General features: G+C 42.0%; 21 protein-coding genes and 3 long non-coding RNA genes across 45 annotated transcripts; 13 read left to right on the plus strand and 11 right to left on the minus strand.

Annotated features, from left to right (window-relative positions):
* Positions 1-7,389: 7,389 nt before the first annotated feature.
* LOC143210370 (uncharacterized) lies at positions 7,390-15,751 on the plus strand. Its single transcript, XM_076427163.1, has 4 exons — positions 7,390-7,593; positions 12,504-12,694; positions 12,988-13,531; positions 15,023-15,751. Exons 1-4 carry the CDS (start codon positions 7,405-7,407, stop codon positions 15,344-15,346), a joined length of 1,248 nt encoding a protein of 415 aa, XP_076283278.1. The 5' UTR covers positions 7,390-7,404; the 3' UTR covers positions 15,347-15,751.
* Positions 15,752-15,955: 204 nt separating this feature from the next.
* Positions 15,956-22,237, minus strand: LOC143210379 (CKLF-like MARVEL transmembrane domain-containing protein 4). 5 transcript variants are annotated; one of them, XM_076427186.1, is made up of 7 exons: positions 21,958-22,236; positions 21,416-21,515; positions 21,306-21,345; positions 19,706-19,914; positions 17,003-17,176; positions 16,808-16,906; positions 15,956-16,727 (listed from the first exon to the last, which is right to left on the minus strand). In XM_076427186.1, exons 4-7 carry the CDS (start codon positions 19,841-19,843, stop codon positions 16,593-16,595), a joined length of 546 nt encoding a protein of 181 aa, XP_076283301.1. In that variant the 5' UTR covers positions 19,844-19,914; positions 21,306-21,345; positions 21,416-21,515; positions 21,958-22,236; the 3' UTR covers positions 15,956-16,592. The 5 variants fall into 5 exon arrangements, with proteins under 5 accessions (XP_076283301.1, XP_076283302.1, XP_076283300.1 ...); XM_076427187.1 differs by lacking the exon at positions 21,306-21,345 and having other exon boundaries at positions 19,706-19,891; positions 21,958-22,237; XM_076427185.1 differs by lacking the exon at positions 21,306-21,345.
* An 855-nt stretch (positions 22,238-23,092) lies between these two features.
* Positions 23,093-26,499, plus strand: Msl-3 (male-specific lethal 3). Of its 2 annotated transcripts, XM_076427160.1 has the most exons (11): positions 23,096-23,814; positions 23,881-24,186; positions 24,289-24,357; positions 24,493-24,602; positions 24,681-24,864; positions 24,960-25,145; positions 25,207-25,511; positions 25,584-25,796; positions 25,903-26,096; positions 26,167-26,251; positions 26,328-26,499. In XM_076427160.1, the coding sequence occupies exons 2-11, from the start codon at positions 24,085-24,087 to the stop codon at positions 26,413-26,415; spliced, it is 1,536 nt and encodes a 511-aa protein (XP_076283275.1). In that variant the 5' UTR covers positions 23,096-23,814; positions 23,881-24,084; the 3' UTR covers positions 26,416-26,499. The 2 variants fall into 2 exon arrangements, with proteins under 2 accessions (XP_076283276.1, XP_076283275.1); XM_076427161.1 differs by having other exon boundaries at positions 23,093-24,186; positions 25,933-26,096.
* A 147-nt stretch (positions 26,500-26,646) lies between these two features.
* Fbw5 (F-box and WD repeat domain containing 5) lies at positions 26,647-30,735 on the plus strand. The gene is made up of 9 exons (XM_076427159.1): positions 26,647-27,607; positions 27,823-27,980; positions 28,182-28,359; positions 28,446-28,638; positions 28,714-28,848; positions 28,917-29,038; positions 29,103-29,430; positions 29,624-29,857; positions 30,029-30,735. The coding sequence occupies exons 1-9, from the start codon at positions 27,319-27,321 to the stop codon at positions 30,315-30,317; spliced, it is 1,926 nt and encodes a 641-aa protein (XP_076283274.1). The 5' UTR covers positions 26,647-27,318; the 3' UTR covers positions 30,318-30,735.
* On the minus strand, positions 30,554-34,723 carry LOC143210371 (succinyl-CoA:glutarate CoA-transferase). Of its 2 annotated transcripts, none has more exons than XM_076427165.1 (5): positions 34,555-34,695; positions 32,583-32,691; positions 32,363-32,518; positions 32,162-32,288; positions 30,554-32,082 (listed from the first exon to the last, which is right to left on the minus strand). In XM_076427165.1, exons 1-4 carry the CDS (start codon positions 34,642-34,644, stop codon positions 32,263-32,265), a joined length of 381 nt encoding a protein of 126 aa, XP_076283280.1. In that variant the 5' UTR covers positions 34,645-34,695; the 3' UTR covers positions 30,554-32,082; positions 32,162-32,262. The 2 variants fall into 2 exon arrangements, with proteins under 2 accessions (XP_076283280.1, XP_076283279.1); XM_076427164.1 differs by lacking the exons at positions 30,554-32,082; positions 32,162-32,288 and adding exons at positions 32,771-33,167; positions 33,235-34,237 and having other exon boundaries at positions 32,486-32,518; positions 34,555-34,723.
* A 452-nt stretch (positions 34,724-35,175) lies between these two features.
* On the plus strand, positions 35,176-37,453 carry LOC143210378 (putative RNA-binding protein 18). The gene is made up of 5 exons (XM_076427183.1): positions 35,176-35,317; positions 35,440-35,537; positions 36,395-36,608; positions 36,765-36,841; positions 36,916-37,453. Exons 1-5 carry the CDS (start codon positions 35,312-35,314, stop codon positions 37,127-37,129), a joined length of 609 nt encoding a protein of 202 aa, XP_076283298.1. The 5' UTR covers positions 35,176-35,311; the 3' UTR covers positions 37,130-37,453.
* Mrps25 (mitochondrial ribosomal protein S25) lies at positions 37,441-39,874 on the minus strand. The gene is made up of 3 exons (XM_076427193.1): positions 39,323-39,874; positions 39,055-39,161; positions 37,441-38,978 (listed from the first exon to the last, which is right to left on the minus strand). Exons 1-3 carry the CDS (start codon positions 39,457-39,459, stop codon positions 38,710-38,712), a joined length of 513 nt encoding a protein of 170 aa, XP_076283308.1. The 5' UTR covers positions 39,460-39,874; the 3' UTR covers positions 37,441-38,709.
* Alars (alanine--tRNA ligase, cytoplasmic) lies at positions 39,840-44,838 on the plus strand. Of its 2 annotated transcripts, none has more exons than XM_076427152.1 (14): positions 39,840-40,017; positions 40,188-40,354; positions 40,422-40,610; positions 40,686-40,831; positions 40,908-41,099; positions 41,232-41,522; positions 41,599-41,983; positions 42,048-42,371; positions 42,446-42,704; positions 42,775-43,027; positions 43,101-43,365; positions 43,440-43,724; positions 43,811-43,988; positions 44,073-44,838. In XM_076427152.1, the coding sequence occupies exons 2-14, from the start codon at positions 40,211-40,213 to the stop codon at positions 44,753-44,755; spliced, it is 3,594 nt and encodes a 1,197-aa protein (XP_076283267.1). In that variant the 5' UTR covers positions 39,840-40,017; positions 40,188-40,210; the 3' UTR covers positions 44,756-44,838. The 2 variants fall into 2 exon arrangements, with proteins under 2 accessions (XP_076283267.1, XP_076283268.1); XM_076427153.1 differs by having other exon boundaries at positions 39,842-40,017; positions 44,067-44,838.
* Positions 44,775-52,477, minus strand: LOC143210372 (mitochondrial ribosome-associated GTPase 2). 7 transcript variants are annotated; one of them, XM_076427170.1, is made up of 10 exons: positions 47,887-47,962; positions 47,645-47,780; positions 47,359-47,561; positions 46,451-47,290; positions 46,153-46,374; positions 45,967-46,086; positions 45,570-45,908; positions 45,354-45,492; positions 45,050-45,282; positions 44,775-44,993 (listed from the first exon to the last, which is right to left on the minus strand). In XM_076427170.1, the coding sequence occupies exons 5-10, from the start codon at positions 46,372-46,374 to the stop codon at positions 44,829-44,831; spliced, it is 1,218 nt and encodes a 405-aa protein (XP_076283285.1). In that variant the 5' UTR covers positions 46,451-47,290; positions 47,359-47,561; positions 47,645-47,780; positions 47,887-47,962; the 3' UTR covers positions 44,775-44,828. The 7 variants fall into 7 exon arrangements, with proteins under 7 accessions (XP_076283285.1, XP_076283283.1, XP_076283284.1 ...); XM_076427168.1 differs by having other exon boundaries at positions 47,645-47,970; XM_076427169.1 differs by lacking the exon at positions 47,359-47,561 and having other exon boundaries at positions 46,451-46,480; positions 47,645-47,970.
* Positions 52,478-53,738: 1,261 nt separating this feature from the next.
* On the plus strand, positions 53,739-62,135 carry Kua (Plasmanylethanolamine desaturase Kua). 4 transcript variants are annotated; one of them, XM_076427182.1, is made up of 7 exons: positions 53,739-54,293; positions 54,361-54,482; positions 55,420-55,583; positions 56,047-56,677; positions 57,163-57,374; positions 57,608-57,826; positions 58,045-62,135. In XM_076427182.1, exons 4-7 carry the CDS (start codon positions 56,446-56,448, stop codon positions 58,303-58,305), a joined length of 924 nt encoding a protein of 307 aa, XP_076283297.1. In that variant the 5' UTR covers positions 53,739-54,293; positions 54,361-54,482; positions 55,420-55,583; positions 56,047-56,445; the 3' UTR covers positions 58,306-62,135. The 4 variants fall into 4 exon arrangements, with proteins under 4 accessions (XP_076283297.1, XP_076283295.1, XP_076283294.1 ...); XM_076427180.1 differs by lacking the exon at positions 55,420-55,583; XM_076427179.1 differs by lacking the exon at positions 55,420-55,583 and having other exon boundaries at positions 53,739-54,509.
* Positions 62,136-62,327: 192 nt separating this feature from the next.
* On the plus strand, positions 62,328-68,706 carry Wdr82 (WD repeat domain 82). The gene is made up of 2 exons (XM_076427177.1): positions 62,328-64,773; positions 64,840-68,706. The coding sequence occupies exon 1, from the start codon at positions 62,621-62,623 to the stop codon at positions 63,653-63,655; it is 1,035 nt and encodes a 344-aa protein (XP_076283292.1). The 5' UTR covers positions 62,328-62,620; the 3' UTR covers positions 63,656-64,773; positions 64,840-68,706.
* A 24-nt stretch (positions 68,707-68,730) lies between these two features.
* Asprs-m (aspartyl-tRNA synthetase, mitochondrial) lies at positions 68,731-72,105 on the minus strand. 2 transcript variants are annotated; one of them, XM_076427156.1, is made up of 11 exons: positions 72,006-72,078; positions 71,525-71,776; positions 71,211-71,456; positions 70,770-71,138; positions 70,513-70,689; positions 70,266-70,445; positions 70,088-70,195; positions 69,799-70,005; positions 69,521-69,733; positions 69,270-69,453; positions 68,731-69,197 (listed from the first exon to the last, which is right to left on the minus strand). In XM_076427156.1, the coding sequence occupies exons 2-11, from the start codon at positions 71,606-71,608 to the stop codon at positions 69,037-69,039; spliced, it is 1,929 nt and encodes a 642-aa protein (XP_076283271.1). In that variant the 5' UTR covers positions 71,609-71,776; positions 72,006-72,078; the 3' UTR covers positions 68,731-69,036. The 2 variants fall into 2 exon arrangements, with proteins under 2 accessions (XP_076283271.1, XP_076283272.1); XM_076427157.1 differs by having other exon boundaries at positions 68,735-69,197; positions 71,211-71,352; positions 71,525-72,105.
* Vps25 (vacuolar protein sorting 25) lies at positions 71,851-73,356 on the plus strand. 4 transcript variants are annotated; one of them, XM_076427192.1, is made up of 5 exons: positions 71,851-71,889; positions 72,273-72,379; positions 72,700-72,845; positions 72,924-73,142; positions 73,216-73,356. In XM_076427192.1, the coding sequence occupies exons 2-5, from the start codon at positions 72,330-72,332 to the stop codon at positions 73,326-73,328; spliced, it is 528 nt and encodes a 175-aa protein (XP_076283307.1). In that variant the 5' UTR covers positions 71,851-71,889; positions 72,273-72,329; the 3' UTR covers positions 73,329-73,356. The 4 variants fall into 4 exon arrangements, with proteins under 4 accessions (XP_076283307.1, XP_076283305.1, XP_076283304.1 ...); XM_076427190.1 differs by lacking the exon at positions 71,851-71,889 and adding an exon at positions 72,059-72,202; XM_076427191.1 differs by lacking the exon at positions 71,851-71,889 and adding an exon at positions 72,102-72,208.
* Positions 73,357-73,419: 63 nt separating this feature from the next.
* On the minus strand, positions 73,420-81,555 carry Eaat1 (Excitatory amino acid transporter 1). Its single transcript, XM_076427162.1, has 10 exons — positions 81,217-81,555; positions 76,868-77,142; positions 75,506-75,689; positions 75,382-75,424; positions 75,257-75,296; positions 74,997-75,180; positions 74,684-74,917; positions 74,408-74,599; positions 74,199-74,333; positions 73,420-74,119 (listed from the first exon to the last, which is right to left on the minus strand). The coding sequence occupies exons 2-10, from the start codon at positions 77,121-77,123 to the stop codon at positions 73,972-73,974; spliced, it is 1,416 nt and encodes a 471-aa protein (XP_076283277.1). The 5' UTR covers positions 77,124-77,142; positions 81,217-81,555; the 3' UTR covers positions 73,420-73,971.
* A 1,565-nt stretch (positions 81,556-83,120) lies between these two features.
* On the minus strand, positions 83,121-85,144 carry Cks30a (Cyclin-dependent kinase subunit 30A). Its single transcript, XM_076427195.1, has 3 exons — positions 84,942-85,144; positions 84,122-84,249; positions 83,121-84,044 (listed from the first exon to the last, which is right to left on the minus strand). The coding sequence occupies exons 1-3, from the start codon at positions 84,995-84,997 to the stop codon at positions 83,989-83,991; spliced, it is 240 nt and encodes a 79-aa protein (XP_076283310.1). The 5' UTR covers positions 84,998-85,144; the 3' UTR covers positions 83,121-83,988.
* A 254-nt stretch (positions 85,145-85,398) lies between these two features.
* On the plus strand, positions 85,399-96,934 carry Cactin (cactin, spliceosome C complex subunit). The gene is made up of 12 exons (XM_076427197.1): positions 85,399-85,724; positions 85,969-86,813; positions 86,878-87,054; positions 87,141-87,318; positions 87,390-87,903; positions 90,503-90,933; positions 91,356-91,827; positions 92,911-93,027; positions 94,464-94,553; positions 94,614-94,871; positions 95,101-95,269; positions 95,979-96,934. The coding sequence occupies exons 1-12, from the start codon at positions 85,543-85,545 to the stop codon at positions 96,137-96,139; spliced, it is 3,594 nt and encodes a 1,197-aa protein (XP_076283312.1). The 5' UTR covers positions 85,399-85,542; the 3' UTR covers positions 96,140-96,934.
* LOC143210385 (uncharacterized) lies at positions 88,235-90,547 on the plus strand. Its single transcript, XR_013009243.1, has 2 exons — positions 88,235-89,043; positions 89,712-90,547. It is a non-coding gene; the product is annotated as an uncharacterized LOC143210385 (long non-coding RNA).
* A 280-nt stretch (positions 96,935-97,214) lies between the features above and the next one.
* Eef2 (eukaryotic translation elongation factor 2) lies at positions 97,215-103,530 on the plus strand. The gene is made up of 14 exons (XM_076427155.1): positions 97,215-97,373; positions 98,247-98,461; positions 98,531-98,724; positions 99,013-99,221; positions 99,420-99,653; positions 99,740-99,853; positions 100,234-100,380; positions 100,558-100,798; positions 100,991-101,158; positions 101,333-101,622; positions 101,695-101,904; positions 102,167-102,349; positions 102,428-102,685; positions 102,929-103,530. The coding sequence occupies exons 1-14, from the start codon at positions 97,371-97,373 to the stop codon at positions 102,995-102,997; spliced, it is 2,535 nt and encodes an 844-aa protein (XP_076283270.1). The 5' UTR covers positions 97,215-97,370; the 3' UTR covers positions 102,998-103,530.
* A 122-nt stretch (positions 103,531-103,652) lies between these two features.
* On the minus strand, positions 103,653-106,229 carry LOC143210373 (protein PRRC1-like). Of its 2 annotated transcripts, none has more exons than XM_076427175.1 (5): positions 106,035-106,229; positions 105,322-105,756; positions 104,553-104,655; positions 104,127-104,481; positions 103,653-104,050 (listed from the first exon to the last, which is right to left on the minus strand). In XM_076427175.1, the coding sequence occupies exons 1-5, from the start codon at positions 106,123-106,125 to the stop codon at positions 103,937-103,939; spliced, it is 1,098 nt and encodes a 365-aa protein (XP_076283290.1). In that variant the 5' UTR covers positions 106,126-106,229; the 3' UTR covers positions 103,653-103,936. The 2 variants fall into 2 exon arrangements, with proteins under 2 accessions (XP_076283290.1, XP_076283289.1); XM_076427174.1 differs by having other exon boundaries at positions 105,310-105,756; positions 106,035-106,228.
* A 305-nt stretch (positions 106,230-106,534) lies between these two features.
* On the minus strand, positions 106,535-106,799 carry LOC143210386 (dolichyl-diphosphooligosaccharide--protein glycosyltransferase subunit 4-like). The gene has a single exon (XM_076427196.1). It carries the CDS (start codon positions 106,797-106,799, stop codon positions 106,695-106,697), a length of 105 nt encoding a protein of 34 aa, XP_076283311.1. The 3' UTR covers positions 106,535-106,694.
* A 722-nt stretch (positions 106,800-107,521) lies between these two features.
* Nup44a (nuclear pore complex protein Nup44A) lies at positions 107,522-109,792 on the plus strand. The gene is made up of 5 exons (XM_076427176.1): positions 107,522-107,907; positions 108,029-108,185; positions 108,521-108,782; positions 108,859-109,089; positions 109,169-109,792. Exons 1-5 carry the CDS (start codon positions 107,797-107,799, stop codon positions 109,506-109,508), a joined length of 1,101 nt encoding a protein of 366 aa, XP_076283291.1. The 5' UTR covers positions 107,522-107,796; the 3' UTR covers positions 109,509-109,792.
* Positions 109,793-109,903: 111 nt separating this feature from the next.
* LOC143210364 (neural cell adhesion molecule 2) lies at positions 109,904-455,875 on the minus strand. Its single transcript, XM_076427154.1, has 14 exons — positions 454,805-455,875; positions 201,917-202,049; positions 200,890-201,098; positions 159,290-159,400; positions 157,648-157,851; positions 131,257-131,408; positions 127,044-127,188; positions 126,804-126,934; positions 125,034-125,193; positions 124,255-124,548; positions 121,083-121,391; positions 120,482-120,808; positions 119,781-119,971; positions 109,904-119,201 (listed from the first exon to the last, which is right to left on the minus strand). The coding sequence occupies exons 1-14, from the start codon at positions 454,926-454,928 to the stop codon at positions 118,929-118,931; spliced, it is 2,763 nt and encodes a 920-aa protein (XP_076283269.1). The 5' UTR covers positions 454,929-455,875; the 3' UTR covers positions 109,904-118,928.
* LOC143210384 (uncharacterized) lies at positions 110,271-136,098 on the plus strand. The gene is made up of 2 exons (XR_013009242.1): positions 110,271-111,014; positions 118,618-136,098. It is a non-coding gene; the product is annotated as an uncharacterized LOC143210384 (long non-coding RNA).
* A 37,613-nt stretch (positions 455,876-493,488) lies between the features above and the next one.
* On the minus strand, positions 493,489-531,088 carry LOC143210459 (uncharacterized). Its single transcript, XR_013009257.1, has 2 exons — positions 529,360-531,088; positions 493,489-499,148 (listed from the first exon to the last, which is right to left on the minus strand). It is a non-coding gene; the product is annotated as an uncharacterized LOC143210459 (long non-coding RNA).
* Positions 531,089-576,716: the final 45,628 nt, after the last annotated feature.

Raw genomic sequence — 576,716 nt, forward strand, 5'->3', positions numbered from 1 at the left:
TTGGTATGCATTAAAACAAATAGATAATATTGTTACGAGATTCCATTCGCACCATTCGTTCGTGTTTCTCAATTCTCGAGTGGGGGCCGAACCACATTCATTTACTTCAATTTTCTCAGTTAACCATTGTCCATGAGGAAACGACGCTATACTAAGTGGCTATACACATACTTAAATTTTCAGGTCAGTACCATGTCAGTACTGCACACATCTTATGAACTCTCATGATCCGCAGAATGTATATTCTCAATATTCTCATATCTTATCTGTGATAAAATCGTATCTCCCCGTAAACTAACTTCCCGTGCTGCAGTCTTACGTAGTTCGCTAGCTGACTATTCTAGTTATGTAGATGGCGCGAGAAAACCACTAAATTTTTAGCAACGTCGGTATTTCAGATCACGTGACGGAAAATCGAATTAAACTATCCGAAAATCTAGAAGTTTTTGAAAGCATTGATTCAACGATAAATGGAAGATCATAACTGAATATCAATAATGGAAAATCACAATTTAAATCGCTCGCGATATACGCGCCTCTGTTCGGTCGGTAATGTCGCTAAAATTAGGAAACATACTTATCGATATTTTTTTTCTGTAATAAATAATTGAATTTATTGATTACATCCGAAGTTATTGTCCTTTCGTTAATTAAGTAAGCTATCAAATTTACATACTTACGCTTATACTCACCAGATGGTAACAGGTGTCCTCGAGTCTCGTCGCTAGTCCGGTTTCGACGAAATGTTAAATTATTAATCTTAATGATGTATTTCGCGCCGAGGGAAGGAAACTCGTACCCCATTGGCCATCAAATTTCGCCAACGGTGGTGGAGTTACCAATCCTCGACACAGTATTGTTGACTTTACTCCTGACGATTCACCAATTTAGTAATGGAAAATCACCGCTGGTAGACAGGTGAAAAATGGTATACATAGAATACAAAATAAAACGTACAGTATTAAACAAAATATCGCAAAACATTGTCAACTTGACCCCTACTTATCGAACATTATCTAACTTTAATCGCATGTTATTCACAATTTTTTTTATTCGAAATTAATTGCAGATTCTTACAACTTGCAGGAAAATATAATAAAACACAGGCTCAATGAAATAAATATTCTCTGCAGTTCAATATTAAAATATTAAACCCATTAACATGATTTACAAATTCTACCTTGCATAAAATTCTGCAGTTTATATAATTACAGTGATTATTAAAAAATCAATGTAAAATTGTTGTCTTTGATTGTCCAAACGGATTCGGACTCCAATAAAAAAATTTAACGCAATTATCTTGTGCACTAAAATAATAAATATAGTAAAAAATTACTATTGGTACAAATTAAGTCTCCAAAGGTTTCTTCAAGCTATTTTCGATTGAAATTTTCCAAAAACGACGATTTCTACTTTGCATCATTACATTACATTTCGATACTAACAATATGAAATATCGCTGGCATCTGTCGTCGAAGTTACTTTTCCCAGCCAGACAACAATGCCTCTTTTTCGAGACACCGTGTACAGTCGGGGGAACGAGAACGCGTAAAAAGAGCATTAACTTGCAGACTACGACCTTGACCGAAGCAGTGTCCGCGCCTGAAGCACATACATACGTATACACGTTCGTACGTACGTCTAGCGTCTCAAGGAACTTCGTTCCATCGGGTTTTCGCATGATTTCCTCCTACGTGCAAAATGTTCGCGCATTAAAAACCCACAGGAGCTCGTTCGCGAAGGAAAAAAGAGAAATCATCGACGCCCACCGAGATCTCGCATTTTCACAAAGGAGAATCTAATAAAATATATATCTTCTGAAAAATATCGGCATACTCGAACCGAAGCAGTCGCGGCCAATGCTCTTCGACGATTTAACAATACCGTGGTGAAGGTCGTCGGAGGAAGTCGGAATCCGCGGGAGAGTACAACCTCCTACGTACCGGGTAACCCAGTGTGAAACTAGTTTCGCAAAAAATGCCGATTCTATCGCAGCGTTTAATCGAAATCGAAATCGAGCCGAGTTGCTTTTCCTCGCAATATTTCACTTTGAAAACTGAAAAGCGAAGATTCTGAATCGAATAAATCCTGAGCGAGGATATTCGAGAGATGTTTCAAATTGAAGTTCCCGTGATCGTTTTTAAAAATATTGCTTTTAGATCGCGATCTGTCGGGCGGGGTTATGCGAGATAAAAAGTTCTTGGATGATAGTGGAAAAAACCGGGCAGCTTACCTTCCATCGATGGTCGTCGACGTTTCTCGGATATCCTCGGACTGGAAAACTGTCGGGAAAACACACCACCGATCGGTTGCGCCAGCACAGTTTCCGTGGGTCCTCCCTCGCAGCGGGTTTTACGATAATGATAAGGCGGGTCGTGGAGGAATCGCGACCGGGTACTGCGGGCCGCGCCGGGCCGGGCCAGACCGGGTCGGGTCGAGATCGAATCCGAAAGCGAGCGTGTAATAATTGCAGCCGGCGCGACGGCTGAAGGACCTCCGACTGCACGTATAACTTGCGCTCGGCCGGTTGCCGGCTGCTCGGCCGGACGAAAAACAGACAAAGAGTCTTCTTGCGCCGTGAGTAACGCCGGGTCTCTCGGCCAATCAGAAGAATCGGCACGATCGCGGCCCGCGTTCAATCGGCCGGTCGTCGAGGAGCTTGATGACGCTGCCGTCGTCGCGTTTTATCGAGCCGGCTACCTCGAAAACCGACAACGCTTCTTTTCCCCGGCGTGGATCAACTTATTTCAAAAAATACAGGGTGTCCTCGGAAACAAGAGCACCCGTCAATCCGACCGACCACCTTCCACAACCTGATGGGAACTCATCCTTCCCAGAATAATTCCCACCTTCTTGCCATTTCCTTTCCGGACAAACATTCTGCTAGAGTCTACTTGAAATTGATTAATCTGAAATTTTCATTGTACTATTTTAAAGTATTTCTATGAATTTTTTAATATTACTCCTCTCTCGATAATATTCAACTTTTCTATGATAGTACTATCTTCAAATATTTCCCAATAGACTATTTAAACCGGATTCGATATATTATAGTATTATCAATAATAAATAAAGCATTGTAGTCGTAAAAATCCACGTCTCTACGCGAGCTGCACCTTGCAGTCTGTATCTTGTGCGCGCATACTACTCCAGTGATTCTTGTCGTTCGTAGCTGGACAGCAAGAATCGAACAACCAAAAACGTTTTTTTCCGTATCGAAATTTTTCCACGGTTTATCTATAAGGGATTCGATCGATCCAGACAGAAATCGTGACGCGATTTCATGGCTACTGGTTCGAAGAACACCGGGACACTGGTGTTCGCATGTAGCAGCTGAATTATTTATAGCGTTTGTGAAAGATGACAAGAAACGACAAGGACAGGGAAGCATAACGATGGAAAATTGAAAAGAAATCCCTGGTAGACGACGTTCCGATGCTACAAAGAACGAAGGGCTACGCTACTGTACTCGAAAGTTTGAAACGTGCGAACACCATTCGCGATCCATGAACGTCCAGACTGTTCTAAACCATCGAACTGCCATCTATGGTTACTAGTCGTATCCAGTTTGTCCGGATTTGTGTGCCTCGCAGCAGGAATCACGGGCAATTAATCGCAAAAAGTACGATGTTCCTTATGTTCTACATGGGACTTTTCGTTATAACAGCGCGTAAACGTAGAATACAGAAGTTATGAAGTACCCTTTGATACGGACATTAGCTAGAAAATCTTAAAGGTAGATGATGTCACGATTTCAGATTTGTTCTTTTACAATTCGCGAAGTTATAGGAATATTTTCCTGAGAAATTTGCGTAATGTGCTTCTCTAATCAAGGAAATTCAATCCTGTTATTATTGCAAAGCAGTATACACCAGTCTCGTTCGGGGCTCGGTAATTCCAGTGTTAAACGATTCGTTTAAACATTGTCCGGACCGTTTACTGGCCGCCTAGCTCGTGGTCCATAATTCCGCAACACCCAGTGCATGATACTCCTTTCATCCCCGATGGCCAGATCGTTCTCCAGAACTGTCCAGAAACATGATCGTCGATCGACTGGTTCGGTCGCGAGGATAGTTAAAACAATGGGTGCTCGGTGGATTGCGCGAAATAGAGAATGATAAATTTTTCGGCTGAACGTTTGCGGGTAACGCGAAGCTTGTCCTTCGCGTATGCCGTATATTTCGGCTCGGTGTGCGTTCACACGTATGAACCGTGTATCGCGGTAGTACCAGCCGATGGTTACACGGCCTCTACGTCCCAGGAGAAACAAAAAACGGGCAAGAAAAGAGGAGAGAGAGAGAGAGAAGCGCGCGCAAGGAAGAAACCGGTTTCATGGGGGTTTCAGCCTCCACAAAATGATCCGTCTGGCTTGCCGGTTCGACTCGACTTGCCTCCACTGTTCGCCTCCCGCGAGAGCGTTTGCTCTGGTGCACCATCTACCTACCTACCTACCTACCTACCAACCAACCCACCTACCAACCTACCTATCTACCTGTTTCTTTTCTGAGTCCCTGTGTCCAGACCTACAGACCAACGTACTTACCTGATCCAACCTCCAAGGGTTCGAACTCGCGGCATTCCTCGCCAAAACCCGGCCAGAACTATTCCTCCTACTCCCCGGGGTAAATCGGCGCTAACACGACCGATCCTCCTCCACCATTATATCTGCTTCGGATATCTTGCCGTATCGCTTTTGCACCGATCGATACGCGCTGTCCTGTTTCGATAATCTTTACGAAATTACGATTTCGTCCATTCCCTTCCGACTCGGATTATTTCTCGCTTACACCTCCCGTCCATAAATCACTTATCCCGATTACGACTTTACTAATTCTTTAACAAGTTCTTACAGAGTTATAAAACTAGAATTAGAAAAAGTTAAAAGATATTCTGGTCAGAGTTAAATTATTCTATCATACATTTTTTTGAGAAACGAAAGAGAACTGTTTACATTGTTGATTGGTAGGGACAGTCTTACGAAAGAACGGAGATTCGATTTTCGAGGTTGCTCAATCGACGGAATGCGAATACTACGGTTTTCGGCGTGCGCCCTATCGGGGGGTGGGGAGGCGGAGGGAAGTAAATATATCTGACGACCTTGAACATTACAAAGAAAAGAGGCATGAAAACGAAATACGCCTCGTATTACGAAGTACGAGGGAGACGCGAAGAGAAAACTGGTTTCAGATGGTGGAGAATGTTCTGGTAACATTTGCATTTAGTGTGCGTGCACAGTTTACTGGTTCGTCGGTCTTTTTATACGTCGTTATTTTTGCAACGCGCCGGCGCTGCTTGATTATGTCAAAACGACATTTTAAATCAGGTCCGGCCAGAAAATCGAACGAACGACCGCCGATCATCGGCATACTTTTCAATCGACCGTAGCACTCGTCGCGTCATCGCGAGCTATTAAGTAGTTTTTTCTCCAATGAATCATAGACATCAATATCGGGACTAATTGGGAATTATATTTTTAAATTTCAGTTTGGCAACAGTTCGAGAAACGACGAAATTAAAATGAATCCAGCGAGACGAAGGAAAGGTCTCGCCGCGCCGTCGTTTTCCTCGTTATCGGCAACATCCCCAATTAACGATGATTTTATGCATTTATGACAAAAATGAGTTGGTGCAATTTAAAATGGTAGATAATAAATGAAAGAATGCAGGAACGTCGATGTATTATTTTCAATTTATCGGGCTCATTCGTGAGAAAAAGAAATGTTAACGTGCCTTCTGATTTTTGCCTTTGGTTACACGTTGAAGCAACAATGTAGAATGTGAATTTCTGTCTGATATTTTTGAAAAGTCAAAAACGAAGAGGTAAATATTAATATAAATATTAATGGTTATGATTAGACAGCCTATATCTATTCGTACAAATGTTCTTAAATATTTTTACTTTGCCTATTATACTCGTGTTTCTCTTAAACGCATAAAAGCCGCAGTCTAGCTACAATTCAATTACGTCTTGTGTTTCATTCTGGAAAAATACTTTTAAAAAATCGCATTGCATTGTGGGATGATCTGAGACATCGCGCGTCTACTTTGCGCAATCAGGATTAGTGCAGACAGCTTCAGCCCTGACACTGACCTTGGGTTCGAGGCTCCAACACTGTCTCCCCCTAGAACTCCCTGCAACCATAAGTACCCATGAGCATTCTCTTGGCGTTAGCGAAAGAAAGCGCGCGCAACATCGCCCAGCTCTTCAACCAACGAGTATAACGTAAAGGACTATCGAGACTTCCTTTTTCGAAATTGCGATCCAGTAATATTATTGCTACTGCAGAATTATTAAGAATACGATTCGCATCGGTGAAAATATGATATTTCACAAAGTTGCTAACAGCGCGGAGGCAACAATTGGTATAAATCGGTAAGTCGATTTTGAACGCTTTACTTTATGTTAATTCTTGAAAGTCTATTGCCGAGGATTTTTGAATAGCAATTTCAATCGCGAACCTTCAACTCAATTTTTCCAAGTTCACTTTCAGAGGTTCGACGCCGGTGAAATGAAGTTGCAGATTGCAGAGGAAGAATCATTTGAATTTGCGTGTGTTCGGAAGCCCCATCCGATGCTTCGAGCATTCGAAAATAATTCTCGAAGAATTCCGTGCGGTCGAGGAAATGTGAACTGCTTCGCCGATCGCGGAAATCGGGGTAGATGTAATACTTAGGTAACTCCCGATAACTGATATTGATGGCTACTTTTACTACTCGCGTCTACTACAAGTCTGACTACTACTGTGCAACGGGCACAATTAAGACTAGTCCCGTTGGACTTACGCGATCGAACAGAACTGGGACTGACGATTTAAAAGTCTCTTTTATATTAAGATTAATAAGAACTATAACACGTAATAGATTGTGTCGGAGGAAAACCAAAAATCCCAGAATATCCACCACAGTTCTTGCGCTAACAATAGCGTTCGCTTCGATTCTGAACCCTTTGCACTCGGAGCCATTTGAACTCCTAACATATCTTCCGACCTAGAATATTTCCATTCCAGTATTCAAATCTTTAGCAGTAATTTATGAAATACGTAAAAATTGTATAATTGGAAGAATTTTAAGAAAATGGAATCAAATCAGATTTTATTTTCTGTGGTGGTAGCCTTTTCAGATCAGAAATCGATTGAAATCGTATTAAATTCCGTCGAACCTTATACTCTGGCATTTTTTGGTCCGCGGTCGAAGAATATCCGTCGAGATGTCGCGAAGAACAAGCGGCCAGCTCTCGCGGACAATTAATCGGTAATGGCGTATCAGGGGAGAAAGATGATCGTAGGGTGTCAGGGTACTGATAATACACGGCGAGCAACGGAATTAGAGAACACCGGATGGCGCATGGCGTGCCGAAACGTTTCGCGGTCTCGTATTCGCGCGGAGCACAATTCCTGCTGGCCGATGCCGATGGAAAGTTGGCCTGCGTGTTGCTCGTACCATAGGAATTTAAACGGGGATATAGGTATAAGAACACGGAGACGGGGAGTCGTTCACGGTAGTGTGAGGCATAAACGCGCCGGCACCACACCCAGCGTGACCACCATTGCGAACACGGGACCACGGGACACGGCCATGCGCGTCGCAGTGATCGTGAGTACCCAAAAGTGTTCTCATTCTTTTCTTTACATTTTTTCGTCGTGTCAACCCCCATTTGAACCCTCGGACGGCGGGCGTTTTTTTATGGATGCGCCGATACACAGTGACCGGGTCCGTTTCGACCCCCACACGTCCTTGCAACCTTCTTATCGAATTCCACCCTTATTTCAACATCCAAAATGTTGTCATTATTATGCTGCTGATCTTCATGCAAAATAATCAAGTTTCCCAGTCAGTTGTGAGAAACAGAAGCTGAATGAAAATGTATCTCTTCGTTCAAGAATTTTAGTCAATTCAAAATTATATCAAATCGCTAGTCAGATAATTATAGAGAACATCCTGGAAACATCCCATTCACTCATACTTCCTCTACACTTGAAATTAACAAATTGTCTTTCACTTATAGCGTCTCATTTCAACGCTAGCAGATTTAGAGGAACCGTCGACGTGCGGGTTCTAATACTTTTATTATAAAGATGTACCATGAGCAATCGCTTATAATCATAACAAAGTCGAGTAGCTAGATTCGAAAACACACATCGATGTATTATTTTCAATAAATCTCCTATTTCTCGCATGAAAACCCACAGTTTAGCTATTATAATATTAGAAGAAAGCAGACAGGGGATGTTTATGCGACTTTCCATTTTCACCGTTGCCTCGATTAAAATTGAAAGCGAGGAAAAATTTCTTTGATCGATTGGACGGTTCTCTCGGGTAAAAATAAAACATAATTGGTTCCTGTAAGTTTATCATCTATTTCCTTAACCTTAACAATGAGCGATCCAAGTGGCGTCGTAAAACTCAAAAAAGTAAAAGATCGAACTTCTTCATTCAGGTTTCTTATTTTGTTTGACTTACCTTTTTATCATGTTCCCACAATTTGGTCCGGAACGAACTGCAAATGTCTGATATTAAATCGATTGCAAAGCGGGTTACCTTTCAAAAAGAGTGAACAAACCATACGGTGCTCAATGGACCGTACTGAGATTACTGAACCACGAGAACGAGGTGGTAAGAGCACGATCAACGTTCTGTGATGAAAGATGTAGTCTAATTATGGAAATTCGAAAATCATCGTTAAGCACACAGACTTCCGTTCCAGCCTGTTTCCGTTGCCACAAATCTCGAAGCATCGACCGCAAAATATAAACTAATATTCCTCTCGAATGTGTGCAAAATGTAAAAGAAAGTTGAAATAGTGCTGCGCGCTTGTAACGCACGAGCGAATAGATTTCCGTTTCACTTCGGTTTTTGTTAAATAGTTCGCAAACATATGTATACACACGTATATTCGATCGTGACAGAAATTTGTTCGGTTGCAAATAATGTTCTAATTTTAGCGATTTCGTTATTGCGAATTCAGATGACGGTGATTAAATAACACTTGCTTGTAGTCAACGATTTTGTAATTGATCGATTGTAATTCTCTAATTTATCAATAAATAGACTGTAGATCTTTATACAAAAGAGAAATTGTTTTCAAGAGACAGAAGAACAGACAAACAGACATTTCATTCCTCCCTTAATCATTTTATTGAGCTGATTGTCGTGCATTCTTTTTCTATGAATGGAAAACTAAACGTACCGACGATAGGATTTATTGTAAATGAAAATTCAAATATAATTCATTGACAGAACGTGTTGATTCCAGCGGAGGTTTTTTTTAATGTAACCATTCAAGATCAGACATTACATATGCAATAAATGTGTAATGTGAATGAACGTCACTGCGTGACGCAACAGTCGTATAATTATGTAATGCGCTTCCCCTGAAAAATATGTATCAGGGTGTGAAGGTAGAAGGGCGCAGCTGAGAAATGATCCACTGTGAGAGCTGAAGCGGACAGACGAGTTGTTAGACAATATGTGAAATGTGTATCAACTTACATATAGAGTTTCCATTATACTTGACATTCCTTTCGATCAGCCCTCTCCAATGTCCGCGTGGACGTGGACACGTTTCAGCCAGCGGACTTTCTGTCCGAACCTGTTACTTTGTAATCGGATTATGTAAAACCCATGGACAGACAACATACTTCCCTTATCAAGTTCGAGATCTTTTTATGCGTTACATTTTGCTGAGCGCGAGGGGAATATCACGGCGCAGCTTGGCTGACGCGTGCAATCGCATTCTACTTACAAAGCGATCGGTGAAGTTAAACTATTCGAACCACTCGATCAAGAAAAATTGTTCGTCTTCGCGATATTCTTTCGTTGCACCATACGTTACATTGTGTTGGGCGAATGTAGCTTAAAATGGATTTCGTGAATGCAACAGCGCCGATTCATTACAATTACCAATTGTGGAATTGCCTCACGTACTAAACAGAAAGCTGTAGAGTTGATCATATCGTAGTATTATTTCTTCGAATTACCTCTACTATTTATTTTGTGAAATTAATCAACACGATCAAAAAATTGTTTGGAAAAAATTAACGCATGTATTTTCTGTGGCAGTGAATGTACTAAAAATTGCTTTGTTCAAGACTGTTTGATACTAGAATTTATTATGATATAGACAACGATTATCAAAACAATTATGAAGTTTATTCGTATAAAAATGAATAGTAGAATAGGTATAGCTGTGAGCGGCTCAAATAATATCTCTATCGAGAACGGAAAAATGTATCCAGGATTGAAAAGATCGTCGGGGGTTCGTGCCCGGGAATATCGCAAAAATCTCACGTTACAGGGACGTGACGATGATCGCGAAGCTGGCCCTGAATAGAGATGAAAATCGTCCGCGAAAGAAAGTGAAAGTGCGGGAGGAGGAGGAGGAGGAGGAGGAAGAGGGGGAGTGAATGAACAGGCTGGGAGTCGGTGAAAAGAGAATGAGAAAGAAATATGAGTGGTGGGGAGAAATTGTAGCAAGATCTTGGACGCGTTTCTTAACGATCCTCGTGCACGAAGGACGAAAATTAGTAGCCGCCGTGGACAGTAGGCCGAGCCCCGAGTGAAAGTGCTCCGCAAGAAAGTCGAATAGACTTTTCGTCGCATTCCCTATAAATATATACGCGTGCTTCGACTCGGAACGAAGTGCAAGCCCCGTAGGAAAACAAATCCACGTCCACTCGGATCGCCGCGCCGCCGCTGCCTGTCTATTTCTCTCTGTCTCTCTTTGTCTTTCTATCTCCCTCTAACGCCCCCCCTCTCTCTTTCTCGCTCCCTCTTTCTGTCTCTCTTTTTCCCCCCTCGCATCAACGAGACCGGTGCATTCCTGCGGACTGCAGGAACTGTAGAGGATATGGCGAACGCCAATACCGGCTTGACTTCACTAGAGATTGCTACAATACAAGCTGTTTCAAATCCCAAGCAAAACGCAAGAATTCACGAGGCTACTTGATCCATCCCCTAAAATTCCTGTTTAACCTATTTAAAGTATAAAAACCCACGAAATTACAAAAGTTACGGAAGTAGAGGATATTAATACACGAACTCAATTAGAAACAGTATGGAATTGATACCGTAAACATAGCTACCCTTGTCCCGTCAAAATGGCGTACCGCATCGCTCGGTACTACAAAAACAAATGAAGAGAATTAAATGAATAATTTCCAGGTACACGCGCGTCAATAATCCTGAACTAGTCCTCGTAATTCACCCTCCTCTTATGACACCTGATCACTTCCGGTTTCCACATAATCCCGATTGCATCACATTCTGTCGGATGGTAACATTAACTCTGGATCTTACGGTAATAACGAAACGCGAGATGAAATTATTCAAGAAAAATTTCAACGTCGAAACGAAATGTGTTACTCAGTTTCGCAAACTCCGACTCCCGCAGGACCGAAGAAGAACAAACTAACTCGAGCGTAACGGCGCTCTAGTAACCGTATAAACGACACTCGTCCGAAGAAAAATTTTTGACCAGGAAACGAGATTAGTCTAGGTTGCGGGGCAACATTTTTCGACCAGTTTTCCACGTTCCGAGTTAAATGTCCTTCGAGGCTTTATCTTTCCTGAACGGCGCAGAAATCCGCGGACTTTCTAGCACCCTCTTTCACGCCCTGTTGCGTTTGCTGACGCTGACGCGACGCGTCGATAAACCGTGCCTCGCCATTCATTTCAATTTCCCTCGGATAATTCGTTAGAACCCCGGCGCGACAACTTGTTACGTTAATGGCAACAACACGACCGGTATTTCATATTCTTATGCAACGCGAGATTGTGCGCCGCTCTGAAAAGTATTTATTCTTGATTAGGTTCGCGTAAAAACCTTTTGCCGTTTATGTTCCAGTAACTTTTCGTGCTGGCCAGAGTTGGGCGAAAAGTAATCCGATTATTGATTAATAATTAAAGAAAAGAAAATGTTTATTTGACCAATGTACATTGTATCCCTCGAAAGGGATGAAAACTCGTCGGCCACCGAATCCAACGCAGTTGAACGCTGTCCTAAGCCCGATTGTTCTTATTTCGCGCATAGGTTTCGATATCGTTGCAACAGGTTTTCCTCGAACGAGACCGGTGTCTCCTATATGTATTAAAAGCGTTTTACCGGTTCGGGATTCTGGTTTACGCGCGTTTCTGCGCGCACGTACACGCATAATTAGAACCGCGTGCTCTCCACCGACACGTCCCGCGTTACGTGTGCACGCGTAAAATTCGTCGAATGCTGGAGAAAAGAGAAAGTGATTCGATTCCGATACCCAGACGGCGTCGTGCAACGTCTGCGTACCTGCTATTGGTTCACCGGCCACGTAACACCTCGAACAATTGACATTTAAACAGAACGCGAGATAAAGAGAAGGAACCGACGCGGAATGACGGGTGAAAATTGCGTTGAAGGACGCTCGCGTATCAATTCCGAAATTTCAGATGCATAGAAACGACAGAATCTCTATTTCCGAGGGATTCGAGTTAGGGCAAAGCTGATCGAGAAATAACATGTTTGATTGCAGTTGTTAGTGAGCTTCACTACGTTTGTATCGGCGCAATACCATCCAGATGTAGACGGTGGTTTGGCGCCGAAAGGGTTGCCACCGCCGCTAAGATCGGCACGGTTTCAAAGACCGCCATCCGCTAGACCACCGGTGCCAACGCAAGCTGCGCTTGCCAATCAACGGATACGACGACCAACGATTACGTTCAGGTACTGCTCCCGACCGATTTACGATTCTTTAATTATATCGTGTACACGTTGTTCGGAGTTTTAACCCTTAGCACTCGAGCGGCGACTCTCAGGCATCGCTTAATCAATTATTTTACATCGAATAAATTACTAAACATTTGAGTATTGAAATAAAAAAGAAATCATATAGAATGGAACTATTCTAGGTCAGACGAAATGTTTAGTTGTCATGTTGAAATAGTTCCGAGTGCGAAGGGTTAACGAAAAAAAAGAGAAACGTCCTAAAATTTCACCGACTTCGTGGTTGCAAGCAGCAGACCCAAAGGTTCCGAAGATGGTCCGATAACTGGTCCAGGATTTGTCACACCACCGAAAATACTGCGGCTCGGTCCATCGGGACTAGGGCCATCGCTGCCATCAGTGGTTAAGCCAGTGAGCGAGGAACCGGAAGACGACACGCGAAATCGCGATTCTCCACGAGACCACGACCAAGACGACGATGCTGAGCTGAGCGAGGAGCAATCGGACAGCCAGGAGACCAGCGAAGAGAATCTACCGCGCGCCATACCGAATCTAGGACCTGTGGGCTCAATATCGAGAAGTTCTAACTTGGGACCGGCACCACAGCCACTACCAATACAGTATCGTCCGCTACAACAAATACCCGTACCATCTATCAGAGGATCTCCGGCACCAACCACGCAACCACCCCCGCCTGTTCAATATCGTCCCGCGCCAAAACCCAGCAAACCCAGGAAACCCATAGAGGAACCTTTCAAACAACCTGTCAAGGCACCTCCGAAACCTGTAAAACCCTCTCAGGTGTACGACGGCCGTGGAAAGAAACCTGTCGCGCAGGTGAGTTGAACAGGAGACGAACAAAATTGCTGTTCTTTCGTTGATAATTTCAATAAGATCACGATACACATTGATCCTTTTAAATATCTCACCTACTTACTTAGTCCAGTCAACGAAAAGTTGTAGAGGGAAATGGAAGGTTCGCAATTTTTAACTTTGGGACTTTGTTTGGACTAGTTAGGAGGTAAACATACTAAGAGTCCCCACTGCTAGGAGATGAGCGGGCTGCAAGGGGGCACGTAGAAGGTCCCCTTTTTCAGTTTTCCGTTTATGTCTCGAAAACTATGCGTCCTAGCGATAAGACCATTCCATACAATATTAAAGCTGACAAAATGTGCCACAGGATTGATTCGATTCAGTTTTTCGCTATTTCGCATAGTTTCCGAGATATCCGCACTCAAAGTTCACTAATTTTGCTGAAGAGTTAGCTAGTCAAATAAGGCAAAAAACGCGCGAGGCAAAAATTTCTTTTTCACAATTAGTGAACTTTGAGCACGGATATCTTGGAAACTATGCGAGATAGCGAAAAATTGAATGGAGTCAATCTTATGGCACATTTTGCCAGCTTTAATTTTGTATAGGGTGGTCTTATCGCTAGGACACATAGTTTCCGAGATATAAGCGGAAAACCGAAACGGGGACCTTCTACATGCCCCCCTGCAACCCGCTCACCTCCTAGGAGTAGGGACTTTTAGTATGTTTACCTCCTAACTAGTCCAAACAAAATCCCAAAGTTAAAAATTATGTTCCTTCCATTTCCCTCTACACCCCCCCTATGAGCATTCATTGACTGGACTAACTGTGATTTTTGTCATAAACGCATAATTAATATGTATCCACAGTTTACTAGTCTACTTCGTTTCAATCTCCGTTCGCTCCAAGTTTATAGCGAGGCAATTCGGTTAACTGTGAGAATTATCTATAAGACTATTCTCTCTCTACTTATAATTATTAGACTGCGGATCTTTATGCATTTGCCTCTACTAATATCTCCTCTATTCAAATTATTAAGGGGAGAAATAACATTCAATTTAGTTTCTATTTCTTGCAATCGATGCAGACAACTTTTATTTTGCATAAAGATCCGCAGTCTAATAATTATTTATTATTGTTCAGACGAGGAACGTCTGAACGCTATTGACCCTTTTATCGAAAGCGATCGGATAAAGTGAAAACTGCGATACGCAACGAGCGCTACGCCAGCAATTGAGAGCCAATTACAAATATTAGATTATATCACAGTCCCACAGCAGGAAGTCATTACTAATATTGTGTACACCATTAGTTGCTTAAAAGTGGAACATGTCACGTGTAACAATTACGTAATGTAGAGGGAGAGTGAGTGAGAGAGAGAGTCAATTTGCCAAGCCATATACATAGAACCGTCGGTAAATCGGCGGAGATGTGGCAGACGGTGAACTGGTCAATTTAAATGAATCGCATCGATCATGTTCGTTTCAAGGGAAATCTAATCTTGTTCTTTCACAACAGATCATCAGGCGCTATCGCAATGACAATCCGGATGGCTCGATCACCTGGGGTTTCGAAAACGATGATGGATCGTATAAAGAGGAACAGATCGGCGTCGATTGCATTACAAGAGGCAAATATGGATACATCGATCCAGACGGTATCCGTCGCGAGTACACGTACGAAACTGGGATCAGATGCGACGAGGAGCAACGCGAAGAAGATGAGAACGGGTTTGTAGACTACCAAGAGAACAAGCTAGTGCTTCCCGATGGTAAAACCATAGATCTCTCGAATATGGGTAAAAAACAAGCGCGCAGACCTCGTTTTAGTAATAAAAATTAGTAAGAACCCTTAACTTATACCTTCGTGTTAAGTAAAAAACGGTAGTATAGATATTCGAGGTCTGTTGTTGCCAAGATCTAAAGATTTTAATGTTATTTTCGTTTTTCATATGTTGAAATATATTAATATTATAATAATTTAAAGAGAAAATTACAAGTGTTTTGTTTTTTATAAAAGATAAAGAGCTTACGAGCCCCACATTATCTTCTTTAACAACGACGTCCGAAGAGAACATCAGGTAAAACAACTTAATATCATAAGTTTCGTTGTGACGATCGTCGTTGTGTTCGCATTGTTCAAAATCCATATTTATATTATTTAGCATGTATTTCTATATCGTGTACATATGATCGTAGGTACCTGTACGAAGTTTGTCGAATAAAAATAACGAGACATAATCAGTAATACGTACATTGCATAATATCATATAGTAACCGATAAATTATAACAAATTATCCTTATCGCCTAGCTGTCAATATACCGCGGATACTCGCAACAACGATAGAATTCGAATAACTTAAAACACGTCCGAAAACTATAGTTTGCTTTGCACGCGCTGCATGTTCCACGATTATTCTTTCGACCGCGACTAATCACGCACAGTCTATAAATAAATTGAAATAATTGTCCGCCCAGTTGCCAATATGATCATTAATGGGACACGATGCGATCGAACCGTTGATCGTACAAAATGAAATACAAAAAAATGAGTAAAAACGTTGCAATCCTACCGTCTTCGAGCATGAACACAATACTGATTCGATACATCCTCATACGTTTCTTACACATGTATATAAATATATATGTATATGTATATATTTATGTATATACTATCGATCCAAAAATATTATTTCAATATTAACAAACGTTCGAAGCTGGTGAAACAATGTACAATTAATTATCGTACGACTCGATTAACATGTCTATAGATTATAGATGAGAAAAAACATGCGTATATACTAGAATATCGGGATAACATCTCCTTATAGTACAAAGATACAAGATTACCGAATATTGTGCTCGTGTACAATCACGTGTGCGCACGTACGCTAACATGTAACCTAATAAAATAGAACGACATCAATGAAACTGACAAATCCATTGTGCCATGTTCTTTGTAATGTGTGTGTAACTTGCAGCCTGTAACGCGCAAGATACATGCTGAGGATCTATCCTGATAGATCCTACACAAAGAAGCAACGATATGTTTCGGACTGGTCCACATTTTTCCCATTCGAAGCGAAATTTAATACGCAGGACTCGTTACTGTAGATGTTTGTTTAGGGGTGAATTGCCCCTGCGCTAACGCACCGCTTCTCACTCCATGGAACTTTAACCAGGCGTCGTAACCATAAGCCACCATCGCGCAAAAGCCAAAGAACTAAAAACAGAAGGTGTTTCAATTATATATACACGAAAATGGTTCATCGAAAATTCATCTAGCGATTCTTTAATACTCACAGCTGCGGCGCCGAAAGCTTCTGCGAATCTAGCATAATCAGCTGCAAGGGATGCGGCGAGCACGTAAAAGGCTGTCCAAATTCCACAAAATATGAATTCCTGCAAAACAAAAATATGAATATTTCCGTTCGTACGTAAAACATGTGCGAAAGTTCTTTTTTCAAAATAAATAAGAAAACCAATTTTTCTACTCACAATCTTCAGCCAAGGAATTTTGGAGAACTTTTCGACGATATGGAACAGATAAAACACGAGCAGTATTCCTGTGAACCAAAAGCCGCCCATGGCTACCGTATTAAACCATCCTCCCCGGCTCGAATTACTCTGGTTCGATACGGTGATACATATGAATCCCAGAAGATTCAAAACCTACAAGAATATGTTAATATTACAAAATGAAATGCATTCTTACGTTTCTATTGTAATTAAAACCTCTAAGTCGGATATTCTGGTTTAGACGGTCGATTTATCAACCGCGATGTGACGATTTTTTTTCATTAAAAAACTTTACATTAATGGGAATTTTACAATGTTTACGGTTGAACAACTTTGCCGTTTTTTCTATCGACCAGAAAAAATGTTTATTGGAACGGCATGCGACACCACAAAAATAAATCGATTTGTTTGAAACCCGAAAAATCAGAATTACCCCTCGAGTTCCACACATAGAGCTTTTAATGAAGTTGAATTCGATGTTCTGTTCCTGTCAGAACGTTCTGTGTATCATACGTGATAATTAAGTGATAACAAATATCAATGTTCGGTCTCGTTAATATCTCTAACTCCATATACGGGGTGGCGCATACATTCACTAGTCAGCACAATTATTTTAATACTAACTTCTTCGCGTAACCCTAAACGGTAATTGGATAGAAACAAAATGTACAGCACTCCATTTAAGAAATCGAAGGTCATCTTGATTTCGCAAAACAATAGCGCAAGTACAGGAAATTTACACACGCTTCTCCCCGTTCATTTTATTCTCATATTTTATAGTTTACAGCAGCGGTTTCCAACCTGGGAAGCGCGGCGCCCAGGGGAGGTAATAAAGTTATTATTATTTAAACCGTGTCTATATTATTATATAATGTGGCCGAAATAATGATAGGTTCACTAGCCGCATCGGCTGGTTTACTGCTTCTACTTTTATTTTCGTTTTCGGAAGTGCACTGTGGCATTTCTTTTTATTTCGCAAGAATGTGTTCTACACATTGTGTAAGCAGTCAGTCGACTATCAACAGTATTAGTAAAGATGTAGCTGTTTCAGAAATTCTTTGAAAATTATCGAGTACGAGATACGAAATAATCTTAGGTTCAAAGAGAAATATTTAAAAATTACTATTGATACAGCAATTTTTTGAACGTTTTTGTGTGACAAGTACACAGATTTATGAAGTTTAAGAATTATAAAAAATATTTTATGTTCGTTTAATATTATTAGAGCACAATGACACGGGGAGATTCTTAAATGATAACGAAAAGGCCCAAATTATTGCTTTCCACAATATGAGTCTCTCTAACATAGCAATTGCAAGAAGATTGAAAAGCTCAGTAAATGTCGTAAACAATTTTTTAAAATTAAAAGAAAAATACGGCAGTAAAAAATCTACAGGTCATCCAAAAAAATTAACACGCAGAGACAAAGGTAAAATTTTTCAAAAATCACGGCAAAATATGCTTAATGCCTCTAAAATAAAAATGAAATTATATTTGCCAGTTGGTATTCGACGTGTACAGCAAGTTGTGAGATCGAGTGGGACACTTAAATATTCTAAAAAAGCGAGAAAACCTCCGCTAACTAAATTCCACAAGGTGGAGAAATTAAAGTTAGCAGAATATCATATGTCATGGACCGAAAAGTGGAAGACGGTGATTTTCTCTGATGGAAAAAGATTTAATTTGGACGGCCCAGATGGGTATTAACATTACTGGCACGATCTGCATGATGAAAAAATGTAAAAATGACAAGAGTACATGGAGGAGGATGTGTGATGGTTTGGGTTGCATTCGGCTGAAACGGTAAGACTCCGATAATGTGGTTCCCTCCAAAAACCAATGCAGAAAAATATCGGGAACTATTGGAAGACGTACTGGATGAATATGGCGACAAGATTGGTGGACCTAATTTAATATTCCAACACGATAATGCAGCAATACATCGTGCAAAAACAATTAAAAACTACTTTGAGAGGGTAAAAATCGAAGTTTTACCCTGGCCATCAAGGAGTCCGGACTTAAATCCGATTGAAAATCTTTGGGGAATATTAGCACGAAAGGTATACGACAGTGTAAAACAGTACAGCACTGTTTCAGATTTAAAAAATGGTATTAAAGAGGTGTGGTCTGAAATTAAATTAGAAACATTATAAAAATTAATTTAATCAATTCCACGCAGAATATTTAAAGTTGTAAAACACAAAGGTGGTTCAACTAAGTACTGAATTATTTTTATCTTTCCCTTTTTTTAATTTTTTATGTGAAAATACATAATGAACCTATGTTTATTTCGCAACTAAAATTCAAGTATTGTAAAAGAAAATTTGTAATTGACATTAATTAACATTGTGTTATTCAATTGAGCTGTGTATTTTGTTAATTTTATTAGATTGAAGAAATAATAATAAGTAAAATCGAAAATACTGCATTAAACACAGCATTATGGCAACAAATTAAAGTGAACCTATCATTATTTCGGCCACTGTATCAATTAAAAGATAGGGAGGCGCGGAAAAAAATTTTTGAAACCGCTCGTTTACGGGAGCAGGGCTGGATAGTAAATGCGTGAACTCCTTTATATGTATACCGGGCGTTCGTTTTGGTAACGATTCACGCGCATCGATTTAGTAACGAGATGCCCATTGTGATAAAACGGTATAATATCGATTGCAACGAACTCACCACTTGAGCAACCTTTAACATGCCGGGCAATGTTCTCATATAAGATGGGTCAAATCGGATAGTAGGTTGCGTAGTGGTGACCGATGTTGTCACTGTCGTTGTCGTAGTGTGTTGCCCTGGAAATCCTTGGTCCATCATGTCTGGTCACTCTAAAGCCGTCGCGCTGTTTTTTCACGTTCGATAATCCTGGCAGACGTTATGTAAACTCGCTGTATTTCACGGAAAAAAGAAGAGACATTTTTCCCCGTACAGTACCAAACATTGTTTAAACAGACTGTATACATATATGTTTATTTTACGTGGCAGTAAATCTATGTACACTAAATGTATAAAGAACCACTTAAAAATGTACCACGAAAGATACATAAATACACAGTCTTTCTTAAAGACCTTTTTGACCGCGTTATACGGTAGTTTACTGTACAAAACATTTCACGCAAAAACAAATTAACATTTCGCTTTTCTAACGACACGGATCGTTTGCTATTCTTTTCCATTGCATGACCTATCGCGCACGTATTGACTTTCGCTTGGTAGTATCCAGAATTCGGTTAATCGTTGCATCGCATTAAATTTCAAAATACAAAAGATGGAAATTAAAATGCAGACTCATTCACGAGAAGACTTATTCAAACAGAAATTATTCGAGAACTGTGCAGGGTGACTCTGGGAACTAGGACAAGTTATTGCTGTTTTTTAAGTGAAAATAGAAAAAAAAATGATAGAGGAAAAATCGTGTGTTATAAGATGTCCTAACTTCCTATGACCTTATTTTTTACGTGGATGCACCGATGCATCCGCCAGGTGCAGTTGCACTTTACTCTTTAATGCAACCCAATTTTTTTCTTAAACCAATCGATTCCTTTTATTATCCCACGTATAAAATTGCTGACCCAAGGTCATCGTAAAGACAATAGTTTACGAGATATTTCACAATTCTGTGTCACAGTAAGTAGATTTGTGTTCTCGTAAATAGTAAAGTACGTTTCTGACACAGAATTGTGAAACATCTCGTAATGTTGACCTTTCGATGACCTTGGGTTAGTACTTTTATACGTAGGATAATAAAAGGGATCGATTGGTGTGACAAAAAAATGTTATTGCATTGAAGCTCAAAGTGCAATTGCACCTGGCCGGTGCATCCACATAAAAAATAAGGTCATAGAAAGATAGGACGTATTATGACATACGATTTTTTCCTATTTTTACTTAATAAAGAGCAGTAACTTATCCCAGTTCCCAGAATCACCCTGTACTTATACATACATATATTCGAGAATCCGAATCTGCTCGGGAATCGTAAAATTTTCAAGGAGACCATTAATCGCCATTCAAATTATCGAGTTTGATATTCTCGATTGTCGAACTTCTACTCGGTTACCGTGAAATAATTCGATCTATTAATTCGTCCTTCGGCAAACGAATGAGAAACCACGACTTATTGTAACGAGGGAAAGGACGAGAAAAATGACGGATCGAATAGAAATATGTAATCGTGTACGAGCAGGTGTGTCTCGTCATCGGATAAGATTGTAGGATGACCGGGTTTGTGTTTCGATCGGGACTACTCAACGTAATGATGTCAGTCCAAATGGCATACCGTAGAAATTACTTAATATTATGGTGTGAAGTCATCTTGCCTGAAAATAGCGAATGACAGGTTTGTACGAGCCAGAGCAACGCACTGGTAATGATTCCGAGTGTACTTACGAGTGTAACGCTGGGGTACACGCACTTATAGTTGTGGGCGGTGAATTCGATTGTGTGTCACGTTATCGCTATACTAAAGCTCCAGAATCAGAGGCCAGCACTGTAACCGCGTAAAATATGACACACGAGAAAAAGGCGGTGTAGCAGAGCATGTAAAACCGGTCTATCTAAAGAACGTAATATGTATTTACGTGGGTAAATCTTTCCAAATATGTTTTCGCGAAATGTTTCGGATGTAATGTATACATTCGATCGCTCCGCGTTACAACGCGAAAATATAAATAACGTATGCACGCTACGTAAAACAAGAATTATAACATCGAAAGTTCGTACATTAAGTACATTCATGACCTGTAGCTATTGTTGCCTCTATACGTTAGCACGGAGTAGCGGGAAAAAGTGATTTAGCATTCTTCGTGTATAATTGAAATACTGTTACTTCGTTCGTTACTGTTCGCATATCGTCGGTTCTCTATGTCTTGTTCATGGTGTACTTATTATATTATTTCTACGTAGAATATACACATGTAATATGTATTTACCTTTCGTGATAGACTGATCTATGGTCTCGTTTATTTCCAAGTATTGTCTGGTCCTTGCACGCTGACAAGAATTCCCGCGTCCTTGAAACACTTCGGAACGATAAAAACGAGTGCCTTACTTTCGCCGAAACGGAACGTATAAATATATTACAAGAAAAATAACACCGAACTCGTTTGGAAACAAACCACACTATACATGCAACAGTTACCTCTACGCTATTCACAAGTGATTACAAGTGGATCTATGAAATCTGGTAGGTATGAAGTGCTCCATCCTACCCCTCCTTGTTAATCATTCGCAGCTCTCTCTAGCGGAAATGTTCGCAAGTTGTTGCATGGACTTTACAGACATAAGATCCGTACAATCAGTGTTCCGATTGAACCCACCGTTTTTCGCGCATGCGCGGCCAGGACAGTAGCGTATCTATAATGACGCAGCAGAGCGGCCAGGGCCCTGACGCCTTGAGGCAGTTATATTGGCAGAAATGTACCGAAACAATCTGTTCCGGACAAAAAGACTCCAGGACGTGTCCTACGAGATACAAAATATACAGAAATATACATGTTATACATTCATTTTTCAGTATCAAACCATATCAATTTTTTAAAAGTCTGCGGGGTGCTCAAGCTACCCGATTTCATCGAAATGGTTACGTTACTGAGGCTTAAATTGCCGTGTTACCGAGTGTCCGTACAGCGCCACTTCATGTAGCGGCAAAACGCTCAAACTGTTAGCCAAATGTTACCGACCGAGAACCTGTCGGTAACAGCGCCATCTAGCGGTAGGTTCGGAACTAAATTTGGTTAACAGTTTGAGCGTTTTGCCGCCGCATGAAATGGCGCTGTACGGACGGTTAGCAAGAGCAAATAATTCGTGCTGAAATTTGCATTGCGTCTTATGGGACAAGCGGCACGAATCATTTGCTGCTCTAATGAATATCATCTGATATCATGAATATCCAATACTCTTTATTTTTCATCAATAAATGTAAATATCGGAAATATATTGTGTCAGGGAATAAATAATAACCAATTAATTTCTGGCAGAATTTACTGGAAATTGTTACGGTTAAAAATTATTTACGCAGATATGTATGGCCTGGTATGGCAAGCTCCATGAATGGTGTAATCACGGGGTGTAATACACGTGTACATATATGTAGACGCTGTTAGAGGATTAGGATTTGTTAGAGTCTAACAAATAGGCGTAAAAAAATAATAGGTGTATGTATTTGCAAAAAATTGAAGGTGACCTTGAAAAATCATGAAAAAAAATAGTTGACAAAAAATTTGCTAATCAAAAACATTTTCGAACGGGCTGCTAATAACAGAGTGATCTCTACTGGTCACGATTCATGGTTCACCCCATATGCTATATTGTCGAACATCAAAAATATGCAAATAAAATGTACAATTTGGACATCGTAATTCTACTTTATCTTTCAAATATTGCGCCACACTTGAATCTGAGATCAAGTTAGGTTAGTTGTATACAAACTAACCAACGTAGTTTTGTAAGCACATTGTAATACCGGGAGACGATACATTGATACATTATTGACAGCACATCATCTGTGACTTAAATGCCGTGAATAATCGAAATCGTTTAACAATTCGAACAAAGGAAAAGTTCTATGTAATAATGTTCTATGTTCCTGTGTGTCCGGCGTCGACCGACGGTCGGACCGTCAGCGTTGGAGTCGGACCAAGTCGGAGTCGCCTGATCGAGATTCAAACTGGGGAGATTTACCGGTAATGGGCGCTGACAAAGACTCCGCGGCCTCGCGCAACGGTAACGTGTGATCGCTACGCGGCTCTAAATACGGCAAATCCCACAATTCGAATTCCGAACACTGTGTAAGCGTCAATGTTTGTTGATTCGAGTATTGACCAGTGTTGACGAACTACGGATTACTTATTTAGATCAGGCATGGACACTTTTTTGGTCGATTGGAGGCATTCTCAAGGATTACACCCACTTATTCCGGCCGCGCGTTTCGCTCCCCGTGGCGGCCGTAATGCTCCGCGCACATGTCAGTTGATGTCAGTCTAATTAATTATCTGCAGTCCTACACTGTTATTTGTGAAATTAGTTTGACATCTGATTCTGACGTTTAATAAGAAGGAATGGTTTCCACTCGCGGGCCAAAATTTAAATTTTGTGACGGTGAAAAAGTTCTTTGTTATGAACCTGACCCTACGAAAGCAAAAGTACTGTATGACTCGAAGGTATGTTCTAAAAACAAGATGTATTACTCTTGTTTATGTTTATCCATCGTTTAATCAACTTTGTTGTACTTTGTACCTTTTTAATTTATGTTTTCTCTGCAGGTACTTGATGTAATAGTTAATAAGGATCAAAGGGGACGAAAAGCTGTTGAATATTTAATACATTTTCAGGTAGATATCATATAATTAACATATTATTCACTTTTATTGATAAATCATTAAATCGCAATCAAAATCTATCTTAATATTATCTAAAAATAATCTAAATATCCAATCTATCTATAATCTAAAATATTTCTACAAAAGGGGTGGAATTCCTCATGGGATCGTTGTGTAACAGAGGAATACGTACTAAAAGATACAGAAGAAAATCGTCAACTCCAACGAGACTTAGCTCAGAAAGCGCAATTACAATTGTATGTGATATACCCTAATCGGTATAATCTTCTTCCTGTCATACTTATTATTTATTGTATCAATGTAATTGCAAATAGGGGAGCATATTTGTATCGACGAGAGCATAAGAAAAGAAGTCACAAGTTGTCCGATCGATTAAATGAAACTGAAAATCCAGAACCACGAAGAAGAGCCAGGAGCGGTGGTAGTCGAGCAACATCTGCGACAACTGGATCATCTGAAGATGGTAGTTCGGGACAACATGCAGATTATGACACAGAAGTCGGTTAATTAATTAACTAATTAATTAATAGTAATACACGATAAGCTGTTAAAATGTACAAAATTAAGAAAACCATATTTTATTACTGCTACAGGAAGTTATTACCGAAGAGGATACAGAAAGTAGTTCCGACTATGTTGGAGAAACAAGCGACGATGAAGATAGCGGTGGTGGTAGCCAATCTGGGGCCAGTGTGAAACCAGGAATTGATCTTGATATAGGTACCATGTTAAGAAGAATTCTGGATCAGGACCATGATCTGATAACTAATAAGAATAAGGTAACTATTTTTCTAACGATACGTGAAATTTTGCAAATATTATCATATTTTAATATTTTAGTTGGCTGTTCTACCAGCACAACCTACTGTTGTAAATATGTTGGAATCGTGGGTACAGCACTTTACAACGACACAACTGACAAACATTCCAGAAAAGCCACAGAGGAACAAGGCGAATAATACAATAGAGAAAACAGTCAATGAAATAAACATGTGCAGAGAAGTTGCGGATGGATTGCGTATATACTTTGATTCCACATTGCACGATCTTCTGCTCTATAGGCAAGAACGAGAACAGTATTGTAATTTGAAATCGTCTTTCCTGTATAGTGAACATCCGACGCTCGTAAAAGAAGAACCAATTGAGTAAGGTCGAAACTTTTACATACTCCGATTTATTTAATACTCTAGGAAATACAAAATTATTGTAATTTCAAGGACTTCCGAAGTATTAGTTAAAGAAGAATACGAAGATACCGAATATGCTCATTTACCACCGTTTCAAGAACACGATCCAGAAGTTGACAACGCAACGAAGACTATGGCGGGTTCGAAAAGAAGACTTCGGTCGTGCCGAGTTAGCTCTATCGATGAGAATAGGCAATTAAGATCTTACGAAGAAATTAAACCAGACACGGGAACATTATCAAGGTGAACATGTGTTTTAATCGAATAAAACACGTTAAGGAATCACAAGATTTTGCATTTTATTTTTTAGTTACAGAATTGTTAATTTCTTTTTTTTCTTTTTTTGTAGTATTGCAAGTACAAGCTCTCGTTGTTCTAGCCCACGCGGTGTAACACTTAGAATACCAGTTATTACATCTGCGCAAGTCAATGCTTTGCTTCAACAAGCAAACAAGTGGAGATTAATGCCTGAATCATCAAAAACTGAAGGCCCCCCCAATCCTTCTACTTATTACGGCGCTATTCATTTAACTCGCCTGTTTGGTGAGTGACTTCAGAAAAGTAGAAACTTTCAAATAAATGTAATCGACTTAGTGAATTCCTGAATTTGCAGTTAAATTACCAGACCTACTTCAATCGGCGGACATACCCAATAAAAAATTGAAAATTCTCCTGAAATTTTTGGATATGTTTCTCAGGTACTTCACACTGAAATACGCGTAAAATGTTTCTTCTACGTTTTGATAACCAATTACTATGTCATTACCATTGCAGTTATCTGGAAATGCACAAAGAGTGGTACGGAGAACAATTTTACATGCAGACGGAAAATCAATTGGTTCCTCAAGCGAGTAATTGTTAACGTAGTAATAGTAATACTAAGTGTGATGTACAGCAAGAATGTAGGTGAAATCAGTGTAAACGATTAAACACATTTTTCTATTAATTACTAAGTAGTATATTTTATACGCCTTTCACATATCCCTGAAAGCGATATATCTATACGGAGTATAATTGCGATTTACAGAATCTCTTTTCTTAATCAAATATTTTAGTAAAACATCGACGTTTGTTTCTTTGTTAATTGTCAACTGAATAGGTGGTTCAAGTTCAAGGGACCATCTCCAAGCTTTAAAAGCTGTGAAAATTCAAACATCTTGGTGTTTCGATTCGGTGCTGAGATATTGGCCAATCTATATTATGATGGAAAGGTAGTGGGAGAGTGATGTTGACGGGAAAGTACCAAAACAATCTGTTCTGGACAAAGAGACGAGACGAGTGTCATACGAATTACAGAATATATACAAATACACATGTTACACATTCATTTCTCACAATTAAATAATAACAATTTTTAAAAATTTTACGGAGTCATCAAGGTACCTGAAGGTACCTCATTTTATTGAGAATTTTACTTTACTGAGGCTAAAATCGCCGCACATGTGCGAGAAATCTTGCACAATATCTCTGCACTACGGTGCATTATACTGAAAAATTTTTCAAAATTTTACAAGGTGGCCGTGGCTGATTACATATATCCTATACTCTGTTGGTAATATCGCGAGGGATACAAAAATGATAATAGAGAAATAGCGCGCCAGAAAATTGGGCCACAAAAACTCACTAAATGTCAAGTCAGGTCAAGTCTATTCTTACATTTACTTGCATTTACTGTAAATAAGTAGACTGTGACACATGTGAGCGCTGTCGAGCTAAGTACCAATAAGTACCAACTGTTTTAGTAAACAGAGAATCTCATTTTAATATGGATATTGTCAAAAGTGCTTCGGAAAATCAAGAAAAAGAAGAAGAAATTACGTCGCACGATGAAAGCGACTGTCCGTCGGACACTTTCGAGGAAAATAGCAATAGCAAATGGTGTTACATGCCGGATTCCATTCTTTTGAATATTTTTCAATACTTGACATTGAGGGAACTAATAATTGCTGGAGAAGTATGCAAATCCTGGCACAGGGTGTCCTATGATGGATTTCTTTGGAAAAATTTATTTTATCAAACGTATGAAATAGATCCGGTTGTTGGCATGATGCCAGGTTGGTGAATATAAAAGCTTTTTTCTCTGCCAAATATTTAGCTTCCGAACAATTTTCTATTTATATATTTTGTTTGATATTCGTAAACTTTTATTGTTACTATTTGTATAAACATATTAATTGTTATTACATATACATTTTGTGTTTTCAAAATTAGCATTTCTCTTTTAATGTTTTACTTCATAACGTTACATAAAACTAATTATATTTTATAGGAAAAACATCTTGGTTCGAAGAATTTAAACGACTAACATATCATATACCGCTGATACAAACAGAGGAACTAACTAAACACAACCATGAAGTATTACATGTAAGCTTTTCGCACAATGGGGAAATGTTTGCCACATGCTCAAAAGATGGATGCATTTTTGTAAGTTACTCATAATTTCTACAGTACAAAAAGACTGTGTATATGTATTGTATGTTGTAGTAAATGTACAAAACATTGCATAAGACGACTGTACGCTTACTGTCACAGAAGATATAGATACACAGTACATACATTGTAACTACAAACAATTTTTCATCGTGTTATATGGAAGTAACCATAAAATCATGGGATTTAATTTAGGTATGGAAAAGCCAATATCCTGTTAAAATAAAGTATGAATATAACATGAAGTCATTTAGATGGAAATCTACGCGATTCTCGCAATTTAATTCCTCTGATACATTACTGCTTGTTTCTGGTGCACATCCTGGAAGTGAATCCGTTTTTATAGGAGAAATTGCAGTATTTAGTCTAACACGTAAGAGTATTAATAGATTCGAAAATATTTACAAAATTATGGTGGGAAACATATTCTGAATAATTGGTTGATTTTGTTGATTGCAGCTGATTTTGAATTACAATGTAGGGTAATGAATACTCCGTTCGATGTAAACGGTGCATGGTACACTGAACATTATCTTTTAAGTGGAAGTCTCCATTGGTTACACCATACGGCTAGTGTTAGCGTATTTTGGCTCAATAAAGCAAATCAAGAGTTATCCAGTGAAAATATACCCATTATAACACAGCTTTTTAGGTACTCTTTAGGAACACTACAGCTTTGTTTACTGTATAAATCATTCTGTTACAATAAGTAATTTTGTTGTTTTAGGTTTCCCAATGGCAGTGGTCCACATGTTCGTGCAATTATGGTAGCTAATTGTTTAACATCTGAAGTGCCAGAGGATGTTCACGAAAAGGACGTTGAAGATGAAGAAGTTTCTTTAGATTCATCATTTGAATTACAGTAAGCAAAATTTAGACAAAGAGTAAAGGTTGAATATGTTTTACATTAACTAAAGTATGTACAAATAGATCAGCTTTATTAGAGGACTGTTTACAATATGTCAAACCCTTGCAGTACAATCAAGAATATAATTCTCAGACTAGAGAGTCCCTTTGCATAGAAAATTCTCAGCAGCATAAGGAAAATATACGTGAGTGAAATGTGATGTAATTTAAATAATTATAATATTCATAGTTCATACTTTTCGTTTACAGAATCCACAGATATTGAAGAAAACGTCGCTGAGATAGTTAATTGTTGCGAAAAATATCTTATTTTCACAACTGGGTCCGACATATTGGTCCCGCATGAAGTGGCTTTTAAAAGAATAAAAAATGTGAAGTTTCCTACGAGTATATATCCAGGACGATCGTATACCTTAAAAGAGAGGAGGCGGGACAGAATAGTGAAAAGACAACTGGCAAAGGAAAATCCTGACGCCGTTGTGGACATTGATGTTCTACTCTCCCAATATGATACGGTGGATCATGTCATTGATTTACATGGACGCATAGTAGGAATGGGACTTTCTCCAGATCATAGGTCAGTTATTTATATTATCAATATGAAATATATATTTTACTCCGGCAACCAATATGTATATTAATATTTAATATATGTATTCTTGTATCTACTATTATACCTTCACGTTTGTTCTTATACGGCCAGATACTCTGGCAGCCCATATGTATATATTTTATATTTTCACTAATTATCATATTTTGTATGCACTCAGATATTTGTACGTTAACATAAGACCATGGCCAGAAGGTATTGTTATTGAATATCTTCTGCGCGATGATTTACCACCTCCACTAATCGCTAGAGAAATGGAGATTCGAGTAATTGATCTAGTGACATTAAAAGAAGTCGGTCGCATGGCCAGAGCTCATACAGCTTATGTAAACGACAATACTATTCTATACTCTAATGGCAACTTCCCTGATGTATGTGACGAATATGTAGCAAGGTATCAAATTATCATAAATATTAAAAAGTTACTTCAAATGGTTTCAGGGATCACCCTTTTTAAAAAAAGTACATTTTTGGGTCACCCTGTACATTATATTGAAGGAGCTTTTCAAGATATTGATTTGCCCTGTATATAAATATTACATGAATGTTAAAATGTTATACTTAGCGGTGCTGAGCATAAACACGGCTACCTTTGGGATAGATACTATGGACTATCTTTGGTCAAATTCCATCATTCTGATACTGTGAATTCTGTTGCCTTCAATCCACGTGATCCTGAAATGTTAGTTACAACAAGCAATGATCGTACCATTAAAATTTGGCGTAGTCGATCTAAGGTGTATGAATTAGGGTTGAACAAAGATTCTTACCCTAGGGGTGCCGAAATACAAAATAGGAACAAACATCGTAAAGCCTCGAATTCAGATTTGCCAAACATTTATGATAGATCATAATTGGAAATGTGCCCAAAAGGATTTTCTTCAAACCCATTTTTCCTTATAACGCCATGAAACTTGTGATATATTAGTATTTCTATGAAAGTATATATCTGCAAATTTTATTTCTAAACAAACTGAAACGTTTGAAATCACTGAAGTATATATATATACGTATATATATTGTATATAAGGACTTACCTGTACAACTGTGTTACTATACCTATAAGGATCGCAAAGTGAAACTTTGAAAATTTATTCTTTTATGTAACTGTTTATTAGAATTAAAATACTTATAATTTCTTTAATAATTTAATAAGCGCATACAAAAACTTTTATCTTTTAAGACTGAATCTTTTTTACGCTATTACGATCTCTCTCTCTCTCTCTCTCCCTCCCTCTCTCTCTCTTTATATCCTTATATCATATGTACACATGGCTTGTTTAGCTCGCGTCTATTCTTCTTTCATATACTCAAACGAACATGCTGTTCATTTTGCAGCAATAACTGGTCATATCTAGGAAACACGGAAATACGGTCACGCAAATCAATGTGCCACCTTCACGTTTTAGCATTATATTTATATGGACGTACAAGAAAAATCAGACGAGCCATGTGTATTTACGAGTCATAAGTCACAATCACAACTCACATAGATAAAATGTATAAGTTCAAACATTTGTAAGGCAAAAGTGAGAAGTTTTTTTTTAAACATTTTCATGGCATATTTTAATTGACGATATTTTCTCTTTAATACGACTCTTTTGACTAATATCATAAAATTAAATTAAAAAAAGTTTTGATGGTACACACGTATTTTTGAATATTCGCGCGAACGAAGTATAAAACAAATGAAACTCTAAGCTTTGGCACAATAATTTCAGATATTTATTTCTATAGAAGTAACAACTTTTATACATTTATATGGTGTATCATCAGAACTGTACAAATATCTAGCCTAATTATGCGTATTAAAGTAAAGAAGAGTATTATTATATAGATTGAAATTAAAACAGTGTTCTAACATCCATTTACATCACATAAAGTTATTCAAAATAAAGATGCCTTATTGATAATGGGATACAAGATGTTAAACATTACTGTAGTGAAATGAAAGATGAATAAAAAGAAATATATTTTGTTACAAATATTCAACGTGTATACATATTTATAAGGTACTATTTATACAGGAGAAGGAATATAGCTATACTAGAGACAAGTAATAAATATACAAACACAACTTATGCAGAATCTTTTAGAATTTACACTATTTTTAAATGATTGTTCCAGTGTACTCGAAAGCATGAATAAGTTCCTCAAAGTTTTATAGTGATGCAATTGTGTCAGATGATTTTATTACTTTCAAAACAGCTAGGGCATAATGTGCATGCATTACCCGATCTATATCATACGAACTATGAATGTGTCTAATTAAATAAAAAGAAAAAAACATGCACATATATACATGTATCATTGCACATATGTATATATGCACCTATAATAATTTAAAGATTACTGTACTTAGTTATTATTAGGAAAATTTGTTTCAACTTAACATATTACGCAAATATTAGATAATGTAACGTGATTTGATTTTAGAATAAAGTTCTACAGTTTCCTTTTTATGCAATAACAATGATATGTCCTACTAATATTTTTTTACTCGGAATAAAAATATTTAAAATGTTGCTTGCAGCACTGACTTAAACAGGTTAATGTCAAATATTAACAATACAATTGCATTCAAAATGCATTGCGTTGCAATATTTTCGTTTGAATTTCCTGAAAAATTAAGTATTCACGAGGTAGCGTATAATTAATAAGACTCGGTATAAAATAGTACGAGTTAGAAATGACATACCTATCCGCCATCTCTTTCTTCTAATTAACATTGACACAAGAAATATACAGGTAATGCATTTGATTCCATTCGGAAAAATTATTTAAGTCACAAATGTAAGTTTACATGGACGCATTTGCTATTGTTTCTACAAGAAGAGATATGCAATTTGCTGAATATCAAGAACAGATGTATGTAATTTGTAATGTAAAATAATCTTACCAGGATTAGAAGTAATTTCTTCTTTGGGAGGCTCTTTATTGTGTGGCAAAGCTTTTTTATGAGCATCTTTGGGACCATTACAATGTTCGCATTCATCGTCACTATCCTCCGAGCTACTTTCACCGAATTTCTTTGGTTTTTCATATATGCAACAACCTAAAATATTAGATAATTTCATTATAAAAGCAAACCAAGTCAAATAAGAGTGCATGTAACTTACATTTAGATTTCTTTTTATTCATATGTTCATTATCCACAGTTCCCTGAGTCCACTGGACCTTTTTATTAGATTTTGGTTTCCTAAGTCGAAGACGGACGGTTGGAACATCCTGAAAAGAAATATTAAAATAATTATTATCTTTTATGTTTGTAGATTAATTAAGAGTAGACCCATAGTAAACTACACACATGTGTACTGTAATGTATTTATTTTTTTCTGCAGTGTATAGACAAATGCATATAGTTCTTATTCTACAATAACAGCTACATTATCATTATTCTGTAAACATTATGATCTCGTAAAATTTATATCCTTAAAACATATAATTGTCCATTTTAAAAAAGTAATCTTTTCCTATTGCACAATTTTAGCTTTTCTCAAAGTTCGTATTTTATCATCGGAATAGTTCAAAATGTTTTTCAATATTTCATCAGTATGCTGTCCCAGCGTAGGGGGTGCTAATCTAATTTTATTTGTGGCATAACTATATGTCACAGGGGGGCCAACAACTTTAACTGTTTCTCCAGAGGAATGCGCCATGTCTTGTACCATTTTTGTATGCTTTACGTGTGGATCTGCGAAAACCTATAAAATTGATTTGTATGAAGACATTATCAAGATATGGGTGGTAAAAACAATTATTACTTTATACCTGTCCTATCGTATTTATTGGACCATATGGAAAAGAAGCACCATCGAATATAGCCGACCAATCTTTATTACTTTTCTTTTCAAACTGTCTTCTAAGAATGTCTAACAATTCATCTCTATTTTGTACTCTAGCAGTGTTATCTTTAAATTTATCATTCTCAAACAATTCTGTTAATTGCATTCTTTTAAGTAATTCTAAAAATTGTGCGTTACTTCCTGTTCCAACTGTCATATACCCATCTTTCGTAAGGAAAGCTTCATAGGGTACTATACTTTCATGCTCGGAGCCCCATCGTACTGCTTCTTTATTGGCATTCAGGTAATTCGAACCAATATTTATTAAACTAGCAACTTGCGTTGCCAATAGATTACACTGTATCCATTGTCCGCAATTAGTTTTCATTCTTTGATACAAAGCTGCCATTATAGCACCATGAGCGTATAAGCCTGTTGCTAAGTCTGTTACCGCTACTCCAACTTTACATGGCGGTCCATCCTTAGGACCTGTTATATGCATTAAACCTCCAACCGAAGCTGAGATTACATCATACCCTGGCCTACTCGAATAAGGACCTTTGTATCCGTAACCAGTCATAGAGCAGTATATAAGACGCGGTGCTACCTTAGAAATGTCTTGATATCCTAGACCAAACTTACTTAATTTTCCAGGAACATAATTCTCTATCAAAACATCCGACTTCTTTGCCAATTCGTATATAATATCTTTACCTTCTTTCAAATCAATGCATATACTCTTTTTATTTCTGTTAACGCTAAGGAAATAGACAGAATCTCGTGTTCCTTTAACAAACGGGGGGCCCCAATGTCTTGCTTCATCTCCGGTAACTGGTCTCTCAATTTTCAAAATTTCTGCTCCAAGATCACCGAGAATCATGGTGCAATATGGACCTGCGACAATTCTTGTCAGATCCAAAACTCTAACATCTTCTAGAGGTGAATTATCCTCAGCAGTTGTGCACGGAGCCCTTTTGTTTTTTGTGTCACTTGATAAATGTTTGATTGTTTTTATTAAATTACTGCTGGATAAAGATTTTGCTTTCGTAATGTGTTTGAACAAAAAAGCGAACATATTGTCCACAAAGAGTAATGGTTTTCACAAACAATTTTCGCTATGCTCGCTGAACCAAAAATTTTCGCATACAGAAAACTTATTTTTGATAAAGTCTCGTTGGAAGAATCGAAATGAAATAAACAGAAATTTTTATCGTTCGAATTACGAGATCACGTAAAATGTGTGCCGACAAGATTACATATTTACTGTCATATCAGAATAATGACGTAGTGAGTAATAAAAACATACCTGGGATACGGAATCTGTGACATCCGTCTCCAAAACAGTTTCCGTTTGAGTTTGATTAACCGATTGTTCAGACATCGTTGATCTTTCCATTTGTAGTCGAGCTTCTTCGAGATACTGTCACGAAAGTACATATAATCACTGCGCCGTGATTTAATATTGCGGATACTTTCAGGTTACTTCATACTGTCATCATTCGTAATCCGATAAAAGCGACGCCATGTTTAATACATATCGGTACAAAACTGTTTACGCACAGACTACATTCAATACAATCGTGAACCGAACATGTTTTTCAATTCTTGACTCGAAGAAACGTGATTGTTTAAAAATGTGTCCATGTACATTTCACGGTTTTCTTTATAATCACTTTCGTATATAAAGAATAATATATTTGAAATTGAAATTGTTGACGATAACGAGAAATTGCCGTTGTCGTTTGTAGACTGTACGAACGAATGTATTTAACTTTTATGTTTAGTATTTCATAGAAAATATGAAAATGATTTGCGACTGAGGTAAATTATTTTGAGAACGGATCTTGTATGTTTATAAATATTGCCCGTACGGATGAACAATTTGCTAAACTGCCGCAGTGGTAACTGTGTTAGTATACTTAGTCTGCTGTATGTACTTGTAAGATTTCCTATAAATACTCGAAGACTAATGCCTAATTTTGCACGGAAACACATATTGAGATCAATATCGGCAACTAAGGCTTCACAGTATTAATTTGATACCATTTATAGATTCAACTGATATGGAGGTAAGCAGTTTCTTTGCGTTTCAATCGCGCGAAGGTTATACGATCGTATTTAAAGTCCATCGAACGTTTCAAATATGACTGTATCGACGATCTAAATAATCGTACGTTTATTTTACTTGCAGCCAGTTAATAAAGTTCCTTTGCCATTAGAACCAATAAAGTCGAATCAGGTGGAAGACAGGAGGTTGTGGGTGGGCAATTTAGATTTAAGAATTAATGAGTAAGTATTTACTTGGATTATTTCTCATAAGAGAAGGTCATTATTAGGAGAGAAGCTTTCTAAAACAAGTGGTTCAAATCGTGAGAGCCGAAACACATGAATGTAAAGCGGACCCTACACGGTCAATCAGGAATGACAGTCTGATTGAACAAATCAGACTCTCAATCCTTACTTCAATTACAAAGGAATATTTCCAAATATCTGGAAATCTGTCAGTCCATTTCATCAGTCCGTCAGTATTAATCTTTCACGATCAATCCGAATGTCAATCTTCGACGTGACTGTAATTCCGAATGACCGTGTAGGGTCTGCTTATAGGAGGTTCTCGCTTGTCGCAGTCCAGTGCGTTGCATTTTGTTTGTGTGAGGTGGCAAATGTAGCTTGTAATTAATGGAAATGGTAATTTCATAGATCCGTTGCGAGTTGGTCGCAACTGTTTTTTTTTATTGATTAGACTCCTAGTTTGTTGCAAAGACTATGGATCTTGTCTGAACGTTCCTGTTTCCGTGCAACAAGCAAGCACCTACCATATTATAAAAGAATATAAAGGGCACTTATCCTGATTATGACTTTACCTGCAAGGGAAAGTCCCAGGTGTTATGCTAATTCTTTAACAAGTTCTTGCAGAGTTAGAAAACTAAAAATACCAATGGTACAATGTACTACTTCGATGACAGATGACCAGTTGTTATGCTTTGACTTGCATTTTCTTCTATGAATCATTCCAATGTTCAGTGTAATGCCTGGGCAGTTCTACTTGTTTGTTAAAACTTTATAGCATATTATTTTACTTTCAAAAACTATATCTTTATACAATGGAAAAAATCTGAAAAAACTAACTCTTTATCTGTCAACTGGTACCAACTCCTAAAACTCGTCCAAAAACATGGAACTATTGAAAAGTTCGACCTCCTATTCCACCGGTCAGGTCCACAAGCCGGTCAACCAAGAGGGTATGCGTTTGTTACGTACAAGACAGTTCAAGATGCAGAAACAGCCAAAGATGCTCTTCACAACTTGAAAGTAGGAGCGAAAAATATTATTGTTAGATGGGCTCATAGCGTAACAGAGGTAATTAATAAACCATTATACGGTAGAATTCTCTTTATCCGGCTTTAAAAAACAGGGACTATCTTTGACAATCCGGATAAACGAGATTCTACTGTAATTATTACCTTCCTCTTAATAAAAATGATATAATAAAAAATAATATCTCCTTTCTTGAAGCCTGACATAGACAAACCAAAGCCAAAAATAGATATACCTGCTTTAGCTGGTGCAAAAAAGGAAGATAAAAGAATAAGGTAAAGTAAACAGAAAGAAAGAATTATGAATAAATATCTTTTCGATTTTTTAAATACAACTACTTCTCCTGCAGTCGTGAAACGGCAATTCAAGCTATAGAGGCCAAACTGAAACTGATGAAAGAGTCTGAAGAAGAATTCGAACTAAACAAACCTTTAAACGGATCACCTGTAATACACCTATATCAAAAACCAGAAAATTCAAAACCGTCCACATCAGCTCGTTATCATAATCGAAGTCATCATCATAACAATAAGCCATATAATCGTTATAAACCAAGAAGATAATTCAAATCCCGTTTTTATTTTATCACATTAACAATACAATTTATTTTCACCGATCATCTTTCGTTCCATGACTACAGTTAATATTTATATTTTCTATTTAAATCACCTATGTGTATTCTGTTTTTTTTTGTACTATAAAATTTTTAGTTGATATTTTGTATCTTTTTCTACTAATCAAACATGATTCCTACAGCGATGCAGCTATGCATACAATACAAAAGTATCTCGATCGATCGATAATGCGATGCTTAATACGTACACTAACGTACATGTATTTTCATAATCTATGACATCTTTTTATAATAAACGAATGTACACTTTAAATGCGCATCATTTTATTGAGAACTAAACAGTTTAAGAATCACTTGAAATTTCAGATTTTCAAGTTTAATTCTATGTTAGTTCTATTTAAGAAAAGAAACGCAGATTCTCTTTGAAGGCAATGAAACACAGTTCAACAAAATAATAAACAATAATACTGTCCAACAAATTTCAACTTTTTTTATGATTTCAATATACTGTTGGGTCCTTCTTATAGAGTTTTTTGCGCTGATTCCGAATCTGTCCTTAATTTTTCTCCTATACGCACAGTTTTTGAAAAACATGGCTTTGAAAAAAGAACATATTTTTCAACTTTAAACAAATATTGTGATGTTATTATAAAAGATATTGAATTGTTCTTTACAGCAAAAGATTCTGTAGACTTTCCCGAATACAGTGATATCCAATATTAATACATTATGATTGTTTAAACATGTTTAAACAATGATTAAAGACGGAGAGACGCCACTTTTGCACCAATTTTTGAGGATATTTTTCAATTTATCTCAAAAAATTAGGGTCCAGCGGAAAATCGAACTATACCACGCGATAGAGCAGACTTTTATCTTGAAAACCCCCGTTTGAAGTTTGCGACATCGACGTTTTCTTCGAACCAGAAAGCAAAATATCTTCGCCCGACATGAGTTTCCGCCAGTGGCGCTCGGGACGGGATACGGCGCAGCGACGGGATACGGAGCGGCGAACGACCGTTCTGGTGATGAGCGCCACTGGTGACAACTCATGTCGGGCGAAGATATTTTGCTTTCTGGTTCGAAAAAAACGTCGACGTTACAAACTTGAAAGGGTGGTTTCTCAAGATAAAAGTCTGCTCTATCGCGTGGTATAGTTCGATTTTCCGCTGGACCCTAATTTTTTGAGATAAATTGAAAAATATCCTCAAACATTGGTGCAAAAGTGGTGTCTCTCCGTCTTTAATCATTGTTTAAACATGTTTAAACAATCATAATGTATTAATATTGGATATCACTGTATTCGGGAAAGTCTACAGAATCTTTTGCTGTAAAGAACAATTCAATATCTTTTATAATAACATCACAATATTTGTTTAAAGTTGAAAAATATGTTTTTTTTTCAAAGCCATGTTTTTCAAAAACTGTGCGTATAGGAGAAAAATTAAGGACAGATTCGGAATCAGCGCAAAAAACTCTATAAGAAGGACCCAACAGTATATTGAAAACAAATTTGGTGTTGGACAGTGTAATTAGTCTTTATGATCATTATTACATTGCTCTTTATAATTACGATTCATTCTTTTGAGCAAACCTCCATTTACCTCGCATATGATATGGCAAAGGTACTACACCAGGACATGGTACTTGTCCTGGAATTACGCATATACAACTCCTTGAACAGCCGTAACCAAAATTTCCGGGATTATCTTTTAATTGTTTCTTTATACTTTCTTGTTTTAAAGCTTCGTATGTTTTACCAACTACTTTTATAAGATGTTCCATTATATCTTCCTTAGATTTATTATCTACGTCGATCAACATAGTTTTCCCATCGTCTAAGGAATTAAAGTGAAATATTATAATCAATTGATCGAACAATGAGAAATACAATAAGTACGTGTATGTACTCACTATAATAACATTTTATGAAAGGCGTTGGCGTCATATTTTTAAACGTAACTACTTGTACCTCTGGATTTTTGTATTGAACTTGTGGTAGATTCCAGAATACGAATTCTCTGTAAATAAATAACGTCCAAATGAATATGATCTAAACATGTAGAGATATTATTGACTTGTTCAACTTAAATTGTTCCGTATTAAACGTTGTAAAAAATCTATTCTTACATCTCTTTTTATCAGGACATATAAAAATATACTTTTATAAACATAACCTCACCTAGTTCCCTTATGATGATCTCCATGCGTGTTATAATTAATAGAAAATATTTGTATCTGATCTAATAAAGTTAATCTGCCAGCTTTTAAGTAACCCAATGTTCTTCGTATAGGCGATGCACCTATCATAAACGGCATTTTGATAGTGTTTTAATCAAATCTTTGCATCCGAGAAAAGTATTCTTGTCCGATAACCGCCAGCTGGCCAGCTCCGTCTTTGCGAAACTCAAGAACTCAAACCTCAAATTCTTATGATCAATTCTTTATAGACAAAGCTACTTATGTTTCATAAATACATGCTAATAGATCATTTGTCTACTAAATAAAATTCTGTTATTCGCAAGTATATATGTAATCAATGCTTGTGTCACAATAATAATAATATAAATAGATTATTTTACCAGATTCGAAATTCCGCAATTTTCAACACGCATGCGTTACACATGTATATGTATTATGTATGTGCAGTATACAGTATACAGAACTGTATATATATATAAATATGCAGCAATTTTTTTTCAGTTACCGCCAGTTACCGCTTGCCGCTTACCGCCTACCGGTTACCGGTGCGGACCGCATGCACATACTTTAAATTCTATTTGTCCCTTTCTCCTTTGAAAGATATAAGCAGATATAAGCATTGCCGTATAACGTACAACCAGCTGTTTTCATGTAAATTTTCGTGTCGAGTTCGACGTAAGTTCTAATACCAGATTATGTGATTATCTTTAATAACCTTGTAATATTTTTATATTATTAGTATCTGAGAAACTCATATATATATAATTTGACTAGCATACGCAATATTATTCGTTTCCATATGCTGTGATTATATTAGAAATTTCAATTCTTTCTATCATATTTAGGCAAAGAAAAGGAAAGCATCATTATGAATAAAATTATGAACGCCAAGGATGTTCGACAAGCTTACATCGACTTTTTTAAAAGTAAAGGTCACGAATATGTTCACTCCAGTTCTACTATACCTCACGACGATCCAACGTTACTCTTTACAAATGCTGGAATGAATCAGGTATACTAAGAAAAATATTATGTATTATACTACGACTATATTGAATTGTACCATTTTTTTATTCCAGTTCAAACCAGTATTTCTGGGAACGGTGGACCCGAACAGCGATATGGCTAAATATGTAAGAGTCGTGAACAGTCAAAAATGCATTAGAGCTGGAGGAAAGCATAATGATTTAGACGACGTTGGGAAAGATGTGTATCATCATACATTTTTCGAAATGATGGGCAATTGGTCTTTCGGAGATTACTTTAAAGTAACTAAATACAAAGTCTATAATACTAGCACTTTATCACAGAAATATTGTATCTGTTGAATACGTATTTTCTAGAAAGAAATTTGCACCTGGGCTTGGGAATTTTTAACAGTTAAATTAAAATTATCTGTTGACCAATTGTACGTAACTTACTTCGGCGGAGATGAGAAGAACCATTTGAAACCAGACGACGAATGCAAAGATATCTGGCTATCACTGGGGTGATTGAATAGTGAATACTTCATTTAATTTATGTATTATTTGATCAGCAATACAATTAATTCTTTCTTTTGTTAGAGTACCTCCTAGCCATGTTTTGCCAGGAAATATGAAGGATAATTTCTGGGAAATGGGAGAAACAGGACCCTGTGGACCATGCAGTGAATTACATTATGATCGAATTGGTAACAGAGAAGCTGCTCATTTAGTGAATCAAGATGATCCGGATGTTCTAGAAATCTGGAATCTTGTTTTTATACAATTCAATAGGTAAGTAATGTACCATCAGTTTTTTAAATATAAAAATTTGTTCGTACAACAAATAACTTGGCAGTTATTTGAAGTCGTCGTGTTATGAGACTCGCCATAAATTTCATTTATTTATTCCATATGTTATTACAGAGAGACCGACGGAAGTTTAAAATCACTACCAAAGAAACACATTGATTGCGGACTGGGTTTGGAGAGATTAGTATCGGTTATCCAGAATAAACGCGCTAACTATGACACAGATTTATTCATGCCACTTTTCGATGCCATTCAAAAGGGTACAGGAGCGCCACGTTACGAAGGAAAAGTAGGTACGGATGATGTGGATGGTATAGACATGGCATACAGAGTTTTGGCTGATCATGCAAGGACTCTTACAATTGCTCTCGCAGATGGAGGTGTACCCGATAATACTGGCAGAGGGTGATCTACATATAATCATCTACATACAGATATAAATATGCGTGTATATGTATCAACATAATAATTTTTAATTCAGATATGTACTAAGACGAATCTTAAGGCGTGCTGTACGTTTCGCAACAGAAAAATTAAACGCGAAGCCTGGATTTTTTGGAACATTAGTGAATGTCGTTGTAGAGCTGCTTGGATGTGTCTTTCCTGAGGTAGCTAAAGATCCGCAGCAGATAATTGATATTATTAATGAAGAAGAAGCTCAATTTCTTAAGACTTTAGTACGTGGTCGTAATTTATTAAATCGTACGATAGCGAAACTAGAATCGTCCACTATTGTTCCTGGCGATGTTGCTTGGCGTTTGTACGACACGTATGGTTTCCCTGTGGACTTAACGCAGCTCATGACTGAAGAAAAAGGTCTGAAGGTGGACATGATTGGCTACGAAGAAGCAAAAAAGCAAGCTCAGGTATTAATTGTAATAAGAACACGTATTGAACGCGTTTATGAGATTTATTCTTTTCCTGGACTAGTTGATCTCTCAAAGCAAAAGTGGTGGCGTGGACGATCAAATTAACTTAGATGTTCATGCAATCACCGAGTTACAAAATAAAGGAATTAAACCCACTACAGACTTGCCGAAGTACAATTATACAGTCACCAATGACAAACTGTGCGAGGAATACGATTTTGCTCCATGTACGGGTACTGTGATTGCTCTTAGACTTAATAAAACTTTTGTCGATCAAATATCATCAGGAGAAGAAGCTGGTATTTTACTCGATCAAACGAACTTTTATGCTGAACAGGGCGGACAGATATATGACGAAGGATTTTTAGTGAAGACCGACGATGAGGTAAATAATATATCGCTTTTATTTTAAAATATACGTTTGTGTATAACTGCATTCACGCATACTTATTATTTTAGGAGACGGAAGTTCGGATAAAAAATGTTCAAGTCAGAGCCGGCTATGTTTTACACATTGGTTCTGTAGGTCAAGGAGTGCTGAAAAAGGGTGACAAAGTTTACTTGAATATAGACACTGCGCGTAGGAGACTCGTAATGAGTAATCATACAGCAACTCACGCTCTTAACTATGCTCTCCGAAAAGTACTGGGCACAGAAGTTGATCAGAAGGGCTCCCTAGTAGCACCCGATCGCCTTCGATTTGATTTTACAAACAAAGGTTTGTAAACCAAAAATGTTTTAATCATAAAAAAGCAATAGGAAATATAATTTGTAAACGCTTCCCTCAGGTGCTATGACTCCAGAACAAGTGAAACAGGTTGAAGAGATTACCAATAATCTTGTAAAAGAAAAGAAGAAGGTTTACGCTAAAGAAAGTAGTTTAGCTTTAGCAAAAACTATACAAGGTTTACGTGCTATGTTCGAGGAAACATATCCGGACCCTGTTAGAATAGTTAGCATAGGCGTGCCGGTTGAAGATTTGGAAAAAGATCCTTTGGGTCCTTACGCAATGCACACCAGTGTGGAATTTTGTGGCGGAACGTAAGTAAGGGCCTAGTCGGTTAATTTCATAATTCATATTATAAGATTGACTTTTCTTATTAACACTTTTTAGCCACTTACATTGCACAGAGCATATTGGAGACTTTGTTATAGCTAGCGAAGAAGCAATCGCTAAAGGTATTAGGCGTATTGTAGCTCTCACTGGTCCTGAAGCAACGAAAGCTCAGAAGAAAGCATCGTTGTTACAAAATCAATTGGACCAACTTCAAAAGACTATATTGGCCAACAAGAATAACGTTAATTCGAAAGAGTACGTGAAAAAAGTAGTCGAATCGACAGATGATGTCTCACGTGCTACAATTTCAAGTTGGAGAAAGGTGTATATCTTATAACATTACTTAATATCTTATAATATCTACGAATGTATAATACATGTTTTATTTTCGAGTAGGACAAAATGCGCAAAATGTTAAAAGATTTGAAGAAAACACTTGACGATCAAGAACGCGCAGCAAAAACAGCAATTGCTAATTCAGTAGTAGAAAATATTCAACAATTAATTCAACAAAATGTTGGTTGTCCTGTTTTGGTTGAGGTTTGTCAAGCATACAGCAACACGAAAGCTTTAGATTCTGCCCTCAAAAAGATAAAAGCTATATCTCCTGAAACAAGTGCGTTACTGGTTAGCGTGGATCCTGATGCTAAAAAGATATTTGCACTTAGTGCATCCTCTAAGGTAAAATTGAGTATTAAACATAATCGATTGTTCTAAATTATATGTATATAATATTGATTATGTTTTTCTTTTATGAAATATAATAGTCTGCCATAAATAAGGGATTAAAAGCGAATGAATGGATCCAAGCAATTGCACCGCTTATGGGAGGAAAAGGTGGTGGGAAACCTGAGTCTGCTCAGGCTTCGGGTCCTAATATTTCATGTTTAAATAAATTAATACATACAGCTAAAAATTTTGCTAATTTGAAGCTTGGTATTACGGGTAAATATCATTTAAAATGTGTTAATGAAAGAACATTATAAAAGCATCATTTTTAAATTAATAATTCTTATTTTTAAGTTCCAGATATTGTCAAAAAGGATAATCAAGCTAAAAAGTCTGCGTCTGTTAAGAATTCTGTATGTTCAAAAACTTCAGAAGACAGCTTAACGCTTTTTGGTAATATTGGAAGTGTTAAGTGTTATCGTGCTCAAATAGTAGCGAAGTTAAGTGGACAAAAATTGGTTGTATCACAATGTGAAAATAGTAAAGATGTTTCTAGAGATATTAGGCTTCGAGGAAATAATTTTGAATTATTTGATAGCAATGCAATTGCTTTTTATTTAGCAAGTGATCAACTGAAATTTTCTAATGATTCTTACGCATTTACTCAAGTTTTGCAGTGGCTAAGTTATGCAGACAATCATATTCTACCGGCAGTTTCCGGATGGGTTGTTCCGTGTCTTTCCCAGAATATACCTAATTATATGAAGGCGAATATTAAAACATCTAAAGAAGATCTTTTTTCTTCTTTGAAAAATTTAAATACTATACTACTCACGAAAACATATTTAGTGGGAGAAAGACTTAGCCTCGCCGACGTTGCTCTGTTCACTACTCTAATACCTCTGTACGAATATGTTTTCGATCCAGCGACTAGGAAACCATATCCAAATTTGAATAGGTGGTTCCTTACTATTCTAAAGCAACCAGAAATAAATGACACAATCAAAAATTTCCAGTTATGCGAGAAAGCTGTAAAACTCTAAAGACATAATCTCAGGCTAATGTTTTTCATAACTATTTTTATTAACAAACTTTTATTAGAAATATATGGTTCAATTAATTACGATCGCCTTCTAATATATTTTCCTTTTCATCCTGTTCTTTCTGTGTATCGTATAAAATCCTTATTTCCTTTAACAAAGTAGATACGTTTGTACCCATTTTAGCAGAAATCGGCATAATTGGTAAACTAAGTTTTTGTTTAAGTATTTCTAAATTTTCCTGTAATAATAAATTTAGTATAATAAATAATAATGCATAAGGATTATGCATCTTACCTTTGCTTCTGGCAAATCCATCTTATTCGCAGCAATAAGAACTGATCTTTCATTCAACTTTATATTAAATTGTGTAATTTCATGTTTTAAAGTTTCAAAATCTGTCCACGGTTCATTCGATGATACATCCAGAATAAATAATAATGTTTTACAACGTTCAACGTGTTTAAGAAATTGTATACCGAGACCTCTATTTTTATGAGAATCAGAGATAAGTCCTGGTAAGTCGGCCACTAGGAAATTAAAAGAATATATAGAAATTACGGTAAAGTATGAATTAATGATCAAAATTTATATTATCTACCTGCAATTTGTTCGTAATCATCGTATAATATCATTCCTATGTAAGGTCTCAAAGTAGTAAACGGGTATGCAGCTACTTTTGGTCTGGCTCTAGTTATAGCTCTTAGCAAAGTACTTTTACCGGCATTGGGAAGTCCAATCTAAAATATATTTGCAAAATGTATGTATTTTTTAACAGTTAATGCAGAATATGAATATTAAAAAGCACAGTCCATACCAATCCGATATGTGCCATACTCCTAAGTTCTATCACATATTGTAAATTTTCTCCTTGTGCACCGTACTCCGATATGCATGGCGTTTGTTGCAAATTAGATTTAAAATATGAATTTCCATGACCACCAGTACCACCCCGTGCAGCAATGAACATTGCTCCATTGATATTCAAGTCGCCTACTATTTTTCCTTCTATGTTCCGTATTATAGTACCAACGGGAACCTGTACTATGGTATGCTTAGCATTCTTACCGAAACAGTCTTTATTATGTCCATTTTCTCCATGTTCAGCCAAAAGAACAGTCTCTATATGAGAAAGATCTTTGATATTTTCTTGCGCCTACAAAATTCTGTGTTCGATTAAATGCAACTATCATTTCGAAAGTTCAGTTGTATACCTGAAAAATTACATGACCTCCATGTCCACCGTCTCCTCCGTCAGGTCCAGCATAATCATTACTCCACAAGTGTGCAAACGATATCGCTCCATCTCCACCGTTACCTCCAACAGTTTTTACCTAAACATGCGTGTATACATTAACATTTATAAACACAATGTTGAATTTAAGTGATTAACTTCATACTTGCTTCATGTCAAGAAAGTGGTTCTCCGTATTTTTCTGCGACTTTGGCTTTATATTGCGCAACGCTTTAGAAACATTTTCTTGATTTCCGAACCATTCAGAGGTACAAAACGGTTTAAATATATTCTTGCTTATACTTTTACATCGTTGTACGTTCATACCATTCTGTTTCCAATTAGCAATATGTGGGATTAGTGGTTTCATTTGACGAAAACAATTCATCTGTGCAAAATAAAGAAGATACGATATGATATTTATTTCGTGTAAAATAAGTGTAACTTTGTCAAAATATAATTACATTTAGCTATGCTTCAGCACTATCTTGAAACTGAAACATTTAAATTATATTCCAATATATTTGCGACTAAATTTTGATGAATATCGATAACTCTCTGTCTATATAAAGGAATATAGTCCGATCGATAACTTATTCTATATGTTCTTTTTTGTACTTTGTTTATGGGGCACTCGTACGATCGTACAAACTTAATATCGCTAATAATGTGGCCTGCATGATTGTATAATAATATATAAAAGTCCATTGAATTAAATTTTTCACTGACGCTGAAAGTTATATCAAATGTATACGTGTGTGTATATGATACATTTGTATTTGATATATTCATTATTCGACAAATATCTGCCCATGAAAAATTGTCGTTCTGCAGAGAAATATTCATCTTCTCATTAGGAGCAATATTTTGTGCGTTAGGAGGCGCAGATTTCACAAACATATGAGTTAAAGCTCTTTCTGAGTGAAATTGTTTATCTAAACCACGATATCCAGTGACTATATAAGTTTGAAGGGATGACCATTCGAATGATTCGATTGTACTTAATATAAGATTTGCATGTGCTGCCATTTCTGTGATTTTCCAAGAGTCGTCCCAACGTCTTGGTGGATTATCAAAGGACGTGCCGCCCTGACCATTACACAAAGTGACTAATATTTGACCGTTATTTTTCAATAATTCTGTTGCACTGATAAAGAATTGTTTCAGCAACTCTCTATTTTTCTCTATCCGCATTTTACCACCTACGTGTGGAAAATTAAAGACAATTTTATCGAACAGTTTTGTTCCCAACATTGGATAATCTTTTAAGTTTGTTGCATCAATGCCTAATAGTACTCGAACTCCTGAAAAGAAAAGCATAGAATGTTTTGTATAATCGTAAACAGTGTTAGTCTGATTTTTAGATACTGACCATTGCGTATTAGGTATTCTATGTTTTTCTTTCCAACATCTTGATTAATGTCAACTTCATAACATGTAGCGGTAATCACAATATTTAAGTTAAGTTGGAATAGTGCAACAGAAAATGAAAAATTACCCTCCCCTACTAATAATACACAATCATTCTCATTAAATAGTGAAACTTTCATTGTATCTGCAGGTAAACGACTCTCGCTAAAAATTTGCATTAAATAGGTTATATTACAAATATTTGATTTATTCATTCACTTTTTAATTAAGATAATTATATATCTCACCTTGGTGAATGGTATATAATATATGTGTATCTCTCTCTCGATAGATTCGTTTCTTAATTCCTATCCTGAATTATCAAGAAATATTGTTGGGCATGATAATTCAATACAGATGATCTCTTAATCGAGATTGTTTACACTTTAAATACAAATATAAGTATCACACGAATATTTCAATTTCGACGAATTTAATAGAGATTAAACATATCGGTGTTTATAAAATGAAAAATAAATATATTATTTACATAGTTTTTGTAATCGTGCTTTCGGTTTCGGTGGGAAGACTAACCCTAAAGACGAACACGTTATACCAGTGATGCCAGAGCTGTGGTACTGTGGTACTAAAACATACCCCCACCATAGCCTACTATTGCCCCTACATTGTTTTCCAACGCGCCCGCGCGCTACACTCACCAGCGTACCTCTACGAATACAGTAGAGTGATACGCTGGTGAGTGTAGCGCGCGGGCGCGTTGGAAAACAACGTAGGGGCAATAGTAGGCTATGGTGGGGGTATGGTTTAGTACCACAGTACCACAGCTCTGGCATCACTGCGTTATACATATATGTATTTAGTAATATCAAGTAATATGTATATAAGTAGACGTTAGACGTTAGGTATACATATAACATATGTATACATAGATAATACGTATATGTTTATGTATATGCAGCTAGAATATATGTACATTCACACCACATTTACACCTCCGTTATATATTTTTCTGCGAATGGTATGTACATATATTTATATACTGTTATACTGTTACCAATATGTACACGTTCAATCTAAAATCTAAACTTCTATTTTAGAATGTCTGTTAATTTTATCATATAATAAATATATAATATATGCAGAATAAAGAGCAAAATATATATATATTTACATAACTAAAGCGTATAAAAATTACATGCCTACACAAATTAGACATATATTCCTCGTTTGTTTCCCAGTAATGTAAACAAAAATGCTAGATTCGGCCAGTGTGGCCAGATGAGGTTGGTTGCCGGCAACCTCATTTCCCCCTCCACCGTATCCCCTTCCACTATCCTATTCCATCGTTCAGTCCCTATCGCGCACGCGCAACGTGTCTTCCATTCGCCATTCGCCTCACTCTGCCTCTGCCTCACTCTAAAGCGGACCCTACACGGTCAATCGGAATGACAGTCACGTCGAAGATTGACATTCGGATTGATCGTGAAAGATTAATACTGACGGACTGATGAAATGGACTGACGGATTTCCAGATATTTGAAAATATTCCTTCGTGATTGAAGTAAGGATTGACAGTCTGACTGTTCAATCAGACTGTCATTCCTGATTGACCGTGTAGGGTCCGCTTATTCTCGTCGCGCAACGTGTCACATATTACTCTGGTCATCAGAGAGGGGGTACTTGTATTCCCCCCGATTCCTTTTCGATTACCCCTGTCTGGACACACTGGTGATTCGGCCCATGGCCCCCATGGCCCATGGCACATAAGCTCGCGTGGACTCGTATTCTTGCTGTATTCTTGCCTCGGCACCATCCCGGCACAAGCTGCCCTCGGTACAATCCTGGCCGCTCGGTCCATTTCAGACTTCAGTCCATTTTAAGAGGGCAGCTTGTGCCGGGATGGTGCCGAGGCAAGAATACGAGCCTACGCGATCTTTTGTGGCATGGCCAGAATCGAGCCATCGTGTGCTTTGAGTAGCTTCGAGCGACGTTCGGCCAGTATAATGCCCGTTAGGTGGCCTCCGCACGCTAGGCTCGATTTCTGCTACGACAGGCCTGGTTGACTGGGTTATTAAACACTATCTATTTAAATAAAAGAATTATTTTGAGAAACACACATAATATGTGCAACAACGACAATTTAATATATATACTTTTACGCCCAATATGCATTCGTATCAGATGTTGCAGTCATTCATTATGGAATAAGCAATTTAAAATAAATGTCCCCCAAGTTTTCCAAATATCTGCTTTGGCTAACATACAAAAATTTGTGATATAATAGTACGACCAATGAATGAAACTATTTTTATACAATAGTTCGATGAGTGTGTTACGAATTTAGAATCATGAATTCACTCTATGATTCCATTTTTACATTTGATAAAATATCTACGATTCCGTGGACTTGTTTAGAATATTTCACCGATAAAAGTTGAAAATTAATTAAATCATTCTTATACTATAATAGTATAGCACAAAAATTTAATATACACGGAAAATTAAATATTAATATGTAATTAATATTTCCCGAAAAAATTTCCCTCCCTTTTATTCAGGAATATTAATGTATAAATTAAAAAAATTATATTATAGCGAAATTATTTACATTTCCAAAATAATGGTATAAATTATGTAATAACTTGTAATAAATAAATAATAACTTTGGACTGTTCGCTGTTCTGTAATTTTTTATTGGAACGGAAATACGAAATTCCGCATGTCATCCAAGCAACCCTATAATGACTATATATATGTAGACTGCGGATGTTTATGCAATTTCCAATTTTTATAGACAAATTGTTGAATTCTTTTTTTAATGGGGACAGCTTTTGTAGATCCAAAACAAATAAAAATCGTACTAAATTCTATCGAATTTAATATTCTGGCATTTTTGGAAGATCCGCAGTCTACTAATGACATTTGTCACGGTCATTTTCGTAAGTACACATTTCAACAAACATCCGGGACAATCGAAACGTCAGGTGTTCGTGTATCCTCCCACATTTTGTGGCACCGTCTGATTCGTATACTTCGGGTATACATCGTAGCCTAGCACGCAAGTCCACGAATGACCGACATGTGCTCGTTCCACGACGAAAAACATTAACTTGTGGTTTGTCATTGCGGCACGCGTTGTACGCCGTGCATTGTACCTTCGCCGACGACTATATCATTTTCCTCACAGTCACGTTATCCCATGTACAACCGATTCAGTGATTTTTTGAAGCGAAAGGAAATCTAAGACTGAGCACACGGTATTAACTACATTTTCAATTGTAAGTTTCAACGTAACCATCTCAGTCGATCTTTGTGAGATAATGTGAATACATAGTGCTCACACTGTTTCCTGACAATATTGTATATTGTACATCGTAGTCGTAGAGACCCTGCAACATTGTTGCACATTCGCCAAGTGAATATATTTTCGATACGATAATAAAAGTCAGGGCGCGGACTCGCTTTGTAAATTGTCGGCAAAAGTTTTAGTGAAAATATATAGAGCCATAGAAAATTGTTGTAATCAAAATATATACGTATATATAATATACATACGTACATTTGAATTTATAATATAAAGAATGAGGAACTCGGTTTCTGAGGGTCGAGCGTTTAAATTAGATTATCTTATGTAAGAATACCATATCGTTCAATGTTAGTTACATTAACTGTACGGTCGGATTCGTTAACTATATTAATTGCAATTGCATTGTTTATTAGACGCGTTCGGGAGTAGACTTTATTATAAGCAGGAATTATATAAGGCGGAAAGTATAAAATAGCAATTGTCGTGTTCGGTGACGATAGCGCTACGTTCGTTGACGAAAATAAAAGTGGTCTAGCTTCTGCGTAAGCAATCCGAATGATGCCATCTTCATTTTGTCTTCCGGATCAGTTCGTATAGGTGTCGATTGCACTTCGATCGTAACTCACTCCTTTCATGTTTGCACGCTTGACTGTAAAGCTGTATATCTTATCTTATTAATTATGTCTCCATCGTGGGACGACTGATTTCTAGTTATTGATAAATCACACAACACCGTTTCCACGTGAACACGTTGCTTTTATATCGGCACGACGAAATTCGTCGTGCGAAATGATTGTTTGGGTAATCGTCAACCGTCCCTCGTATCTACATCTACCGACCACGCTTATCACGGTTAAGAATTTATGTCAACCGAAGTTTCGCACTTCTCAGTTTATTTTGGCATTATTGTAACTTGGCAACTAAACTGATCGCACAAGGCTAAAACAAGAACAGATAACCTCAGATAGATAAATTACGAAGAGGATCTCGTGGCATACTAGAAAATAATGTTGATCGAAAAATTCATGGGAAAAGGAAAAGAAAGAAAATTAGTCTGATTCTACCCTATTACGATCGCCGAATACATAATCGTTCTTGTATTACCGTCGTAAGTATGCGGATCAATGCTTCCCTGTAAGTTCTGTCCAAATGAGAATGATCGCTTCAACGGTCGAACGCGATCGATAAGGAATCAATAATATCTTATTGAGCTGAACTTGAATTCAGCTTTAAAAAATTCTGAGCTTGAGACAATGTTCCCCTATGGATGGTACCGTGCTATCGTAAATGCTATTATCTATTACGTGACCGTAGTTTGGCATATCACCGTGATATAACTTATGAAAAACTTAGGGCCTAGGCTGTTCGGTCGATCTACCTTTGAATAAAGTATGAACGTTCCATCGAATGGCACGTACCCTAGTCTAAAGGACTCTCAGGTCATATTAGACTTCACACGACTTAACTAATTCACTATTGAAGGATAAGTCCATCAGGTTTTTCACCTTTTTCGGGCGTAACGTGTACCGCGTCGGCGGTGTCGGTCAATTATATATTATTTGTCAAAGCTACCGTTAATCAAAAGTAATGAATTTCAGAATGTCTGGAAATTAAGTACTAACCAGACTGGCGCGTTGCAAGTAGATTGTGTCATGCAGCAGACACACATATTTAAAGAACATGAGCTGTCGTGATGCAGTCAAGAATGGTCATGCTGGGCTTCCATGTTTCATTGGTGACGTGCATGACCATGGTTTTACGATCGTAACCACGTAGTTTCCAACGTTCTCGTACAGCCATTATCAAAATTAGTTACGATACTAAAACAAATGGAAATCAATTTTTACTGGTAGGACCAAAATCTTTGTCGGGGGGAAATGATGAGAATATTTTATGTTATTCTCCTGAACTCCACCCATTATTTCGCGTGAACTTTGTAGACTACACAATTTACCTTGAAATCGGAAATCAAGCGACAATAGGAACGAAATATCGAACGACACGCGCGTTCATATAGTGAGTCTGAAGTTATTCCTAGAAGCAAACCACTTTCCCCTACTATGTATTCCTTACTATAGTCACGAGAAGCTACTTGTTAATACGTCATATGTGTGGGCCCAATATAGGCCCAACAACCGTGTCAGAAATTCCATTCGTAAACAGAACCGTCGCGAACTGCTTTATTAAATCCAGTTCGGTTTGGATGACCCTGTTCGAAACTGCCAAAGCGAGAAGCTACTTCTCCCGTATTGTCATTCTACATTATACACGAATATCAGTCGATGTCAATTATCTCTTAAAGTGATGTTAAAAGGATATTTTTAGAGTGGGCTGAAACTCGCGTGTAAGATTCCATGCGCAAGACGGTACATTAAAAGATATTAATGTTTTCGCAAAAATTTTATTTACATATTTGACAGAAACGAATGAATGAAATCTATGATATAAGAATCTATTTATTAAGAGAAATTAAAATCATGAATTGATCAAATCGTATCAAATATTTTTAACTATTCGAATATTATTCTCGTCGAGTACTGTCAAGTGATTATTTGATTACCTGGAGAGTATACACTGTATTCTTGTGAATCTTATCAAGCTTATCAAGTTACTCAATTACCAGAAATAAAATTATCAAGAACACTTCAGGATTTACCTTACACCCTTAATAGCCGCAAGTCATCCTGGATTTTTTCATTACATTCGGGGGATTGTGTTTACGATTTTTTAACGAGTGACTTTAAAAATCTGAAAACAAATCACTAAATTGGAATGAAGAATATTTTCGGGTAAAACAGAAATTGATTTGTTAGTTCCGACTTATTTTACCTAAACAATGATTATTCTAAAGTGAACTATATACTTTAAAAAATCCAAGAAAATATCTTTAGCTTGTAAATAAAAAAATTAACGCTTGATAGGTCTTGTTAAGATGTATGTACATATGTCGTTGGGAATATTCGGTATACTTTGAAAGCTTGAACATTCGAATTTTTCAAGTAATAGTCGAAACGATAATGTATCGGAAATGGTAGCCGTGTGACGGCGCCACGAGAGCGTCGCGACGCGTCTCGATGCGACGCGAGTTGCGGTCGTCAGGCGGCGCCGGCCGTTCGTCACGAAACGAGGCGGGGTTGCAGAAGAGAAGTTCGCATGAAAGAAAGAGAAGGAAGGATTCAGCGAATTCGCGCAACGTGAACTTGAGGAAAAGAGAAAGAACCGCGGAGAATCACGAACGAACGTACGGCGAGACTAGCGCCCCGGTTTTGCACTCTCTTCGTTACTTTCCTGCCCATCCTGTCCCGAGACCCAAGCACAGTTCCGCCAAATCGTGACACCTATATCATTCATCTTTTTCTACATACATACATTTTTTATCTCGTTGTCCTTCTTTGTCTGACGCCAGCAAACGCCGTTCTCTCTTTTACGAAAATACACAAAAACCCGAACCTGTTACACCCCAGCTTTCTGTAGTGATTTCACAGTGTACACCTGAAACAAATAGACGTGGAAAGAGGAGAAAGACCAAAGCTGAAGACGACGAGGAATACTTGTGCGTGAAACGATTCGAATGCATGTGAACATCATGCGTGCTTTCCTTACATGTGTGTGTGTTACATCAGTACGAGGTACGATAGTGTCTCGTCGTAGGTCTCTTTCGATCCTACCAGTGACTAATTGAGCGTGCACATTCAGCGACTTTATGGCTGGACAATGCATCGACCAGGATAACGCCGGAGCAAGGAGACAACGAGAAATCCTCTGAGTTCTGTGAGGATCGTCTGTCTTCGTACTTGTTCCTTTCATCCGTCTCATGGGTATGCGTTCGAAGTTGTTTCATCCAAGTAATATTCAATTTCTTGAATCTCTCTCGTACGTTCGTATCTCAAACCAACCGATTTCTTCCTGTTCTCGTGTACATCTGCAATTCATACGATTTCTCTCATATTCGGGTTAAAACGTGCACGTGTTGTACGCGTGTTCTATGTATGTACATAGAGTGCAGTCTATACATCCACATATTTACGTAGTCATGCATGCCGGTTTTAAAATATTAGTGTAGGCGCACGTATGTATTTATGTATCACCTAGCAGCGACAGTAATAGATATGTAGATATTTTGTAATCCGTAAAATATGTAGTTGGAAAAATTATAATACCTGGGACATTCATGTTTATTCGGCAAATCGGCGAATGTTATAGTTATGTACATACGCTGCGGTCGACCGATCCGCTGCACAATTTATAGTTTGCAGTGATAATAACTCTCGTGTTACGGATTCAGCGGAGTGCTGAAATTCTTGTTATGTACTGCTTTTCCGTCTGCACCGGTCTACGAAATTCAATTATCTGTTAATTTGCGATGCTTTGTTTACCGTAAATACATGTTACACATATCCTATTTTTAATCAATATTTGGTCAATCCCGTATTAAATATTTTTTCCAATATCGAACAGGTGCATGTCTGACAATGGGGTATAGTGTACGTATTAATAAACGAAGAGTAGCATGTAGACGACACGAAAGAACCTTTAAATTATTTCGATTGATGTGTGCACGCACGGTCAAAATAGGAGCAAGGGTAAACTAGGTGTATGTATTATCAAAATTGTTCCTTAGGCTCGTGTAAAAGCGAAATTAACCTACTTTGCCAGTGCCCACACATAAAAGACTTGAATCATAATGTTCCTCTTCAACGGTCTGGATGCTTATGAATTGTTGCCTTTGTTAAAATATTTTCTTTTATTTTGTAGATTCATTTAAATCGTATGTAAATGCCCACATTATGCGTCCATCTGAAAGAACATTCATATTTAAAGAATAGAGCGCATTAGTCATTTAGTCGAATAACCGCGATAATGAGGTAGATAAGAAGTACAGTTCACAGTTTATAAAAATCCGCGTTACGAGCACTACGGTAAGCAATATTATTACTATCAATTATTCGGTAACAGAATATGTACAAAGAATTGGGAAAATTATAAAACTGAGAAACTATTTAGGTTCAGATCACTGAAATGTTAATACGATTTTACACGTTGTTAATGAATATTTCGAAACTTTTATTGTTCTCATTCGGGCGGTGAGATATCAGCGAAAACTCGGAACAGGTATTATCAGACAGAGAAGATCTGAAATCGAAATTTTTTTTATCGGTTTCGTTGCGTGTAACTTTGGATTATATGCCACACTGCGCTACACCGCGTATACTAATTGGCAAAAAGCGTCAAACCGCGATTACAATTAGCTAAAAATAATTATTATGTTCTCCACACGATCATAAAATTGTTCTTGTCGGGCAATTATTTCGGTAACGAAGAAAATGATAAACGATATTACAAATCCTTTTATATTAATAAACGTATTCGTATTGTTTTCAGCACAAATTTCGTATGAGAAATCGGTCACAAGGAATTCAAGAGAAGGAACGAGAGAAAGCACACCGGGCAATAAAATCGTCGATACCGGCCGATAATGATGCGATAACCGGAGGGGGTGAAATCGCACAGAAGGCAGATGGATCGAACGGCAGATGATACGAAAATCTATCGAATAATGTGCAACTCTTTATGGCCGTGTCTGCATGCAAAATTTAAAAAATCTTTCACACCACGTAAACAAATTATCCGATAAAGCATGAGAACTTTTTACAAAGACGTACACAGACGACGAGATTGTACAATGGTTTAAACGGATAACAGAACAACATCAATTTGTAAAGATAAAAACGGATCGCATGTTTTTCGATCGTTTCCGCTGGATTAATAACAGAAATTATTATGGACGAAATAAAGGTGGCGAACTTGGGTCAAGCGGCTTCGGCCGCGTGCTCGATGGCAACGAATTTTTTGGCGCCAGTGAAAACCGAACGGCAGATCTACGAGAATTCGATGCTCGAGGACGATCCCAATGCCAACTCGGTGGTACCGACTTCGCAAGAGGACAGGACCGTACCGAGATGGGGTCCTAATCACAAAGGCGCCCAAGAACTAGCAAATCTTTACAGCACTGGTAATTATTTGAACCGTTATCTTCTTATATAATTCATCAACTCTTCTCAAGTATCATAAATATATATATATATATATATATATATATATATATATTTATTTATTTATTTATTAGCTTCTCGTGAAAGTATAGTCTCAATATTTTTGGTAATATGTTTCTTGTAAAATGTTCTGTTAACAATTTTTGGACAATTGATAGCTACGATTGTATTTGATTTAAAACGGCAGAGTAATATTCACGCGACACGCGACTTGCATGTATGTTTTCTGATTTTAATACTTGCCAAAACATTGGCTATACATCGACCGCACCTTGAAATCCTCGCTTGTGTGCAAAAATAAAGAGTAGTTCAACAATATGTATCTTTGCGTCTACACTGCACGGTACTTATAAAGACATTATTATGATTTTCTTTTTTTACGCGTTTGCATGGTTACGAGTAAATAAATAATATATTATTAAAATATATTTTCTGTTTGTTTCAGGAAAAAGGACGCAAGAATGTATTTGTGTCGGTATCTGCATTACACTCATGGTGGTTAATTCAATATTTATCCTTGTCAGGTTACGATTCGAAAATTTGAGCCCCATTGCGGTGGCAGCGTTTTGCGGCATCGTAACGGCAGATTTCGGGTCTGGTTTCGTCCACTGGGCTGCCGATACTTGGGGTTCTATAGAACTTCCCATTTTAGGAAAGGTAGAAATAATAGCCAGAAACGTTAAAAGAAGTAATAATTAAGTGACTTCTATTAAAATATTTGTTCGAGAACTCGTGATAAATTAACGTATATTATAAGTTGAAATCATTTGAAATAGAAAGACAACAGTTGTTTTAGAAGACATTTAGGAAAGCTTTCCTATAAACATGTTCTTGAATATATGTATACATTGTTTCGTGTAACGCTAAATATAAATATATTCATTTTGCAGAATTTTTTGAGACCTTTTCGAGAGCATCATATTGATCCCACAAGTATAACGAGGCATGACTTTATAGAAACTAATGGTGATAATTTTATGGTCACAATACCATTCCTTTGTAAATTAACATGGGATTTTTTAATACTCCCGGAGTCGGAGATTCAGCAAAAGTTCGTTTGGACCTGTTATTGGTTTCTACTTGCCATTTTTGTCGCGATGACTAATCAGGTAAATAAATCAGATTTTCGTGAAAGTCTTTATAAACTATTCGTTAGATGTAATATTGGGTTCATTTTTGTATTCTTAATTCTACTAAAAGTAACTAGAAATACACAGACGTACTTCTTGCGTGTCATTCTGCATATCTCATTCTTTGTCTTAAATTAAAGCATTCAATGTTAATCGAAAAAGAAATAGTGGTACATAACATGAAAGATCTGTTCCAGATACATAAATGGTCTCATACATATTTTGGACTACCTGCTTGGGTTGTGTGGTTACAAGAACACAGAATTATATTACCCAGGAAGCATCATCGTGTACACCATGTTGCACCACATGAAACCTATTTCTGCATTACGACTGGATGGTTGAATTGGCCATTAGAAAAGCTTCATTTTTGGTATACACTGGAAGTCATAATTGAAACTTTGACTGGTTTCAAACCAAGAGCCGATGACTTGAAGTGGGCCCAGAAACGGTCTTGAGAATTAATGTGGTTCATTGTTTTATGCATTTTTATGGACAAAAAACAAATTTAGCAAAAGGTGAAAAATTTCCATGAATTTAATAACTTCATGGAAAGGACATAGGAAGGAATTGCAAACTTCGAGGGGAAAATTAAACCGATGAATATAATTTTTTTTTCTTATACTTAGCACTACGAGGCCTTTCCTACAAAATAGATAGCGTGATTAAAGACATTTAGTATTACTTGAACATGCTTTTGAAGTTTACACATTTATAATACATATATGCAATAATATAGATATGTACATATTCTATAAGAAAAATGTGAGTAAGAAAACATGTTTGCGTAACTATGAACAATTGGCCTGACAAACTAAGCAATTATACGTTTATGCACTGCACAATCATTATACAAGTAGCACAAATTTCAGCGGAACTTAATTTCATGTTTTACATCATAATTTAAAAACAAAAGGAAGTACTACAAAGTTGAGATTAAAATGTTGCACAGATTATAGAGCATAATAAGTGGCTATGAAATGAAATCGAGTGTTGAACATAAGCATTGACACATACATGTATACCAGTATATGTGTATGTGTATGCATGTATATATGTATTTCTACACAAATATTTATAAATTAACTTAAAATTTGTTTGCACACAATTTAAAGAGAGTGTAATTTTGGAAACAATTTATATTTTAAATTAATGTGCTAATTCGCACACGTCTAGTCTGCTGTATCTGCTTGAGCACAGTCACAAATTTCCCTGAACCTCTGAAAAAAATATTAAGTAACAAGAGTAACAACGATATTTTATCCGAAACGAATATTGTCAATTTAAATAGTACCTACTTATACACGCTCGCTGTAAAATCAAGTAAATACCTTTTCCTTCTTTTCTTAATTAGAAAAGACCACAATTGACATACAATTTATATTTGATAACTTTTAATATACAACTTGCCACTGGCACTGACAATTTCGAAAGTTGACAATGTGGTCTTCGATCCTAATTTTTCGGTTGAATAGTATTGTCACAATTTGAGCTGAAACTTATAGAACAGTGTCCAATGTGAAATTTATAATAAGAGCAATGAAATTTTTATGGTTAGTTGATGACTATGAGATAAATGTTTTACAACTCTAAACTAAAAACAACTGTTTTTGTTTTTATGAACTATATATTCTTAACTTGTGACAAATGTTCTAACAAACATAAAAATAAGGTGCTAAATATATAAGTACAAGTTCTAGGTTCAGGGACCAATCGAGGGCCTATTGCTCTATGCAGCAGTTTTCGAAGTAATTGGTTTGATTTGGGTAAAGTATACTGACGTACAAATATAATGATAAGAAGGTGACTGAATATTTATATTGAATTTTATGCTGGTGACTTTAATTTTTATACCTATTGTATTTTTTATTGGCAACCACTGTGAAAACGCCTTATGACATTCAGTATACTTTATGCAGAGCTTTACCATGATATATGTTCCTTGCAAGCAAATCATTAGTAATGTCTTTTAAAGGAAATAATAATTATAAGACATTACAATTATAATAAGTACTGTAATTGTTATTGTTGTTGTTATTGTTATAAAGAAAGGAGTATAAACTTTAAAGAAAATTGTCATATTGTAATGCGTGCCAGAACTGAAGCTTTCTCTTTACATAGATCTATTTAATAGTTAACTAACAATTACACAAAGCAAAGTGAAACACAGAAGTATATTTTTTGCTAATTTAATTTTCTATGCAATATATAAAATGTCACGACTCTGATTCCTTTTTGCAAATGTAATTTTTGTAAAAACAGATGACTTTATAACGACATAGAACTAATATATATGTATATGTATATATACATATTATGTTATTATCAAAGGAGATACGAAAAACTAAAAACTATATTTATTGTAGTCCAAATGCTTCAAACCATTTAGTCATATACTTTACTAAATGTTGATTTGAAGCACGGACTTTCAACATTCATTACAACGAACACAGAAGATTATTAAAATATAAAGAACTATTATATATGTAAAGGAAGCATATAATAGATGTATGATAATTATGCAATTCTATTTGATTAATTTAATTTAATTAATATCGAATCACGAAATATCTTGATTAAAATAAAATGTCTTGTTCACATTCCATAAGTCTAATTATCTGAAAATATTTATTGCACGAATATTTTACGAATTGAAAGTCTCTATAGTTGTTTACATGTACTATATACTTATTATATATATATAACAGGCGAAAATCATTGTTCATAAATTATTCTTTCATTTGAATGATTTTTGTATATATTATACTTACATGAATCTAGTGGCAGTTAATATTAACACCAGCCTTATAAAATAAAAACGAAGAAAATATTTATTAAAAAATAATCTTATTCTATAATGCTTTGAGGCTACTCTAAGGATATTTACTTCGACAGTTAGTCTCAGTTTTAGAAAATATACATAGCGATAAGCAAAAACGGAGAAGTTATAACTCTATTATGAGGTATTAAACATTTTGACTTCTGAGTAATATGTTTAGATACATGGAAATGTTTGTTTTTTAAGCTTAAATTTATAAAAGAGAAGTATAAACTGCATAGTTCAAATAAAACAAAGGATACAATGGCTGTAAATATATATATTGAATTTGATACATCAAAAAACATTTATATATCTAATTCTAATTCCAAAACGGCAGACCTATTTTCATATGATTATAATCAAGCACTTTTGACGTGATTACATTGTGTCATTGTTCATCACAATTTTTCATTCGGTTTTATAAAAATTTTTTAACAATCTTGAATGATAGGACAAGGAAAATGTAATAGGTTCAATAAGATACTATAATATGCTGTTTTTATTTGCTTAATTTAGTATAGCATAAACTGCATTTAAAGTTTGCATATTAAAACATATATTACATGGAAAATATAATTATTTATTCTGTAATCTACAAAACCACGTAAAATGAAAGAAACAGGATGTTTAAAATAATATATCAGAGTGATCTTATTCTTTTTTTAATAAACTTATCTGTTTTTATTGGGAGAATATAATAATAAATAAGTATCGACAAAAACTTGACTGACAAAAGAAATTGCATTTGCTACATATGCATGTGTTTGATCAAAAGTTATTATCTAGTACGATAATGAATAAATATAATATATGTATAAGTAATATATATAATTAATATAAGAAGTTCATAAAGGACCCCTTGTATGTATTTAAAACTATAGTTTATGTTGCTCCACTAATAATCCACAACGATGCCTTTGACAGTGTCAAAGTGATAGTCAAACAGAAATTTGAACTCGTATTTTATACTAATATAGAACAAAAATGTTTGTGCTGTCTAATTATGATTTCGCAAAGCTAAAACTTTTCTTCTTTATGCAATTGACAAGGCATAAAGGAGAGAAAGATGTTATTTTGTGATATCGCATATATTTTATATATTTATAATTTGTATAGTGAAAGCTGCACACGAAGATTTAATATTTATTCATATGGAATTTACTTTTTAAGTATCAATATATTGTATAAAATTTTATGCTGCAAAGAAAAGGATCGGATATGGTTCTTCATATTAATAAATCTTAAAGTATTCATTTATATATACCTGTTGTATCATCGCTTTTTTACATTTTATTTTAGCTACACGCGTAGTTTTTTAGTATTTTTTTTCTTTTACGAATTTTCAGCAACAGGCTTTTTTTCTAACGAATATTTAAAATTTGATGTATACGTGATATTTCTCGCTTATTGCTTTTCATTTTTTCGAAAGAGACATACGCAGCTAAAGAAAATGAAAGAATCACCGATACCCGCCTATATTTGAATTTTGAATCTCGTTCGAGAATCGGTCGGTAAAACAGTTTCACGTGAGAAGGCGTTGTTGCATCGGCGACGTCAACGCAGATCGATAGCTCTACTCACGGTACGGATCTACAGTATCTTGAGAATGTTCACGGTAATTCGTCATCCGTTTCTCTAAACAGTTGGCAGAATTTGAGCGTTCGGTGTGACGATAGTCTGCCGTCGGCGTCCGTTCGTAGGAAAGCGAGAAGGCATTGAAGGGTACACCTTTATCAGATTAAAGTAAAGCGAATTCGTTGAAAAAAGGGAATCTGATACTGAAAAAAGTAAGATTCAGTAACTGAAGGTTAATCGGCTTGTAGTTTCAACTTCGTTTTGGATCCCTTGACCTCTTGAACTCCCCGCGGGTTTTTTCATTCTCGTGAGGTGAATAACAGTGGTACATAGTCGAACCCCTGACCCCTCCTCGGGAGGTTTGCGCCTCGGCGCCTATGCTATACCAAAGGAAAGAACAAGAAATTGCGGAAATAGGAAGGTTAAGAGGACGGCACGAAAGGGAGATCGCGCCGTCCATCACCATGAAGCTCGTTGACCACGTGGTGAGGAGCTTCAAGGTGGCCAAGGTTTTTCGTGAAAATTCCGACCGCATAAACAGCATCGACTTTTCACCGAACGGGGACACTTTGATCTCTTGTTCAGAGGATGACCAGATCGTGATATATGACTGTGAGAAAGGCACTCAGGTGCGCACAGTTAATTCAAAGAAGTATGGTGTAGATTTAATTCATTTCACACACGCGAAGAATACCGCGATACACAGCAGTACCAAAATCGACGACACAATCCGCTATCTAAGTCTACACGACAACAAATACATCAGATACTTCCCAGGTCATAGCAAGAAAGTTGTGTCGCTGTGTATCAGTCCTATAGAAGATACATTTCTTTCTGGTTCTCTAGACAAATCTTTAAGACTATGGGACTTACGTTCACCTAATTGTCACGGTGTTATGAATGTCTCTGGACGTCCGGTTGCCGCCTACGATCCAGAGGGTCTGATTTTTGCTGCAGGTGTCAATTCGGAGTTCATTAAATTATACGACTTACGCAGCTTCGACAAGGGGCCATTCGTCACGTTTAAATTGTCCCAAGAAAAGGAGTGTGATTGGACAGGATTAAAGTTCAGCAGAGACGGCAAAACTATACTGATTTCCACGAATGGTAGTACAATCCGTTTGATCGATGCATTTCACGGCACTCCTCTACAAACATTCGCAGGTTACCTGAACAATAAAGGAATCGCTATCGAAGCTAGCTTTAGTCCCGACTCGCAGTTTGTATTCAGTGGATCTACAGATGGTAGAGTGCACGTATGGAACGCTGAAACTGGATATAAAGTTTGCGTGCTAAACGGCGATCACCCAGCACCAGTTCAATGTATTCAATTTAATCCTAAGTACATGATGTTAGCATCGGCATGTACCAACATGGCATTTTGGTTACCAACCGTCGACGAAAGTGCATAAAGTTAATGCATTTGACACTGGATGGGCAATGCTTCTAAGAATTTACATAATTTTCTGCAAGAATAAGATGCCAGTGTTGGAATGAACCCAAGAAGCAGAGGACTCGTTGTAATATCCAGGATTGGCCCGCTTGGCTTGTTTCGAGTACAGTCGTCTACCGTTTACATAGAGAGCTGTCTACAGCACGATGTATGTGACCATCGTAATACCTTGTCAATATTTAAGAACCGTGATGTACTGTTGCTTCTCTTCTTTCTTAAACCATACTACAAATATCGCTAGTATTTGAATGTGTCATCTTGTGTACATAATTCCTTCTTGTGTTCCTATGTGTAGCATAACGATATAGAATTATCTATTCTACACTGGGAAAACTCTTTGAATTGTACATTTAAACTAATTTCCGAGTGGTCGATGATTCTACATACGCATCTTTATTATTACATCGCATCTTTTGACTATAATTCCACGAAGTCATATTATGATCACGCACCTGGGATCGTCGCAGAAAAAGAAATTGATCTACAATGCAGTATTCCAGCAATATTATACATATATACATATATATAGATATATATACATATATATGTATGTATAGAATATTTGACTAAACAAGTTCTTGGCACGAGTCAGCTTATTAGAAACGAGTTTGAAGCACAAACGAGAAATATTGCTGAACCGTGAATGATTCATTACGATGAGACTTAAGAAGAATTATTGCAAGACACACGCAAATACACATCCGCGTGCGCCTGAGTCCAATTCTAGGATATTGGTATCTGAAAAACAGTGAATTCGTAGCTGCTAAACTTGCGTATGAAGAAATATTAACGATGGTATTGTAACGATGGAAATCGAGCGATTGGTTACATTGTTTAAATTTCTCCCCAGTGGCCGTCCGAAGTCAGGGATAGATTTCGTTTGCTCGAACCTTGTCGTTAACGGCGTCTACACGAAAATTTAAACATGAATGCAACGATACATCGTCGAAGCGCATTAAGAACGATGGTTATCGAGCTTATTTATTGTGCACAGTAAACACACGGACGTTCAAAATAGACACTCTGTTGATGGCAGTAAGGTATCACACATATTTCTACGACTTCCATGCGATAAAGGTATAATAATTCAGAAAGTATACTGCCATAAACGGCACTTACGTTATTACATATGTATTATTCTAGATACGGTATCGTTTTTAATCTACATGCGTGGAACCGGCGGGCCGGGTGAGAAACATTCGATGACGGTAGAAAGTGCGATTAAGTCTAATCGTCTCACGGTAGTTCAGTAAATTTTAATGTTTATATCATCGCGATATGATATTTTCATCTTCGACAAGGGAAACAGGAGCGCTCGAACGGACAGGATGCAAGCACACGTGCGGGGTAACTGTTTTTAATGAAAATTATTAAGAGAAAAGAGAGAAGAAAAAAAATGGGAAATTGACAATCCATAATCTTTTGTATTCTGCAATTAAAATAGTCGAACAAGATCGTCTCGTTTCGCTGTACGCGTGTTTGATAAAACGCAGAGACTATTCGACAGTTTTATCATTAACTGCAAGAAAACCTCTTGCTGGATATAGTATTGCACAATTTTGTGTAACTTGTCGCACGTGTTTACAATTTACTTGTGTATACATTCTGTCCGTTCGATTACGTAGCCCTGCCTTCATCATACATGTATATATCATTATATTCACAATGTCCTCTAGAATTTCTAGACGTTTTCCTTAACATACTTTATGCAAGAGTAGATAATTATTATATACTGTATTGAGAAGCGCGTGCGTGTATGTACGATTGCGTTTTTGTGTATTGTTTCATCAATTCTATCTAAAGGCAGCATGTCTGCAAGTGTGTATGCGTGTATGTATGTATGTATGTATGTATGTATATGCGAGTCGGTGACCACGAGGATGTATCTTTGTACGTAGAACGTGTTTGCTTGTATATCTTCGAATTTTGCGAGCTCACCTTCGAGCGCATCACATTGTGAATTGTGAATGTGGGAGAGAGTTCGCGCCTCGTCTTGTAAAATAGTATTTTTCTAAATGGCGAAACAATGTGTGAGCAACTATATCGGTGATTCTGTGTTGGAGCAAACGATGTATACCGATTATGATTATTTAAGAAATGCGTTCCACGACTCGAGATAAAGAGATGTCAGACGCGATACAAATGAAAATCGTCTCATGAAAGTACCATGATCGATCCACGTATATAGATTAAACACTCTATCTCATATACTGCCAACTTATAAAATCGAACGGGTATGTCCTAAACACTTTGACGATACGTTGATCAACTGCAGACTTTCTGTTATGTGCGCGACCACTGTGTTCCCGGAAAGGAGGAAAAAGATGAAAATAAAACTTGTATATACTGTGACAAGTTGCGCCAGTGGCGCACCCAGGATGCAATCTTGGGGGGGGGGGGCGAGTTGAACCCAGCCCTAGGTTTTGCGTGATGACCTTTATTATATCTGTCAAGGACTATTCCGCGATTTTAATTTTGGAAGCTAAACATTTTTCTTGGGGGGGGGGGGACTTGGCCCCATGGCCCCCCCTGGATGCGCCACTGAGTTACGCGATAGAATATCACCTGATCGGCGGCCGTGCGCCGCGTTAAGGGGGTAGACTCGTTTCTAGGATTGCAAGGGTGCGGAATGCGCGTTCTCATTTCTCGATAATGCAAAGATGGGGTTTTTCAGTAGTCAAATGCGCTAGATAAAAGATCAATCTAGGCCGCGATCGCCCTCAAAAGTTCTATTTTATTACGTTTACGAGGCATGGCATTTACGAGGCATATTTTATTACGTTTGGAAGCATGTTATATATTATATAGTAGCTGTCGCAGCTTTATGAAAATAACTTCCGAATAATGCAAATTACGCCTCGTAAACGAAAAAATAAGACTTTTGAGGGCGGTCGCGGCCTAGATCGATCTTTTATCTAGCGTTTTTGAATACTGAAAAACCTCATCTTTGTATTATCGAGAAATGAGGAGAACGAGTCTACCCCCTTAAAATCGTACGTTCCAAGTTAGGGATTCTCCTTTTATCGAGGGAACTTGACGTCACCCTCATCATTTTGTACATATACATGTTATGTGTATATATACATATATAAAAAGTTCTTTTTTTACATATTTGAATTCTTTCTTATAAATTCGACCATATACGTTTTTCTCATTCTGTCGTCAAAAACAACTCCTGATTTCATATTATCCGGCACATTTGCTCTCGTGTCATTTTTCACACGACTCATACGGCTGCTTAACAAAGGGATTTAGAATTTTAAATGAAATAGAAAAAAAACAAAGACTAAGAAGAGTATTCTAGTAAAATATTTATTGGATAAAAAAAAGGAAGAACGGAAGCATACCAAATGTATTGTGATCTGCCGACACGAATTATCGTTTGAATTTGTATTTAGGCATTTCTTCTAAGTTCCTACGTTAAGTTTTCGTACGAAGATTTTCTGCGCAATGTAGAGAACCAGTGGAACGTTAAAACATATTTTTCGCAGTAGAGTGACTTAGAGAACTAGGAACATACGAAAACAGGGGGCTGAAATCGTGACGTGACATCTTCCAAACGGTAACACGAGAGTACTGCACATTTTGAATGTTTTATTTTACTCGTGATCGGATACTTCGAGTTTATTGTTCTTCTAAACATTAACCAAAAATATTTTGATTATTCAGTCGTAGTAATGAGGCTACGAAATGTAATTTGGATTTGTGGATTTTCAAATCGTGTGTACTCGATGCTGTGTTCTTCGTAAATCACATATATTTTTTTTACGCGTACAAGCTATTTACTAGTAAATAATAGTGATTATAAGAGCTACCATTCAAAAACCATTGTATTATGTACAATAACAAAGAATAAGTAGTTCGTATTGTTTTGTATAATATCACACAGGAATCCGTTCGAGAGAGTGAAACGAAAAAATGAAAAACTTTAGCGACCATATTTATATATAATTATCTATGTTCCAGTTCGCTAAGCCAAGAGAATATTCCTGCGGACAGATAAAATTCTCTTCCACTGACAATTAAACGTAACAACATATCAACGCGCCTATTAGAAAACTTTTAATTAGATGTTCTTTTAAGTCTCTGTCCAAAAAGTAGGCATACATTAATTATATATATATATGTATATATATATATTTGAATTTTTCTTATTGATAAAAGATTTACGTGCGCAGAGTAAATTTCTATGTTCTCAAAGTAAAAGAAATAAGAAACAAAAAAATAGTACTTTCACAAAACGATTAATAAGATTTTACCGAAAAAGTCGAAAGGAGACAAATTCTAATAAAACAGTTTTTTTGTACATCGAAATTTGGTCTTATCATTTTACTTCTTCTATACATTCGTTTTCAACGACGAATGAAATATTACCTCACCAGTGAAACACCCAATTAATTAAAGAAATTAATTTCTGTGGGCATAATTCTTCTTTTTTCATGATTGTTTACGTTCTGCATTCATTTTGAAGATCGTTATAGTGATACTACGATATATACTGTATAACGATGTGATTGTTCGAAGCTACATAATACGTGTGTTAATATAACTTAATTACTCCTATGAAGTACATAAATCGGTGGAGTTTCTAGTAACTAATATGGTTAACGCTGCGAATCTTTAACGATAAATGATTTCTCTGATAAACTTCCGTTTTCTCCTGTACGATAATAAATTTCTCATTTGTGATATACTATAGAGATCGCAGAAATTTCGTTCGAATCCGAATAATGTTTTTGATAGTTTATTTTTATACTTTTGTAGGTTGTATCAGCCGCATTTATCGCGATTTATTTGTGACTATTCGTATAGTTATGGAAGTGCAATACGTACGAGCAGGATATTTATGAATTCCAAAAAAAGAAAAATGGATTGCACTCGTGATCACTGTCATAAGAAATAATATTTTATTTATATAACTGTTTGTAGTTACAGGAATCTAACGTATACATACACGAATATTGTAAATCGTAAAACAGGTTCTTGAAATAAATCCGAGTAACAAAAGTATGATATTACGTCTATTGTATTTTTATGAAAGTTTTCGATGGTTCCAAAAGAATTTGATGGGAGCATATACAATTTGTTATAAGCTGATTCGACAACTGTATCACCACAAAAAATTTCATAATTTCAATAAAAGAAATATATATTTTTTAAAGTTTCTCTTCAAATTTTTAAGATTGAGTTCATTATGAGTTCGTATTCATCTGACAGTAGATTATAGTATGTATATAAAATAAGAAACATGTAGGACCAATAAAAAAAGACTAATTTTTTTTTAAAAATCATTTTCGTATAATATTACAATAGAAACAGAATATTCAGAAAATAATGATTTTACTTCTCTATTGTCTGTATATGATATAATGATTTTTCCTTGTCAGAAATTGGAACTGGTGCTCCTGACATCACGTCACGACCCTCTGTAGTTTTTGGAAATGCTATTACGCTTCTTATACTTTCCGTATTGCACAACAAAGACATGAAACGATCCAATCCTGGAAAAAAATTGAAATTTCAAATGATATTCACGTCAATATATTATTTGTTAGACGTTCTAAGTAAAATACCTAAAGCAATTCCACCGTGTGGCGGGGCACCGCACTCGAAGGCTGAAAGCATGTGTTCCAAAGATGATTCGTCTATGTCTAACATTTTTAATATTTGTTTTTGTAAATCTGATTGATGAATACGTATTGATCCCCCAGCGATTTCAGAGCCATTCATAACTAAATCGTAATGCAGTCCTCTAACCTATAATTATTTAACTCAATTTTAAGTGCATTACGATAACGATAACGTTCTTGAGCGATAACATTACCATTGTCGGATTTTCAGAAAGATAACGAACGTCATCTGGATGAGGTTGTGTGAATGGATGATGCATAGTTTCTAATTTATTCTCCATGTGATTAAATGAAAATAATGGGAAATCAGTAACCCATAAAATTTCGTTTCCAGGAGATCGAATTCTTTCTCCTTTACTCTCTATTAAATCTGTGAATGCAACACGCAATCTTCCCAATAGCGATTGCTATAATTTCATAAAGAAAGTTAGTATATCTGTGAACACTACATAATTCACAATGGTATACTCACTGTGGGGAGCTTTTCTCCGCAAGCTAAGAATAAAATATCTCCATCCTTTAAATTTAATTTTTCTTCTATATTTCCCTTTACAATGTTAGAATAAATTTTATTCGAATCTGCTGCTGCATGTAGTATTTTTAATTGAATTAATCTTACAAACGGGAAATCGCGCTGCAGCTTAGAAATATGTTCTTTGGTAGATTTTGTAAGAAAATTCTAAAACAAATATAAGAATATATAGATGCAGATAAATTAAAAAATATTAAATTTAAATTCACACATTTTTTTACAAACGTACATGTTGATTTGGATAAACTAAAGCATAAATCTCAAAATTCTCATCCCATTTAACTTTTAGTGTTTCCTCCACTACAGAAGGGTCAACCATATTCGTCAGTTTACAAAGCTGAAATATAAATACTATTAGTTTCAATAAATAATGAAAAACTGTTTACAGTAATGTATGATTGTTTTACCTGATATGGTATTCTTAGATCTGGTTTATCCGTACCGTACAGTTCCATTGCTTCGTTAAAAGTGAGTCGTTTGAAAGGACTAGTTATAGGATCCAATTCTTCGGGCCAAGAATACAGCAACACATTTTCAGTTAGTTCCATTATCCCTTCGCAATCGACAAATGACATTTCTATGTCCAGCTATGAAAAACCCATTTATAAAATATGATTCTTGGTCCGTAATATGATACACTTACAAAATACGAACCTGGGTAAATTCAGGTTGTCTATCGTGCCTAGCAGTTTCATCTCTATAACATTTAGCAATTTGAAAATATCTGTCGAAGCCACCAACCATTAATAATTGTTTAAACTGTTGAGGACTCTGTACCAGCGAATAGAATTGTCCCATGTGTTGTGTTGGAACAATAAATTCTTGAGCTCCCTGCATATGTATATACATATATATACACATAAATATTTGAAAAAATTTTAATGTAAATGCAAACATTTCAACACACATACTCCAGGAGTACATTTGAATAACGTAGGTGTTTCTATGTCCACGAAGCTGCATTCGTTAAGTAGGTATTCCCTCATTTTTGCTGTAACTTGAGAACGTAATCTTAGATTTCTTTGTAACTCAGGATATCTCAAAGCCATATATCTATGTTTCATCTGCGTACTCTCCTTTGCTTTATTAAATTGTCTCATAAAAAGAGGCAAATTTGGTTTGGCTGGATTTAAGACTTCCAGAGATTCTATTTGTACTTCAATATCTCCAGTTTTCATTTCATTGTTCTTCTGTCCCTTTGGTCTCTCGACCACAGTTCCCGTTATACTTAGTACACTTTCAAAAGTCAAATTTGCAACTATTTCCGCCAGATCTTTTCTCTGGAGTTAAACATAAGAAATTTTTATTTCCCAGTGCCATACATGTTATCGATAGATTATTTGGTAACTTACATCATTTGGTATTAGCATCTGTGTACAACCATAAGAGTCTCGTAACGTAATAAATTTGTTCAATCTTTGAAATTCTAGCCAGCCGTACATGCGAACATGATTTCCTACATTCTCAATGTTAAGTTCACCACATGTGTGAGACCTTGAAACAAATTTGTTAACAGGTCGCACATTGTCTTTTATTAGCTGTTTTTCAATAGCCAAATCGTGAGTACAGGCCACTAGGACCGAACATTTTTTCATAAGCTTGAAATAAATTACATTACATAAATTCCATGAAATAGTTAAACAATTTAATAAATATTAGGACTTACTTTGTGTTTACATAAATGATTTGTACAAAACAATTTACGAAACTGATTCTTCGATCTCATAATAGTACTTCGAAAACTGAACATCTTGCTTGTAACCAATAAATTAATAATGTTTATGAATATTACAGGATATTTTTAAACATATTTTATTAATCGAACATCACTTATATACAAATAAAATTTAATATTTCAAATGTGTTCCACTTTACACCTTGCACATTGTATACGCAATTGTTTGTTTTTTGCAGAGTACTGAGCATAGACATAGACAGACTTATATCACCGACGAGATATAAGGATATCTCATAATATCTTATATCTAAATATATCTCGTCGGTGCCATGGTACAACACACACATAATCAGGTTTACGATCAAAACATTAAAAAATTGTATATATTTACATAAACAATTAAAAACATTAAAAAGATTTTTTAACAAGTCAACGAATATTTAAATAATCGTTTAATAAAATTATTTACGAATGAAAATAAGTCTGTGCCACTACCAACCACTACTGACCACTACTGACAGTACTGACCAGTACTGACTACTGACCACTACTGACTGCTACTGACCACTACTGAAACTCTGAAACGCTGAAAGAAAGCATTGATGACCATTGATGACATTGATGTCGTGCTTATAAATGCTTAGAAATATTTTCGTTTGTGTATCAGTCAGTGTCAGTGTTATCGTGATTTCGATGAGTATTACAAAAATATAGTTACTTATATTTATATTTATAGGTATTTTGAACTGTATCACTGTATGATTTATTGAAGTGTTCAGACATTTCAACCAGAATGGCAGAAATCGAGTGGCCGTGGCAATACAGTTTTCCTCCGTTTTTCACGTAAGTACGAAATGATTGTCGTATTGTTTCAACGATAACTTTAACGTAGATTATTGTGTTTTATTTTCAAGTACTCGATTGAAATGATTTATTTCGAAAATAAGAATACGTACGGGTTTAGCACATTTTGAGGTTAAACATGGTTACACACAAAGAATGACAGTTTGAGACAACTGTTTTCCTGAGGGAATTTGTTGTTTTATTCAGTACACAATTCCATTCTTAATTAATGGAATTCCGTTTCTTTTCATTTGCATTAAAAAATTTACACATATGCGAGTATTGATTGTGTGTTACTGTGCTACTGTTAAATTTTTCAGTCTTCAACCGCATATGGATACTAGAGCTAAACAAATAGCAGCGTGGAAGGGTTTAATATTGGAATATTACCGTGTGACAAAGCAGTCTTCGGTGGATATTCGAGAAGCACACTCGAGCCCGTTGTTCAATAATGCTGCAATTAATCGTATCCTTTCCATATCGCTTATGTAAAAACAATTGGTAAACGAGATGATGAAGAATTTTTCCTTAATGTATGTAATAGGAAAATTACCTTCAGAAGTTGTTTTATTGGTATTAGAAGAATTAGCAAAGTCTGGGAATGCAAGTCCAGTAGATAAGGGTAAGCAAAGATGGCTGGTTTACTGGCATACTTTAGAAGAATGGGGCGAGATGATATATAATTGGGCGCAAGAAAAAGGATTTATTGGATCTGTATGCACTCTGTTCGAATTAACGCAAGGAGAAGATACACCAGATCAAGGTGTGATTTTGTTTAAAAATGATTCTTGGTTAAAAGTGAAAATGGAACTAAACGATTAATTATATATTTTCAGAATTTTATGGACTCGATACAGAAGTATTAATCAGAGCACTGAAAACTCTAGAAGCATCCAAAAAAGCAGAGTTAATTTTATTCGACGATAATCAAGGTGTAAAGTTCTTCTGAACAGGTAACTGTATAAAAAGAATTTCTTTACAATATGTAAATATAAACCTGGAGGAATTAATAAGTGACAACCAAGCGAGGAATTCATGAATTAGAATTATGTTCAAAATTTAATCACAAAATTAATTTAAAAAAGTACATATTTAAGTATGTTTACAGGCTATTATTTCGTAAGACTTATTATTAATAAAATCTGTATAATAAATACTATATATGTACATATAAATGAAGAATGTAGAAATAGCATTGAAGATAATTTTTTGTACTTGCTGTCCTCAATAAATATGTGGAATGTTTCAGCATTACAAGCCATATTGTATTCTGATCTCGCATAGAAGAACATAAACATAACTGTCATAAATATTATTATAACAAACAGCAAACAAAAACAATGCATTTAGTACGTTAATGAGAAATAGAATTTATGCTTTGTCGTAGTCCTTTAAAATCCTAAATAAGTATCATGCTAATAACAATATCTGGCAATTACATAAATATATATGTAAATTAAGATTTGCACCCAGGATGAATATACATTAGTACAAATAATTGACTATGAAGTATACAAAAAAGATGTAAACACAGTAAAATTGTGTTTACATAATATCATGGCAATATTTTAGCAAAAGGGAAGATCGACGATTTATGCCTCAACTTTCCTTACTCTTGCTAGTTCAATTGTTTCTTCTGGAAGAGTAACATTCGCTTCCAGTTCTTTTTTGCTCATATGTTCTACAACATAAGCTCCGAGCGCGTCGCATATAACATTTATCGTTGTTCGGAAACGGTCCCTGCAAAGGAATTTCATAATTATTATAAAAATTTAACGAAACACTGTCCAGTTTAAGAAAAGGAAACCAATATACTAACAAGAGCCAATCGACCGCAATAATGAGTGTTACATCTTCAGCAGGCAGGCCTACAGTGTCTAAAACCATAACCATTGTAACAAGACCAGCTTGTGGAATACCAGCAGCTCCTATACTCGCTGCGGTAGCAGTTATACTGGAAAACAATGTTACGATGCAATAATGATTATGCTCGTACTATTTAATACAGTTTCTAATTTACAAATTTACCTGATACCAATAACATTTCCGAGAGACAATGAAACATTTCTGACTTGAGCTATAAATATCGCAGCAACAGCTTCGTATAACGCAGTCCCATCCATGTTAATAGTGGCACCAATCGGTACAACGAATCTTGTGATTCTAGGGTCTACGCCAATGTTATCTAAACACTGTATTGTTACTGGGAGGGTAGCAGTGCTGTAATCGTAAACATGTTCTCATATAGTTCAAGTATAGATGAATGTGAACAACATAACTTATGGATATAGTAAACAGCCTTACCTAGACGAAGTGCCAAACGCAGTAGCCAAAACTTGGCCCATTTTTGAGAGCAGTTTGAATGGCAGTTCTCTGGTACAAATGAAGAATATGATAGAAAGGGTACCGCAACCGTGAATAATCAATCCTAATAATACTGTGACAAAGTATAAACCTAGTTGTCCGACAATGGCACCGATATCTTCGATTTCTAAGAGCTTCGCGGTAACAAGAAAGAGAACACCGATCGGTGAGACCCTACAAACAAGAGTAATGTTAAAATATAGTTTACATAGATACAAATTGACTAATATACATATAATATGTAATTCTGTACCATATCACCCATTTAGTAATCAGCATAGATGCTTCTGATAGGGAATCGAAGAAAGTCAACAGAGGTTTGCCAGCCTCCCCCATTTTGCTAATGGCTATACCGAATACAATTCCGAAAACTACCATACCTAGAGTATTGGTACCATCCCCATAGGTAGAGGATATTTCCCAATCTTGTAAAGTAGCTGCAAAGAAAAATCATGAGGTCATGGAACTATGTTAAATAAGTATTGGAATTAGATGTTTTAAATCTTTACTTACTGTTTGTATCATTCTCAGGCTTAATTAATATTGTTCGGTACTGCAATCAAACGATATTCGAGATTAAACTAAAATATCAGGGAAATATTCATGCGGCAAATCATTGAGAAGGATTGCATACGTACTTGAGCAATGCAAGCTTGTACAAGATTCGGAGGAAACACATTTCTGTAAAACAGAAGAATGTCATCAGATAGTACTAATGATTTATTGTAGGAAGAGAGTAAGAGAGGATGTAAACTTTTATACCTGACTAGATCTAGCAGAGTATCTACAGTAGTAACATTCCTAGGTGGTTTCACAGATTCATTTGTAGTTAAAGTGTGCGAGCTGAGCTGTCCAGGTTTAATAATTAAAACGAGTATTATTCCAAGCACTACGGCGGATATGGTTGTCGACGCATAATAATAAATCGAGCGTACACCGATCCTCCCTGTAAGATGAAACAAGATCACATGCAATTGCGATTCATCTTCTCCTTCGATAGAAATATATGCGTGGCCGCATCCCGCACCCTTGCAATCTTCGAAACGAGAATACCCCCTTAACTGAGAGTGAAAAACACGCTCGAACGCAAATGCGAAATTAAAGTTTGATTTGCTCCCTCGGACTTCTACCCCTGTTCCCAAAATTAAAAAATCTCTTGCATCGCTGGATGAAGTGCATTGAAGTTCAATGAGATTACATTGAACACAAAGTTGTGTTTTTACGCTGAAGCCGCGAACTTTACAAATTGTCCTCGTATTTTCAAACTGAGCGCCAACGTGTACATACGTAACAACTTCGTGCATTAAAGTTACACAAAGCGATCAAAATTTATGTGCAGCTTGTCGAGTTTCTTATCGCGAGACCAAATGTCGCGATTGCTCAGCTCTTATATATTGTTAGACAAGAGGGAGGAAAGAGGAGTTCGGTCAGCATTCGCATGAAATGTAGAACGTGGTCGATTCAAAGTAATTATCGAGTGATTAGTACCGCGAAGTCAATATTTATCTGTCAGACACGTAAAAGTGTCTACTATCGAATATTGTTCGTGGGTGGCAGTCAGATCCTGTCGGAAAACTTAAGTAATTCATGCTCTGCGTGATCTTTGCGTAAATAACATCGCACGCTCACACAATTTAAAGTAATCAGATCTGATGGAGCACCGACTTCTGATAAACATCATTTGAAAATACAGTTTAAATGGAAACAAGGCAAACGGCGCAATCTTTTGCAAGTCAAACATTATGTGCAAACATTGAAACGGGACTATATGTAGGTATGGAAGATATTGTATATCTTTTCCCTTAGAATTATCAGACGTTCGGAATTAGCCCGGATAAGGCTGGATTTGTAAATACGTTCGCAGCCATCTTCAACATCGATCAACTGTAAAGGATTTTCAAAGAAATAATTACAGAAATTTTAACCCTTAGCGCTCGAGCGATGACTAATCAATTACTAAACATTTTAGAAAAAAAATTAATATAGAATGGAATTATTCTAGGAATTCTGGAATTATTAAAATAGCTCCGAGTGTAAAGAATTAAAAAATCATTTGTTGATAACAGATAAGAACTCGGGAAGAATTTCTGAACGATGAAATTGAATGAACTCTCCAATAATTACCGGATAAACCGAGATCTAATCCACCGATAGCACTGACAATGCTAGCGACGATCAATGGTAGAATGAGAGCTTTCAGCATCCTAAGGAAAATATCTCCTGGAAACTGGATGTACATTATCTCGCGTTTTGTCCATGGCTCGTCTCTGGAGTGTCTCAAAATGAAACCGAGAATAACACCAGCCACAACACCGAGCACCGTCAACATCGTTAGCATGTTCTCTGATAGGCAACTCTTCCATTTTTTTGGATGCGCCATATCTTCGCCGTTCGAAATCCTAAAAAAAAAAGAATCGTAATTACACTTAGTCGTCAAAATATAATTATCACTTTAAGTGATAGTACTTATAATTAGCGATGCGAAAAAAAGAAAACAGTTATCCGATCTACTTTTTTGGCATTTCTTTTATTTAAGAAGAAAGGCGTAACATTCATATTTGTTGGATTTTGTTTAAAATCTTCATCACGAGGCCCAGAACACTTTGTAATCATTCTGTTTCCTATAACGCGTATCGAGAAGCGTTCTGGCTCCGAGTGTAAGAACACGATTGGGAAATATTTAACATATAATACAAGCTAGAAGTGGGTCAACGAGGTCTGCCATTTTCGGTAGTGGGGACACGACTTTTGTGGCCAACTGTACGATCATGGGAACCAACGAATATTCGTGATTCGCAGAAATGGATTGCGTAAATTTTTCTACCGTGATATAGCGTGGTCGCGAACGATTCGGTGCTGAACACCACGATTACTTTATTATCTTTTTATATCGCGCTTGTGATACACGCGACATCCTTATGATCGCGGGCGAATATTCAAACATCTACGAACATTTTACTAAAAGGTCGCGATAAGGCTGACAAGTGGGTGCCATGGATAAGGCGGAAAGGCAGTAAACCGGCATAATTTCGTTGCCAGACGAGATTCACAGGCGACCGAAATAGGTAAATAAATACCAGTCAACGGCCTGAATTGATGCAATACCTCGTACAATACTTAAATGTTTAGTAATTGATTAGATACCAACATATTTAATAATGTCAACAATATTTTCAATAATGGAACAGCAATTGAAATATCTCGAAACAAAAAATATATCACTCATAGTTAGCCACCACTTTCGCAATTATGGCCAGAATTATTTTCCTTTATGGACTTGAATTCTCAATGAAAATGTCTCTTTAACTTCTCAAAGTTTCCATGCATACCACGCGCGATGGAATCCGATTACCACGGTGGTTTTTTTCGCCGTTCTTGGAATATCCTCGCCGACAATGGAAAATATTATATCCACGTCGTTTTAGTCGCGTCCTTGGCCGTAAGCCATGCAAAATGCATATTCTCTAGTTAGAACGTGCGAGCCCATGCAGTTATCCAACATAATTGCAAAAGCGCACAGGAGAAACAATAATCTACAGGCCAGGCCCCGTTGCGGTGTATGTTTCATTGGTCCCGCATACTAATTGTTAGTGTCAGCCTGTACAATATAATCTATTATATAATGTCAAATCGCTATGAAATATGCATGCCTCGAGATGCTTTGTACGAGGTGAGATCTCTTCGGATACTACGCCCTTTGTTTCCCGCTATCCCAGGGCAGAATCGTCGCCGCAGACCGATTCAACAAAAAGACTCGAATCACAGGGAAAGGATCGTTGTTGCATTTTACGAAAGTAAACAAAGTCGCAAAGAGAACCGTTTGGTTGGATCATAGAGGCCAAGTCTGGGTCCCGGTTTCCTAATTTGAACAGTGGCGTCCGTTATTAGAAACACCGTCCAACAATGGATCGCGTTGTTACCCGATCCCTGTGGGGTCTCGTGAAAAGTTCAAACAGTATTCGATCTCACAACAAATGATTTACATAATTAATATTACACACCGCGTATCGAGTGTATACATAGATTACACTTGAGGTGACGCCATAGAGTTCAAAACATTCCTACCCGACAAAGTGACGTAAAGTAGGGAGAGAAATTGTAATCTCGCGTAGAACGAGGGTCGAAACTATATATTCGCGGAATAACAATGTACGAGTATAAAGAGAGCTCTATTTTCCATATCATTAACGATACAATTGCATCAGAGATTCCTCGTTGAGTCAGAGTCTCGCATAGATTAATACTTATCGAGGCTAAAATTCTGTGCATCTCTGATGGATTTCTGACTTAAAAATAAGACAATGACTAAAGGATTTAACCGGTATAGTCTGCCTGTAATCTGAAGAACCGATGGCTACTACTACACGTCTACCAGCGGAGAAGGGTACCTATACGCGTGAAGGGCATCGGATGTATCGGTGATTAATAACCGGAAAAAATTGATTAATCCAAAACAGTGAATGAACAGAGGATTTTCTTCCGTGTACAATGTGCACATATACACAGGCGTGTATATATCCAGAAGGAACTGGTATCAACCGGTTCGAACTGTACTGGAAATCTGCCTTTAGCGATCCATCAGCTAACCAAATCGTACGCCGCAGAAAAATCTGCCATTGTATGAAAAGTTGTCCTAAAAAGTTTCTTTCGGAATGTGTTCCTTTAATGTTGCTAAATGAATACAAACAATCCGATAATCTTTATGTCAATGTTTTAGCACTAACCAACATGAATTTGCATTATGTGCATGAATCGAAAACCAACTTTTGGGACAACTCAATAGTTTGCGCGTCTAGGTGTCGTTGTTTTTGTTGCATTTCGATCGCTTTCCAAGATTGAATCGGCCACGTGGAAACGTGGATAGCGGTCGCGGCAATGAGAACAACAACAATGGGATTTATAAAACGAGAAACGAGACACGTACGAAACGAGATTGAAATCAACCTTCGCTTTAACGGGTTATTAGAGCGTCATTGATTGGTTCACCTGTACCGAGAGGGTAAACGAAACTGGGACCATATACAAACAGCGGAACACATGTGCCATTCTTGTTTGAATCGTCGAGAGCAAAAGTAGCTATTTCGCGCGCGCAATCGCGCTCGTCTTAGAACACGTGATCTTCCTAAGCTTTTGCGGAGATTCGAGTTGTTTCGCAGAACGATTGATTGCGTAGCATTCTAAAGAATGGTACACGGTGTAAACAAGTGCAATTTCATCGCAACTTTTGTTCCCGGAAACAACCCTATACAACGCTGTTTCGCAACACATTCGAAAATTACATTTTCGCTTCGACGCGATACCGACGTTCGATTCGACGAAATCATTAACTTTAGCAGTAACTTATTATTAAGCTATTCATCAGCATATTTGATTACTTTCGAGTTAAGGAACAGTCTTCGAGAGAAAATAAAAATCAATCTGTACTCCTGGTACTCCTTCATTTTACATTTACCTGTTACTTGAAAATTTCGAAAATATGACATGACACATACAAAAAGAATAAATTGTTTCGAGAATCCCGAAAGTTTTCATAGTTAATAACGATCCATGAATCAGTGTTTACCCATGGTTAGTATTCAGTTCTAAAGAGTCGTAAGACACGCGTCATCGTATCAATCGTTACTGCCCAACTATTTTTAATTTGAACTTTGGTACTATTACTATACGCGGAAGCATTTCGAAACTATACAATATTTTGAATTTTAGCGCCACCGATCGAGAGAACCGGTGGATTATATAATAAAGTACCATTTCGGAATAATAGCGAGCGTCGGAGATAGTATATCTCACTGCGAAATACATCAGGAAAAAAAGGAAACCGGAAGTTATAATGGCTTCCAACGAACTGCGTGGCTATTTTAATTAGATTAACGAAGAAACGACACCAACTGCCTCTCTTTTCTTTTTTATAGGAACGTTGTAAGCCTCAGGGTTGTTCCACAATTCCGGAGCAAAAACTCCGGTTAGTCACAGTTGGTGTACAAACGGTTCGAACAGTTCTACAGAGCACGTGTACCATCGTACAGAGACACAAGATAGACACGGTTCATTAAACCGTTTATTCGTTCGCAACAGTAACAGATACACCCGGCGATGCACAACAAGAAAACTTAACGATTGTTCCCATTTAAAACTCGCAATTATCAGCGTCTACAAACGAACAACAGAGATGATATCACATCCTTGGATTTCTCTTATTCTCGTCGGCACGCGAAACAACATCTTCGATTACGTTAATCTCGAATTTTCTCGGAGAAAGATCAACGTCGGGAAGGAACGCCGATTCATCGTTAATTCCTTATCGACGAATAACAAATTACATTTCCATTGAACGGGTTAAATCATCGGATTTCTCTTCGAGAGATCGTGTTTGTTGCTCGACTCCGTCGGTAAAGTGGCAGGTATCGCACGTACTTACGTATTAAAAAAAAAAGAAAAAGAAAAAGAAGAAAGGAAAGGAAGAGTTAGCTTACCCGTCGCGATTCGAGAGTTAACAGAATCCCGTGGCGATATGGCAGGATCGACAAGTTTTGCTGTTCGCGTATTGTGTTGTCCGAATCGGGAGACTGGGGGCACCTTTCGTTCGCGTTTTAGAGAGCGCGAAAAGTCGTTCTTCCCGCGGACGCAGTCGTGGTACTGGTACTGTCGGCGCGCTCCGTTCTCGTTGGTTCTCGTGGAGTGCCGGCTTGCCCATGAGAGCAGAGCCCTTCGTCGCGTGGATGCAACATGTGTGCGTCAGAGATCATGTATCTGCCCCTCCTGGCCCCCCTTCCTCGAACATTCGCCACTATCACAGCTTCTCTGTTCGTGTTCACGCGTTCCCCGTTCCTTTTGTCCCCTTTCACCCAACTCCTGGGTACACGGTACACACGCCTCCCCCCGTTCGTTCCCCCGTCTTTCTCGACATGTATTTACCTTTTGCGCATGTAAATACCCGCTGCCGCTCGCGCACACGCCGAACGTTCGCGGATTTTATAAACCGAGACTTGAATGAACGGTTAAACCATGTACGGCCACCAGTTCACCAATCGATCCGTAGATTGTGAAACACCACTTCCGCGAAAACCATTCTCGATTAGAATACTCGCACAGCGATACCCAGCTTGCTGAGCTTCGGTTCGGTCAGCATCGGCCAGTCTGGATTAGGGCTGTTACTTTTCCGAAGCTTCGAAGATTCAAAGGAACGAAGGGAACTTCGAGATGTACGTAGTTTCGAAGTCTTCGAATCGTATGAAGTTGTAACTTAATCAATCTTTCACTCAAATGTAGGTGAGCTGTGCGGTGAAAAAAAAGAAAAACAAAAAAAATGCATATGTACTTTTTCATTAGTATGTGTCGAAATGTTGTCACGAATGTTGGTTTGTTTTCACCGCGCCGCTATCATCGATGCTCGCAGCTCCACTATAAATCCACACTAAGAGTATATGTAATTGTATCAAATATAACTTAGCAACGAAATTTTGAAGTTCAAAGCTTTGAAACTCGGTTTTTTTCATCTCCCAATAATTTACTACGGAGGTTCGAATTTCGAAGCTACGAAAATTCGATTCTCATCACCTTCGAAGTTTCCGAAATTCGAAGCTTCAAAATCTTCGACCTTTGAAGGAAAGTGACAGCCTTGATCTGGATCGCCGCGCGTTGCAATTCTTTGTCCACGGCGTTTATCCGATTGTTCATTAAAATTTCGAGAATCCCGGAATCTTCGAAAAGCCGTCTACCTCTAACATTTTCGGTGAAACTTGGGTTTCGAGTCATTTCAATGTCCAGCGATAAGGCGGGCTCGAATTCGAACAGACACGTGCTCCGATGGTCGAACGTTCCCCTGACGTACCCTTGGATATTCGACATCGTTCTTGGTATGGAAATGAGAATTTTTTTGTTTGTAATTTTGAAAGAATTTGGCTGATTACTTATTTCCTTATTAAAAGACACCGTTAACGAAATTATGTAATACAAGTGAAACCAACTGTGCGCACGCAATACACGCTAGTCCATCAACGAGGATTTAATTAATGTACGGTTTACAAAAATTGGTGTGAGAAATACTTGACCGCTAGGGACAAAGTTTGTATAATTGGATTGAGGTCAGTCACGTGGCTGTTTTAATTATTCTGTTTCCCTTCAGTACTGCCCTCGCCCCCCCCCCTCCACCAGCGCATATTTCGTCAAATTTGTTTTACTCTTTTTGTTCTGCGTGAGTGGATTGAAGGAACTGACGAATGCCTCGCGGCGTCATACCGTTACGCTTATATTCTACACGATGCCTTTAAAACATACTTTAAAACTCGAAACGGTACTTTCCCTGTACATAATCAAAAGCTAAACAGAGTAGCTTCCGAATCCGTAAAGAAAAGAGAAGCAAGAACTATTAATTACAAACGTTTATTAAAAAATTGACAATACTTATTTTATTTTATAAAATTAATTCGAAGTCAACTAATACTAAAACATAGCAGTTGGAAAAAGAAAAGTACAGAGAGCGAAATCATGCGCAAAGTAAACGAAACCCATGACATAGAACTAGTCAAAGTGAAACATCATATGGCAAGTTGTACAATAAATGCAGAATTTCATTTTTTAACTAACTGTAATGGAATCTCAAATTAACATCCATATTGTTCACGAATTTAAAACTTAAAGTATTACATGTTTTTCAATACATCATTCTTGTTAAATATACGGAATGATTGTTTGAACCGAAAGTCTTAAATTATAACTTAATAGTAAGTAAAAAAATAGCACATTTGTGCAAGGCACTGCAATCACAAGATCCTCAGGATGCTCCTGACTCAATAGATTCTGAACAGAACTGTCGATTCTTCTATGGAACTAGAATTCTTGGTGAAAGAATGAAGTAGAATGTTATCCCTTCTGTTACATTGTATGAAAATACCACGTTGTTCTGGTAATTCCGAAAATTAAGAGCTATGTAGACTGCGATTAACAACTAAGACACTTTATGGACAATATATACAGAACACTTTGTTTTTGTGAACGACTTATCGGTAATGAAGGCTGTATCAATGACATAGCGAAAAATTTAAGAAACCATACTTTGCTGTCGTATCTTCCAAATTTAGTAGATCTCCAAATGCAAACGGACACAGCAGTTCGTTTCAGTAGTCTGATACCAACCGGATTTTCAATTTCGGTAGAATATTCTGCCATGATAGTTAAGCTTTTCTATGAATATTAACAATGATCTGAAGTATTATTTACATATTAGTACAGAGACGGCAAAGAAGTTAATTCTCTGGTGGCGGTGACGTTATTTTCCTCTTAAAAAGCAAGATGTGTGGCTCTGGAATTAACAAAGAATTCGATTAAAACTCATTGAGTGCTTGAAATACTGAAATTTGAATAATAAATGATTTATACCTGGTTTATGAATCATGTAATGCACCCATCCTTGGCTTTGCTGAACACCAATGGCTCTCCATTCTTTCTCTGAGAGTAGATGAGTGTTTGGCACAAATTTTACCATTTCTTTTGGTAAAACCACATGCCTGAAGAAAAATTTTCTCATTAACAAATGAATGAATAATATTATCGAGCTTTCTATTCAATCTCTTTATTCGAGATTGTTGCAATAATACAAGAAAGGTTTATTGCAGTTATTTATGCTTGTCGAGAGAAATATCGAAAATTTTTTGTAGACAAATTTGAAGAAAGTGGAATGAAGTGAAATCCTATTTTGCCTTTGTAGAACTAAAACAAATAGAAATTGTACAAAATTCTATCAAATTTTATATTCTAGCCTTTTTCGAATATTTTCATGAATGCGTAAAGATCTGCAGGCTAATAATTATATTTAAAAAGTATACTTATAATAGACATAGAAATAGTTATGTAAATAGAAGTATTTACTGATCTGCATAATTTCTAATAGAAGTATCGCGAATTCTTTGTTGCATAGCTATTGTCAGGATGCTGGACGTACGTGACGTACCATCAATAAAATTCTCGGAAAACGTACCCGAAAAACGAACAAAGAGATTATTGTCAAACCGAACGGACTAATATCGCGATTACTATCCCGTTGCACGGAAAGTCTTTAACGAAATTGCGGAACACGATATCGAGACAAACATACGTTTGACGAATTAGGCATGTCTCTGCAGGAACCATAGAAAATGGCACAATTGATCAAAATCAGAACCTAAATCGTACATCACGGGCTACCGTTATTTCAACCAACCTGTATTCATATTTGTCGTCGTAATATTTATCCGAATAGTAGATTTTGTTTGACATGTTGTTTCACTGAACGATTATCTTCTAGACTTTCAACACCAATTACGTATTCACCAAATGTGACGAAAAATCGTCTGTGAATTTTTGAAAACCTTCTGCCCGACTTCGTATACTACGCGATTTGAAAGTTTAACGGATGTAGTGTCAAGAAGAGTGGAGGGAATGTACTCCGTATTCGTTGACAGTCTGTTCGATGTAATGTGTATTTATATGTAAATCCATTGGTTAGAAAAGTCGAAAATATAACGCGATAAATAAAATAGAGAGCAGAACAACGAGGAAATTTTTTTGTATTTATTATTTCTTTGTGAAAACAATTAAATATTGTATGTCTAGTGTATTATACATTGTATTATTTTATGTTCTTTCGCATAAACGGAAGTGTGCTCGTAGTACACCGGAATCAGCTGAATACAGTCTGAAATTGGATAATGGCGGACGTTGCTGCATTCGGTTGTCGTTCCTTGAGAGGTTAAGTGTTACAATAATGGAGAGAGAGTAGAAAACTTTGCGCGAAAGAGAAGATTAGTGAATCCACCAGAAAAATGGAGAAATATTCACGCAGGAGAGATTATGAGAGACCTAGAAAAGAGGATAGAGATCGGTACGGGCGTAAACATAAACATTCAAAGAGTTCGAGTGAAAAACATAAAAAGTCCAAACATAAAGAATCATCCGAATCACGAGAATCCCGTAAAAAATCGTCGAAACATAACAGCAGGAGAAGGTAAAGTAAATTTAACGATTAGACTGCGGATCTGTATGCATTTATGAAGAAATTGTAATGCTGTAATGTTGTTCTTAATATAACAAAGTCGTTAAGGGATCAAATCAATTTTTATATTATGCCTGCTTTTCACAATCAATGCAAGACATTTTTATTTTGCATAAAGATCCGTAGTCCATTAATGATACTTTATATTCCAATTGTTTTATTCTTTATTTTATAACAGACGTGTTTCTATCCGTAGGTCGCCGTCGTCATCTTCGACTTCTTCGAACTCAAGCGAATCTAGTAGCTCACCTTCTTCGGATTCGTCATCGAATTCTACCAAGCTGTTAGAGAAACTTCAAAAACAACGTCAGAAGCAAGTCGAGGATAGAAAGCGTCAAAAAGAATTAATGAAGGCTACAGAAACACCAGAGGAAAAGAGGCTACGACGTTTAAAGAAGAAGGAGGCTAAAGAACGCAAGCGTAAGGAAAGAATGGGTTGGGACAATGACTATTTGCATTACACAAATACAGATAATCCTTTCGGAGATGGAAACTTGCTTTCGACGTTTGTGTGGTCAAAGAAGCTTGAGAAAGAAGGTCTGCTGGGTGTTAGTAGAGAAGAATTAGAAGTTAGGAACAGACATAAACAAGAAGAAAACAAGAGAGAGCTGGAAAAAGTTAAGAAAAGGAGGCAGGAAAGGGAATTAGAAAGGCAACAGAGAGAAGAAGAAATGACTATGCTACAGAGGGGAAAAGAGGCTGCCCAGTTAGAACAATGGGCAAGACAAGAGGATCAGTTTCACTTAGAGCAAGCTAGATTGAGATCTCGCATTCGTATTCAAGATGGTCGGGCCAAACCGATCGACCTTCTTGCAAAATATATTAGCGCGGAAGAAGAAGTAGATGCTGTTGAAATGCACGAACCCTATACTTACCTACGTGGTCTGCATGTAAAAGATTTAGAAGATTTAATCGAGGATATCAAAGTCTATAAAGAATTAGAACGTGATAAAAACTTAGATTACTGGAACGATATTACGGTAATTGTTGAAGATGAGTTACACAAGCTGAGAAAGCTAGAAAGATCGGAGTACGAAGTTGGTAAGTAATCATATTAAATTCATCAGGTGTTTCTAGAATGATGTTAATCCACTTTAATTTTTAGCTGTTGGTAGAAGAGAAGGAATACACGAATCAGTGGCTAAAGATGTGACTGCCATTTTCAAAGGAAAAACAGCTGCGCAGCTGGAAGCGTTGCAATTACAAATCGAAGCGAAAATCACAGGAAAGCCTGAAGGTGTAGACATTGGATATTGGGAGAGTCTTCTATCCCAATTGAAAGGTAATTTATAAATCGATTATCAATATTTCATTTAAGTTGTTGTGTCCGATATACACATTGTACCAACCGTTTATCGTTATTCTCAGCGCACATGGCGAGGGCACGGCTAAGAGATCGGCATCAAGAAAATTTGCGTAAAAAGTTAGAAGTTTTAATTGCCGAACAAGGAGTTTCGAGAACGGAGAATGAACCTGAGGAAGAAGGTCACGGATCGTCTGAAGAGGAGGGTGTGGCAACAGTAACGAATGAAGAAAGTCAATCGGAGTGCGTATTCTTGTTTGTATATATTTATGTCCGGGAGCTTCAACTTATGGCTCTGTTTTGTGCGTTTTTAGCGATGAGCAAGAAGCTACTAGTGCAGCTGACGATCTTCTGTCAGAGTCGTTTTGCGAATACGAATCGGGAGGATATTCTCCAAAGTATATACTGTATTCTCAACTTGAGCCGGGAACATTGGTCACTTTGGAAGAGGATGACAATCAACGATTGGAGTACGCGAGAAATCAAGTGCTTAGCACTGGACGGAAAATTCAGAATGTGATGACAGCCGAAGAACAAGCGATGCACAGAGAAGCACGGAGGAACATGGGATCCGATGAGGCACAGTTCAGCGTCGAATCGTCTTTGGAAGCACAGATTTACTTGTGGTCCGATAAATATAGACCCAGAAAGCCGAGATACTTTAATCGAGTACATACCGGCTTCGAATGGAACAAATATAATCAAACGCATTACGATATGGATAATCCACCCCCAAAAATTGTTCAGGGCTACAAGTTTAATATATTTTACCCCGATCTCATAGACAAGAACACAACGCCTGAGTACTTTCTGGTAAGATCATTTTTTATATTAATTTTACATGTTGTTTTTTTCTTTTTAAACATAGCAATTTGAGAATATTGCGTTGTAACATTTTTGTCGTTTTCAGACGCCCTGTGCCGACAACAAGGATTTCGCAATCTTGAGGTTCCACGCTGGACCGCCGTACGAAGATATAGCGTTCAAGATCGTGAACCGCGAATGGGAGTATTCGTACAAACGTGGATTCAGGTGTCAGTTTCACAACAACATTTTTCAGTTGTGGTTTCACTTCAAACGATATCGATACCGCCGATAATGCCTCGGTATTATGTACATTATATTATTTTGTAAATATATTTTCTAGATATATAGGATAGATTTAATTTTTATAAGAATCGTTTCAAGCTGGACTAACAGTATTTTTAAGGAGGTCACTGAATAAAACTGTCCGATTGTATGCGCAAATTTACGACAATTTACTCTCCACGTGAAACGTACCCACATATGTTGTAAGTTGCAACGGCATACATACACCGAAATAATCATGCAAATAAACAATCACATTGCCGCCTGCATTGTTCGGCAATCAATTCGATAAGTTCGAAACGGAACATCTAGAATTTCTGACGAAACATTTATCTATTAGCGAAAGAAGCAATCGAATCAATTGAAACGCAATGATTATTATTTAATGAAGCGATTTAAAAAGAGAAACTTATGACGTCGTGAGACTTGTTATCGCGTTATCTAACATATCTTTTACAGCATACCCTTTCTTATCAGCATTTTTTATTTCGAACGACTCCGTGTCTAGACTAACAGAATGCATTCGCAAATGTTAAACAAGATTTTTTTATTCCAACAAAGATTTTATCTTTTCGATATTATGTATCACACATTTTCCATTTGGACATTAATGAAACGTGAACAAAAACGAAAGCAAAAATTATTTGTAGTTCGACTGATCGTTCCGAAACAATTTTATCGAAAGAATGGCTTGCCGCAGCGAATCGTGACAATCGCTTCATTCAAAATATCAAATGGCGCGGCGCAAGAGCGTACACGATTTCCGCGTGATGACGGGAGCGTACACAAGCGGGTCTCGATACAGTTGTTTAATAGTAGTTGTTGGATCGATTTTCGTGGTCACCTGTATTCTTCACACAGTCGACCACAATGAGAAAGGTAAAAGCTATGTGTAGCCAATGGCAAGGTAAACCGAAGCTTAGTGCACCGGGTGTTTCGCTGACAAAGGCTGTACGCGTTTGAAATCGCTTTTCTTCCTCGAGCTACGCGCACAATTTAAACCGTCACGGTGATGTTCACCGATTGAAAGCGGCCGAACGAGCCTTGTGCGGAATAATTCGTGCGAACCGGTCGAAAGAGAAACGTATTCTTCACTTTTGTGAACATCTATGCGACATTTCATTCGTGTCAGCGTGCTTCGAAGAAAAATAGATGTACGTTCCGCGTCGAGGATTCACAGTTTCACCTGCGGACAGTGTTCCATCCGGTGTAATTGGCGCACTCGTGCTCGTATTTGTTTAAAACCGTGCGAAACTCGGCGACTCCTAATTGTACGTTAAAAACGAGCAATTTTTGTTCGAGTGAATTTATAAAATAATTTGAACGATACGATGAACGATTCAAGGGGAGCTAAATTCAGTGGGTTGTCGACGAGGATGAGCGATTCGAGTGCCAATGTAAAATCCGGTTGTTGTTTATCGCGATAACCACAACTGTTAGAGAATTCGACGATCCTCGACAAAGATCGATCGAACGAAAAATGAAATTTAAGCGCGCCTAATCAAAATCCAATTCCTTAACTTCTCGTATCGTTCGATATATCATAGATCCGACTTCCAGTGGGGACCTATCATGAGATCGTAAAGTGAAGTCTCATTTGAAACGTGGAAATTGTCGCGAGTCGAGAGTAACGTGAAATCGGCGCCCGGGTATCGTTTTTGAAATTCGGAGTGACAGCATTTTGCAACCACGGCGGCGATCATGAAGTGGAAGAAGGGCCCGACAGAGTTCTTGCCGGAGAAGACGTTTCTGGTGATCAAGGATGACATGGACATTTTAGAGAGTAAGTAAACCACCGATTTTTCAACTACAATGATTCGAGCTTGGAACCGAACGATCAAAAAGGAAAATTAACCTTTAGCTATAACTCACAATTGTTCTCACTCGAGTGGTGATTCTGAGGCGCCACTGAAAATTGCTGTACCATTATATAAAATATTGTTTACATTATTAGATATGTTGGTATCTAATTATTAAACACTTAACTATTGCATGAGGTATTATATCAATTTCGTATCCACTAAATTTAAAACATCATTGAAAGTGGAAATATTCATCTAGGTGGGAATAAATGTTTAATTTTCGAGTTACAATAGCTCCGAGTGCAAAGGGTAAAATATTCCTTCGCAGTGGAACAAGGCAATTTATTTTGAATTCGTTTTCCGCAACAAATAATGATCACGCTAAGAGTAGCCAGGCGTGAAATTGAATCGGCCGACTGAAAATAAATGATAATGGGTGAGTATGTGGTTTAGAAAAGGGGAAACAACGGGGGAAATCGAAAACGCCGGACACCGGTACCTGGCCGCCGAAAGTGAAACGTGGGGTGAATCTCTACGCGGACCTGGAACGGCCGAAGACAGCGAACCTGGAGAAGCCAAGCGTCCTGGACCCGAAACTGGTCGACAAGCTCGACATGTCATTGTTGAGCAAGGAGCTGCTGAATGATTCGATGACGCGGTACCGACACACGAAAGCAATTAGTGGGGGAGTGTCGTCAAGGTGTCGGCAAGACGTCGGCGAACTGCACCAACAACAGCATAGGCCACCGTCAAACGGTGTAGCGGCGACGTGGAGCAACGGTCTTGCAAACGGCTCGACGCGTCACAAACGACGGAGCTTCGAACAGATCCTCGACTTGAGACTCGGCTTGGCAGACGTGTCTGCGGAGTCTCCAAGAATGCAGAAACAGGCACGAATCACCGGCCAGGATATCACTGCCCTGAAGAGGAGCACCGATAACAGAAAACTGGACGACAATAATAACAGGTTCGTGACTCTACCCTCTGACGCAACCCTGGAACACCCTCCTGCACTTTTTCCTGTTTACCCAACCATGGCGAACCCCTTGATGATTCAACCTCGGCCACATCCGCGCGTTCAAATATTTATCTACCAATTTTCTTTTACGTATTTTTCAACCTACTTCAAAGTTCTGTCGTATTTTAAAGAAAACATTTTAATCAATTTATAAATATATACGTTTAATATCATTCAATGATATAATTTCCATTATTTGTGACAACTTGTTGCCATCTTTCAGATAACCTGTCAATTCCTGTTTCCCAATCAGTCACTAGCAACATGTGTTTTAATATCAGTACCTTATAGTACCCGTACATTGACATAAGAGTTGAACTTAAAAAGTTGAAAGAGAAAGAAGCACCGTTTTTTAATCGCTTGTTGATCAGAAACGGAATCGGCAGCCAAAAAATTTCCTCCCTCGCCACGTTAAGGAAGAGGAATTCAAGGCCGACGATACAGAACGATCTGGAGGTGTTCACGTCATCGTCGATGAAAGGAGCACCGGAGCCGTGCAGAAGCTGCGGGAAACCGGATCAGCCGGAGCGTTTCCACAGTCATCCTAAAGGTACGATGCAGAAGCCGAAGGACAGCCCTACGAATTCGAATTCGAAGACGAAGACGTCGCTGCCGAAGACTGTTCAGAAGCCTGTCGCCTTGAACTTCCGCAGCGACAAGAGCAAGAATAAAACCGAGGAATCGGCCCAGGAGACGAAATTGGAAAGTCCTCGAGGACAAGTCAACCAGAACAGACCATTTTCTGCGCCCACCAAGAAGGGACCAAGGACCATCACTTGTTACATTTGCGGACGCGAGTTTGGTACCGCCAGCTTTCCTATTCACGAGCCCAGGTGTATGCAAGTAAGTCGAACGATTCTTTCTTTCTTCAATATATATATTCGATCTTTGCTTTATCATCGGAATTGCTATATATCTGTGGTTGTCAGGAATATTGCCGTTAATACTCTCTAATTTATTTACTCGAACAATTTGCAACAACTTGTTAGGTACGCAGTACGATTTCTATAGCGTGATCGATTTTTTTGCGCGGACTTCCGACTAACGTAAGCCAGGTTACGATAATTTGCTGTTTGCACTAAATGGATAATGTGGATAGTGAATAATTCAATGGATACTATCTTCCGCGGCCATAAATCAAACGCGAGAAGAAAAAGAGCCGGTTCGCGTAAGGGTAGATCTAATTTTACGCTGAACTTGAACGATGTTATTCATACACCTGATAGTATCGGTCATGATACATGAATATTATTGAATTCTCTTGTCTGAAAGCATGTAACGCATCAAGGTTCTTGTGGAATCGATGCGAGCGTATACGCCGTGTATGTATATGTATGTATACTTCTATATCAGAAATGTTTATTTCTGTATATATGTACACACGCGAATCGACGCCTTGCAGCAGGCGTCATAGTTGAACACTATGCTAGATGATCAGTGCCATGTAGTTTTACAGGTGAGGCGTAGTTTATATGTACTCGGTTCGATATACGACCTCAGCTCTTGCACTTGTATGACATTGGTGTGTTTCGATCGCGATTATTATGTTATTTTATCTAGCATCCGTTCCCTGAGCATTCTTTCAGCATCGACCGCGGAGTAGAAAAATTAATATTTCAGTGAAGACTTCGATAAAATTTTAACTATCTCAAGTTAATCTTTCAGAACGTACGATAAAGAAAATTTTTTATTCGCCCTAAATAATGAATAAATCGTTCTGAATAATTAACAAATTCTCGCTGTTCCTTCCCGAATACATAATTACCTGCCCAAGCATCGATGTCACCGAGCAAGGTTCTCGATAAGCGACAGCTTTTATTCTAGCTTCCTTTTCATTCCTTTTACAACGAAAGCCCTATCAGCTGCGTTTGCTGCATGCATTGTTCGCTGCCATAATTTGATGATTGATGAATGTCCTTCCCGCAGAAATGGGAACGCGAAAATAATTCCTTGCCCGCGAACCAAAGGCGACCGACACCGAGAAGGCCTGACGTCGCGATCGATCATTCGGAATGGAACACAGCGGCATGGGAAAAGAGCCAGGTATTGTCACTTTAATGTCTTCTAAGAGTAGAGAGAAATCGAACACATTTTCCCATTTTCGTTCTTTTATATATTTCATTCGACTGGCAACGAATCGTTGCGAACGATCGTATACGTATACATATATATATGCATATATGTTTGTCTGCATAATGTGTTTTGATCGGCGGGATGAGTCACTCGAATAAGTCCATCGGAGACGATAAGGAACTGTACATGATTGGCGATGATGTAACTTAATTGCTGAACGTCACGGGTGGTTTCGGCTGTGCACAATGCACAATGGGCCGGAGCGTATATGAATATTCATGAAAGCAGCAGCAAATTGGCTGCTCGCAAAACATTCCTCGTTCAAGATTGTGACAAATCACTCTGATCGCTTCAAAAATATTACTATATGTATATTCTTGAGATATATACATTTATCGCTGGGAAAACACGTCAAGTTTGCTAATCTCAATGCTTGTTTTTTTAGTAGTCTGTGAAAGCGGGGAATTATACAGCGCGTTTGTTATAAAAGCAGAATTGCGCGAGCATAAATTTCGTTATAATTAAAAAGGAAAGGTGCGTGAATGCAACGCGAGTCGTTAAAAGCTCGGCCTTACGTGTTCGCATACGTAGGAATACAAATAGGGAATAATAAGTAGAAGCTTATGAGGTTTCTAGTTCTACGGGGAAAGCGAGGGAAAGAGTGTATGTCACGCACTATAATCCTCCAGCCCTATCGTGTTCAAGGTGCTGCTCCACATTTATCGCATACACTTGCCTACGTAAGAGTGACGCTATGTTTGATCTAAAAACTGAGAGCCGCATTGCGACTCGTTAAGTTCGACTTTAAAGACGAACTTGCTTTCCACCTTGTAGGCTTCATTGAACAGGTTATTCATCTTCGGCTGTCGGGGTGGAGCCGGAACATGGACACTATTGATTTAACACCAGAACTGCCGAGCAATCGAAATGACTGGCTCGTAAATCCTTATCAAATCCATTCCCGTTCACGTTCACCGGTTTCGCGAGAATAGATTCGGTTAATCATTTCCGACACGGCATCGTCGTAACGATTTCGGTGATCGCGAACGATGATTCGATTTGTTGCAGAAATTATGGAGGAAGGGGTAGCAATGCATCCCTCTCCCTTCTTATATTTCTTTCTAAACTCCGATTCATAATTTTAATTCAATTGAATCTTTGTCCTCGGGGACTTTGTTTCCAAGGGGACATACAGAGCTGTTTTCTTGTTACTTTGCTTTTTTATAATGATAATAGGTCACCTTCAGGTTTTTAAATCTTCGTATTTGTTGTAATATAATAAATTACTGACAATGAGATATTTCTCAAGTATTTTCAAATGGACGCGCAAATTTCTCAAGTATTCTCAAATCGACACCTTTACTATGACTTCAGAGGAAAGAAACAAATCAGAATTATGTTTCCAGGCCCAACTGCTCCCGTGTCCCAGATGCGCAAGAACGTTCCTGCCGGAGCGACTACCAGTGCACAGAAAAAGCTGCAAAGCCTTGCCCAAGGTAACGAAAACTTCCAGGAAGCTTGCGAGACAGCGATGAAAATTCATTTTCGATCTATAGAATTTGGAGGCCGAGAAGTCGGATATTTCGCTCCCGGAGAAACCTGTTAGCGCGTCGCGTTTAGGACCGCCGACGGTCGCTTGTCGGAATTGCGGTCGCAACTTTGGCACGAAAAGTATCAAGATCCACGAGCCTCAATGCATCAAGCGATCGCAGGTAGAGAACGTGAAACAATCAACTCAACCGCGAAGGAGAGAATCACAAGGCCAAACGAAGCTAGAGACCGTCAGCATGCAAGAGCTTACCAGCCCTGTGGGGGTGAGTCGTTTTAAAAAGAACGCTTACATTCTCCAGTTTGTCTGAGAATACCTTCCCGATCGTTTGTCCTGTAACTAAATCGTTGTAGTCCCCGATCGTATCTGAGAGTCGAAGAATCGTTGAAATTTTGTGCGATCATTTTGTACTGTCAATAAAAATCTGCTGTTTCTGTCTCCGGTGGTTTTGTGAATGGGGATGGGGCTAAACAGCGGAAGACGATGGGTTTTAGGATCAACAGAAGAGACCGGTCACTTGCTACATATGTGGCAGAGATTTCGGGTCGAGCAGCTTGGCCATTCACGAGCCGCAGTGCCTGAAAAAGTGGCACGCGGAGAACGAAAAACTGCCACCTGGTCAGAGGAGAAAAGCGCCACAGAGGCCGGAAGTGATCTATACTCGTAAGTTCGAACCTTTTTTACGGTCGAAGAAGCCCAAACTTCGCAGATCTTTAAAAACTGTCCAAAAAAAATAAAGAAGAAATTAGTAGATAAAAATATTGTTGCTCGGTTCCGAAGTTCCGCAGCAAGTTTTGAAGGTATCCCTTTGTTTGGCGCTATAGCTGATCCCAGCGGAGCGATGTCAGGTTGAACAACCCCAATGATCGATTCCCCGGAATAACTTTTGTTTGACACAGTTTTGGCTTGGAACGCCAATGCGATGCACAATTTTACGATTCGTATCTTCTCGCATCTGAGCCGTAACAAATGAGTTAAATATTAGTCGCGTGGCACCGCGGTCAACCAATGAACTTATAAGGTCACCGTGATTATATCGATCAGGGGGTGGCGGTGCTGCAAACCGGAAGCGGCGGGGCCGAACTTTATCAAGTACCTAAAACAATCTTTAATGCGCTTTATGGTAAGGTAAAAATCTGAAAGTACACGATAACTCGATAGCAAATGTTCATACGGTGCTCGATAATGCTCGATACCGAATGAAACAGAAAAATTTATATATATATATTTTTATATATATATAATATATATTTTATGTACATATATGTACATATATATATATATATATATATATATGTATATATATAGCGAGAGAGAGAAAGTGTATTATAAATGAGAAAAAATTAATTTAAATTTTTTGATTTATTCACAGGTGATCCAGAGACAGGAAATGCGGTGGTGGACGTGGCGGCAATGGCCGAAGCCAGTTGGAAATCACACTTGAATCAATTGGTTCCTTGCAAGAATTGTGGAAGGACATTTAATCCTGATCGCGTAAGCGTCCACGAACGCAGCTGCAAGGGAAATCGCTGAAATTACACTGCTTGAAATTAATTGTAGCCGACCTAAAGAAAGAATTGATTTGAGACTTTAACGATCCACAGATTGGGAATTCTTGAATCACTTTACACGGTACATTAAAAATCAATTCTTTCTTTAAGTCGATGGTAGAAGAATCACGTTTTTAAAGAAAATATTGTATACTTAATGTATTTTAAAGATGGGCGCGATCTTCTACAAGTTTTAAGTAATGTAAATAAGTCATACGATTTTTGTATCGTACTATAGAAACGCATTGCACATGTGCACGTACATTGAGAAGAGATTGCAATTCTAATTGGTAACGTTTTTCTTTCTGCTTTACGAACTTTTGATAATGTTTGTATTAAGTAGTCGTGTAATCGTTTCATAGTCTAGTTTGTATGTAAATAACAAGTAGATGCAACGTTTATTGCACAGACAAAATAGTCTTGAATAGTGAATGTTTATGCAAGAAAACGCACAACCGTTACTATTTTCATGGCGAGTATATAATTATTGCGATGAATCGTAAACGATTTCCATTTTACTTCTACGAATGAAAAATCTAAATGACTTCTATGTTTAACTGACATAGATGTAAGAAAGAGGAAGCCGTTTATGACTCATCGCGATATATAACGTATCTTTTATACACATGTTTGCGTATAATAGATATACATACATAGAATTACGACTACTAAATAAGCGTAATATTTTGTATGAGTTCATTGTCGACTATCGGAAAATAAGACATTAATATGTAGCGATAAATGTATCAGTGTCCAAAGCGATTCTTTCGTAATCATTCTATTTTATCTTTTCTTCCACCCCCCTTGTTCTCCTTTTAAAATATAATCGTTAGGTTTGATTTTTTAAATCTTTTATTCGAATTTTTTAAATAATCTTTCGATAAACAGTACAAGTGAAATCATTCGGATTGCAGAATCGAACGCAACAGTTGCGCCGATCTACACATATACATCCCCGCGTAGGAAATAACGGATTGCGTTTAAAATCGCAAAGTCGCGTGTAAAATGCGCGCGCAGGTTCGGCCACGTGGTAGGGATCATGAAATTCCAATTGGTCCTGTGCACGTCACGATATACGCGCGACAAGGAGCGCCCTCTTTCGTGCACGAATCGTTCGTCCCTTTCACGAAACTCGTGTTCTTTCCCAGGGAGTCCGCCATTGTTGGTGCACGTATATTTCTGACCAGGCCAACGGAAATCGGACAACATCCAAAATGGTACGTATGATCGTCGAAAAGTATTACGAACGCTTTGATCCGTACAATCTGTGGAGTGGAGAGGTGCGAATATTTTTGAAGCACCAATGTCACCTGGGTTCGGGAAAAATTGAAAACTGTTGGATTACTTGGGATTGCGCAACTCTTGTCGAGGACGAATTTCGAGGCTCGCGACGGATTATGCCGGAGCAAAAGATCTCTGACCGCTCTGTGGATATTCCGCCGGGATAATCCTGAGAATTTTCCGTAGGAATGGCTCAGAGTTGTCAGTGCTCGATGTACAAATATGTTTCGTCTCCCTTTCGAGAAGGCAACGTGTCATGGAGCTTTGTCGGGCTCTCTTGATGCGAGTACAGCATGCTTCGTGAATCTTTGTGAAAATACTCGTTCTCGGCGATCCTCATTGCATTGGGAAACGTTCCGAAGGATCATCCAGCGATTTATCGTCGTACGGGGAAACACGTCGGAAATTTACCCCACTCGATGCATATAGAAAACGAGGAACTCATAATAGGCTCTAAGGAATCGTTCTAAGACTGACGCTGTGCGGAGAAATATGTCCACATGGAAAGCTGCTATTTCCTTTCGTTCTAAATTCTAACGTATACGCGTCCATATTATATATCAAGATTTGCGAAGCAATTTATTTTCAATATGGTCAGTATCAAAATTATAAATCTTTTTTTTTTGTTTTTACATAAACTATGTTTTCGCTTCAGAACAATTTCGAAAGTTTCCGTATTAAATTCTCGACTTCGTGAATATCTTGATGGTATTGTGTGTGAGATCTCCAATAATGTAAATCTTTCATAGAGCTCATTGTACGATTTTCTATATTTGTTTGATTTATTAATGAAATGCCTTTTATTTCAGGTGAACTTTACGGTGGACGAGATACGTGCCATGATGGACAAAAAGAAGAACATCAGAAATATGTCCGTCATTGCGCACGTTGATCATGGAAAGTCAACTTTGACCGACTCCCTTGTGTCCAAGGCCGGTATTATCGCCGGTGCCAAAGCTGGAGAGACCAGATTCACGGATACGCGCAAAGATGAACAGGAACGTTGTATTACAATTAAATCCACGTAAGTACAACACGGGTGTTTCTTGTAACGAGGATTTTCTTTATGGCTAACGGTCAATGTGTTTTACAGCGCCATTTCTATGTATTTTGCTCTTGAGGAGAAAGATTTAGTGTTTATTACAAATCCTGACCAACGTGATAAGGAAGAGAAAGGTTTCTTGATCAACTTGATCGATTCTCCTGGACACGTAGATTTCTCTAGTGAAGTAACAGCTGCTCTCCGTGTAACTGATGGAGCTCTGGTGGTCGTCGATTGTGTATCTGGTAAGCATTTCGTTAACCTATGTCTATTTGTGTTCCACGCGATCCCTTCCAGCACAAAAAGTGTTACTCTGTAGTGTACTGGCTGGTTTATCTAGCTAGTATACATGGACAGTGCTGACTGTGCGTAAATGGAAGGAGATTAAAAGCAGATGCGTTTAAACGCTATTAGTGGACCTCTATCCTTATGTCCTTTACCAACATGCTACGGCGCAACTGCTACAACAATACTGCTACAATATCGATGTAGTTACATGCTTATGGAGTTGTTAATATTTTTACATTTTTAAGGTGTCTGTGTACAAACTGAAACTGTACTGCGTCAGGCTATCGCTGAGCGTATCAAGCCTGTGTTGTTCATGAACAAGATGGACAGAGCTCTGTTGGAACTTCAACTTGATAGCGAAGATCTTTACCAGACTTTCCAACGTATCGTTGAAAACGTTAACGTAATTATTGCCACATACTCTGACGATGATGGCCCCATGGGTGAAGTTAGAGTAAGTAAAGCATCTCTTTTCGCTATACATCAGCGGTTTACAACCTTTATGACACGTTTTAAATAATAAAAACTTTATTACAAAAAAATGAGAACTACAAATTAATTTTTTATTAAAATGTTTTGGCGCCTCCTAAGTTGGAAACCGCTGCTTTACGTTTATGCTTGTATTGTGATATTAATTACTATCATAAAACAGGTAGATCCCAGCAAAGGATCTGTCGGTTTCGGCTCGGGTCTCCACGGTTGGGCGTTTACATTGAAACAATTCTCCGAAATGTACGCCGAGAAATTCAAAATTGATGTGGTGAAACTAATGAACCGACTGTGGGGAGAATCGTTCTTCAACCCCAAGACAAAGAAATGGAGTAAACATAGAGAAGCTGACAACAAACGATCTTTCTGCATGTACGTTTTAGATCCAATCTACAAGGTATGTGCGTCGTAAAGAATTATTATTCTACCCGTTCATTAAAAACGGTACGTTTCGATTGACGTCCATATAATTTTGATCAACAGGTATTCGATAGCATTATGAACTACAAAAAAGAAGAAGCAGACACTCTGCTGCAAAAATTAGGAATTGTTCTGAAACCGGAAGACAAAGACAAAGATGGAAAAGCTCTTTTGAAGGTAATTGCTATTTCAGTGATGACTAAACTGCTAATCTTTATGCAAATCGTTAGAAAATTTTCAAAATTGAAAATGTCAATACATATATGATTTCTTCTCTATTCAAATCGTTAAGAGAAGAAATAACATTCAATTTGGTTTCTATTTCATGCAATCGATGCAGACAATTTTTATTTTGCATAAAGATCCGCAGTCTAGCTAGCGATGACTATATCATTAGGATAGAAAAATATACAATGATGATCGTTCTAAAATTTCTGACACCTCTTCTGAATTTTCTTGTTGAATATATGAACACGCACTGATGATTACATACGAAACAAAGATTTATTTAATTTATAGTGCCATCAGATATTAATTTATTATTACTTGAATTTTAGGTTGTCATGAGAACGTGGTTGCCAGCTGGAGAAGCTTTACTTCAAATGATAGCCATCCACTTGCCATCGCCTGTCACTGCTCAAAAATACCGTATGGAAATGTTGTACGAGGGTCCCCTCGATGACGAGGCTGCTATTGGTATCAAGGTATTTTTTCGAAATACTTTTTAGTTTCGTCCACAACTGTTTCTTATCGCGTATGATGATATCCACAGACCTGTCCTGATATAAATGAAAGATATTTTTATCTGATTGCCATATTTCATTTAGATTCATCACAATCTATCGTCTAAGACATTTCCATTACATGTACTTATTTTACAGAACTGTGATCCAAATGGTCCTCTCATGATGTACGTTTCAAAAATGGTACCGACCTCTGACAAAGGTCGTTTCTACGCCTTTGGTCGTGTATTCTCCGGAAAAGTCAGCACTGGTATGAAAGCACGTATCATGGGACCCAACTTCCAACCAGGCAAGAAAGAAGATTTATACGAAAAGGCTATCCAGCGTACAATTTTGATGATGGGTCGTTATGTTGAAGCGATCGAAGACGTACCTTCAGGTAAGTTAACTCGCAGAGCATCTTTTTACGAAAACACAACAGTTTGTAGTAACTTTTATGATGATTGTTCTCACAGACCTGTACTGATACTTTTTGAGAGACAATAGAACGGCCAACTGACTCTGAAAATTACGAACACGAAAGTGTTCAGATTTTCTATGCATAATACCAATAGTTGATCACTTTTTACAGGAAATATTTGCGGTCTTGTTGGTGTGGATCAGTTCTTGGTTAAGACTGGTACTATCACCACGTACAAAGAAGCACACAACATGAAAGTCATGAAGTTCTCGGTCTCACCTGTCGTGCGCGTTGCTGTCGAGCCCAAGAATCCGGCCGATTTACCGAAGTTGGCTGAAGGTACGTTTACAAATATATTTTACAGAAATTTTGTTCCACAATGATGAAACTATACATATAGAGCATTGGGTTATGAGAATCCGTGATTTTTTGTAGAATCTGAGAATAATAATTTCAGTTCAACTTAACGAACGATTTGAATCTCGTCGATTAATAGGACATTCTTTTGTTCAGGTCTTAAACGTTTGGCAAAATCTGATCCTATGGTGCAATGTATCATCGAAGAATCTGGAGAATACATTATTGCCGGTGCTGGTGAACTTCATCTTGAAATCTGTTTGAAAGATTTGGAAGAGGATCACGCTTGCATACCCATCAAGAAGTCTGACCCCGTTGTCTCTTACAGAGAAACCATTTCGGAACAATCGAATCAAATGTGTCTTTCAAAGTCGCCCAACAAGCACAATCGTCTGTTCATGATGGCGTGTCCCATGCCTGACGGACTTGCTGAAGATATCGACAATGTATGTCTGATTAGTATAAAAATGTATTATCAGTGGTTCACTTTATTTATTTATTGTTTCTAATCGTTACAGGGCGAAGTGAACCCAAGAGATGACTTCAAAGTGCGTGCTCGCTACTTGAGCGAGAAGTATGATTACGATTTAACCGAAGCTAGAAAGATCTGGTGCTTCGGACCTGATGGAACTGGACCCAACATAATCATCGATTGCTCGAAGGGAGTACAATACCTTAATGAAATCAAGGACTCCGTTGTTGCTGGATTCCAATGGGCCACGAAAGAAGTGTGTATTTTATTAACCCTTTGCACTCGGTTATTACATTATTAAATATATCTGTATCTAATCAATTACTAAACATACAATACCTAAGAGGTATTATACCAATTTCATATCTATAAAGTTTAAAAAATCATAGGGAATGGAAATATTCTAGACCAAAAGAAATGTTTAATTTTCCAGTTAAAATAGCTCCGAGTGCAAAGGATTAAAATTACTAATTCTATTTACTAATTTAATTTTAATGAAATATTTCGTTGCATTATAGGGTGTCCTTTCGGAAGAAAATTTGAGAGGCGTTCGTTTCAACATTCACGATGTAACATTACACGCTGACGCTATTCACAGAGGTGGTGGTCAAATTATACCTACCACAAGACGTTGCCTTTACGCTTGTCTCCTCACTGCCTCTCCTCGTCTTATGGAGCCAGTTTACTTGTGCGAAATTCAGGTAAATTCTAGTTTTTCATTTGACTATATCATATAGAACGATTCAATAATTTTTATTTAATTGAAATGATGATTTCAGTGTCCAGAGGTTGCTGTTGGTGGTATCTACGGTGTGCTCAATCGCAGAAGAGGTCACGTATTCGAAGAACAACAAGTTGCTGGTACACCCATGTTCGTAGTTAAGGCATATCTTCCAGTAAACGAGTCCTTTGGCTTTACTGCCGATTTGCGTTCTAATACCGGAGGACAAGCTTTCCCACAATGTGTATTCGACCATTGGCAAATCTTACCTGGAAACCCAATGGAGCTTACCACCAGACCGTATCAAGTTGTGCAGGTAAACATTATTTTGATAAATACTTTTGACAGAAATACACCCACGATCATAACTGATGGTAATGGGTACATATGAATACATTGCCATTTTTAATTTCGTGGAAGAGAAACTGTTTTTTAGTTTTGGTGGTCCAGCAGTGTATTCTGGTTTGCCTGAATAGGGAAACATACAAAAATATTCTTTCCTTTTTAGCATTGAATTTGATTTTTGATTGGTAATTGAAAATTATTTTTCTTCTTGCAGGAAACACGTAAGAGGAAGGGGTTGAAAGAAGGTCTCCCAGACTTGAACGCATACCTTGACAAATTGTAACCATAGATTCGCGCACCATATTTAAATATCTATTTAAATATTGTAATTCAATTAATATCGCTCGAGCCGTATACAACTGCATCGGTTTATTATGAACTTTGCTTTGCGCAAAGAACTGTGAAGAAAACACGATTATAAATATGGAAAAGGAAGATAATAAATTGTAATTATAATGAAAACTGCGTATGCTAGCGCAGGGAGGAATATTTTGTACATTTATTTAACTAAGCATCGCCACATTATTAACATCGAAAGTGGCTTTACGTTTTTAGCATATCAGCATCAGATTAAAGACTCGATTGTTACTTTTATTGTGGCAACATTTTGCCGATTTCTTATATAGACGCAAAAGGATGAAGAAATTGTAATCGTTTACATTGCTTTTTTTACAAATTAAAATTAGCCCTTACTTTTTGTTAATGTTCTCACACCATGGACGAATTTCGAAGTTACTGGTAACCATTAAAGATCACAGCAATGTACTCATATTGGAAAAACATCAAGAAATTAAAGATGAATTTGAGAAACAGGAAGCCTTTATTGAATTATTTTCTTAGAAACACCCAACTAAATAGATAACTTGTGCGGAAAATCTACAAGATACTTGAAACATACAGTGTATAATATTGACACTACAGTTAAATAATTGAACACGTTCAATATACCAAATTTATCTGCGAATATATTTCGTTTTCTTAATTTCATGGAGTTTTTGTACACGTTACAAGACATAATTAAAATACACTTTGATTTATGATTAGTTATTTAGTAAATATACGTCGTTGAAACAGAGTTAGGATCTCGATTTAAACAATATATCAAAATCGTTAGAATTATACACCTAAGAAATGAACCCTGGTATATTTATTTGAAGATCTTATAAATTAGAGAAATTTTATTTACAAAACGCACGACAACGATCAATTTCGTGCAAAAAATTTACACAGGGTCAATTGCATTCTTGTATATTCCAGCCAGCGATTGAGCTGCTAAAAGTATAATGTCCCGTTTAGCGACACCGGTAATGACGTGATGCCATTCGTTATGAGAAACCTTTAAAAAAGAAACATTTATATTATGACAAGTATAAGCTGAATTTGATATCTTTCCGTAAAATTGTCGAACAAACCCGTAGATCATTTGCTATCAAACTATCGATGGTAACTGCTAGTCCAGATTCTGAAGGATAATCTGCAGGCGTGGCTTTTTGTGCCATTGTTACCATTTCAGTCGGTACTGGTGTCATTTGCGTGAACGTATGAAATTTCACGTTACGCTTAGGATCGTCAAGCAGTACTACTCCTAAATCGAACCATTTATCTTCGCCAACTTCTAGTAAAAAGTTTTCCACAGCAACTATTGGTATGTCTTTCGGAATGGACGGAATGTTTCGCGCGGAATTAATTTTTGTTTCCGCTCCTTTCACACCAGCTGCAAAACCAACCGGTTGTGCGGCGATGTTTGAACTTTCAACTGCAACACCTCTAAAAATTGGCCAATCATTTTATCAGTTGTGATACTTCTAACAAATATTTTTTAAATATTTATTACTCACGTAACTGTTGCCTTCCCGAACACTGTCTGAAAAGCTTGACGCACAGAACTGATCTTCACATCTTTGTCAGAAGCAACTATGATCTCTACATCACCGCCGGAATCTGAAATGTATATTTTGAACAGGGCCCGCATGTATGATTGTGCATTAACTAACATATTGCACAACCACTAAGAAATTGTTTACATTCATACACAAATAGTACAACAGTGTGCGTTCACTTCCTCAAGCTTCTATCTTCAAAGTAGTAATGATAATTTTAACGAAAGCTTTGCTACAGAATGATTTCACACGTACTCTCATTTGTGTCACAAGATTATATCGTTATTGCCTACATTTACACAACAAATTACAAAATTGATTCGTTTTCACTTTTGCACAGAAACTTAGTTTTTATACGTGTAACTGTACTGTATGAGCAAGTACACCAGGAAACACAGTTCGAGTGAGTTTCTAAATAAAACGAAAAATGATATTTATTGTAAAAAAATGTTGTCAACTTTCCGTATCTTAATTGACAGTTCAGATACAGTACAGTACAGTTCACTGAATTAGGTTTGGCTAGCAGTTTGTCCAAAAATAACATGGCGTATATATACATCCCATTGGTTATGATGCAATAACATAATTATATAGATACTGACACGCATTCAAAGTCGAAATTCCACATGCAAAGTGTTAGTAGTTTTAACAAGTCTATGCTATGAAATTTAGATGTTTTTTACTTGCATGACAGATTAGTAACATTCTTACTTACAAATGAACTCACGCATCTGGGGATCTAATGTTGTGATCATAGTGTTAACGCTGTTCTTTGCTTTCTCCGCAACTTTGCTTAGAACATTGCTGTTCGCTACTGTCTCTTTAACCCAGGAGAATAGACCACCGCCAATCGTTCCTAAATCTTGTAACGGGCTCTCTGTTTGCGGTGAATTTTGTACATTTTGCTGTGGCGGAGTTACGATAGGAATTGTAGTTGCTTCTTGATTTTCCTGCTGCGAAAGCTTAGCTGGAGCATTTAAAACTGATTTAGAAGGTTCTTGTTTAATTTGTATAAGGTTCTCCGATAGCGTTGTTCCAGAATTCGAAATAAAGCTTGGCAAAGCACTAGGCGGCGCTACGTTTGATAATAAATTTCCTGTAGAAGCCGATATGCTTATTGGCATCAACAAAGATGTGGATGACGATAAGCTGCTGAAGGAATCTGAAAATTATGGTGTTAATCTTCGCAATGACAAATTTGAATATTTTCAACAAATTCATTTTTCGAATACACAGAATATGTTTCCGAATTTATTTCTTGTTAGATTCTTTGCATCCTGTATGTTTTTCAACATTGCGATAATTCGAATGTAATCGTCGATTTTTTTCTGGTGCGCGAAATTTCGATGAATTGTTAATGCAAAATGCACACACGGACATTTTCTACACCAAAGTATTTGACAGATACGCAAGTGTTTATGTTTTGCATTCCAGCTTTACCTGTTTTCACGATATCTCCAGACGCAGAAGACTCGTCGGTCTTTCGTTCAACAAATTCGAACGTGGATTCCCCATTGGAATCGTCGGTCATTGCTGGCTAACTTATCGAAATTTTGTACGCAAGAAATCCAAAAGCTATATTGTAAATTTTCTATATGCAATTATGTGAATGCAAACGACTGTATATATATATATATATATATACATACATATTAGGTACCTCGACGTAAGCTAACTTCGTGACGTATGGCATTGTCTGAAGGTAGGAAGCAATAGTGACACGTAGATGGGCTTTATTATTTACAGTATTTACAAAATTATTTTTCGTTTTCTTCCCAATTGGTAAAGAGGAAATAATATTATTTAAAATGTAATAGGTATTATGATAACGATATTATAAACGTTGTATATTTTTATACCAATATCTAGTTGACAATATTCTTTTATAGTATGAATTTTTGTAATTGTATAATATAAAGGGAAATAAAGAAATAAGACTATTTTTATTTAGTGCAGAATGTATTTATAAAATGAAAATCCATTTAGCTGATGCACACCATCATTCAACTTCAAATACAACACATAGATTCGCAACTCCATCTGTACATGTGAAAACACCTGATGACGTGGTTAGGGTTATATTGAAAATATGTTGTTTCTTCATTTCGAATAATTTGCGTTTATGTAATGGAAGAGGAACACCAAACAAAATAATGTTGCGCCGAGGAGATTGCAGAAAACAGCCAGTTGCACGTCTGTGATCATCTAAAATGTTATAGAAATAACCTAGCAGTTCGTGTTACTCGCTCGAGAATAGAAAATTCGAGAATAAATGAACAGTTCGAAGTATATTTTGAATAAACCAATAAAGAATACGAAATAATTACCTTTACAGACAATTTCACAGTATACTGCACAAATTATCAAAAGAAATACGTGCTCTGACACGTTCTGTATAGAAGCCGAATGACAATCTGTCACGAAATCGCTTCGCCAGTAGCAGAAATTTTTAGAAACTTCGCTCCCGCCAAATAGAATTATAATCAAATAAAAAATATTTAGGAACTATAGTAGATGTATGACTCTTTGAAATATATTATTTAAAAGGAATATATATCATTTTATTCTAAAAATTTTAAATCGTGATACATAATTTGGTGTTTTGGTGAAAATGAAATGTAACTAAAAAAATATTTAGAAATGATTTTGTTCTGCTAAACTTTTTTACTTTATAAATCATTGTAAATCATTTATAAATATATACAGTAGCAGAGTAGCTTTGTCGTCTAATTCTAAATAAATGTTTTACTTGTAGAAATCAGTAGAAATGAAGAATGTTCGTAAGAATTACCCCTAGAAGAAGCGCAGGCCTGATTGGTTGTTGGTGGTTGTTGGACACACGTAATTTTGTGATTGGCCACAATGATAATATCAACCAATTAGATTATACAACAGACAGATGTCCCTATATTATTCGATGGGTGTTTTTTCAACGCTGCGTAGTTCTTACAGCGTTTTCCCTCCATTTCTAAATGTATACAAATTCTGTGAAATTATTACGCAAAGTGTTTCAAAACGGTGATATTTGATTTGTACGCTACATTGTAAAAAAGACATTTTTTAACAGTACAACTTTGATATTCATATGTAAATACGCAACACAATTTTTCAGCGTTATCTGTTAACCTCTACGGTGTTCTAAACTTTCCGTACTAGTGACGGCGGTCTTCCTTTTCTATAGTACAATTTAAACAAACTAAAAATGTTCGAAGCACACAGCATCGACGCCGAGCACAAGGACTTGATTCATGATATTGCTTACGATTTTTACGGGCAACGAATGGCAACGTGCTCCAGTGATCAATTCGTGAAAGTAAGAAGTTTATAGTTGATGCATGTACGTTTATTCTGTAGATTTTTAAATATATTTGTATGTATCATACTACGTAGATTTGTTGTTGTAGTCATGTGTGAAGATTGTCGAATTTACATAGGTATGGGATGAAGACGAACTTGGAAATTGGCGTCTGACCGCGTCTTGGAAAGCCCATAGTGGCTCTGTATGGAAAGTTACTTGGGCGCATCCAGAGTTTGGTCAAGTACTCGCAACATGTTCTTTCGACAGGACAGCTGCAGTGTGGGAGGAAATAGGTATAGCTTTATTTCATCGTAAATGCTTCATAGAGTGTTTTTAACTTTTAATTACTTGCATATGGTACTTATAATCTCGAAACATTAGATTTAGCGTTCCTAGCATAAACAGAAGTACCGTGTATACTAGCAAATATCCATTTTGCATTGAAGTACTCATTTTATTGAATAATTTAATAATTTTATGTAGAAAATATGGAGTGTGAGTAACTGAAGGTTAACATGCTAATAAGAAATAAAGCGACGATGTGTTCTAAACAGAAGAAGAAAAATTTCAATGTGTCGATTTGCTGTGTTGCAATTAATTTTTTTCTAACTGTACGGGTTGTTAATAGTTGGGGAAGGATCGGGCCCAGGAGAACGTGGCATGAGGCATTGGGTCAGGAGGACAAACCTAGTGGATTCCAGAAAGTCGGTTACAGACGTGAAGTTTGCACCTAAATCCCTCGGCCTGTTATTAGCTACTTGTAGCGAAGATGGAGTAATCAGAATATACGAAGCGCCTGATGTAATGAACTTGAGTCAGTGGACCCTTCAACACGACATTAGCTGTAAACTTCAATGTAGTTGCCTCTCGTGGAATCCATCTTTGTCGAGGTAAAAGATTGGCGAAGTTTCATTGAAATCATATTTTGTAGTTCTCCAGATTATTATTAGTTGATGTGCATACTAGGTTACATCCTCCAATGATAGCAGTTGGAAGCGACGATGCAAATCCATCGTCCGGAGGAAAAGTTTTCATATATGAATATTCTGAGGGTAGTAGAAGATGGGCGAAAACTGAAACGTTATCCATACTTGACCCTGTTCATGATATCGCGTTTGCTCCAAATTTAGGTAGAAGTTTTCATACGTTAGCTATTGCCACGAAAGATGTGCGAATAATTACGTTGAAGCCTTTACTGTAAGTATAAGTAAACACTTGCACACCTCTAGTAAATATTGAATAATACTGAAACTGTAAGAAATTATTTTTTATATAGGGAGGGTGTACAAAGCGGGGCACCACGCTTCGAAATCACAACGGCAGCACAATTTTTCGACCACGATTTTACCGTATGGCGTGTATGTTGGAATATTATGGGAACTATTTTGGCAAGTTCAGGAGACGATGGTTGCGTTCGGTTGTGGAAGGACAATTATATTAATAACTGGAAGTGTGTCGCCGTCTTGAAAGGTGACGGTACTTCTGCTCAGAGCGCTGAAACCCCTACAGCAGCAACGCCACCGAATCACTCAGCAGGAACGCAACAAACACCTTCAACAACAAGGTACTACAAATTGGGTTCCATCAGTCATCCAAATCAAGTACCTTGGCATTAAAACGGAATGATTTCTTTTTTACGACAATTTAATGGCTTAACGCTCTTTATTATTTCATACAACTGTACATCGTTTCTATGAAGACTATTGAATTTATATTTATATAATAAAGATAGTGATTGTTCTTATTTTGTAACAAATTTATGTTTCTATTTCAAATAGCACTAAGCCGGTTTATATCTATTATCAGTTTGTAGTAACGCACTCTCCTATTGATTTATATCTTTTCGTTAAGTAATGTAGGTGTAAATTGTATATATTTGTAATAAAATTTTTTAACGATTTTTGATGAAGCAACATACGTACCGTTAATCCATTTTTCTCTTGAGAAGTATCAGATGCTTTTGGAAAGGAATGTTTTGAGAGGATTAATTAAAAGTGCATAATATTTTGTATGATTAAGTGAAAAATATATTTTTCCATAGCATTCGTTTGTAATATATTTTTTAATTAATAAATACAGTATTTATATTGTAGCGCACCCTTCTATTTTTATCCTATCTCTTTGACCAGTAGAATGTTTGTGACGTAGACGTGATTAACTATTTAATTAATTGTCGTTTAACTTTCAGAGCAGTAACTGTAGCGACAGTCACTGCAGAAATGCCAACAGTTACAGTAATGTTCATCAATAAATGGCAAGCACCTGTTACAAAGGGTCGTTTCAGTAAATCCGTTTGGTTAGGAAATCCCAGCGAAGCAACACCACCGCCACCCCCAATATTAGAGTGTTCAAAGACAAAGAAATAATTTATAATTCGTTAACTCAGTCTTAAAACTTAAACAATTATGCTTGATTAATTTACAGATATAAGATACTTTTTTATACATTTACTAGTACTATTTCTGTTAATGTACTTACCACGTGTATGTAATATATAGTAATAGTTGAGACATCAGTCATTATAATTATAAGTCTAAGGAACAATAAGCACAGTATTATTATCTTGTATATACATATATCTGTACTTAATTTAAGTTAACATAATTTTGCTCGTCGTTTATATGTTTCTTTGTAACATTAATACCATACATTCCTTTCTGATCTGTATTATATTTTCAATAAAATACACTCGCAATACAATTTTAAACGACAAATACTTCATTCTCATAATCAAATTCCGGAAATGGCTGGTCGTGAATTACAAGTTGAAAATTTTTTAATTCTGCAATGCACTTACGTCGTTTTTACTGTGTACGCATTAAGAAATTGATTGTTGAATAATATCAAAGTATTTATTCAATCATTTTATAAAACCATAAAATAAATAAAACAATAAAATCATTTTATATTGAAAAATAATCATTTTTAGTGACATATATGAGCAACGTAGTAGTTGCAGTCTTCCGGGTGTTCTTTTTCGAAACGAATAGTAAGGTTCTATCGTGCGTGGTTGAGTAAGATTTGCGTTCTTTAACAGTTTATTAATCATGAAACGGGTGTTTGAACCTACGAGGAAAAGTTTGCTAGATGTAGTGAAAACGAATCTCAGCGCAGCTCGCATGGTGAGAATAATTTTGAGTTTATTCCGTTTTATATATCTCGTATCCTTAATTCCATATAAAAATGTAGAATACAATTTAATATTTCAACTTTATAATGACGCGGTTGTAATTGTAATGATACGATTGGATATTTAGAAATGAATTAATTACTTATCTCTACAAAAGTAACCTTTACGGTGTTTGTTTCGTGCACATCATTATCTGCGCATTCCATTCAGATGTAACAAAGCGCGCTGATTTGAAAATGCTTTAAAATGAATCTACCTGTCACAATTAGATTAACAGGAAATTCCTTATTTATAGAGTTCATATATAACCCGTGTTCTATATATCGGCAAATATGTTGGGTCATACGAAAATTTGGCAGCGGTAATTATTAAACGAACGAAAAAATCATTTACTTAAAAATTACGTGAATTCCAATTTTTAGAGTATGGAATCTATTATTAATATGTTGAAGGAAGACGTTCCAGATGTTCATATCAGTGGAATGTTTCTCGTGTATCCTCAGTATTACATTCATTTGCTCGAGGTATCACTTTGAAATAAAAATATTGATAATTACATACATAAAACATAAACAATCAATTCTCTAGGCACCGGAAGACATTATCTACAAACATTTTAAAGCTTTCTATGCAAAACAGACCGAAGATTGTAAGATTGAGAGATCAATTTTTCTTCCATCCTATCATCATGTTCATCAAGTAAACTTTACGATAAAAATAACGATAAAAAAGAATGTATATACATATATACATAGTGATTAATCTTAAGATGTTCAGAGATTCTTCACAGATTGGTTTCACATGCACACCATACCGCCTCAGTTGTTGGAAAGCTTGGGGTCGTACGAATTATCAGAAATTAAGACACAGGTGTCCAACTGTTTAACAAAAGTCTACGTATTGTGTTACAAAATATCGAATACGATCCGTGATCAAGTAAGTCATGCTATAGTTGCGTTAAATACCTGTGGGCAGAGTAAATAATGGGAGGAGCAATTGGTATGAAGTAGGGGTAGAAAGCGTAGTAAAATGTTAATTCTCAAGAAATATTTTATAAGAAATATTTTGGGCCGTCACGCCGCGTTAGCTCTGTGGCTCTGGAGATAAAGTCAAGCTAGAAGTGAAGAGTGGGAGAAACGGCAAACCCCGGTGGGGGTACGATAGGGTTCCCTTAAACGCCTGCTTCTCCCACCAACCTCTCTTTCATGCAGTTGATGGTGGTGGGGGTTACTCCGTGGTAACAGCGGGTTCCTGGTGGGGGACAGTGGGCGCTATGGTGGGGCGGTTTTATCTTAATTGAAACAAAAATGCCCATCTCTGTTTCAGTCTATCAAAATAAAAATATTCGATTTGCAGAAATTTTACCGTTTATTTAAAATAGTATTATTGTAGAACAGCGATTATTTGAAATAGTATTTGAAATATTTTTTCAAATACTCTCTTAGAAATAAGAAAATATCTTAAATGATTTGAAACGTAAATTATCGAAAAAGGATGACACTATTAATAACGATACTTTTATAAAAGTCTATTCCAATGGCGCAAGTCGTTCGAAATATGAGCCACAAGATTGCAAGGGACTTCCCCGAGAGCACAGTGGTGGAATACTTGTTAAACGCAAACACTCCGGTGCTGATGAGCGTCGAGGAATACTTGAATGCATATCCATCGGTGCCGTTCATTAATTTGTATCGAGGTAACAGTCTCCCTCGTCGAAAGGGGAACGATGGGGCCGGGGATGGTTTTAGCAATTCGTTGAATAAAAACGATTATTTATTTCAGAGTATTTACAATATCAAAAAAACGTCTCCTTTTATGGGGTACATGAAATTTGTGTCAGATATCGCTAAACTAATTACATATACAAATTTCATTCAAACGGTTTTTGTTTCTGTTTCGTGTCGTTATTTTCCTTTTCATTCGCGAAAGCAGCTGGTCAGACTCGTTCGTTAAGATGTACAGGCTATACATGTACGCAGTAAGATGTACGGCAGTAAGATGCACGGCAGTAAGATGTACGGTGCTTCCATGTCTTAATCTAAAAGAGTTTTCTTCTGCTCTTACCCTTGGCTACTCTAAGATACATTAGTAACGAAGCGAATGGTGTGCAAATGTTGGTCGGTACAGAAAATGTTGTGGTCGTCCCACTGATCGAAAGATCATTCAATTATAATCGGGCTACGGAAATGTTAGCACCCTCTTTTTCTAATACATTTATATTTATTCGTGGAATCTTCAAGTGCAAATGTACTTGAGTTCTCTAAATAGAATGTGTATTCTACTCCTCGTGCACTCAACTTTAACACTTCTCGGGCGCACATGCAATCAATTTTACTATTCAGAAGCATGTGCACCCAATGTTCACACCTCTCAAGTGCACATGCTCTCAATTCAAGTACACATGTACTCGGGTACACGTGCACTTAACTATGCAATCAATTTTACTATTTAGCATGTGCACTAAACGTTCACGCTTCTCAAGTACACGTACACTCAAATTCGACTGTTCTCAGGTACATGTGCACTCAGCTTTAACACTCATTGTCAGATACATGTGCGTCTACGCATTCAAATTCGGTTTTCCTCAGGTACACGTGTACTCAACTTCAGGTACATATGCAACTTCAGTACCTCTCGAGCACACGTGCACTCGACATTTTGAATATTTCTATTCGACTAGAGATATCATTTAAGTGCACACGCGTTCACGCATTCGTCAACGCTTCTCTACGAGGGATAAACGAAAGAACGCTAATTGGATAATTGATCTAGCCTACGGAAACCTCTTTTTGTCAATTGGAGAAGCAACGCCGATAGAAGTGTCTATCCGCTCGCGACTACCACAACGTGTTTCCTCGTGCCGACCAAATGATTCCGCACTAAGAAGAGTAGCTTCACACAAGATCAAGGAACGCCTTTACAGTCACAGTGAACAGGTTGATAACGGATGGCGATTACGTTTTCAGACAGCATCTGGCCGCCACCCCACGATTTCATGTTCTGTGGCGCGTCCGCGAGACCCAGTCGTCCAAGTACCGAAGCCGCTTCGAGCAAGCATATTCCCTCCGATGCGCATCATTAGAAAAACGAAGAACCGCCGCGAGCTGCTCGCTTGGGAGACAAGATTTCCGGATTGATCGGTTCAGCGAAAACGCTCATTCACCGATCGGTCAATTATCGAGAATGTAGACTACGCAGAGGTCTTTCAAGCGCACCGTCGCGAATAAATAAAACCACAGTTGTTGGCAGTTCGCGTTCGAAACTTATTTCGTTCAACTCATAACCGCATCTTTTCTAGTCGATCAGCTAAATACGTTTGATGGACAAGATGCAACGAACCTGTGAGACCTTGGACTCTTAAAATTATATGAAAAGTAGACATTTTTTTGCTGTACTTTGTCAGTTAAATCAAGTCAGTCAAGATCATGTAGTGTCAGTTCGGTTGTCGTTCTTCTACGGTCGCTCGAGGGAAAATTAATTAGGTCGCTGTATCTTGGCCATCAACTGTACGCCTTATAACCGCAACCTATTTTCCTCTTTAACATCGTGTTTCGGCGGTCTCCATTCTGTTTCCGCTATCCCATGGCGCAACGAGCAGATATTTAAAAAAAGAAAAAGCAATAAGCGGAGGAGAAGGAACCCCCCTTTGTTTCCATCCATGAGATAATAACGAGGGCAAAGGCGAGATACTCTGATGTTAAGGTCGCACGACTCGAGAGATACAGCGGGACGTTATCAAGTAGCAGACACGAGTAGTTGACAAAGGGTACTGTTGGACGCGTCGTAAGGTCGCGGAGATAAAAATGGAACGCTAACAACAGCGAAAACCCGAGTCGTTAACAAATGGATACTGTGTAGCTTCCGCTGCTCCCGAACGTCTCGCCGTGTCTCCCGAGTCGTTACGGAGGAAACGCTGTACTCCCAAGATTCTCAGCTTTTCGTCAGCCTGCCGCGAACGCTAATACAAGGAAAAATACAGGCGTTTCTTGAACAATTATTCGGAAGTTCTTAGCACACCTGGCTACGTACCGACATCAATTCCATCAATGGCAATTAATAGATAACGATCCAGGCAGCTCAGTGGCTGGATCGCCACGCGTGTACACGATTACACTGTCGCACAGTCAGCTGGAATCGCATGAAAACCCGGACCAAATTCATAAATATCCTAAAAAACTTCTTGTATTATTTTTTGTTAGGATGAGAAACTACCCTTATAAGGAATGTTTCGTAAAATAGACAAAAATGATGTGTACACATTTTCGTGTAAAATCGCGCCTTTCCGTGAATTCCGTTTCGTAAACATAATTGAGGCGAACTTTATTTTTGTTACATGTATGTACATAGTCGAAAGGGTATGATAATTAGATTATTTCTCGATAATTAACTCAAAAGTTGACCCTAAACAGGGGATCGTTCTAGAGAATCTTTTCCGACTTCAAAGTTTTATAAATACTTATGTATAAAAATTGTAGAATCTGTAACCAACATTTCATACATGTTGGAAAAAGTTGAAAATTCGAATTCAGCCCGGGTTTTTACGATTCCAGCCCAGTGCGCGTCGTCGCCGTGGATAGAACTTAACGACTAGCGATCTCGATAGAACACATTGATCTAGAGGACTCGAAAGAACGATTAACTTTCTCGGTTATATTACAGGAAGCGGCTCGCGAGAAAACCGACGGTTTATTTTTTTCTGCTACGATCCACACGTTACACATCGAAGTTTATCTATCTAAGTAGCCGCCAGATCTTCCGTCCGCGCTCTTCTTCCTTCTTCTTTTCTCCCCAATTTGTTTAGACCTTCTCCCTTGCGAGTACCTTCCCACCCGAGACGTTCGCAGAGCGCAAGCGGAACGCGATCTGCCTTTCGAGAAAGTTTGATTAGGAGAGCTGTACACGCGCCGTTTCCGCGAGCTTCGGGTCGCGAGCAGACTGCGGATATTTATGTAAATTCAGATCCGCGCACGGCACACTCGCGGTGCGATGGCTGGAATCGAACGCAAAATTTGTTTCGCCTGCTGCAGGTTTCTTCGAATCGAGAGTGAAAGGAACGCATTCGTGTTGTTCATGGGTTGTTTTTTCTTCTCAAGACGTTTATTTCATCGTGTGTTCAACAGTTTCGAGTTTATTATAAACGCATAAAATCCGCATTCTAGTTACGATCCTGCCGTGGGATCACGGGATACGACGTCCGTCCCTGTGCCGGACGACTTTGGGCGAGAAAATTCCGCCGCTTCTATTTAGGCTATTTATTTGGTTTCAATAAATAAATTTATGCACTGTTATCTGTACAACCATCAAAAGCGTCCGCCGTTTGAGTGTTAATCCTCGTACGACGTTCAGAAATAGTTACATCACGCAAATAGAAACGAATAGAATGTTTTACAGAGAAGAACGTACGAGGGTTGAACAAGATTGTCAAAGAATTTGCGAGAGAAGAGGATTCCGTTCGGTTTGGTATAAAATTCTGTCCTCGTTTTATTCCATAATCAGAATACGAACTCGCTGAAGTACAAATTTGTTGAAGGACGCAATTTAGGAAGTAATTATCAGTGTTTCTAATAAAACCGTGCTATTCGAGTTTCGAAGTTTTCTGGCCAACGTCGTCCTGGTAAGGCGGCCTAATTCGTCGGTCTCCGTCGCAAAGTTTCAGCCAGAGACGCTCTCCGAGCTTTAAACAGAGAGCTATCGCAATGATCGAACCACGAGAAAGCTCTAAGTCGTCTCGCCGAGAGCGGGACGACTATTTTTCCCTCCTCCCACTTCATTCGTGCCCGGTTACTTGGAAGGAGAATCGTTACTTTATACATTATACAGATACTTAATCTTACAATAAAATCCAGAATACTGCATACTGACGAAAGTAATAGGGATCTCTCTTTCTCTTTCCCTCTTTCTTCCTCTCACGTAATCTTAAATTCTCTTCATCATATCGAGTTCTTTCGTTTCGTGTCAGTCCACCATTCTTTTTTTGTCTTTTCTGTCGATTTTAATTTTCAACGATGGGGAAAGCTGTACGATATGTCTCTGTGTCTCTTCCCACCCCTCCCCCCACCACCCTGTGATTCACATATGTATTTAACATACATACACACACGCAAACGAAATTTCTTGTTCCCATTGACTCTATATATCCTGTGTTTCATTTTTAGTAGTTTTTTTATTCTCTGGTAAATAGTTCTCTTTTTTTGATTTTCGTTTCGCAGAGGGCCTTCCTCCTCAGTGTACGTTATTCTGGCTGCTCGATCGATCTCGTCCGTTTCTCGCGCCTATACATACATTTGGGTCTTACCTCATCTCTTTATATTTATACTTACATCGACTAGACAAATTGTACAGTGTACCGATAGTAAAAGTGGGAATTAAACTTGTGACTCACCCTACCGCCTCTGCAACGCCTCGTCTCGTCATTTAAACGCTACCGATTCTTTTTTTTTTGTATAAAATATCCTCCGTATTCAAGAGTAGTATGTACAGCACGCGCGTACACCCATGCACATGTATGTATAAGTTGTTCATTATAATTACTCGTTCCTCTATCAACACACGCGCAGCTTCGCGACGCATGGACCTACACGGTTCTCATCTTTTTCTCCGTTTTGCTTCAGCTTGATTCTGTACTCGCCTCTCCTTGTTTATATCGGTTCGGTATTGTTGTTCTTTCGCTCGTTATTTTTACGTGTTTATTTTTCATTCTTTTTACATTCGTAGACTCGAGGCTCGACCGTTCAATATAAAAAGGGCACTTGATTGAACAGAGAAACGGAAACGCGGACGCTGTCGCCAGGAAGAAAATCAGTTCGTCTGGGAACAAAGATTCTTCTTTGGATTCGTGGCGCGGCGGCGGCGGATGGACACGCTTCAGAGGCTTTCGAGTTTCAATAATACAATACCGGATGGCTAGGGAAATCGTGGTACGTCCGCGGAAACAACGATTTCTGCTCGAAGTACTACAGTTTCAACGTTCTCCTTCGATTGCACAATGCTCGAATTCAATGTCCTAATTTTCTGGTAGCTAGCAGTGACAGCGATTTAACCGTTTGCATCCGAACGGAGACTCTGAAACACCGCTACAAATTACCGTAACAGGATTCGAAACAATGTTTGCATCGCTAAACTTGTTTGCGCTGCACAAATCACTAAGAATTCAAGCGTGTTTACTGTATTTATGTAGCGGTTTGGCGAGTCGGTTGTTGCATATGAAACACCCAATTTTCGAATGTAAATGTCACGAAGCGTTTTGATCGAGAAGTACCATTACAGTCTGCAGGTTTATCGTACATACATCATGTTTAGGTACAGAACTGATTTTTAAAGCCACTGTTTATTTAGATGTCTAGATAAAAGACTGCAAAATGGGAATACAATCAAGAAATTCATAATTCATTGACAAAATATATTGATCAGAATGATGCTTATTCTGCTCCAACGGTTATTCAGGAGAGAGTTATGATTGTTTCACGTGACTGTTGAAAGTCTGACATTTCATATGCAGCAATCTAATATATAAAACAAACAAGAGCAAACAGAATAAACAGAATTCGATTTCCCATCGAATGGCTGATAAAATATACTTTTTTGCTCGTTCGCAGACCGTACCAGGATTCCCCAGCCTGGATGGAAAAGAAGATCGCGTTCACGACCATCCCGACCAAGTCTGGAAGCAACGAAGGGGCAACAAGAACTTCTCCAGACCACTTGAATAATATTCGCGACGCGAGGTCTCGCGCGTCGTCGAAGGATTTGTTTCTTCGCGTGCGCGCGCGCGTTCGGTCGTCGACGATGGTTTGTTTTGATCGGCGTCGGTGCTCGAAGCAGAAGGGAGCACCATCAGCATCACGGGACAATTGGAGCGAAAGTTACCGATGAATTACACCTCGCTGGTTTGCAGCCGGGAGAATCGTCACACGGAGCTCTCCCTCTTCGCCATCACGATCGGCGTGCTGATCTTCCCGTCCTTCTGCGATTGAATGCAACACTGCCCGGGGATCCTCGCCTCAACGTCCTTGGCGAGTACACTACCGCTCGGACAGGTCCTGCCAACGACACCCAACCCGCTGTACAGCATCGGCGGGCTCATTGTCATCGACATCGATTGAACACTTTGGCTTGGCCAGTGTTGCCTCGGCAGAGTGCAAACACCGGTTTCGTAGACGTCCCCGACGATTGGCTGGAACTAAAGTTCGCGCACCGATAACGATTAAGACTCGCTAGGTTTCACTAGCAGCTCCGCTTTACCGGTCTTATAGGCTGCGGGATTTTAGGAGTTAATCTTTATCACCAGTCGGGATTGAATGCGACGTATCAATGATGATTGGGAATTCAGAGGGCTTAGTTGAGGCCTAAGGAAGCCAAACATTTTAGAGATGACCAAGAAAAGCGTATGGATGGTTTGGATGACGATTGAGGATCGATTGATCTGCTGAGAGTTGATTAGGAGCGACTATTGGATATTCTAGAGGTTATTTTCAAGGTTCGTCACTTAACAGTTCTGAGGAATTCGAAGAATTGACAAACATTCAATTAAAAATGTCGGACAGATAAAACGTTAAGCTATGTAGGGTTTATGTTTTGGAGAATCTGAGGCTGACTCGATGATTTACTGTGGGTGAGCTGGTGGGAGGGATTTTGGATTAGTAAAACGATCCATAAACTAAATAGCGAGAGGGAGCAAAGTTTGGAGCAACGTCCCGGTCGGCGGCTCGGCTGTGGGTGGAGAGTGGGATGGGTAGCAATTAGCGCAAATTGAACTCACGCTTTTATGTTTTGTCGCCAGATTCGAGAACTCGTGGAGCGGCATGCCGTTGCGAATGGTGCAATAGCCAGCGTAACTGCCGTGACCGCTGACGGAAGTGACCGTCGAGTGTTCCAACAAACTTCTCGATGGCGATGTCTCGATCGTCGAGACCAGGCGTCGCTTCCTCAAGTAGTCGGATGGCTCGTCGCCTGAACGAAATCATTCGAAATTACCGCTCATTAATCAGACATAACACGGGACATAATTCTTTGATTGACTCGTGCGTTACAAGTTGATATTAATTCAACGTCGCGTTTCTAGACATTTTTATCTACAGAAAGATACGATATCTACAGCAGTATCACTGTAGAACTTCTCGAATCAAATACTTCGACCGTTCGTCGATATAAATCTCGATACTAGACAAATGTTTGCAGATCTAAAGTTCTTTTAAAGCTGGAAAGAATTCGATTTTCTGCATAATTGCAGAAACTAACACGGCCTAGTTATTTTCGGATCGGCTCCTTATCGTAATTAATATCGGACAAAAGCTTGCAGAATCCGCCGCAGTTCAACGATAACTATTTCCATTCGTGGATCACGGGAATCAAATGGGAGGTTTTAATTATTTCCATATAATAGAGGCTCTCGGTTCGGAAAGCACAAAAGAGAATGTTCCCGGTCCGGGCAACTATTCAATGAATTAGGAATCAACGAACCGGTGATTTGCTGAGGTATGATGTCCGGGTTTTTCTCATCGTTTTCGCTTATGTCGCCGCTGCTCTCGAGCTTCCTGAAGGGACTGCTCGGATGTTTTTCGTCGGAAAGTAGACTGCTTGCCTCGCGGAACCTCAGCTCCCGCTGGATCGGCATCGTTTTCGTTTGTTTGCCGTGGTCCTCCATCTGCGACTTGCTCTGCTCGTCGACCTGCGTGTGCTGAATTCTGAGCACGACCATCACGATCACGGCGACGATGATCAGTGCGGTCACCACGCCAATCGTCACGCTCAGCATCGGCATCAGCCTAAAATTCTGTCTCGGTCGCTCTGGAAACAAACCGTGACGCGGTCAACTCTCGCACGTTCCTCGGAAATACTCGCATAGAACATTTTGGGATATTCCCCACTTCGACCATGTTTCATTTTTCAAATTATTTACTAAACTCTTTTATACAAGGTGTACAAAACACTAAACAATGTTTGAGAATTTTTTCATTTTTCTAGTTGTGGATTCGAGGAGCACTCCCCTTAGTATTCGAAGGGTTAAAAAAAAAACAGCTCCTCTACCTATCACCATGGGGGATTCGCAGTTTCAACTCACCGGACTCGGACGTTAATTGTTTTTCGGGTAGCCTGAGGGTGCCGGCTTGCACCACCATCGCCTCGCTGCGCCCTTTAACGTTGTAGGCGTAGATGCAGGCTTGGTAGAGTGCTCCTGGGTCCAGGTTGCTAACGCTGAAGCTCGGCAGATGGGCCGTTAGGTTTGCCTTGAGATCCTGGCTGTTGCTCTCCCGGACCTCCATGAGGAAGGACTGCGGCAGACCGCCATTGAACCCCGAGGCGCATCTCACCGAGAACGAGTTCGTCGATGTGTTTGAGGTGGTGCAATTGTGAACCATATCCGGTCGACCTGGCCGCGTGCGTCGATGGGTAATGGCAGCCGTTTAAAATGCAGCCCACGTGGAGGCCGTTATCGTCGCGCTCGTATGCGCGGCGTATCGCGACGACAATACGCGGGGAACGATCGCGACGAGGACTTATCTCCGGTTTCGAGCCGCTTCGTTAACCTCCACGCGCAATTTATTCGAGAGCCACGGGAACTCGGTTGCTCTCGTGGAGCCTGTTCTCGAGCCAGGAATTTCGGTGGAACCGGGGGACACAGTTGTTCTTCAGGGTCGTTCCGTGCCAAATCGATCGATCCTCGCCGATTCGAGGCCGGGGATTACGCGAGAGATGAAATACCATGCGGCACACGCGAAATTGAGGCCGCTCTCAAGGGCTAGACTATCTTTATCGTTAGAAAAAATTAAGTTTCTTCAAAAATTTTGTTGTAGTTGCGCAGTGTGTTGTGGTAGAGCGATTTTACGAAATTTAATGTCAAATTTAGTGTGAATGACACTTTAGAAATCACGACGTTCTAAACTGGAATGCTACCTGAAGGTATGGTTCAGTGAGTTTTTATAGCGATGGTTGCAGCGAACGTTCCGCAAACCATAGGAACCGCGGGGCATTGTTAATGTACGATCACTTTGAATAAGATATTTATAGTTCTCGATAGAATACAAATGGGAAGTCCGAATTGTTGGATTCGCAATGAAAATTGTGGTATCCCTCGGCCCCGAATCGGTAAAACGGGTAAAGCATGGTCGAGTATTTCGAATATTTACGAGGGAACACTGAATCGGTTTGGACTTTAATGGGACGTATGCTCGAAGCTCTCGAATGGTGTCGAAGTGGAAGAGGTCAGAAAGAATTTATAACGCTTTCACGAAATTTATGGGCAGCGCGGGGCTATCAGTAAGGCAGTGACAAATTCGAGGAAACTTGGACGTGGTCCGACAGCCGATATCGATCGCCTCGCGCCGCGTCCTCGTCGCCTTCGAATCCATTAAAAATCTTCGAAGCCGCGCGCGGAAAATTACCGACGACCGTGAACATTTACTTTGCTCTAATGATTCCTCCGCGATAATCTTGGCGCTACGTACATCGACAACGGAACACCATTTAAAAGTTAAGAGAAGAGGAAATATAAAGGACCGACGACCCATTTTAGCTGGTCCGCTAACTTAATAAAATGCGTCATATCACTATATGGAGCGAAGTTACGAATATAACGCGCTGCAGCTCGGGCTAATAGAAAATAAAAGAGAACAGTTCCTGCACCGACCGCGTGGCGAACTATAATTCCATTTAATATATTAGATTAACGACTGGAAGCAATTTAAGTTCTACGGCTCGAGGGACTGCGACTGGAACCGCGTTTCAATTTAAATAAGTAGAAAATCCATGGTTGGTCAGACGACCGTACACAGTGCCCTTAAAATTCTGACGCTATTATTTTTTAACTGGTTGCGTTGTTCTAAGCGACGTTCAACGTTCATTACTCTTTCAAACGAGACCGACGTGAAATCGATTCCGATGGTTCTCTTTGAACGGAGTCCTTTATTCTACGTTGATGAAGACACGCGACCCTTTCAAATCGGCTGATTTACGCGAACGATCGTCGGGCACTTAAGTGCGAGCGACGAGTCACCGGATTTCGACGTGGTTTCCGAACGACCGCGTTCCCCGCGATCGTAACAATTCGATTGTTCCGATAGATCATCGGGGACACCCGTCGGAAAAAGGGCCATGCGCGCGTGCAGACGACGCACACTATGCCGCCAGCACACCGGCGCGCACGTCGTAACGAACTTCCATTTTAATCTCCGAACTCCTCGATTCCGCGCGGCGGGATTGTCGCTTTTGAGAAGTCAGCGTAGCGCGAACAACTCTGGATTAACGTGCCGCGGGAATTTTTTTGTAATTACGCCGAAACGCGGAGGTTTCATTTTTGTGTGTGCCCCAACGTTCCTATCCGTCTGATCCCGGCCGGCAATTTTTTCTCCGGCTATCGTGCCTCTTCCGCGGAGCACCGCAGACAAAAAATTCTACGTATTTTCGTGAACATGGTATCGCGCGAGCTTCCCCATGATAAATGGGTAAAGCTTTTTCGCGGTTCAATGGAAAATTGCCGCGAGAATCGCGCGCAAAGCCAGGAGCCACGGCTCCGAAAGTTATTTATTGTCCCAGTAGAATGAGACAGTGACTGGTCGGACAGGTAGAATAAAGAGGGGGCGGGACAGAAAGTAGAATGGGACAGTATCTAACCGGACAAGTAGCTCGGGACGACGCGACTGCCAGACAGCCGAGGAGGATTGAGAAGTTTACTGGCCAGACAAGTGGAACAGAACCCTTACTGGTCAGGCATAGGGCGCGAGACTTATGCGGCCGGACAAGTAGAATGGACGTGTCGCAGCTCGGACCAGAGTAACAAGTTAATTCTACTAAAGTCTACCGTCGGAAAAACCTTCATCTTTTTCCTGTTCTCCTTTCTACGCGTTCTTCCAACTACGACGAATGGTCGGGAAATTCGAACCCTAACTGGGAACGCTTCGATCGACGTTCTCAAGAAATATCTATTTATTGGAAACACGTTAGAAGAATTTCGTGATACTGTCGCATTTTCTTTTGCGATAAAAAAATATTTCCTTCATTCGTGCGTTCCGTTTTCGACAGGGAATGTCACTTTCGTCCAGCGAGCCGAGTAGAATTTGTTAAAAAATTTCATTTCCTTCGTTTTATTTTGTTGTTTTTTTTTTGTTCCGCTGTACGCCGGCAAATAGTAGCTCGGCGTTATCGATCGAGCGGAGCGTGTATCGAGTTCGCTCGAACAGCGGTTTCACGGTCGACGGGAATTTGCATGATCGAATTACCACATAAAGATACCTCACCGGCCGGTATGATGTGATAGACGCAGGGCACTTGTTGATGTCCAATTCGATTGGTCGCCCAGCAGAGCAACGTGCCGTAATCCAATTCGGTCATGGGTGTGTATGAGACGATCGAGGATGTGCCAGCCCGGACGATATGGCCGGCGGCCACGTCGATGCTCTCCGCGGAATTGTTGAAGGTCCAACGGAATTGAACCTCCGGCGGATTCGCATCCACTTGGCAGGATATGTTTGCCTTTTCTTGTTTCGCCACGCCGAGGACGTCCGTTTGATTCCGTTTGCACGTGGGCGCGACTGAAATCGAGCGCCGGTTTATTTCCACCGTTCGCGAGAACAAATTAGGAAATTCAACCCGATTTCTACACTCGACAAAAGTGTAATGAAACTTTTTCTGGTGAATCTAGAGCAAAAATAGGCAGACCCGTGTCCGAGCGTTTTTGACAATACTCATTATTTATGAAGATTATGGTGCGAGTATCATTCTCTTTTGATATGTCTCGTGCAATCAATGAAATGCCGTAATTGTTAAACCGCGATTAAAGCGAGAAGGAGGCACAAAGGCCAAGAATTTATGAGGAAATGCAATTGTATGCACATGTGCTGACAAGCGGCGTGTTTCGCGTGCTCAGGTAAACAAACGTTTGAGCACCGCGAGCGAGAACGAACGCTTTCAGAGAGTGGTTCCCGTGAACCGATTAACCCTTGTTACCACGTGTGCTTTATGTAATCATAGAATTAGGCGGGCGCTAGCATTTAATTATTTCAATGAAGTCACTCACACATCACGTTCAAGTAGAACGGGGAACTTTCGCCGTTTCCTTCGGTGTTGTGCCCGACGCAGGTGTAGTTGCCGGCGCTTTTGCGGTCGACGCCTTGCAGCGCCAGGCTCTGATTGCTAATAATGATACGCTGCGCGATGTTGTGATGAAGAGGCGCGCCCTGGAACAGAGTACAAACGACGTTAGCTCGAAACTTTCGGGGAATCGGTTTAAATCTTGTAACGTTTCATAGGCTATTCTGGTTTTTCGTCAATAATTACGAATTTCTTAAAAAGAACTGTTGAACCTTTTGAGATGGGATTTTACACAAGTGTTCATTAGTGTTTGAAGTACATGTGTAATTTTTTCAAAATAAAAAGAGAATTATTTTTTCAAAATAAAGCAGAGAAAAGATATGCACAAGTTCGGATAAACGAGGTTATACTGTATTCGAAGCTTCCCGTGTTTATCTGGCCCGAAAGACGGACAGTTTTCTGTGTTTGGCCCACGGGAAATATGTGTGCACGCGTGTATACACGTATACGTAACGCTTCTCTTCACGGCACGGCATGCGGCACGGCGCGCGGCGCGGTGGTCGGATGGTACAGCAAGATAAAAGAGACTCTGGCCACGCGATCGAACTTATTACGAAACTTTGAATACCTTGTTCGCCGGAACTTTGTTTCCCTTTTTATACTAATAGACTGCCGGTTCCCGGCGCGGACTCTTTCGAGGCGTGGCGCGGGGCTGCCTCGTAACCGACGAACTTTTCAGAATCTAGCGCGTCCCGGGAATGGGCCATTTTCGAAACTTTCTGATCCTCGGAAAATAGGCTTTTCTTAAATTGCGGCCCGGTACGCGAGGACGTGGTCTCGCGTAAAGCCGCGCTGGCCCGACCGGAACCCGAGAACCGCCGGATAGAGCTGTAACCAAGGACGTACGAGGTGTGATCAAAAAGAAACCGGACTCTGTCAGTTTCCCTACGACGAACAGTTGGGGTGTTTGGCCCGAAAATTCGGAAAAATGTCAACCTTTTGCTGTCCGACGTAGTTAAAGATCTGAAAAATTAGGTTTCATCGATAAATAACAACATTTGTACTGATATCTTCTACCATTATGTTTTTATTTCAGTTCAAACGTAGTATAGCTCTTATTTGATGACTCTTTACTTTCGTAATGAAACTAACAGAGTTCGCTTTCTTTTTGATCACACCTCGTACGTCGATACGAAACTCGAAATCTGGATATTACAGGCAGCCTTCGCGTCGAAGTCAAAGTTCCGCGCGTTACGTTCGATAGTTTGATCGGACGATCCTAGGACGGTGGAACGGTGAAACAGGATTGTTGCTGGCCAGATAGGAATACTCGCAGACCGTTCAAAGCGGATTACAATCGTTATTGGCAAGTCAGAGTCGACTGGGACCGTTTGTCACCGATGAAAGTAGAATCCGCTTAAGTGTTGGCACAACAATGTAATATGGATATTATCTGCACAGACAGAGCATAGACCATTCCCATTTATTAATACTGCGGGAGTGTTGCCGTTCCTCGACAATGCGGATGCGAGCTGCCGCTGAACGGGTATGCTAATGGGTTCCCAATCACGGTAATTTTTCACAGAGATTCATAAACATAAACTGTATGTTTTATATTAACCAGCTCAACATGAAATTGCGAGTTCATCGCGTAAATTAAAGGAATAATGAGGAATAATGAGGAATAATGAATAAAGTCATTGAGAATCAGAATGACAGGGAGCAATGATAGCTCGGTATAATTCTGGTTATTTACCAAGTGCCGCCATTCCACCTTGTACACGGGCGGCTCAGCCTGGATCAGACAGTCGAAGTAGACGTCAGTGCCTTCTCGTATCGCGTTCGAGTTCAGAGACGCGCCTAGCTGTATCCTGGTCTCGGGCGTGTCTGCGAATCGAACAGGTCAATAAGTCGGTAGTCTGGCGTAATAATCGTGACGGATCCTACAGCCAACCGGTAACCACCACGGTCTCGGGTGTGTCTTTAATACGCTTACAGTGTATCTCGAGGTCCCAGCCGTCCTCTATCGGCTCTGTTCCCATGAATGAGTTTTCAGCCCGGCACGACAAGTGTCTGCCAGCATCCGCTCTGGTCGCCCTGAAAGACAAGGTGCTGGTGGTCGTGTTCCCATCGCTGGAAATCTGCAACAACATTATGATGCCTTTTCTCTCTTTCACCATTTGATATACAAAGTAACATAACATTTTTTCGTGGTACCCCTAATATTTGTACACCTAATACATATAAGTCAGCAGGGGATTTGGGGATCAGTGTGAGAAACGCGCAGAGAATATTTCCATCGTGAAAGCACATATTCCTCCCTGGCCATTATTGACTACCATAGGCCGGAGGATGACCGTGATGGATGTCAGTTCTTTGGGAATTCTATGATTTAATTATTTCCACGGCTTCCCGCAACAACGGCTGGACGAGGAGGAAGACGAGGAAGAAGAAGAAGAGTATCTCGTGATTTATCGGTCGGGGAGGCAAGGAAACTTCCTCACCACTGTTTCCCATTATCCCGACGATAATATAGCAATATGTTATCGTTAACCCGCGTGTATCGAAACTACCAAGCTTTCACCGGGTCTCCGGTTGGAATTACCGTGGCTTCGTTAAACTCTTCGCCTTTTTTCTCGGGCCGGGCCAAGCCGAGCCGGGGCCGTTTGAATTACGCGTTATCCATGGCGAACAAAATGGTAATTCCATCGTATGGCATTCACCTTCCGCTCAGCACATCTTGTAAATTAGAAATTTTAATTCCCTCGTTGAGATTCCTTTCGCGTTAGCGCGTTACTTAATCAAGATAGAAATATTTGAGTCGCGGAGATTGCAAGGTAACGAGAACGCCAAGCGGGATACCGATTCGCTGAGGAAAAAGTGGCCGGAAAGGAAACAGAGAAAATATTGTTCCAAAGTCGATACTTCTCATTCTATAAGACTTTGCTGTGCCGCTTATATAAGAAAGTTAAACAAAAGAGGATGAGGCGTAAGAAGAAATACGGCGGGGAACTCCTATAATCTATAGGAGGAAACGTCGGAGGAAACGAGATCGTTCTTCTTCCTCTTCTTCTTCTTCTTCTTCCTGTCCCTTCTTATAGTCGTCTTCTTCTTTCACTTCTTCTTCTTCCTGTAATCTTACAGTTCGGAAAGTTTCGTTTCATCCGTCCCGTCCTCCTTTCTGCCTAACACGCTCGCAACAAGCATCCTTCTCGGTGAATACTTCCTGTTTGAATTGATAGACGTTTCCAGCCAATCTTTTGAGGACGATATTGCTGATGAAACTTTTTCAAAGGGTCCGCGATAACCGAGCCAAACGAGACAGACATGCGCGGACGCGGAAATGTTCGCGTTAGCGTGACATACAAGTTTCCGGGTTCCGCTGGAACGTTAGAGCGATTGAAATCGTGATTCTTGTAAATTTCAAACTATCCCCGAACTATTTGCTACCAACATCGAACAACTTCCAGCTTTAATTCTGAACAGAAGTCTAGTTCTCAGTTTTAATATTTATTTCTTTTTGCCAGAGATGTTCTACTCTGTCCGGCGGCAAACGTTAGCAAAAATGTTCAAACTCGCTGGTCAACTTCATTTTCAACGTTGTCACATTTTTGAGAAATAGTTTATACAAAGGGCAGCTTTTCTTTTACGAGATAGTACTACGGGAACTGTTTTGCTGAAACAATGACAGCGAATAAGTTAATTAAAAACAGTACTTTGCGTAGGTTTCTTCGTAGCAAACAACTTCTCCCATTAGTCATTGAAAAGAATTCTGTTGCATTAAAACCGATGAATTCTTTCTGACAAAATATTTCGTTTCTTGAACGAGTCTCCACGAAGCTGCAGTGATTATCGGATCATTTCTAACAGATAGCGTTATCACTGTAACAGCGGGATTGCATTGCGCAAATGGTTATGTGTGCAGGGTGTCTCGGCTAAAGGAGGCCAACGTGGTTTGATTGCCGTATGCGCGGCAACAATGTTAATATTTTCAGTGGCAGTGATCGTTGTTTGGAGCAATTTTCAGAATGATCGTCTTCATTAATCATATAAATACACTCCTCAAAAGAATTAAGGGATTACTTGTGCGAATCCGAAAAATCGGTCCCACTTTACGTGATCATAACTCCGTCAAAAATTGCCGTATCGATATCGTTAAACAATGGTTTGAAAGCCTGAAACCTCTAGTTTCAGATGCTCTGTTTCAAATTGTTGCTATGTTGGTTTTTTACAAAGTTATAGCGAGACGAAGACAACATTGACGGTTAACAAAAATTTTGTGCAACTTTGGAACATCACACGGGGAGCAACAAATTTTTTTGATAAATCGCGTTAATATCATTTGGAAGGGCTATCTTTCCTGTGTAAATTGTGTGGTTGTTGAATACTGCGCGATTTTTTTTTATTGGAGTTATTCAACATTCCAGTAAATATGGGCTTTTTAACTTGACGGAGTTATGATCACGTAAAGTGGGACCAATTTTTCGGGTTCGCACAAGTGATCCCTTAATTCTTTTGAGGAGTGTATATCTTGAAAAAATCATGCGTAGAAACACTATGTATAGGGTCATTCCACGCGAAATCAGACACTTTTTGGAGTACTATAAATAGGGAGTCTCGTCGAGCAGGAACCACGAACCGTAACAACGTGCGACGGCGACAGACGTAGCGTTAAATTTTTGTGACGGACAGTGCTTGCATTTTACAAATTCGATCACGCCACGAGCACACAAGGATCCGCAGTCTGGCGAGAGGAAGCGATCAATCGAGCGAGCCATTTTCACGAAGCGGTTGCAATCCCTTAAGAAAACAAGAACGGAAGGTGGTGCACGTGAAGATGTGGTAGTGTACAAGCGGCAGGTATCGCGCCTCGGTTTGGCCAGGTGGAACGCGGGAGAGGGATGGCCGTGAGAGCGTACCAATGAGATTCGATTTAGCATCGTCGGCGCGTGCACTCAGCGTAATTTGTAATCTCGGCGTGGCCACTCGAAGGAGCCGTTGGATAGATGCTCACGCATGGCTCGCATGGTTTCGGTGTCGCGTTCAGTTCCCGCCTCTCCCGTCGCGATAGCGTGCGAGGATATCGTTATCGCGAGCTTAAGCCCCGCTGAAAGCGCCATTAGACGACGAATAATTTAAATCGGAGCAAGCCAGTGACGTGATAACGCCGCGCCTATACTCCGCGCGGTCGAGTGCATGCTCTCGTTACGGCCGCGTAATTAAGCTAAATTGGCCCGCGGCTTCGTGGGACGACGCATCGCCAATTAATTAGCCACCGACGGACGTACCGCGGACCGGAAAAACGAAACGAAAGGATTCCGCGAGCAATTTAAGAGTGATTAACGGCCTCACACTGTCCCTCTCCGCGAAACCAGCCGGTTGAACTTTCATCCTTCAGTTTCCGGATCCTGGTGGACCGTGCGCGTTCTGCCTCATCGACACGGTCCTGTGGACTGTAGTAGTAGGCTTTTGTCTATACGTATAATTCTACACAAACAAATTTTGCAACAACTTTAACAACTTATATCTCGATAACGATCTGTTTGCGACACGTGGCTCCTTGCAAACTTTTTCTCTTCTCTGTGAGTAGAAGTTATTGATGCAAAAACAAACTTCAACGACAATTTTCTTTGTTGTAAACAAGTTTCTCTTACAAATGTTCATCGATCCAGAGGTGTAGATTCACCCCTAGGACGGATGACCATTACTTTTTATATACCCTGTACATGTTATATATGTATGTATAGGCCTTTGATAGGTAGACGCGCAGGTCTCGTTGGTTTCTTCGTACGTAAACAAAGTTTCGAGTGTATCGTTCGAAGTGAGCTTCCAGAAGACTACCGACGCTCCAATCTTTACATTCAGCAACTCAAGCTGTTCAGTCTGCCCTAGGTGTGTTCATAGGTTACGCTGTTTCAAAATGAAATGTGTCGACGACTGAAATATTATTATTTCTTCTACTGTACGGCTGGTTTTCGATCGTATAGATTGAATCTTGCCAGTTTTACAAATGAATCTCTACCAGTGGCTTTTCATGCTCGGTAGGTTAAACCAAAGGACTTTTATTTACCACAAAAAAGAGTAAAATACGGCAGAAACTTGTTCGAGTATCTAATAGGATCGTTTTATCACACGACTCGATCATGAGACGTTCCAGAGATCGGAGGGGGTGCGACTTACTTAAATCTACACTCGGTAGTTTTACTTACGGTCTCCTTGGAGTCGACCAAACGTTGGTTGTCCCTCCACCAGGTCACATTGGCCGCGGGCATGGAACCGGAAGTCGTGCACACCAGCTCGTACTTCATGCCCGCTGACAGCGGTTGGTTCGCTCCGATTATCTTGACGTCGAGCGGGCTGACTGCAAGAACGTTCGTTCACGTGATATCAGTGTCACGTCGAAACGAAAATGTATGAACGGAAATTGCCGCTTCGAATGACCGACTAAAACGATGACGAAGGAGTTATGATAATTAATGTGGGACTCGGAACGATGATGGAGCTTCTGCGTAGAACAACCGCGCGGAACGACGGCTAAACACCGGTGAATGATGACCACAATAAGATCACACACAAGTAAATGAAAACGGAAAGTCTTCATGGCATTTTTACTGCTGGGCAATCAAGAAAATTTCGCCGCGTTGCAAACTACACAATCTGGGATACAATGAATAAAAGAAAACATATACACTATAATGAATTAGCGTACACGCAAAGGGTGAATTAAATTTTGAATAACATATTCTTGGTTGTCGGTATAAAGAATTAGTCAGACGGCAAAACAAATTTGTCCGTATTCTGGACTTTGCGAAGTGGTTTATGCAAATGAGAATTTGCATAAAGGACCTCGGCAAACAATGAGACCTGAGGTGAACGCAGAGAGCGAAGGTAGCGGCGTAGAAAGCAACAGTTTGCGGACGGATCGGTAGAATAGGTCGATGTGTTATCGGACGGCGAAGGGACGCAGGATAAGTAGATTAGGGTAGTCCGTGGACGGACCAGTGGAAGTAGGAGACTGCAGTCGCACAAGTAGAATAGATAGGCGGATACCCAAACAAGTGGAATAGCCCAGATAAGTAGAATGGGACGATCGCGGCCAGACAAGGGAAAGTTTTGTGCCCGGGCATAAAGGTTTATTTGTGCCAGATATCGGACGGTGTATTATTGAAATAAAAGCTTTTGAATAATGTAAAAGGTATAAAGAACATATTGTGCACCCACGTAAGAACCTTAATTACGTTGTCGAGCATGAATGAATACGTTCTGAAACAATGATGAACGATTCGAATTTGTCGTACTTTGTTTAAACAGTTCAGTTATCACTGCTGTACTCACCGTGCCCTCTATTCTCCGCTATTTTCGATATTTTTTTCCCTATCGGATGTTTAATTAGAATTAACAAGCACTTCTTGAATGCTTCTACCAATTTATTTTATCGTTTAAAACATAATAGACCGAGAACTTCAAAACCACAAGTAATCGTGTCACATTGTACAACGTCGCCCGTTGCGGCAATTGGCAAATCGTTTTCTTTGCTGCGCTCGTCGCGGAGAGAATTAATTCGCGAGAGAGAGAGTGGAAAAATTCGCGCGATCAGTCAAGCCGGCTCTCCGTACCGAAACAAAAAACACGCGGCGTTTTCTTGCCAATATTTTTCTCGCGCGGCCGACCACCCTGCAACAGCTCTTCCGCGAATCGTTGAAAGGGTCTTAGACGGGGCGCGCTTTTGCATTTCACAGGGCGGATGCCGGAGAAATTTCGTTTCTGCCAGGTGCTCGATCATAGACGCACGTCGGGGCGTTTGGATCAAAGAGCCTCCGGTTTGCGCGCATAAATCGCGAGGGAGGAGGGAGCGTTTCGAAGTAAATGTGGGCGAGGGGGTCTGCTTGTCGCTGCATGGTGGAATTTGCTATAGTCATCCTAACAGTTTTCAAAATAAAGTATAGGAAGAAGGTGTTCAGAATTATAACCTTGGCGAGTCGTAGAATCTGAACGAAGTAGCAGAGCTGTTTGCAAGGGCTCAATTAAATTCGTTAAACTATATCAGAGATTTGTCAACGTGCTGTTGCGCAGTAAAGACAAATGGACGTAGAAAGGTCCGAATAATGGGTCTCTGAAGGGATTTGTCAAGGCTTTGACAGGGGACATGGATATTTTTGATCGAACCTTGTGACCGGCTACATTCGTAGCTACATAAAGTTTAAACGTCGAATTTTCGAGACGCTTCTCGGGGAGGAGGGTTGACCGTTCCCACCGCGGCAATGGCGAGCGAGCAATTTTCTGAATAATTCGATTCGCTTGGCGAGGTCTGAGGGCTGGCGTGGGCATGATGTATCGCTTTATAACAAAGAGAATTTATCAATGTCAATTTGTCGCGCCGCCGACTACACGCGCGGCAACTATCGCGCGCGAGCGAACGAACGAGCGAGCGAGCGTCGTTTGAGAAAAGAAGCACGAGGAAAAGGAAACGGCCGGGACGAGGCCGAGACGCTTAATTTTCGCTGGGCGACGTTATCGTTCAGTTACACGGGGACGTAACGGAGCGAGGATTAATTATGAAAATTCTTTCATTTGCTCGGCGGGGCCCGGGCGTTTATTGTTCGCCGGCCGTGAGCCGGAACGCGTGGCAGAAGGAATTAAATCGTCTCGGTTTGCACGTGACTCGGAAGGTTTTTCAACGCCGCGGCGCAGCCTTTTCCGTTTGTAATGCAACGCAATTACAGAGGAGAAGAAGTTGGCGAGCACCGCGCATTGTTGCTTTGCGATCGCGTTGTTACGAGGATGTCTTGCAGAGCGGCAGGATTTATGAGTGACGCGGTGTAATAAAATACCATAGCTTCTTGCGAGAACGTATGCAAAGAAACGTCTACCTTGATTCGAGACAAATTACAGAAAGAAGAATTACAGCGTTCGCGTAAGAAACGCGGTGAATTAAATTAGAGGGGCGCGAACGGTTCGAGTAGTCCCGTGCAAACGCATTCTAGGATTAGTGGAGTAGATCTTGGCGGGATTAGGCGGGCAGTATGAGCTACAGATTCGTCGGACAGGTAGCATAAATCAACGTCTGACGCGACAAGTAGCACAGATTAGATTTGCCTAGACAAGTAGCCTGCGTCAACGTCGGTTCAAACAAGTGGTACAAGCTTGCGTACGATCTGACAAGTAGCGCGCTTACGTACAGTTGAACAAGAAGTATAAGTCAGCACATAGTCTGACATATGGAACGAGTTTCTGTTTCATGAAAAGTAGCATACACCATCGTTCGCTTACACGAGTAGAAGACAGGTCTTGCGTAACCGGATACTGGCTACGCAAGGTAACGTCGAGGTGTAATCCTCAATTCGTATTTATTAATTATTTCAATCTGTTTTATTAAAACAAGAACAAATTCAGCTACGATTAGACGAACATTGTAAACCATGAACTAGTCGAATACCGAAACCGTGTTAACACAAGTTCATAAGCTATTCAAATAGCAATACGACCTAACAGCCAATTGAGCAAATAGTACATGTCAAACAATGGTTAGATATATGGGAAAAAATGGCTGAACAAACGAAACAGGCGTGTGCACGATTATACATGTAAAATCAATCGACAACCGAACAAATGCGTATACCGGTTTATGGTCAGACCATTGATACGTTCGCTATACGAGCAATCTATATTTATAACGACACGAGGGTACGCTGCATTTAATGAAATATTATAACTAGACGTAATAAACGCTTTAACAATCGTCAGCTGCAACTAATTCATAGACACATCCTTAAATTTTTTAAATTTATTTACTGCTTTCACTCCATCCTACATATATTTTTATCATAAATGAATAATATCAGCAGTCTAGTTATAACCATGAAGACCTGCCGAAGTAAGCGTTGGCAGCGTGTTGAATTGGAACCTTTGGCAAAGCAAGCGGTACGAGTCACTGACCCGAGGAGTGATTACAGTAGTGCACATTTAAGCGTCCGCAGTTGGGACCGAATGCGGATGCTTAAGTGGAGAGGTGACTTCAGCGAATTCAACTGAAGAAAGGAGAGGGGTGTTTGTGAGGAGTGAGACACGAATACCTGGTATGCATCAAGTCTCAATTGGTCCGCTCGAAGCTCACCAGGAATGCTCCTCACCCCAGAAATTTAAAAGAAATTATGAAATTGTGGAAATACGTAAATGCGGGCAGTAAAAAAACCGCGTGATACATATGCGCTATGTACATATCCCCAGAGTTTCACAATTTGTTGAATTTTCGGGCTCGGGATAGCTCCATAATCTGAGGTTCCATCTTTTTGGAATTGGGGGACAGCGACGGACGTTAAATGTGCACTACTATACTTTGGCCGACATATTATAGCGAAGTCTGTGACGCTGATTCTTCGCAAGGGAGACTCGAGAAAGTCGACAGGATTCTGATCGCGGCGACACACAGACCCCAGAGGGCAACATTGAAAAACCATCTCTCGGACGCGTCGACGTCCCGCTGTAACCTCGTTCGGAAAGTTACGGTAACTCGGTTGCAGGCCGGCGCCGGAAACTTCTTGCTGCAATCTCGTGGCCACGGCAAGAAAGCCCGAAATCGCGGTGCGAATTCAGCAGGAAAGTTAACACGGCGAGTTAGCAGGTCGACAAACGGGGTTGGCACCGAGCGAATGGACAAAGACAACAGATGCAACCGGTTTTCTGCGTGCACGCGCCGCGTGAATTGTATCCCGTGGCCACAAAAGGAAAAGTTATCCGCGAAATGTCGCGAACCGCCCGCGATACTGTCCAGCCGGCCTCGCGAACAGCAAACTTCCGCGATACTGCTTTCATAGTCCACACCGGGAACAATGCCGCGACGAGTCTCGATTTTGCTCGTCAACGGACGTCTCCGAAATTGGAACATCTCCGTGTCCAGTCGGACATTATCGTTCGCGAGTGACCGCATTTTAATAGACTCACAAGAATAGCGTACCAGTGCCGTTTTACGCGATTTTATTCTAGGGCGCCTTGTGAAATCACTTGGGCCGCGCGATCGCGTTCGATAGAGTCGTGGAGGTGGCTACGAAGTACTCAGCATCTCTGGCTCCGTCAATATTGGCTTTCCTCGTAATAAAGTAAACATCGTTTCAGCCCTTTTAGGCTATCGACCGACCGAATTAGCTGAATGCGAGTCATGTAAATTAGTTCCGGCCGCAATTCAGCAGGGACGCGGGCCATAGTGGTCCGCCACTGGCGACGGAATAGAATATCTGAAATATTAGGTTTACCGGAAAGTTCTGTCTGTCTCCTGATTAGTCTGGGTGTACTTCAAAAAGCTAGGGAACGTAGGGTTTTAGGGAAAAGAGATAAGACGAAACATAATCCATGACCGTAACGCAACCAACAATACCGTAGTTTGGAACGAGGACTTACGTGCACGTGCGGAATGAATATTGTATCGTCAACTACGGTGGTCAGAACTTTCCGGAGGATATTAAATATTAGCCGGTCGATTGGATGGTCAGGGCTAGGTCTGCGGTGGTGTTCGCTTCTCCATTTTTGTCCGGTGCACTCGGTTAATGGCCACTGCTCGTGACAAAAACGGTTCCTCGCGATGAAACCCAACGCCGCGCGTGAGCCAGCCCCATCGGGGGGCCTGGCTGGACCGCTGCCGCGCCGCGGGCCGCGATGTCTCAACCCGCTGCGAAATTTAATCCGAGGGTTTTTTTCCTCCCCGTCGAGCAATACCGCATGTACACGCGGCTGTGGCTGCAGCTCTCGCGACGAGTTGCCGGACCAAAGTAAATTTAATACCGCAATTCCGGGCCGGTGTGGCGAGTCGACGACCGCCCCGATGCGATGTGTCCGTGCCTCGTGAAATGTAGACGCTCTTTGAAACGAGAGATTCGAGGACGCAGCGCTGCGCAGCGCGCACAACGAGAGAGGTTTTGTCCCGAGGTTTTCACGGTAATTTTTCCGAGGGAAAAGTACGCCCGACCTTGATACGGTACACGCGCTCATTCCCGAAGTCAAATGAGCCTTTGCGCGACAGCTTTAAATGGAATTTCAGCTCCTCGGTCGCGCTGTCCGACTTGCGAGCTTTTATTCCGTAATTTCCGCGTTGCTGGATGGGTCACATCAGTTTCTATGTTCTGCGATCTGTATGAATTAGTAGGAACTACACAACATAATTTTATATATACTGACTTTTTTCGTAACTGCGTGAGAACATGTACATAAATTAAAATGAACACCGAACCCGTTTTGTGTGCTCCCGTCGATGACGGTGAACTAATTTGACTCGATCGACTCGAAGAAGCTTATTTCAAGTTGGACCACCTTCTATACACTGGCTCCGTCCACAAACACGGCCGGAAGTAAAAAAGGGAGATTCACCGGGTGCATTCGCGAGAACGGGAGCCCCGAACTCGCCGGATACGCCATTACCCTTAATAGCCTTCCGAGCCGCATGGAGATCGATATATCCAGTTCCAAACGGAAAATGACTGAGACACTCAGCTCTCGTCCATTCGGGAGCCGCGGAACTTTCGGATCGCGATCGTTCCAGCGGACCATCGCGATTCATATATCGTTCGCGATTTCTGACACGATAAACGTCCAACTCCGAGCTTTAACCCTGTGCATTATGGCTTTTTCCGGGACACGCCTAACCTACTTCATTATTAACGATCTCCGAAGTGAAAAGCGGTTGCGGTTGTGATCGTCTGTTTGCGGAGAGCAGCTGAATTTCGATCAATGCTTCGATTCTAATTTCTAACTGGACTGTGGATCATATAACTCACGTAATTTTGATTAAGGTTGATGTTCTCGCTATAAGCCAGTCGATCGATCAAAGTTCTCACGAAATAAATTTCGAAATATTCGTGCAAAAATGGAGAACCAGAATAGCCCGTTAACGAACCGTGCGACCTGAAGGACAGCCCTAAGGGATAAGGTTGCTGACATTTTCGAAGGGCGAGACACGTAGGAGGATCGGTGCTTCGATGGACGAGCCTGGCCATGGTTTCCGAGGCCTACAATGGGTCCCATAGGTGCGGGGACACCGTGCAAGCACTTCGACTTAAGTGGTAGCCGCGAGTCGTGTCGTGGACGGGTCTCTTTTCCGAGACACGAGGAAATTGGATGAAACGATGGCTACCGGAGTGGCCGAGGGAGAGGAGGAATGGAAACGACGTTTTTCCAAGGACGTATTCGGCCCCTTCGCGCGTTACGCGAGATTGCGCTGTAACGGGGCCACTTATTCTGTGCTCCTGGAGAAATCGACCTCGCCGGAGAGCCTCGGATGCGCTGGAAACCTTCCACCACCGGTTGGAAGTCGTGCGAGACCATTCCGAAAGGCGGGGGATTAGATCCCGCGATGCGCTAGGCCACTTATTGCTCCGCCATTTAGATTAACCTTTCAAACTCGAATCACTTGACCCGCCATTCCGTCGGGTTCCGAATTTTTTAAGGGTTGCACATCTCTTGACGTAGGATTTTTATTTTGCATAAAAATCTGCAGTTTATTAATTATTATCGAAATGTTCGTCACGAATAATACAGGAGACAATGCCGTGGTTAAATTAAAATTAGGCGCCCTTTATATTTGTAACGAGAACCGCTAAAAATCTGAATGAATACGCCCTCGTTGCACAGTAAATTTTACACTCGGCGGTTCCTCGGAATGTATGCGAGAAAATGCGGCAATTACTGTAATTTCTGGATAAACATCGAAGAGGAAATAAAGCGTCGGGGAACGTGTGCGGATTCAACCGTTCAATGCTCTAATTAATTGATGAAAGTTTAATTTTGTAGACCGCGATTCCATGGCGTTGATTTTGAGCTTTTATAGGAGAACGTCCGCGGTGATTTTCGATCTTCAGAGCCGATAGAACAGTTTATGATAAACAAGCGCCGGAATTTCCATCGCGCAACGAGGTCGTCCTGTTAATCCGCGATTCTGGAAACAGGATTTATCACGTACATTATGTAAACATTAGCGGAGGGGATCCGTGGGAAAAAAATGAGCCGCTCTTCGGGGATCCGTTGTTACGGGAAACTGGATTTGCTTCATCGCCCGGCGAAGTTCTGCGTTGCGTCATCGGGGATCAATCCATGTTCCACTTTTTCGTGAAGTTTCCTCACGAGAATCCTTCGATCTCGTTCCGGATATGCTTGATAATATATTGGTACACATGTGCAGGCTTACGGGCGAGAAAAACCGAGCTAAAGAAAATCGACGTAACCTCTCTGTAATCCTGAGTTATACGATTCTTATCTTCTTCGTCGATCAGGTCCACTCGTCGCGAACTGCTTCATTCATTTTTCGCGTTTGAGGTCAGCACTGACCAAACTCTACCATTAAAAATGAAACGTTTCCAGTTGAACACAATTTGAACTAAAAATATCCTTTCACCCTCAACAAAAATATTTGCTAACAGGCGGATAGAAATCGTCTATTCTTCGTCTCTTCGTCGAATAGACTACCTATTGCAGGTATAACCTAACCAAATACTATAAATAAATAACGATCTGCGCTCGAACACTTGAATCCTGCCTCTCAGCCGAGGTAAAGATTCTATTCACGAGAAAGCGGCGGGTGTCTCCAGCCCTTCGTTTTTTTAAACACACGAGCACCTTCGATGGAAGTGCTCGCGAGGGTGAAAAGGCTCGTCGACAGGTGTGTCAGCTAGCCTCGGGGCAAGGCAAGGTATTTTCGTCCGGTTGTTCAGAAAAATCCGTGTATACAGGGTGTCTGAACGCGACCAACCATTTCCCTGCGATTTGCGATTAAGGTCTGTGGTGCATGCTTCCATGAGCGCTGGTGTATAGGGTATACAAAAAGTAATGATCATCCACGGTGGATGGAAGGGGGTGTTACATCAATAACATATTCATAAAGTGAAAAAAATCATACACGATGGAATTATTCTAGGTCAGAAGAGATGTTTAATTTTCACAAAGGGTTAAAGTTTAAAAAATGCAAGATTTGCTATTTTTTTGTGACACAGGGAATTGCAGCTTGGCGAAAAACAGCAAGTGACGTTACGCGGGACACCCTGTGGTCGAGTACATTTTAGCGGCGATCCTAGGCTCTCTGTCGCCCGAGGGCGGGCTTTCTTTCGGTATGCGTGGGGCTAGTTCAGGTTCCCTTGAAACGCGTTTTCTTTGCTCCCGTAGGAGAATTTAGGGCAGCGTGCCGGTGCGACGCGTCTATTCAGCAGTCGCGTCGCGACGCGAGGCGTCACGTTCCAAAGGACGCCGTGAATCATCCCCCGTCCGCGAATAAAGGAAACATTACTTCGCGTCCGGGACTCGCTCTCCCCCGTATAAACAGGAATCGATTTCGCGGCCGTCAAATGTCTGTTCCCGGTGAAATACCTCGGATAACATAAACGTCGCGAATAAAACGCTAGGCATTGCGCGGTGGCGAACGGCCCGCTTTATATGCCGGGCTTGCGCGTAAAAGAATACTTAATGCGGCCGCGGTTATTCAGCCGCGTTTCGGCCGCCACTCTGGTCGGAATCGTGCCTCTGACGCGAACGAATTATTATTACTTCTATCACCATTGTTTTAGTCGAGCAACGAAATATAGTCGAGTGGTAGGTGCGTATTTTTAACGCATACAATGACCGTAAAAGTTGGTCCAAATTAAGCAGTTCTCCCCTATCTTTTTAAAAATGCCACGTTACAAATGACGCATAGTATGTGTAAAACAAAAATGGGTGAAGAAAGTTTTTTTCGGAGTTTCTTCGTGTTCGAAATTTCGCGTAGCCATCGGCGTTGCGTGGGCGGAATGATTCAGGGACTGCATCCGGAAGAATCGAGTCCGAGATGGATATCCGTCGAGATCGGGGAAATGAGGATCCAGTCTGTTTCCGAAGATCCTCCGTGGCCTCGTTACTTTTGCATCAGCGGAGCCACCACCGACACGTGGCTCCGGGAAAATTCTACTCAACTTAAATGAAAGTTATATGAACCTGAACTGCTCCCGCGGAAGCTGCCTCGCTCCCGGAGGAGTATGAAGACTCCTGCTCGTTACACGATGCCACTGATTTCTGAGGATCATTCGGCTTCCCCGTTCTCGGTTATCGATTCGGCGCAACTGTCGGTTGACCGACCACGCGCTCTGATTTAACGAGAAAATTCTGGCTGGATTTCGTTCGGTAAAATTTTCGAATGTTTCGAACGATGACGAGGTGCAGTCATTAAAACAAATCCCGTCACGTTGTGTTCAATTCATTCAGATAATTAAAGAAGCAAAGAAATTCCAGTATGTCTACGGGCTCCTACTGTCCAATGACTAGACCGCGGACTGCATTTCAAATTTATTTAATCTCTTTACTATTCTGAGATGTATCGTTTTATTTTTGTCAAAAATGCATAAAATCAGCAGTCTATTTCCATTCACAGCAGATAAACTGAACCACGAACACTGTCGTATCAAAAATAGAAAGGAACCTTATCAATTCAATGGCTTCGCCAGAACACCAGCGAAGAAAGAGAGAGAGAGAGAGAGAGAGAGTGTAGAGATAAAATTTTCATCAGGAAATACAAGGGTGCAATGCCAGCGAATTTGTATCAGTAACCGTGCAGCGACGTATCAGCCGCGTTAAGAAGCTAGTTTCGGAAAAATTAGATCTACGTACGCGGCTCGCAGACAAAGAATCCTCTCGGTTCGCGGAGACGCCTCGGATCGCGAAGCAATTGTCTCGTCGTCGGTTCGAGGCCTGGTACGTCGGTTGGAAGACTGCGAATCCAGCGGAATTAGCATACTCCGGAGCTCCGAGGAAGCCCGGAATCATTAATTCGCCGCCTCGGGGCGCGAGGATAACCCGGACGGTGTCGCGATCTCGAACACAACGCTGCAACGTTGTCGCCGTGGAACGACGACGATCGGGAACGTTGAAAGGGTCCGGGAATATCCCGCGAGATTCGACGGATTGAATTGCAAAGCGAATGAAAACCAAACTCTCTGGATACGGAGCCGCCGATGGCTGGAATCGCGCCGATGGCTGGAATCGCGACGATGGCGCGACTTCGATCGCGTTCGCACCGCCATTCTTACACTTTCGTCCGCGTTTTTCTTTTTCTGCTTCCTCCATTGGAACTGCGTCGCGAGTTTGATCTGGCGAACCATTTTCTACTCTTCGCTTTTCTCGATTAGCCCATATTACCGCTCCGAAATATTCATTTGTTTTAAGTAGTGTTAAGCGGAAATAAATGTATATGTTCTTATCAAATCAAACATCTATTGTCAACGTAAATTACGTTTTCAATTTTTTGTTCCTGGGTCTCGTTTTATCCGGGCTCCCTCGGCCCCGATGAAGCCGGTTAATCGAGGTCCCACTGTGCTTTGAAATGCATTGCCGGCGTCTATCCTTGAAAAATTTAACTTGGAGATTCGCAAGTGGTTCCGAATCAGCTCAACAGGCTCCGCTCCATGCGGGAAGACAAAGAACTTCTGGGCTCTCGTTATGTTTCTTCAAAGAGGTCGTCGTTTTTCTCTCGACTCGCAATCAAAAGGTAACTACTGTCGAGTATCAGCTTATACGACAGGAAGAAATTTCAATGAAAGGAGGGACTCAAAATACATTGGTATCGATCTTCTGAAAAATTCAACTCGGTGACAGAGAAACGACTCTAAATAGACTCGACGGTCCTATAACCAAAGTAGTCTTGTTTTGCAGTCCCCCCCCCCCCGCCCTGTTCCGATGCAACGAAGCAAGACCTAGATTTACCATTGCTTTGCGACCGCACGGAAATTGAATTTGTGAGCTGAGAAAAGTTTCCAAGGCAACTTAATAGTCACAGGCGGAACTTCGGAGGCAACTAGATCCCGTCTTCGAGTTCTCATTTTCAATTCCAGTAAAAGGAACGTTCTATGTTCGGGAAAAGACTTGGAGATAAAAGGGGAACGTAGCATTCATCATTTTTGATCACCTGGAGATCCAATCTGGAGGCTCACACGAACACGTACATCAATGTGATAGTCATCGTTTGAACCTCGGAAACAATGAACTCAAATCCTTTCACTCTGTTCCAACAAGAACTACCGTTAACTATCATTTTGCGAGAAAGAAACCGGAGATAGGGGAGGACTGGTACATTCGCGCAGCAGATCGCCTAAAAATTGAGGCCGGCGACTAGTATAGGCGGGTCTAAATCAACTCAATATTCAGCGTGTTGAGCCTCGGGGGAGAATAAGATCCAGCTTCTAGTTATTTCGTCGCGTTTCATCAAAGGCAGCGTCGCCGTCGGATGAATCGCTCTGAAAGACGTACCAAAATGGAATAAGAGCGATCATACCACGGGGAGGACCGTCCCGTTTCCCCGACTGAATTTCATTATGCGAGCGAAATTGGATCCCGCCGATCAATTACCCGGCTGAGGAGAGCCAAGACGTTCGTTCTTCTCTCTTGCGTGGGATTCGAGCATTCCGTTTCGGAATGGCACTCACGGCCGATTAGAGTTCCCGTTCGCGTTTCCCTTCTCTTCAACCCCGCGTGCGAAATCTCACCATCGCGTCGCGTCGTATTGCGCTGCCGATTCGTCGCCGATCGTGCCGAACAGTCTGCGTTTTTCCATCGTCCGTGCGAACCGGGCCGACGACAGCGATCCCGGACACGTTCCGAGGAGACCAACGGACCGAGAGCAAAATGGAACGCTCTCGAGCGCGAAAAATTCGCTGAGCCACTCGCAGCGACGCACAGTGTCGCAAACCATGGACAAAAATCGAAAAAGTCACATGTTCATATCGATTCAAAACTATGTTCATACTATGTTAAAATGTCCAAATAAACATTTTGTGAAAACATAAATTTTAAAAATGCAGTAGAAAATTAGTTGTAGGGAATCTTGTAAGCGAATATTAGGAAGATCAAATAGTACATCAATTCTTAGCGTAACTTGTTTACGTTGTGATATGAACAAAACACGTTTCTAGGAAATAATTTTTTTAGGAAATAATGGCTAAGGGTTGGCTAATTGTAATTCAACTTTAAAAATTTTGTAATACTTTTATGCAACATAATAATTGACCTGAAATGAAACAATAAAATTTTATAGGTTTTCCTAATCTTTACCAGAGGATAACAAAAAAACGTATCCGAACGTATCGGTGATTTTGGTAGTGTCTATTCCTAAGATATTTTGATATTATATAAGTCTAATTTGCAACTTCCGGCAAACATCAGAGTTATTTAACAAAATATGTAGCAAGAACCGGTCAGCAGCCGAGTACGCGGATATCCTCTTGTAGATATATGAGATTCGACTACGGTTGTTGAATAAATAAAAGAATGTTTATATTACATAAATTACAGATATGATTAAATAAATAAAAATTAATGTTTTAATAATCATAGATAATTATTTAAAAAAAGGTAACACCCTCCGATCACGCTGATTTTTTAATATGTTGTCCAGGTCAGCACCCCGAATAATGTTGTAATGGTGTTACTCGTTGGTCATTGTTTATAAAAAAAGTTATTAACAAAAAAAATTAATCTACTTTTTATATATTTTAAAAAAATATATATATATTTTATAATTTATAATTTATAATAAAATGAATAATTTAAGGGAAACAGTTGTTTTTTTTAATATCTATATTTTCTATTATACTTATATGTATTTATTTTTATGTATTTATCATTATCTATTATTTTTATGTATTTATTATTATCTATTATACTTATATTTCTATTATACTTACATATTAATTATGCTACTTACAAATTGTAAATATCACGTACTAATAACGCGCAAAAAAATTAAATTTTGTTTATTAAAATCGTTTTTTATTGTTTAAATAAATGACTATATTTATAATAACATCATACTGAGATTGCTTTCAATATTAAGAAGAAAACCCATTTTGTTTCATGTCTCTATCATGAACAGAACGAAAGTTATTGATTTTTGTCCAAAAAACAGGCATTTCGCGACACTGTGCGACGCCGGAATCACCCGAAATTTTCGCTACTCTCGTCCCACTCGCCTCTTCCGTTCTGGTCACTGTTTATTATGCCTTGATTAACGCTACTACCGTGTCCTAACCGAGGCTCGTGTAAAGGGATCTCAAAGAATGTTGTACTTTTTTGAAAGAGGCGATTATTTCAAATAACTTTTTCCTTTGCCAAAATGTTCTCCGCAGCATTGTTCAGGAGTTATTAACGAAAAACACTCAGACCAATCAGAGCGCCCTTCCGTAAACAGTACAAAGCAGATATGTATTCTTCTTTACATCGGCGTTGTTTGGGTAAAAATGAGCTTTTTCACTTTCCGTGGTTCAAAGGTTAATCGTAAGCATACTGTGTTAACATTGTGTCAAGTTTTTGTTTTTAGATGACCTCGGCGGTAATTATTATGCGAGCTATCAGAGAGGAAGTTCTTTACCCAGTCCGACGCCTCGGTGAATAATTACTAGTCTTGATGATGATAACGTAAAAAATTCATGAATCTAATTTAAGGGTGTATACATGAGTCTGCGAAATTTTATAACGATACCTTAACTGGTTTGCTGAAAAGAGAACGAAAAATGAAAGTAGCCCTCAGCTTTGCATTTTTAGTTTCAAACATTAGAACGTGTGCAAGATGGTTTCTGCAAATTATTCTACTGTGTGCGAAGCTTAAAGTATATTAGTATTAATGTATTAATGTATATTCTTGAAGAAAGAGTACATGTAAACGTAAATGTTCTTTTCCTATAAAGATACTGTTGAGGATCGGCTCCTGATCCCGGAGAGCGATTCAAGTCGGGCAGATTTAATGAAAATAATTCGTTGGAAAATAGCGACGGAAACGGGCCTGTGGGAAAATTTCCGGCAGGTTTCACTTGTCTGCGACGACTGCTCGGAACAAATGGCCGGCGTGCAGCGACAGCGGCGTGTGTAGACGCGCGTGGGCGGGTGCGAGCTCCTGTAAACCGCGATAAATGGGTGTACTTATGTATAGTTTAAGCGTGAATCTATTACGAGCAACCGGACCGGGTATAACTGAAAACAAAGGGTCGCATAATTTCTCGGCTGGTGGATATTCAGTCGCGACCCCACCCGTACAGTCCATTTACGGTATCACCGGACTAGGCGGCTGTGGGGGGTGGATGTGTCGCGGATTATATGCAGTTTTAGTCCCGCGCTTTTCGCAACCGCCATTGTCTTCGAATAACGAACGCCTGCATGGCTTTCGTTCCTCATCGAAACAAACGCGGCAAAACCTATACAGCAAGAAACACCGGGCAACGTTACATTGTGTCGCGCCGAGTGTTTGAACCGTGGAAATTCGCACGCTCTCATGAATCTAAAGACACTGTTTTTTGGATTATTGGCTTGGACGTATAAATTGGACTTCGCACGTCGAATACAATGTTATTACTACATACACCACGTTTAATCAAAGAGAGCTGGACTGCACTGAGGTTTCGTTAAAAAATATTCATTTAATCGCACTACTTTGGGATTTCGATCTTGTCGTTAGGGCGTCGAACCACAACTTTTCCCGTGTGGGACGTTTTCGATTTCGAAAAAAATGTTTTTTCGATCCGGTCTACTGTCGATGGGTATTTCGAATTTCGAGGTTTAATTCGCCGGAAGCCGGATCAGATTTATCGCGTATGAAAGTTATTTCAGGGACAGAGAGAAGTTTTGAGTGACGATTTAAAGGAATCGCCGTTGGATATGGGAGAATTGAAAATCCACGGGTATGAAATATTGATTTGGAGAGATGAATGTTGAATTCACCTCCAATCATGGATTAAAAGGAATATCCTCTTTTTCGAACGAATGTTTTAATGTCCGTTTTGCTCTGTGTTATGACCGTATAAATTTTGTCGCACAGGTCCTCCACAATCTCCAGTTCCATTATTGTACGACTTATTAAATTGTTTTATCGTTTCTTCAAAAGAAATTTGTTTGATCCGCCATGTTTGGAAATACAGATTTCTGGGCTTTTACGCTGATTCGAATTTTAACCAACTCTCGAGGAATCTAGGTGAAATAAAATTTGATTTCGCGCACTGGCGGTTTTAATAATTGAGATAACAAAAATCTTTGTTAAAAACAAATATATTTTCAACAGGCTGGCATCTCTTTGCTACCTTGTTACTTCGCGTAGAAACAATTACACTTCGTTTACCAACTGAACACACAAATTGTTCATGGCCACTCTCATCAGCTACGCTTCCAATGAACTATGTATCTACTAACTATATCGATTTTCCGTTACATTATAAATTACAGAGTGTATTAATGACCGAGGACAGAATGAAGTGTTCCTTCGTGAAATTTAGACAAGATGAGGGGCGTGTGCTATCTTGGATACACATGTTACAAGGTAACTTTAAACCCAATTTGCTCGAAACTTCATATTTGTAATGTAACATCCTCATCCTCGGAACCCTTTCAATCTCGTGTCAACGCTTTCGCTACCGCGGAGTTAAGGCAATCGCGATCGAGGATGAAGGCTAACAACCCTAAATAATAACCACGGGGACTACTAGACTATAATAAATACTAGAAAATTATCGTTCCACTTTCGTATGCTAAAGATTAGACGAATACTGGTTTGAGGTAGGTTTTCTGGAAAGGGGGTGAAGAGGAGGAGACGACGATCTAGGTAGATATTCCATCCTATCTGAAGTGTGCAGTTTCTGAACCTCTTAGACGTGACGTTAAAAGGAATTTTCTTGAATCAACACGCTTCTACGTCAACTCGGTCAGAATACAGTCGGTCAGAATGCGCTCGCGTTACGCGGAATTACGCTTGTAGTCGCCGCGAAAGCCGTGATCTCTCGTCGCGTTCCAAAATAAAGGATTGCTCACCTCAAGGGTGTATGCGGCGAGGACGGTGACGTTGTGGGGCAGAGGGGTGGGGGGTGGTGGCGAAATTAATTCAACGCCGGTGTATCTTTAGAGGCTGTAGCGAAGAATTTCCGAGGACCGTTGAAACGTTCAAAGGGATCTGTTTCGTGCGGCGCCGCCGTTGGAAGGGAAGGGAAGGGAACGAAAAAAAAGGTAGAAGAGGGAACTCGCGTGCGCGAGTCTGTCTCATCGGACCGCGCAGCACGCGTGGCTCGTTACGCCGCGTAAAAAAAAAGAGAGAGAGAGAAAGGAGAAGAAGAGGGGGTGCACGGGTGGAGCGCTAGGTGGATACGTCGAGAGAGGGGCCGCAGGGCGGGGAGAGAACAAAATAAGCCATCGCGTCTCTTTATGCGCGTTTCTATGGGCGTGCACACAAAAGCTGCAGCCGTTGGAAGCGGGGTTTTTCGCGAGCCGTATTCAGGCCAACCTTGCCACTCTCTGAGTTAATAATACGTTTCCGGTGTTCCTCGTCGGGGTGAAAGTATCGTTGCGCGACGACGACGTTGCTCCCGCGGAATATACTCTCCGTAAAGAGGGCCGACGACGTTTCCTCAATGCAGCTCGATGCTTTCTTATTTCGGCCTGGGCCATTCGGTCAGATGGATTTCCTGTTGATACGTCGCCTCTCCCCATGGAAATGCCCGCGCGAAACCATCCACTGACGATCCCCCCGAGAACTTTGAGCTGTGCTTTATTCTTCCGAACGAGCGACGATTCCCGAAACGACCGAGGGACTGCCTCGCGTGTAGGGCCTCTTCGGCTTCCAGTCGTTGGCTTTGTTCGAAGAGAACCGTTCGGTCCCAAGGTGAATAAGTTCTGTTGTATTTAATCTTTCCTTTCCGCATTAACACGGTCAGACTCTAACCGAAATCGTAAAGTTGAAATTTTGTTGGATCTTTCAACGTACTCATTCTATTTTGGAATTAATTGGACTGTGCTCAGAGTCTGTGCACACTTAATTTAACAATACATAGAATATTATAGTTGTATATATTCAGTATTATGTGAACTTCATTCAACAATAACTGCATTGAATGCGCTCATCAAGCTTAAAATCCTGCCATTATTAATATTCAATATTTACATAGCGTTAGAATATCAATTGATTTTAATTGAACGGTAAAAGGTACGTTGGAGCTCTCGCGTAATTAAATGAATATCTATGTTGTTGTGAATGTTATGCGACGTGTGTTATGAATTTACGCCGTCGATGAAAAATTCGGAGCTTGTTATGATTTCGAATCGAACGAACAATTGCATGAACAAGTTAATGGTCCATTGGAAATGACGTTTTCCTCAAATGAAAAATATAAAGTTATAATTATGGCGGATTTATTTTATAGAATGGCAGTACAACATCGAAATGAAAATCCGAGGCAAGTGTTCCATATTTTTCGACGGTCACATGAACGAGCATTAAACTTTCACTCGGATCGTGCTTGCGGTTTTATAAACATCAAAATTTCAGTAGCACGAATGGAATCAAAACTTACAAAATTTACAAAAATTACATACCTACTGTATGTAAATGTGTAAACTGTCTTACTGCTTTCTCCGGCATAGTAGCAGACGCGAATTCGCAGGTGTCGCGTCACCGGCGGTTTCTCATTTCGCGGTTCTCCCGATAGGAATCGTTGTAATTGAGAACGGCCAGCGTATTCTGATCCCAACGGCCCCTCCCCCCCCTCCGCGATACGCATAATTACTCGATAATTCACCGTTATCGGGAATAATTAGCTATTAACTCGCGTCGCGTGTTACGCCGGAATTTACCCTGCAATCCCGAGGTCGCCGGCTCGCTTGTTCGAGCCACCCCGTCGCTTATGAATTATAAAAGTGCACGACTTCCACCGTGCGGGAACCATCTTACGCGATTCCACGATCACTCCATCATTGCAAACCATGGTGCCGTACAAGGAATTTTGACAAAAATGATTGACAAGAGTAAATAAGAGCCACCGTAATGCACACAGTCGCTCGGAATACCAGAATCGTTTATTCATGGGACGTTTCGCTGCTTCCACGGAGAAACGGTTATACGACACTCTTTTACCGAACACAAGGAGCTTCGCGATCAGTATCTCCTCGGTTCTTGGCAATTGAATGTTTTATTATTCTGGTTCTTCGGTAGCCCATTTGCTGCATTTATGCAGCTTCTGTAAAACTGGCTTCGCTGAATGGTTATGGCACTCTTTCACCGAACACAAGACTATCCAGTATTTGCTACTGTGGCAACTGAGTGCTTTACTATTCCGGTTTACCGTTTGCCTAATTGCTACTTTTACGTCGCTTCTGCGAAACTGAGGTCGGGTTAGAGGGATAATTGGAGAACTGATCGCTAGACCGCGGAGCTTTACGAGAAATAAAAAGTGTCCGAGACACGCTTCGATGTCATAAAGCGTGTAGATCGTTCGATACATATTACTTCGTGCTACGATTGCTTGGAATGTGCAAAACGAACCGTTTAGTTAGTCGTGGGATAACGGAGGCATGGGGACAATTTCGCGGGAGCAATTAGAGGACAGTCAGGAATGACAAAAGCTAGGGCGATTCATTAATTTTACGGTGATGGCGCGTGTATCGCGGGCAAGATAACGGAGAGACATACGAAACGAGCTGACAATAACGCGCCCGTTACCAGCGACGTTATGATAATCCAACGACCTAACGAACGCCGGCACGTTCCACGGAGGGATGTGGCCTGCGCACGTCGTCTTCTTATCGGCGCCCGAAGAATTTGATTTTTTTGCCCCCGTTATGCGGGATAAATTTCGGCTTATCACGAACAGGGCACGTGGCCGGGCCGATCTAACGGCCTGGTTCTCACGAGGACAAGATTAAGCCCCCCCCCCTCCTCCTCTTCCCTCACAGTAAAAGTTTTTATGAGTGAATGCGATAAACTAGCCCTCCGCGAAGACGCTTAAGCGGGCTCGTTCAAATGAATGGTCAGTTTTTTTATCCTACGGAATTTTAGTGTGGCTCTTTCGCCGTTATCCGCGCGCCGTAAGATAATTCCAGGATGGATCGTCCTTTCGGATAGTAAAAGGAAGAACACCGGGGATGTATGCCGTCGGCTTTATTAACTCGGTCGGGAGGACTCGTTCTCTGCGGAACTTGCTCGTTCGCGTACATTACATCCCTACGGTGTGACCGCCATCTTTACGATGCGGGGGAATTCATTACGGCTCGCAGGAATTTCGCGGATCTCGATGCGAGATCACGACGCGCGACGCCCCGCTGTCGCATCTGTTGCTGCTCGAACATTTTTTAAGCGAAAACTTCCCTAGCCGCACCGGACACTATCGTTGGGCAGCGAATGAGCCTGATCAGTATAAAGAGAATGAAAATGAATTTTTTTATCTTCTAGATTGTTTACACGAGCACACAGAAAACAACGAACACATTTGATTCCGTAAAAATATGTTCGCCGATAGGATAACGCGACAAAATCAATTGTTTGTGAAGGAGCACGCATTTGCCACGTTGAACGGGCCTGCTATACAGATCGTGATTCCTGATACGGATATCGATACAATAAATACATAGGCGGACCGCTAGCTAGCACGTGAACTCGGCTCTCTCGCATGTACGTCTTCGCGATAGCATTCCGTTATTGACAAGCCATCACCGCGAGATGTTTATCGGGATAATAGAAAAGCCAATGGTCATTTCTCTAGCTGGCCGTTCCGAGGTCGGAACGAAATATCCTGCCGACCGACAGAGATGAAGTTTCCACTCGCTGAGCAACGAAGTTTACATCGACTTTGATTCCAATCCCGGCCTTCAAACAATGGAAAAATCCGATTGATATTCAGAACAAACAGCTTCGACGAGTCTACTCGAATTTTATTTAACTTCACTCTTCGGTTAACGTTCGGTTCTTTGTGTGTCAAGCATCAGAATACAAATGAAACAATTTTGTAACTTGTTTGATTAAAATATCAGTCGCATATTTTAATCTTAATCAATATGTTTCACAAACGAAAGGATGCTTCCATCTTAACAGGAAGGATTACCGGAAGTATTCTAATAAAAGCAGCCAGGGTTAAATATGCCCTACTGTTATGTCACTGGAGATCTAAATCTAAAAAAAAGAGGATCGTGATAGCACCCTCTTTTCGAGTCGCCGCGATCATCCCCTATCCGGTCCAAAAATACGCGTGTAACGGTATCAACCCCTCGAATCTCATCATCGAGCATGATCCCCCATCAGGCGATATCGCATCCCTTAACCATCAGCTCGAACGATATGGAGTTATAAACGGTATATAAGTTCGCGCTTTGTTTCCAAACGGACCGGGGTCGGTCGAGTGGAGAGAATGACAGTTTCAAGATATACGGACGTCATCTGGGAATATTTTAAATCACTATATAGAGATAATCGAATTTCTTCCTACGGAGGAGAGCGTCGCGCGTCGGTGAAAACCCCCATGGACGTTACTTACCATTTAATGGCCCGGTCACGTGACAACCTCTGGCCCGACGTGTTTCCTTTACGCATCACGACTGGAAAATGGTCTCGATCTCGTAGGCGGACAGGGGAACTCCTAGGGGAATCCACGGAGGTCCTCTATCCACCAGATCTTATCGTTCATCTTGATTCCGGTTTGACGTGTATACTCGTACTTGTTATTTCTTGTTACGGTGCTTTCACGGTGAACGGGCCGATGATAGGTATTAGAAATACGACCGTGATCGAAATCTTTATGCTCTACCCGCTGCTCGACCGTCCCTCTGTCTGGGAATTATGGCCGCGTCGTTTACGGTTGGAAATTACCTCCGGAATATAGAGTTCGAACGTCGAGCACACGTTTATGGCGGTTAATTCTAGGGATGTTGATCGATTGATCGAGTTGTTTAGCAGGATGTGGAAAGAGAGACGTTCTATATTTCTGCTGATAACGATTTTCCATTCTAGGACCGAGGCTTGTAGCGACATGTTTACTAGTCCAACTTTATTGAAATGTTCTATACGGGTTTTAACTGAACAAAGTAATTCATTTTTAACCGACTTCGAAAAAGGAGGAGGTTACTCAATTCGATCTGTATGTGCCTTTTTTTTCGCTTTTTTTTCTATGTATGTTCACCGATTACGCAGAGATGGATGGACCAATCGGAACGAAACCTTGTGCATCTTGTAGAATATGTTCCCGGGATGGTCCCGTGCAAAAAAATTTTACATTTTTTTTATTAATTACGATTTTATTTGCGAAAATGTAGGTTGGTGATACCGTTGTGAACTCCGCTGAATGTTAGATATTAGGAACAGTGACGACGCGACGCGACGTCGTTACCGTTATCGATTGCGGCTTTCAGATATTTATGAATTACGATTTGGAATGTGACGGCTGACAGAGATAAAAAGTGTGAAAAAATTGTGAAATAAAAAAAATTTTATAAAAAAGAATTAAACCGACTTCGAAAAAACGCACTAAAAAGTATAAAATAATTTTCATTTAATTTATGTGAACACACACGAACTTAAATACAATACAATCTTTTTGGAGGCGGCGCAAAATTGAAAATTCTCGATACTGGAAATTACGAAATCAGCAACATCTGTCATTTGGAAAATTTTTAATTTTTGCGCCGCCTCCGAAAAGATCGTATTGTATTTAAGTTCGTGTGTATTCACATAAATTAAATGGAAATTATTTTATACTTTTTAGTGCGTTTTTTCGAAGTCGGTTTAATTTTTTTTATAAAATTTTTTGTATAATAACGCGAAAGGAGTTTCGACTTGCCACTATTTTCGTTTATTACACTCGGACCGTAAGGGCGTTTTGACAAACTTTGAAAAATCGCTTTGGAACAATGAAAAATGATTTTTTCGGAGGCGCGCGTTGCCTCCCATTGTGCGATGCTTTCGAATCGCCGATAAGAATATGTATGACTGGAATTTGAACGTCTCGCGAGCAATTCCCGAGTTTTCGGATGATGGAAGCGGAGCAGGTAATCTTTTACGGTCGTCCTGGCCCAGAAACACAAATCTACCGCCCGCTACATCGAGCTATTTCTCCTGGGGAACGTAAACGGGGGCATCCTCTTTCAAAATACTCTTCGATTCTGAAGTACCGTAGAACTCGAACAATCCTAGCAAATAGACAATTTTTGATCTCGCTCTGCATAATGTACATCCAATTGTCCTTCAGTCTCGACTAAAATATTTTTCAAGTGCAACTCTCATTATTCGGACATCCGGGTATTCGGCTTTATAGCATTATAACTAGAAATCCGGATTGAGATCCGGATCCGAAAATTAGGACCAAGGGTCTTACTATCAGGGAATCCGATTTCGGATATTCGGATCCGGATTGAGGTTTTGAGTTATTATGAATAACCTGATTAAAAGCTCTATTTCGAAGCTTGAAGCGCAGGTTGATTCGAAAAATGATTTGAAAAATTATTATATGTACACGATACAATTTCATACTTTACCATTATAAGAACTCCTGAACTTATTTGCTCCGCGAACAACATAGAGAAAATGTCCGCTTGCTCCATTTCGGAAGCCCAACGGCCTGATCAGTCAAGCGATCTGCTTCTGACCGTAAAAGAAACATACTAGTCCGAAGAAGACTAGTCGAATAGCGGCTGATCTATCACTGTAGCAAGCCGCAATTGATATATACATCTAGTGTCCATAAGAAAAGAACAAACATACCTTAATCCGAGAGGGAATAAAGTCAGAGTCATGGGAGGAGAAGTCGGAGGGTGGTGTGGTACGTTCGTCACTGTAGCAAACAGAAATTGGGGAGCGGAGACCAATTCCGGGCGAGGTTATTATTCTGCCAACATGCTCTCCCCAAGGAGAGCTGATGGATACGAACAGAAGATTCGTAAAAAACCGATGGGAAGAGTGGCGGGGTCGCGGTGAAAACGTCGCGAACGACGTCCCAACGGGACGGGGACATCCAGTCGTATTAAGTCGCGTCGCGACAATACAGCCGACGTCCTGCTGGTTCGTCCCCCTTCCTTCTTCTCCTCGTCCCGCCACTTCTGGGAATTACGGGCAGGTAAATTATTTAGAATTCCGTCAGGAAGCCACTCGAGATGAGCTGACCAGGCCCCGGTGCGTCGAGTGGGGACAGGTGTCACCAGTGGACGTTGCGCGGAGAGTGCTTGACATCTTTCGAGTCACGGCCAACTTCCGGGACGGCTGCGAGCTGGCATTTACGGCGCTGTCGAGATTTACGCCGACCGTTGCGGACGGAAAAACGCGCGCCACGTTCCGCCAGATGCCGGCCCCAGGTTCTGCCCGAAATCGAATCAAATCCCGCACGTAAAAAGCTCGGAACCCGCTGCGAGCTCGAGCATCCACTCGAGACTAATTCTTTCATCACCGGCCCAATGTTGACGCATCGAACGCCAAACTAGGAAAACATAGCTGCGAGCACCGGGGCCACATTTTTACTCTTGATCCTTCTTATCTTTTTTTTAACTACGATGCAGTATATAAAAAGTTCTGGACAAATTAAGAGCAATGGTTTCAACAACAGCTCGTTACTGAATTTATATATATTTTTAATCACGATGAGATACAACTAATTTTTTTTCTTTTAAATGAGAGATGAATGAAGTTGGAAAGACGAGAATGAGATGGAACATGTTCGGTATTAGCCGGAGGCTTGAAGATTCATTGTTTTTCGAAGAAAGTAGCGCGGCGTCGCGTCGGTCGAGCTCAGCGAAAACTCGGTAACAAGGATGAATAATTCGAAGTGGAGCCATCGCGGCAGGATCGATATCATCCGATTACGACTTCGTAATGCGCATTAAAGGGCCACAGCTCGGCCGGGGGCGTTTCGCTCGCTAGCCAAGGGGCACATAAAACCCGGCCGATCAAATTTAACGACAATATTTTCCTGGAATTGCTAATGAGAAAAACGCGATATCCTGTTACGGGTGGGCGACGGCGCAACATAGTGGCCGGTTTACGAGGAAACTTGATCGGCGATGCTTCACTCCTCGTCGCTGCCCGAAGAGGCTGCGCCGAGAGCCATTTTGCTTCGGAAGTCGACCGAGCCCATCGAAAATTCGATGAGCCGTGCAGTATCGGTTGAACAAAGTTCCCGGTAATGTTTCCAGGGTTCAGACTTTCGATTCTGTGACGTGGCATTTCGCTGCTACGTCAGCAACGAAACGATCGACATCGGTCGATGTCACCTTCAAGAATACGTAATCGAGAATATAAGTTTCCATAGAAAATTTGAGTTATGATCTCTATAGAGCCATTCAAGATTACTGCAATGTCAAACGAATGTGCAATCATCATGTACTCACCTCTATACCATAGCTTATCTTATGTAGTAAGGAGCAGAACTGAACCAATATCTACAAGTTTTGTATAAATCATTATTTATTGCTAGGAATATAGAAGAATAACAAAAAATCAACATTATAATTATTTTTATCATAGTCAGAAGTAACTTAAGAAATTTTTTTGAATAATTAATGTCTCCTCGATTAGCAATGACAACAAAAATAGATTGATTCGGTTTTACACCACGTCCAATACTTGGCAATATATTTAATATATTATTTATTCTTAATATTTCGTCCACAATTCTTGTGCTTGTAAAACTGCACTAATTCGCTTTGGCATACTTTCTACTAATTTTTTGCAATAATCGGGAGATATTTGTTCCCATTGTTCTTGAATTCTATCATACAAATTTGTGATTGAAGTTGGTTGGGAGTCATATGAATCCACACAAAAGTCGTCTTTTTAGTAAACCCCATAGATTCTCTATGGGGTTGAGGTCAGGACCTCAAAAATTTCTCAAGTTACTTCTATGATAAAAATAATTATAATGTTGATTTTTTGTTGTTCTTCTATATTCCTAGCAATAAATAATGATTTATACAAAACTTGTGGTTATTGGTTCAGTTTTGCTCCTTACTGTATGTACAATAGCGGACAAAAGTTTAAGACCGCTCTATAGGAAGACGATAACTTTTTTAATATTGTACTATACGACTTGAACTTTTTTGGGAAGCTAGAGCAATTAGTTTACTAAAGAATGTGAAAAGAAATTTTTTCAAAAATTGCAATAGATCGGAATTGTTGAAGAAATACTAAAAGTTGAATTTTTAACTTTTTTATGTGGGCCTATATTGAAAATTTAAAAAATACGTTTCGTAGATCTGTGACAGTTAAACATATTCTGTAAATTTCGTCAAAATCGGTCGACGTTGTAATGAGCTACAAACTTTTAAAGATGGTAAAAATTGCAGATTTTCACGATTTATTGCCGAAAATCTTAAAGATGGTAAAAATTGCAGATTTTCACGATTTATTGCCGAAAATCTTGAAAATCTGCAATTTTTACCATCTTTAAACGTTTGTAGCTCATTGCAACGTCGATCGATTTTGACGAAATTTTCGATTTACTGACGAAATTTTCAGTATATGTTTAATTGACACAGATCTACAAAACATATTTTTTAAATTTTCAATATAGGCCCACATAAAAAAGTTAAAAATTCAACTTTTAGTATTTTTTCAACAATTCCGATCAATTGCAATTTTTGAAAAAATTTCTGCTCACATCCTTTAGTAAACTAATTGCACTAGCTTCCCAAAAAAGTTAAAATCGTATAGTACAATATTAAAAAAGTTATCGTCTTCTTTATAGTGGTCTTAAACTTTTGTCCGCTACTGTACGTATACTCGGCAGCGTACGGTAAACAATTCTGGAAAATCAGAGCTGTAGATTTGAATAGAGGGCACGGCGAACGCAGAGAGACGACACAGTAACAGTTTTCCGTGTACTTACCATGTATGTCGACGCGAACGGACGCGGTGAGCGGGTCCGACATGTCGTTGTTGATTGCGTTGCAGGTGAGCACGGTGCGGACATCGTTCCGTCCTAAATTTTTGATAACGAGCTCGCTACGCCTGACGCCCTCCCGCAAGGTCATGGTTTTGTTACTGACGAGCGTGTCGTTGTGATGCCAGGACACCATCGGGGCTGGCTTACCTGCGGAAATGCATCAATCGCACCTCTGATTCCAACTCTGAGAGAACGCGTCCGCCCCGGGGAGCAAGAAAACCATCGTCGCGAACACGAGAATCCGCCGGAAAAAATCGGGAGCTCGACGTCGAGTCCTCGGAATCCGGTGCTCGAGCGGATTCACTGTGTTTCTCTCTTTCTTTTTTCATTGAAACTTCTTTTTTCCTCTTCTCCCCCCCCTCCCCCCTCCCGTCGCTCGTCGACCGCGCACTCGTTAAATTCTCTTTCAGCGCGGGAACGCGGAACATTAATTCTTTCGATTTTTCACCGATCCCCCTGACCCGTTTTTCGACGCAAGGAACGAAAGGCTTCGGCGCCACCCACGCGAATGAATAATATTGCGCGGATTGATGGAATATGTAAGTATTCCCGCGACAGGGAAATTTCAAATGGACCGAGAGACTCGCTTACAATGCACGGATTTCACCGTCGCGCTTTGCGTAGTTCGTAGGCTCTAATCTAATGGAACCGGATATGTGGTTCGGCGATAGCCGGATAAGGTAATACTTAATCGTACCATTGCTTCGTGTACGCCCGACGAAGGAACACCGATATTTCCCTTTTTCCACGCGATCGTTAAAACCCCGTTTACATTAGGCAACTTTTGATCAAGCGAATCGATTGATCGACCAACGTCGTCCGCGTGTTCACTGTGTCAACCACAATTGAAACTTCTGATCGTTCAACATGACTGGCGGTTTGCAACTATCGAAGAAAAAGTCAGTACGAGAAATTTACGATTTAATATCTTTTTACGCACTGCACTAGTCACGATTGAACCAGAAAATGGCGGACGGCGATGTCGTAATGTAAGCTTGAGGTTAATCGACTCAATCGCCCAACCAAAATCGACGAACGGACTGCTTTTGGTTGAACGATCAGAAGTCGTTTCAATTTGGTCGACGCTGCGGTTACGCGGACGACTTTGGTCGATCAACTCAGTCGTTCAACCAAAAGTTGCCTAATGCAGACGGAGTTATAACGAGCCGTATCGATTGTTCGGTTAGCAGAGTGTCGTTTTGCGTTTCATCAGTTATGTACATTCCGAAAAGTTACAATGAGCTGCGAACGTCTAAGATGGCGAAAATTGCAGTTTTAAATTATATTATTCATAATCTTTCTACCGCGTTCAACTTTACCTTCTGTTTCTCCTGGTAAATGCATAGAATGTGCAGTGAAAATGGTGTGTAACAAGAGTACAGAATGCAAACGGGAATATGGTCAAACAGAGAAGCGACAGAGATAACAATTAGAGCGATACTGTACACCGTAAGCGAGTCTTCGACGATCCAGGAAAGCTCGACTGGTTTTTGGAATTGCTTCGGGGCGACGGGTGTTCCGGAAGCGCTCGCGGCCAGACCACGGAAACGGAAACACGGGAAATGTAATATTACATGGTACTCACCGCCGTACACGTCGCAGTATACCCGCAGAGTGTCGCCCTCCTTGTACGGGCCCACCATCTTGTCCCGTACGATCCCGGAGTCATCGTCGATCACGATTTTGTGCGGCGGAACTGGAACACGGAAGAAACGACACGCGATTACCGGCTGGGAATCACTCGTAAACAGGTCTCGTGTGCCTGTTCCCGTCGCTTTTACGAGCACTCGTGTTCATTGATTTTCTTTCAACAATATCTGTTAAGTTCCGCCATCCTCCAATCATTCTCCCCGCTTTACACGCCGCTTAAGCACCCACTAATACGTTCCCCGCTGCTGCTTCTTTCGGCTGCATCATCGATTTACATCAAAATCATATAAAAGCTTGTCACATGATTGAGGTAATACAGAGATGTAAAAGTGAGAATATATTATGTTTGTTTGATGAAGACATTAGTTTAAAACAAAACTCAGTATTTTCCTTAGATTTCTCAGTAATGTCCACGGTGTCTTATAATTTTGTCCACCTGTGCCGCAGGCACCGATGCACTCGAATATTCTGAGCCAGTATTGGCGATACATCACTCGAAGTTCTCGGCTGATTAAGCTGCTGGTCGGCACATGTGCCCGCGGTTCGATCCTCTAATACACGCGATCGACTTCCGGCTAATTACTTGGAGTGACGATTCTTATCGTGCTCGTGGAACGAAGAAGAGTTTGCGGGAGAGGGAGAGAAAGAGGAGGAGGAAGAGGAAGAAGAAGAAGAAGAAGACGAAGAAGAAGAAGCAGAAGTAGAAGAAGAGGCGAGGAAGGAATCTGCAAGAGGACGGTCTGAATACCTTTTCAGAGGCTCCATTGAAAATGGCGCGATTGCGAGGCACGGTGGTCCTAAGAGTCCGGAGGCCGCGTGTCCCCGTCAAGACGGAAGCCGTCGACGATAACGCGAAATTGGTATTGGAAGATCGTGGCTCGGATACCGCGACAGCATTAAATTGGAATCTGAAATCGATACGGCTGCGCATCGGGCCGCGAGCAAGCCTCTGCATAGGAAACGATCGGACGACACTGTCTGCGGTGCCCGTAATTGAAGAATTACCGTCGCCGGGGACGTTTTCCTTCGTCCGACGTCGCTTCCGGTGGCGGACGCCACGACCACATACGGACAAATGGAGCCCGGACACCCGCCATTTGTCGGTATTAGCTTTCCCAGTATTTCCGGGAATCACGGTCCCTCGTGTAATACATTGTGGCAGCTGCGACTGCCATTATAGCCCCCTCCCCTCCGCCACTTGTTACCGACAGGATTTCTTTAAGCACTTATCTCACGGCTTTCGCCATTCTACCCCAAGCCGGTTCTTCCTTCTGCACTCTCTCCTTTCCGAACATTTTCCAGATTTCTTTTCGGATCGCCGAGAAAGACGAGAATTTTATTTCTGCTCCTTGCTCGACCGAGGAACTTTTGCCATTGTACTGCTCGCGGTAGAAAGCATTTCTGTAGATTAAAAATGAGATGTGACGTATGTTGTTAAAGAAATACAGTAAGGTCCTCGGAAGTGTAGAAACTTCCGCGGGTACCGAAGAACCATTTCAAGTTGCCAGAGTGCATTTTGAGCCTCCTGTGTGTCGATGTTGTATTCAACTACATAGTTAGATCTTTTCGACTGCACAGGTTTAATAAAGTAACGAATGGCATTCTTTTGTTTGAGAAACACGAAGTACCGAGTTGTTCAGCGGTACGTGTCAATTACGAAAAATTATTAACGCTTGGAGTACTTTTAATATTGCGACCGGGGAGGAGGGGATGATGGTAAATGTTGTTGGAAAATTTTCTGAGCGTCTAGAGATGATTGAACGCTTCCTTGCATCGGCGTTCGACTTCTCTGTTGTGTACTTCGTAAAGGACGAACGTATTCATCTCTATTATTGATGCGAAGACATCATTGTATTTGCCTACGCCACTGTAATAGATTCGAAATATTGATTTCATTGGAATGCGCTAGCTCGTTCCAGTAAAAACTAATTGGTTTTTTTTTCAGGGTAACAATTGACAGAGTCCACGTTAGCTTATGACGCCAATCGGATAACGAAAAGCAATCAGAATCGAAAAAGTAAATTTCACAGAGTTCTGCGATCAACACAGTGAAATGTGTTCCTCATCATATCCACAGGTTAAACGTTACTTCAATACTCCGTTTAATATACGGATCCTGCTGCTTTGATACCGGACGCGAATTGAATCCTTAATATCTGTATTCGAGTTTAGACTTTAGAGTGAACGATGTTACGCCCTCGGGGAGAGTGCTTAGAGGCTACCGGAAATAGTAATACAAGCGATCTAACGAGTTTCCTCCAAATTACATATATCCAGCAGATCTATGAAAAGAGTATCGGAACCTGCTTTTTCTAACCGTGTTAGAAATCTGCTGCAAATTGTACATCCTTTTTATTTACGATAGTGCTAGAGTAACGAAGAAGATCGGTGTGTTTCTTTTGCTAACCGATTGCTTATGATCCGCGATGGTGTGCTAGAATTAGGAGGATTGATTAGCCGTTCCGTGTAGCTTAGACTATTTGAAGTGTATCAGCGGTGTTCCACCTGCAATCGTGTGCTGCCCAGCAAGCCAATATTTGATTGTTTGAGTTGAGCCGAAGAGTACCTTAGATGCCATCGATATCCCCTGTACGCTCGGGATTTGCATAATACCGCGGCGATAATCTCGCTACCTCGTCTTCCGCGTTTGCGTTCCACTCGCTAACTTTATCACGAGATTGTAATACAAATCATTACCGACTCTGGTGGTCAACAAAATTTGTCGATTAGCATCGATAACCCAGCTCGACCTACTTCAAACACAATCGAGTATCTTCTAATTAGTATCTCTCGAAACGAGGGTAAAGAGCAATCGACGTACATTAATATCGAGAGATGATCGATGTAATTGGACTCGCTCAAGATCTCGTTACACCGATTTCTTCGGCGCGATGTCAATTAGCAGTCGTTTCGCTCGGGGAATGATTGTTCTCGTCGACTACCGCGAGAGCTTCCCATACCCCGTGTATACTCAGCGTTTCACACTCCAGTAATTTATTTCTGTTCCCAATTAATTCACGTCCACGGCTCGGGGGCTCGAACTAAACTTCCGGCGAATTTAAATACCGTTTGGTCTGTATTAGCAGCGACTCCGCCGGAAATTAATCAGCCACATAACTTATTCAACTTGGCCGGGTAAGTTTGCACAAAATTACCGTTTATTCGAACCGAGACACACGTCGAATTACTTTCCAAGGAACCGAGCCGGTTACTCGTTAACTTGCGGCATCAATTAATCCAAGAACAAAGTCGAGGGGAATTGCTACCATCTTATCCCGATCGGAAACGACGGGGACAAACAACTATTCTGATGCCGGGAGTTCAGACTTGTGACGTATCAAGTCACCTTTTCAAATATAATCGTTCTTTTGAGAATCCTCGAAATGTTCCACGTAAATGGCAGTTATACCTGGGTAGATGGGTGTTGCAATAGATCGTAATTCCGACGGGCATTGGTCACCGTTGATTTCCACTTCGCATTCGGTCGACGTACACGGGAGCTTACCTCAGAATTGCGTCGAATTTGCTTCGCATGAATCACGGATCAAACCGATTTCCAGGCTCGTTCCAACCGAGTTAGGTGTACACGCCGCGGCAACAATGCCACGCGAAAAATCCTCTCGCCGCGGGCAGGACGTTTATAACTGCCAGCTCGAATTTCTTACACCTTCGGCATCGGTTGCGCCGGAAATCGATATTCGTTTACGGTTTCCGCTCGCGCGCTCCTATCCAACCACCCTAGCTCTCTCTCTCTCTCTCTCTTCCCTCTCCCGTTTCTCTCTTTGCGTGTGTATGTGTGTACGAATTTTCAAAGAGCCGGGGCTCGTTCAGGATTTTTGCCGATGCCGCATCGATGAATACCGCGATCCAATTCGCTTCTGGCTCCGGTGTTTCGATCCCGAACGCGTTCCACTTTTCCGTCTCGCCGTTGCCGCGTATTTCCCGTCGCTTTCTTGCGAATCCCACACGCCAAACCGACCATTCGTTTATTTAACTCGTCGGAGGAAACACGTTCGTTAATTCCGACCGGGGTGGATTCGTCTCCAGCGACAGATATTACCGCGTGCGCGCGCCTAACGGACCCTGTTAACCGTGTCTCATGCTCGCGCCGAGGTATCGTGATCCGCGCGATCCACGATTCCCCTGCATCATCCAATTCGTCCCCCCTTCCCCTCCTTATTTCGAGACCACTGTTCGCGAAACGGGAAATGAATTTCTGCCGACGTCGCGAACCGTCAGACGAATTACCGCGGTGCGACTCGCACATTTGATCCCGCAAGTATTACGCATGCGAATTCATTCGTGGCTCTTCCTTCATGAATTTTGAATAATCTCCATTAGGTTCCGCACGCTTGCCGTGTCTCGAGGCTCTCGTATGGGTTGAAACGCGCTGCTGCGTATCAACATTTACGTTTCGAAATATCAGTTTCAGTCTGCCTCCGCGCTGCCGATTCTTTTAAGTTTGTTGCGCGATGATAACGTTGCAAATCTTGCTTCAGAGTGCAGGATTGCTATCTAATTGCAGCGGTATTGTCTGTAGAGGGATTTTGTGCGTTTGTAGCAGAGAAATTAGCAAAGATATTGTAGTTGAACTGCAGAAAATCTAAATAAATAGAGCCTTGTCATTTTTGTGAAAGTCAGTGATGTAGAAATTATCTTAATTCTCCCTATCTTAAATCTATTAAATAATCTCTCTATAATATCAATTTATATACTTTATTTTTTTTTTTAATAATCTTAATCTTTAGCCTTTGAATCGAATGATTTTGTAATTTATTTAAATGAATATATTAAATTTTACATAAAGTAAAATTTACATTTAATTTCGACTTAAACGTAGGGTACTAACTACCATATATAAAACCAAAGGATATTAGTTAAAATATAACATTAAAATTGCATTTTAAAATTAATAAATATTATATCTTTCAATTGAAACCAAATATTAGGTAAATTATTGTTAATCATTTCTTTGATATTAATTTTTCCAATTAAAGAAATATGTTTATCTAAGAACTTGACTGACTTGATTGAAAGAATATACATATAATAAAATTGTCATTGTGACGAAAGAACATGCCTTGTGTTTTAATAAGAGGAGTATGTTGAACGTGTCTCGCGGTGTACTCCCAACGCGATTCTTATTAGAGATAGAACAAACATGATTATACTTTTAAAGAAGCCGGACAGAACTCCGCCGAAATTTCGTTTTATCTTTGATTTGCTAAAAGCATTGACGAAGGGACAAACATTTCCTTTGTTTTCTTCTTTCTCGTTTGAAACTGTGCACAGGTTGACAGAAATTTGCGGTCTGGTTATTAGATTTACTCTTCAGCGAGTGTTGTGTACCTCGTGGGATCTCTCCGCTGGATATCAGGGTGGAAGGTGGTGGGTGTATCGTAGCTCTCCGGTCTCCATTTTATCCGGACCAGGTATGAATGTAATCTACAAAGTGACCCAGATATTCCTGAATCTAATTCGGACCTGGATGTTCCAGCAGATCCATCGTCCTGGCTAATTCCTGCTGACATAGAGCTAACCGAGCACGTGGTGCGCTCAAATTGGCATGTTTACTGCCATCAATCTATCCGCTGCCTTCAGCCGCGTCACGGCTGCGCTAGCAAACATTCGAAAAACTTCGTCACTCATCCTACTTTCACATGAACCGTAGTACTAAACGTAACTTGTACAAATCATAATAATCGTATAAAAATTTAGCAAATAGCCCGTGTTTATTTATATTATATTTAGTAAAAACTGTGTAGTACCAGTTATTGAATTTTTAGCGGCGTGAGGCGGAAAGGCGGAAAAAGGGGAAGAGGAGCGTGCGTTCTGAGAATTGTAACCCTGAGGGGAGCAATAAAGTGATACTAGTAAAAATTGTGGACGTTAGTATAACTACAGGGTGGGCCATCTAACGTTTGGAATTTGAATCGGCTATAAAAAAAAACTAATGAATATTTTTTCAAAGTTATGAGTTTATTAGAAAGATTGAACCGTTCCATTTAGGAATGGAAGCAACATCATTCCAATGACTGCCACGGCTAGCCTTACAATACCCCATTCGATCAGTCCAATTTTTCAGTACATTTTCGATTGTTTGGGCCTCTCATTTCCACCTCGGAGGATACGTCAATAAGCAAAATTGTCTTTACCTGGAGCTCAGAAAATTCACACGTCATCGTGGAGAAACCAATGCATCCACGACGAGTGACTGTCTGTTACGGATTTGGTCTGGCGGCATTATTGGGCCATTTTTCTTCGAAAATGAGCAAGGAAACGCCGTTACAGTGAATGGCGATCGCTACCGCGCCATGCTAAGCGATTTTTTGTTTTCCAAAATTGAAGAGGATGACATAGACGACATTTGGTTTCAACAGGACGGCGCAACGTGCCACACAGCCAACGTAACAATCGATCTTTTGCGCATTGTTTTCGAAAATCGCATAATCAGCCGAAATGCTGATGTCAATTGGCCACCTCGAAGCTGCGATTTGACTCCGTTGGACTTTTTTTTGTGGGGAGCCATTAAGAACAAGTGTTACGCTAACCATCCAGCGACGATTGACGACTTGAAACACGAAATCGGAGTTGCCATTGACGAAATAGAGGCCCAAACAATTGAAAATGTACTGAAAAATTGGACTGATCGAATGGGGTATTGTAAGGCTAGCCGTGGCAGTCATTGGAATGATGTTGTCTTCCATTCCTAAATGGAAAGGTTCAATCTTTTTAATAAACTCATAACTTTGAAAAAATATTCATTAATTTTTTTTTTTATAGCCGATTCAAATTCCAAATCTTAAATGGCCCACCCTTTACATTATACATAGAGTCATCTAAGACAAGCCATCTGAGTAACTTCTACATTTGTTGAGATAGGACGAAATGTTTCAGACAAAAATTGTTTGGTTTCGAGGGGTCCATTACTTGGTGTATGTGCAATACATAACTAATTCGTTCCCATCCTATTACCCTATATTAAAAATTTGTTGAGATTTCGCACTTCGGAAATTGGACTTCGTAGCATTGCGTGGAGAAGTGTGGGGCGGATCGATTGCGGAAACCGTGGCAAACGAGCATCGACAGGAATTTTCTCTGTAAAACGCCTCGAAGACAGCAGCTGACTCAGACGAGCTCCGAGGTGTGGGAGCTGTCTCGTTCGCTGTTAGCCGTCGTTTCCCCATCACCACGGCGATATCTCATTAGAATAATTGCTTCGGCAGGTCGCGGTTCCAGCCCGGTTTTCCGGTCGAGCGGGATCACGTATCGCTTCTGCCGCAAGCTTCCGAGTGAGTTCGCCGTTTAGCCCGCGGCGCTCGTTCGCGGAAGAAAAATCGCATAGCGGGAATACCTTGGCGGATGCGGCACCGGTAATATTTGCCCGTCTACAGTGTATACACGTCCGGTACACAGGGGGCTTTGGCCGAATACGTGCCGCGGCGCTGCGATGCATGCGCATACTGTCGGATACACAATAGATATAATCCGAAAACCGGTTGCCGGCGAACAAAACGACCAAACCAAACCCCGCTCAATCGCAAAGCTTGTTCTATCTTCGTGCGCCTCTGGATTCCTCGTCGAATGTCCATCTTCTCGAGAATCTCTACCAGCTTGTTCACCTTGCCACGTCATGTCAGAGTCTTCGTTTTATCCTCGTCAGAACGTATTCTGAACAGCAATTCAGCGTATTTATCGGTATGTCCGATTTCTCGAATATTCTTTCGATTATTCTATAATTTTTGGACGGATTAACGTCGATGAAAAAGTGCAATAATCAGAGGGCAAAGTATCCATAAATCTCGGTGATTCCACTGACACTCGTCCGCATTTGCATAGCTTTTAGCGGGCCGATAAACCAATAAAGATAAAATATTACCCAATCGGTAGCGCCGCGTACCATTGGCAAAAGCGAAAGGAAGCTGTTTAATAAATGCGGGTCCATCAATTACTAGAAACGCCGGTAATATTTCGAGTATTCCGGGTTGGTCGGTTGACATGCTCTTTCATCCGAAATCCGTGGGATCAATACATTTTCGTACGTTTCTCCAAATACTCGAACGTGATCAGAATTTCTTGTGTCCCGCGGCAAAAAAGCACACGCGCGAGGATTGCGAGATCAATGGCGATATCGATGCCCGGCGCGTTTTATGAATAAATTAATTTTAGCCGCGACGCGTTGCGTCGTTCTTCGTGTTACGGGATTATCGATAAAATACAAATCCGTCCTGCCTCCCCTCCTGCCTCCCTTCCTCTCTCTTCTCCGTCCCATGAAAATCTGCGGCACAATATCTACGCAGGATTTGCGTAGCAGCATTACTGTCAATAAATTAGTACAGAGAACTTTATCGGCCTAATCAAAGCGCTTTGAGCAAAATATCGATCTTTTAATCTTTCAACTGGACCAGCTCTTCATACATGGATTGCTATAAATAGACTGCGGAATTTCAATGCAAAATGAAAATTTTTACGTTAATTGTAAGCTAAATGACAATGTACTTCTTCTTTGAATAATTTTAATTAGACGAAAGTAGTATAACAGCTTTCTCGAAATTACGCTGATAGATCGCAATTCTCCGCGATATAATGAGTGCTTGTTGAGGAAGTAAACAGCTAATCAACGGGCAATCGTAAGTAATTAAACCGCCCGGGTCTCGAGTCTAATTTATTCCGCGGTTCACGCCAGCCTAGCCGGGAATCTTTGAAAATTGTTTGTCGGATAACGCACTCAATCGAAATTCGTTACGTCAAAGGATGCACTCGGGTTGCTTTTCATACTTTGAAGATACGTTCGCGTTCGGTCCATTCACATCCGTGTTTCGGGTCAGCGGAAAATAAAAGCTTTCCCCCTATTCAGAGGCGAAGTATCACGTGAACACAATTTTCTGGAATTTCGTGCATGCTCGTTTGATTAATTCCATTCTTATTTATTCACTGCCATCTTTGTTGTGGATCTTTTAGAAGTGTTTACGGTAGGCGTGTATCGATTGTAAACATGTTTCAGCATGTATTGCATGGCTAATGGATCCTAATACAAATAAAAGGGAAAATCAGCACTTTTGGTGCATGGCTGTGTACTGGTTGGACCACGAAGTGTTGTTGAAGAGATTAATAATAAACTGTGGAATTTTCGTGCGTATCCGATGGAACCGGAAGTCTTGCTGTCACGTTCGACTCGGTATAGTGGTGCGAGAGTGCCTTCGGGAAACAAAGAGAAGGTATGTGAAGAATTTCGTAGGAGAGCGAAAATCCTTGGTGGATCTTGCTCATCGTAATTTTCTGTTAACCCCGGTGTCAATTAAAATCGGGCCTGTCTCGGGCTCAGCCACGATTCCCTCCGGTTGGAGTACATTCTCCTTCCGGTGGTGGTAAGGAGAGGGTGGAAGCACTCGACGGAATTTACACCATCGCGTTGAATTAACTTCACCCCGCTGCGAAGCCCAAAGAGCGCCGGGTTCCCGTACCGACGTCCCATTTCACTGAGAATTCGTTCACACCCTATTTCCCTTTCACGATGGAAGAATCCACGACGTCTCGTCCGACGTCTGAACCAACAAGAACGACGAGGTCTTGCCCCCTCTATCAAGACCCTTCCGGATCGCTCCTATTTTTAAAGCCAAGATAAGAACGCCCGGGAAAAGTGTCTCAAACATCTCGAATCCCCCAGCATGCTTCATCGCTGCTCGAATGTCTCCTACATCCTCTCTTTCCCAAACATATCAACGCTATTCTTCGCATTTATTCAACCGAAGGTTCCGCAATATCAACGCATTATTACCAGAAATTGTTTAATCATTTTTTTTTAGTCTACGATCCATTGTTCAAAGACTCCGTCACGATTCTGTAAAAAGAAAATTACCATACACATAATTCACTATGTTAAACAGTAAGATAAATGTATCTAGTCTACAGGATCGAATATGTTTTTATCGATTAGAATTTTTGTGGAAGTTTAAAGATGGTTTTTCCTTGTTGACTGACCAGGTGCACTCTAAATTATAACTTCCGGCGTAATATTCATCACCGTCACACTAAATACTGACTGGTTCTACTTAATCGTCTGAGCACGATTCTATTCTACTTATCTAACGCGCACGAGTTCCTGCCTGGTTAGTTGCCGTCCTATTTCACTTGCTCAGCTTGGCACTGCTGCACTTAATTAGCTAGACGCTCTAAGATTATATTTGTTTCGCCGGTCTCGCTGTGTTAGTGTGTTTAATTACGGTACCATTCTACTTGCTCAAACAGTGATCTCTAGATTGAACCCCTGACAAGACAATTTGATCAAGTGATTTCACGGAACGATGGATGTCTAACACCTTGATTGCCGTGCGATTCTGTGTCCAAAATAATTTTATGTACGTCGAGACAATGTCCGTAAACAGTTTCGTTGTGGAATCAAACCATCCGAATTATTAGCTATTCTTTTTACAAGATATACCTAAAGAATTACAGAATTAATCTCAATTATCGTTAATTAAAAACGTTAACATCGGCTCCGCAAACCTACCATTCATCAGTAACTTACTCAATAATTCTTTATGCCCCCGCGCGGATTTCGAGATTAAATCCGAGGATAAGTTAAGCCAATATTTGCGGCCGCGGAAACGAACATGGACGGTTCGCCGAACAACGAGCTGGAACAATTATTTCGAGATAATTTTCTGCCTGTTCAGCCGGAAAGGAAGCTTCCATTTGAAACAATTTACGAGCAGACTGGATCGGATCCTGCCGGATGTTTCCGGCATTGTTTATAGAAGCGACGCAATCGTCGGTCCAATCCATTTCCTGGAGATGAAAGACTCGAGGTCCAATGACTCGGTCCATTTTTCTCTTCTCGCTACTTCTCGATTCTTTTTTCTTTTTTCATTTTTTGCCGGTGAATTCGCTTTGACAGCAGAAAAATATACTCGTCGCCGCCGATGACCTTCCCGACCCGAGGATTGGACACAACTCCCGCATTCAGAGGCTCGTAGGTGTCTTCGTGCTTTCTTCGCCGCCGCGATAAGATTGTCCCAGCGTGTTGGGAGACCCACTTTTCGATGGCTGCCTCGGCTCGGGATAGGAGAACGGGTTCGGGATTCTCGTCCGTGAAAGGAATACGGGCCGGATTCGCGTATAATAGAATTCCCGTGGAAAAGTGGTCGCCGACCGCTCGGAGGCCGGCCAAAGCCCCGCGTCCTCTTTCCCTTTTTCCCAGAGGCCGCGTTCGATATACTTTTATTGAGATTAAACGGGGAAGATGTTGATGCGCTGTATCGTCCGCGAATTAACCATCTGTCCGCTGCCTCTTTGACCTGCAGCATCGTTTCAGGGGGGAATGCGAACCCTTTGAGCCGCCGCGCCGGACTCCTGCAACCAGTGGTCTGGAAACTCGTGTCCCGTGGACAAAGTCGAAACAACTTTACCTAGACTTTTTCCCAGACTTACTTATTCTCGGCGATGAAGTTCGGCCACTTACAGTGCATTGTGGCGACGCCTCGCTTTGCAATTTCATTCCAATGCTTCGGATTAAAACAGGGTACGGTAAAAATTGGTTACAGAGACGCGAGGAAACCGGAAATTTTTCACTTTTTTCAATATAATCCTGTAGATTTTGATTTTCAGACGTGATTTCAAGTTTGACCAAATGTAACACACACCTTTATACTGTACTAGACATCTATTCGATCATTCTAATTGCTGTAATCACAGGCTGGTAGGAAAACGGACGTGCAAGAGATTAAACGAGGAAGAATCGGCTGTACTGTCGATATCATAGTCGGAGATACATCTTCCAGAATCGTCCAGAGATTTCATTTGAAGGTTTCCATAAAATCCCGAGCGTTTCCGCGAGAGGTTTCTCATTTTCTCCCGTGTCGGGAATCACGTTTCCGACTTAGCGGGAGCACGGTCGCGTTCAAGTCCGTGGAATGAAATCGCGTGCGAGTGTGTTTCCCAGGGAATTTTCCTCCGAAGCAAGATGTCGGCCGCGCTTGTTCTCTCCTCCCAAGGCGGAGCGTAAATGCTTGTTGCTGATGCTTATTTATTATCGTCAATGTTACCCGTCGCGATTACTTCCGAGAGAGATTACAAAGCGCAGCTCCGGAACGTTCTTTTTCCTCCTGGTGCTTCTATTATTATACTACACGACGACGCCTGCCAAGAAAAGCAGACGGATAATAAATGCTATACTGTTCTCCCTCCGCCGCGCCGCCTCTTGATCATGCGCGTTGATCGTGTTGTTGATTAGTCAACCTATAAACCACCAATCATTACTCACGCATATGTTGATGTAAACAATTATTATTATTTCGCATAACACATCGAATTGACGTTGTTGATTATAATGAACGTTCAGCGAGATTTAAATGAAAAAGCGAGAGAAATACTAGGATTGTTAATGTTTTTTCTACGAGATGTAATCATGCCAGACATGTGTGATCAAAAAATGCTAATCGTAACAATCGGGCTCGAATTGTTTCATGAATAATTGACACTGTGAAACAATTGAATACGAAGCAGGCTGCACGAACATGGGCTGTGGAAGTAGTGCACAACTATTCATATATCATTCGTATTAATTACAATGCTACTTCTAGTATCATTGTGCTGTCGGCATTGTACTTCTCCTTCCGTCTCGTTTTTATTGTATACTCGATGCACAAAGGCTGCCTAATTTAATATTTTACTCCGAAAGTTTCATACACGAACCTTTAGTACGCGTTTCGGTTTAAATTATCCGGAGGGGCGTCGGTATCTTCCATTTAACATTGAGTTACAAAATGAAAGGGAATTATTTGATGCTGGATATATACATTTTGGACTTGCGGTACGTTCGCATTGGAAGCCGACCGTAAATAACATAGCGAGAGTCTCGCTTAACCGGAGCGAGGTTCGAGGGTGGCTGGTAGAAGCTAACAAAAGAAGCTCATGCATTTTTCACAAAGATGAGTCTCGTTTGAAACAGTGGTAAAATCCAAACAATTAAAAAGGATTGCAGTTCTATTTTCAACTGGTTTGCGTGCAAGGGGGAATGGAACGCATCATCGAATGAAATTACAAAAAATGGAGGCTAGTTAGTTGGCTTCGACGAGAGGATTGAATACTAAATACCGGCAACTTTGCGAAAATCGGAAAGCGTGCTAAGGCTTTTCAGAGTTGCTGCAGGATCGCATTCGAAGTCGTAGTAGCCGACCGTAAATAACACAGTGAGTGTCTTGCTTAACCGGGGCGGGGTTCGAGGGTGGCTGGTAGAAGCCAACAAAGCAACCCGGCTTAATATTTGACGGGGAACACGGCGGGCGGCGTGAGCACGTCGTATCGTGGGCTGCGGATATGCAAATCGGGCACGGTGTTGCGTAATAGAACGCCGAGTTTGAGCGATAAGTCTCATAACCAATCAGCCGGATTAGATTAATCCCTCCTTCGGTATCGTTTAAGTAAATCCAGCGGCCCGCGACGAATTGGATTTCGCAGCCCGGGTCCCGATTGGCCCGGATCAGCCGCGAGAAGTCGATTCTCGCAACCGGCACGCCACGGAATCCGTCCAACCGTCTACGGCCCTGTGTTCGTATAATTTGATCGAATCGACCACCCACCACCCTCAAACGAACCCTAATCGATTCGATGACGGGACCCTTTTGCGACGATCAAAACGGTTTCCGGGTCTTTTAATTTCTCTCTTCGCTTCGATCCTGGATATTCGAGGACAGATGACTTTCTAGAATATTTTTACGGGAAATCTGTCGGATATTCAAGGCGTCCCATTTGAAGTTTCGCACAGAATTACTTTTATTTTATCTAGGCTATCCCGAGACGAATTCAATGACCTATTACGCTTTCGTTTCCCAAGGTCATTCAATTGTCTAAAAATATAAAACAAGAGAGATTTTCAAAGTGCACGAGCTTGTTTTTGGTATTACCCTTTACACTTTGATCGAAGAGTAGCCATAGAAGTTATGTGCGACGTCGTTTTACAACAAGTACCCAATTATTTGAAAAAAACGGTGTTCACTTGACACTAGGTGGAAGAAGTATCATTTACAAGCAGTCTGACGCGTTAATGAGTTCGTTGGAGGTCCTGCCGGTTTCACTGGAAATTGTTGCTCTGGATTTATCGTCGGCTTCTAAGCGAGGACATTACGCACAGCTAATGTCGCAAGTGTTGATTACGTTCCATTAGTTTCGCGCCAAAATGGAAACGCTCGGCAATCTCAAATTTCGTTTCGACATCCCGATAATAACCTGTGTTGACAATCTAAATTGAATCAAATAACGATAAAATATGTAACGCTAAAATAGCTGGGATGTTCCAGTCGGGCAAGGGTGTGATATTTAATCTGTTCGAGTGCAATCTGATTTCGAAATGGAACGCATTAAACCGGGAATACGATGACCGTGGTTCCGAAATCACTATATCGATCCTCTTGGTTCACGCGAAATATTCTACTATCCGAAAGTACAAGCAGGCAAATGAAACCGGCGTGCAGTTAGCTCAAAAGCACAAAAGCTCAACGTTCTGTTTCAAATGTTCGAAATACTATAGGCGTAGCCAGACTTTTGTGGCGAACTTCAACGTGAAACGTAGTACCAACAATTAAACTAGTTACTGGTAGTTGCTAACCGTTACCATTTAAAAACGTTGAATTTATTCGGATACTTTAATATATAAGTAGAATACTGAATGCAGTCATTTCAACTGAGAACTGTCCTCGAATGAACCCTGACCAGTCGCAGGCCACTCGCGGCTGAAATTAGAACGATGAGGGAATCTTATTTGTCGAAGCTCCTTTAAAAATTGTTTGCCCGAAGTTCGGGAAGTTTCGAGTAGTTCCCGTATATAGTCCGGGCTAGCATCGAGACGACTCTGTACCTGGCGAAAACGCTTCGAACTTTAAGGAAAATTGCTTTTTCTTCGTCCGAGGGGCCCCGCTCCGCGGAGATTGACTGAAAGTTGTTTACAGTTTATCGCTCGGCCAAGAGGCTGGGAGACGACGGTAAACGTATCGGATGGATCAAAACAGGAAGTGCGACTTCCTTAATATCGTCGGATAATAGAGCAGCCTCGGCGAAATCATTATTACAAATTTTAAACTCCGCGGACGGCCCCGCCGTTCGGTTTCATCGATCAATCATTGCACGTACCGAGAGACTTTCGTTGAAGAATTGATCGAGACTTACATCGAGTCACTTGTTACGAAATTCTCGTGCGCGGGGGGCACCGAACAAAATTCCGACAAAGTGCAAAAAAATAGCCTCGAGAACCAGAACAGCCTCTCGAAGAACCGAGCGAGATATCTTTGGTTAAATGTTCCTCGTCGCCGACGCGACGTCAGCGCATAGTTAGAATTTCGACGATAATACCGTTGTCGGAACGCTCGGAGCGTCCGGGAATGCGTGCAGATCCTATTCGAAGTTCACATAAGACCAGTCAATAAGAGTAAAGTCCTGTGACAAAGGAACCGCGATAGGATTGGAGGTTAAAGGTGTGTTTGCGCGAACGACACACAAAGCTATTTACCTATTTCTACGGTGTACGTGTGCTTCTGACGGCGACTTAATACTCACGGCCTTATTGTAACAAAGCAGCATTGTTGTCTGCCCGCGCCGAGTTTCTCCGAGGCATCTTTTATACATGCCCACGGAGAAGATGCTCTCCCGCATTCGAACTTCACTTCTCATTTTTGTATGTTTCGCGTGCCGTGCATGCGCCGCGATGCGGACCAACGAGATATTCAAATTTTAAAGAGATTTTTTCCGAAAAACTCCACAAACAACGCGATAGAAAATGAAATGTGTCAGTGATTCGGACGTACGTCATTGTACTGCTCGGACGGAATTTTTATGTTCCACAATTTCGCAATTTCTTTCGTACACCAGGAAACGAAGTTGCTGTCAAATTCTACAAATTTTTTATTCATATGAACCGTTTAAATTAGTCTTCAGATTTTTACTTCAGGGAATTGCCGAAGACAAAGAAATTCTAGTTAGCTTAGGCGTGGAGTTATCATCTCTTCGAGATTAATTTCATTGGTTTTCCGGAAGTCCCTAATTTTTTATTCATATGAACCGTTTAAATTAGTCTTCAGATTTTTACTTCAGGGAATTGCCGAAGACAAAGAAATTCTGATTAGTTTAGGCGTGGAGTTATCATCTCTTCGAGATGAATTTCATTGGTTTTCTGGGAATCCCAAATTTTTTATTTATATGAACCGTTTAAATTAGTCTTCAGATTTTTACTTTAGGGAATTACCGAAGACAAAGAAATTCTGATTAGTTTAGGCGTGGAGTTATCATCTCTTCGAGATGAATTTCATTGGTTTTCTGCAAATCCCCAATTTTTCCGGAGGCACGCCCAAGGTACCTGTCGCAGAAGACGGCCCTGCGGCGGCTGATCGATCGATCCAGGCTCGCGATATTAGGAGCGGAATTCGCTGCGGAACTGTTTGTTTTACTGTGTGTTCGGAACGCGCCATAACCGTGAAGTGCGAATTCGATGCCGGAGTGGCGTTGTAAAATGTTATCTGTTTACAATGCGGTCGCTTTTATCTAGCACGGGCCCGTCGACGAGACGTTTCCACCGACAATCTGCGCAAAGCGCATGAAAAACCCGGGAGAGAATGGCTGTATCCAGTTTTTCTCGTTTATTACCGAACGAGATCTTCTGGCCGCGAATCGGAGATTCGTTAATTTTCTATCGTTTCACCGGGGGCCATTGCATGTTGTTTGCACCACGTCTATGTCGACCATTAATTTTTGAACTGTTCTAGGCTTACAAGAAATATGAAAGAATTCTGGAACACCTATTGAAGTCTCTATTTTAATATTGGAACGTAACATCGAGTCAGACTCGAGGCGAAAATGTCGAACAGAAATATCAGAAAACATCGGGACGCGTAATTTTGACGTAAAAAATTAGCCTATACCCAGGCTTGTTCTTTCGCTCTGGGCATAAACAACCCTTTAGCATCGTGCAGACGCGCGGGAGGGGGATACGAATACGGGAAGAACGAATGCCAGTTTTTCCCGTTCGCAAACATTTCATCAGCGCTATCATCGTTAAAATATTAAACGGCCGGTGGCTGTGTTTCGCCGGGAACAACGTGGCCGTATATTTCTATTTTGTTTCGCGTTCGGTTTGTTGTTTTGTAGGAGAAGGAACGATAAATATGTTGCGGGTGATAGCTCGTTGGCAGGAGGAGCAGATCGATACGCGGTTAGGTAAGGGAAATGGGTCACGCTTTGGTCAGACAAGGGTGTATAATCCCGGTACATGGTCAGACAAGTGGAATAACTTGCTGTATGGTCAGATAAGTGGAATAACCTCCGTACACGGTCAAAATAAGTAGTATGAACCTGCTGTATATATAATAGCCAGGCATGTAACGGGACCTCGGTACATGGCCAGGAAAAGTACCAGGATTCTGAAATATGTTCGCGGGAGTGGAATAACGCTGGCGTATAGTCAGATAGTACGTAGCGTCCTGATATTAGAAGCGTTTACGTTGCGAAAGGAAGTAGTACGAACCGGTATGCAATCACACGATCGATACGCCTACATACTTTGATCTTCCCCATTGCCGGTCAAACCTGTAGATTGACTTGTCATTATCACTAGACTGCGGATCTTTATGCATTTATAGCAAAATTGAGAAGATAAAACTCAAAATTGTGGACGAATTTTCAAAATTGAACATGTCAATATATGATTTCTCCTCTATTAAAATCATTGCGGGAAGAAACAACATTTATTTGAGTTTCTATTTCTTGAAATAGATACAGACAATTTTTATTTTGCATAAAGATCCGCAGTCTAATTATCACACATGTGCATATAAGTGCTTCTGGAATTATACTTCTGATAATAGAGTATAGAATCGTTCGTATCTTTCGCTCCGTGTTACCGTAAAATGTCAAATATCACTGTACGTAAACATTCGATCGAAGTACTGAATATTAATCGCGCGACTCTGTTATTCCATTGTTACATACAACTACAGGCTGTTTATCGTGCGCTGTACTGTTTGTTTATTAGCCTGATCCATTTCGTCGTCATCAACTCGTGAAACTGTTTCATACGGCACTGTAACGGCGCATTCATATTTATATTCGTATCATTGCGAGCAGCATTCGCAAATGCCAGCAAAAGTGTTGTATTGCACTTTGAGGGATCAAAAGTCCTGTAATACATTAATCCACTCTCGGCCCGAGAGCTTTTGATGTTTTCGTAAAGAGGACAAAAAGGTGCATCGATTGATCAATTTATTATCGTGTGAATACCGTTTTTGTTCGATAAATTGATCAGATTAATATTTTACAAAAATCTTTGTAGTGTTTATCAAGATATATTTAAAATTAAGGGCAGCATTTTTTACCAACTACAATGTACATAGTTGATACTTCGAAAATTGGACTTTTTAGCATTGTCTCGAACGCTGTGGCGACGGGTGCCCGGATGAACAAGGGAATCCCGAAGCGTTTTGTAGTAGGGATCGCGCGGTGTAACTGTCAACGGAATTGGAGCAGGTCAAAGCCCGTTGGCGGTTAAGGGCATCGATTCACTGCCGGCGGAACGGACTATTTCCAGGCTGTAGCAGGATTTCCAGTTTCCGGTTGCTTACGAGTTCGTGGGCTACGGTGGAATCTATCAGAACTCGCGGAAAACTGGCCGGGCCCCGCGCGCACGGCCGTCTCTTGATGAGTTTCTATCGTGGCCGACTTCTATAGCGAGCTACGAGCTACAAAGCCACCGAGAGACACAAGAATCCAGGCCGGCGTCCTATTGGCCAACCGGAAACTGGAAACCGGAAACCGGCAGACACGACACGACACAGCCCCGGACGCGTCCGCCACGGCCGACCGCAAACACGGAACTCTTGCTGCTCGCAAATTGGACGGTGCCACTCGTTTCACGCCTTCGCGGACCTCCTCGAGGCTCCTCGTCGAGCTGCGAAACGCGCCGAGTCACGAACTATATTCCTCGACAAAGTGATAGCGCGTATCCGCTATCTTTCATTCCTCGAACACTGCATTACGACACACAGCACTGTTGTTAACGTCCGCGGTTGATTTCGCTGAGGATCGGCCACAGGTTTTGTTGCGTTTGCACTAGGGTCTACGATTTTGGACTTGTAAGGGACTGTCGTAACTTTATTTCTGTTTATAAAGAAACTTTTCATGAGCATCAGAAGCAACAAGTCGTATTCAGTGTAGGTGTGCCAAACAACGACTAAAAATATGTCCCAGAAAGTTTTATCGTGTTCCTATCCGATTCGTTTTCAACTACTTTCTCTGCAACATAATGCGAGTGTCAAGAAAATAATGGGAAACATTTTCAAGGCATAAATATGTTTTTTGGTTGTTCGTAAATGAACGACGAATTTACGAAGACAAGATTTTGTTCTCTTCGAGAAGAACGCTCATGAAAATGAAGTATAATCTAAGGATTATCGTGTTACGAGAATGGTTATCTTCTAATTGCTAAAAACATATTTGAGCCTCGCAAGCTAACCATAAGATCTACATAACGCTTTCACGATTGCCAGAAAGATTTGCGCGGTAACGCCGAGCAAAGGATTTAACATAAATATAAGAATAGTTCTTTTTCTGGCTCTTTTGTCGTAAAATACCGAACTTCTTTCTCGGCTTCTCCGAGAATCTCGGTTTCTTCGCCGGACTTTTCTTGAAAGAGTCAGTTATTTTTGCCCCTCCACTTTCTTTTTCGTTTTTCCGAGAATCTTTCTTGAATTTCCCGGCTTTTTTCAGTGAAAGGGCGCCATTATACGAATGGTTTCCCTAATTCGTTAATCGTACCGCGCGGTGAATTCGCGTTGCACGAACGCGTGTTGCACAAAAGTGGCTTGTATTATAAATTTAATTACACAGCGTCATTCGCAAGTGCTTCGCAGGACTTTAGACCGTATACAAACTTACTAAAGTAATTTTCCGCGTTTTCTTCAATTCGCGTGTGTGTAGCACGGTTTAGCGAAATATCTCTTGCTAATTACAAGTATGCGAATTCGCGACATCAAATTAGCCGCTCTGCAATAAAGCCTAATGACTCGGTCGTGCGTCTTGCTTTGAAAAATCTCATTCTCCGTGTAACGCGGCTAAACGAGTAATTAGAAAATTGGTCGTTGGAAACTTGGGAAAGCCTAGAATGTAGGGAAACCTCTTCGTTGACATTTAAAACGTTAATTGTCACTGCTTAACACGTATCCGAACGCATGATCATTTATTTGTGTCGTGCAATACATGGACAACTTCGTTGAATCGGAATGAGTATAAAATAATTTGCGTGTATGTAGAAAATTGATGACCTTGACAACATACAGTGGTCGAACTTTCTATAAAGTCATCTTCTTTTTCATAGATATTTTAAAAATATCACCATTTTTGTTGATTTACCGTATCTCGTCTTGTGCCTCGTAGACACTCGGATAGAGGGACTGCGTACTCTAGATCGCTATGTTTACTATTTACGTTTTTAAAAATTTTTTTCTGTGTGGTGCAGAACACAAGTGTGAAGTTTCTATAAAGTCACTTAGTGTTCCTCTGTATTCTGAGCAGAGAACTACGGAAAACTGCGAATATTCTAAAAGTATTAGTTTTAGAACTCACAGAAATCCTGTTTGTTATAATTTGATTCACGTGTATGAGAATGCCGAGAGGAAAAGTACTAACAAGTGAAGAAAAAGCATCAATCGATGCTTATAAAGATATGGGCTGCTCTAATCGCGCAATTGCTAAGAAAACTAATCGGTCATATACTGTGATTAATAATTATATCAATTTACGCGAAAATTACGGAAAAAATCATCTTAAAGGTAGTAATAAAAAATAGTCAAAGAGACAACATTCACAATATTAATGAGGTCTGCAGCTAAGGAAAGGAAAAACGCAGCACAATTTCGAGCTGAATTGGAGCTGCCAGTAACAACAAGACGTGTGCAACAACTTTTAAATTCTTCTGGACAAAAATACAACGTAAACCAGGCCTTAAAGAAGTACATAAACCGGCCCGTATTGATTTCGCACGGGCACAAAACACAGTGACTTTATAGAAATTTCGACCACTGTATTTCAAAATCATTGAGAACGTTGGGGACCCTCCTCTTTCGAATAAATACCAAAAATGTAAAGAAAACAGGAAGATAAAAAGTGTTTTTTAAAAATATACTTTACAATATGCATTGTATACTGGGTTTCATGAGAGTGGCAAGCGGGAAGGCAGAAACGAACGGTGGCCGGGAGCGTAATCGTGTTTTTTGCCGGGGCAGGTGTTAGTCGGTAAACAATCGCGAGAGTTGTGGGTCGCGTAGGATGGACACAGTTAATTACCCGGGGTTTCGCCCGTCGACAATTTATTTTGCGAGCCAGGAATGCAATAACTGAAACGTTTCCGGCCGACTTATCGTCGGGACAGCCGGAATTTCGATCGCGGCCACGGGTTCTTGCGCGATGTCCCTTGTCTCCCGACCCTCCACCGGCGCAATTACACGCGCTTTTTACCCGTCCGTACCGTCCGTCGTCGTACCCGCACGTCGCACCGCTCCGCGGAGAGGAAAGGAATGAAGGGGATACAAAAGCCTCGAAACGCGGAAAGAAGATGCTTATTCAGCCGCGTGTTCGCCGCTTTGTCCCCGGCCGAGCATTCAAACGATAAAAACGCGGTGGTAGAATAGTGTCCGAGGTTACCGGGACGAGAGCGAGCGAAAGAGAATGGAGGGACCGGACGTCGCGTCGCATCGTTTCGCGAGACGAGAACCGTGTACAATTAAACACCTGTTCCGCCGGAGCGCTCCAAGAAACGTTTCAGCTCGAGGGAAATAGCCGCGTCAAAGCAATGACAAATAATTGTATCCTCAACCCCAAGTGATCAACAATATTCTCGAGTTGCCAGTATTAACGCACACAGTGGCCAGATCAGGGGAATTGAGGAGTGGGAAGTGGGGAGACATGTAAATGTTTCATTTTCACGTTAAAATAGCTCCGACTGCAAAGGGTTAATCTGGCGGCTCTGGCGGTGAATCGAAGAAAGCGTATATGTTCCGTCGCACAGGAACAGTATTCTCGTAGGTTTCCTTCGGACAGGATTTATGATGTGAACGTGTCTAAATATCCTCCTCGAGGATTAAACAAACTAGGGTCATTCGGCGACCAGTCAAGGCATCTGTTTAACGTTCAGTTTTTATACACCCTCGAAATTGCAAGATGTCATAGTCCCTCCGAAGGACCGTCCGCGACCGTTACACAGGGTGTCGAATTACCTGGAACCGTCGCGTCGTCGACCGAGTAAGATCTCGCCCTACTCCTCCTTCCGAGGGCCTCATTCAGAGCTACGGGAAGGAGGTCCTAGAAGTCAAAGTGTGTACTGATTGGGAAATGCAACTTTCTGCAGGAACCAATCAGTGCATCTTATTTCATATTCGAGAATCCAACGAGCATCGCGTTAGGACTAGAAGACGAAGTCGCTCAGTTGAGTTTACGCTCTAACGCCGTGACATTCTCCAGTCCTCGGGTAGACAAGTAAAACGCACGAGCCGTTGTCTTGTCAATCGTTCATAACATGTGCAAAGTTAGCATCACGGTAGTTCGTTGTCCAGTGGTCAGGACACCCGACAAACCGGGATCGCGTCGGTCGAAATCCCTCGCGAACAGGATCAAATCAGTCGAGATCCCTCGCGTGCGTTCAATCACAAACGCGAATCCTCATATCATCATCTGCGCGCGTATAAAGCAGGACCTGCTAGATCAGCCTTACTGACGAGTCCACTAGCAGGTCCGGGACGAAACGCTTCCATTAACGTATTCATGCGAATCAATTATTGTCTTTTGCGATCATCTTATCATTGAACTAGCTGCCCAAGATTAACTTGGCGGGCAGTGATCCGGAACATACGCGAACCCACAGTTCCGCGTCAAAACAGTATAATTTCAGCCAATTGCGGTATCTGATTCAACGAACGTATCGACGCTCAATAGCATTAGGCTAGAACAGATCGAGGAGGCAGGGGAACGACAGAGAGAGAAAGAGAGAGGGAGAGGGAGAGTTTCCCTTGAAGTCGCAATTAGCGGAATAAGAAGTTCGAGTCGTTACGGTGGCGCGTGTCAAATTTTCTTCGTTAACGAGTTACCGTCGGCCACGATAGAAATCCAGACCAGCGTAATTGCGGACTATTGTCGGCGCCGAGCCTTTGCGTTAGTTCGTCCGCTTGCTGTGTTTTTTCGTTTTTAATGCCTGCTAATGCCGTGTAACGAGTGTCCTACACAGGCACGTCCGAAGAAGAGTCCGAAAGAAAGTTCGTAACAGCGAAACGAAGGCAGCTTCCGGACAAAGGTTTCCGGAAATCCTTTCGCAGTTCGGTACAGGCAAAGTCTCGGACAATCCGACAGGTACGGAGCGGTTTGAAATGGAAAAATGTCGACAAAGGAAGAATTTTAGACCGGATCTGCGTGTAAGCTACTGAAATGCACTCGTACTTGCTAGCTCGATTCATCGGCGCGGCGCTACAATATTTCGCCGAAAAACTATAACTCCATTACAAGTTTTGCTTTCGGTCAGACGTAAAGAAAGCTGTCTCGATGATAATTAGAAAAAATCAGACGAAAACAGGCAGAAACGAAAATAGGTAGGTAGTGGTCGCAACCGCTTCTCCGATTTCAATGGACCGTGAAAGACTCGAGCCGACTGGAGGTGAGAAAGTTTGTTCCAGGCCGGAAGTTCATTTGGATTCTGTCGCGGCAACTTCCTAGCTGATTTTCGGTCGCAGCGGGACCGCGACGCTGACTTGTGCCGGTCGAACGCCACTTTTAAGATTGTTCCGAAGTTATCCTACGGCTGTAACAGCTCCGGGCTTTAATACAGATATCGGAGGGGGGAGAGAGAGAGAGAGAGAGAGAGAGAAACGCGAATCGAAAGCGTAGACGGCTCCGTGGCCGAGAGACTTCTACAAATAAGTTCGCCGAGTGGAACAGCGTCGCTAACGCGAACCCATCGTCAGAGTTTCAGCAAAACTTTCACGCGCCGAGGCTCGTCTGCTGCTGTTGGAGCGGTGATGCCTCTTATATTCACCACCGGACGACTACCTTACGCTCCCCTGAACCAGGGATCGCAAACAGTTCTAATATAGGTTCCGGTTCCCGGAACGCAGTCAATAGACTGCGCATCTTTGTGCGAAATACGAATTCTCTACCTCGATTGCAGCAGACAAAAAATATGTGTAACATACTTTTGCAGAAATTACATCCTCCTAATGTTTCATTAGATCTGGTGGATAGATAGATCTACCCATTTATATCATACATGTGTAAAATCCCCAGTCAAGCGATGTCGCTTCGGGATCGTACTTGCACGGAGAGGATGAAAGGCGTTGAAACAAACACGGTAACAGGAACCGAGATGCGTTATAAATTCAGCGTAACGGCGCGCTGAATCGAGAAAAATCACTCGCCGTCCGTTTGCCTCGGGAAACGGTTTACGATCAGTGGAATCCGCGGCATAAACGAGCCGAAACTTCCGGAACGGCGCGATATCAAGCATCAGCTCTCAGCGTGGCAGGACGCGACGAGGCGGGGGGCGTCGCGTCGTCTCCGACGTGACACTTTTATTGGAGGTTCTTTTACGAGACACGCCAGAGCTACGATCCGAAATTTCAACGAAACTGATCCGATCGGTTCGACGTCGTTCGGGATTGATTTCTTCGGGCCGGAGACAGACGCGCCGTGCCGCGCCGGAAGCGTACGTGCACGCAGCCAGTAATCGAAATCCCGGGTTTCCCGCGGCAATCTCGACGAGTTTTCGCGTTTCTGGGGAACCGGAAGAGGAGTTCGGGGGTGAACAGGGGGAGCGTGGGATCGAAGGGGTCAACCTTCGTTCATCCCCGTCGTCGACCCCGAAATCCCGGAGTCGATAGACGAAATTTCGCGCGGCCTGGAGAGGCGGGGCCCGAGCTCTCTTCCTCTCGCGATTGCGAGATACGCAGGATCGTGTTCTCTCCGAAACTCGAGCTCTCTCTCTCTCTCTCTCTCTCTCTCCGGGTGAAATAGAAAATACTATTAAAAGTTCGGGGGAAAATCCAGATCAATTACCTTTCGAGAGAACAATTCGGGTTTTAAGGGAGACTGTCGGGAAGTTCGGAGCCGAGATACCAGGGGGCCTTCGAGTCGAGGGGAACCAGGGGAGGACTTTCCCGGGGAGCAAATGGAACCTGTACGCTCGCTGGCTGCGAGCTGATATTTTATCTTCCGGATTATAATACGTATAATGCGCCGCGCCGGCCGATCGATCGCCCGTAGGGAATTGCTAATCGAACGGAGACCGGCGATGGGAAGCTGCACAGGACGGTCTTGAAATCGTTGCTCGAAGGATTAAGGGATCCGTCCGGTTGATGAAGATCGCTGAAAATTGGGAGATAACGTTTTTTTATATAGAATTATCGTAATCAAGGTGATAGATCATAACAGAACGGCATTTTCTGTGTGTTCACTTTTTTAAATTTAATTTCAATTTGTATGAATTGTGTTGGAAGCGATATGTCTCACATTAAAATTTCTTTTTGTTGAACGGTTGGTGTGAGCGAAGCGAGAAGTTGAAAATTAATTTGGAAGGTGTTAAGCTACACGTCGAGGTTAATAGCTATCGCGTTCTACGGTCCAGATCCTTTATTACCGCCTCGTGTCAAAATAAATCGTTATCTACTTGCGGTCACCGTTGAAGGTCTCGATTACTCACTGTCCGTGGTATTACCGGACGAGTTACAAAGCAATGGCAGTCATTATTGTAATTTAACTTCGTGTAATTAAATTCTGGCTGGCGCGGCGCGCGGCGATGCGAACGTTCAAGCGTTCATGAGATACGGGAAGCTTCTGTCCAATGAAACCTTCCGCGAAATTAATGAAATACCTATCAGATGTATAAATTTTCATAAATACCTCCGAGATTCTTCGCATTATTTTCGTAGGACGAGACAAATATCAGACCGCGTCCGATAACGACGCGACGCGAACCTGCGTCGCTGAAAACCGGGAATTTCGACAGAAGCTCGCGAAAGCACATTTATTCTACTAATTATCGTAGTCGGAAAGCAGATTACTATGCTTTGTACCTTTCATTCCGCTTTAATATTATTTATACTGTACGGCGTCCTATTTCTAATCGCCTGCATACACTCACGGTTACATCAATTTGTAGAAAGAACCTTTTATTCTGTGCATTTATTAATTGAAAGGTCAAAAAGCTGGAAACAAACATGAGTATGATTTGATCTGAATCTGAATGAATCTGAATGAATAGAGTCTTTTCATTTTTGTAAGCTAAAACATTTGAATCGCTTTTAGTGCTATTTCTATGTATTTCTATGCTATTACCTGCGAGAACGCTGAGCGGAAGAGAAAGTGAACGCGTCCGGGATCGTTCCGCAGATACTTCTCGATCGATAAGACAATTGAGACTTGTTACGTTATCACAGCACAGTCTCAGCTGACAGGGGAAACGTATCTGTGTCGTTTGAGGCTCTTATCGTCTCAGGCGCTAACGCCCTGTCTTTATCTTCGTTCTAAAACAATCGAGCCGGGAGTTTACCGCGTTCGAGGAGGCTGCCGGGATTAAGCGAGATTAGCATCTCCGTTGGAGCCTGTTTTTCGCAAAACAATAACGACCAGGGTGTCGACCTTCTTCTATTCGAAACCGTGTCCCTTAACGAATGCAAACGAAGTCTCGACGGGAACCATGCGCAGACACGAACGTTCACGGGTCCATCTAAAAACGAAATTTAAACTTATCTCTTACATTGATAGTGTAGGAAATGAAATTTGCCTCGGTCGAAATTCTCCTCGTCCCATGCAACTTTCATAGCCTCTTTGCATTCAGAATATTTTAGGAAGTAGTTATGCTTCTTTTAGCTTAACATATTGATCATGTGCCGAAAGTATTACAGTCAAATTATATATTAGGAAAATGTTCTTCTCGGCTTGCTGAAGAAATCGCTCTTTCAACATCAGTTTCTCGACCTTTCTCTTGATCGCGAGAACGGTGTACTTTCAAGTATTAATTAGTTGTTGCTGAATGCTACGGTTTACGAGAAGAAATTACTTTATTTACATGTAAAAACTTGCCAGCGTGAAGAGAGGAAGTTTGCAAGAGTTCCCCGGCTGATTTGAAAGAAGTTTACGTTGAGGAACACGAGAAAGAAAGTGTCGTTTATTTTGGAGAGAATAAAAATTTCGGCTTTCGGCCAGCTTTTCGGGGCGACGTGTCAGTGGACGCGTTAATTTTTCGTAATCCGTCGCAAAGTACTCATATCCACTAGACGTCGTGCTGACTCGTCTTTCCTTTCAGGGGAATTTCGTCGCGCTGGGCGGCGACGAATTCAGCCCGTTGGGACTCGTAGATCCGTCGACCCCGAAATTTATTCGTCGAATGAAAAGCGAAGCGGAACTCGGAGGCGGCGATGTATTTAGCCCGACTCGAGCTAAATACGTTTCAAGCTTTTATTGAATCCAAGGCGAACGCCGCCTTACACAAGAGGCGAAACTTCTTCCTCGGCCTGCTTCCGGCTGCTTTAGCCCAGTTCGTTCCACTTTCGCGCTTTTCCCAGCATTCTGGACGGTATCGTTAACCGCGGTGGCTGGTTTGGTCTTTCAAGTCGGCCGGCCGCGATATTGAATTCCACTTCGAGGGCAAAGGGCCGCCATCGTCGCGAGGCCGGCAACTTTTCCTGGCCGGGCGGAGCCCTTCGCCAAATCCTAGATAGCGTTCCGATGTTTTTCTTTTATTTTCCATTCTTTTCCCTCACCCATTCTTCCCCGAGTCTTTTTCTTCTCGATCTTCCTTCTCGTCGTCGTTCTCGCCCTCGTCCCTCCCACCGCGCCGGAACTTGGAATAAATTGTGCCATTACGGCGGTAACGGCGGTCGAAATGTCGAATGGAGGACCTCAAAGAAACTGCCGGACTGAACACTCGCTCGGAGAGCTAAGGAAATTTGCCAAAGTGTCCGTTACGATCTTCGGCTCCACGGTCTTTCTTCTTTCTCTCCGTTGGTCTCCGAACAGAACGCGGCCGATGCTTCGCATGCTCCGATTGGCTCTCTTGGTTCGCGATAGAAGAGGCGCTCGAGGATTCTCTGCTGAGTGTGCTCTCGTCGATGGCCCCGGGTCACGCGAAAACTCCGCACGGATTTATGCGAAATCATATTAACACAGTCTCCAGGCGATTTTCTGATACCGATCGCTCCAAAATTGATTTTTCCCCTTTTTCCAGTCCCTCGTCTCACTGAAGCTATACAGGCTGTAAAGAAACTTTGGTCCTGACAATTATAGGTCAAAATTTCTTCTGAATCGTCGTCGTCATAGTGCTTAGAGAAGGAACCATAGGTTGCAAATGAAACTATTTTATTTCATACGTCTATGCGGTGTTGTTGTCAGAGCGTGCTAGCACATGTGTGTCGATCATTAGATCCTAAAAGGTAAACAAATTTTTAAAGTTAGTTTCTGGTGGGTTTCAATGCAAATCTGACATAGTTTTTATAGAAAAACTAACTTTTTAAAAATACTATAAATGAACAATGAAGTCGATTTTCCTCCGGCGCTGGAGGCAAAACCAATAAAATACGCTCGATAGTGAACGCGTTAAGGGTTGACACTGAAACACTTCATGTACATTCTGTCAAGAAAGTACCGGGAATCGATCATTTAAAAAGCCCGCTTAAAGGGATTGTTGAAATTCTTTTTGTTGCTAAGTTGGCTCAACTGTCCTCAATATTCACGCGGAGTTTGAGCGTCACTTGTCGTTTAGTTTGTTTTCAGTGCGCCATTTTGTCAGTTCATCTCAAGTGTGTTTTGCGATTTTTACAATGGATAAAAATATCGAACGAAGAATCTGTCTTAAATTTTGCATTGCAAATGGAATTTCGTGTGCCGAAGCGCTGAAAATGTTACATGAGGCTTACGGTGTATAGTGCATTTAAAAGCGGTCGAGATGTGGTGGAAAATTTGCCTCGCTCTGGTCGATAACGCACCATCTCACAAGGCTATCATTGTGAACGAATTTCTGGCCAAAAACTCAACAAATCTTATCGAGCAGCCACCGTATTCCCTTGATATGGCTCCGGCCGACTTTTTTCTTTTTCCAAAACTCAGATTACCACTTCGAGGCACCCGTTTTCAGTCGATAGATAACATAAATGAGAATTCGCGGCGAGTACTGAAGTTGATTCCAAAAAATGCGTTTAAAAAATGTTTTGATGATTGGGTTATTCGTCGGCATAAGTGTATTATTTCGAAAGGGGCCTACTTTGAAGGTGATACAATAAATTTGGATGAATAATATATATTTTGTGTTTCATTGACCAATTCCCGGTACTTTTTCGACAGAATGTATTATAATACAACCTGTATGGATAGACGATGTTAAAGAAAGAATGGTTTCGCGAAGATTAAGGGTGTTTCTGATCTCGTTTGAATTCACGGAGATCACCGGGAGGCGTGTAACGCTGGGCGGTGGTTCTCGAAGAAGACAGGTCCGACGCTTCTGTCGGGAGCGGATCTGGTCGGTGGTTGATTGAACAGCATCGCCGAGCACAGTAATCAAGCACACCCTCGACCGTGCACGTTCGATCGTCCCTCTCTTCCGATCAATTGTACGGGTTTACCTAGAGCGTCCAATAAACCGGGCGGCCGAACGAGTAGAGGAGAGAGTAGAGACAAGAATAGGAAGAGAGAGAGAGAGGGATTCGTGGCTCGGTGATCTTCGACCGGATTTACACAGTCGCGAGAGGCGGATGGTGTCGTGTCCTGTTGTTTCAGCCCTCCCATCGTTGTCCCAGGACGGGACGCGCAAGAAGACGAAGAAGAATACGCGTGCTGTTGCGTCAATATTGGCCGTTGCGAACGTGGGCCCCGTGTATTCCTGGCAGAAATCCCGCCGTCGCGACGGGAACGCCGAACGCGGAAAATTTTCCGCGTTACGTTCGGCTCTGGTAGACTTTAATATACCGGGGGAAATTTACATTTCCAGTGGAAATCAACAGCTCGAAAGGATGTCCCTCTGGGTATTTTCAGTAGGAACGGTGTACACCGGTGCCGACACGGTACGTAAAAGCTGGCTATTTTTGTTGGCCGGCAGGGCTCCCTTTGCCTCTAGGATGTTTCCCGAACGGCAGCCGGGCCAATGGCGCGTGAAACCCTCCGTTTAATCGAATGCACGCTTCCGTGGAAATCCCACGCTAGATAAGGATGTCCTGGACGTTCTGCGGTCACTCGAATCCTTCCCAGATTTCTCAACGTGTCGCCGAGAATCGCTCCTCTCGCTTCACGACCAGCCAATGGAAATCTTCTCTCCGTTTTCTGTTCGCTGCCTGGCGTGCTCCTCTAATTCACAGCTTTTCAACTTCCCCTGACATCTTCCGAAACTTTTCTTTACTGCACTGCATTTCTTTCGGCTGAACTCTGTGTCTGTTTTAAACATGTTTCTGAACCTTAAACGGATACTTTCATTCAGAGAATTAGAAAAGATTTTGGAGATAAAAATGTTGCTTCTTTCAGAATAAAAATGATTCACGCAACAGCATCCCTTTTATGCGAGAGAGAAACGATTAACAAAGATGCTGAGGCTACAGCAGCATGTACAAAAAAGCAAGATAAAGAGGCAAGGCAAGACGCAGTAAAATTGAAAGCAAGAAATACAAGAGCCCGATGTATAAATACACAGAGAATACACCTACAATGTATAGAGAAGTACAAAAGAGTAGAATGAACATTGGATATGGCAAAAGAAAGGAAAACATACGAGAGAGAGAGGGAGGTAAAATGTAAATGTAGAGAAGTGCAAAAGAATAGAACAAACACTGCATAGGATTAAGTAGAAAATAAAGAAAAGCAAACAAGAGTGGGAAAGAAATACATAGGTACACAGTCCGCGCTCAAATAAAACAGAAGATTAAAACTGCAAGATAAAAATGAATCAGTGTTTCCATTCAGGGACGTAACACAGTCAAAATAATGCGTCCACGTCGAAATTATGATGAAAATCGCGCAGCTGTGTGAATTTTCCTGGGACGGAGATTAACAGGAGTTGCTTCACGACTTATGATATCACATGTACCCAATAGAGTGCGATATCCCCAAAGAGCGCCGATTCAATTTCCCCGGAGGGAGGAAAAAAAGACGCGGAGAAGCGAGAGGAACAAGCTCTAACTCGGTCTGATGAAATTCCTCAACGCAATAGAAGCCGACGCACGAGTTCTACATATATGTATTATATGTATATGTGTACACACGTATATGTACGTATATACATCACACGTACATAGCCGCAACAATGGTTGACGGAAGTGCCGTCACAAAACGTCGCCAAATTTCGCCGGGTCACGTTTCATTCTCCCAGTTAAAAAAAAAAGTGGAAGAAAAAAGGAACAAAAAAAAAACGGAAAAAGAGTACCCTTTCCGCAGTGTTCATTTCGGCGTGTGGATCCACACCGAAAGATAAATGGCGTCTCCATCGGACAGCAGCCTGACCCGTCTTTCTTTTCTAGCGAATTTCACCGTCGTCACGGCGACAAATAAAGACTTCCGGCTCGCTTGAGAGGGCAGCCGATTCTCTCGGGCATCGACTTTCCTTTACATGTTGATTCTCGACGGTTCTTCCGAAAGACACGCTTCCGGAACATTTATAAGAGTTTCGTGCAACTACCGAGGCTCTACGGTGACCGAACAGTTCATTAATGCAACTGACATGGAACGCATCGGAAAATAGTCCTAGCTGCGGTGGACAGCTAAACCCGCGCGATCATCGACGTTTGTTCCGCAAGTGGAAACACCGAGTCATGTTCAGACACAGCTGTTTCTCTGCTTGACATCGGGAGTCAGTGTTTCGGTCGTCTACTACACGATAAACTCCGCGGGAGACAATAGCAAGTACACGGATAACGACCGAAAAACCAAGAAAGAGTAGGTGCCCGCTAAACGATTGCAATCGTTTGCTCGTTCCTCGGGCCGCGTCCCTCCCGATCGAATAAAACTGACAATTCACAGCGACAAATGGCGTCTTGTACCGAAGTTCCGACGGCCGAATTCCACGGGAATCTTAACTTCAAGTTTTTACGGCGGTGCTCGAGAAAGAAACTACGAAGAAATAACTTCGATTCGAGCGGCGCGACGGAGTCGAGCGGAACTGAGAAATCTATTAAAGCGAAATCTGATCGTCTTCGAGGAGTATTGGTCCTCGCTAAAGCATGCTCCTCTCTTTCTCTCGTTTTTTCTCTGTCTCTCTCACTCTCCCCCTCGGTTTCTCTTGCTTCCCATTTACGTTCCTGATTTTACGTTTGCCCGTGACTCGGTGTTTTACGCTGATCACTTAGCGAAAATAGATTTCGTTAAACGGAAGCGCGAGACTCGGAAGGGAGGAAAAAGTTTAGCGTCCTCGTCGTCGGGAGAGGTTACATCAGGAACGTCTATCGGAGCGATTCCGATATCCACCGTATTCCCAACAGAAATCAGAGCTTGAACGTTTCGTGATATCCAGACGGGCGCGGCGGCGGCGCGAGTTATGAAAAATTCGTGGAACGCATTCTCGCTTCCCGATTTGTGTGATACGCTCTCGAAAATGAGTCTCGAGACAACATTCCGTCTCGTGGCGGAATTTTTTCTGGGCCCTCTGATTGAGAAACTGCCGCCCGAGAATCAGGGAATTCTATCCCGATATTTTACGAGCTGGGAACGTGGTCTGGTTGCTTGATGTGTTCCGTGATATTCCCTGATATTCCGCCGTGTTCCTCGACATCTTCCCTACCTGGATCTTAGATATATTTAACCGTGATTGCTGCGACCTTCGTCTCGTTGCTCGTTAATCGTTCCCGATCCATGGAAACCATGAAATCTGTTGTCGGTGGACATTGTTATATGTAAAATATTATACGCGTAGGTGTTTCGACATTGAGGCAACAGGCCAACAAAGACACCGACCGCGACAGAAATTGATCCGTGCTTACGTATTCGTCCCTCCCTAATGATGAAAACAGTTAGACCGAGGGGCGCACCAGGCTTATCTGCATTCTTTTGAAGAGTCCCTCGTATATCCGTCACCGTATTTGACTTTCATCCGCCATTTTCCTCTCTCCGCGGCTCTTCTGCCCTAGCCCATGCATACGATTCATACAAAATTTGTCGGGTTAATAAAAATTCATACCGGGTCCACAGATTTGCGTCCAAAAAATCATCGTGCTCGTCAAGAGCCTCTTTGAGCCACACGAAACTGCTAGAACCATCAGAAACGGAACGAGCTGCTTTTCAGAATCGATTGGAAGACAACACCGGCGCATTTTTAGTTTCATATCGAATTCATATTTCGTATAGGTTATTTAAAACCTTTTGTATTTATTATACTTGCAGAAATTCTCATTTTAAGACTATAAATTAATATATCAGCGAGCAAAGAATGCACATTCAAAGAAATTCCGTAACATTTTTAGGGGAACATTAGCAAGTTGTTGAAAGAAATGCAATAACTATTCGTAGATTTGGAGAAACTTTCACGATTTCGTTAGATACCAAAAACCTTTTCTATTATAAAATCCGCAGAATTGAATTCTTTGGAACTGCGATTTCTACGTGCAATGTTTCTGTCCCCAAATTCCCGGAGTGTCGTGTACAAGCGCAGCAGTCTAATGACGGTGCATTCGGTGTACATTCGAACGTGTTCGAAGCCCGTTGCTCGTTGCAGACAGAGCTATCCAGGCTATTCGCCTATCCAGCGAGGACGACGACGTTCCTGTCCACGGCGTTTGAACTTGGACAAACGGCCGATCACAAAGGGACGCGCGGAACAGAGACCGGCCGCACAGGAGCCGAGTTTCAGAAGTGTTTCGCGGAACTTCGATCCCAGGGGTGTACAAAGCGGCCCGGTCGGCTTAAGCTCGCGACAAAGGTCAGGAACAACGAACGGAATCTTGCAGGAAATTAATTTAGCATCATCGCGTAATTAGTTCGCCGGCTGCGGCGAGGATATAGCCGCGTTTACGACGCGGCAGCAAATCGGCCAACTTCGTGCACTCACACTTCTGCGTAGCTGGCTCGATACCGAGTTTTATTAGATCGAGATAGCAGCCGCAATTTCTCGAGAATTTGCGACTCCCTGTTAACCTAAGCGTATCTATCTTAAACTTTTGTCTTCTGCCTTCAATTTCAGCTTCTTTATTTATATTTATAAGTGACTCCGAGTCACCACTCGAGTTTTAAGGGTTCAAACTCAATCCCGCTCCAATTTGAGAGCTCTGAAATTCCTACGGGAGCACACTCTAGTCTAGAGACCGAGAGGGGAATCCTTTGCTTGACCACGTAGCGAACTTCGAATCAATTTGTTTAGAGAAAGCTGGATGACGAGGTCGCAAAGGGAGTAGGTATTTCGAGCTTCTTATAGCGGGATTGGAGGAGCTTCTCCTGCAAAAGAAGAGAGTGTCGTCGAATGATAGACAGAGAGAGAGAGAGAGAAGAGGTCTGCGAGAAAACGAAGGTAGCCTGTAGGTGAGAAGCGCTAGTAAAAGTTTCACTGACGACTCACAAACTCGGCTCCGATATCCTGCCGGTCTTCTGACGAGATTCCGGCTCGAGGCTCGTCGGCGACGCTCTATTCCGTCGAACGTTTCCGCGCGACGCCAGGATATTACCAGGACGACGAGGAAGCGGAAGTAACGACGCCTCTCCTGGAGAACCGGCGGCGTGTCGCGTTGCCGTACGGGACAGGAGAAATAAAAGCTCGCGCTGTGGCATAGAAAGCAACGAACTGGTGGGCGGTCGGGTCGAACGAATAAATAAAACGGGGGAACGGGAAGGAGCAGCTGTTAAAAGAAAATGGCTGCGGTGAACCGCTATCAAGTGGTGCGCGAGACCGAAGCCGAGAGGAAAAAAAACTGCAGCAGCAAACAGGGAAGAACCGCGAAGGCAAAGAGAGAAAGACAGTGTGTGTGTGTGTGTGTGTGTGTGTGTAAGAGAGAGTGGACGAGAGGGAAGCAAACATTAGTAACACCGGTTGCGACGAGTATTAAACGTATACTGTTCGTCCACGAGAAGATGGCACGCCAGAAACTTGTACTGTGCGTGCCTTGCAAGTAGCGTTATACTGCAATAGTTCCCTACGAAGGAATACATGACGTCAAGATGACGATGTACCATCTCCAGTACTACTTTATCCTTCGAAAAGTTGGACAAAATGAAATCATGCCCATGATTAAAGTCCAATAATCATATGATTAATGAATAACTTACGTAATCATGACACGATTACTTTTGTTCAATACTAAACGTGTTATCGTCTTTTTAAAAGTATCCGAAGATTACTGTGATTCTCGCTGCGTTTTTATTTCAACAATACCGAAACACGAAAAACACGAGTATACTCGGGCCAGTAAAGTGTTGAAAACGACACGAACCCTACTAGCAGCCAACCCCCTTAAAAATCCGAGAAGACCAGCAGTCGCAAGGCGATGCTGCAAAAAAACGAGGCAGGTGGTGCACGACGAGCAAAATGAAAAAAGATGGCGCCGGCCGAACGGGTCAAGGAAGAACGAAGAAGCACGACGTCGAGGCAGAAGCGAGGTAGGAAAGGCGGGCCGGTGAAAAACGAGGGGAAAAAGGGAAGAGCAGGAGACAGAGAAAGGTTTGAGCAAACAGGTCAAAACAATTCCAAAGGGGACCCGACGCGGAGGGAAAGGTTAAACGAAGGAAGACCGAGAGAGCGTAGGGCGGCCAGCGCGTTATAATGAAACAGCGAGCGGGGCGCGAGCCCGAGGAAAAAAAATCTAATTAACAATCCCGTTCAAGAGTTATGGAGATGATGCCGAGCGGAGCGGAGCGGCGCGCGGGCCGGCAGCACGTCGCCGCTTTTCCCTTGTTCGTGCCCGGAGGAATTTTTCCCGCGGGATAATTAGCCGACCTTCCTCCTCCGGCCTGGCCCCTTACCCCTCTGCTTGTTCCGCAGCCTTTGGTCGAGCATTTCCCGCGATCATCCACGGCCCAACCCTCTCCTTCCCGAGCTCCGGCCCCGTAGTCACTCGTGTTGGTAAACCTTTTCCAGATGAACGCCAATTAACGTGCCACCCCCGGTTCCTCGGGCTCGGGCTCGGGCTCGGTCTGCACGTCGGAAATTGCCAGTTACGCGTCCGACGCTCCTCGCGGCCTCCTCTTTCTCCCCTTTTCGCAAGGCTCCCTGGTGTTCCCATTCCCGTTTACGGTGCGGCGTCGCGACGACGACGTGTCGTTTCCAACGCACGTACGACGGTCGACCGGAAGCCACAATACCGACGTTACCGGTACACGCCACCGTCCGGATTTTTCGACGACCACCGTCAATGAGGCGTGGCCACCGCAATTTCCGGGCGACGCTCCACCGGTAAACGGACACGTAAGTGCAAATAATTAGGTTTCCGGACGGCACGTGGCGCCCCGTCAGTAGAAGTCCATTTGCTCTTGATTTTGCAAACATCTGTCTAGTAAAATGAGATTGTACTTATAGACGTTTATAGCTGCTAGTTTTCTAGAAAATCCAAAGTAGTTCGTCGCTGTTACGTTTAACAGCAGGAGAGTTAACGTTTAAAGGGTTGTTGGCGTTCGAGGATGCACTCGGTGAAGTTCGGGAAGGTATTTTGTCAAGTATAACTAAAGGATTTTAAGCCTGTTGTGTTTTATTTCACGCGCGAAAGAAGATACGAAAGTCGTCCGAAGTTTCGGGCAATTTTTTCTTCTATTTTCAAGCTAGCGAAACTTTTAATGAAGGATCCGAGCGCCCGTTTAATTTCCCCTCTTTTCAGTTGGGTCTGTGTTATAATTGTGCTGAGCGGTAATTGTTGGGATGTAAACGCTTGGCTAATGAAGATTTTAAGAAAGCTTCTCCTCCGCAAAGTGTCCTTAAGAATTATGTCGTCTACATATTTTCGTCGAATTGTGAAAACGCATTCGTAATTGGCCGTGATCTTGGGATGTCTCGGCGGAAGACATCGAATATTAAGATTGCGATTTGCAGAACAAGTTCGACAAGCGAGTTGCGTGAATAATAAATGGATTTGGGAACAGTGTAGCAACCGGGGAATTTCTGCACGCGGGCCGGGGCATTTCCTTTCAAAGGCTGGGGACCGGCTCGTTTCCGGGAATTTTCATCTCGCGACTCCTTTAGCTCGTTCCGCGATATCTGCTTTGACTTCCGCTCCCCGTGTCGCAAACGGTTCGAGCCGAGGAGCATTACAAGTCAATACGTCGGAGCGTGTGTGACGTAATTTAGGATCGGCATCCCTCGAGTCATACTTGAAGCGTAATCCGAGCATGAGGAATTCGCCGGTCGTTCGAATCGCAGGAACGTTTCGCTCGTTGCGCAATAGGACCGGTGTACTATTTCTTTCGGGGCCTCCGTATTTAGTTCGTTCCAGCGAATTGTCCATAAAAGTTTCGAGCGGTATAAGCGGCACAATAAAAGAAGTTTTATCCGGAAATTCGCCCGGCCTCGAAAGTGCCGCTCGCATATTGGTCGCGCGCGTTCCCTAAGCCGGGAATAATGCTGTCGCTCAAATATAAAATATGGCTTCAGTTGGAAAACGTCGTTGCCGAACTTTCTTTTCGCCTGCTGACTCTCTCGCCTTGAATGAGAAGATTACTGCGCCCGTTATCCGCCGGGAGAGGGAATTCAGTTAAGGGATCGTTCGCTTTTTCCGGCATGCAAAAACCATTTTCTTCGCTTGACAATCGTCCGTGATTCTTCCGCGAGGCGTTCCTGCAAGAGTGTTTCGGAGTTGTGTACTCTGCCTTTCGATTTCGTGAGCGAATATTTTCATATTTTGTCTGAATATTTGTATACTAACTGAATTTTGTAAATATAGTTCAGAGCTCTGAGACATTTGGTGTTTCTCGTATTAGTAAACGTTCTAAATAGTTCTCATCCAACTTTTGCTACAGAGATCCTAAAAATATGTTTTCCACAAATATTCCACAAGAGCAAACACGTTCGTTCGCAGAGAATTTTTTCAGAAACGGATGTTAACGGTTTGCTTTGATCTCTGGTAAAAACTGTGTTTTATCGTCTGTTTAGCAAAGTAGTTGGCAATGCTTCTCGAAATTCTACGGTACATATTTTTCGAAGACAAAAAGTGTTTGCTCTCGTGCGACGCACTTTCAGCACGATATTTCGATAATTTATGATTCACCGGGCAAATGCCTTGCCGTAGTCATCGTTCGGACCGAAGCGATTAAGTAAACGCTCACGGTTATTTATCGCGCGAGCTGTCGCGATCATTAAAGCGAAAATACGTATTACCGTGTCGACGCATTATCCCGCGAAATATCGTTAACACCCGGGGATCGTTTCAACTAATAATTTCGAGGGTGATTTAAAACGGCGCCGTTAAAAATTGTAACGCTCGATCCGCTGCTTATCGCGTTTTACGTTTGCTTACTCGCGCAGCCACGTACTGATTAAAAACTTGTCATATCAAAAATGGTTCCGCCGCACACTACACGCCGAGCTCGTTTTAATGATCACCGAAAAACGGAAGCACGCTCTCGCCTTTCACTGTGGTAAGCGTGAACTGGTTCCATTGAAACCGTTCGTTTTCATACACTCTATTTGAAACAAAAAAGTTTCCTTTTCCGCTCGGAATATTCCCGCGTCACATTGTAAGCAATCATGCAGCGCCCGGCTCCAATTGAAACACCGTTAAAAAAATAGTATATTCGTTACTCGAACGCGTCCGTAGGCCAGCCTGTGGTAAACGGCAAATCACGCGACTGTCAATAAATACTATTGTTTCTACTGCTGTTCGATTGCTGGGGCGTTGCGAGCGCGATCGAGTTTCTCGGAATTTTCGAAACGAACGCAAACGGGAAAGAATGAACATTCCATGACACTGATTTAAATGGGATAGTATAGCCAGAAACATTTTCTGAGGTAACACACTGGAACTATGGGACCTGTCTTAATGCCGGATTCTACATTTTCCATAATGCACGAGGAGAATTAATCAAGGAAATTAAATTAAGAAATTTTCACAAAGTCTACGATACAGCTACATTCTTCCGTCGCACAGGAACAGTATTCGTAGGTTTCCTTCGGACAGGATTTATGATGCGAACGTGTCTAAATATCCTCCTCGAGGATTAAACAAACTAGGGTCATTCGGCGACCAGTCAAGGCATCTGTTTAACGTTCAGTTTTTATACACCCTCGAAATTGCAAGATGTCATAAATTTAGTCCCTCCGAAGGACCGTCCACGACCGTTACACAGGGTGTCGAATTACCTGGAACCGTCGCGTCGCGTCGTCGACCGAGTAAGATCTCGCCCCACTCCTCCTTCCCAGGGCCTCATTCAGAGCTATGGGAAGGAGGTCCTAGAAGTCAAAGTGTGTACTGATTGGGAAATGCATCTTTCTGCAGGAACCAATCAGTGCATCTTATTTCATATTCGAGAATCCAACGAGCATCGCGTTAGGACTAGAAGACGAAGTCGCTCAGTTGAGTTTACGCTCTAACGCCGTGACATTCTCCAGTCCTCGGGTAGACAAGTAAAACGCACGAGCCGTTGTCTTGTCAATCGTTCATTACATGTGCAAAGTTAGCATCACGGTAGTTCGTCGTCCAGTGATCAGGACACCCGACAAACCGGGATCGCGTCGGTCGAAATCCCTCGCGAACCGGATCAAATCAGTCGAGATCCCTCGCGTGCGTTCAATCACAAACGCGAATCCTCATATCATCATCTGTGCGCGTATAAAGCAGGACCCGCTAGATCAGCTTTACTGACGAGTCCACTAGCAGGTCCGGGACGAAACGCTTCCATTAACGTATTCATGCGAATCAATTATTGTCTTTTGCGATCATCTTATCATTGAACTAGCTGCCCAAGATTAACTTGGCGGGCAGTGATCCGGAACATACGCGAACCCACAGTTCCGCGGCAAAACAACATATTCAACATAGCATGTTTTCAAGAAGTGGCGCAACTTGATTCTTCGCCACAGTACATCCCATTCCCTGATATTGTATAGTGAGAAACCTCGCATCGTACTGCCAGAAGCAAGCACAACCATTTCAGATGGACAGAGCGTTTCAACCATTTCAGGTCGGCCAGCACGTAAACACGTAATTTAATTCGACAAAGGGACGGCTTCCTGTGTCGGGGTATCAAAGGTAGCGCAGCTTATTCCCCAACATAATTTCTGCGACATGTCGTTCCTCGGTGACGCGACGCGATATTACGGGCCGGCGCGGCGCGGCGGGTGGCCTCGGTGGTATGGGAATTCGTAGGTAATTTTCCGGGAGCCGAGCGTCGAAAAATCGCGTCGCACGCAACTATTGCGGGTCCGGCCTTTGTGGATTCCGGGACGGATAAATTGTGTCGGTGAGTAGGAGAGCCGTTAAAAACTTCAATTGCGCGCGCGGCGATGTGCCGACCAGATAAAGCACATGCAGCCCCGCGAGACCGCCGCGTCGCGCGAGTACGAGCGGGTGTACGTTCGGCTAGGACCAGCGCGCGGCATTGTCCGACGCTTTCCAGCTGGCATAGTTCTCATCTTGATATATTTTCTCATTCTGTGCCATTGCGCGGCTGCGGTGGAGCCGCTCGAAAACAGTAGAACCGGCGCGGCGGCTGAACACGCCGTGGGCGGCCCGAAACGGCCCGATAGCGGTCCTCGGTTGTTTCTGCTCGAATATTTCACCGAGCGCGAGCCAGTCCGCGACGCCTCGCTCGCGTAAACATTCCCGGTTTCGAGGCGGAGATGTTCAAAGACGAAAAAAAAAATACAGAGTCGACTTTTTCCGCGGACGATCCGTTCCGAGCTCTGTTGCACGATAAACGCTTTATCGTGCGAGAGTCGTCTCGCGTAAGCGCGCGTATCCCGGAACCTCACGATTTTCACGGGGCGCTGACGGATCTGTTTATTGTCTAGCTCCGGAAAATCTCCACCGATGTTCCCCGGCAACGTATTTTTCGGGGGAACGTTTGAATGCACGCCGCGGATCCGACAGTCGCGTTTGACGGCGACTCACAATTCCGAACGAGCCACAGAGGCAGCTGGATTTTTCCCGAACTTGCCGGAGATTCCTTGGATCAGTACCGAAATCAGGACGCCGACCGACGCCGACGGTTCGGTTCGGTTCAATTTGTTTTCGAACACAATATCTGCCTTGGGAAATATTCGGCTTGTCTGGTCGCACACCGACTTATTCTACTCGGCTCCTATTTCTCCGGTTTGGCAGATTTTGAATTCCCGCGAGGTTTGTTTGCGCCGTACGTTGTGTTTCATATGGACGCATTTGCCTGGCCAATGATTGATTTACATAGCTGATTTTCTACCGTGACACCATTTTTACACAATTTTGTGCATTAAACGGCTCAAATATCTCCATACTAAGCGTAGCTACTGTCTCTCCACAAATTCTACAATTTCCCTATGATTTCGCAATGCATCATGAATGGGTCTCGAGTTCTACATTTGAAACGGTTTCGGGTTCCCTTTTCAATGAAGTTTCGATTACAACTACCGCGGTACGTATCAATCAGATTGTCGATTCGACTCACCTATCACCGTTAAATTGACTTTGGAGTTGCGTGTCTGCCCGATCTGGAAATCGACACGACACCTGTAGATGCCGGCGTCCTCCTCCCTTATGTCGTCGACACGGAGCTCCGCCGGCGTGGTTCTCTGCGTGAAAGACGCTCGGTTTGAAAACACCGACTCGTTCGACCATCTTACCGCTTTGCCGTTGTCTTGATTCCTTGCATCAACACTGGAAGAAATTTCAAAGAAACAATTGTAGGAATATTTTATAGGAACTCTCTCCTACGTCTTGAGTGTGGCGTATCGGATTAAATAACTCAACTCTAACACTTTCAATACTGTCTCTTTATTAACTCTTCGCTCTCTGATCGCAACTCGCAACTCTACTCGCTCTCGACTCTCACACTTCTGACCCCACAGCTCTTGCATTCGTTCCTTTTATCCATTTCCATTCTTCTCTCTCTCTCTTCATCAGTCTCGCATCCATTCGGAAAAGTCAGTCGCTCACGTACTCCCTGCGCTTGGCACCCTAGCCACTTGACGCTTGTCGCTAAGACCCAAACACTCTTCTTTCACACCTCGGCCTAATCGGCCCAAATAGATTTCCTTTCATACAAGACCCAAACAAGTTGGCGCCACGATGTCGCGTCCACAGTCACTGTAAACATTCACACCCCTACACAATGGAGTAACCGGAACGAACAAGCTGTTATTCAGGACTGGGAACATGACGAAAATGCGCACCCAAAATGTATAAATTATTTAGAACCTTTAACAACCGAGCATGGGGATGAAATGAAAAACTGGGACGAGTCAGCGAATCGTCGAGGTTGGCCGGAGCCGTTGAACCGGGAGATGGAATAAATTGTCGCGGGGATGGAAGTCAACTTGGCCGACGGAACCGGCCACTAATCTTGCGTCGCGTCGACGGCCTGTTTGCGGCCCTGTCCCGGACCGATGGAGAAACGAGCGGACACAGGGCCGCTCGGACCGGTCTCTACCTGTGTACGCGCGTACCTACCGTCCGCAGATTGATTTGTATCTCACCTGTAAACCGACGTGGCGAGATCCTCGCGATACCACAGCACAAGAAGCACCGAGTCCCCATTGTGGGTGGTTGATATGTTGCAGGGAAGATTCGTGGGATGACCGACCAGCGCCACGATGTGCGATATAGGGACTGTAACAGAGTAACACATGGAGACGTGAGATTACATCGCCTGGATCACGTCGCGCCATTACAGCCGACTACGGTTTAATCTCTTATTGATGCCCACGTGACGTTCTGCTCGAAACACCGTTCACCCAACGCGACGCGCGTATATACTTTCTCTCCCCCTGCCTCTCTACACTAAATTGTCAGGATTTATGGCGCCCCTTCAACAGCCCGTTCCGTAATCCTAATGGATCTAACAGTTTTCCCCTCTATTTTCCTTCCTCGTTTTTATATTGTATATCCATTAGATGGAGCTACTGCTCTAGACAAACATTGTTTAATCAATCGAATCGAGTGCCGGCTGTCATTGGAATTATTCATCTTTCTACTTTTCTTTCGTTTTCGTTGTCTACATTCCTTTTTTGCAGGATTATTTTGTACACAGCCTTTAGAAAAAAAGAGTTGGGTGTACAATAACCCTTTGCTGTCGGAACTTTGTTAAGAATAATTCTAGAATAGTTCCATTCTATACGATTTTTTTCATTTTATGAATTTTAAATTGATATACACTCCTCAAAAGAATTAAGGGATCACTTGTGCGAACCTGAAAAATTGGTCCCACTTTACGTGATCATAACTCCGTCAAAAATTGCCGTATCGATATCGTTAAACAATGGTTTGAAAGCCTGAAACCTCTAGTTTTGAGCTAAATTTTGAGACTAGATTTGAAATCAGCGTGAAAAAATCTACGGGAAATGATATATAGCATGTTAAAAAAAAAATTTTCAGCGCGGTACACATTTTCTGGAAATTCTACATGTTTAACGAATTTTCTCAACGTCAAGAAACGTTCGTACCATAATCTCTCTATTTTTCCCATATTCTGCAAAGTTTCAGCTTTAATTAAAAAAAATTTCATCGCTCTACCTCATTTCTATCGAAAATTCTTTGATTTTGAATCGAGTTTGGGCCTAGCAGACTAAGATTGGTCCAGCGGCCCCACCCACAATTTTTATTGATGTTATGTGAAAAACAATAGTTTTACGTTAGTTTTAGGTTGAAAGATAATCCCCTAAAATTTTAAGTCGCTAACCCATATTTACCTCAATGTTGAATAACTAGGATGAAAAAAATGGCACAATATTCAACAACCACACAATTTACACAGGAAAGATAGCCCTTCCAAATGATATTAACGCGATTTATAAAAAAAATTTGTTTCTTCCCGTGTGATGTTCCAAAGTTGCACAAAATTTTTGTTAACCGTCAATGTTGTCTTCATCTCGCTATAACTTTCTAAAAACCCAACATAGCAACAATTTGAAACAGAGCATCTGAAACTAGAGGTTTCAGGCTTTCAAACCATTGTTTAACGATATCGATGCGGCAATTTTTGACGGAGTTATGATCACGTAAAGTGGGACCGATTTTTCGGATTCGCACAAGTGATCCCTTAATTCTTTTGAGGAGTGTAGTATACCTCATACAATACTTAAATGTTTAGTAATTTAGTAATTGATTCGATACACACACCAGCATATTTAATGCTAAAGGATAAAAGTCTGAAAATATCAATGTTCATAAGCATATGTCTACCTCGGTATGTGAATACCTGCCGCGAGAGATGGAGCGATCTTGGCGAAGTGGGCTGCGACACTTAATTAGAAAATTGGTTCGAAGCGAGCGACGAGACGAGACGGGGGTCTAAGCGCGTTCGGAAGCATTCACGTAACGAACAACACGCGAACGTCCATTCGGCCTAGCGACGACCAACAATAAGCTTTTGTTCCCCCGTCCTTACGTCGCTCGGCCGCACAATATCCATTTATTCCGAAGATAATAACGGCGAACAGAAGAAGGATGTTTTCGGCGTTGCGGATGCAACGAGCATTGTCCGCAACGATTCCCCCTTCCTTCGGTTCGGTCGACTTTAACCCTGGAACGATCGCATCTGGGTCACCCGAGGACAACTCGAAGCCCGTTTTGCTGGCGACGAAACAAAACCCGGGACGATCCTCTCCGCAGCTTCTCGTCTCGTTCGCCCGAAATGTACAAATTCATTCTCGGCCTCTTTACAGAAAAATTCGTGTCTGCTTATTCGAAATCAAATAACAATTTAATCGCTAAACTCTTCGGAGTTATCTACACAGATTTAGACATTTGTTCTAACTTCTCAAACAAAATCCGAGTTGTATATGTCACGTCTGCTGACGTGTTGCCATAGGTTATAAGCATAGTTAATAAGAATAGGATATTGTAACCGTAATTATTAAGAATATTCATTAGTTATAAGTAGTCATACTTCGCTCCGTTCATCAGATCCGATTCTCACCTCATACCATACACCCATTCTTATCTTAACCCTTGAATAATAATCATATCTTAATGTATTCCCCGTAGCAGTATCACGTAGCATTCACCGTAATCATTAATCGCGCTTCTCATAACATCCGTAGCGTTATGTCTAACGAGACATCGCGTAGAAGATAAGATACCTATGTATTCGACCTCACGATCCTAAAAAGACTTCAGTTAGTTCAGTTCAATTCGGACAGCCAGTCTGTCACGTTCGTTCAAGACTCCAGCGAGGCTCGTCGCCTCCTGGATGTCCCGGTCCGGACTCCGACGAGTCCTCGCTCTCATCCGCCTTTGAGCGGTCCTGCTATATCACCCGCTTCTAATTCATTGTAATTCCATTTCATACGTTACAAATATATTCCCAGTTATTAATTTAATAAGTGAGTCTCGCTTAGTTCTTCTCCCTATATCCTCGCGCTTGCGATACTTTCCTATTCAATTCGCGTTCGTCGCTATCAATTACGAAAGCTCGTGCGCGTCAACGAACGCGAGACGGAGGACAACAGCGGGGTATCTCCCGTCAACCGAGGATCACCGACGACGTGATCTTCCTAGGACGAGTGAGGATCATCGTTCTCCCTACCACGATCCAGTCTGATTCGACTGCAGCCGTCAACGAGCAACGAAAGCAGTTCGCATAAACGAAGCTTGCCTGTATTCACCGATCGCCCTACTCAACTGTCCGATAAGTCGCTAAATATTTCCCTGCGAAGATTCGCGCCGTCACAGTTATCTCTGCTGTCGTCCGCCGCTTTGGGCGAATCTACTGTAAGCGTTAAGTAGAATACGCATGTTCGCGAAAGTCGTGGTTCCCAGTCAGACGTCGGACAAAAGGTTGTATCGCATTTGGGAGCGTCCAGTAAGGGGAATGGGTCGCGGAACGATAGTTTCGCGAAAGTCAGACTCCGGGACGTAACATATAATCCGATACTAAACATGTTATCGTCCTTTTAAAAGTGTTCGAATATTACCGTGGTTCACTGTACATTGCGTTGCGAATTCGAAATACATATTACATGTCGGATGCTTGCGATCAGTCAAAGTCTACAAGCTTACCTTCGCGATCACGCGGGTCAGGAAAGTGTTATTCCTGTGGAAAGTAAATCAACAGGCAGCACGATACGTTCAACGCATTCGTGTCGACCATTCGTGCTTCCTGACGCAATGTTTGCTTGCGGGATGAAAAGCTTCCCCAGAGATCCTCTAGATTCGGAATTCGCTGTGTGCGAAGGAAATGGTAGGAAAAAACCACACGTGTGTACACGATACTTTTCACAGACAATGTTTGTTCAATGGGTGGGAGATGAAGTAGTTTGAAGATAAATAGTCCGACCGAGTGCTGTTCACTGCATAATTTCAGTGGTATAGGTTTGCGTTTGGTCTGGCTGCATCATCTGATATAAATACCGAAAGCATTTATTCTAGTTGAACAGCTGGAATAATCCAATGATATTCATCGCACGGATTTAATCCTTATCTGGAATACGGGGGTCTCTCGTGACCCCCACAAAATTTGAATCAAAGTTTCCTTAACGTTTTTAGAACATTTCGATTATTTAGTCTTCAATTATATACTTGAAGGTATCTGAGAAAATTTATACAGAATTTCCGAAAATCTAAGTAAACACTGCATCGCTTAAGGGTTAACCTTCCGAGAACATTTCTTTCCGTGGGTAATCTCTGTTTGATGGATCCACTATGGACCCCTCGAAAGGGTGCAATTCCATGAATTTTTGATACGACGACGACGGTTGTCACGCACGTGACGCTCTGTCAATAACCGTGGCCGGTTAAGAACGACGTGTGAACGGAAACTTCGGCGCGGATGATGGAAGAGATTAGCGATCGATTTTTATAAAAGCATGATATGCAGTCAATTTGCGAGAACGACGTGTCGCGTATCTCAGAAAAGTTTCCTCGACGCGTTATCAGTTTCAGGGCGACGAGGAAAAATTCAACACTCGAAAAAACATCGATAGAGTCTCCCATCGAGCGGACATTTTCTCGCGGATCTCGAAACGAAGCGCTCAGTTTCGTACTAGAAATACATTCTGCACGCTTCTGACTGTATTTACACATCATTTGAATAACTTGCTTGATTTCTTTGGATAATTCTAATAAATAATTGTGCTTTGAGTCCGCTCTTCGTTTCCACTGCAAGTGCTCAAAATCTATTGGTAAGTAATGTCAGGATCACTCTGCATTAATCTACCCAGCGTTAGGATTACTTTCAGGCGGATTACTCCATCTGTCTGACCATAGACCGTCCCTATACTACTCGTTTGACCGCAGGTTATCCCTACTTCACTTGTCTGACCATATAAACCAGCCCTGTTCCATTTGTCTGACCATGGTAGACGGAATCAGGCTAGTCCGACACCAGATCTATCTCGAGTTACACAGCCGCGTTGAGTTTAAGTTGTGTTTGCAATTAACACGATGATTCGGGCATTGTTTGAGTTGGATCCGTGCGAAATGAAACGGTGAGTAGGGGATCGAAAGATTAGGGTCGGTAAATCCATTCGGAAACGAGTTCCAGCGAGATGTACGTTGGGTCTACTTGTTCCCCATTCTTTCTACTAAATAAATCCGAGGAGTTAGCTGGGTCCCGGTGAATTGGGTCAGTGTCAGCGTTCCGGACGGGCCAAATACTTTTCTATCCCGGCTCTAACATCCCGAAAGGATCCAATCTACCTGGACAAACAGCGAGGGTGGTAGCGTAGTATCCTCACGGAGCGTTAATCACCGTTCCCTGATCGGTTCGGAACCGATAAAATCGGACAAACAGGTCCAGTGGCCCAACGGCCACTCTCTTCCTGCTGATATTATCGATTCGAGAGCGGCGTGCTATCCGGTGCCGGCCGACAGCCGTTTATGTACACGTTTCCCGCGATGTGACAAACAGCACGACGCCGCGCCGGCGACGCGGCCCCCGTACACGGGATAATGCATGGTTGTCGTTGATACGTCGCGGGAACGTCAAGTCGGATTTTCGTGCCGCTCCGACAAGCCCGGACCAACCAGCCACCCGGTCCAAAGGGGTTGAAAACCTCGGACGACGGCAGAGTTACGTCGCGACGGCCTGCCATGCGGAAAACTGGCCCCTGGAGAAAAATACCGCTGAGCCTGGATCGCCCACAGAGTAAGACGGTCGCCGCAGTCCTTTTAGCTCTTCCGGCGACCTATGCGACGAAAAGGACGTGTCCACTGACGATTACGTGGCTATTCCCTTCCTCCGTTCGAGAATTATTCTCGAGAACACGATCGAGTCTGGCGAGCTGAAATTTTGTTTATATGCTTGTGCATGTTTGATGCATAACAGCTTAAATTTTATAAGATGTAGGTTTATAAAAATTGTAGGAGCTGTTAGTAATACGTAGACTGCAGACTTTTGTGCAAAATGAAAATCGAAAGGAATAAATTCGACAATATTGACAATAGAAAGGCAGCAGAGATAATCGAGTCGCTCGGGTCGGGTTGGACGCGGGGCGTGCATTCGTACGAAACGGAATTCCAAAGGTATTATTTCCATCGTTCCCGAAGCACCGACAATATATCGCATGGACGTCCAGTGCAGTGGCAAGACACGGCAATTTGATTTCCTTTTGCCGGTTTCTTTTTTAATTAATTTAACCGGGCCCAGCGGGAAACCGGAGAGCCCATCGGACCGCGAAGAGCGGCTTCGCGAAATGGCAACATACGAACACAAGTTCTAACGCTCTTGGGGGATCGTATTACTGGTTGGAAGCTAATCGCTTGCGTGGTCCAGCCGCGGCGGGTGGAATTATTTTGCAACACCGGCCGAATTTCGTGATCCCGGTTGCCGGCAGTGGCGATTCATTTGATGCGCCGGGAATTATTTGATGAATGCCGAAAGGGCATTTGATATTCCGCTTCTACTTTAATGAAGCCGTTACCCACGTGGAAACCCGGGCCGGTGCTCTCGTAAACCCTATGATTTGATAACATCCCGAATATTATTAATTATCACGCTAGGTCCATTGAAACTTCCACTAACTCGGCCCGCTTAACGATCCGCTGGTTAGATCGACGATGCCTCAAAGCGTGATATAGGAAAATATACCCAGAACTGCTTAGACACAGTCGAAAAAGATAAACTACATAGTACTCGATACAACAGCATCGAGAAGGTGTTTCTGGAAATCCGCGATGTGTCCGCGGAAAGTGCATCGACTTGGTTGGCGAAAGAATCACGGATCGTTGAATATGCATGGGGCTCATCGAACCGTGTTAAACTCGCGCCATGGAACCGTCGAGGCGATTCGAAAGGAGACTTCCGGCTTCCAACTTTAAATTAAGAAGCGATTAATTCGCATTCCGGACCCTTCAGCTAAAGTGCATTCCGTCGAAGCGAGTTAACGTTTACCTTGAATTAAAGTCCGCCGCTGTGAAGTTTATTTAACGACAAGGGGAAAAAAGGAGGGGCCGCAGAGATAGAGAGGGAGAGAGAACGGTCGGAGAAAAAGGGAAGAAACGATACGGACGAAACAGGAGATGGCGTTTAACCGGAAAAGTGAAATCGCAGCGGGAACGGTGCACTTGGAATTAATTGAAGCACGTAATTTCGTAATTGCGCGCGCCTCTTACAGTCACACCGTGAAATTAATATGCCCGACAGGGTTTCCGTGCACCGATGTGCTCGATGATTTCCAACGATACTTGTTAAATCATCAGTGTACCAGAGAGAAATGTGGATTTTCGAAACATTCATTTCGAGGAATATTTCGACATTTTTTCGTTTAAATATTAAGTTAAAAACAGGAATTGAACAGCGTAAAAAGTGAGGCTAGGAGTGCGACGAACTACGTGTGGACCCCTGATGTTCAATGCCCGTGCTGAACGTCACCGGGAATACCTCGGAACAAGTTCGAATATCAATAAAGCAACGACGGTTCGTGATCATATTTCACCCGCGACAGAAAGAACGAATTCGAATGCGGGGGTGGCCATTCTGCCCGCACCCTCTACACCCTTGTACATTCATTTTTCTACTTTGAAATCCAGCAAAAATCGCGCGGATGATAGACGTCGTTTCGATAATGCCGTCTGCCGGCGTTCAGGAGGGGTGAGGTGGGGGATGAACGCGGGGTTGGATAGGGCAGCCTCTTTTCCCGATATTCTCGATATGACACATTCGCTGTGAAACGGGCTCTCTGAATACGAGAGAATAGCGAGGCAGCGGTGTACCATCATCTAAAAATCGAAGGAGGGGAGAGGGAGGTTGCGCCAATTTCCGAGGCGAATGTTTCGAATTTCCTTTTGTCGGCAGGATTGAGCCGGAACACACCTGCATTCGAGGGAAACGGGTAAGACTCGTTCGAGATCGTCTAGTTTCGCGAGAAGAAATTCCTCCTCCGAGCACCACATTCACCGGAAGTACAGGGTGGTCCACCTGAATCTAGCCACCAAAATATCTCCTTTATTTCTGATGACGTAACAAATGATTTTGATGCAATCTTGGCGTAAATGGTATCGCAACGCGAATGCTTTGCAAATGTTATATTTTGTTCCTTGCATATTCTAGTTGACATTAAAACGCATTTAGACGTATTAATAACAGCACCTGATCACTGTGCGTCGGTAGGTTAGTTTACCAGAATTCGGACCCGCGCTTGACCCTTCGCGCGCACGGTTTCACGACGAAACATTGACTAATACCAGTTAGTATCGCCGTATGGTATAAACGGGAGTGCAGCATACCTAATTCATGTTAAATTGCCCTGAACGGATAGAGCGGTCAAATATTCAACGTCGCCACTTAATTGTGCGCGTAGAGATTGCTCGCGGTTTCATACATTATTGACTCTCACCGCCGAATAATACCGCAGTGTAAAAACGTGGCTATTATTTATCTGGTTCGCGTTAAACTGTAATGAGTGGATCGAGTGCTAAAATACTGAGCTCTGCTAGTCAATTTTGTTAATAAAGTTAGCTTCGGTTTCATCGCGCTTCATTGTAAATTACGATATAAACGTGGATATAATATATTTCAAATATTGGAGAGGTTAAGAATTGTTTAACCAGTGATACAATATTAAGTTTCGCTGCTTGACTTTACTCGTGCAGACAGCGTTACAGAGTACGGTTGCAATTAGGTAATATCAATACACATACGTTACTCATTAGAACCGCGAGACAACTGTAGATATCGTATAGAATTTTCGTAATAATATGGTTTTATAATAATTGGAGGCTTACATGTAGATTCGTACCATCGAATTAATTATCGAGGAGCATTTAGGTTGACTGTGTGTGCTCTGGCATCCCTCAGTGTCCTCACGTTGCAATTTCGATATCGTAAATGTTGTGTGTCGTGTAGTGATCCGCTCTATTTGCTGTTGCAGTGTACGTGCATTCAAGAGATAAACATTGAACTAATTAATTTAGCTCTTGGTGGATAGGTTTGGTCCGGCGCGTTATGGATTCGTACTACTGCCCGGCAATATTGTAACAAACACCTAATCAATGGACACAGCTGTAAAATGATCCGTTCGGCTGTGGAGGTGTCACAGCCGATACTCAAATCTTTGTTCAGTACGAAATCATCGGCCGGTCCCGGCAAACATTGATCCACGCTACTTAATTTCAATGCAAGCACCGTACCCGGCTGTCGGCAATTATTGTCTCGTACACCTCAGTTTTCATAACGCAAATTGCCGTTATCTAATTAACCTCCCAACCACTTAATCTCGGTCATACACACCTGCAGGCATCGCGCCATTAATTATTGAGTCGCGCTACTTACTCGCCCGTGCTGTGCAACTGCTAATTGCATACCGATGCAGGTTGCTGATCATCGCAACGCGGGCCTTAAAATCGTCCCTATAATTACGAGACTGACTCGCTCGGTCTCGTTACCGAGATATCTTATCGTACGCGTTAAACACAGACTCGAACTACTTAATTCGCGTATCGCGGAACGTCTCGGCTAACTCGTCGCGCCGGTTTTCTCCAGTTAACTTAGTATAGTTGTTGTAGAACATGTGTGCAATGGGATTTCTTTGGATTCGTAAAATTAACGTGGTTACAGGCGTTTGAATCGCGAGACATTGATCGTTGAATTCTCAAACGCGTTTCTCTCAAAACCAGTTTGCCAATCGTCTAGTTGACCAATCGACTTAAAATTTTGAGAAAATCTCTAGCGCATACCCTGTTATCGCACGAACCAAGAAGAAGATATTTCTTGCGTCCATGCGACCATGACAGGTATTACGGACCAATAAATGAATAAACAAACGCAACTAAAGCAATGTTTTCTTCCAGTTGAGAAGGATCCGTTCCGAAAAACTTATTCCAATATTTAGAAGTTCCTCTGGAAGGACTTGTAAAGAAACTTCCTCTTAATCTGGTGCCACCGAATAAATACGGCCTTCGAAGAAAAATACGAGAAACGATTCCACAATAAACAGAACCGGCCCGCAGAAGAGAAGAGAAGCAATTTATCTTCGCCGGGCGTTACTAATATTCGCGGAACGAAACGCGTAACTCGGATCCCGTCTTCCCGTTATCTCCTGGGCTCGCTGGTCGACATTCCCCGATTTAATTAGCCGGCTGGAAATTAATGCCGAAGCTCAAAGTTCCGCGGATACGGTCGCCGGTCTTGCCTCAAAGCGCAAACATTATAATTAAATTACTCTGCGAGCGTGTATCGATAGCTGATCCGATGTGTACGCGTACCTTGTAAGCACGATCGTGCGCACGGATCGCACAATATCATACCGGCATATTATTATTCGACTAGCATTTCATAATAGCCGTCGAATTTCGGGAATCCCGGCGGCGGGCGATTTAATTAAATGATCATCTCGCTGGCCGCGACGATTTTCTCTCACTCTCTCGTCGATAACGGATCGTTCAACAATTCCCTCGTTAATATCTCGCATTCTGCTTGCTCCGCGTGTTCCTGTGATTTACATTGCGCATCGTTGTCGCAGCTCACTGGGACGAAACGACTCGACGGCGACCAAAAATCGATCCCTAATACTGTAAATTAGAAAAGAAATTGGTGTTACTTCGGAGAGAGTTGATTGTATTGTGATAATGTAACAAGTTCAAACAGCATTTTTACACAGAAAATTTTTCTTAATGGGTCAACTATTGGTGGTTTTACTTTAATCGATGCTGAACAAATATTTGAACGACAACAGTTTACAGATACAGCGCGTTTTCCGTAATTTTTCGTCTTTTACAAATATCCAGCAGAAATGTAGATTCATCCCTAGGATGTGCATTACTCTTTGTACACCCTGTACACGCCGTGAGTGCACGAGACGATCAATTCGAGAAACACCGAGAGATTTTAGGGCGGCCGTATTTTTCCGGCTAATTCGCGGAACCGGCGATTTGATACAATCAGCGGATTCCGAGGAAAGATTCCGCGAGCGTTGAAGGGGAAACTGTTCTCACGTATCTCGGATAGACACCGAGATTGCGATCTCGAATTTCGTTCAGCCGGCTGGCAGTCTCTTAGGACTTTAAAAACTTGTTGATCCCGGCGAAGTTGTACAACTTCGCTGGATTTTGTACTTTCGCGAGCCGGGCTACGCTGCCGGAGAGCTTATGGAACTGGTTTGTCGCGAACGTTGTTGCATTTCCCCGTTCATAGTCGTTTGAGAAATTCTATGAGGATACTTCGAACGACAGAGCCGAGACGCCCTAAGATCACAGACCATTGTCCCTCCGGAACTTTTCTATGCGAAACTAGGTAACATATGATACTCCGAGTTTGCGGGTCCGAGAAACGTGTAGCATTTTTTCCAAGGAGAAATGTTGATTTCATACAAAGTCGTAGCAGGATGCAAATGTTTAACATGATTAAGTATGGTGAATCTTAACTTATACATATAAGTGTGGAGCGTTTCCGGTTTCGAAAGAAATGTATTTTCGATTCGGTCTAGTGAAGATTCGCACAGTGGGCGAGAAACCGATCTTTTTGGACAAAAATCTGCCGACATCTCAGTTTTCCATCGATTTAATTGGAATTTTTTTTAAATGTTCGTGAAGGACCATACTTTGATGACGTGCTGCGCGAAAATCGTTAACTGTCACAAGAAATCAAGAATCCTTATCTACAAAACCCAATAACTCCGATACTTCATCCGCCAATACCATAAATTTGCATGTCCCAGCTGAGTTGCCGACACTTCTTAATCCTAAACCCTAAACCGCAAAATTTTATACTGTAAATCTGCCCCTGAGAATTACCAATTGAATAGAAATACATTCAGCACTTATGAGACTCGCCATTAATTTATTGATCCAACAGCAGCGTTTTCGCTTCTTGAGAAAGAACTTCCTTGTGCTTGCCATCCTTTATTCTTAGAGAACTTATAAGTGGATCGGATGATAATAACATATGCCGTATAATATCTATATTTGTCTTTTTGCGGCAACGCATTCGGGAGTTTTCATCTCGTGATTTTCTGAAGACTTTATTATTTGCCTCTTGTGGCTCTTCTGAATACAAACCAATTGGCAGTTCAAATGTAGCAAGTACTTCACTTCCATGTTGCAGTACCTTATGAACTGACGGAGGTAGTTTATACCATGGATAAATTTTAGTGCACAATTTAGCCGTCTTCGAACAATATTGAAGGATTTTAATCATTTATTACGTCAATTCTCGATATCGTATGGAAGACAACTGACAGATTTAAAACATCAAACGAAAGACAGCAGGCATTCAACTCTCACGAACTTTCACACTCATTCACACATCTTCACACACACTCACACTAAAAAATGCCGCTGTTTCGATCCTCGATTTCTCGATATTCCTACACTAAAATGAAGGATTTTAATAATTTATTACGTCAATTCTCGATATCGTATGGAAGACAACTGACAGATTTAAAACCCATTGGAACCGTCGCACAGGAACAGTATTCGTAGGTTTCCTTCGGACAGGATTTATGATGCGAACGTGTCTAAATATCCTCGTCGAGGATTAAACAAACTAGGGTCATTCGGCGACCAGTCAAGGCATCTGTTTAACGTTCAGTTTCTATACACCCTCGAAATTGCAAGATGTCATATATTTAGTCCCTCCGAAGGACCGTCCGCGACCGTTACGCAGGGTGTCGAACTACCCCGACGGCACAGTCTGCCCGAGCCCACCGCCGGACCCAGCTAGCCGAGCCCCAGCCCGACACGTTACGGGCTAACGCAATGCTTGGCTCAGCGTTGAGACCAAATCAGGACGATTTAGCCTGGCCCCTGTGCACAAAAGGGCGCGATTTTCACCTGCCGGGGGCTCGAGCCCAGAGCCTGACGGCCGGGCTGGGATTCAGCCTGTTTTTGAGAGGGCAGCACGGTATCACACTAATGTGGCCAATCAGTGCTTCGATTGGGCCCAACTTTTCTCGCGCATGCGCGACACAGGGCGGGTTGCATCAATGTGGCAGTACTTTGCAAATGCGTAGCAGTCTCCCTTGTTACCGACAAAAGTATAATAAGTTAATAAATAAGACCTTTGAGGGCGATTGCTGCCTAGATTGACCTTTATCTGGCGTTTTTGACTACTGAAAAACCCGTGTTTGTATTATCACGCAATGAGAACGCGAATCCCGCACCCTTGCAATATTGCAAATCGGCTGAATCCTAGCCCGGCCGGCAGGACCTGGGCTTAGAGCCCTCGGCAGGTGAAAATCGCGCCCTTTTGTGCACAGGTGCCACGCTGAAACCGAGCCGGTGTGCCGTCGGGGTACCTGGACCCGTTGCGTCGTCGACCGAGTAAGATCTCGCCCCACTCCTCCTTCCCAGGGCCTCATTCAGAGCTACGGGAAGGAGGCACTAAAAGTCAAAGTGTGTACTGATTGGGAAATGCAACTTTCTGCAGGAACCAATCAGTGCATCTTATTTCATATTCGAGAATCCAACGAGCATCGCGCCAGGACTGGAAGACGAAGTCGCACAGTTGAGTTTTACGCTCTAACGCCGTGACATTCTCCAGTCCTCGGGTAGACAAGTACAACGCACGAGCCGTTGTCTTGTCAATCGTTCATTACATGTGCAAAGTTAGCATCACGGTAGTTCGTCGTCCAGTGATCAGGACACCCGACAAACCGGGATCGCGTCGGTCGAAATCCCTCGCGAACCGGATCAAATCAGTCGAGATCCCTCGCGTGCGTTCAATCACAAACGCGAATCCTCATATCATCATCTGCGCGCGTATAAAGCAGGACCTGCTAGATCAGCCTTACTGACGAGTCCACTAGCAGGTCCGGGACGAAACGCTTCCATTAACGTATTCATGCGAATCAATTATTGTCTTTTGCGATCATTCTATCATTTGAACTAGCTGCCCAAGATTAACTTGGCTGGCAGTGATCCGGAACAGTCGCGAACCCACAGTTCCGCGACAAAACACCATTGACCCGACGGGTCTGCAGTCATCAGTCTGTTGATCAACTCAGCCTTTGATCCTGTGGTGGTCAAGTTCATAGAGTCCAGCTTTTCTTTCAGCTCTGCTACCGTGAAGCCATTAGCCGTCCTCTTCGCCAGACTCATTGCATCCAATATTGGGTCTCCGTCACGCAAACTAACAATCTCGTACACAGCACAATTTACGCACTTCGCACCCGTACACAGCAAATATTAGATGCACTCGCACCACCCGCAATTCAAACTTGGACGAGCCCCCAAAAATGAAGGATTTTAATAATTTATTACGTCAATTCTCGATATCGTATGGAAGACAACTGACAGATTCAAAACATCAAACGAAAGACAGCAGACATTCAACTCTCACGAACTTCCACACTCATTCACACATCTTCACACATACTCACACTCAGAAATGCCGCTGTTTCGATCCTCGATTTCTCGATATTCCTACAATATTCTTTGAATTTCACAGAATCAGCTTTCTTGTCACATGTAATTACCTGAAGAATGTTATGCAATCTTGTGATAATAACCGCGTTTAATCCAATCACTGCAGCAACTGATTCGGCTTTTCTAAAGACAGTTCGTGCCACGTTCCTAGTATTTGTTGTACCAGCTCCCTGTTTGACAACATCAACTGTGATTGATAGCTCTTTCAAAGAATTTTGCACTTTAACTGAACGATTTTCGCGCAGCACGTCATCAAAGTATAGTCCTTCACGAATATTTCAAAAGAATTCCAATTGACTCGATGAAAAACTGAGTTGTCGACAGATATTCGTCCAAAATGATCGGTTTCTGGCCCACTGTGCGTCGTGCGTTAACCATCCGGAATGGCCGTTTGATTTCTCTTGCGGAGAAACAGGACAGTTGCTCGCACCTTCTGTTTTCCGGGGAAGCCCAATCGCGAGCAAATTGCTGCGGCGAATCGAATTCGCGAGTCTGCGAACTGCATCGGGAACGACGCGCGAGCCGCCGCGCCGCGCTGCGGAAAGCCAACGGATATGAGCAATAACCGTGCATTTCCATGAGCTGGAAGGCTTTACCAGCATTTTAAATCCGATTGCCCGTATCGTGGCCATGTCAGGAAGGAAATACCCGGAAGCGCAAATATCATTCGAGGAGGATCAGATTCCGCGTACCGCGCCTGAGCCGACGTCCGATACACAGCAGCTTATTCTACTGCTCGTTTTTTTTATTTGTGCGCCGAGGATACACCCGGGCTTAGCCCCGGATAAGCCGGGATGATAAGCTTTCCATTCCCGTTGAACCACGATAATTTTACACAATTTTATTGGCTTCTCGCGCTGCCATGGAAATATGTGTCGGGACGCGTGTTGCAAAATTAAGGTCTCCTAGATCGACCACTCTCTCGATTACCTCCACTTGTCGATCTTTTTGTTCGATCGATGCGTGAATCATTCTGGGTCATTTTAGAGTCCAGTTTTATTGTATTTTTTACGATATACTTTTCCGATATACTTTCGAGCAGAAAGAAATTGAACGTTTATGTAGTACAGAAAAATAGAAGATACGAATGAGTTCTTCCTTTGAGAGAGTGTTAACTCTCAAATGACGAGACTTGAGTTCGTTTTGAGCTATGGTTACAAAGGTCCCATTTAAATTCTAATTTTCCAGCAATCGGAGAACCGGACCGTAAAAGCTTTTGAGAAATGAAAAAGTAATTCCGAGAAAATTGAAAAGGTTCGTAAATGTATTTATTTCGATATTTTTCCTATAAACGTTTCAGAGTGATTTCAACAACGCTTGACCTTTATATGATTTTTTACAGAAAGGAATGCGGTAATTTCTTCGTAAAAAGTCACGGTAGTTACGAATAAAATTACATCGCTTCGTGCAGAGAGAATATTACACGTTGAATTAAATATGTGTGCTGTCTTTTTTGTCTATTACTCTTAAAAATATTTGAAATTCCGCGAGTGGTTTTGTTAAACATTTCCGCTAGAAAATCCTACCTTTTGATGTACATATCATTGGTTTCTTTATCTTTATAATGACCACTAAAATTGCACTGAAATCTACCGTGACACAATCTAGAAATTAAATTTAGTGAAGACCGCTTCGAAGTTGGTCGTTCATTCCCAGAAGGAAGCCAGTTCAATTAAGAACATAATTTATATTTCCTTCCGGTGTTCGAATGAACAATTCTTCGAAGAACCTCGCAATCATCGCGAAGAATAGCTTCGCTGTTCTTGGTAGCCCTGTCGAATGTGTTACGTCGTTTTACATGACGTAACGCCGAGTCCCTGTTTCTACCAATAATTGAAACGTCGGACACGATAGTAAACTCCGGTGGGTTATTATTTCGTTAATTGCCCGGGCGATAGGTTTAATTGTCCAACGGAGGCGCGTTGGATGCGACTTGCTTATCGACCTGCATTTTCTTCTCCCGCCGACGCTCCGGAAGAATGACACTGCCGTGCACAGCTCATTTTTCTCGAATGAAACTAATTTTGCGAAGGGAGCCGATGCTCTCGAACGCGTTCACGCTGAACGATTTTTCCAAGTACGGAAACTTCTCTCGTTTCTCCGTCATTTCTCTTGACGCCTCTTCTTTTCGCCGTTCCTCTCCCCCGCCATCGGGTAGGTCTCGGAAAATTCTATACCAGGTTGGAAATATCTTTCGCGCTCCTTCTCTTATATTCCTTCGATCAACGGAAGGATTTCAGAGCGAGCGTAAATCCCTTTTCAACACGCACGATGCGAGATCGAGTAGTATGCAGCGATGTTTACACGGCCAACGTAGAGATTCTGGTCGAAGTTTTGCGATGATCGCATAGACACCTGTTCCATTCGATCCCAGATTTCTCGTCGAATCCTTAATTTTTAAAGCATTGATATTTTTAAATAGAGTTTCGATTTAAGCGGGTCGTCTAAACATTGATCTGCACTACTATATCTCAAGTTCCTGGTCACATTTTTACGATAGCAGTGCCAATGTTGGTTTGTACTGCAATTTCTAAGAGCGTTCTTCGAGCTTTAATTTGAGCATTTCATTTCATAATGAATTGCTTCATATTTAAAGACGATTTAAACGCGGATTTGTATCACTTGATTGCGTTTTTACTCGCAAAGTGTAATTGTAGAACTAATTACAGACTCGCGCCACTTGGTCCTCTTTACGCGACCACAAACGCAGCCAGTAGTCGCATATCAACGCTCGTTGCTTAATCTTCCCATTGTAGACATTAAATCGTCTCCGTAATAGTTGGCTTGTACTACTTGGCCCGCGACACTCGAGCCCGCGATCGTATCGGCGGACTGAATATAGACCTGCACTACTTAATCCGTGTATCGAGGAGCGCCAGGGATGGTTGCGGCCTCTCAAATGCCGCTTAACTTTAGTTACTCGTCTTTTTACCTGTTTAAAAGATTAGTACTTAACAACTGATCTCAGTTTGTTTTCCTTATATACAAATTACTCGACGATTGATGTTTATTCAAATTCGAACACCCAAAAATGTAATTTCTTGATGACATTGGTGCTGTTCGGTTAATTACTTCAAATTCTTCATTTTACCATTGATTGCGTTAACACGAACTTCGAAGCAATCAATCGGACTCCTCTAGATTTTTTACTTTTTTACATTTGTCACTTTTGTTGGTCAATATTTGTAACACAACGAGAAACACTTTCATAGCTCGCAAAATATAGTTGTCGCAGAACATGTGTAACAGGACGACACGCTGGACGGTGGCGCTCGGAATAGGAAATATTTTACATTTGTTTCGGAAAATCTAGCACGGCCATTAAAACGCGGCAATCTCGAATTCTCTTTGACCAGAGTGTCCAGTTACGAAACGAAAATCGGTGTCGCCTATTTTTTGATAACACCGAGGCCTGAACGCGTTCAATCTCGACACACAAAAGCGCGTTTCGTCAAAACAATATTTCAACGGGGTGAGAGCGCGCGCGCGCGCGCGTCCGTGCCCACCGAGCTCTTATTTCACGCGTTCTGAACTTTTCTATCTGCGAGCCGACATTTTTGTTTTCGTTGTCGAGCTCCACCCTTCCGCATTGCAGTACCTATTCCCGAATTTGTTCCTTGCAACAGCGATGCGCGCTTTTAAAATATGTGTCAAACGTCATGCTCTTAGCGTACATTTGATAGCCGAGCTGGCGCGAGCCCTTCGCTCGCCAATTGTTTTATGGGAATCGTCGAGAGCTTTTACTATGTATCGCGATACGCGCAACAGGATATTTTGTCAGGACCCTTGTGGACTTGTTAAATGATTTTCAACGAGCGTACGCATCCGAGAATATTTGTTTGCAATCGTTTCAATCATAGCTGTTCCCTCGAATGAATTATTTTGACACCGCAAGTCAATTAAAAAAGTGTTCTTTCATTATTTCTTCCTGTGTCTGTCGGCTACTGACAAGTGATAATTATGCAATTGTTACAAAATAACATTATCTCGCACCATTAATCGCGAAGCTTCACTTTACACTTTTTATCGGCGAGTCGACTAATAATCTATTTATTCCTTTGTAAGCGGACTTTATTACGAATGGAAACGAGATATAAAAGAATTCGAATAAAAGGATAAAAAAGGTCGGGAAAAGGTAGAAATTTTTGCATGATACAAAGGCGAGGTTCGGTCCAAAGGACTGCTTTAACCTTTTATGTCCCGAAGGCACTTCGACGAACCACTTTCATTAAAATGTTACAGAAAATTTCATTTAACGAGCATGCTAGTATGAAATAGTTACACTTAAGCTGTTCGGCGTTTAAACATTCTACAAACACACGTTTCAAGTGAAAATATCAATAAAAAGTCACAAACATGCTGTGAGAGTTTTGCGTTTACGACAAAAATTCCGGACAAAATTCCAGACAAGTATATCATTTATAATAAATATATTCTTGCAATATAGATGAACAAAGATTTTCTTTCCCAATTAACATCGCTGAATTCGATAAAAGCATAACAGATTATATTAGTCATTAAGTAATGGGCATTGGAGTAATTCACACCAAACGCTCTTCAAATTTCGTTAAGCAACGAATATAATTTCCAGAAACGGCCATCGAGACTCTTAACTTCCACCGCGGATTATATTGAAATTATATTATAATAATTATTTAATCCCTTTGGTTCGACAATCGTATCTCCGTTTCCACGCCGAGCTCCATCGCCGGCAGATAGACAATGCAGCGCTCGATCATAATATAATGCTAGCAGACCGGCTGAAAGAGCAGCGGAACACAGAGCACATAATTATCTCGGAACGAAACGCATGATATTATTCTTCAATGTGTCGTAGGGGACGAAATCCTGTCATAGTCTGTATTATAGTCGAGTCGAACGCGACGATAAAGCGCGCGTCATCGTGACGATTCCTGTCCAGCCCGCATATCAAATGATCAAAATTGTAAAGCGTGCTTTGACACGACTGGGTACAATCGGCGCCGGTCTCGATTCGGAAATTAACCCCTCGCGCTGCAATTGATTTACATGCGGCCATGTCTACGCACGAAATCGAATTTTTCTTTGTTCTACATAACGTTGAAACGGTCATTTATTTTGTTGTCGCGAACAAATGAGTTGTTATCTAACTGCGGATTTTTCTGTAAAATTAACCAACAAAAACATCCTGTAAACATGAGCCACGTTCCTATGGCCGTAAAAAGTTGTGAGATCAAACAAAATACGGCCAAATTCGTTAGCTTAGAAATACCTCTTGCAATACTGAAAAAAGCGTTTGTAAAAATTAGTTTAAAAGAACGCTATTTAATTTTCAAAGAGTTACATGGAGGGCTAAATTATTCAAACTTGGTCGCTACCTAACACCTTTTATGGCCATTGACTTAAAAAGTAACGGCCAAGTTTGAATAATTTAGCCCTCCATGTAACTTTTTAAAAATTAAATAGCGTTCTTTTTTTAAACTAATTTTTACAAACGCTTTTTTCAGTATTGCAAGAGGTATTTCTAAGCTAACGAACTTGACCGTATTTTGTTTGATCTCACAACTTTTTACGGCCATAAGAACTTGGCTTCTGTGTACAGGATGTTTTTGTTGGGATTTCATCAATTTTTATTGAAATTTCATCAATTATCAAATAGGTATTACTCTTATCCCTGATTCATTAAATCCTAAACATTTTTTATCTTTAAGGCGGACATTAAGTAAATTAATAAATGCGTGTTCGTTTTACTACCTATTTATACCTATTTCGTAATGTTTTTTTTCAATACAACCCCTTTAAGGTGTAAAATTTCAAACTTTGATAATTATTCCTTTGAGTGTTTGTTATGGTGGATCTGTGTACCAAATTTCAAACTTGTAGGTCAATGGGAAGTACCCAAAAGGTTTTGATGATCTGTCAGTCAGTCAGTCAGTGACAAATTTAGCGATTTTTGAGGTTCTATATCTCGAAAACTACTAATGTTGGAAGATTAATGTTTTGTCAATATTGAGACATGATAGCATTGAACAAGTGCACGAAATTACATCTCTCCGTCTGCCTCCAGTGCCGAGTTATAAGCCTCTAAAAAACGGCTAAGTTGTTTCGTGTAAAAGGAGGTAGTGCGAGAACTTGGCTGGTGCACTGCCGTGCACCTAGAAATTGTCCGCATCGATTGCAACAAACAGGAGCAAAGTAGAAATCAATGTTTTCATTATTTTCAATTTCGCTCACTCATTTTTGTTCTCTAATGCGATGACAAAAAACAAACAAAATGGGAAAAATGGTAGCTGATGGGGACGAGTCACGCAGACACCATGGACGCCATGAAATATAAATCCCGTATCGCCGGGACTCCAGGCCTCCGCCGGATGAATCGGAGCGTCTTCACGCCGGAATTATTCCGGTCACAATGAATCGCATGGCGAATTGCGAGAATCCCCCTTTTGAACTTCGTTGCATCGTACGAGCCCCGGGAACAAAGGGACATCCCTGCACAAAGGAGCTGGGAGAGAGGTTCTATGGTCGTCTCTCTTTCTATCCATCTGCTTCCCCCTGTCCCGTTTCTTTGGGGCTCGGCGACTTAGGGGAGGAAAAACATTTACTCTAGGAGCCGCTGAATCGACGAAAACATCCGACCGGTCGAAGAACCGATTAACGCACTGCGAGACGATTTTACGATCAGAATGAACCGATACGGGAGATAAGTGGAAAACTTTTTCACTTGATAGACTTTTCACTTCGTATCTTGGACGGTGATCGTATACTTTTTCGTATTATATCGGCGATAACTTTCTTCCATCAAGCCTTCCGTCTCGAAAAGCGTGTACAGGGTGAGACAGTCAACTTGATCAGCACGAATAACGTCAGAATTGTACAAAAATTATTTGAAATTTGGATTCCTCGCGCTAGAATTTCAAGTTTTATCCTTTTTTTTCATCGAATTTTGTATATGTTACATTGAAAAAGTTCAACCCTCATTATAATTGCGAGCATCAAATTGTTTACGGTATTAGCAGCTTAATTAAGATCCGTGCAATTTATTTGGCGGCGCGCTTGCAGCGGCGGTTTTTGTTAATATCCAAGGCGTCGCGATCCCCATGCATCATTGCGGCCGGGTTTTGCGCGCGATCCTCATTCCGAGGCGGACGGACGCGTTTTACGAGGCTCGGCGAGGGTTCACCGGATATAAAATCTAATATACGTCTGTGTGTTTTGCGCCGGCTGGAAACGATACTGTCGTAATCCGGTATTACCGAGGCAACTCGAGAGCAAAGGGCTAAGGAACGGCGAAAGGGATCGCGGAAAAGAGCGACGAAAGAGCCCACCACTCGACGACGTATTTGGTCTCAAGCATTCCCATTCAAGACCTCACGGTTGCCTGTCATAGATCCTCCCAAGGCTAAGAATCGCCTCGGCATCAGCCCAAGATTTCATTTAAAACGCATTGACGTTAACAAACCTTTGAAGACCGACGGGATAAGTAGTACGAGTCAATGGAAGCTCGTGCATAAAGGACTGTTTATATGGGATATGAAATGATGTTTTGCACCGGCTGCAAAGGATACCGTCGCGTAATCCGGTTTTACCGCGACGAGTGTCGAGAGCAAAGGGTTAAGGAACTGCGAAAGGGATCGCGACGAAGGGCCAAGGGATCGCGTTTCGAAACGAGCGTCTCGGACAAATTGAGCCGGCGATGATTGGAGGATGCGCCAGTTACACCGGCGTCGGATAAACGGGCCCAAGATCGAATCCAATTTTCCACTTTGCTGTGCTCGAATGACCGGTTCGCGAAATTTCACGCGTGCACCCTCTCCCCACCAGCCCCACTCGTGATCAAGGCGGAAGAAGGAAACGGCAAGGCCCGACGCGGCGCGAAGAGAATAAAAATCGTTTACGGTGTATCACGGCGCACGTCGGCGTTTAGATTCCTCATCGACGGGAACGAACTCCTTGGACTCAGTGGCCCGTGCTTTCACGGTGGAATTTCTGCCGCGATGGGAGGGGAATCGAGTTGCCCGATGGTGCTCCACTCACGGAACTTTCGACTTCTCCGGTGTTTTTGTTGGGGCTGTTGGGAGTTTCAGGAAGCGGGATGTTTCACTGTAATTCTAGTGTAACTGCAAGACATAAAATTCTATTTCACTTCGGTTTCCTCGGCTTTGTCGATCGCGACGTCGATTTCCAGTGTTCGCATGACTATTATGACGTCCTTAAACCGGAGCGGAAGAAGGAGGAATTTCGCCCGAAAAGTCGGAAAGAATTATTTTAGATTCGTGAAATCAAGAATGCATTTTTACCACGTTTTTATTAGCTCGCTTTCTTGTCTGTCTGTCTGTTTCTTCGGTACAAATATTGCAATTGATTTTAAACTAACTTCCCGATAAGCTAGAGATTTAACATTTTAAACGTAGCTCAGAACTGGATGACAATGCAATATTTAAAAAAATTTTGAAAAAAGCTAATGCGTTTAGGAGATATAAATTATTAATAAATTGAACCGTTGCACCCCGCCGCTGCGTGACGTAGTACGTCTTCGCGGTCAGCGTCCCCACTCTACTACGTGTTCCCACTCTGACTCATCCCCACTCCACTGACCCGCTTCGCACCGAAGGAGCTCAGTGTGCGTCAGTGTGCGTTTGAATTCCGTGCGGTATTTACGAAGTTACTATGTATTATTATACTATAATGTTTCTTTACCAAGCGAAAGGACAGTTATACCGAGAATCTCCGTCGAACTAATCCGAATTATCTTTGACATTTTACCACGGTGTTTCGATATGACGCAGTCGCAATACCGTCTGAAATTTACTACATGTCTCTGTTATAATCTCATCAAAATGTTCAAAATCGATTGTAAAATTTCACACGTATAAGGCTAAAAAGCAGAAAATAATTATTTATATAAAAATAAATTTTTAATAAATGCCACGCTTTCTTAAAACGGACTAAAAAGTATAAAATAATTTTTTCTAGCCTGAAAATTTGTGGTTGTGAATTTTGAGAATAGCTATGAAAATACTTGTAAGATTTAAAACGAAAAACGTGGGGCGCAAGATAATACATAGTAAGGGGTGTAGAGAGTAGCTGCCGTTGAGAAAACTCGCACGACAGTTCGTATAATTTGCAGTGCAATAAAATTGTTCGTGATTTAGGTGTTCATGCATCAATTATCTATTGCATGCGCCCCACGTTTTTCGTTTTAAATCTTACACAAGTATTTTCATAGTTATTAAAAATTCACGATCACAAATTTTCAGGACTATCTGTACGGGGTTAGGAATCTGTATGGGGCTAGAAAAAATTATTTTTTAGTCCGTTTGGTATTTTGGGATTGTCCCGTCGACCATTTTCGCCAAACACGAAATTATTATTATATTATTATTATATTATTATAATATAATATAATATAATATTTATAATATATAATATAATAATAATTATTATAATAATATTAATAATAATAATTATATTATATTATTATTATATTATTTATTTTGGAACTTGCTTTTCATTATGATGGCGCGAGAGGTCGACGGTATAATCCCAAAGTACCTTCCGTTTTTTAGGCGTGGTGTTTTTTAAAAATTTATGTTATACTTTTTAGTCCGTTTTAAACGTGGTATTTTAAAAAAATTTATTTTTTATCATTTAAAAACTTGAAATGATATTTATTTTGTAGAAGTTTGAATACTGTTTTCAACTTTTGTTGAAAATCTGTCGAAAACCATCGAAATGCTGGAGAAAATTATGTTTGCATGTAAATTATGTTGAAATGATGTAATTTATTATTTTAATTATATAATAGTGCCTGAACGCCACTGCTGAAAGGTTATTAATACATTCTATTTTCCACATATTACACGTACGTCTGATTTGAAAGGAAAATTGAAAAATAACAATCGATCGAGATCGCACTGCGTGGTAGCTCAGGCGAATCCGCGCTAGGTATAGTTGTTCAGCCTGCAACAGCAACAGCGGCCGTTGATTAACTCGTTCTGGGATCCGTGATGTCAAAGGGGTTAATGAACGTCAGCGGTGAAGACCCGCGACGCGACACTAGAGCGGCTGGTGACGTTTCCCCGTCATGAGTCTAGCATCGAGCCTCTTGCTGGAGCATGACTTATCGTCGCCGGATGGTTCATTGTCAGCGGATGTGTTTGCCGCTGCTGAGCGAGTCAATAGAGCGTCGTGTTCCCTTCGGAGAGCACGCGATCGGCCGATCACACCGCGACGACAACGCGGAAAAATATCTTGGCAAACGATCGGGCCTGGTGCGATTCAATATTGACGCAGGCCCCGTGTAATTCCCTTTCGACTGGCTCCAACGGGCTCTATCGTGGGTAGGACAAGGAGTGGGTGGGGGATGAGAGGGAACACAAGACGAGTCGCGTCAACGCGATCGGCCCCGCAATTCCATTTGCGGAATTTGCCAAGTCGGTCTTAGCCAGATTCGTAGCCGGCCGAGCGTCGGCGCGGCGCTCCGAATAGAAGACCAAGACGTTCTGGCATTTCCATGGCAACTCGTCGCTCATCCAGAAACACCGCGGCCAACTTTGATCCCCCCGGCACCGAGCGTGTTCCACTAGAATGGCCATCGTTCCATTCCGAACGCGTGCAACCGTCCACTCGATTACATTATCCCGGGAAACAGCGCGCGGCGAGTTCGTGTTTCGCAGTCTTTTCACGCCGTGACGACTTCCAGCGAGACAATACCGCGGTTCATCGCCGGTTTAGCCACGGGTTACCCGTTCGCCTCGATACCAGACGTCGCGCAAGATGTTAACAGCCACGCGAGCACGGACTCGCTGAACGGTAACCGTCGGCGAATTACATACAATCTCGAAGCGGTTGTTGCGTCTGGACGGCTGCTGGCCAGATTGCGTGCTCGAGAACGCGGTGTAACGATCCCGCGCTATGGCCACCTCTCGTTCTTATTTTCTTCTTGAACGTTTCATTTTATCCGGGCAAAGAGAAGTCGACAGGAATTTTAGTCGGATGACACTCGGCGAAGTCTTTGTAGTCGCGCGTCTCTGCCGCTGCAATTTTCTAATGTTCGTGGCAGTTCAGGAGTTGCTGGTTGTAACAGTTACTGTCTGATTTGGAAATAAGACGAGGAGATTATACTGAGTGAGTCGGTAAGAACTGCCGCGTCTAAAATAAGACGTATATTACTGTATAAAATAATTTCACTTTTTTCGCATCACATCTTTTCCGAGATATCGAGGTGTCGTTGTGTTTGACACGCGATTTTAAATACGTTCAAAGCAATGTGCTACCGTCTCGTCCCGTGTTATTGTCTTTACCGTTCGCGTTCAATTTGAACGATTTCTAACGAGCTCCCCAGTATGAGAGTATGGTGGGGATGCCCGCGTATTACGCGAGGACTCCGATCCGCAACAGTCGAGATTTATGACTGATAGAGCTCTGTTCCTCCGAAACAAGAACCGCGAATCGTTTTTCCGAAACGAGAACCGTGAGTCGTTCCTCCGAAACGACATCTCATTGTCAGTTATTTGTACCGCGTGTTTAAAGTTATTATTAAACGTTACTTTGAAGTCGCAGAAACCCGGCTTCTCTGAGTAAACCAGTGGTTTAATTCACCCACTTATACTTTCTCCACCACCGGACTGATCCAACCCTTTCTACCCGGTTTTAAACGAAGTGCTCGTTGAGTATAACACGTTGAGTATCTTCGGAGGTTTATCAAGGTCAACTCAAGGTTGAAAAAACTCAAGATTACCTTGACATGTCAGAAAAAAACGAGATACAGAAAAATCGAATTGTTCTTTATTGAATGGAATCGTTCAAAGTTGTCAACAGCGTGCTGACATTCTCAGATTCTTTTAATCATTCTAACGTTCGAAATTACACCTATCCATTTCCGTGATAAACGCATGAAATCCGCAGTCTAGTAATAACGTATTCAAATGTGCTTCCGCAAGCACCGTTTTTACAAACGACCTGGGTAGAAGCACTGTAACCTGTTCCTGTAACATCCTCGCGAACCAGAATCACAGCGAACCATGTGTTAGTCTTCGAAGAATAAGAGTGGGCCACTTGTAAAATTTACAGGGTTCATAATTTCGCGGTGACACGAATCGCGAACACTTTTATGGCCGAGCAGAACCATAAATACGGTTTCTAGAGGGCATAAAGTGCCTATTACGAGCAATCAATCGTTCGTCTCTTCGCGAGCCTCGGTCGTAGAATGTGATCATTATCATTGAAAACCGGAAGAGCCAGAACTATCACCAGACGCGAATTCTTAAACTGTGGCAACTCTCGTTCCGATGCTAACGTTCTTTTCCGACGTGCCTCTCTCTTACGTTTTGCAACTGAACTCGAATTTATTTCTCTCTTCAGTGGTTTTATTCAGTTAAGTGCACAAATAGACATTTCTAGACAGTTCGAATTATAATATTTTACATCGTAAGAGGAAAATGTTTGTTGAGAAACATATTTCCTGGTAAAATTAAAATAATTCAAGATAAAGTAATTTGCAATAACGACCGCTCGTACATGAAATCGGTTGACGGAAGAGAAAACAGTACCGGCGATACGAGCGCGATAGAATCGGGCACAGTTAAATCTGCTATTTATTCCTCCGGGAAGCCGGCGCGGAGGAGTAGCAGGGTGAAATCCGCGTTCGACGAGAACAGAATTCGGAATATTTATAAAGCGGCGCGTAACCCGTGTAAATAATTAAGCATGCGAATCGCGGGTGCTCCAGTTGATAAAACCGGCGGAACATATGCGGCCGCACGGTCCGCTCCTAGGAAGGCAGCGAGAGCACGATGCTTTTTGTTTCACCTATTCCCGGGCGTTATTTTATTCGTGCAAGTAATTTTCATAATTAAAGCGAGCACGGATCTCGAGGTTTTTTCCACGGGCCGCATTCGAACGGGGCTGGACGCGCGCGTGTTCCGCTCGCGATATTCAAAGCTCTCGCCTCGTTCCTCGCGGATTAAATGGTTATTTCACCGGCAGACCTCGTTCCCCCGTCGTTTCACCCCCATACACCGTCACCTCACCCCCATGCAACACCGTTTTTACCTCTATTCGCCGGATTCGAATTAATACCGGCAACGGCGCAATGCTGGACCAAATAAGGATAATAACTGGACACGCCGATTGTCTTCGTTGATTCCGATTTGATGGAAAAATTGTTTCAAAGCTACAATTTAAATCTTCGTCCATAATTGCTTTTAAAACATTTTAAAAATATATTTTCGAAATTAGCGTACCTCGTGCACCGCTTTTCACCCGCATACACCCTCGTTTCACCCCATGCAACACCCTTTTTCAAGCGTGTTTTTAATAGCGGTAACGCCGTCCGGCACTTTTTAAACGAGTCCGACCCATTCGAAGCTGCCACGGCGACATTGAAATTCCAGCGGATAATCGAGGTTGGAACCGTTCGGACCGACACGTCTCATCGATATTTCGTTATATTGTTATTTAAATTTCCCATCGTTCTTTCCCGACGTGCCTCGGAAACCGATACGCGAGACCGTTCGACGCCGATCGACGCCCTGAAAGCCGAGAGCGATTCGAGACAAACGGCTGGGAAAATTGAGGATGTTTTGGACACTGATTTTTAAAATGCCGCCGCGCCGCTCCGAAGCGATTCGCGAAGAAATCAATCCCCCGTGGAGCCACTCCCCGCGAGCTCTACATGCAGATTTTCAGAATAAACGAGCGAGCAACTCCGGCTTCGATCGTGAAAGAGTTTCCGGAATGTGTGAAACAAAAGGAACTTGCGCGAGAAATTCGATTGGTTAGTTTGGTAGGTGATAAACGAAGAATGGAAGGGTTTTATCGGGATTCTGTTTTGTTTCGCGAGAGTGTAGAATTGCACAGGTTGTAGAATGTATGCAACGAATGTGTAACGCTTCTTTTGGAGAAGGTAATGAAGGTAAATGAAATCGCTGGACTGAACGTCATGGTGGTGTAAGTACGAATTCTGAAGATTTTTGGTAATAATACATTTTTAAATGTTTTCGGCGCAACGGTTCGATCGTTTATTACGAATTATAAAGCAACTTTGCTTTATATAATGTTTATATAATCCAAAATTACAACAACATATTTAATTTACAGACGCGATTCAAATAAATCTTGAAAAAGATCCAAACTGGGATGGAAACGTTGATCTTGTTTGACAATTAGCAAAGTTGCTTTATAATTCGTAATAAACGATCGAATCGTTGCGCCGAGAACATTAAAAAATTTATTATCAGCAAATACGATCGATAGAAGAAACATATTTATTTTTGGTAATACTGTTTCTCGAATCTGAAAGGCATCATTTACTTACAGACAGTACATATCCACAAAATGTTCATTTTGAAATGTTTGTTTTATTAAATTTCATTAATATCGACATTTTCGGCATTGCTAAACATTTAGGAAGTAATATAGTGATTTTTTACCAAAAATGAACGGTTAGATCGGCCGCCCGGACCACTGTGCGGATTGTCGACCCATCCTGATCGTCAAGTACCCGACATTTTCGGGTTCTCGCACACCTAGCAATTAGTCAGAAGTTCTCGGTATATCAGGCACGGCGCCGTGTCTAAACTCGTTCGCAGCCGCTCCGCGGTGAATCCGCGCTCGCTCGTGACAAAGCATACGGCGTGCTATGAAAATGCAGCCTGAGAAAAGCCGATCCTAAGCCAATACGGCCGTGTCCATGGAAACGGCTGCTTCCTGTTCCATTCGAGTCCCGTTGTTCCCGTTAAGCCCAGTTCGCGCCATGGCCGCTGTCGCATTAACAAGTTCCCCGTGTAAATATGCGAGCCCCGCGACTGCCTCGTTGTCGCGTGTTTTTATCCTGGTCGGTTCAGGGCACGTCGGGCCGGGGGGTCTCACTCGGATATTATTCCCTCCGCTAGGGCAGATCGAACGCGAACACCACCGCCGAGACTTGTTACTAGCCGGCTACAAATTATTTTCTGCTTATGCGACTTCGAACTAGCTCCAAGCATATACGCCGTACGATGCGGGAGACCGTAAATAATAATCCCGCTAGCATTGCTTTTGCCATTTAAATTCGGGACACCCTGTATATAAAAAGAAAGTCCTGATTGACTCGTCAACGCCCAGGCTAAATCCTTGGACCTAGAAAGCTGAAATTTGGCAAAGAGGTTCCCTTTGTGATCTATACAAGGAATAAGAACGGATATTTCGAAATTCAACCCCTAAGGGGATAAAAAGTGGTATGTTGTATGAGGAATATTTTATTTGTGGTCGGATTTGCTTGAAACTTGGTCTTAATGCTCTTCGATATAATTAATGAAACACCTATTTCGGCATTTTAACAAATTCAACCCCTAAGTGGGTGAAAAGGGGTTTTGAAATCTAAGATGGCGACATGACATAAACTTAAAACTCTATAGGGGTTAATAGGGGGTTAAAAGGTTTCATGGGGAAACAATATCATTTTCCGAGGGCATTTCCTGTGCGAGCGAAGCCGCGGGCGAAAGCTAGTACCTACATAATATTTCCAATGAAATTCACCTCGATTTACATTTGGAAAGTAAGCGAACAAACGTACGAGTAAATGTTAAAGTTCGAAGATTGGACAGTTGTTGAAGACTAGGAGAGATTTCAGAAATGAAGTATATGTATGTAATATATATGTATATGTCTGTGATCGTAATATCGTATCCAGTTCCAGCTTCGACGGGAGCATGCGCTAAAATATTTCGCCCGGGGTTTTCTGGCGTCGTTATTCACCCTTACGACAGGCGCACAGTTGTGCCACAGCCAAGCTTACACTACTGCTCGCATTCCTCATATCTTGAGTAATATATATGGGCAGGAACGTCACGTTGCTACGCATTCCAAGGTGTCGCCTGGAGCTGGCTTTAGACATTGCTCTAAACGTCGGTGCTCGGACAGCGAACGGCAGCCTTTTAGAGGTCTTTTTCAACGTTCGACCGAGCTACCCTGATTCCCGCCTTGTGATCGATCAACTCTCTTCTTTGACAGATTTTAGAACAAATGAGAGCGTAGATACGGGCGAGTGGGAAACCGGAATTCTTCTCGGTGAATCGTACGACTTTCGTCGTGTCGATTTTCAACCAGCTTGAAATGATAGATTCGGATTAAATTGTGGAAATTCGTAATGTTGCATCTTCCCCTCGGAGAGAACTTTCCCGCGAACTCTATACGTACTTACTGGACTATTTGAAGGAAAGAAATATTTATTTACGACGGATTAACAGGACTCGGGATCATTCAAAGAAAATTATACAGTTTCTCGGCTTTGTGGAAGTTCCGAAGAGTTTCTTCGTCAAATCGTTCTCAAGTTCCCTGACAGAGGATCGCCGGATCCGAAGCGGATTTGCGATCTTGCTTGGGAAATTTCGTTCTAGACGGGATATGAACAGAAAGACGATCATTGTAACGAGCGAAAAACTTTCCGACGAACGGGGCCGGCGTTAGTTCGGATTATCTAGATGGGTCCAATTTCAATACAATGGCCGCGGCCCGTTCTTAATGCTCGTTTCGGGCAAAGTTTCTGCCGGGCTGCCTCTCTGCCCGGAACCGGAACCGGAACGGAAACGTGGGGATTATTGCCAGCATCTTTTTCCACTCGAAAATACGCGGCCGAAGTCGATTACCGGATAATCCCGGCCGCCGTTTATCGGCCAGGAACGAACGAGTTTCGAGAGGGAGAGAAGCTCGAACCTTCTCGAAAAATGTTAATGAACGATCGAGTTCCAGCCGCCACGCCACCGGCCACTTGACATTTCGATGGAACCGTTTGAAATTTTACGCTCGCCCCGAATTTGTTCTCGCGAGGCGATGGAGGATCGGCGCACAGCCTGGTTCCATTTATCGGTGTCACCGAGCACGTTGTCAAATGTATCGGATACTCCACGGGGCCGGTCTCATGCGAACGCTGCAAATTTCACTATTTTCACGAATCTTTTTCAAAGCGGCATAGCACGTCTTACTTTACTATTGAGGTTACATTATCGAAAAACAACAATCCCGAAATTGAACCCGACAAGAAATGATACAGTTGATTTATTCTCACGTTTATACACTTGGAGATCAATAGTTTTTACACAGACGAATGGCCGATTCAGTATTCGCGCAGCGAAGGTTAAAAGCCACATTCCGCCGAGTTTTCCAAGTAGATGCCGCAAACGCGCGAACTTCCGTGCTCGTTACGGCGAAGGGCTGAAAGGGTGACTGGACTTTGGAAGCGTTACACGGCGTTCGACGTCTTTTGTCTGAGAAGACGCGTGGCTCCTTGCGAATTGTTCAACTTCCGTTCGACCTCTTCAGATCTACAAACAAGATGCGCGCCGTAGACAACGCGCGACAGGCGGACATATTGCTAGCGTACGCACGGTCATCGAGAGAAATTCCAGAACAAGAGAGAGAGGAGAGGAGAGAGGAGAGAGGAGAGTGTGTAGGCTCTGGTGGCCAGCTGCACGTCGTCGCTCTGATCGATCGGGACGAACCGAAAGCCCCGGATGCACTGGCCAGCCCGCTTCGTTTTGCCAGAGGACGAGCCAGCTGGTCCACCAGGGCCGTCAACCGCGTTTAATTTATTTCCGGTTGCCACCCGTCCCCCGGTTTCCTCCCCCGTTGGATTTCGGGATCGATTCGCCGCTTGTTCAGCCCGAGCCGACACTGTCTTCAACTTTCCGCCGGACTCGGACGATGGAAAACGCGTCCGTGAACGCTCGATCACCGCAGCCGAACCTGATCGAGAACAGCTCCGGATCGGACAGGCTTCGGGAACTTTGATCTGCTCCACTTAGATTGTTTCTTTGCCCTCCGGCTGCCTTCTGCTTGGCGCAATATCTTCGATCCACGAAACCACTACAGTCATGCACGTTACACAGCGTTTAGTGACACGCTGATTTTCATGAAAGTATGATACGGGTCAGAACGGACCCTAGCCCCGTTATCCAAGACAGTGGCGCACCCAGAATGCAATCTTGGGGGGGGGGCGAGTTGAAACCAGCCCTAGGTTTTGCGTGATAACCTTTTTTAGCCAACATATCTGTCAAGGGCTATCCGCGATTTTAATTTTGGAAGCTAAACATTTTTTCTTGGGGAGGGACTTGGCCCCCCTGGGTGCGCCACTGATCCAAGGACTAATCAAGCTTGTTGCTGCTGTGTGTACCCGTGGAAACGGAAATGCGCGCGTGCTGGATTTCAAATATTTGACGGGAGAAAACAGGGGTTGGACGTTTCGTGGACGATTGTTCGTGTTTGCTGGGCGAAATTAAACCGGTTCTACGAGAATCACGTCTTTCGTACTTGTTTACGTGGAAATACACCTGCAGGCTATAACAGTGTTTCCCGATGAAAACGCCCCATAAAATTTGCAACAACCTGATATGTAATGTCTGGTATAGACGGAACTCGATCTGAAAATTCCTCGTGAAACTAAGAAGTGCGACAGGCGTCCAATGCCAGGAAAACAGTTCGAACATGAACTCCTCCAGTTCCCAGCATGCCAAGTAGCCTCACCAGCTGCTTCACAAGCCATCGGAATTCTACTTGCACATTACACGAGCATCCGAGGCGTGGGCTGTTGATCTTTTGACGTTGAAGGTTCCAGGAAGAATAAAAGTACACAACGCTGGTCGCAAAGGAATCTGCCACGATGAAACTTTTCCATGAAATTACTCTTTGCCTGAACTAGCCACGCTCAACATAATCGCCGAAGTATTACGCCGGAGGCACGAAACTTTCCGCGATGAAATAATCCCCACTCCATTACGGAAAAAGTCGCTAATTCGGTCAATAAATAAAACGAGCGCTTCTCGATTCATCGGGAATTCCAACGTGATACGATAATACACCGAACAATTCTGTTTGTTCAAGAAGACGTTTTTTCGACGGATTTTAAGTAAAATTTGTATATCATAATTTCGTTACAAAAAAAATAGCATGATCATGGACTCACTTGGAAGCTCAAAGCCCTCCACGTTCACAGACCATCGTTCACTTTTTTTTCCCACGACATTTTTACGTTGGCGAAGTGACTCTCGCGCGGGCAATTTTTTCGCATCGCCGAAAATTTAGAGAATATTTGATCCGGAGATATTTCGCCGTTTAATTCGCATTCCGCGATAACCGTGTATCCGTTTGTTCCATGCATTATTCAAAAGCGGAAAAAGGCTCGCGCAACAAGGGGCCCGATGCATACGATGGGTAGCGCACACGCGTGCCCGAAATTCTTGAATTCGCCGTTTGAACGGGCGCGCACGACTGCCCCGGTTATCGGCACCATCGATTTCCGAAACGGATCACTTTTTCGAGCAATACTGTCGGCAATTGGTCCGTTATCTGCGCGTAACAACCTAACCCGCCGTCGATTAGACAAACGAGCGCAGTATAGCCGGGAACATCGACAAATCGCAGCTTTTCCGTGGCCGGGGACAGGGACAAGCGCCATTGGTTTGTGTTTGTAGTTTGTACCGTTCCGGGTGCCATTTCTGCGAAGCTATACCTTTGCGCTTCGTTATCATGCGCAGATCTCCGTTGCAAAATTCAGTGGTTCTCGGGAGAATTGCCCCTGCGAATTTTCGCTGCCGCACACAGATCCCGCATCACCGAAACATGGCCGAAACATTAAATATTAATTTTTCGTTGCAGGTATGTCCGTTGTTGGATCGGCCACTCAAGTAATGACTGTATGGAAAAACCGAGGTGCGATGGTCTTGCCACTTGTGCTTGTGAACTGCGCTGTCAGAGTGCTCGGTGCAAGGCGAGTAATCAATAATGCCAGTGCAAACTTATTTGTCGCAAGCAAAAATAATTAAACCTACACGAGTTCTATATATTTATAAGATTCTTCTAAATCCTACAGGAGATCTCTTTAAAAATAACCACTGATCGTTGCCCTGTCAAAAGAGGTTAAAATTATGACAAGTTATATACATTATTTACATTTTATTTTATTCACCTGTCAAAAGAGAAACGACATTTAAGTTATTTCTAATCGTCTATTTCCTACTATCACTTCTTTTAATAATCCCTTTTTATCTGTCTCTGTTGTCTTCTCTAATCTTCTTCTATTCGTTGTGCACACGTGGTCACCTTCTCGAATATTCTACATTTGTTCGTCCGCATGTTCTCTACCATACCGATCTTACTAGACCCGGCGTCATGCCGCCAAATTCAAATTAAAGAGATATATCTTCTTTACATATTTTCATAGAGCATGTTCCGAGAAATATTTTGTTCTGTTGGTCCGCGATTGAGATTGAAAAAATCTGGCCACGAGATAATCCAGAAACAGCACGAGCTCCAAGTAAACGAAATACAATTGGTTGATTTAAAGCGCGAAAGAAAAACGTTATCCCAGGATCTCGCAGCTATTTCTGAGGGATATAGGACACGGAGAACAATGTAGGCAACGTCCCTTCCGTAGATTTTCTCGCGCGATCGTAAATAACGTAGATAATTTCTCTTTCAGCCCGCAGTTATTTAATTTTCGCCTGCGCTCGCCGTGTCGCCGCGAGCGCGCGGCCGCTTCTTCCTCTGTTCAAACGTGTTGCAGGAAGTTTGCTAGTTCCGGACGCACGGTGTACGATCCGAATTTACAGCCGGCGTGTTTCGAATCCGCTTTAAAGCCCGGCGAAAAAGTTCGCGCGGCGAATCTTTTAACGAGTTCGCGACGGTTCGCATTCTTCCGGGGATTCTAATTAAAATCTACGCCGGCTTTTAATTTGCCCAGCGACGCGACGTCCCCGCGCGATGTCTCTCGCTAGCCGCGGTTCGAACAGGGAAGAACAAACTTCCAAGCAATTAAAGAAATCCGCAAATATATTCCGAAAGTTAGCCCGGTACGGTAATGGATGCGGAACGGCGACTCGGAACAAAAAAAAAAAAGAAATGTTCAGCGTTATGAAGAGGATCCCTCAGGGCAAACGCCAGATCCGCGCCAGTTTCGGCCCGGAAATTGGGAATTAGGGACCGGCCGAAACCGCGACCGAAGCTCGTTCTCATCGGCTTGCGACCTCGATACGCTGGTTCCGCTATTAGTGGGGCAGGACCTAATTGTTTCCGTGTGCCTATTACGAGCAAAGCAATTAAGAAACGTCCCCATAAACGTCCGGCGCGACGCACCGGGGACACCCGATAACGTTAGCCTCGGGCTGCTGTCGATTTCTAAATTTTGCACAAGTCCTCATCATTCAGAAGAATAAGGGCTTTTGCAAGCTAATACGAATTTTAAATGTTCCAACGATTTTTGGGTCACCTCGTTCATGTATTAGTAATTCGAATATTTTAAAATTCTTTCAAACGCAGTCGAATCGACAGGAATAGCCGGAAACGTGTTAACATTTTATGTTCGCCAATATTCTGGCACTCTCGAATATTTACTCACATCATAAATTATATTATAGATTCGAGTGGCTAATTTAATTATACATGTATGCGATTCGTCGCGTCCGTGCGAACGCCTCCTAAACACCGAAAACAGATCACTGTTTCGCGATAATAGTGACCAAATTTTCGGTTTTTTAAACATTTTCATAATTCTCAATCACTGAAGATTGATGAGACCAATCCGCAAAAGTTTATCAGTTGTGTACATATTGGGCACTGATAAATCAAATTATATAAAAATTCTTAACTTTTAACATTATTTCTATTTCCATTTTTGTCCTATTCTTGATACTTGTCGGCCACTGCGCGACATTATCGCGCGAACTATGAATATCGAATTTCCCGAATAAAGTTGTACGCGTATATAAAATTTATCAGCGTCGCGCGTATTTCTACGGTTTCGAGCGCGAAGAAGTTTCCGGCTGCGTCTACCCGAGGCGTGTTTTCCCCGTTAAAATCGCGTCGCCGTGGGCGGAGACGGTTAATTTACGTAAAACGCCGAGTGAAGTCTGCCTGAATCGGACGGGATTAGCGAATGAGCGTAAAGCCTGGAAACGACGGCTCTATCGTGGCTTTTGAGAGGCATCGACTCCGATGTCTTCGATTTCCCATCTCCGTGTTTCACATATACCGTGTTCCGACTGTATCTCAACCCCTGGAAGCATTAATACTACCCCTGGCAGAAAATATTCGATCCGGACAGCGTTTCAACTCGATGGGTACAAGCCACACTAGTATTGAGTACTATCTCGTAATACACTCCTCAAAAGAATTAAGGGTTCACTTGTGCGAACCCGAAAAATTGGTCCCACTTTACGTGATCATAACTCCATCAAAAATTGCCGTATCGATATCGTTAAACAATGGTTTGAAAGCCTGAAACCTCTAGTTTCAGACGCTCTGTATCAAATTGTTGCTATGTTGGATTTTTAGAAAGTTATAGCGAGATGAAGACAAACATTGACGGTTAACAAAAATTTTGTGCAACTTTGGAACATCACACGGGGAGCAACAAATTTTTTTGATAAATCGCGTTAATATCATTCGGAAGGGCTATCTTTCCTGTGTAAATTGTGTGGTAGTTGAATATTGTGCCATTTTTTTTATCCGAGTTATTCAACATTGAAGTAAATACGGGCTTTTCAACTTTACCTGGCTCCAGAAAGCGAAAAAATTATCGTACAATCTTGTGAAAAAAAGCAATAGAAAGAGCGTTTCTTTCTCTTTAGTGCACTCCTTTTGTTTTTTCAATTTCTTTAACATTTCGATATGCCAGGTGTTTCTGAAAATATGCTTAAAAAATGCACAATTTCCATTTTTCCTTTAACTCGCTATATCTCGGCGAGAAATGATCGTAATACCATGATCCGACCGTCAGATTGAAGCAGAGATTCTGCCGATTCGATTGAGTACCCCATGAACTCGCTGCGATAATTTTAGTATCCGAATCCGTAATAAAAAATATCATGTTCCGTTTGAAAAATGTAACTTCCGGTCTCAATCACCTATTTCCGGCCGAAACCAGAAGTTAAAAGTATCACCATTTGATACAGCGCATCTGATTTATAAAAAAACACTGAATTTTTGAAAATTATGTAGAATAGAGTCTGCATCTATGTGACAATTGAAAATTAATTTTCAATAGTCGGTATGACAAAACATTAGAACATTTTTTAATATTTGAAGTGACATTTTCTCTGTGTAGAAAATTTGATGATATTTCGACAGACATGAGAGATGACGTAGGTTAAAGTTTGAATTTTCTTTATACGGTAGAAAATTGGCGAGTGTTCTCCGGTATCGCTATTCACCAAATTTCGCAAGAACACTTTACTGGGTGTTTACCGGTGTAAATGTCTGGTGATTTATGGACGGCAGTATATATGTATATGTATTGACTTGACCCTGCCGATAAATCCGTTCTTCTTGTCGTGTTTGTTCAGGAGGAAACACCAGCGTATAGCTGGTGGGCTGTGGACTACTTTCTCTCCAGGTTTCCACCATCCGATGGACACGAATCGAATATTTCGAATCGTCGTCCCTCCATATTCTATCCGGTTCGAAATGTTTGCACACACCATTCTGGGGCTCATCGATTCGGCACAGAATATCGTCACGCGAATGTTTCGACTGCTGTTCGATACCTATTCAATAGGAAACGCTGACGAGTATACATATACGAATCTTCAGTCGAATTCAACATTTTATTGACTGACATGGTGAATCACAAAATGTCTACGGACAAGTGAGACAAGTGTTTGATGATAAAATTGATGAGTTTAAGTGTAACGAGGATTCGATCGATGAACGTGTCGGAAAGAATCCAGTCAATCGTTTAATTTCTCCCCGTGAATCTTAACAACCGACGACGACGATGTCGATAAAATCGAAGCAGCTTAGCCTTCAGACTCTGCCAGCTCGTTTCGGTCCCCAGCATTCAACGTCAGCGTTCATTCGTTGACGACGAGCAGCAGCGTCGACTTAACGACCGATCAAAGTTACATCAGGGTGGCTTGAATGGAATCTTGACCGAGAAATTTCACTTTGTTGAACGCCTCTGTGTACGTGTTGCCGAGCTGACAGGGTTGAGTCAAAGGGTCTTAATTTGGACGTCGATCAGAATCCTGATGCTGACTCGCTCTACTGTTTTGCCGAATTGCTTAGCAGTAGTAATTCAACAGGACCAATGTTAACATGTCAACATTTATGTTACGAAAACAATATCCGATTTGAATTTCAATATGGAGCGTCTGATTCTGGAAAAACAAATTAATGTCTAGTAATTGAAACGAAACGGTAAATTTGTTTTCTTTTCAATTCCGTTTTATAAAAATAGTATCGGAAACTATATAAAACAAAATGCAAAATAACGTCGAAAAATTGATACAGGATAGTCAATTTTCCTCCCCTCTCTCTCTCTCTCTCTCTCTCTCTCTCTCTCTCTCTCTCTCTCTCTCTCTCTCGTCAATATGCTTTTATAAAATTATTATCGAAATCGACGAATACAGAACGAGAACAAAATGAATCGTTCGTTATCAGTGACAATCACAATATCGATTGGAACACGCAAGAGGACATTCGAATTTCGATGACAGTTCTTCGCGGATGTTTCTTTCCAAATTTCATCGGCTACACACATTGCATTCGCTGTGCTGTAACAGTTTGATCATTATCCGACCGGAATGCAGACAATGAATGCATCAGCCCATTGCAGCAAACAACAACAGCATTATACGGAAATGTAATTATCCACAGCCATAACAAATTCGTTAACAATAGTAAACACAAACATGGTCTGCTGCACGATGGCTGGAAGCCATCATCAATGGAGTTTGTAAACTGTGCACACAGTCGTCTCTGAAAGTAAGTTAACACGGCCATAAAACAAACTTCGAAAGTTACCGCGGAGGAACGATTGCAGTTGCTGCGGGAGCATATTGCGCTGGTGCTGTACAGGAAAAGATATTACACGAGGAGCAGCGGATGAAAATTCGAGAAGTTGCATGAAGAATACGCGACGATTCATCAACTTAGTTTCGAGGCTACGCTGCGCAATCGGCGCGATTCAAAAAGTTAGTTGGTTCGTCGCGTGTCTAGACGATAACGCGGCGGCCCATCAACCGCGTCGCGTGACTTACAACCCTGTCGGACACACACTCGAACCCTCTCGCGCCGTCGATACGACGCGACGTCGTCGTCGTCAGCGCGACGTAACGTTAAACACGCGTGCAACTGCCGGGGCTGCGAAGCTTCTCGTAATTCGAGCGGACGTTAACTCTCCCACGCCGTTTGGTCTGCGCGGCGCGGCGGTGTGTAACGTTCGAACAACAGCGAGCGAAACGGTTGTCGTGATGCAAAATGATTCGCTCGTTAGGGTAACGCGGGGGCCAAAGCCAAGGATATCCGTAATATTTGAACGGGTCGGCGGCGGCGATCTCGTTACCGCGAGATTACTGCCAATATTACGAATGTCCACATTACCGTAACGCTCCCGTGGCTCGCTCTCCGATTCGGCCTTACTAATTGTTACGCGTCACGCGCTTCTACGCGTTGTGTTCTGCATGCAGTTGCCAGCTTGCGGTAGAATCCCGGGAGATTACTGTAAACCCACAGGACAGTTATCTCTCCCTTTCTCTCTCTGTCTCCCTCGCTCTACCTCCTTGTTTCAACACCGATCATTCGATGCAATTACACACGGCCATTCTCAATTCGTCCTTTCCCCCATTTTCATCTAATCAGTCCTTCCCTTTTACTCGCTTTCCCTCGGACGCGCCATTAGAACCTCTTCTCCCTCACTCGATTGCTAATCTTTTTCTTCTTTTTTCCATTCTCCTCTTTCTGTTCCGATTTAATTTCCTATGTTTCCTAAACTCTCGTGTACTTTTGTTGCAGTTTATACGCATCGGTTTCCGTTCGTTTTTCTTCCGTTTTCCTCTCCATTTTCTCATCTAGAACTGTTTCGTTCTCCTCGATTTTCCTTCTGTTTGGCTCAGTTTTCCTCTCTCAATTGTTATTTTCCTTTCGGCAACTGCAAGTTTCTCTTTTCCCAATTTTTTTCTTGATATTTGCGAGACTTCCTGTGATTACGTGTGTTTTCCTTTCCTTTTTTTTTTGTTCAACTTTTTTTTTTCTATCATCGTCTATGTATTAGAACCTCGGACTTTTTTCCTCAGTACCAATTTTCCTTTTTGCAGCGGCGCACACTTTTTACTCCTCGTATTGCATAACTTGTTTTCCTTAGCTTTGGTTATCTTTTCCCTTCCCTTTTATTTTCCAGTTTTCTTCCAACCTTTGCCGCAACAGCGTCCTTTTTGATCTTCTAAGAGATCTCATCTTATTTCTCCTTCTCTGGGAAATTTGTCCTTTTCTTTTTATTGCATTTGTACGGGGGTGGCAGGGGACAAGAGGCCATGTGAGAAATCTAGGACACCTGCAGATCAAGGTAGATTCGCGGAACCAATCTTGGCACAGAAGGATTGTTCTGAATAAATCATCTAGCGTATTCTTCCGGCGATCGTGACCGGGCACATTTTACTGACACTTCCTAGAAGAGCTCGATATATTTTTTGGGAAATCCCTACATCGAATACTTTCTTGAAAAACCTCGCACACAATGGAGAACAACTTTCCTGCACTTTGCCAACACATTTGGGAATATATAGAAGCCGAGAAAAATCTGATATCGAACCAACTAAAAAACACAGTTCACCAGGGGATTCGAGAACTCTGGACTTTCTGGTGGTTGGCAGCCGATCTACCCGCAGCTCCACAGAGCTTTCATCCCCTTCTACTTTCAAGTATTTCTACTCTGGAAGTCCAATTGCAAATTCCGCTGTTCGCATCCTATTTCTTGAACGCTACAATTTTTCTTTACTATTTCACCGAAACGACAACTAGAACAATAACGAAGCAGGGAGAACGTTAGGCGAAGCGATAATTCGCTTTCCCAACGGTAGAGCTAATCTCGGAGAAGTTTGCTTGCGGTTCGATCGCAAAAGTCCGCCGTTGCTAAACCCAAGATTAGGCTAATGAGACTGAAGTCGTTGCCTGCTGGCTGCGGTCGATCGCGACTTTCGGCGGTTCCCACTATAGTTGGCGTGTTCGCCGCGGGGTTCTCCGCAGAACGACACCTTGAAACTGTCGGTCACCGCGCTCGTTCACGTGGTAAATTCAATCGTTCCGTTCTTAGCAGGACGAGAAGGAAGCTCGTTTCGGCTCATTCACCGGCTCGGCGCTGGGCATCTGGAAACAGTGCTGCCTCGAAGCATCACGTCAATCGACTACCTGTGGCTACCTAGTTCTTCAAGGTTGCCCTTCGCTACGTGCCGAGGTTGCCGAACCCTCGATCCTTCTTCGCGGCTTCCTCCGTATGCAGGACCGCGGAGTCTTTTTGCTCCTCGAGACTCTGTGCTCGGAATTAGACGTCTGTCTCTGTTTGCGCAACGTTTACGAGAATCCTCCCGCTACCTTTTATTCAGTCGGATAGCAAATTCTTTCCAACACATTTATTATCGTAATATTAGGTAGTTCGGAAAGTAATTTCGTCTTCAGATGAACGTAGCTAATTTGCAAAAATATTTCTATTTATTTTTACACACGCATTGCTCATTCAAGAATAGTGGAGGATCCGATCGCCCTCCCAGGACAAGAGGGCTCGCGTTTAGGTTAATTTCCACGTAGCGCCGCCATCGAATTCCGTCAACCAATTCAACGAAGCCCGTCGATCTGAATAATACTAGAATTTGCATCCCCGATGGTGCCTTATTTCATTATTCAAAGTATCTGCTGACGTTCGATTCCCCTCAGCGCATTCGTACATGTGTCCCGCAGATGTTTCGCTCGACGAGACCACCCAATGACAGACGCAGAGAGTTGTCGACACGTTCACCTCCTGAATCATCGGCGGAATCTAGGCGCAGAAAGTTAGGTCTGTTTGCGGCGCGAGAGACCAACTGCAATGTCTATTATTAATTCCCTTCGATCGATCGAGAATACCATTAATAAGATTGCTCTCGGATAATAATCCGGACGCAAGAGAGACTCGATATCTTCGTCGATGTTCGAAAATGAATATTTCTGCTTATTCCGATCGCGCTGTCTCGCCGGTTCTCCGAGCGTGAAACTGAAAAAGTTCGACCGTACAAGGGTGTCGTTCGATTCGATTTCAATACATTGAGGTTTGTCAGGGGTTAGGAAAGAGTGCCGGAGGTCAATCCCCGTGACGCGACGCCCGGCGTCACTTTGATGCGACCAACAGGTGCCGCGACCACAGTTTTTTCCTGGATCTGTATCGTACGATTCCGAGGAGGCTTATGGCGCTAATATCCATTAGGTTGTTGCAAACGAAACGGCAATTTTTCACAGTTCCAATTTCCCACCTTTGCAAATGGTTTCCTTTTAACAATTGACAACGTAATTCACGTGTAAACACTGCATTTATAGAATTGATGCAATTTAAGAACTTCAATACACTTTTTCAACTTGCTACATTATTTACAGCCTGTTCAAATTATTCGTAACTCCTTTCCTTCGCACAATTGATTCAAACAATTTTTATTTTGCACAAAGATCCGCTGTTTGGATATCAGTAATAAATCTTGCAACGACTCGGTAGCTGACTCTTACCCCGGCAATTAGTATAGAACTTTTCAAAGGGCTGTACCTGGGAGCACCCTTTCTGTAGCACGGGCTGCATGTAAGATTATTAATAATGGGTCTTTATCTATCTTCTCCACCTCCAACCCCCAGCGAACCGGCCAAACTCCAGAACAATGTGGAACCGTCGAGCGGGCGGGGTGCGCACTTAATTTTCCTGCAAATCCATTTATCCTTGAAGATCGAGCTACGGTTTTGTAACCGGATTACCGAACAGTGCCACGATCGCTAAGGAGGCCCCCGTAATACACCGTGGAAACGCCACCCCCTTACCGGAGTCGTATAAGGGGCAGTTTCGCGGTACGTAATCCCGGCGAATGCGAGCCCGTTCCTCGCCGAATGGGAAAATGGAACAAAAGAGACCACTGGAAGGCGAACGAACGAGCGTGAATAGCGTGGCACGCGGAAAAGTGCGCGCAATGAAATTTTAAGAGGCTTTCACGGCTGAACACTACCCTTCCGGAAGGGTTCCGAGTATTTTATCGCGGGAAATTGATCATGGATTTAATCTATTAGACGCGCGTTCACGACTTACCCGCTGTTTCTCCTCGAAAAACTCATTCTCAGTCTAGAATCTCGTTCGGAGGAGACGAAAAACCTTGCTGCCCTTTCGCCGAAGAACGTTTCCAACCCTTAACCGCACAAGTGACCTTCACTCTCCTTTTTATAAGTTTATAAGAACAATTTTGATATCGGACAACATGATTTTGAACGATCGAGCTAAAATTTAGTTTCCGTGCAGCTAGAGTTCCACCTGTAACAATATCGGGCCTCTAATTTGCATGTTCTCGTTCTTTCATGTTCCCGGGCAAGCGTCCGCGGTTTTACACGTGATCGAAAATCGATAGCGAGCCGCGATTGTCCCGCAATTTGGATCGGCGCACGGAAAGTATGCATAATTGCTACTTCCGATCGGTGCACGCGAGCCTCTTTCGCCGCATTATATTTCAATTAATGCCGTTTCTTCCGAGTGTCTCTTTTCCATCGCTAATCGATCGTTCTTGCGCCACTCGGACTGCAATTAATACAATTTGTCGATAGAGACGAGACGTAAATCGGTAACGACCACTTTAAAAAGCTGACTTTTCAATTGTCAACGATCCGGAGAGCATGCAATTGTGTCGCGGGACTTCCTTAATTGAGACGCGGTTAACGACTCGCATCCCGGTTCGCGAAATCTTCCTACTGTTTTATGTTTTAAACTTTGTTGGACAAATAATGTGGGATGATTGAAAACCGTCGAAGCACTTGGATAATATCGTAAGACAACTTTCACGCATGCTCAACTAGAAACTCATGTGCTTATTTAATCCTCACACATTATTGACTCAACAATTCCCCAACTATCCACCAACTGCCATAAACTAGGTCGAGGCTGAGATTGCCTCAAGGAAAGTACAGGAAATTACATTAATGTTTACCAATAATTATATTACCGTGCCGAAGAAAAGCGTTGCTACCTCTTCAATTAAACTAGAGACTAAGAAACCTCCATTAACCCACGAGAGAAGTGAAAAGGGTGTTCTCTTCTAGGTCTCTTACATTTACCGTTAACAATATTGTCGTCTGACGAAAACTTTACAGGTTCCGAGCATGTAATGTGCTGTAAAGCAGTGAAAAAGGCAAGAAGTGGTTCTCCATGTCGAACAGAACAGAACTATAAATCTGAAGTATGTTTCTCGATCGTAATTGATTGTATAAGAGTTGATGATTTCGGCGCAAGGTTCGATCAGTTGTAACACTACAGCAATTGTGCAATTATTTAACCATGTATCTCGACGTTTCGATCCTAATGTGGATCATTTTCATTAAGAAACATTTATTGCGTCTGAAAATTTTCGTAAGAAAAAATTCAATTTTGTAAGATAATTTTATACCACAGTTGTGTAAATCACAGGATCAAATAAATTTGAAGCATTTACTTGCTGCGAAAAAGAGAGTGCGAAAAGCATTAAGAATACATTGTAATTTGTATAGAGAGAAGAAGAGAAGAAGAAGAAGAAGAAGAAAATCATAATGTGAAGATTATTGACAAGGAATCTAATTTACAACGCAGATTATTATTGGAAACCATTCATATGATTAAACAACAAAGCGTAAATCTTAGGTACGAAACACCTAAGATTCATGATTACTACGCGGCATTACTGAATCAGTAATGTTTTTATGATGATTTTTCCATAATAATTTAGATTCTACTTTACCATCTCCACAAGTGTGTCTTTACGGTCTCATTCTTACCAATTAAACCACAATCTTAAATGAGTGTTGATATAAAAGAATAGGAAACTTTGTTACCCAGTACAACCTTGATTCAAATGTTCGTTCACGCTGTTCAAATTCGCCGCCAGAGGTTGACTATGTTTTCACCATATATCGATATTCATCAACCAATCAACTACTGCCTGTCTATATGTGAATCACCTCACTCCTTTACATTGTGGTTAGCACATGGTGCTCAGTTACATATCTGCGCCCATAACTGTTGTATGGTCTCTATACAAATTACAATTTATTCTTAATGCTTTTCGCACTCTCTTTTTCGCAGAAAGTAAGTGCTTCAAGTTTATTTGATCCTGTGATTTACACAACTGTGGTATAAAATTATCTTACAAAATTTAATTTTTTCTTACGAAAATTTTCAGACGCAATAAATGTTTCTTAATGAAAATGATCCACATTAGGATCGAAACGTCGAGATACATGGTTAAATAATTGCACAATTGCTGTAGTGTTACAACTGATCGAACCTTGCGCCGAAATCATCAACTCTTATAGAACTATAAATCGTATGCATTTGAAAGAAAAACAACTGCATAAAACACAAAAGAGTGAAATTGTCAGAAGAACATAAGGACACTGTTACTTCCAAATAGTTAAAATTATTAGACTGCGGATTTTTAGTAAGTAAGATAGAGTAGTAAAAAGACACATATTTAGGGGTTAGACAAACCCCACCCCCGTAACGAAAGCGCTGAAAACTACCATAGTTCAGTTTCAAAAAATGATTCGGCGCTTGGAGCACACGACGGAAGCCAGCACCGTTCGACCGAATAATTTGTGCTGGAGGTAGTATTAAACAAACCTCAACATGCAGAGTGCTAAAAGCTAGTGCCGCGCGACACGACTCGCCAAAAATGATTCATGGCTGGAGCAGCGGTATGTCGAATCTAATCCTGAGCATTCGAAAACTGCATGCAGAGACCAGCAGAATCCTCGATTGTCGGGAGCGACGCGGCGCTCTCAATTTCGCGGAAAATTCTTGCTGCGACAGGATCCGGGGGGGCTTTGGAAGCTCGAGTGCATACGCGGGGGCGTGTTTTCTCGTGGTCGACGGGATCCCTCGAATTGTCTCGTCGTGGGACGGCATACCAGCTACGTAGTGCACGAATGCCGTTGGATACTGTGTAATCGAACAGTATGTATTCGACACGTGATCGTAAGTGTACGCCGCGGCCACGAAATATCGGGCCGAGGGGTGGCTGGGTTGATCGATATCCCCGGGTACAGTCCGTTCGGCAAGCATCCCTTAGAACGCTCTCACACGGAGATATACGGATTCACCTAGGACTGCCCTACTTCTTTTTCACTCTACACGTAGTTCATCGGCGCACCTACTAATTCACGTCCTCGTACCCTCACTTAGGACTAGAGAAAGAGATAATAGTGTAGCTACTTTATGCCTGCCTTTTTCCAAGCGGCGCCAGTTCAATAGAGTGGTGGGAATGCGAGCCACGAGTCAGACAATTGTAATTCGCTATTACGCTGTTAAATATTGTAGATTTTTCTGTCACTTTAAGTCTCTTTAATAACTTTTGTTAACATTAACCCTTGAACTATTTATTTCCGAGGGTATGTTCTTGAGTCATCAATTGCTTAAAATCACATTCGATATCTACTAGCAAGGTTTCCATTTCTTAGACGTAGACATTCTCTATAAGGGTAGTTCGAGTGGACCACAATAACATTCGGATACTTTTAAGAGGACGATAAATGTTTTAATGTCCGAATATTAGTGTGATTCACTGCACACGAACACAGTTTCTCGTTCCAACAAATAAGTAATACCAAAATTAGATTCCACGACCCTAAGAACTCCTAAGACTGGTTGTAATATGAATAATGTATAATTAACAGAGACATGAATTTTGTCTGGTTTCTTGCATTCTGACCCACGTTACTGTGCGACTGCTGGACGACAAGGTACGAAAATTGGCCACTTCCGTGACCGGAAGCGCGCCAGTTATTACATACTCGATGTTCGCCGGTTAGGGGAATGGAGTGACTCAACTCCGAGCGAAGCCACCGTATCGTGTCGAGGGTGGCATCTTGACCCCGGCATCGAGCATATGTAGGAGACTGTGCATTCGCTAGTCAGCAGCATCGGTGCTCTGCTGCTGGCTCGTTCCTCTTCGTGGTTGCCTCTCAAACTCTCCTGTGGCACTTTCGTGGGCCACACACGCGCACACGATCGACCGGTTTTTTTTCTGCATGCGCGGAAACATGGGATGCACGGCCCTTTCGCAGGGCCACTCGACCCTTCGCCGGCGTTTAACGAAATGGCACGAGCGGGAATAACCGGGGAGCGTGTCGATCCCGGTAACAAAATTTTGTAGCGCGTGCTCGAGTTTTATGGAGACTCTACCGATCCCCCGAACACTATCTTCCAACCAAACCTAACGAACCGTTCGTTTTTCGCCTATCATGCAGTTTTCTGCCCTGACAACACTCGAGCCTCTGCTCGCCCATTAATTGTCACGTAGCCGGCTATCAATTGACATCTTTTTTTCATCGCGTTTCACCCGGGTACCCATTTACCGCATTTCTTTCAATGTCCATTCTCTCAATCGTATTCAAATATTTTAAATACAAAACGGCTTGGAATCATCTTCGCGAGCAAAGTGTATTCAATTGCACGATTTGCGAATAAATGTAATTTTCAAGCGATACTGATTTCTGTCCCGCACTCTAGATAAATCGATCAGCGTGCGCCGTGCACCGAGGCAGATATCGAAGCTCGAAGTTTGCCGAGGGTAATTTAATTTCGCGACTAAAAATCGTAGAAGCTAAGTAGATAGTTCTGTAGCCAGATAAGTTGCCGAGTTTCGAAGGGGGTGAACTTTTCAGGTTGAACAGTGACGAATGAGTTTCCTTGCGGTTTATTTACCCCAACAATGTTCGGAACGACCGGTGAAGTTATTCTTCTCGGCGAGTGAATAGTTCCATCGCATCGGCTTGGTGTGGGAGCAGGGAGAGGATCGAGCGACGTGTATATCGAAGTGTCGGGACCGCGTGGGTGCTATCAGGGCCGTCTTTAACGGAAAAACCTTATCGGGTTCTTGCGGGCGCCGGGACGCTCCGCGCCGCTCCGGTTTTCGTCGCCGCGCCGCGAGCGATTGCCCTGGAAAGTTCCTGTATGGCATGGCGTCGAGAGTTCCAGCAACTTCATTCCTCCGTCTTCGGTTTCTTGCGTTAGCGGCCCGCTGTCCCCGGTGCTGTGCAAAAGTTGTTTGCCCGGGTCCGGGCCGACATTTTGCGCCCGCGAAACCGAGTTACCGTAGTGTACTTTTAATGAAATAAAGAGAACTTTCAGCCCGTCCGCCGGAATCAACTTTTAATGCCCGCGAGATGTTTGCTTGCCATCGTAGCCGATTTTTCATATCGGTGCTCGACGATCGTGCACTCCTCCTGCAGCGTACGCTCGCCCGGAAGTGAAATAATAATGCGCCGTATGTACATGTTTGCCAAGTTTCTCTCGTCTGCTCAGGTCCTCTCGAAATTAATACTGCTTCGCTCTTCAGATTATACGAATTTCATTCAGTCAATTCTTTGCTATTTTTTATATTATTAATACTATTTAACATTAATATGTTTCGTGACTTTTACTTGTTTGAATTTTATGCTTGACTACTGTCAACAAAGAATGGATTTACAGTGTCAACTTCATTTCATGGACTACAGAACTTTCTGCAAGATTAAATTTTGCTGTCGAACGGAACTTCATTTTCTCGTTGATTTCACTACTGAAGTAGAAGCTCCAGCGAATCCAATAGTTAACTTTAAATTTAGACAATTGAAATATATTTTCAGGAAAGGGAAATGTCTTGCAAATCGACGAAAGAAATCGTTAATTTAAAGTAGTTATGGTTTCGTAAAAAAATGATACCCCAGCGAAAAATCGAATTCCACAAAAATAAAATTCCTGTTTCGTGAGAAATGCGGAGGCTGTTCCTTTTATATAGCGTTTTCAATTAAAACGTACAGAATTCTTCGGATAGTTCCGATCATCCACTATTCCGCGATCCCCGACAACTTCCGGCAGGAAGATCGAGTCGCGGAAGTGCCTCGTTTCGGGGCGTCGTTCGTCGGAATATTTTCGGTAAAAACTATTTGACCGACAGCGCAGATGCTGCTGACGTTTTGGAAAGATATATGAAACTTTCGGGAACTTTATTCTCCCCGGGAGCGACTTTATTGTCGTGCCCCACTGGCGTAGAACTGAATTTATCCTGGAGCCGTTTCTTTTTGTGGCTTTTTTAAAGGTTCAGTTTATCAACCCACGGTATACTGATATGGTGACGTCATCATTGTAAAAATTATGATCACACCGACACGTATGTACGCGTATCTTGACACTCTTTTCGGATTCCGCCGTTCGAGATCGGAATATTACAGGGGCCATCGAAGTGGAACGAAAATATTTCAAACTACGTTCAACCCCTTGCACTACGTTATAATATATTTCATGGTTACAATGATTCCTGGAAGAAGTTCCTAGGAATTGATACAAACTGGGATTAGAAATTAGAACACCCGGTGAATATTTTGAATGATGTCGACGATGTGTGATCGATAGGAAACGGGCTTGAACTTTTTAATGCAGGCATTGTAGATCGAATTTCGAACTTTTTACGGAACAGGGGCTGACCTAATTGACTGGAAATGCGCGCCATGAAGCGCAGTTAGTGTACCCGAAGGATACACGAGCGTTTACCTATGATAAAATCCTTGTTTTCGTACGAAAGCGGATTAGATACGGCTGCAGGAGGCTGCGAGCGTGCACTGTGCTCATTCCTGCACAGAAATATCATCCTGCAGTGACGCGCAGCCATCTTACGTGCCATGCATCGCACAGCTTCGCGAACAACGGATTAACCGCAGCTGTTTTCCGCGCGTCTTTGCATAATACTCGAGCTACCGATCATTACCGCACGGTTTACAATATAATCCGCTGCTAATTTCCATTAACGTTTTTGGTGGAATAAAGATAACAACGTCATCCCCGTTGAACTAATTAGGCGAGCCATCCTAGGATCCGTAGTCTAGTCATAGTTTCTGCGTTTTAAAGTTGAACATATATGCAACAACCTAATATAATCCGCTGTCTAATGATAACAATTGAGAAGCAAGCAGTTGAACAGAGAGACAGAAAGAAACGTCCGCGAACCCGGAGGCAAAGATGAAAAGCCACACAAGAGTATTGATCCCAAAGCATCAGCAGTCGTCCTTGACGCTTAGGAAAATGAGCCTAGCTGCCGAACCAGGCCGTGCATTAGAAGCGGGAGTGGGTTTAATTGCATAATTTCGCGGCGGTGATTGCGCGGCCGTAATCCAGCCGGCCGCTTAGCGATCTGCTACGGAAAGTATGGCGAAACGTCGCGTCGTCGTCGTCGTCGGCGGCAGCGGCAACCGGGTGATCTAGATCGCGTCATTAGCAACTACAAATGACTCGTTCGTCCTGGTTTAAGGACGCAGGGTGTCCTGATCCCTCGCGTAATTGCCCGCGGCTGGTTATGCCATCGTTGCACAGTGGTCGATCGCGCGAAAGACATTTTGCAAAAGAATCAACCTACTCATATAGATATCTGTTGAATGTGTTTTGCCTTCTCAATATCCATCAATGTAGATGTTCCGAAGATAGCATTTTTCGTGGAAAAAATTGTGCTTCATTTTAATTGTATCAAATTAGAAATTGTATTGAAAGAATTGAAAGTGGTGGGTTCCTCCACACACACACAAATTAAAAGAACTTACTAGAATTATTCAAAGAAAAAGTATCATATATTTTTATTCGATTCCTACTTCTTACAGTTAACTAAGGAAATTTTTATTCTGAAGATTCGCAGTCTATTGGCGACACAAATCGTTGTTGTTCCACAGCAAAGACATTGTAGCATGCGCGAAGATTCAGGTGTACAGGTAATAAAGTTTGATGACACACGCTAATATTTCTTCGTAAATCGTGGTGCTCTTATAAAAATTTCATTCACTGTATTTCCGGGCCCGAAGAACTATAGCGGGCGGAAGAATAAGCGGATTACACGGTCGGAATGTGTCGGTTCGGGGTGGCCCGATCGCAACGGCTGCCGACAAAAGTTATAGGGAAAGTTTCCCCATCGACCGCCGGATTTATGCGGGGGCCGTAAATCCCGAAATATATCCGCGCCAATATGGAGACGAGAGCTTGGGCGCGGGTATCGTCGCTTTACCCACCGGGAATCCAGGTGACTTAATTTCGTGTTGGAATTGCCGGGAACTGTGGTTCCGTTCGGAATTAACGCTGCTCCTAGCCCGATACGTTTATGTCGCTGCTATCGAGAAGTCGTAAGCACCATAGTGCGCTGACAGCGGATAAAAATAGAAAAGCCAACTTCCATGTTCGTATTTGGAACCTTCATTCCAGTATTATTAGCCGGATATTAATTTTGGCAACGTTCAGATATTATTTCTAAAGCGCTTCTCCAAGAGCTCGGTATAAAACGAAGACGACGAGAAGACGAAGAAGGAAGGATGAATGAAAAGGTTTGATATTCTATGAAGTTGATAGAACCCTAATGGATGTGATAGTACCCGAAGAACCCTTAATGGCGATTTCATTGTTCCGTCGCAATTCGCCAGCAGTTTTACGCTCTGACCGCTGTTCATAGAACATTGTAATAAGAAAAGGGTTGAAACTAGGGCACTATTCACGTGAAGAGCTATAGTTGGGGACAGTGACATTGTGTTAGTGACGTTTGTAGACGGGATCTGCTCGAGTAGGTTAGAAGAAGTACTGTGTAAGGTGGCTGGGCACAGCAATTGCGATCTAATTGGTGTTCAATAGTTCTAAGACTCTTTAAAGTTTAATAGTCTTGTCTTCCGTTCGACGTATTATCGCTGATGTTATAAACGATCACAGTTGCAAATCGAATTGCGTGGCAGAGAATACGGTGTATAGCAGTCTAGCATTCGTATAGCGGTAGTGTCTCGTTAATGAACATAATATACGGTTAGGATGCACGAATAGAATTATCAACAGACTGCGGATTTTAGTTTGTGTCTTGCTTACCAACTCCAGGAAGATGTTATATACGAGAGGACGAGAGGACCAACTGCTGGCTCTTGTCCGTTTTATTTCGGAGTTAAACGGAACGCGAGCTATGTAATTTTTTGCGGGTCTTAAGATCCAGACTTCGGCAAGTCTGCGATAACATCTCCTCGGTATGGCCACTCTCGGAACTCGAATTTCCAGGCGAATTTCGCCATGAGGCTCGCGATAAACCGGCGCGGCGGCGTGCGCAACTCACACAGTTGAACCTGAGCAGTTGAACCGACCATCCCTCCGCGCCCTCCACCCGCAGGATTCTATAGAGAACGCTCGACAACCGCTCAAAAATTCCCGGCACTCCGCGATATTCTTCGAAAGGATTTTCAATTCGACACCGCCATTCAATCGAACCGTCCGCCCCGGGTTACATAAACACCGCTTCCTACGTTTTTCCAATCGAAAAAATTCGCCACCGTGCGCACGCGCGCGCGCGTCCGCGACCCGGGCGACTGTATTTCTAAAGGAGGACGCGTACGCTTTGAAAACCGTTCTCTCCTCCCTCCCCTCTGCTTCTCACGACCTCTATTCGCTGAGTGCATTGGCTCTCAGCGGGTCTGCGGGGAATTCTGTAAATTTGCCGGGCGAGGTTTCTCGTCAACTGTTACCCCAACGGCCCCGTTTGAAATCTTGGGAAACGACACGACGCGTGCGGCGGATCGTTTCGAGGACGGCAAACACCCTCCGAGAAACGGTAAAAAAAACCTCGTCAACCACCCGACGAATCCTTTTCAAGATTAATACCAGCCTCCGGGAACTGGCCGGACTCCTCGAGGATCAAAAGGGATCTCTCGCAGGATCGCTCAGACCCGCCGAGCTCTAGCGAGCAATCTGTTTAGGACCACTTGCGATATTCCTGACAGCCGTCTTGAGCACACACTCAACCCTCGAAGCTTGCCACTCGAATACTGAGACTACTGGATGCGAAAGATCTACCAATCACCTCTTAGCAGTAGGTAGAGCTCACGGACAGCAGTCATTTCCAGGACACTTTGAATTTTCACTTGAGGATCATCTATCCGCTGTGAACGTTCTTCACCATCTTCCGAGGCTACCGAAGACTTAGCAGCCACTTCTTAGAACTGTGGGAGCTGATGTAAGATGGAAAGGGAGCTCGGCCAATCTGAAAGAGAGGAGGAAAAAGGAAGGAGTGTTTCGTCCTAGGCCCGCTAGAGGACTCATCAGGAAGGCTATCTAGCGGGCCCTGCCTTAGACGGTTGGGATGTCGGAAGGCGGTTGAGGACTGTATATATACAAATCATTGAGGAATCGAGTACTTGCGGGAAAGGTCTCAACTACCTGTCCCTCTTGTGCCGCCTGTAGGAAGTTAGGCCGCCACAGAACTATTTGCAGTCCCCATTTCTTTGAACTTTGAATTTTAAGATCTCCAGCCTCATCGATTGTGACTACTAGCAGCATTTAAGGTTCTCCAGTTAACCTCCAGGGACTACTTAGCCTCGCAAGGACTTGACACTGGTTCGCCAAGTCCTTTGAGATCCCCTGGACCATCTAATCACTCGTTAGAACCGTTTGAAGACTTCGAGGATTGAAAGCTGTGTGTTCCAGTTAGGTAGAAGTCAGTAGCGTTGGCCTGGGCCGGGTTAGAGGATCAGAGTTGCTTTCGAGAACCATTGAGAAGTTCGAAAGATCAAAGGGCCCAAGTATCAAAGAGCATTGGCCAAAAATGGTCGAGGGAGTTGAGAAGGGCGGCGAAGGGTAGCAAAGGGGGTGGAAGTATCTAAAGACGACCAGACGCCGAAGGTGGCTGAACATAGTCGAGGAAATCTCCCGAGGAGACTCCGGCACAGTCGAAAAAGACTCCCCGGGGAGTTCTGCAGGAAAGTCTGTGCAGTGTGTACTTTTACTACGTGAAAGCGAGCATATGCGAGAACACATGAATTAGTAACCGGAAAAAACATTCGACGACCTCGGCAGAGTCTGTACACGTCCAACGCGTCGGAGGAAGGACAAAGCCGTAAACTGTTTCATTAAACTTGAAACGAAACTGCATGGAACGCGGGAATACTGTTCAAATATTTCTACAAGCTTGTAATATCATTTATTATCTGTACAACAAAAGATGAGTGCATATTTTTCATTTCTATTGTTATCGAAGGTACTGATACCTCTTCTAAGGTAATTTATGATACCTAACGCAGACCAAAATTTCTAAACCCGAGTACAATCTTTTCTCGAGTGGCTAAACAAGATGGAACCGGATACAGATTATCGTCGAGGGTGTTCGTCGCTCTCCCATCAATTTTCTCGTAGGAGAGTCGAGTTTTTTACGCTTTCTAAAACTTAACCCGGCAAGTTGTCTCGGATCCTCCTTTCTCTCCCTCCCTCCCATACAATATTCATGTTCCCGGGTCGACGCGAATCAATTAACTCGCGCGAACGAGACAGAGGAAGCCGAGGAGAAAGTTCTTAGCGCCTTTAATCAACCGAGAGGGGACGAGGCGGCCGGTAAGGAGAGAGAGAGAGAGATGTCTATCTCGAAAACTTCGACTCGCCACGTCGGCATCCGAGGCCCGTGTTTCGGCTAGCTTTACGCCGAGCGTTTTCGATTGCGTAACTTTATACACCAGGCAGAATACCGGGGTATTACTTGCGAAGTTGAATCGGTCTTCCTCGGTCTCGTCTTTGCGTAATCCTCGCCTTTGAATCGCTATCTGCGTCGGTCTTCCGGCGAGTTCCCGGTTGAGGAACTTTTACGAACCCCCCGGAACCGGTTCGCGAAATCGATTCTCTCTGGGTATCGACCCGCGATAAATACCGAGGCCGAGGAACGCACCGAGGCGGGGTTAGAAAGTGAAGCGCGCCAATCAAACCCAAAGTATGTGCGAGATCCCGAAAATTTCGGGAACCCTAGGGTCTACGAAGGCTACGTAAATAAATCTGAGTGTAAAATACTTCTCGATAGCTACCTCGCGATTGAAAATTTGAAAGGATGAACACTACACCGGCCGACCATCAAAAGTGACCGATGCGTATATTGTATTAGAAAAATAACAAGATTACATTGATTTATATTTCGTGCGATTTTTATTATATTGGGTTGGCAAATAAGTTCGTTCGGTTTCTGTGATTTATTCCACTCTAAAAAACCGAACAAACTTATTTACCAACGCAATAATATAATGCTGGAATAAAAAAATGTGTTTAATCAATTTTGATGAGAGCACCTTCATAATTTGAATAATTTGTAAAATAAAAATCTAAGTGGTGAGATAGGTTTAGTGTTAAATAAATCTGAGTGTAGAATAGTTTCCGCAATCCTTCGAAGCTCTTATTAATCAAGTGCATCTCCTCGGAATCCGAGAGAAAGATCACTCGATCGCAGATTATTAACACGGTCTCGAAAGCATCTTCCTCTCGCGCTGCTCCAGCCGATCAAAGAGGGTCGAGCGATTGTCAGAAGCAATCGAGACAAGTCATCCCGTAAGAACTATCGAATAAACCGCCGTGCCGGCCTTTTATGATACTCTATTAGCTGCTCGCGGTGACACTCGATCTACGTCGATAAAGTCGAAAGGGTCTGCGATTAAACGGGCTGACAGAGTGAAAGGAGGACAATATAAACGTTCTCGTCGCTGCGGTGTGCTTTACCTCTGGAGAAAGAGGGATAGAGGCAGGCGCTTGAATAAAGTTAACCCGATGTTAAAACAATTCCCATTGCCTTGAACGAGAGCCTGCTCTGGAAAGGTTGAAGCTGCTTTTCCCCAGCGAAAAATCACTCGATAGCCGCCGCGCCGCACCGATCGAGGAAAAACAGGCGCGAAAATGGACGCGAGAATAAATCCCTCTTAAACTTCGTCTTTTGTATCAGATCAGGTACACAACTTCTTCGGCATCTTTCTTTTTTCAACCCTTAAGTGCTATAAACCGCCTGTGAGACTGCTCTCAATTTTCGTTGAGCTTGCAAAGATACTTACCATAGAAATGATTGAATAAATGTCTTCGTTCAAAAACTGCGAGAAATCGAAATAAATCTTGTCTTGTAATTTTGTGCTCCGTACGGTTAGTAGGGTTCCCCTAGCCCCGGACGGCACCTAGTATAGGACATTAGCTGTATCTCAATAATCTGAAATGCAACAAAGTCGTTTTAACCGTCAAAACAAAGGAAAGGCTAAAACAATCGTCGTGCGGAAATTGCACGTTTCTGTCGCGTGAACAAAGTCATTAAAATCATTCGACTGTTAGTGTTCGACGTGAAAGCAGTGTATCGTATAAATTATAAAGTGTTATATCTATCAAATTGTCGTGAATAAAAGACATCTGATCAGTGTTATTGTAAATTCTGGTAAGTACTTTTTCATTTACTTTTTGTTTTTTCTATAAAGTGTACTGCTTTTCAGAAAAATATTATTTTTCAGTGCGTTCACTGTCCCCTAGTATCTGACAAAATATTGTCCCCTATTATCGGACAGTAACAAACTCATTATTGTATGTTCGTATTTATAATAATGTTTATTATCTTACTTTCAGTCGTTAAAAATACACCTAAGCAACGACATGGACATCAAAAAACGAGGTTTATGGAATGAAAAGGATTTCAAAACTGCGTTAAACAAAGTTATTACAACAGAAATGAGCTTGAGAACTGCATCTTTATGATACAATATCCCAAAGTACCTCTGCTGCTGATATTTATAAATCTATTTTAAAATTGTCCCCGTTGCCTGATGCAACAAAAAAGCGATCAGAATCAAGAAAAAGAAAATCAGAAAAGAGTGAAGTTCTTACTTCACAATCTCATAAATTATTGGTCGAAGAATAAGAAAATAAAAAACGGATAAGAGAAGAAAAGAAGAATTTAAAAAGTAACTTTAAAACAACGAATAGAAAAAATAAAATAAAGAAAACTCGAGCAGTGAAACCGGAAAATACAAACGAGGAGACAGTTTGTGTGGTTTGTTTGGAAACCAACAATGAGGCCTGGATACAGTGCTCAAAATGCCAAGAATGGGCTCACGATCCCTGAATGTTTCGACGACTATATTCGTGATCATTGTAAATTATTTTAAAAGTATTATGCGTTAATTTACACATGTTTACTATGTCCGATATTAGGGGCCATTCTAGACTCACTCTAATTCAATGACCTATATTAATGTTAATGTAATTTAAATATTATAATAATGTTGGTTTATTTGATAGTTTACTTTGATTTCTATTACTGTTATCTTGTAATTAATGCAAAACAAATAAAAATAAATCAATATTCCTTTTATTTATTTAAGAAAAATCTTAAGTGTCCGGTACTAGGGGAACTCCCCTATTACAAACTGTTTGGGACTGACTGAGCGTGTAGGCAGCGTGAACGCGTTGATCTACTGCGCCGCCCTGCTATTGGCGGACCCGCATGTAACAGCGAGATCGAGAGTCGATAAACAGCTCGCAGTAGCATAGACCAGCACCGTCGGACTTCGAATAGGATCGATTATCGACCCCCTCAAAAGGGGATTCCTATTGGCTGATCGCTGGATCGATCTGCCAATCACTAGTTCGACGGTGACGGTAAACTGCCAGCTGTTTGACTCCGATCTCAACGTTAATCAATCGTTCTCGCTCTTGCTCACGGGAAACGTCGCGCGTCTCTTGACCGGTTTTCTTAAGGAAGAAAAGTCGATTCGATCTGGATTCACGGACCTAAATGTGAATATCTCTAACTATCTAATTAAACACTCATCTTGTTATCATCTCACGCTCTTTATTATACAAATCTAGCCAAAACAAGCTTGTGTTTTGGCTTGATACATCTCTTGTTTTGTACGGAGTTCGTTGACAATTTCGAACGAAATCAAGTTGGGGGAATACAGTTTAATTCTAAGGGAACTGACTAGTTTTCTACCCCTTCCAATCCGTAACACAAACTGAAAGGTTTATTTCGTTTTAAGATGATTCTCGAGCCACCCTGTAGAAAAACGAAGCAAGACGTCGGAAAATAAATGTGACAGTACAGTGTACGAATGATGAATAGGTTGAAAAAAGTACATTCTCTTCCCTTGGTGCATCGAATATTTTCGAAACTTGCCACCAAGAAGAATATTTTATTCGCTCGACCTGCTTCGCTTCGCGGTTCATGGAGAATAATGTGGATCCGAGAAATGTGAGCGCAACGTAATTTACAGTGTTTTCGCGTCCAATCTTTTGCAAAAATATTCCTCGGGCTGCGGGGACGACGACGTCGCTTCTAAACGAGTTAAAATTCGCTCGGCTTCCGCCGCCGCATAAACAAACGATTATTTCCTTGGTAAGACCCAGGCGGCCGCTTCAGCCCCGGCGTTTTCATTTATTTCGCCGACAAAGACACCCCCGCGCGTAATACCCCTATTTAATGACCCCACCCATTAAAATCTTGCGCTGCTCTTGCCGAGTATAAATGCGGCTCCTAAACGGGAACGCAGAGCGCGCGCACGCGCTATTTATTTTCGAAGGAGACCTCGGCAAATTCCACGCATATCCGGCGCAGAATTGCGCGCAATGGGCGAACGAAACACGATATTGACGTGCCAGATAGTTCGCCGTTTTCTTTTTTTTTTCTTTCACTCCCTCGCGAAGGAAACTACGCGAAGGAAAATTAAAAGGAAACCATTAAATCGAGCGTGGGAGCGGAACTCGCGGAGAAATATACTCGCGCCCCGGTCTCGTTATAAATTTCTCGATATAAAATTGTATTTCGCTAGAACCTGGGATCGCTGCGCGTTAAATTCAACGCTGAACGAGCATGTTATGCATTCCAGATGTAAGAAGTTTTTCATGGATATTTCAATCTGCTCGGACTCGCTTTTAGCTGCAGTAATTCAAGCGAAACTCGGGCGTTCTAGTTAAAATTTTATTCGAGATGAACAATTCGGTTACTGCTCCGAGATTTAGAACGTTAAGAACATGCGGTTAGTTAATCATTTTGTAACTGTGTCGTTTCGTTTAACGAGTAGACTGCGGATTAGGGTGGACCTTATTTTTCGACTTTCGAATCTTTTTCGGGACACCCCCTAGAATTGTGACACTTGACGCAAAAATAATGTGTGCAAAATTTGAAATCGATCGGATAACGGGAAGTGCTGCCGCATCGACTTTGAAAATTTTTTAATTTTGCAAAATTTATAACAAAAGTTGCAACTCGACTTTCTCCACTGTAGTATATCATTAGTATATATTTTTATATATCGTTGAATTTGTCTTTTTACGCACTATAATAATGTAGAAACAAAATGTAGCATTAATTTAAAAAAAAAATTCGTGACCCTGAAATCTCAAAAATTGACTTTTCAAAAAAATTTTTTTCCTTTGCATTATATTTAATTTAATAAACAATACAACTTTTGTCTAAGAAATTTTTTTATATTTTTATAAATATACATTATACATAGGTTCGTCGACTTCAGTGGTAAGTGCCTCCAGTATTCGTAAATTTGTATTCTTCTCCACGGTTTTATCAAAAAATGCTAAGGTTACCGCTTCTGTTGATAAATACCATATGTAACCAATGTAACCATTGTTACAAAATTTTTTTAATGCCATAGAACTTATTTTTTCGTCAGTAGAACGGTATACAATATTGTGTATATACAAATCCGTGGAGAAGAATACAAGTCGAATGGTGGAGGCACTTACCAATGAAGTCGACGAATCTGATAACATTGAAACCGACGAATCATATAAGAAATATGAAATAACTCGTGAAGACTTAAAAAAACTATGCTGGTAAAGGAATTGAACATTATATTTCCCACAAAACACTACTATTTTTTGAAAGATTTTCAATTCCTATAGAATTTTTTAAAAAAAGATCCCGATTCATGGGAAGATGACGAGGATTTCAAATTTGGACTAAACATTGTACAAAACTTAAAAGTTGTTAATGACACTGCTGAGCGCGGTATGTATTAAGCTTATTCAAGACTATAATCAGTTATCATCAAAAAATGAAGAGGAGAGAAACAATATATTTTACAATTTATTTCCGAAAATAGAAAACAATATCCGGATGTATCAAAAAAGTCATTACGAGATAAATAAATTATTTTATGTATAATGTACTGTATTATATGTATAATGTATATTTATAAAAATATAGAAAAATTTCTTAGACAAAAGTTGTATTGTTTATTAAATTGAATATAATGCAAAGAAAAAAAAAATTTTTTGAAAAGTCAACTTTTGAGATTTCAGGGTCACGAATTTTTTTTTTAAATTGATGCTACATTTTGTTTCTACATTATTATAGTGCGTAAAAAGACAAATTCAACGATATATAAAAATATATACTAACGATATACTACAGTGGAGAAAGTCGAGTTACAAAATTTAAAAATTTTCAAAGTCGATGCGGCAGCACTACCCGTTATCCGATCGATTTCAAATTTTGCACACATTATTTTTGCGTCAAGTGTCAGAATTCTAGGGGGTGTCCCGAAAAAAATTCGACAAAATAATTTTCACCAAGTATAACTAAGGTCCACCCTACTGCGGATCTTTATGCGAAATAAAAATTTGTCGGTACACAGCAATAACCTATCAAACGTAGATATAAATTTAAAAGAGACGCAGTGATTACGATAAAGAAGCTATACAAAGAAACTATTAATGAATCGCAGATTACAAAGGGAACACAATTATACAATACTAAATGAATAAACGTGAATACAGATTCAAAACGGGCAAACGGGAAAATGAAAATGTACATTATAAAACCAAGATTGCATTAAACAGTTCCAATGGAAAGAACAATGGATTGTAGGTTACAGTAAGAATCAAGTTACACAGTAATCAAATGAAGAAAGCAATTTCTGTTAAAAGCATTGTTTTGTTGTTTATAGCAGTGGTCCCCAACCCACGGTCCGCAGACCGGTACCGGTCCGTGGATCAAATGGTACCGGGTCGCCCAAGGAACATTAAATACAATTAAATTAAAATTATCAAATCAAAACAATCTAAAATATAAACAATCGACGTCTCTCCCCCCTCAGCGGGCCGCGGTAAAATTATCAAACGTTGACCGGTCCACGGCGATAGAAAGGTTGAGGAGCACTGGTTTATAGGATACGAAACATTCTCGCTGACCCAATGAAATAATGATATTCTTGAATATGCTCAATAAAAGCTGAGTCGCTTCAGAAAATGAGCAACGACTCCCGTTCAGGTCGTAAATTGCAAAGCAGATGCAAGTACGCCATAATAAAATGGCAAACATAAAACTAAATGTAGATTACAAAACCGAGAATCGCAGAGATTAGACGAAGCAAAGAAAGTACAGTAGATTGTAGACGACACGAAGAGTAAAAAGTTACAGTTGGAGTAATAAAATGACAAATATATTACGTCGTTTAGAAAATTCTGCAATGATAGGTGATTCGGTTCGGGAAAAGAGTGACAAGTGCTGTTGAGATCGTTCTGAGAAAAGCTCGTCTGCAGAACAAAAAGAAGAAGAAGAGGAGGAAGAAAACGTCGAATCCGTTCAAGACGACCCGCCGTCGGGTATATGCCGGGGCCGTAATTCCCCGGCGAGTTCAGTGCCTAATAACTGGAACAAAGTCGAGAGCGGTGGCCGGTCGGGATCGATTTTCACGAGACCGAGTCGGTGGAAGCGAAGTTTTCGACCTTGTCTGGCCGCGGTTGCACCGGAAGCCGGGCGTAACCTCGGAGCAAGAATTATTTTTGTTTGTACGATGAATCTCGGCTTGCTCGGTCGGAGCGAAAAGCTCCCACGCGTTGGTTCGGGTCTCTTGCTTCGGGGCTAGTCGAGTAGCATCGACGAGCACTCGCCGCGAATTGGAGAACGTTTCCACAGGAAAAGCGTTAAGGAGCTTTCTTTGTGGCCGGATTATTCTTGCGAAAATTGCCCGGCGGCGAAGAGCACCCCAGGGGAAACAATTTATCGTCGTTCCTTTAACGAATCTCCTAATATTTGCTCGCCTGCCGAGTGCCATCGAGACTCGACCTGTGTAACGCGACGTTGTAATTCCATCTGATCGGTGTCCCCATAGTCTATCCTCGTCAGCGTCCCCTATCATACTTAGACCGAAAATTTTATGCATTTACGACAGAAACGAGAGGGTCGAACCTAAGGAGGAATTCTCGTGTATCTTGATCGAAAATCGATTTTTCTGCATTGTATTTTCTAAACGTAAAATGTACTTAAAAATTCGTGTGCAGCGGCGAGTAACGACTATTAAACATTCCGAGGGAAACACTGTGGACCGGCGTGTCCAACGATGTGGTCAATATCACAGTTTCGGAGCGACTGCGTTACACGCTAGAGCTCATTTCAGAGCGAAGCCCGGCGCAGTTTGTTACTCGCATAAACGGGAAATGAAATTCTGACCGAAATTCTGGCCGAGCCGAACGCGACAAGGAAAATAAACCCGGCTCCCGTCCATTGTCTCCGGTGACAACGTGTACGCCGCCGCGCACAACTGCGGGCGATAATGGTCGTGCGGGGGTGAAAGCGCGACGCGTGCCTCGCGGGATCAGGTAGGAAATTATGGGTGCACCTGATCGTCATGTACGAGCCACGAGAATCCGGGTGTTAACGGAGAACGATAGCGCAGGAAATGAGCATCGGGAAATCGCCCTCCGATCGATCGTTTTTGATCGAGAACGAAACCAGTTTGCCAAGAAAAAAGCTCCTAGAAAAAAAAAGTTAAAGGATAATTAATAAATGAAAACTCCGGATTTATACAGAATTACAACGAATTCAGCATTTTGAACTTTGGCTTTCCAGCAGGATTGCGAAACAACGGTTGCGGGGGTGAGTGTTAGGGGTTGACAAATCGCTTGGCCGGCGAACGAGAGCGAAGAGACTCTCCTCGGAATTGCTAGCGTCGCGTATCTACGATGATTGAACGTGCTCTCCTCCCCCTGGCGCGCTCTCTGATCACGTGTTCGCTCCTGGACCCTCTCCTCGTTTTCTCACCCCCTAAGCTTTTTCACGGGATGATGGAGATCCGCGGTACGAACCACTGCTCGTTTCATGCTGGACACGAAACCGACGGCCGTGTAATGACGGGCACGCGAGGGGATGAACGATTCGTGGGGTTGAAGCGAGTATAGAGGATGGGGCGGCGGCGGGTGAAACGGAGTGGAGGGGGATGGAGGGTCCACGGGATGGGTCACTGTGGGAACGTGTGTTTGCGCGAAGGTGATCCCATGGACCGAGTCGAGGGAGCGAACACGGGGGAGCTGTTTGTTTGAATGGGGAGGGGGTCGGTGTGGTTAGAGGTGTGACTGAATGATTTTGCCAGGGCGAAAGGGGCAAGGGGGTGGCGATGGAGAGTGGCCGAGTGAATGGGCGAGAGTTTATGGACTCGTTCGGTGAAATTGAAAGGGGGGAGTTTAGAGTGTATTGATTGTAGAATCTGCGCGAATAACGTGTCCGTGTGTCCGCGGACATTTGCCTCTCGGCGAAACCTGGAATATGTAGATCACCTAATCGAACCGTTTTAGTAGAATCAAGTAAGGATTAAACAAATTTTAATACTTCAGCTAGTGGCTTTCGTCCACCGTTGATAGACCGTTGATATCACTCGTTGACGTTCGGAATGAGCCATTGGTGGCGGAATCGCGGATTTATCCGAGTTGCGAACGATATTAAATCAGGTTCGATCATTCTGTTAAAGAAAGTACTGATGACCTTCTCGGGAATCTCGAGAAACGACCTTGGAAAAGATAACTTTACCGCTGCGTGTGCCCCCTAAAATCATTAATAACAGGGTTGTTAACCGGGGGGAATAATTTACGATGCTGTTATATAATACATTAGTGCATTACGTCAGCGGAAACGCGTCGAACTTTTTCAAAGATGAATACACTTAACCGCACGCTCGAACGTAACCGGAACTCGTGAATAGAGCTTGTTAGACGTCACCGAGAACGCACGGATTTAAGCCGGTTGCTAAATTTTCGGTGCGCGGTGTGCGGGTATCTTGGAAACTATCCGACTTCCGGGAAAGTTTAAATAGGGTGCTACCGCCCGTTCTGCCCCTCGGCTCCTGAACATATTAACCGGCGAATGGTAAGCTCGAATGTTTCGCTCGGCGAAGAAACTGTTACCGCATTTGCGGTCGCAAAGTGTTTTCATTGTCGACTTCTCTTAACTAGTACAGGTCAATAATTGCGACGAGGATTTAATCGAACATTCTTGCCTCGCCGGAACGGGAACCGAAACTTTGGTTTCACGGACTTTGCGAACAGCCGAGCAGCTTACCTCCGCTCCACTATTAATTTCAATCAGCTTAGTCACCACTGGCGATCGCCTTACATCAAAATTCCCAATTTTCCGGAGAACCGTGATTTCAAAGTAGCTGCACATTTGCAGGAGAGACCGCGGCTTTTAGTTTATTATTTCCGCAATGATTAAAATAGGAACAATTTTATTTCATTACAACAAGTTACGGAAACAAATTTGTGCAACAGGGTCAATCAAAACCTGTAACGCTGATAGTTGCCATGAACGAAATCAATGCTACTTGTGTGGAGCACACAATGTTCGCGCCGCATTCAACGCGTTGAAACATGTTTACTGTTTACAACCTGATATATCGATTCGAAGATTGTTTTCAGTCGCCTGAAAGGCAGAATTCGGAATGATCGGGGTTTATTTTAATTAAACGTTCGAAGTTTCGCCGCGTTTCGTGCGAGCAGCTTCGGCGTCATTGTGCGCTTCGTTAAATTTTTACTGCGCTTCCGGTTCATTAATGGGGAAGCTTGTTCCATGCGTTTGCTCGGCAGCCTGGGCGGACGTTAGCTCGAACGTGTGAACAAAAAAAAAAAATGTTAATTAAAAACCGAGGCATGCCTTGAAAACTGTGGGTAAGCAGCACGTAGCCGGAAAGTATTTCCCCGTCGTAAGCTCGATCGTCGAACAGCGAACATTACGCCGTGAAATATCTTCTCTCGGTACATCGAAGAATCCGAGCGTCGATAAATCACCGGTTTCTTTGGTTATTGGAACGTCCTCCGAAACCCTTTATGGATCTTCTCCCCGGGGAATGTCGGGGCCAAGTTGCCTCCTTAACGTCCTGTGTGCCACGACTTCCGCGTGACCCACGATCGAATAATGGCCTGGGAGGATCCTATTAAACGATAAATTAAAAGCCGCCGGAAAGATGACGAGGTTCTCTACAAATTCGACGTGATATATATCTATCGTCATAACCGGTTGAGCGACAAACAAATTCTCCCGAAAATATTTACACTCCTCCCCAACGATTTTCAATTATTCTCTTCTCGCTCGTGCAGAAGTAGACAGGAAAATATAGAAATCGATTTCCTGTCTTTCAGCACGGCATTCTCTCTATTCTTCAGAGGCGTTCGTTTTGCATTTAAGAGTTCAAAAAGTTGGGCACATTATACAGGGTGTCTCAGCTGAAGGAGGCCACCTAAATAAATATCTCCTTTATTCTTAATGGCACAGAACAAAAAATATTTCAAATATTTTAAAGAGGAATATCATAGAAGAACAATTGTTTTGTCCGGTTATTTTTTCAGTTTTTTTTTAAGGTCATCGTTATTTTCTATCGGGAAAACTTATTTCTTTTTATTCCATCTTGTTAATGACTTAAGCATATTCAAATGTATTTTTTCAGCCGCTATAAGATGGAATGAAAAAAATAAGTTTTCCCGATAAGAAAATTACGGTGACCTTGAAAAAACTGAAAAAATAACCGGACAAAAGAAATTGTTTTTCTATGATATTCCTCCTTCGATACCATTTAAAAATAGAGATATTTAGGTAGCCTTCTTCAGCTGACAATGAGACACTCTATATAATAAATTATTTTAAGCTACCTTGGAGAGTTGTAAACAAGTTTTTCTATAATGTTCGCTTGGTACTAGGCTATCAGCTGCAACAAATGCCATAGGTTCCATTTAATTTCGACGGTATTCAATGATTTGACAGTGTTCGATGGATAATTCAAGTATCGGTATTAATTGGGTCCGAAGCGAATACATTTTTGCCGAAACTGGGGCAGGTTGGACGACTGCCATTGTTTGTTTAGAATGAAACATCAGCTCGCGAGGATCGCAACACTTCTCCGTAAAAACCGGACGTTGCTCACCGGCCCGGGAAAAATCGTAACGCGTGGGAGAGTCCCGCTGGTCCGGAACGTTGCCCCAAAATCCCTGACAAATTCATTCGCCCTTCTCCATTCGGCTTCTGTCTGTTCGATCGGATAATTTTTACAAGCCGTGACCATCAATGAAAAGTAACTCCGCTGGTAAATATCTCCACAGAATTAAACGTTCTTCTTTTATAAAAACTTTAGTGACAACCGTTGGTTTTGGTCCCTGCTTTTCTCAAAAACATTTTAAAAATAACTGTAATCCTTTGGTTGCCTTTCATTGGAAATATCGCGCAATTCTGCGAGCCACGCGTCGTCATGGATTCGTAGGCTCGAATCGAGTCGACATCGGGACGAGAGACGGATCGTCGCGGAGAGGAAACTCGAATTGGCGGAAAACAGCGAAACAAAGAACCGGAAGAGTGGTATTGCCCCCCCCCCGGTTGGGGGGCAATCAATCCAGGCCCGGTGAAATCAAAGAGAACGGGGTTCGAAGGACAGGGGAAGCTTTTGCTGAGCGCTCAAAGGAGTCGGATTTTCTCGGCAAAAAGTACGGATGCGCAGCTATTTCGTCTGTATGTATATGCAAACAAAGAACGTCGAGGGGTAGGTCGACAGGTGGCGACGAGGCCGAGGGGGGGGGGGGGAGATAGTGGTTTAAAATCGGGGTCCAATAGAAAACACCTACTGTGCGGAGGACGAGAAAAAACTAGCGAGAAGGGAACGGGGAAAGAAGCATGACCATGTTCAGATTGACAATTCAGTTTTGTCTCGTGCTCTGGACAGGACACAGGTTTCACCGACGACAATCCGTTGTCGAGTTGAATTTAGAAATTTATCTGTGATACATATGTGCGCGTTATTGTCCATAGAAAGAACCTGCTCGTTACTCGATCGTTATTAATAATATCGTCAGTGATTTTTTCGCTATCGATCAAGACTGGTGTCGGTGAAGTCTGTTGTCGATGAAACCTGTTGTCGGTGAAACCTGTGTCGATGATTTCCATGGGACTGGAAAGATCGTCGGTAAATGTGATCGCGCAACGACCGAAGAGAGACGGATATTCAAGATGGAACGTTGTCGCGAGAAGCAACGGTAAGAAAAATAATGGAATTTTCTTCTCGCAGACGGCGATACGCTCGAGATACGCGGCCGCCGCGCTGTCCAGGATAGTCGAACCTTTTGTGTAATTTTTCTTATATGCACGCCGCTTCTTCGCGGGCGCGACTGTTTGAAGAATTTATGGCCGCTGTTCTGTGTCTGATATCGGCGGATCCGTTGCGGAAGCTTTTTAATATTGTATCCGCGGCGCGATGTTCCGAATGCCGAGTAAATGGCGAATTTTTCATGTGCTGCGAGGAAAAATCGGTCTGACGGCGTACCTTGCCGTTTTGTTTGGATCGTTGCCGGGCTTTCGGTGAACTGGAACGTCTCCGAAACTGTTCGGAAACCGTTCCATATAAATATGTCCAGTTTTCGAAATATTTCATTCGCGAGCAGACGCTGTGTGCGAAAGTACGAAGAATGACTAGCATTATTAGATTGCGGATTCTTATGCTAAATAAATTGTTCATGAGACAGTATTTTTAGAAATATGCTTTCACTTTTATGTACAGCAGGCTCCCGTGTAACATCTTTCGGACGTTATAGTCTGTACTTTGCTGCAGCGTAGATTCGGTGCAAGTAAATAAATGAAAGGAATAAATAGAGCAGACGGATAATTGTATTGAAGCAGGAAATGCGGCTACGTGACAGATCGCAAGATTCCTGAGGAGATTCCCTGTTTGAGTTGTACACGGCGACCCCGAGGTAAGAAAGAATAGGAAAGTGGTCCTCTCGGAAGATGGGAGACGGATCAGCAGTCGACTTCGAGCGTTTTATTTAGTCGCGTACGCCTTTTGATGAAATATTGAGCTCTTCCGCTATTCCGCTCTTTGAATATTCCTCATCTTTCAGTCTACCGATGTTCATACATTTTCAATTAGTTCATTCATTCCCCTGTCGCTCTTTCTATATCTCATACTCTCTCTCTCTCTCCCCCTATCTCTTTCTCTGGCCGCTCTTTGAACTGCCCTGGTATGCTATACGCTATTCAGATTCTGTGCAGTTTTCCATTTCATAATCATAGGCACGCCCAACGTTCGAATTAACTATAAATTACTCGCGCGGTATTACAAAATGTTGGAAATAATGACGGTTAAGCTTCCTCGTGATATAAAGTTTCCTGCCATGTAATTTTTTTATTCACAGCCAATTCGACTGACGAATTGACTCGTCGTCCCCAATTAAAGGATCAATTTCCGAAAAACTCCGAGTCTCGAATACTACCAGAAGAATCAAATGAAGGTAATTTTAATTTTCTGCTCCCGTCCGAGAGCTTCTGATTTAACTTTTCCTTCGGAAGCTTCTCACGAACGTTGAAGATCGTCTACGCGGCTCGATTGCAAGTGGTAACACGATGACCAGAATCCGAACTAGTGGCATGAGGTCTGCAGGCAGAGAGACAGAGGCAGAAAGAGGAGAGAGATAGCCGAGACCGCCGGTAGAAAACCCGCTTCGGGATAAAAAATCAATTAACTGCCGGTTGGAAACGAGAGGAGCCCTGAGGGGTGACTTTTTCTGGCCGGACACACCGATGAACTCTAATCTAATTACGTCCACGTATTTTCCAGTTGCGCTGAATCTAATTTTTGAAAGAGCCCGGTGGCTCCCACCCCTTGCCCACGACCCCTCCCGTCAGTCTCTGCGGCCCGGCAAACTTGTGTCTTTCAACGAGCGCGAAAGTTTACCCTTTCTCGATTACTCGTCCGATGAATACGATGATCCTGTTTGAAGCCGCCTTTTATCGAGTTCGATGAACAATTTGCGGTTCTTTTGTTCCCCCGTGATCGAGTCGCGTCGCGCGTCTGCTGTTTCGGAATAACCGCGACGCACAGTGCGTCGAAAAGCCCGGAAAGCGCGCCAAAAAGATGTGAAAAAATACAGAAAAATTGTTCAAGCACCTTAAGATATTTTCATTTCGATTTTATATTGAATAAATGATTTTTTATACTGAAAAAAAAATGGTTTGACTTATTCATGTTTCTCTAGGCATGTTACTACGGACCATATAAACCTTAGGGGTTCATTTCGGCGATTTTCGCCGGTGTGCTGGCAATTCCGAGAGAGTCTCTTTTCTCCCGTTCGGAGGGCGAGCGATTTTTCATCCCCTGGCCTCCAGCCCCAGGCTGCGGACGTGATTCGAGGCGTTTCGAGCGTCCACGAGCGCTCCGCGAAACAAAATATCTCGACGGGTCTCCCTGCTCTCTCGTACGGCTATCGCTGGTTACAGAGGCTAAGGGTGACCGTGGTTTGCCGAGGGGGTGGCGGATCGATAGGTGGGGCGCATGGCCGCAGAGAACCACCCCCGCGCCACACGAATCCGAAAACTTTTGCACCGTGAACATCGCAGCCCGGTGTTTTTACTCGGACTGTCTTAAAGTGCCATCCGGAGACAACCCCTCGGTTTTCGTTCTTCCTCCTTTTGCTCCCGGCGCGGCGCGGCGGCCACGTTCCGGGGGTTGCTTCCCAGGAACAGCTGGCCCCACCCCTCGCTCGAACGATGATCTTGCCGGATACTCGGTTTTAATTGAACGTTGATTGCAGGCTCGCCTCGTAGCCCAGGTCTTCGACCCTCCGGTGACCATTATTGATCATTAGGTATGGTTAGTAGTCTTAGGGGTGAGTCTGTGATGCACCGAGGGCATCGAGTCCCTTGGTGATACTCGGACCTGGTCGGATGTGGCTGGGGAATATTTCGAACGTGCGTTGGAATTGACTAGACTGCGATTTTCTTGGTTTCCGATTTTGTATTAAATGTACACTGCCGTGCAAAATTAGAGCATCACCAAATTTTCTGCTCGCACTGTTTTAACTTCTTTGAAAATCGTTGCTGAATATTCGTTCTGGTCTCGTTATGAAGCTTGAACCTTCTACTTTGGAAATCTATTGTTCGTGTCACGTCTGCTGACGTGTTGCCATAGGTTATAAGCACAGTTAATAAGAGTAGGATATTGTAACCGTAATTATTAAGAATATTCATTAGTTATAAGTAGTCATACTTCGCTCCGTTCATCAGATCCGATTCTCACCTCATACCATACACCCATTCTTATCTTAACCCTTGTATAATAATCATATCTTAATGTATTCCCCGTAGCAGTATCACGTAGCATTCACCGTAATCATTAATCGTGCTTCTCATAACATCCGTAGCGTTATGTCTAACGAGACATCGCGTAGAAGATAAGACACCTATGTATTCGACCTCACGATCCTAAAAAGACTTCAGTTAGTTCAGTTCAATTCGGACAGCCAGTCTGTCACGTTCGTTCAAGACTCCAGCGAGGCTCGTCGCCTCCTGGATGTCCCGGTCCGGACTCCGACGAGTCCTCGCTCTCATCCGCCTTTGAGCGGTCCTGCTATATCACCCGCTTCTAATTCATTGTAATTCCATTTCATACGTTACAAATATATTCCCAGTTATTAATTTAATAAGTGAGTCTCGCTTAGTTCTTGTCCCTACATCCTCGCGCTTGCGATACTTTCCTATTCAATTCGCGTTCGTCGCTATCAATTACGAAAGCTCGTGCGCGTCAACGAACGCGAGACGGAGGACAACAGCGGGGTATCTCCCGCCAACCGAGGGTCACCGACGACGTGATCTTCCCAGGACGAGTGAGGATCATCGTCCTCCCTACGACGATCCAGCCTGATTCGACTGCAGCCGTCAACGAGCAACGAAAGCAGTTCGCATAAACGAAGCCTGCCTGTATTCATCGATCGCCATACTCAACTGTCCGATAAGTCGCTAAATATTTCCCTGCGAAGATTCGCGCCGTCTCAGTTATTTCTGCTGTCGTCCGCCGCTTTGGGCGAATCTACTGTAAGCGTTAAGTAGAATACGCATGTTTTCGCGAAAGTCGTGGTTCCCAGACAGACGTCGGACGTAACAGTTCGTTTTGCTGTTTTAGTGATAAGTAAAGAAAATAGTAATAAGATTTCTCATGAATCGAATATCTCGTTATTGGACAATCTATATCCCGGGTCTGACCAGTGTTCTTAGTTCGAAACGTGTTTACAAGCTATAAACGCACGGGGATGCGCGGTCCAGCGATAATCTAAGTAGACAACAACTTTAGCGGACCAGTGACCAAGTGGAGGTGGTCGCAATACCGAAGAAACTCTTCCGAAAGAAAACACTTTGTCCCCGGACCCTCGGAACACTCAAAACTTCCTCAGAAGCCGTGTTTCGTTTTATTCTCTTAACCTTCTTTTACAACGTAAGTGTGCTTTCTAGGTACAAGCAATATCAAAGCGTCATTGTCCAACTGTGCCTGCGAGACACATAGAAGCTCGAACTTCGATACCGAAGCGTACGAACGCCGCCAATGCCATCTTTGTTGTCTTGTTGTGTTTTTTTTTTCGAATTCTGTTCGCGCTTTCTCCGAAACCAACGCGCGTACACTATCGACCACCACCGCCTGAAACTTAATGGCAATTCTCTGCTCGAGGGGAAACAGCATAGATGTCGACGATTTTGCTCTCTCGACCGTTCTACTGTATAGTTCAAGGGGTTCTTGTTATGAACTTCTGAAAAATCAATTGTTTTGTGTTGATAATAATACATGTTTTGTTTATTACAGAACATATTGTTCATATCGCGATGATTGGATATTATTTGCGAGTGAAATACTGCAGCGATAAACGGGCAATTCCATTTTTGAGTAATTTCAGTGGACCAATAAAAGAGAAATAAAACAGATCAATATGCGTGCTGATACATTTTTGTATTGAATATGAAAGTTGCACTGCATATTCAGACTGTTCCACGATATCTCGAGTTGAACAATTGAAGTCGAATTACATGTAGAAAAAGATGTCCTCTGGGACTATTTGCAAGAGGCACGGCAACAACTTCGAAAGTTTCCCGGTCGGTGTAAATCGGGGAGGAGCTTGTACCGAAATTTGAGAGTTTTGTAAATGCTGTAGGGGTTTGTTTGCTGGAAGAATAAATAACGTGGGCAAGTTCGACGAAGTTCCCCGCGATCATCGTCGAAAATGTTCGCTTCGAGTCGGTGGAAAATTCACGGGCGGAAACTTATTCGCTTCAACACCTGACAGAACCGTGACGTGTGCTTACTTGTTACGGTTCCCGCGTTGTTTAGAGAAAGTTCGAAGCGCGCACCGGTGAAACTTCGTTTCTATTTGCGTTCGCGGCTTACGCAATTAAAATCAACCGACGGGAAACAAAATTCGGAGACAAGTGTGCGGGCGGGAACACGGCGAATTGTTTCGCCCGTGTCTCCCTCGGCGTGTATTTTGAATTCTGATATCTGCCTCCGAATCTCCATTGAATCTAGCTCGTATTTTGATAACTGTTCGCCGATGTTAATTGTGTGCGCGTTGACACGTCGATTCAATAGCGAACTCGTTGCTCCGTGTTCCGCTGGCAAAGAGAGTCGAGAGCCGTTCGCTGATTTTCGCCGAAATTCCGTGTCAACAATGTTCGTCAAACTCGTTTTATAGAGACCGTTGTTTCAACGTTTCGTTTACGTTCTTATATAAATTTATATAGTCGCGTGTAGTTAATAATAAACACAATTCGGCAGTGTGTCTTTCATTAAAAGTTTGGTGAAACGACCACGAAATACGCGTGGCTGTGCGTCAAGGAATATACGATCGATTTTGTCAGAAAAAATTTTCCCATGTTTTCAGAGACGGTTGAATTTTTCCGAATTTTCGAGGAAAAACGTGTCCCCCAGTTTTTCACCAGCTGGAATACTGGAAAACTTTTTAAATAAAATGAACGATGGTTTGCGAAAGTAGAGGCTTCCATCTATAAAATGATTGCAGGTTCATTGTTGTACGTCTCTTTTTTTACGAAATCATTTCGCGAAGCACATCAAGTGACAAACATTTCGACAACATTTCTGGATTTTACACAGTTCCCGGTTCGAGTGTTTCGAGTGCCAGGAGTTAACTATTCGATTGGAATTTGTGTGGCAATAACAGCTGGAAAAGTGGAAAAATTCAACAGTGGTAAAACGAGTGCAGGAGCTGCATGTATATTTAGACAAGTTGGGCCAAATACGTTTCCACAGTGAAACAAGTGGAACAAGCTTGTATTTCGACAGCCTAGTAGCTGGAATTGTCCATAATGAAGCTAGTGAAAGAGATTCGTTTTTCGTCGAATAAGTAGAAGAGATGTATCTTTCGTTAGACGAGTGGAACAGGTTCGTTTTTATCAGACGAGTGGATCAAGGACGTTTTTCAGGAGGCAAGTAGAAGAAATTGTTTTTAGTTAAACTAGTGAAAGGGAGGACATTCATCTTTGATCGAAAATGTTGAAGTATCTTGGCTGTAACGGAGACGATTCTCGGCGATGGAAACGGGGTCAGAGGGCTGGAGGTAGGGCACAGGAGCAGAAGCAGGAGTAGGAGCAGACTCGCCAGTGCATTAGCTCATTCCGACAGATAGAAATCTCGTTTCGTGTCGGCGGTCGATGCGCTGCCTGCGAATTGCCACTCGGCTGCCGTGAATTGCCCTGAAATTGAAGCGTCAGATGGCAGGAAAAGGGATGGCGGTCACGTATATCCATCCCTCTTCTCGCGGCCTCGAAGAAGCTGGCTCGGAGAGCACCGGCCCGGGGAAGATTGTTTCGAACTCTCGAACAGAAGGAACCGGTTGCGAACATTGGCTCGAAACGGTTCCGCCATCTTGCCCCGCGACTTTTATCTCGGAATCGCCGGACGGGATCTCACCTTCTTCCTTCCGTCTCCAACTTTTATCTTTCGCTTTCGTCCTCGCCGGCGCGGCGGAAGACCGTCGAGAATCACCGCCTCGATGACGTTCGAGCACGATTAATCGGCAAAACTTCGCAGAACGTTGAGGAAAATAAATGTGCAGCTGCCGAATACTCTACACGTCTTCCCAGGTCTCCATTCGTCCACTGAGGACTTTACTGTGATTCGCAAGTCTGTACTGAATCGATCAGGTCGCGAATCACCTGCTCAAATTTCTGTAAGCTTACTCGGGACTCTGTTTAATTATTCAGGTGGTCTTCACACTTCGAATCTCTATTCATAGGATATCGTCACTCGCCAACTAAAATCTTTATTGGAATTCTCAAACCTCCACGAATTTACTTAGACCTTTAATCATCTGTTCAAGTTTGTCTATTTATTTGCTGAGGTTTTTATCTGGTAAAATTTCTATTCACCCACCAAACTTTCTACTCGTTCATTCAATTCTTTATTTATCTACTCATATCTTTACGCATTTATTTTTCTGCTTTCCATTCGTGTTTTTATATCTTCATTCGTCTACTGGTTTACTTATTCAGAATTTACTTGTCCAGTCATATTTTTTCTTTTAAACAGCTCCCTCATGCTGTACCAGGTCGTAATGAATCTGCGTGAAAAACCTTTCCCGTAAATTAGCGGGTCGGGTCTTTTATCTCCGTTTTTCTCATTTCCCCATCTTCATCCCGTTGCCATCTTGTAGTTTCGCATCAAAGAACACATTCACTCGTTAATCAAATGAATAAATAAGCTAGAAGCAGTCTCGCCTAGCTCCGTGTGGAATTCCGGACTTACGTTTCCTCCGTTTCTCTTAATTCCGCGCCGGAGACGGTAACAGGTAGAGAAAAATCAATATTTTCTCGGTCTAGCCAACTTGAAGAGGATGCGATGGGATACCTTGATTGCGCTAAGATGGCGTCGACGAAAACGTATTATTTGCTGGAAACATCGTGCGCCGATAAATACGGCGATACTGCTTTGAACGGCGAAATTGTAGGACAAGCAAAAAGTCCGATGTTTCTTCCCGGTCTCTTGGAGCTTTCGATCGATTCGACGTGATCGAGCAATTATCAAAACCCTATGCAGTAGAACCCATTTTTATTCCAAAATACGGACATGCTACGTCGAATATTTTCGTTATATAGCATTTTGTGCATTTATTAAACATGAACACATTTAGCACAATATACTACAATGTATTGTTTTGTAAACTTCTCTTTCAAGATTGGAAGTTTTCATTTTAACGAAAATATGACTGTAATCTTGGGAATTCTACCTACAAAAAAAGTTCAGTAGCGGGCTTGCAGAGGAAGCCCGCAGCTTTAATTTTTAAACTACTATTTACATAAATAAACGTAGAAAATATTCTGTTAGCTTACATTTTTACCTCTGGCAGCTTTCGCAACGGGGTTATATTTACGAATCTAATGTTAATGCAATATCAAAACACGTTACAACGTTTTAGTAGATTAGTCAAATTGTTGAAAAGTTCCATTTATGAAATTATTCTAACGTTAGACTGCATTGCTCTTCAAATACGTAACAGCAAGAATCTTGACATACGTTCATCGATCTGTGGATGTCACTTTATATGAATTTTGAGGATAGTTTTGTCAATCGACTTTCTTTCGCGCGAGAACGCGGAGTTCGACGAGCCGCAAAAACAACGGATCGATCCTCGAACCCTTCCGGCCGTGATGATTTAAGGAAGACGAGAGGGTTTCGCGCCTTCGGCCCCCTTGGAACGGCGCCAGAGTCACAAAAAGCTTAGCTCCGGGCCCGTGCGCGTTTTTCACCGTTGTATACGCTCCCGTCGCGCGATATATCAGCCGCGGAAAAAAGGAAGCCGCTGATCAAACGTGCGCGGAAGCCGCCGAATCGAACGCTGCCGATGATGTTCGGGGATTTTCGCGGCGGTTCCCGATTCCTCAAACAGATTCTGGAACGCTCTGTTTCCGCAAAAACAGTCGGAATCGAATCCCTGACCTCGTTATTCCTCGCGATCTCATTTCTACGAAGAGGATCCATTTCAATCTGTGAACTCAATTCATCCGAAGATTTAGGATTTCATTTTTATTCGATCATTTGAGACGGATTAATTTCCGGAGCGACTGACTCAATTAGGTTTTGTTGTGTTACGTCCTAAGGTGGACGTATTAAAGAATTTAAGTTTAATTGAAAGATTTTAATTGAAGATAAAACGCAGTTTTGAACCTACCTGCATTCACCGGCTTCGGTTCGGGAGATTGAGGATTTCTTAAATCCTATGCGACTTTGATCGTGGAATTGGAACGTAGAAATCGAAGTTGGGTAAACTCTTTAAAAATCATTTGATATTTTGATTCAACTTTAAATAAACATAGCACATTCTATGTAACAAATTTCAGATACATTGAGTTATTGAGTTATTATTATAATTTGTTAGTGTATTTACCGTAAAGTTGATTCGCTTAAATGTTCGCTTAAATTGTATGATGATGTTCGCTTAGATCGTATGATGATGAACAATCCGACGGGTGTACACGCCTTTAAACTTTTCACTTTACAAATCAACTTCACTTTGAAGAACAACAACACACACACAAACAAAGAAAAGAAACTGAGTGATTCGGTAACTTTTGACTATTGATTGAGCTGAATATTTGATGATGACTGTCAACTGTTAACTGAACTCCTGATGAGGAGCCATCTTTTTTATAGATCGATCAATCCTTTGTTCTAAGCTTAATCTTCATAGGTGAGTGTATCTTCACCAATTCCGCGTAATCGCTTTCCTTCATAATCGCCCGCACTCTAACCGGATGTTGATTTTCAATTTGTCCTCTTGGCCAGATCATACTACTCCGCACATCCTCCTAGATTGGAGAACAACAATCCATTGCTCATCGATTCCTTTGTCCATTTCTTTTACGTAGTGCCTTTTCTAGTCTCCTCTAGACTATCTCCGCACTCCTCAATGATGATCAGGTTTCAACGGATGCTTCCCTCAATTATTCGCTCGCATAATGCTTTGAATTGTCTCATTTGTTTAATAAAATAGATTTCGCTGTATTCTTAATTAGTTCAATGAAGGTTTAAATTCAAGTTGAGTTCCAAGTTTGAAATAAATCACATGGGATAGCGATTCCATGTAGTCAACTGCGAAATACATCTTATGAGTTTTCTTAATCCTATCGCACGCAATGTGGTATAATATACGATAGTTCGATATCAATGATTAATTATTTGATTTTTTTATTTCTCGTACAACATTATTATAGAATAAGTATTTAATTCAGAAAATGTATGTTATACATGATTGATTTCATCAATTACTAATATTGGCTGAACCACCGGACGTTACAGTTGTCTGACCATAACACGACCTATATCACTTGGCTGCTCCCTTGTTTGAGTTGTACTACTTATCGCACATCCTGCAGGAGTTGCCGAACCGTCTAATCATCGACCTGCGTAACCGGCCTGACTAAATAGAGACTCATTCTACTGGCGCGACCAGTAATTGACCCGGACTACTTACCTCACTGAATGGGACCACATCACAGCTATAATAGCAAGGCGAGAGTATTGTGTGTAGCAGCTTGCTTGTATCGAAACCTGCGAATATTGACCGCGTATCTTTGTCAGCATAGAACTTCACATTTCTAATTTGATGTTGCCACCGGACTATAAACTTACTCGATTTGTGCGCAAAGTTTCAGAATTTTTTTGAAATTACAGGCTCGATAAACTCCGTACGTATGGTCCGACCAGTCGCTGACTTACACCACTTGTTACAGAGAGTGCAGACATATACCGGGGAAGCGATTAATGACGGACCCGCGCTACTGGTCTGACTGAATGGAGATTCATTCTACTGGACCGGCTAGTAATCGACCTGAACTACTTGCTCGACCAAATGGAAACATACAGCCGCTCTAACGACAGGTTCGTATGAAGGATAATACATGTTATCGTAGGCTAATACAATTTTCACTATCATTCCGAGCGGAGAGTTATCTAAACGGCACGGCGGCGAAGCGCAGCGCTCGGATTAATTCCGGCCGGGAACGTCGTAGCTTCTGGTTCCGCAAACTTGACTGTATTTGATGGCGGACGATTTTTCACGTTCCCGTGTGTTTTGTGTTGTATGTTTTTGTTTTTCGTTAGGTGAACCAAGCGATCACGCTCCGGGCGCATGTAAAAATTACTCTTGTTTTTATAAATCAGCCGAGCGCGTCGCGTTCGGCGGATAGCCCGGTAACAAAACAAAATACCGAAACCGAGGGAAAAATACGAGTGGAAACGAGCCACGTACAGGCGGGCGCGATCGTCGAGCGGGTATTACGACGCTTTCGAGAGGATTCCGGGGGAAATGTGGGCCAGGGGGAAACTGGCTTTCGATTTATATAGGCATCGATCCCAACTTCCGTCGCGACGCCTTGAAAACCGACGCGAGGCAAGGGTTTATTGTGATCTGGTTAATAAAACGGAGGAGCTCGACCGTAACGGCGAATCCATCCGCGTGACGGCGATCATATTGATGGAAACGCTGCTAGCCGAGAAGTATCGAGGCATATCCCCGTTTCCCGATAAATGAAAATATAAAGTAACACATTTTAATTCGCCGTCGACGATCACTCGAACGAACACTGATCTAAATGAAATAAATGTAAGCTCCACTGGAGAGTCTGAAAAACATTTTTCAACCGCTGAGTTTTTACCAATGAAAGAAATGTAAATTTCACTGAAATCTCATAGAGTCGCATTTAAACCATATTCCCTTACAGACCATTCTATCTCGAGTTTTTCGTCCTCGAAACGGAATTCCGTGTTCGATCGTGATTCGTGAAGCCGCGCCGTTTCCACGCAATTCCCGTTTATCGAGTGCCACTGGGTTTTCGTGTGTCGGCTAGCTGGCCGGCTTAAACAGGCCGACGTCCATGACAGCGCGCGATCCGTCATCCGCGACGAGTGATTAATTGCCTCGGTCGAGGCACGAAGTGGCCCCCGTGAACACTTTTACTCGCGTCAACTGTACTTTCCGACCGTAATGTAATTAGAAATTGGCCCGAGCGTTGCGTTAGGCACACCGGAAACCACCATTCATTCTATAAAGTTCGGATTCGTTATTTGCAGCTACGAAATGCGGATGAAAATTGATTATAATATTCTGAATTCTGTACATTATGGAAAAACAAACATACCCATATCTATATTAATATTTTTAAAGTGTATATCCAGTATTATCATTAATTTCATAAATCGAGACTACGAATAATTACAATGATAGACGACACTTGGTTTGCGCCAGTTATAATTGGAACATTTTCTATCCTGAAACTATAAATAATTGCAATGGTAGACAAGCGATTTGTTCCATCGAATAATTTTCGCCAGGGGCAGCAAAACACGTGGCAGGCTTGCACGGAAAATTGTACGAACGAGGAATATTTCATTCGCATTTGCAGCACGGTTCTAATCAACTAGTTCGAGTACGAGCATAAATAAATGAAATCCGGTGGAACGGATTCGGCAATTTGAGGATGGTCGCCGTAAGCGATCCCAATTAACCAATTGAAATCGCTGGGAATTCATCTGGCTTGACGGCAAGGCAGCGCACGTGTCCCATAAACAAACCGGGCGTTCGGAACGCAGCCAGCTATTTAGTCGAGTGGCACTCGACAGCGTTGCACCCGGTCGTAGCAGAAGACATTGTTGCGCCCTTGTTCCCACGCGTCTTGACTCCTGCCTCCTTTCATCTCTCTCGCCATCCCTCTTCTTGCCCCTCTCTCCCTCTCTTTCACACGGCTTCTCTAATTGCAAGGTCTCGAAAGCCAGGCGTCCCGGTGACAAAGCTGTCGCGGCAATTATCTCGGAAACGCGTAGCAATTACTTCGACCGACAAACTCGACGAGTTTCGGCAGCAGGAATCGAACGCGGACCGGTTCGGCTTCTGGAAATCGGAGATCCCAGCGCACGGTTAATCACCGACCGGCCAGAAAACGAACGAAATTGTCCAGCCAGCGGGTCCGTAAATAATGGCCGGACCCGCCGCTTCGACCCGCTTCCTGTTCCGGAAGTTGTTGAGCCGGGTCGCGCCAAGACCCGTCGCAGTCGATGATCGAACGATAATTCGAAGTTGTAACACGCGACGCTGGAATTGTTCGCGTTTAACCTTTCTCCATTCCGTGGCGATGTTCCACGGTGGAACACGTAGGTTCAACTGTCAAGTTTCTCGAGCTATCGTAGAGGGATATCTTTAATCTTGAAATCATCGAATGGAGACAGGTCGAAGATTTATTTAATCGGCTAAACGAAAAGGAATCGCCTTTAGTTGAACTGGTGCAAGATGCTCAACTTCGGACAGACAAATGGAAGAGGTTTACTTTTGGACTGTTAAGTGGAAAAGATTAATCTTCGGACAGACAAGTGGAAAGCGTGCATTTCCTGTTAAACAAGCGGGAGGAGTTTCGCTTCAAAGAGATCTGTAGATTGTGAACGAGCAAGAGGATAGTTAATCAAGAATATACAGTAGATTGTTGAGTCCACAAGGATATTAGTGCCATTTTCATTATAGCGACTGACATGGAATAAACACGGCTTTGTTCGGATAAGTTGCTTAGGACTCGACAGGGGTGTCGGTAGAACCAATCAGTAATTGACCGCAGAAGTGCGCTACGACCCTTTGACAATCAAGTAGAATTTGGCTAGCGATTGGTCAAACTATCAAAGTCCGTATACCTCCGAGTAAAACGGATCAACCGTTGGTCGGGCAAGTAAACCAGCGGTTACCCGCGTCCAATCGCACGGGATAATTTTCGATGAATCGAGCACAAACGACGAAACAAACAAATTCCGAATGAAATGATGAATCATTTCTGACGTTCCCGAAACGATGCAATTCGTTGACGCGTCAGATTTCGCGCAGGACGTGAACCAGCAGAAACAGCATCATCGGCCGATAAAATGCTTTATCGGCGATCAGAGGGCGAGGGAGAGACAAAAAGATTTAGGAACGATTCGATAACTCGCTGTTTACAAGGTATCCGGGCTTCGGTACAGGATTGAAACGCCACGATAGGATTTAAAACATCCACGGTCTGTGCACAGTGGGCCGAGACCTTTCTCTCAAAACTCGATACTATCGCCGTTCGGGTTCACTCGTAAGTCGTCCCTCTTGTTACGTCGATACGATAGATGGAGGTCGCACGGTAGCCACCTTAGTGCGCCCATAAATATAAACCTCGAGTCGAATGGCAGGATTTACGTTGAAGCTTCTGTATCGGGTCCGGGGACGTCGAAGACGAACTTCTGGAAGCTCGCATGTAGAATATTGCGCTCAGAAAAGTGGAAAAGTTGGGTCCCCTGAGTGAAAGTTCAACCGAACATTCGCCCCGAGATAATTGAGCGTCTCAAATAAAGTGTGCCGAAATTATTTTTCAATGTCCTAGAACTAATCTAACATTTTGTGGAGGGTTTAAAGCTGTGAAGGATAAAAATCAACGCGTTGTCTAATGGCCGCCAAGTTAGACAGGTTCCGGGATAGAGTCAGGTTCCAGGATTCGAGGATTCAAATCCCCGGTCATCATTAAGCTAAACTCGGTTACTTCGGTTAACTTTGAAGCCGGAGCTGGCCAGGAGGTAAAAGGGTGAACCGGCAACTGGCGCAACGAATTCCTGCAATGTCGACCTGAAATAACAGTGCAAGGTGAAATAGCAGGTGAAAGTAAGCGAGGCGCGTTACAATTACAGGGACAGAAGTTGCCGGGACAGGATGGGTTTGTCCCGCGGGGAAACAGAGGCAGAAACGAGAAGGGGTAAAAAATAGAAGTCGACGTGTTCCAAGGGGGCAGTTGGAACAAAGGCAGAGTTCGGCAAGTTCGCAGAAGGTCCCTGAAACTCGCCGGAAGTTGCCATCGCGATAATCGGCTGCATGAAAGGTCTCGCCCTTCTTAGACGCCAAGCACGCACGTAACCGAAACTTGTTAATCGCAGCCGAGCAACTCCCTGGATCCGTTTCTTTCCCTCCTCTCAACAATCCAGAGTTAAAACTGAGTTCTGGGATTCTTTACACTGGAAGCATCGAGCGTTAACAGCGACACGCTGTGCAGTTCGCTTAAGACAAATAGTAACTATTTATTTGACTGATGAAATCATTTTTAGATGAACGGATTTATTAATTATCAATTTAGATACAACACGAGTCGAGGAAAGTGTGAGCGGATCCGAAACTTCTGAACTAGGGTATCTTCTTAACGTGACGACGTTCGAAACACTTTCATTAAACAACGTTAAGAGGAATCATAATAATCGGGGCTCTCGCAACAAGTGCAATCTACGTCGCAGTATTATTCGGATCAGGAAAGGAACTCGCTTAGCTTTATTCGAGCTTGCTGAACTCATTTCAGTTTTTCCCCCTCATTCGCTCTGTAATTTCAGAATCCTGAAGAGAAGTTTTCTCTTGACTGTGCAGTGTCGGAAGTTTGCTAAATAGATGGATAAAGTTTGTCATTAATCCTCCGGCTAATTTTATACAATTTTGCGATTTATACAATTTATTGGAACTTTCGAAGTATTATAGTTTGCTGCAAGCTGCTTTTCGACGAACTTCTAATTACACAATATAATCAACATGTTAATTAAATAGGCCGATAATTTAATACGGTACATGATACTCTGTAGCACAGAATTGCTTAACAAAGTTCGGAATTGAGGTGTTTAATATCTGTAACGTGTTGTTTCTTTTCTCCTTTTTTCCATCATCGTGTCAAAATATACATATATCACTCCGCAAGCTTCGACGAGCTGCTGTTTACACATTCTACGATCAATCGGCCTCCGCGGCCGCTATGGGAGAATTATGGCACCGCGGGAACTATGGCAACACCACCCCATTGTTTTACGATTTTCGAATAAAATTGAATTGTTGACTAGAGCGCGTCGAGCTCGTACAAGATCCTCGGTCACCTCAACTGGGAAAATATTCCGTGAGCGCGTAAATTAATTACCCTCGGGCTTGTTTTAGCCAGCGCGTTGAAAAATGCATTAATATTACGCGATGGCCGCGCGACTGTATCTCAGATATTCATGCATATGCATCGAGCGCGCTGTGATTTTTCAAGCGCGGTTTTTCACGTCGAGTGGCCAGCTCCGTCGCTGGCTCATTGTGGACGTCCAGAAGGTATTCGACTGCGCCGAATCAAAATCATAATATTAGCTCGCCGGGAAATTAATGTCCGCTTTAAAAACGCTTCGTTCTACGATGTTGCCGTGGCAACAGTTGTCGCCTTCGAAATATCGTCAGAGTCCACAGTCGTCTCTTATTTCCACATTTTTCCACGTTCGTTCCAGCTCTGACAATATATGCACCGTTGCAAATTAAAGGTGTTTTTGTTCTTTCTGCGTTGGAGCTCTGTTATCTCTGACCGATTTCCTAAGACAATAACGGGGCGATCCTCGTTGAACGAAACTCTCGGAGCAGCTGGCGGGTAAAAATCGGCGAGATTAATGTTTCGGTGAACATACTCGCTGTCTACTAAGTCCCCGGTCTTGAACTTGCGAATCCCCGAGATTAATCACATCGCGGTGCTGCGCGAAGCGAGCGATCACCGGTCAAATTAATTTTCCACGAGGGTCTCTTCGAGGGAAAGGAAACTATTACCGGAGCGATTACAGGCAAGGATTCAGTATGACCCCGCCCGTCTTCAACCGGCGCACACAATGCCCCCGGAAGTTTCGAAAGGCTCCGAAGTTCCGGAGGCGAAACGATGGTCAATGGAAGAAATTGTAGAACCAACATGCGGGCCCTTTGCGAGCTTCTTCGGGAACTGCTTCGCGGGAGTGGGAAATCCATTTGGCCGGAACAAGAGTGGAAAGTTGCAATTTTAACGAGGCAATTTCCCTGCCGAACGGCCGCCGAAGATTAAACTGTGCTTCCGAACACGGCCAACTCGATTAATTTGCATTCGCGGATCAGTTGTCATCGATCGATCGCTTCTTCCCGGGTTTCAATTATCAACGATCCTCTATCAGCCCGCTGGAAAATAAACGGACGCTCGCCGGTATTGTTTCCGACATTACTGCACAACGGATTTTCCGTATTTATGACAAAAATGAGTGGGTGCAATTACGAACAGTACAAATATCAGAAGATTTTAAGAATGCTGTTTTATCATTTTACCTACCCAATTTTGTTATAAACGCAAAAACTTCTTTTCTGTATAGCAAAATCATTGAAAATCCCCTTAACATACTTTAGACCTAAAAGTTCGTAATTGTGACATTTATGTAAATGTCCGAACAACTCACCCAACAATATCTCCTCAGATTGAATATAAAAATAATCTGCTCCTGTAATTCTTCCGATGTTCGCATCATGGTCAGCGTATTTCTCCTTTTGTGGCGCATGAATTTTAAATAGTTTCCACGCTACCGTCCCACAGTGTTTCGATCAATGATAACTACATGGACAAAACTCATAACTTAATTCCGTAAAAAATAGATGTTCTTCGTATGAACTACTGTCTATACAATAAGAATATTTATATTTCGCTGTCGGTATAACGTCCGAAATCTGTTTTACCGACAGAAATCTATTAGCATTCTAATTTCAAACTCTACTACATTTCTTATGGCAGTTATTATATGTTCTTACTCAAAAGCAATGTCAACTGATATTATCAAAATAAGTTTTATATTATATATAATATTTTACATATCTAAAACTAAATGTTTATGATGGAAACTAACAGTGAAGGGGCCTTTGTTTGTTTTAATAAATTCCGCCAATTATTTTTATTTTTGAGGTTATACTTGTAATATATGAACACTTGAAAGTAGATAATCCACGCCAATACACGCAATAAATTTTGTTGCTAGCATTAGAGCAGCCTTCAGGCTTTCTTTCTATGTAAATTTTAAAGTGCGGAAATGTGCTGAAATGAACAATATTAATGTTTTTAGGAACAGTAATCGCTATTTCACCAAGGGAATTTCACCAAGGGAATTTTCACCAAGGTAAAACAATATCGTCTCAATGAAATATATAATTCTATTTTAAACAAATTATGTATAGAAATAAAATCTACAGAAGCTGAGAGATCTATACGGACTAACATTTCTAAAATTTGCAGTCGCATAAATGAAAAATGGAATAAAACCGGACGAAAACTTGAAGCATTTCGAAAGAAATTTACACATAAAAAAATGGCAAGAGATGCAAAAGATAAATTTGATTTAAGGGTGAGAAAGAGTGAAATTCAACGTAAATTTAAGGACAAATTGGGACTTAGAATAGATATGCCAAAGCAGGGATATGGCTTCACAAATGACGGAAACACGGTTCGACGATTTTTTAAAAATTCTGCTGCGAGTTCACAAATTACAGGAATTGATCAGAACTTAATAGAGAACTTGGGAGTCATTTTCTCATCAAGCAATATCTTCCAGCCAAAAGATTGGTATAAAGAAATTCAATGCTTTCTGTTTAGAAACGAAGGATATATATTTAAATTCATATTCTTGGTATTTTATGCCTGTAACTTTGCATAAATTGTTCTATCACAGCTCTGACATAATTCGCAATTGCATTGTATCTATTGGTCAGCTTTCGGAAGAGGCTCACGAGGCTCGAAATAAGGACTGCAGAAGATACCGAGGACATCATACACGAAAAATATCACGCGTTGCCACAAATGAAGACTTGTTGACGATGTTGTTAATCTCGTCAGATCCACTCATAAATAGTTTTAGAGTGTCACATACGAAGAAGTATAAATCGCTTCAGCCAAGATTAAGGAATTTATTGGTATCAGACGAAAATTCGTCTAATGAAAGCGCTATGTCATCATGTAAAGAAGAATTTAGTGATGAAATATAATACATTTATTTTCAATTTTATTTATCTTGTTTTGTTATTTTTTATTCACTATTAATTTGTTATGTTAAAATTACACTATAGAGCCACATAACACACGATAGTCATAACTAGTCATAACTATGTGGCTCTATAGTGTAATGTCATAACAAGAGAGTTTTGTCCAGCTACTACCTCGAATCGCAACACTGTGCGTCCACTATACACGGGGCTAGTATAATTACAATGTAATGAATACTGATGGAACGAGAACACTGCGTGTGGACAGTTAGTCACGTTGAAGCCGGAACTTTCATCAGAACACTCGTTACCTCTCTCTCTCCCCGAAGTATTCGACCACGTTTTTCAGATTTGAATCAAAGTTCGCTCGCGGAGCAGTAGAGACCGTCAAACTTTCATCGCGGTTTCTTTCACCCGTTCCCGAGCACATTACTCGCGCGAATCCAGTTATCTCCCCGGAAGACACTTCTGATTCCGCGATATGAACGCGGAATATCCCGGGAAAGGAAGAGAATTCGAGGATTCCACCGGGACGCGAATCTGCTTCCGTTTCATCAGCGTCGAGAGCGCTGACTGCGACAGCTTCCGCCGCCGTTTTTCCGAATCCCTGTACAGGACCAGCACGAGAAACCGTAACGCCGCATCTCCGATGAATTTCAGTGTCCACGAAACCGTAAAGCAAAGTATTCCCGCAGAAACTGAACTATTTAAACACCGCTGTTCAAAGTTCTTCACGAAACTCGTGCGACTGATCCGAAACGTATTTGAACACTACAAATCCAATTTTTCCCTGCAGAGGAGGCCGATATTGGAAGAAAAAACTGCTCGGTACAGTGAAAGTAGAAACTTTCGCCAGTAAATCAAGCGGAGTCAGATTATCGTCCAGCTATTTCCGAAAGTAGAAAGTTACAACAAGATAAAGTCAACACAATTTCTCGAAATGCTTATCGCGCTGTTTTATCTATTTTCATTTCCCTTTTTCTTCTCGGTTCTCATTTCGCGAACACTCCGGGCCTGTCACGATAAACATTATCGTAGTTACATAGCTTCCTGCCACGGTCCATTTACCGGGCAGAATGAACCCCCGTGGCGCAGAATGCACGCGAAGTAGTAGAGCGAACTTCGAAAAATCCGAAGTGAAAAGCCATTTCGTTGGGGGAAAGGGGAGGGGGGAGCTCGCCATCGCGTCGCAGAATTTTCACTGGAATATTTTTGGCGGGTTTGAAGTGGCTCGATGGACCGTGGCAACGATTTTTATAGTTTCCAGGACGCATCTTCGTCGCGGTCGTTACTGGGCCGTTTCGTACGAGGGCGCTTTAAAAGTTGACGTTCTCGGCCGGTGAAGTAGGGGACCCCGGGACCCGCATAGTTCGCGAAGTATTTCAGAAGTGTCTGCCGACTCTGCTGGAATCGCGAAATATTCGGATTAAAGTGGCCCGCGATGTACTAAGCCGCCGCGCCGCGCCGGGCGAGCACTGTTTGCGTTCACCACCGATAGATTTACCGTTCGGCGTCGCGTCGGAAAACTTCCACTCCGCTGCTGCAAACAGATTTGAATAATATGGACACCGTCCATTGTCCGAATTCTGTTTGAGCGCGCGGCGACGCAACATCGCGGAAATATGGGACAGCGAGTCTGCGGGAGCATCGCGAAAATCGTTGTTAATTTCATCTGCGCACCGGTTTTCAAATATATCGCGTCGGCGGATGATAAATTACGTTTACGCGTTCCACCAGAAAATTTACAATCCTCTCGGCGGCTTCTCCGCTGCCAGAAAGTAATTAGTAAACTGCGGATCTTCGTGGACGATAAAAATGATGTGCATTGATTGCACAAAGCGTAGATATGGATTTCTTCTCTTATTCATTTCAATAAGGTACAAATAGTATATTGCAACTCTTAGATTTTGTTATATTGTCACTATTTAACAGATAAACACCACTAAGTTTTAAGGCTCGCCAAGGAAGGGGTAAAATGAGAATGAAACATCAGGAAGTTAAGAAAGGGAAACTTTCGAGAAGACGACGTGAATGCCGGTGAAAATACAGAAAGTTGAAAAGAGAGTCAAAGGAACTCATTCTCAGGGAGCTAGAGAAGTTCCGTAACCGTGATACATCAGGAATAGTTTGGGCACGCGAACGCTGTTTACGTCAGTTCTGAATTTCAGTTTGCATCTATTAGCGGTTATTATTAATGTCCCCTCGCTGGCAAACGGAATTTTAAAGAAAACTAAATTGAAAGTACATTAGCTTCCTTGATTAGGTTTCGTGAACCGCTACAAATTGCAGAGGATCGCGTTAATAAATAAAGGCCAAGCCTAATTTAAAAATTTAACAGAAGCCGGCCCTATTTCTGTAAGACTTCTTTGATCTTCGATTCTGCACGGGTAGTGCGCTCCGAAGAGATCGGACTGCCATAAATTCGTTCTTGGTTCTCCCTTCAAAATGTTTTCCCATCCATTTGGGGAAGCTCGGTCGTGAGTCGAGATTTGACACCGGGAAACTGAAATTTCTCAGAAACTTCGACCGACTTTCTTTGGAACTGTCAGTCGCAGGAATTTTTCAAAAGCCACTTATAAATTAGTCTTCATCTTCAACAGCTGAAAATCATCTGTTTTATTGTGGCATCTGGTACAGTTAGAATTTCTTTATACACGTCTGATCGACTCATACTACTTGCCTGACTATTGGTTGGTTTATCCTTCTTGTACAATCACCAGACTGTGGATCTTTATGCAGAATACAAATTTTCTGCTGCACAAACATTTATTTCTTCTGTTATAAGGAAAAAATATTGGGTATGGGAATAAGTTTCCGCCCTTTTGACAGATGTCGTTGTACATAAGTACCAATCGCATATTTGATGGAACGTTGTACATGTTTTAGAAAGGTCTATGTCTAAGCTTCAAAACGCAGTTAGTGGCAATTGTTTCGAGTGTGAACAGCAGTCAATTTTTCGCGTGAAAAATGTCGACTTTTGTTGCATTATTTTGTTTTAAAGAAAGGTGTTATACATATATTTACTATATTATATTTATTATACATTTACGGGGACGATGCTCCTTTAAAAACCATGATTTCGACGTAAGGGCAAACATTGCGATGGTGTGCCAAAAAATTCGAAGATACAGATTTCCCAGCATTACTTGATGGAAATCCACGTCAAACACTTGCAGAACTATCAATTGAATTAAACGTCGCGTCGATCTACTGTTGGAAAACGTTTTCACGCTATGGGAATTGTTTGTACGCTTCTTTTCAACAAAAAGGGGCAGAAACTTATTCCCATATTCAAATACAAGTAGAAAAGGAGAATTTTCGAAAATACATCTTCACCAAAAATAAGAAGACTTCGATGATATTGCAGTATGCAAGAGCACGATACGGAATTTAGATTTCGAAGCCCGTGCACGGGTCATCTACAAAAACGTTCAAGTAAGCCATAGAAATGCGTTCCGAGTTTGATCTGTAAATCAGTATGATCTCCGACGTGATGCACTCACGGCCGAAAGCTGTTCAGGAGCGCAAATCAAAAGGACGCTCGGAGGAACGCTGGAGTTCCGGGCGTTCCACCGCGGCAATTTCGCGAAGCCGGCGCGAAAGTTCGAAACCCATGGTCGCAATAAAACGGCCCGCATTACTTGGCCCTTAGTGTTCCGGCCCGAGACCTCGCTGAAATCTCATCTGGCCGTGGTTTCCCGTCAGCGAGGAATTCGTTTTCCGGCCGAGAAAACGCGGGGACGAAGAAAACCCGGATGAAAAATGAGGAGTCTCTGCCTGGTCGGGAACGCGAAAGAACTCGCGGAAAAAGGACACGAACGCGTACGCTCGCGGTGGCTCGCAAAAAACCGTGACCGGAAGTTGAAACGCAATCGCTGCCCCTCTGACGGGGTTGGTTGTCAAATACCGAACATTCGTACATATGTATAAATCAATCAAGAAACGTGTGATTTTGTGATCAATAAGAAATAGTCGCGGTTGTTTAACGTTACTGTTCAAAGTCGAAAATTTCATATGCAACGACTTAATAGATCCTTAGCAGGTCCGAGGATTTCTGAATCCGCCAACGAACGATCGTGACAGCAAGTTCGAAAATGTCACGGTCGGAAATGACCAAACAGTTCCGGTTAACGCGTGTACCCCGAAAATCCGGAGAATCGGGAGCATCTGATCCAGTCTGCGGCCACGGGCAAAACCACCGGGAATCCCCGGGTGCAACGGTTTTTCGTTCGCAGAGGGAGGAGGGATTCGATGCAGGCCAATGGAGTGTCGTCGTAAAAATCACTGGCCGTGAGAGCTCGCAGCCGGAGACCGACCGGAAAGAAGGTCATCAGGAGTTTTCCAGGTTTCCCTCGGTGGAATCCTCTTTGGTTAGTTCCACGGGAATCTATGTCTCTCCGCGATCAACACGATCCCCCTCCAAGTTCTTTCAGACCGGTGGCTTGATTACACTGTCCAACACCAAATTTGATTTCAATATACTGTTGGGTCCTTCTTATAGAGTTTTTTGCGCTGATTCCGAATCTGGTTTTAATTTTTTTCCTATACGTCCAGTTTTTGAGAAAATGGAGTTTTAAAAAAAGACATATTTTTCAACTTTAAACAAATATTGCGATGTTATTATAAAAGATATTGAATTGTTGTTTACAGCAAAAGATTCTGTAGACTTTCCCGAATACAGTGATATCCAATATTAATACATTATGATTGTTTAAACATGTTTAAACAATGATTAAAGACGGAGATGCACCACTTTTGCACCAATTTTTGCGGATATTTTCGAATTTATCTCAAAAAATAAGGGTCCAGCGAAAAATTGAACTATACCACGCGAAAGAGCAGACTTTTATCTTGAGAAACCCCCCTGTGAAGTTTGCATGGTCGACGTTTTTACCGAACCAGAAAGCAAAATATCTTCGCCCGACATGCGTTGACGCCAGTGGTGCTCTTCCACTAGCGCGGTCGTTCGTCGGGATACGGCGCGGCGCGCTGCGGTGAAACGGCGCGTGGCTATAAGCGCGCAATTATGTCAGCTTACTTAAATGTAATATTTTATTAAATGTTATATTATTGTTATTTATTATATATTAGTATATTTATTCTGTATAAATTATTTTATGTATTTTTTAATGTTAGTCTCTCGTTTATAGTATATTTAATACAAAAAATACCTTTTGTAACAAAATAATAATTTATTCACACACTACACTATTACACTATTTACAATGCTAATATATATGTGTACACTATTCAGATATAATACACTATATCGATTTAATATGGAGCAAACTATTTTAATTATGTATTTAAGTCAATAAAAAATAGTCCCGTTTATATTGTGTTTGGACTTATTTTACTCGGAAGAATCTCGAGTGTTCATTGGCACTATAATTACAATACATAGATAAGACGACAATTACTGAAAATAAAATTTTTCAGTCACCGTATTGCAGACTTTCCTTACATTGTATGTATTCCGTTGTCCGTAGACCGTCATTTATTTCAAAATATCGTGTTGGTTCTTAAGAAAACTGATGCCAGAGTTCAGTTTCGGCTTTGTGTTTGTTGAAATCAGTCGTGTCAAGCATTTCAAATCTGCATTGCTACGTATAAAACTTCATAAAAAACATTTATAGTTATTTATAGTATTTTAGTTGTTGTGTATATAATATATGTATTTTAGTAGTGTATTATATCTGAATAGTGTACACATATATATTAGCATTGTAAATAGTGTAATAGTGTAGTGTGTGAATAAATTATTATTTTGTTACAAAAGGTATTTTTTGTATTAAATATACTATAAACGAGAGACTAACATTAAAAAATACATAAAATAATTTATACAGAATAAATATACTAATATATAATAAATAACAATAATATAACATTTAATAAAATATTACATTTAAGTAAGCTGACATAATTGCGCGCTTATAGCCACGCGCCGTTTCACCGCAGCGCGCCGCGCCGTATCCCGACGAACGACCGCGCTAGTGGAAGAGCACCACTGGCGTCAACGCATGTCGGGCGAAGATATTTTGCTTTCTGGTTCGGTAAAAACGTCGACCATGCAAACTTCACAGGGGGGTTTCTCAAGATAAAAGTCTGCTCTTTCGCGTGGTATAGTTCAATTTTTCGCTGGACCCTTATTTTTTGAGATAAATTCGAAAATATCCGCAAAAATTGGTGCAAAAGTGGTGCATCTCCGTCTTTAATCATTGTTTAAACATGTTTAAACAATCATAATGTATTAATATTGGATATCACTGTATTCGGGAAAGTCTACAGAATCTTTTGCTGTAAACAACAATTCAATATCTTTTATAATAACATCGCAATATTTGTTTAAAGTTGAAAAATATGTTTTTTTTTCAAAGCCATGATTTTCAAAAACTGGACGTATAGGGAAAAAATTAAAACCAGATTCGGAATCAGCGCAAAAAACTCTATAAGAAGGACCCAACAGTATATTGAAATCACAAAAAAAGTTGAAATTTGTTGGACAGTGTTATTAGTAAATGATGAGGTAAGAGGAAATACACGCGAGTTGGGTCCCTGTGTTCCGTGGCAGTTTCAATGTTTAACAGTGATTATGCGCCAGGGGGTAGTTCCCAATTTACCGCGCCGTGAACAGCAGGGGCTCGCGTTCGTAAATCTACTTGCCGTGCAGAAGTAGCAGATGCAGAAATCGCGGTAACAAGAAACTGTAACTAAACATAACGCCGTAATACCGTAATAACGACTGTTACCGTTCGTGCACCGGGGAACGAGCACGATGGACATGCAACTTCGAAACCGTGGTTTTAGCCAGAAATATTTTATACGCATTTTGTGAAATTGCGCGTCTTCAAAAGTTTGTAACGTGCGAGAAAGAACTGTAAACAGGCCGTGGGCCGAGTTCGGCGAAGACGCTGTGTTTATGTTTTTTCCGCGAGAGCGAATCCGGCGTTTGAGCCTGTGTGTTGTGTGTGCGGCCGCAGGTGTTCGGTCGAGGCGTCCGAGGCGCGTGTTGGTCGGGCGAAGTCGGGCGAAGTCGGTCGTAGCCGGTCGTAGCCGGTCGTAGCCGGTGTAGTAGTCTGTCGTTGGCCGTCTAGGCAACCATAGCGTAATAATAAAGATTGTTCTTATACAGTTCCTCCACGTATTCCTTCCAGAGTTTTTATTATTTAAGTAATCCAGTCATTTATTGGTTCTTATTGAACACATTTTAATCTTTAAAAAATAGCGCATATTCGAAAATGCGTGCAATATATAGGGTGTGTAGAATGTACATTTTCTCGTTTTAATTCCAGGAAATATTCAAACACATACATATCAAACGCGCTATCATTTTTTCCGGCACATTGCCTATCCGGCGGCGTTTAGAGGATCCGAGTGATTCTGCTGAATCGTAAAAACAGCAACATCCCGGACGTAGCGGCGCGATCTTTTGGCGTGGGTCGGGTGGTTTATTAAATATTCAGCGTGCGCAGAACGCGTTTTGCACGCAGCTGTATCGCGGGCCACATGCAAATCAGTCTAAACAGCCGGCGACTAACGGGCGGCGCCAGGAAATTTCTGGAACGAAAACAACCGAGTAATGCGTCAGCCGACAATGGGCACGTTTGATTCAGTTAATGAATGCTTGTCGAACCGGCCGGATTATCGTGTGCCCATCGGCGTGAAATATGATCGCGTAACCCCGGGTCGCGACAGCTACGGCTTCACAACCACAGCAGCAAAGACAGAGACAAAACTTGCTGATGTGATGTTGTTCGCGCACAGATTGCCGTACAAACACCCGTGTCCACTGCGCGAACCGTTCAAGAGTTGGACAATCGTTCGAAATGAACAATGGATAACCGGTGTGGCGAGCGAACGATTGCCAGTGGACGCTTCCTCTATTTTAAATATCGCGTCGCGACCGGAGAACATTTCCTGATTGTCCGTCGGACAATCAAGGACCGGCTGATTGGGATCGATGTTATCGGGAAAACCACTCGAACCGAACTTCCGGACAGGAATTGCTTACAACAATTTAGCTGCCAGCCCCGTGCAGATAATAATCCAAAGAGTTTATCGGGTCAATTGTAATTACCTGCGCGGACCAGCTTCGTTTTATTCCTCGTTTCACCCTTAGAGGTTATCGTCGATAAAATTTCATTTTTCGGTGCTGGTACAGAATATCGATAGCGATAATGCTATCATTAGAAACCGTATGGGAATTGAACAATTCTGCAGATAAGGGAACTGCAAGTGGAATCGCGAATTGAACAAGCGAACTTCATTAGAATTTTAATCGGAAGAAGCCACAAATACATTGGCATACTTTATAAAAGTTACATCCGTTCTGTATAATTGACCACGGTTGCTTTGTGTTTTGGCCGCGCACTATCACCCTTGGAACCAAACTTGAAAGAATCCAAAACTTAGCAATCCGAACAGCTCTAGGCTACCGCAAGAGTACTCCGCTGAATGTTATGGTGGCTGAATAAAAGCTGATGCTTTTATCGGATGCTTTTATCACTAAAGCCTTGTCAAACAACAGCTCACTTATGTTTCATACTATTAAAAATAACGCGTCTATATTTTAATAATAAAAGATATAGTTTATTTTCCCGATTTACAAAAAGTGTATGTTAAATAGAATAGCAAAACGAACACGTTGTGTCGGTTGCCTGGTCAGAGTTTAAACTGAGCATCGGTGGCATCGCAAAAACAAAACTGTAACGAAGAGGGCACAGCCGATTAATCAAATCGGTGGGCGCCTTCTCATTGGCTATTGTCATTGCATAGAGTATGAAAAGCTCATATTCCAACACACACCATCACTAAATACTTCCACATTCTTCAAAGGGGACTAGCTAGACGCAATCGAACGACTCTTAACCAGTGTATAGAGTCCTCCTACGGTGCTAATTTCAAGATTGAGCCAAAACCCAACTTCTGCTTGTACCATCACGAGTTTGAAACCATAACTACGTCCATACCAATTGCCACTAGTTTCGGCCTATCACTTCGTGAGGCCAAAGACCCAAATACCCTAATTGGCAAACTTTTAACAGACTACAATGCCTCTGCTATCTACACCGACGGCAGCAAAATGTCGGATTCAGTGTGTGCTGGATCAGCGTGTATATGCTATGATCTCAACCTGCGAATTAAAAAAAGCATTGCTATCAGTGCGCCGATTTTTACAGCCGAATGTTTGGCCCTATATGTTGCTATGGACATCGCCACACGTCATAAAAACCGCAATTTTATTATGTTTTCCGATTCCTTAAGTGCCCTTCAATGTTTGGAATCGGTTAGCTTTCAAGTGAAAACCAACCCGTATATCTTCGACATCAAGGAAAAATTCTTACAATTCAATCAAAACAACTCCTGCTTTGTTAAATTCTTGTGGATTCCCGCTCACATAGTGTTACGAGGAAACAAGGATGCTGACAGTCTCGCCAAATCTGCCACTGCTTCCGAATCCATTGACGTACAGTATGTTCCCTTTTCCGATACATCATGCCTGTCCGAAATAAAGGCATACCACCGAACCAATACTACAATCACAGTTCAAGGTTCATCCAAGGGCAAAATCTTCTTTGAGCGTTTTTTTATTTCTAATCGAATCCCTTGGTTTGCTAATAAAAACTTTGAGAGTCTTACGAGGGATTTTGTTACCACCGTTAATCGCATCAGGGCCAATCATTACAACTTGGCTGCCTCACTGTTCCGGGTGGGCATTGTTAACTATACCAACTGTAAGTGTGGCTATGAAATGGAGGACTTGGACCACGTCATATGGCAATGCTACCTATTTGATGCACACAGAACCAGACTAACTGATGGTCTACGCAGGATGGGGTTCTTTCTGCCCGTCAAAGCCGATATGTTCTTTACCAAACCCAACATCAGGGCGTGTTTGCGTATCTTTACGTTCTTGAACGAATGCAGCTTGAGCATATAACCAGACATGCTAAACAGTCTGCTAACTGATACACAAACCGTAAAACTCTGAAAAAATGTGTAACCTCTGTACTCAAACTACCAAATTCTGCAACTCAAACTATGTAAAATAACGCGATTTAGGTTCAGCTGTATAGACCCCATTTTGGGGCCTGGGTAAGCTTAATAAAAAAAAAAAAATAAAAAAAATACATTGGCAAAAATTTGAATGATCAATATTATTATTATTTCGTACCATGCTGCAATTCCCGGTGACCGAGTTTCTCGGATAAATCTTTCGAGAACCTCGTGCGCATTTCTTTGACATGTATCGAGTCGAGATCGCGGTTTTGGACGTGTACTGAAATACACGTGTGCACGTGGTACGTGAACCGTGTAGTACGAATTTAAGGATCCGTGAATGCGATGCGATTTGTTACCTGTAGCTCAAAAATTTGTTTTTCAAAATGTATGTTAGCTCCGGACAGTCGTTGATCACGCTCACGCCTCAACTAACGCAGGCGTTACATAAATGTGTTCTCTGTTTATATTTACGCGTCACCAATGCTGTCGTCTTTAAATCCATACTTACGTCTGTCTATGTAATCCTTTCTTTTTCTTTGTATTGTTCTGTTTCACGTCAGTATCGCTCTCTATTTCGTAATAAACGTATCGCTCTTCTAACACCTGTTTTATTTCGTGCGCTATTTCCGCTAATTTATTCAGTATCTCTTTCCATCTGCGCTACACGCTTCCGGAATCACATCTAATAGGAGTCCCTAATCCACGTGCAATAAACGAATCCCAATTTTAATGCACGTAATATAATACTAAGTACACGGGTACCCGTGTATTTTAATTTCACAAATGTTCGTATTTTTATTTTACATATGCATTTTAATATACAGTCATTTAACGTCGAACAATTTACCGCAACTTTATTATTGTCTCACTTCTAACGTCAACAGTAGAAAAGAATTCGATTTAAAAACAATAACGCCTCAGTCGTCGGACTCGAACGTGCCGAACGGACCCGTGAATACGGATCCGTATTCACGGATCCTTAAATTCGTACTACACGGTTCACGTAGCACGTGTATTTACATACACGTGAAACGGGGATCTCTAGTATTGAGGCATTGCTGCAGTTTTAGTGCTGCGTGGGTCTAGCATTAATGGTGCCCAACGACGACGGTCACGGATCGTAATACTTTCTCGGAACGATCCGTTGAACGCTGGTCGGTTCCGGTTCAGTAACAACCGTGGCCCGTAATCAGCTCGAACAGCCTACAATTTTTCACTCGACGCCGAAAGCTTCTCGTTGGCAGTCTTCGCGAGCACGCGACGCGACCACTCTAAGCTCGTTAGCTTTCCGCGCGGCGCCGTAAGAAGCGTTCCATTTGCTCCCGACCGCGTTAAAGGGTCGTCGGAAGCCGACGAAACCCTCGACAGCCGACGAAATCCGCCGATCCTACATCCGTGCTTCGAACTGTTAACGAGATTCCCGGGCCCTCGTTCCCCGAGATACAACCGGCAACCTCTGCGTTGTCTGCTTTCTTCTCTCCGGCGAAAATCGCGAGGCTTCCTCCACCGTGAAAGTACGTGTTAACACATATTTTAAACGAGCGTCCGAACGATCTCTGACTGCCGGGTTAAGTTGACTTACCCTCCCGCGGCTCCGTGCCCTTTTGTATTAGACTCGAAACAATAAAAACATTTAAAGAATATACAAATTTGCAATTGATGCAGACAATTTGTATTCTACGTAAAAATCCGCAGTCTATTTATTGGAATGAACAGAATTCTGCCATCGACAGAGTTCTCCTGATCGTTTCCAGGTCGTTCAACGAAAAATATTTTCCAGCCACGACATTCTGGTCCGCGCCTACCTCGTCGACGCGAATGACGACGGTTAAAAAAAAGTTTGTGTAAAATATTTTTCTAGATATTGCTCTCTGTCGGAGCTGTATCATTATCGGCGAACGTCAGTTGGGTAGGTGGCATTGTTCGATGCACTCAAGAACAATGTCCACTAGAGAGACCAGATGGTCCAGCGAGCGACTGTACAATCGATACTCGTCGGAGCTACTGTTGACAAATTTCGATGACTGAGACGAGATAATTGTTGTCATACGTTACTCTGACACGTCGTAAATCGATCCACGGCTCGAGTTCTCCCGAATCCAGTGTCGGAAAGTATCGCGGTCGATTCGACGAGCCGATATCATGATCACGGTTATAAATTAGTATGGCAACGTTGGATAAAGGGGTTATCGCTTGATCGTTACTCTCGCAATAATTCGCCGGTAGCGATGGGTTCGAGTTGCGCGTGTATTAAATTTGAGCAAAAGTAATTACTGTTCTGAAGTACTTAGATTTCAGCTTTGTTAAAATTCCTACGAATCTGTTAAATTCTGCAGTGTTCGCACGGATCGGGCCCGTTAAACCGAAACACCGATTAGTGGTCAGAGGCAGCGTCTCGATCCGTTCGGAAAAGTTTAATTGGCCGAGCCCGGGCATTGTCCTGGCGCGCAGATAAAGCATAAGTTTCTCTTCGCGGCGGCCCGAATTTCCGGGAAGTTTGATTATAAATCTTGGAACGACGTGCCGGATAAATCATACGGCCTGTTCGACTTTAGGGTGGCGCGGGGGCGTCGCCACTACGGAAATCCTGAAGATTGGGGGCGAACTTCGGCCGGCTGAAGCGAGTTGGATTGCTTCTGGATTGGGTCGTGGTTGGGCCAGGTCATGGCGACGCGAAATTTGATCCTACGACAGTTGTGCAGCGTCTGGATTCGCCAAGTTTCATCCTGAGGTTACCGTTGCTCCCTGCGTATGTAGATGTCTGATGCGTGTTCTGCGGTCAGTCTGCTAGAATCGTGATCACAAAGGATCTGCAGAAGTCCCTCGTTTTCGCGACTTTATGTGTCCCCCGTTTATTAATCGTTTTCACACGAAAACAAATACCAAAAACAATTTTTAATATTTATTTAGATTATTTAGATGATACATTTTGAAATTTGTTAATGCGTCTCCTGTGGTAAATTTTAAACTTGACCTGTTCCCATAGAACTTTTATTATACAGATTCTAAATATCTCTTCCACGAGGACACATTTTTATAGTTCCTAAGGGTAATACTCCTTCGTACAGGAATTTCCCCAAAGGTGTCTTCTCGAACGTGTTTCTAAAAACATGTAAGTTCGTTTAGAATTTTTCTAAAAACGGAAGGTAATTTTTTATTCTGATCCCCTACATACTTTGTTCAGCCATGCTCGGAGTCACTTCTTAGGAAAAAGAGAAGCGTCCGGCTCGCGAGAATTTTCATGCTGCCTCCTGAACTGATGAAATGTTAACCGAGCACTATAATACGAGTGGGTCGAGGAGAATGTCGGTCGACGGTCGCGATCCGCGACGTCGATTTACTAGGCCGGCTCCGTCGGGTCGACGCACCGCACCAGGTCGCTGCTCCATTTTTCGTCCGGCCCGACGGGAAGAGATTAAATGGACTTCCTGTTTGCTGGCCGCGAGTAATCCGTGTCTTGTTTCTGATCTTCCGCCGACACCGGCCGCCGCACCGCGCCGCCCCCGCAGACCGCGGTTTTTCCGACCCAGTTTTTCGTACTAATTGCTTTCGAGGATTAGTTTCCTTGCTCCGCGCGCACCACCCTCCAGCAAAAAGACTGTTGCGCGGCGCGCGGCAGGCTCGGCAAAGATCGAGCGGGCTCGTTGCTTGTTGATTCGAGAGTTTTCCCGGAGGTTTTTGCCGCGGGCCGAAACTTTTTCCGCGGGAAATTTGAATTTCTGCCGCGCCTTCGACCAACTTCGCCGGCACCGTTTTTAGAAAGGCTTTCCCCGGCGAAACTTTCAGAGAAATATTCCACGCGAACCATGCCGCGGAGCAGATGGTTTCACTGAATTTATAAGCTTGATATGCTTGCGGGGTGGATACTAGCATAAGTTGAGACATCAATCATGCGTAACGAGATTTTAATGATTATTTGCATATGAAGGAGCTTTTAGCGCTTGACACGCACACTTTTAATCACTTTTTAATCACGAAGGGGAGACGAGAAATTTTACAGTATGTAAGATAGTGAACGGATTTCCTACGAGACGATTACTAAAAATTAAGGACTCCCTTGGTCATCATTTTTTGTCGATTCTCGGACGAAGCGCAATTCGCGGATGCGGACGCGGAAGCGCAAAATTTAAAAATTCACGATTCCATTTGAAACCTGATAGGATCTGGATTAGAAACTAACTCAATACTGCTCGGAAGATCCCGTTTAATTCCAGTCGGTCCAAATTGCTCCATAAAAATTAATACTCGCAGTCTAGCGACGGCACTAAATTTTGCCCGGATTTTTTGTGGAAATAAATGTTAAAAGCTGGCGCACGTCACTGGAATTTTAATTAAAATTTTCGTAACTCGGTGCGCAGATCGCATCGACCACCATATCGAACGAAATAAACCCAGAAACGCTTTATAACATTTAGAAATGATGCGTGCGAGTTCGAGTCTGTCTCGAGAAAAAAAGACGAACAACAAAAATCTACAAGAGGAAACGAATGGCGCAGGGAGTTTCATGAGCGTTCTGTACGTTTGTCGCGATATTGCATTTCATTGAATTCGCCAGCGATCGGGTTGGCTCTGCCTCTGTAACGACCACGGCGTGCGGCGCGGTGGGGCACGCGATTTTATGAATAAATGATTCCCTTTGAAACTGGAAAAAGTGGGGACCCCGAAAAATCGTATTAATCGAATTCACAGCGACAAATAAGCCCGGCGCAGGGCGACACTCATTTCGCCGAGGGTTTATTGCGACAGAAAGCCAATTCATAAGCTCGCGGGGGAGTTGTGTACTGTAAATTGCGCGAACAAACGAAAAACTCGGCAAAACAAACTGACTCCTGCCACCCATCCCCCCTTCTCCTCCCACTATTACTCTTTCTCTCTCTCTCTATCTCTCCCTCTCTACACGACCAGTCTTTGAACCCTCGCGACGAACGAGTTAATTGTGCAAACAAGCGCGAACTAAATACTGACAAATATAACCGGGTTATTCGGGGAACAGCGGCAGAGAATTCGCAGGAGCGAATAATAGTGACGTCGCCCTCTACTCCCCTGCCGGTTTCGCGAAATTCGAGGCGACGTGACTGGAGAGAAATCGACGTTCCTGTGTTTGAGGATTGCGTTCATGATGCATTTGGAGCTGCTGTTTCCGTGGAAAATGTGTTAACATCAGCTTTCGAGGGAAACATTTAACGTTCTGTTGTCACTTTTCTTATAACGGAATTGACGATTTCGCAGACGCCTCTTATTTTCTGCAGAAATACGATTCGTTGATCTCTCACCGCTGCACAGTGATCTGGAAACCGCAAATGTGGGTCAAAGTCAATTTTTCCAAGCGCGAGATTTTCAATAAATTTGTTGACTACATTCACTGTAGCAAAACGAGTCCGAACTATGTCGTGTTTGGTCTCATTTTAATCGGGAAAATGTCATAAATACGTTGGTCAAAGTCTCGGAGAAAATTTACGCTCTGAATTGATTAAATCAAGTGAAAGAAGAAGTGCCAGAATTCAACTATTTCGTGGGCGCAGGACACATGTATTTTTTCTCATGAAAATCGTGCAACGTGTCGATTCATGAATGCGGTATTGTCGGTATTAATAGTGCGAAATCGACACTTTTATATCCCGTCAGTGCTAGCGTTCTGTTTCGCGCGCGATCGACATAGAAAACTTTCATTTCACAGAAAGATCCGCAGTCTACTTTCCCCATGGATCACAATAAAACAGAAATTTATTTCGTCGGCGAGCGAACGTATTAACTTCAACTTGATAAAACAACTAAAAGCTTTCCCGATCGTCGTCCAACTCATTGGCTCGCTTCTCGTACGGCAGCGTGAAATGCACGGTCGAGTTACGGCCGATTTTATGATACAATAACGACGAGTGCCGGAGAGAAACTCGTGGGGAACAGTCTAATGCTCGCCGACAAAGTGAGTGGTTCGTCTGATTATAAACGAGAGCGCGAAATCGCGGTGGAAAAAAGAGGAGCCCGCTGTCCTGTTGCTCTGCGAACGATTTTGTTAAATTACCGGGGGCCGGCTTTTACATAATGGAGGAGATTCGAATGAATTACCGCCATCTTTCAGCGTGCCCGCGAACGGGGACGACTCCGACGGACGAAATCGTTTTCAACCCTCGCAAACCCGCGCGTCCCGTTCGAATTTCCCCGTGCGTGGTCGCAACGCGCACGGTTGGATGCTTCGCTTCCGTCGGATCGATTTGCGTAATAAAAGATACTTCGTCGGCGATTTATTATCCCACCCACTGTTCTTGCGTACCCTCGGATCGCCCCTCTCGTGCTCTCTTCGCCATTAGGCTACTTTTTTCATTCTGCGGCGCCGGCTAAGTGTTCCGTGTTCGACGGAACCGCCAATTTATTATACCTTATCCGCTCGTTATCCCCGTTTACCCACCACCGAGCTGTAAACAAGCGCGAATGAGATGTCTCCAGTTTTATTCGCCTCGGCCTGCAACAGTTTATCAGACGATTCTCGATCTTTCTCTGTCGTAAAAGTTCGGACACGTTGTGTTTTTCAGTTATTTCCAAATATTGCGCATAAAATGTGTACCGTTCGAAAGGTATACATAGTTGCCAGCTGCATTTTCACTAAAGAAGGTATAATGACAGTGTTAACGGATTAAAATTCGCGAAGGCAATGTTTTCGGCAAAAAAATTTTGCCGTATAAGTTGAAACTCCCGAAAATCTCTGAAAAGCAAGTGTTGAATTCAGCGACTTGAATGGACGTCGATGCACGCGTTGAACCAATTTGAACATCGCACAGTGATCGATTCCTCGATTCTAGGTGGACAAAATGGTAAATTTGATCAACTTCAGATATCTTCGCTGCCGTTCTATTTTGTTCGCGAACATTAATTTATTCGATATATAACGTAATATTTCCATTGAACGTGGTTATTACGACGATAATACGGTGCTAAAGTTTTGCCTGTGCGAAATACTATAAATAAGCTAATTCTTCTTCATCGTATAACTTGTTTGTTTGTTGTTTAAATTATTATGCAGAAAATGGAGCGCGTAAGCGAAGGTATGTACTAATATTATTTAAGAAGAGGTCAAATAGTATAACTTAGTTTTCCCGGACTCGGCCGGACTTGGTTCTTCGATAGTTTTGAGGAATACTTATTTCAAAACAATGATACTAAATATCGTTGACCCGGTTTGCCCCATTTGTCATTTATATCATTTTTTAGAAAAGACATGGAGTATGCCACTATTTCATGTGGTATTGAAATTGACGATAGAAAGTTTACAGAATATGTACTTCAGACTGCGAGAATTACATATGAGAATTATAATTTATAATAATTTAGAATATCCACCTTTGTGTGTGTCATCCACATTCCTTATTATAATTTTGTAATTTTGTATTACATTTTTGTAGAACTTTATCTAATTTTTAAATATGAGTTAAGATTAATTCTTTCCATTTTGTGTATTGTTTATTCACGTGTTTAAACAAAAACTATAAAATATTTGATTTATGTTATTTTCACAAACGTTACAATTAATTGTTATATTTGTCCATTTTAAATAAATGATATAATTCGTTTAAATTCATGTAGTTTTTATACACTTGTCATGATTTCTGAGAAATAAAGCGTTATTACTACAAGAGAACACAAAAGTTTGAATTTTGTCCACCTAGAATCGAGGAATCGATCACTCTGTGCATCGCCGTGAATTCATAAAATTCGCTGGACCTCCTCCGCAAATGATTTCATTGTACGAGCGGCGTGTTTGTTCTGCGGCTTTGAAAAACGTTAGCCAGGGAACTGGGAATTGTGTAAACGTCTTCCGGACGGGATGGTCGCGGAATATCGGTCTGGTCGCCGTAATCGGGACCGTTCAGTTAACGTTCAGCCCCAATTTGACGCGACTTAACAAACAGACCGCGTAATCAAATTTTACAGATCCGCGTAAATGGCAATTAGTCACCGCGTTCCCGGCGCATCGTAAATGCATAGCGAAAATCCAGTTCAGGCCGGTCTGCATACCTATCCGCTACGATTCAATCAGAACTAATTACTTGGTTTACGGTACAGTCTGCAGAATTTTGGCGTCTCATATATCGTTAGCGGATTCAATAATTTCGTTCGTCCCCCTTTCTCCCTGCCACCTCGAATCGCCGCTGCGAGAGGAGAAAGAGAGAGACAGCAGGTAAAACGCGGTCGCAATTTGCAGCATCGCTGGCGAAATTCATTTATCAACCGTTGGAAAAATAAATCGCATAAACCGACGATTAACCCGTCCAATTTGTACTAATTGAAGTTTCGTTTATCACCGCTCATGATCGATCGATGAGAAGCCCCGGCCCTTTATCGCGGGAAATCGTCTTCGATACGTGCGTCGGTGTCATCTATTCATGTCGTTCGAACGAGTAACAATTGATTGTCCGCTGAAAAATTAGCATGCGTTTCGAATTGGTAATCGATTTTTCTTTTGCTTGACACCCGATGAATATTCGATGGCCCTCCGTGACGTTTATGTACGTAACTAATTACTATGCGGCCTGGGCACGCTTTTTCCGCGCGCGGCTTACACGAATGAACCGCATCGTGCGATTAATAAACGAGATAAATGTGATTTCGTGTTTGCGTTGAGCAACATTCATATTCTTAGACTTATTCTCGCGTTCGAACGAAGAAATTAATCATTCAAATTCTGATATAGTGTCCGTTCTACCAGCAGTTTCTTTCATGTTCAGTACATTTTTTTTGTTTCGTGTACTTTTTCACACATATCGAAGCATCACCGTACATTTTTTGAATCTCCTAGAATTAGGTCAACAAATTTTCCCAGACCATTTCAGTTTCCCTAAATAGAATAATGAGGCATTGTATGGAGAAACTTGATTGTTGATTGAGAGTTGTTAAGGCGTAGGGAGCCAAGGTTCACAATTTTGCCACACAGTCGCGCGCGGTTTCATACGTATGGAAAGCTTCCGGTCGCTGACGAGTCAGGACCTGACGAGGATATTTTTCTCGGGAGCTCCGTTGTTGTTTTCACGGAGCCGGTTACACAAGTGTGCTCTAATTTCCCCGGCGAAAGAAGGAAGCAAACGAGCCACGGATTGCTTGCGGTTTGTTTTCTTGGAGCTCGAGTGACGCAATTTCTCGGCTTCCGCGAAGCTGCGCTTTTATTCCTCCTTCCTCCCCCCCTCTCTCTAGTTCTTTTACTCTCGGAGAGCATTGAATTCGAAAAAAATGCGTGCGTTAAAAGCGTCATCGTTTTAATCAATTCCTCGCGAGATTTTCCTTTAGAATCACACTCTGCTTCCAATGAATTATTGAAAATCACTAATTAAAGCTGTGAACTGAGCATCGTTAATTATATAGTTATGAGAAACGTCTGACAAATAGTAGGAGCGCAGAGAACGATGAAGCTAAAAAGTTTCCGCTTTTGAGCCAGCCTGTAGCCCAGCAAAGAGATACTCCAGACAAATACCGTTTCCCTTAAGGCGATTAGTGTATTTTATCGAGGAGGGGATCGTTACCGTAAAGCCGCAAACAGCACAGTAAATTTCGTTTAATTCCACGTGAAATTCTGGGCGGCGCGGCGCGGCGTGGCGGGGAGGAGGTAAAAGGGAGAGAGTTGCGCTTGCAACGCGACACAAAGCTGGGAATAGTAGCGGCAAACTTTACGCGGTCTCATAAACTTCTATTGACCCGTGTCTCTAGTCATCACGCGAAAATCGTCGCGTTTTACGGTGGCAGCGTCTGTGACAGCGCGTTGATTAGACGGGACTGGCGTACGAATGTTTTCATTCGCCGAGCGGCGCGCCTCGTTCCCGTTCTCGTATAGACGAAACGGCAACAAACGCTTCGATCATGACACGTTTCGCCGTATAAAAACGATCGGGCCACGATCGTACGAAATAATGAAAACGAAAATGGCTCGCCGGAAAAGCATCGTATAAACGGATTTCACGGAATTTTCGAAAATCAGCGGAATAAAATCCGACGAACCGGAAAGAACCGGGAAAAAAATGAATGGGGAAATATTTTCCCCGCGAGACCGGAGATCTATACTGCGATCGTTAAACCGCAATTAGCAACGATTGTCGAAACATGATTTCTGACAAAAAAGAGCGCGCGCGCGCGCGGCCGGTTAAACGACTGATTTGTCACCGTCGACTATTTGCCGTTTGTTCCCCGCGACGATGAAATCCGGCTAGCGCATTTTTCCCCGATACCACCCCGGTCGTTACTCCGCGTACCCACGAGCGGGCGCCACCCCGGTAAAAATTAACGGCGTACGACGCTTAATCAGCGAACGAAATCAGTTGAATGTAAAACGAAGTAATCAGCGGCGATTGAAGTGGGCCGGCCCGGACGGCCCGACTCGGCCCGTTCACGCGAAATCCAATAACCACCGTGTATCCGGTATCATAAATTTCCATTAGACTGTTTGCCCGGCTATTTTCTGCGCGAGGCGCCCCGAATGCGCGCTTCGCTTCCCTGCGATCACGCCAAAATTATTTATGCGCCCCCGAGCATCTCGACGCGTAAGATTACAGCACAGCTGTCGATGCCGTTCGGATTTAGAAGTAGTCCGATCGTTTTGCCGACATCGTGGCGCATCGAAAATATTCTCCTGACTTTCCGCATTTTCGGAAAGAATTGAGAAAATTCTGGTAAATTAATTCTTACGTGAAAACATCTGAATGGTCGTGTTGCGAAATTTTAATGCATTGTTCAGTACAAAAATAAATAAATATGATTGTGATCACACTAGACTGCGGATTTTGATGCAAAATTAAAAATTGCCCGAGTCTATTGTAAGCGACTGGTGTTGAATAAACATATATTTTCTCTTCGAATAAATAAATTTAATAAATAATGGCTTTTCAATTTTGTAGAAATTTTTTATTCACTTTCGACCAAGGATTAAACTTTATTAAACAACGCACTACCTACTATTTTTCACAATGTTCCGTTTATTCGTACGTCGCAATAAGACTGCGGATTATTATGCAAATTTTCATCTGTAAATAAAGTGAAAATATCCTCAACGTTTGTGTGTGTGTTATATATTATGAATACAGGATTTAATTATAATACTATCACGATTCTGTGTTTCTTTTCTTTCACGAATGCTTCACAGTAGACGGAGCTAATTATGAGCTTGTCGTTTTGCAATTGAAGGTATGTAAACACGGACTTGCGAGAAATTATCAAATAAATTCATTCGCGTATGCGCATACTTAACCCAGACCCAATTATGAATTCTTGTTTCACAATTACGGAGATCGCAAACATGGTTTTCTGGAAAGTTATTCAATAAATTAATTTATTTATGCGTGTACGCACTCTGGCACAATTATGGTAGCTTGTTTCACGAATATGGGCATTGTAAATATGGTTCCATGGAAAATTATTCGATGAGTTCGCATATTCATTCGCACATTTCAAGAAAATTCACGGTACGTCACGGAAAAACGTACTTTTTTTAATGAAGAAATTAACAAAGCAGATAAAAGGGAATGAAAGTGCGCTGAAAATTTAAAACAGCCTATTTGCCTTATTCATCATATTTTTACAGTAATGTGAATGAATACTCATTGTAGATCGTATAAAATAGATTTTTAGGTGCTCCAGAAAATTTGCATGGTGTTCGTAGTTTTACAATGGCCCCGCGTTCCATGTTTTCATTCTTCGCAAAACATCTTCGTTAATGATACTGGGACGCCTTTTCCCACGACTCATCTTCAAGTCTCTCATCTCGTATTCTGAATTTTTTAACCACTTTTGCGAGCTACATTCTCTTACACAATCAGTCTGGTATTCCGTAGAAGTTCGCCGGCCTTTGCTCTGTTTTCTAACGAGTTTTTGGGAAAAATGTGAAGCCGGAGACGAACTCGTTATACTAACTGATGAATCCCGAGTTTTTCTAACTATCTCTCGATGCGTACGACTAATAAAAAAGTGATAAAACATACCGGACGTCAAGTTCTACAAAGTGGAGACCACAGGAAACTTTTCGGAATACCTACAGTGATATCAAAAGTTTTCGGTCGTATATGCTTTTGCATCATAGACGAGTTAAAGCAGCAGACCCAATGTATTTTTCTGTCACATGCTTGCCGAGCTCTAAAGCACCATTGTCATTTCCGGTTTGTGCTCGACATTATTGGTAACTCATGAATTTAGGCTTATCAGCGGAGATTGAGGATTTAGTATACTTCATTTTTACTTCATCCTTTAGCTGCATCCTTACCCTACAACCTCAGAATTTCCCCAGAACCTCCCAGCCCTAGATCATCTCCACCCGTTCGTACTTTACGTCCTCCCTTCCGTTCCCTGCACAACCCCTTCTCCTTTTCCGTTCAGTAAATTCGCTCCACCCTTCGTTTGTATGTAAATCCCTAGATCTCCCGTGCCTAGGATCTTCTCTTGGCTAGATCTCTCATCGAAAGAAGAGCCAACCACCCCCGCAAGAAAATTTTAAAACTTTATCGTATGTGATTTTATGTACACGTTTTATGTCATCGTTTTGAATAAACATTTAAAATATTTGTCAGCGATCCCGGCGTCGACGTGTTTATTAAAATTCTTTTGCGTACAGCACTTGTTATAGATGTACAAAGTGAGTTATTTGGCACGAAATGTTTGCCCGCGGCAGTAATGTAAAATATCGAGAGAATTCAGTTGATATAACCTCGTTTTTATTTTTATTTCAAATTAAATGGACACAGAGCAGCCCGAGGCGCTCGTTTTGCCGTGCAAATTATGACCGAACGGCATATCGACGTTTATTTTGCCGGTTAAAGAGACCGGAGTAGAGAGCGCAGTGGGAGAGGGGGTGAAACATTGAAACATTTCGATGACTGGACAGGATCTGTCGTCGCGGCCGATCGACGACGAGTTTCCACGTCTTCCTAGTCGACATCGCTCAAGGGAACTCCGCTATACATATATATTTTATGCGGGATCTTCTAAAGACGACCGCACGTCGCGACGTCGACGACTTTTAACCCCCGGATTCATAAATATTCGTTTATGAGCCGTTCCTTCCCCGGCGCTTCCGTGGCCGAGTTACATTTTATGCATTTATAACACCGCAAAGAGGTCTGTAAAAATTCTATTTGCTGAACGACGGGATGGGCCAATAGAAATTTTCGGTTTACGGCGCCCGTATTACCGAAAACTGGAAACTGTACTCCGCTCGAGATGATACTCTTGAGATTAGTCGTATAAGGTCGCCGCTAGACTGGCAAATGCGACGACATACCTCTTCATCTTTCTGCACTGTCGATGAAATTAAAAGCTTTTCCTTCGCCCTACTGATGCGGCGAACATTTTATTTTATTCAATTTAACATACAGTCGCTGACATGTAGCTCATTGCAATGTAGACCGATTTCGATGAAATTTTCAGTATGCATATAAGTTACCGAAATCTATAAAACGCATTTTTTAAATTATCGTTACAGGCCCAGATAAAAAAGTTGACGAAACATCATTTTAAAAAATTTTGTATAATTCCTACCAATTGCAATCGTATTAAATTTTTGTTTATATATTCTCTAGCGAACTAGCCGGTCTAACATCTTAAAGAAATTCAAGTCCTTTGGTCCAATTTCTAAAAAGTTATGCGATTTTTAAGGGTGTCCACTTTAAATTGTCAGTGACTGTACTTCAAATTAACTATTCCATGTTGCAACATTAAATAATTTTAGTATGGTGGGATTTGATAAATTCGAGATTAGGAACAAACCAATTTTAATGGAAACTTAAAAAACAAATACACGCGTTAAATAAATAAGTACAGCTTCGACTCGTCACTATTCGTATCGCACGCTTCGACGTACAAAACAACTCTGCTCGTTCCCCCATCGGTATTTTTCCGTGAGCCCTTCCGTCCCCTCTAGCTTTCCCAAAGGACCCTCAGACTTTCCCAACGGCCCAAACGCTTTCTTTTTATGGCCCACGCAGGCTTCGCGCTCGGTTCCTGAAAATCACGCTTTCTAGGTACAATCGTAAATCCTAAGACATGTCTAGCCTCGGCGAGAGTTGTGACGAATTTACGATGCCATAGTATTAATAATACTAAATGCTGATATTAAATTACATTACACATTTCTATCGCAGTGTATGAAACGAAAAATGAGGGTTGACGTGCGACCTAATTTGTACAGTGCATGAAAGTTACTCCTCGACCGTATCAAAATTTAAACCAAGCTGGCCAGAAATGCGTAAGTTTATTAAAACGTTCCGGAATGATATACATTGTTCGCATTTGTTTATGATAAAAGGTTACGAACATTTAAATCCTGTACAGCCAAGCATGATTCAACATTGCACAGTTAAGTAAATGGAATAAGGTCTGACAAAGGAAGTGGAGCAGAACGGTAACTGGCCAGGCAGGTGGGAACGCAAGATGCGTCGGACAAGTAGAGATACGATCGTGTACAGACAATTCAGTAGAGTAGGTCAGTCTGTTTACAGACACTGCGGAGTACAATTCTGCCCAAGTTATAGGAAAACAGGATCGGACTGCTAGAGGCAAGTAACAACGGGCCATTTGTGCACTAGAAAGCGGAATGTGCCCGCCATTAGTCAGACGCGATACATTTTTCCCAAAACTTCTCCAACTGGTACAGAATCAGAACAGAAACTCGCAGCTTGTTCTACTGAAGCACAGCAATACACGTTACACTCCATCCTTTGTTACGGTAGACCTTCTCAACAGATCTTGAAATAATTATTCTGAAAATCGAGATAAACATTCCTGTGTTTTTCGCAATGGTATTGGGAGGAAAATGAAGCTACATAAGTTTATATTGTTGTTCGATCATAGCATTCGATATTGCTCCGAGGGAACAAATGAGGTATCAATAAATAACAATAATACAAGTGAATGCACCGCTAAATATTCTTCGTGCGCACAATAGTAAAATAACCGGAGAAATTAAAGAATTACACGGTGATTTGAGCCCACAGTGAAGTGAACTCGAACATAATACGGAAATCTACATGAAATTTAATCGAAATCATTATTCTACGCGATTTTATCGCATAAAGATACGCGGATAATAATGGAGAATAAATACAATCGCTTTTGGGTTCGCTCACGGGTGAAATTGGTTCGTTTCGCGGACTGTAATAAGCGAGCTCGCGCAGGAAAGCATAACTGTTAGTTCCACGGGCCGAAAGGAAAAAATTATGGTCGCCGCCGCGTAATTTCTACGGGCGCGTTTCGAGGATCGCCGTGCAGGTTTACGAAGCTGATCGTTACGTCGAAGTTCGACCGCGAGTTCGGCAACGATACCGTCGTCGTTGCCGACATGCATGTTCCCTCCCCGTCGAAAGTTGTCGGAAACACGGCCGGCGCCTTCGGATCCCGACAATGTTTCCAACTTCGATTATGCTCTGCCATTCGTTACCCTACACTGATTTAGCTAATCGCGAGTCCCACTTGGGAAGTTGCTACGGCGACGCGTCGTGTAACGGGCCTCGATATTTGCGTTTACGCCGGCACCTCAGTGTTCATTACGACCCCTGGACCACTGGCTCTCATAAATTATACTCCCGAAAACTCTACTTGCGATGCGAACGCGAACAGTCCCTGGGAATTTCAATTTCGCGCCAGACCACTTCGCGCAGCCCGTTGTTTTTCAACAATGAAATTAAATTAATACCGAAAAATCAGATTGTTACGTCCCGGAGTCTGACTTTCGCGAAATTATCGTTCCGCGACCCATTCCCCTTACTGGACGCTCTCAAATGCGATACAACCTTTTGTCCGACGTCTGACTGGGAACCACGACTTTCGCGAAACACGCGTATTCTACTTAACGCTTATAGTAGATTCGCCCAAAGCGGCGGACGAGAGCAGAGATAACTGAGACGGCGCGAATCTTCGCAGGGAAATATTTAGCGACTTATCGGACAGTTGAGTATGGCGATCGGTGAATACAGGCAGGCTTCGTTTACGCGAACTGCTTTCGTTGCTCGTTGACGGCTGCAGTCGAATCAGGCTGGATCGTCGTAGGGAGGACGATGATCCTCACTCGTCCTGGGAAGATCACGTCGTCGGTGATCCTCGGTTGACGGGAGATACCCCGCTGTTGTCCTCCGTCTCGCGTTCGTTGACGCACACGAGCTTTCGTAATTGATAGCGACGAACGCGAATTGAATAGGAAAGTATCGCAAGCGCGAGGATGTAGGGACAAAAACTAAGCGAGACTCACTTATTAAATTAATAATTGGGAATATATTTGTAACGTATGAAATGGAATTATAATGAATTAGAAGCGCGTGATATAGCAGGACCGCTCAAAAGGCGGATGAGAGCGAGGACTCGTCGGAGTCCGGACCGGGACATCCAGGAGGCGACGAGCCTCGCTGGAGTCTTGAACGAACGTGACAGACTGGCTGTCCGAATTGAACTGAATTAACTGAAGTCTTTTTAGGATCGTGAGGTCGAATACACAGGTGTCTTATCTTCTACGCGATGTCTCGTTAGACATAACGCTACGGATGTTATGAGAAGCGCGATTAATGATTACGGTGAATGCTACGCGATACTGCTACGGGGAATACATTAAGATATGATTATTATACAAGGGTTAAGATAAGAATGGGTGTATGGTATGAGGTGAGAATCGGGTCTGATGAACGGAGCGAAGTATGACTACTTATAACGAATGAATAGTCTTAATAATTACGGTTACAATATTCTACTCTTATTAACTATGCTTATAACCTATGGTAACACGTCAGCAGACGTGACACAGATCTTTTAAAAAAACCGCGTTTTCAACCTCAACTTTGGCTGTTGTCCGAATATTTAGAAAAATCTCTAGGAAATATCTGTCACCCAACTTCCATTAAAATCGCGGCTTCTGCAACAATTCAAACCCTTTAAATAGAATGTCTTCTTTCTGACTACAATCAACACTCGAGCATGCTAATTGGTAATTGAACACATGTTGTCTGATTGAAAATTTGTGTCTGAAGGCCCAAGATGTTTGTTATTGGAACAGATATCGGACGCCGATAGACGATAATGGATTTAACCCCAATAAATCCTCCCTCGTTTGAAGCTCGCCGAGTTCCTCGTCAGGACGATCGTTCCAGATTCTAATCCTTGTCCGACGAAACGTGCCGACCTCGTCGACGAGGCTTAAGACGTTCGTAGTCGAATCCGGAAGACTCGACGAGGCCATTAAAATTTTATGCGATGGCTTCGCACCGCCGTGAACCATGATTCGACGTATTTTACTGGCTCCGTCGAGGTGAGACTGATTCCGGATCATAATAACGACTCGCCGAACTACTTTCTACCGGATCTTTACGATCCGAGAGACGGAAACGCAAACAAGAACGTTGTAATTGTAACAGGAGAGCGTGGAAACTCGCTGTCGCTTTAATTGTTATCTATTCATAACTGGATTCGTGGATCTTCGAGCGTTTTACGTGTCGCGAGAATCGTTGGGAATCAATGGAAGACGAACGAGTTTTATCGAGTTCGGCGCAACTTCCATTACTCTTAATCTAGCCATCGATATAGGAAATGTCACTTTATTCTGCCTCAGTTCCTCCAAATTGATCCATAAAAATAGGAATTGGCTTTGAAGCATCCGCAATCTATCCGTAAACTTCGAGGTGAGCCGATAGATACAGGTTAACGTCATTTTTCGTATGGAAGCCGGGGGAATAGAGTATCTTAAAACAATCATAAAATTTCATATTCTCGAGTTTAACGGCTGAGATAAAATTCGAAGCACTCGTATCGCATTCTAGTAGTATAGAATGGTTTGTAGTCGGACGGTATATAGAAGGCGAAGAAATGTGCGGCCCGGGTCCATCGAAACATCGATTTTCTTCAAATCCACAACGTGTATCGATTCCATTTCACAATATCAACTCGAATATTTGCGACAAATTTTTCTGCGTCGATTTCTAGACATTTGAAATGCTTTACCAAACAATAAAATAACAGTGGCCCATTTTAGCGGCGATACTTGACGATAATGAAACTTTTGATCTCGACGTCCTGAAAAGAGTGAAGAATAACTTCCAAGAAATACGTATGGGGAAGTTCGTTCTCCTGACGCCGCCGTGTAGATCGGACGCATTTGGAATTTCAAATAACAGAAGGCGAAACCTTATGAAACGTTACACCGCGGTTCGGTGCGTGGATCGATAATGGTGGATGTTAAAAATGAACGGGCCGAGGCGGAACTCGAACTCGAAATTCCGCAGTCCAATCTTTTCCGTTGCCCGGATGGGAACGATGGTTCGACGTTCGCCGATTTAATCAAAATACCAAGCAATAACTCTCCGGGGCTCGGGGTGGCAGAACTACAGAAAACGAGGAGTGTTTTACCGGCGCGAATGAAAATACAGGAACGGGTCTCGTAAAGCCCCGCGAGTGCCTGGTTCATCTGTCCCGAGTCCCGAGGAAATACGAGAAACGTGTGTGCCTCTGTGTGCATCCCGTCGATAAGACATACTTAACGAATTAATCAAATTCTATGGCCACCGACGTAGGTTCGTTATAGCGTCGGCCGATATTCCCGTGGCTATTATTTCGAATGCTATCGGACGCCGTTCGAAATTCACATTTAATTCGACGGAGAACAGAAAGACGAGATGAAGTTTCGTCGAGGGAAAACGAATATTATTCTGCGAGCGGACGGGCACGGTTGCTCGTTCGAATCGTTCATCAAACCTGACGTATTAGAAAACGTTCATTTACATCGATCGTCGGCTAGTTTTAATTGGAGTCGAGCGAGGGAACTGCTACTTCCACTTATTTTATACAGTGCGTTTAATGGTTCCCCCTCTTGTTTCAACGTCGTACTTTTATTACAGTGTTCAAAGCTTTATTCAGCTAGCAGGCTTAAATATTCGATCTTGTGTTTTTAAAGGGTAGCTGCAGTTAGACTTTCTCAGATTTTTCAACACTCATGAAGTGTTCTAAGTCGCAAGCCATGTCCTCATTGAAGCAGCAACGGGGAGCTTTTTCTTCAACGAGGACACAGCTAGAAAATCGTATGTTTTGAATCAGTATGGGTAGTGCACGTGCGACAGAACGGTAGTAATAAGAGCGTCGATTCATTTGACGGAATGCCTTTGTGCGGCGCGGCGGTGGTGGCATACTAAGGTTCGCGGAAAAAGGCAGCTGGCAAGTCTTCCATCGCATTCTCAGATTTAATTACACCGGCACGGAAAAAGGTGGTCGGGGACAATAAGTTCGTGAAGGGGTGCGAGGCAGGGCGAGGCGTCGCTGGCAAACGCCACTCGGCGTTGAGCAGCTTAATACAGTTCTCCCCTGGTCGCGGGGAGAGACGGTTCGAGCCTCTCTCGACCGTCCACAAAAAGGTCCCGCGGGTCCCGTGGGTGCGCGCGATCAAAAGTGCCGGCGCGACTGTGCGGGGAACTTCATCAAAGTTGCAGGCGTTCGACGTCCGTGGTCGAACGCGGGGGCGGAAGAGAAAGACAGAGAGTGAGAGAGTCGGGTATCTTCCGAGAGCGGGATCAGCCGGCTCGTCGTTGGAAAGGGTGTACGGGTCAGGCCGGGTCAAAGAGAGACACTGTGAGAGCCTTCGAGTCCAAGTTTCAGCTCGTTTGGTCTGGCGCGCGGAGGTGCCAGCCCGAACAAACGGCAAAGTGGTTGCCGCGGCGCGGCGTCGATTCGACTCGCAAGTTTCCAGCTGGAACGGGCGAGGGCTTAGCTTTCTCTCTCCCTATCTGTCTGTCTCTGTTCGGGTTTTAGGGGTCTGGGAACCGTGGCGGTGCACCCACGGGAACAGCGCAGGAGGCGAGCGCAGCGAGATGCGACGCCATGAGACGCGCCGTGCACACGATGACGCGGCGCATTAACCACTACGGGAGCTTTGTCTGCGCGGGATTGCGTGACGCGCCGCTTTCAAGATCAAACTTTCATCTCGCCGCCCCGACTACATCAAACATTTTCGCCGGAGGGGCGAGCGAGAGATGCGGGCCGGTTACACCCCTCCCCTGTCCCGACAAAAGAGCCGCTTCTTTGCTAATTTGACCGCGAAGGAACCGGATAGCTGCTCCCTAATGAGCTTCGCACGGGGTTTCGGACTCTCTTGCGAAGAGGGAGAATTCGCTTGAGAGACTGTCCACTCGTTCTCTCTCTCTCCCTCTGTGTAGTAGGGCGTGTTTTGTCCGTATAGAAAGTGCGATCCGAGCGGTCATTAGGCTGACAAGGGAAATATGAGAGTTCTTAATCGGACAACGGAAATACGACCGCACGGATGAGCGTAATAGACGTCTCTCGGCTAGGGATGAAAAGGTAATGAGTATCACCGCGATGGTGACTAGAAGTCTGCGTTCAGCAGGAAACGTTTTTGCTCAGACTGAACTATTCTGTTGTTTCGAAATTCCAGGAAATTGAAAGAGGATTGTCCTCCAGTACAGTTTTTAGATAAGAACATGTAGGCGGGATCAAAAACTTCAGAAAAAGACTTCACCTCCCGAAAATATATCGTAGAAAGGAACCAGCACAAGTTACGCGACGATCTGATACTCTCTGCAGAAACGATCGAAGACTTCGCAAACACCGTTGTTAATTTATCGTTAGCTCGGGACCGTGCAACGATGACAGCCCATTACAAGCGTAATTATTTATAATTCCACTGTACCCGTTTGTCGGGGAATTGCGTTTCCGATGTGTGGAAGTAATCGAAACGGGGGATTAAGGATAAACAAATTTCCAGAGGAAGAGTGCGCGCGTGCAGCTAATAAAGGATTAATAATAATTTAAATATTGACAGGGAACCAATGCAATTCGCTGCATTACCCGGCGACAAACAAAATGGCCGAGCCCCCGGTGTTCGACGAACGTGAGTCCAGAAATACGATTAACAAGGCGGAATGGAATAATTGAGAAGTTTATTGGTGGACGTGTGGCCCGTTAATTAATTATGTCCCGTTGAATCGGATGCAATCGGTTGCAGCGGCTTGTGAAGCATTCACGAGGTACCTTTGCTTCAATATTAATTACTCGAACGAGCTACACAACGAGTAATGTTCTAAAAACGATACGTTAATCGGCATGGAAGCGGCCGAATGAAAATGTGGCTGGAAAAAGTCAAGCTAAATAGAACGGTGTACATATAGAGATATGTGTGTATGTGTATACGTGTCTACGTCTGGCCAGGTTTACGGTTCAACGGTAAATTACACCCGATTGACCATCGGAGGTGTTTATTCTACTTGTCTGACTAATGGACGTCGTATTCTACTCCGGGGCCGGTCATTAATCTATAGCGCACAATTCGACATTTAATTTGCCCGACTATAAATCGTTTCCTACTTCTCTGATCACTGAAGTCATTACCTATGCTACTTGCACCGTTGGTTACTGACCTTATTCTACTTATCTGATGCGGATGGTAATTTCATTCTACTGCTCATTGACTGATCGGAGATCTTATTTGCCTTTCTAGCTTGATTAAGAATCCCATTCATCTGTCGTATCTTGCCAAATATCTTAGTCCACTTCTTTTTGTCTACCGAGATGGAAATGCACCGGGTGTCACAAAAGTATTAGAAATCATTTTAAAAGAATTCTCTTTGCTTCGCACAAGTTTCAAAAAACAAGATCAGCATTATTAAGGACAGTTGTTAGTTACTGGATAACCAAGTTCTCAACACACTTTTAGCAGCAAGAAATTGTCCCGTCCGCGTCCTGATAAGCGTCCCGCACTTATTCCCCTACTTTTCTGGGACAGTGGAGCGTCCACATTCAATCGCGTCACAGCGAGACAGTCACTCCAGGGTTTCACGTCATCATCAGCGACACTCATTACCCTCATTGTCCAACTAAGAATACAATCTTGTCCCAGTTGCCTGACCAAGGGCAGTCCATATTCCACTTGTCCTTTCAGACACCCACTCTCGTTTCACTTGTCTGGTCAGGGACCAGAACAGTGCCTGTCCCACTTCCTCGCAGCAGCGAGCCTCGTTCCACTTACTTAATTAAACAAATACTTTTCCCCTCTAACGTTTCGCAACATATTGTTGGCATTCGAGGTATATACAACGGTACTCTTCTCCCGCGGCTCGAGTAGCAGCTCGCAAAGTTCTCGTCTTCGTATCTGTGCAAAGAGAAACACCGAGAGGAAGAGAGAGAGAGAGAGAGAGAGAGAGAGAGAGAGAGAAGATCGGAGAATGGTTGTCGAGTCGTACTCCCGTTAAATCGAAGCCAATTCCGTGATTCCACCGACACGGAACGAGCCAATCAACATTTCTCGCTGGCAAACGGTGTGGCGCCCGTCGAGGAATCGCGTCAGATTCGCAGACATATTTCGAGAGGAGTCGCGCTCGTCAGTAAACGCGAGCGTATGCAAAACGCGAAACACAGAAAGCGAAATGCACAAGGCGTGTTAAGTAAATCTGCTGACTGAAACATCTCCGTTCCCCCCGACGGCGTTCAGGAATAACAACGAAGAAATAGTTTGTTCGGTTCTCATTCACTCCGTGGAAAATTCTCCTCCGAGTAAAGTAACCTAATAAAAGACCTCTTCTAACGCGAGACCCCTGCTCATCTTCGATGCGGAATCCTCGAATGTATTGTAGCGATGCTGTTTCGTTACGCAACTATCGCGTTTGTTAGTTGTTTTATCCGCACAGAAAAGTCTTCTTGATAATGACGTTTGCTTGTTTATAGCGAACATGTTTTGCTCGGAAAGTCTTTCCACGTCATTAAGAACAACAGAAACATTTTAGATTCTAATTTTAGATAACATACTCGGTATATCCCGACTCAGAGGAACTCCACGCTGGAATTGCCTTAGCGTGCGCATTTGCTTTCGACTAGAACTTCCAGTTTCCACGTGTGTATTACCAACTAAGACGAGTTAACTAGCGCAAACTACTCGGTCCCAATTTATGCGGATATCCTCTGCGAAAAACTAAAACTAATACTGATCGGTGAACTGCGGAATTTGCGTGTCTGAGATCAAAATGAACAAACGAAATACTTTCACCTGGTAGAAAGTCATCGAGGCAAATTGCAAGACCGGTATTGCGATTGTTCATAAAAAAAGCAGAAATGTCTGTAGACCGGGTCGCGAACGAATTCGCACAGGCTAATAGCGCGAGGGGATTGGTCACGGTGCACGATGGGAACTGGCGAATTTTTTCAAACAGGATCCCCGGCCAGTGTTTTCACCGGGGAGTCGGCTTTCGTGCTACGTAATTCACAATATAACGCGGAGATGTTTTTCCGGGCTTTTCCGCCGCGAATGGAACGCAACCGAGCGAGTACAAGATGCAGCGAAATCCCCGTACAAAAAGCCAAAGCGCGCGGAGTCCTACCAGGCTGAGGCAATAATTTCTCCCTGTTTTCTATCCCCCCAACCTTTTTTTTTCTCTTTTATTCTGCCCCCTCCCTGGCTCCTGTTTCCTTTTTCTACAGGCGGCCGGCCAACAACGTTAGGCAAACATAATTCACGGCAGCCCACGGCGAACGATGAATCAATAGATCAACGAAGTTCCCGAGATTTTTTTTCTCCCATCTATGCACGCGCGAAACAACCGCGCTGATTTCAATTAGCATCGCGGATCCACCGCGTCGATATTATCATTTATGGTTCCCGGGACACGGGTTCTCGCCGGCCACGGTTCTACAGTTCGCGAGCGGAAATTGTTCCGCGTATCCTCAGCTACTCTCGGACTATAGACTGCTCGCCCCGCTAATTAGGCTAATTGGTTGTTAGCGGGAGGAAAGTATTCGGAACGATCGTTCGCTAAGTAGCGAGCGCGATAAATGGAAAATTGTTGCCGATTGTTCGAGCGTGTTGCCCTGCGATTCGTTTCCGCTCTTTGCGAGGAACGTTCCACGCAAAACTGGAGCATCGAGGTGGAATTTCAAGTGTGTTATAACTAGACCGCGGATCTTTACGCGAAACAAAACTAGTCTCTGCAAATTGTACGAAACAATGGCGAAACAGCCCTTTCATGTTTGCTTTAACGGCTTGTCGGTGTCTGTATCATGAATATCGCACGATGTTACCGTAATCTGTTGGTGATTTAGTGTTTGATAACACTGTCCAACACCAAATTTGATTTCAATATACTGTTGGGTCCTTCTTATAGAGTTTTTTGCGCTGATTCCGAATCTGTCCTTAATTTTTCTCCTATACGCACAGTTTTTGAAAAACATGGCTTTGAAAAAAAAAACATATTTTTCAACTTTAAACAAATATTGTGATGTTATTATAAAAGATATTGAATTGTTCTTTACAGCAAAAGATTCTGTAGACTTTCCCGAATACAATGATATCCAATATTAATACATTATGATTGCTTAAACATGTTTTTCAAGATAAAAGTCTGCTCTATCGCGTGGTATAGTTCGATTTGCCGCTGGACCCTAATTTTTTGAGATAAATTGAAAAATATCCTCAAAAATTGGTGGAAAAGTGGCGTCTCTCCGTCTTTAATCATTGTTTAAACATGATTAAACAATCATAATGTATTAATATTGGATATCATTGTATTCGGGAGAGTCTACAGAATCTTTTGCTGTAGAGAACAATTGAATATCTTCTATAATAACATCACAATATTTGTTTAAAGTTGAAAAATATGTTTTTTTTCAAAGCCATGTTTTTCAAAAACTGTGCGTATAGGAGAAAAATTAAGGACAGATTCGGAATCAGCGCAAAAAACTCTATGAGAAGGACCCAACAGTATATTGAAATCATAAAGAAAGTTGAAATTTGTTGGACAGTGTAATTTCCATGACTATGTTCGAATTCTAGAAAGTGTATGGATGAAATGTTGTGCATCGATTGTACGAAACAGAGATGAAGAAATGGGGAGGTGAGAGGAGGGGATTCGATAAAATAAGAAAACAAGAATGATCAGCCGATGGTTGCCAAGCAGGAGAGTATAAAGTTGGATCGCGCGCGCGGTATACGCGGCGTAAAAATGGCGGGCGTAAAAAGACCAGAAGGAACGAGGGGGATAGGGTGGAGCGCGAAGAGCATGTCCGTGCATTGTGTGCACGACCCCCGGCTGCACTGCCGCCGCGAAAACAAAAGTTTCAGCCCCTTCTGTGTAGGCTTCTGCCGCTTTAGTCGCTCGAGGGAATAGCTTTCCGCTGAAGCGTCGGAGAGATTCGAATTTCGACGCGACGCGCAGTGCCCCGAAATTGCACCGGTGTGCACCGTGCTGCGCTTCGCCAACGCATCCTTCCATCGTTGCCCCCTCTGTCGACGACCTGCTTTCTCACCTACCCCCTCACTAGCCTGGTTCACCCGTTGGCAGTTTTTCAACCCTCTTTCTTGATTCTTTTTTCGGTCATGGATTCCCCGAGATTCCCGAGAAACCGGTGTGAACCGGTTGGCCATGTTTATCGACGACTCTCAGATTTTCAACGCGTTCACACCTGGACGATTGGTTATGGCTAGACTGCGGATCTTGGTAGAAAATACAAATTGTCGGCATCGATTGCGTGAAACAGTGACTATACGTAGACCTTCCTCTTCTTCTGAAATAATCTCAATAAGCTGAAGACAATGTATTGCCATTCTTAATTTTTTTAATGTCTCTGCTGTCTTGACTAAAAGAAACTTGTACGACCGGAGTGCTTGCAACGAACAGCGCACCAGTAACGAAGATATGAACGTTGTCCCGGTTTCCGGGCAAATTGACGAGCGTGGGTTCGCTCGAAAAGCGGTGGCTCGGTGATAGAAGGGCACAGGCGCAAACGGATCGGTCGTTCGTGCAGACACAGGAATCGTTTCGAAGCGTGGAATCGTCGATCGCCGGGATAAATGCATCCCGACGCGTTTGACCGGGGAATTTTTCAACAGCTGCCCGCTCACGTATGCCGCGCTCGGGATCGCGTTCCGAATATTCGAGACCAAAGCAGCCTGGAAACCGATCGACTCGGCCGCGGAACAGCGTATATCGGTTTCCGTCGAAGAGATCGGTTGGTTTTTCGAGACCGGGTCGGGCCGGGTGTTCAACGGAAAATAAAATGTCGATAGAAAGTTCCGACGTGACGTTTACTGGCCCTGCCCGACGTCTCGAAATACGATGAACGCGTGCACGATGCCAGATAGATCATAAGCGTCAGGAAATAAGCTTCGAGGGGCCGGGTCTCGGCCCGTCCACAGAGTTTCGCAGATACCAGTTCCATTATATGTCACGTTTGCGCCGCGTTATGAGCTCTCTCTCTCTCTCTCTCTCGCCCACACCGCGCTCCCATACCGTGTACGTCCGAGTCCGTTTCCCCGAGACCAAAGAATTTCTCCGGGGCAACGCGGGAAATTAATTTCCTATGAGGGACTCGCACGCAATCGGATCTTATTTCTACGGAAACCCTGCGCACGCCCAGCGCGGCGATTGGATTGCTTTGGAAGACACCGAACCGTCTATGGTCACGAACCCTCTGCGTCGGACAAGATAAACGTTCCCATCAAAAATCGAACATTAACTATTCGATGTAGGAAACACCAATGTGTTTGTTCAACGATCTTCAATGCCACAACTTCAGGAGTTTAGTTCAGGTAGATTCAATTACGCTTGAAAAACCAGTGGTTCCGGGCTTTTATTTCGGCTTCACGTTTCCGAGGACACTCCACCTGCAGGACACAGCACGCCTCGTAATTCACGGATCGACACCTAGCGCGAACGACTTTTCTGCCGGTCCGAGTTACACACCGGCGCAACGCGGCGCGGCGCGGCGGTCACGCTTCGTTCCGCTCTGCACTCTTGCACGGTCTGCAGTAGTCCGCGGCGAACTCGCCGAACAAAAAAGTTCGCTCGTCACGCCGCGGCCTCGGAGATTTATGCAGCGTGTCTCCGAAAAACTCGGCCGTTCGTCGGCTTGATCTATACGCTTCCTCCTCCGCGAGTTGTTGTTTTGCTGCCGCGCCGGGGCCACGCCACGGCTCCGTCAAAAGTTCGAACGATGCGCCCGTGAATCCGCCCGTGAAATCTGCTGTTCGAGAGAGAACCATGTACTCGCGGCGACGATTTATGCACTCGCCTGTCGTTGGATATATTTCTGCGATGCGTGAAATCATTACCGAGCCGCCGAAGTGAACGTTGATTCGGGGAATTAAATCTCTTCTTATAGCGAAAGGGTATATCAACTTATTTTATAGAGAAACCTTTCTTCAGTATTCCTTAATTGATTTCAATTATCTATATCTGCCTTTTTCCGGTTCCACGTCAATTTTGCATCTTCTCTTGCTAGTTCTCGTTTAATATTTATCCCAACAAAAATATCCTGTACACAGGAGCCAAGTTCCTATGGCCGTAAAAAGTTGTGAGATCAAACAAGATACGGCCAAGTTCGTTAGCTTAGAAATACCTCTTGCAATACTGAAAAAAGCGTTTGTAAAAATTGGTTTAAAAGAACACTATTTAATTTTTAAAGAGTTACATGGACGGCTAAATTATTCGAACTTGCCCGCTACCTAACACCTTTTATGGCCATTGGTTTAAAAAGTAACGGCCAAGTTTGAATAATTTAGCCCTCCATGTAACTCTTTAAAAATTAAATATGGTTCTTTTAAACTAATTTTTACAAACGCTTTTTTCAGTATTGCAAAAGTTATTTCTAAGCTAACGAACTCGGCCGTATTTTGTTTGATCTCACAACTTTTTACGGCCATAGGAACTTGGCTTCTGTTTACAGGATGTTTTTGTTGGGATTTCATCAATTTTTGTTGAAATTTCATCAATTATCAAGTAGGTATTACTCTTATCCCCGATTCAATAAATTCTAAACATTTTTTATCTTTAAAGTGGACATTAAGTAAATTAATAAATGCATGTTCGTTTTACTACCTATTTATACCTATTTCGTAATGTTTTTTTCAATACAACCCCTTTAAGGTGTAAAATTTCAAACTCTGATAATTATTCCTTTGAGTGTTTGTTATGGTGGACCTATGTACCAAATTTCAAGCTTGTAGGTCAATGGGAAGTACCCAAAAGGTTTCGATGATCTGTCAGTCAGTCAGTCAGTGACAAAAGCGATTTTTGAGGTCCTATATCTCGGAAACTACTAATGTTGGAAGATTAATGTTTGGTCAATATTGAGACATGATAGCATTTAACAACTGTACGAAATTACATCTCTCCATCTGCCCCCAGTGCCGAGTTATAAGCCTCTAAAAAACGGCTAAGTTCTTCCGTGTAAAAGGAGGTAGTGCGAGAACTTGGCTGGTGCATTTCTTTGTCATGTTGTTGCTTCACAATCGTTTTAAACAAAAGATGCCTGGGAACAATGAAACCCTCTGGAACATTCTAGGACATTTCGGAAAAACAATTCGCGTCGATTCTCCGAGAACGTTCAGAGGATCATTAGGATTCCTTGAGACGCCAGCGGAAAAACACTAATTAGAATCTGACGAGCATCCCGCGGCGGCGTTAATTCGATTCGCAGAACGTTCTCGGATTGCGAAATCTTTTCTTCTTTTATTTATCTACTTCTTGCTAATGCCGTTTGCACATAAACAGAACGAGAGGAAAAAGAGAACGAGGATAATTTACTTTACAAAATTTCAATTAGTTTCGAAAAACTTCTAACCAGAGACACAGTGGGAAATGTTAATAATTCCGATTTTTACTGACAAATATTCTCTGTTTCGAATTAATAGAAATATTCCAAGTACATTCTAGATATACGCTTTATACAAATGTTCGTTCGTATGAACATATTTCAGTGCGGTTGGTTCCGGGAAATTAATAGCAAAGTGAAACCACTAGCAAATATTATTAGAGTCCATGTGTGATTAATTTCGTTCAGTTGCGCTCGACAAATTTATAAAGTCTGCAGTCTATTGATAACAATTAAAGTGTTACATTTAGTTAATTCCGGTTAGCAATCACTTTCCACGAGCGTTAATTGTTACTGACCTACAATCGTGATCGAAATAATTACAATGGACTGCAAATAACAATTATAGGAAGTAGTATATCAAATTAACAGGTACATTTCAAGCGAGATTATTAGCATGTAATCAGATTCTATTCTGCCACGGTTCGATCCGCGAAAATGTCTGTTGAAACACTATATTTTCATAGTTGATTAGCTACAGAATTTCAAGATCCAAACTTCGTGTCTTCGTATCGGCAGAATGAACGATTCCCATGGAAATCACCGACACAAATTTCCCCGACACGGTTTTCACCGACAACATTTCACCGACTCCAGATTTCACCGACAATAACTTTGGCCGACAACGCCTTTAACCGAAAACGATTTTGACCGACAACGAATTCGATTGACAACGATTTTGACCGACAACGAATTTCATCCACAACGACTTGAGACGACCACAGTATGATAATACTGTATGATAATACATATAATACATACTGTGGTCGTCCCAAGTCATTGTAAATCAAATTCGTTTTCGGTTAAAGGCGTTGTCGGCCAAAGTTATTGTCGGTCAAATCTGGAGTCGGTGAAATGTTGTCGCTGAAAACCGTGTTACGTACGGAGGCTTTGCCTACGTGACTTTTACTCCCTTCTTGCAACCACGTGTTCGTCCAGGAGGTCCAGCTCGCATGCCCAAATAAACAGTTTTCCCCTTATGGGAAAGTGCGTACATCTGGGAAACTTATACAATCCTCCAGATTTCGGTTATCCCCACTACCATTTTTAGAGCAATTTGACTAGTATAAAAAGGGCTCGAGCTTGGCCACCACGAGCGTAGTTGAAGACTGATCACGTAATTGTACGCGTCTAGTGAGATTGGATCTGATTCCCTTTCGATCATATTAACTCGAGAGAAGTTTAGAAACGCGGTTTCAAAAGCAAGTCATTTCATTTACCCCCGCACTTCTCAGTGCGTGAAAATCGAGAGTTCGGGAATTAGCTTCCGCGAAAACATACGACACAGTACAAGTGTATTTCCATCTATCTAAAAGAATATATTGTAGTCTTTATCTTATATAATTGAGAGTCTTCAATATCTTATTCTTTTAAATTCCAGTAGCTAGTATTTCACTCATACCGATAAACATTTACCGCTCAAGCTTTATCACAATTCAGTATAAAGTTACGAGAGCTGATTTTCCTATACTTTACCTCTTTCCGAAATCCTAATGACACCCGGTGATGAAACAGGCATCGGCTAGTTCACGAATTCCTATCTAGTGGCGATCCGGTGGTGAAACAGACATTGGCTAGTCCACGACAGCCTCTGTTTTTCCTCACCTACTGGCGACCCGGTGATGAAACAGGCACTGGCTAGTTCACGATAATCCTGTTCATACGAACAAACCTCGGCCACGTCTATCCGCCAGCCCTCGGCTCGTAACAACCGTATCGGGGAGATTTGTGTCGGTGATTTCCATGGGATCCGAAATGAACAGACCCGCGCCACACGTACGCAAGTACATATCGCACAAAGATCTCGGAAAGAAAAGCATCGGATCGCAGTGTAAACGAGACGGTTGTGGGGAAGCTGTCGGGTCGACCGGTCGATAAAGCGCCGGGGGTTGCGGGGATGCATAAAAAATGCATCTTCGGAGGCTGGGTGCGGTGCACGAGGGTGGATGCGTCCGGGCGATTTCCAAACGAATGTGCCCGAGGCTCGCGGCGTCTCCTTCGTCGGGAATGCCGATTCGGTTTAAGACGTGCCGTAAAGCTTGCAATGAGACTGGGAACAAGGCTCGCCGGTGGGGGTAGGTTTATCGCGCGATAAGGGAAAGGAATGAGGGCTTCTGGGAACGCGCGGGCCAGCGTTGGCCCCAGTTTACGAGAGTCGGTTTAGTGGGCCGTTCGATCCGTGGAGCCAGTGAAAGGTGCGAAAATACTAGTGCCCCGGAATGCTTCGATACCTGGGCTACTGGGCTGGCTACACGTGGCACTCGGAGCTCTTCGGGAGGAATCTCCTCGACGAACTTAGCGAACCGATTTCCACGGGATTTTAGATCGGTTAGAGAGATTCGGTTGTCGCTTTAATAGCTCGCGCCCGAGGGAGAGGGAGAGGGAGAGAGAGAGAGAGAGATATGAGTTTGCCAGCGAATTTGCGAATGGCAAATTGTTTTAGTTCTACGGTTAAGCTTCTTCTACTTGTTCCGCTATCACGGTAGGTCGGATTTTACGCATTCGAAATGGCTGCAACTCCGGGGAACACAATAGAATAGGGCATTAATAGGGTACAATGAAGACTTGACTGCGTTCTATAGACTATTAAGTTCTTCACGGCGACAATGAGTTTGTGTTTGGCTTTGTTTTTTGGAAATATTCTGCGGGAACATGAATAATGGAGCTGCTGGAGAGGGGATTATTCGGTGAATGATGAATTTTCGGGGAAATGTGAATTCATAAGAGCTCGGGGGATGAATGGAGATTACTCGGTTCCCGTATAAACATGTTCGAAACAAACAGCGATGGTAATTATTTACTTTCAGGGCTTCCTCACCGATTTTGATGAAATTTAAATATTTTATAGATTTCTATATTTTGAACAACTTTTTGTTCAAAATTGGCAGTCGGCCAATAGACATTTGGCGCGCCGGGCGGACTGTGGCAACTCGCGTCTAGGTCGCGCTCTGATTGGTCCGTGTTTTTCGTTAATAACTCCTAAACAAAGCCGCGGATAAAATTTTTTCAACGGAAAATGTCGCTTGGAATGGTCTCAGGAACCACCCCCTTCCGGGATTTTCACGAATTTTGGGACACCCTGTATATGTATGGTCAGAGTGAGACGCTGTTTTTTCTCTCATCTCCGCAGCGTGTTTACAAGTAAAATGTAAACAAATGGTGGGCCGGGACAGGCTTACGTTGCAGCAGCGCGTGCAGAAATACGGAAAATTCAATACAGTATTAGCGATAGTTTTTCGCAAATATCTCGAAAACTAAAATCGAGCGGGGCTAACATATATAGGAAAAAGTTGGTCAGAATGATGAGTTTGACAACATATTTAAATTTCATCAAAATCGGTGAGGAAGCCCTGAAAGTAAATAATTACCACAGCGATTACACTGTCCAACAAATTTCAACTTTTTTTGTGATTTCAATATACTGTTGGGTCCTTCTTATAGAGTTTTTTGCGCTGATTCCGAATCTGGTTTTAATTTTTTTCCTATACGTCCAGTTTTTGAAAATCATGGCTTTGAAAAAAAAACATATTTTTCAACTTTAAACAAATATTGTGATGTTATTATAAAAGATATTGAATTGTTGTTAACAGCAAACGATTCTGTAGACTTTCCTGAATACAGTGATATCCAATATTAATACATTATGATTGTTTAAACATGTTTAAACAATGTTTAAAGACGGAGATGCACCACTTTTGCACCAATTTTTGCAGATATTTTCGAATTTATCTCAAAAAATAAGGGTCCAGCGAAAAATTGAACTATACCACGCGAATTAGCAGACTTTTATCTTGAGAAACCCCCCTGTGAAGTTTGCATGGTCGACGTTTTTACCGAACCAGAAAGCAAAATATCTTCGCCCGACATGCGTTGACGCCAGTGGTGCTCTTTCACTAGCGCGGTCGTTCGTCGGGATACGGCGCGGCGCGCTGCGGTGAAACGGCGCGTGGCTATAAGCGCGCAATTATGTCAGCTTACTTAAATGTAATATTTTATTAAATGTGTTATACTATTGTTATTTATTATTTATTAGTATATTTATTCTGTATAAATTATTTTATGTATTTTTTAATGTTAGTCTCCCGTTTATAGTATATTTAATACAAAAAATACCTTTTGTAACAAAAAAATAATTTATTCACACACTACACTATTACACTATTTACAATGCTAATATATATGTGTACACTACTCAGATATAATACACTACTAAAATACATATATCATATACACAACAACTAAAATACTATAAATAACTATAAATGTTTTTTATGAAGTTTTATACGTAGCAATGCAGATTTGAAATGCTTGACACGACTGATTTCAACAAACGCAAAGCCGAAACTGAACTCTGGCATCAGTTTTCTTAAGAACCAACACGATATTTTGAAATAAATGACGGTCTACGGACAACGGAATACATACAATGTAAGGAAAGTCTGCAATGCGGTGACTGAAAAATTTTATTTTCAGTAATTGTCGTCTTATCTATGTATTGTAATTATAGTGCCAATGAACACTCGAGATTCTTCCGAGTAAAATAAGTCCAAACACAATATAAACGGGACTATTTTTATTGACTTAAATACATAATTAAAATAGTTTGCTCCATATTAAATCGATATAGTGTATTATATCTGAATAGTGTACACATATATATTAGCATTGTAAATAGTGTAATAGTGTAGTGTGTGAATAAATTATTTTTTTGTTACAAAAGGTATTTTTTGTATTAAATATACTATAAACGAGAGACTAACATTAAAAAATACATAAAATAATTTATACAGAATAAATATACTAATAAATAATAAATAACAATAATATAACATTTAATAAAATATTACATTTAAGTAAGCTGACATAATTGCGCGCTCATAGCCACGCGCCGTATCCCGACGAACGACCGCGCTAGTGGAAGAGCACCACTGGCGTCAACGCATGTCGGGCAAAGATATTTTGCTTTCTGGTTCGGTAAAAACGTCGACCATGCAAACTTCACAGGGGGGTTTCTCAAGATAAAAGTCTGCTCTTTCGCGTGGTATAGTTCAATTTTTCGCTGGACCCTTATTTTTTGAGATAAATTCGAAAATATCCGCAAAAATTGGTGCAAAAGTGGTGCATCTCCGTCTTTAATCATTGTTTAAACATGTTTAAACAATCATAATGTATTAATATTGGATATCACTGTATTCGGGAAAGTCTACAGAATCTTTTGCTGTAAACAACAATTCAATATCTTTTATAATAACATCGCAATATTTGTTTAAAGTTGAAAAATATGTCTTTTTTTAAAACTCCATTTTCTCAAAAACTGGACGTATAGGGAAAAAATTAAAACCAGATTCGGAATCAGCGCAAAAAACTCTATAAGAAGGACCCAACAGTATATTGAAATCAAATTTGGTGTTGGACAGTGTTATCAAACACCTATTTCGGCACTTTTAAAAATTCAACCCCCGAGGGGGTGAAAAGGGGTTGCAACGTTTGTATGAGGAATATATTATTTGTGGTCGGATTTGCTTGAAACTTGGTCTTAATGCTCTTTGATATAATTAATCAAACACCTATTTCGGCATTTTTTAAAATTCAACCCCCGAGGGGGTGAAAAGGGGTTGCAACGTTTGTATGAGGAATATATTATTTGTGGTCGGATTTGCTTGAAACTTGGTCTTAATGCTCTTTGATATAATTAATCAAACACCTATTTCGGCATTTTTAAAAATTCAACCCCCGAGGGGGTGAAAAGGGGTTGCAACGATTGTATGAGGAATATATTATTTGTGGTCAGATTTGCTTGAAACTTGGTCTTAATGCTCTTTGATATAATTAATCAAACACCTGTGTTTCGGCATTTTAAAAAATTGATCCCCTAAGGGGGTAGAAAGGGGGTTTGAAATCTAAGATGGCGGCATGACATAAAATTAAAACTCTATAGGGGTGAATGGGGGGTTAAAAGGTTTTATGGAGAAACAATATCAATTTCAGAGGGCATTAAACAGTTTTTTATGCGAGCGAAGCCGCGGGCAAAAGCTAGTTCTTCCATAGGAATGATCTCTAACACTCTTGCGGTTATTTCTTGTTTTCTAAACAACTAAATCTTTTTTGTTGATAATTACTATAATAACTTATTTAGTGTAGGACAAGTTATAGGAGGGTTGAATGTGCTTGCGAGAACGAAGAACGAGACAAAGAGTATGCAAGGTATTGTATCGCGAATTTTGTCGCTCTCGCGCGTTCACCCTTGAGGGTCGTGCGACCCTTCACATAGGGGGTGGAAGAGTCGGAGAGAAGAAGGTAGAGCCGAAAAATGGCCGGCAGCTGGCCCGAGTAGAGGGGGATGAAGAGGGAAAGGTGGGTCTTGAGTAGAGGATCTATTCAGGGGGTGAACGCGCGAGGCGCGGCGCGGCGCGGCGTCAAGCCACGCGATGCACGAAACGGAAACCGAGTTGGCATCCGGAGATTAATTACCGAGTTTCAAGGGGATGGATCCGGAGCGCAGCCGGGAACGCTGTAACACCTCGTTAAGGCTCGCCGCGGCTTTGCGTCCCGCGCGATACTCGTCCGGGGAGAGAGGCCTCAAAGTGCGCCGGGGAACGAACGAATCCGGCAAACTCGTCGGATTAGGGGTCTGAACGTGTCATGCACTCGGCGCGGGACACTCGACAAGCCGGAAACCACTGACTGCCAACAGACGCTCGCGGATCCGTCTAGCAGGCTTGTCGTAGGCTCCGGAGATCGACGTTGAGCGATCCAAAGTTTCCTTTCGTGTCTGAAAATGATAATGTTGCGAGAACACCGCGCTATTTATTTCGCTTTAACGACACAGACCATTCTAGTCGAAGTAGTAAAACGCCATGATCTGCGTTCATTCCCTAATCCCAGCCTCGGGTCGGCTTTTGTGTTAATTCTGGCGTCAGAGAGATGGCAAGCGAGATGCTTGAACTTGATGTGCTCTGCGGAGCACCACTTCTCACTGAAAAGTAGGTTGTCAATACGGAAGCAGTATCGGAGATCAACGCTTCCCATGAATCAGTCGCGTCGTTAATCCACGTGTCGATCTGTCATTGGTCGGCGCATTATCACGTCTCAACGCAATGCCAGTAACTACCCTTCCGCTGTACCGAATGCTTCGGTGCGGAATAATCTTCGTCACCAACAACGACAACGGTACTGATTGCAAGATAAAAATGAGAACGTATCCTGCATAAATTATTCTAAAAATGGTGAAATTTCGGAATAAATTCAATCTACAATTTTGATAAAACGACAAAAAGAATAAGTTCAAAGGTAAACCTATACCTAGCCAATTGATTGTCATGTATCTTGTATCCGCAGAGAACAGATACGAAGTAACAATTTTCTTTACGAAAATATTCATAGTTTAGCTAGTATAAATATTGTATTTTTTAATTGTAAGCTGTTTCGCCGCTGTACTAAAATACCTTGAAGTTATATCATGCTATGAAAATATTTTTCCAATATTTCACCCCGGCGATTTCACCCGTATCCGTTGATATCAGATATCTTTTATTTATTCGCTGGAAAATAGAATATCAGATATCCAAATAAAACTTAATCATGGTCGGAAAAATATTCTCGATGAACTTTACTAGGTGCACAGTGGAATCTTATCAATATTGATATAGCTAAATATTATTTACTCATACCAGTCAGAGCAGAATCACTAGGCAGCCAATTTATCTCTGTAATTTCAATTTAAAAACTTCAAGACTGCATTTGCTTTTGATCAGATTTTACCTTTCATTGTAATGTGCGTACGCAAATGAATTTATTTAATGGTTCAAAACAATTTCTCACAAATTACACGGACCACATTTCTCTGAAGTTTTTCCAATTTCAATATAAAATTCCAGAAAATATGTGATTTCCCAAGACCTCTGTCACTTCTGACAAATTCTTAGTGCACAATACTGTTTAAACGATCCATTTCGTTCCTCTTTAGTTCTACAATTCTATAAATTTACTCAATTTCACATTACACGAGCTTGAAATTCTAATCATCAAAACAGATAAACGCAACAGCTTCCGCAAGCAAATACACAAATTTCTGCAGCCTCAATTGAAAATAGAATTTTAACAGGCGAATGTAGTAGAACGACTTCACGTAAACGTGGGAATAACGTTCACGAGGGTGTAGAGAGTGGAAATTCACACGGAAAGTAACAAAAATCCACGCGACCAGTAAGCGAACGTTCGACTAAAAGGAGGTGCGGATCTAGATCTTTGAAAAATCGATTATGTTAACATTTCTCAATTCTTTCACATCCAAAAAATATGTAGTTAAAAAACAATTTCGAAAATTTACGAATCGGAACAATTTGAATCTTTATATTTCATTTCTTCCGACGTACCGAGGTCACCTCGAGTTCTTCAAAGGTTGTTCTTCCATCAGCAAATTCCGAAAACCGTAGATCTATCTTATTTGTTTTGTCAGTAAAACTCCTGAAAGCGATCATTTCTTTAGTTTCGTATACCGGAACCTGCCGTTAAGCGTTATTGGGCTAATCGGTTGATATTTGTGTAAGAAGTGGCCATTGCTTTTGCATACGGCCATTAATCGACTCGGGTAGCGGGTATCTTCGACCGACCGCCATTTGCATGCATTTCGGTTTCCGGCCCCGCGTATATCGTATCGAGTCGCGCGCGCGCGCGTTCCAGCCTGATGAGACAATAAAAATGCGTTTCATTAAGGTGAACCGCTTAATTTCCCCGCGCGAGCTTAAGTGTATCGGTTGTTCCCCCTGATTTCGGGCTATTTATGCACCGGGATTACCTGAATACTTAAACGGACCAGGCGAACGATTCTCTTTTTTGGGAAGACGGTGTTCGAGTTTTTCGCAACGGGCGATCGTTCGACGAGATGAAAAAAAGAAGTACAGGTCGCAGGGGATTATAGGGGTACGGTATTAAGGGCTGCGCGTATTTTCTCCACTTCATTTTGCCCGGCTCGGTGAACGGTTTAAGCCTGCTTAAATTGTAAAATAATATTTCTTGCCGGTAGGATCCGAGCTGCTCGGACGGGATACTTAACTCGTAAAGACGCAGGTGTTGCGCGGCTTTATTTTAAACTCTTGGACAAACTGCCGGGCTGATCGTCATTACGTTAACAAGCCCGCGGGAAATTCAATTGTACCCTTCCTGCGAAATTTGATCTCGGTATTGTACAATGTAGAAAAGGCTGCGACGATTTTATTTCACAAGTTTGAGCGCAGCAGCGATTTTAGAATCTGATGTTGCTCTTCTATCAAGTTGAAAGTAATGTATCTTCTATTGTTTGAGATAACATCTTGTGATAATTTTGTACTGCTCCAGTTCGTTCATTTTGAAGAAACGAAATAAATGTGAAAAGCGAAGTTCTCTTGATTTGTGTTTGAACAACAGCATTTAAGCAGGAACTCGGAATCGCTCCGACAAGGTAGAAAATAAACTTGCCGGCGTGTTAAATATTCATATATTTAAACCAGCTGCGAGTTAATAAATTCGCTTTGTTTTCTATAAACAATATTAAGTTGGCGTGCAATGAATAAAGATGCGCCGCGACGAGGCGCAGTTGATAAAAGTTCGCCCGCCGGCCTCATTATTTTAATAATTACGGTGAACAAGGGGGAACGTTTGAAAATGGTAATTTTATTACTGCCTCGCGTTCGTAAATATACTTTAATTGCCACGGGTTGCCGATGCTCAGGCTCCGCAAGGTTCCCACGGAGCAATGGATCCCCTCGGATCAAAGTGCGGTGCACAAACGGGACATAATTAAACGAGAAGATTTCATTTTCGAGAAAAACGTCGGTCCTCAAAGGGTTGCTAAGTGGCGTTGCAAGCTTAATGCTGGAAAACTGTTGGAAAATTGATCGAGGTAAGATACGCAACCGTGTCGGCCTTTGTGCCGACCTCCCTTCATTTTGCATTGAGGATGCGAAGGCTTTGTGACTGCAGTTTTCAAGCATCCTGCCCGCTGAATGTTCGCGAAACATCGTCATACAGAATCTTGCTCGGTTAATTGCTTCATTCATTAGCAGTTGCGCCGTTCTTTTTATTATTTTCTCGGCCTTCGTTACCTTCATTTTCCTCCGTGGGAATGTTTCCACTGTTGTCCTATATACTTCGTTACCGTGAAAATATTCTTCCAATTATTCTACGTAGATAACAAGGCCGCTCGTCTATTATTTTTGCTTACTCTAGCGCTTAACCGTTACGTAGATAACTGTTGGAAGTCTTTGAGAATTTTATTAATTCTAGATCTAGAAAGGCTACTGAAAGTTAGACAATAAAAACTTCAAAAAAGTAAAAAAATTACGCCAAGTACATGAATTGAATTGAGCCGCTAACACGGCATAATAATTATGATCACAAAAAATATGTGAAATCGAAATGAGCTGCAAGTACATAAACTATAAAGATCTAGACATTTGCCTAGATGTCCGCGGCCTGGAAGTCAAATACTTGGCGTGGCCAGGCAAGGTCAAGGTGTCGATGAATAAGAATTATTCATATTATTGGCCACACCAAGTATTTAACTTCCAGGCCGCGGACATCTAGGCAAATGTCTAGATCTTTATAGTTTATGTACTTATTGCAGCTCATTTCGATTTCACATATTTTTTTGTGATCATAATTATTATGCCGTGTTAGCGGCTCAATTCAATTCATGTACTTGGCGTAATTTTTGTACTTTTTTGAAGTTTTTATTGGGATAGCACTTCTTTTTATACAAGAATAAAAGTTACAAATCCAGTGTCCCCCTGCATTGGTTTCAAAATTACCGCATTTGTGCAAAATCTTTTCTTCAACCTGATTTTCAGGAACTAGTTGAATTGTATCAGGGCATTCAACCCTCCATGTTTCGCGTGGTCTATAACACTGTCCAACAAATTTCAACTTTTTTTGTGATTTCAATATACTGTTGGGTCCTTCTTATAGAGTTTTTTGCGCTGATTCCGAATCTGGTTTTAATTTTTTTCCTATACGTCCAGTTTTTGAAAATCATGGCTTTGAAAAAAAAACATATTTTTCAACTTTAAACAAATATTGTGATGTTATTATAAAAGGTATTGAATTCTTGTTTACAGCAAACGATTCTGTAGACTTTCCCGAATACAGTGATATCCAATATTAATACATTATGATTGTTTAAACATGTTTAAACAATGATTAAAGACGGAGATGCACCACTTTTGCACCAATTTTTGCGGATATTTTCGAATTTATCTCAAAAAATAAGGGTCCAGCGAAAAATTGAACTATACCACGCGAAAGAGCAGACTTTTATCTTGAAAAAATTATTTTGTAATAGCCCAATCCTTTCCGAATGAAACAAAAAAAAATTTAGCTCAATCGGACAAACCGTTCTTGAGATAAAAATTAGTAAGTGAGGCCCGTTTTCGCCGAAATGGGCAAAAATTGAAAACTTTGAAGGCCTGCCATTTCTAAAAAAATTCGAAACCGGCAAAATGATGATTAAACCCCTCCTAATTTCGCATGGACTACAACATATTTCAGTTAGAACAAAATCGGCGATGGTGTCTGCAAAAAGTGATCGATTCGGCATGGAATGACCCTTTCCTGTTCTGTTCCTGTATCCTGACTGCAATTGATAGATAAAATTTTTCTTGAAAAGAATTCGCAGTCTGATTATTACTATGAAATCAGCAAAGTAACATCCAGGGCTGTAGAATTGTTCGAGCTCTTCCGGAAGCTCCTTGATGGGTCCCTGAAGACGGAGGGACCGGACATCCCGGACATCCGTTGACCCTAGCTGTTAGGTAACGCGTATTTCACTGCACGTGTTAGGGGTTAATACGGGATTATGGTTATAGCATGAAAACGACAGAGTCGGAGGGCAGGGCGACCGGGTGAACGAGGGTAGTGAACGAGGGGTGGTGCGCACGTAACATCTTCATTAAAAGACATGGCGCCGCGCCGCGCGCCGGCGTGAAACGATAGTTCTGTCTGGCCCGAGGGCCAACAATCCAAATAACATTGGAAGTAACGTTGTCCGGCTGGCCCGGATGCCCATCGAATCCCAGCCATATTTACACTCGCACGAGCCGGTGTTGCGTGTAGATTACCGGTCGTATAACTAATGTCAGCAGTGCGGTGATAATTAATTCACCGATCGGCCGGGCACGCGATTATTTGCACGACCAATTGACACCGGCGTTCGAATAATTTAAATATGCCGGGACGGGCTTCGCCGGCCGATTAATTAAGTTAGAATAATAGAGGCCCGTTTGCTCTCGCCCGGCTAATTATCAGCCGGCCGATCGTCACCGAGCATCGTCGATCGCCGCTTTTTTGGGACACGCCAGTTTCTGGATTTCGATCAAACAGCCGCGCCGGTTAATTGGGCCGAAAACGTCGACAAAATTCACAGAAAAAGGTTTACTCTTTGCGAAATTTAATTAACGTTATTGGGTACACTGCTGATCCCCGAAGGATCATTTCTAAACAGAGAACGTAAGAGCTAATATAATAGAACAGCAACTTGATCAATTTGTACGGAATATTACAAAATATTCATCGAAATTGTGGTCAATTGGTTTGTGAGTTATAAACGATTGAAAATGGTGAAAATTGTCGTAATTTTTAATCCGTTTTGATTCAATCAGATGGAAAATGTGCACCATCAATTATGCGACTGACTCCGTATACCGGTTGGTTCATAAGAGTTTTTTTGTCCGGCAGGAATGCCTATTCCCCGGTGCAGCGAGTCAATTAGGCGAGTCTGCGGATATCCCGGGGTTTTCCCGGTCAATGGGACGCCATTTCGCGGAGCATAATTAGCCAGGGCAAATAATTGCGCGCGACCGTTTGCAATGCCTACGGCGTACCGTTTGCGTTCCTGGATTATTGTTGAGCCCCTTGAATTCGCAGATGATTTATTAATATCTGTCTGGCTAATGGATGAACCCGCAGCCAGCGGGTCTTAGTCAATGGATGAGAGCATACTTTGCGCGCGGCGACAATTGCTAGCCACTAACGTTGGGAACGTGCCTTTCATTCTGCGGAGCCGAGACCAGCACGTACGATTATCATTTTACGTTACACGAATGTGATTTCAGTTGGGCAAACGAGTGCAGAATTTCGGAGGCAATTTCTGCATTGCTATAATACTCCGTCTTTATTGCACGGTTATCATTAGAATTCGGATTTTATGCGTTTATGACGAAAACGAGTTAGTGTCATTTCTCAAATAGTAGAAACATTAAAAGGGTTTAACTTTTAGTTACAATCGAAACGTCATTGTTGTTAGTTTGCGAATCGGTAGAGAAACTGTGCGCGCTTAAATTTACGTAATAGTTTCTGACAAAGGGAACGAGAGATTTAAAATCAGTGTTTTAAACAGCTTGGCAGTTCCACTGTTAATACAAAATTTCTTCCTCGAGGAAATCTAGATTGGAAGCCTGCCAACCTCGCGTGCACTCGACTCACTTAAATTTCAATGTTGTACCGTAAGTCTTGATTACTATTTTATTACTCTGGCTTTAATGAAACTGGAAGGTTCGATATACATACGTGCATATACATACACAGGACGCGTTTTTCTATGGTTCCGTGGGAAGTTTCATTGGAAACTAATCGCAAACTAAATTGACTACAATTATAAAGCGACGTTGTACCTATCGATAATGGGATACTTTCTCTATGCACTTTGTTAATCAGAAACTAATTCAAAATTCACAAATTAACGGCGACGAACTTACTTGCAGTCGTCAGCCCACATTATCGATTTATAAAGGGTTCATTCGTTTTTGTATTAAATTCACTTTTTATAATGTTTTTAGGCCCATTACCGTGATCAAGAACATAGCGCTTCAGATAATGCAAAGTATCCTCTGTAGCTACGTGACAGCGAGCAAATCGTTCGTTGTCGCGGGAGGTCACCTGGCCAGGGCGTGTGGCGTCGCGTCCGTCCCCGCCAAACAATAATTAGCTAAGCTAAATAACTGGCTTGGCCCTCGCGCGAGGCATCTTCGGCGCAGCCGGGACCCGCGTTATTTGCATACAGTCTCATTAGGCGGCGGCAGTCAGCAGGATAATTTGAATATTGCGCGTTACTCGCGCTGATGAGACGTAATTCGAGCGGCGGCGGCTTTCCTGGCGGAACAATTCCTCCTGTTTCGGGGGGTTGTAGGGGTGCAGCGACGCGGGGGCGGCTCCGAGAATCTTGATGAGGTGTTTCCACAGGCAGACGGATACCACCAGGACCCCTTCCCCCCCTCTCTCTCTCTTTCTCTGCCTCTCTCCCTGCGAATAGCACCGACAAAACTTCCGATCTCGTACGCATCATTTACTCGTCTCATTAAACCCTTCGCACGGATGGGCTTCTGGCATCGCTTCCGCGCACGGTGCAGTCGGAGCCGTCTCCAGGAAGATGCTGATGCATGTAGGATGCGTTTGCTGCATTCCTGACAAGTGATACTCTCGGCGAATCTACCTGCCGTTTTAAACAGAGTCGATGACTTGGTAATTAATTCAGGATGATAAGGGATCGGGATGCTGGTAATTGCCGCTGCCTGTGTGTATCTCTGTCTTTGTGTATGCTACTTTGGAGGCTGATTGAACATGACGGCTGAGAGTTCGGCTGCGTTGATTCAAGCGAATCAAGAGTACCTGACTGCTCGAGCAAAATATTTCGTTACGTTTACGAAACTCGCTGCAACTATACCTGGCAAGCGATACTCTCGACGAATCTACTCGCCGGTTTAGGCAGATCACTTGCTAATTATTAGGTTGTTGCAAATGAAACGGCCGTTTTGAATCTTTAACATAAACTTTTATTTTACAAGCTTTATTCATATTTCATTAATTGAAATAATTTCCATCGACATCAATGCACTTCTTCCATCGTGATACAAGTGCCTCAATGCCTTTCTGGTAGAAATCTAATAAACGTGAGACAATCAATTCATCAAATGCAGTTGTTACAGCACGTTCTTCTTTGAATATTTTTCCATTCACAAAGCCATCTAGGTGCTTGAAAAAATGATAACCAGTAGGTGACAGGTCAGGCGAATAAGGAGGGTGAGGAAGAACTTCACACTTCAACTCTGCTAATTTTTTTACTGTTTCTTTCGCAATATGTGGCCGAGCATTATCGTCAAGCAATATTACACCACGTCTATTGACTAATGCCGACTGTTGAACGCGCAGTGTGTGTTTTTCGTACATTATATCAATTTCCTGACAGTATTTATCAGCAATTATGGTTTCACGCGAATCCCTTTCAACTATCCGTTTTAAATCTAAATCTTTAATAGCTGCTGGCTTATGATCACGAGGTTCATTTTCCAGATTTGTATCTCCGGAACGAAATTTTTCAAACCAATGCCTTATGGTCCGATCACTGGCTATACCTTCACCGAGAGCGGCATTTATGTCTTTTGCTGCTTCAGACACGGTATGTCCAAGTTTGAACTCGTACAAGTAAATTATACGAATTTCCTTTTTTCCTTGGGAACGAAAATCGATTTGAATCATGTATACTATACAATATTAATAATCTTATACACGCAAATTCATGTACGACATATGTACTTTTCAAATTGTACAACTTCAACCCGATCTGCCGTGGAAAAACTAAACTACAAAGGCGGGAAGTTTCAAATGTGAAAAACGGTCATTTCAATTGCAACAACATAATAGTTCGGCATGCTGGCACACCAATTTGAAGGCTGATTGCACGTGTCGGAAGAAGGTTCACGTACAAATTCGTAATTATATATTGAAGCTGACTATATTGAATATATTGAAGCTGACACACAAGTTCGCTTATTAGGTAGCGTTCATCAGCATGATTCTGTTCTCTGGGTTTAGAGCAAGAAAGGGGAGACGAATGGCTTTCATTAAGCAAATAAAATGAACTTAAACAATAATATAACGTTTTTAACGATTCTCAAGAGAATGGTTCACTTCTGCGGCGATTTATTCAATTAATTAGTTAGAAAGTCATGAAAAGGCGTAATGCGCCGCGTGACTAGAAATACTGCTTTCGGTGAACATTGAAAATTTTCGGAATCCCGACCAGATTCCAACCCGAAATTTCGGGTAACCGCGCACCCCTGGAATCCGAATGTTCAAACACAATATTTTCGTGGATGTTTAGGGAATATTGAGAATTGGACCGTGTTGGCCTCTAGGGCTTGTTTGAATTACTTGAAGCGTTTAATTAGTTTTTCGGCAACCGGGTAAGCTTGCTTTAAATGTTCCGAGCAGTTTGAGCGGTTTTGTTCGAAAGTCGTCCGAAAATATGCGGCGTTCTAGGTTAAAATCTGCGTTGCGGCCGTTTGTTTCGCCGCCGTGTGCCGTGCGCCGCTCCGCGCCGCTACGTCCGATTCAAGGGAGCAAGTTAAAGGGGAATTATTCTCGGCGGAGCGTTTCGAGAATCCATTTAGAATATTATACACGGCCAGAACTCGGCAACTTTGTTTACACTTCAGACACTGCCTCTGGCAGACTGACTCGCGGCAATTATTCTCCTCCGGCCCGACCCGGCCCGGGGAAAACCGGCTACGCGAATCAAAGTCCTCGTTTTTCAAATCGCTTCGAGACAGCTGCATCCTTCGCCTCCAACTTTCTTTCAGACAGCTCATTATTCCGATGTACATTTATCATGGGCTCGCGGTGTCGAGTTTATTTGCAGCGACGACGCTTCAACTTCAATTAAACCCCGTACGCTCCTCAGAAACCGTTGCATAAAAGATTCTATGATAATATCGCACCTATTCTTGCGAAAAGCAACAAATTATACTTCGGTTGTAATGTCACATTTTAACACTTTCCGTGCCGAGCACGAAATGCGAAAAGGACCGTCTGATCTAGACATCCACTCTGAACATAATAATCAAATGATAAAATGAAACTGAAGTTGGTAGAGGACTATTAAGAAGAAATGCACTTTCATTTAACTTCTGCTTCCTACAATTGACTTCGACACTTTTTATTTTGAGATCCGCAGTCTGATCATTATTATTCGTTTAATAAGAAAAGTTTCTGCATGAGACTCGGATGGTGAGTAATGTGAAAAATTTCAAGAGAACTGAACCAGTATAATTTCGCAGACATTTCGGACGCGGTCTTCTCTGGATTCAGCAGTTGTCAGCGACGTGGCATTGTTTCTACGGGAAGTAAATATTAGCTCCATCTCCTCGAAGTTCCAGCCACGGCTCTTGATTCTTCGTATCCGATCCCCGTGGATCGTTTGCGAAACCGGGCGCCAGTTTCAGTCCGAGTTTTGTTCGAATGAATTGCGGTCGTTCGGACATCCTAACTATTGCATGGAATGAGGGTGGCTGACGAGTTCGGGAGTAAACCGCGATACTGCGGCGATATCTCGGTTACTGCGTCAGCGGATCGGTGTTCATATTACAGGTACGGCTGGAAAATCCTCGGCACAGTCCGCATACGTAATAATATACGTTTATTAATGGTCCCCGCGTCATTTGTTCCCGACTGCGAAATTGTTGTTCACGGACCGATAACGGCGGCGAGGCCACTGCTTTAGAGCGCGCAATATGGTCGCGACCGAACGGCGCGGCGCGGCGCGGCGCGGTCGCCATACCCGTGGAATTTCACTTTTATACCGAATCACACACGCACTGTTCGAACCTCGTAAACTCGATCACTGCTCGATACGGCACTGTTTATATGGTTCCGTCAATGCTGCATTCTAATGGCATCCACAATATCAGGTGTACGAATTCAACCTAACTGTAAATTAACTGTTATATTCATTTCTATTTGAAATTTAATTTGACAGCATGCATATTCCAATTGTAACACGGACAACCAAACATTACAAAATATCACTCATCATTTTCAATAGCTATGAAAATTAAATCGACTTCGAAAAAACGCACTGAAAAAATGCACTACAAAGTCTGAAATAATTTCCATTTAATTGATGTGAATACATACGAATTTAAATACAATACAATCTTTTCGGAGGCGGTACAAAATTGAAAAATTTCGACACTATGGAAATTGCGAAAATCCTTAAATTCTTCTACATGCTTTCACATATTAATGTATCTTCTCTTCCCACCTACTGATTTCCGAGTTCACCATATTACAATGAAATCACAATCAGCAACATCTGTCATTTGGAAAATTTTCAATTTTGCGCCTCCTCCGAAAAGATTGTATTGTATTTAAGTTCGTGTGTATTCACATAAATTAAATGGAAATTATTTCACAATTTTTAGTGGAACGAGCAGAATATGTAGAACACTGTTGGATGGTTTTTCGGCCTTATTGGTTATTTGCAATAAAAACCGCAAAGAATGAAAAAAGGCAAAATTTGTTTTCAATTAGGCGATATACCTGTAAAGGTCGTTATAGCAAGCAAAAAACGCACGCGAATCGACAACACGTGCGACAGACCCATCGATGCCCCGCGACGAGCGACCTACCTAAAAATCACACGTCATTGACGACCGAAGACAATGCCAAAAGGAATTTCTTTGACAGTTTCACCACTTCTCAGCCTAAAGTCCTTCCGACACACCCCCTCCAATTAACGAACGCAACATTTCCCCACCCTTAAGCATTCATGAAAAATTTAGGTGACAACCGCAGTACTATTTTCACCGCGGTCGGAGTAACTTCTCCCCGTTCGCTGTCACAATTTTGGATAATGTGCTGTGTTGTGCTTCAAACTTATTCGCGTAAATGGCAGTGTCCTGTTAATGCGACGGAGGAACAGAAGATTTTGAAAAATTTGTAAGTACCTATACTTGACATTAGTATTTTATAAGCCAGGATTAATATTCTTATGTATAAACCGTACGTTTCAAAAGATACAGCCTTTTAAAGGTAGGACAGACAGACAGACAGACGGACGGACAGATAGCGTGAGCTTAGTAATAGGGTTCCGTACGTAGGGAACCCTAACCTTAACGAACAGGCAAACAAGACGGCGAGTTAATATTGCATTGTCATCTAGTTCTGAGATATGTTTAAAGTTTCAAGTCTCTAGTTCATCGGGAAGTTAGTTTAAAATCAATTACAAAATTTTTACCGAACAGACAAACAGACAAAAATGTATGAAATTGTAATTTTAAATACACCTAATTTAATCTCTATATATAAAAATGCAGTCCTGACTCATTCACTCACTCACTGATCAACGCCCAGGCTAAACTCTTGGACCTAGAAAGCTGAAATTTTGCACAGAGGTTTCCTTTGTGATCTATACAAGGGATAAGAAAGGATATTTCGAAATTGAACCCCCAAGGGGGTGAAAAGGGGTTGCAACCTTTGTATTAGGAATATTTTGTTCGTGATCGGATTTACTTCATACTTGGTCTTAATGCTCTTTGATATAATTGATCAAACACCTGTTTCGGCATTTCAAAAAATTCAACCCCCGAGGGGGTGAAAAGGGGTTGCAACGTTTGTATGAGGAATATTTTGTTAGTGGTCGGATTTGTTTGAAACTTGGTCGTAATGCTCTTTGATATAATTAACCCTAAGCGGATGAAAATGGGTTTTGAAATCTAAGATGGCGGCATGACATAAAATTAAAACTCTATAGGGGTGAATGGGGGGTTAAAAGGTTTTATGGAGAAACAATATTAATATCCGAGGGCATTAAACGGTTTCCTGTGCGAGCGAAGCCGCGGGCAAAAGCTAGTAACATATAAAGACTTTCCTCTACAAATGAGCGAAGTTGCACAGCGCACTCGCGAGTAAACAGAAAGAAAGAGCAGAGATCATTGTTGGGTGCCGCATCGCTGAAACGGCCATCGGCTGTTTTTCGAGCAGGGTCGAGTGAAAGTTTACGCGATTCGAGCCGGCTTATAACTTCGTCAACTTCAGAAAGTTTGCTCAGGTAATTCAATTCGTCCAAGAAATTCGCGGGGGTTCGGTGGAGGAAAAATTAAACGTCTCGCTGCATGTCAAAAGAGAGCCCACTCTCTCCTTCGCTCCCCTTTCTGAAGGAGCAGTGTACAGCATCCAAGGGGTTGAACATCGTCTCCGGGGTTGTGCGACCCGAGAATCGACCCCCGCGCGACCGCTTGTATCCACGAGGAAAGCAATTGCAGGTTCTCTTCGAAGTAAAATTCAATTTCAACCGGTATTTTCCATTTGCGAATTAGTCCGAGCTTCAGATCCCTTTCTTTGCGACTTCAGCCAAGACAGCGAAGGATTTGCAATCCCCTCACCTTTATTCTTGCGGCGATCACTTTTCGTTCCAACCTTCGACCGTTTTGAGTGTTCGTTAACCACCGTCCCTCCCTCGCGTTGATTTTACCCCTAATTAATGATCCTTTTCAGGAGTCTCTTCTTGATCGATGACTTTTTCGTTATAATTCTGCGCGATTATCTAACTATAAACACGGAACGCCAATGCCAACGTCCGTGTTTTTACCACGTTTTTATTAGCTCGCTTTCTTGTCTGTCTGTTTGTCCGTCTCTTTGTTCGATGCAAATTCATTAATAACTCCTCGTTAGATACCAGCATTTGTGCGTTTCATTGCTTACCTTCCTCGTTAAAAAGTTTTGTCAAATGCAACGTGCCTCATTTATGAAGTACTAAACGATGTAGCAGAAGAAACTCCTGGCCTTTGGTAAATATTATGTTTCGTACTATGACTGTGAACAACGAAGTACATAAAATCAGTTTGACTAAAATGTGAGATTATGGACGTAACGTATTTGTGACGGCGCTATCGAACCGATGCTAAACTCGTTCAACATTTGTAACTGTTTTAAATCGCATCGATTTATCCTAAATGCACAAAATCCCCAATCTACCAGCGACATTCGTGTCGCATCGTATTTTCTACCATCGCGTCAAAACGAAATCCCGGATCAAAATTGTTCCACGGAGAATTCGTTACGCGACTCTTGAAAATGTTATAATTTACATTGAAAATCCCCCGGTCTGTTCTTTATCTGGAATTACGAAAACGGGAACGCTAACGGCGCAAGTTTCCAAACTCCGATAAAACGTAGAAACTTTCATTTTTCCAGAACGGTAGAATCCTTTATTATTTCTGTCCGAAAAGTCGCGATTAATTCGCGAAGTTCAAGTAACCGGGCCACGCGTTCGAGCGAGCCTATTAACTCGCGCGCGAGGTTCCACGGTGTTCGTTATCTATCGGAGCGATACCGCGCGATAATTCGCCGTCAAACGAAATAAATCGAACGGGAATTACGAAAGGAAAGAAGAATTTATTCCTGTTCTTTGTATCGGAGTTGCTCGAGAAGGTTCCGGCCCTCTATACTAACTCGTCGGTTCTATAAATTACCCCCTGTTGATTCACGCTACTCGTTATCCGGCTGCCGATCGCGTTTGCTCGCGGCAATGAAACTTTAAATATTCAGCCGGCCGCGAAAGCGGCGATAAAATTTTAATCAGCTCCCGATTAAAATCCATCGGGGACTTTCGGGGTTGAAATTGGTCAATTTTTCGATGGAACTGCCGCGCACAAAATATGTTTGTTCCGCAAACTCTCCGCGTGTTTCGTTTACACTATTCATGCGTCGTTTATGTTTTATTATACATTCTCTGTGATTTTGACGTGCCTCGTCTGCTAGCTACAGCGGCCGATCAAATTATTAGAGCCATCAAATATGTATTCGCTTGCCGTGTGACGGGTGACGTTGTTTAAACATCAAACATCGATGTGGAACCAGTGAAACATCATGTGGTTCTTATAACGTTGAGATTTCTCCTATATACATTTAAAAAAATTCAACAGCTAATTTATTGTTAGGGACGAGAACGAATTTATACGCGTAATATATGGCCGCCAGTGTATTTAAAATTCGTCGGTTGACCCGAAAGAGCTTCTTATTACGGCCGCCGAGATCCAAGAGAAACAGAGGATTTTCTGGAGCATGGTTCGCGGGGAGATATTAAATTAATGGAGACGCGTTAATACAGCATCGGGCCCGTTGAAGCGATCCTTTATTAAAATATTTCCATACCTTAGCGGTAGCCGCCCTCGAAGTCCTTTCGAGAGTCGGCGTAATAAAGTTAGCCGAACAATGGCAACGCTGGCGAACCGTCTACAAACGAATCCCGAGCAGGCGCCGGCTCTTTGCCGCGCAAAGGGGCGGAAGGCCGGCCGCTTCTTTCGCAGCTCGAAAATTACTGCATTAGTTCCTATCGTCGAGACAATGGCCGGGACTTGGTTTACGAGCGAGCGGGTGGCTCTTCGCGGTGTGTTTCCACCGGATTCGTAGATTTAAAATCCTGTGACCGTTCGACCGTCGATGTGTGCCGCTGCGTCGCGACGCCGCGCCGCGCTGCAACGAAATTTATTTCGCAGAACGGCCGGGCTGCCCGAAGGTTAACGCCGCCACAAAAGAAAAACGCGGAAGACAAAGGACCGCGGACGAAAATTGAAAAGCAGAAAGATAAAAGAGAACTCCGCGCCGCGCCGGAACAGGAAACCTCGTTTTAACGATCCAAAATGCAACTACGAAACTACGATGTGAGTTCACGGTTTCCTGAAACGAGGCCTGAACGTCCGTATTATGAAAAGTCAATGGTATTTTTAGTTCAACTTTAATGCACGCAATTTAATCAATTTCGTATCTCGACTGCGGACCTTTATAAAATACATGCATTACAAAATACTTGTTTAAAATTGAAATAACTCGCATAATTCTAAATTTATCTTTGAGTACGTCCGAGTTTAAAAACGCAGGCTACATAAGATACATACGCGCAGCTTTTTAAAAATAGTTTCCCATCGCGTTTTACAAGAATCTGCCGCGTGTGGATAGAACGAATCTTCTCCGAGCTCGCAGACGATTAATAAAAGAATCGAGCGATGGAGAAGTGGAGAAGACAGAAAAGAAATTGCACGCAAGAAGAAACAGCCAGAGGTGAAATGAGAAATAGAGTTTGAGGAGGGGGTCGAAGTGGTAAGAATCAAGAGAAAGAGTTGTTGATAGAGGAAAATTAAGGGCGAGTTCAAGAGAGAACCATTCGAGATCGTAAAGGGTTGGTCTTGAGGAGTAAGAAAATCTTTCCGATTCGAGTAAAGCACTGAGCGTGTAGGCTTTGAGTTTGAAACGCCTACAAATCGCGAGCCAACTATTAATATAGCGATCCCAAGATTAATTAAAAGACAATTTGAAGCTCGAGAAAAAGCGGAATTAATTTTGATTGAATTTCAGTATGAAAGCTGATTCTCCTTCTTTTGGCGATCTCAATATTTCTTAATTCATTCTTCGATAAGTTGATTATACTAAATCTTCTGTAAATCGTACTAAACTCGGTGGAATTTTATATTCTAGCATTTTTTTTCTAGAATCTTTTGAATACATGAAAAAAATAACATTGGCACGCTATTTTTCAGGTATTTAACTCTCTTGGCGAACATTTTTCGTTTCAGAGAAACTTTTTGAAATCGCATTTTCGCCAACTTTTCGGGCCAAATAGTCGAGTGTGGTCCGATCCCGTCAAGTTCTGCAGAAATTCGCGGCCGTGCGATCCACGAACAGGCGTTTTACATATCGCGAACACGCGCAAACGCCGCCGCGGCGCGTAATTGTTCCTCTCTGCACACCTCCGTGCGAGCGCTCTCCGCGTTTTATACCGAAGCCACGAATGCCTCGCAATCGGCGCGTAGAATTGATTAACGAGCGGCTTGCCAATGGATTTCCCGGTCCGACGAATACTCGATCCCCAGAGAGAAATTGCGTAACAGATCGTGTAATTGTTAAGCTCCACCTACATCGAAATTTTCCAGCCACGAGGATCCGCGACCGCCTGACAGCTCGTCGTGAAGCGGACACGTGCTCGCAGGACCCATTGAACGCCGCGACGCGTCGGTTAAAATAAGATCTCCGTAGAATTAACAAATGTATTAGCACGTTTCAAAATAAGAATGAACATAGTCATAGCATTCAACGAAGAATCTGCTAAATAGCTTTACTTGATCAACGAAACAGCAGATACTGAAACGTTTTAGTAGAGGCTACTTGCATATACAATGTAGATTGTCATCGTTCCAGCAAATGAATTCTGTTAAGAAACCGTCGTATCGTCTGCAAACAATTCGCATCTTCATTTAAAACTGGCAGCTGTAGGAAATGGTGCCCGGAGTCCCTGTGGAAACATAAACTCGTAACTTCCTCGCATACAGACTCGTCGTGTTTACGTTCATGCAAATCCGCGGTTTCCGCTTCTAATCCTCTATGGGCAATGCCCGTGGATCGTTCCACATCAAAGTCGCCACTGTCTGACGCCGACCTCAGGAAATTTCTTCCTAATCAAATAGAGGAAGCGGTGGTAGTGCGGCCTCTTTGCAATTTTGCAAATTATAATCGCTTTGAAGTGTCCAAGAAAAAGAAGCAGAATATAACGCTGAAGGTTTAGGGTGAAGCGCACTAACGAATAACATGGAAGAGACATCAGTGCTAGAGAACAATTCCCTAGGAGCCCAGGTGCCTGATAATGAAAAGGAGCCATCCTACCCCCACCACCTTCGGTCCACATATCCACGAATTAACGTTCGTCGGACGTTATAATTGAACAGTGATCCGTGGAGCGCTTTATTTCCAAGTGACAATGAATATTCGAAGAATTTGCATTATCTCGAATTATCGTTGGATGACAGAAGGACAGATTGAAAGTTCTCATCAGCCGAGAGAAAGGAAAGGGAATGCGGTGCTTAGCAGATGAATCGTAAAAGTCGTAAGCCGGTGCCGCGATCCGATAAATCATCCCGGCGGGGAGCCCGTTGTTCGAGGTTTTACCACATCGATTAACCGGATCGTTTCAATATTCAAGCCGGCCCGGGACGACAGCTTGGTAAAAATCTCCTTAGAATTCGCGCGGGCTTTGGCCGAGCGATAAAAGCCGCTCCTGTCATTATAAATTTTCACGCGACAGCTTTTCGCCGGCTATTAACTGGCTGCTTTTAGGACGACAGCTTCTACCCGGCCGCTATTAACCGCCACGTCCTTTTACTTCATTCCGAGCTACCCTCTAATTTCGCTGGGTCACGTAGTTACAATTCCGAGGCCCGTCCTCGTAGCTAACGACAGCCCCCCTCTTCTGTCCCGCCACTTCAACCCTAACCCCCTCGAAGGTCATCGTCTCTAAGGGCTATCGCCGTTTTAAACCGCCCCAACTACTCTGCGCCCGCGCCAACAATCAACTTTCACTCCGTTTATTCCCCCCACCCCCCTCGTTTCATACCCCTTCACAACCATCCCCTGTTTGCGTGTTTACTCGGAAATTTTTGTTTGCTTGACTAGCACTCTGGAAATATTTTTGACGACACCTTCGTCCCTCGTGCCCTCTCTGGAACATTCGCGATTCCCTTTGACCTTTCTTATTTTTCTTTTAGTTACTGTTAACGTTTTCTCTGTCTCGTACAGTCTCATTTCTTATCAAATTTTTTTTCGACTTGATTTTCCTTTAAGCTACAATTTTCATCCCCTGAAGTATATCCACTTTCAATGCATTCTCTTTGTACTTCTTATTTTGTATTTTGCTTCCTTTTAAGCAGCCTCTCTTGAAACTCCTTTTCCTACAATGTTTAGTTCGCCTTGTTTATTTATTCTTTCTTGTATACCCATGTTTTTATAAGAACTCTTCCGACCTCGTTTTTCTCCGTGCTACACTTCTCATCTCCTTCGTTAATACATCTCTCAATTCACTTCGACTAAATTTTCCGAAAAACTTCCTTTTCTTGTTTAATCTGTGCGTTTCTTGATTACGTGTATTTAATAGAACGGTGCTTCCACACCTGACGAAAAAAACAGTCCAAGCAGAATAAACGAGTTTCCGCGTCACATTCACGACATTTCTTTCTTCGCCTCTTAATAATTCGCGTTTCGTGATCCTGTATTCCGTAAAGAGGACTTCTCATTCCCAATCTGTCTCTGAATCCTTGATAAACTCTCCCTTCTGTTTTCCAATGCCTTTGGTATTTGACCAGTTTATGAAATTGGGTCTTCGTCATCCGCTTCTCGTTTCATCTGCAATTTATACGCGCTGCCATACGTTAGCGTGCAGCAACCGTTTCTGCATTTCTAGCACGAGTGTACTCACGGTTTTTGCCTTTAGAGCGTGGCAAATATTACATATAAAGCGGGAACGAAAGAGAGTAGTGAGAGGTTTTTCAGCTCTGATTTGTACACCAATTCCTGATGTTTTTCCGTTTCTTGCTCCTCCCTCAGTACTTCATCTTTGGTGTTTGTCCATTACGTTGTCTCTTTTCACGGTGATTCCACTTTGTCTGGCTTGTGCTCGACCTTTTTCTATCATCTTGTCATATTTTCTGTCCACTCTGCCTTCCCTTTTCTACCAGGGCCGCGTACGTTTTCGTCTCCCTCTATTGTTTCCTTTCTCCCATCCTGCCTGTCTTGTCTCGCCTTTAACCTGGCCCGCCATCTTTCCTCTGACGACCATTTTTCGCCCTTTATTGCCGCGGCCACTTTTTACCCTTACCCTCTCGCTCTTCTTGTCTTTTCGTAAACTTTCTTGCGCCGCCCTCCTTCGGCAAGTCGGCATCCATTTTCATTTTCCTTCTACTCCAACCTCATACTTTTTTACCCCCACTGTCTTATTCAGAGTGCCACCCGCTAACTTCGCCGAGTGAAATATACAGGACGCGCCGAAGTTCGGGGACCCGAGTAAATAAAATCCACGAGGAAATACTTCTTTTTTATTAACACTAAACCTACCACAGCTGGTCAAATGACCGGTATTACATTTTTAATTTCATAATTATTGAAATTATGACGTTGCTTACGTGGTAATTGATTCGATAAAGTTATTTATCCTTTAAAATTGCACGAATTCTAAATAAATAGAGCCTTGTCATTTTTATTAGCTGAAACATTTTAATCGCTTTCAGTGTTCGCTAGTTTTAGTCTTGGGAAAATACTTAATTTTTACACGCAGTAAAAATTTCGTGACAATAAAGTGAGAAACATTATAATAAGTATAACTACAACTAAGTAACGCTAAGGGTAGGAATCAGTGAGGCAGGATGTAACGTCGTTAAATGCAGCGTTTACACGAGACTGGCCCTTAAGCGCCTGCAGAAAAATCTCGTTGAGACCGTTTTCAGAGCGCAATCTATTCGCTGGTTCGACTATTTCTAGAAACGTACGACCTACAACGGGGACGAAACTCGGTCGAACAATTCTATTGGTATTTCCAACCAACAATCCCATCGACCGTTCACCCCCGAAGCGGTATATTCCATTGAAAATGCAGGGGCGAACGAACCAGCCAGCCAACCAACCAACCAACCAACCAACCAACCAACCATCCAACGAACGAACGAACGATCCATGGAACAAAAGTGCGAACGAGAAGCTTTGGCCGCGCAGCGACAGCAAACAGCGCAGCGAGCTTTTTGCGCGGTCGCGTCATTAATTCGTTCATTTCGTTGGAGACTCGCGCACAGCACCGGCAGCGACCTCGGCTCCCCGGTGTGTCTCCCTCGCCTCGGCGAAACGCGCGGGGAAAACGTGACCGACCGATGTTTTCGCGAAAATACGTTAAACGCTTGTTATCCGTCCCCCTCGTTGACGATCGCGTGACACTGGATTTCGTCCGCAGCCCAGCGCTGCTGCCCCGTATTCAACGGATATTGACGCGTTTCCGGCGAGCGCGGTTTACTTCGCGCGCGCACAACCTCGACAGCCTCGAATCCACCGGAACGCGCGCGAAAACCATCGGTTTAGATGCAACGGACATAATTCTTTACGAGCCGATATTTTTCGACGGCTTCATCGCGCTCCCTGCCACCGACAGCTTGCCTTTCCACTCGTCTGTGACGGTTTACGCATTCAATACTTTGACCGACTTTGAATCGGCAACTACAACAATTCCGCGAAACTGAAGTCATTTATTTGATGAGATTAACTATTGAAAAGCGAAGAAAGTTTCGCGGAGATCTCTATCGGAAGGGCACTTACAAAGAGGGCTCCAATGATGTATACACCGTACGGATTACAACGTCGTTCATAATAACGCGTTCTCCCTTTGTTAAGATTAGTCTCGGCTAGCTCCTTTGTCTTGCCGAGCCGTTTAAGCGGTGTAACGCGCGTTCTCTTCAACGCGGATTCATTAACGCGCGCGGAACTGCACTCGAAATGGGCATGGCCAGTCCACGGTGGTTAATTTGCCCGGAATCGCAGACAAAATTCGTATATTTGTTAGTTATACGTTGCTCGTTATAATCGGAGTCCTCAGGGTTCCCAGAACTCCGCAGCGTTATTTTCTTGCTAGGTTAAAAACTACCCTTATACTCAATTATTCAATTTTTATTAATTTGTACAACAAGTAATGTACAACAAATTTACATCCGAAGTATGTGCTAAGGACTTGATACATCGGAGATTCGGATAATCGAAGTTTCACTATAATTTGATCGGGTCCCATGGAAATCACCGACACAAATTACCCCGACATGGTTTTCACCGACAACATTTCACCGACTCCAGATTTGACCGACAATAACTTTGGCCGACACGCCTTTAACCGAAAACGATTTTGACCGACAACGAATTTGATCTACAACGATTTTGACCGACAACGACTTGAGACGACCACAGTATGATAATACTACAATGATAATACATATAATATTGGGTATGGGAATAAGTTTCCGCCCTTTTGACAGATGTCGTACTTAAGTACCGATCGCGTATTTGATGGAACGTAGTACATGTTTTTGAAAGGTCTATGTCTAAGCTTCAAAACGCAGTTAGTGGCAATTGTTTCGAGCGTGAACAGCAGCCAATTTTTCGCGTGAAAAATGTCGACTTTTGTTCCAAGTAAGCAGCATTTGCGGGAAGTCATGTTGCATTATTTTGTTTTAAAGAAAGGTGTTATATATTTCTTATATTATATTTATTATATATTTACGGGGACGATGCGCTCCTTTAAAAACCACGATTTCGACGTAAGGGCAAAGATTGCGATGGTGTGTCGAAAAATTCGAAGATACAGATTTCCCAGCATTACTTGATGGACATCCACGTCAAACACTTGCAGAACTGTCAATTGAAGGAAACTACTGTTGGAAAACGTTTTCACGCTATGGGAATTGTTTATACGCTTCTTTTCAACAAAAAGGGACGGAAACTTATTCCCACACCCAATACATATGATAATATTGTATGATAATACATACTGTGATCGTCTCAAGTCATTGTTAATCAAATTCCTTGTCGGCCAAAGTTATTGTCGGTCAAATTTGGAGTCGGTGAAAACCGTGGCGGTGATTTTCACCCAATTTGATCACCGTAAATGCCGGAATTTTCTCGACGATTCGATTTCATCGAACGTCGTGGAAGACAATTAACGATTTCGCGGTATAATCAGTCCTCGCGAGTAAGATTCGCTAAACAAGGTTAATGCGATAGCGGTAACGTGTATCGAGTCCATAGTTCGTTCTTTATCGAGGGAGAACGTCGATCTGTTCGTCAAATCGAACATCGTCGCGAACTGTCGAATTCGAATTGCGGACGGGAGAGATCACTTCGGGCTTCCACTGTTTTGCATTCAATCTACTCGGAGCCTCGCCATTATTTGCCCGGAGCCACTCTACATACACACACGGATCCTCGTTCGAACCCTTTACACGCTGTGTAACACGGACGTGCGATGCCTTTTGATGGTTCGCCGAAATGTCGATCATGGACGGGGCCTGCGGTTTGTCACGGGTTCGCCAGAACTTTCGTGCTTCAACTTCGATCCCCATTGAAACGCGTGAATGCCCGCTAAAATACTGCAAATACATGGTTTAGCGCTATTATCCCGCGAGAGGGGTTGGAGATTCTTTTAAAGCTGATCAGCCGATCGAACGTTATCGGACATCGCGTTGCAACGATATGCAAAGACATTTTAGAAATCAGGTTTATTCGGCCTCCTTGGATTTTTCTGCTGTTACTACCGTCCGCTTTTTCGGAATACGGTTATACAGGGTATTCACGATATTACTAGCTAGTGTCGCAAATATTATTAAGTTGGCAAATAAGTTCGTTCGGTTTTTGTGATTTATTCCAATGTAAAAAACCGAACGAACTTATTTGCCAACCCAATACATATTAGAAAAAAATGAAACCAGAAATAGTAATGTTTTTGCAAGCAAGGTATATGTCGAAAAAAAATATACTGATTGACCAATCCATCGGAGTTTACCAGGATTATTCGGATCTGGCCGAAAATTGTAAAACATCATTTCACAGACGACTCCATCCGGCAACTGACCGTTCCTGGACCATTCGCCGTTTTGTTGGCCTGTAAAACAACTTTTTAAAGCTCGTAAAATGTTTCGGGCTGGTTTTATCGCGGAGTTTGTCGGTTCGGCCCTGCGCCTTTACTTTAGCTTGTCATTCAATATTAGCGAACCGACCCGCTGTTTTCTTTCCTCGCTTTTATGGCTCGCTGTTCTTAAGGAATTGCGTCTTTGCTACCCAGACTCATCCTAAAAGAGGCATTGAATAATCCTTAGACAGTTACTCTCGTTAATGTTCCGTTTCATCCCCTTTCACTCGCTATTTAGCACGATATTCTTTTGTACACGGTCTTTCTGATGCTCGAAATGTCGGGAATGAAAGCTCTCTGTCGTGCGTCACGGTTTTGATTAATCTTCGATGTTTGTATTGTGTGTTAATCATTTGCATTGCACTGGTTTTGCACCCTTCATTTTCCGTTTGTAGAATTTTACACGTACAATTGATATAGGTACTGTTCAGATCGTTTGCAACTCATAAACCAATTGGCCAATTTAAAACACATGTATGTTTTTCAACAAAAGGTTGACGACTGTCCACCAAATTCCTGGTGACTGGCGGCACTTTCCGTGACTCCTGTGCGCAGCTTGTTCCGCGTTTTCATTATCGAAAAATTAGTGTGCGTTTTCGCCGGGTAAAAACGGGCTCGCGCTCGTCGGTTTTATTCGCAATTAATCGACCGGACGCGCCATTATTCCGACGTATGTTAATTAGCATTCGGCGAGGCGTAGTTTTCTCGCGCCGGATAAATCGTAATTCCGCCCAGCCCGTTGCGCGAAGAGTGATTGCGAATTATCGAAAACACGACTCGGCCCGCGTTCGAACGAAATTAGTTTCTAGTTTTAATTTCGGGGACCGAGAGTGGAGTGGGATATATGGTACCCATCGCGTTTCGAGGGTGGATGCGTTGGAAACGCCGGCAGTCAACTTTTGTCAATTAATTCCCGGCTTGGCCACCACGCCGCGCCGCGCGCGCCGCACTGGCACGATCGTGATCACTGTCGGTTAATATTCCATCGGAATACAGTCAATCTGCTCTTTATGGCCGAGCGATTCCCGTTTAGCGTACACCATGAATAATCCACTCTCCCCTATATCCACCGGTCCCACCATCCTCGATAGCGTTAATCGTGTAAAATGCGAAACGTTTCTACGCGTGTACCACATTTCTGGCAGATCGATCCCACACTGGGCGGCGAAAATGCAAATTTAGCGGGTGAAAACAATTTCAGCATTATTTTCAGATTTACAGCCATGGTAAAGTAGGCCAACGATTCGTCCTGACGTTACCTACAATAATACATAATAAAACATACACACATTTTGATCCACACAGCTGGATCATTATCAAAATTGAATTTTGTCCAGCTGGATCGTGGAAATAGCTCACTGTGCCGCGCCACGGCTAGAAATTATGAAGGAAGTTCCCGCATGAATACATTGTCGCTCAGAAGTTTCGAGCACCGTTTGCTTTTACGTAAACAAACGGGGAACTTCCGTACACATGGCTATCCGGCCCGTCGCGAACGCTAAATATTAACACTTCGACCGACGTACATTTTATTACAAAATTTATCAGCCTCCGTCCGCGTTTTCTCGAAACCCGTTCGAACGTGCTCGTTGATTCAACTTTAATGAAACTGCGTTCGCTCGACCATTCAGAGTGATTCAACTGAGTGTGCCACATGAATTACTTGTAAATTATTTGCTATATGAAAAATACCTGAAACAATAGTTGTTTAGACTTTGTTATCGATATATAAAAATCACCTTGGGTTTCATTATTGTAGAGGCTATATTTTAATGTTGTGGTGCAAAAAAAATAGTTACACTTTTGCAAAATAAAAATTGATTACATCAACTGCAACAAACAAGGGCCAAGCGAAAATTTCTTTCATTCTTTAATGACGTTCATAAGCTGCAACTAGTACATCGATGTTCTTAAATTTTTTAAATCTGTCCTCTCTTTTAAGTGGTTGTTTGGAGATCTTGTTTTATGTTACTCAAGTTGGTTTGCATCTTCTTGTACTTGAATAGAAATTAAATTTCACGACCATCAGTTTAACGAGTGACATGACAACGCCAGCAATGCTTTATATTCATCGACTCCTTTAAAACGAGAAAGAATTATCTGTTCATTATACGTTCATTGTAAAATAACACTTCGCCCCGAACTGTGAAAAGAGCAACATTCATATTCATTAAACACAGTTTAAAATCTCCGGCAGGAGCCCTGGCTCGATATTATAATACAAGGGGTTGCTAAGTAGTCCGTAATGATCTTAATGAACTTACGATGCAGTTTAAGTTTAGTCTACTTATCTTTTCCATATCCCGTCCAGTCTAAACAGCTTACGATGATGAAGTTGCACGTCTATTGTCGGAACATGTATACTCGTCGCATTATTCCATTATATATATTCATCGGAAGCACATTCCATCAGAAGTATGAAAGCATTAAGAAGAATTTAATTACTGCTCGTTCATTTTCGCCTTAACTTTTAATTAATCGCATATTGAAATTTAGTGTTTCAACGTTTCAAGCCTGAGCAAAGGTGTCGACCACACTAGCAAATATTTATTTTGCATACAAATTTAAAAATAATTAAATTTAAAAATAAAATCCTGTAAAGGAATTCTCTTTGGAAAAGAAATTGTTCATTGGCGACAACGTAATAAACAGCGTCTCCGAAGGTTGCAGCCTGATTGCGTCAGGCAGACGTTTCGATTCGACGCGGAATCGGTCGATTGGATCGGCGTGGGAGATTAAAGTCGTGCATAACCGCTGATTCAGAGGGAAACTGAGCCGAAACTTGGCGCATCATTGAGGCGGTTTGTGTTTGCGTTCGCCGCACGGCAACCGGAAGCTCGATCGTTTACAGGCGAGTCTTGATTTACATTGGCGCGTTGGTATGCTCAAATATTATTCACTGCTGTACATACGTTGAACACGCTGTGTTCCATGTGCGTGTGTTTGGTTTACGCTCGAGTCGAGTGCGGCGCGGTATTTAGTAACGTTCAGAAAACGGTCTGATTGTGTCTCGTCGAGCGCCGGGTCCTCGTGAACCGAGCCTAAGGATGCGGTGAACCAACCTGAGAGAACACTAGGGTGTCCCTTAAAAGACGAAGATGCGATAAAATGTTAGGACGCCCTCTAATTTTATTCCTTTTCATGTTCTAAGTAAGTGTGTGATTATTCTAAACCCTGCCTCAAGAGGCTCAAAGTTGGGATATTCTGTAAAATTTAAAAATATTTAGTATTTTTGTCGTTTTGAGAGTGAAAAAATGCTTACAATAGATAAGTATCACAATAACAGAATATAATAATAATAATAATAGAGGACTAATAACGAGTCGGCCCCTATTTGATGCGAAACGATGTCCATTTCCCATCGCACAGTTTCGTATTTCCTCTGAAAGCATCGAATCCAAAATATTAACCATTCTAGATAATTATGTGTGACATAACAAACAAAACTGAGTACTTAATTGCAATTTAATAAAGAATAGTATCATCTGTCTGATATCAAAAATAAATGTGGTCTCGTACAAATAGAGTGACGTGTTTCTGGACACTCTGATAGCCCGAAATGAGCACTTTATTTGTCGAAGCGATCCCTCTCATGAATAAATCACGCAGGATGTTTCCGGAGGGTTGTAACCCCCTGTTGAAAAGGGTTGAAGCCCCTCCGACGTACTCGCGCGGAAACGAACGAGCTCCATTAACGCGCCCGCTAATATCCGTAATCGAATGAACGCTGATCGAGTACGCCGGTTTCGATTTCGGCGGCGATGGCGCGTGTTCGCTCGAACATAAGAGGAAGCGAACGATCTTATCCGGCGGTGCATAAAAATTGCAATTGCCGTCGACGCTGCTGGTCCCTGCGGACACCGAGTCATATTTCACCGGACGCGGTGAAGGAAGATTGGTTGATATCAAGTCCGGGCGTTGATATCCCACGTCGCCGCTATCGTCTTGCGGACGCTTGCCTCACGTTACATCCTCAAGCTTCCACAGATGGATTTACAAATTTTCTGATCCCGTCACTTCCTTTCGGAATGTTGCAAGTGTCTGTGCAAAGATTTTTCTCAACTAATTTGTCTTATTTAATTCAATGATGCTTTCGGCGCGGCGCTACCGTTTCGATCACTTAGTAAATCTAGCAATTTTGCAAAAAACTTTTCTTCTTTCGTAACGTTTCGGTTCAGTTTTGAACCTTTTTCAAAGGAAAAATTTGCGTCTACAAGACAAATTTACATTTTATAAAAGATATGTAGATGATATTCTTACTTGTTGCAAACCTGATCAAGTAAGAACGTTGGTGGACACCTTTAACAATTTTCCTAACAGACTACAGTTCCTGAAAATTCTTCTAATGTCATTAGAAATGTTGTTTACATATGGAATAACCACTGTATTCCTCCAATTTATTGGACCTCCAGCTCTGAACCTTTCCTCTTTCCGCTTTTCAACGAAGAGAGGATGGTATAGATCAAATACTCGTTCTTTGATGATGATAGAAACGAGATTTTCAGGGTATCCATTATGTTTAAGTACATTCTTAATGAGTGACAGATTGCTTGATCTGAATTCAGGATTTGCTAAAAGGATGGCACGATCAATAAGACCTTCGACAACACCTATCTTATGTTGTAACGGATGGAAAGAATAAAAATTTACGTATCTGCCAGACCAGCTAGTTTTGTGAAACCAATTTGTTTTTAGTTCTTTACCCACTCTAATAATACCACCATCAAGAAAGTTAAGACTTGAATCCATTTCAATTTCATGTGTGAACTGTAGTCTGTTGTGAAAATTGTTAAAAGTGTCAACCAACGTTCTTACTTGATCAGGTTTTGCAACAAGTAAGAATATCATCTACATATCTTTTATAAAATGTAAATTTGTCTTGTGGACGCAAATTTTTCCTTTGAAAAAGGTTCAAAACTGAACCGAAACGTTAGGAAAGAAGAAAAGTTTTTTGCAAAAAATTGCTAGATTTACTAAATGATCGAAACGGTAGCGCCGAAAGCATCTCATTAAATTAAATATTTAACATTTACGATCGATAATCGGGATTATTTTAATTTGTCTTATTTATCTTCTGTCCATGTCAGTGTTATCAAAAATAATGATTTTGTACGATTTCTCGTAGAGAAATTTGATTACTCCCATTTCTGTTAGGGGTCCAAAGGCAACTTATTTTCACACTCGATTTTGAATAAATAATAATCGATAAAATGTACAATGCTCCGATGTCTCGAAGCAAAGTGAGCCACCGCTCCTCGACATACCCTAACGCTCGTGAACTGTTTTGGAGCGCGGTGCATAAATTCCGCGCGAATAATTGCGAGCACGACGCTCGGATGAATTCCCAGCATATCCGGACAACTGTGTCGAATCACCGGAACGAGGAGACCCGGGCACCGATTCCAATCTGTCCGTGGAGCGTTAAAAACTCGATTTCACGGGGAGCTGGTCGTCGTCGGGGTAACGTCTAGGTCCGCGGGCCGTATTTTAATTGCGGCTAATTAATATAATCCCTAGCGTGCGCGCACGCGCGAGTTGCGTTCCGCATTTTCCGGATTATTAATTCCCCGCGGGAACGGGACGTTCGTTTATTAAATTAACCCGCGTGTCCCGGCGATAAAAATGCGCAGCGAAGTGTTACGATGCGCCCGGCTATTACAGGCTAATTAAATTTCCACCGCGACGCTGTTTTACGATCGCTAATACACCTGAACCGATAACAAATAGTATCGGCGCTTTAAACGGGAATTCAGAATTCTCACATTGGACGTACACCCCGGAAGATTCGTCCACAATGATATGTATAAAAATTCTTTTCATGTGTGCTTCATTCAGAATGATTATCCAAAGCAAGTGTGTGTGTGTATGTGTGTAGTCAGCAATGCAGGATTCGTTTCTAGTGGTTTGTAACATAAATATGTTGTAATTTAAACAATTTATTTATGACTCGTTGTAAATGTTCATATCTGAAAATTCGTTTCAATCAGGAATTATAGAATTGATTGATACATTCAACCACAGTGAAACAGTGAAACCGCAGGTGACAAGTTTATTCATTAATTCATGTTCAAAACAGTCTTTTCATTTCGAGAACTTAGTGAATTGAATTCCGATCATCGAAGCAATATAAATACTCCGACTCTCATATTCATTGTGGAAGTTTAAATTCGCCTTTACACATCGGCCGCGCATCGATGACTTCGTTCGAATCCTGCACTCTTGTGATTGGATGTTCGAGGAGCAGCGAGAATGAAAAAAAACGGTGGAAAATGTTGAAATCGAATCTCCGTTTCCTAGCGAACGACTAACGAGTTGTTACGCCGATGTTCGTTCGCTCGTTTTATTGCGAGACGACGAGAGGCCGCCGCGCTGGTAACGAAGGGTGACGAAAGTAATTAACGCCGGGGCTTCTCGTTCCGCGGAAGTTCCATCCTTAAGCGTGCCGCGAAACTTTATCTGACCGATGGCGGATGGTTTATAAACCGTGTTACCGTGTTAATTGGAGCTCGATACGGACTCGGGTCCGCTGACTAGATTCCGGAATGTTCAGAACCGCGTCAGCGATCCAGACTTCGTCCTCGGACACGGTCAATGTTGTTGGCTGCAATAAATTGTTGCATGTTCTCCGGAGGTCGCTGGAAGCAGCCACCAACGAACTAGGATTACGGAGCACTAAAAGTGACTTTATTGTTATCAAGCGAAAACTGTAAGAAGGATTCCACAATTCGTAGGGTCCTAATATTTCCTGAACATCATTTACATCGTAAAAATATCACCGGAGCAGCCCGTTCATTAAAACTGGTAACAATGGTTACAACGACACTCTAGCAGAGCTCCTACATACCGGTGAAAAATAATTAACAAAAGTGTAGTTGAAGCGGCAACGTCTCCCGCTTATTACGCGTAACGTGCATCGAATGAAATGGAGACTGCGTGAAACTTTGCAACTTTTGGTGCGGTTTACAAAGACCGCAAAGTAATGAGGGCATGAGGGAGCGTTGAATGAAAACACTTTAAGGTGGCGAGGAAGTCGCTGTGATTCAGAAGCTGTATCCAGCGGCGACACAATTTCGATTAAAAAATTAGAGATTCTGCGAGTTTTAACGAGGTCCGGTGTTAAAGCGATAAAATACAGTGCGAGCCGACGCGACGCGACGCGCTGCGAGCGTGCACGAGACTCTTCTGTGATTTATTCGCGCGGTAACTCGCCGAGCACTCTCCCTCTCCCTCTCTCTCTCTCTCTCTCGTTCTCGTCGAGTCCATCAGATTGTTATACTGTGCAGACAGAGCCATAGCTTTGTCCATCGTGCAAGTGAACAGTTGCGGTTCACTGTTCACACGTGCACGGTAAAGCAATGACGGTCTCTCGCGCAGGCCACGTCCGCGGCAACTACCGAAACGAGACGGTCGAGAGAGGTTAACGTCGTGCCGCATGCATATTCATACGTCATTGGGATAATCATTAGTTCATATTATTGGCATGGGTTTTATAGCAGCTGCCGGCGAACGGCTGCCGTCATGGCCGCGTCGATAATTTACTTACAATCCCATCGTCAATCGGTTTCCATAAACCGGTGGTTAACGGCCGATAGATGATTTTCGTTCTATTCACTTTAACCTTCGCTCTGTGTACATACTAGGCTAACTGTACCGATCACTGTGGTGTATCATGATTCTTATAAATTAAGCCTCAATGTTAAGCGTTTTAAATCAGGCGAGTATTTTTCTTTCAGAATTCTGAACAAGAGAAGCAAGTTGGATTTAATCAAATGATACGAAGATTGCTGTCGAAACGAACTCTGGTAGCGAACATCTTAAATTTGAGGGAGATACGTATGATCGGAGTGGAAGCGCGACACGGTCGAAGAACTTCAAGCGATCGAGTGGAATCTCTCGATATCAGAGAATAAAACGTGTATCGCTATCAGCAGGTTGCGAATGGAGGTACCGAGATTAATATTACTTATTTTGTACCAGTCCGAACGACACGAAGGTGAAAAATAAGTTGTCGCGCTCGCTCGTGATCGGAATAATCAACAATATCACGGAGATACGATTAGTTTTTACTTGCTCGCGCCTATTCGAGAATTTTCTCGAACTTTTCGAAAGCGAAACAGTTAATAACGTTCCCTGCGAAGCGAATATAAGGGAGCTCGCATTCGCTTTTTCATTTCCGCTGCGAGACCAACCTTTTTTTTTTGTCGCCGGAGGAGCTAATAATATTCGCGACGGAACGAAGATGTAATAGAAATCATCTTTGCTTTGTCGCTCCTTCTCTTGAATTAATATTTTCACCATTGGAGATCCTTGTAATATCCACGATAAAGATCATGTTTGGCTTGTCGCTTTTACCTCGAAATGACTTTTCCGTTGCCAGAGGAGTTAATATTGGGTTGCCAAATAAGTTCGTTCGGTTTTTGTGATTTATTCCACTGTAAAAAACCGAACGACCTTATGTGTCATACCCAATAATTGTAACTGCACCGAATACGATAAAGACAAGGGTTGATACAAAAGAAATTTTGTATTTTTTTTTGTATAATCCTGTAGATTATGCGTCTGTTCTATGTCTTTAGTATTCATCATAATTTTGTTATCGTAAAAATTTGTTTACTCGTCGTAATGTTAAACGAAGTACCCTTAAAGTTCCGAATGGTTCAGCGCGTTGGTCTGTTCGCGACAAATTCCTAAAAATATGCCATTTATAGGGACTTCTGGCCTGAATCAAGTGTGCGAGTTTCGGGCGACTGCAGTCAATGCAGCTTGATGCACCCTGTGAAACGAGAAGGCAAGTTCCATAAATGTCGTCCCGCTGCGCGTTGTTCCACGCGTCTCTTTCAGCTTATATTCCGCGGTTTTGCATTTGCCGGTCGCTCGGCGTGTCTTCTTTCCGTGGCTTTTTGCTCGCGGCTCGCTCACGTTTCGCCACTTTCACGGCGAGTAATTCGTATTCATACGGGGACGCGAACGGCGACGCGCTACGCTGCGCCGCGACGCGACCCGACGCCTCGTATCGCGTTTAAATCCTCGAGCGTCGAGTGGACGCGAAAATGCGATTGGGCTCCATGCTGGAAATTGCGATTTCGGTGGACACGTGTGCGCTGGAAATAATCCCTTCGATGCGGGCAGCCTGCATATAAGGGCACGCCGATTCTGTACCCTCGGGTTCCGAAAATACTTCGTACCTGTGCGAGCTCGCTGCTTTCGAATGCATTTCATCAGATTCGCAACGAAACCCGTTTCAACACACTTGCAAATAAAGGTTCTAACAGGATAAGCATTGGCAACTGACCCCCATCACATTTCTCATTTTGTTTATCTGCTAAACAATGTTCTCTGCCCGAAACACCATTCTGTGAAATTTCGGATCTTTCAGACCTAACCCAGACCTTTTCGCATATCTTGGAAATTATTACAGCTGAAGTGTATACATAAGCTTAAAACCGTGAAGAAATAAATCCTCCTTTTGTTTTTTCAATTTCATTAACATTTCGATATACCAGGTGTTTCTGAAAATATGCTTAAAAAATGCACAATTTCCATTTTTCCTTTAACTCGCTACATCTCGGCGAGAAATGATCGTAATACCATGATCCGAACGTCAGATTGAATCAGAGATTCTGCCGATTCGATTGTGTGCTCCATGAACTCGCTGCGACAATTTTTTACCTATGGCAGCTGTGTTTAAAGTTAGTGCTTCGCAGAAATTAGCACGCCGGCCCACAGTGGAAAATTTGGACCAAACTCGATTCAAAATCAAAGAACTTTCGATAGAAATGAGGTAGAGGGGTGAAATTTTTTTTAATTAAAGCTGAAACTTTGCAGAATATGGGAAAATATGGAGATTATGGTACGAACGTTTTTTAACGTTCAGAAAATTCGTTAAACATGTAGAATTTCAAGAACATGTGGTTTATCCAGTACCACGCGCGGAAAAGATTTTTTTTTAACATACTATATATCATTTCCCGTAGATTTTTTCACGCTGATTTCAAATCTGGTCTCAAAATTTGTCTACGATCTCAGGATTTTGCAATATCGAAAATAAAGTGGGACCAATTTTTCGGGTTCGCACAAGCGATCCCTTAATTCCTTTGAGGAGTGTATTTGACACTTTAATGATAATACGATCTCCGTTAAGGACTCATTGCGGGTGGTCGCAGCTGATCCGAGGTTTCCGTCTTTTCTTCAAGAAAATGCAGAGTGTTTCTCGTCACTGGTGATTCGTTTCACGTTCTGACAACGGAAACGACTGGCGCCGTCTCTGGAACGACATAATCATCCCTGTCTCGGGGCGAGACACATGCGATGTTGTCTCTCACCTGGTTCCTTCTCCTGGAAACGCCGTCCAGGTGCCGGATACTTGAAAATGTAGTTTGTCCCGCGAGGGACGTGGATTGCCACGTCTCGGTGTGTCTCTCTTCTGAAAAACGAGGCCCGGAACCACGGCCGCGACGTTTTCCATTAAAGGGATCGGCGACCCGCGCTACACTCGCATAAATGGTTTTCGAACGTGACGTCGTAAACAGACTGGTGAAGACTGCTGCATCCGGAGCTGTGGGACGACTGTCATAAAACGCCTATAAATCCACTGGCTTGATCGAGGAACCTACGTGCGCCGATTGTATACCCCAGCGATTGTTGACGTTTCGCGATTGTGTCGAAATAAAGGTTGCTCTCAATCAGCGTCACCAGCGAAAACTACTCGATCAGGTTCAGGTTAATTTTTGTCTATCCTGGAAGTCTTTTGACAGAAATGGCGAACCTTTCAGGTCCATTGAGAAAACGCAGTTAGCACTCATGATCCTTGCCCAATCATAGAATAGTTCAGGTTCCAGCAGAATCTTCAGAGTGCACAGAGGAGGATTTAAAAAAAAATTAAACCGACTTCGAAAAAACGCACTAAAAAGTATAAAATAATTTCCATTTAATATATGTGAATACACACGAACTTAAATACAATACAATGTTTTCGAAGGCGGCGCAAAATTGAAAATTTTCGACACTGGAAATTACGAAAATCCTTAAATTGTTCTAAATACTAATATATTTATATTTAAATAATAATATATTTGCGCCGCCTCCGAAAAGATTGTATTGTATTTAAGTTCGTGTGTATTCACATATATTAAATGGAAATTATTTTATACTTTTTAGTGCGTTTTTTCGAAGTCGGTTTAATTTTTTTTTAAAAAAGTTTTTTTTTATTTAACACTTTTTTTTATCTCTGTTATTATCTCTGTCAGCCGTCACATACCAAATCGTAATTTATAAATATCTGAAAGCGGCGTCGTTACTGTTCCTAATGTCTAACATTCAGCGGAGTTCACTACGGTATCACCACCCTACATTTTCGCAAATAAAATCGTAATTAATAAAGAAATGTAAAATTTTTTTGCACGGGACCATCCCGGGAACATACTCTACAAGATGCAAAAGGTTTCGTTCCGATTGGTCCATCCATCTCGACGTAATCGGTGAACATACATAGAAAAAAAAGCGGAAAAAAGGCATATAAGGTATATCCTTTGTCGAAGTCGGTTAAAAACGACTCAATGACATCTGAACGCGTTCTAAGAATTAGAAGAGCTCCAAGGATCCTTGATAGGATCTAACCTAGAGACTTGTTAATATTTATAAGACCTGCCGAAGATCTTCTAGCAGTTGTCGATACTTTGGGTGGATTTTGTACAGAAATGGCGGAGTGTACAGAAGCGCACGGCGACGGTCGGCCGCGTATGTTATTTCTAATTAAAATTAATTACTGCTGCGTTGCTGGCGCGCTCGTTTCTTTCCGGGGGACAGTTCCCCGCAACGGTCCCCGCATCTTCGAGCCGCGTGGAAAGCATCAACGCACCGTCGAGTGTCGCGAAAACGGGGCTGCGGCGCTTCCAGCTCGTTAGACGACGCGCGAAAGCCTTTTCCGCGAGTGTTCCGATGCTTTTTCCAGCGGCCCGTGAACTCTCATAATCGCAACTTTTATAGTCGCGGATCCTCGACGCTTTCCCCGTGTTTTCCTGCCCCGAGGAAACCTGAATAAATCTTTCAAGCCCCCGGCCGACTGCTTAATTGAACTCGAGCCCGCGGCTGCTCCGTTTTGATATCAGGCCGCTCTCCATTTCATGGCGGAAATAATGAACGATTGTTCAGTCGGATGTTAAGGTTTTATGCCGGAAAATCCTTCAAGAATTAAAGCCCTCGCGTCATTAAACGGGAAACGGGATCGCGCTTAAGAGGGTATTCTCGTGTAATGTTGGAAAGTTTATTATTTTGCAGTAATTTCTCGTTAGGCAGAACAAAAAAACCAAAGCATATTTTATAAAATTATGCTCACCCGGCAACTGCACGTGCGGTGAATTGAGATGAAAAAAGATCAATTTGGTTTTGTGAGGGCACATTTGACCCGTTTCTTGTCTTTTCTATGAGATTTTTCGGGACGAACAAGTTGAAGTCACTGCAACAATAAAGAAAATGGCACGGCAAGGGGTGAACAAGGAGGAGTTGATGTCTGAGTCATTGCCGCGGCCTAGTTCCCATCGACCCGAAGAAATCAATCAACCAGGCAACCGGTGTTACGTGATTATTGCACGAGGGCTCGTTGACCGACTGCGTCCTGATAACATAACGCACTGATATTGCTGCCGCCACGACTGTTCGGCAAACTGGCACAAAGCGGCGTTTATGAAAGACGTACCAGCGAGCGAGATTGCGTATTTCGAGCTCACGTGGCAACGAACCCTGTCGTTCGTATTATTAACAACCAGCCAACGTGATGATAGGGACGGCTCGACGATGGTTAAGGACTGCGCCGTCCTTAACGGAGCATACTCGTCTTTGAGGGCAGCTGTTTGCCGAACCCTCTTGCCAATGTGCATCTCGTAACCCCGATGAAACAATCCACCAGTTGAAAATCATCCACCACCCGGAAATGTCATGTACAATTCATTCTCGACTGCAAACCGATTCCATTTTGCCGGTCACTATGCGATTACACGGGGTTCGAACATGTTCAGTCACTTTCAATACTATCTTTTGATTTATTAACGTGTTGATTGCTATATTACAATCACTAGAGAATCTAACAAAGTCAAACCTGATTTTTGCCAGGGTTTTAATGATCTTACTTTAATTGATGACTTCAAGTGGCTTGAATATTATAATCTGACCCTCGCAACTAAATATTACACGGTACAAAGTCGCTAATAGACACGAGCCTCTGTGTAAGAACGAACGCCGACGAAACGGCACGAAGATACTTCAGTCACCCCCGTTCTAATCCCGCTCTCCGGTCCTGCAGTGTTTCGCGAACGACCTCATTAACTTTAGAGGTTCATTAACGTAAATCATAGAATAAACAGTCGTTACGGAAGCTTTGGACCAATTGTATCCGAGTCGTTCATTGTCACTAGCCTCCGCGACGTTTGCATTAATTTTACGACCCTTCTTGCGCTGTTCCGTTCCTTCTCTCCATACTGCGAACCGAAGCTCACACCCCCCATCGTCTGCTCCCACCATTGACCTGTATCACTCGCGCACTGGCACACACTCTCTCTCCCTCTCTAGAAATTCATTACGAAGAGAACCTGAGACTCGATTCGTTCACCTGCTATTTTTATCCCGATTCTACGCTATTTTTAGAGTTCGTAGAAATATAAATTTTTATTAAATCATTTCTCCGAATACGAATGAAAGAAACATTATAAAATACTATTTGAGGTTCTATAAAACTTTCAGGAAAATATTATGAACGGTATCTTAAAATATGCAAACTTTTAACCGAATAAAAATATTAGAAATCGTAATATAAAATCCGCAGAATTCTAAATACCCTTCGCAAAGCTTGCAATTGTTCATCCGTGCATGGTAGACGAAGATATCAATTATTCGATACTTCTGTGGAACAGAAGAAAAATTTTGTAACGCTGTCACTGGTTCCATCTTTCAAACAAAGAAGTATTTTAAAAAGTCGTACAATTTATGCATGTATAAACTGTATGCCCAATTTTACGAAACTCACAGTCCTTGCATAATTAGCACACCGTCAACATCACGGAATCCGGATAAAACAGAAATTGTATGAAATGCTCCATGAAACTCGGTTTGAAGTAAAACGTTCCTCGGAAAGAACAACGGTACCAACTTTTAACTGCATAAAATTAAACAAACTCGCATGTGTAACAAACGTATAGAACCCGCAGTGCAGCAATGATAAGTAAACCGCAGATATTTATTAGCCGAGCGACAAATCAACTTTTCCTTTTCTCGAGAACTCGATCGAGTCACGAACGGACTGCGAAAAAAAACCCCGTCTAATTCATTATATCACGCGTTCGTGCGTGATATAAACGCGGGAAAATCACGAACGGCAGTTTTTCAAGAACGGCGTGGTATGATCCGCATGATTGTGCTTAAACGAATCTCGTAGTCGATATTAACCGGATATCTGTTGTCGCGATCTGCCATCCGTGTTATTTTATCAGCGGGGCATCAGAGACTCGCGATATAATACCGGAAACCGATAAGCCGAGTTTAAACGAACGAATCCCCGGATCGATCCACGGTCTTTCAATCTTGGCAACGATAAGCGCCGGCCAGCCGTTCGAAATGTCGCGTGAAAATTATTCCAGCGGTGTGGAATTAAAGGTTCTATGCTCCCGGTTGGCTAAAGCTCGACTCGACTCGTGCGTGGCCGCCTCGTAATCGAACCCGGAGGTAATTTAAGTTGTTACGATGCCTCTAAGTCCCGGGCGGCCCCCGGAACTTTATTACCGATGACAAGTTTCTGATAGACGGATCAGGCTTCGTGCATGCTGAATCGAAATCATTCCCAGTCGCGTCGCGTCGCGGGAACGCCGCGCCGCACAGTGCGTCGGCCAAGAGGGCAAAAATCAATATTTAAAATGTATATCTGTTTACATGAATCTATTTTAAAAATACCATTTATTCATGAACATTCACCAGAAAAAAAAATCTGTACATCGATTGAAACAGAACATGTTCCTTCCGTCATAATCCGACACGTCCATTTTTGTTGTGTTATAACCTCAAGTACGCTCATAAAGGGAAAACATTATACAACGTAATCTAAAGCGAAAAATTGAATAATTTGCGATGGATCATTTAGTTCAAGGTATGTACTAGTTATTTTGGCTCTCTAGCGGTTTTTACAATTATTATTTATCGTATTTTATTGATTCAAAGTGATCCGTTTGTTAAAACGCGAAATCGAACATTCTTATAACTTTAACTAAGCTTTCCTCAAAAAAGCTAAAACATGTCTTGTGATTTTTGTTAGAAAATATTCGTAGGAGTGTATTCTTTACCGAATTCTATAAAAATGTTCTGCTCCGGCTTGCTCTCCTAATTTTAAAAAATATTTATTTAGGAAGATACCCAGAAACCACGTACGCACAGATTTTCGCGAGAAATGGTTATTATTATCATTATCATTTATGATAAAATCGTACGAAAATAAACACGTTACTAAACAGTCGATTTTGACTTCTGACTTTTGTTTCACTTGTAGTTATACATATAATCCATATCACTATAGACGGTACGCCACCTTTGGATGCTTATATCTTGACAACGGTTTATACAAAAATAATGTTTTTGTAGTGTTTTGAAAATGTCTTAACCTCACCTATTAGAATACATAATCGAAAATGTACATTACCGTATGGAATTTTAAAAGTGACCTTCATAGAGCTTCTCAAGGTTACAACAATACCAAACAAATACAATCATCATATACTCCTCCTCATACCCTATAACTTTCATTTGAAACATTTTTTTATATGACTTATAGTTTTTAAGATATGGAATTTTGTCCAAAAAACGGGCATTCCGACGCACTGTGCGCCGCGAGCCTTTCGAGCATCTCGATCGGCACGGATAGATCGAACAACGGATACGGAGTGTCCCATTTTAAATCCCGAGGGCAAGTATCTCGGAATTTTTAAATTACCTATGTTTTTTATTTTGTGTTATTCTTCCTGGCATAACGCACAGGAAATTGTATTATTTAATAAGTATAGAACCTTCGAAACGCTCTCGATGGCCGCCGTAATCATATACAATGCAAAATATGGATTCCAATTTAGAAATTCAAAGTTGACCTTCTCAGGCCTTTCCAAGATCATCTCGCACAATAGTCCGATTTATATAGTGTTTTGGTACTAAAATAATAAAGGTACGCTAAAATTATGAAGGTAAAACGATAATTACTGAACAGGACATTTCCTTTTTCCCCGAATCTCCACCGAATCGATGTAACTTTAATCGTGCGCTGCTGTACTTGCGAAATCGGCGACGTTCTCTTTGCTTTTCCCGTTGCTTTTCACTGCACATGGGCCCGGTGCTCTGCAACATTGGCCGAGTATAATTGTAAGATAGGCGACGCGACGTCAATAATAATCGAGGACATGCTCGCGGCCGAGGAGGATAAAAATAGCAGCGCCCAGTGTCTGTTCCGGGACATTATCCGCCTCGTGAATAACGTCGAATGGCACTTTATCTTATTGGTACCGCTCGCAACCCGTATTTCTTCCGATTTTTATTGCACCGCGGAGTGGGGTAGTGTCGTTCCGTAAAACGGTCGGACGTTAAACGTTCGATCCGAATTAATGGTGATGCTCTTCGGGGCTAAAACGTGGCCCGGATAAGTCAAAGAGGAACCAGCCGAAGAACAATGGGAACTGTCCTCGCGTACGTGCGGATGGCTTCGGAATTCTCGTGAAAAGCGTCGAAGTATAAAATGCAGTGGGCGAGAAATTTTATTTAAAAATTAAAGACCGTTGCTTTTAACATTTCTCTCATTAGGCCTAGCTTCGTGTAGGCTATTCGGTTGTATGACGAATTAATTGCTGGAAAGAGTTAAACTGACGCATTTCTAATGACAACGCAGAAAAAGAAAGATCGATTTCTACGAGATTCCAGACCAGAGACCGCCCTGAATCCACAAACTGTCGAAGATTTCGAAGTGGTTGGCAAGATTCTGCAGAGGAGTGTACATTCGATGCAAGCGTCGAGTAATTAATAACCGAGCGAGCGAGCGTGCACGAAAGATCCCGTTGGTGCGGCGTCGAGTGAAGCAGGAACAGTCCCGAGAACGTTCGAACGTAGGAATCTGTACAAAGGTTGATCGGTAATTTTGATCGGGTGCGAGCAATGTTAGACGTGACTCGCCTTGAGAGGGGATCCAGGTTGGCGATAGGTAATCACCGTCGAACGCTTAAACGATCGAATAATTCCGGGGCTGGGACACGCTCGAAGGTAATTAGCGTGCGGTAGTACTCTAGATTTAACTGGAATGATCAATCATACAAGTTGCACGGGGTCCGAAGTTTCACCGAAATCCGGCGCATCTCTATGCCGACGGTGTCGGCGAGATCTTAATCGAACGGGAGCTCGAAGCTGGAAGCTGGGAGAGCGAGCGGGAAGCAGGGACCGAGAGCTGGGAAGCGTGCAGAATCTCTCGCATTTGCATTAATCCGCGTCGACGCGGTGCGCGCGTTTCGTCGCCGCGCCGGGAATCCCATCCGGTTTTCCACGTGACACGCGACGAGATTGCCGCCGAGACAAAGGGAATTTGTGGTTTTTTTCAACGGGCCAACAGCGAAACCGGCAATTGCCGGATAATTGTACCCGTCGCGCGGTACCGCGCCGTGCCGCGCCGCCAGTTTCGATTATCCCTTTCGATTTTCGCGACCCGTTTTTCGCGGCCCGCCTTTCATTCGCCGCGCGGAAAAACTATTTTACATGCCGTTTTACCGACAAATATTTACCTTCCATTCGGCTCTCTGATCCAATAAAGTGCTTATGCCTCCACGCACCGTATCAAGCTCGTTTGAGGCACCGCTTACCGCTTTGGTTTCGTATTCGTGCGATTTTCGGCCGACGCGACGCGACTTCTTTTTCTTTACCCCCTTTCTACCACAAAAAATGGGATAATCTCTGTTGACAGTCGAGTCAGCCACACACTTAAGTCTCAACTAAATTACCACGTTTTTATTAGCTCGCTTTCTTGTTTGTCTGTTTGTTCGATGGCAAATTTTGCAATTGATTTTAAACTAACTTCCTGATGAGCTAGAGACTTGAAATCGGTTACATGGCTCAGAACTGGATGACAATGCATTATTAAAAAAAAATTTTTTTTAAAAAGTCTATCCGTTTCGGAGAAATAACAATTAAATATTTACCTGTTCACCTCCCCGCGAAGCCTACGTCATCGCGTTCAGCGATCGCCACGCCGCGCGACAGCGCTCCCTACTCCACTACGCGTTTCCGCTCTGACTCATCCCCACTCCACTGAACGTCGAACCTTTATCTTTGACATTTTACCACGGCGTTTGTTTTCGATAGGACGCGGTTGCAATACCGTCCGAAATTTACTACATGTCTCTGTTATAATCTCATAAAAATGTTTAACATCGATTCAGAAATTTCACACACACAAGACTAAAAAGCAGAAAATAATTATTTAAATAAAAATAAATTTTTAAAAAATACCACGTTTTTAAAATGGACTAAAAAGTATAAAATAATTTTTCCTAGCCCCGTACAGATTCCTAACCACGTACAGATAATCCTGAAAATTTGTGATTGTGAATTTTTAACAGCTACAGGTAATTGATGCATGAATAGTTCACCTAAATTACTAAAAATTTTTATTGCTTCGCAAATGATATCAACTGTTGTGTGAGATTTCTCAACGGCTGCTACTCTCTACGCTCCTTACTATTATCTTGCGCCCCACGTTTTTCGTTTTAAATCTTACAAGTATTTGCGTAGCTGTTAAAAATTCACAATCACAAATTTTCAGGATTACGTGTACGTGGTTAGGAATCTGTACGGGGCTAGGAAAAATTATTTTATACTTTTTAGTCCATTTTAAAAACGTGGCATTTTTAAAAAATTTATTTTTATTTAAATAATTATTTTTTTGTTCAAAGTGCTGTAACCGATTGCCTCTCACAATCTAGGAAGATCGCAGCAGAAAATCTCGAAAAAATGTTGACGCTGTGCAGCATGCGTCACCTCTTTTGCAATTACAGTCGGCCACTATCGCGGCCCGTGCGCAGAGAAAAGGGACGCAACGGCAGAGAGAACGTCGCCTGGTTTCGCGTCGCGTCCCGAAACCGAGCAGAAATGGCGGACGGCCGAGCAGACGAATGAATAGACACAAAACGAGCGGTTTTCTTTCTTCCCTCATCTATCCGGCTATCTATCTCCCCGCAGTGTACGTGTCTCCCTGTCTTTCTCGCCGCCGCTGTGCCGGTTATGCCAGCCGTTCCTCTCGAATATCATCCATCTAGCCGCTCATCAGGCTTTCAGCGAATATTACAAGCTTCACCTTTTCATCCGCTTCCCAGCCCGAACCGAAAGACGAGGCGGAACATGCGACACAATACGATAAAACTGGCGTTGTCCACCGACCTGCACGCGCGCGTGCATCCTACTCCCTCTAAGTGTTTTTCGAATTTTTTATATTTGTTTTTTTCAGCTGCCCCCCGAGAATCTCCGCGACCCCGTTTTCGGAGGGCGAGGATTATCGGTGCTTCCCGCTGCGCGAAAATTTTCGAAACGATTCTACTTGTTCCGCTTAAGCGTTTTAACGCATTGCTTAAAACCCCGTTTACATCGAGCGACCTTTGGTTGAACGATCCGATCCGATCGGTTTAAGTTGATCGTGCAAACATTGAGAATTCAGTTGACAAGCGACTTCAAAGCTGCAAATATGTCGACATTACGTTGGACCATTGATCACATCGATAAATTAAAAATTGTCTGCGTCAATTGCAAATTCTTTCTTCATTCATCGTAACAAATTGAAAATGGTACATCAGCATGCTTAAATTCTTTGAGTCTGTCCATTGTTCTAAATTGCATCAGCTCGTTTTCCTTGTAAATCCATCAAATTCGTAATTCAGTGGTAATAAAAACATCCACACACCAAACCACCAGGTTACTGATTTATCGGTCTATTAGTGGGTATTGTAGTATCGGGCTATTGATCTTTTACTGTATCAAGTTATCAAATTCCCCACGTTTCCAAATATTCCACTATCGAGATGCAGGGAATTGAGCAATCGGAACACTCGAGTATCGGATTACTCGACTATCAAGCTATTTAACCATCGATGCGTTAAAGCGTCAAGCATTCAACCAGTATCATATACATAATGTCGTTCATATTACTCCGATTTTGCATGTAGCATTACCGTATTCTCCGAACTATCGGGGCAACATTCAATTAATTCGAGAGATGCATAATTAACACCTTAGAGTTAACAATTAAAAACAAACAGTTTGGTAAAAAGCAGAGTCCACAAATACGATGAGAACTTATAAAAGCGAGAGAATCTTACTGAGTAGACTTTTTAAATAAATCCGTGACGTAAAACGCTAATGGATCAACACACAGTGACAGAAAATTTTCAGAACATCTCAACAGGTTCTTTCTCTCTGTAACGCGCAGCTATGCCCCTGGTTTTTCTTGCCTCTGGTTGCCTTCTTCTTTTATCAAACAACAGAAAGCAACAAGGGACGACAAAAAGTTGCTCGGTGTTGCTTCACTGTGGCCAGAGCTTTGCAATTACGATACTGTGTCTTTCATTTCGAAATTCTATGTATCTTTCGAGGAATTAAAGGTAGCATACTCATGCTATCATTTGGTGCACATTCCACGGTGCTGGGAACGAAGACTGAGCCATGCGAAACGTTTTTCCCGCCCCCGCCATGGTGTCCTTAATCCCGTGACTGTTTATCTCTGTCAGCGGTGCCTTCGTGTAATTGGGGGCCGGCGGATATTCGTGGAAAACAGTCTGCAACGTTGCGTCTTTTACTCCCCTAATACAGCGACCCGAAAGTCTCGGGATTGTCGCGATAAGAAATTTGTCTTTTCCTTTAAATCTCTAAACTTAATAGCATAAAATGCATAGTACATTATATTACAGTATAAAAATATAGACAAAATTCTCGGTTCGTCGTACGTGTGCTTACGCGATCGAGAAAAATATTCATGTGTACACATTGACTTTTCCTGAACGTCTGCCGTTTCTCTTTCATCCGCCGAGAGACAAACGCTGACGGTAACACACGTCTGCAAAGAACTTGAAAATGGCACGTCAAGGTCCCTCGATTCGCTGCCACGAACTTCAAAGGCTTCGTGAAAAGTTTCGCCCGCGTAAGAATACTCTGCGCTAGCATGGTTTCGAGCTTCGACTCGGTCAACAGCCGGGGTCGAGCAAGTTTTTCGCGCCGCTGCACTTTCTCGCGTGTTCCCAGCCCTCGGCGAGGGTGGACATTGTTTCCCGAAGTGGTGAGTTTCATGGGGTGAAGGGTTTCTTTCTTGAATTTCAACTGCCGGACTACCAGCGAACGTTCCCGTTCTCGTTCTCGGCGAAGCGCAGCTACACACCAGAAATATTGCGGGAACGTGATCGATCCCGAACCTTGAAAAATCTACTTTTCTATATACTTTCATCGTCGATCGTGACTGGAATACGGATCTCCGTGCAAGCTAAGCATTTTTTACAGTGGATCCGATAAGTTTTTGATATTTAAATCGTGATCATCTTGTGAGAACAAATAGTACAACCATAAGGCTTGACTCGTTTCAAAGCTTGACGCGCCTCTGGAAAATGGCAACCATATTCGAACGTCTCCAGAAACTTTCAACAATATTTCTCGTAAGTTCTCTTCCCCTTTACAACGACAGTTTAAAACAGGCCTGGCCAACCCAAATGGTTTCACGGGCCACTTTGATGACGCCGTCACGTTACAGCGGGCCGTACTTTACGTAAACATGCTTTTAAAAAATGCAATACAAATACAAAATGAATAATACTTGTTATACTATGATTCAATACAATTAACTCTCGAGTCTTAATTAATGAGAGATATTTGTTTATCCTTTCTTTCTCTTAATTTTTCTAAATCGATATTTATGTTCGACGTTGCACATCTTTTGTTAGTTGGTTTTCTAAATTGGCATCAGTTAATGAAGCACGTGACGAACTCTTTGAAAATTTCATCTTCGAAAAAAAATGTTTCACGAACATATGCAGATCCAGAAACGCTTACAACACGTTGTGCAAAATATCTTAAGTTGGAATATCTCTCATAAGTATTGTAAAAATTAATTATTAATGTGGACGCAAAAATTTCTTTCATTTCATAGTTGCACTGTAACTCAATTATATCAAAGATGTCAAATATAGAACTGGAGTTCGTAGTCGCACTTGCGCATTATAACAATAACTCTTTATTTATTTAATATTTTTTTGTATACATACAACGAGAAACAAAAGTTTCAATAGAAATATAAAATCGACCGCCGCGGCGGGCCGCACAATTTTACGTGGCGGGCCGCGTGTTGGCCAGGCCTGGTTTAAAACATAATCCACGATTTGTTTTGGCTTTTTCATAATACAAGGATTGCTTTAAAGTAGCTCCAAGTGCAAAGGGTTAAAACACGGCGACTAAGGATCGTTAGCTTCGCCACGGAATTTCGCATGGGTAGGTACATACTTTGCATGCACGTACATCGCATATTTACGGCATCCACTTGGCCGCGGAGAAGATTTCTCGCGAGGTTCTTTCAATTCGATACCTGGGACGCCTCTCCTGTTCACCGCGAGAGCCTGGCCGCAGATCATGCTTGTGCGTAAGACGGGCCATGATGTACGAGCTCTCTTCGGGGCTCCACTTTTCTTCCACGAGCCAGATAACCGCGCGCATTATATACTTTCTCACCGACACGATCCTCCACCGTCGAAATAGCCGATCCGCCTCACCCACGCCCCCGGATCACCTATTCTGCTTGGATCCGGCCGAACGCGTGTAAGGATGAATGGAAACTAGGTCGGTCGGGCAGAGTTTAATTTTCTGGGCTACCCCGGAATGCTCGAACACGACTATTAATTTGGAGTCTTGTACCCTGTCGATACTTATTACGGCACTCGGATATTAACCCTTTCACCGCCAGCTTTTCCACGAGAAATCCTATTACGTGGATTACTTGTACGAGGTTCTTTACTTCTGGCAATTTGTTCCGATCATTTGGCTGTTTCGCTTATTTTTATTGACAAGTGTCCCGCCGTTTTTAAAAAAGCAGACACTTTAAAATTGACCAAATTAGAACAATTAAATAACTCTCGAATCGTAAGAGATATCGGGATGAAATTTGCACTAGAATTCGTTCAAAAATGATTCCCATCTACTGATAATTATCGTAATAAATACAAATATATATTCTTTACCCGAATTTCCCGCTGTTTTTACTAAAGTAGACACTTTAAAATTGACCAAATTAAAACAATTAAATAACTCTCGAATCGTAAGAGATATCGGGATGAAATTTGCACTAGAATTCGTTCAAAAATGATTCCCATCTACTGATAATTATCATAATAAATACAATTGTATACACTGTGTAATATAGCCCAATTTTTTTATTCAAGTAATGAACATTAATCAATAAAATATTTTCCACTTTGATCGATGATCTTTTGCCATCTTTCTGGGTTATGCCAAGAGCAGATAGTGAAAACATTATTTCACCAAGACTCATTTTGAAGGTTACTTGAAGGACATAAAATGACATTTTTTGAAAAAATGTTTCAGACAAAAGTTTCTTGTTTTTTCGCATAGAATCCGAATCCGTAATAAAAAATACCATGTTCCATTTGAAAAATGTAATTTCCGGTCTCAATCACCTATTTCCGGCCGAAACCGGAAGTTAAAAATATCACCAGTTGATAGAGCGCATCTGATTTATAAAAGAAACACTTTGAATTTTTGAAAATAACATATTTTCTAGATTATAAATGGGTGGTACGAGTGGTCTGCGACACCCTCTATAGTTTTTGCCCGAATTTCCCGTCCGAAACTTTTCTTTATGGTATCATATCTAAACTTCCAATGAAAAAGATAGCACACGCGTGCTTTGGAGAACTCATTGGACTAAAGTCAATCTATGTTCTGTTTACATATTCGCAGAAGGTATGTTTTACACACTACACAGAATTTCCACGCTAGCATAATCTTAACACGAGAAATTAAAGATAGCACGTGTGTGCTATCTTTTTCATTGGGAGTGTACCGAAATCGTAATAAATACCGGTACTTTTTCGGTTTTTCCAATGCAAAAGATGCCCCAAGAAGTACGGTCGCTTAAACTAGTTAAGTATACACAATAGAAATACGGTCCGTCGTAAAACCCTTCGTGCGAAGGAACAAGCACGACACCGGTATTTTAACACGATTTTTCAAATAGGTTTGATCTGACAAAAACATGTTCCCAATAAAAGTTGATCAGTATTCATATTTCTACAAATTTCAATATAAACAATTGAAAAAAGAATCTTTCTTTTATAAAAAAAGAAGGTCACTTCAATTTTTTAAATATTAACATATATTTTTTACTTCATAATATTGTAACTGGTATCGAGACGAATCCAACGACCTATAATAATATTACTTTAAACCATGAAATAAGGTCCAGATCACAAAAAGCGGGTTTCCAGCCCATGCACACACAGTACATTACAATAATTGCCATAAAAACCACAGAGGTGCCTCGGGGTGCCCAATGTCTGTTGATCCTACTAGGTGATAATACAAACTAAAGGTGTGTACAAGTCACATAGTGAAAATCGGTGTATGTAAATCATAACTATTTTCCTAGATTTCCAAAATTTTCGTATGAAATTTTGTTATATTTTATATATTACATTATCCATTGTTACTTGCATTTTATATAATGTATAAATATGATTTACTTATCTCATGGGACATCCTCCACATTGTAGAATAAAAATTAGTAGCATATAATACAAATATATTCACTTCTGGACACTTTTCTCACTCAACGATTCACTGTGCGTAGCTGCTACTTGAACGATGGTCACTTTCAGACTGAATTTCTCGCTCAGGTGGAAAGGTCAGGCGCTTTTTCCATTAACCATCCAATAGCCCAACTGTCAGGGTAGCCAAACCACGTATACAAAACTCTTGATTTGAAAATTCATTTTTTAAATTTTTGGCCACGTTTTGGAGTAAATCGACCACTGTCGATTGTATGTACGTCATCCTGGGTTCGCGATATCGTAGATGGCAACCCTAGGCGTGGACCAATAACTTTTGGGAGCGTGTGCATCGCGTCGCGCCGGGATTCGATTAGCCGGGGCCTGGCCGGATCTCGATCGTTTCCCTAACCGAGTGGTTCTGCCGGAACCGGGAACGATCTGGACGAGCGGCCGGAATGCGGGACACGATTTACCGCGGTGCAGCAACACGTGCCTGGCGATCACGGGACGTCTTCTGGTCCGCACGGCCCTGTGAAAGCTCGTTTCTCCGAAAGCTCGCCAGCATAGCAACCGGCTCGGCTCGGCTCGTCTTTGTCCAGGTCCCGCGATGCGCAGCTGCGTCCCGCGGACGTGCCGGGATTACAGAGGGCTAGCGGCGCGGTTTTCCGCGACAGAAAAGCCGCATCTACAGGTTGCCGGTTTCCCGCGAGGCTTTGCCGCAAAGCACCGCACCGTGCCGCGTCGAATTAATTCGTTGTGTCCCGCGAGCGTCGGTCCATCGGCAAACCGGCTGGAAGTAATCGCGACCCACGGTCTCGATAAACTTGTTTCGTCACCACGCCATTGGAAGTCCAGCCGACGAGATCGCGGTCTCGAAATCGGGCTGCGTTCGCAACGATTCCACTCGATTTCCCCTTCCGCTTCGCCGCAACGCTTTTGTGAGGATTCGATTCGATTCGATCGCAGTCCTCTTTTTTCCGACCCGCCTAGGCGATCAACGTTGATCTTGCAAGGGAACATATTAAACGGATGAGAGACTAGCTGGACGAGTTGCTCAGAGATATTAAGACGGACGAAACTGACTTAGAATTGTGTGCGTTTGCCTAGAGGTTATTTAGAACGTATGTACACGTTCGCTCGGCGCTGTTTAGTGGATACAGATTCAAGTGTAACAAGTATTTGGACGTTATTAGTTACTCAAAGAGATAGAATTTGAACTGGGAAGCACGTACCTATATGTACACGCGAAATAGAATGTCTGTCTCTACACTCTGTATTAACTCCGAAAGCCTTTGACCGGTCTAGGCTTGGATTTTGCATGGTTACTCTTTAGGCTACCCCGGAACCGGAATCTGACCGTTCTCCTTTGATTACCAACCCTTCGGTACTTGACGGTAATTCAACTTTAGAACACTATTACACCGAATACATTGTCGCCCGTCAAATGTAATAGCTAATATGTAGTTTCATTTAATCGAGTTTTCATTTATTATGTTCCAAAGCGTCTGCTCGTCAGAGTATTAATTCAACAACAGCGTTGATCAACTGATAATCGTGCAACAAATACGTGAAAGACATCTATCAGATGCACGGTTACAGGATGAAAAGTCGAACTTTTCGAAAACGGATAAAGGACCGGCTATTTAGATCAGGGAATATGTTGTCACGCAGTGATGGATCGCGAATCGCGATGTATTTATAACGCGAGACAGTTCTGGGCTCGGTGACCGATCGATCACTGCTACCTACGCGTTAGTAAAAGGCATGATAGTAATCAGCCGGTTTCAATCATCGGACCACTGCTCGAACGCATTTTCGCGTCCTCTTCTCCCGATAGTTTTCGAGATACATCCCGTCATCCTAACGTTGAAAACGAACCTGTCCACAGCACTGTCAAAAATTCGTGGTGTCATTTCGCGAACAGACACGTGAAAAATAATCTTCGAGACAATTTATTTTCTATCGCAGTTGACGTTCAGCGACCTTGCATGACCTCCATAATAGGCCATCGTATTCGTCTTGAAACACTGTACCAGAATGCGAATAGAAAAGCATACCATTTAAAAAAACAGAGTTGACCTTCGTCAACCATCAAAATTAGTAACATCAGATCACGAGCGCCTCGATACCAAGTAAGTTTGCTCTGATCCATTTTCTTCAGCCTGTACAATGTATGTGGAGTTCGAATAAATTAACATTAGGTCTAAGAGCGTTTAGCTTTAAGTATTCTGTATCGTGACCATTTGGGACACAGATGGTTTGCAGGCAAGCGGCGATGGCCTGCAGAACCGTGTCCCAAACAGTCCCAAACCCCCGCGGAAAAAACCGTTACCTTTATTACTCAGGTATTTCGATTATAAATTTCTCATCCGGAACAGTTCGGGATCCCGAAGCAGCTGGCCAATCAAGCGAGATTACGTGAAAGTATTACGACGGGTTCGTTATCCCGGGGAGCGAGCCTCGACAAAGACGCAAGCAACAGCTCCTCAAAAAAGCTAATTAGTCTGAGACGATTCCATTCGGGTCCCTAATTAGTCCCCTAATTGATCACAATAAGCGGTCCGGGGACGCGTTGATTGTTCAAAGTCTTCGCGATCCAATTAACAGGTAAAGCTTCCCCGCGGGACGGCCGGTTTTTATTTACGGCTTCGGATCCGTTCCGTGGAGGGGTTCAATTACAACGACTTCTGGAAACAGAAACGCGGCGGCAAAGCGACGTGAATCCACCGCTCGGCCCCGCGTCGAACGCTAATTACACAAAGTGTACCGGCGAAACCGCATTAAGCGAGAATGGACGCGAAAGTCCACTTTCATCGGAGACACCGAGCGTCGCGGCTGCCGCGCGGGTGGAAACAGAATCACCGGAAAGAGAGGGATCGGGAGAGAGAGAGAGAGACAGAGAGGAAGAGAGTTTTCTCCGAGAGCATCGTCTTGAGAAAACCTCGAGTAATCTTCCTATTAAGGGAACGGCACTTACCTAACAAACTCGATCGGTGTACTAAGCTGTTTGTCTGCATCGCAACACGAGAAATAACTCGGCTCCGTTGAAAGGGATTTCATACTGTGCTTCCCGAGTTTAGGTCGCCACAACGTGTTCGCTGATGGATCAATATCGATAAACTTTCTTATGAGAGTAGTTTCGCTATTAGATTAGCTCGAGTTGAAGTTTTGTGCTTCGAGAATAAACTGGCAGCATCGGCGTCTTCCTCGAGCAGCTGAACAAAGTGATCCTGTTCTCTCGCGAGACCGACTTCTCAATATTATTAATTGCTAAGAGTTGTTACTGTTGATGTTTGATTCATCCGAGCTTCAGAATTATAAGCTTGCTTAAGCTTGCAAGCTCAAAGTCTACTGATTTTTCAGCTACATAAATATTGGGTAGATCGAAATCCGTGGTTACCAATGCTACCTGACCCAGCAAGTCAGTTAGTGTGCACGTAATGCATGTACATCGATTGCAGGTTGTCCGCATCCGTAATCTAAATATGCAGTTTCCCCCAATTTTTCTGAAAAAAAACCCGATTCCCGGTCGGCTCCCCGTTTATCATTTATGAATTTTAATATAGCCAGCCAGGTGCTTGTCCGAACTCGGTGTCACGAATATTTAAGGGAAACTGATACCTACCGACATCCCCTATTTCGACAAGCACCGGTCTCTCACGAGCGCTTCCATTGAATGCGAAAGCTGTGAAAACGACTTCTATATATCCATCGTGAAATCGAGGCTTTCAAGAATTGCGGCACCGTTTCTGCTTTAATAATTCATCAGACCGCCGCATAATCCGACCAATCGGTCTGCGAATAGAATAATGGTCGGAATACGTAATTACGGTGACGTTCACTTACTGCGTCGATGGTGTTCCTCTCGAGTGACTCGTCGACCGATCATTATCGCAGAAATTCCCTTCTAGAGCCGCAGAATTTTAATACATTCACACAATAATGGCACACGATTATAATAAATCCCATTGGCAAAATGCTCACCGAATATATTCCGAAGAAAGTTCACTGTGCCAGACTTCTGATTAATACAAGCAATTAATTAATAGAAGCGATTGGAGAAGACTATTGCGTACACCTTTTATTTTAGTTATGATTCGTAGTAAACGCTCGTGTAATTGATAGAAGCCACTTAACACATTACCGATCGGTGATTATTGCATAATTTTGATAAATCTATGGTACATGGCTAAACACTTTTTAATGGATCCTTCAATAGCAACAGCAATTCTCATTGTGAACTAACAAGTCACCCTCAATAACGTCATCTAATAATTTCATTTAAGATTGCAATATAAAAGAAAAGGTAATTATACAGAAAAGTACTGCCCACTCCGATTTTGATAAAATTTAAATATGTTATAGATATTGACATTTTGAACAACTTTTTTTCCTTTTCCAATATAGGGGGGTCCCTTTTAGTTTTCGAGATATTTGCAAAAAACTATCGCGAATACTGTATTAAATTTTTCGTATTCCTGCACGTAAACTTGTTTCGGTGCGGCGTTTGTTTACATTTTGACTCTGTAGAGATCAGGTAGAAAACGGGAGGGTGGAAAGAGCCGGCTTGACACCACACACACCCATCCAGTGCTTAACACGCACCCAGTGTTTCTAAAAAGAAGGTTTCCGTTAAGAAATTAACATTTGCGCAAATTTTCAATATCATATTCGTAATCAGCACGTGAAAATACGTAAGAATCTAGAGTGTATTTTAGAAACAGTGGGTGCGTGTGAAACACTGGGTGGGTGTGTGTGGTGTCAGGCTGGCCCTTTCCGGCCCCCCTGTTTTCTCTCTTATCTCTACAGCGTGAAAATGTAAACAAACGTCGCACCGAAACAGACTTATGTTGCAGCGCAGCGTGCAGGAATACGAAAAATTCAATACAGTATTCGCGATAGTCTTTTGCAAATATCTCGAAAACTAAAAGCGACCCCCCTATATTGGACAAGGAAAAAGCTGTTCAGAATGTGTTGCTGCATAACATATTTAAATTTCATCAAAATCGGAGTGGGCAGTACTTTTCTGTATAAATTACCAAAGAAAATTTCTGTGCTTTCTTTTGGTACAGCACAATTATTGAAAATCCTATTAATATAGGCTTCCGGTAGGGGTAAAGTGTTAAGTGAGAGAAAATACTAATGACACCACCGATACGCTTTATAACGAACTCCCAGAAATATCATAAAGCAATTACGATTTTCTGAGAAAAGCTCGAGCCATAACGTTCGAGGGCCGTTCCCGGTCTTCCAGTATCATCGATTCTGTCAGATATTCGAACAAAAACTCTATCTCGTTAACTTCGTAAAAATCGACGTGTACGAGCCGGCTCGCTCGTTAACTTTCAAACATTCGGTTCTCCATGGGGGCTGGAATCGGCCATTATCAATGTTATCGTTCCCCGTACGCCAGCCAATATGTCAATACGAAATGAATCCAGTGCTCGCCGGGAAAACGGAGAAAGTGTCGACGGGGGGCGTCCAACCAGACGGATTCGTGTCACCGAGACGAGTGCAGAGTTTCCTGTCGGCGATAAACATTTTACGGGAGCCCACTTGCGGGAAAGCTTGGGGGCGAGCATGATTTCCGCGGGACAAACGGTAAAAATTTTATTCCATGCGCGTCCTCTCCTGCCGATCGTCGATTCTTTCTAAACAACCGCCGTGATGAATATTTCGCCGTGTTATTCGCGGAACAACGTGCAGTCACGTACGGACGGTAAAGGTTTCTTAATAAATTTTCATGCGGCCCGCCACCGCGAGCAACCGACCGTTTCCCCGGTGATATCTGTTAATTAATATCGTGATGAATATTCAGAATAATTGAGGTCCGTCGTCGCACCCGGATCCATCGTGTTTTCTCTCGCGCGGTTTCTTTTCATCTTCGCGACCCGTTGGCACGTATCACCCGCGCGCGACAAAGAAGATTCGTCGGTGATTATGCGAGCCCGCCGAGCTTTGTTCCTCGCTACATTTTAATTAAAGGGCGGCGAACACGCCTGCCTACGAATCGATGAATACCGAACGCTTCGATAAAACCTGTGGCGTTCGATCGGAATGTTTGTCGCGGACAAAAGTGTCGTTCGCCAGAGCGCACAGTGCCACGAATGGCCGTTTTAGCTGGACAAAATACTAAATCGCCTATTTTACTATATTTATCAGTTAATATGTTTGCAGTTGTATAAAATATGAATGATTATAAACTTTTTACAACATTTAGTTGGTTTTTGTTAATTAAACAATACATTTTAAGTGATTTATAATTAAATATAAAATACAACAAAGTTAGTAACGGATCTATGTAACACAGAATGATTTCACAAGTAGTAGATATTATCAAAAAAGACGTCATTGTTAATTATGGACAAAAAGAATGTAAATATAATTTACTAATTTACTTTTTGGAGATTCAAACATATTCTAACGGAAAAGAATTATTCTTTGGTTTAGTATAAGGTTTCAATTTATAAATAACAACTCTGCTGTGTGTGTGTGTGTGCATATTATTCTTTATTATTTTAATAAAAAGTGTCCTTTCAGTTTTTTCCCTTACGCTGTTTATACCAATTTGTTTAGATTCATCTAAAAATTTGTATTTCCTATTTAAACTTTTCATAATTTTTGTAAAGAATTGAATGTTTTGATTTAACGTACCTGATTATCTGAAGAAGATTTTGTTATAACGTTTTCACGTATAAAGCGATAACGTAACAAATAAAACACTAACAACAATCACAGTGATAATAACAATAACAATAAAAAACAACAACAATAATAAAAATAACGATACTGAAAGATATAAGAAAAACGCAAGAGAGATGTAGACTGCACGCTGATCGCTCTGAGACTGAAGAATCGAATTTTCGTAGGAAGAAAGTATCATTGTTTATTCCTTAAATATATAATGAACGATACCAATCCATAGGTTTCGAATAAACTAAACAAACCGCCAAGTGGCGACGGCATCGGCTGTGTTCGGAACGCGCCCGGCCCGAGCTGTGATTGTCACGAGCGTGAACGTTAAACGACGTAACTTCATTGTAAAAATTAGTACAGTTTTGCAACGTTTTGCAAGTCTATTTTGGTATTAAAATAAACAAGATAGTCTCTACTTTATAATAATGTAAAAATCATCGCGTGGAGCGATGCGGAGCATATACTAATTCATTAACGAAGAGGAGTAACATGGGCGTTTCTGTGGAAAAGTAAGTACCGTCTTTGACACTTATTTTATAATGTTAATTAATTCTTCGAATGATTAGGTAAATACTGGAATAATAACAGAACTGAGTTTCTCCTGTAAAAAGAGGTCCTTTTTATTTTATTATTCATGTTCCTATTTACAACTATTTACAAGGCTTACCTGTAAAAAGAGAAACGAACATTAAATGTAAATTATTCCCTATGTCCTTTCCCTAATTGCAATCTCTACTCAATTTACAAAAATAGAGGAATGTTATTGATAATTTGGAATTACTAAAGTGTAAATACATGTCTGGGTTGCTATATCCACATCATATATAGGAAATTTAAATACTCCTTAGTACACTTTAACATATTTCTAGCGCGTATGGAAATGTACCCATTCATTTATAGGTTAGGCGTCCGTCTTTTAGGTGAAGCTTACACGCACTGTAAACATACAACAAAAGAATTTTAACTTTTAATACATGGTTGTTTTAAATTATATTGGCACAGTTAGTTTTTGTTTATTTGAAAGTTAATTTTGTCTAGCTTAAAAGGTCATTCGTCACACTGTGGAGCGCCGCGAACCGTTCACGCGTGGAGCCGCGTTGTCAGGAAATCATCGCGACGCGATTAGAATAACAAACTCGAATTTAGAATTTTCACTCTGGATGTACACAGGATGGAAAGAAACATCGACGATTATACAGAAAATTTCGACAATTTTCCAAGAATCTGTAAATGAGAATAATGGACCCTAGAAATATAGAAGAATGGAAGAATATAATCTAGAAATGAACTCTTTGTAGATTTATTTCTCGAGACCAGTTGTAGGGTGTCGAGCGCGCGGTCGACGATCCCGAAACTGTATGTTGTGCGATACACGAGCGACAACAATCGACAAGATAGTCACCAGGCGTCGCAAAAAACGCCCTGCGACGCGTAAATGAGGCGACAGTTCTAAAACCGAGACATCAGATTCTGATAGAGAGTTATTATAGAGTAGACGAGAGAGCGAGAGAGTACCGAGTTGCGCGAACTGTAAAATCGTCAACGTCCCTTCTGTTAATTGTAGTAAATTGTCCGTTTATTGTTCGTATAGTCGCGCAGTGTTAATTTGTCTCGTCCGAAGTCAACGAAAATCCATCAATTGATGAAATTCTCGTGCCTCGAACGAGCTGAAAGTTTGACTAAAATTGATCGAAAAACCGCATCGTATGTATTCATTCTTCTCGGAGCAGAAGCACCGCAATTCGGGGCCCGGGAAAACTGTCCTTAATTTGCGGACGGCGCGGCGGGATGGCCGGGTGGTGAAAAAATTTGTTAATTTAAGCCGAGAGACGTGACATTAGCATACATTACAGCAAGCAAAAAGCAGCAGAGGAAGCTCTTGGGAGCGCGGTTGAAATCTCGGCTGGGGCGAGAACACACTTTTCCGCGGGGAAACTCGGTGTCCAGCGTGTAGAGTGAATCTTGCCGGGTAGCATGCCGCGAAAAGTTGTTGTTGTTGTCGGCGGGGTGTGGTACGATGCACGGCGGTGGTTCGAAACGAGATGGGGGGTATGGTATTTTGCTTAAGCAATCGGATGGGAGCTCAGTTTACAACTCGAAATGAGAACGAGTGGAATCCCGTGACCGGGAACCGGATAGGAACGAGCGTAACAGGATTCCCCGCGTGCGTTTCCGCGGCCTCCGGTGCAGCGATTCCGGGAGCGTTTAATGAAAATTTACGAGCGCGCAGACATCGGTTGTAATTGTTTTTTAGAAAAATGAATATTCATAAACCGGATCCACTAGTTGCTAGAGAGATGAATAAAAAGCACATTTATACGGATCCATTGGAAACTCTTCGCACACACACACACGCGCACACATCTACAGGAGGATCGTAATACCGGTCGGCCGGATATTAATTAAAACGGTATTACGCGTCGTTTGCATGCATCCCGTTCGGTTTTCCAATTACACATTTTTTAAATTGCGCCCCGGGAACCAGCGTGGACGCGATCGCGTTCGCATCGGGTTGCATCGCCGCGACCGGTGACCGTGCCCCGTTTTTGCACTGTCGATGGATCCCCGGATTGTTTGCTATATACTTTGCGCCCGAATTTGCCGCGTGACTCGGGCATCGAATACGTACCACGCTTTTCGGGTGTATTTGATCAGGCCTGAACCATTCCACGGACGAACCAGACAAAAATTCCGGGGAACAGAGAGACACTTATTCCGCGAATGGCAACGAGCCGATCGAAGTCGGGAATATTTCGAAATACTGATACGAAAAATGGCCGGCACCCTCCCCCTTGCTTCAACTGCCGAACACACGACGCAAGTGCCTCTCGAACAATTACGCGTGGAATTTCAATATTCCGCGCGGTGAAATCATCGGCGGGAAACGACCGCTCTCGAGGACTGAATTTGTTTAAACGGGCCGGAGAAATATATGATTTACAAACCGACTCTAGTGTCGATCAATCAGCAAAGCGTACGATGAAAATACTTCGGAGCATATTGTTTGTCTCCAATCGTATCGTTATTAGTATTCTCTATATCCGAATAATTGCTGCAAATATTATGATAAAATCGAATGTTCGTCTGAACAACGACGTTGTAACAAATTTTTCATTGTCCCGCAGTGAAAGCAGAACGGCGTGTAATCGAACGAACGCGTGCAATTAATTTTTAGCGACCCCTCGGCGGCTGTCTCGCACTGTGTTTCTTACAATTCCACGAAGCCGGAAGTTGCCCGGCATTGTTTCGCGCGGGGACGCGCGAATTAAAGGGAACACGTACGAGCGCGGCTTTCATGCGATGAATTATGGGAATACCGGGGACCCGCGTGCTCTAAACACGATTTTCACGGACTTAATTAAACAGAAACTTTGGATATAGAAGTTTTCATCGTAATTCTCCGGCTGGCTTCTCCACGGTACCATTCGGCTTGGTTCTGCTGCCGTGCTACATTCGCAAACAACTTCGCGCTCGCGTTGTCACTATTTAGTCTTCCGTGTTCCGGTTCGAGCAAGATTCCCACTTGCAAAAGTGTTCCCCCGCTGAGCTTCTGTAACTAATTGCACTATGGTTTCGAGGACTTTCATATCGAGGTCAGGTTGTTGCGGCGATTGGCTCGGATCATTTTTCTAGCGGAATCTATTCTTCGCCAGGAATGCTTGCGAATTTCAATTGTTGTTACTTCGACAATACTGTGATTTACACTGTGCATTCGATTCTGTTTGGATTGTTCATAATTTCATTAAGTCACGGGCAATATAATCGTATCTTTTTAGCACGTTCTTGTCACCTATTTATCTACATATACATACATATAAAATAGAAAAAAGTATGTGTGTATGCGTTAACGCGAATGCGTATCGTTATGTAATTTGTATTTCGCGCTATACTTGTTTTGTTTTCTCGTCACCTGTGCTCGCTCTAATTTAAATGTATATGTCGATCTATATTTTGTACATTCTCGTTCTGTCTGTATTGTCCTTACTCGGGCAGTATAGTTCGCACCGTCAAAATAAACGGATCAGTCCTCAAGTAACCAGTACATTCTCTTTGTCTGTTCACCTCGTAATAATCTCACGTTAATACTTTATATTCTTCTCACTATCGGGCTTCAAGATTAATTATTAACGAACCGCTCTCTACAGTATGTATACATGACCCCATCGCTGCCCTCCGCAGCTAGTAAATACATGTAAGAGTCTTTTACTCAATTAATTCCTCTTTTTGGGAACATTTATAAATAATTAAACTGAATTGTTTCTCTGTAAATCAAGGATAATTTAAAGCTTATAAACTAAGGTTTACTTTATCACAAATCATACCTGCAAATCAAAGAAACAGCACACATTCAATGTTTATTATTCACTCTGTTGTTCCTTTCTTACAATCACAATTTCTTATAATCACAGTTTCTTTTGTTATCATTAGTACACTCCTTTCTCCCACGTGTTTCTCATCATCATCTTCACCTTATTATGTTTGTTGTCCCTATGGATGTCTGGCTTACCGACCATCGTTATTACGCGGGATGATTCGAATAATATTAGGGAAGTGCCATGTACTTTCATTACATACATAAAATCCGTAGATTATAATGTGTTTATATTGTGTTTATTTCACGGAAAAACTCAGCTAAAAAATTGCATATATCTCGAATGAACTTGAAAGTGCCATTTCGAAAAATTTCGTACATTTTTATGTATTAAACGGTTGCCTGAAGTATTTGTGGGATAAAAGCGACACCGATAACGACGTAAATCACGCGAGCTGTGCCCTCGATGGTGGTTAGGAGCCCTTTTTATATATCGCGAACTCGGATACGGTAGAACGAGGTGCTCCAGGTGCTGTTATACAGCCCAATCATACTAAATGTATCGAAACTGCAGCGAACACACTCGGCCCGGACAGACCCTAAAGACGCAATCCGTTGTTGCCAGTAAATCTGACATCGGGGAAAGTTTTAATTGCTGGCTGCGTTTCCCGCCACAGAAATCATTCCCGTGTTCTACACTACGATGCTTTCTGGACATGTTACGTCACGGTTCCCTTTGAATTCTACATTTTCGTCCGGACCGCCGAGAATATTATTCTCCTAATTCATAGGCGGCCGGCGTGGCCAGTGAAATTAGTTTCCGCGAAACAGAATAATCTTTGTCACGCGCAGAACGTTCTATTTAACTGAAAATGCTCGGATCTCTCGTAGACCGGTGGAAATCCGACGAAATTGTTAGCATCAACTTCATTCGGGATAATTTCTGCAAAGAACACAGCTTTTTCTACAAAATATAAATCGTCTGTATTCGTTGCAAGATACAAGAGCTACAGTGGATCCAAAAAGTGTTTGAAAATTGTATTTTCCATTCTAGAAAAAGCGTTGATGTTTAATTCGTAAAAATTGTTCGTACGACTTTGCATTGGTTCTTGACATTTTAGTTTCGAGTCTGACCTCCTTTCGCGAACTTCTGCGGAGATTCGCGCGACAGTTCTACTTCGGATCGATGAAAAGTCGATCGGTGTTCTTAATTTTTTCCCGAACAATCGTGCCACTTCAACAAGTGTCTCATTATCGAATGTCCGCGTGACGCATTCGTTACATTTAATTTCATTAACCATTCAATTATTCGAGCAATTAGTCGGCGCGCAAATATCAGCCGGTCGCTAGCAGAAGCAATTAATCAGGGCGGAACACCGGAGGCTCGCGGGTAAAATAGTGCGTTATTAAATCGCCGTTTAGGAACAATGACATGCGTCCTCCTTCCTCCTCTCTCTCTCTCTCTTTCTCTCTCTCTTTTTTCCTCACCCTCGCACGTGCGGTTGTTTTATAAATTTAATACACGTCGCTCACGGTGATGTAATTAAACTATAAGGGCGAAAGTGGGTCGCTTTGAAAATAACCGCGGCACTTGTCGTTTTATTCTATACTTCTCGCGGCTGGGTTGTTTATTTTCTGCGCGGCGATTCTTCAGCCTCGTCCCGGTTTTTCCCGACGCGTCGCGTTCGGTTTCATGGTTTTCCACGTGGAAATTCCTGCCCGGATTCCCTTGGACCGACCAAATTCGGAAAATTCGCGATTCCTTCAAATATTTCTGCGATCGCTGCGAGAATACCCGCCGACGATCAACATTAAAAGAGATTAAAGTACATAATTCGATCGTGTGCTCGAAAACAGCTGCATAACAGATCATCCCACGATCACAGCTATTTCCGTCCCATCGTTTACCATTTCCAATGGCCAGAGACGGCAGACGAAATTACTTAGCCGGATTTAAAAACAATGTATGTTTCGTATTTTTCCTCTCCGCGTAATTTTGTTGCCAGTCACAGTGTCAATTCGACGAATTATCCTTCCGATTTTCGAGAAATTATCGATATTCGTACCTGCGATAGTCTCGTAAAAAGGCAGTAGTACAGAAGATACGTGGAACAAAAAAATTGGAAATTATTTCGTGGCTTTTACCACAGGTTCGTAAGTGACATAATCGAGCTGTAGTTCATAAACGTCACGGGCTAGGCACCCAGGAGATTCATACAGTTTGAGCACGCGATGCGTCGCTAATAAATTTTTTACGATCCATTCTTTTCCATTTAATCGCCTAGTTAAAATCACTTTTAGCTGCGCGATCGTTTGTCACGTTTCCGTAACCGGTTTAGAGACTGATATGAAAGTTCCATTGAAACATGAGCGGTTTAATGTCGAGACTGCTGGTTTCGTTTGATAATCTGATATCGGTGCCCGTGAACACTAGGAACGCAATGCTAGGGATTCGTGACACTTGAAATCCGATGTTCGTGGCTCAAGATAGAGGCAAGGTGATCCCAATGGCAAAAGTTGACTAATTGTGGAGCTCGGAATCTGATATCGACGGCTCAAGATTGGTGAGAGTCGACGCCTGTCCGGATACTGACAGCGTGTAACACCTAAAACGGTTTATACACATAGCTCGAAGTTAGCGGAATGTGATGCTCTCTCTTAATGAAATTTGATGCTCACCTCTCATAACGAACGAAACCTGACACTGACCTTTGAAAACATCCGCGAGTTAACACTGGTGACTCGAGGCGCGTGAAACTTGACAGCGGGGGCTCGAATCACGTGCACGATTCGTATCAGCAGTTTTCAATCAGCGAAGCTTCGTACCAACTTTTTATAATGCGTGAAAATTTATGTCGAAGACTTAAATCTGGTGAGAATCATTGTGCTACGAACTCGAATCCAGTGAAAATTGATAATCAGAACTCGAATTTTGATTCGAAATTAAAACAATTTCAAACAATTTCAAACAATTCAAAATTCAACAAGTATTTCAATAACGAAGAATGGTATGGAACTCAATTATTAAAAAATGCCATGTCATGCGGTCTTCCCGTCGCTTTGTACCATTCATATATCCTTACCATCTCAATGACTGTATTCTCTCCTCAATAAGCGAGGTAAAGGACTTAGGAATTCATTTCTCCTCAATCTTGAACTTTTCCAACCATATTCATAATATTGTTAACTCCACCTCGAGAACACTCGGTTTTATATTAGGTCAATCGGAAAGTTCCGTCCGTTTTTTGACAAAAAGTAGAGCTTTATTTAAGAAACAAAATGAAAAAGTACATTAATCAAAATATTGTCCATCGTTAGCGATGACTATTCCCCATCTTTCGGGCAACAAGCGAATTCCGCGACGAAGGAATGAGTCATCTTTGGAGGTTATCCACTCAGAGATCCATTATTCGACATCTTCGTAAGAATTAAATCGTTCCTCGGCAAGTGCGTGTGCCATCGACCGAAACAAGTGATAGTCAGAAGGGGCACAGTCTGGCGAATAAGCCGCATGGCGTAGCATTTCCCAACGAAGTGCTTCCGACGTTTCTTTGACAACTTTTGTGACGTTTCGTAAGCAGAATTTCGCTGATGGTTTCTCGCTTTTCAATGTCTCTTGCCTTGAGTTTGTATGGGACCCCGCTTTCCTTCCTTGTAGACTGTCCCCAAGGCTTTTAAACGATCGGAAATGACAGATTGAGCACAATTTAACGCTTCTGCATTTTCTTTTTGCGTTTGACATGGATCTTCATCCACCAATACCTGCAATTCTTGGTCTTCGAATACTTGTGGCCGTCCAGAACGCTCTTTGTCCTCCACAGTAAAGTCATCATTTTTAAAGCGTCGAAACCATTCTCTACATGTTTTGTCGGAAACAGCATTATCGCCATAAACGTCCACAATCATTCGATGAGCTTCAGCTGCAGTTTCCAGAAGTACATGTATATAGAGAGAGTGCTTGTTCTTAGAGGTTATGTTTGAGTCGATCTATGGACGCCACGTGTTGAGAGTGTATTCTTTAATTCTTGTATTAGCATATATGTAATCGTTAAGTATATTAAATTACTAGTAAACCAAATATGCATTTCCACCCACTCATTTACCACACATTACTCCACAATATTAAACATAGTCAACCTGGAAACATTGTCTGCTCGCAGAAGAGTATCCGACCAGAGCTTTATTTTTCATTTAATTAATAACCATATAGAGGGAGATTGTCCCTCTGTCCTTATGCAAATCAATTTTTACGCACCTGAACGTGCTTTGAGATCTCGAGCAGGTTTTCAAACACTTAAATGCAAATCCACACATATGGATTAATAAGTCCTATAAATCGAATTATTACGAACTCCAACACTCTATATAATAATATTAATTTTTTTAATGGGTCGTTACACGCTTTCAAAAAAAAATTACGCAGGATTAACTAATAATATCAGTACCTTTATACCAACAGTTTTTTGTGCATGTCCTTGCTTAGTAATTTACGTAAAGTCTTTGTTCTATTGTAAACATTTGTGTAAAAGGACCTCGGCCCGTTTATAATAAATAAATAAATAATAAGGTGAACAAAAATAAAATTTCCATTCAATCCGAATGTTCGAAAGTTCGTCCCGAAAAATAGAAGATTTGCAGGATCCGCCTAAGTCGAAATATAATGGCTCCTTTGCATAAAAATTGGCCGGGAACTTCCGGTGCGATTCGATATTCCGCAGCGAGGAGGAAAAATCGAGGTCAATGCAAGATGGCCGACCGGCGCGGAAGCTCCGTGTGCATGCGGGATCACCGATCAGCGAAACAGTTGTTAATTAATTACGAAAGTTAACGAAGTGATCGCCTCCGGAATTTCCGTTAATCTGGATTTTCGAAGGGAAAAGAAAGTTTGAAAGTGTGTCGGCGGTATTAATTAACGAACTTTAATCACGGACTCGTTGCCCGTAGAAGCGAAGATATCCAGCTTCGTTATGTTTCATTTTTGAACAGATTGCGACGCGGGGTTATTCTGTACGTGCACAGATTTTTCTACCGTTTTCTCTTTTCACGTAGTTTATTGTGCGACTCGACCGACTGCAATCTGAACATTGCAGGCCGTAGCGACGGAACCGGGCGCCTAATCGATTGCATTATGCCGGACATAGCGTGTACGGTGCACGCTAACTTGCACACCACACCGCTTGATTATCACGGTGACGGTGCATAATACCAGAGCTGAAAAGGTCTGGGTTTAGGCTAGTATCCCGAAAACAACGGTCGAAGATCAGATTCCCCGTGCGACTCGCACTCGAAACTGATCGTATCGCTTAATATAATGAAACGCGATTGCGGAACAGTTAATCTTTAATGGGTTAGAATTTCTAATTGGCCGCTATGAATAATTACAACACCCATCCGAAAGTTCGAAACGACTCGAACTTTGTAAGCTGATAAAGTGCCGATTATGCTCGTTACGAGAAGCAAATTTAAATAATTCTATATTATTATCGTTATATATATATATACGAAAAGCTCGCCCGTTACTTCTCGTGTCGGGAGCGAAATCCCTTTGATTTCACGTAATTAGACTGTACATTTTTCACGATTATACACGGCTCGGACGAATAAACGTGTACAGCGAGTGATTAAACTATTACGAACAGATGGAAAAATGACACAGATTACTGTCTTTATGGACGTTATTTTAATGACTATACAAAGCAGAAGGGACGACAAGATGGATCGTGCGTGACGGTCTTTAATTCATATAGTCTAATCATCACTGTCCTGAAAAAGTAGACCACGAAAGTTTTGCGGCCAATTACGGTGATTCGCTGCAGTTCGAAAAAATTCTGCCGGTCATCGAAAATCGAACTTGATCAATTTAAAAGCCGCGAACTTACAGGATGAAAATTTTTTTTATTTCGCGCTGTCGGTATAGATTATAGTTGATCGGTGCGGTGAACGGGTCGCTGGTCGCTCTCGGCTGCGTCAGCCGTGTCGAAACGCCGCCTGCGAGGAATCGGCGTGAATTTTTGGTGGAAAAACCAACAAAAAACACAAGCGCGGCGTGTGGCTGGGGAAAGGGTCACCGATAGTTTCTTGCACGCCCTGTCCAATTTTTGCATCCCCGTCCGAATGGAAACCGAAAATCCCGCGGCTTTCCGGCTTTTCATTCAATATTCCGTTCCGGTCGCACTCGATCGCTAATCTACTTCGGTTACCGGGTCCACAATTTTCGTCACAGTCCGGCCGTTACTCGCGATCTGTGTACACGCTCCATCTACTCCGCTTTATAATGATTCGCCAAATCATTTTCTTTCACGTCGGCCCAAAATTCATACAGGGTGGGCCATCTAACGTTTGGAATTTGAATCGGCTATAAAAAAAAAACTAATTAATATTTTTTCAAAGTTATGAGTTTATTAGAAAGATTGAACCTTTCCATTTAGGAATGGAAGACAACATCATTCCAATGATTGCCACGGCTAGCCTTACAATACCCCATTCGATCAGTCCAATTTTTCAGTACATTTTCGATTGTTTGGGCCTCTCATTTCCACCTCGGAGGATACGTCAATAAGCAAAATTGTCTTTATCTGGAGCTCAGAAAATTCACACGTCATCGTGGAGAAACCAATGCATCCACAACGAGTGACTGTCTGGTGCGGATTTTGGTCTGGCGGCATTATTGTGCCATTTTTCTTCGAAAATGAGCAAGGAAACGCCGTTACAGTGAATGGCGATCGCTACCGCGCCATGCTAAGCGATTTTTTGTTTCCCAAAATTGAAGAGGATGACATAGACGACATTTGGTTTCAACAGGACGGCGCAACGTGCCACACTGCCAACGTAACAATCGATCTTTTGCGCATTGTTTTCGAAAATCGCATAATCAGCCGAAATGCTGATGTCAATTGGCCATCTCGAAGCTGCGATTTGACTGCGTTGGACTTTTTTCTGTGGGGAGCCATTAAGAACAAGTGTTACGCTAACTATCCAGCGACGATTGACGACTTGAAACACGAAATCGAAGTTGCCATTGACGAAATAGAGGTCCAAACAATCGAAAATGTACTGAAAAATTGGACTGATCGAATGGGGTATTGTAAGGCTAGCCGTGGCAGTTATTTGAATGATGTTGTCTTCCATTCCTAAATGGAAAGGTTCAATCTTTTTAATAAACTCATAACTTTGAAAAAATATTCATTAGTTTTTTTTTTATAGCCGATTCAAATTCCAAATCTTAAATGGCCCACCCTTTACCTTGACACCATGTGTGTTTTTACAATGAGGCTTTCTATAAAACAAGTAGACAGCAGATTTTGTGCATTTATGACAAAAGCGATCAAATCAGATGCAGAACAGTGAAAACATTTAACGCTCATTTAACGAAAATCCTGTCGGGTTATTTCCATCTCGTTAAAATCATTAAAAAAGGAAATAAACGCCTATGTGGTTCCTGTATCTTGAACTGAATGCGGACAATTTTGATTTTGCTATCCCCAAAAAAGGGATAGACAATTGTACGCGTGCCAAGGACGGGGAGGAAAAGTCTCTTTCGGAAAACGCCTGGACAGGAAGGACGCTATCCGCGGCAACCGAATCTACCCTCCGGCAATCGTCAATTGTCAGTGCTCGAGCTCTTCGGAAAAAGAAGGTTTGCGTAAAAAATGAAACCTTTTCCACGCTGAGAGTCTCTGTTCTATTCCTGTTCGCATCGAAAGTGTATTTCGTGTTTGCTCTCGCGCGAACGAAAACAAAGAGGGCACGAAACAAAGAGAGCGTGCTAGAGAGGGAGAGAGGCACGACGAGAGGGGTGAATGCCGGGAGAAAGATAGAGAGAGGGAGGGGGAGACGGAGTAACGCGTATCGAAACTCGTTCCGGCGTATCGGAGCGCGGCTCGTAAACTCGCCTCGCAATTTGCAGATTAAAAGCGACGATGTACACCGGTGTCGCGATACACGAGGCCGCGTTAAACTCGAAAAATTGACGACACCGTTCTCGGAGCGTGGCCCCGTACCCTCGTAAAATTGTGTTTTATAAGGGGAGCGGTGTGCAACCCTCTGTTTATTACCGCTCCTCCTCGCGGGTTCTCCGCGATCGATTCCGCTGCGGGAGAACCGCCACGCGCGCGACTGCTCGCCCAGTTCACGATAAACACGCTGTTTTACGAGGCAAACTGTCAACCGTCCGCAGACGCACCCCGCTAACTAATCCTACACCGCCTGCATGTTAAGCAACCCCCTATTCCGACTCTTTTTCTCGTTAATTAACGCTTTGCGCTCGGTTCTCCCCTCTGAGCCACCACTAAACATTGCTGTACCATTAATCAAAATATCGTTTACATCATGAAATTTATTATGCCAATTTCATGTCCATAAAATTTCAAAAAAATCACAGGGAATGGAAATATCCTAGATCGGAAGAAATAAGAAAAAAAAGGAAGGATTACGTCACTTTTTGAATAGAGGCGAATGAAAATTTTCTCATTTTACCCAGCAAAGCTATCAAACTTCAAACCATGTTTTCACAAAAGACGATTTTCAAACCTGCTGGCGTAAGTTTCTTTCACTGTTCACACACTATCCAAAGAAGCGTGGTTTTTGCGAAACATTTAAAACTTTGCCTGCTACAAACAGTTTTACGATGAAGTTTTCCATGGAAAGATCGCAATTTAACGTTACTAAACATCGTGGTACACAAACTGGTCGGAGCGAAACTGTTGAACAAAATCGGAGCATTATTCGGATAGAATTTAAAAAGCGGTGGTTACGGGACGAGAAATCTTGTAAACGATATTTTAAAGAAGGCTGATCTTGGAGCGCCGCACCGGCTCCGAGATACGTTCAAAGAGTCCATAAGGGTTGCGAAACTGCTAAATTTGCTTCCTTTGAAGCCTCGGGCCTCTAAACCCGAGTGGCCAACCGGTGAAAAGTCTCGAGTGCCGTAACGAAGAATGAACTTTCTTTCCGAGGACTGGCTAAATTCCTCGTTGAGTTATCGGTCTTCGTGCGATTTCTGGCTGGAAAATGGCGAGAGCCTATCGTGCGATCTGGTTGCTCGCTTGTTCGCCTCGCGATTAAAACCTGGCCGAGAGCTGGCTGGAGACCTGTGCGTTCGTGATTGTTTCGAACGAGTGCCACTTTGTGTAACCGTCGAACGTGACTTTTGCTTAAGCAACGACGGGTCCTCTCTGGTTCGAGAGCCGAGCGAAGCCGAGTAGAGTGTCTTAGACACTGTCTTCCAGCCCACTTAGTTCTTCAGACGATCCGCGACTCGTCGTTTGCCTCGTAACCCACCGGACCCCTGAACGTGATCGTTCTTTAACGAAGAAATTCTTGTCCGGCCGATATAACAGTGGGTTACTTGTCCCGAGGATCTTGGCTACCCAGCTTCCCTTGCGGCGGACTTTGACCAGTCAGAATGGCGCACGACAGGCTTTCAGACAAATGGTCGCAGTAATCAACGCCGCTGAAAACAAGAGTTTTAATCTCACTTCTAAGTGACGAAGAAAATTTCTATTTTGTATAAAGAACCTGGGCTCATTTGACGACGTTTTTCCGGAAAAATTCTGCAAATTGAAACCTCTGAAAAGACATCTTCCACGGATTTGAAGATCGAAGCGTTGCACTGCGGTCTAAAAGTCAGTTCTAGCGCGAATAAATTAAAAATACCAACTAACGTAAATCTGTTACAATTTATACTTGTATGATAGTTTGATATGTATACTACAATAACAAAAGCCAAATTAGTAAATCACATCACCGTATTATTGTTGGCAAAACTGTCAACATTCCAATAACCACATTTTGTTTTTCTGCGTTAGTCAATTGCTACAAATTATAACCTCAAAATATCGAGTTCTTACTTGAAGTGTGCAGAAATTGTGTTAGTATTTTGTTATATATGATATTATCAGTATGGCTGTAACTGGAAATGGTTTACGTTTCCTTCACACACACTTTATGATCTATTTTATGAACTGATACTTTTTAAGAAAAATTATTAGAATGTCGTAAGTTTTACAAAATTTGCACGCGTTGCGAAGTATTTAATTTGAAAGCTTACTTCATCTCCATAAACGGCAAAGAGAAAACGCGATCCCCCGCAATCCCATTATCATTTTATTTTAATATTTTGGTAAACGTATCTATGATCACACCCGCTTAGAGTTGTTCGAAGAATGGTTCAATTTGAAGAATTTGAAACGAAAGGATTGCGTTAGCGGATTACTAGAGGCTATTTTTACCGGAAGGAATTTGAGCGGACACAAGATATTGAAGGAATTTTAGAGAACTTTATGAAAAATATTGAGAAACGTTGGAAAATAGGCAATAATTATAAAGATATCATAGATTTCTGTCAAAAAATAAGACTTTGTTAGAATCGACCATAGTATTCCCCTTTAATGAGATTGACATTCACGAATTTGAACCCGCAAGAGTTGGAAGGCCATTAAAATATTTTAATGAATGTAGTATTAGATTAATAATTATTATATTAATAAACAAGTAATCAGTATTGTAAATTATGTTTTATTTACTTTACTCAAATATTTAGAAGTAATTTTTACACAAAATTTCAATTTTTTCCTCGCACAATAATTAATTCGCACTAGAACTGACTTCTAGACCACTGTACGTCGTCTTTACAAAGGCTCCTCCAAGATTGAGTTTTTTCACTGCTTTACGGAACAAAAACGGGAGTCAACTTTCAAAGCACGATGAAACGACCAAAAGAAATCGTACATCAATTTTTAAGATGTCGTTTTAAAGAGAAATCTTTGCTCTTTAAATCCGTGATTGTTTTAGTCTCGCAAAAAATTTTCAGTTTGCGCAGACGATTTGGAAAAAGTATGTTGTGGCAGTGTATGAGCTGCGTGCAGAACACTGACGATCGTGTTCCCGTTGCCAGCAGGCTAACCAAGTCACATTACCTAACCGTAATCAGCGACACAACTGCTCGATGACGCACAAGGTATTCAACAGCAGCACCGCCGCTTCGTTATCCAAATACATACGGCTCGATGGCCGTCAATTTGGCGAAACTCGTGGAACACAGCGGGCCGGGGTCGGGTAAGTACAGGCATCATAGACATGCAACCCTATTCGCTAACCGGAAGATAATTAGGCGCGTGCATTAAACGACCATCCATCGCGTCGTCTCGAGGAAGTGGCCCGTGTGAAACCCGTTGTCCCAACGCTTCCGTACCGAACGCCCGGAAACTGGCATTTCTTTTCAAAATCGAATTTTCACTCGGATGTCTTAAAAATCAAACATTTACTTCGAACTTTTGTCAAACCTGTGCGAATGTCTCGGTATCTGAGCCGAGTCCAATTTCGTAGACGAAGCAAGCCCAAATAACGCTGGATTTAAGTGACGTTTTAAAAGAATGTTTTTATTAGGATATCTCCTTTTCTATCGAAAACTTTTCGAAGGTCACTCGAGTGTCCTTGAGACGTTCGCGAAAGTTAAAGTTACCGTGGCTCCTTGTCAATATTTACCACAGAGAAAAATTGATAAATATTTGAGCGAATTCGGGCATCGGCGTGCACGATGACCTTGAAAATAGCCGAGCAATTTCATTGGCCAGGTTTCGGAGGTGGTGGGCGAGCTGGCGTGTCGAGGACCCATGAAGAATTTAAGCCGGTTCGCCGCCTTCGCGTCGACGCCGTTGCCTATATGTATAATTAATTTTTCATCCCTTTTGGAATTCCGTTCTCGCGTGCCCGCTTCCGTTGTCTGCAACCCATCCACCCCCGCGAAATAATTACTCGCGCGGACGTGCTTTCTGTGAGGCCGACGCCGGCGCCGACCAACGATTAATTCTTCGGTTGCCTGGTTAATTTTAATGCGCGTCTGGGAACACGCTATACCGTCCCGATGGATCGAGAGGAGGTTCCTCGCTGTGTTCGGGGAATTAATTCGGCCCCGAGCAATCACCAAACGATTCTGTTTTATTTAGAAAAGCATTGAGGCGCCGCCACTGCTCGGCAACACCTTAGAAAATTGCACAGGACAGATTCTGCTCTTGTATAAATACTGAGAGATTATTCTTCGACTTTTAGGGTACGCATGTTCGTTATACTTAACATTTTTGGATTAATTCGGCTCCAATATACCACCAAACAACATGTTTTATTTATGAGGGATCAGTTCGTTATTTTGTTATTGTTAGATACTACATTTATTTATTTTTTGTCGATTGCGAGTGTACCAATAAGATGCTAAGGGCGGTACTAGCTTTATGGATACATGAAACTTCCAGACGTACAACTTGTTTTCTTTGAATTTCTTTCCTCGGAAATATTTTCTTGGAAACTGAACCCTTGGCATTTTTGTTTTTGGCGAAGCCGAGCTCCGAAGGAAACCCGATTGTTTTTCCTCTCCATTGAGCGCGAGCGAGATACGGGATACCTGGCGCAAAATATCGAGGTGCTAAAGTTTGTAGGCTGTTCGAGTAAACACAACAGAAAGTTCGTTCCGAGGTAGCCAAGGTATCGATCATCGGCTCCGGTTTGAATTTAGAAAGGAGCGATCTTCTTTCAAAAAAACTTGCATCAATTTTCTCTCCCAGCTGTAGTCGAAGATCCAGTATCTCTTGTGTCAGTGAGTGTACAGTATTTTTTTAAAAGCAATTTTTGTATATTTACTGTAAATATTCAGTCTTGTTGAACAGTTTTTTGGTCGCGTTATACGGGGAGACTACAGAAAGCCAAAATTTCGACTCGTTACGGCAAATATGTAGGGCAATTATTTCATTAGCATGAAGCTTTTCAGGATGCCGACGCGTACATCGCTTATAAACTCTAATGAGGCATTACAAAGTTAGTTCTGAAACACAATTATCCAAATTTCGTTGATAATTAAACATATCCTGTCTCCCGGCACGTAAAAAGTTACAGAAAAATTCGTGTATAGTTGGTACGCTTTCGAATCGTTCGGATTTATGGACGTTTAAATATGGACGTCAATCATGGCACACGTGAGACAATATTTCGAAAGTTCAATCGTTAATCCACGATCAGTTCTCGGGCTGCAGATAAACCGAGTTATTTCGATGTAAAACGATACCCGTGTGAAAGGAAGACGAGACCAGGTCGATAACCATGTAAAATCTTGTTCGATTCGAATGGATTGGACGTGCGATTCGAACGAGTAATCCACTAATTTCAATTTTATTTTCGTTTTGTTAAATATGCACATTTTAACCGGTCGTTCTGCCGAATAACTTCAGATGTTAAAACTTCAAACATCTGCTTTCTAATTTAATCTTCGAAATTGAAATTGAAGATAGTTTTAGAAACAACGTTTTGTTACGAACATTTTAGGATGCACAAATTTGCAGATCTTACACTATTTTCATATTGGACGACACAATGCGCGTCAGTGTAAAATCGGGGTGGCAATGTATAGCGGTGAACAGAAGGCGAACAGTTCTAAACTCAGCATTGTACACTTGACTGGTAACGAAAAGGACTCGAACAAGTGGCCCGCCGATTGTTTGGAACAATATATTTGCGAAAGTTCTCGGATTATCGTGGATCGTCGGGGTCGGGGCTCGTCGAACAATGAGCGAACGAACGCCTCGGATAGCTTTTCCTGCCGGAGGTTTTCGGTCTTCCCGTCGAAAGGTCGAACTTCTCCGCTTTGATCCAGTTATTTCGACCGAGCGGCTATGCCCGGGGTGGATCGGTTGGCGGGGGTGGTTCGAGGGATGAGGGGAGGTACAGACGATCACGAAATTCTCACTTTCGGCCCAGAATTACCCGGGGCTTCTTTGTGTCTGTCGAGACGTCTCTCCCGTTTCCGAATCCCCTAACGCCGTTAGTCGAACAACGCCGACCGATTAACCCTGTCGCGGTTGAAATTTCTTTTAAGCGAGTTTCCCCGAGTTCCCTGGACTTCGATAACCCACCGGAAAGCACCTCGGGGAGATCTCAAAGATTGTTTTAACGCGCCAATAACGGGCAAATTTACTCCGCCGAATTTCCCGAGTCGGTGAACGAAATTCAACGATCGCCGGATTAAGAATTCGCTGCTCGTCGACTTTGTCGATCCTGAGCTTCTTCTGCCTAGTGCAACCATCGATCCACAACACGATCTCCATTTATTTTTCACATTGTAAATGAAATTACTCAATTATTCGATATGTTTTGGCGAGATAATATAAAAGCGTACGAGCGTCGATGAGCGAAATACACGTATGCTTCTGTTATTGAAAATATTGACAAATTTTGTAGATTGTCGATGAATGTAAATAAAATAGTAGGAGTTTTGAATTTATATTGGAACGGATGGAACACGCAAGCAAAATAACGTGTATGGAACGAAAGAGGAACATGTACAGTGGATGTACAAAGTATTCGTACACTTTTTAAAAACTAATAACCTTTTTATAATTGTGCCAAACGTCCTGATTTTGTATAATCAATTAGAAGCATTGGTTTACGAAATGATACGCAAAAAAGATTGTTAAAAAATCATAATTTACAAGGTTAAATGCAAAAATAAAAAAGGCAGTTTTTAAAAAATTTTTAATTTGCGTCCTTAATGAAACTTTAAAATATATGTTTGGTAGATCTATGTTAGTTATACACATGCTGAAAGTTTCATTGAAATCGATTAACATACACACGAGCCACAAGCGGTTGAAAATGGTGATAAATCGTAGTTTTACACGCCTTTTGATCAGTTTCTGCTTGAAATCCACAGAATCGTACATCTTCCGATGCCTGTTGTTTTTACCCGCGTCAATCGATTTTGATGAAATTTTCAATATGCGTATGAAGAACATAGATCTAGAAAACATATATCTTAAATTTTCATTAAGGGCCCAACTAAAAAGGTTTTAAAAAATGCCTTTTTTATTTTTGCATGCAACCTTGTAAATTGTAATTTCTGGAAAATCTTTTATGCATATCAGTTCGTGAACTAATGCTTCTAATTGATTGTAAAAAATCAGGTCGTTTGTTACAATTACAAAAGAGTTATTAGTTTTTGAAAGGTGTACGAATACTTTGTACACCCACTGTAACTTTTACAACCGAAGAAAATCTGTTAATAATTCTGGCTACATTGTGCGCAGAAGCTAATCGCGAATTCTCTTTAACGTCAAGAAACTCCAGGAGCAAAAATGAGGGTCGTTTATGTCCGACGCAATAATCTTATGAAGGAAGTTCTACTTTTGAATGAAACTTATGGTCTACTTTCGTGTGAAACTACGCCAAGAAATTTTAATCAAGCGTTCTTCGTTAAGGAAAGTTACGATGATACAAATAACCTCGATTAGTAAAGTGCTCCGACATTAGACTTGGCTGATAGCCTGCGGCATTATGGAGTGTAGTTTTAAAAATTAGGTGAGTCATAAAGCATATCGTTCCGCTGTACGGTATAGTGTACCATTAATAGGCTTCAGAACGTACTTCATGGTGCATATATGGTACAAACAGGTGTATATTTAATAATGTTTGTAAAGCAACGCTCGAAATCACAGAAAAAGTGAAAGAACAACCCAAGAGTAATGCCAAAATGGTAGATTACAGTTTCATACTAAAGTCTTAAAAACTCTAACCAGAATCAATGAAACATTTCCATTTTTGGATTAACCTTTATGGCGGCCTTGGCGTTGTCCTACGCCGCTGTCGTTTAGAAAACTCCTTACTTCCTTCCCATAGTCCATTTCGGTCACGGTGTATTATAGAGGTGTTCAGACGTCCTTCAGAAAAGTGTGATAGATAGAGGTTAGTTCGTCGCTAGATGGCATATCAGGCATCCTCACAGTTTTCATGTACGTGTGTGAATGAGATTGTGTGTAACAGCATGTTCATGTAGCCTGTGCTAAGGTATGCACCGTACATATACCTTAGCACGGGCTACATGGACACGCTGCTACACACAATCTCATTCACACACGTACATGAAAACTGTGAGGATGACTAGTATTCCATCTGGCGGCGACCAGAGAACTAACCTCTATCTATCACAAAACTTCAGCCTTACAGAGGTGCTTAGTCGTAACAGCTCTATAATACACCGTGGTCCCGGTACACATCTGGCGACCAGATCCACGCAGGCCTAATCCTCTCCTTTGCCCTTCCAGGTCTCGCTTGGGCCTGTCGGCCAGGCCCTGACGAACCTTTCCTTTTTTGTTGACATCCTTTCCTGATTGCCTTTTTCCGCTCCTTCCGTTTTATAGTATCTTTCTGTGATTGCTCCTTTCCGCGGATCCTTACCTGACTTTACCCTCTTCCTCTTTCCTCTCCTTACTTTTCTTTCCTTATGTCCCTCTCTTTCACTTTTTACCTCTCCCTGGGGAGTTTTCTAAACGTAGCCATCACTCAGTTGCTAACCGTTGTAGAGACAACATTGGTCTCCAGTCGTACATCAAAGGTTTCCTAAAATAAATGTTCGTCGAGGAATCATACTACGGAGTCGAATTAATTTCTGTGATCCATCCCACAAAGGTGTGCGAAAGGTGTGTCGACTATATTACAATCAAAATTAATTTATTATTATTAAGAGATGTTTTCTTCAAGCAACTGCAATAAATTAATTCTGATTATAATATATTCAAGTAAATCAAATTGGTTTAATCACTGGTATTAAACTAGCAAAACCGCTCGTTAAAGACGCGTCGGTGTGGAAGCCCCTTAAGGCTTCGCGCGGCACAATGTGTGTCAAGACTAACGCTCAACGGCGCGGCGTATGGCAAACAGAATTTCTGAACTAGCATATCGTATTCTCTTTTTGCATACGGGATGCAGTTTGGCTTGAAATGGCAATTGTTCGTCGGAGTCCAGAGACCTAGGTTCCAGCTTGAACTTCCTCAATGCCGCGTCGATAGTCGATTAATAATTAAGCGACGTCGAGAACCGCTGCAATCCAGCTGTGTCTCCTATTATAGTCTTTCTTTCACGGAACACGACACGGTCGTTAGGGCACACTCGAATAAAATTAACCGAACGGGGCTACATACGTAAAATATGTAAATGAAACATGTTCCAAACAAAACATTCTCATATTTACATTTCTCCCGGTAGGATAGACGGGTTGCTGGAAGAAAATAAGATCGAGAGGGGGCTGCGGGAAAAAACAGCTTGGGAAATTCTCCCCTAAACGATCCCCTAAACGATTCCCACGGGATCCCGGAGACCGAGAAAACGTCGCGTCGAGCCCGCAACCGGTAAATATCGCATTCGATCGGAAATGTCGCGCATAAACGCGAGCCTCTTCTTCGATAAATTAAAGGAGCAGTCTCATGTAAACGCTGCAGAATTTAACAATTTTCATGAGTACTTTTCTACATGTTTCTTGATTCTATTAGGTTGCTGTATATGAAATAAATAATTCATCTTGATAATTGGCTGAATATTTAATTCGGTATGTTTTCCAATGAAAATCGTACGGTGAAAGCAACGCGAACATATAATTTAATTTAATTAAAGGACATTAATAAACCAAATTCAATCCATTGATCCCAGCCGTGCACTGAACGGTTGAAACTCGACGGACGGACATTATGTTCGTTGATTTTTACTTCGACGTGTTCCAATCTTTCAATCTGCGTTCCGCGGAAACCGAATCGATACGAGCCTCCATTAACGAACGCATCGAACCGCATTAAGAGAGCTTCTTCGAGGCGTGCGTTTTTCACGAGCCGAGATCAGAAGAGTTTATGAGTATTTAAATAGGAATCGTCGATGGGAAACTCGGACAGCAGATGTTCTTAAAATATCACGTTAATAGTGCCCGCGCGCCGCGCGCCCGAGCAAGAGTGTGATGGCACACATACACACACATATCGCTAGATCCGCATATACGTATATGCAATAACAAGGGTTTCTTTTCTACAAAAACTGACGCTTCAACATCGCAATGAGGAGTTCAGAAGCGGTCAATTGTTGTTACGAATTCTACGACATGCGTGCGGGGAGAATGTTCTGGATTCTACCGTAATTTAGAGGGAGTCACGTGACCCCCTCTCATTTTGGTGCGAATTCGGTGCCGCAACCGGCGGCAGACGTTCACGAGGATCGTGAGAGACACGTACGCATTGAACGTTGTAAAGTGAAATTACAAATTGTATTCCGGATAGCGCCAACCGACAACATCAGTCATCATTAAACATTTTGGTACATTAACATTAAACAATTGTAGGAATATTGTATAGGAACTCCTACGTCTTGAGTGTGGCGTATCTGGTTAAATAACTCAACTCTTACATTTTCAATACTGTCTCTTTATTAACTCTTCGCCGCTCGCAACTTGCAACTCTCTCTTGCATTCGTTCCTTTTACCCATTTCCATTCTTCTTTCTCGCACTCTCATTCTTTCTCTTTATCAGTCTCGCATCCATTCGGAAAAGTCAGTCGCTCATGTACGCCTTGCGCTTGGCATCCCTAGCCACTTGACGCTTGTCGGTAAGACCCAAACACACCTTCTTTCACACCTCGGCCTAATCGGCCCAAATAGATTTCCTTTCGTACAAGACCCAAACAAGTTGGCGCCACGATGTCGCGTCCACAGTCACTGTAAACATTCACACGAGTCACTCTAAACATCTACACCCCAACACAATTGTGATTCCTAAAGACCAATCTCTTTTACGTTATCTTGGAGTAATTTATAATATTCGGCAGCATGCGAAACTTTGAACTAGTAGCACCACTATCTCTTTCCTAAACTGCACGTTACACATTTTTCAGGCTACACCCCCTCGACCGGGCTGCATGTCTAGCTCTCCGAGACGTTCCTGGTTCTCGAACCACCTCAAGCCCACGCATTCGTACCTACTTCATCGTATTCCTCCCAGGAACCTTCTTCTCACTTCACCACGATAATCACCTTTAACATCGTATTCCTGCCAGGAATCTTCTTCTCATCTCACCACGATAATCATCTTTAATATTGTATTGTATATTGTAATGATATGTTTAATGAAAAATAAAGAATGTTAGTTATATACAATATATATAATTAATGTGTTCTTTCTACTCAACCCTGCACATGAATATTCGATAACCAACTTTAATATTGTATTGTATGTTATGTTAAGTGAAAAATAAAGAATGTTAGTTACAACAATTAACGTGTACTTTTTTCTCAACCCTGCACATGAATATTCGATGAGAGAATGAGATTAACATTTTTGGAAAATTTGGATACACAAAACAAGATTCGATTTTCGAAAAATTTGCAACTGTCTGACTTGTCGTTGAGTTGTACTACTGAATTTCGAATACCTCCTTCGACATCAGGTTCTCCTAATACAAAGTTCAATTTTCGAGATTTTCGAAAAATTTTCGGAAATTTTCGACCGTCTGGCTGGACGTTGACTTGCACTACTGAATTATCGAAAATTTTCGAGCGTCTGACTTATCGTTGACTTATACTACTGAAAGAGGTTTCCGAAAATTTTTCGGAAATTTTCGACCGTCTGGCTGGACGTTGACTTGAACTACTGAATTTTCGACCGTCTGACTTGTCGTTGACTTGCACTGCTGAATGAGGTTTTCGATTTTTCGGAAAATTTCGACCGTCTGCCTTTACGTTGACTTGCACTACTGAATTTTCGAAAATTTTCGAGCGTCTGACTTATCGTTGACTTATACTACTGAATGAGGTTTCCGAAAATTTTTCGGAAATTTTCGACCGTCTGGCTGGACGTTGACTTGCACTACTGAATTTTCGACCGTCTGACTTGTCGTTGACTTGCACTACTGAATTTTCGAAAATTTTCGAGCGTCTGACTTATCGTTGACTTATACTACTGAATGAGGTTTCCGAAAATTTTTCGGAAATTTTCGACCGTCTGGCTGGACGTTGACTTGCACTACTGAATTTTCGACCGTCTGACTTGTCGTTGACTTGCACTACTGAATGAGGTTTTCGATTTTTCGGAAATTTTCGACCGTCTGCCTTTACGTTGACTTGCACTACTGAATTTTCGAAAATTTTCGAGCTTCTGACTTATCGTTGACTTATACTACTAAATGAGGTTTCCGAAAAATTTTCGGAAATTTTCGACCGTCTGGCTGGACGTTGACTTGCACTACTGAATTTTCGAAAATTTTCGAGCGTCTGACTTATCGTTGAGTTGTATTACTGAATTTCGCATACCTCCTCCTACATCATGTTCTCCTAATACTTTCTCAATTTTTCAGGAAATTTTTTCGAAAACCTCGAAAATTGAGTTTTGTATTAGGAGAACATGATGTCGAAGGAGGTATGCGAATTTCAGTAGTACTCAACGACAAGTCAGACGTTCGAAATTTTTCGGAAATCTCGAAAATTGAACTTTGTATTAGGAGAACATGATGTCGAAGGAGGTATTCGAAACTCAGTAGAACAACTCAACGACCATTCAGACAATCAAAAATTTTCGAAAATCTCAAAAATTGAACTTTGTATTAGGGGAACACGACGTCGAAGGAAGTATTCCAAATTCAGTAGTACAAGTCAACGACAAGTCAGACGGTCGAAAATTTCCGAAAATCTCGAAAATTGAGTTTTGTATTAGGAGAACATGATATCCAAGGAGGTGGCACGAAATTCAGTAGTACAACTCAACGACAAGTCAGACGGTCGAAAATTGGCGAAATTTTTCGGAAATCTCGAAAATTGAACTTTGTATTAGGAGAACATGATGTCGAAGGAGGTATTCGAAACTCAGTAGAACAACTCAACGACCATTCAGACAATCAAAAATTTTCGAAAATCTCAAAAATTGAACTTTGTATTAGGGGAACACGACGTCGAAGGAAGTATTCGAAATTCAGTAGTACAAGTCAACGACAAGTCAGACGGTCGAAAATTTCCGAAAATCTCGAAAATTGAGTTTTGTATTAGGAGAACATGATATCCAAGGAGGTGCCACGAAATTCAGTAGTACAACTCAACGACAAGTCAGAAGGTCGAAAATTGGCGAAATTTTTCGGAAATCTCGAAAATTGAACTTTGTATTAGAACATGATGTCGAAGGAGGTATTCGAAACTCAGTAGAACAACTCAACGACCATTCAGACAATCAAAAATTTTCGAAAATCTCAAAAATTGAACTTTGTATTAGGGGAACATGACGTCGAAGGAAGTATTCGAAATTCAGTAGTACAAGTCAACGACAAGTCAGACGGTCGAAAATTTCCGAAAATCTCGAAAATTGAGTTTTGTATTAGAAGAACATGATATCCAAGGAGGTGCCACGAAATTCAGTAGTACAACTCAACGACAAGTCAGAAGGTCGAAAATTGGCGAAATTTTTCGGAAATCTCGAAAATTGAACTTTGTATTAGGAGAACATGATGTCGAAGGAGGTATTCGAAACTCAGTAGAACAACTCAACGACCATTCAGACAATCAAAAATTTTCGAAAATCTCAAAAATTGAACTTTGTATTAGGGGAACATGACGTCGAAGGAAGTATGCGAAATTCAGTAGTACAAGTCAACGACAGGTCAGACGGTCGAAAATTTCCGAAAATCTCGAAAATTGAGTTTTGTATTAGGAGAACATGATATCCAAGGAGGTGCCACGAAATTCAGTAGTGCAAGTCAACCACAAGGCGGCCAAAAATGTTAATCTAATTCTATCATCAAATATTCATGTGTGGAAGGTTGAGAAAAAAGAACACATTAATTGTTGTAATTAACATTCTTTATTTTCCACTGAACATATCATTACAATATACAATACGTGTGTAGTGTGCCAACACATTGTCGCTCGGACACCCTTAAAGATTGAATGTGGGTTGAACAAAATCGAAACTAGTAATATTCAAATATTAACGAGGTTGCACACTGATTCAACATTGTGACATTAAAACTTGAATATATCCGGGCTTCCAATTTTTATGAATATTTAAAATCTCGAACACATACGGGAATATTACATTTTTTATAAGGACGAATTTGTTGTCTAACTTGATTTCGCAGTCCCGCTCAGAATATACGATATTTTCAACACTGAAATATGCATGTTGAGCCCTCGATATTTTTCGACGCTTCAGAGTTATTACTAGACTGCAGCTCTTATTGCAAACAAAAATTGTCTGCATCGATTGCAATGAATAGAAACCAAATAGAATGTTCATTCATTGTCTACTCAATTTTTCTATAAATGCATATAGCTCCGCAGTCTAGCTATAGCTAAATATTCACGACGAATATTTTTACAGACTTTGCATTTCGAAAATGGAAATTTTTAGCATCGTCTACCGTGTGTCGACCCGATATTCTCGGGTTCCCACACACCGCTGGTGGTTATGCGTCTATCCCACATCTATAGGCATAGTGCACGGTGGCACGTGTTCAAAGACGAATCCGGCGGTTAGAACGCGCGACTGCTTTGCGGTGTCTCGCGTCTACAATGCCTGAAGACGATCCTGACGACGACGATCTGTCGGCTGCCGGTTACAAACTAACTATCAGAAGCTCATGGCAACTGCGGTTTATAATACAGTTTACGATACACGGGCTGGTGTGAGTGGACGCTTTGTGACGTATTCAGATGCCGTTCATGCGTCGCGGGCTTCCTATCATTGCAAGAATCATTTTGTTCGATGCTAATTGATTTCGATCTTCAAACTCATTCTTGGCTGAACCAGAGAAGAAATCAATTTTTCTGAAACCCTCCTTTCTTGTAAATAAGGCAGAAAATTTTAAACATTGATAATTTCATCCACTGCTTGTGTTTCGACACAAACTTTATTAGTCACCCGTCGTCTACGAAAACAGCTGAACGAGAAGTTGTGCGTCACCCTTCGACTTCACCGAAGAACCACCTTGGCAGTTCTAAATGTACGGTGCATCACCTACACCCTCGCGAGACGAGTCGTCCACGAGATCGGTTGAGGAAGACCAGGTGCGTCACCTTCTCGAACTCACCGAAGAATTGTCCGGAGGAAACTTGATGGACGGTGCGTCACCGACATCGAGGATCCGTTAAACCCGGCCTAGGTAGGGCGATCACGGCGATAGCCACGATCGAACTCCTTCTGTTTACCCACCTCTCGTCACCAGTATCCTACAGGTCAGTGTCGCCAGATGAGGGGAGTCACGGTGAAATGATGTACCCCCTCTCTGCTCACCAGGGTAATATGTGACACGTTGCGCGTGCGCGACGGGGATTTAGTGGGGCGAATATTAACTTTATCTCTATACATAGTTATTTTATGCATGTAACGCATTATTTCCATGTTATGCTTTATTAAAATTAAATATTAATTTTTGCATGTGAAAAGCAGTATCACCAGAATAAATAATAGTATTATAGTAGTACAAACAAATAAGGAAAGTTTAATTGATAAAAAAAACTCTGACCGACAAGGAATCGAACCCTGGTCAACGGCGTACTATTCCGGCACGCTACCTCCAAGCCACATCGTTACTTGATATAAATGGAAATAAAACCTATATTCATGGTAATGAAAACCTTCAATTATAAATATCTTAAAAACTACTGAGTATCTGCGGCTATAATGGGGTATACACGTTAACAGGAGAACGAGATCTATAACTTTACAAAGTTTCAATCAAATCGGAGGGGCATCGACCTTGCACTCTCCTTGTTAGCATCTCTGTAATATTGACGTTTTCTGATAGATGGGTAGTAATTCTCTGGCCGCCGCCAGACGGCGTAGGTACCGTACGTGTGCGAATGAGTTTGTGTGTATTCAGCAGCGCGCCCGAATACACAGAATCTGATTCGCACACGTACGGTACCTACGACCATGCGCCGTCTGGCGGCGGCCAGAGAATTACTACTCATCTACCACAGTTTTTTGAGGGAAGTCGGCACACCTGTATAATGCATCGTGCTCTTGACACATAATATGACACGTAATATAAAACAAATGTAGAATAACAAGCTACTGATCTGATCGGCAACCATCTGCTAAGCCACCTACCTCTGTCAATTGGACTTACACCACTTTCATAATCGATAATTATGCAATTTCATTTACCGACCAATTTTAAATTGTACAAAACATGCGAATTTTTTAAGAAATTAAACACGGACTAGTTATACATGAAAAATTTATATTAAATTAAGCATGAATTACGTGATATCTCATTTTTTTCCAAAAATGGACTTACACCACTTTCAAAATAAACGGTCCATATAAATGTATTTCTATCCGTAACAGCTTGAACGACATACACACAAGTCGGCGCAAGCATCGCCCGTAGAAAGAATCGCGAATCTCCATAAACATCGCCAGTTAGTTGCCGATGCGACTAGTGTTTGCAGTACAGGCTTTCGAAACGGAGTCTCAGCAGAATGCAGCTAGAGCATAGTAATATAGCGAGGCGAGAACGAGCAAACAAGCGTGGGAGGTTCTCCTCGCGGATAATATAGAAGCCCATCGGGTCGCTAGAAGATTCCGTTGTGTGCAATTTCATCCGGCGGTTAATAAGTTGAAAGTAATGCACCGGGCAGCTCGAGATCGAGAAAAAAGAAGTGCCACGGTGGGGGGATGGTCCGCGTGTCCCGGCGCAGCTTGTTGATCACATCTTAATATCCCTGCGGCGTGTACGCCTCGCCGGGTCCCGCAGTCACGTTCCCAGCCATTCCGTGCTAAAACTTCGACTTTACTGGCGCCCCGTCGACGGCGTTAATCTTCCTTTTAACGCGGCCGAAAACCGCGTCGCACCTGCTGCCGGTTACAGCCGCTGCGGAAAATATTTGCTGCGGGAAAGACGCTGCGGGAAACTCGTGATAACGCGACGCGCCGCCATCGTTTCGCCGAGCGAGCTGCCGCCGTTGGCCGTGATTTTTCCGCAAGCTCGCCGACGCTGGCTTTAGAAAATGCTTCGGGGAAATCGCGAGACGAAAACCGAGGCCCCGGTTGATTTATATTTACGCTTGAAATAGGCACATACTTTTACATAGTTGTAACAAACGGAAGATAAAGAATTCTTGAAAGTATGCTTGATAAAAGGGTAATAATAGTTTTACTTTCCCTGTCTATTTTTACATCATTTACTAATTTAATTTTGAATGTTTTAAGCGGCTCGATCATCATTTAAACGTTAGTGAAAGATCGCTGTAACAAGATGAACGAAATCTATGCAAAGCGTGTAAAACTCGCGCCGCGCTCGACGTGTTACAAATGTTAAGGGTACGCCGAGGTTTCAAAGTTTTCTACTCGAGAGTGTTCAGCAAGCGAATCGCATCAACGGCTGCGCGATCAAATATTTAAGGATCGGGGACAGTTTCTAGAAGGCATTTGTATAATAAACATTTCCACGAGCGAGTTTAACGAACGTTGTCCAAATTGCAAAAGTGCCGCAGTCTCGCTTCAGACCGGCAACGGTCGAGGAAATTCGCGCTTTAATGATTCCACGGTGACTTAGGGAGTTAAGCTTAATACGCCGCTAATGAAACATTTAAAATGCTAATTTTCAAATGCCACAATGCGCCTGCTTAAGCCTTACACGCGCAGCTCGGTCGCCGCTCCTCACGCCAGACTGAATAAATAACTAGCGGTACTTTCCAGTCGATTGTGCCGTTTATTCGTGTCGTTTATCTTGTTTAGCAGGGAACTTGGAATTGCTCATTTACGATCCATTTACTTTTATTATTATTCTGTACTACGGGAAATCTGTTTTTTAAACGACGCTAAGATTGCACGATCAATTCGCGAATTGGTTGTTACGTTCCGCGTTTACCAAATTGTTGAACCGATTCAGGTATCTATTGAAAATTTCACAATAAATTAAATACAAAGGAAACGTGTATATTTAATCGTTAAAAATTATTCACGGGTCGGATACTCTGTACATTAATATCGTTATAATTAAATTCGCGCGAATTCGATACGAAAACGACGAAAAACTCCGTGCGCTGAATTGTATGTCGTTCACAATTATTTGTTCAGACACGATCAGAAGTATACTGTGGAATATTACGGCTGTTAAAAAAGAAAAAGAAAATCGTACAGAGGGTGTATAAAAAAGTAATGGTCGCCCGTCATTTGTAAGTACACTTTAAGTGAGTATTTTATAATGTAGGATTAGTTAATCCATTTTTAAGTGACACGCGGCGCTAACGAGCCGCGCGATCATTTTTGCGCCGTTAATGTCCTTATTACCGGAAGGGTTAATTCCGTCCTCGTATTTCAGAAATTCGTAGATAGCACGAACAGCGTAAAGAGCGTCGTCGGTCTCCGCTTATTAGCGACCGTAAATTTCTGCGTCCGCTAACGATTCTCGAAACGGTGTGGCCGGGGATCGCGATAGTTCGCGTGTTCCTCGTCACAAACTTGACCACACCGAGGGTCCCTGATTGCGACTGCATTCGACGTTGACCTTAGCCCCCTGGCCAAGAGCCGCCCACCCCCGTATGCAAATTGCCGGGCTACGCTTACCAATAAAACTGTCCGGCTTGCTCGAACTTAATTATCACCGGAAGTTATGTAACGGATTGCGCCGTGGCCGGCCGACTCCGAGACAAACGGCCTTGCTCGCGGAACGGGAATTAGCAAGGGTAAATAACGATACCGGCGAAAGGGAACGACTGGGAATTAGGTGGAGTCCCCCCACGACCCGGGCAACGTTTAATTGATCGAGGTGCCGTCGGATTAACGATGTTTGCTTATTGATTCGTTCGCGGTACACGATCGTCGTTTCACACGATTTCACCGCTGGGTACACTAATAAGGTTGCACGCGATAAAAGGGGCACGTAAAAGAAACGTAATTTCATTGAATTTAATGCGTGCAAAGACATGGTATTTCTGAGATTCAAACGTTACCGCGCCTCGCGCGTTGTAGAGCGTAGAGTGGTTGTAGAGTGTCTACTGTTAGAGAGAACGACTAATAGAACGAGATAGATAGATGATTACGTTACAGAGCACATGTTCATAAATTAAGAGAGTGATACAAGTGTAAATAAAGAAGTGCGATAAGATAAACTTTAAATGTCGTTTCTCTGTTTACAGGTAAGATTGTTGTAATATAATATAATAACTAAAGAAAAGATCCTTTGTTTTTTCTTTATTTTTGAAAATCCTTTGTGATAAATAATTGTTTTATAAGCGTATTATAAAAATAAGTCATTCTTGGAACTCTTGCGAAAGTGAGGGTAACACGATCCTCTAACAGAAATCGCACAAAATCATCGTTCTTGCTGAGACTGTATCATCGCCAGCAAATTAATGAAATAAATTCTTCTTTCTCGCACGATATGCACACAGAGATGTGAAGCATACAATAATAATAATACTAATATAACAGTGGCTAATCTAATCGGGCTCGGGATTCAACAAATTTCGCCCGAACAGCTATCGTCCCTCAGCCTCCTTCTAGAAATAACACCCAGGAAGTTAAACAACGATTTGCGAACACGAGTTTGAACAGACATGCAGCTGAAGTGTTCCTTCACCGGACGTGTCGCCGTATAGTGAGTTTTCCCCATCAGCAGGTTTCTCCATCGCAGCAAGAGGAAGGAGTAGGGTGGGCAGGTCGCGCGAGCTGCGCAAATTTTCGCGTTCGCCGTGAGAGCCTGGCAATTACGCTTTCGTCGTTTATTGCTGAAAGTAGTTCTCGACGCGCGAGTCGTCGGCTCCGTCGACGGAAAGGTCGCGCGACGGCAGCAGCCCCGTCGTCGAAAACGCGAAGCCAACCAAGAGCTGGTTGTCCTGCCGTTTACATTGCACTCGTTCCGCCACTTACCTGAAACGTTTACAGGTTAAAGGCGATGTCGTTAGGCTGTTAAACGTCAGCCAGCCCCCTTCTCTCGTTGGATCCTTCAGAAGGTGAAACGCGCGCATGTGTATGCGTGTCTGTGTATGTGTGTGGGTGTGGGTAGAACGAGGGTAGACAAGTCGCGGGAATTACGATCGCGTCTGGCCTTTAACCCTGCAAGTTCCCTCTCCCTCTCGTTCTCTCGCTTGTCGGTTCTCTTTGCAACGACCGAACGAAATACGACGCTGTAAATTCGAGCTTTACGGTCGTCCCGGGCCAATCGCGCCCGTCCGTGGAATATAATTTCGCGTATCGGAGGCAGACAGAATTTCGGGAGCCCTGGGACCGGCTTTACGAGGACCAGGAGCCTCCGAAGCTGTTCCCGACGAAATATCGATTCCGGTTGAACGCTGAACTGCTTTGAGCCCTCTGCCTCTCTTGCTAACTGATCGATTTCACTTTTCGCGTTTTACAGTCCCGTGCATGCCGTGAACCTTCCGACTCGCGGACTACTTCTCCCCTATCGACCAATTCGATGTTCGCGATATGAAAGAGTGCGCACGAACGTTCGCGGCTCGTGTACCTCTGCTTTTCGTTTCCTCAGCGCTGGGATAATTAATGTATTACAGGGGCGCACACTTAGGCGTCCGCGGTCGCCACAATGGCCCCGCTTGCTCTGTGAACAATGTGAAAATCCGCTGTCTTCAATGCGTCTCTATATTACCAGTCTAGAGGTCTTGTTTGTCAACGCCAATGTGTTCTTGTTATGTTAGTGTAGAGATCTTGTTGGGCAATGTGTCATTGTTGTGCCAGTATAGAGATGTTGTTCAAGGTCGGCAGGGAACTGCATGTGGGACGATTGGCCCGTTCTTGCGGCGGTCTCGAGGATTCCTTTGCTGGACGCAAAGTGGTCGAATATCACCCCGGAACGGTGATTCCGAACGCGGGGTTGGCAAGTGGAAGAGAGAGAGAGAGAGAGAGGAGGCGCGAAACGAAATAAAAAGCGGCTGAACGATCGCGCCTTTGAGTCAAAGCGATTCGGTGCGGGGCGTGTACGTACATAGGCAAAGCACAGTGACACGCTAGGCGCGCGCACGAACACACACACACGCCTTTCTCGTTTACATTTCGCTCGACAACACCTAACAGGTGGTGTCGGCGCAGCTGGAAGCTGATACCCTCCACTGTCGTTCAAACACCGAAGACAAACTCGAAGAAAACACTTTATCGCGAGCGGCGAGTTTTAAACGATCGTTACGACCGAACGACGTGCCCCACCACCGAAGCCTGCCATACTCGATGCAAATTTATTCGCACGCATTAACCGATCGAGTTTATTGACCTCCCGACGACGGGACTCGGGTCCATTTCGACCCAGTGTCAGCACAGGCTCCATCTAAATGCTAATTTTCTAGTAGCCGCTCGAAATTAGTAGCCGTTTGTATCGGGTTCGATGGAAAGATCAACGCTCTGGTGTGGTAATCGTTTTTAATTCTCTGTCTACGTGGTACCGATTCACCTCGACGTCTAGTAGTATTTTGGTATTTTTCTGAGGATTTCCAATGTTCCATAAAATTCTGCGCAAAGTTCGAGGAATCCAAAATGAGCGATTTTGAACAGACCGGCGATTCCGGCGACAGAAGTGGTGCGAGAGCAGGAAAATTCGGGGGCAGAGAGCAAGGCGGAATCGTTTTTCCTAGGCTCGCACGGTAATGATAATTACACGGACGGCAAATATTTCGAATCTCGCCGGAAAGGCGACACATTGTCCTTAATGATGTTTCCGGGTAGCAACTTCCGACCGCGGCGGTGCTCGCGTAACTTTGCAATTGCATGAATTCAGTTACAGAACTCGTGGCGCTCGAACGAAACAATTTTGCAGTGAATACGGGAGCTACACTAATTCCCGCTGGCCGCAGACAAGCGTGTTTGTCAATCATGGCCTCTGCTGGCTTCCTGGTTCCCTTTTTCGGTGTGAATAACGTTGCGCGCACCACGATCCCCATATTTCCACCGGGTTATATTAATTTCGTTCGCTTCTACAATCTCTCTCTCTCTCTCTAATTCTATTTCGCTTTTACAGTATTGACAGTGACGGCGGATGCATCGCTAGCGTAGATAATAGCCGTGACTATCTTCTATTCGCTCCGCTGCTACGATCTATAACGCTGTTAGCGACAGTTATGGATCACTTTCGATAGGTACCATTTGTTTCGCGTATTGACGCGTCATAGTCGTGCATGTGTGACCGGCATCACTTTCAGTTGACAGTGTGGATAGTTGTAGTATTACATTACTATGATATTTTGCGTTACATCACGTTATGCTGTAACCGCAATACTCGTGAACTTCGAATCTATTCATACAGTGACTCCCATTATCATTCGGATTCTCTAAAAAAAATCGATAACTTTGTTAATATTGGACTATGCGATTTGAACTTTCTTGGGAAGCTAGAGCAATTAGGTTACTACAGGATGTAAAAAGAAATTTTTCAAAAATTGCATTTGGTAGGAATTCTAGAGAAAATTCTAAAAGTTACATTTTACAACTTCTTTATGCGGGCCTATATTGAAATTTTGAAAAATACGTTTTGTAGATCTGTGTGAATTATACGCACTGTGAAAGTTTCATAGAAATCGGTTGATGCGGGGAAAAACAACAGGCATTGAAAGATGTAAGAATCCTTAGATTTATTGCAGTTAGACGCCGAGAATCGTGAAAATCTGCAATTTTTACCATCTTTAAACGTTTGTAGCTCATTGCAACGTCGACCGATTTTGACGAAATTTCCCGAATACGTTTAATTCGCACAGATCTACAAAACGTGTTTTCTAAATTTTGCATACAAGCCCACATGAAAAAGTTGAAAAATACAACTTTTAGTATTTTCTCTGCAATTCCGACAACTTGCAGTTTTTTTCAAAAAATTTTGTCACGTTGTGTAGCAAACCAACTGTTCTGACTTCTCCAAAAATTTCAAGTCGTACATTCCAATATTAAAGAAGTTATGGTGTTTTTAAGAGTGCCTGAATATTAGTGGGAGTTACTGTATGTTTTTAGTTGAAACGTGATATAAATGGGTTTAACATGATATGTATAGCATAAAACATTTTTTATAGCTACAAGTAATATATCTTTAGCGGGGATTTTCCGTATTATAGAACATAATAAAAATACACGCTATAGGTACTCTATAGGACTTTATTGATAGGTTATGCTGTGTATAAATAAAACTAGGTTATCCATTATTATTTTAGAGCGTTCACACTTTGGTGTAACCTAATTGATTTATTTTTATGATAATGTACAGGGATGTGTTTGTAGAAACTTTCGGTGTTCAATCCGAACTGTACCGTGCCTCTTAAATTCCGCAAAAATTCGAGACGATTAGCAGCAAGGTCTAAAACGCGTTAAAATCCCGAGCTGAAAATCTGGAGAATTCAGGCAGCCCTCGCTAATTGATGCGGCATCACGGTTCTGAGCGAAGAGGGGAGAAAGAACGCGTCTCGAGAATTATCTTTAAATCCATGTCGCGCAGACAGGACATCGCCGCACAGTGGAACGAATGAGCATTCCCGGTAGAAAAAGCTCATAGATCATTTTACGTTGTCCAGCGTAAATGAAAATATTATCTCCGAGCTCGATGCAAGGTTCTAACAACGACAGTACCGTTAAAAATGTCTCATACGAGAAGTACATCAATTAAAAATGCATTTACAATCATCTTTTTAGGCAATCATTTTATCAGAAACAATTTAATCTAGTGGTAGAAGTAGTACGGGACCTATCGATTTGTTCATACGCGTGTTTTTTCGCAGGTGGAACGGCAAGTTGGTGGCACGGTGGCGCAGAGCCGTGGAAATCACGTGGGAACTTGGCGATTTTGCAAACCCAGTTAGAGGAACTGACCGTCGCGTCGCGTCGGACGGAAGTGCCGTCGTCTGTTCCGGGCTAATTCGGTTTCCATCGAAAATAGGAGGCCCTGGCCAGCTCTCGCTCGTTAGCTAAACGCGTCGAAACGACGGCGACGCGCGACGACTCGGCCCGGGCAGCTGGGTAACTTCGACAGCGGCTCGAGAGAATCCTCGAGCAACGTTAAAGGCCACGACGAGGGACTCGTCGCGGGAAAACCGTACGTATGGCGACGTGTTTTTCTAATTACGCCGGGAATTGCGCGAGCGTCGAGTGGCTCGCGCCCTTTGTCGGGGATATACGTATTAGACCGGCAACTCGGCCCCGGACCAAGTTCATTGTTAATGTGACGAGTGTTTTGCTGCTCGTACAGCCGCCGAGCCGGTTGGATCATTTTCTACCCGGCTCGAGTGCCACGCGAAACGCCGGTTCCGGCGACAGAATTCTCGTTTCGTGCGGTACAAGCGTGCAACACTGCTCTCACGACCGAGAGCCGCCCTTTCGCGAGTCCCTGCTGCTCGCTGGATGGCGATAGCTGTTCGAATCTGCGGAATTAGTGAAATTATATTGTTGATAATAGTCGAATCTTTTTTTCACACGACTTTGTTCGAACAGAGTAGTCAAATTACACTGTCCAACAAATTTCAACTTTTTTTATGATTTCAATATACTGTTGGGTCCTTCTTATAGAGTTTTTTTGCGCTGATTCCGAATCTGTCATTAATTTTTCTCCTATACGCACAGTTTTTGAAAAACATGGCTTTGAAAAAAAACATATTTTTCAACTTTAAACAAATATTGTGATGTTATTATAAAAGATATTGAATTGTTCTTTACAGAAAAAGATTCTGTAGACTTTCCCGAATACAATGATATCCAATATTAATACATTATGATTGTTTAAACATGTTTAAAGCCATGTTTTTCAAAAACTGTGCGTATAGGAGAAAAATTAAGGACAGATTCGGAATCAGCGCAAAAAACTCTTATAAGAAGGACCCAACAGTATATTGAAAACAAATTTTGATGTTGGACAGTGTTATTCACTCGTCTTGACGTCAGATATGAAGTTAAACATATATGGCGACATTCAAAAATCATCGATGACCTCAAAAGATCTTGAAAACGACAACAATCGTTCCAAAGCTATTCATAATGGAATGGGAACAGAGACACCCCCTGTATATTATAAGGAATTTTGTTGAAAGTGCTTCAGAGTTATTTTGTCGGGGATACTCTTTTTGCGAGAAAGATATTTTTAGAACGGAGACCATTTCCCTCCTTTGTTTCACAACACGTATTTCCACGTTACGACTACAAGCTTGCGGAATTCACAAGCGTTTCCATGACTAGTTGGCCAGGCATCGATTGAACCATCTTCGTTACGGTCAAAAGGATACCGCGGATCGTTGAAACGATATGCAAACTGGTGATCGGAGTTGCGCTTATTTTCATCGGACCGTTCACCGATGGTTCGTCAATTTTACGTTGACCGGTTTTCCAGAACGAAGAGTACGGTTCGAGAGCGATCGGTTATCGACCCATCGATCTTTATCGCTGCGGTGCGCGGTGGCAGCGTTTCAACGGGCGATAGTTTTTACCCGATGCGAAGAAGCAGTGCGAGCTATTGGGCCCTGTGTACTGTAAACGTTGTTGGAAGAATGTCAGTTGTGTAAATTTAGGAACGAAAGGGAGTGAAATGTGCTCTCAAACGGAATTCAATTTTTTGGTATTTTTGGAGATTTTCAATTTTTTTATAACGTATTTTATAACGAATATTCCTTTATGTCGATCGTGGATAGTGAAAATAAACAATTTAATGATTTCGGCGCGTCAGGTTCGATCAAATGTTACTCGCTAAGCAATTTTGCAATTTAAATTGTTCTCGACGTTTTTGTTATGTGGATAGTTGCATTATTTGTTCTTCACCCATGAATTAAATTGTGTTCTCACATACAAGAGTAATTGTATGTAATTTTTGGTTCAAATATTTTCAATGTCAATTATTAATTTACCATAACATCTACATGGTATATAAACAAATGTAAAGTGGCTATTGATTTGATAACTCATCGATCTCTGTGTTCTGATTGGCTATTGTTCGATATGCGTCGTTCCTTTGTTCTACGCAGTGTTGGGAAATAAATAAATTGATTTAAATAAATAATTATTTAAATAATGATTTAAATAACAAGTTATTTGTTATTTGGATGTTCAAATAAAACGCAAAAATAATTATTTATTATTTGAGCAAGTCTAAATGAATTTATTTAAAATAATATTAATTGTTATTTACAAATACAATTTGCAATTATTACTTGTATTTAACAAATAATAAATTAATTTGTATTTTACCATGTTTTTATTAGCTCGCTTTCTTGTCTGTCTGTTTGTCTGTTTGTTCGGTACTTTTGCAACTGATTTTAAACTAATTTCCTGATGAGCTAGAGGCTTGAAATTTTTTCATTCATTAATCCGTCCTCCGGACGAGCCCGACCACTGGCGGTATACCTGAAATGTTGCTATAGCAGAGAAAAAACGCGCACGGATCAGCTCCGAATCGGCTGATTATTTACCTACAACCACCGCGCTCCGACAGATGGACAACACGTGCGACAGACCCAAGCAAATTGGTACAAAAAATAGTTGTATTTACGTAAATATTAATACTAATAATATTACTATTAATATTAATAAATATTAAATATTAATTTCGCCACGTGTTCATTGTATACATATACAAAATACAAGAAATAAGAGAAGACCAAAAACTATTTAATTGATTTCCATCTCAATCCAAATAATAAATAATCTTTTATTTGCAAATAAGAAATAATAAATACATCATTTTTGGAATTATTTAAATAATTTTTATTTACATAAAAAGTTTAGTTATTATTTGCAATTAAAATCACACGTTTATTTATTATTTAAAATAAAATTTGCCCAACACTGTTCTGACGTTTGATTCTTCCTTAACAGCCACATGGTTTCAGTTTAACGTCCACCGGCATCGGGTTAATTAGTTTTCTCGAAAGTTGCATCATCGAATTTATATAATTCGTTTACACATCGCAAGTATGTCAAAGTTTTATTGGTATTACCCGGTTTTGTTGAACGATTACTATAGTTTACAGTATTTTACAGACGCAAAATTTCTCTTGAAAGTGGTGTACATTTGGATCGAAACTTCGAGAACAATTTAAATTGCAAAATTGCTTAGTGAGTAACATTTGATCGAACCTGTGGCATCGAAATCATTAAATCGGTTATTTGTATTCTACATTATCGCCATTAGTATGGTGATACTAATATACAGTGGGTGTACAAAGTATTCGTACACCTTTTAAAAACTAATAACTCTCTTATAATTGTACCAAACGACCTGATCTTTTACAATCAATCAGAGGCATTAGTTTAAGAACTGATATGCATAAAAGATTTTTCAAAAATTACAATTTACAAGGTTGCATGCAAAAATAAAAACGGCATTTTTTAAAACTTTTTTATTTGGGCCCTTAATGAAAATTTAAAATATATGTTTTCTAGATCTATGTTCTTTATACGCATATTGAAAATTTCATCAAAATCGATTGACGTAAAAACAACAGGAATCGGAAGATGTACGATTCTGTGGATTTCAAGCAGAAACTGATCAAAAGTCGTGTAAAACTACGATTTTCACCATTTTTAACCGCTTGTAGCTCGTGTGTATGTTAATCGATTTCAATGAAATTTTCAGCATGCGTATAACTAACATAGATCTACAAAACATATATTTTAAATTTTCATTAAGGACCCAAATAAAAAAGTTTTGAAAACTGCCTTTTTTATTTTTGCATTTAACCTTGTAGATTATGATTTTTTAAAAATCTTTTTTGCATATCATTTCGTAAACCCATGCTTCTAATTGATTATAAAAAATCAGGTCGTTTGGTACAATTACAAAAAAAGGTATTAGTTTTGAAAAAGTGTACGAATACTTTGTACACCCACTGTATGAGCGGCAACTCATGTCGGGCGAAGATATTTTGCTTTTTGATTCGAAAAAACATTGATGTTGCAAACTTTAAAGAGTGGTTTCTCAAGATAGAAGTCTGCTCTATTGCGTGATACAGATAGATTTTACGCGAGACCCTTATTTTTTAAGGTAATCTGAAAAATATCCTCAACAATTAAGGCAAAAGTGGTGTCTCTCCATCTTTAACGATTGTTTAAACATGTTTAAACATTCATAATGTATTGATATCGGATATTACTGTATTCGGGAAAGTCTACAGAATCTTTTGCTGCAAAGAACAATCCAATATCTGTTATAATAACATCACAATATTTGTTTAAAGTTGAAAAATATGTTTTTTTTCAATATCAAGTTTCTCAAAAACTGTGCATCTGGAGAAAAATTAAGGGCAGATTCGGAACCAGCGCAAAAAACTCTACAAGAATCATCCAACAGTAATTGTTGAACAAATTTGGTGATGGCCAGTGGTAATCGAATCGGAAACTTTCTTCGAGCTGATTTATTAATCGGGAACTTTTTTCCGTGTAACATTTTGTATATTTTCTCGTTTCTTTGTTATAATAAATGGAAGCTGATGTTATTTTGTTGTTTTTCGCTCTTCAAAGCCCCTTTTCATTTCCCATCAGTTTTAACTCCATAAAGTAATATTTTATACTTCTAAATTGTGAATGTTTTCTCTAAAATCCGTATCAATGTCTCCGCTCGGAAACATTCTGCCAGGGGTTGTATAACGTACGATACAAACGTTGCTACCACTAAAAGCTTGTTAATTATTATATTTGACAAATGCCAACCATAAGTGCTACTACTACGGTATGGCATAAAAATCTAATGAATTCGAAGTGCAAGAATCGAATACAATAAGATGGTGTTTAACTTGCCACCCCAGCAAATTAGTATGTAAGAATGTCTCATCAATTGTTAAATGGAACTACCGAGAGCGCCTTTCACGCGAGTGTCGCCTAACTAGTCGATTGAAACTTCTGAAATGCGTCTTTCACCGTGGTGTCTCGTATACCGTTGACTAGAACCCCTGAATGCCGTCTTCCACCGGAATGTTGCTCGAATACTTGACTGAAACTCCCGAAACCAGACACTCGGCGAGCAGTCTCTCTCGATAATAGTCGACCGAAACTCTCGAAAATCTTCTCCCGGCTACAATTGCTTCCAATATTATTGATTAAATCTAGCGTAAATTGTTGCGCGTCCCCGCGTCTCGCGGATGCTTCGCTAAAACTCCGCGAAACATTTCCGTGCTCTACAAATTGCTGCAACTTCGAATTGTGATCGTCGGTCTCGCAACAGAGGGGCTACAAAATTGTAGTTTCGGACCGGGACCTGCGAAATTCGAGGAATTAGCATTTATGGTCAGAACATTTGGCGTCTCAGTCCAGCGATAGCTTGAATCGAGTTTGACAAACGTTTATGCTGGCGTCTGTAATTTAGCAACTTTCGAAAATGCATCCTCGTGTAATACTTTACTCGTTTATGCATACATAGACTGCAAATCTTCTTGCAAAATAATTTTAAGAAGCTGAGAATCGACATTCCTAAATTTTTAAAAACTTTTTGCTGTTCTAAATTCCAATTACTCGATTCTGCTGTAAATGCATTAACTCGCCAGTCTAATATAATTAAGCAACAAGGAACATACGAATGAATTCCATTACATTTATTTCTGGCTCAATAATTCTACATGACATATCTTTTGAACGTATTATTTAAGGACACTTGAAGTATCTGGAACAAAGATAACGCTGATAAATAAGAATAATGCAGCTCCGCGTGCGGGGAATTAATGCACGTGCTTTTACATACATGTAAAGCTATGCACCACCAGAGCATTCATTATAAAAAAGCTCGCATGACCACAGTCTAATTGCTGACAAAACTAAAAATTAATTCGTATAATTAATTCAGTTGATATACGCCAAAGAAGAGGTGCATACTAAAAACATATGTACCCGACACATCAGTGTAAAAATGTATTTTTAACTCTGGAGAAATTTTAAACATTAACAGCGCGCTAATGAAATTTTACCGGCTTCCTGGCTCATCGAGATGTGAATACGCTGATAAATACATAATTGCGTACAGCGTAACCCGGTTTTACGCCATTCTAAACTGTTTAATGAAAGAGCTGATACGATAAAATTACTAATGAAAACTCTCGAGTAAAAGTTCGTGTCGGTTCCTAAGTTTTATCATTAAACAGTACACAGACACACCCTGACGAAGTATACTCGATTTCTGTTCCGCTTAGCAAGAAATTACAAACAAAATTCGTGAACAATCTACGTGATAGTTAACGGGTCTGTGAATTTTTCCCGAATTTTGGACTGCAAAATCAATGTTTAAAAATCCCAGAGTCTTAAGAATTCTTCCCTTTGCTGAAAGGTAGGTTCCGTGGAGAATGTCTGGCAGCCCGAAGTCCAGAAAATCAATTCTCCGGGGCATGTAAATACATTTTTCATGCACCGTGCCGGAGTCACGGAAATTTACGCGACAAGCTAGCGATTCGCACGTACGGTGCGATAATAAATACTGCACGAGCGAGTAACCAGACAAGCGACGCTGTTGGAGAAAGGCGGATCTGGTGGGTGTAATTTACGAAAGAAATCCGTTCTTTATCGGTCGTAAAAGGGTCGTTGCGTACTCGGTAGGTTAAACTGTTGGACAGTGAGCGAGCATTAAGTATCGAGGTTGCGTGCGCTTGATATTCAGCCAAGCGACCATTGCGCCGTTACATGCGAAATATTTATCGGCGGTGTGTGAACGCAGTAAAAGAGCGAGCGTGGAAAATAAAATTCCCCGGAAGCAGGCTGGAACGAAGAGGAGCGGTGTCGCAAACACTGAAGGCCTCGGAGAGCGATATTGTTATTCAGCAAGACGAAATATTCGCGAGACGAGCCCCACGATAGCATCGAGAACAACATAAACTGCATCCACCGCGCCCGAAACCGGGGGCCAGCAGGCGCGCACGTACGACGCGCGACGACATAAAACGTAAAACTCGTCGGGTAATACGAGAATCATATTGGGTCGCAGAAATATGCCCGATCCGAAATAAAAAGGGACGAGCACACGTCGAGCGTTCCTTAACCGTCGTAAATATTGATTCCGAGCGCGCGTCTGCTGATACAGTTTCGTCGAATCGACGTCCTTCCAGGAACTCCGGGAGAAAACCAATCCTCCCGTTCCGCCGTGAATCATTTATTTATTGCCGGTGCGTGGGGGAAATTGATTCCGCGACCTCCAACATTTTCGTCGAAAGTGGCTAGCTTCGGATAGTTCCCGTCATTTTCTGGACCGGTGGACGTTGCACTGTGTCACCAAATGGTATGCTGATTTTAATTCATTTTCGCGTTGCAAATGAAATTTGTTTCTATACGCTATTCCAGGATACGTTTAATAACATTTATCAGCGAAATCAAATTTAGCCGGATGATAGCAACCTGAAATATTAACTTTGTGAATGATATTTTGGATGTAGTATTTGCATTGGGGATATAAGGAAGACTAAGTTGTCTTCAAGAAATACACTAACGAGCATAACTGATTCAACACACTTTAAATCAGAATAACTTTTTTATGAATGGAACAACCGACTTCAATTTCTCTGTAATGCTAGAAGTTTAGTAAATGACGTCTAAAAAATATTTTGAAAAAATGCATTTGTTCGGAATTGCGAAAAAAGGCCGAAAATCTGGAAAAATTGCAATTTTTACCACTTTTGATCGTTTATAACTCGTAAACCAATTGACCAATTTCAATGAAATTTTCAGACCGCATTTATACGAGTTAAGCAAACACATCTTTTAAATTTTCGTTATTGGTCCCGCAAAAAAAAGTATTAAAAATTTTTACTATTTTTTCCGCAATTCATTTACTAAATTAATTCTTCTAGCCTTACAGAGAAATTGAAGTCGTTTGGTCCATTCATAAAACAGTTATTCTGATTTAAAGTGTGTTTAATCAGTTATGCTCCTTACTGTGTACCTTTAAAATATTCTTTAGAATATTCTTCAAAATGTACAGCTACAAAAATGGCCCGCTGTTCGGGGGTTGAAGGAAACATAGTTGTTTGCAGTCGGACCGCCGCGTCGTTTTAAAAATAAGGGGCATTGTCGATAGTGGTCGCAAGTATTCGATAATGTGGGCTGCTGTCGACGCCGCTGGAAGGAACGGGAATTAAATCGTCGGGCGACAGTAACGGTCGCCATGCTGGCGATGTTGTGGCTCTCTTATTTTTATCTTTCCTCTTTGCCGTTTGTTCTTTTTACCCTCTTCCCTACGCACTCTTTAATCCGCAGCAAATTACACCTTAGTTAGATTTAATAACGGCGCTTACTCGCTAATCCCTGCTCATACACGCAACATTATCTTGATTATTTTCATTCCGCTTCGTTCATTAACAACACTGTGCTTCTCTCTGGCCTTTGCGTTTGTTTTGTTGGATTCGATTCTTTTAAAAGAGCAATCGTCGAACGATATCGTTATTTTGTTATGGAAGTGTCGTTACCTGTGGAAATAGCTGGACCCGCGATTATATCCTGTGGCATACTAAGCACTTTCCTTTATGAAAGAGTTACTGAATACTGAGAGATCGATGAATCTGAATAGATAGAATGTACCGTTTATCAAAATTTAATTCGATTTCTCTTTTATTACGAATTTCTGTTTGGTATATGTATATTAGACGAAAAAATTCATGCTTTCACGAGAGTCTACCATATAAATATTAATGCGACAGATCAGCCTTTGGGGTAACCCTTTGGGCTGGATTTTATTCATGTACATGCTAATATCTAGACTGCCCGTGCAAACATAAATTCTTCGGAATTTATCAACAGCAGTCAGAATCACGCAAAAGAAATAAACAGAAACCTCATTTGTAGACAATCCAACAGGAGGATCATAGGAGAATTTCCTGTCGCAACAGTTTGGAATAATTGAACCATGTTTTAATACATCTTAATATTTTACATGAGCTACGAGTAAATAAATATGTGCATTGCATTTATCATTTCAAATTAAGATGTCCTCAACAAGTACACAATTCTTGTTCTCCACAGTAAGAAAGAATCAAAGAGGTTTAGACAACGGTGTCCTCGATAAATACACGGAATCCTTCGTTTTCAAACACTGCGGAACAAAGTCGTCGAAATGAATAGATAAACACCAATTACAACTTGCTGTTTCTGACAACAAGATAAAGTGGAAGAGTTATTAAAGCGTAAGACGAGGTACCGCAGGCCAAGAAAATGATTATCGAACGGTTGTCGCCAAGAAGCTCGGCAAGGAATGTATTAATTATAAAGACAAAGTTAGGATTCGATGAATGCGAAATCGCGTCAACGGGGACGCGCGCGAGACCAGCAAATTAGTGTTAATGGAGTGTCGGCGGTCAAAGCACAGCTGAATAATTAAAATGACGATCGAGAGCTGATCGAAGCCGAAGGAATTTTCATCCGGTTCACGGTGGAGCACGAATCTGGTGTTCGCACTCGGAACATCTTTATTCGGTCCATGATCATTTTTAATTAAGCCGGAAATTTCAATTATATCGGGACACCAAGCACGTTAATTATATTACTCCGCAGCAATATTAATTAACCACGAAACGATGAGGAACATTTACCGGCGAACAGTTATTGATGACGGGTGGAGTTGCGCGTTGAGACCGTTTTTAGAGGCATTGTTGCAATGAACGTCTCGGGAATAATGGTCTTGGGAACTACGGCTGACTTGTGACGGGCGATGCTACTTACGGCTTCCTTGATGCGGCTTTTTACTACTGGCTTAATGCGGCTAGTAGTATAGCGCCGCGGGAGTCAGACATTATTGGCGATGCTCGAAACGATATTTCGTGTGCTCCGCCGGTCTAAGTTAGTTTAACCGAGTCGACGGTACGTGCTCGCTATTCGGCAACTGATATAAACTTTTCTTTACTTAAAGAACTCTCTCCCCCTCACCCCCACCACCTACCTCCGCTGCAAATTTCGCTGCTGAGGGTTAAGTATCTGTCGAATATTCTGTGCTGCAATTTCTGGTGGCACTGTTTTTATTCTCTATATTATTACTAACACCAGGTTCATAGAAATCTGTGTATTTTCTAATTAGCGGTCCTCCCGTCGTTCTGTACCTCTTATATATCCTTACCGTCTTAATGACTGTATTCTCTCCTCAATAACAGAAGCTAAGGACTTAGGAATTCACTTCTCCTGTACCTTAGACTTTTCCAACCATTTTGATCACATTGTCACATTGACTCCGCTTCAAGAATGCTCGGGTTCATACTTCGTTTCTCCACTGATTTTCATTCAATCCATACACTTAGGTTGCTATACTGGATGGTCCATCTAAGTAAGGCCACCTGAATATCTCCTCTAATTGTCGGGGTACAACAAATATTTTGTATGCTATTTGAATGGTTTGAAAAATCCATTCTATTGCAAAAAATGTTTTTTCTTCTAAGGTAATTTATTTCGGAGTTTACAAAGTTATCGATGTTTTTTTTGCGTATAATTGTACCCTCTGATTGTAGCTATATTCGGTGGTCTACACAGTTGTCGCGTTTTCATGCTAGTGAGAAGAACAGCACGATAAATTTGACGTTTTGTAACAGTTTATAATTTTCTTGCTCTGTAACTGTTTAGTGTATCCTAATAAATTTTAAATATAATTAATTACATAATTTTTACTATATATATTAAAAAAACTGGAGTTTCTAGTTGCGTTTTTTCAAGGTTTAAATAGGGTTTGAAGTGGAATTTTATGAATTCTCCATAAGATGACGTGTTAAAATGTGCAAACTTTAAGTTCCTATAATTCTTAAACGATGCAGTGAATCGAACCCAAACTTTGGTAATTGCATTAATTTAGTAAGAATTATATCTTGTCAAATTTTCAAAAATTTTGTTGCGTTTTTATATATCTCCAGAACATCCTTAATTCAGAACGAAAAACTATCAATTGTTACGGGCTATATTCGATATAAAATGAAAACTGTTCGGTCTCGAGCAGACCGAACGTGAGATATTTAGACACGGTCAGCTGCAATAACCCGAAACACTCGACGCGACGCGACGCAACGGTCCCAGAGTTTGGGTGTCATCGGAGACCACTTCGGGACCGTCTCGAGAGCGAACCACGAACCATCGACAAGGCAATCTTATATAAGCAACACTCCATATCGTTTTCCCATATCATTCACACCTAGTAATTTCCATAGCGTAAACATAGTTTTACCAAAGCGCCCCTGCTCCTACGACCAATATGCACCACCCACTCACCAATAGCAATCACTTCTTCATCCCCATACATTTTTTAGATAACCAATAAGGAAAGACGCCGAGTCGACCTTACACACAACGCGACACGAAAAATCAGATCTCGAAACTCACTCGAACCGAAAACAACACGTTACTTTTACCTCGAACCTCATCATCATTACTGTACATTGTTAAGTTTGAAAAAATATATATATATATATATAGTGTTACTTCCAAGGAGTCGAAATTATTTTAAATAGTCGGTGTTATCCGTATAACACCGTCCAAGCCCAGAATATCGTCGCGAGCAAGCGGAACGGGATTTACGACCCCGCGAAGTTCGGTATACGAACTTGCGGTATTTTGGACGCTTCAAAAACCACACGAACTTGTGGGCCAACCTAATAAGAGGAACGTGTCCCGAGTCCTGCTGTTCGACGATTAAATGAATTATTGCGATTCTGGTTAACGTTGGTGGGCTCGTCGCGAACGCGTCAAAGAAACACGAGACGTCATCGTAGGATAAAAAGGACACCAGGGTGTCTGGATCCCTCGTAAATTTCAGCGCGTCTAAGGTTCGTGAACGTCGGCAAGGATACTCGAGGATAACGCGATGCCCTCCGTCGCGGTTGCCTTAGGGGTGACGTAACAGGATACCGTCGTCGACCGAGCAAGGACCCTCCTCGTCCTCTAAGCGAGTTCAAGTGCGCTCCGAGGATATGAAGATCGCCGAGATTAGCGGCGATGGCGTGCCATTACGTTTTCGTACGCGGCGTCAGCGTGCCTCCGGTAATACCGGGATTACCGGGACCACTCGGCCATGTTGCCGTTTCGAACCTCGGATAACGGCCCCGGTAATCGGCATCTAATGAAAAAACTTGGCCAACGACGTGTCGCCGCGAATCGTATTGCATAGTTCGACACCGCGCCGCGCACCGGCGAGTTATGGCTCTAATATCGAAGGAATCCGATCCCGTTCAAGCCGACCCAGACAAAAGAATCGGTTCCACGACGTCGTTCCCCCGGCGATTTCTGCGAACATTAAATCGACCGACCAACCACGGAAATTTCGAAATTTTCACAATCTTTTTTGAACCCTGGAAAAACGTATCGGTCTGGTTTTTAATGTTGCAAGATTTACAGTGATTTTTTTGGCTGCTCCGAGACCAGGCAATTTTTATTCTACGCGGTTTATTTGTTGTTGAATATACGAGTACGAGAGAGCATTTTAATCCGCTGCATGGGTCAGTGCATGTGTTAACAGTGCAACAGTGCAAGTGTTAAATATTCATAAATATCCAACTGAATTCGTCTGAGTAAACTCATACGATACAACTGTGAAGCTTTGTACAAATTTGCATTTTCACGAACAACTTTCCGGAACAGAAATGGTGTGTTAACTGTTTTCTCGAATGAGAAATAATACATATTGTTCATCCTTCGTTTGTAACCGAACTCGTGAAGATCGACAATTCAACTGCAGATTTGGAGCAGACAGAGCATCAAGTAGATTTTGGGAACATGGATGTAGTAATTTAAATATCGTGAATTTGATAAATAGAAAGAACCGTAAGAGAACTGTATTTTACCAGGCTTTCATCAAAATTGGCAGACATCGCTCGGGCATGTTCCCCAGCGAGTTTTCTCCGTGATGTTAAGTGGTAGCTGGATGAGCGGTTTCCTGGTAAATAGAACTCGCAGGATCAATTGCCCCTGTAATCTTTCAGCTGGGCGATTTACTCGATTATTCGTTGCGGGATCGTGTACTATACGCCGTTTACTGGGTATACCGACGACGTCGACGTAGTTTGGTTAGTCCTCGGAAGTGTGAGAATTAAAGTGAATTTCAGGTCGATGTCAGGAGATTGGGACGCGCATAATCGAGCACGGCCGATGGTATTCGATCTTCCCTTATCACGATACCGCTGCGCTTACATTAAATGGTCTGCATCAATTACGAGAAAAAAGACGTACATAATAATTGAATCAATGTGTTTAGTCGCGGAACTGTAGTTTCGCGAATGTTCCGGATCATTGCCCGCCAAGTTAATTTTCGGCAGTTATTTCCAATGATAGAATGATTGCAAAGACAATAATTGGTTCGCATGACATTGAAATACGCTGAAAGAAGCGTTTCGTCCCGGGTGTGCTAGTGGACTCGTCAGTAAGGCTAACTGTTGGAATCCAACGATAATATTATACAAAGACATGCTATGGTGCGACTTCGACCGTAGGAGCAGAGATTTCGTTGCCTGGCCCAAGTGGTTTATGGCACCCCCACTTAAGAAAAGGGACCAAAGATTTTTCCAGGGACGAACCAGTCAGTCGTCGCTCTAATACAGTACAGATCACATCACAGCATATTTTACGCTACAGCATTAGCTTTACCTTGTTTAAAAAAATACAGTTTATATCTTGTTCCATTTACATTACGATCACTGTTTAATCCACTGTGTAACTTTATTTGCATTGAATAAATAAAGTCATCTTATTTAATAAAATAAAGTTTTCCAACACTAACTCTAGCAGGTCTTGCCTTATACGCGCGCAGATGATGATACGATGATTCGCGTTTGTGATTCGAACGCACGCGAGGAATCTTGACCGATGCGAACCCGTTTTGTCGGGTGTGCAGACCGGGTTACCATGGGTTCGTCGACAACTCATTTGATCGACACGATTTGACCGACAATAATTATCGTCGACACTATGTTTTCCTCGACATTCCGAAATGGTCGACAAATAGTCAAACGACTGACACTATGTTTTCGTCGAGACGTATTAGAAAAATACTAGAGAGAGCCGAGAAATGTACAGTGATAAGGATCTTTTAAATTTGGCTTTAGCACAAAATATATCGCTTGGATTTCATTACTTGATATTTATGTAATTATTGTGCAATTTTGTTATGTTTTGTAATCTGTATATGTATATGTGTAGCATTCGTTCTGTTCATTCAAATTATGTATATTTATTTACACAATTATGGTTGAAATTAAATGAAATATTATGATTTTTGTTCATTTGTGTGTACCTATGAATGAAGTTTGTTTATTTGAAGAAATGCTTTGTAGTTCTCTTTATTTTTTGACAATAAAAAATCTACCACAAAGGGATTCGGACCCGGGCCTGCGGCATAACAGTTCAGCTCGCTGCTGTTACCCCACACCACTGCTTGGTAAAAATCTGAACAAAACTGATATTTTACGGTTATGAAACTTTAATTGCAAATATCTCGAAAACTATTGAGCGTCTGCGCCTATAATGGGGTATTTTCGTAATCAGGGGAACGAGATCTATAACTCTGTAAAGTCTGAACAAAATCCGTGAGGGACAGAGCGGGGATTCTCCTTGTTAGACACAAACGTACCCGAAATCCTGTCCGAAGGAAACCCACGAGTACTGTTCCTGCGCGACGGTACACAATGTTTCTCCTATTTTGTGTTTCACCTACACCTTCGTAAAAGAAATGTATCGAAATGTACTGAAATAAAAATGAACAGCTCCGCGATAACTTGCAATGAACGCGGATATTTATTTTGCAGAAAAACCAGCAGCGCGGTAATTATTGTAGATTATTTGAAATGTTGTTCAGGCGATGAGAGATGAATTACGAAAGAGACAAGCGCTACGAAAAAAAGATGAGAAACTGGAGAAATATCTGATAACCGAAATACAGCAGTAGCTTTCGCGTAACGGCATTAACCGGGAATAGATCTCTCGATTTGGCACGTGCAGTTTGCCCGCGAATTTTACGACGATGTAAATCGCGCGGTAATGGGCGCGCGAAGCGTGAAATGCGCGGCGACGCGACGTTCTACTCGCGTCCTCGAATCACCACGGATCGAGGTATAAAATCAGCCGATAGTGTTTTTCCCCGCGGAAAATCGCCTTTCGAAATTATGCAAACGTCGTCAGCCATCGCGACAACGCGAACGATTTGCAGGAATCCCTACTTTCCGCGCGGGCTGCGGCTCGAGAATCCATCCGCTCGGCGAATTACCCGGCAATATGGCGTTTGTCGTGTCGGGAGGGAGAGGGGGGGGGGTTCGTTGTAAAATCCTGTCGACGCAATGCAAATCGGATTTCGTCGTTCAGCCGGGCGGCAGCTTTCGACGCTTTCGAGCCGCGAAAGTGAATAAACGTCGCGGCGGATCTCGCGATTTCAATGCGCGAATCCGGCGATCATCGGCAAATACGATTCATTAGTGTACAAACAGAAATTCTTCGGGGATGTCTACACCGTCAGCATTGGGAGATTCTGCTTTTCAATATGTTCACGTAGACGGAAATCGGCCCGTGAGAATAAATATTGCAGCGTCTCCGAGGAGTTCTCCGCAAGTAGAAACGGCACGCTATAGTCGGACACGTTTCATTCTCGTGTTATAGTTAATACATTATTCTGTGTACTGGCTCACCGCTACCGAAAGATATGTAAGATGTATTCAGATCATATTTGTTGTATGGCACAGAACAAAGAAGTCCAAAAAACACGTTTCCATTATATTGATTCATGGAACAATGGTACGAATTCTCATGAAAATAGATTAAAATCTCGTAACAAAAAGAGCAAAACAAATACGGTTGGATTAGTGATTTATAAAATAGAAACTTTTGTACCTCCACTATTTCTCGAGACATTTAAAAAAATGGTGACCATTACAGCGCCAATCTTAACAATTAAAATTCATTTTTGAGGCTCTGGCGAGGTGTTTAGCGACTTGGGAGCGCCGTGCGTCGTAAGAATTGTTTATTCAGAAATTCTATTTAGTGTTAGAGAAATTAAAGACAGCGCACACGTGCTATCATTTGATCCGGAAGTGTAGGGCGTTATGTGTCGTGACGAGAAACGCTCGACGAGCTCATCGACGTCGAGGACCGTCGCGTTTAATGCACCTTCCGTTGACAACGGTGTCGTACTTCGGGAAACCCTCTATCGGGTATTGTGTTTTGGCGTCACCGAGACCGCGCGGAAGCCACTATTTCACCCGCGACCACTCACTCGACCCATATCTACGCACCGAGAACTCCTTTCTACGCGAACGGAAACCGGTTCTGTTGTTAACTTCCGCGAACGCGGGATGGGTCACTTTTGTCCATTCCGAAGAGTCCATTTTAGCCTACGTACTCCATGCAACGCTTAAAAAACAAACGCGGACATTGTACGATTTTGAAAGAATGGTAATTATTTTCACGACGCTCAGGTTCGATCAATTTCTACACTAAATGAATATAGCTAAGAGAGGCATGAAACGTTATGGTTCGGGTTTGAACCAGATAACACTTCCGATTCGGATTTGAATCTGCAAAAATTTGAACCTGAGCGCCGTGAAAATAATTACCATTCTTTCAAATAGTACGATCGTGAAAATACCTCATTTATTATATTGTACGATTTTCTCTATGCTGTACGATGCTACGCACACGCGGAACCCTTTGTAATATACAGGATGGTCCACGCCATTGTTCCAGGTTATAACTCGGTTACTACTGCAGTTACAGAGAAATGTCAAAGAAGATTGAAGAACGCTACATTCGTTCGACTACCTTTTAGAAGTGTAATGGTGCATGTGCTTCAACAATTGCACTGCTTTGTTCAACGAAAATGCCTCTTTCCAATAGTTGGATTTAATGATGAATTTTTCAGTAGCAGAACTCGACCATTTGTCCGACATTGCAGTAAAGTTTGCGTTCAATAAATTCGGTATATAATGTTCGCTACGTTATATTGAAATTTGTCTTAACAGAAGTTTGCCACACCTCGTACAACATCATTTCCGTCAAAATGTTTCCCTCGCAGGCAGAACATTTAGCGAGGTAATGATCGCGTTTGCATCTAGGTGTAAGCACGTTGTATAAGAAGCGTTTTCCGCCTTGAAACAGGTGAACGCGATAATATGTTTCGAAGGCAGTAATTTTTTGTCGGTTTTCTTATAGTACGTCGTAATGCGCGCGCGCTAAGTCAACGTTCTTAGGAGAATTTCAGCATAAATGACGTTAATGCCGGGTGAAATTCGCGAAGGAGGAGCGGTACATTTTCGAACGCATTACTGGGGTAATTCCCCGTGCTCCATTTGCAAAATCTTCCGCAATTAACGTCGCTCGAGGGATTGTGTAAACCCCGGTAGACCGTGAAACTTACGGGCTGGAAGATTTTCCGTCGCTGCCCGAGGAATTCGTGTACGCTCCGAGTAATGATCCCGAGTTCGATTCGATTTTTCAATATCTATCCTCTACCGAGCTTCATCCATACACTTCCTTTATCTTCCTAACTACATAACAAAAAATAGACAAGCTTTTGTGCTTCACCTCCCTCCAGGACCTTTCTGAAACTCCGTCTAATTTTTCACAAATGTTTCAAAGAACTGAATGAAATTTGATATTTGCAATTGTCGTACAATTTAGTACAGGCATTTTTTCTGAAGAACTAGAGGACTTTATTCCAAAAATGAAGTAAAAGAATCTACCTCAGAAAATACCTCGAAATCTTTTCACTTGAAAATATTTCAATCGAAGGTTTGTCGAAGTTTCGCATTTTTTGAGAAGCGAGTTCCCGAAAATTACATTTTTTCCTTGTCCGAATTTTCTAATTGCGAAAGGCGTGCTGTTTGTAGGAGAGGCAGAACGCGTCCGACTTGGCCGATAATGAATTTGAACACGAACAAGACCACGATGAACATGTTCGATCGCACGCGCCGCTGACCACGGCAATTTCAGTTCTTTCAGGCGGCCCGCCAGCCAGGAAACGATGTTTTCGCTTTATGGCAGTTTCATCGGCGATGTCGATTAATTGGCTTTGAACTTCCATACACGTAACTCGTCACGCGATTTCGCCGAGCCGGCGTGGCACGCCTTGGGAGCACATTATATGGCACTAAATATAATTTCCTTCGGCGACTTTCAATTATCCCCCAGAGAGTTCGATCATATCAACGGCACAGGTTGATAAACTATTAGTCGACATTGAGGACCGTTTAACTGACGGTTCTTGCGGAGTTCTGATAAAATATGACAAATAAGAATGATCCATACGATTCAAGGAAAATATTTACTTGCAACTGCATCGCGAGATAAAATTACGCTATACGCGTATCAATTGGCATAAAAGTGTTTCAGGCACGACGGACCATGCGTCACCTGTGAAAGTCAATTCCAGCGAGTAGAACACATATTAGCCTACAAAATCATGAGCATCGTAAAAGCTTTCCACGCGCGTGCATTATTGCCATGGGCGACAATTTTCACGGCAGCTGCATTTTTCGCCTCGGACGACTTTATATCGTCGGAAACCGCAGTAAGGGAAGAAATTTGCTTGCGCGAGCAAACGTCGTTGCTCATCGCGTTCGCTTCTGCATACACAAGGTTGCACTAGCCGCGAGTGGCATTCGATGTGCGACATTCTGCATATTTAATCTACGACGCGAGACCATTACGAGATGAACGCGTTACTTGACGCAAACCTATGACTCGTGACACCAAAGAACTGAAAAATTATCTAGCAGAAAACAATACAACAATCGGAGGTTTGTTTGCTGCAAATTATCATTGCAGTTAAATAGTTTTTTAAGAAATCCTACTGTCACGTCTGCTGACGTGTTGCCATAGGTTATAAGCATAGTTAATAAGAGTAGAATATTGTAACCGTAATTATTAAGAGTATTCATTCGTTATAAGTAGTCATACTTCGCTCCGTTCATCAGATCCGATTCTCACCTCATACCATACACCCATTCTTATCTTAACCCTTGTATAATAATCATATCTTAATGTATTCCCCGTAGCAGTATCACGTAGCATTCACTGTAATCATTAATCGCGCGCTTCTCATAACATCCGTAGCGTTATGTCTAACGAGACATCGCGTAGAAGATAAGACACCTATGTATTCGACCTCACGATCCTAAAAAGACTTCAGTTAATTCAGTTCAATTCGGACAGCCAGTCTGTCACGTTCGTTCAAGACTCCAGCGAGGCTCGTCGCCTCCTGGATGTCCCGGTCCGGACTCCGACGAGTCCTCGCTCTCATCCGCCTTTGAGCGGTCCTGATATATCACGCGCTTCTAATTCATTGTAATTCCATTTCATACGTTACAAATATATTCCCAGTTCTTAATTTAATAAGTGAGTCTCGCTTAATTCTTGTCCCTACATCCTCGCGCTTGCGATACTCTCCTATTCAATTCGCGTTCGTCGCTATCAATTACGAAAGCCCGTGCGCGTCAACGAACGCGAGACGGAGGACAACAACGGGGTATCTCCCGTCAACCGAGGATCACCGACGACGTGATCTTTCCAGGACGAGAGAGCATCATCGTCCTCCCTACGACGATCCAGCCTGATTCGACTGCAGCCGTCAACGAGCAACGAAAGCAGTTCGCATAAACGAAGCCTGCCTGTATTCACCGATCGCCATACTCAACTGTCCGATAAGTCGCTAAATATTTCCCTGCGAAGATTCGCGCCGTCTCAGTTATCTCTGCTCTCGACCCGCCGCTTTGGGCGAATCTACTGTAAGCGTTAAGTAGAATACGCATGTTTTCGCGAAAGTCGTGGTTCCCAGTCAGACGTCGGACAAAAGGTTGTATCGCATTTGAGAGCGTCCAGTAAGGGGAATGGGTCGCGGAACGATAGTTTCGCGAAAGTCAGACTCCGGGACGTAACACTACCGAGAATAAATGTCTGAAATTTAATGAGTAGGGAGTCTGATGTAGACCGACGAAAATAATTCCAAAATTTTAGGACTACTTTACCACATTGTTCAGGAAGCTAGGAATATTATTTTCGCGATCATCTCTCGATCGTATGAACGTCTTACGTCAAACATGTCGTGAGCAACGTGTTAAGTTCGCGCGAGAGCACCGATTCCGCGTTCGTTGCGTATCGTCCTCGACGCAGAGCTACTTAAATTGGCCGCCGTTCGTTTCGAGTTTCCCATTGCACCCCGATAAAGTGCATCCAAGCCAGTCAATGCTCGGGAGAGTTGCAGGCCAAGCGATAGATCGCAGACGCGCGTTTCCTTGCCGACGCGCGGCGTGGTGCACGGGACGCTGTGCGCTCCTTGAATGCACGCTTGAATATTTAAGCATTCGTACATCGCCGGCAATTTTCATAAAACCCGGGTTTTTCAGCGCGGCCGAGCACACGTAAGGGACGGGTCCGACTAAAAGCGCCGTTAACCACCGGCGGATGTAAAAGCTCGGCCCCTAAATTATTAGCACGGCAACATTATTACCATTCTTAATTTAACGCCCTCCGAGAGCCTGGCTCAAATCCAAAACCGGGGGATGCACGGAATTAGCCTCGCCGATGTCTCGGACCCTCGTCCTTCGTCGAAATTGTGTTCGGCTCGATCCAGAAATTTTATCGTTCTTGTTATAGATTAATTGCCGAGTTAATACTCCGGAGATTGAACGCAATGCTTCATCTGCAAGTTGGTCCATGTTCATAGTCGACGTTTCAGTCGAAAGTTACTTGTCAGTCTGAGGGTGGAGAAATTATTTCTCTACTCCAAATGCAAGTTGATTGATTCTTCCAGTTGATTATCCAGTCTGACATTGAAGCTTTTAGACCAAAACTAGAATTGCTAAATATGTAAAATGCATAAAATCCGCAGTTTAGTGACCACAATAATTAATTAATAAGAAGCAACCTCGCGTTAGTTACAATAAAATAAGAATTTCCGAAAACTAGGAAAGGGAATGCAAATCTCATTTTGAAAAGCGACCGCCTTTCAGGATGTCCTCGACATTCTAACGAGATTACGATCGCGACGCCTGACAAGGCAGCGGGACTTCGGAAATCAAAACCCATCGATTTAGATGTTTCCCGAGTAGAAACCAATCGGTTTCTCTCACGGCAATGCGAGCAGATTGCCCGATAATTTAACCCCGATTCCGTTCAGCCGATAAAGGGAATGGAAAGAAATGTCGGATGGCAGGGTAACTTCGTTTCGCCGGGCCTAGCCGTTTCCTAGGAGCTCTGCTCGAGAAAATACCACCATCTAGACTCGAAACGTTTAACGTAGCTTAAAAGCCGGCCGAACGAAACCTGAAACAACGAAGTTATACACCCGGTTCCGCCACGGACTCGACAATTACGCGATGTATATAAACGGATTATTCGGTGGAATCAAATTTTCATCCGCGGTCACGAACTTGCAAAGGGATCGCTGAACCTTTTTGTTCGCGTTCAAGGTGACCTTTATTCTTTAGAATCGACTTATATCTGTTCATTCGACCGTGTTTGTGGTTCACTCCGCGAAGAATTCGATGATCTATATATTGGTCTTCCAAGGTCATTCAAGGGTTTTCAATTCTGTTTCCAAATGACAGTTCCACCATCTCAGAAGTTGCTAAACTAATTTGTTGCCAGGTATTCTTTATGCGAGTCTTCATATTGTCGGGAGTGGTTACTTGAAAAATTGATTTCAACGGCGAATATTTCTCCATAATGGCCCTTTAAGGGTCAGATGGAGGGCAACTTCATTTTTTCAAATGTAAATCCATATTTTTTATTTTATATTCTTATTCTACATCGAAAAATAATAATATTTCGCATAAAACATTTTTTTCCTGAACTTACCCATTTTTTAACGATACCATAATAAATGTTGCAAAGCTTGCATAATGGGCATACAACATGTATTGTGAATCTTCATCTGGTAGGCGGCAATAACGCCACCTACGATGCTCAATGTACTACACACGTATTCCTGTCACCGCTTACTACATTTTTATGACTTCAGATCAATCTCAGTATTTTTGTAACTACAAATATTGCGATATTCACCACAATTTGTTTAATAAAACCGTGCACGCCAGGAAAAAATGTTTTATACGAAATATTATTATTTTTCGATGGTAGGATCAGAATATGAAATAAAAAATATGGGTTTCCATTTGAAAAAATGAAGTTGCCCTTCATCTGACCCTTAAAGGGCCATTATGGAGAAATGTGCACAGCTCCATTAAATGTGCCCCTTCATATGAAGACTATTTTATACAAAACATTTTCTCATATTCCTGCTGGTTTCCGTAATAATTGACTATCTCAAGATAAATGGACCACCTTATATTTGCTTTGCTTTCTATTAGTTCAAACATCCAATGTAGTAGACATACAGTTGTAGGAACGAGTCACAATGGGTCCCGAGTAGTTTCAGCGTTAAATTCCGGAGGTAGCCTGGTATTTCGCGAAGTCGTCTATGAGGAGCGGGTCGGATCGATCGATCGCGGTGCAAAAACCTCGAAAACTGTTCCGAAGACGTGACGGTGACTACGCCGCAGATTAATCCGACCACATTTTCGGGCCGACGTTCGGCTTCAACGTGCCGGATAGCGGACTCAGCATGCAGGTGGACGAGCGATCACGGAACCGCATACGGAATTGGCCCAATTAGTCGTGCCGCAGAGCCGAAGAAGGGACAATGAGGTCCGTTTAAGTCGAGAAAACCAATCGACTGTCCAAGGGTGGGAGAGAGAGAGACGGAGGGACAGAGAAGCAGAGGAACGAAGAGAGGCGAGTTTCGACGACGAACGCGTCGATACGTGAGATATTTAATAACGAGCCGGCCGAGCGGCCATCTCGAACATCCGATGGTCGACGGTGCCCGTTGAATATACACGTAATCGGGTTATCAGAAGCATGGCCAAAGGAATTTCCAAAACGATGGACATCTGTGCTACGCGAATCGCCGGAATAATACTCCCGGGGGGGCCGCGCGTGTTACAGCAATCGCTCGAGAAACGCGTAACGCGGCTCCACGCCCCGGAATCCTTATTACTCTAATGATGCGATAATAAGATTATCAGGGACGGTTGCGCATGCTACAGAACCGCGCGTTATGACCGGTGAAACGGAGCCAGTAACCCTCCCTATCCGTTTCCCCACCCTCGTGCTATATCTTCGATGTCTGCGATATGAAACTTGCATGACGCTGATGGGGAATTTATGGAGTCGCCGCCGGAACCTTTCGCACACAAAGGCGAACGGTAATGTTCGAGAACCCTGCCTCTACCAGCGAGACTTCGCGGCCCATCAAATTTCTAAACTGTTTACCCTCTCGCCTCTTTCATCCTGTTGTTGGTTTTTCTTCGTGTTTGCTCTCCGTGTACAGTCGTTATTTGATGAAGGTAATAGTAAGACGACATTGTTATGCAGGCTCGACGAGCCGGCTAAACGTCGTCTTCTATTTTGATCACGTGTGAGCAATACGCTGCAAAGAATAATTTTTATGCCTTGAGCGTACGTCGTATTTTTGTATGTATCGAGCGATTTTCAAGGTCACTCGTGTATTTTTGTGCCATCTAGTGATCAGTTTATTAGAGATTATTCTGATTACTTTAATTCATAAAACATGATATAAAATTTTCAATCACAAATTAATTCGTACCATCCAATATAATCTCCATTCAAAACATCACACAAAACAAGTGAGTTTCTGAAAATATTCTTAGAAATCAATGTTTGGCGCTCGATCGCTTACTGATGTGATCATTGTCATCCTAATTCCATTTTCGAAAGAGAGCGCAGCGAAGAGACATCGGTGCGCGAGCCAGTAGCGGAATAAAAGGGGATGGAAAGTGGAAAGGGCGAGCAGAGTCGAGCAACTGGTCGTGCTCGCGACCCTGACCGACTGACTGAGAAGGGTGCAACCCTCTCGCGGCGGCGCTCGGAGAGGAGAGGCCTAAATCCGAAGTCAAATAGCGAATGGAGCAATCTTCGGCAGGGCGAATTTGCAGTGCGATTAGCAGAAGGACGCGGGTTCGAGCGTAAGCTCAGCTTAAAACACCGGTGGAACAGGGAGAAGAGAGGAATAGTGTGAGGGGATGGGGTGAGTTGAAGCGGGTGGGCGAGCGGGTAGCGGCGACAGATTGGAATCTGTTTGTCGACAGGATGAACCGTCGGTAGTTGTGCAGACTGACGTGATCTGTCTGTGCGATGAGTTGCGAGAAGCCCAGGGCCGATGATGAACGTGTAAACGCCAGACCGCGGCGCGGCTGCGGGACCCGTCACAACTTTTTGACTTATGATACCCGGCCCCGGGACCCAGGCCTGTTGTCCCCGCTGATGAAAGGAGGCAACCGCCCCTGAATAAACACTGGCCAGGCCATTATACTCGCGTCACGTATTTAGACGTATAAGGGGCGTGTTGACGCTGGAAGAATTTCCAGAAGAGATTGACGACAGGCGATGTTTGCTGACCCAGTCAATCAACGTCTTGATGAATTGCGCGCTAACGGCGATCCCACCTTGGCCCATTACCACGGAAAAGTGGATTTGCCAATGGAGTTGCCAGACTGATCGAAATGGGTTACCCTTGGTTCGTCGACTACCCATTTCACCGACACAATTTGACCGACAATAACTTTCGTCGACACTATGTTTTCATCGACACGGTCAAATCGTAGACATATGTTTTCATCGACGCACTGTGCGTCGGAATGCCCGTTTTTTGGACAAAATTCCATATCTTAAAAACTATAAGTCATATAAAAAAATATTTCAAATGAAAGTTATAGGGTATGAGGAGGAGTATATGATGATTGTATTTGTTTGGTATTGTTGTAACCTTGAGAAGCTCTATGAAGGTCACTTTTAAAATTTCATACGGTAATGTACATTTTTGATTATGTATTCTAATAGGTGAGGTTAAGACATTTTCAAAACACTACAAAAACATTATTTTTGTATAAACCGCTGTGAAGATATAAGCATCCAAAGTTGGCGTACCATCTATAGTGAGTCAAAAGTCAAAATCGACTGTTTAGTAACGTGTTTATTTTCGTACGATTTTATCATAAATAATAATGATAATAATAACCATTTCTCGAAAATCTGTGCGTACGTGGTTTCAGGGTATCTTCCTAAATAAATATTTTTTTAAATTAGGGGAGCGCAAGCCGGAGCAGAAAATTTTTATAGAATTCGGTAAAGAATACTCCTACGAATATTTTCTAGCAAAAATCACAAGACATGTTTTAGCTTTTTTGAGAAAAGCTTAGTTAAAGTTATAAGAATTTTCGATTTCGCGTTTTAACAAACGGATCACTTTGAATCAATAAAATACGATAAATAATAATTGTCAAACCCGCTAGGGAGCCAAAATAACTAGTACATACCTTGAACTAAATGATCCATCGCAAATTATTCAATTTTTCGCTTCAGATTACGTTGTATAATGTTTTCCCTTTATGAGCGTACTTGAGGTTATAACACAACAAAAATGGACGTGTCGGATTATGACGGAAGGAACATGTTCTGTTTCAATCGATGTACAGATTTTTTTTTCTGGCGAATGTTCATGAATAAATGGTATTTTTAAACTAGATTCATGTAAACAAATATACATTTTAAAAATATTGATTTTTTGATTTTTGCCCTCTTGGCCGACGCACTGTGCGACGGTCCGTGTTTGACGACAGGTTTGAGTTCATTATTCATATCGCTTTAATTTCATTACTTCATATTTGTGTAATTATTGTACAATTTTTTTATGTTTTGTAGTCTATAGTATATGTATTGGGTTGGCAAATAAGTTCGTTCCGTCTTTTAGAGTGGAATAAATCACAAAAACTGAACGAACTTATTTGCCAACCCAATACATTCGTAGCATTCGTTCTGTTTATTCATATTTTTTATATGTATACGATTATGTTTGACATTAAATGAAATATTATGATCTTTTATTCATTTGTGTATACCTATTAATAAAGTTCGTTTATTTGAAGAAATTCTGATTAATAAACTAGCAATAAAAACAATGCTTTGTAATTCTCTTTATTATATAGAAGATTATACAAGCAACTAAATGCGTCTAGAACATAACAATGATAGTTAACGATTAATCTACATTAGCAAATACGCGAATTTGGTGTCAGTGGAAATGAATGAACTCAAACTTGTCGCTAAAGACGGACTATCGATGAAAAGATATGTCTACGATTTGACCGTGTCGATGAAAAGATAATGTCGACAAAATTTACTGTCGGTTAAATCGTGTCGATGAAAACAGTGTCGGTGAAAGGGGTTGTCGACGAACCAAGGTTAACCCGATCGAAATCATCCTTTCCAGCTTTATTTCAACCCTTAGCGCTCGACCGGTGACTGAGAAATCACTAAAAATTGCTGTTCTATTCTAAATATTTAAGAGTTATATCAATTTCGTACCGATAAATTGAAAAAAGTCATACAGAATGGAATTATTCCACGTCGAAGCCACGAGCTAAGATGGAAGGGAGAGATCATTTTCGAGGAATTAGTATTCCGTTAGGGTAACAGAGTCCTCCCAGGATTCCTCCCCTATTTTCTATTCCAGAAGTTTGATGCGAACTGTACGCGTTGCGCGTCAATGTCGCGCGGATTCTACGTAAATAGTAGCAATTTCTCGGTCTAATTGAAGCGCCGCTGGCACCGTTGCACGTACAGTTTATTTCACACGAGCGAGAAAAATGCGGACCAGCGCATATTCAGCGACGCTTGCAGCTCGCCGCGTCTCTGTTTCGAACGTAGAAAGTCACGTGCCATTTTAACACGGTCGCTGGCCAAAGAACTTTGTACGAGCAGCATGAAACAGGACCGTCGAACTGCGAGTATTTCCGTATCGGAAAAACGTATTCACATAGTCATTCCTAGCTTCCTACAACCGTTCCAAAGATTTTCCTTTCACATAGTCTAGAATCTCTCTCTTCTAGCGCCATCTCGTGGCTGCCACATATTTAAACGGCGTCGGGATTAATTTTTCAATTAGCACAGTGCATAAGATTAAATTTGATTCATTTACGCTTCGTATATGATTGACTCGTACTACTGAAATTCGACTTTCGCTCGAATTATTGGATACATTATTGATGTTGACTACTGAGACTTGTTCGACGCTATTATGTTGGTCTTGTGCAATTATTTTATTTAACGGCGATTAAACCCTATTGTGCTCGCCGTAATTCACTCGAAACCGGTCCTCAACCTAATCCCCGAGACTCCAAAGCTGTTCGGAAAGCGAAGCACGCATGTTTGTTTGAAAAGCGACACGAGAAAAATGTAATTCGTAGTCGGGGAACGTTCGCAGATGGCAATTTCACGCGCCCCGCCATTTTTTGTCCCCAGGTGTGGATCATTAAATCTTCAAGAGAAACAAGCGTTCTTCCGGTTCCTACCGTCTCGTTTCGAATCCGTTGGAGACGTGCTCCGTGCAGCGAATCGAACCGTTCCCGTTGCAACGGTGCTTTTTATAAGGGATGATCGCATTCTGCACTGGCCGATTTTTCTCGAAGAACACCAGACTACATTCAATTTCATTCCTGTTATATGGGACGAGGAAAAGGCGACAGTATCTTGCTGTTAATCTCTGTTTGATTGTTCTTATTTAACTTGAATAATCTCGGATCAATTGTTCTACAATCGGCAGAATAATTCTTCACGTGAAAAATGTGACACACGAGGGTTAACTTCGTCGGAATTTATATAAAGTTCGTAATGTTCTTCGTTAAAAAAGCACCAGCATATTAGATGCGATGCAAACTAATTGATTCGGTATTCACGGCAGTTTCGGGGAAACTGGCGACACTTTATTCGCGCCACCCTGTATACTCGACAGAACAAGCTGAATACCAACTAGGTGGAGCCAATCGTCCGGCTCCTGACCTGTTCCTGGAGAAAAGCTCGCGAGGAACGGGTTTGCAACGGGTTAACACGGACCCGTGGCGCCGAGGGCCCCGTGTCAAAGGCGGAAACTTACCTTTGAGCGGAAACGTAAACCGCGCGTGCAACTGCGTCCGCATGAATATGGAACGCGCGACAGGAAGTCCCGCCCGGGACGATGATTTGGGGCCAATTAAAGTACCGGCCGCTGTGCTGATCGATTCGCGGGATCTTAATTAACCGTCCTCGGGACCCGTTACCAACCGACTTCCAACGAAAACCGGGCCTGAACCACGTTTACCAACGCTGTGATCGTGATAATCCTTTCGGAACATAGTATTGTTCACCTGTTTCAACTTCTGGAACTATCGCAGCTACAAAAGGAATACTTAGACGGGGGAATTGTACTGTACTGCTTTTAGTGACAAACGTCTGTGCTGAGAATAAATGTTCTTCCACTGCGCGCACGTTCCACGATTAATTTTAAGCATTTGCGGCAATTTACGCCGAGGGACAAGGCATTTCTCTTTTTTTTAAATATTTAATAGACTACATGAATTGTTCTGGTACTTATACCAAGGCAACCAAGAATCCACAACAAAACAGATTACTGACTTATGATAAATTTAAATTTGATAAAGAAACTCAATTTTCCAACAAGTCGAAGCCCCGGCACATTTTTAAACTCGAGAAAAAATTTTAATAAATATTATTATTGCAGCTATTGCTCCATCGCCAATCCAGCTTTAATATTTTTCATTCAAAGAACTACTTTCGCAACTTTAAAAATGTGCCGGGGCTTCGACTTGTTGGAAACATTGAGTTTCTTTATCAAATTTAAATTGATCACAAGGCAGTAATCTGTTTTGTTGTGGATTCGTGGTTGCCCGATACAATAGCCCACTATTTTTTAATGTAGAATCACTCGCTTTGATAATGATCGCTGCGACCCGGAAACGGACGAGACGCTCGTTACGATTCCACCGGTCGGCTTTATCCGCGACGACCAGACTGCAAAAAGTTCGCGGTCACGCGCCGCGCTGATTCATCTGTTCGAACGACAAAGATCCTCCGATTGATCCAAGAAAGATTCAAGCTGTATCCGTGTGCCGTGACACCTGACGTATGGAGAGGGAAATTTCATATTCAGACCGCGGGTGTTTGCGCATTGTGACTCGCGTCACATACGAACGCGGGGAATATGATGGAATATGAAATACAATTAAATTCGGTATCGTTCTCGCCGCGTTGTTAAAATGTTGATTCAAGAGCGAAATTAATGTCCGTTTTATTGTTACGTTTGTAAATTACGCGTCGAACATTGTTTCATGAAAATTAGACATACAATGGTTCCAAAAATTATTGAAACACCACATTTCCAGCTCACGAGAGATTGTCAACGTTAATGAACAGTATACATCCACAAGTCTGGACTCGTATTAAAACCGAAGCCTCTACTTTCGCAAAGTAGCTTTCATTTTCCTGTAAGATATTTTTACATCATGTTGCGAACAAATTTTTTGAATGAAACTATCACAGATTTGAAGATCGAGACTGCTGAAAAATTGGTTTACGATTTCGTTTAATTGTTTTATGGAACGAAAATGAGGCACAAAAAGGTTCAGTGTAACTTACACCACTGTGAGTTGGCAGCACACCTCATTCAAAGCTCGATAAAATGACAAAAAAAATCGCACTACAATTTTTGAGGCGAAACTGCAAAGGAGAAGTTTCCATCTTTAAATCTGTGGTGGTTTTGGACACGAAAAAAATTTTTCAAAGTTTTCACAGACGTTTAAACGTACAGTGTTTTGAATAAAATGCGTCCCTCATATTATGGCATTTACTCAGCTGCAAGCATTACGAATATGTTTCTTTGCTGTCAACGATATTCGTGGTTTCTTCTAAATACATTTATAGCATTTCTGTGGAATGTAAGAAAAATGACTTCACTAACGACATTTTTATGGTGATACTGCTATCAAGAATCCTTCAGTGCACGAAATAAATTTTTATCCTCTTGGGCGATCTATGGAAGTGGAAATACGCTTAAATATTTATATCTCTCCACGTGATGTGTTATACATTTAAAGAATTCCCTCGATTCTTTAACCGCGTCAGAGCAAACTCGCGTTACACGGCGGTTACCTCTACACTGTCGTCCATTAAGTTGAACCCTTGTCCCATCTCGAGTAGACTCGACGTTAGTTATTAATCTAATTACCTCGTATTTCTACATGTAGATCAGTACGTTACAATTTACAGGCGTTGCACCTTAACACTCGCAAACGAATTAGCAAAATGACGTATCTAAACGTAGTTGATTCAAGTTGCAAGTTTTGGAACGGAAGACGGGATGTGCCGTACATGGTGAAGGCTTAAGACGGGTTTCAGACGAAAACCTTAACAGAATATTGTTCCTAGTTTAGGGTATTAGCGAAATTAGCATTGAAACTACGGAGCTTATCAGATGAAATATTATCAAGATCATCTTAGATTAGCGACGTGTTCCTACACCGAGGCAAGGAGCAGTGGTTAGATAGCTTATTATATGTTTCTCATTTTGAAATACGCGTTTGTTGATTTAAAAAAGTGTATCGTTTAACAATGACGGTTCTAGCACCGCGATGAGTTCAAACAATTCCTAGTAAACCCAGTTCCCGCACCATCCAGTTGACAAAACCGAGCCGGTCGTAATGGAAATATAGCAACGGGTACTCACTGTCTTTCACGCAGAATGCGCCGATAATCCAGAGTGGGAAGAGTGGCACGATGAACACGTTCCAGTGCCTAGCGTTCGCGTTGCACCGTAGACTCCTCCCGACGTGCAGCCTAAGGTAAATCATGATCGTTCCACGTGAACCCTCCGCGGCTCGATCATAGCAACCGATCACCAAGCATCAGCATCATGATCCCTCCGGATCCTGGCTCACTGTCACCGTGTTTCTGTGCCGTTCACGGGCACCCACTTCCGGTGTGGTCCCGCGTGTCCGTTGCACGCTTCTCGCGCATCATTTCCGATGCACACCGACGATCCGGTGAAAATCGAAAAGCCAACAGAAGATCAAGAAGAACAGCACGACGATCCTCCGTGTGCAAGGAGCCGAAACCGGCGGCTCGATGGATCGCGGAACGGAAACGGCACCGAGGAAAAATCGCGCACTATCAATCACTGCGAAATCATTCGACGACCCGCACGAATTCTGATCGATGACACGATCTGATCGCAAGACAAAGAGATAGAGAGAGATCACTTCAGCAGCGAGGACGCGAGCAACAGCATCGCTCGCCGGGATCGCACGCGACCACACGCTTCTCCTCTTTCATCCCCTTTCTGAAACCAACCCCCGAAATCCTACTCGATCGTTCCAATTACAGGCACAGGATAAGAAAAAATCCCGAGGATCCAGAACACCGATATATCACACAGGAGACGCAGCAGCTCACTTCTGCCGCACACTTTCGAATCGCAACCCCTTTTCTCGATATATTTCACCCCCTCTGCGAACTTTCGAAAAACTTTCCCACCACTGGAACTGTCGTTTCTTTGCAACGTGGAGATTTTCTCGATTTTATTCTGAGTATCCTGAGATGATGCGGATGACGACGACGAACGATTTTACTTGAACAGAGAACCCCGAATACGACGGTAACGCGCGCCGCTCGCACTCGAGCGAGATTTCGCTCGACCCGTACACTGTTCCAGCACCGGGCCGTGCGGTGCACACACGGTGAGCTATCGCGGACGACGTTAGTGTCGCCACTGTCGAGACTGCTGCCACCACCACTCCGTTACCACCACCAACGTCGCAACCCCCACCAGTTCCGGCGGCGCGTCTCCCATCGAGGCGCGCGGCGACGGTCACCGGTGTGCGACACCGGCCCGACGCCAGCATGCGACGCACCGGTGGTCGATTTTTCACAAGAATCCCACGAAAACAAGGAAAAACAGCTATTTTACCACGTATTTTGAAATTGAGAGCTTCGAGGGCTGTTCGGGGAAACCCTCCATCCCCCGAGTTTAATGATCTTCCACTGGTTGTTTGTTCTGGTCATTAGCTCGAGTTGTAATGATTTTTGTTAGAGCAGCGCGTGAAATTTACTTGGGATCAGGTTTCGACTACTTCGACGATTTTTTCATGTTTTGACACGTATTTCATCCTGCGTAGAGTTTTGAACATTTTAATCGGCGGTCCGGCAAACGTGTTTCATTCGCGAATGGCAATACCTTTTTTATCGAAACTCGTAGTGAATAATCTGTATTCACAAAAATTATATTACTACCTCCATTTCGATTTTAGCATTTTTGACAGGTCATTCGAATACAATTTATGTCGACATTCAGAAAAAAGAAAACAATTTTCACGGGAAGTACGCAAACATAATAGTATTTCCGAACAATCGACTAATCAATACCGCTATCCAAAGCTCTTCCATTTCAAAAGCATTTTCGACGAGACAAACGAATTAAATTTTAATAATTTTCACTGAAATGATCTCAAAGCAATATTTACACCAGCGATATTAGCTTCCCATTTCAAATTTAGCATTTTCAACAAGTCATTCGAATTCAATTGTCATGAGAATTCGGAAAATGTTCACGAGAACTATCTCGAAAACAGCATCCACTCCATTTCAAATTAGCATTTTCGACGAGACATTCGAATTCAGCATCCGCAGACGGACGAGAAATCTCAATTCATATGAAAATCAGATGAAATTATGAATTTTGACCAGCGTTATGAGAAACAGCAGCGTAGAGCGACGGCAGTCAACCCGTCGACGGCGACGTCGACGTCGTGGATGGTCGTCGTCGTCGTCGTCCTCGAGTCTTGGTGGTTCGTCGATCGAAAAGAGGCCCTGTTGTACGCGCCCGCGCACACGCTTTACCTCGCATGCGTATTGAACAACGCTCTCTCTCATCCTATTTCTCTCCCTCTCTCGCTGCTCTCCTCTCTAGCTATCGTCTACTTCGCCGGATAGGTTTGTCTCCGTTGTCAGAGGAGGGCTGGATGTGGTACGCTCGGTCCAACGATCCTCTTCGTCCTGTTTTCTATCCGCCGTAGTCCCAAGACTTTCGATCAGGCGAAAGAAGCTGAATGGAGACGAACGAGACCAGGAATTTATGTTAATTCCCGGCATCGGGACGCTGCGCCGCGACGCGCCGGGCAATTCGAATGCGAACCGCGCCGTTTCGATCGTTGCAGAGGAACTGGAAGCAACGGTAGGCAGACCGGCCGTTTCCGGTTCTGAGCCGAGACAAGGTGGTTTTGCTACTCACCGACCGATTTGCTTATCTGCTGCAGGCTGTGGCAATTAACTTTGGGTCAGAGCTGGCGAAAATAGTATTTTAAATAGTAAATAATCCCATTTATTTTTTTTACAGTGTGTGTACAACATTGAAAATAAAAGGTACTTTGGGATTATCTCGTCGACCTCTCGCGCCATCATAATGAAAAGCAAGTTCCAAAATAAATAATATAATAATAATAATATAATATAATATAATAATATAATAATATAATAATAATTTCTCGTGTTTGGCGAAAATGATCGACGGGATAATCCCAAAATACCAAATAAAATATTTTATTTGATGCAGTAATTTTTGGAAATAGTACTTTATTTTAAGAATATATTGAAAATATTTGGATTTTGTCTTTATTTCCAATTTCAATTTTGAATATTATTGCTCAGAATAATGGTTCGGGTTTAATAGATTTCTGAGTATGTACACTGTATGTTTATCAAAACACCTCAGTAGGCACATGCTGTGAACTGAAGTGGATATACGCAGTAATAGCAGCAATCAAACAAAAAAATAAAACGAAAATGTGGCAAATGATATAGTTTCTTGTATTAAGTACCATTTCTTCTTTAAATTATTGCCAAAATAAGAAATATTAAATAAGTAATGCGATTTCTGAAAGTATTACGTATAACGATGCAAAAAATAAAATATTCTATTTTGTGTTTCAGATTATTAACCTTTGACTACCCGCGCTGGTGTAAAAAGTACACCATTATTTCAAAAAATGCTGTCCCATCACAGTGCGACTTCCCCCCAGCACTGCCGCATCATGTAACCTACACCCAATGTATCCACAAAATACACACGAAGTATTGTTTTGGTGGCGGCACGTTGAACTGCTGTTTCTGTGTATTCATTCGTACAGGAGCCGCCACCAGCTTTGCCAGGTATTTTGATACGAGCGAGATGTTTTATCTGCGGTAGGAAAAAGAATCGAGTAACCACTATCATCTGCGGCAGTTGCAAGAGATCAGTATGTAAACAACATATGACCACCGTTATTACATGCGATTCATTTATCGTTATTTTCTCAATAAATATCATAATTCATCAAGACAATGTATTCTCTTGTACTAATACAATGATATATGTACTTAATCACACAGTGATGTATATGGTGTACAAAATACACCGCGCGAGTACTTAAGTGAAAATTCAGGGCGCGCGGGTAGTCAAAGGTTAAAATAGAAATATTTTATTTTGTGGATGAAATTGTTAAAATAGAAATATTTTATTTTGAAGTTCAGATTGTTCAAATAGAAGTATTTTATCTCGAGGTTCAGATTGTTCAAATAGAAGTATTTTATCTCGAGGTTCAGATTGTTCAAATAAAATACTATTTTCCTTAAGTAAAATAAATAACGTTTATGCAAATTAAAAACATTCTACATCGATTATAGGAAGGAGTATAGTTAAATAAAAATTCCATTTCACCCCTTAACAGGCTTTTTACGTTGTAAACAACGTAACAATATTCTTAGATTTTTTAATACCTTTCGCTGTTTTATATGTCACCCTGTTTACTTATTCGTGAACTCATCAAAATCTGAAGACTAATTATTACACACAAGGAAATATATAAAGCGGTATTAAATGATTGAACCTCTCTGTATATGTACGAGATGAATATAGGTGAATACTTTTATGAACAAATGAACAGGTGTACATCAACACAGATCTGGCGATCCTCTGTTTCCGAAATAAGGCTGTCTCAAGGACCACCGAGCGTGTTCCGAAGCTCGCGAGCAATGTTTCCATTTACTTCGAACAGACGGGGAACGGCAACAGTCCTTGGACTTTTACCCTCGACACACGCGGCTTCGCCAGAAGCTCTCGTAAACAAAGCGTGCTCGTGTTCGAGAAAGGAAAAATTTCCAGGCCCATGTTTGTGCGAACTTTCTTCTTCAAGGTGATTCGAACGCAGCCCGTTAAGGATCATCCTATTTATTTCTCGCGTGCCGCGTAAGACACTATAAATAAATATTTTACAGGCGTTTTAAAAGAAAACGTCTTTTAAAACCGGGTGTATTGTTGTACTATATGCTTCACCAAAATCGTCATAAATTCAATAATAACGATTTCGCAAGAATTTTAGTGCGAATATATTTTTTTCGGATCCACTGCAAACGTCAAGTCGGCAGTCGGCATTTCCAGAAATGAAAGAGAGGAAAACTGAAAAAAATCGATCTTCGCAAACATTTCCCGAAAGGAGCTCGCTTTTTCGTGCCCCACCCCTGCGCCGCGCCGGCAGGATTCTGTTTGTTCCGTTCGTCGACAGTCGAGCATCCGAACGCTGTCAATTTTCGTAACGTACACAGAAGAGAGAGCAGAGCTGATACCCTCGGAACTATATAATCGCATAAATTGCCTCCCCCTTTCCACCTCCGTGCTTCCTGGCCTCCGCATTCACCCCCTTTTCCTTTTTTCTACCGTTTCCCTCGGCCTCCTTTTTTCCTCGTAACGAAACTCATTCGGAACCGTGTCTCCCCGAGTCTCGGAAAAACGGGTTAGTCCCGTGTAAGAATGCGAGCCGGCTAGAGAAAACGAGAGAGAGAAAATAGGGAGAAGCAAGAGCGGGGCGAGAGCAGAGACTGAAGGGAAGACGGAATTCCTATTAATTCGAAATAAAGCGACATTTTCCCTGGTGACGTTTGAATAGGGGCGCGAATCGAACCGGTCAATTATACCGGAGAATCGAATGCAAATTCTCCGTCGTGTTCCTCCTTCGTCTTCGTCCCTTTTCCGTTTTCTTTTTCCTCGTTGCCAGCGTCCCCGGGTCTCCACGCCCACTTGTTTCCATTTCCTCGTGCCATCCATTTCTTCACGATATCTCTTTCTCTTTTTCTTCGTCTTCTTTTTTCCAAACGCTTCTCCCTCTCGTCCCTCGAAGACGGAAAGGAAGAGAGTCTTTGTGCAGCCGCCCCGTCGCGTCGAATGCAGAAAACTCACGTAGTCGATGAAGATATCGGGAAACACGAGTGGAGATGACAAAGATCCGAGTTCGTATTAATGTCAACGGCAACGCCGCTGTTTAATTAAACAGAGAAACAAATTCACCCTCCCTACCGCCCCTCTGATCTCGTCATTACTTTTTTCATCATTCCAACCCTATGCCATAATGTAATGAAAGAAATTAGGGAAAATGTTCAAGACTTTGTGCCAGTCGACGTACCCGATTTTTATTGACAAATTTGTAGAAAGCGACATGAAATAAAATCCTTCTTTAATGGGAACAGCCTTTGTATAGATCCCAAACAAATAAAAATCGTATTGAATTCTACCGAATTTTACATTCTGGGATTTTTTGCATAAAGATATGCAGTCTTTAATTTAACTTGTAATTAATCTCGGGAAGGAAGGAAGGGAGACACAATTTCCACACACTAATCACGTCTCAACGGCCACGAGAATCATTTTATTTCGTGACATAAAAATTTTCGTTTAATTCCAGCTATTTTATTGAAATGGCCGACGGTGCGCAATGGACGCCCCATCGGCTCGCTCATTCTCCAACGCGCTTCTCGCCGCGTTAATCACGTTTTCTCTCTCCCTCTCTGTTCTTCACGATTCTCTCTATTCCTGTCTACGCTCGCCGCCCCCTTTTTTCTATAAATTAGTTTGCTTAATCCATTCGCTTTGCTTCGGCTCGTTTCCGCGCTTGCTTGTTTCCCAGCCCGTGCAACGAAGTTTCGCCGCGACCGCTTTTTTCATCTACCCGTCTTCGTTAGGTTTTTATCGTCGCGGAAGTTAGCCGATGAAAAAAAGGGGACCGCAGAGCCGGCGAAGACAAAGAATGCTGCGGCAAGTTTGATGAGCCACGAAGTTTCGATTCTAAACAGACTTAATTAGCGTCCTGGCTCGAATGCACAGCTCGCCGCTACGATTATGCTGGTTTTTCGCTGGCGCTTCGAGGTAAGCTGCTGTTTCCCGACGTCTAACACTAAATAGCTAAGCGACACATACGTATCATGCGTGGGAATGGCGAGGTCGAGTAAAAGTTTGGTAAAAATATTTCACCTTGAACATCACCAGAAAGCGGGAACGTGCTCCGGCATAATGGGGGACAGGATGGACGGTTCTTTCTTTTTCCGAAAATTGAAGATGGAGGGGAGTATCGAGAAACGATGAAGCGAGCCCCGGAGCAACGAAAATACGAAGAAGAATAGTGGAAGACGGAACACAGTGAATCAGCGCGACGATAAACGCCGCGGAACGTGACCGGAAACGCGAAGGGGGCCGTCTGCCGACGCTCCGGACAACGAACGATACTCTCGACATTAACAGAAATTTCGAACCCTTACGGCTTCTTTGGCGTTTGCGAAAACTCGGCACGATACGAGCCACGAGACTTAAGCATTCGAAGCCCATGTTGAAAATTATTTCGGTAATATCATGTCAACTATTTCGGTTTGGACATGCGGAGGTCAACACATTTTTCGATCAGATCGATCTATTTCGAGGAATCAAGGTAACCTCGAAATCTCCGGAACGTTTTCACTCGCAAAGAAAAAACACGTACGGCATGAAAAGTGTCCTTTGAAGGCACATCAATTCTATGTTTCAAAATTTCCATGAAGTTTATGGTTTAGTCGAATTTATTCGAGGTAATCATCTTATCTGAAACATCCTGTCTATCTCGCAAACAGTTGACTTTTTTTTTAGCAATCTGTACACACCAGTAGAAAGATGAAAGGAACTGACAATAAGGGGCGAAACATTTTTGCAGAATCGAATGGGAAGTGCATCCGGCTGTTTAACTGCGGAGGCTATTGGATAGCAGCTAGCAGATCACATACACACACATCATTTCTGAATGGTGTTGGAATATTTGGTGCGTCTGGACCACTATGCGACGAGACTAGTGTAGGGTTGAAGGAGGGCGCGCATCGAAAAGTCATCGGTGAAAACGAAGCGCGATGGTAATCACGGTGCCGATGACGATGCCGGTATCACCGGATGAATGCGTTAATGAGGACGTTGCATTTGAACATGAATTCCGCAACCTCCCCCAGGCTGGCTCGACTTCCCCTGGTTTCCGGCCCCCGCAAACTTCCTCCTAGTCGAATACACACCGACGCGGTATTTATGGAATGCCACGGGTAATTTTCTATACAGACCGTTCTGTAACGACCGTGGTGCTAGATGCAGAGGCGACTCTTGGTGAAAACGCGGATCGATAATGGCAAATGAAATTCTTCCGCGCGTCTACAGGACGTTTCATAGCGCGAATCAACCGAATTGCTCTGAATGACGCACGGAGGGCGACGGGAAACTAATGAAAAAAGTTCGGTCGCGTGTGCGAGCTGTTTGACCTTGTTCCTGAGTTTTTCGATCATTTTCGGTAGGTACTCCGGAAATTTAAGCTGTTGGACATTCTTCGCGGAGAAGTTGTTGTCGAGCATCTCTCGCGGAAATTGCTACACGATAGAACAGTTCATGCTCGCCGAAAGAATTATCAATTTTGAAGTAGCCCGACCCGTCACGCTCCGAGGTGAAACGCTATTCGGGTAAACTCGGAGGAGCCGGTCTGTTTCATCCTGTTCTCTGTGTTTTCCATAGTGAAGAATAGCTAGAAATATTTATTGATTATGTAAGGGTTTGCCGCTGACGACGTGTCTGTGCGTTTGACGATCAAGGCACATGGCCGCTGTGATTGTTCGAGCCGCTGTGATTGTTCGAGCCGCTGCGCTCTTTTCGGCGTGGTACCACAAAGCAGCGTCGCACAGTGGGGTGTTCGCCCGATTTCAGCGGTCAAAATTCAATTTTAAAAATTTTACATAAATTGTAAAATTTTTGTGGCTTGAGTTAGTTGAATGTCTGAGGAACAATCTCCCATCATTCATTTTCCCATTCATGTATCCATTAAGCACTGAAATTTGTCGGAAGTTGAAGTTCCGTTAACCCGCTTTCATTTCTCAACGAATTCACCTATTAGTAGTTGTTACCTTATTTACATACACTAACAGATTTTTGTTTTGTAGAAGTCTTTTTAGCTAAGTATAGGGTACACTTTTAAGAGAAATTCACTTTTGTACCATATACATGTTTGTAATTATTAATATTTAAAGATAACCAACGATGAGTCACTTTCTTGATGATTCTAAGACTTTGGTAATGATTTCGTTATACTTCTGGGTGCGTCCCGGTGTTCATTTCTGTGCCATTGTATTCTTTGAAGTTTTCTGATTAAGATGCAAGAAAAATTGGATCTGACTACGACTGCTTCCGTGTTTTATAGTTGATTTACGGAAAAATGGCCATCGTGCGCGCGCGAAAATCGCAGCATTTCTCACATCCTGCATGTTCGCATTCGCTATATTTTCGTATTTACTTCAGTAAATATTAAATAATAATAATAAACACACAATATACACTAAAATAAGAAAACAGTATACACATGAAATTTAAATAATATACAGGGTGGAGCAATAACTATGTCCACTTTGAATATTGTCGTTATTTGTAATGATATGAAAAAATGTTGTCAACACAAAATTTGCACGAAACAGAGGGGGACATGTTGTGGCATAAACATTTTCTGCGTGGGTGGAGGCATAGAGGAAATTTCAAGGTGACCTCGATTTTTTTAAATCGTAAGACCTACTTTTTGTATCATGAATCGATAGACTATATATACATATATTGAATTCTGAGTAAAAATGTATTGAGCTCCACATGTCTTAAATCTAATAGTTAACGAGATATTATCGAAATAATTTTCTTTCTTCTTTTGATAATATCTCGTTAACTATTAGGTTTAGGACATACGAAGATCAACACTTTTATACTCAGAATTTGATACTCTATCAATCTATGGTATAAAAAAATATATATAAAAATATATAAAAAAATGTATAAATATAAAAAAAATGTTTGTGCCACAACATATCCCCCTCTGAACCGTGCAAATTTTGTTCATAACATTTTTCCATTGTAATAACTATTTTAAAAAGATATTTTAATTGTAAATGATTACACTTTTTGGTAGTGTACATAAAATAGATGAATAATGTTAAAATATTGATTATAATCCCCCCCCCCCCCGCTGTACTTGATTGAAAAATAGCTACAAACTTTACAATCTGATACGCTCCTCTTTATGAACAAATTTTGCATTCAAAACAACCGTTTCAGTAAAAACGGAAAAAGTACAAAAACTAGAAATCTCAAGCTTCAAAATGGTTGTTTTTTCATCAAATTTGGATAAATTTTAGTAAAGTTACAGCAGTTTCAATATTGAGCGAATTTTGAACTAGCTGCGGCCGCTGAAATCGGGCAAATACCCCACTGTGCGTCGCACAGTGGTCGATTTTCTCGAAAACGTGCCCAAAAATCGAAAAAATGAATTTTCGAATCGAGAGTTTTCGATACTTAGGTTGGTTGTACTTATGTTTGGGCTATTTTATGGTTATTGAAAAAAGTGCCTGGCCCTTCTACCAAACCGGGAAATTCAGTATGAAAGTGACATTCTTTGAGAGCGCAGCTACGTACTGCGAATTATCGCGTCAGCAAAGTGTGCATAACTCGCTACATTTACATTATATTGTGCTAATTTTCATTCTATAATATGGAGGGTACCCCTGGAGGTAAGTAAATCATACTTATGCATTGCATAAGGTGCAAATAATTATGGATAATCTATTATGCGGGATGTATAAAAATTTCATACAAAAATTTCAGAAAACTAGGGAAATAGTTACGATTTTGAGGGATTGTGAGCATGGGACTTGTACACACTTTTAGATTATAGTATCACCTAGTAGAATCAACAAAGATCGGACACCCCTAGGTGCCACTTTAGTTATTATAACTATTTTTGTAATGCGGAATGCATGTCCGTATTACAAATGTCCGTATTCAATCCTCTTGGCGGCCGTAGTTGCTGCGAGCACTATGGCCGCCGCGGGGAGCGAGACGCACGGCCGGGAGAAGTGGGGGTATTCCACGGGTATTCCTTGAGAACCCCTATCACGCATGCTACTTCTGGCCATGCCTGTAATAGATTCTATCTCTTAGATTATTCTGCTGTTAATGTATAGCGGAACGATTTGAAGTTTTTTTGTAATTTTTACATCAGATTTATAATCAGCGACCCTAAAAACCTATGAGTATCAATTTTGAACTAAATTGGAGTACTCTTTCCTATTTTGGGCACGTTTTGGCGATTTCCGACCACTGTGTGTCGTGGCGATGAGCGGCATCCTTTTAGATACTTATGCCTATAAAAGCGGGTCTCGATGACCAGAGTTAGTCAGTTGTACGATCGCGAACGACTCGACATCCTTCCGTATAACTCGGCTTACAATTAATTAATAAACTGTCCAGACCAAGCCGCGGGTGATTAAACAACCGACCGCCCTTTCTCGGTTTTTATCGTTACGAATTTTCTGTTTACTTAATAAAACTTTGTATTCCCGCGGAACATTCCGGAAAGCCGTGGCACGGTAAGCTTCGTTAAGCTCTAACAGTAAGCGAACCAATCGATGTTTATTTTAAGCGGAACTTTGAGAAATTCGCAAGATTGCATTCGTTCCCAGATTCAACGGCGCGGCGCGGCGGCCGGAAGGAAAAGGATTTGCTTTAATTTTGACAATGGCCGCATTTGCATCGGAGGTCCGCGCGCGCAGTTACAAGCAACGGCGTCCAATTACCGTGAATGAAACGTGCCAATTTTTTCCTATTTTTACTTTCACGTTCACCGTCTCTGCTTTTTTCCCCTCTACAATTATCCCACACCTTTGCTTCCTCTATCGATGATATAGTTCTTTGAACTCGAAACCAACGTTAACCCTCGGATGGCGGACCGTTGTCGGATTCCGAGAACCGTTCTTACAGCTTCATAGTTGATGATCCTTAGAATTATTTACTAGTTTAGTGAAACGTATACCCGCAGTTATACGTGTAGGTACATTTGCCCAAGTGTTTCCATACTATACTGTCTATCGTTCCGCCCCGAAACTAGTGAAAACCGGCCGGGCATGGTAAATAATTCGCTGCTCTTACGCGTTCAATTCTATCGGCAGTCGTGAATCACCGATTCCTGATTTTCGGGCCATCGGTCTGACCTTGATAACGGCCGCCATAAATTTGCGACGACGAGCCGCCGGCATCGAACGGAAAAAGTCCACTCCGAAAAGGGAAATACACCGGACACGGTTCGACGTCGCACGGAAAAGAGAAAAGTGTGGAGGCGTGGGGGACCCGTGAGTTTTGAATTTGCGATCGGACGAATGTTCGCGCGCGTAGAAGCGTTACGAAAAATAAAAAAGAGGAAGAACATATTTGGGGAGGGGGTCTGGTGTGGATGGTTAAACATGACATGTGTTTTTGTACGATCATCCCCAGACCGGTCCTTTTTCGAATTTTTATACGAACCGTTTTCACGCGGTCGTTATTCTCGATCCTCGCGTTTTTGTGGCTCTTTCATCTCGCGTTTCCCGTAACTAGAAATTTTATGGACAACCAGAAATTCCTCGCGCAAACAGACGCGACGAAGACCGACTAGAGGAAGATATTGAAGAATTCTTGTTGGAAATGTTAGAATTCTGAACAGCGTCTCTGAACTCTGAACCCTTTCTCTGTCGTGTCAATTTGAATGATTCCTTTCATTCAATTATATTATTAACACGTTCGCTGCCGAGCGACATTTTCAAAAACGGTCCCACCACGCCAACAAATTTTAATTAATTGTATGATAAAATAAAAATACAAAACATGTATTTATGGGAAAGATATTGTGAATTTAGATAGTAGTCGATTTAGTAGTCGGTTTTTGCGATAAAATGTTTTATGACAAACCTAAACACAAACTTCGATCTACGAGATAAGTCGTTGTTGGCAGCGAACGTGTTAATGACTAAATATCGTTTATTACAAAATCGAATTTGATTGTGGATTAATGGGTATTATTGACGTACATTTTTGGTAGGTTCTAGGGGTTAATAAGGTCGCAAAAGTAAGGACACAATTGATAAGGTATTCCTCATCTTTTCCATGTAAAACATTCAAGAGTGTCGATTTGTTGGAACAGCCTCGCAAAAGGTGCTCTCTTTGTAAAGTAAAGAAACTACGGGTCCCCGGTGACCCACGGTTCGTCGGCCATGGGCGAACAAATGAAAGAAATCAGCGTGTCCAATTCCACGATGAATGATTCAACGCGCGGGGGAATGGGGCTGGAAAAAGTGGATATAAAATTCGCATGTTTCGTGTCCACGGCCCGGGAAGCGAGTAGAAGCTCGAGGGTTCTCCGGGAAGCACTCGAAAACCATCGAGACTTCCAATGATTCCGAGACTCGAATAACATTCGGGCCGCGCGCCCCGCCGCGCCGCGCTGCCACCGTGTGCTTTCGCGACGGCTGATTCGATGAAAAAGTTGGAGAAAAGGGTGCTGTAGTGAATGGCGGTCATTAGGGGAGGAGGACGGCTGGTCTCGGGAACAAGTTGTCGTTGTATTCACTGCATTCCTCGAGGAGATTCGCGCCTGCGGAATTCTCCACAGATCCGAGAGCTGTGTCTCGGCCAAAGGCTGCGGGGACACACGTGTGTTATAGTCATTTTTCGTCGGCTAATGAGGACTTTATCCTTCTATGGTTCTCGGGAAACTGCTGAGCGGTCGATCACGGAAAGCGCACTCGCTTTAGTTTACCATTTCCCACTTTATCCCACTAAAATAAGAATATGAAGATTCCGAACAAAAAACCTACTGAAAATATATCTTATTAACCCGTAGCATTCGAATGGTGACTCTGAGAGGCACCACTAAAAATTGCTATACCATTATACATACATATACATACATATGGGTGTCTGGATTACATACATATCGGTATCTAATCAATTACTAAACATTTAGATATTGTATAAGGTATTATACTAATTTCATATTCGTAAAATTTCAGAAATCATAGGGAATGAAAATACTCTAGATCGGAAGAAATGTTTAATTTTTTCCAGGTGTTACGTCCCGGAGTCTGACTGTCGCGAAATTATCGTTCCGCGACCCATTCCCCTTACTGGACGCTCAAATGCGATACAACCTTTTGTCCACGCGGCACGTTACGTCCGACGTCTGACTGGGAACCACGACTTTCGCGAACATGCGTATTCTACTTAACGCTTACAGTAGATTCGCCCAAAGCGGCGGACGAGAGCAGAGATAACTGAGACGGCGCGAATCTTCGCAGGGAAATATTTAGCGACTTATCGGACAGTTGAGTATGGCGATCGGTGAATACAGGCAAGCTTCGTTTATGCGAACTGCTTTCGTTGCTCGTTGACGGCTGCAGTCGAATCAGGCTGGATCGTCGTAGGGAGGACGATGATCCTCACTCGTCCTGGGAAGATCACGTTGTCGGTGATCCTCGGTTGACGGGAGATACCCCGCTGTTGTCCTCCGTCTCGCGTTCGTTGACGCGCACGAGCTTTCGTAATTGATAGCGACGGACGCGAATTGAATAGGAGAGTATTGCAAGCGCGAGGATGTAGGGACAAGAACTAAGCGAGACTCACTTATTAAATTAATAACTGGGAATATATTTGTAACGCATGAAATGGAATTACAATGAATTAGAAGCGCGTGATATAGCAGGACCGCTCAAAGGCGGATGAGAGCGAGGACTCGTCGGAGTCCGGACCGGGACATCCAGGAGGCGACGAGCCTCGCTGGAGTCTTGAACGAACGTGACAGACTGGCTGTCCGAATTGAACTGAATTAACTGAAGTCTTTTTAGGATCGTGAGGTCGAATACATAGGTGTCTTATCTTCTACACGATGTCTCGTTAGACATAACGCTACAGATGTTATGAGAAGCGCGATTAATGATTACGGTGAATGCTCCGTGATACTGCTACGGGGAATACATTAAGATATGATTATTATACAAGGGTTAAGATAAGAATGGGTGTTTGGTATGAGGTGGGAATCGGATCTGATGATCGGAGCGAAGTATGACTACTTATGACTAATGAATATTATTAATCATTACGGTTACAATATCCTACTCTTATTAACTATGCTTATAACCTATGGCAACACGTCAGCAGACGTGACACCAGGTAAAATAGCTCCGAGTGCAAAGGGTTAATTTCGTTTAAACCGAAACAAAATTCTATTTTATTTGCACACCTAACAGTACCTCGAGTATGATCTCGAGCATCCCCATTCAAAAGCTTTCGAGGCGAAGCCACTGACGTACATCCTTCGACGGGCTGGAAACGCCTCGGCATCAACCCTCGATTTCACTTAAAACACGTTGGCGCTAACACGTGCTCCCTCGCGATTAACCTCCCCGCGTCTCCGAATTACCGGGTTCCATGCCGTATTCCGACCGTAAATTGGAATGCATTAGCGTCGGCTTTCATATCCGCGATACTGCCGCCCCGTTATTAACAAAAATATTCCCAGCCCCGCCAACCTACTCGCACTTTTCCAATGTGAATTTTCCTGTTTCCCTCTCGCGTGTTCGACGAATTATTCGTGGTCACATATTCCTGGCCCGAGCGAATTTTCGGACGGCACTGTATTGAAACGTTTACCCAGAAATTGCGAACAATATCTTTTACCCGGGCTCGATTGAAATCGGTTGGCTTTAGCGATAACGATTCAGCGACGCTCGATCGACAAAGGTTTTAATCGGTCTGAATCGACAACGATTTTGGTCGATAATGACATGGATTAATTTTAGAATTTTCCTGTTCTGTGTTAAAGCGACTGTCTCGCGTAAACGGGTCAACGGTATAAAATCCAAAAACATTTTTCCCAAATTAGGCGTAAGAAGAAGTAAGAATAATTCTCTAGTTCAAAATTGGAAACGGTGAATTAATATAACCTTTGTGATCCACTGGCGTTGTTTTTAGAATCCTTTCTGGCATTGTTTTCGACATACGTAGCGAACGGCTTTTAAATTTTAATTTCACGTCTCTGTGTACCATAAGAATAATACACGTTCCAGAAAAAGGTAGTAATACACGTGAAAGATTATTTTTAATGTGTAGTCTGTCGCCGTAATGCTCGTTGAAAGCCACGTCGATCCGAAAATGTTTCACCTACTCTGTTTTAATACATTACAGTTTCTGGCGCGCACTGTTTTTCACTGAAATTTCTTGCATCAACAACTGCAACATGTTGAAAACAATATGAAAAAGAACGATATTCGATTAAAATTTTCAATTTACTCGTTTATAAATTTCAATTCTTTGAAACGATTTTTGCAAAGCGCAAATTCAGTGATGTGAAATAGCATCATGGAAATTTTTAGAGAACTTAATAAACTGTGAAAATACAGAGTGTTGTTATGAAATAGTTGGATGTTTTTGAGCAGAAACGTTTCACTAGAAAACGATAATTGCTATCCAGAAGGAGGATTAATTTCGAGTAGATTCAAATATAAAATAGACATCGACTAAACATTAAACTGTTCTCTTTCGCAAATACAGTGAAACTCGATCCTGAACAGTATTATGAACAGTATTATACGATTCACAAGCTAGTGATGTCCCGAAACTCCCCGAAACTTTGTCCCCTTGTTTTATAACAGAATGTAAACATCCCGGCTCCTGTTCCATTTCGTTGTTCCACGATTCAACATAAAATCACTTTGCACGAGAAGGGGAGGTGGGTCGAGCCCGTAATCCGAGTGGTCGTTTTGTATCGAAATTATATGTATATAACCTAGCACTCGGTCATCCCCGTTTTCACGTGAAACCTCGGACGGGGCATTATTAAATTTGACCCACTATTTTCGTTCGGCCTCCCGACGAATTTATCACCGCGATTTGTATATCATATGGACAATCCGCAATCCACAAACCGTACACACAAGTCCCCGACGAAATTTTATTTATTTCGGGAATTTTTCGCCATTTTTATATATACTTGCCAAGTTTTATAAGTCGAGCTGTTTGACCTTCTCTCTGTGTAAGGAGTGCAAACGCATCCCAAGGGGTATTAAAATTTTAAATTCAAGTATTAAAGTATTAAATTTTTGTAACTGTTTTAAATTGTACCAACTCGCTTTTGTCGCAAACGCATAAAATTTCCTTAGCCATGGATTATCATAAAGTGAGCACAGCAGCCCGTGAAAATCGAGCCATTCTCGCTAAACAAACTCGCAATTAGTAAAATTCTATCAAGCTATTACTCGCTTGCATAAATATTTGCCACACTAATGCATCTATTAATGATTGAATCGGATGAATTATGTATACTGTATTCGTTTCCATGAGAATAATTTCCCAACCAGCGTAGAGTCGCGAGATTTTCAAGGTGTACTCTCAGGGCGACGATAATTCCGACTTTCGCAGCTAATAATCTTTCTGCAAATTGCCTTCGATTAATGTTAGCGCGAATAATCAGAGGCAGGGCACGTTTTACACTCTGACCGGCGCAGTAAACTCGCATTACGGACGGTCCGCGCGCGATTCATTAGAATTTAACGTCGCGTCAAACGTGTGAATAGTTCACTCTGGTACACACAATAACGACGGGACAGCCTGGTAATTACCCTGGAAATATTACGCGAAACGTTCGCCTGAATTACATATTACATTATATTATGTTGTCTATACGTACAGGGCGGATCGTTCGACATTTAGGAGGATATTCAGACTTTGAGGCGTTTCTAAAAACATTAAAAAATTTGTTCGTGAACGAGACAACGATAGTTTTGAAGATCGACATTGATTTCTGTACTGTTGTTTATGACAAAATGACCACAGGTCACATACAAAATATCGACGATTTTTCCAGAATCGGAAATTCAGTGTTCAACTACTTCTCGGATCCGCCGTATGTACAGTCCTCGACAAAATAATGAGACACCTAGCATATTTTTAAATTTTTTATATTTAAAGGTAGAAAATATACACTCTGTTATGTCCTGTATATAACATACTATTTCCAAAGTGAACATGTAAAATCTTAGGATTGTATACACGGTAAACACGGTCTGACATTAACTCGACAAAAGTATAAGACACTAACAGAAAAATGTTTGATTAAGCAAACAAAAATACAAAATTAATACTTTGTGATATCTCTCTTGAATTGAATTACGTCTAGTAATCGCTTTCGGATAATTTTATATTACTTTTTGATTCATTTTTGTTCTAAATATGTCCAATTGTGATTTATACTTTCTTTTAGTTCATTTACGTTATTATATTGTCTCCCATTCGCGTAGAATCGTCTTGACAAATCTCCCCACACATTTTCTATAACATTTAAATCGGGAGAACGAGCGGGCCATTCCAAAATATTTATATTTTTTGAAGGAAAGAATTGTTTCACAGATTTTGCAGTATGGATTGCTGCATTATCCTGTTGACAAATATAGCCACAGCGCGTGATACCAGCTGCGGGCTTGTTTAACTGATCTGCTATTAGTTTAATATATTTATTAGTATTCATCCGACCTGATAAAAAGTTTATTTCCGTTTTTCCATAGTAACCAATAGCGGCTCATACCATAACACTGCCACCACCCATTTGGCGACAACATAAATGGAGTTCTTCCTTTTTGCAATTGTGAAAGTAGTACGCCCAGCCGTCAGGGCCATCCAGATTGAATTTTTTCTCGATGCTAAAAATGACTTTTTTCCAGTTTTTTATCCACTGGACGTGATCACAAGCGAACTTTAGTAGTGCTGCTTTGTGTTTCTCCATTCAGGGTGGCCGTTGTTTTAATTTCTTCCGTTTAATGTGTTTGCTTCCTTGTAAAATGCGATGTACATTTCTTAAATTTGTTTTCACACCTGCTTCTTCGGCTATTTGTCTTGTTGTGTCCTTAAAATTCGACGCAACACGCAAAATTGCACGTTTATCACGTTCGGAAGTAACGCTAGGTCTTCCACTTCCTTTCGTTTCTCCATAAGCACTTGGAATTTTTAAGAGATTATATATCGCGCACCTACTTCCGTTTAATAATTTCACAATTTTATTAATACTGTACTTTTCCTAGCGCAACAGAACGATTCGAACGACCTCACTTTTATCTAACTACTTTCCTCGACCCATTATGTATTTTTCGTTGTAATAAATGTACTTATACTGTAAGAAAATCACAAGATTCAACGTCTGAATACGTTCGCAGTAGAAGTCACATGATTGGAAAATAAGCCAAATGTCTTATACTTTTGTCGAAGCAATGTCAGTCCGTGTTCACATATCTTTTTCTAATTTTTTTGCTATGGTATGCGATACAATCCTAAGATTTTGCGTGTTTACTTTGGAGATAGTATGTAGTATTCAGAATCCCAACAAAAACATTCTGTAAACAGGAGCCAAGTTCTTATGGCCGTAAAAAGTTGCGAGATCAAACAAAATACGGCCAAGTTCGGTAGCTTAGAAAAATAAAAATAAAGATTAGTTAAAAAGAACGCTATTTAATTTTTAAAGAGTCACATGGAGGGCTGAATTATTCAAACTTGGCCGCTACCTGACACGTTTTAGGGCCATTGGTTTAAAAAGTAACGGCCAAGTTCGAATAATTTAGCCCTCCATGTGACTCTTTAAAAATTAAATAGCGTTCTTTTTAACTAATTTTTATTTTTATTTTTCTAAGCTAACGAACTTGGCCGTATTTTGTTTGATCTCACAACTTTTTACGGCCACAAGAACTTGGCTCCTGTTTACAGAATGTTTTTGTTGGGATTTCATCAAATCTTGTTGAAATTTCATCAATTATCAAGTAGGTATCAAAGATTAACACTCTGCCGGCGAATCAGAAGCCAACTTTACCTAGATTTTTTTTGTTATAATTTTAGTGTCATTTTCTACCTTATTGTAATCTACCAGTTTGAGCTTTTTGCCACTACCTCGAATGGCGCTATACGAACGTTTGTAGAGAGCAGATGATTCTTTCCGGAATTTACACGGTTCCTTATGGGAAAAGCGGCATATTTCATTTTCTCCATACATAACCTATTTCGTTTTTTTTTTTAATACAATCCCTTTAAGGTGTAAAATTTCAAACTTTGATAATTATTCCTTTGAGTGTTTGTTATGGTGGACCTATGTACCAAATTTCAAGCTTGTAGGTCAATGGGAAGTACCCAAAAGGTTTTGATGATCTGTCAGTCAGTCAGTCAGTGACAAATTTAGCGATTTTTGGGGTCCTATATCTCGGAACCTACTAATGTTGGAAGATTTAATGTTTTGTCAATATTGAGACATGATAGCATTTAACAAGTGTACGAAATTACATCTCTCCATCTGCCTCCAGTGTCGAGTTATAAGCCTCTAAAAAAACGGCTAAGTTGTTTCGTGTAAAAGGAGGTAGTGCAAGAACTTGGCTGGTGCACTGCCGTGCACCTAGATATAACGGAGTGTACACTTTCCACCTTTAAATACAACAAATTTAAAAATATGCTAGGTGACTTATTATTTTGTCGAGGACTGTATATAATGTACATATTATATCGTACCGTCTCAAATTGAAATCCTCCGTTCAAATCGGAGAACTGACCTGCGACCGTCCGGAATTAAATCAGCTCGAAACAGACGGAATTCCGGCGGTGTGAGGCAAATCATTTTCCCGGTCGGAATGGGTATTCAATCTCGATTAGCTCGACCGGACACGAAGGAAAGCCTTGGTGTTTTCCACAATTTTCCGAGAGATAACCAGAGAGGGTTCTGGTTCGGTGTCCTGACCCAGAAAACGGTGGATGGAGCATCGACTACGTCTTTGCTTCCGCACAAACACAGAGACAAATCTTCCGGTGTACAAGACGACTAAGACCAATTACGTCTTTTGGATCATCCTGATCCATCCACAGAGCGTCCTCCGATGCACGAAAACTCGTCATCTCTCCACGACGACAGATAGAATCTGCGAGAGAGAAAGAGAGAAAAAGGGGGAAAGAGTGGTGCCGAGTATTTCACTCACGTTCCACCAGAATCGTTTTTTTTCTCTCTCGAACGATTATGCGCGTTCACTAGCGCACACTTGGAATGTAATTCCTATTTTGGAGACCAGGGCTTGTGTGCTCCAGTCGGGTCACGAGAGCTTTTACATTCCGTTTCAGTTTGGATTTCACACACGCTAACACACACACACACCCTAATTACAGCTTTTTCAATTCAATACTGTCGCGAATTTGTGTCAGACCTACGCGATTTTAATTTATGTCTCGTGCAATTTAATTCTGTACCTACCGCCACAGGTTTCGTCACGAAAGTGTGAAATTAAAATTAAAATATAATAGTAATAAAAGCTTAACATTATGGGGTATAATATTATATATATAAGGTTTCATTTTGAATATTTTTGGTATTTTTATAAATTGAAAAATTTATATTATATAATTTCAGATTTATTTAATGAAACTGAAAATTAAGGGATTTTTACATTATTTTCAATTAGGGATTAAGTTGTATAAATTCGATCCTGTTATTTTCACAAGGCAATGCATGTCAATCCCAAAGTATAAAAATTGGTAAGTAGTGTGCATAAAACTATATGTAAGTATAAAAAATATTTTGACATTTTTCACCCGATCTCAATAAATTACCGAACAAGTGAATTACAAGTGACTTGACATGGCGGTTAACTGGACCAGAATTTCGAACAGTGGTACGTTCGAATAAAAAAGATCCTATTGTAGTTTTATTTACCCCGGTTCAGCAGACCGCCATTAATCCCGTCGACGATGAAATAATAGCGAAATGTAAATGCGGGAATACCGGAAATGAAGCCGTCCCCCTGCCCCCATCATCATTTCCTTTTTTTCTGCAAACCACTTTTTGTATGCATGAGTTACGGCGTAAGTTTCGCGAGGGAATGCGTGTTAGCGAAATGGAGCCGAGGGGAACAAAGATGCCGGCTCGCCGAGAGACAAATGTTTCAAACATAACACGGCTGGGCGAATATCACTAACGGAAAAGTAAATTTTCATGTTTCACGTACCGGCGAATCCTAGCACGGGGCAGAATTACTAGAAGCTCCATCATTTCCTCATCGATTTTCATGGAAATCGTGAGACCCGTCAGCTTTTTGTGATCCTCATTATTTTATTCAGAATAAAGTAACAAATATTTACACGATATGTGGCTTGCGTATACACATTTTTCGATTTCATTCGCACGTGTTCGAGCACTTTGCTCTGTGTTCCGATCGTATCGTTCTCAGCGTTGTCTTGCGACAAAGAGAAGAACGAAGAGAATACGTAAACGCCTCTTCTTTTCTGCTCCAAGTTCACTTTGATATTCAAAGCCAAACATGTCTAGCTGGATTCCGAAGGTGTCGTGCAGTGAAAAAACGTGAAAATTACGTCCTGTTTGCGACAAATACGAGTTAAACGACTTGAAGATTATTATTTACATGTTACACGACAATACGTTTGGAGTTGCCGATCGATAGTGGCGTTAGACGAGCGATAAGGGTTAACTGATAAAACGACGTTGTGGATGATCAGTGTGCAAAGGGCGGCTCGAGATTGAGGTTCAGTGGTGTAGCGTGATATTTCTCTTGTATCGCGAAGAAAGGAAATTACTCAGTGTTCAGTTGATACAATGCCATCAGAAACGTGTGTAGCTGGCCAGCTCATTACCCCCTGAAACGTGACAAACAGCCGGGCGAGAGGTAATTACCCCCGGTTATGAATCATTGTCCTAATCGCGTTCGCGGGGCAACGATTTCGATTAGCGCACACGCGCCTCGGTTAATAACGATTCTTAAATGCGTGAAAAAATATGGCGGCACCGGCAGTGGCACTGGCAGCGCGGTCGGACCCCGAGCTCGGCTAAGAATCTTTCTGAAACGTAATAATTAATTCGCCCGGTATAGTTTCGCTGACGAGGCGTTAATCGCGCGCCTCGCCGCACCGCCTAGAAAACTTAACGCAGTGCTCGTGAATTATTGTACTATAAATCTCGACAATAAGTTGTTACTCGGGAAAGCGCTTTATCTTTTCCCGCGGAACGGTTAAAAAACGTGCCGGAGAAAAATAGATAATAGGGGGAAGAGTTATTAGACACGACCGAGCGTATTGAACAATTGATGGGACGATGAATCACGGCGGCCAAGCTTCGCCGTCTATTTATTTACGTATTTATTCTATCTATCTCGTTCATTTCATTAATTTTATTTATCTTGGATACTGTATTTAATTTCAGTAACGCGAACAACACCTCAGCGTAACTCATTTTTCAAATATACTTCATTCGCTTGATTCGTCCGTCCTTTATTAGCAAATAAATGCAAGAACATAAAGCCAATCAATACATGTTTCTACATCATTGACTTTATACATATACATATACAAAATCCTAGTCGTTCGTACAGGCTACGGATTTCATGCACATTTTTCAATCTTGTGGAAATATGAAATTCGGGATTTCAGTGTCTGTGAGATAAAAATGGTAAAGGAGGTCGTCTCGATCGTTTTGTGTCATCGATACAAGCACAAGAAAGAATTGTTTATCGTTCCCGATACGAAAAACAATTCTGTTTTCCCGGAATCTATGAATAACATTGAAATAAAATGTTTCTCTGCAATTTTGAAGAAGGATTCAAACTGGAAATTGTTATTCGAACGGGGGAGATCGTTCTGCCGTAATTATTCGACCGCGAGAATTATTTATGAGCGACTCAATGTTCCGTTAACTGTGGAACCAAGAGTTACGGAGAGCCCACTAGCATTAGAGCGAGCTAGCAGCGTCCCCAGCCTAAACGATAATAACACCGGCTGCAGTATGCACCACCTCAGGAGACATTCTGGGCCGATGCATACGCGATGAAATGCCCGTAAGCAGACAATGCGTATCGCTGCAGCCGTCGCGTCGATGAGACTCGCGGAATCTCGTTAGTTTGTGTTTTCAGGCAGCCGGCCTGCAACCACGGCATCGTGCGTAACAATCCAGACTCCATTTCGCAAACTTACTCCGGCTGGCATTCATGAAAACTTTCGGAGGAACACTGGGCTCCACGAAAACATCTCAGTCGAATCTCGCCTCTGTGTATTCTCTACTTGTTCGTATCACAGAATAAATTATGTATCCAAGAAATGTGGGTGTGTGTGTCTTACATTAGTACGCTTTGAATAACACGGTGCAGATGAACCTCGTTTAGACAAACCAGTTGGAGTAGGTCTTCTATTATCAGAACCGTCCATGTCTGAATGACACTCCGCTTATTATACACATCAATAAACGTGTAATGTATCACTTTAATTAATAGAATGCGTTACATTTTTAACCGACTTCGAAAAAGGAGGAGGTTACTCAATTTCGATCTGTATGTGCCTCCTTTTTTTCGCTTTTTTTTCTATGTATGCTCACCGATTATGCTGAGATGGATGCACCAATCAGGACGAAACCTTCTGCATTTTGTACAGTAAGGTGAAATGCCCTATGCCTGGACAGCATGTTTTTCTATTTTAAATTTTATCACTTTAAATAAACAAAAATAATTTTTTAAGAGTTTTAACATACAGTTCAGAGTTTGTAAAGTAATTTAAAATAAAAAAAATCATTTTTTAGGTTAATATCTTAATTGTATTAACAAGAATAATTGAAAACTGTAGTTGGACATATTAAATCCAATCTAAGCTAGTACCTAGACAGAAGTAAACCCTAAACCGGGACAAATGGAATTTACATATAATCTGCAACAGACACTATAGTGCTCCAAGCACTATGGCCGCCACGGGGAGCAAGACGCACGACCGGGAGGAGTAGGGGTATTACTTGAGAATGCCTCCGATCGAGCAAAAATTTGCCCATGCCTGATCTATAACATCGAACTTTATTAAATCTTTAATATGATGCACATATGAATATATTATTATTGTATATTACATTCTGCCCTTAATTTGTTGTGCAATTATCTTTTTTCTTTCGTGTAAATTATTATTGATTTCTTGTTCTTGTTCTTTTTTGATTTTGTATCTCTCTTTTTCTTGCTTTTCTGACAAATGTTCTTCTTCTAGAATTTTTTTTCTTGCTCCTTTTTTCAAGATCTTTCTTCTGTCTTCGACAGTACAGTTGGTGGTCCTTTGTTAGCATCCACCGAACTTAAAATTTTCATTCTAGAATGCGTGCTTTTTGGAATCTTAAACTGGCCTACTGTATTGAGAGCTTGTACTTGTACGATGGATTCAACAGAATGAGATTCTTGATTTCTCTTCAATTTTTTATTTTTATTCAATCTTCTATTTTCCTTCAATCTGTCATTTTTAATAATATCCTTAGATTTTATGTACACTTATGGCTTTCTCTTACTTTAATCTGTTTTTTTATGATACTTATTAATTACTTTTTTCGATTGGAATCAAAAGTTTTCTTTCTAGTGATGGCCATTATCAAATTTAATTTTTAAAGGACGCTTACAATCTGAAAAAAAACATTTTTTTAAGAACTATATCGACATGAATAATTAATTTTTAAGGTTAGGTATTAATACTGATAGATTTATGACATAAAAATTAAGTATTATTAACGTCACAGCCGGAACACATTTTCTACATACGTTATACAAGCTAATAGAAGACTACTTATACGTACATTTAGTTAAATAATTTGCAAACAATGCGTTGATTTTTTAATTCACAAACGCGTGTCCGGCTTCAGGCGTAAGCACACTGCGTATAAGCTTAGAGTGGGACAGCTACTGTCATCGCGTCCCAGTATGGAGTACTTATTGTTAGATTTGAAAACAGTCCTAATCTTGGACATCTAATATTTGGATTAATAATTATTATTTACGTTAAGTTTGATTGCCAATTTATTTTAAAATATCAATATTATTATGCGAGATAATTATTTTTTGTCTGAGGGCTTAAATTATATGTATTTTTCTAACAAAAGTTCGAACTATAAATGCACATGATTCGCATGTAAATAGACTATTTTGTATACTGTTTTCAGATGAACTTTGAATTTATTTTTAAATTTCAATTGATGTCGTAATGAAATAATATTCACACCTACTTGTAGCTAAGAGAGAGAGAGAGAGAGGCCTCAGAATATATAATATAATTATTTAATCTCTTAATTACTGATTTTACTATGAAAATTCAATTGTCCAGATTTAGGTATCACTTTTGGACTGTCCAGACTTAGGGCACTTCACCTTATTCTCTCGATTGGTCCCTTGAAAACAAATTTTGCATTTTTTCATTCTTTGCGGTTTTTATTGTCAATAACCAATAAGACCGAAAAACCAGCCTACATTGTTATACAAATTCTGCTCGTTCCACTAAAAAGTGTGAAATAAAAAAATTTTATAAAAAGAAATTAAACCGACTTGGAAAAAACGCACTAAAAAGTATGAAATAATTTCCATTTAATTGATGTGAATACACACGAACTTAAATACAATACAATCTTTCCGCAGGCGGTGCAAAATTGAAAATTTTCGACACAGGAAATTACGAAAATCGTTCAATTCTTCTACATGCTTTGCACATATTAATGTATCTTCTTTTCTCACCTACTGATTTCCAAGTCCATCATATTCCAATGAAATCATAATCAGCAACATCTGTCATTTGGAAAATTTTTAATTTTTGCGCCGCCTCCGAAAAGATTGTATTCTATTTAAATTCGTGTGTATTCACATAAATTAAATGGAAATTATTTCATACTTTTTAGTGCGTTTTTTCGAAGTCGGTTTAATTTTTTCTTATAAAAATTTTCATATAACTGCTCCTTTTCTTGTAATTGACGCAGACAATTTTTAGCTTTTATTTTAGGCGAGAATAGATACTGTATAGAGAATGTATACGGAAGGCGGAATAGAGAAATAGTTTTCAGAGTGTATTAGCTCGAGGAACTCGCAATAAGGTTGCACTTCTTTTGTTCATTTTCTGTATCGCAAAGATGAATATTCGTCTCGGCGACCCGGTAGCGAGGCAATACTGTACCATGGCAAACTCCTTGGTCTAACCCCCTCCCTTCAATTCCAGCAAGGCCACGGCTGCGGTGGAGAACGAGAACGATTCCACCCTCCCGGTGGCGAAACTATTTAATATCTCTCGGCGCGCAATCGCTCCGCGAGATTTCAAGGATAGGCGACATTTTCGACATAACTGGCCACCCTCCCGGCCATCCGGCTAGTCGCGAGAGAGGGAGAGCGAGAGAGAGAGAGAGAGAGAGAGAGCGAGAGAGGTGGGTGCATGGCTAGTTATGCATATGAATTATGCAGACTTCTATCACGTTTCCACGATGCACCCAGCTAATCTTTATTATCTACGCATGCGGCCGCGCGATAAACAACGATTGTAACGGCTTAAATATTCATCGGGGGTCAACGCGTCTCTCCGTGTAATATGTAATTCATGGGACTTGAAAAATTCATACCGGCACGGAGAGGGGTTGGGTTACGTCTAGGCGACCATACGTACACCAGCGACAATTCTCGCGTTTGAATTGCACGCGACGCTTCCTGGAATACTTATTGCGTCGACCCGTTCGGAATGAGAATCCAAAAACTCGCGGTTCTACGCTCGTGTACGCGGAGTACCTCGTACCGCGAAAAATTTCGCATTTTTTTAAATTCATTGTTGCACACACCGCTTGGAAACTATTCCCCGAGAGATTCTTAACTCAACAAGCTTATAATGTTAGGTTGTCCCAAAAGTTTCTTTCGGAATATGTTCCTTTAATATCGCTAAATAAATATTATTTTGTCCCAAAAGTTGGTTTTCGACTCATTCGAATTCATGTTAGAAAGTACTAAAACATTAACACAACAATTATCGCACTGCTTGTATTTATATTTAGCAACATTAAAGGAACACATTCCGAAAGAAACTTTCGGGACAACCTAAAATATATTTATAACTACACCGGACTGCGTGCAAAATCAACATTTTCTGAGTCGATTACGTTGAACAAAGGCCAAACCGAAATTTCTATTTTGCTGTAATAGTTGATGTCACGTGACGCACTTGGCGACGCGTTTCAACGGAACGTCGATGTAGTCTGCCAGACGTTTCTTTGATTCCATGATCGATCGCGCGTGGTCGCGCGTAACGCTTCTCACCTTTGAATTTCAAACACACATTACGCCGTGATCCCGATGTCACGTTCCCTCCTTGTGTTCCGACGTCCCGGAAATCGGCGTCGCGACGACGCACCGCCGCGAGATAGAATCCACTTGCCCTACCCAAAAGGTTCGCGACGAGCCACGCGCGAACAGAGAGTTTAACGAGTCCTTTGACTTTCAAATCGACCCGCGAAATAAAAAGATAGAGAACGCTCGGGGATGGAGTCGCGACGATCGTTCCCGCATCTGTGAATACTCGCGAAGATATTTGTGAACGGGTTGCGTAGACCTCTATTAGATGCCGTAGAAGATTTCAAGTGATATCTTGCCTTTGAAATTATTTCGATTTCGATGAAATAATTGTCGTTCGTCGAATTCATTTATACAGGGTGCCTCGCGCACTGTGGACAATCAATTACGTAATCCTACGGGTAAAAGTCTACGTCCGTTATCTTCATTAGCGCCATCGCTAGGTGACCGGCTAAGCTGCACTTAGGAAAAGGTTGCTTCTTCATCGTTAAAAATGGACATATCATATGCAACAACTTAACGCATAAAGTTGGCTGTTGCGTCACACAGTTTTATTTATAAAATAAACTTCCTACTAGACAAGACTGAAATTTCCATGTTTATTTCAAACGCAGTGACTCGAAAAATCAATCTACGCTTGATTAAACGTCAAAGAAGCGAGTTCACTATTTCTATATTCGTTTAGTTGCGTAACAAACCTTATTGCAGACAGTAAAAATGTCAATTCGTGTAGTTTTACAGAAATTTCGTCGGAGACCCCGGTGTACCGAGAGTTCACTGTTCGCGTATTCATTCGGTCGCAGAATTTTGTTTGGAATAAAAAAACTTTTTAAAAACCACGCTTATATTAAATTGCACTAAAAAGGAGAAAATAATTTTTTTATACATTAGCAACAATAAATAAAAGCGTGGAGCGCTAAACTGTATTGTTGCAATCTCCGTGGGCGCTCCACGCTTTTATTTATTGTTGCTAATGTATAAAAAAATTATTTTCTCCTTTTTAGTGCAATTTAATATAAGCGTGGTTTTTAAAAAGTATTTATATATTCTTTTATTTTCTACTTTTTTGTCTTTTACATACCTTGTAATCGATTTTAATTACCACTTCAACCTGTAAATTCAACCATTTTTTGTAAAAGGAAAAATATTGTGTCATGGTGGCTGCAAATCGAAATTTCCATTCTGTAGGATCAATCGTTCAGGAGCTATTGCAGAGTTTTTGACAGGTAAGGGCGCCGCCATATTGGTTTGTAGTGACGATCGCGAGCCGCTTACCGAGCAGAATCGCCGGTCCTTGTCGCCCTCCACCCCGACCTGATCCTAACCAACTCAGTAAGGCCGTTATTAGACTAGGCCACTGGTGGGCAACTTGGTGGCGCCACCGAATTGAAGAGCTTTTATGAATCGGTAACTGGTGGTACCACCAAGCGTTCATTCCCGCTGTCGATGTAACGCTGTGTCGTGTTCTTATGTATTTTACGATAAATGTGGTGGTAATTTGAACGTCAATTGTTCATGTTTTCGCGATGCTGGTGGCGCAACTTGGTGGCTTTGTCTAATAGGCTACATTCAAATCAATACCCCGGCTGGTGGCGGCGCCACCAAATGTTGCCCGGCCGGTTGCCGATGCCGTCCACCAGATCGGCAACTATTTTTGGTGGCTCCACCAGTTACCGTAGTCTGAGGCAGTGTGCCCAGTCGGGATACGTTTTTTCGCGCATGCGCGTCCAAAACAGTAACGTATCTATGATGAGGCGATGATGTAGCAGTGCCCTGAGGCAGCTATATCGTCCAAATGGAGCAAAAGTCAAAGAATCAAACATGTAGTAGGCTCCATGGAGATCATATCAATATCTTAAAATTCTGCATGGCGCTCAAGGTGCCACATTTCCTCGAGAAACGTACTTTACTGAGGCTGAAAACGACGCGCATGCGTGAAAAAACGTATCCCATCTGGGCACACTGAACTGAGGTCCTACGATGCGAAGTGGGCCAGTGGAGTGGGGATGAGTCGGAGTGGGAACACGTAGTGGAGTAGGTAAGCGCTGGCGCGCGGAGTGGGAATCGCTGGCCGCGATGACGTACTACCGAGCGTCACGCGGGGAGGTGTAACGGTTAAATTTTTAATAGTTTATATCTCCTAAACGCATAGCTTTTTTTTGAATTTGTTTTTTAATATTGCATTGTCACCCAATTCTGAGCTATGTTTAAAGTTTCAAGTCTCCAGCTTATCGGGAAGTGGTTTAAAATTCGATTACAAGATTTGACGCATACAACAACGACAACGACAACTCGGCAGGTTAATATAAGCGTGGTAATAAAAAAGCGTCTGTTACGGACAGTAGGAAAATCCAATTTATTTTACTTTGCTGAGCGGCCGCGCATTTATTCAGTTATAAAATTCTCTTTAGGGTAAGTCTGTCGCGGAGGCCTTAAACTTTCAATTTATGTTACTTGGCAAGTAGTCGGCTGGATGTTTCCAGTTGCTTAAACTTGAGGGAAAGATATTCGCTCTTGTCAGGTCGTCAGGAATCCTTAACTCGCGCGTCACGAACGCGTGCGAACTCGGAGTTCCGGAAAAGTTCGTTGCCGTGTTGGTGAAAAACGACGGGATGCGACGCCGCGCGCCAACAAAGACAATGGTTTTTGCGTGGGTGCTCGCGTGGCACGGCGATCGTAATTTTTTTCCCCATTCCGTTTGAATTAGCGGACGAGGCTCTGACCGGTCGCAATTGCCGTGCCACCCCCGAGCGAAAGTAACTCCTGCTGTTTTATTAAATACAATGAATACACTCCAGTTTGCATTTTATACGAACCCGGCCAGACCGTTTCTAGACCATTGCTGAACTAACAACTAACCGCCCATTGTCCCTGCTGCAAGCATGAAACCGTGGGCGTCGCGCCACGGCCAGATTAAATCGCGTTCCCGTGCTAACTCTTTGAGGCACTGTCAAGTCACCCATCTCCCCGCTTTCCTGTACTCGGACGTTGCAGTCCAATCAAAAGAACCCCGACTATAACCAGAATTATTATATCTTTCTCATTTATTTCTGTTTTCCAACGTTTCAGCTCGGGAAACAGAAAACGGATTGCCCGTGGAAATTGTACCTCTGCAATTTATTTCTCCTTCTCAATGATTTATTATATCCGCTTCATTTTATTTATCCGTCCGTTTTATTCGTTCTATTTGACTTGCTTTATACGTTTGTTTATTTGCTTCTTCCCACGAACGGCATACCGTCGCGTGCATCGTCTCTTTGTACCGCACAATCTCATAAAGGGATCGTTAAAGCTTTTTTATCTCTTCTGACAATGAGTTCAGCGTCTGCGAAATAAAGATATGAAAATGTTTTTGATTAAACGTGTCATCGTAGTGCTTAGGTGTGTTTTATATTTTGAGTAATTAAAAACTAAAGGTTGATATTATGTACTTTGATTTACAATAATTCTGAACATGCATTTGAACTTTTCAGCATAAATTGGACTTTTTAGGATTGTCTGGAGCACTGTACGAGGACCGAGTAGAATCACGATTGATAAACAAGGATGGTCGAGGACGACGGTGAGTGTGGTGGCCGCGCGCGAGCTTTTCAAAGTCTCCTAAGCGAAAGATAAAACGTCTGCGGACCCGAATAATTGCGACCGATGGTGTACGCCGGAGCTCGTCCCCGTCATCGATTCGTTCCGAGAGAATAAGCACGGACGTAGAATCGAGTTTTAAGGGCCGGCATTAATTACCTTTTGTCCGGGCCAGGAATGATTAAATGCGAATTGTATGGAATTCATCGGCGGAACTGGGTCAGCGGAGCGCGACGATACCGCCCGGAGACAACAAAACGTGTAACAGTTGTATCGTCCCGTACTTATTCACCGTCTCCACGGGCATGAAAGACCGTCCTCCAGCTGCTGTTCTAAACCAGTCGAAAGTTCGCTCCATTTCAGCGGCGGAATGTTATTGGCCGTCTGCCCAATTACAAGGGATCGCCCGATGCTGGACACGGCAGCGCAGCGCAGAAACTTTTACCGAGTTCAACACGATCCGGACCACGCGAGCCACGATACTGACTTTATCGACTGTGGACGCCATCATCCCTCTACGTCGCTAATCGTATTTCCCTGTCTCTGCTTATTAGTAACCGGACTGTGCATCTTTCTGCTAACCGGCATTTTCGCGGACCATTTTATTAGGCTGTTGCATACTGGGTTGCCATCTGTCCGGTTTTCCCCGGATTTTTTCATCATCAATTTGATCGACAATTTTTCGATCATCAGCGTAGTACCGGAGTCTACTGTACTCAAGAAATCAGCATCCACCATTTTTCAATTTCAAAAGTCAAGTAATTTCGGTGAAGATCGCAGGATAAAATTAGAAAGATCGATAGAATTTCTGTCGGAACGTAAATAGCAATTTCGAATGGTGTGAGCGTGGTTCAGTATTGGAGACCGTAAGGCACAGACCACTCAGCTCATACTAATTCAATGTTTTTGAAATTGTTTGCCTTGCGAGCATCAAAGAACACCTTTTAGTATAGGAGCACGGGTTGGTCACTGTTCACCGGCTCCTCTGTTTCCACGGGGACAAAGCGCGATTAATAACAATGATTGGCCGTAGTCGAATTACGGAGTTCACCTGGTGCGGCCATTCCCATGGTAAATAGCGAATCGCAACCGTGTGTTTGTCAATCGTGGTGAAAATTGACCCACTTCCTGCCCGCGCAATTATCCGTGTCTCCGTTACTTTGTACAAGGCCCCGCTGATCGCAATAAAACGCTTCATTATAGCCGGAAGTAATGAACAGACTCAGCCACCGTATAACATTAATAATTCATATACGAATTCGCAGCTTTACAATAATCATAATAATAATCGTGTCCACGTATCCATTTTAATAACATCGCGGCGCGTTTGTAGACGGTACAATTGGCGGCGCGCGAACGTTTTCGCGATATTGTTTCGTAACAATAATGACAACGCCGCGGAGCGTTAAAAATTCACGTTGCGTCCGGCGCAAATAGTTTTTAAATTAACTGGTGACGTTCAATTAAATTCGAAAAATGGTGCTCTCTCGAATTTATAATTTTTTCAAAACTGAATATTTACTAACTCCGTACAAGATCCTCGCGAGTAAGATCCCAAGGAATGAGCAGAAGAAAATGGTGTGCGATCAAAGTAGTCTTTCGACGCGGCCAAATTCCCGCTGGATCGCGAAGGCAGCTTCGAATACAAAACCCTAATTCCCTCGCGAGAAACCATTCTGCGAAGGGTGCTGACAAATTTCACCGCGGCTCGGTCGCCGCGCGGTGTCAGTCGTGCAACTCGTAAAGCGGAACGGTACACACCTGAAAAATAGGAGAAGAAGTTGGAAGAAGATGGACGGGGTGTGGACGCGCACGCGAGATATCCGCGAGACGATGCTCGACGCGACGTTCCTGAAATGAGCTTTTTACTACGACCGGATCTTGGGGGGGTGGGGTGCTGAGAAAAGGGGGTTGGTGGGAGCGGACCGGGTCGGGTCGGACCGGGTCCAGCGAGGAAACGAGCGCGAGAAAGTTCTCGATGGCGGACGGAAGCTCGAAGGAGAAGCGGACGAAGGAAAATATTAGTAGTCGCGACGCTGGCTGCGAACCAGCCCCCGCATCCGCCGTCCATTCCCCGCCCCCGTCGTTTTTCCCGCAGCCAGGATAGCCTACTCATATTTCCTTCGTTTTCACCTACATCTTGACCTCTCTCGCGTTGCCTTCTCCAATGGCCGACCGTTGTCCCTGACTTTTTCTTATTTTCCTCCTCCATTTTCCACGCTCTCATTTCACTCGCTGCCCTCTCGTCCCCTCCTCGTTCTGCTCCTCACCCCATCAAGCGCGTTATTCCATTCTTCCTAGCTGTGTTTTGTCTACCCGGTCATTTGCGCCCCTGTTCTGTTCTTTTATTTTCTTCTTATGCTTCTTCTTCTTCTCCTTCTACCTCCTCTTTTTTTGCTTTTCGACAACGTCCTTTTTCACCCCCGCGTTCTCCACTACCGACTGTTTCTGCGCTCGACTTCTCGTTCCGCTCTCCCACACTACTTCTAACCCTTTCCCCCCCCCTCTCTCTCTCTCTCTCGAGCAATCTGCATCCTTCTCTCCACCCTTCCCACGAAGTACCCCGTATCCAGAATCGCAAGTTTACCCCCCTGGCCGATCCAGCATCCCGCGGAACGGTTATTAACACTAGACGACCGTTCAACGTTTCCACGGCAATTTCGCGAATAAAGCACCAAGCCAGAACCCGGCTCCTGACGTTTCCGCGCGTTCCCAGGGGCTTTATTATTCATTGTCGAGCAGCCTGGAGACGGTGGTAAATGTTTTATTGGTGGCACGGACCGGACGCGTTTTTCTGACGCCACTCGACCCGCACCTTTGATTCCATCTTCCCGCTACAGGCTGTGTAAAAAATAAACGCGTCCTGGCCATCATAGATGTTTGAAATAATTTATACATTTTGGTTGGCTGCATAAGGGTTAAGGTAGTCTTTTTCAACAGACGACGCTCGCGCGTGAACACTCGCACACCGCTAGACCACGTATACGTACGCGGGGATTGCAAGGATCCGGGATTCCACTTCTGATTTCTCGATAATGCAAAGACGGGGTTTTTTAGTAGTCAAAATCGCTAGATGAAAGATCAACCCAGGACGCTGTTTCCTCAAAAGTCCTTCTTTTACGTTTCCGAGCAATGGTTTTGCAATATTCAGCTGCATGTTGCCCGTCGGAGAGGCTAGTACGCCGGCGTAACTGCAGCGTCATCTGACGAGCAACATGCGATCTTTCATCTAGCGATTTTGACTACTAAAAAACCCGGTCTTTGCATTATCGAGAAATCAGAAGTGGAATCCGGGTCCCTTGCAATCCTCGCGTACGTATACGTGGTCTGGCGGTGTGTGAAAGTACCCTAGCGGTGTGTCTGTTAGAAAAGACTCCCTTAAGCACATACAATACATCGATTTTTTTTCAAACTTCCAGAGCGATCGCTCCACCGCATCGGCTTCGACAAACAATCCGAGTCGTAAAAACCAGCGATGGATTGGAGGGGGAACTCTGTAATTAGATGTTACGCTCGGCGTCGCCACGATAATTAGCACGAATTGTTTTCCTCCTCGCGGCAATTATCGGAGTTCGTCTGTCGTTTCTTCGTCAGACCGTTCGGTCGGACGAAGTCTCGGGCGGGCAAGAAATAAGGGTTGCTAAAGAGGAGCGGGGTTGAAGAGAAGCGGGGGTAGGGCAGCCCGTGTATAACGCGGACGAAGATAATTGTGGCGGGGGTGGAAGCGTTGGAAAAGTTTGCCTCGTTTTGTGGAAGTAATTACACTTCTGCGACGCCGGTAAGCTGGCCTCGCTTTGACGAAGTCGCCAGCCGAGTCTGAATTACTAGCTCTTCGCTTCCTTTGTCGCGTACTTCTTTTTTTTCGGCCACGAAAAATATGGCCGCGCGCTGGAAAAATGTCTGTTTGAGAATTAGTAATGACGCCGCGCGGTCGCGTTACGGCGCTTGTTTGCGCAGATTCTCGTTTTCGCAGTCTGCCCTTGGAAAATGAACGACGAGCTGAACCTTGCCTTTCATCGCGCGGATTAACGTAACAGATCATTTCTGCGAAATTGTTTTGCTATGTGTCGCACCCAACGTGTAATCCCTCTCCAGCTCAATGACGTCATGTAACATCATTAGTCCCATGGTGTCTTCTGCGGTGCAGAAGCGAAGCGGATAGCTTCTTCTTGCTAATGGCAAGAAATTAATGTTTTCCATTTTAGAAGTATAATACATTTAATTTTACGAGGCCGTGAAAAATATTGGGAATTTCTGTGACCGCACATTAGACAATATTCCAATAATAAACCGGTAATGTATTAAATAATCCGGAACATACACACTTGTATTGTTATTGAACGTTAACGATCGATGTTGCCACGGGGGTTAAATTTTGTCCTCGTTGATCACCGGATTTCAATCGAAGCGGGTTCAAGAATATTGAAAGAGAAATCTCCGAACGTTTTACAGTGGCGTAGCTACCGTTCGCCATCATTTCTGATCATTTTCTAAAACAGTGGAGTACACTCGCGTCGCTGATTTGCATGTAAATTACGATTCGCGCGAGCGTCGCCGGGTTCTGCGGGAGGATCGCATAATTTCCCCGGGAACGAAAGCTGCCGACGTGGATCGATCGATCGACTTCTGTCGTTCTTCTTTTTCCACAGCGCGGTGCGTCGGGGGTATAGTTCGAAAGTCGTCGATGCTATTATTTAAGTTTCAAATTGGCTCCCCTCTACACCGGTCCGCGCGGCCCATTCATTTAATTCCACCGGGCCACCAATCGACGTGACACATTATACTCGCTGGGGAACGGGATAAGAGAGCGGGACAGCTTTACAAGGTACTCTTGAGTGTCCTGAAACGGCGATAAAAGCTGAGAGAGCTTTCTTCCTGTCCTGGCGAAATAATATTGTTCCGTAGTCTTGCCCCTTAGCGAAACTATGGCGACTCGTGTGTGTGTGATTCTTGGACTGATCGAGTACGTCGGCCATTTTTCAAATGCGATAGAGACTGGACAAAGGTGTCTACGTACACTAGAGATACACTTTATCGTTTATTTTATCACTTACCTTACTCTTTAATTTGTCCTTTATTTTATAATAATATTGGCCCGCGGAGGGTTAAACGATCTTAAGTCAGAAATCGTTTTACATTGTTTATAGAACGTCGAAATATTATTTGAAAACTTGAAATTTGGTTTTACGCTGTCTGCAAAATAAAGAAAACAAGGATTTTATCCTATATACGTACATATAGGTATGAGTTAGATATAATATTTACGATTTTCTCGAGTTTCGGGAAATCTCTTCGAACGCCTCTAAATCCTGCAACGACTTGAAAAATTGAGAATCACCGATTCCTAACTTGAGCCACGCCTCGATCGCTGTAATATATTTTTCTGTCACTCGGTCATGACAAAGTAAAAAGTTCTATGGTATATTCACGGTACACCAACAGGTGAAGCTAAAAGCAGTAGAAATCTTCAGACTTGCGTCTCAAGAAGGAAAGGAGAAACGTGAAAGTTTTGGTAGATTCGCTGATAAACAGAAGGAAAAAACCACACAAATGCAGCGAGACCCTTTTATCGCGAAGAGCGCGGGGGATTTAAAAGTTCAGCTTTCCTGATCCGATCAAGGGGAGGATCATCGGTTCTATTTTCATGGCGTTGTGTACATAATAATTTGATTTGTATCATATTACATATAATGATGTGTAGGGATTTAGAAATGTTTTGTACGTACACGGTGTTTTATTTAATGGTCGACAGCCATTTGAGAAAGCAAACAAAAGCCAAAGCTAGAGGAAACAATAAAAATTTCAAACTTTTTCCATTTAGATTTGCTATTTGGAGCACGGTGGTTCGCGAAAAAAATGAGAAAGTAGTCGGGCGCGTGCTCCTGCAAACTTTCCTCTCCCTCTTTCTCTTGCGGACTCCTTATAATCATTTCCGTCGGGCATACGACTCGGCCGCACGCCATAAATTGTTGGGACGAAAGCGTAATTTATTTGTGGAACGGCTTAATTGAATGAACGCGGAAACCCGCCGAGACGAAATTTCTCTTCTCGGTTGCCCGCGCGGTTTATTTCTTTATAATCACGCCGGCGATGGTGAATCTGCATGTGCCAGGAACATTTCGCCACTCTGGACCCTCGTACACTGTTGCGAAACCGAAAAACTATGCCGAAAATCAATTCCTCTAAGGGAGAAACATTTTTCACCAAATTTCAACCCCTTAGCTACATTTCACTTACAATTAGTTGAACACGTGCTCGACGATTTCTCCCGATTTTCAGACTGGAAATCTCGGTACGAAAAATTCGCAAAAATTCTGTAATGTGTGTATCAATAGCTGCAATATGCCAGACGTTTTTTCAGCACTTTGCTTGCGAATGAATGGGAAAAGCGGGGCAAAACCAGCTAATTTGATTTCTCCGTGCAACCACCCGGTTGAAGTAGGACGTTGAAAATTTCCGCAGAATGTTTCCTCTCTACAAGGTATCGTCAGATCCATCGCTGGTTTAATTGGATTCAGGATGATTTTTTACCTATTTGCGTGGCGATACCCTCTCATAGGCTTCGATGAAATTTTTTTTCAAAACTTCATTCGTTCATTTTGGTTTCCCGAATTTAACAAAACACAAAGTCATAGACTTCTAGGTGAAAGCCATGATGACATTTAAGTAACATAGTACAGCGTTAGAACACCCTTTACAATTAGGTTGTACATTAGTTTGATGATCGCGAACGTGGAAACGACAGCGCGGATCTCGGCTACGAGATGAGCCATGGAGACGATTGGCTAATTGCGTCGTTCAATGGAAAAATTAATCGTTCGGTAATTGAGACTCGGAATTGTAAAGGTTAGATGGCTGAAGATTGGAAGAAACACGAAGAGCCGGGGGGATAATCACTTCGTTTCTGTCAACCTTCCGCCCGTGATTAATTATTGATCCCGCCCTCCTTTGGTTCTCCCGTTATTGTTACATCGGAAGAGGATCATTTTCTCGGCCCCGGCCAGCGAAGGTATCGTATTCCCGACGTAACAATATCGATTGCCCCATTGACTCATCTGGCGAATTAACTTCCTGATCCAATCGAGCGATCGCGATCGGATATGCAATCACTATAGACGCTGTCCCTTCGTTGGATTACAGTCGTTTGCTTTTATTGGCTTCGGCACGGCGGACAGCGAAAGGAACGGAAGCTGATGAACCGTGTCGACTGACGATCCACTGTCAGGCTTACATCACTCCCTTTTATTGGTTCCGAGGAGGATAAAGCGTACCCGATCACTGTCAAGATTGCTCGTGTCAGTTGCATTACGGAACAGAAGCTCGATAGAGCGCTAAACAGGTGGCCGGCGGTAATAAACGCGAGCCACTCAGACGGTTCTTCTTTCGGTACTAACGCCACAGCGGGACAAGAGTTAGCGAATCCTTATGCTTAAACATAGTTGTTATTATTACAGTATTGTAGGGATCTTGGGTGAATAGGGAGTTTTCTTTCAAACGAAAGTGAAAACAATAATATTTAATGATAGAAAATTAATAAAACAAAATTATATGACAAACTCGCTCGATCGTTATCTCACTCTCTACACTCGCCACTCGACCTCTCGCACGACTCTTCACGCTCTCACGATTCGCAACGCACTGCCCTGCATCTCACTCCCCGAAAACGATCTCGCCACACACACACACACACTCATTCATACCGATAACATGGACACGCACTCCTTAAGATCTATACATAGTTCGTAGAACCCACGAGTCAAGGAGCCTACAGTATTTTATCGATAATTGTCCCCAACACGGGTCTGCTCAGGGACAATTATCCGCCAGGGATACTATTCTATGATTTTTGCCAAACGTAGAAAAGGACAGTGGAGATGAAGAGGCCTCGCTCGTCGAGAAGTGTAAACATAACTAATCCGATGACAAAACTTCTTTATTTTTCATTATTTATTGATTGGACTTTGAGCAACATATTCGTGGCACTTTTCTAATGAAAATGATACGAAATATGATATAATTCCAATTATATTTACTTGTGTAACGAACGATGAAAGTTTTCGACGCAAAAAGGGACATCGTATGGGAAAGAAAGTGACGCGGAGAGCCGCAGCGCACCGGCACAGTTCAAAGAACTTCCCGTACGCTGTTCTTCCTCGTAAATATTCTTATATTCATTGTAAATATCATATTTGGTATCATTTTCATTTAAAAAATGCCACGAATATGTTGGTCAAAATCCCATAAAAAAATAATGAAGAATAAAGAAGTTTTGTCATTGGATTAGTGTGGTCTCTCACCGATATACCCGAACCGTATGATGTCATACTTCTCGACGACCTAGGCCGCTCGAGCTTCGTGGCCCCTCAAGAGGGTACATCCCGTAGGAGTGAGGATAGCTCTGGGACAATTGTCGGCCAGACATTTGGGACATTTATCGATAAAATACTGTACATAGCAAATTAATGCTGAATACAGCAAGCGATTTTAAGAAGAGGTGATACGATATTATAGAATTCCATATGACGTCAATTTTGGTAATAAATTAATCATTCATTCCGCGATTACAAATTAATGATTAAAGATTACAGATGGCCAAGTGTAATCATGATTGATGATTTATTCTAGTAACGATTAATTAATTAATTAATAACAATGATTACCGTGATTACTTTTCGTAATCGACCACACTGCACAACTCTGGTCCAGATTTCCTATCACCGATGCAATATGCAACAAGTATACGCCGCGCCGCACCACATTGAAACGGCCTTGACGAGCGCGGTCATATCGGTGAAGAATTCATGCGGCCGATCCGACCGAAATGTTCCCTAGAATGCCTCTTTAATGACGAGATCCGATCCGGGTATCACATAGAGAGCACCGACGACCGAATATTTGCCCCGCGAATCCTTCGAAAGGATCAACAGGTACAGCCTGTCAATTCGATATACGATCATCGATCTTTTTCGTCCATTTTCACCTTGATAATTCTCTGTCGTCGATTCTCTGACAGGAAACCAAGGGACGCTCCTAACCGTATGCGGTTCAAAATGAATTTTAAAAAAGTTCGTTGTTACTGTACAACAATCTCTTGTTCTAGAAAATTACGAACTACAAAGAAGTTCTAATCACTGCAGCCGTAAAATAAATCGTAGAGCGAAAGGTTAATAAATCGGTATGATAAAGTAGAAGTCGTAGAAAATGTCGAGTGCCAATCGTACCCTGTAATAAGGGTTAACGAGTGTCCGACCGTTAATGAAAGCCAGTGTATTCGTTGATGCGAGAGCACTACGATTTTAGCTGGCTGCGTAAAGTCGCTGGTGCGGGATGGAAGGTTTTGGGGGGAAATGGTTGAAAAAGGATTGCCTCGACGGGCGGCAAATGCGAAATCGATGGCCGTCGTTATCAGACGACCCGATCCGCGAATATTCGATTGAAAGCTCGGCACAAAAGGGCGAGCGTGCTCGCGAGCGAATACCGGCGAGGACACGCGTGCACTCACGCCCACGGAAAATCTGTGTTATCACGCCCCGTTGCCTGCCTCTCTCGCCTCGATCGAGAAGTCGAGACCCAAGCCTCGCAGGAAATCGATACTCCTTCGCGACGATAAGACTTATCCAGTGACATATTCGTTAACGGCTACCGGGTGTCCGAGAGCGAACGCGATGCTTCTGAATGATGAATTAGTTTAATTTTAATTTTTAAGAATTGACCAGTGCCGAGTATAAAATAACTACGAGCCGTAATACGCCATACAAATTGAGGCAATTCAGAAACTGCAGAAAATGCAGGAACCAGTCCTGTAACAAAAGAGTTAAACAACGCAGGGAGATCGATCAACGGGAGTCTACATTTGCATGACAATTGCCAGTCGGGTGACTACTCTTCGTTCGTTATTGTCTCCGACAAGAAGAACCGATCGGTTCCCTCATCCCCGGCTCGGCCATCAAAGAAATCGCGAAGACGATGCGTCGGAGTACGGTTTCCTCTGTAATTTGAAGGAAAGTAATTGCCGTCGCATGCACGCTAGTCGCGCGAAAGGTTTGCAAGGTGAAGATAAAGCGTAAAGGCACGTAAAATTGCCTCATAACAATTTTCCAGCGACGTGAAAAGGAATCGAGGGAATTCCCTTTCCGACGAAACCTTCCTCGATGGGAAAAATTGTCCGCGAACCTCACCTGCCGTCTCCTTTCGTTCCCACTGTTCCAGAGATTATCCAGCGAGCAGTTCCAGCTCGAACAGATGGAAATGAGTTCAGCAGACTGGTGCGGTCCGCCGATTAGATAAACTCGTTAATGGTATAATTCGCTGATTAATTAATTTAACGTCCCGAACCGGCAGGGAGCCGAGAAGAAAGGCTGCCGCTTAATCGTCGGCTTTGCGAGCGATAACGACGGCTGGATACTGAAAGGGATCGTTCAGCTTGATGAACAATTTGTCGGGAACGGTGCTAAGAATTGTGAGATACTCCACGCCGACGATCGAGGATTTACCGGTCCAATTTTTTAGAGGATACTTTTGATTCATTTCTCAGGCTGACTGGCTCGTTTTTTCCCTTTGACTAAGTGTTTGCTGGGATTCTACATTTGAGTACGCCGTCGTCGAGAGAAATTCGCAATTTTTTCCGGTAGAAAAAAACAAACCGATTGTTTATAAGATAACTCACTATATAATCTTTTCATCCGAAGCATCGTTTTCGAGATAATCGAGCTTTAAAAAGTTCTGATCACGACCAACTCGAACGAAGAAAATGTATTCCGCATTTTCGACTTATTCTCTCCCGATTTCCGGGCCACCCTGTATGAATACAATATCTCGATCTAGCAGTTCTTCAGTGAGAACGGAAAAATCGTTCGGCAGTCAACACGAAACCGACGAGACGCGAGTATCCCGCGCAACGGAAAACAAAAGTCGCACGGAAAAATGGTTGAACAGCCGGGTTCGATGAAAAAAATGTTCACTTTTGGTGTTCGGCGTCGTGTTTCCTCCGTTTGCGGGATTTTCTGGAGTCGGAAGCGGTCGGGGGCCGGTTTATGGATAAAAGAGTCGGGCCGCAAGCGTGGATCCGCTGCGTCGAAACAAAGCCTCGTTTCGACGACTATCCTTTCCGCTCGTCCCTCGGTGTTGCACATCCTCTCCCTCGCAAATCGAGTTTCCCGGTTGACGATGCGATCGATTAACGTCGCAAATCGGCGGAGGAAAAGCGAGCGACGCCGAGCTGAGCGATGCCGCGCCGCCGCCCGCGCCCGGCGACCGATTGTTCGCGCGTGCTAACTTCGTTTGCGGCGCAGATTCACACAGGAGAATAATTTCGCGGAGCAGTTACGGCGGCGAATAATCATGTTACATCCCGTAATCGCGTTACGTTTCCGCGGCCCACGATCAAGTTTCCATCGCGCGAAACTTCCATGAAACCTGAAGCCGGGACTAGTTTTTTTTCTGTATGAACTTTCGCGATCAGGCAGATGTGCTTCACGAGTGCACTCTTTGCAGATCATTATCCGCAGTTTGCGTAAAACAATTTTAATTTCGCATGAAAATCCGCAGTCTACTAAAAATTAAATGTTTCTCGAAAGTGTTTTAATAATATTGTTGAATTATCTGTAATTTCGTGCGCTACACATATCTAAATATACATATACGTTGAGAGAAGCGCATGCGCGCGCAGCTCCACGTAATGAGTTGATATTCCGTCTTGCCAGAAAGAGATCAAGATGGCGTTTGTAACGAGTGAACAAGTCGTTGGCATTGTGCGCGAATAATGAGACATTGTAAAGCATATCCATATACATCACATTAATCAAGGATCATATGTATAATAAATACAATATTGTTGTTGTCGTGAAAGTGGTTGCAAATGGCCGAGAACGTTTATTTCGGAAATCCCGATCCAAAATTATCAACAAATATAACCGATTCTAAAAGTAGGAAAGCTGAACTCGACTATGTGGACTCTCTCTAACATTGGAACTGTTGCAGACGATGGAGCCTCTCGAGAACAGCGTGCAGTTCTTTTCAATATCTCGCGGCGGAACAGAATCTACCAAACGCAGTTTTCCTAAGTCTAGATCATGCGTGAATCTGGTCCCATTCCGTTGAAATCGAGCGATACAATCGGTCGTTTTCTATAGCGATCGGGGTTGCTCGTGTCGTTATGATGGAAAATTGTAAGAACGGGTGCGTGTTTCGATAGTCGAATCGCGCTACACCGTTATTCCGCGCTTTATTCCGGTGGAAATGGCATTTGAATAAGGCGCGCGAGAGAGCTGCCGGTTGTCGGCTCGCGGGGAACATCAAAGTTAACTGCCTTGCATTCTCGGCGTGTATGTACGACGCGACGTTGCGCCCTACAGCTCCGCGTATTCCAGGGTGCGAGCAAATCACCGTCGCGTCGGCCCCGGGCTCGTATAAAATCATTCTTCCGGCTGCACCGGGGGTGCGTTTTAATTGCTGCTGACGCGGTTAACCGGCAAATCGGGTGCGCCCGGTTAATCGGTGTTCACTGAGCCGTCGATTTATCCGAGTAACACGTTTTTGACCATCGAATTAATGGCTGAAAGTGCTTCGGTTCCGCGCCGCTGTCCATTAAAACCGGACAATATATCGCAGTTACAATGATTCGCGGAATCCCCGGCTGGGAAACACAAACTACTTGGCCAAATGGACACGGGGGCATCCTGTCGAATGCGGTGACGATCATTTGCGATCAAAGGGATCGCCTTGTTGGCTCTTTGTTCGCCTATTGCATTTGTATCGTAATCGTAACCGAAAAAAGCTATTGTATTTGTATCGTGAAATCGAAACGCTTAGAACACGAAGAAAAGTTTGAGAGCGCGAGGTGTGTGTATCGCAATGATGATCCAATTGCTGTAGTCACTTGTATTCTTCGGTGCGTGATGAATCGAGGGGAAGAACCGAGAAACACTCGACGCGAACTCACACGCGGACAAAAATCCGTTCGGACTTATTCTTTATGGAGCAAATCCTCTTGAACAGCTCGTTGAAGTTCGCTGCTTGAAAGTTCGGTTCGAGAACTGGACTCTGTGTAGGGCACTCAATTCAATGGCCCGCATCCTTCACGGCCGCGTGTTCGGCTGCTTGTCACGTCCGCGCTCTTGTCCACTCTTCTTTTCCCCACCCTTCTCCTTTTCTTGCACGACCCCCTGCGAATAACCATACTGTTATTAGGTTGCCTGGAAAATCCGACTAAATTATTAGTATGTTTACTACCTTCCCGCTTTCATATTTGAAATCGTGACCTTCAATGAAGTTGAATAATTATAATCACTGAACTCGTCATGAAACGGACTATTATCGTAGGTGTTTAATAAAAGGTGGTTGCATTTTAAAAAATGAAGGTGACCTTGATATCTCGAACAAAAATTACGCAAAAAGAAAAATTTGTTGGTATCGTTTGAGCCCCATTGTACCATTCAACGTTGTTCTCAAGGCATTTAATGTATCTTCGGAAATAAGAAAAAATTTTGAAGTACAAACCAGGTAATGGCGATCAGGCTTTCAACGAAGCAGTGTATCAGCGTTCGAGGTCTCTCCCGAATTTTTCCGCCATTCTAGAGTCTAGAGCAAGCGAGCGTGAGACAGGGAGAAAGTGAAAGTGTTTTTTAATCAAAGGGTAGCGTCGATCGCGACTCGACCAACTCCGCTCGATCAAAGAAGAAATTCCGAAGATTGACTCGAAGCAGTTCAAGGCTGCTGGTTTTCGTTCGTTTACAAAGAGGAGGGGGGGAAGGTGAACAAAAGGGTGGTCTGGTTTCTTTGTACACACTCGTCGACGTTCATTCGGTCTGTGCGGCGGCAGCGATAAATTTCTATTCCCGCGCAGCCGCGGAAGTAAATTTTCGTCGGGATTCCGTGGAAGAAGTGAATCTCGGACGACGGTTTTAAAACGCAGCTTTTCTACGTGATACGACTTCCCTTGCGACTTTCCTCGCCCTCTCAACCCCCACACAGTCTTCGCGAGGAGGCGGGGATGAAATTATTCGCGCGGCATGCATCTGCAAGTCCTTCTGCCGGCTGCGCTATATTTAAAACCGGATTTAAGTGTTGCGCGCGGCAATGTCTCCTCCCCCCGCAGTTAATACTGTCATTTGCGTGAAATTATTAAGAAAGGAAAATGTAGTCGTTTTATCGCCGGTCTCTGTGCCCGGAATGTGTAATGCGTGCACTATGAAAGAGCATTTGATCGAGTGGTTCTTGAACGATCCTCGATCCCCTTTTCCTTTGAGCGAAGGATCGTGTTCGTTGAATACTAATTGTCGGAGAGGACTTCGACGTTACAGGTGTTACAATTACGACAGGTTCTTTCAATTCAAGCTGAATTCGGTGATATCGTTCCCAGACTGGAGGCACTTTGAAAATAATTTATTAATGATGAAGTACCGGGTAAAGAAGCGATGAATCTACGAAAATATGCTCGTTAGATATCAAAAGAAGAAGAGTATTCAATTTTCATTTTATTCAGTTTATATTTTCAGAGTATTCAATGTTAGCGCGAAACAGTTCTTGATCATGATCGCACGTCTATCCACGACATCACTACCTCACTTGCGCACGAGCGTTGCTCAAAATAATACACTGATCGTTCCTCGCTCTCTGTTTTCGTTTACACGTCACCTGTGCTTGCTGTCTTTAAACTATGCATCTGTTAATCCATCTAACCGTTCTTTTTCTCTGTATAAGCAACCGACTAGCTCATTCAAAGTCTCTAACGTCTGCTTTACGTCGCGCTCTATTCTCGCTAATTAGTTTTCGCTTTCGGAATGAAATCCGCCTATCAACTGTCTCGGCACACACAATAGACATCAATTTTCTTTTTCCTCCGGCAAATTACAGAGAACAAAGAAGTTGTAATCACTGTAGCAGCGAAATAAATGATAAGGGGCGAGCGGTTCAAGAGACGTTAAAGAATTCCTACGTGGCCGACGAGTCTCCGGCGGAGGGTTAATCCGAGTCCGCTTGGTGCTCTTGAGCTCGCTGCCATGCCGGCGCTCTCGAGAAATTTTTTGATTGTTGTATTTCTCTTTATTTCCCGGTTTCGGGTAACGCGACTGCTTTTCACCGGCGCCATACGTGGAATTATGTGCACATAGCCGGCGGCACTTTGCTTGTACACTCACGAGTGCCGCGTTTTGCGAACGAGCACTCTTCTCGCCTTCAGACGAGGCGCCCTCGAACTCTCCGCTTCTCCCCGCTCCTTTCCGCTCGGCAACGTTCCGCCCTTCCGTTCCTCGGCCGCGTACGTTTTGCTTGTCGAAACGTCCTTAACCGTCGGTGTCGGCCATTAAGATCTAACGACATCGTTGCACCAACGAGTGGCTTCTGCAACCCCTACAACCCCGCGCGAGGCTTCGACCTTTCCGCAAACCCTCCGTTCCTCCAGGTCTCCCTCCTACGCCTTTCTACGGTTTCGTGTTTCCTACGAACTGGATGGTGTGTGCCACCGCATTGTTCCGTTAACGAGGTTATGATTGATGATATTGTAGCCCCGATGGGTTCGACTCGCGACGCTGAAGGATCGGCCCCAACCCTGCCGAGGCTTCGAGGGCCGCCGGCGACCCGATCTCCGTTCCCGCTACTCTAATTCCCGGGTAATTTCGAGGAAAAATAGAATTTCCTTGTACGATGGCTCGCATTGTTTGCGAGTGTCGGTGTACCCGAACGGCTGGAAAAAATTGGGGAGCGATTGATGGGGTTCGATCTTTGTCGATGCGCACTATTGATACCCTGGCGATCTTCAAGATGAAATTGATTTTTCCTCTTTGTGCGAAGAATAGGATTCGTTTCCACCGTTGCTTCTGGCCTGATCTTTGTCGAGGTATACTACTAGGATTGTGATCACTTTTACCATAAAATTGATATTGATATTTTGTGCTGTCTGCTTTAACCAACGAACATGAACGAATATACACGGTATAAATTGGTAGTGAAAGGTGGAACCGAAGGGTGTAGGAAACCGGAAACTAATGAAGTTTCTTGAGGTGGTTACGTTAGAATTTGATTCGGAAAGGGACAGCAGCAGGTTGAACCGTGCGAGACAAACGTGCAAGTTTAGAATTACAGGTTGTAATCAGAATGTAATGAGGTGTAATCGGGGATTGACGTTCCAGGTTCATTAGGGTAACCGGTGACGTCGTTAGCAGGCATTTATGGGAACAGTCGTGCAAGTTAGTTGATCAGTGCGTGATGCCCAACACAGCTAAAATATTAAAAATTCCCTTCCACGATTCGCTATAACAATCGTTGCGTCTGTCACAGTTGGCTGATTATGTCCGTCAAGACTCGCAGACGTTACAAACAAAAGTATAGAGAGCAACATAACGTGCCGTTAACTAATATAATGCCGGTATTCATTACTTACAGACTAATTATCTCATTAGGTAGCATTATTCGTCAATCACACCGCGTTTCTCATTTCCCAGAGATCCGTTTTCTATTGTCCATTGTTTAACCGTTATTCTGCTCGATTCTTTCGCGTAGCCCTTATAGACGGCCGGTTCCATCGTCCTGGGTTTGTTAAACACTATTGTTCACTGTTGCGCGATCCTCCAATTAGTCCTTTGAGGCTGATTATTCAATGTTCGTTCTCCTGTTCTACACCCGGAGACCCATTGTGCTCGTCCTTCGCTAGGTCTCGATCTAATTTACGTTTCCCAAAGGTCGGAAAGGTATAAACAAAGTAAGAAAAAGGTGGAGAGGTGGAGGGGGAGGAACGAAAATACCGTGACATCCTACTTGGCCCGCCTCTTTCATCCGCTTCGGCCCCGTGGATCCACCGATTGTCCTCCCTTTTCAGCGTTCTCTTCTGCATCGTCAACTACATACCTCGTGCTCATAGCCCACCGCCTACACTCCGAGGCAAAAACGTAGCGCACACTAAGATCCGCGTGATCTCAATTTATCTCCACGTGGCAACAGAAATTTGTCTCTACACACTACTTCAGGATACATTCGTAATTAGGTTGCCAACTGAATCCGCGATCTTCTGTTTCGTTATGCTGTGCGTTTCGTGGTGCTCGGAAATCAACTACACTCCCGGGATAGTCTCCGTGCGTAACAATATTGACAACGAGGAAGTAGAATTTTATTTTGATGATGGAAGGAAATTTACCAACATACATATTTAGCAGATCCTAGGGTAATCCGAACATTGAACCGCGCGCGCGTTCAAGAATGTAAGACGTGCTGTGCTTTCTGTTCGGAGTGTACAACCTCATCGTTCTTCGGGCTGCGTTTGTCCAGCGAACGATGGTCTCCCTTGCTTCGCAATCCGCTATTTGGTCGCAGCGGTGAACGAGGACGCTCGAAACCGCTCTGGGAAACGATTCAAAGAAACGGACGCGTTTGACGGGATGAAAAGTTTCGCACCACACGCCCCCGCGACCCGCGCGGCCCTCTGTAGACAGGGGGAACGATGTACAGTGGCGATCGGAGCCGGCGGGGAACAGCGAAATCAAAGGGCCGGGAGCTGCGCGCCAGCAATTTCAATTCTTCGGGGTAATTTCTCTCTATTCAGGCGTCGACGCCTACGACGCCCCTCTGCGGATGCTCGTTCTGTCTCCGTTTACGCCCGATCCCGTACCGACCGACGAGAAAGCGCTCTCCCCGTTTTCCGTCCCCGCCCTCCTACAACCCCGCTCCCACCCCTCCCGTAATCCCACTAAATTGGAATTTTATTAAGCTCTGCCTTTTCCTTCTTCCGTCGTCCCATTCGCGCGCGAACGTCTCTCTTTCTCTTTCGCTTTTTCTCGTTTCTCGCTCGCTTCCGGTTCGAGGCAGAGGATTTTTTCACGATCCCCCCGATTTTCGACGGGCCACCGTTGTCGGTGACCCCGATCTATCCGGCAAAGAACGCCTCTGCGAAATCGGATTGGTAGCTGTATGAAAACGCGCGGATAGGTACTCGAAGAAGAGCATTGACCAGACCGCGGAATATTCAGCTCGATTTTTCTGGGTAAGCAGCTGTCTTTTGAAAATATTAGGTGGGCTAATAAGCTCGGTGCCTGTTTATTTGTACGTTTATACTTTGATATGGAATGTGAAAGCATAAGTCATGAACGGACGCAGAAATTGTACAGTATATAAGTAAAAGTTTAATCAAACGCGCATATGTATACATGTAGACGGAATGTAAATAGCTGTATGAATGGTTTATTGTAAATATTGAGTGACCGTTCAGAATGTATAATCGATGACTGAAAGAAAGCATGAACTATGTGTGATATGTATGACCTGAAGAAAAGTATGAGAACAAAAGAAGTAAAATAAATAAATGCGAGAGGTGTGTGCGTGTGCAAATGTTCAGAAAGAAGCGAACCGCCAAGCGGAACAGTCAAAAGAGTTTGTTCAATAAAATATAATATCAAAGTCAGAAAAAAGATTGAATTATTTATTATAAACTGTCATGGCATACGTTTTTGTATAGAGCAGTTCAAAGTTGACACTGAATGGAACGCAATCTCGTTTATAGATAGCTTCGGTAAATAAAATTACGGTGCGGCTGTACGAAACTTTATCGAGCACTATATTTCATCACTCATGCCACGCTTTTTACACACCGTGAATGCATAAAGTTTCGCAGACTAGTGCGACAGAAACCGAATCCTTATCGAGTTATGAAAATTGTTCAGATATTGATAAGCGGAGTTGATGCGTTTATAGCAAAAATGATAATTTATATTAAAACCACTGTTATATCATTCTCGACCTATTAAACATATTGAGGAAGAAACTAAATTTCTGTTTCACCCCAGTTGGTTGCAAATCGGGTGGAAAATTTTTATTTTGCATGAAGATTCATTTTTCACAGCTTTACGCCCTTCTATGCTATTCGGAAAAATTGAATTGCCTTTGAAATCTCCCTGCACCCTAAATGGGACATATAAAAAAAATATTTATACGACATAACGTCCCATTGTTTTCATAACACTATTCCCTTAAATGATATAGTGGTCAGGCAAGTGAACATCGTAAGTCATCGAACAAATTAAGGGAAAGATCGCGAATGGCCAAGACAAGTAAAATAGAATCGAGTGGACGAGTTAATTGAGCCATCGTCCCTGTCCGAGCAGCAGACCAGGGTAAAGCAATTACCAGAGCAAGTAGAATGAAGTGGCAGAGAGTGTGGACGGTAAAGTATGTATGGCCACTGGGCGGACAAGTAGAATATCTATCGTCGGCGGTTAGCGTAGTAGAATAGGGACAGTTGGTTCTGAAAATTACAACGGGAGACGGTGCGGAAGAAAATTGTCCGCGGATTTTTTCTCCGTACTGTCACCGCCGTTGCTGCGCCGCCACGGCGCCAAATCCTTATGAATCTTTCAATCGCGCCCATTGACTTTCTTTTTCCTGCTGTTAGCAGAGTCGACAGGACGTTCGCCTGTTAAATAAAGTCACACCTCCGCCACTACGCCGATTTAAATATTCAAATATTCATCGCGCAGAGTACCGTTTAATCTTTCAGGAGCAGTACATCCGTGTGCTCTAATTTCAAACTGCGATTTATCGTCATCCGCGGAAGGTTACTGCGCCGCTCGCGAGAACATTAAGAGAGTTGCGCAATGATATGGCTGGATTACTCGAGGAACCGGATTAACAGCGTAATGGGACCGGATTTGTTGCAGTTATTGGACCAATGTTCTTTGGAAGAAACGTTTAACGGCGACACCCCGCAATAATACGTAATCGTATCCGACCTGGGTGCAGAGGTGGGCATTATTTGGCGAAACATATATTTCAGACACCATTTCATATTTTAGATTTTATTTTGCTTAAAGAAAATAGTATTTTAAATAAGATATACAATTTCGAAAATAAAATTTTTCTATTTCAACAATTTGATCCACATAATAAAATATTTCTATTTTAACAACCAGAAACACGAAATAAAATATTTTACCTTTTGCATTGTTATAATACTCTGAGAAACCGCATAAACATACAATATATCTTATCGTTAAGAAACGGTTTACCTACACTCATAAATGTATTGAATTCGAACCATTATTTTGAGCAATAATATTTAAAATTGAAATTGAAAATAAAGACAAAATATAAGTATTTTTAATATTCTTCAAATAAAATACTATGTTCAAAGAAATTACTGCCTCAAATAAATTATTTCATTTTCACAAATTACTGCATCAAATAAATTATTTTATTTTCAAAAATTACTGCATCAAATAAAATATTTTATTTTCAAAGTTGTACACATACTTTAAAATAAACAGGATTATATATATATATATATATTTACTATTTACTATTTAAAATACTATTTTCACCAACTCTGCCTGGGTGACGGTGAAGAACTTAATCCTTCGCATCCAGATTTTTTCATTTTAAACATGAAATTGATACAATGCTTCGTGCAGTACTTACGTGTTTAGTAAGTGATTAGATACCAAAATGTTTAATACTGTAAACAATATTTTGTGTAATGGTACAGCAATTTTTAGTGGTGACACTAACAATAAGACGGGCCCAGCCAAAAAAGAGCCAATTTCACGGTGGATAGACACGCATTGTCACACACGTTTCTCTTTTGTTCTTTTTTCTCGTTTTTCTTCATTCCTCGCTTTTTTCTGTTAAATAAAAATCCATCAATGACGCGAGTCGCAATCTCCCGTTCGTTACCAGTCTCGTCGCCATCCGAAAAAAATGGTTTGCGACTCGCGTGAAAACGCGGGCCAATTAAATTTTTAACGAAACTCCGGCTTACGGAGCAAATTGTGATAATGGCCACGCAGGATATCGAGGAACCGAACAATTTTCGACATACCCAGTTTCTCTACGTTTTGCAAAGAGCGGCGTTGTTTGCGTGCAGTTAGAAGCTGATCGTAAATCTGGAATTCTGATAACGAGAGCGCGTTTGTCAACGTTTGAAAAATGAAACAATTTCGGCTATAAATACCCGCGATATTTATGCCCCGTTGTTAATCAATTTATTTTTAATTACGAGGGTCCTCTTTCACATCGTGCTTCGGTTTTGATTCCACCGTGACCGAATTTCCGTTTTTCTTTCGCCACTCGTTTTTCATTTAAACAAATCGCCGTCCCGCAATGACGGACAGTTTTTTATATTCGGCGATGGTCAAAAAGAATCCTTGCTGACTGAATAGTCAACCAGCGGACTATCAAAATTCTAGCGGCATTTATGTCTTCTTGATCCTAACGGAACTCTTTGAAATGAAAAATTTTTATTTGAAGTCGATATGCTTGGAAAATCTAGAAATTGCTGAAATTCCTGCGGTCGCTATGGATTTGCCTCGATTGAGTGGGGTCTGAAAGAAAGGTGCATGCTGTGCTACATAAAATACACAGGGGAACATGAACGCAATTATTCATCAAGTTATTCTGTAAATGTTCTAAAAAAGTTAATGAATCTAGTAACAGTTAAGGGCTGCATTTTACGCGATTAAGTGTTTTTCGCTGTTGGTGAACGAAAGAATGCGCCGGATGATATAATATATGTTGGTCGGCGATATTTTTTCATTATCCTGAAAATTGATTCCGCTTTCTCTGGTTTCGCAGGTTCTTATTAATTCCGGCGATGCTTCCCGCTCGTTTCTCCGCCCTTTTATTCCATCCGGAGCCCGGACTTCCGGGATTCCCATGCATAATGATCGCGAGAATACCTAGCCGATCCGATGAAATTGAAAAGTCCTGGGCCCACAATCACAGCGCATCGGTCCCGATCGATCGATTACATTCGGGCGCGACCCATTAAAAACATATCATCATTTCTCTACGAAACGAGCTCGCCACGCAGTCGTCCGCCAGTCGCGTTGCAAATTGTCGAAACCCATACTAAATGAACCGAACATTTATACGCGTCCCGTATATAGAGTGATTTATGCTTTTATTTCGAGTCGCGAATCGTGTACACGCTGCAAGGAACGAGAGAAATTTAAAATTCAAGAACAAGTTCCCGGATACCCGAATAATTCTTTCTAGAACAGACTCCTGTTTATCGGGGAATTTTTCCGGTTGAAATGTCGGTCTCGTTGGAAATTATTTCGTGATCGTCGGAACTTCGTGATTCAGAGCTTCGTAATGGCTGTTTTGTGATTTGGATAATTCGAAGATGGTATATCGTGATAGAATTATTACCCTCGCTAGAAATTACCCCTTGCGGACTGCAACGACCGCCGCAACCTGAAACCAAACCCCGTTCGTATAAGCACTTGTATATTAATGCTTTACTATCCATGCACAATGAACACCAGGACACATTTTCATCCCGATGCTGCTCCACCCACTCCGTAATATTCCCCTCACACCGTGCCATTTATCCCGGCACGTACTTCATATATCAATGAACGCTACAGTAGTACACTGCTGCGGTGAACAAATTTTTAATCGTGTTCAGACGTTCCAACATTGAAATTACCAAACGAGACAAAACAATCTACTTGAAATATTTTATTTCATATCTATTGAAAGCCTGAAAAGTCCTTAAATAAAAATCACCCACACTGTCAATTAACTAGTGAATTCGTCTTTCATTACATCATTGTTGGTATTCATAATCAGTAAACTGCGGATTTTATGCATTTATGATAAAATTGGGCACGTACAATTTAAAGCAGTGGACGAATTACGAAGATTTAAGGACATCGGTGTATTAATTTCACCTTAATAAGACAATTAAAGAAAAAACAATTTTCTATTTGGCTCTCCTGTGTCTTGCAATCAATGCAAACATTTTTTATTTTGCATAAAGATCCGCAGTCCAATAATCAGAAAGTCACCCAGGTGAAAGGATAATAAAACTTTGGGAACATTTTCGTTCTAGTGTGAATTACAAGTGAGTTCAGCCGTAGTTTAATATAATCCTTGTACCTTCTAAGGGTAAATATTCGCTTTCTACCCCTCGCTGAGCACAATCGATAGCGAGCACAAGCAGATAAAGAGTTTTTGATCAGACAAACGGATTGGCTGAGACCACGGTGAGCCAAGTAGGTTAGATCAGTCACGGTTCAGACTAGTAAGAAAGACATCCTTTGGTCAGACAAGTAGATTAGGTGTTCGGTAACCATTTACCACTAGAACTGCCGCGGAGATCAAAACATCTTGTTCCTGATCTTTCCATCTAAAATTGCTACTGGAATATAAAAATAACCATTAGAAAAATCAACAATAGCCATTGCTAGACTTTCATTCTTCCTTTAATAATTCTAAGAAGTTTACTAATCATTGCTTTCCGTTTATTACAGTGATTAACTATTATGTTAAATATTTATTTAGCATAAACGTTGATGATCTATTTACTATATCAACAGGATTCACGCTTGTCCTGCGTGTTTATATTCGACACAATCCTAGCATTACCGGACGAGCAATCGATGCATCGAAACACACATCACCGATGCGAATTCGATCTCGCGGAAGATTGAAAGTTCATTAATCTTCCACTCCCATCCTCTCTATACACACGAGTTAGTTCTGTCCGCGGTTACACCCTTTCCTCTTTTGATGGGATCGCCCTTTTCTGCGCTGTTACGTTTAGTTGCATCCGCACTTTCTCACCCCCGCGTGCTAACGTCGAAGACAAACACTCGCTCGAATTTCTTATGCAGCCGTGGTGCATACAAACGACGTGTTTAGGAAACCATCCTTTTCTCATACCCTCCGCTGTCACCGTACCCCCCTGTCAGCTCGGGAAGATGCTGAGAGAAGCTCGGCACGTGAAAGGGAACCGGGTAGTTGTTCGAACTAAGGGTGGATTACACGGGTATACACGATCCAGGTATGAACATTATCCCTCCGCGACTTTCGAGATTAAGTTTCAACCCTCTCGCTGCCGAATAGGGCTGGGAATTAAACAATTTCCTTTATTAAATGTTTTTGTCGTAGTTTTCAAGGTCATCGATGTTTTCCATCAAATAACCACATATATTTTCGTGTTCAATCGCGTAGCTCATAAAAAGAATACATTCAAGACCTTGCATTCCGAAGATGGAGGTCAAACTTATGTCGAGATGGACAAGAGGACGGGAAAAACAACCCCTGCGGGATACTGACCACTTGATACCATTCAAATTACACGTAAAGATGTTTTAATTAATGGAGAAATTAAAGGAAATATTCTGGGGTTCAGACTGAAGCGAGACACCCTGTATATGTATACTAGTGCAAAGTAAAAACGGGTGATGCGTTATCCCAGGATCTCCATTAGTTCCAACTGTACGAAGGAGAAGAGGTTTCACGTTCAGAAATAATCAGAGTTGCCCGACGTCCGGCCTTGAACTTGCGATTTCAACTTCAAGGGCTCCGCCAGTAATTACATTACCCGTCTGACCTTTAATACGATTAAGACTTCCCGGCGACTGCATTACGTCGCGCAAACGGACGATTATCCTCTTCATTAAATAACCCAGGCTGAAAGTACGAAGTCTCGACGTCCGTAATAGGGGAGGGTGAGCCGTTCTATCGTACGTTTCGAGGCCTTTTGTCTCGGCGAAACGAATAATGGATTTTCGGGGTTGGTAGTCCCCTGTCCGGCAGCCGCTGAGCCCCACGCCGCGCGAAAATAGAGAATGTACTTGATGAATGTTGTCCCGGTAAAACTCGGTTAACGGACTCCGGTGAATTATGAACAATTCCGGGCAGTGCCGATCGCCGGATTTAATTATCGACCAGGCCAGGAATTATTAATTGTGCGCCGCGGCCAAGCTGGAATGTTACTTTCCAATACTGCAGTAACAACGTCCGAGAAGAAACGGAGGAAAATATTTCGTAAATTATGCTACGAAGATATTTCCAGGAAAATAGCCTGCCAACTAAAGCAGCTATTTCTGAATCCGTAGAGAACATCGGCAGAGGATCGAATGGGGTAGAGGTAGAACGTTCTTTACCACAGATCGGGGAAAAACCGGAAAATTTGAAATCGGGTTTTCAATGTGTTCTCGATGATATTTCTAAACGGTTGGGACCTTGAATTAAAGCTGGTATAATGCACTTTGAGATACTTTTCTGTAAAGAGTAATACATTTTGAATCATAAAGGCAGGGGCTATATTTGCGCAATTTTTTAAATTGTTCATATAAATTTGATCGCCTCCTGTATGAGAATGGTCCCCCGAGGGTGAAATGTAATTTCTAACAATTACGAACGGAAAATTGCGACTCGCGTCAGTGGTGGATTTTTATTGAACAGGAAAAAAGAGAAAATAAGCAGAAACGTTTATATGTACATATATATACGTGCAGATATATGTGCAGTACGCACGTGGTCGGACAACGCGGGTCTATCCACCGTGAAATCGGTCTTTATTTGGCTGGGCCAGTCTTAAAGCTCTATCGCGCTAAAGCCTTCGTATTAGGCGTTCAATGGCCGCGCGTTTTCCGGCCGGAAATTCCGCCATTGAAATCCGGCGGGAGCGAAATATGGCTCCGCTCCGCTGTACCAATTAAATGCTCTATCGGCCGGATCGACGCCGCTTTTTTTACTCCGTTCGGCTCGTGAGTAGCGATGGGTATTTGATTCCTTCCCCGGTAAACTCTGAAGAAGTTTTATTGCCAGCCGAGCAACGGGAACCCTTGCAAAATTACCCAGTTCCATTCGCATTCGAAAATCCCCTCCAACAACATCCTTATTAACCCAGTTCCCAATTTCATCGCATTACTAATTCGATAGATCGTATAATCCAGCATCCGTCAAGCCTTTTTCCTTCCAATCAGTTTTTACCCAACAGTAAATCCACTTTTTAGAAAAATGTTTTATGTTCTTGTTTCTATATATTTTTTACATTTTTGCATTGTTACTATTGTGAGTCATGTCCGCAGTATTTTAAAGGTGGTCCCACTTTTCAGAACAATATTTCTACATTTTTATCTATACGTATTTCATATCTTTATTTGGAAGCATTTTTTATAATTTTACGTAATCCCTATTATGCGTTGTATGTGTGGGTACCCATTTTCTCTAAATGTGGTTCCAGTTTTCAAAAGGTATTTTTGTATTTTTTCATTTCGACTTATTCTACATTTTTCTTTCTACACATCTTGTGTACTGTTCATCGTACTCGTATTTTTAATGGAGACTAGTAAAATGTTTTCATACTTTGTTCCTATATACGAATAGGATTAAATAAACAGTGGAAATGTAACTAAGTTTCAGGTGAATTCACGTTCTGCGATTCGAAGTATATCGAAGCCATCGCTACACCCCGCGAACAATTATCGATTTCGGGGAAAAATGGAAGCCTCTTTCGTTGGTTCGCGGCTCATTAAAAACGGCTGATTGCCTCCGTAGGAATATCCGAAAATTTCGACCCGGCGCGGCGTTCGCGTTTTTTATTCGTTTTTTTATTTTTCAAAACCTTAAGCCCTTCATATTAGCACCGTCAAAAATCGATGGCTGTCGCCTTTCCCGCGCGTTCAATTTTTGGGTTTCACGACACATCTGATACCGTCGCGCCGGCCCTGTGATTAATAACGCAGGACACCTCGAATTGATGAAAATCGAAATTTAACTAGCGAGTATTAATAGCGCTCGGCCGAGCGTAAAAATCTAGTGACTTGCAACGGGACGAAAATAAAATTGTAAACATGTCACAAACAATTTTACAAATACATTTATCAATCGTAACTCACCGAGCGTTGTTCGCAGCTTTTGCGCGCCCGATATTCTTTGCCGTGTTTGTAACAGATTTCGGTTATTCACAGTCCGACACGTAACGCCTAACGCAACGCAACGTAACGCGGAAACATTTTATTTATTTATTTAGCCCCGAGATTATCCCCGATAGCTGCGAATATTTTTGCAAAATATTTTGTAACGAAAGACACGGGCGCAGCTCGGCAATCCGCTTACCGAACAGATATCTCTGTCGTAAAATCGTTGCATTGACTTCCGTTCATTACCAAAGACAGGAACATGTTTTTTTTCTGGCTAACAGGCGATTACTTCCTGCAGGGTCTTCCGCGGTCGTTAAAACTGACTGGAGCAACCGGCTAACGAACTCTTTATTGCGTGAACTAAAACCGCCCAGGAAATGAAGCTACACTCGCGGAATTCACTTAAACCGGTTCACAAAATCGCTTCAACTTAATAAAGTGTCGACTCCTTTGCCGGAAGTTCGAGTCCGGGAAGCATAGTTGCACGAAAACGCGAAGCTTTCGCCGGAATTGATATCGTGTCGAGATCCTCGATGCCATGTCGAGCTATAAAACATTTTATGAGAAACTCGAATGTAGAACGAGATAACACACAGCCAGACCGTCGGCGTCAGTGTAATCTAATACTAGATTTTGATTGACAACACTTTTCCAGGTGATCAATCCCAGCCGAGAACGAACTTTTATGAACAAATCTGCTGCTCGTGACGGCGAGACAACACTCCACTCCATTTCGCTGCCACTACGAACGGACACTAATCTCAAAGTACATTCCTTCTTTTTTTATTGTGTACAAGCCACAAACAAACGATGTTCTTCATCTGGCAATTTGAATTTATTACATTTGCCTGACCAGAGACTACTTCTACTTTTCATCCGATTTATTTTCTGCCCGGCTGACTAATGACCAACTTGTTCCACTTACACCGGTTAAAACTGGTTTGTTTGGCCGTATTTTGTTTGATCTCACAACTTTTTACGGCCATAGGAACTTGGCTCCTGTTTACAGGATGTTTTTGTTGGGATTTCAACAGTTTTTGTTGAAATTTCATCAATTATCAAGTAGGTATTACTCTTATCCCTTATTCATTAAAACCTAAACATTTTTTATCTTTAAGGTGGACATTAAGTATATTAATAAATGCATGTTCGTTTTACTACCTATTTATACCTATTTCGTAATGTTTTTTTTCAATACAACCCCTTTTATTTAAAATTTCAAACTGTAAGAGAAAATTATACGGAAATCAAACGATGTTTATTTTCTCGTAATCGATTGACCTCTGATGTATGTTCTTCATGACGCGCTTTTATTTCTGAAACAGCGAAACGGCTCGAGCAATCGTCGCGGCAACGTGCACCGATCAACAACGTGCCCCGATCGGCAACTACTTACACACACCTCACACACACTCACACATACCACCAGCGGCAACCTCTTACAAAACTTCGATAATTATTCCTTTAAGTGTTGGTTATGGTGGACCTATGTCCAAATTTCAAGCTTCTAGGTCAATGGGAAGTACCCAAAAGGTTTTGATGATCTGCCAGTCAGTCAGTCAGTGACAAATTTAGTGATTTTTGAGGTTCTATATCTCGGAACCTACTAATGTTGGAAGATTAATGTTTTGTCAATATTGAGACATGATAGCATTTAACAAGTGTACGAAATTAAATCTCTCCATCTGCCTCCTGTCGGAGTTGGGCATTAATTGATTAAAATTTTAATCATGATTGGTTGATTAATGTGTACGATTAAAAAAAGAAATCGTCGAAAAATCGACGATTGATTCAATCGATTGACGAAGTTAATCGTCGATTCTTGATTAAATGAAGAAATCGTCGAAAAATCGGCGATTGATTCAATCAATTGGTTTAATCGTCAATCGTTGGTTAAAAAAAGGAATCGTCGAAAAATCGGATGATTTAATCAATTGTTGAAGTTAATCGCTTCACGGTCTATCCAAAAATTGTAATAAGGAGGGAGAGAGAGAGAAAGGGAGCAGAGAGCTGATGGAAAATTGACAGAAATAATTATATATTTCAACAAAAACATGGTCGTAGCTTTCCAGGAATAATAACTTCAAACATAAAAGCGCTTAAACAGAGTTTGTGTTATTGAACAAATGACGATACACCTAAACTCAGTTTACATTTCAGTATTCATACAGTTCTGATTAAGTATTTCATTTCGAAATTTCAGCAGTTAATTATTAATCAATTATCCGATTGACGATTAATAATCGTTAATCGCAATTAACGACTACAGTAGAAATTTAATCGTTAATCACAATTAACGACTAAACGAGGAGATTAATTGTTTGTGATTAACGATTGAAGTAGAAATTTAGTCATCAATTGTTGATTAAATTTTTGCCCAACTCTGCCTCCAGTGCCGAGTTATAAGTCTCTAAAAAACAGCTAAATTGTTTCGTGTAAGAGGAGGTAGTGCGAGAACGTGGCTGGTGCACTACCGTGTATCTAGATAGTATTTTCTTTGTATACAGCGGGATTTATTTCTGCGTTTGTCTTTATCGTTGACAAAAAAAAAATTTCAGAGTCCTTTTCGCCGAAGTTGCACGGCAAAGTCAGTCATGCAGTAGGTATCGCGCGATTTCGAGTTTAAAATTGAAGTTAGCAGCGCAATCTTGGATTTGAACTTTTGTCTACTTGAACAGGATACGCTCTCATCAAAGTCAAACACTTCGATCAGTGCCTCGTCTCGGCCCAGTTTCTCGAGTCACTATATATAGCAAACTCGTTAGTAGGATTACCTGGCAGATCCTATCTTAAACGCAAGGGAATTCGGTGTTAGCACGAGGCTTCTGTTCAAAGGTATTACCTGGTCCGAACTTAATGGACTAGTGATTGATGGAAAATTCTCGGACAGTATACCCGTCACAAACGAGGTGTCGCGTCAGAAATTCCCTGTCAATCTCGTCGCCGACACCTACGGAGTCGTTCGAAACCGTTCCCGATTTCAGCCGTGTGCTCCATCGCGAGCTTTCTTCACTTTTTGATCGTGCGTCGACGATAATTTAGCGCGATGTCGTTTGCCGGACAATGACTCGTCTCGATGTTACAGTCCGCTCCCAAACAGCGTAAATTCCAGCCGATCGAATGACTCTCTAAATAGCTGGCAATCATCGATTCCTTTTCTGTCGGAACACTTCGCCGTCGTTGTTACACCTGAATTTGATCGCGCACTTAGGACCATTTCGTCGAGCGGCTGAAAGCAACAACAACGCTCGATTCAGCTCGTAAAAACCGGTCCATTCTCGAAATAAAGTTGGATCGATCGACAGTTTCGTTTGTTTAAAGTTCACTGCGCAATGAACACAGCTGTGAGCATCGAGTGTGAGGTTTTAATTGAACCGGCTCGCGCCGGGATCGATACTTGTTCCGCGTGAATTTGACGGTTTGAAAGATTCTAGAATTAGAGTAAACCTGAATTGTTTGACGTCACTCGTGTACGATACAACGTGTTCGGGAGGATCTAGAAACCTATATCTTCGCGAACTCGAAGCAGAAAAATCAATTTGTTGCTGGGCATGGAAATAAATGTTGAAAGCGTGGTAAACGATGAATTTCTCAGGTGATAAACAGCTGGCTATCGGATCGCGGTCAGATCGATCAGCCGCGCCGGGTAGAAAGTCGCGAAATTACGATTCGCCAAGTTGACGGGCAATAAATCGTTAAGTAAATTATATGTCTCCGGGGGCAATGGATATTAGATTATAGGATCGCGGCACGGCCAGATAAGAGATAACGAATGGGGGAATTATACGGTCGGAGAGGAAATCCTGCTTATCATTTTTAAATAAATTATACGAGTTGGTAGTAATAGAGCCCGCGACATGGGATCTATCCTGGGCCGAAGTTAATCGCGACACGGCCGACTCGTTCTCGAGTCGCAACTGCGAGTCTCGGACGCGACTACAGTTGGTAAACAGAGAGCAGGACTATAAATCGACGTCGCGGCAATAATTACGACTACTAGGTCGTGCCGGGAACAACAATTATTTTCGGAGCGGCAGCTGCCTGGCTCGCCGAGCCAATAATTTATCCTCTGTTAATACACTGCTGTTTAACACACGTTTTCACTGTGCCAGCTCCTCCCGCGAAGATGCATTATTTACTAATCTGTTTTATTCATCGTTCCCATTCTGGTTCCAACGCAGCTTCGGTCTACCTGTCTCGCAGAATATTCGAATCCCTTGTCCGTTCAAATTCTCTGTCCTAATCTACTTGTCAAATTACGAGACGACTTAATACACCAGCCTCGCGTTCCAATAGTCGTGTCTGACCAGTCACCGTCTCGGCTACTTGTTTGGGGTCAACGATTCTTGTAATCGCTTGTTCGAACACAGACTGTCCTAGACTACTAAATCATTTGAAAGACGACTTGCCTGACCAATATCCGACTCCGCCTACTTCTTTGATCAATGACTCTAATCAGCTGTTCGAATCAAATGCTTTGCTAATCCCCAGGAATCGTTGAATGACGTTGGAAGGCGAAAGTGTTATATATGAGTACATCCTCTTACCTAAATAAAAGTATACAGTTCCTCATCGAAACAGAGTAATTCTTATCGGTACAATCTTTTGCAACGAGCTATGTGCAGTTTGGGAAATAATTGCGCGCGAAACTTTAAATGGGACAACTCCGTAGAATGGATTCGACAGCTTACAAATTTGTGGATCTTGCCAATCCGGTTTTAATACTTCGATATTATATTTTTTCAAGTGCAAAACGAAGAGATCCGTCGAAGTAAGGATAAGACCTCCTAATGGCGGGAAAGGAAAGAAAGAGGCGAAACACTGTCGCTGCTCGCGTTTCTCGTCCGAATCCTCGTAGCCAGTGAAAACTTCAGGACTTAATCCGGATTCGGATTTATATCCGTTCGAGGAGCGGTCATACGGCCGCCGACATCTCGGGAGTTAGCTTCGATTCCGCGAGAATTTTCAACGTTATCATTTTCGAGAGATGTTCGAAGCGTTTCGGCGATTTCTATCCGGTCTCGACCGATCCGAAAAATGCTGCTCGCTATTTCAGCCGTTGATTCGTTTTCTCTGTTTCCGGAATTCGGGGCGGCCCCTTTTTTCCAACTAGAGCGCGCTGTTATGAGAGTGCGCGCGGTTTTATAGAGGTTGATCACACGACGAACGGTCACGAACGAGAAAAGATAAGAGAACAGTTTCGTAGAAATTAATGTAAAGTAATTCCTCGTTCCCCGAGTACACGGAATTCAACCTTGATACGTAGTCTGTCAATTAATTAATAAGTGGAGAATGACATTTTAGTAGAACGCGGAAAAATTGAAGCTTATGTCGGCTAAATCCTGCTTGAAATTCTCACTCGATGTGAGACACGATATCGAGTGCGCTGGAAGAAGAATAACTTCCGCGAAGTGTGCTGTCGAAGATACGACGTTTTTAAGAGCCGCTTCCCGAAGTACCCTTGCAGAAAAGATAAACAATAACCGGGAATATTTTCGGAAACCGAGCGGAACGCTGGAGGCAACGGCCCACACTGAATTATACGCGGATTTAACGCGTGCCAAACACTCCGGGTCTCATTACAATATATTACTAGTCTAAATGCAGCTGCCGCGGCAGGCCGGCGTCCGCGTCGCGTCACATAAATAATATGTACCGCATGGATTTCCGAAACCATGAATATGAAACACGCGCACGCGGCGGCGATGACGGCGGTGGCGGCGTCTGCGCCCGGAAAATCTGCTTCCGCTTTCTCGGGAACGCCGTTTTTTTTAATCAAATGGACGTACACACTGTTCATTCGCTATTCTGCCGCCGCGCAAACGAATGTATCGCAAGAAGAACGTGTTGCCGAGTGTATATTACGTTTCTCGAAGTCAAACCGTTATCTACGATGCACGGTGCGCCGAGAAGCCCGTTTTCTTGATGAAACTCTTCGTGAGTTGACAATCTCGAACTGAAACAACCAATTTTCCAACGAAAAGTTGCGCTGGATTCTTATTATTTATGAAGCATTAATGTATAAAAAATGACAAATGTATACATTTAACAGCATTGTAGGCAACATTATTCGTCGCTTCATTAAAAAAATATATATTTTACATGTCGGTTTTAATCGTTTGATCAAGAAGGTTCAATGAATCTTGACTTTCCTGTCTTGGTTTCATTAGAGTCAGAGCATTAAAAAGACATAGAAATGAAGAGCCACTACTTATGCGCTAATAAAATTTTTTTTAAATGCTGCTACGCGCGCGACTTCCTGAATTATTAGCTGGCAAAATGAAGGAACACAATAGATATCGGAAGTCCACTCGAACAATAAAGCTGGACACGAAAAATCCTGTAAGGATCGGCGAAATATTTGCTTCGAAGCTAATAAAAATGTTCATAATAGAAGTAGATTTGCGATTCGGTTCCAGGTCAGCGATTTATTCGATAAAAATATCGACGAGAACAAAACGTGAAGCTGAATCAGGAAGACGGACGGCAATGTAGTGGTATGGAACAGGACGTGGCATCTTCCTCGGGAACGGTTGAAATTTTCAGTGCAACATTAAAACTCGTAAACGGCAGACTGCTGGTCGCGTCATTAGGTTAAAACATGTTGAAAGGTGAGAACACGGTAGACGATACTTTTCGGCGTTAGCTCGCGGCCGTTGCCAAGTGAGATTAATAAGTTACGTTCGTTACGAATAAATTACGACCAGCGTTTAGAACAGCCGGGTGTACAGTCGCCCGTTCGAAACGATGCCCGATGGCCTCCCATTAATCTCGTTAAATGAGAAAAACGTGTCCCAAGGAGGGAAACAGATTACACCGGTCGCCGTAACTTCCATTTGCGGACGTTAAAGAGGACGCGACGGGACACGACCAGAACGGAGCAGGGGTGGATGAAAGAGCCGCTTCTGATTACGTTTACGTGACACGTCTACGTTACCAGGTGGTAATCGTAGCCCGTTTCCCCTGTGATCCACAGTTTTTCCGCCTGTCGTCGTCCTCCTCGTCGTCGTCGTCGTCGCGACGATCGAGCGGGACCGGGAACTTAATTTTCATGATGAAATGGAAATTGAATCGCTCGCGAGCGGCGAACAGTTTCACGGTGATTTGAAAGGGTTACGAGTGTCAGCGAGGGCTTAACGTGCTCGCTGCCTGCACGCCTAAGCTTCCGCTCGCGGAAGAACAATGACTTTTTTTAAAGGCGGCTTTAAAGACTTTTGAAAACTGCGAAATGCCATCCGACGCTCTTCCAAATGGCTTTCGGTGAAATTGTGTTTGCGCTACTTGTTACCTTCAACCCCTCGCTTCCCTTTATAAACGCGTAGTAAAGAAGGGCTTTTTTAACATTTTACAATTCGACCATTATTTGAACATCCATGTAATAAATGTGAATATTATACCCTCAAGTATTCGTGTTTTCTTTTACGACTATTTAATCGTTAACGTGATTGTAGGCATACTGCCCATACACGCAGAGAGAGAGAGAGAGAGAGAGAGAGAGAGAGAGAGAGAGAGAGAGAGAGAGAGGAGAGAGAGAGGGAGAGAGAGGGAGAGAGAGAGGGAGAGTTAATTGTGTTGACACATTATCATTCAACACGTGATCAAATCATCATGATTATTGGTCTGCTGACATTAGGGGTGCCTCAATATTCTGGCGTGATCAAAGAGCATCCTATCCTACTTGCTTCACCAAAGACAAAATGGTTAACCACGCAACGTGGTTAAATTATCATGATTATTTCTTTTAGTCCGACCAAAGTTTTCCTGTTCTACTAGAAAGACGAAATAGAACACTGGATTTCTCCGGCTAAGGATAAAGTTCAATCTGAAATCCTTGATGATTGTGCATCGAGCGCGCAATTCTGACGGCATGACAATCGGCATCGAGCGATAAACGGAAATCTCGGTTTTATGGATCGATGATCGCGCCACGTATTACTTCACATAGAATTTAACAGAGCGGTCGGAGTTTCCGTCGAATTCCTTCTCTCGGCCAATTTTCTTTTCCTCGCATCGCCGCGGCGACCCTCAGAAAACGATCTCGTGGCGCCGTAACTTTTCACGATCTCGTCACGATCGCTTGATCACGCCGGGGCTTGCGGGGGGGGGTGTCGTTGACGGGGGACGGAGAGGGGAGAGGGATAAATGGAGGATCGCTGTAAACCGATCAGCAGCCGATATAATCCGCAACGAGCGGCGTGGCGCGACATAGGAACGGGGCAACTGTTTCAAATATTCGGCTTCCGTGGCGCGACGAGGTGCAAATGGGATTTTTCGACCTCTATATAGCGTGTGTCGTTTGATCGCGGTGTAATTGCACTCGGAAATTACCGGGGGATCCGTGTGTATACACTCTGGTGCCTCCAGTCGTCTGGAAAATGAGAATCCCTCTGATCCCGGGCCGTCGACGGACATTATCATACAGAATTTTAAATGGCCGCGATTGCAGTTCCATCCCGGGCAACTTTTAACCCGGGCCACCGGTTTTCACGGTAACCGCTTTCTTCCGCAATTTATGAAGTGCGCAAACCGCTATCCATTATTCTTTTTCGTGACGATGAAACATCGCCGAGACTGACGGTAGGTTTCGCCGTGCCCCATTATGCGCGAAACAAACCGAGTTATTCTTAACGAATCCGCCATTTCGCCACTGGCGTAGAGGGTAGATCCGTATTTACAGGTGTAGACACGTCTGCGTGCAAAACAGGCATTCCCTGGAGTGATCTTCTAGGAGACGAAAAAATATTTCTTTCCTCGGTTAATCATTTCAGCAAATATTTAAAATATGTATAATTTCTTGATCAATTAAAATATTATCCAACGAACGTCGTTTTCGTTTTACTTGGAATACTTTTAATCAACGATATGCGAGTTTAATTATCGAACTTTTAAACGATATGCGAGATATATAGTTTCTTGCTCGATTAAAATATTATCCGGAAAAGGTAGTTTTTGTTTTACTTGGAATAATTTTCATTTGAAAAGTGAACTAAACGTACACGTAACGTGCCGGTATCTCCGAACAGGTTAAGGGCTGAATAAACTCGGGAATACGAGTAAAGTAGATCCATTTCAAGAAGAAAAAGAGGAGGATGGAGAAAATGGCAAGACTTTTCGAAAGTAGAATCCGATCCGTGCTGCTGAGAAACAGCAAGTTTCCCAAGAAAATTTCATTCATGGTCGTAGGTGACGGAGAAGGATGGTAGACCGGTGGAAATGGAGTGACACCTTCTGTTCGACAAGCCCCAGAAGATCAAGGGCTGAATCAGCCGGGGGAACAAGATGTCTGCCGGTGATAACAGCGGCTCTATCATGGATAGGAACGAGCATAGGTAATCGGGTCACAGTCTGGCGACGTCCTGGGCCACGTTTCGGCGGCCAGGGAGGACGGGGTACTTCTTCCGTGGACGACGGATTATCGCCGTTTGATCCGTTTACATCGGCGCTCCATTATCGCCCGGACCGATTCCACTTCGTCGTTAGAGCGGACAATGGTAGCCGGACGATGGATATGCAGTCCGTGGTGACCGGAGGAATCGATAGACCCACGAAACGGCCGTGGGGGTGCCGAAGAGGGATCGCTGGAACTGATCTCAATGGGAGGTCCAAGTGTTCGTCGCGCGAAGAACCATGTCCCAACCGAAACGTGTCCCAGTTTCCCGTCAACCACGATTCCTACCGGATTTTCGAATTAAGACGCTGTCACGGCAGGAAACCGCGAAAAATTCGCCGGAAGTCAATTTTTCGAATCTCAGATTTCCAGAACGTTCTTCTTCCTACGTATTCGCAACACTTCGATGCTTCAAAATCTAAAATATTATACGAATTTTAACAAGTCCAGAGTAACCTGAATAACTTCTATATTTTTTGACATAGAAAGAAATTTTTCAGGAAAAGGTTGTATGGTTCCGAGGTGCCCATTACATGGTGTACATAACTTGTTCAGGTGGAGCCTAGTTTTTTTTAAATAGAACCATATATTTTTGGATACCTACGTTTGTATCCCGTCACAAGAAAATTTCAATAACTCCACTGTGAATGCTTATGTAATGGGATATTCTCAGTTTGTCAAAAATGTAGAAGTTATCAGGATGGCACACTTAAAACCTGCGACTCACTTTACTTCTTCATCATAAATTGTTTTACGCCAATTCTGAAACGAATGAAAAGCATCGCTCACGCGAACTCGAATAAAACCCACATTTCCAGCGACTTTATTTATCGTTAAACTGCGGCGAGATTTCATACTTTCTTCAATTTTATACGAACATTTTTAGTAGAATCTAAAGATCCGCGCGCGAACGAAATGATCGCGCACGTCCACGCGTTTAGTACAAGAGCCAAAACTTTCGGGGATTTCACTCTCGGCCGAGTAATTCTTTTTCTTAGCGGTAATCTTAACAAACGCTCAGCCGGAGTTTTATGAAGCTTAATCCGGAGTCTAACTTGAACCATTCCGCGGCCATTTGTTAGATCGTATCACCGTGCTCCGCCGACCGGATTCTTGGTCCGGTCATTAGAGAAGCTACTGCTTTCTTCAATTTTTCTTATACAATCAGCCACGATAAAAAAAAATAGAGAAAAAACAGAATAACCGAGAACCTTCGAATTCCATTATCTTCCTATTTTAATAGCTGAATATCCCGTCTGCTTTATAATCGCGCGAACTTCATTCTTTATGGATGCAAGCAGACAAAGAAAGGACAGAGCGGACGAAGTTGAAGATAGCAACTTTTCAATTTCCCGGACGATAACTTCGTTCGAACCTTCGATTCCTCTGCGAGTTTGCGGACTCCGTGAAGTTTTCTAATTCTTGCGGGAGCGAATAGGAGGCAACAAAATAAACGTCTCGCTCTATAAATCTTTCGTCGCTAGACCCTCGACGCTATTAATCTGAATCGCAAAGCGGATCATTCGCGAACGACGCACGGGAAAATCGATGCAGAGGCGACGAGCGACCGAAGCACAATCCTCTAATTCACGAATGCAGTTCGAGACGAGCGAATCAGGTGTCCCATCGCCACGGTTGCTATCCGCCTCCGCACAGAATCCTCCGGCCGTGATTATCGACATTGTGGCTAAACGAAATAAATTGAACGTCCCGCCCGCCCGCGCGCCACTCGCCCATTTATCCACGGCCCTTTCATTCCCTTTTCGCAAATGGAAAAATTATTCTCATCGGGACGCTGTTTCGTTCGCTCATAAATCATCGACTCCCTTCATCTCCTTGCAAAACTTCTTTCGAGTTCGTTTGTATCGCTCTCAATTATAGAAGATGAACGAACGGACCGGGAAAAAGAGGCTGGGAAAATGAGGGTGAAGACACTGAATGGAACAGAGAAGTATATACGCTATTCTAACTTCAGCTTGTACTTTTTCATTAGTATCGAGCCATTGTGAAAGTCTCGATACGATTTTCGGTTTATCTCTAATCGCCACTTTGTAACAAACAATCTTACAATCAGTCGGTTAAGTAGTCGCCATCGTTTTCGATGAATCTTCGCCGACGTTCTGGTAGCATTCGTATGCCTTCTTTAATAAAAGCTTATTTAATCTTTATTTACAAACTTTCATTTGTCATTTCTAGTGCCTCTTTTATAAAAGAGTGAAAAAGTGAACTGTTTAAAATTAATATCTTCTATTTAATTTTCTGGTTTATATATTTGAAAAATGAATAGAAGACAATGGGAAGATTAAAAGAACTGGTTAAACTTCACGTAACAGTTTTACGTAATCTATATCTAATAAAAGAAAAAATATAGCTTAAACGTAGCTTTTGTCGAGAAAATGCCGAAAATCCATCAAATCCAATAAAGACCAATTACCATTATAATTGTAATTACATGACAGTGTGAATAATCGCAGTCGATCATCGTTCCGAAATTTTTCGACATAACTCTTGAACCAGTTTAACATCTGTTTAGCGTCATTACCTCGCGCGAGCCCTCCATCATTATCAGCAACCTCTCCACTCCGTTCCAATTAACAGTAAAATCGAAACATGCGAAAATTGAAACGCGGCGCGGGGCGCGTCCTACAAATTTTCGTCGGTCCGATGAAAACCGATGCATTAAATAACTAATTAATTCCGCAATCGGTTTCATTACCGAGATTAACGCGCCATGGTCGCGGGGCCCTTTCATGTCTTTCATTCGGCGCGCGGCAGCGAGTTTCAATGAATTTTTCATTAGTGCACCTTCGTCAGAATTGCGAATGCTACAACATATTTGAGTTTCATGAAAATCGGTGAGTTGTACCGTTTTCTGTACGATTACCCTGTCTCTTCACAAAAGTCTTAATTCGGCTTAAATGGCATTGACACGTGATACAAATTCCATGGGAAGCTGTTTCGCGGACGCAAGCGTGCGAAAACCGTTTCCGAGCGTCCGATACGTGTCGACCGGCGCAGCGCGTTTAAAATTCGCGAGACGCTGTCCCGCCCGCGCCGGAGCCGAAGATAAGCGCCGGCCAAGAAAATTATGAAAGCGCCAGGTAACGAGTTTACCGTGAAGTTGGCTAGCACGATACCTCGAGCCCCGGATTCTACGAACTTTAGGTTACTGCAGGTATCCACGAAACGTTTCCCTTCGATCTTTCGGAAAACTACTTTCCTTTCGCATTCGAAGTCAATTTTTCCCTCACCTCTCCGCCCTCTGCCCTGCAACAATCTCTCTTTTCCAATCTCTCTTTCTTCCTTTACTTTATTTCTCCTATTTCTGTTCCTACAGTCCCTTTGCTTTTCCCTTGCAACCCCATTCCGATCTCCTTTCTGTCCTTTTCAACCCCTTCTCCTCTTTGTATTCATGTTTCCTTCTATCAATAGCTTTTATATCGTTGGAAGCTTCTCAAAATAGTACGATGGGATCATCAGAAAGTCATTGAAATGAAATTATTCCACAAACAATGAAAATGTTACATTTATACGACGTGATGTTTCTATCAGAATTTAAATGTGTGTAGTTCTTATGTGACGACCCTTTACAAACGATTTAAATCGCATCATTTTGCTGAGCGTGAAACGCTGAAATGTTTCGCTGAAAGAACATGTAGCATTGTTGTTTTAATGAATAACTGGCAGAACAATGTCGACAGAGCCTGCATTGTAATCGCGGAACGAAATTCAGAATACCTCGGTCATAAATCGCTCAATCTTCAGGCAGGAAAGAAGGGGTGAAAAGACTAGCAACGAGCGCAGCGTTAGATTGTATCGTCAACAACCACTGTTGACTCTCTGTCTTGGACCGATGTTCTGCGACAAGTTCGCCCGAACTAATCTCGTGCGACGGAATTAGTTCGCGAGTGTACTTAATTCATCCCGGCGAATATTAATAAGGGATCTGCGCGGAGGCGATTGATACACGAGCTTGCCTTGTTTGCCGACGAAGGGGATGATCAAACACGATCGAGAAAGCAAGAAATGAGTCGCAACGAAGCCATATCGCAGTACCTTTTGCAATAAACAAATTCTCTAGAACTTTAAAATCACCGAGTATAATCAGCGATAAACGCAAAATAAAAATTTTCTGCGCAAACTGTGGGAAGCAAAAGTCAAATAAACCTTTACAAATCTTGTGAATCCGTTAATTGAACATTTAAGAGGAACATTTTATACATTTTATTTAAATAAAAATAAATTTTTAAAAAATACCACGTTTTTAAAGCGGTCTAAGAAGTATAAAATAATTTTTCCTAGTCCCATACAGATTCCTACCCCCGTACAGATAGTCTTGAAAATTTGTGATTGTGAATTTTGAATAGCTATGAAAATACTTGCAATATTTAAAACGAAAAACGTGGGGCGCAAGATAATGCATAGTAAGGAATGTAGAGAGTAGCTGCCGTTGAGAAAATTCGCACAACAGTTCATATCATTTGCAGTGCAATAAAATTGTTAGCGATGTAGGTGAACAATTCTCTATTGCATGCGCCCCACGTTTTTCGTTTTAAATATTGCAAGTATTTTCATAGCTATTAAAAATTCACAATCACAAGTTTTCAGGACTATCTGTACGGGGTTAGGAATCTGTATGGGGCTACGAAAAATTATTTTTTACTTCTTAGTTCGTTTTAAAAACGTGGTAATTTTTAAAAATTTATTTTTATTTAAATAATTATTTTCTGCTTTTTAGTCTTGTGTGTTTGAAATTTTACAATCGATTTCGAACATTTTGATGAGATTATAACAGAGACATGTAGTAAATTTCAGACGGTATTGCGACCGTGCTATCGAAAACAACCACCGCGGTAAAATGTCAAAGATAAAGGTTCGACGGAGAATTTCGGTGTAACTGTCCTTTGGCTTAGTAAACAATCATTATAGTAAAATAATACGTAGTAACTTTGTAAATACCACACGGAACCAGTGTTGCTAGATGGTACGGGAAAACTCGCGCATGCGCGACGATTCCAGCGTCACTGAAGTACGAAATCGGGCACCTTGGTTGCCCCGCATAGCTTCGCACAATCTTTTCTTCTCGATTTTCAAACATAACGTTTAACATGCGTATGTTATATTAAAATCTGATGTGTATGTACATGTAATATATAAATATATTCTAATTGTATATATACAGTAACGGACAAAAGTTTAAGACCGCTCTAAAGAAAACTTGCCCCACAAGCTACGGACTGTAGAACGCAGATACGTTCCTGGATTCGCCGCGCATGCGCGAGTTTTCCTGTACCATCTAGCAACACTGCACGGAACTCAAATGCACACTGACGCACACTGAGCTCCTTCGGTGCGAAGCGGGTCAGTAGAGTAGGGATGAGTCAGAGTGGAAACATGTAGTAGAGTGAGGACGCTGAACGCGAAGACGTACTATATGTATGTACGTCACGCGGCGGGGCGAGGGGGGCGGGTGCAACGGTTCAATTTATTAACAATTTATATCTCCTAAACACATAGGCTTCTTTAAAAACTTTTTAAAAAATATTGCATTGTCATCTGGCTCATCGGAAAGTTACTTTAAAATTTGTACCGAACAAACAAACAAACAAACAGGCAGACAGACAGACAGACAGACAGACAAGAAAGCAAGCTAATAAAAAAAAAACGTAGTAAAATAAATCACATCCACGTTTTAATCCGATTTCTTCTCGCACACATCATTCTCAATCGCATTAACAATTCCTTTGTAACCCCGCGTAACTCAGTTTGTCTCGATTGTATCTCGGGAGGGACACAATGTCGTAAATTCATTTTTCCTGTACTGTCATCACCGGTAACTTAATCACTCGATTTTGAAAATCGTCCTGTACACTCTACAGCCAGTGGCAGAATTGGACCAGTGTAACAACATTTACGGCGCGCCCAACAATTTCAAAAAATACATTTTCGATATTTTCGCATGATGTGCCACTCGCCGCAACGCCGCGCCATGCCAGTCCGGCGAACATCAAGAAATGTTTTCCCACAACCTCGGGCTTCGAAAACGTTTATAAAAAAAAGTTTAAACCCCCAAGGGTTGTTTTCGCCCCTTGGATATCGATAAAAAAAATAGATGTGTAAAAACATTTTCCGAGAACTATGCCGCGTTGCCTTCGTCAAAATCGTCATGCGCGAGCCGGGTCTGTTCCCGGGTGGGTCTGGGGAAAAAATTTGTCAAGCGTTACAATTTCCACGGTTACGTGTAGAACCCGCTGCTCGTCGTCGCGTCGGGAAGAATTGTTGGATCGTCGTGAACGTTCGCGAATAATTTAACAGACTCGCGAGGAGGAGCTCTATTCCTCGTAAAATCGTCTAACGGGTAAATTATCATAATTCGCGAAGACAAAGCTGTCAGACTCGTCAGGGAGCGCTCGATCCTTTCAATTTTCGCCCGACAAAGGGTTCCATTAAGATTTTCCGCGCGCGGCTACACCGAACGATTCAGCTTTTGAGGATAGAAGAACAAAAAAAAAAGGAAGCGAAATTGGAAAAGGAGGTGACGGAGGCGCGGAGAGTAACGGAAAAATTGAAAATCTGTATCGCATCCTATTTTTTATCGGTGCCCCGGAAAAAATCGGAGAGAATCGAGTCCAGCGTCGCTTTTGTGAACGGGAACGACAATGGGGTCCGCGCGGGAAACAGGATATCCTGATGCGATAACACTGAAGATGCTGCGCGTCGCGTCACACGTTATTGGATTTTGCTTCGCGACGACTCGCTCGTCGCCGAACGGCCGCGGAATCCTTTTGTGCAAGCTCGATCGGCCCAAATTGTTCAGGATTGATTCGTTGCCAGATACCGGCCCGATCGAGCTTTGTCGCTGCGCGTAAATTCGACGGGCCCCCCTGTTTCGTCTTCGCCGAACCTCGAAGAATACCGAAATGCGTCGACGGAAAATACCGCGGGAAATTGTTAGGTTGTTCCGTGTGAAATGTTTCTGAAGCGTTTTTGCTGTAGTGCCGAGAACAACAACATTTATCTAACAAAGACCTCGAGCATGATTCTCAGTGGCAAATACTCTTCATGAACAGAATTAATACATAAAGCGAATTTGCAAGTGCATTTAATTGCCTGATGGCTGTATGTACTACGTCCACAATCTCTGTGAAATCAAGTTCATTGGATTCCGAACTATGTTAAGGGAATAACTGAAGGAGACTTCGTACTTCGGCATGGCAAGGTTACTGTTTACGCAATAAGACCGGTCAGAACTATTTTCGAACTGGAAACATATCGATTTTAGATTGACCAACGAAGACTTTGATTATTCCGCTTGTAGGTTGCGTTGCTATTTCTGGAATGACTTACCAATCAGTTGGAGAGCGTTCGAAGATCCGTAGGAGGCATCCGACAGACAGGATCACGAGGACGTCCGCGAAGATCGCTGTGAAGCAAAGCCCGGTGATGTACGCCGTAATCCACATCAGATCCAACGTTATCGCGTCCAAGCAGCCCGGCCACCGAGCGATCTTCTTCTCCCCGCTGTTATCGTCTCCGTCGAGGCTAAGTACAAAGGGAACATTCGACCGAGCGTGGGAGTACCACGTCCCTACCGTTTTCTTCCCCTACCTTTCCCTCTTCCACTTCAAGGGACCCCGAGGGGAGCCAGTGGCGTAGCCAGACGAACCGGAAGAGAACGCCAACGCCGTTTCCTTAGGGTACCCTATCGGGCACTTACGTCATCCCATGTAATTCTCATCGCCCCGACCCCTTCAACGTTCTTGCACTTCTACAATCTAACACTTTCATTTGTGGCACGAACTATTCAAGAATTCTGTTTCTTGTCCAGAACATCGTCTATACGTACAACCCAACAACGGTATCGCCTCGATTATCCGATCCTCTGATGTCTGAAGTCTCTAGTACCCCACATACTTAAAATTTAAATAGCTCAAACTAAGGCGATTCGAAAGCAACACTATTTGTTGTACAGGGTCTAAAGCAGAGAGAGCATCCGGAACACCCTGACGTGTTCGCATAGACAAGGTTATGCTATCATTTTTGTCAAGGGTTTCATAATGTTGGAAACAGCGCAGTGGCTTCCCAAGACAGGTTAAAGTCTCGGCTTGAACGTATCCCGAATATTCCGATACAAGTGGCACAGAATCCGCAGTCGAACTTGCGTCGAATAATTTTATTTCCGATAGAGCGCGGCAACATTGTAAGCAGTTACGTTTCCTCTCCAGCTGCGTTCGAAAGGTAAACATTACGAGTGGTTTCAGTCATTGTGCAAGTTCGTCGCGTAGAGACCTATTTGAGTTTCGCGTCACGTGAAACTTGACACGGAAATTTGACTCGATCTGGAATTGCTTGGTCGCGGATTTTGTATGGTAACAATGCTCTCGCGCGTACACGGTTGATCTGGCGAAAGAGTTTTCAGATTCGATATCGATCAGAATGATGCACGTTCCAACCTGATTTCTCTATTCCTGATTTCGTTCTACCTATCTTCCCTTATCATGTTTCTCTTGCTGCTCACGGACAAATATTGGAAAGCGGAATCGTCCTATGCAGAACGCCCTACGTGAAATACTACTGGTCTTGATCGTGCCCCGAAGCGAAATTAATATAAACAAATTCTACACACGTGTCTCCTCTCTTTCGTGTAAACGAAAAATCAAAATAGGATTCGTTGTACGGTGTTTTTGACATTTTATATTGGCAACTATAACTTTCCAACGGTATAATTTGTTATATGGAAATTATGGGAAACGAGTCCCAACCTTTACGACAGTCCCTTACAACATTGACCAACTCGAAGGGAGTAATTGGTGGGTAACAGGACCACAGTCGAGAGAAGGGATGTTTACCCTAACCGTACCGAATCAGAATATCAAGGATCATTTATCATTCTTGCGGAAGTGGCTCGATAATGGAGGGAAGAGGAATATTCCGCATCGGGATCTGGTAGCAGCCGAAAACAGAAACAAAACGAAACGAAAATGCCTGGGCTACGCCATTGAGAGCGTGGGTGGGTAAGAGGGAAAGAGGGAAAGAGAGAAAGTGGTGAATGTGAAGCGACGCTGGCGCGGCTCCTCTTCGATGCAGCCCACCCTCGGTGCCACACTAATGAGACGCAAAAGCTTTTGCGCCTAAAGGGGTGACGATGCTGTGGCGTCGATTAATGAATGTCGCCTGTTTCGTGCCTCGTGTCCCCCCACCGTTATCAACGCAATAACGGCCCCGTACGAGCTACGAGCCTCTCTTCCGTTCCGCTCTCTCCAGACGTTTTGCGTATTTTTTCAACCCCCTCCGTTTTTGCACGAGAAAAAACCGGTCGAAGGTTAAGCATGAAGACTGTAATCATCGCAGGAGAGTCGGAGAGAAAATATACGACGTGGGAAACATGACTGGCTCCTGAGAACCGCAATTGTGATCATTTTCTTCCTGCTAATGCTCGCGAGATGCTTCTAATCGTAAAAGCAGAGACGAAAAGAGGCGTTCGGTTTGCAATTATTACATATCTCTCATCCGTACGCAATAGTTCTCATTCAACTAAACTTACAGAGCGATTCGAACATAAGTTCAACGTTTTATCTGTCTGCTCGTGTCTCTGATAATATGAAATGATACCCGAGAAAAATATCGTTTCTTTCTTTAATCTTTCTCGTGATCATATTTTTTCAAGATTTTAAGTCTACGTCTTTTCAAATAGAACTACTGTATACTTTTATATTAAAATGTTTTCAAATGTACTTCGTGTTTTTACAATCGCAGCAATTTTAAAACTGCATATTTTCACCATCAAAAGATTGAATTTTCGCATTTTCAGACGAAATTATACATTTTTATTCGAGCGACTTTGATTACGGAAAATCCCGTACCCAAAAATATTGTCTGGAATTATTTAGGTCAGAATATCGATGCCTCTTCAAACGTCATCAAACTTATTAAATCATGAAACTACATACTTTCGATTTATAGAGAACTAGGAGATTAGATAATTCCATTAAATTTTATATTATAAATCTAGCATAACTTGTGATTGCAACGCTCTGAAATTATTTAGGTCAGGATATCGATGCCTTTAAACTTTCTAGTCCGTCTTAAAAACGTGGTATATTAAACATTCTTTTTATTTAAATAATTTTCTATCTGTAATTATAGAAAAATTATCGGTTTTTTGGTAAGAGGTTCATAAGATATATTTTATATGCCAGTGCACTTTTTCCAAGTTTCCGGGACTCTTTATTAGCCGCCGCGACTCATTGTGCGTCGAGTGCACGGCTGCGAATGCACCGCGAGGCTTCACGCCCACGCGATTGCCGCAATCGCTGCAATCCTAACCGGATTCATTGCCGGCCGTTCACCGGAACGACAACGCTGTGGGAACTTCTACGCGGAAGTTCGAGTGAATGTTTGAACCGCGAGTAGATGAATTTCCTGGGCGACGATTCCCGTTTATGATCGCCGGACGGTTATGCAAATCGCGAGTTTTAATGCGCGATTTTCTGTAAGGAACGCTGTCGGAATTTTATTCCTTGTACTACGGACTTTATCGTGCGACCTCCGAAGTTTGGTACAACGTCAACTTCTACATACAGTCTACCGATTAGTTGTCGTTTGCGGAATGGTGTGGAGGTATGACGAAATGTGAATGGTATTATGAAAATGCTGAGCGAAGTTGTGTTCACTTCAGCACCGTTCTACAGGATGTGTAAAAATTAATAATCATCCCTCCTAGGGGTGAATCTACAAATGATGAAAACACTGTAAAACTGAATTCCACAGATACTAGAAACAATATTAATATTTTTCTTTTTAATTTATTCATTTACATATATAGGTCGCATCAACATCTAGGTCATTAGCGACCAAATATATCGAAATTGATAACAGTATCCCGACAATTCCAAATTCTTCCTGCATTTTCGAAATGGTAAAAATTAAGGGAATTTCTCTACGGAAGTTCGTCTAAAGGAGAAGATTAATCAGCGGGGGTTTTCTTTCTGTTCGAGCGGAAAATACGAAGTTGTTTTCGCAAGTCCTCAGTCAAAAGCGACGAAACGAATGACTATCGTATACCTCGGGCAAACTTTACGGGAACTTCGAAAATGGGTGGAGGGAACTGTAATGTTGACATTTGAAAGTTGAACGAGGATCATTTTTCGCCAGGAGCCGAAACGCGCTCCTCGTTTTAACAACTTTCACGGCCCGACCTCCGATAAAGATCGCCTCCGTCTTCCTTATCGTGGGACATCTCGGCCACACACACACACTCATACACATTCGTAGACTTCTTTTTTTCCCTCCCACGCGATTGCACTTTCGATACCATTTAAGAGGACGTATCTCTTCCCGCCTAATCTCATTTGGGGGATCAACTGGTATAAACGAGGCTTTCGCTAGTTCTCTAATTGCCTCCGCTCCTCGAAACGAAATGCCCCTTTCGGAACACTCGATTCGAAATACGAATCGACTTCTTCGCTTCCGCGCACAATGCTCTTCATAATACAGCGTGATCCAGCTAACCGTTCAAATTAATCCTTCACATTAAAGAAACTCAAGATGCCTTTTAAAAACTAATTATTACAGTATTTACACAATTGAATTAAATAAAGTTCTCCGAACTCCTCATATAAAAACTACAATTTTCCAGCAGATCCACCACAAACTATCAAAGCCCAGAGCCCGCAAAAAAAAGATCCCGAGCATGCCAAGAACGTTCCCGAATTCATGGAAAATCTCGTTGGAGCATCATCGAAGCCACCTGGCGATTTCCCTGTCGCGTCGCCGGGAATAATTCCAAAGAACTCGGTGCCGGGTTCTGTGAAATCGGGCGTAAACATTGCGCCGGGGTCAAAGAATTCAATTAAATACCGCGAAGAATCTTCGGGGTGGAGGGAAGGTGAAGAGGGCTGTATAGCTTAGCTCCCGCGAACGAAAACACGGGGCCGGGGGCACTTGGTTCGCGCGGTCTCCGTTTCCCGATCTCTCTGTCTCTCCTGTCGTCAGCCCAGTTTTACGAGCCGCTTGTTCCCGGCTCTTTCGGGCGTGAAGCGTTTCCGTTATCGGCGTGCTGCTTTTCCATGTACTCGCCGCGTTAATCGCCCTATTGTTCGCCGCGTCGGACGTCGTGGTCGTCGTCGGTTGTCGTCGTCTTCGGTAAGCCTCCTACGAATGTACGTGCCTAAGCCACGTCTCCACCCTTACACGAGCTCTCCCTCCTTCTCCCACCGTCTCGATCTTGTTCCCTCTATCTTGTTCTCTCTCTCTCTCTCTCTCTCTCTCTCTCTCTCTCTCTCTCTCTCTCTCTCTCTCTCTCTCTCTCTCGAGCGTGGAGAACAATACAAAGGGCTGAGAGACGGGGTGAGAGAGCCGATAGACACGGGTGTCGTCGTGTATCGGGGACAACTGGCCCTCCCACCAACCTCCTTCTCAGCCCCCCGTGTCTCCCTGCTTCCTCAAGAGGTGCTACCCCTCCAACCCCCCTGTATTCAACCCCTCGGTATGTGTGACACGCGAGTGGACCACCTGGAAGGAGCTTAAAGGGAATTACCAGCGGGCGGACAGGGGTGGGAACGCGGAATGGCAGTGAACTAGATTCACCCGGGAACGAGGCACGCTGACCCCGATCCGATTGATATTTATATTGCACGTGTCGGGGATGACGGGGATGCTACCCTGACACAACCGTTTCCGGGGATGAGGCCGAGGAATAGGGAACGCGGACGATGCGAGAATGCCCGGGAAAATGAATGCACAATGTTTCTGCCGTTCTTCTTATTCCACGATGCTCCACGAGATTAACGCTGGAACTACCCTGCGACAAATAATAATACTTTGTAATCTAATTTGGACTTGCGTCCACGTACATCACCACTTAATACAAACTGTATAACTCGAGAGTATTTGGTCACCGAGAAGTACGACATCATATGGCTCGGGTATATCGGTGAGACCACACCAATCCAAATGACAAAACTTCTTTATTTTTCATTATTTTTTTATGGAACTTTCACCAACATATTCCTGGCATTTTTCTAATGCGAAATGATACCAAATATGTTGTGTAATAAACGATGACAGTTTCGAACGCAAGGAGGAACAGCGTATGGGAACTTCTTTGAATTGTGCCGGCGCGCTGCGACTCCCCGCGTCTCTTTCTTTCCTATACGCCGTCCTTCTTTGCGTCGAAAAATTTCATCGTTCATTACACAAGTAAATGTTATCGGAATTATATCATATTTGGTATCATTTTGAATTAGAAAAATGCCACGAATATGTTGGTCAAAGTCTCATTAATAAATAATCAAATTAAAGAAGTTTTGTTTTGGATTAGTTATGTTTACACTTCTCGGCAACCGAGGCCTCTCGAGCCCCGCTGTCGTTGTCTAAGTTCGGCAAAAGTCAAAGAATAATATCCCTGGCGGATAATTGTCCCTGGACAGACAAATGGATGTTATATCATTACAAGATATCATTAAAAGCTTTTCATTTTTCAGTCTTAAATTTCGTTCGTTTCTCCCAAATGCATAAAATCTGCAATGTATTTATTATAAAAACTCTAATTTAATAATTACACAATAGTCCTTCTCGATTTTCCCAAATGAAGAAAAATCATCGTGTCAACTACATCCGCCCACATAAATTTTCCCTGCGCAACAAATCTTCTTCGAACCACGTCAATTTTCATCCCCCATATTCTGCCATCTCTCCCCCGTAAAACACATGTCGGAAGAACATCCCCGATACGTGCAATATAAATATTCATTGTTCTGTAAACATCAGATCTTCCGACATATTGCAGGAAAAATTGGTTGGAATTTATGGGACAAGCCAATAGTACAGGCAACCGTACCAAATTTCCACGTACATACATACGATCTCAAGTTGACGAAACTCGGGGAGAGAAAGTCACCCCTCTTGTCTAATCCCTTCTCATTTATTTTCCTCGCGACACATCCCTCCTCCGTATCGTATCCAGTTTCATCCCCCATTCTTCTGGGAGCATATGTCACAACGTTTATTTTCATACAAACCAAAATGTCGGAAATTTTCCCTAATCATTTTTGTGTTCAAAGAATCCTTCCAAGAAAGCGGAATCTAATAAAATCCTACTTTCAATGGGAATAATCTTTGCAGGTAAAAGGCACTTTGTAAGTTCACATTTACACCTTGTACATTTTTTTAAGTTGCTTCAGCGACCTCTGTCTCAAAGCCATTGCGAGTATAAATGCAAAATTGAATATCTTATTATCCGGACACAATCACGATCCAATAGGAGATGGTATTTCTACCATAAATGAAAGAGAGTGTCACGTGTTCGGACGCGACAGGCGTGCCGATACTTATGGTCGCGAGTGTGTAACAGTGTTTGCCATTTCTATTGCAGATGTCCAGAATGACGGAGACGTTTTCATGACAGGTGTATTCGACGATGAAACGAAATAACGAGGCAGGTGGACTATGATGATTGGTAGAGGAGAGATGACACGAAGGAAAGACATGCTGAAGAGGTAACTAGGGGTGAGTTTAGCGAATTCTTTCTAACCGTAATTGGACAATGCTACGTCCATTAAATCATACTAACGTCAATCGACGAAGTTAAAATATATTTATTCGCCCATAAACGACATAAAGCTGCAATCTCAATCCGCGATTGTTAATGTTCATTCCATAAAATCGGATTTTACGAATTCAAGCAAAAATTACGGACGCTTTCATTTCGCGAACGCGGTTAACGAACCTCCGAAATTTATTTATTAATTTACTGCACAATCGACGTACAAAGAAAATCGCGGCTACATTGTTAACGTTTCCACGAAACGTTATTTAAAATTCGCCGAAGTCACGGTCGAATTATTAATCACTTTTTCGCGTTATCGTGTATCGATTGGGAATGCGTGGGCGGTAAAAATGCTCGGGAAGCTCGGTCGAATGAAAAAGATCTGCGAGAATGATCGTGACAGTTTTCGCGACGCCGAAATTAATGTTCGACGCCGGTCGGCGAGCGTGATATCAGATAACCGGGCGGAAAAAAAAATTCGACGAATCCGCTGATCGCGATTCGATCTTCACGGTTGCCTAATGAATTCTTGATCGAAACAAAATTATGCGATTCGTTGTACGGTAAAGCTTCCCGAACGTTGTATTCTTCGAACAGCGTGTGTAATTTTTTCGTGTTTTCGCTGTCCCTTTTAGAAATGAGACTTCAATTTTTAAAATGAATAACATCAGAAATGGAAGAAATATTTTAAATTCGGTCCCGACTGCGGACACTTAACCGTGCACTGCTGTACTACTGATAGCAACTCGATTACAGGCGTCAATTAAAAATAAACAAATCGTGTCGATCCATGGACAGGCGCGTTTCTATTTATTGGCATATTGTTCATACGGTCGGACGAGTTGATTCGATAAACAAATTGTTTGTGTCTCGCTCATCCGCAAAACTGGACGTTCCGGCTTCCCTGGCGTCATAAAATATTAGCAACGGACTATTTCGGTTTGTTATTACATTTTATATCGCCAGAGCTGAGTATAAACTTGGTACAACACCTGCCGAAGCGTCCCATCGATCGGAAGGGTTCGCTTCCTTTTTATTTCAGGAGCGAGTGGGTGCGAAAACGTAATGGCTATATTGCTTTTTTTTGTACGCCAGTTGCTACAACCGTAGTGAATAAACAAAAAGTAACAGCGACTCTTTCAATCGATGGCGTGTACGGCCGTTTAAAAATGCACGAACGATCCGCCCGGCACGGTTAATCCGTGTTTGCTTCAATTTTCCATTTATAAGGAGCGGTGTAATTTTTTTATACTGGACCGTTCGATGCGGTCGTTCAATCATCGGAAATCTAGAATAATAAACACAGAAACAGGCGCAGGGACCGTCGCCAATATACGCGTTGATAAACAACGGGAAAATATGGAAAATAACATGTCCGCGGAACAAATATTGCGGAATTTTATCGCGACGAAGAAATTGTCAATTTGACATGGCAAACGCTGTTTCATTACTTGGACACGTATGCGAAACGACTTGGACAGAGGAGACGTAAAATTTTTATCTTTGTTAAAAATCAACCATAATGTTGCGAGAGAAAATATTGTACGTTGCGGTGAAAATGGCGAACCTGCCTCTGAACGAGCAATTCGTTATTTTAATTACAAGCTACGTAACGAATGTGGAAATTGGAACGTAAATATCGCAAGAGTGCCGTAATTCAATTGTGGATCTTTATGGATCCGTGGCTCGTGGAAATTCAAGTGTGTAATAAAATGAAGGTTACAGGTCTTCACAAAGAAATTTTACCTTGACAACCAGAAAAATCGAGAATTATTTTCCAGAATTTCGTAAACGCGTTAATATATACTCCACAAAAATATTTTAAAACCTTTTATTCGCGGATAAAGGGATTTTATCGATTGTGCTGGTGAAACTTTATATTTTTGAAATATAAAAACGGAGGAACATGATAGAGAAAATATCAATTGTTTATTACGTTTGATTGAACACGAATTAATAATACTTGTTCGATCAGTCAAATGAATCACAAGAAAAAGTCAGTCAAGAAAAATCACTCATTAATACAAATATTTATACAAATTTTTAAAATAATCGTCACTTTGTTTGACATTCATGGGACTACAAATATATAATAACATAAAACACACGCTTGAAAAAACTTAAAATTTGTTGACACCTTTGCAATCTCAACAATCGTGAATTGAAAAATTTAAAAGTCTTCAGAATGACAAGTTCCGTGAATAAAGTGTTAATATTTTTCTTCGGGAAAACGTCCAACAAATTTCTCCAATCCGCAGTTTCGAAATACACAATTTTCTCAGCAGATAGGACAACGAATATCGTAAAGGAAGATCGCGGAGCATCGTGGTGACGAGGCAATTGTAAAAATTCCTCGTTAATTATTTCAAGATCGATTCGCAGCGCCGCCGACGCGCTACGCCATCATCGGCTTCGACGGGGAATTGGAAAAAAATGCACGACGAGATGGGGCTTAGAAGTTTCACGGGAGTGTTCAATTGGTGGATTGGTTGTTTAATAATTGAAAGAGAGACGTCGGCAGATCGTTCCCGGAAAACATCGGAACGAGAAATATGAGCGTTCTTTACCGCGTTTCCGGATTTACTGAGAAATCGGATTTTCCGACGACGGCGGCGACGCTAACAGGAAATTCGCGTAAAAATCATCGTCGAGCGTTCTCCGCAAGGGGATCAAAATTTCTCCGCGAATTCCATTTACGTTTGTCGCTATCAGCTCAACAGAAAAAACAATCGAAACAATGTAATTCCGAGGAGATAAGTAGCTTTCGTTTCGCATCGGTCGTACTGTTTTCCATTCGGTAAACTTTAATTTACCTCCGGCTCTTATTGTGCTATTTTGATTTATCATATAGCATTCATCATTTGCGACATTTTTCTGATGAAAACGAGTCTGAACTAAATTCTGCATCATCAGAATTCGTGTTTCACACGCGAGTAGTTCATTCTAAGGATTTAATTGAATACTGTACTAAGTAACTGTTATATTATTCAAATTTTCTATAGATTAGTTCGGATAATAGAGGTTCTCCTGCCTCGTCCGACGACTTCAAAGGGGACGGCCCAGCGAGAAAAAAATAAATATGGGAGGCATCGGTAACAGACACGATAAAAAGAAAGCGGAAGCGCGCTGCGAGAAACAACGTTCGCCAGTTGTCTATCGGAGTTTCAACCGTGACGATCGTCAAACGAACCGTCTCCCCTCTCCGCTGCCCCGACAAAAAAAAAAGAGTGAAAAGGGGTGAAAAAGGTAGAAGAGGAGTGGCGACTAGATTTTTCCCCCGACACGAGCTACTCGACGGAACACGCGCTCACGGAGAGTCCTCGTGATGAATCCGCGTCGCCGCTTCGCTTCGCAACGCTGCTCCTCGCAACTTGCGAATCAATTTCGTCGTCGACGGTCTAGCACCTGGTGAGCATGACCCTCGGTCCCGTTTCGAAATTGCCGGGTCACTAATCCTTGATCTCTCGCCGTTGGCCGCGGACGTAGAAAACGAGAGCGAGTAAAGAAATCTTCTCCATTTCCAATCATATTTGTTTCGAACCTTCGTCAACGCGTTTGTGACATTTTTCTGATGAAAACGAGTCCAGACACGATGCAATTCGGATCGTATTTACTTGTTTAATCCACGAGGCGCGAGAACCTCGATTATCCAAATTAAACTACGGAACATTTGAATAATGTTGTATGAATATGCTCCGAATGGTGTCGTGTTTGGACTCGTTTCGATCAGCAAACTGTCGCAAAAACGTATGACTCCGTGTTTATGAAATTATAACGAATTATAAAGAAATTCTAAATTGGAAAACAATGAATTGTAAAGTGAAGTAATTGTAAAAACTTTTTTGGGATTCACAAGACGGAAAGGTAAGGACACCGAACCGCAAATTGTGGGGGGTCGATAAGAAACGGAGAAGCTGACGAATCGTTGCTATTGTTTTTCTGTTTTTGTTTGTGTTTTCTGGCGGCGCACGCAGCGGTGAAGTTGCGTGACACATTAAACGGCGAACGGGATCGATGTACACGCTTTCAGACCGTTTTCAGCCTCGCTTGACCGCCGGACAACCCTCCGATCTCTTTCACAGTCGTCCCTTTGAACGGATAAAAATAGTTTACACCAGAACGCGAGTTTACCCCGCAACGCTCGCCGGGAAATCGTGAACGAGATGATGCCGCGTTGAATAGTATGATGGAACGGGGATTAGGATGGAATGTAAAGGGTGTCTCGCCTGAAACGCGTAGTCGGCGACGGCTTTTCAAGGTCTTCGGAGATCCTCTCAGGTTGTTCATGAATTCCATAGATCATTCAGGGCATCTAAAGGATCCGCAAAGTACCCGGGGATCCTGAGGAACCCCGGCGAAGACGTCTCCAGACTCTTCTCAGTTCCCCGAGCGCTGCTTGAGATCCTGCGAGCTATTCGGGAGGTATCCAGGAGTCGCAGCAGACATAATAGGGAACGCTCGAGTCTCAGAAATCCTTCTGATCTTCAGAGAATGTTTATAACTCGCGACGATTCGGTTAACACTGCGAACTGTCCATGTCCAAAGATTTTCGTGGACTTTTACGAAGGGTCCTGTAGGGTCCTACGAGAATCCGTAGGATCTTCAGAAGCACTTTGACGAAACTTTCTAAAGTCCGCAGAAGATGGAGTCCAACAAAGTTCAAAGAGATCCTCCAAGGGTTCAAGGAACGAAGGAACCTTCTGATAGTCGCTGAGACTCCCCAGAGGAGTCCTCCTCTACAGGAGGTCCTTAAGGATTTAGTAAGAGTCATCCAGGTCTATACTGTCTTCAGAGGTTTTACGAGAACGGCCTGAAGGTCATAAAAGTCTGTAGAAATAGCAAATATCTTCAGTCTCGCGGGAATAGTCTGTGGAGCCTGGGGAGAAATCGTCGAGTAGTATTTAAAGGGTCCCACGAACCTTTCCGAAACTTAAGGCGGCCTTACACTATTCTAAAGGCTGCTTTATTAAGACTATGGGAAACGACGGTTCTTCATTTTGCAAAGAGACATGATGAATTTATTATCCGATACCACAAAATCGAACGCCATCTTTACGAGAGAACGTTCCGGATTAAACAGGATATTCTGCAGAGAAAGGAACCGAACACACAAAATCAAAACGACTGGAAAGCCAAACGAGGATCAGACCGGAGAGATTTCAGCGAGTCTTCAAAGTGCGATTCGATTTTCATGGTCGAGCGACAATTGCTTCGAGTCTCTCGGCGACACAGTCTACGAACAACCCCGTACCCACTGGAACATAACATCGAGCTATTATCAAGTTTTTATTATGATTCCCGAAGCGATAGAGCGGAAGGTACTCTCGGTCCGGTTGGTCGCAGCAACGCGCGATCATCTCGATCCCGTTTTCTTGCGAGCGACGTCGCGTCGTCGGTCCGGAGAGAACTCCCGTTCGCTTGAACACGATAAGCACCCGATTATGCCACGCTCATAATTCAACCGGAAAGTAATTCTTCTTTTTTCGGTACGTGCTGCGAGCTCATAAATTTCATAGCCGTGTTAGGCAAGAAACCAGTCCCGCGCACTCGCTCAAGCCACCGTGCACGATCGAAAGAAGATATACGTGTATTTATTAAATATCAATATTTACAAGGGTAAACGTACCAATAACTGCGGGTGTACGTTTTACTGCGGTATTTCTTCCGGAGATGGAAATATGATGACATGAAAATACGTGAAAATAAATATTTTGCCCTCGATAAATCTGTACGATTCAATAAGAATGTGTTCTCGTTGGCGAGGCAAACAAAATTGTCAATCTCATCCTCATATTTTTAGAATCAATTATTAAAATTATTCCTGTATATCATCGAACAAATCAAGACAAGTTAGGTAGAACATTTTGTTTGTCTCCTTTTTGCAGAGAAGACAGGAAAATCGGTACCGAGTAGCTAGCATTTTTCTTGATCAGAAGATTTGCAGGTTCATTAGAATTCTGCTTGAAAGGAGTGGTTCTTAAGCAGGATATTTGCTCGTAATCTCGCTGATAGCGTTCTTCCTTGTCTGGGAACAGGGTGCCGTGAGCTTGTAAGAGCCTCGTCTGGGTCGCGTAATTGTCAAGATTATTCGATATTTTCCATTCCCCGGGAGGCACGTGCCCGCGAACGGAAATGATCATAATTATTGTTACGCTGCGCTGCTAGTCACGACCCTCTTCTTTTCCGCGCTGCTGCGGATATTCTCATTAAATTTTATCTCCTCGCCGTCCGAGTTTTCCTACGGTATTTACTGTAATGTGCTCGATGTATCGTAACGTCTGAATCTACTCTGGTCTGTGCTGGGACAGTAGAACTTTCTGTAAAGCAACATAATTCCACGCTACCGGGTCTTCGAACTGAAACAACGAACCTGCCGGAGAGAATCGACGCCGAAAGTTTTCGCTCGAGACATAGAACGTTCGACTTGACCGACTATTCACTGGATTAAAGTCCCTTTTGTTCCTTTATCTGAGAACTTTATTGTTTAACCTATTAGACGCGCGCAATAAATGTACATAAACAGGGTATCCCAGCTAAAGGAGGTCATATATTTCGCTTCTCGGTAACATGGAAACTGTTCGTGGCACAATTCGAACAGCTTCGATCAAGCAGTAGCCCCCAAGCATTAGCATGTTTGACATTTTTCAGTATGCTTGAATTATGACCTTCGGATGAACTTCAGAATCAATAATGTTAACCATGCGTTCAGTCAGAGGACAATTCATAAGCATTCAACTCAACAATAGTTTCAACGATTCCATGGCAGAGATAAAAGCCTCGATGACGAAGAGGCTGATGTACATTCATCGATCAATCCTGAATTCGGCAAATAAAGCAAAACATATAGCTGTAAGCTTGAAGAACAGAAACCGCAATTATTTAGCGACAAACCTAGAACTCGTTTCGAACAGGAAAGACCGAAAATCACGTGCCTGATTAAGCGTCGAATAAGCTATTCCGAATAAGCGTTTCCATATGACTTTCACGAGCGCCGGCGTGTGAACGATCCGCGTTAAGGGATTAATGTCGGAGTGATTTCATCGGGAACAGGTTTTTCGTATGCTCGTTTCACGGCCGGATCAACGAGCTTGCGCTTGTTCCCGCCGAATTTCTCAAATTCTGCCGGGTCCGGCAATTGGATAATTTCGTTCGCGGTTGTAATTAGAACAGTGGCGCACGTTGCACGCGAGTAAAGCAATTCTCAAATTCGTCGAAGTAAAATCGAGGCAAACAGGCATGGCCGCGGTCGTGATTAAAGTTAAACTGACAGTTTCCCGCGGCGTCCGTGAAATGGGATTGCGCTCACGGTCTCGCAATTAAACGCACGTGAATACAAAGTAAACCGGTGCAGTCTTGTAAACGTCGTTACCCAGAATTCATCCGTTCTGTCGAATCGCTATTCGATATGATTCGTTCCATCGGGAATGGATATCCATTCATGCAAATATACCAGTCGCCGGGAGTAATTTCATCGGTTGGTGAATCGATTAACCGTTCCGATCACCCCACTACCCCCACTACCCGTTTCTTTCGAAATTTATTCCGGCCCGACGAGCAGAAAAGAGGCGCAGCCTTCTATCGAGATTACCTTTTGCCCGTCTCTCGACGTTCCCCGTCTAATTATGCAGTTATTATTTTTCATCTCGGACCGCGTCCTCCTTCCGGCGTCTTCGGAGAAAATTTTCGCATCGCACAGTCGGGTATTTCATCCAAAAACTGGAAAAAATCCATTTCCAACAGCACCCCAAAATTAACAAAATTTAGTACGCATAGTTAATTCAACAGTTCGATCTGGATGTGGTATAACTTTTTTTAATTGATAGATACTCGGTTTTAAAGGAGTCGACCTTATCAAAATTTCTGAAAACAACAAAATTTATCTAAAAAAACAGATCTTATTGATTATTATACATCTACAAGATTATAAATCTATGCCCCAAATATAAAAAATAACTCGCGGACCGTGCCGTTGTTCCAGCGTCTTTAATTTTTTTTATCAAAACATCATGGTTACTTTGATTTTTTAATAGTAGCTGGCGTTAAGACAAATCCAACGACCTTATTATGACCTTGAATGTATAAATACTGTTAGAATCGTCTTTTCCAGTTTTTCGGGCAAAACACCAGGAAAATATTATACATGCAAGCTGTAATAATAAACGTCCGAGAATAGTTTCTTCAGATATTTTACCTAACTATTCATGCGAACATTACGTCAATGGTATAGACTGATTAATAAACTTCTTTGTCAAGGAGAAATGTGTACTCAGGTAAAAAATCCTGGTTTCATAAAACAGCCTCCAGCCTTATCAATTTATTTATTATGGACGTAAGCTACGATAATGTAGGTTCATTTTGTAAAACTCATTTAGGAATTGTAACTTGAGAGAGTCGAGTAAATGCATCAACAGTTTCATTTCCATTTCGTACAAATATTACGTGAACAGTATAGACTGGTCAATACGCTTCTTTATCGATGAATATTTATTGAGGTGAACAATCCTGGTTTCATAAAACAACCTTTGAAAACATGAATCTGCATAAAGAACCGTAGTTTATTTATTATACCAGCAAGCCCCGATAATGAAGGTTTAATAAAAAAGCTTTCAGAAATTGCATATTGAAAATCGAATAAATATACCATCCATTTAATTTACAAATTATTTGTACAAAAAGCACTTGAACGATACGTATAGACTGGTTTATAATCTTCATCGAGAAACAAAGTTTATTAAACTAAAATGCCTGGTTTCACAAAAACCGTTTGTAAAAATGGGATCCTACTGAAAGTTCAAAAAAATTCATTTATAAATTGTATTTTCAGAAGAGACCAAATATACCACTCATTTAATTTACAAAAAATTATTCGAGCAAAAGTCACTTGAACAATACGTGTAGACTGGTTAATAATCTTCATCGAGAAACAGGTTTATTAAATTAAAATGCCTGGTTTGATAAAACCGTTTTTAGAAACACGAATTCTGTTGAAAGTGTAATAAAAATTCAATGATAAATTGTATTTTTAGAAGAGACCCAATATACCGCTAATTTAATTTACAAATTATTCGTATAAAAATCGAATTGGCAAGCAGTATAGACCGGCTAATAATTTTCATCCACGAAACCTGTTAATTAAATTAAAATTGCCTGGTTTCATAGAAACTGTTTTTAACAATATGAATTCTACTGAGAATAAGTTCAATAAAAATTCATGTAGAAATCGTAAAATATTCTCCATCTAAAAAAACTACACATGCAGTATATACATTATTTTCGGTAGTAGTTCTTACCGACTCACCCAGTATATCGAGGTAAGAAGCTTCAACGAAATTCCTGATTTCCTTAATGATCACTCGGAGCCGCGAATTCGTTGAGAAACCGAAAGTTTAGTGGTGAGGCGTATGAATTACGATAATGAAGGCTCGGGAATAATTCATTCGAGCATTTCCTCTACAAAATGAAATAGCTGTAAGACTATCAGTGGGGAAATAGTCTCCTTGAGACCCGGCACAGGCATTACAGCGCCGGGTTCATTGATCGTAACGTTTCTGGTACTCACTTTCTGGTGTCCGCTTTAATGCCCGCGTTACATTACTTTGAATTTCAGAAGCTGACTGGGAATGGGTTCGTTTCACGGCGAATAAGAAAAAGAAGAAGAAAAAGGAAAATTAGAAAAGGGTACGTGGAGACAAATCAGACGAGCACACGGGGTACGTGCTCCGACGTTGTAACTCTTTTTATTATCCCCCCGGGGTAAAAAGAGCCGTCAAAGGGGTGCGTTCTCGGTCTGTTTCTGGTATTCATTAAATTTCGCGTCCGTTTAATCCGCGAGATAATATTTTTTAATGAATTATTCACGAACTCTCGTGGGTGAAAAAAAAACTCTCGGAGTTTAGCCCTAGGAGAAATTGTATTCGCTTCTCTGTTATCGTCATTCGTAAAAAAAGCCCGGCCCACCTTTCTAACTACCACGTAATAACACAGGCTGACAGTATGCAAACGCTGGTTCATTCATCGCTGTGACGCGGAAAGAAGGCCAGTAACGACTGTGCCGCATACGTTTATGAAAATATATACTTACTCCCGCGCACCAATTTACAGAAACTCGAGAGCAACGGAAACCACCTCTGTACGAACGGGTTCGTTCTAACCAAAAACATTCTATATACGGGATTGTACAATTTTTCATAGACAGTTTCAATCTTTAACGCAACGCCGACCGGCATTCTTTCCCTGTTGTTCCGTACATTTTCTGCTAAATTATGACCTCGTCTTTCGTCCGTGTTCGGCTCGAAGAAGACTCGCTGAATATTAATTCATTCGTTCTGAAATGAACTAGATTATAGCATGAGATGCAAACTACATTGTCAAGTAGACAATAACTTATTTTGCTTCAACATTTAATGAACCAAACCGTAAAAAAGTCTCGATTGGCGGTTCCACCGAAACAGAAGGTGATAAATAAAAGATCGAAGGGGGACGCGAGATAAATCGCGGTCGCAGCAGCCGAAGGGAGCAACGAAGGGAGATCTGAAAGTTCACGGGGGCGAGTAGCAAGACTTCGGCCCGCTAATTCCAAAGAAAACGTGGGGGCAGCCGGTTGTAGTCAGATAAATCACGGGGGCGGCTTGTAAACCGTTCTCACGGGCTGACTGGCAACAGCGTGGCATGGTATGGCGTCGACGAACCATCCCCGTGCCCTAAAAGCCGGGCTGGGATCGATTAAGTGGCACCGAGAGGGTTTCTTTAAAGAGGAGCCTCGGACGCTTAGCGGGCTCGTTGGATTCTCATCTCCGCCGGGTCCTCGGGGCAACTCGCTACTAAATCTGAAACTCGTGTCGCCGTCGTCTCGAGCACTCCGGGCTGTTTCGCAGGGTGCACCGACCTGCTGCCGGGACAGGATGTCGTCGGGGCTGCTGATGGTGTCGAGTTGCTGACCCGCTCGACCACGTCGACGTCGACGTCTTCCTCGGCTTCGTTGTCCTCGTCGTCTTTGTTGTCGTCGTTGACGCCGCAACACCGTAAACGCGTCTTCGCAAAAACCATTCAACACGATTTACTGTAAAACGGTCTAGCAACTCGTAATAAATTGCTTCTTTTACATCGACCCCCTCAACCTCTTCAGGAATACTGGCATGCACAGTTAGGGAGAAAAGTATGTCCGCAAACATCGAATCATCGAGACAGACTGATTAACGCGGTTTTAATCAAACACAATTAATATTTATTAAAACGTTTCCCGTAAGATTTAATTTATATTGATTAGGACGGTTTCAATCATCTCTAATTGATATTTATGAAAAGGTTGTGCGCCGTTGATCGCACGACGACGAGGGTAAAGGTAATTTAATAATTAAGGGACAACGATTCCTCTCAACTTTTAATATCGGAATCCCCCGGAAAAAGAGAAAGGGATTGTACTTGAGCTTCTCTTGGTTCCGCGCGAAGGGCAAGAAGAAAAATGAACAGAAACGGAAAAGGTAGAAATAAGCTTTTGTAAGATACAGTATTACTCTCGGCTATACATCGATATTAAATAACCAGATCTCCGGGACGGGATGAAAGCTCTTTCGAATGAAATACTCAGCGGTCGTGGAAATCCACGACGGAGGAAGAGAACGCCGCAATTATTCGAGCGTTCAAAAGTTCGTCGAATTGTCGAATAGAATTTCAACCGGTTTCCCGTCGCGTCGGGTCGGGTCGGCCGGGTCGGATCTGTTCCGGTAACCGGGACTCGCAATCGTTCAACCGGTTCGCGACGACGACCAATCGTGGCGGTCCGTGTTCCATGAATTAATGACGCAATTATGAAATGTATATTTGGAAGCTGTATCCATGGAGCGAATTGTAACTCGGATTTAATTGATGTCTCGCCGCGCCGCGCCGCGCCGCTGCGTATTATAAAGTCCTTTATCTTTATCTATATACCTCTCGTTCTCTATCTCTCGACTCGGATCGTTCACCGACCGGGAAATTCATTCTCCCTCGGCGAGGAAGAGAGGAAATCTCGCTACGTAAAAATCCCCGTTTTCCGCGGCATGACTCCGGGGTTTGGCAGCCTGGTCCAAGACAATCTTTCGCTGAAATTCCAACGGCACCGTGCCAGAATGCTTGTTGACGGGCTTCTATCCGCGCCCCTTTTTTTAACCACGATACGGACGATTTATTTTGCGCGTAACGCCGCACCGCAACACGCCGCTCAGAGAAGGGAAATGGACCGCTGTTTACACGTAATCGACGCGTTCTATAATCATTTCCCAGCGTTTCAAATTCGGCGCGCTGCGAATTCGACGCTTCCAAAATTCGGCGCGATACGAACCCAATGTGTTTTATATTGATACGTTGCAAAGTACATGGGCTAAAATTTCTACGCGTTACAATTCTGACACGTTTCTAATTTCCCAGCTTTTTGTCTAATTAGACCTCTTTCAAATTCGACGCGATACGAACCCACTGTGTTTTAACTTGATACGTTGCAAATTAGATGCGCTGGAATTTCTACGCGTTATAATTTTGACACGTTCTAATTTCCCAACTTTTTGTCAAGCTCGACCTCTTTCAAATTCGGCGCTTTCGAAATTCGACGCGATACGAACCCACTGTGTTTTATCTTGATACGTTGCAAATTAGATGCGCTGGAATTTCTACGCGTTATAATTCTGACACGTTTTAATTTCCCAGCTTTTTGTCAAATGCGACCTCTTTCAAATTCGGCGCTTTCAAAATTCGAGGAGATCACGCTTCGTAGTTCACTCAGTATTTTACGTTCCGCATGGAGGATTTGTTTTGGTGCATTTTGAGAATTTCGGATAGCTTTTAGGTTTTGGATCGGTCTCCTTTGGATTTCCCATATTACTGATGCTTTTGAACATCGTATCTAACTTGAGTCGACTAATTAATCGCCCAGTCAATGACTTGGTGTTTCAAGGTTCGCCGGATCATAGAGGATTCCGCGTACCTCGATCTTAGTGCGAAATTACCGATTCGGTGACACTGCGGATTAAATTATCCGTTTAATTTAATGAACCTGTACATTCAGCATTCGGGGGTTCGATATTCAGGCTTCAAGGATTAAAGCGAGGGTGAAGACGTTCTTGTGTTACGATATACAGGGTGTGTCGATAAGTATCGGGACCCTGAAAGGAGTGCCCCTAGTTATTAACGAAAAATCAATCGGAGCACCAGCGCTCCAGCGCGAAATTACAAAGGAAAATGGTGATTGGAATCACATGAACAATCACCCCTTTCAGGGTTCTCGATACTTTTCGCGACACTCTGTATAGTAGTTCGTGATTGGGAGTGGACGGGAATAAAAATTGAACAATATTCTCGAATCTGACTTCCAAAGAAATGTTGTTAAAAAAAACTCTGAATTGAAATGTACTGAGAGCAGCGTCGAATGAAATATTTCGGATAAAAAATTCATCAATCCTATCGGAGTGATAGAAAATGTTCGAGCTGGCAAACGAATAACGTTCAGTACGGAATTTATTCATTGTATGTTGCGCGTAGAACGTGTTGAAATTAATGGTAATAGACGAGATGAAATTGTTGTTGAAAATATTATATGTTTCCAGCAATCTCACGTTCCAGGTAAACTGAACATTAACTACAGGAATTCTTACTAGTCCGTTAATATTTTCATTGAACGTCGAAACTCCCATTCATCTATTGTATATTTTCAATTACTACGCACAGGATACAATTTTTCATTTTCGTATTCATCGAACGTTGAAATAAAACGAAACGATTCTGGACTGAGAATCAAAGTGAAATTCTATAAACTGTTATTGCACACAGTTCTGCTAGATAACGATGATGTTATTAATTTATATTGGAACAGGTTCTGCCGAAGTTAGTATTCCGACTGTATCCCGAGAAGTCAACCGAGCACTGCTGCACAGGACGTCGATAATACAACGACATGCTTGCTCACAAAAACTGGCAATCGATTAAGTTAAACGGGCCGCTCTCCCTTGGGGGAGGTAAAAAGAGCGGCAATTACCGTGCTCTACCGAGAAAACATCGTCATCTAGTAACTAGGTCGATAACGATCCCTGACCAGATAATTTGGACGGCAGTCTTCCACCCAGCTCATTGAAGTCCACCGCGCATGTCTATGTCGTTGTGTTAACACGTTCACAGGAGTCTACATCTACGTAATGACAATTTTAAACACGGTGTTAAGTAAATCAGAAGGTGACATTAACATTTCTCTCTCATTCGTAATGAATTAGGAGAGAGAGGATTGATCAGTAAAAACTAAAGAAATTAGGAAAGGATGTAAGGACCAGATGAGGGTGAAGGGAGCAGCCAAGGGTAGAGGTTTCAGAAAAGGGTGGAGGATCGAGAGGAAGGTGAAGGGATCTCAGGAGAAGCTGGATGGATCAGAAGCAGGGATCACGAAAGGTTTGGGGATCAGGAAAAGCAATCAGGGAAGCTTGGAGGGATCGGGAGAACGTGCAGGGACCACGGAAAGGCGAAGAGAGCTGAAGAAGGTGGAGGAACCAGAAAACGGTGAACGAGTCGAGAGAACGTGGAGGAGTTCAGGAGAAGGTTTGGATGAGGATGGTGGGACCAGATGAAGCTGATGAAGGTGGATGGTTCAGGGGAGCGTAGATAAGCCAGGTGAAAAGGGTGGAGGGATCAGAGAAGGGTGAAGGAAGGCATCAGAGGAGCGGATGAAAGGATCACTGCAGGATGGTGGCATCAGCAGAGAATGGAAGGATCTGAAAATTGATAGATCGCCACGATCGAAAAAAAAGGTTTCTCCAACTTTGAGGACAGAGATATTATCATAGTGGCACCCCACCCCGAATTAAGGATTCAATGATTAGCAACTGCGTATTGCTCCCATAATTTCACGGGTATACAAACCCCGATATCCCTGGTCTCTCTTCCTCCGTCACGGACCGGCGCCATAGTTGCGGCCTTCGATCCTATTCATGGTTACCTACCTGCATTAAATCCCAAGCGGACGAGTAGTTCGGATAATCTCGTAAACGAGAAGTAAGCGCGGCATTAATCCGTTCGCGTAGCGTTCCAAAGAGGAGAGCAGCGGCACGGCCTGGTCCCGCTCGCCGCGATATTAATAAACCCCTGTCCTGGCCGGAAAACGGGGAAGTTGCAGTAATCCGGGGCGGGTGTTGCTCGCGACCCGCCCCCGCACGTTATTGTTGCACGAAGACTACTATCTCTCTCGCATTCTCACACACCCACACACTCTCACTCTGTCTCACTCTCTCGCTCTTTCTCTATCACTCTCTCTTCGCGCGAACTTTCGCCCGCGGAAACTGTCTCGACGTTGTTTGCTTGTCCCACGTTGTTAACCCGCAGCACCATTACTGGCGTGCACGCGATAAACCGTCTCTGTTTAGCGACGCCGAACGCGTGATACATTGGCAAAGTTGGCCGAGAATTATGCCGGCGTCGACATTACGTTGTCGCCCGGTTACGTCGAGCGCCACCGATTCCGCTCTCCCGGATCGTCTTGGTGTTCCGCCGAGGAGGATCTCTGCTCGGTTAGCCGAAGCCCTCTTCTTGCAAAGAAGCTTAACAATCTGCTATCGTGTTGTCACAGCGAGATTTACAACAGGGACCTTTATGCAGATTCAATCTGCTGCGGAACAGTTCCACGGACCACTAAAACCGACTATTTTGCGTTACTTTATGAAAATAATACGAGAACATTTATTGTAAAATTGATTCGGCTATTAATTGTAGCGTTCAACACGATTTATATTATGATGTTATAATTGACGATTTATGTATATCGAATTTAGAGTGATAATTACAGTCGACGCTGGTACCCGCAGATTGTTTCGTGTATGACGACCGAAATTGGTATTAGAGGGTGTAGGGATTAATGAGCCTTTGATGGATTACGTTAATTCCTCAACCGCGACGGTAATGTCTGTTCCGTGCAAGTATTTATTCTAATGTCCACAAATACTCGTTCGCGAACCATTCAAGAATTTTAAGATCACTGAGAATACATATACATGTAGGTGCATGCAGGTGAGGATGTTTGATTTTTTCCCGGAAAACCGAAGAAGGAATAAGGCTCGTCATTCGGCGGATCGGCGCGACATTTGTCACCGGCACGACGGAACCGGCAATTTCGGCTTATGAAAAAGCAGAGACAAATAAAAGGAAGGTGGCGTGGGGTGGATGATTGCGAAGAAACGGTTTTCGCGGCGGTCGCGCGCGTCCAACGATATCGTTTCAGCGCGAGGAATTTACGAGGCGACGTGACCGGCCGGCCTGAACGGATACGCGGACGGGGCTAATCCGGAAATCCGAAATGTCCAGCGATTTACGGAGAGTACGGCCGATTTTTATGGGCCGTACGCGGAAATCCGGCGGAATCTGTGCTCGAGATTCAAACGACTCTTCATGGTTCGTTCGTACGTACGTTCGTTCGCGCGACTTTATTCCACGCCGAATTTTCACTGCGACTCAGCATAAATTTCCCGAATCCAGCATAAATTTTCTAAATCGACCGTTTAATTAGTACGTAATAGTCGGCTTTCCGCTGGACTATGTTCGTGTGTCGATGGCAATCGCCTCGTCGCAACACGGCGCGACGGCGTCAGCCGCGAATATAAAGCGCGCGTTTTAAACACGGTACCGTTTCACAATTATCGGGGCTTTCGCCTTGTGAAATTGTTCGACTGATAAAAGCCCGGCTCGGAGCTTTCAATCCGCTCGCAGACAGAATTTCACCTTTGTGCCCGTCGAATGCTCTATATTTTGCATGGATCGTATTCCCAAATGAACCGGCACAGTCATTTTCAATGATCACCGTCGACACCGGCAACACGACAGAAGAATTATAAATCGATGATTCAATTCGCAGAGAAGGAAATCTCTTTCAATGTTTTCCCTATTCGAATAGCCTGTTGCAGTTGCGTGGGACACCCGGCATATTAAATACTTCGTCAAATGTATTCGTAAATGATGAAACTGACAAAGAAAAGAAACGGAAGCCTTCGTTTCGCCGAGCAGCAGTTTCGTCTCGCTGCTAGCCTTAGCGCAGCTACGCGACGTCAAGTGATTCCATTCTCGCTCGATCAAACCACGTGAAAGTGAATCGTCATCCTCTCGAGCCGTCTTAACGACGAACAGACGACCCCGGGAAATCGTGTCGGAATTATGGTTGGTGATAGGAAGCTTGCGGATGACCAGTCGTTAACGTCGTCGCTGGGAATTCGACAATTTTGCCGGGAGCTCGGAGAATCCTAGTCGGGAATCTGTGGGGAGACTTGAAGATATTACAATTAGGAGGGAACATGATGTACTGGCTGGTTGGGTCTTGCTTGAATTATTCACCGATGACGCGTACGTCTGGACGTTCAATGTGACGAGATATATTGAAAGTTATTCGGGTGGTTTGTCTTGTATTTCGATAGATTAAACAGGAATCAGGTAAGCAAGGATTTCTTTGAATTTTTGCTTTGAAACTCGAACGAAAATTGTTCATCGAATTTTGTAGAAGTGGCCGGATCGATTATAAACCGACGCAACATCCCGAACGAGATCAAACATCGAGCATTATTTATCCGTGCCGAAGAATGCCCGCTGGAGAGACAGTATTCTCACATTATCCCGAGCATCCTATGCAAACATCTCGGGCGAACGCCGCGGAAAAACCAGCCGGGGGCCTGTCGGCGGAGACGGCGAGAGGGGTCGGAGGGGCTCGAGGGGGCTGTTTCCGGTGTCTGCCGGAGGAATATAAATTCCGGGTTGCCGCGGGAAGATTTCTGAAACGAACGGAACTTCGCCGGCGGTCTGCTCTGAAACACGGAGACATTACACGGGCTCTCCCTTTCCCTGTCCACGGGCTTTTCTTTTGTTTGTTAAATTCCGTTTGCGCGCGGCTCCGGCACCGGCACCGGCACACCGCGTCTGCAGCCCGGAAACGATGTCAACGATACTCATCTTAATGCCTGTTGAACCGGAAGTGCAAGGATAAGAGCTCTACGGCCTCTCGACTCTCCCGGCAAGCAAGCGTAATGAAAACGCGCGCCGAGAAAACAAGAGGCCGCCCGCTGTAATTCGCGTGTTTCACTGCGCCCCGCTTTCCCGACATCTTTTCCACGACTTTTCTGCGTTCTTGATGACCGGACCCGCTGTCGACCTTTCAACGGAATCGAACGAACCCCCTGCACCTGGCTGCGGAAACCAATTCTTTCCGATTTTAAGGTAAAATCGAGATTTCACTAACCCCGATGTCAATACCCGATTTTTATCCCCTTCGGTCGCAGAGCGCTACTATTTAGGTGAACGGTAGTGCACCAGCCAAGTTCTTGCACTACCTCCTTTTACACGAAACAACTTAACCGTTTTTTAAAGGCTTATAACTCGGCACTGCAGGCAGATGGAGAGATGTAATTTCCTACACTTGTTAAATGCTATCATGTCTCAATATTGACAAAACATTAATCTTCCAAGATTTGTAGATTCCGAGATATAGGACCTCAAAAATCGCTGACTGATTGACTGACAGATCATCAAAACCTTTTGATTACTTCCCATTGACCTACAAGCTTGAAATTTGGTACATAGGTCCACCATAACAAACACTCAAAGCAATAATTATTAATGTTTGAAATTTTACACTTTAAAGGGGTTGTATTGAAAAAAAATCATTACGAAATAGGTATAAATAGGTAGTAAAACGAATATGCATTTATTAATTTACTTAATGTCCACCTTAACGATAAAAAATGTTTAGGATTTAATGAATCAGGGATAAGAGTAATACCTACTTGATAATTGATGAAATTTCAACAAAAATTGATGAAATCCCAACAAAAACGTCCCGTAAACAGGAGCCAAGTTCCTATGGCCGTAAAAAGTTGTGAGATCAAACAAAACACGGCCAAGTTCGTTAGCTTAGAAATACCTCTTGCAATACTGACAAAAGCGTTTGTAAAAATGAGTTTACAGGAACGCTATTTAATTTTTAAAGAGTTACATTATTCAAACTTGGCCGCTACCTAACACCTTTTATGGCCATTGGTTTAAGAAGTAACGACCAAGTTTCAATAATTTAGCCCTCCATGTAACTCTTTAAAAATTAAATAGCGTTCTTTCAAACTAATTTTTACAAACGCTTTTTCAGTATCGCAACAGGTATTTCTAAGCTAACGAACTTGGCCGTGTTTTGTTTGATCTCACAACTTTTTACGACCATAGGAACTTGGATCCTGTTTACAGGATGTTTTTGTTGGGATATAGAGTAGACGAGAAAGCGAGAGAGTGCCGAGTTGAGCGAGCTGTAAAATTGTCAACGTCCCTTACTGTTAATCGTAATAAATTGTCTGTTTATCGTTCACGTAGTCGAGTTAATTTGCCTCGTCCAAAGTCAGCGCAAATCTATCCGCGCTGAAAACCAGGGCTTCGGAATCGTGGAGTCGGAATCGGTGTAAGAAAAAGCTATACATCGACTCCAACTCCAACTCTTTTGTTTATAAATCATTAATAGATTTATGTATACATAAATAAATTGCTAATATTCGATCTACAGTATAGACGTATTGTATATGTACACATATACCTCGGCACTATGTAGAGGAGAAACAGTTAAAGTTATGGTAGTACATAGTATTTTCTAACTATTGCCTGAAAGTGAGAAAGTAACAGTCGTGTTGTGTTTTGTCAGAGTTATCGGTTCCATATTCTTAGAATTCATTACAATATTTCAACTATTTATTCAGTTTTATTACAACTCTTAATTATTTTGAGTACATATTTTTTCAATTTAGAAAGTTGGAGTCGGGGTCGGAATCGGAATCGGAATCGGAGTCGGAGTCGGAGTCGGAGTCGGAGTCGGCGTCGACGTCGGCGTCGGAATCGGAGTCAGATTCGGAGTCGGAGGTAAAAAAAGGAGGAGTTGGAGTCGGAGTTGGAGTTAAGAATTTTTTCTTCCGACTCCGAAGCCCTGCTGAAAACCAGATCCTACATTACATACATTTAAAAAAATGCTAAATCCCCCCTTAGACAGGCAGGACAACGTCGAGTCAGTTTCTTAGGAATTTGGCTTGATACTTGCGAGAGGGTTGGCTGTATCCTCCAACTGGGAATAGGCGGACATCCGGTAGACGATTGCATGGCTCGCACAGCAGCCCAGGAATATCGTGCACACGAAGAGTAGGGTGATCGCCTGGAACGCAGATTGATTTATTTGTCTCGTTGCCTATTACTTAATCGAACGCTGAATTGGTCGGGCCGGTGCTCGGCACCGGATTCGGAATCCGAACTATGAGAATCTCGAACCGAATCGGCGGGCACGCAGACATTTCTCGGGAATATTCGAATCAAAGTTATGACATGCAGGGAGACTATTTAATCATGTGCGAAAATTCTGGAAAAACTCGGACAGACTCCAAATACTCAGGCATATATGCTCGAATTAATTCGGATTTAAAAAGATCGAAAATCTCAAGAAATTTGGAAGAAAGCGAAATTCGCATTTAAGAATGACATCAGAGGTGGAAGAATGACGGAGATGGAGAGAGTGGAGGAGGAGGAGGAGGAGAGAAGAAGTGATACCGACAGGCGACAGTCATATGGAATATTAGATCTGCCGGGAAATGGGGATTTATCGTCGACCCGGATAACTCGATTGATTCCAGCCATTTTTCAGTGGGGAGACGCCTCATCTAATCCTACAGATTGCGAAAGAAGAATTCGTGCTTGCTTGCGCGCTTCCTTCCGTCCGATTTACCAGTCGCCTTGATCCGCGACTATGCGGGGGGGGGGGGGCGATGTTAACAGTGGGACCCGAAAACCGGTGATAATCGATTTTCGGGTGGCGTTCCTGCGGTCGATGAACTCGTAAAGGCGCTTTTACCGGTAATAAAGACATTAGTTTATCAGGAAGTCCGTTAACAGCGGCCAGGCATGTGTGACACATGGCTGCCACATCGTATTCCCCGGAATGGAAGTCGATTTAATTTTACGCGCGTTGTTATTCGAAGTCGTATAAAGGTTTTTATGCATGCGCGGCGTATGCGAATCTGTGAAATACAATAAAACATGTACAGTCGACGAGGTTTAACGGCGTCCTCACTTTATCCCCAGCCTCGAGGAGCTTCTTAGTCTGCCGATGCGAATGTCTTCCTTCCTTTAAGATTTCTCCATAAAGTAAACAGTAATCTACATCAACCGATCACAGTACTCTTCTTTATTTGTTGAAAAGCTAATGATTCTCACAAGCAACGTGGACAATTTTTATTTTGTTCTTTTGTCTTCACTTTTAGGAGAGTCATTATTAACACGCTTCACTTAAAAATTGCATGATCGGGTGCAGTGGATTCACATTGATGAGTGAAAAATGTAATAAACAATTTTTCCAAGTGGTGACATATTCCATCGTACCATTTCTCTGATAACTGTGATCGATAGTCGAGTGTTCGACTTTCACCCGACGGTGGAGAAAATGCTGTCGAGGGTCATAACATCTTAAGACCGGAAGCTTATTAATCGGCTTTTTGCTGCCGGCGTTTATCGACCCGTAGTCTATTAATCGGCTTTGTCAACTGCCGATGCGTATCGGCTACCAATAAGTAAGAACTGCTGAAAGGATTAAAGACAGTCTCTTTGACTCTGAGAGTGTTGTAGGATATTCGTGGAAGCGGATTTGTCTGAATTCGTGAAGTTTTAATGCAACTTGCATATCGTAGAAAATTGTTGACTGAAAACCACTTTTTCGTACCTGTCGTCCAATTATTATCACGCCAATCAAAATGTTTGGAATCCGTAATAGTCCAGTCGCCAGGTACTCTTACCTGGAAAATATTCCCAACTTAATGAAATTTTGACACGTCATTTAGGGGTACTCTGGGGTGTCGAATCTCAGTTTTCGACCTCGAGGACCCTGTGCTAACTTGGGGAGGGGGAAAAAACCACGATTTTTATTACCTTGTTTTGGTTTTTCGTCTATTACTCAAAAACTGTGGGTCCTATGAACTTTTGTCTTCCATGTTGGGAAAGAGCATTAAATTTCCTTCAAATTTCACTGGTCATTCTTTTTTTTCGACCAAATAGGTACCGAGAAACAGGCGTTCAAAATTAGGAAATGTTTCTCAAAATGTCATTTTGAGCCACACATTGTGACATTTAGCAGGAAATTGCAGGTTTTTGGCTCACAAATTTAGTTTTTCAACATATCTACATATAATCTACATACTATAATATGTATACCTCTTACATTTTCACACCCCCCTTCGGATACCCCCCCCCCAAACCCCCGGAAGACGAATTTGAGAAATACGTAAAAAAATTCTCTCTTTCTCCAAAAACCCTAACATTGTACTCTTATCAATCTGACTTCATATGGTTTGGAGGGGGTGGGGGGGGGGTGTCCGCTGACAAGTGCCTAATGTTATAATTGCGGTTTATTCCCTATTTAGGTGCCTGGTCATCACTTTATGACTTTATATTTTCCCATTAATCCGTAATCTCAAAGAGGAGTAAATTTATTTTAGCTCTTTCCCAAAATGGAAGACAAAAGTTCATAGGACCCACAGTTTTTGAGTAATAGATGAAAAACCAAAACAAGGTAATAAAAATCGTGGTTTTCTCCCCCTCCCCAAAGTAACACAGGATCTTCGAGGTCGAAAACTGAGATTCGACACCCCAGAGTACCCCTAAATGACGTGTCAAAATTTCATTAAGTTCGGAATATTTTCCAGGTAGACGCCTTTTTTTCGACCTGCCGACTGGACTATAATTTGTTTTACTTGAAAGAAAAATGATTTATATAGTTCTTCTGAAAACAATTGTTAAAAGTTGGTGAAGCAAACGGCCTCGAAGAAAACCAAAATACTCCTTTTCATTTGCCTGAAGGATATTTCAACGACATTACCTGTGTATCATGAAGTATCAATAAGATATCGATAATCGATAGTCACACCTCTATTCGGGAGTAAACAATCGCAGATTTCGATCGAGCAGTGTCTCGTGTCGGCGGCCAAGGGTCTGAAGAGGGGCCGGAAGCCAGAGCGATTTGGCAGACATTTTCGCGTCGCCGGATACGAGGCCATCATCGACTTCGGGTAGCGCATTTTTTACCCGCCGGAAAAGCGACCGAGTGGACCGTCGAAGCGGATCGCGATCGTTCCCTGAAAAATGCACACCGTCGCGTCGCGTCGGGGCGGAATTGTTATTCCGCGTGATTTTCGGCCCGTCGTCGTTTCGGCGGCCGAAGCGCCGCGACGCGATTGGCCGACTGAAAGCGGCGCGAGATTGAAAAATTCTATTTTGAAAATCCATTAGTCCCCGTCAACGAACAGCCGATTCGACGGAAGGGGTGACCGCGAAGCTTGTTAGACGAAACAGCCGGAATCGATGGCCGCGGTGTTGCACGACAGTCCGGAAATGAAAAAAGTAATCTTTCAAATATCGCACACAACAAATTCAATTGATTGTATATGATATTTCTCATTCTATGGAACCGCAATTCATATAATACCGCGTGTAATACTTGAAAGTAATTGATTAGATACCAACATATTCGATATAATCTAACCAATATTGCGAATAACGGTAGAGCAATTTTTAGCGGCGACTCTGAGACACCCCTCGACCGTTAAGGGTTAAATTTTGCTCAAATATCCACAGCGCAATTACTTACAATTAGCCGCACGCATAATAGCTGCACGGTAAGCCTATAAGTAGACGGATCGTTACAAAATCAGTACAAAATCTGAGGCTACTTAACACTGTGCCAGCTTAGTGCTTAATGTCGGTCAACATTGCGGTATATTAGAACTTCCCGTATTCGAATTACAGTTGCCTCTACGTATGGACAATGCATTAACTCTTGCTCACTGTTCGCATACCTATTACGTTAATATTCCGCAGTATTACATTGGATCGAAGTTGCGATGTCGGTGTAGTCGCCGATCACTGTTCCGGAGTCTAATAATTGATACATACCAGGAATTGTTTGATTCGGTATATACAACTAAGCAAATCGTCACCACAATTAATAGAAAACCAAGTTTGATGAATTCGACGGGAAACTAGTTGAAACCAAATAATTACATAAAATTCGATGCAGACAGTGTCGGATTCGAAGTTAAAGGTTAAATATTGAACCTCGAGATTCTTCTCCTAATAAGGAACAAAGTTTGTTTAAAAGTTACAAAGTTTGCCCAATCTTCGCTTCGCGGAGCTTAAGTGGCCCCGTTTTCACTGCAGATGTGTCATAAGTACGCTGAATTATTGTATTTATTGTATTTACAGCAGCAAAGAAAATGGCACGGCAAGGAGATAAGGAAGACGAACTTTAATTTCGCAAAATTTCGTGGCGTTGTGCTATTCGCGAAAGATGGTCTCCAAGCTCGCGTGCAGGTTCGCGACACTCCGCGACACGATAAATAGACCACGCGTCAGATAAGAAACTCCGGGAAGTTTCGATGCAGGTCGAACGACGGTGTTGCTGCACGCGTGAATGGTTGCACTTCGAGTGAAGCTTGCACTTCGAGTGAAGCTTGCACTTCGAGTGAAGCTTGCACTCCGGGTGTAGCTTGCACACGCGTCTCGAAAGGGAACAAGGCTTGTGTAACAGATGTTGCATTGGATCGATCCCTTTTCCCGCCGCGAAACTCGCGGAACGGCTCTCTCCTGCCGGTCCTGTAAATTCGCGCGCGCGGCACCGCACCGGAGTCGTGTTAATAAAAATTGACGTTTTATCGTGGCTCGCCTCTGGCTGCCGGAACAACCACGGGAAATTTATGGGGACAAGCCGACGAGGGGAATTTTCCCGACGCGACGCGTGCCGTTGTTTGCTGGAATGGCTGCTGCGACGAATCTTCGTCTCAACCGGTGCAACAATGCAGATTTATCGGCGAGAAGTGTCGATGCACGAGAGATAGGCTCGAGAGATGAACCCACCACCTTCTGGAGCCCACTATTTTGAACGTGTACAAATATAGCGTAGTAAAAAAAGGAAACAATTTGATGCTTCGATAATTACAATTTTATATACAATTTTTTTCCGAAATCCCGATCCGATCCGAGGCTTGGTGTACAACCATTGACACGTTTACTGTCACGTGAATTTAAGGGAGAACACCACCATGTAAGTCTAAAATTATTGCTAAAGTTAAACATTATTTTCAGTGGAGGTATTTTTCACGATCGTACTTTTTGAAATAGTAATTATTTTCACGGCGCACAGTTTCGATCAATTTCTACAAATAAATATAGCTTCGACAGCGTCCGCAAGATGGACAGGCTGTTGAACAAGACTTTCTCACAAGTTACTGAACTGTCACCAATTATTATAGTATATTAAGAACTTTCTTCATGACATTTGTGTCTAAGACAGGGCCCGCTAGATAGCCTTACTGATGAGTCATCTAACGGGTCTAGGACGAAACACTCCACCTTCGTTTTCCTCCAATAGAATAGCACCTGGCATTTTTACAGATTCAAATCCGAATCGGAAACGTTATCTGGTTCAAACCCGAATCATAACGTTTCATGCCTCACTCAGCTATATTTATTTGTAGAAATTGATCGAAACTGTGCGCCGTGAAAATAATTACTATTATTTTCAGTGATTGTTAAACAAAATGAAAATATATCGTTTTAGGGTATATTCAGCAACACCTCCCCCTTACTTCTATATTTCTTCAATTATTTAAAATTACAAAACGACGACGTACAATACTGTCTATTAGTTAGCACCTTGAATTGTTTTCTCGATTGCACGTGTCTAATGGGTCAGTCGCGTGGAATAATAATAATCCATTGCAGCCCCAGCGTGAAACGCTCGATGGCAACGCGCTGACCCGGCTTGTGGAAAATTCGCGGGCGCTGTTCAAACGCAGGACGGAATTAGTGTGCGGTTTTAAGGGCGACGCGATACGTTCTTTAGAGCTGCCGTTGCGGCGATAAAATAAAACGGGCTGCAATTTATCAGATGCAACCGGTGTTATTTATGGGGCGACGAAGCTGGCGATCGCGTCGCGAGAAATGATTAAGGTGGACTTTAATGTATGACGTGTGTTGCCCGCTGCAAAATGGCGGCGCTCTCCGCCACGCCGCGCCGGCGAAGTGTGTCGAAAGGATTCACGCAACCACACACATCGATCTTTCGAGTCAATCGTTTGATTCTATCGAAGGATCTTACGTTGAAGGTCACGCTAAAATTATGTCACTATTATTTTATTCATTGACGATTAAACCAATCTCCTCTGCAAAACATGTTTGTTTTGATTTAAGGATTAACATTCCGGAGAGAATGCTATCACGTTTCAATTTGGATTTACAATGTTTCGATAGTAATATTCGAAGCACTATTGTTACCAAAACATCCCTATTGCTTGCCCCAGGTCGTGTTCCCGGTCGACAACACTGTATACGCTTATTTATACTCGTATAATTTATACTGTTTACCGGTTGCATGTGTATATTGCTTCGGAAAATTATGCCCGCACTTTACATCGGACTCCATATTTGCCTACAACTGTTTGTGCCCCATCAAGTTTGTTGCTATGTGAGTTCGTCAGAATTTGATGGATTCTCAAGTACAATAGTTCAGAGGTCCGAGTTTCCTGCGATTGAGCTATGATTGCTTCCTACTGCATTGCGCATTCCGAACGTCGCTACGAAACCACTTCTTACGAAGAGTCTATTTTACGAACAGACTATTTTCTACAAAAAGTCTTTATCAAAATGAATCTAATAAATTAAACTATCTCTAACGAATTATTTCATTGATTATTTTTCTAGAGTCTGTGACGACCTGTGCCAGTAAATACGTACCACTAAATACATTTTGCTGAAAATCTAAGTTTTTGACTTTTGCTGTTTTTGCTTCAAATTCGCAGATTCTTAAAAAAAGATATTTTTACCACGTGTATAACTAACATCAAAATATTTTAAATATATTTGTTCTATGTCTACGTTAAATTACGGTCTCAAATAAACAACTTCCAAAATTGCTTTTTTAAATATTGCTTTCACGCAGTTCCAATCAATTGCAATTTTTCAGAATGTTTCTTTCACGTCATTTAGTAAATCAATGCTTCCAGTTGATCAAAAAAAGCCAGATCGCTGGGCCAATTTTAAAAAGTTTTTAAAAAAATTTTATAAAACGTTCTCTATTTTTTCGTGTATCCGATATGTATGAGCGGAGCTGGCGATTCGCGTGTCTCCGTGCGAAAAGGCTCCAAGCGACTAGACTAGAAAGGCGAGACACGATTTCGGATTTTCGGAGTATGCAAATTGCCGAGGGATCACGTGAACTGTTTTTGATCGAGCACTTCCTGTCGACGCGACGTTCTAAAACGACGCTTCGCCGATGGCGTATCGATGCGGCAACACATCGCCTTCCTAATTTGCGGATATCGGCGTATCGCAGTATCGACCAATTATATCCGCGAGGCCAATTTTATTTTCTGCCGGGAATATTTTCGGATTTCCGTAAACGTTTTTGTTTGCGCCGTGGTCGGACTTCCACGTCCGTTTGTCGACGCGAAAACACCATTGACACCGGCGAAACGAATTTATTTAATAACGAAAACGTGAGGAGAGAGGAAAAAAAACGAGGTGAGCCGGAGATAATTGACGATCGTCGAGCAAACTCGCGAGGGAGTCGACTCGAGGAACGCGTCGCATCGCGGAGATTTATGGTCCGACGATTGATTAAAATCTGTCTTCGACTATTTGCCGGATAGGGACGGAAGAATTTACGCGTGGAACCGTTTGCTCTGGGGCGCCGAATAATTTTATTTATGGATCGCGAACAAATAAGCCTGTTTGCAACAAATATTGAAGCCAGTAATCGCGCGGAACGCTTTTTCAGTTTTCGATAAGCGTCCGTCGCGTTTCGCCATCCACTCGACCCCTCCCTTCCGCCCCGCTAATTTGTTTGGATAAACACGCCGTGGCCCGAATTCGTCGGCCATGATTTCGTCTGTTTAACATCATCTGATGACGAAACAACGATGTACAATTATGAACATACATAACCGATCACACACACTTTAAATCAGAATAGCTTGTTTATGAATGGACCAAACGATTTGAATTTCTCTGTAAGACTAGAAGAATTAGTTTAGCAAATGACGTCTTACAAATATGTTGAAAAAATGCATTTGGTCGGAATTGTGAAAAAGAATAGTAAAAATTGATTTTTACATCTTTTTTGGCTGGGCCAATAACGAAAATCTGAAAGATGTGTTTTGTAAACTCGTATAAATTATGGAACGATTATACGAATTATAAACGATCAATAGTTATTTCGAAAAAATTATTTTAACGAATTATAGTGCAAACATTACAAGCTGTTGCTGTAATATCTACGATGTAAACTGAATCATTGTTAATGTCGTGCGATCAATAAACTGGACATTCACCCAAAATTAAATTTTTATAGCTACCCATAGCGGAATTGAAATTAAAATAAATTTTTTCTGCCGCGTCGCTGCTGCTTTCGATAGATCAATAGTACGGTAAATTTTGTATTTTCTTTTTTTCACGATTTTTATATGCAGCGGATACATAAACTTCCACAATTTAATTATCGAACATGGTGGAAATTATTGACGCGTATAATTCGTTTATAAACGTATTACTGCTGTTGAATAAATAAGAATGTAAATTTGGTGATTGGTTAGCGTAAATAATATTACCTTGTCCCGATAATTATTAACCGGGTTATAAATAGTGACGTCAATTAAGCGTAAATATAATCGAAGGCTAAATAGAAATGCATTTTATATTATACTAACGCGCGAGCGATGACGGAACCATTTGCCTAATTTTATTACCGGTCCTTCGCAGGTAGATTTAAAAAATGTTAAAAATTGTTGTACCATTACTCCCAGTATTGTCGACATTATTAACCAGATCGGTATCTAATCAATTATAGTCCAGTCGCCAGGTACTTGGAAAATATTCCGAACTTAATGAAATTTTGACACGTCATTTAGGGGTACTCTGGGGTGTCGAATCTGAGTTTTCGACCTCGAGGACCCTGTGCTAACTTGGGGAGGGGGAAAAAACCACGATTTTTGTTACCTGTTTTTGGTATTTCGCCTATAACTCAAAAACTATGGGTCCTACGAACGTTTTTTCTTAATTTTTGGAAAGAGCATTAAATTTCCTTCAAATTTCACTAGTCAAACGTATTTTTTGATCCAATAGGTACCGAGAAACGGGCGTTCAAAATTAGGAAATGTTTCTCAAAATGTCATTTTGAGCCACACATTGTGACATTTAGCAGGAAATTGCAGGTTTTTGGCTCACAAATTGAGTTTCTCAACATATCTACATATAATCTACATACTATGTAGACTCTTATTTCTTTTTTTTTAAATTGAAAAATATCCTCAAAAATGTGTACAAAAGTGATGCTTCTCCGTCTTTAATGATTGTTTAAACATGTTTAAACAATCATAATGTATTACTATTGCACATCACTGGATTCGGGAAAGTCTAGAGAATCTTTTGCTGTAAAGAATAATACAATATCTTTTATAATAACATCATAATATCTGTTCAAAGTCGAAAAACGTGTTTTTTTTCAAACTCAAATTTCTCAAAAACTGTGCGTGTAGGAGAAAAATTAAGACCAGATTCGGTATCAGCGCTAAAAAGTGTATAAGGTACACCCAACAGTTATATGGAAACATTTTTGTTGTTGGACAGTGTAATTTGCTCCGTCTTTCCCTATATTCGTCAGTTGCCACTTAATTTCCTAATTTTGAACGCCTGTCTCTCGGTGCCTATTTGGTCGAAAAAAAAGATTGACCAGTGAAATTTGAAGGAAATTTAATGCTCTTTCCCAAGATGGAAGATAAAAGTTCATAGGACCCACAGTTTTTGAGTAATAGACGAAAAACCAAAACAAGGTAATAAAAATCGTGGTTTTTTCCCTCTCCCCAAGTTATCACAGGGTCCTCGAGGTCGAAAACTGAGATCCGACACCCCAGAGTACCCCTAAATGACGTGTCAAAATTTCATTAAGTTCGGAATATTTTCCAGGTAGACGCCTTTTTTCGACCTGCCGACTGAACTATTACTACACATCTAAGTATTGTATGAGGTATTATATCAATTTCATATTCATAAGATGAAAAGAAGAAGTTAAAACAAACTCTAGAAACGATCTCGCTCGCCATTGCCTCCCGTTCGACGGATCCGAAATTTTCAGGCAATATTCGAAAAACAGCAGACGGGCAACGTGTTCTGCATGATTCAGTGGAGAATCACGGTCTCGTGGCAGTGATATTAAGCCGAGGAAGTTCCGGTCGCCAGCATTGATTCATAAATTATTCGTCTGTCACCGAGCGGCTAGTATTCTTCCCGAGGAAGTTCTCGGTGAGTGGAATTTTTCAGGAGGCCGGACTCTGTCGGAGAACTGACGCCCCGTTGCTCAGCAAAGATGCATGAAACGGTTGTCTTCGGTGTGCAAGAGAAGCCACGACCTACGAAGGAAACCCAACTGTACTCAGTGTCGCCGGATAGGATAATTCACTCGAATCGAATGGAAAAAGTTACTTCTAGTAAGCGATCTGTGATCAACCGCACGCTATTTCACCGAGAACCGTGTCGGAGGACAACGTCCTCTTCAGCTAGCATCAATCTGCATTGCGATCCACGCAAATTTCTGACATCCGCGTTCCGAGGCCGAATTCCGAGGAATCGGCGGTTGCCCATCGAATATGCAAAAGTTCGACGGCCGCGAACTATCGACAGGCGAATTTATTGGGTTAATAAGCGTGTAATAATAACGTTTCGCGAGGACCGTTCAATTTACCAGGCCGGATCGATCGATCGGCAGACCGTCCACCCGGTCACTGTCGAGAGATTTATTCGCTGGACCGAGAACTGATGAAGTAATGCCGCTGGAAACTTTATTAATACACGGCTGACTAACGTTTCGCTCGCTTCCTTTTTCCGTCCGATAACTAAAATTTCTCCGAGTTCGATTGTCGGCGATTAGAGCGCGGATCTCATTGTCTACAATAAAAATAGTCTGCAACAAATACGAAACAGTATCCAAATAGCCCATTCATTCTTCCATTAATGATTTTAATCAACGGAATCTAACACATTGATATTTTTCTATTCTTTTAATCTGCCCATTGCTTTATTTTGATGATTTCTTGGTCGCCTTAAATTCCTTAAAAACCGAAAATTCTTCCGTAAAGATCCACATTACTGCGAGACTATTCTACAAGCAATCCCCAGTCTCGAGCTGCTCCTGAAATTAAAGGTCGACTCTCGAGTGCACTTCGGAGACGCGATACGTGGCCGAGAACTGAATTTTTCCAGGGAAATTAGCGGCGAATCCGTAACCGTTCGGGAAATTAAGAAGGAATACGCGGCGCGATTCAATCTACCGATGCTTTAATTAAATCCGTTCTTTCCCTTTTTTTCTCTGACCGATCAGTCGTTACTAATCCATCCGAATCAACCACTTCTACAATTGCAAACTTCTTATACTATCATAATTGTTCGAATAAATTCGTCGTTACACATTACATTCGTACCAACATTTTCCTTTCTCTTTTGTGAAATCAAGCACAAAGACGGCAAGGGGCTGATAGAGCATCGTCGGTCTCAATAAAGATAATTGTTTGAAAATTAACGCTCCGCGATCAGATATTTCGTATCGATCGCAGGTACTATTCCGAGAGACGAAGAGAATAATTTATAATAAGTAATGGAGCTAAATGACCTGTCAGGGACTGATCAAATTGACATCGTTCATCTAAATGGAGTTAAATTCAGTAATATTCGGCAATTTCTGTAGTCGCGTTCGGTGGATTCGATTAGATATCATTGGCGAAATCGATGGGGATAGGAATAGTTCCACCTCTCGCCTATCAATTACGTTTCTAACGAGTTAAGGGAGCAGCCACGTGTGAACGCAGCAAAATTTCACAATTTTCATTGCGAGAAACTATTACATCGTTCTTCTCTTTCTGCTAGTGTTGCAGAATACAGGGTGAGTCACCTAACGTTTCACTCATAAAATCAGACATTGATTGACTTACAGTTCAAAAGGTAATTCGATAAAATCTACAGCTATTTCTGAAAAGTGTATGAAAACGAAGAAACCGTCCAGCTAAATCAATCGGCATATAGTCCAACGAATTGTATATCCGTTCTACTTAAACGCAGCGCAACCCCCTATAATATCTGACCGCCCCACCGGCCACAAAAGGTATTCCGGATTAAATCTCGGCGGGCCAGACCGCGAAACACGGTGGAAGGTGTAAATTTCCGTTTGTAAATCGAACGGTGTACGACGTTCGACTGCGGAAAGGCCGCGGGATCCTCGCATTTAATGGGCGAAACCGCCCGGCTGGGTTTTCGCTAAACCGGGAACCCGCAAGCTGCTCGAGCGATCGATCGAAATTCTAATAGGTTTGCTCTAACTCTTTCTTTTTCAGCCGGCCACCCACGCTTCAGCTGCCAGCGAATTGAAAATCTCCGCTCGTCAGGCCACTAATTAAATAATTTTAATGGGCCCTTTCAACTGCTTCAGTTCGGAAACCGCCGTATTAAGACGCCGCAATCTTCGAATTTCTATGCGTTGTTACCGCGCCCCATTAATAAACTGTATACGCTTATAATTTATATTATATTCGATAAAGGTTTCTGATCGCGTAGTGCAGAAAGGATTAGTCGCAGCTTTGCAAAAATTAATTAAAAGATTTACAAAAGTAGTGAATTAAATAAGCAACTTTCTTGCAGTGTCGTCGATCAAACTTCAATGGACGTATTTAAATGGGCCTTGGCGTGTAAGCGACAGGAAAGATAGTGTAAAACCAGGCAACGCGAGGGAGAAGAATTTTTTAACGCAAAGAAGAAAAACAGAAAGTATCGCGGAGGAAGTGTTGCATTCGGCAGAGATGATCGAGCTCTCCCACGGTAACTGTGTAACTCGTGGCTTAAGAAAAATTCCTTTAATTCCCAGGATGCATCGCAGCCGCCCGCGGTAATTGTAATTCCGCTGTAAACGAAAGCGTGTACAGCCGGTCATGTTTTAACGTCGCCTGTTTCGATTTATTATTCTCGTTTCACAGTACAACGGGCACGGGTTGGACGGACAATAAAATAAAACCGTTCGATAAGATCGAGAAGAATTATATTCCATCGAGCGAAGAATGCGCAGTAGATCTTTTTCGAAAAATCAGTATACCTGTTTTCACGACTCTGCCGAACCTATTTTTGCTTTCTTTTCGATTCGTGGTTCGAAAGTGAAATATTTCGTTAACTTTCGTGATATATTGATTACACCATTCGTTTAAATAAAGAAAGAATGCGAACTCTATTCCTATGTATGCAGAAATAAACCTCCATGAAGGTTTAAAAAATGAAACAGGAATTAGAAACGAGTCATTTTACAGTCGTAGATCTAGTTTTAAATTTGGATCATTGGCTTCGTATTTATCGTGAATACTCGAAGGATTTCTGTATTTGATCCGTGAGCGCGTGGACCGGGTATTACTATTTTGGGGGGATTGCCATAATCAGGTGCATACCGCGTTGGAATAAACGAACAGGGTCAGCAAGAACTTTCACTGGCTGTGGAGCAGGATAACAGACCCCGTCACCTATTTGCGAATAAGGCAAACGGGGCATACACAGGCTGCATTATGCATACGCTAAAAGCATCCTCCTCACTGTCGTGTCACGATGAATAAATAATTATCTCTATCCAGTGAAGAAGATTCCGCCAGCTGACGAAGTATATTCCTCTATGCACGCGACAAACTACTTTCTCGAGATATTCATACTTTACACACAGGAAGCTCTGTGTTTAGTATCCTCCCAACGAGGATAAGCGGAACGGCGGCGACGAGCTCGCGGTTAACTCGTGTAACACAATATCGCACCAATTTTCTACCGAATCATTTTCATCAGTCTCTCGCCTGTGTTGCACTCTTTCCATCGATATCGTCCGCGTTTTCACAGTGAAATTAAATAAAACAGCGCTATTTATTTTGCACAAAAATCTACAGTCCCTTGAGCGGCATAGGTCGGCTTAGTCTAAATTTACCTTTTTCAATTTTTCACGGTATTATACTGTAGGCAGGTTTTTTTACCCGGGAACACTAAATAATATCGTTCCGGCAGATTCACAGGGTGTATGAGCATAGATCATCGCATCGCGATCCTCATAGAGCGGCCGACAGTCGAAAAGGGACCATAACTCGTGCCGTTTTTCCCCGTCGATCTGATAATTTGTCGACGATTTATATCGAGCGCTGCTATCGCCGCGATCGACAGGATTTAATATATGTTTGCTTTTTTCGCGGTTGTCAACGGTTTCGATTGTCGGCGGTTCCTTTGTCTACCGTGCTAGACTATCGATCGGGCGTTCGATAGTCAACGGTTTGATGTGCGCGACGATAATCATGTACACGTATATGGTGCAATGTTTCTGTGTTCACATCAACGGAATCCTGCTACGGTAGGGTAAGCCATGAGCATGGTCTGCGTACTTTATTATGCTTTTATTCCGCTTTTTGAAGAATAACTCGTTCAAAGGTCAACATGTCATACATGATTGAATTTGTCTTTTCATTATCAAACATTTTCTCGTAAGGACTAAAAACAACGGAGATATTTTCGGTGCTAGTCTTAGGTGCCTCACCCTGTGTATTATATTCGGCTACAGCGAAAGTTCATCTTGTTTCATCGTGGTTTTATCTCGAGAGGAGCTCTCCTTCGAAAACAGTCGAATTTTACTTCGCCGTGCAATATAATTCCACTTGAGCCAGCGATGTCTGTACAGTGCGGACTACAACCCGGTCGAAAATCGAGGGGGAATGCTAACCAGGTAAAAGAGCCATGAGGAGGACAAGACCGCGAACAATCAGAAAAAGTCGGAGGAGTTGGAAGTAGGGGAATAGGGGGATGAAATAGAATAAATGGGAAAATAAGGAAAACCGAGGTAGAATCCAGTGAAAGTGGGGGCCGGAAGCGGATGGGGGGAGAGCACGGGTATGGAAGAATAACGTGAAAACTGAAAGGAAGGTAATACGAAGGAACGGGGGCACGCAGAAATAGGAGAATGCCGGCGGAGTGTATGTGGAGGGCAGAGAAAAAGAGAGAGGGAGAGAGAGAGTACCTCTGGGACCATGGACGGTTCATACTGGAAGGCAATTTCGCGAACATCTAGGTGAAAAAAAGGGCGTCAGCCGGCGTGAAACGAGACGACCGAGAATTCATTTTTTCTACGCCATTGGCTGCCACGAAATATTCCACTTTGTGCGGCGCGGTGCGGTGCGCGAGCATCGATGGAACCGTACACTCGATTTTCTTTCACCGTGTCGAATTTCAAGTGACCCGAAAATATATTTGTCATATTTTTCGGTGCTTTCGTTCGGCAGCCGCGAATAAAATGCATAAACGGTGGGAAACCGGCGCGGTCTAGGATACCCGATCGAATTATTATGCGACATCCGCCGCCGGCTGTTGACAAACCACACACGTTCCTACGCGTTCCCACGGAATCGCACTCCGCTTGGCCATAAGTGTCCGGACACCTAGCAAATTCATATACCTTGCATGCTTATGCTACGATAATGCCACCGTTTCTCCATACCACTAACTCTCGTTTAACGTCTGCTTACTGTTGCCGCGCACGCACAACGAGTTCCGGTCAATGCATATCCAAGAAAAATGTACAATTCTCAGTAAATCGTGTAATGAACAGTATGAATTCTTTCGTTGTACGAACATTATTCAAAAATATTGTCGATGAAATTATTGTGCACGTCGCACAGTGGGCCAGATCGACGCGGTAGCTGTTCACGCCCATTTCACCGTTATTTCACAACATAAAGATCTCGTTAAATAGGTCACTGGATTCGTCTTGGCGTCAGCTATAACATTATTGAATAAAAAATAATAGTTATAAATAAATAATCAAGGTGATCACAATTATTTATTAAAAAAAAAGAATTCTTGAAATTTTTTGTATTGAGATTTGTAGAAGACCGTGTACTGATTACTTTTTGTAGGAAACATTTTTTTGTCACACCACCGAAAATGTCTGAAAATCGTGTGAATGATGAAGAATAATTGAAAACTGGCTATAAAGGCATTCAGACATGAGTAACCCATAATTATTGAATGAATGAAGTTTATTACATTTAATGAAATAACAAAAATGTGTTATTACTGTCTTATTTAAAGAATTACAAAAATTCAAACAAGATTAAGTATTATATTTTACAAAGTTACTGACTATATTCGATTGATCATACGGATTTTCTGCTTATAACTCTATTTATCTATTAACAAACAAAAATCTATACTATAATTCCTCTTAACAAAGGTAAAATACGGGTCTTCATGGAAAAACTGTTGTGATGCTATACTACGATGCTGTTACTATAATCTCTCACATACAAATGATTAATCTGTGAGCTAGTAAGAAGTTCGAATGTTCATTAATGGTCGTATAATTTAAAAAATTCAGAAGATAGGTCTGGGTTAGGTCTTTACACTCTTAAGAGCCGCTGAGTGGTCGTCAATGGGACTCGTGCAACGCGACTCGCCGCGGAATTGCGTGTTACGCGACGCTTTAAACCATCATAATTTCCAAGCCGGGGTAAGTCGGGATGAGATCTTTGCAGGATCTTTTAGAGGAGACTTTGCTGAATATGTACCACTTTGTTAGAGCATCCAATTTTTTTAACTTTTTTACTTATCCCTTGTCAAAGGTGAAAAACTTTGACGATTTTCCTTAGTTGACTAAGTATTTTTTTAATAACAAATAATGAACAATAATGTTTAGTTCCTGCTGCGTTCTCAACATGGACATACATTGTTCATATAAAAAAAAATTGAGCACTTAATCTTCAGTAGGTTTTCCAGGACATCGTTATGAAGAAAAGGAATTTTTTCGGTGATAGATCGTTAATTAATATTGTCGTTTTTGAATGTAATGTACATTTAAGAAACATTGTACTACCAGTGCGTCGATATGGCCAACTGTGCATCGAGTTGACTAATAATAACTAGAAAATTATGTCAAACAAGAAGATCTTGTTCCACTTGCAGCGACTAGTTATCAAGATTTGTTAGTTGTTACGAGCGCAAAAATGTTCGTCGTGCAGAAAGAAGTTCCCGAATCTGTGTTAGTACTCGGAGAGTATCGATACGAAGCAGAGTGTTCTCATTAGGCATTTTAATTACGAGTAACGAGCACATTTCCACTCGAAGCTGAAACGATTCCATTGCAGCAAGATCGAGGCTTGTGTCTGGTTGATTTACAACGACGGATAATATTGACATGGCCGCCTCGATCGACCCACGCTTAGAGTCCTGTTGCTTGATACGTTCAGGTAATCCGGTACGTGATCTATAATACCGGAGTTCGCATACTGATGAACACTCGGCGTGCGTAGGTACACGGACACGTGGCCCAGCTTCACTTGAAACCTGCGCAAGTAAGTGGATCGTGGGCCACGTCTTATCAACGCGAAGCTGCTTCATCAGGAGTGTCTGTCATGTCTGACGAACAAATCGGCACGAAATTCTTTAATCGGGAATTTCACTCCGGGATTCAGTTAGACGGCGAATTCTTCATCTCGTTAAGGGTTAATCCTCGATTTTCTAGAACGGATCCATTTTTCATTCGGTCCACTTAAAATCTAATTTATCAGATAGTGAATGTAGCCAAGTCGCTCCACTATATTTCAACTCTCGCGACGGACATTTACCCGAGTGTAACACGCCGATTTTAATGAAATTTATATAAGCAACAGTTTGTTGAAAAATATTTGACAGCTATTTCTTTTTAGTTGCCGACATTCATGTCGAGGGCGTGAAAATGTTCACATGCTATATAAATGCATAAGTGACGCATATCATATTCTTTATTCTACCATCGTTGAGTTCGGGTTCATTTTGCTAATACAGAGTACTTCAAAGCACAGAGATCGAATACGGGTTTCGTGAAGAAGGCGTAGGTCCGCGATTTTTAAACGGAATACATTTCATACAAACGTAATGCAATTTCTGTATTCCGACCAATTGAAATTATTTCAATTTGTCCGACTACATACAGCCATATTCTGCTAACAGAGAATGCTTCAAAGCAGCTGAAGTGAAGGAAATTCCTCAAATACTATCTCATGAACAAAAACGCGCAACGTTCCATTCTAGTAATAGAAACAGTTTGAAGTCCTAAAATGAAGGACACACGTCAAATTGTGTCGCACAAAGAAGTGGACATACAACCGAATCTATAACTTTGACATAATACAAAATCTCCGTGTGTCTGTCTGCATGCAGACTCATTTTACTAATAGAGAATGCTTCAAAGGACGGAAGCGGAGGAAATTCGTCAGACTACATTTCGCAAAAAAGTGAACGCACGACCAGCGCTGCACGATTTCAGTATGTCTGACTATACAGTGACGCATACCACTTGCGAGAGGCAGTTGACCAGCGACAGTCGAGAAAGCGTTCGGCTCTTTAGCGGAATGAGTGCGCGAAATCCACCAGACCGGAAAATTTTCGCGATTTTACCGAGGCGTCTGACTATATCAAGCTCACGCCGGTGTTCGGTCACACCTCACTGGGGGCAAACTTCATCTCACTTTCCGGACCATTCCGGGATGAAATTCCGGCGCGGCCGTCAACATTTCGCGCGCGCAATTTCGCTTGTGTCGCAGGTCCCGACCGCGACGTTTTAATAAACGCGGAAAAGCGCAGGTTCATTCGCGACAGCCGGCAGTTTTACACCGCGGCCCAACGCCGATTTGCAAACAGATTAAATCTGCCGCGGCCGCCGCGCCGATCCCCGGCTGATCCGCGGCGGAACGGCCGCGTTGGATAATGTTTCCCGCGACCGACGCAAACATCGCTCTCTGCATACGATCACCGAGACAAAACCGGTTTTGCGCGACGGCTGTACGAGAATCGTTCGGAAAGTTCTCGGCCTGAAACAGGGACGTCGCACAGTGGTGCCGATTGCGAATCTAGCTGGACAAAAATCAAAAATCACATTTTCGCAGAAGAGCGCGAAACATGTTGGGACTTCCTTCTAATGAAACAGTTGATAAGGTTAATCGTGTTTCAAGCGTTTCCGAACGAACCTTGCCTTCGACTTTTTACGTGCCTATTTTACTTTGTTGGATACGGATAATTCTAAGAAAGGTATGTACTTATATATTCCACAGAAAAACCAATAATATCTACGTAAATAATTGAGTTCTGTATCATTATTTGTAAAGTATTATATTTTCTGTCTTAGCAAATTGCTTTACCTTCCATATCCTTTGTCATACTTTCACTCTCAAATCGTAGATTAAATATGGTAGAACCATCGTACAAAAAATTATCGCCGGCCTGTATCAACCTTCATTGTTTTTTTACATTTTAGTGGCGCCTGCTGAAATTTCTTACGCGGAGCTATTTCATGTTTGGTGCAGTGAGGTGAACGTTGCTAAAAGAAGTGCGTGTGTATATAATTATGTAGTGCACTATTTTCATTTAAAAGACAGTAGTGCTGATGAAAAGGAGTGTATGAAAAACGTCTGTGATAGTTTTTGCATTTTAAAGAACAAGTGGCAGAAAAGTACTGTATAGTGTAACTACATTTATAAAAAAATGAACAGTGGTTGGACGGTAAAGTGAAGTTTCCAAATAAAAGTATACAAACAGGAGATGCAAAATCTTTTGGTAGAGGACGTCCAATGAAACAATTTGATGAATGTTCCGACATGAGCAAGAAAAGAAGGATCGATACATTTGTGAAGGATATTAGCAGCGAAGAACTAATATTTGCAGCTGAAACTACATATATAATACTTAAACACAAAATGATATTATATGTGATTTGAAAACGTTGCGAGGTCATTAAACATTATAAATAATTTTGGCCAGCTAAAATCAATGAAAAGGTTCGGTTCGGTAGTTTTTCGGTGCAAATGCCCAATTGTCACCACGATGTTTCGAACATTTCGGATAATCTGGCAAGAAAATGTTTCCAACAAAAGTTAATCGATACTCGGTCATCTATACATCCCAATAAAAAAATTTCACAAAACTTTCTTTTTAATAAAAAAATATGATCATGTTAATTTTTTAAATGTCACCAAGTATATTTTATCACATATGTTGTAGCTGATATCAAGACGAAACCAATGACCTACTT

The sequence above is a fragment of the Lasioglossum baleicum genome, chromosome 7, assembly GCF_051020765.1.
Source record: "Lasioglossum baleicum chromosome 7, iyLasBale1, whole genome shotgun sequence".
NCBI classification, from domain to species: domain Eukaryota; kingdom Metazoa; phylum Arthropoda; class Insecta; order Hymenoptera; family Halictidae; genus Lasioglossum; species Lasioglossum baleicum.

What these genes read in the sequence shown, in the direction of transcription:
- LOC143210386 (XM_076427196.1), bottom strand. Translation starts at nt 106,799, where the DNA reads ATGATCACAGACGTGCAACTGGCTGTTTTCTGCAATCTCCTCGGCGCA.
- Eaat1 (XM_076427162.1), bottom strand. Translation starts at nt 77,123, where the DNA reads ATGGCGCATCCAAAAAAATGGAAGAGTTGCCTATCAGAGAACATGCTA. An exon ending in ATTAGATCTCGGTTTATCCG is followed by an intron (nt 75,690 to 76,867) that starts GTAATTATTGGA and finishes TTCATCTTACAG; the next exon opens with GGAGGATCGGTGTACGCTCG. An exon ending in ATTGCGGTCGATTGGCTCTT is followed by an intron (nt 74,120 to 74,198) that starts GTTAGTATATTG and finishes ATTCCTTTGCAG; the next exon opens with GGACCGTTTCCGAACAACGA.
- LOC143210371 (XM_076427164.1), bottom strand. Translation starts at nt 34,685, where the DNA reads ATGTACTTTCGTGACAGTATCTCGAAGAAGCTCGACTACAAATGGAAA. An exon ending in TCACAGATTCCGTATCCCAG is followed by an intron (nt 34,238 to 34,554) that starts GTATGTTTTTAT and finishes ACATTTATCAAG; the next exon opens with TGACACAAAAAACAAAAGGG. An exon ending in CAATAAATACGATAGGACAG is followed by an intron (nt 33,168 to 33,234) that starts GTATAAAGTAAT and finishes TCAATTTTATAG; the next exon opens with GTTTTCGCAGATCCACACGT.
- Vps25 (XM_076427192.1), top strand. Translation starts at nt 72,330, where the DNA reads ATGGCAGAAATCGAGTGGCCGTGGCAATACAGTTTTCCTCCGTTTTTC. An exon ending in AGTTTTCCTCCGTTTTTCAC is followed by an intron (nt 72,380 to 72,699) that starts GTAAGTACGAAA and finishes TAAATTTTTCAG; the next exon opens with TCTTCAACCGCATATGGATA. An exon ending in AGAAGATACACCAGATCAAG is followed by an intron (nt 73,143 to 73,215) that starts GTGTGATTTTGT and finishes ATATATTTTCAG; the next exon opens with AATTTTATGGACTCGATACA.
- Kua (XM_076427179.1), top strand. Translation starts at nt 56,446, where the DNA reads ATGGACGAAATAAAGGTGGCGAACTTGGGTCAAGCGGCTTCGGCCGCG. An exon ending in AACTTCCCATTTTAGGAAAG is followed by an intron (nt 57,375 to 57,607) that starts GTAGAAATAATA and finishes TTCATTTTGCAG; the next exon opens with AATTTTTTGAGACCTTTTCG. An exon ending in TTGTCGCGATGACTAATCAG is followed by an intron (nt 57,827 to 58,044) that starts GTAAATAAATCA and finishes GATCTGTTCCAG; the next exon opens with ATACATAAATGGTCTCATAC.
- Nup44a (XM_076427176.1), top strand. Translation starts at nt 107,797, where the DNA reads ATGTTCGAAGCACACAGCATCGACGCCGAGCACAAGGACTTGATTCAT. An exon ending in CCAGTGATCAATTCGTGAAA is followed by an intron (nt 107,908 to 108,028) that starts GTAAGAAGTTTA and finishes GAATTTACATAG; the next exon opens with GTATGGGATGAAGACGAACT. An exon ending in TGGAATCCATCTTTGTCGAG is followed by an intron (nt 108,783 to 108,858) that starts GTAAAAGATTGG and finishes TGTGCATACTAG; the next exon opens with GTTACATCCTCCAATGATAG.
- LOC143210370 (XM_076427163.1), top strand. Translation starts at nt 7,405, where the DNA reads ATGCCGATGGAAAGTTGGCCTGCGTGTTGCTCGTACCATAGGAATTTA. An exon ending in CCATGCGCGTCGCAGTGATC is followed by an intron (nt 7,594 to 12,503) that starts GTGAGTACCCAA and finishes GTTTGATTGCAG; the next exon opens with TTGTTAGTGAGCTTCACTAC. An exon ending in GAAAGAAACCTGTCGCGCAG is followed by an intron (nt 13,532 to 15,022) that starts GTGAGTTGAACA and finishes CTTTCACAACAG; the next exon opens with ATCATCAGGCGCTATCGCAA.
- LOC143210364 (XM_076427154.1), bottom strand. Translation starts at nt 454,928, where the DNA reads ATGATTTACCTTAGGCTGCACGTCGGGAGGAGTCTACGGTGCAACGCG. An exon ending in AGGTGGAATGGCGGCACTTG is followed by an intron (nt 125,194 to 126,803) that starts GTAAATAACCAG and finishes ACTCTGTTCCAG; the next exon opens with GGCGCGCCTCTTCATCACAA. An exon ending in CTATCACATCATACCGGCCG is followed by an intron (nt 121,392 to 124,254) that starts GTGAGGTATCTT and finishes GCACGCGGCCAG; the next exon opens with GTCGACCGGATATGGTTCAC.
- Cks30a (XM_076427195.1), bottom strand. Translation starts at nt 84,997, where the DNA reads ATGTCAAACAAAATCTACTATTCGGATAAATATTACGACGACAAATAT. An exon ending in GACGACAAATATGAATACAG is followed by an intron (nt 84,250 to 84,941) that starts GTTGGTTGAAAT and finishes ATTTTTCTTCAG; the next exon opens with GCATGTGGTTTTACCAAAAG. An exon ending in TTACATGATTCATAAACCAG is followed by an intron (nt 84,045 to 84,121) that starts GTATAAATCATT and finishes TGTTAATTCCAG; the next exon opens with AGCCACACATCTTGCTTTTT.
- Eef2 (XM_076427155.1), top strand. An exon ending in ATGGAAAAGCTCTTTTGAAG is followed by an intron (nt 99,854 to 100,233) that starts GTAATTGCTATT and finishes CTTGAATTTTAG; the next exon opens with GTTGTCATGAGAACGTGGTT. An exon ending in AGGCTGCTATTGGTATCAAG is followed by an intron (nt 100,381 to 100,557) that starts GTATTTTTTCGA and finishes CTTATTTTACAG; the next exon opens with AACTGTGATCCAAATGGTCC.
- LOC143210373 (XM_076427174.1), bottom strand. Translation starts at nt 106,125, where the DNA reads ATGACCGACGATTCCAATGGGGAATCCACGTTCGAATTTGTTGAACGA. An exon ending in CCAGATGCGTGAGTTCATTT is followed by an intron (nt 104,656 to 105,309) that starts GTAAGTAAGAAT and finishes TATACATTTCAG; the next exon opens with ATTCCGGCGGTGATGTAGAG. An exon ending in TGATAGCAAATGATCTACGG is followed by an intron (nt 104,051 to 104,126) that starts GTTTGTTCGACA and finishes TCTTTTTTAAAG; the next exon opens with GTTTCTCATAACGAATGGCA.
- Asprs-m (XM_076427156.1), bottom strand. Translation starts at nt 71,608, where the DNA reads ATGTTCAGTTTTCGAAGTACTATTATGAGATCGAAGAATCAGTTTCGT. An exon ending in ATCTAAGAATACCATATCAG is followed by an intron (nt 70,196 to 70,265) that starts GTAAAACAATCA and finishes TTTATATTTCAG; the next exon opens with CTTTGTAAACTGACGAATAT. An exon ending in TAGTTTATCCAAATCAACAT is followed by an intron (nt 70,006 to 70,087) that starts GTACGTTTGTAA and finishes TATTTGTTTTAG; the next exon opens with AATTTTCTTACAAAATCTAC.
- Msl-3 (XM_076427160.1), top strand. Translation starts at nt 24,085, where the DNA reads ATGGTTTCCACTCGCGGGCCAAAATTTAAATTTTGTGACGGTGAAAAA. An exon ending in ATGCAGATTATGACACAGAA is followed by an intron (nt 24,865 to 24,959) that starts GTCGGTTAATTA and finishes TTACTGCTACAG; the next exon opens with GAAGTTATTACCGAAGAGGA. An exon ending in TCATTTAACTCGCCTGTTTG is followed by an intron (nt 26,097 to 26,166) that starts GTGAGTGACTTC and finishes CTGAATTTGCAG; the next exon opens with TTAAATTACCAGACCTACTT.
- Mrps25 (XM_076427193.1), bottom strand. Translation starts at nt 39,459, where the DNA reads ATGCCGTTTATGATAGGTGCATCGCCTATACGAAGAACATTGGGTTAC. An exon ending in GATCATCATAAGGGAACTAG is followed by an intron (nt 39,162 to 39,322) that starts GTGAGGTTATGT and finishes ATTTATTTACAG; the next exon opens with AGAATTCGTATTCTGGAATC. An exon ending in TTTCATAAAATGTTATTATA is followed by an intron (nt 38,979 to 39,054) that starts GTGAGTACATAC and finishes TTAATTCCTTAG; the next exon opens with ACGATGGGAAAACTATGTTG.
- LOC143210378 (XM_076427183.1), top strand. An exon ending in TTAGATTTAAGAATTAATGA is followed by an intron (nt 35,538 to 36,394) that starts GTAAGTATTTAC and finishes ATCTGTCAACTG; the next exon opens with GTACCAACTCCTAAAACTCG. An exon ending in GGGCTCATAGCGTAACAGAG is followed by an intron (nt 36,609 to 36,764) that starts GTAATTAATAAA and finishes CCTTTCTTGAAG; the next exon opens with CCTGACATAGACAAACCAAA.
- LOC143210379 (XM_076427188.1), bottom strand. Translation starts at nt 19,843, where the DNA reads ATGATGGACCAAGGATTTCCAGGGCAACACACTACGACAACGACAGTG. An exon ending in TGTTAAAGGTTGCTCAAGTG is followed by an intron (nt 17,177 to 19,705) that starts GTGAGTTCGTTG and finishes ATATTCTTGTAG; the next exon opens with GTTTTGAATCTTCTGGGATT. An exon ending in AAGCTTTCGGCGCCGCAGCT is followed by an intron (nt 16,728 to 16,807) that starts GTGAGTATTAAA and finishes TTCTGTTTTTAG; the next exon opens with TTCTTTGGCTTTTGCGCGAT.
- Wdr82 (XM_076427177.1), top strand. Translation starts at nt 62,621, where the DNA reads ATGCTATACCAAAGGAAAGAACAAGAAATTGCGGAAATAGGAAGGTTA.
- Cactin (XM_076427197.1), top strand. Translation starts at nt 85,543, where the DNA reads ATGGAGAAATATTCACGCAGGAGAGATTATGAGAGACCTAGAAAAGAG. An exon ending in AAGATCGGAGTACGAAGTTG is followed by an intron (nt 86,814 to 86,877) that starts GTAAGTAATCAT and finishes TTTAATTTTTAG; the next exon opens with CTGTTGGTAGAAGAGAAGGA. An exon ending in TCTTCTATCCCAATTGAAAG is followed by an intron (nt 87,055 to 87,140) that starts GTAATTTATAAA and finishes CGTTATTCTCAG; the next exon opens with CGCACATGGCGAGGGCACGG.
- Alars (XM_076427153.1), top strand. Translation starts at nt 40,211, where the DNA reads ATGAATAAAATTATGAACGCCAAGGATGTTCGACAAGCTTACATCGAC. An exon ending in CTTTCGGAGATTACTTTAAA is followed by an intron (nt 40,611 to 40,685) that starts GTAACTAAATAC and finishes CGTATTTTCTAG; the next exon opens with AAAGAAATTTGCACCTGGGC. An exon ending in ATTTGATTTTACAAACAAAG is followed by an intron (nt 42,705 to 42,774) that starts GTTTGTAAACCA and finishes CGCTTCCCTCAG; the next exon opens with GTGCTATGACTCCAGAACAA.
- Fbw5 (XM_076427159.1), top strand. Translation starts at nt 27,319, where the DNA reads ATGGATATTGTCAAAAGTGCTTCGGAAAATCAAGAAAAAGAAGAAGAA. An exon ending in GCAGCATAAGGAAAATATAC is followed by an intron (nt 29,039 to 29,102) that starts GTGAGTGAAATG and finishes TTTCGTTTACAG; the next exon opens with AATCCACAGATATTGAAGAA. An exon ending in TGTGACGAATATGTAGCAAG is followed by an intron (nt 29,858 to 30,028) that starts GTATCAAATTAT and finishes TGTTATACTTAG; the next exon opens with CGGTGCTGAGCATAAACACG.
- LOC143210372 (XM_076427166.1), bottom strand. Translation starts at nt 52,346, where the DNA reads ATGTTCTTTAAATATGTGTGTCTGCTGCATGACACAATCTACTTGCAA. An exon ending in GAGGTCATGTAATTTTTCAG is followed by an intron (nt 45,909 to 45,966) that starts GTATACAACTGA and finishes AGAATTTTGTAG; the next exon opens with GCGCAAGAAAATATCAAAGA. An exon ending in GTATGGCACATATCGGATTG is followed by an intron (nt 45,493 to 45,569) that starts GTATGGACTGTG and finishes AATATATTTTAG; the next exon opens with ATTGGACTTCCCAATGCCGG.